Source organism: Mobula hypostoma, chromosome 8 (assembly GCF_963921235.1).
Source record: "Mobula hypostoma chromosome 8, sMobHyp1.1, whole genome shotgun sequence".
In the NCBI taxonomy this organism is placed as follows: domain Eukaryota; kingdom Metazoa; phylum Chordata; class Chondrichthyes; order Myliobatiformes; family Myliobatidae; genus Mobula; species Mobula hypostoma.
In genome coordinates, this window is record NC_086104.1 from 100557982 (window position 1) to 101051292 (window position 493311).

General features: G+C 42.1%; 4 protein-coding genes across 6 annotated transcripts; 3 read left to right on the plus strand and 1 right to left on the minus strand.

Moving 5' to 3' along the window:
• The first annotated feature begins 2826 nt into the window (after positions 1-2826).
• Positions 2827-48299, plus strand: LOC134350788 (keratinocyte-associated protein 3). The gene is made up of 7 exons (XM_063056477.1): positions 2827-2938; positions 26053-26237; positions 30334-30393; positions 34197-34397; positions 35268-35402; positions 40483-40581; positions 44189-48299. Exons 1-6 carry the CDS (start codon positions 2926-2928, stop codon positions 40570-40572), a joined length of 684 nt encoding a protein of 227 aa, XP_062912547.1. The 5' UTR covers positions 2827-2925; the 3' UTR covers positions 40573-40581; positions 44189-48299.
• A 4934-nt stretch (positions 48300-53233) lies between these two features.
• Positions 53234-338305, plus strand: LOC134350789 (kinesin-like protein KIF13B). The gene is made up of 40 exons (XM_063056478.1): positions 53234-53652; positions 108166-108259; positions 175887-175899; positions 178548-178608; positions 182503-182595; positions 183931-184111; positions 186167-186254; positions 195589-195723; positions 198683-198795; positions 204675-204786; positions 219615-219827; positions 226216-226326; positions 227357-227491; positions 230951-231081; positions 233993-234079; positions 236154-236338; positions 236484-236691; positions 237363-237525; positions 238782-238928; positions 243118-243267; positions 252415-252555; positions 253013-253186; positions 257298-257455; positions 258424-258556; positions 269452-269598; positions 270073-270102; positions 271034-271133; positions 275622-275748; positions 277522-277577; positions 279020-279144; positions 289894-290070; positions 293195-293287; positions 301460-301612; positions 307013-307090; positions 311089-311142; positions 313223-313340; positions 320213-320346; positions 323668-323724; positions 326416-327586; positions 333973-338305. The coding sequence occupies exons 1-40, from the start codon at positions 53598-53600 to the stop codon at positions 334278-334280; spliced, it is 6009 nt and encodes a 2002-aa protein (XP_062912548.1). The 5' UTR covers positions 53234-53597; the 3' UTR covers positions 334281-338305.
• A 3915-nt stretch (positions 338306-342220) lies between these two features.
• LOC134350790 (homeobox-containing protein 1-like) lies at positions 342221-420172 on the minus strand. Of its 3 annotated transcripts, none has more exons than XM_063056482.1 (10): positions 419976-420172; positions 394875-394994; positions 391229-391708; positions 388958-389043; positions 382492-382602; positions 379687-379840; positions 366193-366275; positions 365455-365550; positions 355123-355211; positions 342221-351345 (listed from the first exon to the last, which is right to left on the minus strand). In XM_063056482.1, the coding sequence occupies exons 3-10, from the start codon at positions 391696-391698 to the stop codon at positions 351205-351207; spliced, it is 1230 nt and encodes a 409-aa protein (XP_062912552.1). In that variant the 5' UTR covers positions 391699-391708; positions 394875-394994; positions 419976-420172; the 3' UTR covers positions 342221-351204. The 3 variants fall into 3 exon arrangements, with proteins under 3 accessions (XP_062912552.1, XP_062912551.1, XP_062912549.1); XM_063056481.1 differs by having other exon boundaries at positions 355123-355214; XM_063056479.1 differs by having other exon boundaries at positions 355123-355217.
• Positions 420173-420338: 166 nt separating this feature from the next.
• On the plus strand, positions 420339-486494 carry ints9 (integrator complex subunit 9). Its single transcript, XM_063056486.1, has 17 exons — positions 420339-420430; positions 427450-427577; positions 429913-429973; positions 434295-434357; positions 437707-437846; positions 439794-439880; positions 443412-443532; positions 444988-445122; positions 449502-449613; positions 453027-453207; positions 455852-455912; positions 458862-459033; positions 465675-465799; positions 467762-467929; positions 475590-475688; positions 482370-482507; positions 484776-486494. The coding sequence occupies exons 1-17, from the start codon at positions 420422-420424 to the stop codon at positions 484950-484952; spliced, it is 1977 nt and encodes a 658-aa protein (XP_062912556.1). The 5' UTR covers positions 420339-420421; the 3' UTR covers positions 484953-486494.
• Positions 486495-493311: the final 6817 nt, after the last annotated feature.

A 493311-nucleotide genomic window follows, 5' to 3' on the forward strand; every position in this document is an offset into this window, starting at 1 on the left:
TTTGATAACCCTCTGACAAAGCTCACTGGAATGGTTTTGTTTTGCATTATAAATAGTGAATCGTGTATAAATGAAAGGAACACGTGTGACTGCTTCATTATATCTGTTTTAACATCAGGTTGGGCTGATATCTTTAGTGATGCCTCTGTACACAGCCAAAGTTCACATGTACAGTGATAAACCTTGGGCAATTCTCCTGGTAAAATGATTGCACAAGAAATAAACTGAACTGGCAAAACCATTAATAAGTTCAAAGGAATGCTGTGATTTTATTTTTGTGTTGCAAAATTCCCACCTGGGCGGAGCGATCTAACCTGTTACTAAAGGGATTACTGAGATACACCCACATGAGCTGATGGTGAGCTGTACCATCGGATTGTGTTTAGCTTGGAGTCCAGAACTAAACATTCTGTGTCTTACTGACCGATCCTTCTACAGGGTTATTATTGCCACATTGTACTGAGGTACAGTCAAAAACTGTACACTCAAAAAGCAGTTATTTCAATACGCATTGAGTGAGAACAAAGGAAAACAGCAGAATGCAAAATAAATTATTACAAATTCAGAGGGCGTGCAGTACATTGCCTGGGTTTAATGCTGGACAAAGGTGAGTTATGATGAATGTAATTTTTTTTTGCTCACGCCCTCTCATTCTCCCCAGTACAACCACTCCTCCTCCTGGTTGTTTTTGCAGGCACAAAGGTAGGTTAGAAACTATTGAGTTAGCATTAACTGGGTATTTGTAGTCCTTTCATCTCTGGCACAGAACTTATGTCGGCACCAAGCCAGTGTGGTTCAGAGAGGGTACCACACTTTATACGTCTGGCTTTGTGCTCAGTTATAGCAATAAAGTGTTCTTCTGTCAAGGATCCCATTACATCATGAAAAGAGCTGAGCTGTTCTCTCTGTCTTGTGTGTTGACTCACTTAACAAAGATGTTACCTGTCCACTGTCACAATGCTATCTGTGATGCCCACTGTGTGCTACCTGACTGCCAGTAAAGAGACACCCTGAAGTCATAAGAACTGTGTGAGATTGGAATTTGTAATCCATGCAAGGAAAGGTCATTATCCAACATTCCAACCAAATAATAAGGGATGGGCTTGATTTATGCCACATATCATGCATTGGATCACAGTGAACATGCCTAAATACAAATTTGCAGTGCATTTCAGTTGGAGGGACCCAAGATTATTTGTTTAGGATAGGTGAATATGACTAAATCTACTGAAGACCTGAACTTAATGCTGTGTACTGCATCTACTTACTAAACTAAATCATTGCTTATGAGGAGGAATCTCATTAAAATGTACTGAAGGTTGCAAGGCCTAGGTAATGGGAGAGTTCAGCTTCAGAAGGATGTCCCTTTAGAACAGAGATGAGGAGGGATTTCTTTACCCAGATGGTAGTGATTTTGTGAAATGGATTGCTGAAGATGGTTGTGGAAGCCAAGCCACTGGGTATAGTTAAAGCAGAGGTTGATAGATTATTGTTTAGTAAGGGCGTGAAAGGTTACGGGGAGAAGGCAAGAGAATGGGATTGAGAGGGATTAAAACAAATCAACTATGATCAAATGGAGCAGACTTGATGGGCCAAATGGCCAAATTCTGTTTCTATGTCTTATTCCATTTAATAATTGTGTAAAATAAAAGAAACAATATCTTTTAATGTAGATTAGTTCAACTGAATCAGTCCAGTCTGCTCCACCTTTCAATATGAGATTCAAAGTTCGAAGTTAATTTATTATTAAAACATGTATATATTTACCACATGCTACCTTGCAATTAGTTTTGTTGTGGGCAGTTACAGTAAAAAAAATACAATAAAACATTACAGTGAGCACTGTATGAAGAGATAGTGACTGATGAACAACCAATATGCAAAAGAATGAACACAAGAGATTGTGCAGATGCTGTTAATCTGGAGAGCAGCACCTACAAAATGCTGGAGGAGCTCAGCAGGTCAGGCAGCATCAATGGAGGGAGTGCAAGGCAAGCTTTACACTTGGATTTTGTGCTTCCATAAGATTACCCTCATTCTTCTGAACATTTATATAAAAACCATTTATGATGGGGGAGCCCAGCCACCCTAGGAATTGGCCCATTGAATCTCTTCTTGGCGGACTGAGGACACCAGGTGGAGGAGAGAGAGGAGTGGAGTTGGGAAACATGATAGATGACAGCAGACAGCCAGTGAGTAAAGTAATGGGAATCAGATGGAGAGGGTGGGTGGAGGTTGCTGACAACTCGGGGATTTTGAGGGAGATGAGCGGGAACTCAAAGGGCTGCTGGTACTGGACGGCAGAGATGTGAATGGGGTGGGGTGGAAGAAGGGTGACAAAGATTGGTAGTGATGTTTTGGGAGGCACGGGAGGGGAAGGTGGGAGTAAAGGACACATTAATGGAAGAACATGAGGAGGATCAGAAGAGGAGGGTTATCTGAAACTGGCCCATGCAGAGCTGGTGCCATTCGATTGCATTTTGGACTCTCCTCCTCTTTGCACTGGACATCTCCCCTCTCAGTTCTCAGTCCAGGTGCAGGGTCGCAATCCCGGATGCCGACAATTCCTTTCCCTCCACCGATGCTGCTCGACCAGCTGAGCTCCTCCAGCAGATTGTTGCTGTGGGTTTTTGTTTGGATTTCCAGTATCTGCATCTTGTCTCTTGACTTCCATCGGCGTCAGCCTAAATTCTGTTTTGATGTTTTGCCAGTGCTTTTCTGTCGGCGTCTTCCATTCCACTGCCTCGCTCTGCCAGTATCCGATTGCCAGTACTCCGCTCTGCCAGTATCGTCTGCGGAAGTGGCTTCAGGCTCTCTGGGGTCACTTCCGGCGGTGACGTCAACGCAGGTACCTGGTCAAGGTGCGGCGGTGCGGGCGGTGGCGACCGACTGTTTCCTGGCTTCGCGGCTCGGAGCAGTGGCGACATGTGCGGTTTCGGTGAGTACCCTGGAGGGACCGAGGGAAGGTTGAACTACTTCCCTCTAACTTCAAACCCGGCCCTCAACTTTTGTATGCGGAGCAATTCCTTCCCGAATGTAATTTGAGTTACTTTTATAAATATGACAGGGGGTTAAAGAAGAGAGTTTCTGTCCTCAGTCGATCGAAATGCTCGAAATATAACTAAGTGGGTAAAAGGGCTGACAGTCTGAAAGCAACCGTCAGTGGGTTCGCAGTTCTGTTTACAACACAGATCAGCTGTTCTTCGTTACCCACTGGGAAATTTTGCTTTGTGTATCAAGTTGTTTGATCAGGAACGGGAGAATATTCCATGTCGCCCAGCTTCCTTTGTCACTGGGTAAGACTATTGAGTTTCCTCAGATAACAGTTGGGTTGATCAGGGTGCTTTGAGAGAGAGAGAGAGAGCGCGGAAACAAACCTCACCTCGGTATGATCTGACTTGCATCTTCATGTGACCTGTGTTGCACGCTCTCTGTAGCGGTTACTCATAATTCTGCAACCATTGCTGTTTTATCTTATTCTAGCTCTATGCCCTGTGTCGTGATCTGATCTGTATGAACAGTATACAAGATAAGCTTTTCACTGTACCTCAGTACATGTGACAATAATTAACCAATTCCATTCCCATTCTGTAGGATCCAATTTCGTAATAGCACCTGTCCAGCAGTTGGTGGTTACTCAGCCCCTGCCCGTTTTAGTCTTTACTGCCATGTAAATTCGCATGCCTCTCAAAATGGTTAACAAGTGTTTTTCTTAATGTATAAAAAGAACAAGATCTGCAAAGCTGCGGCATTGCAAAAATAAGCTGCAGAAAAGTCTTCTTCAGAGGAAGGATATGCTAAGGCCAGAACATTTGGGAGAACGAGGTGCTGAGGGCCAATGTCACAGTGGACCCTGTGAAATACATGATGTGGATAGGAATGTAACATAAGATTCTGATTTGGATTTATCTGTCACATGTACATCAAAACATAGAGTGAAATGTGTTCAGCCAACACACACAAGGATTTGCTGGGGGCAGGCCCCAGGTGGAGGAGAACACGAGGGGAAAGCTCTTCGCTCAGAGGGTGGTGATAGTATGGAACAAGCTGCAGGCAGAAGTGGTGGATGTGGGTTTGATTTCAACATTTAAGAGAAGATTTCATAAGAAAATGGATGGTTGTGGGTTTGGAGGACATTGGTCAGGGTGCAGGCAGATTAATGGTCCGGCATGGGCTAGATGGGCCAAAAGTCTGGTTTCTGTGCTGTAGTGTTCTGTGACTGTATGGCTGTTAAATATCACCCCACGTTCCAGTGCCAACATGGCGTGTCCACAATGTCCGTCACAACACCAGCCACAAAGCAAGCTACTTTCCTCCTCTCCCACCCCTTCAGCACACATCCCTCGGACCCCAGGCTGGGACGCTTCCACTCCTTGGAAATGGAAGCAGGTGTGCTCACTTATCCTCGGTTGACATGCCTCTTGCTTCAGGATTACTTCCCACATCTGAGGCAAGTGCTTGTGCACAAGAATGCTCACGTCCCACAGCATGTCCAGCTACAGGAAGGCTATCATTCAGCTGTAAAAGGTGCAGGGCTGTTGCTGGGACTGGAGGACCTAAGTTATAAAGAGAGATTAGAGGAGATGATCTTTACTTGTCACACGTGCATCAGAACGTACATTGAAATGTGTTCCTTGTGTCGGGGGTGTGCTGGGGACAGCCTGCAAATGCCATTGTGCTCCTGGCACCAACAAGCACGCCCACAGCTTTCTAACCCTAACCCTAACTTGTTCGGAATGTGTGAGGAAACCCACACAGCCTTGGAGAGAATTACAAACTCTTTTACAGGCAGCCGCAGGAAGTGAATCCCGATCTTACAGCTGGCTCTGTGAAGCACTGTGCTAACTGCTACACCTCCGACTGGGTCAAGTCAGTCATTTCTAACCCCCCCCCCTGGAATGTAGGAGGTTGAAGGGTGATCTCAAAAGCTTCCATAGCTGTACCGTGGAGAGCATTCTGACAGGCTGCTTCACTGTCTGGTATGGAGGGGCTACTGCACAGCACCAAAAGAAGCTACAGAGGGTTGTAAATTTAGTTAGCTCCATCTTGGGTACTAGCCTACAAAGTACCCAGGATATCTTCAACAAGCGGTGTCTCAGAAAGGCAGCGTCCATTATGAAGGACCTCCAGCACCCAGGGCATGCCCTTTTCTCACTGTTACCATCAGGGAGGAGATACAGAAGCCTGAAGGCACACACTCAGCGATTCAGGAACAGCTTCTTCCTCTCTGCCGTCCGATTCCTAAATGGACATTGAACCCTTGGACACTACCTCACTTTTAAAATATATATTATTTCTGTTTTCACACCATTTTTAATCTATTCATTATATGTATACTGTAATTGATTTACTTATATTATTTTTTTCTTCTTTTATATTGTGTCTAGCATTGAACTGCTGCTGCTAAGTTATCAAATGTCATGACACTTGCTGTTGATAATAAACTTGATTCTGATTTCAGTGTATCGAATCTTGAGGGTGTACTATAGATAAGATGGATGCTTAATTTACTTATTGCCAGTTATGCCTGGTGGCGTTTAGGGCAGCAATGATGGTCCTCCGTCTCTGTCTCTCTGTACAGGGCTTCCTTCATTGTGCTAGTCGCTTCCTTGGTTTTCACTACTGTCAGCCAGGTGGAGACTCAGGAATACCGTCACACACAGATGAAGAAAGATTCTTTATTGCTGTTTCCGTAACGGTTTTGTTTGAGCAGTCAGGTTTGTTGGCCCTGAGCTGAACCTGAAGGACCGATGAACCACTCTTCATCTGGCCTCCATGCTTTGACCTGTTTGGCACGGGTGACCCTACTAGGAGTCAAAGCATAAAGCCCTGACCCCAGCCAGTGTAGCTCTTCGGGTCACTGCGGCGTGCAAGCCTCCAAACCACGACAAGGTTGCGGTCCTGGTCTTGGCAAAACTGATCCAGAATCAAAACAAAACAATTGCTGCTTTTCTTTCGACTGCTACAGGGTTGTTATGCATGACACACCTTCAGCTCCAATCAAATGATCGCTCCGAAGAGTTGAATTTCTTATTTTGATTCTTTAGCAAACATCCAATCTGGAAGCGATACGAAGTGGTCAGCAAAGATGTGTCCTCTGCTGGTCCCAAGCCATGAAATAAGCATGAATATGTAACTTAATCTCTTTGCTTTTACTGCTCCCCCACTAATATGACTGGTTACCTTAATAAATGTGCAACACAATATGCAGAACAGATAGAAAAGATGCATGGCTCCTACATTCCAGCCTCCTAATTATTATATATTAATTACAATTAGGTGTTACGAAGACATGAGACGTGAAATCTCAACATTTACACAAATACCCTCTATGGTAAGCAGGTGGATCCTGAATTGTGACCCTCCCTGCCAAACCAGATTGTCCCTCTTGAATGCATTCAGGAAGATCTGTCTTGAATCAAAGCGTGACACTGACAGATCCGGCTGGGCATAGTTTCTGTCTCCTTTCAATGGTCCATTAGCAGCCATTGTTCTGGTTGCGTAGAGTCCAAAATTAACACTGTGAGTCACTTGCAATGGCTCGACCTTTGACACATTCGCCTTTATCAGTGGCTCAATTTCGGCAAATAAACATGCTTCAGGTGAGACCACTCCTGAAGATCTCTGATGAGGAATGTTCTCCTTGTTCTTGTGTGTAGACATCAGGCAGTTCACAGTGGTTTTCATTGTCCAAGCCATCAAGTTCTTTGATGGATGCCGCTTTCCAATGTCATCCCTACTTGTAAATGTACTCAATGGTGGAGAGGTCTTTGCCTTTGATGGACTTGCTGTAGACATTCCCATTCCTGGGATTGGTGCTCCCATTCCAGTTGAGATATGTATTAACTGAGGGCTGTATCCACCACTTTCTGTAGACATTCCCATTCCTGGGATTGGTGCTCCCATTCCAGTTGAGATATGTATTAACTGGGGGCTGTGTTCACCACTTTTTGTAGGCATTCCCATTCCTGGGATTGGTGCTCCCATTCCAGGTGAGTTATGGATTAACTGAGGGCTGTGTTCACTAATGATGTTAAGCCAAAGGAGGGTCCAATGCAATCGGGTGAAGTTGGCACTGGGGGCTTGAGCCTCATTGTAGTGATTAAGTGACGCTGTGGAGAAAATGAAAATAACCTGAAGGGTTTGAGCTTTTGCTGGGACGTGGTCTCATTGGAGAAGATCTGATTAAAGGTTATGAGTAACGGTTTGGTGAATTGTGGCTCTTTGGATCGTGGTTGAGCCCCAACCTGATGACAGTGTGCCAACAGTAGAACTGAGGGAGATTTACCAGGATGCTGTCCGGATTAGAGAGCGTGTCACATGAGGGGAGGTTGAGCGAGCTAGGGCTTTTCTTATTTGAACGAAGAAGTTGAGAGATGACTTGATGGAGGTGTATAGATGATAAGAAACACAGACAGGTCGGCTAGCCAGTGTGGAAATGGCTAATATGAGGGGGCATAACTTTAAGGTGATTGGAGGAAAGTATAGCGGGCAGTCAGGGATAGGTTTTGTTCTGTTTTATTACGCAGAGAGTGGTAGGTGCATGGAACACCCCACCAGGGCTGGTGGTGGTGGCAGATACATTCGGGAGATTTAAGAGACTCATGGATAAGTACGTAGATGATAGAAAAATGAAGGGCTTTGTGGGAGGGTAAGGTTTGATTGATTTTGGAGTAGTGTGACACTTACTTTGCCTAGCGCCTCAATATAGGGAGTGATAACACCCTGCCTGGCCAAACTTAAGAAATCTCGTTTGGGTGTATGCTGCATGATGTGTCCCCTGTTACAAATCCGTACCCCAAAATAACAAACAGTACACAATATGTTATTAAATGATTAAGCTTTATAACTCTGACTTTGACTATATGGTTAGTAGAGAAACAAAATATAAAAGAAAAAGGGCCTAAATAGTAAGATTTATAATAAACAGTCTGTGCACAAAGTTGGAGCTCACGCAGTTCAGTAGTCTGTCTTCCACCATCGGTCTCCTCTGAGTGTTGCCAGCCATCAGACCCCCGCTTCGAGTCTACCCTGTCTGGCGGTCTACCAAATCTCTCCATTCGTGTCTTTTCTCTTCATCTCTCTCTCTCCCTCTGGCAAAGCCCGTGAAATCAACTGATTCCACAGTCACAAGACACAGCAACAATCTCTTATTGGCTAACATGCATCCTGTTATCTCCAGCCATAACCCAAACATTGCTGCTACAGAGAAACCATTACCTCAGCAGTGAACATTACAAAGAAGCCATTACATTAGCAGTGAACCCTTAACAGCATGTTACAGTAGGTTAAAGGGTCAGCACAACATTGTGGGCTGAAGAGTCTGTACTGTGCTGTAGTGTATTCTGTAGGGTGAACTTGTTTGATAAAGCTGGAACTGAACAGTCAACATTGGACATGGTGTAGATAAGCTCTTTGGGGCTTGGACCTCCCAATGAGTGTGTCAGAACTTGTTCTCCCATTGCTCTGGAGACTATGATCCTTCTGAGGCAGTGTTGAGGTATCTGCCGTTTAGGAAAGGCAGGAAATACTGGGATCTTGGCCAACTAACAAAGTGTAAGAGATGCCGTTGAATTGGGCAGTCAACGTTTCAAAGTCGAGTGCAAAGTCAATTTATTACCAAGGTACATGCATGTCACCATATTCTACCTCGAGATTCACTTTCTTGTGGGCATTCACAGTAAATGCAAAAAAATGTAACCGAATCAATGAAAAACCACACACAGCAAAGAGGGACAAACAACCAGTGTGCAAAAGACAAACTGTGCAAAAACAAAAAAAAACAATAAATATTGAGAACATGAGTCGAAAAGTCCACGAAAGTGGGAACTTTCAAAGGTTGTGGGAACAGTTCAGTGTTGGGGTGAGTGAAGTTACCCCACTGGTTTAAGGTCAAGATCCTGTACAAGTCCAGATGAAGCTTTGACTGTTTCTCTCCATGGATGCTGCCTGGCCTGCTGAGTTCCTCCAGCAGCTTCTTCCTTGCCTGAGATATTTCCCATTACTTTGTTGCTTCAGTGTTCAGAACTCGTACTTGTACTACTGTCCACCATTGCTGGTGAATTTTTGTTTTTTGGGTAAGTCTGATGTGTCTTCACGGTTGACAGAATGTGCCCCTTCGGTCCGAGGGAAGCACAGTTCTCCATCGCTTGCATTGTAAAGAGGCCAGGGTCAATTTCTGTTTAGGCTCACAACTGATCAAAATAGGATCATCTTTGTAAGTGCAGTCATTCTACATCCTGCCAGGTATTTTTACAGTTACTTAAGGAACGAGAATGCATTTTGGGGTCCTTGAGGGGAACAGGACAGAAACAGGTCCTTCAGCCCACTGATTCTGTGCTGACCATCAAGTAGACTCAGGTTCAGATTTAATTATCACACGTACACGTGTCCACTGCTTTTCGAACGTTCGCTTTACGAAACCTCACTGTTACGAAAGACCTACATTAGTACCCTGTTTTCACTTTCAAAAGGTGTTCTCACTGTTACGAAAAATATCAGCGCGATTAAAGGCAGCACGCCGCGCGCCTCGAGCAGCCGCTCTCCCCCAGATTCAGAACGGCATTCTCGCCGGCATTGCTGAAACACCTGCCTGTGAGCAGCCGTTTGCAAGATGAGTTCTAAGGTATCAGAAAAGCCTAAAAGAGCTCGTAAGGGTGTTACACTTCGCGTAAATCTAGACATAATTAAGCGTTTTGATCGTGGTGAATGAAGTAAGGACAACGTGAGTTTGGCTTGTGGAAGCTGAGGAAGATGATGTTGAAGCAACATACATCAAAGTTGCTGGTGAACACAGCAGGCCAAGCAGCATCTATAGGAAGAGGCGCAGTCGACGTTTCAGGCCGAGACCCTTCGTCAGGACTAACTGAAGGAAGAGTGAGTAAGGGATTTGAAAGCTGGAGGGGGAGGGGGAGATGCAAAATGATAGGAGAAGACAGGAGGGGGAGGGATGGAGCCAAGAGCTGGACAGGTGATAGGCAAAAGGGGATACGAGAGGATCATGGGACAGGAGGTCCGGGAAGAAAGACAAGGGGGGGGTGACCCAGAGGATGGGCAAGAGGTATATTCAGAGGGACAGAGGGAGAAAAAGGAGAGTGAGAGAAAGAATGTGTGCATAAAAATGAGTAACAGATGGGGTACGAGGGGGAGGTGGGGCCTTAGCGGAAGTTAGAGAAGTCGATGTTCATGCCATCAGGTTGGAGGCTACCCAGACGGAATATAAGGTGTTGTTCCTCCAACCTGAGTGTGGCTTCATCTTTACAGTAGAGGAGGCCGTGGATAGACATGTCAGAATGGGAATGGGATGTGGAATTAAAATGTGTGGCCACAGGGAGATCCTGCTTTCTCTGGCGGACAGAGCGTAGATGTTCAGCAAAGCGGTCTCCCAGTCTGCGTCGGGTCTCACCAATATATAAAAGGCCACATCGGGAGCACCGGACGCAGTATATCACCCCAGTCGACTCACAGGTGAAGTGATGCCTCACCTGGAAGGACTGTTTGGGGCCCTGAATGGTGGTAAGGGAGGAAATGTACGGGCATGTGTAGCACTTGTTCCGCTTACACGGATAAGTGCCAGGAGGGAGATCAGTGGGGAGGGATGGGGGGGACGAATGGACAAGGGAGTTGTGTAGGGAGCGATCCCTGCGGAATGCAGAGAGAGGCGGGGAGGGAAAGATGTGCTTAGTGGTGGGATCCCGTTGGAGGTGGCGGAAGTTACGGAGAATAATATGTTGGACCCGGAGGCTGGTGGGGTGGTAGGTGAGGACCAGGGGAACCCTATTCCTTGTGGGGTGGTGGGAGGATGGAGTGAGAGCAGATGTACGTGAAATGGGGGAGATGCGTTTAAGAGCAGAGTTGATAGTGGAGGAAGGGAAGCCCCTTTCTTTAAAAAATGAAGACATCTCCCTCGTCCTAGAATGAAAAGCCTCATCCTGAGAGCAGATGCGGCGGAGACGGAGGAATTGCGAGAAGGGGATGGCGTTTTTGCAAGAGACAGGGTGAGAAGAGTAATAGTCCAGATAGCTGTGAGAGTCAGTAGGCTTATAGTAGACATCAGTGGATAAGCTGTCTCCAGAGACAGAGACAGAAAGATCTAGAAAGGGGAGGGAGGTGTCGGAAATGGACCAGGTAAACTTGAGGGCAGGGTGAAAGTTGGAGGCAAAGTTAATAAAGTCAACGAGTTCTGCATGCGTGCAGGAAGCAGCGCCAATGCAGTCGTCGATGTAGCGAAGGAAAAGTGGGGGACAGATACCAGAATAGGCACGGAACATAGATTGTTCCACAAACCCAACAAAAAGGCAGGCATAGCTAGGACCCATACGGGTGCCCATAGCTACACCTTCAGTTTGGAGGAAATGGGAGGAGCAAAAGGAGAAATTATTAAGAGTAAGGACTAATTCCGCTAGACGGAGCAGAGTGGTGGTAGAGGGGAACTGATTAGGTCTGGAATCCAAAAAGAAGCGTAGAACTTTGAGACCTTACTGATGGGGGATGGAAGTATATAAGGACTGGACATCCATGGTGAAAATAAAGCGGTGGGGGCCAGGGAACTTAAAATCATCGAAAAGTTTAAGAGCGTGAGAAGTGTCACGAACATAGGTCGGAAGGGATTGAACAAGGGGTGATAAAACAGTGTCGAGGTATGCAGAAACGAGTTCGGTGGGGCAGGAGCAAGCTGAGACAATAGGTCGGCCAGGACAGGCAGGTTTGTGGATCTTGGGTAGGAGGTAGAAACGGGAAGTGCGGGGTGTGGGAACTATAAGGTTGGTAGCAGTGGATGGGAGATTTCCTGAGCGGATAAAGTCGGTGATAGTGTGGGAGACAATGGCCTGGTGCTCCTTAGTGGGGTCACGATTGAGGGGTAAATAAGAGGAGGTATCCGCGAGTTGTCGCTGTGCCTCGATGATGTTGAAGAGGTTTTGGCATCCCATGACCAAGAACTGATAGATGAAGAGCTGATGCAATTGTAAGAGGAAAAGATAACAATCGAAACCGAATGCAGTAGCGAAAGTGAAGCAACTGTGTGAGATTTTTGCTGCAATGATAAAGTATGACTTTAATTTTGAAAGGGTACGTCAGTTTAGGGGATATTTGCAGGATGGTTTGAGTGCTTACAAAGAACTGTATGATAAAAAAATGCGCGAGGCTCAGCAGTCAAGCAAGCCTTCCACATCAGCCACAGCAGACAATGAACCTCGACCTTCGACATCGAGGCGCGCAGTCATAGGAGAAGATGAGCTGCCTGCTCTAATGAAACAGATGACACCCCAGTGTCCCACCACCCCAACCCCCGGCCACGGACAGATACCGATTCGCGGAGAATGTAGCAGTAGCCGGGAGGCACACAGCACATCTTTAAGAAAAAAGCCAAAATAAGCATGCTAATTATTTAGGTATCACCCGTCACGTAATTGTCGGCCCAGATCAGAGGTGATACAATTGGCAATCGGCACTGATCTGGGCCGCCAATTACGTGTCGGGCGACACCTAATTAGTTAGCATGTTTGTTTCAGCCTCTTTCTTAAAGATGTGCTGTGTGCCTCCCAGCTACTGCTGCATTCCTGCATGCTTTGCGGATCAGTATCGGTCAGTGGCCCGAAGGGTGGAGGCCACTGCACCAGCCAAACTCCAACAACTCAGTCTAACACACCATCATCAGTATGCTCCGCGCTTTCCCAATTCCGGTAAGTGATACTACACTATACATACATTATTTCTACTTTATATCGGCTGCGTATTTTTACGTGTTATTTGGTATGATTTGGCAGCTTCATAGCTTAAAGGTTACTGGAGAGAGTGTTTCTGCCAACAGCGCTTGTGTGCGATTTTCGCTTCGGATAACAGTGCCGGCAATGATTGTGGAAAAGCATTTCTACTTTGTATAGGCTGTGTATTTATCATGTCATTCCTGCTTTTACTATGTGTTACTGTTATTTTAGGTTTTATGTGTTATTTGGCATGATTTGGTAGGTTATTTTTGGGTCTGCGAATGCTCACAAATTTTTCCCATATAAATGGTAATTGCTTCTTCGCTTACGACATTTCGGCTTACGAACTGTTTCATAGGAACGCTCTACCTTCGGATGGCAGGGGAAACCTGTACATTGAAACATACAGTGAAATGTGTTATTTACGTTATCAAGCAACACAACCTAAGGATGTGCTGGGGGCAGCCCACAAGTGTGGCCGTGAATTCTGGCAGCAACGTGGCGTGCCCACAGTGTTCAGCAGGTCGACACCACCCCAACAACAACAATAACTGAATTGAATTGACTATTTCTTACATCCTTCACATACATGAGGAGTAAAAATCTTTACGTTAACACAGCAAAACAAGCCCACTCACACACACAGACTGGCCACCCACCCCAGACAGGCTGTCTCCAGGCCTCCATTCCTCGGCCCCAAATCTCCAGACATCAGGCATCGGACCTCCAGGCTAACCAACCCAAGGGCTTTGACTACCCCTGGACTTCGACCTTTTGCTTTGCTCTGCAGATTTCATTGACCTCTGGCTATTGACCCCAGGACTCAGCAACATTAGTTTGACCTCGGGCCTTGATCATCAGACTCGCACAGCCCTCCGACTCCCATTAACATGAATCATACATTGATCCCTTTTGATGTGCAGTGTTTGGTTTACGACAAACATAGTGTTTAGTCTGGTGGCCAAAAGGTTCAGATTTGGTTTTATCAGACCATAGAAACTTCTTACAGCTGACTTCAGAATCTCCCACGTGCCTTCTGGCAAACTCTAGCCAAAATTTCATGTGATTTTTTTTCAACAGTGACTTTCCCTTTGCCACTCTCCCATAAAGCTGCAACTGGTGCAGCACGCAGGCAACAGTCGTTGTATGCGCAGTCTCTCCCATCTCAACCACTGAAGCTTGTAACTCCTCCAGAGTTGTCATAGGTCTCTTGGTGGCCTCCCTCACTCGTCCCCTTCTTGCACGGTCTCTCAGTTTTTGAGGACGGCCTGCTCTAGGCAGATTTACAGCTGTGTCATATTCTTTCCATTTCTTGATGATTGACTTAACTGTACTCCAAGGGATATTCAGAGATGGAAATTTTGTTGTATCTATCTCCTGACTTGTGCTTTTGAATAACCTTTTCACGGAGTTGTTTGGAATGTTTTGTCTTCATGGTGTAGTTTTTGCCAGGATACTGACTCACCAGCAGTTGGACCTTCCAAATACAGGTGTATTTTTACTACAGTCAATTGAAACACCTTGACTGTATACAGGTCTCCAAAATCAGATCTCCATTTAACTAATTATGTGACTTTTAAAACCAATTGGATGCATCAGTGATGATTTGGTGTGTCATATTAAAGGGGGTGAATTATAAAATGAATTACAAAAAGGGGTGAATAATTGCACAAAAAATTATCTTGTACTTTTTATTTGTAGTTAATTTAGATCACTTTGTGGAGATCTGTTTTCACTTTGACAGGAAAGAATCTTTTTCTGTTGATCAGTGTCAAAAAAAACCAAGTTAAATCCACTGTGATTCAATGTTGTAAAACAATAAAACTTGAAACTTCCAAGGGGGCGGTGTGTGTGTATACTTTCTATAGGTACTGCAATTTCCGATCAAGTCAGAAGCAGTGACATAACGATGTTGCTGTTTTTGGTGAGAATAGTTTAGTGTGTGTTTCAAGTGAGAAATAGGAACCTCAGGCATTTGAACAGCTTTATTGCCTTAGATGTTTTGATCATTCGGTCCTTTTCGGCATTGAAGATCTGGAAGAGCTACCAAGGTATCTAGGGTTTTCTGTTACTGTCGAGCTTTGTTCTTCCTGTCCCAGGGATGAGCTTCTGTTGGTGTTTCAGTAGCTCTGGGTTTTAATAGGCTGGAGTGGCAAACCCCATGGCCAATCCTCCTCCTTTCACAACCAGGCTTGGGACTTCCCGTGGCCGAGTTGAGTCCCGTACAGTGTTTTCAAGTCAAGTCAAGTCGCTTTTTATTGTCATTTTGACCATAAACTGCTGGAACAGTACACAGTAAAAACGAAACAACCTTCCTCCAGGACCATGGTGCTACATGAAACAACACAAAATTACACTAGACTACAGACCTACACAGGACTACATAAAGTGCACAAATCAGTGCGAGGCAGTACAATAGATAATGAACAAGACAATAGGCACAGTAGAGGACAAATTACAATACAGTATAATAATAAATAAATGATGTAGATGTCAGTCCAGGCTCTGGGTATTGAGGAGTCTGGTGGCTTGGGGGAAGAAACTGTCACATAGTCTGGTTGTGAGAGCCCGAATGCTTCGGTGCCTTTTGCCAGATGGCAGGAGGGAGAAGAGTTGATATGACGGGTGCGTGGGGTCCTTCATAATGCTGTTTGCTTTGCGGATGCAGCGTGTGGTGCAAATGTCTGTAATGGTGGGGGGAGAGACCCCGATGATCTTCTCAGCTGACCTCACTATCCGCTGCAGGGTCTTGCGATCCTCCCCATTCCTCTAAACTCCAGTGAGTACTGTTCCAGAGCCCTCAGACACTCCTTATATGTAAACCTTTCAATTCCCAAAATCATTCTCATGAACTCCCTCTGGACCCTCTTCAATGCCAGCACATCCTTTTATAGATCTGGGGCCCAAAACTGTTCATAATACTCCCAAGTGTGGTCTGACCAGTGCCTTATAAAGCCTCAGGCATTACATTTGTGGTCTTATATTCTAATCCTCTCGAAATGAATGCTAGCATTGTATTTACCTTTCTTACCACTGACTCAACCTCCAAATTAGCCTCCAGGGAATCCTTTATTCCTTCTACCAAAGTGTATGACCCTACACTTCCCGACACTGTATTCCATCTGCCACTTCTTTGCTTATTCTCCCAATCTGAGCAATTCTGCAGAGTCCCTGCTTTGTCAACACCACCTGTGCCTCCACCTATATTTGTGTCATCTACAAATTTGGCACCAAGGTCATTAATTTCGTCATTCAGATTATTGACATTGAATGTGAAAAGAAACTGTCCCAACACCAACCTCTGCAGCACCCCACTTGTCACCAGCAGCCAACAAGACTAGGTCCCCTTTATTGTGACACCTTGCATCTTGTCTTATCTTGTTAAGCAGCCTCATTCGTGGCACCTCATCAAAGGCCATCTGAAAGTCCAAGCAAACAACAACCACTGGCTCTCATTTGTCTATCCTGCCTGTTATTTCCTCAAAAAATTCCAACAGATTTGTCAGGAACGATTTCCCCTTAAGGAAGCCATGCTGACTTTGGCCAACCATATCATGTGCCTCCAAATACCCTGAAACCTCATCCTTAATTATTGACTCCAACATCTTCCCAATTACTGAGTCAGCCTAACTGGCCTATAGTTTTCTTTCTTCTTCCTCCCTCCCTTCTTAAAGAGTGGAGTGACATTTGCAATTTTTCAGTCCTCTGGAATTATTCCAGAATCTAGTGATTCTTGAAAGATCATTACTACTGCCTCCACACTTTCTTCCACTACCTCTTTCTGAACCCAGGGCTGTAGTCCATCTGGTCCAGGGGACTTATCTACCTGCAGACCCATCAGCTTCCCAAGTAATTGCAACTACACTCACTTCTGTCCCCTGACACTCTGGAACTTCCACCATACTGCTAATATCTTCCAGAGTGAAGACTGATGCAAAATACTTATTCAGTTCATCTGCCATTTCTTTTCCCCCCAGTTCTTCCTCTCCAGCATAATTTTCTAGTGGTCCGATATCTAATATCACCTCCCTTTTACACTTTATATATCTGGAAAGACTTTTGGCATCCCCTGATGATATTTGCTAGCTTAAGTTCATATTTCATCTTTTCTTCCTTAAGTTTTTTTAGCTGTCTTCTGTTGGTGCTCTCCAGATTAAAAGCTTCCCTATCCTCTACCTTCTCACTATTTTTTGCTCTATTATATGCTCTCTCTTTTCCTTTTATGCTGTCTTTGACTTCCCTTGTCAGACACGGTCGCCTCATCCTCTCCTCAGACTACTTCATCTTTGGGATGTATCTATCCTGTGCCATCTGAATTCCTCCCAGAAACTCCAGCCGTTGCTGTTCTGTTGTCATCCCTGCCAGTGTCCCCGTCCAATCACCTCGGGCCATCACCCCTCTCAGGCCTCTGTAATTCCCTTTATTCCACTGTAATACTGGTACATCAGTCTTTATCAAATTGCAAGGTGAATTGTATCATATTACGATCACTGCCTCCCAGGGGTTCCTTTATCTTAGGCTCCGTAATCAAATCTGGTTCATTATACAACACCTAATCCAGTGTTGCCTTTCCCTTCATGGGCTCAACCACAAGCTGCTCTAAAAAGCCATCTCATAGACATTCTACAAAGTCCCCCTCTTGGGATCCAGCACCAACCTGATTTTCCCAATCTACCTGCACATTGAGATACTCCATGACTATGGTAACATTGTCCTTTTTACATGCCTTTTCTATTTCCCATTGAAATTTCTATGCCACATCCTGGCTACTGTTTGGGGGCCTTGTACATTTTACCCTTGCAGTTCCTTAACTCTATGTACAACGATTCTACGTCTTCTGATCCTATGTCGCCTCCTTCTAAGGATTTGATTTCATTTTTTACCAACGGCGCCACCCCGCCGCCTCTGCTAACTTGCCCGTCCTTTCAATATGTGCATCCTTGGATGTTAAGCTCCCAACTCTGATCTTCTTTTAGCCACGAATCAGTGATGCCCACAACATCTTGCCTGCCAATCTCAAACAAGATCATCTACCCTATTCGGTATGCTGTGCGTATTCAAATATAACACCTTCAGTCCCGTATTCTTCACACTTGTCGATTTTGCCCCATGTCATGCTTAACCTCTTCCGATTGACTGTGATTTTGCCCCATTGTGTGTTGGTCCTTCCTCACACTGTAAACCAATCTGCCCCATCCTCAGCCTTTCCCTTTGGCTCCCAACCTCCTGTCAAATCAGGTTCATTCAGTTGTTTCATTTTCCTTTACACTTGTGTGTTGACACGATATTAAACAGCCTTGAATCTTGAAGGAACTGAAAGTGAACTCTTAATGGCTCAGTAAAAGTGCTGAGCCATTTGGAGTTCACTTGGAGGCCAAATGTGAGAAAATCTTGAGCACAACATTCAGCCAGGACGATTTATGATTCTGCTGGTGAGGGGGGTGGCATTGTTGGTGGAGGGGGTTGTGTAAGATGGTAAATGGGATGGACCACAAAATCTAAGAAATGAAGCATCTGTCCCCTTGAAGCTGTTCTGCATTCACCAGAACAATGTCTGACCCAAACCTGCCTGCACTCACTCAGCTTACCCTCTCGATGGAGAAACGAGATTCTGCAGATGCTGGAAATCTGAAGCAACACACACACACCCCAATGTTGACTGTTTCAAGATCAAGTTCAAGTCTAATTGTCAAGCCATACATAAATACCACTCAAGTGAAACAGTGTTTCTCCGGGTCCAAGGTGCAAAACACAGTGCCCACAACGCACAGCACAAAGCACATATGAGGTAACATGGACATATAAGGTAGCAGTAAAATACAGTCATAGAACAAAAGTATACTCCATGAATGTTGCGGCAGTCTGTGGTCGGCCTTCTGCCGAGTGAACAGTGGGGCTGGGGTGGCCGCTGTACTCCACCACCTCTGGCGCTCCGGTGTAGCGCCCGACTCTGATGCCTCCCCCTACGTGGCTGCAAACAGGCGACACCGCCTGGTCCTGGCTCTGACCGAGGCCACGCAGCTCCCCCGTCATTGGCCAATAAACCACTGAGTTGGACCTGCAGGATTCTACACCACTAGTGTCCGACAGGGTCTTGCGATCACAAGAAAGCAACTAAGGCAGTCACTCGCTGTTAGACTGCACACTGCCTTCACGCCACAGACAGCATACGGTCCGCACCAAGTCCAGCTCCTTCAGCTTCTCTGCCAATGAGCTACTCGCTGATGTGGTAGACCCTGCAGTACTCCAAGTTCTTAATGTCCAGCAGGGTTTTGCAATCATAAGAAATACATTTAAAAAAGACAATAGTACCTGTGGTTGACCCTGCAGAAGCTGCTGCATTCGAGTGCACTGCCATCTTACTAAAGTTTATCGCTCTCCATAGATGCTACCTGAGCGGCTGAGTTCCTCCAGCATTTGGCGTGTGTTGCCCCTCAATGCCCTGGTATTTAAATTACTTGGGGCAAATTCAACAATCGTCTCTTCAGTAAATCATTCCAAAGGCCCACAGCCCTCTGAGAGAATCATTCCTCCTCCTCATCATCTTATCCTGAAGCTAGGTGCCCATTTCAAGACATCTGCATTGAGATTCTGCAGATGTTGAAAGTCCAAAGTAACACACACAAAATGCTGGAGGAACTCAGCAGGTGGAAGGGAATAACAATTGTCTTTTCAGGTTGAGACCCTTCCTCAGGACCATGGTGTCTCCCCATGAGGGATACACCTTCTCAACAACCACCTGGTCAAACCTGCCCAGAATCTTGCAACTCATTTAAATTACCTCTCATTGTTCTGTCCTGCAATAAGAAATACACTCAGTGGCCACTTTAATAGGTACACCATTAATGCAAATATCTAATCAGCCAGTCATGTGGCAGCAACTCAGTGTATAAAAGCATGCAGACATGGTCAAGAGGTTCAGTTGTCTAAACCAAACATCAGAATGGGGAAGAAATGTGATCTAAGTGACTTTGACCGTGGAATGATTGTTGGTGCCAGATGGGGTGGATTGAGTATCTCAGAAACCATTGATCTCCTGGGATTTCCACACACAATGGTCTCTAGAGTTTACAGATAATGGTGCAAAAACCAAAAATAAATGTGGAGTTAGTGGCGGTTCTGTGGGTGAAAATGCCTTGTCAATTGGCTCAAGCTGACAGGAAGGCAACAGTAGCTCAAATAATGACATGTTACAACAGTGGTGTGCAGAAGAGCATCTCTGAACATGCAACACATCAAACCTCAAAACGGACGGTCTACAGCAGCAGAAGACCACGAACATGCACCCAGTGGCCGCTCTATTAGGTACAAGGGATATCTAATAAAGTGGCTGCTGAGTATAGGCCCAACCTGCTCCACTTTCCTTCATACTTCAACACAGGAGATTCTGCAGATGCTGGAAATCCAGACCAATGCATACAAAATACTGGAGGAGCTCAGCAGGTCAGGCAGCATCAATGGAGGGAAATAAACAATTGACGCAGCACAGAATCAGGTTCTTAGCCCATCTGGTCCACACCAAACTGTTACTCTGCTGGGTCCCTTTGAACCATACTTGGACCATAGTCCTCTGCACCCTTCCTATCCAAGTACCACCCTCTCCATGAAGAAGTTCCCCCTCGGGTTCCCCTTAAATAATTTATCTTTCACTCTTAACTTCTGACCTCTCATTCCAGTCCCCACCAACATCAATGAAAAAGGTCTGCTTTTATTTACCCTATCTATCCCCCTCATAGAACCATAGAACATTACAGCAGCACAGAAACAGGCCTCTTGGCCCTTCCTGGCTGAGCCCAACCATTTTTCTGCCTAGTCCCACTGACCTGCACCTGGACCATATCCCTCCATACACCTCTCATCCATGTACCTGTCCAAGTTTTTCTTAGATGTTAAAAGTGACCCTGCATTTACCACTTCATCTGGCAGCTCATTCCACACTCCCACCACTCTCTGTGTGAAGAAGCCCCCCCCCCAATGTTCCCTTTAAACTTTTCCCCCTTCACCCTTAACCCATCTCCAGCCACTGTTTTTTTTTCTCCCCTTGCATCAGTGGAAAAGGCCTGCTTGAATTCACTCTATCTATACCCATCATAATTGTATATACCTCTATCAAATCTCCCCTCATTCTTCTACGCTCCAGGGAATAAAGTCCTAACCTATTCAACCTTTATCTGTAACTCAGTTTCTCAAGTCCCGGCAACATCCTTGTAAACCTTCTCTGCACTCTTTCAACCTTATTAATAGCCTTCCTGTAATAATTTTATGTACTTCAATCAAATCTCCTCTCATACTCCTGTGCTCCAGGAATAGGGTGGAAGTGGACAGGATGTTTCCATTAGAGGAAATGCCTCGGAGCAGAGGGCACAGCCTCAAAATAGAGGGACGTCCCTTCGGAACAGAGATGAAGTGGAGTTTCTTTAGCTAGAGGGTGGTAAATCTGTGGAATTCACTGCCACAGGTGGCTGTGGAGACCAAGTCATTGGGAATATCTAAAGCGGAGGTTGATAGGTTTGTGGTAAGTAAGGGCAGCGAAGGTTATTAGAATCGGGTTTAATATCACCGGTAAATGTCATGAAATTAGTTAACTTTGCGGCAGCAGTACAAGGCAGTACATGATACTATAGGGGCAAAGAACTGAATTGTATCTATGCATCTTAAATAGTTAAGTTAAAATAAACCATGCAAAAATGGAGATTAAAGTAGTAGTGAGGTAGTGTTCACGGGTTCAATGCTCATTCAGAAATCAGACGGCAGAGGGGAAGAAGCTCTTCCTGAGTCGCTGAGTGTGTGCCTTCAAGCTTCTGTATCTCCTACCTGATGGTAACAGTGAGAAGAGAGTGTGTCCTGGTGATGGGGGTCTTTAATGATGGACGCTGCCTTCCTGAGGCACCGCTCCTTGAAGATGTCTTGGATTCGACGGAGGCTCGTACCCGTAATGGAGCTGACTAATTTTGCAACTTTTTGCAAATGGCTTTGATCCTGTGCAGTAGCCCCACCAAGCCAGATGGTGATGCAGCAATTCAAAATGCTCTCCACAGTACATCTGTGGAAGTTTTCAAGCATTTTTAGTGACAAACCAAATCTTCTCAAACACCTAATATAGGCGCTCTTTTGCCTGCATCAGTATGTCGGGACAGGTTAGATCCTCACGGATTTTGACACCCAGACTTAAATTTGCTCACTCTCTCCACTTCTGATCCGTCTATGATGACTGGTGTGTGTTCCCCCGTTTTACCTTTTCTGAAGAAAGGAAGGAAAATGGGTTTGAGGGAGAAATTAAATCAGCCATGATGGAATGTTGGAGCAGTGTTGATGGGCCAAATGTCCTAATTCTGCTCCTCGAACTCATGGTTGAATAAAGTCCTAAGCTATTCAACCTTCCTCAACAACTTGGGTCCTGCAACAACAACTGTTGCCTTTGTCAAGTATTGACATAGTTTATCACTAATACTTAATTAACCCTGCCGTTACGTCATGGCTGATTTATCTCCCCAATCTCCTGCCTTCTCCCCATAACCTTTGACACCCAGACTAATCAAGAACCTATCAACCACTGCTTTCAATATACTCAGTGAGCCATCAAAGAGCGGAGATGATTTTGTGCATGCTTAAGTTCTGAGTGCATCCAAAACTGATCCCAATATGTTTTAATCTCAAAGAAAATTTATGAAGAAGGCACGTCAGCGCTTGTATTTCATTTGGATTTTGAGATTTGATGTGTCACCAAAGACATTAGCAAATTTCTACAGAGTATTGTGGAGAGCATTCTAACTGGCTGTGTAGGTGTTTGCAAATAAAATGACGTGAGGTGTAACAACTGTTATGAAAAACCATAACAACTCATTTGTGGTGTTCCAAAAACTGAACACAAAGTGCAGTAGCAGAACTTTATATAATTACATCGTAATGTCAGACCAGCCTCTTAAAGTGAACCCCAACTCAATGTCGGTGGTTGTGAATTATATTCATTTCCACCAATTTTATAACCCTATCCAGGCCCCCTACAGCTGCATCTCTGTCTAGTGTGGAGGGGCCACTACACAGGATCAGAAAAAAATTGCAGGAAGTTGTAAACTCAGCCTGCTCCATCATGGGCTCCAGCCTCCCCACTATCGAGGATATCTTCAACGGGCAATGCCTCAAAAAGGTGTCATCCATCAATTAAGGACCCCCATCACCCAGGAGATGTTCTATTCTTATTACTACCATCAGATAGGAGGCACAGGAGTCTGAAGACACAAATTCAATGTTTTCAGAACAGCTTCTCCATCCACCTCTGCCATCAGATTTCAGAACAGATCAGAATGTGTGCATACACCCACACACAAACTGAGTCCTAATATGAGATCTAATGAACAGTGAAACAAGCTCATTAAACCCTTCTCCTAATACTTGCGTATCTTGTATTATAGACATGGCATATAAAATAAAGTGACAAAGGTTCTTCTCAGGAGTATTATCATACAAAATGTAACCAGCAGCAGAAGACCATGAACATATACTCAGTGGCTACAATACAGCCTTGGGTCTGTGTGGATAGGTCTCTATCAGCTTTGCATTTCTGGACACCGCAATTTTTCCCCATTCTTTTTTATAAAACTGCTCAGGCTCTGTCAGATTACATGGGGATCCTGAGTGAACAGCCCTTTTCAAGCCCAGCCACAAATTCTCAATTGGATTGAGGACTGGACTCTGACTTGGCTACTTCAGGACATTAACTTTGTTGTTTTTAAGCCATTCCTGTGTAGTTTTGGCTTTATGGTGGGGGTCATTGTCTTGCTGGAAAACAAATCTTCTCCCATGTCACAGTTCTCTTGCAGACTGCATCAGGTTTTCCTCCAGGATTTCCATGTATTTTGCTGCATCCATTTTACCCTCTACCTTCACAAGCCTTCCAGGGCCTGCTGCAGTGAAGCATCCCCACAGCATGATGCAGCCACCACCATGCTTCACTTTGGGGATGGTGTGTTTCTGATGATGTGCGGTGTTTGGCTTTCACCAAGCATAGCGTTCAGTCTGTTGGCCAAAAGCTCAGATTTGGTTTCATCAGACCATAGAACCTTCTTCCAGCTGACTTCAGAGTCTCCCATATGCCTTCTGGCAAACTGTAGCCGAGATTTCATGTGTGTTTTTTTCAACAGTAGCTTTCTCTTTGCCACTCTCCCATAAAGCTGCAACTGGTGAAGCACCCAGGCAACAGTTGTTGTGGGCACAGTTTCTCCCATCTCAGCCACTGAAGCTTGTAACTCCTCCAGAGTTGTCAGAGGTCTCTTGGTGGCCTCCCTCACTCGTCCCCTTCTTGCACGGTCACTCAGTTTTTGAGGATGGCCTGCTCTAGGCAGATTTACAGCTGTGTCATATTCTTTCCATTTCTTGTTGATTGACTTAACTGTACTCCATGGGATATTCAGTGACTTGGAAATGTTCTTGTATCCATCTCCTGACTTGTGCTTTTCAATAGCCTTTTTGTGGAGTTGCTTGGAGTGTTCTTTTGTCTTCATGGCGTGGTTTTTGCCAGAATACTGACTCACCAGCAGTTGGATCTTCCAGATACAGGTGTATTTTTACTACAATCAACTGAAGCACCTTGACTGCACACAGGTCTCCAAAAACAGATCTTCATTTGACTAATTAAGTGACTTTTAAAACCAACTGGCTGCACCAGTGATGATTTAGTGTGTCATATTAAAGGGGGTGAATACTTAAACAATCAATTATTTTGTATTTTATATTTGTAATTAATTTAGATTACTCTGTAGTGATCTTTTTTTACTTTGACACAAAAGAGTCTTTTTCTGTTGATCAGTGTCAAAAAAGCCAAATTAAATCCACTGTGTTTCAATGTTGTAAAACAATAAAATGGGAAACTTCCAAGGGAGAGGGGTGAATACTTTTTACAGGCACTGTATATAAATATGTAATGCAAAAAGAGGAACTATTCATGAGTTCATTGTCTGATGGCAGAGGAATAGAATCTGTTCCTGCAATGTTGAGTGTGTATCTTCCTGCTCCTGTACCTCCTCCCTATTCTATTTATTCATTCTGTTATTAAATTTATTCTAGTTATAGCTCTGCATTGGGGGAGAAATATTATTGGTGTGGGCATGCACTCTTCCCTCCAACATCCAGCTGCCATTTGGTATTTGCACTTCATTTTCTTGACGTCTGACCCATCCCCACGTTGTGTCGATGGTTGTAGTGGTCAATGTGGATGGAATGAGCTGAGGGCCGGCTTCCACCTTGTAGTAACAGTGCGATCATTCAAGTTGAGTGAGATGCTCTCCTAAGGGGCCGTCTATTAGTGGGTATAGTGCAGTGGTCCCCAACCGCCGGGCCGCGAGGAAACGATGTGAGTCAGCTGCACTTTCCTCATTCCCTGTCACACACTGTTGAACTTGAACATAGGGTTGCCAACTGTCCCGTGTTAGCCAGGACATCTCGTATATTGGGCTAAATTGGTTTGTCCCATACGGGACTGCCCTTGTCCTGTATTTCCCCCACTAAGGTAGAGCGTTCTTATGAAACCTTTCATGCTGAAATGGTGTAAAGTGAAGAAGCAATTACCATTAATTTATATGGGAAAAATTTTTGAGCATTCCCAGACCCAAAAAAAACCTACCAAATCATACCAAGTAACGCATAAAACCAAAATAAATAACACTAACATATAGTAAAAGCAGGAATGATATGATAAATACACAGCCTATATAAAGTAGAAATAATGTATGTACAGTATAGTCGGGAAGATTAAGCCAAAACCGATTTGTTGAAAAAAATCGGCACATACGCGCATGTGCACGTCACCCAGGTGCCGGCATGAGGCTTCGTGGTCATGGTAGTCTTTCTCGGGGTAAACACAAGTGTCCCGTATTTGACTGCTACTTTTCTCCTTTATTTGGGAGTGAGAAAGTTGGCAATCCTAACTGTAAAAGACATGTTGAGGTGAGTTTAACCCTACTTGAACATCCCCCGCCCCCCCCGGTCGGCTGGTCTGCAAGAATATTGTCAATATTAAACCGGTCCACGGTGCAAAAAAGGTTGGGGACCCCTGGTGTAGTGGCCGATTCAGGACCCACGTATACTGTGGGTAAGATGAAGTGGCTGTGATTAGTGGTTGGGTCTTCTGTCTCTTCTTCCACAGCTGCCGTTTGTGCTCTGTAGCGTAGGGGAGGTCGCTCTCGTGTAGCGCAGCTCCCTCTTGAACAGATTTTCTCCCAGTGCATCTATCGGGTACAGTGTCTTCCCCAGGTTTTAGATATGATGTTGAATTTCTTCAGGCTGATTTTGATGGTTTCCATGTTGAGTGGCTCTCTAACTGAAGTGGAGGTTTCTTCTGACCCGACAGATAAAGAGAGCGGGCCCCGCCAGCTGATGCGGAAGGGCATCGCCCTGATCTTCATCGGGCACATCAACTTCATCATTGGCGCCATTGTCCATGGTACAGTCCTCAGGCACATCTCCAAGCCCGAGGACCAGGTGACCGTTGAGTACTCAGTGGCCAACATCATCTCTGTCGTCTCTGGTTTGTTGGTGAGTCACTTCTGTTTGCTTTCCCAATGGCAGTAACGTCTTCCTGCCTGGGGCTTGGCTGTTGAATTTCTAAGGAGAATTGGTGTATTAGAACCTCCAGACGTTCCCATGAGGTGAGAGAATAAAAATGCATCGGTATTATTTCTTGCATTCAGTGCCCTCCCCGCATCACCATGCAGTCTCCTTTACGTTAGCCTGGTCTAGACTAATCTGCATCTCACCTTGTCCGGCAGTGGATGAGGCCGCGGACAGTCGTGTCAGTGGGAGAAAGGGAAGCGAAATTAAATTGGCTGGCAACCGGGTTATCCCGGCTGGTACAACGGACACAGCAAATGTGCTCGAGAAAGCGGTACCCATCTGGGGATATAACCTCTTCTCATTGCTACGATCAGGGAGCCTGAAGGTCACACTCAGTGTTTTAGCAACAGCTTCTTCCCCTTGGCCATCAGATTTCTGAACCACGAGGCCACGAACACTACCTCACTAGCCCTCTTGCGCACAATTTATTGATTTTATTGCTTATTGTAACTTAGAATTTTTTTTGCTCTTGCCACAAAACAAGAAGTCTTCATGACATGCCATTGAAAGTAAACCTGATTGTGATTCTGTGTTCGCTGCTTCCGGAGCAGCGAGACCCGATGCAGCTTAGAGGACCGGTTTGTGAAGCACTTTTGCTCCAGCTGCTGTGCCAGCCATGATAATTCCATTTCCTGTTCCCACAATGCCATGGCTGTCCAGGGCCTTGTCCACTGCACATATCAGATCAGCAGCACCTCATATTTTGCACTTTGTGTGTTACTTTGGATTTCCTTAAATAAGAATAAGTAAATATTAGCTTTACTTTAAACATGAGAGAGTCTGCAGATGCTGGAGATCCAAAGCAACACACACAAAATGCTGGAGGAACTCAGCAGGTCAGGCCGCATCTATGGAAATGAATAAACAGTTGATGTATCAGGCCGAGACGCTCCTTTAGGACTGGAAAGGAAGGGGAAAGATGTGGGGGGGGGGGGGAGTGGGGAGGAGGACTAGGTGATAGATGAAGCCAGGTGGGTGGGAAAGGTGGCTGGAGAAGAAGGAATCTGATAGGAGAGGAGAGTAGACCAGAGGAGAAAGGGAAGGAGGAGGGACTCAGTGGGTGGTGATAGGGAGGTGAGGAGAAGTAAGAGGGCCAGAGTGGGGACTAGGTGAAGTGGGGGGGGGGGGAGGGCGTTTTTTTTTACCAGGTGGAGAAATTGATATTCATGCCATCAGGTTGGAGGCTACTCAGACTGAATATGAGGCGTTGCTCTTCCACCCCGAGGGTGCCCTCATCGTAGTCCAAGAGGAGGTCGTGGATCGACATGTCAGAACAGGAATGGGAAAGGGGATTAAAATGTTTGGCCACCGGGAAGTTTTACTTATGGAGGATGGAGCGGAGGTGCTCAACGAAGTGGTCCCCCAATTTGTGATGGGTCCCACCAATATAGAGCAGCACTGGACACAGTAGACGACCACAGAAGATTTGCAGACAAAGTGTTGCCTCACTTAGATGGACTGTTTGGGGTCTTCATGGGGACAAGGGAGGAGGTAAATGGGCAGGAGTAGTACTTCGACTGCTTGCAGGGATAAGTGCCGGGAGGGAGATTGGTGGGGAGGGACGAATGGACAAGGGAAACGAGGAAGGAACAATTCTTGTGGAGAGTGGAGGTGGGCGGGGAGGTAAAGGTAGTTTTGGTAGCAAGATCCCTTTGGAGATGGCAGAAGTTGCAGAGGACAGTATGTTGGATGCAGAGGATGATGGGGTGGTAGGCAAGGACAAGAGGAACTCAATCACAGTTAAGGCAGCAGGAAGATGGGGGAGTGTCGATGTTCGGGAAATGGGGGCAGCATCTATGGTGGAGGAAGGGAAACCCCATTCTTTGAAGGGGGAAAGGAAAGCCACATCTTGGGAACATATGCAGCAGAGATGAAGGAACTGGGAAAAGTGAATAGCATTTTTACAGGAGACTGGGTGGGAAGAGGTATAGTCAAGATAACTGGGAATTGTTAGGTTTATAAATGATGTTGGTTAACAGTTCATCTCCCGAGAAGGGGACAAAGAGACTGAGAAAAGAGAGGGAGGTGTCAGAAATGGACTGAGTGAATTTAAGGGCAGGGTGGAAGTTTGAGGCAAAGTTGATGAAATTGATGAGTTCAGCACAGGTCATGAAGCAGCACCAATGCAGTCGACAGTGGAGTGGAGGAAAAGTTTGGGGAGCGTTACCAGGGAAGGCTTGGAACATGGACTGTTCTATGTAGCCGTTAAAGAGTCAGGCACAGCTGGGACACATATGGGTGCCCATGGCTACCCCTTGAGTCTGGAGAAAGTCGGGGGAGCCAAAGGAAAAATTGTTGAGGGTGAGGACCCGTTCTGCCAGATGGAGAGGGCTGGTGATGGAGGGGAGTGGGTTGGTTGTTCTATTGGGAAAGAAGTGGAGAGCTTTAAGGCCTTCTTGATGGGAGATAGAAGTGTATAGGGACTGGACATCCATGGTGAAGATGAGGCGGTCAGGGCCAGGGCATTGAAAGTTGTTGGAGATTGAGAGCAGCTTTATTTGTCAGATGTACATCGAAACACATTGAAGTGTGTTGTTTCACATCAGCAGTCCGAGGGAGTGCTAGAGGCAGTCTACAAGTGTTGACGTGTTTCCAGTGCCAACATATCAAGCCCACAGCTTACTGACACGAATCTGGATGTTTTTTGTAATGTGGGAGGAAACTGTTAATGGGGAGAATGGGCAGGGTGCTTACAAACAGCGGGAAATCAAACCCTGTTACTGGCATTGTAAAGTGTTGTACCAACCGCTACGTTACTGTGGCACCACTTTGTGATCCCACCGTGTTTATGCACAATGAATTACTGTGTTTTCAATGTTATAGGAACCAAATCAGCACGTGGCAAATTCCCAGAAACATCAATTTAATAATAACCACCTTTTCAATTATAGTGATACTCACTCTGCTAACTGACAAGTGCTGACCAGAGCACTGGGGAAGCTGGGGAAGTTGACCGGGGCGCTGGGGAAGGTTATAGGGAGAAGGTGAGAGAGTGGGGTTGAGAGGGAAATGCATCGGCCATGATGGAATGATGGAGCAGACTTGGTGCTAAATGGCTGAATGGCCTAATTCTGCTCCCCTGTCTTAACGTCTTTTGGAGTTTGTATGTTCTCTCTCTGACTGTGTGGGTTTCCACTGGGTGCTCTGGTTTCCTCCCACAGGCCAAAGATGTACAGGTTAGTAAGTTAATTAGTCACATGGGAGTACTTGAGTGGTGCAGGCTGATGGGCGGCGGGGGGGGCTTCTTACTATGCTACTGTAGCCCCCCGGTAAGCCTCAGGCTCACTCAGCTCGCTTCCGTCTAGGGGGAGCAGCCTTTGGCCCCGCCAAACTGGGTAATCAAGTTTGTGTGGATGCTGTGTGATGTACCCCACCCTGCCAAATAACAGACAGTACACCATATGCGATTAAATGATTACACTTTATAGATCTTACTGGAACTAGGTAATTAATAGAGATACAATATAAAAGGGAAGTAAAAGGTGCCAAACTCATCAAAGTTCAACCACTTCTAAGTAAATATTCTTGCTGTCTTTTCAGTCCTCTCCAACAGCAGCTAGAGGTTGCAAAGTTAACTCCTTGAGAGGATAAAGGGAGTTGTCCTGAAACGTTAACTCTTTATTCCCCTCCATAGAAGCGGTCCGACCTGCTGAGTTGCTCCAGCATTTTGTGTGTGTTGCTCGGAATCCATGCATGTCTGGGGATGTACATTTCAACATGTTGTTGGGGTTCTGCATGGTCTCACATTATTTAATCCATCATTGCCGCAAAGCAACTCACACAAGATGCAGCAGGAACTCTGCAGGTCAGGTAGCATCAATGGGTGTGAATAAACAGGACTCGGCCTGAAATGTCGACTATTTCCTTAGTTGCTGCCTGACCTGCTGAGTTCCTCCAGCATTCTGTGTGTGTTGCTTTGGATTTCCAGCATCTGCAGAATCTCTTGTGTTTTTCGATTTGGGTTGGGGTTAGGGTTAACTCGAGGCATGGCTAACTTTTATTGTTTTTAATTGAACAGAGTATTGCAAGTGGAATCATTGCTATCTTAGTCTCACGAAACCTGCTCAGAGTGAAGCTGGTAAGTGGCTGCAAACTTGTTTCCCTTGCACTCTGAACTGAAACTGTAAACAGGACTGCTATAAGTAGTGTGATATTGATTGTGTTATTATCCCAGCCAAATTACACAACATTTCTGGTGTTTGCATAAGGTGTGGGCTCCTGCATCTGTAACTAGTCCGATGAGTTAACGCCTTATCTCCGCAGACCTCTGCTAAATTATACCCCTTAATACTTCAATAACTAGTAGAGCTTATTCTCTTCCTTTAACAATGAATTATTTCTCAATGCCCGTTGTCATTGTCCTGATGTCCATTTTTGTATTTAGAGTTCAGAAGGAATGACTCATTGGGTATGATCGGCTGTTCCAAACTTGGCAACTACTTTTAAAGGACTAATTGCTCCATTGTGACCTGATTGTTCATCCCAGCAGCTCTGTGTCTTATCGGTGCTGACGTGTTCACTCTTTGGCTGTCCTTTGGTTTCTCTTCCTCTGGTCATTCTTGGTATTTCCTCTCGAACACTCAGTTCGTAAAGTCCTTTATTCTACTCCAGCCTACCTTGCTTGACGTAGATTGGGAGACCGCTATGTCCGCTACAAAAAGCAGGATCTCCCAGTGGCCACCCATTTCAAGTTTACTTCCCATTCCCATTCCAACATCTCAATCCAAGGCCTCTTCTACTGCTGTTCTTTTTTTGTCAAATCTTTTTATTACTATTCAAAAAAATAACAGGAGTACATTGAAGTAACAACACTTACAATGTCTCAAGGAAAAAAACACGATCTTAAAGATTAAAAAATTTTGTGATAATAAAAAAAACCTACTTAGCAGAAAAAGTGGGGGAAAAACCCATTAGGTGTACAACCCTGGAGCCATGCGTCATACAAAAAACTTCTAAAAATAAATATCAAACCGCCAACAAGAAAGAAAAATATACCAAAAAATTTACAATTAGATCATGGAGAAAATCTATTAACTAGCTCAAATGATAATAACGAGCAAATATGCCCCATCTTTTCTCAAAATCAAATAAAGGTTCAAAGGTTGGACTTCTAATTTTCTCCAAACTAAGACATAGCATCACTTGAGAGAACCATTGTGACAAAGTGGGAGCCGACTTATCCTTCCACTTCAACAAAATGGCCCTCCTAGCTATCGACGTAACATGTTGGTCAGACACAGAAATACCATGGTTACTTTGAGGAATTATTCCGAAAAGCACAGTTAATTTCTTAGGTTGTAGATTAATTTTAAGTGCTTTAGAAATTGTCGAAAAAACTGACTTCCAGAACTGTTTCGGTATAGAACAAGACCAAAACATATGTGTCAGTGTAGCTATCTCAGTTTTACATCTATCACAATAACTATCAACATTAGGAAATATTTTAGAGAGTCTCTCCTTTGTCAAATAGTAACGATGTACAATTTTAAATTGAATCAGTGAATGACTAGCACAGATCAAAGAAGAGTTAACCAGCTTCAGAATCCTTGTCCAATCCTCTGTCATAAAAGTCAAATTGAGTTCCTTTTCTCAATCCTGTTTAATCTTAAATAAGGGAAGCTTATCCCATTGTATCTTCTACTGCTGTGATGAGACCACACTCAGGTTGGAGGAACAACACCTTACATTCCATCTGAGTAGCCTCCAACCTGATGGCATGAACATCGATTTCTTGAACTTCTGTTAATTGCCCCCTCCTTCACCATTTCCCCCATTCCTGCTACCCTCTCTCACCTTATCTCCTTACCTGCCCATCACCTCCCTCTGGTGCTCCTCCCCCTTCTCTTTCTTCCATGGCCTTCTGTCCTCTTCTATCAGATTCCCCCTTCTCCAGCCCTTTATCTCTTTCACCAATTGACTTCCCAGCTCTTTACTTCTCCCCTCCCCCAGTTTCACCTATCACCTACCTTTTACTATTTCCTCCCCTCCCCCACCTTCTTTATCTGACTTCTCCCCTTCCTTTCCTGTCCCGATGAAGGATCTTGGCCCAAAACGTGGACTGGGTACACCTTTGCATTGATGTTGGTTAGCCTGCCAAGTTTCTCCAGCATTTTGAGTGTGTTGCTTGGATTTCCAGCATCTGTAGGTTTTCTCGTGTTTGCCCAATCCCTGTTACTTCCCCCCTACAAACCAGAAAAATCTGCAAAAAGGAGTGGCTACCGCCCAGTCCATCACAGGTAAAGCCCTCCCCACCATTGAGCACATTCATAAGCAGCCCTATCACAGGAAAGGAGAATCCTTCATCTGAGACCCCCACCATCCCTTCTCACTGCTACCATCAGGAAGGAGGTACAGGAGCCTCAGGACCCACACCACCAGGTTCAGGAACAGTTATCACCCCTCAACCATCAGGCTCCTGAACCAGAGGGGATAATTTCACTCAGCTTCAACAGTGAACTGTTCCCACAACCTATGGACTCACTTTTAAGGAGTCTACAACTCATCTTCTCAATACTTATTGCTTATTTATTTATTTTGTTTATTTTTTTTTGTATTTGCACTCTGTTGTCTTTTTCACACTGGTTGTCTGTCCTTGCTGTGTGCAGTTTTTCATTGATTCCATTGTCTTTCTTTGTATTTACTGTCAATGCCCACAAGAAAATGAATCTCAGGGTAGAATATGGTGACATATATGTACTGTGATAATAACTTTACTTTGAATTTGAACATTTTTTCACAGACTGAAATCAGTATCTCACCACACCCACTCTTTCAGATCATAGCTATATCCATCTCTGTCACACTGCAATCTTCGTGTCCTCACACAATGACTCCATTGTCCACTTCCACTGAGCCTACCACTCTAGCTGATTGTTCTTCACTTCACTGTGTCAGTTCACCTGGAGTCCACGTCCATAGATCCCTCAAGTTGACAGGCTGGTTGAGAAGGTGTTGTGGTGTGCTGGGCTTCATCCGTGGGGAGATTGAGTTCCAGAGCCACATGATCATGTTGCAGCTTCGTAAAAGCCTGGTCAGACCACACTTGGAATATCGTGTTCAGTTCTGGTCACCTCATTACAGGATGCTTTAGAGAGGGTTTAGAGGTTTACTGCCTGCACTAGAGAACATCTCTTTTGAGGACAGGACGAGGGCTTTTCTCTTTGGACCAAAGGAGGGTGAGAGGTGACGATAGACCATACAAGATGATAACAGGCACAGATAGAATGGACACCCAGCACCTTTTTCCCAGGGGAGAAGTGGCTAATACAAGGGAGAATAACACTAAGGTGTTTTGAGGAAAGTATAGGGGGAATATTAGAGGCAGGCTTTTTTACACAGAGAGTGGTTATTACACAGAACACACTGCCAGGGGTACTGGTAGAGGCAGATACATTTGGGACATTTATAAGGCACATGGATGAAAGGAAAATGGAGGGCTATGTGGGAGGGGAAGGTTAGATTGATCGTAGAGTAGGTAAGGGTTGGCACAACAATGTGGGCCGAAGGGCCTGTACTGTTTGATATCGTCTGTTTAGCCGGATGGTAGTGAATCTGGAAGTCATTGCCATGCGTGGCTGTGGAGGTCAAGTCATTGGGTATATGTAAAGCAGAGCTTGATAGGTTCTTGATTAGTAAGGGCGTCAAAGGTTATGGGGAGAAGGTGGGAGAATGGGGTTTGAGAGGGATAGTAAATCAGCCGTGATGGAATGGTGGAGCAGGTTCAATGGGCTGAGTGGCCTAGTTCTGCACTGATGATCTTGTGGCTTTCTGACGAACGTTGATGCAGGTGAGCTGTTGAATTACTCCCTGAGGTGTGGCAGGGGTGCGTATTGCAGTCCTGTGTGTACTGATCTTGCTAACGTTCTGATTTTCTCTCTGCAGCACTGGGGACTGCTGATCAGCTCTCTACTAAACACTTTCATGTCACTGGCCTGTGCTGCTGGGCTGATTCTGGCCATCGTACTGACAGTGTCCCAAGGAGGCAGGAACCTGATCTCCGGCTGCAACTCCACCATGGTGCCAGCTGTTTCCGCCAAGTCAATGACAATCGACAACTGCCCCTTTGATACAACCCGCATCTACGTAAGTAATTGATCGTTGCACGGTGCTATGGAATATGAAGATAGGAAAATGGTGTTTGACCCTCCAAGTCTGCTCCTACAACAGCCATTGACTAACTACAGCACAAAGGCAGGTTCTTTGGCCCATCTCATCTGTGCTGAACTGTTATTCTGCCTAGTCCCACTGACCTGCTCCTGCATCACAGCCCTCTATATCTATCCTATCCATGTGCGTATCCAGAATTCTCTTAAACGTTGCAAGCAAACCCACGTCTACCACTTCTGCTGTCAGCTCGTCCCACACAAGTACCCCACCCTCTGACTGAAGAAGTTCCCCTTAAGCATTTCACCTTTCACCCTTAACTTTCAATCGTATGGATATCTTTCCCTTAGTAGGTGACCAGAACTGCACACGATACTCCAAACTATTCCTCACCAATACCATACACAAACTCAACATAAAATGCCAAATCCTGTACTCAGTACTCTGATTTATGAAGGCCAATGTTCCAAAAGTTCTCTTTATGACCTTAACTACCAGTGACACTGCTTTAAAGGAATTATAAATCTGTGTTGCTGGACCCCTCTGTTCTACCACACTCCTCAGTGCCCTACCATTCGCTGTGTGAGTCCTACCCTAGATGTCCTCACAAAGAATAGTGCCTCACGCTTGTCTGCATTAAATTCCACCTGCCATTTTCCAGACTGGTCCAGATCCTATCGCAAACCTTGATAGCTTTCATCACTGTCCACTGCACCTCAGATCTTGGTGTCAGCCACGTATTTGCTGATCCAGTTTACTACAGGACTGTAGTTTTCAATGACTCTATGACAGCTGCTATGTCTTGTGTTTTGTTTGATCTAACAGTTCTCCCTCTCTGTCCATTTCCAGGATACCACTCTGGCATTATGGATCCCATCAATGGTGCTGGCCACAGTGGAGGGTATCCTCTCTGCCCGTTGCGTCGTTGTGGCAATGATTCTTCGTGGGATTAGCCCCTGTGGGCAGAACGACATGGTGGACCGGGTGAGTTGCGTATTGGGCGCTAAGGAAGCGTGTGATGTCTTTACATTCTCCCCCTTCTACACCATGCCTATGCTGTAGGCATTCCTCATAAGGCGGGAGGAGAGAGATCTGATATTTAACTCATTGGCAACAAAACAAAAGAACTGGTCATTGACTTCAGGAAGTGGGGGGCAGTGCAAATGCTCTTGACCACATCAATGGTGTTGAGGTTGAGAGCTTCAGGTTGATGGGAGTTACTCTTTTTTTTAATTTCTCTCTCTCTCTCTCTCTCTCTCTATCTATCTATCTATCTCTCTCTCTCTATCTCTCTCTCTTTCTCTCTCTTTCTCTCTATCTCTGTCTCTCTATCTCTGTCTCTCTATCTCTGTCTCTCTATCTCTATCTCTCTCTCTCTGTATCTCTCTATCTCTATCTCTCTCTCTCTCTCTATCTCTCTATATCTCTCTCTCTCTCTTTCTGTATCTCGTGCTCTCTCTCTCTCTCTGTATCTCTCAATCTCTCTCTCTCTCTCTCTCTCTGTACCTCTCAATCTCTCTCTCTCTCTCTCTCTGTCTCTCTATCTCTGTCTCTCTCTGTCTCTCTATCTCTCTCTCTCTCTCTCTCTCTCTCTCTCTCTCTCTCTCTCTCTCTCTCTCTCTCTCTCTCTCTCCCCCCCCCCCCCATCACATCACATCACGTTTAGGGCAGCAGTAAAGATCCTGCATCTCTGGCGGTGTTCAGTGCTTCTTTCACTACTGTCAGTCACACAAGTCCCGGATGGAGACTTGGGAATACCGTCACACTCGGATGTAGAAGGATTCTTCACTGCAGTTTCCGTGACAATTTGGTTTCACCAGTCAGGGTTGTTAACTGTGAGCTGAACCCCCGAACCTGGAGGACCAGTGGACCACTCTTAGTCTGGCCTGTATGCTTTGACCTGTTTGGCATGGGTGACCCTACCAACACCAAAGCATCAAGCCATGACTCCAGACAACATAGCTCTCTGAGTCATTGAGGCACACAGGCCTACAAACCATGACAATGTTGTGGTCCTCTTGGAGGGTTGATAGGAGGGAACATTAATAGCCTATCCTTCTCCAACCATATGGACCCTGTGGCCAAGAAAGCTCACCAGCTTCCTCAGGGTCAAAGAAATTTGTCATGTTCCCTTTGACCTTCAGCAGTTTTTTATTGATGCGCAGTGGCTTGATGTGGCAACTGCACTGCTCGAAGTGACAAGAAACTGCAAGAGAATTGTGGACACAGCTCAGCACATCACAAAAACCAGATTCCCTTCTACACTTTTTGCTGTCTTGGTAAAGCAGTCAGCATAATCGAAGACCCTCCCACCCTGTACAATCTGTCCTCTTCCTCCACCCCTCCTATTGCGCATAAGATAGTGTAGGTTTCTGCAAAGAAGATAAAGTGATGTTTAACAAAAGCCATAACAGATTTTATTGAACTCCAAAACCTACACAACGAAAGCGTGCTAAAAACCCCTATCGTAATAACATCATCATGTCAGACCAGATCCTTAAAACAAAATTCCAACTCAATATTGGTGGCTGTGAATTATGCACATTTCTCCCAGTTATGTTACCCTACTCAGACCCACCCAGAATTCACTAAGACCGGCATTGTGGGCCTGTCTGGAGCTCAGATGAGCCGCCTGGCCTGGGTCCTGTTCTGTGGGTGGAGGAACCGCAGGTGCCTCTGGCTCGGCTGGAAGGGCTTTGACACGTTCATGGTCATGTTGTAATGCCAGGGGCATGGCAGCGGAATATTCCAAATCTTGGTGGGCCAGTTTAGGGTGATCTACAAACATACATTCAGGTTTAACCCTCTTATCGATGATGAAAGTCTTTTCTCCATGATCCAAAATGTAGAATGGGCCATCGTAAGGGGCCTGAGGGGATGTTGTTGTGTGTCATGGTGGATGAAAACAAATGAAGCAGAATATGGTCAACGGGTACGCCAAGATGGGAGATGAGTAGGCAAAAAGGAATTGAACTGAATTTACTGAGGAGGGTGGAACACTGTTGACCTGGCAGTCGTGGTATCAGGAATGAAATCATCTAACACTTGTAATGGCTGTCCATATACCAACTCAGCTGCGGACGTCTGCAGGTCCTCTTTTGGAGCTGTTCTGAGCCCTCCAGCAGCCTTTAAGGAATGGTGAAACCACTCACGTAGGCTTTTGGACTGTGGGTGATACACTGTGGTGTAATGTAGCCTAACGCTGAGATTCTGGGCCATCGCAGCCCAGAGGTCTGAAATGAATTGGGGACCACGGTCAGAGAAAACAACAGAGAGGGTGCCAAACCAAGCAACCCAGGTGCTGATGAAAGCCCGAGCCACGTCTGGTGCCATCGTCGATACGAGAGGGAAGACCTCTGGCCATCTGGTGGTATGGTCCACCATGGTAAGGAGGTGCGTGAAACCACGAGAGAGGGGAAGAGGGCCAACAAGTTCCACATTGACGTGGTCAGACTGTAACTCAGGCACCTTCAAAGGTGCCACTGGTGCCTGAACATGATGGTTAATTGTTGCCTCCTGGCACTCCACACAGCCTGCAGTCCGATCTCGCACGTCCTTTCTAAGGCCATGCCACACAAATTTTAGTGCAACCAGTTTCTGTGAGGCCTTCTGGGCCAGATGCGAGAGGCCACCTATGCGGTTGAAAACAGTCTGTCTCCATTTTACGGGCACAATGGGACGAGGGCATCCGCTTGAGACATCGCACGGGAGAGAAACCCCAGCTTCCCCGAACTTCATGTCAGCCAACTGCAGGCCTGTGACTGCTGTTTGGTAAACCTGGATATCTGGGTCAGTAACTTGGTGGCTACCATGCCGTCATAGTCAACCCCTATGTGTATGGGCTCAGTGGCTGGCCGTGAGAGGCAATCAGCCAAGGCTTTATATTTTTCCCCATTGATACGTTATACTTCAGTTGTGAACTCAGATATGTAGGCTAGATGGTGTTGCTGCTTTGCAGACCAAGGGCCTGATACCTTGGCCATCGCGTGCATGATGGGTTAGTGGTGAACAAAGGCTGTGAAATGGCGACCATCTGGAAGAAACGGAAGGTGGCAGACAGCCAGATAAAGACTGAGAAGCTCATCGTCAAATGTGCAGTACTTCCTTTTGGGGGATAGAGTTGCCGGCTGAAGAAGGCTAGTGGCTGCCACATGCCTCCGACCGACTGTTCATGCGCAGCCACGACACCACGTGAGGCGTCAGTAGTATTGGCTATGGGTACGTTGGGGAGTGGGAGCGCCAAGAGGAAAGAGCTCGTTTGGTTTCATCAAAGACCCTAGTCACGTCCACTGACCAGTCAAGCACTTGATCGGGGTGTTGCTTTTAAGCGCACTGCACAGGGGAGCATAAGTTCAGCAGCTCGCGGAATGAAGCAGTGATAAAAATTCACCTTATGTAAAAACTCCTGTAGTTTTTTAGTAGTGGGAAATCCATAATAGCCACTACTTTTTATGGGAGGGGTTTCACACCTTCTGTCAATGGTTGACAACCCAAGCTGGCATTTGGCAGGGTTAATAATCAACCAGTGTTGGCTTAAGCACTGGAAAGGTGTGCGGAGATGAGATACGTGTTCAGATTTGGATGCACTGGCAACAAGTATGTCATCAGGTAAACAAAAAGAAAATCTAAATCTTTTAATACAGAGCCAATCAACTTTGGGAAAAATTTGACTTTCTGTCTAAATGTGTTGGAAAGTCTTGGATGTGTGGGACTGGGTAACAATGAGGGGTGGTGGCCTCGTTATGGTGTCTGTAATCACCACATGGGTGGCAACCACCGTCAGATTTAGGGACCATATGGAGGGGCGAAGTCTGTGGGTGTACTGGAAATCTGCATCGAGCAGAGGTCTAGCCACTTTAGCCAGGATGAAGTTCCATGTGTAGCGTCGCCCACTGAAGCAGAGAATTTCCCGTCATGTCCTGTGTCTGGATCCTGCTGCCATTGGTGGACTCCGGTGAGATTTTGTCACTCTTTGCCTTCTCATCAAGAGGCGATGCTGGCAGCACACTCACTTGGGCACCCGTGTCACACTGGAAATGTCGCCCTGAAAGGGTGTCAGTGATGAACAGTCGGTGACCTGCCACAGACCTCTGATGCCCTGATGTGCCGGCACTGTCAAAGCTTCAAGGTGGTTGGCACTGCCTAGACTTTGTACCAAAGCAAGTGTGGTAAAACCACAGGCCTGGCATCGTCCGCTTTGTAGCCGCATGTGTCATTATGTTGGGGGCCTTGCTGACTGGGCTATTGAGGTAGAGAAAGGAGGAGGAATGATGCATCACTGCCTAGTTGACTGTAGACTATCAGCCATTTTACAAGCTCCCTATAGTCCTTCTCAGGGACATTAGCAAGGGATATGTGAACTTGACCAGGCATTTGTTGCATGAAGAGTTCTTTAAAAATAAAGCAAGGACCGTGATTTCCCAGGAGAGACAGCATGTGGTTCATTAGCTCTGAGGGCTTTCCATCACTGAGGCTGAGCAAGGAGAGCAACTGTTTGGCGTGCTCAGATGCCGAAAGTCCAAAAGTCTGTAAAAGGTGAGTTTCAGCGATCGGTATTTATCGTGTTCAGGCGGGTGTTCGAGTATACTCACTACTCTTACAGCCGTGGGGTTACTGAGCGACGTTACCGTATTTGGTGTTGTCGGCGGTGATTTCTCACAGCGTGAATTGGGCTTCCCCTTGTACAAATCAAGTGACGGCATTTTGCTCCCAAAACTCCAGCAGTTTCAAAGTGACTGGGTTGGCAGACATGTTCAATAACTCCAGAATCATCCTTCAAAATGGCGGCATCCATCATGAGGGACCGTTATCATCCAGGACAAGCCCTCTTCTTATTTCTACCATCAAGAAGGAAGCTCAGAAGCCTGAAGACACGCTCTCAATGTTTTAGGAACAGTTCCTTCCCCTCCACCAAAAGATTTCTGAATGGAGCTCACTTTTCCTCTTTCACTATTTCATTTTGCAATCTGGAGTATTTTTTTCAATGTCTTGCACTGTACTGACATAAAACAACAAATTTCAAGTCATATGTCAATAAACGTGGTTCTGATTCTGGTTCTGACAGATTGAGGAAGAAGATCCAGCAAAAGGGAAGAAATACAGAGAATTGGAAACTTACAAACTCATCAGTGAAAGCAGGGAAATTCATCTGTAGAAGCATTGGGTAAGTGGTGGCCCCTCCGCAGCACGATTCATTGAAGTTTTTTCACTATCTGACCAATATTGCAAAATTGACCTTTACGTTTCTTTTCCTCATCCCGAATTAATCCAAAATTGGGGGATTGGGTATATAAAGGAGTTAAATTTGTAGATCAACTAGATTCTAGTGTCTACAATCTCCTATGTCAGCAGTGGCTATTTAATTTCTGTTTTTAGCTCAGAGTGTTCTGCAGGATTCTAGTGCCAAACAATAAAATTTACAAGGCTGTTGCTGGGATTTTCAAGCGACCTCTGCAAAGCAAGTGGCTATACCTGCCAGTAGAAAAGATACCAATAAAATTATAGGAGTACAAGGATGTTGCAGGGACTTGAGAACCTGAGTTAGAAGAAAAGGGTTTAATAAGTTAGGATTTTGTTTCCTGGAGCGCAGGAGAATAAGGGAAGATCTTAAAGGATTGTACAAAATTATGAGGCATACAGATAAGGTGAATGCTTGCAGGATTTTTCTGCTGAGATTGGGTGAGACTAGAACCAGAGGTCATGTGTTTAGGGTGAAAGGTAACATGTTTAAGGGGAACATGAGGGGGAACTTAGAGGGTGGTTGAGAGTATGGAACGAGCTGCCAGTGGAAGTGGTGAATATCAGTTCAATTGTTACATTTAAGCTAAGTTTTATAGGATGTGGATGGGAGGGGTTTGGTGAGATGTGGTCCCAATGCAAGCAGATGGCACTGGCAGAAGATCAGGTTGCCCTGGACTAGATGGGCTGAAGGGACTTTCAGTGTTGTAGTGCTTCATGACTCTATCAACTAATTTGTACTTTATTTTAAATGAAAGTGACTCTGGGTTTGATTTCACTGTTTAAATGTGCACAGGTAAAAAAAAATGTTGCTGTTCTGAACAAGGATTGTGCTGTGTGTTTAATATTTGAGCACTATTGTAAATATATTGTTTTATTAAGTATTCCTGTTTAAGTAATTCACTACAGGCTATATATGAAAGTACATGAATTGCATTCGTCATGACGCTGCCTAGTAATACGTGTATGCCTCACTTAAATTAAAACAGCACATTAAACTCACATTTTGGACTTCTGCGACTTTCTTTTAATTAGTTTAATGTTACAAAACATAACAGTGGCAATGAGATATTTTTAAAATTAACCTGAGACGATTACCTACTTCTTGAAGTGCAGCAAGAGATTCAAGAAAAAACACAGTGCAGTGAGGAACAGTTAAGTAAAAAAACAGAGTAGCACTCATAGAGACAGTCGAGTTTTTTTTAAAAAAGCAGAAAGCAGAAGAATTCACAGGTTCATAAACAGTGAGTACCGGCTGAAAATAATCATGAATAAAAGAGCAGAAATCGCTGGCTACATCAGAAAGATTAACGAGTTTGATTACAAAACGGATAACTGGCTCATGTATACTGAGCAAATTGAGCAGTAATTTAAAGCAAATTAAATAGCCAGTGACAAGCGGATGCCAATTTTGCTGAGTGCATTGGATTTAAAGGCATACAGTTTGCTTCAAAGTTTAACTACTTAAACCAAACCAGCTGAAATGAGCTTAGCTAGTATCATGAAAGTAATGCAGAAATATTTAAAACCAAAACTTCTGTTGATTGCAGAACACTTTGGTTTTAAGAGGGGAATCAAAAGTTAGGGGGAGTCCATTTCAGTGCACATGGCTGAATTGAAGAGATTGAGCATTGTCAGTTCATTAATGGGCTTAATAGTGCATTGAGAGATCATTTAGTTTGTGGAACTGAAGCACAGCTTACATTTAAAAGAGCAGTTGAAATCGCTGTTTCAATGGAAACTGCAGTTGAGATGCAGTCAGGAATGAAAGTGACCATGAAAAAAATTACAGCAACTAAACCGAAACCAGCCTGGCCAAATAAATTGTGTTACCACTGTGGCAGGGGGTCACATACGCCAGACCAATGCAGGCTTAAAGGCGAAACTTGATTTAAAAAAAAAGCAACAAAGTAGTGCATATGTAAAGAGCATGTCATACAGACAAAAATAAATGGACTGCACAGGGAAGAGAAAAAATTAAAAAGTCAAGTTGCAGTTTCAAAAACAGCACTACTCTGCATACTGTTGATGAACAATCTGATAATGATGAGACCAACACAGGACTGCAAGGTCTTGAGATTTAAAATGTGAAAATAGTAATAGACAAGCAATATGGCTGACACTGGGAAGTGAATGACAAATTAATTAAAAAAAGCTTTTTTCAGCTATTCCACAAAATGAGTTTGAACAACATTCCAAAGATACTAAACTGAAACCTGCAGATATCCAACTGAGAACTTATACCAGATAAAAGATGATTCCCATGGGAATGACATTCGTAACAGTGAAATACAACAACCAACAAGCCACACTGGGCTTGTATATAGTCAAAAACAGAAGGGCAAGTAATAAGGCGCCATGATTGGCTGAGACAACTACAGCTTGATTGGCGATCCATCCACCACTTGCATGCCAAATCCCCTGCAAGAGAGTCAAAATACTCAACAGGTCAGGCATCATCTGCAGGGACTGAAGCAAAGTTAATGTCTTTACATCAGAACCTATCTTTAATGAAAGAACATAAAATATTGGAGCATTACTATGGTGATTGGCCCCTCAAACCTCCTGCATGATTCATCTAGATTGTGGGTGGTAAATGTCATGAACATTTGGGACCCAAATATGGATTCTGGTCACTAATCACCAGCTGCCAAAGACCCTCTTTGTTCTACATGTTGCTTGCTGTCCAACAACCAATCTTTGGCAGATGTCAGTCTGTTCCCCCAATTCTGTTTGCTCCAACCTTTTTGCCCAGCTTCCCATGAGGAATCTTACCCAAAGCCTTCAGAAAATCCAAATATGCCACATCTATTGGTTCACTCTTTATTGGTTCTATTAATCACATCCACAAAGTACTTGGGGGAAAAAGTAGGGTAGTCAATGCTTCGGCTGTGTGGGAGGGAAGGGTTAGATTGATCTTAAAGTAGGTTAAAAGGTCAGTACAATATTGTGAGCTGAAATGCTCCATGTTCTAAGTTCAAAAATGATTTTCCTTGCTAAATCTGCTAAATATTATTATTGTTTTCATAATCTACTGTCGGTACAAGCTGGTAACTCCCTGGTTTTCATCCCTCCCTTTTTATAAAAGATAGCTGGATCGCATTTTCTACCCTTCTGATTCTGGTCAATTCCAGAATCTTTGGAATTCTGGAAGACGACAACAAGAGCATTTGCTTTCTCTGTGACCATCTCTTCCAAAGCACTACGATGTACGTTATTGCTGCAACTCGCCAAGTGCCGGTCAGTCCCAATGAAGGGTCTTGACCAGACATCAACTGTTCATTTCCCTCCAAAGATGTTGCCTGACCCACTGAGTTCCTTTGGTGCTTTGTTTCCAGCTCCAGATTCCAGCAACTCTGCCTCAATGTAGACTGGTATTAGCACTGGTTCATTATTGCCACATGTATTAGTTCCCTGGCATTTATTGGCATTTATTCCTACCAATTTCTCTTTTTCCCACATTGCTCATCCCAGCTTAGGGGGTTAACACTCACTAACCTGAAAACATGTTAACTGTCTTTCTCTCTCCACAGATACTGCCTGACTCACTGGGAATTTCCACCTTTCAATTTTCTCTTCAGACTTCGAGCAACATTTCATGTTTGTACAGTTTGTGTGAGATAGTTGATGTTGACAGTTCTTGGGTATTTTTAAGGGGAAGGGGATTGTCAGAGTTTTTAATAATGTATTCTTTAAAAAGCCTTTGGTTCCCTATTTCTCTTTTTAAATGTGTTTTTGAAGAAAATCTACGGGTGAGACATTCTGAGTGGTTGTTGTCCAAGCAATCGGATATCGGTTTTGCAGTATTAAGTCATCACCTGCTGTCATGATGAAGCCTATGGATACCTGTTTATGCTGATGTTAGTTCCATGGAGATGCTCCTCGATGAATTGCCCTTGTAATTTGGTTGCCATTCTTATAGGATCTATTCTCCTTTCCCCATCCATGTTTGTTCCACCTCCCTCTCCCCAGCTTTCTCGGGCTCCCCTGCCCCGTCTCAGTTTGCATGTAGAAACAGGTTTGGTGGTGATCCTGTTGTGGCCTTTCTGTTTCAGATTCAAATTTATTTATGTATCACGTGTGCGTGCAGCGAAGTGCGTTATTTGCGTTAACAACCAACACAACCTGAGGGCGTCTAGTTGGTCACCACACATTCTGGTGCGCACATAGCATGTCCACAGTGTTCGACAGAACAACACAGAGCACAACAGCAGCAAAGCAAGCCCCTTTCTTCCCACTCACATAAACCGACAGGCCCCCTACTCCCAGGACCTTCTCACTGTAACGTTATAAACACGTGAGATTCTGCAGAGGCTGGAAATCCTGAGCAACACACACAAAGTGCTGGAGGAACTCAGTGGGCCAGGCAGCGTCTGAGCAGTCGACGTTTCCGGCCGAAATCTCGGCCTGAAGCGTTGACTGTTCCCCTCCGTGCTTACTGTTGAGTTGGGCAAGTGATGACAAAGCTCTAGCACTTTTGACACAAACAACGCATTTCGCTGTGCGTTTCGATATGCACGTGATAAATAAAACGGAACCTGTATTTTTCAGCTTCGGGGTTTCAGGCGGACCGAGCTCCAAAACTCTCGGTGCTGAGTTAAGGTAGCAAAAGCTTCATCCATTTGTTCTGCGGTTCTACCAACGGGATTGGGATTTAGTCTTCACTGGGAGAATTAGCAGGATGGGGGGACCTTTTGTAACTGTACAAGGGTTTTGGGGAGACTAAACCTGGAGTACTTGGGTAGCTGGAGGAACTCAATGGGTCAGGCAGCATCTATGGAGGCAGAATAGACATTAGACATTTTGGGTTGAGATCCTTCATCTGGACTGAAAAAGTAGAGGGGGGAGATAGCCGGTATAAAAGGGTGGAGTGAAGGGGCTGGCAGGTGCTGCATGGGTCCAGGTGGTGGGTGGTGGTGATAGGCTGATGGAGAGGGCTCTCTATTTTGGTCTCTTTACCTTGAAGTCATTGTGGTTGTAAGTTTACTGGGTTGCTTCCTGGGCTGATGGGGGTTGTGTTCTAAAGGAAGGATAAGCCTGTGATTGTTCCTTTAAGAGCAGCTGGCGAGTCAGCACAGTGGAGCTCCGGGCTTACTTGGCAAGGGAGTAGTTGAGAAGTGGTCGAGCAGGTTCCTGGGTTTGGTGCATGCTGACTTGGCTGATCTCAGAGCAGTGCCTTGGGATAGGGAGGGGAAGGCGTAGCAGTCCCAGTGGGTGTCATGGTGACAGACTATGTTAGCAATAAAGTACTCCTTCAGCTCAGCCTTGGGACCAAGAGATGAAGTGATTCCAGAGGTGATGCCAAATTCATGAGCTTCATTTGACTTTATATGAAACCATGTAGGAATTTTATGAAGCAGGTGCAGATATTAAATGTTAGCACTGTTCATTTTTGTTGTGGATGTACAGTTAATTCATCGTGTTAAATGTCATTGTTTCAAATAAAGATTGCTAATGGATATTCTGTGCAATTTCAAGTTTTGCTTGGTTTGATTTTAGATTTTAAGCCAAGATTGAATTAGCTCTTTTTCTAAATTAGACTGGCAGTTGCTTTTGATGTGATGTGGGTGACAATGGTGAAGCAAGGACTCAGCTCCAAACCTGAGGTACTTTTGAGCTAACTGCTTCTCTTGGTTGGGAGTTATTACTGTGGGTCTGAAGCTGCTTCAACCAGACAAAGAATCAGAATTAGGTTTATTATCACCGAGGCCTGTTGTCTGGGAGTTCAGTGGCCCATTGTCGGCAAGTTCGAGTCCGAGTCTGCTGGAGGCTGGAGACAGCCTGTGCTGGGGTTGGGGGACTCTTTATTTGCATGGGTGGGAGGGAGGAACGAGGCTCGATTCGCTGGTGTTGCTCTGTTGCTTGTGATCTCTGTTCTCCTGCCGAGCATTGTGGGCATGCTCTACTGGTGCTGGAATGAGTGGCAACACTTGCGGGCCGCCCCGATTATAGCCTTGGTTGCTGACGCAAAGGACATACTTCAGTGTGCATGCGATAAATAAATCTGAATCTTGCATCCGACATACGTCGTGAAATTCGTTGTTTTGTGGCAGAGGAGGAGAAGATATTCCTAGAACGTTTGAGTGAGCATCTTCAGGCTCTTGTATCTCCTCCTTGATGGTAGTAATGAGAAGACGGCGTGTCCTGGGTGATGGGAGACGTTAATGATGGATGCCACCTTCTTGAGACAATACCTTTCAAAGATATCCTCAATGCTGGGACAACTTGTGCCCAGTGGAGCTGACTGAATCTACAACCCTCTGCAGCTTTTTTCAATCCTATACATTGGAGCCTTCGCACCAGACGGTATTGCAACCAATCAGAATGCTCTCTGCAGTACAACTGTAGAAATTTACCAGAGTCTTTCGTGACTTACTAAATCTCAAACTTCTAATGAAATAAAGCCCTTGGCGTGCCTTCTTCGTAACTGCATGAATAGAGCTTAGGTCCATATAGATCTTCAAAGGTGTTGACCCCCAGGAACTTGGAATTTGCTCATCATTTCTACTGCTAACCCTTCGATGAGGACTGGTGTGTGTTCTCTTGACGTCCCCTTCGCAAAATCCACAATAAATTCCTTGATCTTTCTTACACTGAGTGCGATTTACCTCCCTAACAAGTCATTGGGTGTATTTAAGGTAGAGATTGATGGTTCTTGATTGGTGAGAGTGTTCTGGATTAATGGGAGAAGGTGGAAGAATGGGGATAAACAAAAATCAGCCATGATTGAATGCAGTCAATGGGCTGAATGGCCTGACTCTGCTCCTGTAACTTGTGGTTTTATAGTCTTTTTTCCTTTTCTGAAAAGAAGCATTTATGATTTCAAGAGGATGTTGTAGTTCCTGGCATAACCACCAGATGGTAGAGAGGTCACTAAAACAATTCTGGTGCACATTGTAATTGTATCCGGTTACAGAAATCTATCTTACTGAAATCTGACTATGGAAATTATTCTGTAAATTTTAAAATATTTTTTCAGGATAGCAATAATGATTAGTGGTATTGATTAATGAGTTTCAAGAGTGTACGTTCCAGTGTACAGGAGCGAGATATATCAGCTGGTAGAGTGGAGTCGCAGCAACAAACTTGCACTCAAGGTCAGTAAGACCATAGAACTGATTGTGGACTTCAGGAAGGGCAAGATGAGGGAACACACACCAATCCTCATATAAAGGGATCAGAAGTGGAAGGGAGTGAGCAATTTCAAGTTCCTGGGTGCCAACATCTCTGAGGATCTATCCTGGGCCCAACATATCGATGCAGCTACAAAGAAGGCACATATTTCATCTGGAGTTTGAGGAGATTTGGTATGTCACCGAAAACACTTGCAAACTTCTACAGGATGTACCGTGGAGAGCATTCTAACAGTGGGAAGAGACTACTGCACAGGATTGCAGTAAACTCCAGAGATTTGTAAACTTAAGTCAGCTCCATCATGGGCACTAGCCTCCGCAGTGTCCAGGACACCTTTAAGGAGTCCTGTATACACAAAACAAGTCATCCAAAAGGGGAGCAAAAGAGAAACTGTATATATTTCTTATCATAATTTATAAATTTTTAATGTATTGCACTGTACTGCTGTCGCAAACAAAAAAAAAGTCATGACGTGTGCCGATGATATTAAACCTGATTTTTGATTCCCTGCATGTTTGTGTATCTGTTTACATAACAGGAAATAAAATATGATATGGATAGTTTTACAAAATGGATAGGTCTGGCTTGTGGACAGTTCTCAGGAAATAACCCTTTTCTAACCTTCTCGTTGCCTCAAGAAAGCAGCCTCCATAATCAAAGACCCACCTACCCCAGACATTCCCTCTTCTCACCCTCTCCCACTGGGCAGAAGGTACAAAAGCCCGAAAGTACATGCCCCCAGGCTCAAGGACAGCATCTAATCCACGGTTTTAATATAAGGTGGAGGCGTGACCCCACAATCTACCTCGTTATGACCTTAAACCTTATTGTTTACTTGCACTGCACTTTTCCGTAACTGTAGCACTTACTTCTGCATTCTGTTATTGTTTGTCCTTACTCTGCACTGTGTCGTGATGTGGTCTGTATAAGCAGTGTGCGAGACAAGCTTTTCACTGCATCGTGGTACAGGTGACAATAACAAACCAACACCAGTACCCTAAACTAATCCTGGGGCATCTGTGCATTGTCTTTGCTGCCCTCCAAAGATAAGTTCCACCATATGGAAGTACAACTTATCTTTTCAGTCAAAAAGTTTTGGATTTGAAAATTAAAAGATTTTTGGTGAGTGTGGAATTCCTTCTCAAATTTGTCGATCTCTGCCTTTTGCCTGATGATGTTTCTGAAAAGTTCTCTGGATTAGTTAGTTTAGTTTATTGTCATATTACCCAGGGCCAAATGAAATTTCTTGCTCACATGAAGCTGACAGAATGAAGAGTTTACATGGTAAGAATATAAGGATGAGCGGAAAACAGAATGGTGCAAAGTAGAGGAGGGAAAGCTGAGGTCATTCATAATGGAGTCATAGAAAAGCACAGCACAGAAACAGGCTTTTTGGCCCATCTAGTCCATGCCAAACCCATCGACTTGAACTTGGACCGTAGCTCTCCATATCCCTACCATCCATGTACCCATCTCAACTTCTAAATGTTGAACTTGAGCTCACATGGACCACTTGTGATGGCAACTCATTCCACACTCTCACGACCCTCTGAATGAAGTTTTCCCTCAAGTTCCTCTTAAACGTTTCACCTTTCACCTTTAACCCATGATCGCTGGTTGTGGAAAAAGCCTGCTTGCATTTACCCTATCATAATTTTGTATACCTCTATCAAATCTCCTCTCAATCTTCTATGTTCTAAAGAATACAGTCCTAGCCTATTCAATCTTATAACTCAGGTCCTCCAGACCCAGCAACATCCTTGTAAATTTTCTCTGTATCTTTTCAACCTTGTGCCTTTTTTTCCTGTAGTTAGGTAACCGAAACTGCCCACGATTCTCCAAATTAGGCCTCACCAACATCTTGTACAACTTCAACATAACTTCCCAACGCCTGTACTGACTACTTTAACTTATGAAGGCCAAAGTGCCAAAAGCTTTCTTTATGACCCTATCTACCTGGGACACCACTTTCAATGAATTATACACCTGTATTTCCAGATGGCTTTGCTCTACCAGACTCCTCAGTGCCCGACCATTCACTCTGTAAGACCTACCCTGGTTGGATCTACTGAAGTGCAAAACCTTACATTTGGCTGCATTGAATTCAATCTGCCATTTTCCAACTGATGCAGATCCCTCTGCAAGCCACGATGGCCTTCCTCGCTGCCCACTACACCCCCAGTCTGGGTGTCATCCGCAAATGGGCAGCAACAGGAAGAATCTGTAGAGAGTAGTGGACTCTGCAGTTTATATAGAACATAGAATAGTACAGCACAGTACAGGCCCTTCGGCCCACAATGTTGTACCGACCCTCAAACCCTGCCTCCCGTATAAGCCCCCACCTTAGATTCCTCCATATACCTGTCTAGTAGTCTCTTAAACTTAACTAGTGTATCTGCCTCCACCACTGACTCAGGCAGTGCATTCCACACACCAACCAGTCTCTGAGTAAAAAACCTTCCTCTTATATCCCCCTTGAACTTCCCACCCCTTACCTTAAAGCCATGTCCTCTTGTATTGAGCAGTGGTGCCCTGGGGAAGAGATGCTGGCTATCCACTCTATCTATTCCTCTTATTATCTTGTACACCTCTATCATGTCTCCTCTCATCCTCCTTCTCTCCAAAGAGTAAAGCCCTAGCTCCCTTAATCTCTGATCATAATGCATACTTTCTAAACCAGACAGCATCCTGGTAAATCTCCTCTGTACCCTTTCCAATGCTTCCACATCTTTCCTATAGTGAGGTGACCAGAACTGAACACAATACTCCAAGTGTGGCCTAACCAGAGTTTTATAGAACTGCATCATTACATCGCGACTCTTAAACTCTATCCCTCGACTTATGAAAGCTAACACTCCATAAGCTTTCTTAATTACCTTATCCACCTGTGAGGCAACTTTCAGGGATCTGTGGACATGTACCCCGAGATCCCTCTGCTCCTCCACACTACCAAGTATCCTGCCATTTACTTTGTACTCTGCCTTGGAGTTTGTCCTTCCAAAGTGTACCACCTCACACTTCTCCGGGTTGAACTCCATCTGCCACTTCTCAGCCCACTTCTGCATCCTATCAATGTCTCTCTGCAATCTTTGACAATCCTCTACACTATCTACAACACCACCAACCTTTGTGTCGTCTGCAAACTTGCTAACCCAACCTTTCACCCCCACATCCAGGTCGTTAATAAAAATCACGAGAAGTAGAGGTCCCAGAACAGATTGAGTAGTCATTCAACAGAAGGTCGAGGCTTATCCAGATGTGAAACTGGGATGTGTTGCTGCTCAAATGACAGACAACTAATGGAATGCTTGTGTGGGTGAAAGCATTGGGAAGTAAATGGTCGACTGTGAGGTCTTTGTTTTGGCAGTCAGGGAGTTCAACAGATAAGAAGCAGTCCTTTTGTCCCTCGCATCACTGCTGATCACCAATGAACAGGCAGAATACATAAAGATGGATGTTCTTTACACTACTTGGATTTTCAGAAGTCCATTGACAAGATGCCACACATGAGGCTGCTTAACAAGATAAGAGCCCACGGTATTGCAGGGAAGATACCAGACAACTGACTGACTAGCAGGAGGCAAAGAGTGGGGCTAAAGGGAGCGTTATGAGCAGTTTGGGACCCTTGTTTAAGAAAAGATGTGCTGGTATTGGAGAAGGTTCAGAGCACGATCACAAGAATGATCCCAGGAATGAAAGGATTAACATATGAGGAGTGTTTGATGGCTCTGGACCTGTATGCAGTGGAGTTTAGAAGATTGAGTGGGGGAACTTTATTGAAACCTATTGAATATTGGAAGGTCCAGATGGAGTGGATGTGGAGAGGATGCTTCCTATAGTGGGAGAGTCCAGAACCAGAATGCACAGCCTCAGAATAGAGGGACGTCCATTTAGAAAAGAAATGAGGAAGAATTTCTTTAGCCAGAGAGTGGTAAATCTGTGGAATTCGTCGCCCCAGGCAACATGGAGGCCAAGTCATTGGGTATATCTAAGGCAGTGGTTGACAGATTCTTGATTAGTCAGAGGCATGAAGGGATATGGGGTGAAGGCAGGAGACTGGGGCTGAGAGGGAAATGGATCTATCGTGATGAAATGGTGGAGCAGAGTCGGTGGGCCAAATGGTCTAATTCTGCTCCTATACCTTACAACTCAGATTCCTAGGACACATCATGCGGAAAGATGAACTAGAAAAACTTATACTCTCTGGAAAGATTGAGGGGAGCAAACCTACAGGAAGACCTCGGCTTATGTACATCAAAAGCATAGCCAGGTGGCTACACTTCGAGGAAATGAAAGTCATCCAAGAAACGAAGGATAGATCTATATGGAAAACCATGGTCACCAAAGTCCACATTGGATATGGTACCGAGACAGACAGACATACCTTGTGGTCTTAAAAATTATCTGATTTTCTGACATTCTGCTTGTAGCCCCCTATCCTGGTGATTCAAGAATTTGCATGTTAGAATGCCTACATGTCCTCTTGTACAGTGTTCCAGTTTTAAATAGCATCTGAGCAAAGTCTTCCTCTATATCTCAAAATGCGGGAGGAACTCAGCAGGCCAGGCAGCATGTATGGAAAAGAGTGGAGTGTCCATGTTTCAGGCTGAGACCCTTCATTGACCCTGAGCTCCTCCAGCATTTTGTGTGTGTTGCTTGGATTTCCAGCATCTGCAGATTATCGCTTTTCCCTGTATCTTGAGCCTTCTGTCTTCTGGTTATCTGCACTTTTGTTGAGGAATGTTTTGTTGCTATTTACCCTGTCGGTGCCTGCTTCCCGGCCCAAGCCCAGGCCACGCTGGTGAATAGCAGGGAAGCAGATCTTATATACAGATAAAGGAAAATAAAAATTGTTAATTTACAGGGTAAGTGGACAAAGTGAGGGATGAGATTTATTCTGCTAGATGCTTGTACTAAGTGAATGGGCCGAATAACCACTTTCGTGTTTGCAAGTCTATGATTCACATCCTGAAAACCTTGCTTAAAGAAAATCTCCCACAATTTTTTTTCCCATTTTAAACGTCGTCAACCTCCAATACACGTCGCCCAATAAATGCCAAGGCAATTCTAATCTCCGGAAATTACCGAACGGTGTCGCCCCAGAGCTTCATATCCTCCGGAAATAGCCGATCCCGGACTCCCCTCCGGAAACTGCCGATCCTGGACTCCCCTCCGGAAATAGCCGATCCCGGACCCCCCCCTCCGGAAACTGCCGATCCCGGGACTCTCCCCGGAAACAAGCTGATCCCGCGTTTTCCGCTCGGAAACGTCGATTCCCCGCGTCCCCTCCGGAAACAGCCGATCGCACTTCTCCGCTCCGGAAACGGCCGATAGGTACCGCGCAACCCCTCCGGAGACAGCCGATTCCACACCTCCGCTCCGGAAACAGCCGAAGCCTTCGGTCCTCCGGAGATAGCCGAAGTCTTTAGCCCGTCCCCTCCAGCCGCCCCTCCTCCTCTCTCCTCTGCCTCCAAAAGTGTCTCCGGCCGCTACCGCCGGCCTACGGTTCGCCGCTGTCATGGCGAAGGGTCACAGCTTAAAACTCACGCAACGGAACAGGTGAAACGGAGGAGAGGAGGGAAAAGTGAATTCGTAGAAGAAAATAAAATCACCTCAGGAGATAAAAGTTGGGAGTTTCTGGTGAAGAGCCGGAGTGTGCTGCCGCGACGACGTTTAAATCATTGCTGGCCCACTTTCTGTACAGTTTTCTATTTTATTTTAAATTCAGTGTGGTTGCTTTGAAAAGAAGGGCTGAAGGCAAAGTTCTGTCTGGAGTGGGAGCTGTGAGCTTCATATCGTGCCAGCGACATGTCCGAGTCCAACGTGAAGGTGGCGGTGAGGATTCGCCCCATGAACAGGAGAGGTAGATGTTCCACGTTATCATCATCGAAAATCGTTTGCCCCACTTTATAGCCTCCTCTTGGGTTTGATTTATTCACGTTAGTAGGAGGAAGAGCGAGGCTTAAGCTTATAAGAGTGTCCTTCACCACACAAAGTTTGCCCTCTCCTGATGAGTCCGCGTATAATTAAAATATTAAATGACTTTAAGTAATCTTCATAAATATTGCATTTGTTCTTGAATGTAGCTTAAAAAGACAATTGCGTTGCTGATTTTCTTAAATATGAGAAACGAAGCACTAAAATTCCTGCCTCGAATCACAAAGTCACACTTGAATGTAGATAAGTCTGAAATTGCAGTAAGTTGACTAGTTTCTGACGTATCAATTTATTGTGGGGGGGCAGGGCTTTGTTTTAAAAGTTTGGGTGGAGGAAGAAAAAATCGAGGAAAGGCTGAGTCAGTTCATGAATAGAAGGTGTTTCTGTTGATCACCTGTTGACTGGATTCTGGCTATTAAACTTGAGGGGTTTGTGTCGTTTGATTTCTGCTCTTTCGTAGTGTTGAAATTATGGAATTGAAACAGTTGTTTTTCAATGGTTAGTAGTAATATGAGCCAGAAGTCCATGTTGGTTTCAGGATCTGCTTTCTTGTATCTGGAAGATTTTCATACTTGGCTTCGATCATCCCTGGTTTTGTGTTTGTTTTCTGTTTAATTTTTAACAATGCGTAAAAGAAACAGGATTTCTTCCTGATAGCAACAGATTTTTCCTTCTGAATGGGAAAACTATACAGTTCCTCAGCTGACTAGGTTGCTTTTGTGCTTTGACCAGAGATTTCCTGCTTAAGCTTTTGTCTCTTTTAATTAAAAATTGTAAGAAGGCACTGTGTGTCACAGGCCAAAAATCCAACAGAAATTCTCCTTTATGTGAGGGGTGCCAGTAGTCAAAAGCCAAATTCCAAAGGAGTGAATTTTGAATCAAAATATATTTCCACCTGTACTCCTTGTACAGAAACAAAAATTAGTATTTATATAGTGCTTTAATGAAATCCTTCAAGATATTTGCAGGAGTGACACTTGACAGCAAGAGCTGTGGTCCTTGCCTGTTTTAAAGGCCTTTAGACTTCTGCCTTATTGCTCATTCTAAAGCCTACACAGCATCACTTTCACTTTGAGTATACAACAGAAGCCTTGATTTTTTTTAAAAAAACAAGCTATCCCAATGTACTAAAGCAGGTTATGGAACCATACCAGAATATGTTGTTTTGTAGCAGCAATACATAAAATATACTAAAGATTACTATAAGAATATATATACAAAAACAAATAGTGTAAAAACATTAAAATAGTGGAGCTGCGTTTATGGGTTCATGGACCATTAAGAAACCTGATTGAGGAGTGACAGAAGCTGTTCCTAAATCACTGAGTATGCACCCTCAGGCTCCTGTACATTCTCCCTGATGGTAGTAATGAGAAGAGAATGTGTCTTGGGTGATGGGGGTCCTTAAGGTTGGATGGCACCGCCTTGAGGCTTCACTTTTCGATGATGGGGAGGCTCAGTTTACAAACTTTGCAGCTTTCCTGATCCTGTGCATAGAGTTATAGAATACTACAGTATGGAAACAGGCCCTTCAGCCCATCTAGTCCATGACAAACTATTGATCTACCTAGTCCCACCGACCTGCCCTCAGACCAACCAAAGACCGAATTTGTCTTAAATGTTGAAGTCAACCCCACGTCCATCACTTCCATTGGCAGCTCGTTCTACACTCTCACCACTCTTGAGTGAAGAAGGTCCCCTGCATACATTTCACCTTTCACCTTTAACCCATGATCCCTAGTTTTAGTCTCACCCAACCTCAGTGGAAAAAGCCTGCTTTCATTTACCCTATCTATACCCCTCATAATTTTGTATAGCTCTATCAAATCTTCCCTCAATCTTCTTTGTTCTTGGGAATAAAGTCCTAACCTCTTAAACCTTCCCCTATAACTCAGGTTCTCAAGTCCTGGCAACTTCCTTGTAAATTTTCTCTGCCTTCTTTCAATCTTAATTACATCTTCCCTGTAGGTAGGTGAGCAGAACTGTATATAATACTTCAAAGTGGGCCTCATCAACATCTTCCATAGTTTCAACATAATGTCCCAATTCCTGTATTCAGTACATTGATTTATGAAGGCTAATGTGCCAAAAGCTTTCTTTATGACCCTATCTACCTGTGATGCCACTTTCAAGGAATTGTGGATCTGTATTCCAAGATTCCTCCGTTCGACTGCACTCCTCAGTGCCCTAACATTCCCTGTGTAAGATCTACCCTGGTTGGTCCTACTGAAGTGCAATACCTCACGTATGTTTGTATTAAATACCATCTGCTATTTTTCAGCCCATTTTTTCTAGCTGGTCCAGATTCCACTGCAAGCTTTGATAGTTTTCCTTACTGTCCACTACACCCCCAATCTTGGTGTCATCTGCAGATTTGCTGATTCAGTTTACCACATTATCATCGAGATTATTGATATAGGTGACAAACAGCACCGATCCTTGTGGCACACCACTAGTCACAGGCCTCCAGTCAGAGAGGCAACCCTCCACTACCACTCTCTGACTTCTTCTGTGAAGCCAATGTCTAATCCAATTTACTACCTCCTCTTGAATGCCAAGCAACTGAACTTTCTTGACCAATCTCCTATGTGGGACCTTGTCAAATGCCTTGCTGAAGGCCGTGTAGACAAATCCACTGCCTTGCCTTCATCTACTTTCCTCACAAGGAAGTTATCAGACTCTTAAGATTTGTTAGACGTGACTTGCCGCACACAAAGCCATGTCGACTATCCCTGATCAGTCCTCACCTATCCAAATACATATATAGAACAGTACAGCACAGGAACAGGCTCTTTGGCCACAATGTTGTGCCAAACCAGCTAAAATTTAAATCAAAAAACCCCCCCAAAAAACTAGTCACTCTTACCTTCTTTTATTCCCCACTAAGGCCTCTTCTCACCATCTGCCGTTCACCTCCCCTTGGATCCCCTCCTTCCCTTCCTCCTATGATCCACTCTGCTCGCCTATCAGATTCCTCCTTCTCCAGCACTTTATCATTCCTGCCCACTTGTCTTCACCTATCACCCAGCTATCCTCCTTCCCCTTCCCTCTCCTCACCTTTTTATTCTGGTATCCAGCCTCTTCCTTTCCAGTCTTGAAGAAAGGTCTTGACCCAAAATGTTGACTGTTTATTCATTTCCATAGATGCTGTCTGACCTCTTGAGTTCCTCCAGCATTTTGTGTGTGTTGCACATGTATACAATGTGTTGTAAGAATATTCAGCCCCCAACCCTTTGTTCACGTAAATGAATATTATAACTAGGGATTTAGATCAATTTAACTGAGAATTTTTCTTTTTTCTCCTTTTTTTTTCCACAGTAGAGCCCCAAAAAACAGGGAAAATTGTAAAGCATTAAAAACTAATACTTATAAAAACATTAAAAACTTAAAAACTGAAAAGTCAGCAATTCAAGAGTATTCATCCTCCTTTGCTCTTACTTAGTTGAGCCACCTCCCGTAGCTGTTACATCCAGTAGTCTTTTTGGATATATCTCTTCTTAGCTTTGTACAATGTGATGGTGCAAGATTTGCAGATTCCTTCTTGCAAAATTGCTCAAGCTGAGCCAGGTTAGTTTGGGAGCGGCAATGGACAGCAATGCTGAGGTCTTGCCAGAGATGTTTGATTGGATTAAGGTCAGGACTCTGGCTGGTCCACTCAAGGACATCAATTTTCTTCATTTGAAGTCATTCTATGGTTGCTCTGCAAGTGTGCTTTGGGTCGTTGTCCTGTTGAAAGATGAACTTTCTCCCCATTTCATGCTTTTTGTCAGACGCTAGCATGTTTTTATCCAGGATCTTTCTGTATTTAGCAGCGTTGTTCTTCCCATCAATCCTGACCAGATTTCCAGTCTGTGCTACTGAAAAGCATCTCCATACCTGGCTGATGCACAATACATGTACTGTTTAGTGTTGAGGCCAAAATGTTCCATTTTAGTCTCTTCCGACCACAAGACCTTCTTCCACAACTTTACAGTATTTCTAAGTGACGCTTTGCAAAGTATTTACAGGCAAGGATATGCTTCCGTACCATAGTGTTTCGTGGTAATCTAAATGCTGGTTAAGTGCTGTGAGAATACCTGCTTCCAGGAATTGTATTCCAGGTTTCAGACAACCTCTGGGTAAAAGGAAATGTTTCTCAAGTCCCCTCTATATCTCCTAACCTTTAAACCTCTGATCTCTGGTTGACAACTCTACTAAAGGGAAACACTTCTTACTGTCTACTTTATCTTTGCCCCTCACACTTTTCTACACCTCAGTTTTATTAGACTGTAAGACCATAAGATATAGGAGCAGAATTTGGCCCATCGAGTCTGCTCCACCATTTCATCATAGCTGATCCATTTTCCCTCTCAGCCCCAATCTCCTGCCTTCTCCTCATATCCCTTCATGTCCTGACTAATCAAGAATCTTATCAACCTCTGCCTTAATTATATATAAAGACGTCATCCACAGCTGCCTGTGGCAAAGAATTCCAAGATTCACCACTGGCTAAAGAAATTCCTCCTTGTCTCTTTTCTAAATGGACGTCCGTCTATTCTGAGACTGTGTCCTTTGGTCTTAGACTTCATCCACTATAGGAAATATCCTCTCCACATCCACTCTTTCGAGACCTTTCAACATTCGATAGGTTTCAATGAGATTTCCCACCCGCTCCACCCAGTGAGAATTCCAGTGAGGAAAGGCTCAGAGCCATTAAATGCTCCTCATATGATGAGCCTTTCAATCCTGGAATTATTTTCGTGAACCTCCTTTGGACTCTGTCCAATGTCAGCACATCCTTTCTTTGATAAGGGACCCAAAACTGCTCACAATACTCCAAGTGAGGCCTCACCAGTGCCTTGCGAAGCCTCAAGATTACACCTTTTCTTTTAGCTAGTCCTCTTGAAATGAATGCTACCATCACATTTGCCTTCCTCACCACAGACTCAACCTGCAAACTAACCTTCAGGGAATATTGAATTTTCTCTCTGTTTAGAAAATAGTCTATGCTTTTGTTTCTTCTATTATAGAGCATGACCTTAAACTTCCCGACACTGTATTCCATCTGCCACTTCTTTGCCCGTTCACCTAGTCTGCACAAGTCCTTTTGTAGCCTCTCTGCTTCCTCAATACTACCTGCCCCTCCACCTACTTTCATATTGTCCACAAACTTGGCCACATAACCATTAACGCAAAATAATCTGCAGATGCTGGGATCAAAGCAACACTCACAACACGCTGGAGGAACTCAGCAGGTCGGGCAGCATCCGTGGAAAAGATCGGTCAACATTTCAGGCTGGAACCCTTTGTCAGGTGCAATGTTAGAAAAAAGAAGCAATCCCACCACGAGCCCCTGTGGAACACCTCTAGTTACCAGCAGCCAACCAGAAAAGGCTCCCTTTATTTCCACTCTTTGCCTTCTGCCAATCAGCCAATGCTCTATCCATGCCAGTATCTTTCCTGTAATACCATGGGCTCTTAACTTATTGTTCCTCTCTCATTCCCACCCTCTGTACTCTAAGAAAACAATCCCAGCCGATGAAGTTTCTCCATCACAGCGAATTTGCTCTGCACCTTTTCCAGTGCAGTCCTGGCAGTGTGAAGACCAGAACTATACACAGTTATCCATTTGTGGTTATGGATAAACTGTTATGCACAGTTGAACTATAACCTTGTTGCTGTTACATTCTCTGACCTGGCTGATGAGAACAAGGATCCTGTATGCCTGGCATCAAGGAATTTTTACTACACTGCCGTTTGCATCTGTGATAGACCAGTATTATTCAACATATTTTGTACTTTCACAGCCACACATTCTAAACTTTGTTCCTTGCAGTCCTTCCTAACCTGAGTCACAGGGACACGGAGAGGTACGGCCTGCAAACTGGCCCATCCGCCCAGTCAGGCACTTGTTGACACCAATCTTCCATTCAACCCTTTTTCAATTCTTCCACATTTTCAACAGCTTCCTACACGGTAGGGGCAATTACCAGATTCAGATCCATTTATTTATCATGTGTACATGGTGAAATGTGTCGTGTGCACTAACAACCAGAGCAACCTGGGGATGGCCTGCTCGTGTCGCTGCATATTCCAGTGCTGGCATAGCCTACCCACAGTGTTCAGCAGGACAGCACAAGGAACCACACACCTGCGCATAGAGCCCATTTTACAATGACCGAATTAACTTCTGAACCCTCGTGTCTCAGGGATGTGAGGGGAAACTGGAATGACAGAGAGAACGTGCACACTCCACTCAGATGGTACTGGAGGCCGGGATTGAGCCCAGGTTTCTGGCACATTGAGACAGCGTCTCTACGAGTTGTACTGCCCCCTGCTCCATTCAGTATGATACTCCTACCTCTTCTGTATCAATTCCACTCAGCAGAGATTAAATCAAACTCATCTAGTTGCTGAGTGCTTTGGCTTGTCACAAAGAACTGAAAAAATATATTAATTCCACTTCTTTCTCTCCCTCCAAATGTAAAGATTAAAGATGAGCTTTATTAGTCACATTTAGATTGAAATACCCAGTGAAATGCATTGCTTGCATCAACGACCAACACAGTCTGAGGATCGTGTTAGGGGCAGTGCCCAAGTGTTGCTATCCCTCTGGCACCACCATAGCATGCCCACAACCCACTAACCTTAACCCTAATTGTACATCTTTAGAATGTGGGAGGAAATCGAAGCAGCCCAAGGGATCACACGTACAATGAAAAGCATTGTTTGTATCAACGACCAACATGGTCTGAATGTGTGCTGGAGGGCAGCCCAAAAGTGACGCCATGCCTCCAACATAGTGTGCCCACAAATTCCTAACCCTAAACCATACATCTTTAGAATGTGGGAGCACCCGGGGGAAATGCACGGGGTCACGGAGAATGTACAAACTCCTTATAGTCAGTGACAGGAATCGAACCCTGATCTGTGATTGCTGGCACTGCAAAGCATTGCAGTAACAACTGTGCTACCAAGGATTACAACATCTCTGATTGAAGAGTGCTTCCACTACTATTCCTGTGTGCTCTCTATTCTCAGGCCGACTTGGCTTAAACCTTCTTAAATCACACACATGAGCTTCCCAGAGGTACAGTGTGTGCATTTGAAGAAGGTGCCCCCTACCTTAGAACTGTTCACTAAGAATCTGAAAGCCTCCAACTATACCGTGCTTCACAACAGCCATTAATTCTCCTCAGAGATGTACAAGGAAACGGGCCTGTTGTCCCAACTTATCATGGAGTAATACAGCACAGAAATAGGCCCTTTGGCCCAGCCCATTCATGCCAACCAGGTTGTCTGCTTGGACTAGTCCTATTTCCCCACTTTCAGTCCTTATCCTTGTAAATCTTTCCAATCCATGCACTGTTAGACATTATAATTGCACCCATCTCTACCACTTCCTCTGGCAGCCCGTTTCATGTACCCACCACTCCCTGTGTGGAAAAAGTTGTGCTCAGACCTTTCTGCTTTTACATCTTTCTGTTTTTATCCTCACTGGCACTGATGTTGTCCTTGCTGAAATCTTTAAGTAACTGTTTCAAAACAGACCACTGATTAAATCTTCAACCTACAAGTTCACCTGAAGGGAATCATTTCTCACGTTGCTTCTTATAACTTTGTACACCTCAGTTATGTTCCCTTTCCCTCCCGAACCTCACCCTTTTCCATGTCTGGATGAGTTCTGTGTTGGGTATTAGAAGTCAGTGAGCCATTTTACAGTATTTGTTATAATAAACTTTAAAAGGTTTAACTGACTTTTTACTACCTTGAAGCATTTATTTATGGCATGTTCTGTCTAGATACTTTTCACTGTAATTCAGTACATGTACATGTTGACAATGATAAATTAGTGCCAAAGTTAATTTTATTCATTTTTATATATTTATTCCTGCTGCTGTCTGCAAGGAGTATGTATGTTCTCTCTGTTACCATGGAGGTTTCCTCCGGATGCTCCAGTTTCCTCCCATTGTCCAAAGATGTACTGATTCAAAGGTGAATTGCTCACTGTAAATTGTCCTGTGATTAGGCTAGGGTGAAATAAGGCACAGCTCGAAGGGTCTGAAGGTCACATTCTGCACTGTATCTCAAATTTCAAAGTATATATGTAACCTTGAGAATCATTTTCTTCTGGAAATGCTCAATAAATCTATAGAATAATAACCATAATAGAATCAATGAAAGACCACCACTCTTTGGCTAGATCAACATCTTCAATACAGTATATATCAGAAAGAAAAGAATTACGGATCCATGATTCATCTTTAATACCATCAAAATGAAATTCCATTTCATCAAAGAAGAAATGGAAATAACTTCTGAAAGAGTTCTGAAGTGTTTCCAGGTGTTTGCAGATGACTTCCTTCGTAGAAATTGACAGAGAATTTTGTATCTAAACTCCATCTAAAGCACTTCCTCCAGCATTTGAAAGTTTGCAAAGATGTCTTGGCCTCTACACTCTTCTTCCTATCGGCAGCTCAGCCAAGGAAGCTTGTACTTTTCCAGTAACATCCATATGGTGATTTCAGGGCCTTGAAAGATTTATTTCATTGATATAGTTAAAAATATCTGCCAGGTAAGCCAACCCATGGATATAGTCCTTTTTTCAAACTGTTCCAAGAATGGGTTTCTTTTTCTTCTGCCCTTAGTTTAAACAAGCCCTTCAAGACTTGTCCTCTTGAAAGCCAGCAAACTTCTGTGTGGTAGAGAAGCTCTTAATATTCTGCACCCATTTGTTGACAAAGTCTTTTAAATCTGTGATTATTCAGAGACCTGCGTCTTAAAAAAAAAATTGATGTCTTTTATGGCTGTTGACGAAACTTCTTTCAAGGTTGTTGGAAGAGTCTTTGTTACCAGTGCATGTCTGTGTAAAAAAAACAATGAGTGACAGCGACATGAGGAGCATCCTTTTTCAGTAAAGTAGCAAAACCATATATGATACCAAGCATCGCAGGAGTTCCATCTGTACAGGGTATGAAGTTTTTCTTTACAGTCAAAGTTTTGTTCGCCAAATAAAACTTTACCATTTCCGAAACATCTTTGTAGTTCCCAAAATAAGAATTCTTTGATTGCGTCAGCATGTGGATAATGAACAAAAACAAGGAGCTGACTACATTGAGAAGTATCTGTAGTTTCAACCAGTTGCATACTGAAGGGAATTGAGGCTGCCAATACCTCAATGATCTGATCCAAAATGTTAAAAGATACATTAACTATTCTCGAGTGCATCACATTATTTGATATGGGAACTGCTTCCAGTTTTTTTCCTCTGTTCCAGTCTGCAAACCAGCTCAACCATTTTCAGTGCCCATGGCTTTACTGAAGTTTCTCCAATAGTGTGTAACTTCTTTTGCTTGGCAATCTGATAAGCAACTTTATAGGATGCTTCAAGAAAAGGTTTTTGTGAAATGGCAGATTCACAAGTTTTGGAAGTATCCCAACTTTGTTGAATTGAGATTTCTTCATAGTCATAGTCATACTTTATTGATCCTGGGGGAAATTGGTTTTCGTTACAGTTGCACCATAAATAATAAATAGTAATAGAACCATAAATAGTTAAATAGTAATATGTAAATTATGCCAGTAAATTATGAAATAAGTCCAGGACCAACCTTTTGGCTCAGGGTATCTGACCCTCCAAGGGAGGAGTTGTAAAGTTTGATGGCCACAGGCAGGAATAACTTCCTATGACGCTCTGTGCTGCATCTCGGTGGAATGAGTCTCTGGCTGAATGTACTCCTGTGCCCACCCAGTACATTATGTAGTGGATGGGAGACATTGACCAAGATGGCATGCAACTTAGACAGCATCCTCTTTTCAGACACCACCGTGAGAGAGAAAGTAAGTAAAACAGAATCTTTAGATGCTTTTTTAAGGATGGTCTTGTGTGAGGTGCTCTTTCAGTTTTTCTGGCTTCATACCTCCATTCGCAAGAATTTTTCTGCACAAAAAACACTGGTGTTTGTCCTGTTTGGTCCATTAATGCATGTAAAACCATAATTGTCATCATACTTCCTTTTCTTCAACATTTCAGCTTCAATTGGGTTGGCAACAAGTATAACATAAATAAAGCTAAAATAAAATATTTGATTCAATTGACATTTTTTGAAACTCAGTATTTTTGTATGATTTTTAAGCAATTTGATAAATCTGCAAAGAAATAAGTAATCTGTATGTTAACTAAGTGAAGTGTAAGATATTCAAGAAATTTGCTAAGTAAGTAAGATAAGGCAGGTTTTACAAATTATCCAAAGTTTTAACACATTTAATGGCTTTTAGATACTCGGATAGACTCAAGGATGACAGCAATAGCTTGGGCATCATGCCCTGCCTGGAATTCAGCTGTTGTTGCACGTGGAGACACGTGGTATTACAAAAGGCCAAGTGGCCTTACGGAGTGTTAAGAATTCTCAATTGAACTGTCCTGTTTGCAAAACATTAATAAACAATAAAAATGACTCACCACCTTCTACACATTGATCAACAAGCAATTGTAGATGGGGAATGATGGAGAGAAACTTGGATATCTGGGTCATAAATGAGGGAACATGTGACTTCACTGCTTGGTGACTGAACGACTACCAGGTGCAGGGCTGCTCGATCGTTGTCCAGCTACGTTGCACAAGACAGTCAGGGAGATTGTGATTACATTCGAACTAGCGGTGGGTCTAATAACTGCCATAATTTTGAAGTAATGATGAGTGTGCTATAAACAATATTTTGTGTTTTTTTTGTGTTTACAGTATTGATATGAAAATATCTATGATTTCTATTGGTGACAAAGTCACATGAAATGTGGTTTGTTGTCTACATTCATAATTGATGGAAAATCTAAATTTCAGTTTGAGGTTGGTGAAATTAAAGATGTAATTTTTTTCCCATCCAAGTGCACAGACTCTGCCCCCTTGGAAGCTATCCATGGACCCCTGGTTAAGAGCGCCTACTCTAGGGCCAATATGCAAAACACAGTATATCCAGCCACACACAGTACATGCTGTCACAAAATAAGGTTAGCACAAGTCTCTGAATGTCATGGCCTGAAGTCTGATAGTTCGTGGGATGTTGTCCTGGAGCTAAGTTTCTGCAAGAACAAGCACGCAGCAATTCCTCATCTTAAGCTGGGTCAGCCGCAGATGCAGACATATTCTCAAACTGGTAGTGGTATATGTTGGTATCAAGATTTTATTTAAATAAAAATAATACAAAATATTCCAGATGATCTTATTTATGTGGAAAGGCTGTGCTGCAGGGGCATCATTTCAAAGAATTGTTGGAGACGTGCAGGAAGAATACAACAGCTTGCAAACAAACAGCGCGGTGTTTTCAGCATCAGAAACACCCAAGTCAGCAACTTCTTGACAAAAAGTTGACTGTGATGTTGCCCAATTGCTCACATTGTAAACACTCTTCAGTTCAAAATGAGAGAGAAAGAGATGGCATTAACATGGTTTTTTTTTACTTCTTTGTGACACGCCAAAGCATCTAGTAGCTGAATGAGTTTGGTTTTATTTCTGCTGTAGTGAAATTTGGTATTGATTTGCGCACGTCAAACTCCCACACGTACAAAGGCGAGACTAAACTGCATTTTTCTTGCACCATCCCTGAGCCAAGAGTTTCTAAATACTTCACATTAGTTGAACTACTTTTTGGATAAACAGTCACAATTATGATGCCGTTAATTTGGACAATCCGTTGTGATCAAGGATGACTTTTATCTCCTGTGTTTTTGGTTCTTAGGTGACTGATGAAGTCATTGTGGGACAGATGGGGCAGGAAGTGCCTGATCGGATGGGTGGGTGCAGGAATAATTGTGAGTTGGTGGCTTCCCAGTATTGTGAATGAATAAAATCAAGATCCTTGGTAATGCTCCTTCTCCTCTTGACTTTCATGGGCCAGACAATGCCAGCAGGTACAGTGGGGGTCTTATTTTTTTTCCCCAAGGTGGCTTTGAGGACATCCTTGAATCTTTTCCTCTGACCACCTGGTAATCTCTTGCCTGGTGTTGAGTTTCTGAGCAATGTGGCTTGCCTGTTGCACCCAACTGAGTGTAACTGGGGCTTTGGTGTTGTGTATGTCCGTGTGACATGTGACACTGATAGTGAACTTGGAGAGTTTTGTGGCGATGATGTTGGTGCAGATATTTTTCTAGTGCCTTGAGGTGCTGTTCATTGTTAATACAGGTCTCGGAAGCCTATTGAATGGGCGGGATCAATGCTACTTCAAGGCCATGGTTTTCGTGCTGGGTTTGGGATTTTAATCCTCAGTCAACCAAAAAGGTGCTGATGGCGTGAAGGCAGTGGTAAGGTTTATCATTGACATTGGCCATCACTGAGAAATTGCTCTGCAGATACAATTTGAGTTCCAAGTTTTTAGCATCTTGTTGTGAACCTTTATTGCTAAACGTGCAGTGGGGGCAGATAGGTTTTTGTAGATGTTGAATTTAAGGCCCATCCCATCGTATACTTCAGAGAATGATAACTTGGCACTCGGTGTGAAAACAGAAGCATGTTCAGAATGCTGTTGCACGCGTATGAAAGTGACTCCCTCCAGTCTAGTGTAGTGTGATGATGACTGGGCAATTTTCTGATGTGATGTTGATTAAAGCCAGTCATTAGGAGTAACTCCTGGTTTTTCCTCAGAGTTCCTTCACATCTTTTTCTTTATCTCATTGAGCAAGGTTGAGAATACATTGCTTCAGTCCAGATGTTAACCCTGTGGTGACAGGTGAATCTTGTGCAGCATCCCGAAACTATGCTGCAGACTGATGGACAACTGGATGGTTGGCTTGCACTGTTGTATGCTGTTGCTGCATGAATTTCATCTTTGAGTGTCCTTCCTGATATTCAGCATCATCTTTGCTTGCCCCTCTGCATATTAGACCATAAGAGCATAAGCCATAGGAGCAGAATTAGGCCATTTTGCCCATTCGGTTTGCTCTGCCATTCCATCATGGCAGATTTATTATCCTTATTATTATCCCCATTCTTTTATTAGATTAAATTATGAGGACACTCAGTCCTCGGTTATTGTCATTTAGAAATGCATGCATGCATTAAGAAATGATACATTGTTCCTCTGGAGTGATATCACAAAAAAAAACAGGACAAACCAAAGACTAACACTGACAAGACCACATAATTATAACATATAGTTACAGCAGTGCAAAACAGTACCATAATTTGATAGAGCAGACCATGGGAACGGCTAAAAAAAATCTCAAAGTTCCGATCGACATTCGGTAGTCCCGATAGCAGGCAGCAGAAGGGAGAAACTCTCTCTGCCATAAACCTCCAGGCACCGACAACTCTAAATGCATTGGAAGCACCCGACCCCAGTCGACTCTGAGTCCGTCCGAAAACTTCGAGCCTCCGACCGGCCCTTCGACACCGAGCGCCATCTCTGCCGAGTGCTTTGACCCCATCCCGGCCGCCGAGCAACAAGCAAAGCCAAGGATTCCGGGCCTTCCCCTCCGGAGATTCAGGATCACACAGTAACAGCGGCAGCGAAAAAGGCATTTCAGAAGTTTCTCCAGATGTTCCTCCGTTCTCTCACGTCTGTCTCCATCAAATCAGGATTGTACATGGCACCCTACTTGACAGATAACAGACATTCACTGGAGTGGCTGTACAAGCTGCGTTGTGCCACCACCTTCTCCTCCTCCTTTCTCCCTGTAACTTTTGATGTCCTGACTAATGAAGAACCTATTAACCCCTGCTTTAAATATACCCAATGACTTGGCCTCCACATATGTCTGTGGCAATGAATTCCTCAGATTCACCACCACATATTCTGAGACTGTGCCCTCTGTTCCTAGACTCGCCTACTACAGGAAACATCCTATCCTCATTCACTATCTTGGCTGTTCAATATTCAATAGGTTTCAGTGAAATCACTCCCATGCTTCAAAATTTTAACGAGTACAGGCCCAAAGCCATCAAGTGCTCCTCGTATCCTCATTCTCATGAACATCGTCTCGACCCTTTCCAATGCCAGCACATCTTTTCTTGGATAAGGAGACCAAAACTGCTCACTATGCTCCAAGTGCAGTCTGATCAATGCTATATAAAGCCTCAGCTACTTGTGTATTGATAATCTACCTTATTCCAAGATGATGTCAGTTTTTCCCCTGAGATTTTGAGAATGTCCTTGGGATGTTTTCTCTGGAGGGTTCACTGACAGAGTTCAGAATGAAGTCCTCATTTTACAGGTCTGATATCAGAATCAGGTTTATTTTCACTGGTGTATGTTGTGAAATCTGTTTTGTGGCAACAGTACAGTGCAATACATAAAAAGTTGCAGAAATAAATAAATAACGCAAAGGACAAGAAATGAGATGGTGTTGATGGACCATTCATTGATTTGCTGTAAATGCTATTGTAGTTTAACTGAGCACTCATTCTGTATCAGTTCAGTGGAACTTTTCTCATCTGACTTAAAACTCTTCATCTGTTGAGGCAGGACTGTGAGCAAAGGTGAATTACTTTGCTTTGGTGATAAATCTGTATTAATTCTTCACAATGCTCTGCATGCACAGAATTTATTTCCATTAATAGTTGCCTGGAAACTCTTTGTCATCCATTACATTGGGATTGTAAGCCCTTTGCTATACATGTGCACCATGAAATCTTGAGCTTTCCACACAGATACTCAGGGAATTTATTGAAATATGAGTTAATTCATTTGCATACATCTCCCATTGCTCTTTATAACTGACCTTGACATTCTGAATCAAGATTCACCTGATTCCTCTGTGACAATAATGTTAAAAGCTGGCCCTTTTCTATCTGCTAATCCAACAAATTTCAAACTGGTCAAATTAAAAAGATAAGTAAAACAACTTACTGCGTGAAGCTCTGAGAGTTTGAGAGTCTGATTGGCAGAGTAGAATTGATATTAGATGTCCCTTTCTGAATATCCAAAATGTGGTCTTGTTAAGTGGGAATTTGTGTGCTTGAGAGCCTTGTCATTTGTGCTTGCCGAGTTTGAGCAAGAGCTGAACAAAAATTAACAAGTAAAAATTAATAAGTCACATATAAGGTCCCAGATAAGGCATTAGGGTTTATTGATGTCGAGGCAACAACAGAGGTATTCATGGAGAAAAGAAGGATGGTTCCTTCATGATTTTACTATTTCATTGATTTTAATCTGAACCCAGATTAGAGTTTCAGTGGTGAGGATGATAGCTTTGAATGCAAATTAGTTTCAGTGAGGGATTAATTTAAAGCTTCGGCCCTTTGTCAGTTCCACCTGTCACCTTCCAGATTCTGACATCGGATTCAGATTCAGATTTACTTGTTACATGCATACTGAAACATAGTGAAATGTGTTGTTTGCATTGACAACCAATACAACCGAAGATTGTACTGGAGCAGCCCTCTTCTTCTCCTCCCCCACCCATTGGCTTATTACCTCTCCCTTACATGGATCCACCTATTACCGACCAGCTCTTACTCCACCCCTTCCTTCTAACTTTCATACCAGCAATCTCCCCTCTTTCCAGTCCAGGTGAAGGGTCTCACCAAAAAATATCGATTGTCCATTTTCCCCTATGAATGTTGCCTGATCTACTGAGTTGCTATGTAGCTCCAGATTCCAGCATCAGAAGTCTCTTGTCTCAAAAATGCAGTCTTGTTGAATTAAGTATAGACAGCATTCCTGTACTGTTACCAAAAGCACAAATCAGTACTGGTGAAATATTCCCTTGTTCCCCTGATGTTTACCAGTCGTATCAGGTTTCTGATACCGACTATGAACTTTTGGCTGAATCGACAATAGTTTTATTCTGTATTTTCCTCCTTCCACCCCCCCCCCAAGCCCTCAGCTGACTGCACCCGTTATTTTCATTTGCCATCATCTGCAATGTGTACGGTAATATTTAGAGGGGCGAATGGGAAATGAACTCCAAATCCTCCAATCACGCTTCTTTTAAAAACTCTTCCTTGCAATAGTTTGTTGGGAATTCTGTTGAATGGGCTTGTTTCAGTGCTTGATAATTTCCGCCAAATATCTGACATTTTATTGCTGTCCATATCGAGTTTAATATAATTAATGCAATCGTTTTACAGTACCAACAGCCACTAGTTGGGGTTTGATTCTTGCCATTGTCTATAAGGAGTTTGTATGTTCTCCCAGTGGCCATGTGGGTTTCCTCCCACATTCCAAATACACTGCGATTAGTGTCAGTGAGCTGCGGTCAAGTGTGCTAACATGTGATGGCCGCCCAATACAGTCCTCACCGATTTGATGCAAATAACACATTTCACTCTGTTTCGATGTACATCTGACAATTAAAGCTGATTTTTAATGGACACACAGATGCAAAGAAAACCCGCCCTGCAGCAGCATTGCAGACATGTAGCATCAGATAAGCAGTCGCCATCATCATCAGGTGCCATGCTCAGATTGAGCTTTGACTGCCATGGCCCACACACTCCTGTTTCGGGTCAAGTGGATCAATTCATTGGTATTCATTTCCAGTTCTCTGGCTGCTACCTCCATCATCAAGCATCACACGTCAAAGTTGCTGGTGAACGCAGCAGACCAGGCAGCATCTCTAGGAAGAGCTACAGTCGACGTTTCGGGCCGAGACCCTTTGTCAGGACTAACTGAAGGAAGAGCTAGTAAGAGAACTCTCTTACTAGCTCTTCCTTCAGTTAAATCTCTTACTAACTCTTCCTTCAGTTAGTCCTGACGAAGGGTCTCGACCCGAAACGTCGACTGTACCTCTTCCTAGAGATGCTGCCTGGCCTGCTGCGTTCACCAGCAACTTTGTTGTGTGTTGCTTGAATTTCCAGCATCTGCAGAATTCCTAGTGTTTACGCCTCCATCATCATTTGTCTTTGCCTTCCTTTTGCTTTCTTTCCTTCAATCTTTCCCATAATTACCGTGCTTTCTAACTCCTCTTTCCTAATCACATGCCGATGAAGTTACTTTGCCTTTTCATGATCTCATACATTATTTCTCTTTTTGTGCTTGCTCTGTTCATGACATCCTAGTTAGATATTCGTTTTGTCCATGATATTCTTTGCATCCTCCTCAAAAACCACATCTCTGCTGCTACAATTCGTTTCCTCATGTTAAACAGTATTCACAGGAAAAGTATGAATATGAACTTGAAGCTCTGTCTTCTAGTTCTAAACACCATCATGGCTGGAAATTGCGCAGTAAGCTTTTTCTTTTGACTCCACGGTTCAAGGACTTGGACAGAAGAGATAAATAATAATCTAATTGATTTTCCTTGTTAGTTTTTCTCCCCCCTTCTTTCTTTATGATGATCACTGATTAATTTTGCTTCAAACAAGATATTTTGAATATCAGTTACTGAATATTTTTTATTTAGAGATTCAGAATGGTAACAGCATTCTGGCCCAACAAGTCCGCGCTGCCCAGTTAACCTGCTAACCCGTATGTCTTTGGGATGTGGGAGGAAACCAGAGCATCTGAAGGAAACCCATGCGGTCACAGGCAGAACGTATAAACTATTACAGCCAGTAGCAGCAATTGACTGCAGGTTGCTGGCACTGTAAGGCATTGTCCTAACCTCTGTGCTACCTTGCTGCCCAATATTGGTAGTACCTTCAACTACTGAGGGCCATCAGTGTAATTTTTAATGGGCTGAAATCCAATGAATTCGCACCGTTTTGGGAAACATCATATACAAGCTTTTATTCAGATTTTTTTCAGCAGGTAAGCTGAAATGTCAGTGAATGTGCTAATTGAAGGATGTTAGGAAATCACTCCTGCATTGTAATTATCCTGGGTTTGACTGATAATTACATGATGGGAAACGATGAGAATTGTGTAATTTGTTTGATCAATTTATCTCAAGCAGGATTCTTTCATTATGGCAATAACGTGGAACATTTCTGAAGCTACTTAAAATGAACAGTGGGATTTAAAGGTGCAAATTATGACATGTGAGTTCTTATTACTGCTGTGTTCTTCAGGAAAGTGGTCAGGCTCAATTCCAAGTTGAGGATTAGCTTTAGTTATCACATGTACTGTGCATCAAATCATTGAAACGTATAGGGGAATGTATTGTTTTGCATCAACAGCAAACACAGTCCAAGGATATGTTGGTGGCAGCCCACAAGTATTGCCATGCTCTGACACCAGTGTAGCATGACCAAAACTTCAGAACCCTAATCCTGGAGAAAACCACAGTCACAGGGAGAACGTGCAAACTCCTTACAGACAGTAGTGGGAATTGAACCTTAGTCACTAACGCTGCGAAGCATTACTTTGATACTGTGCCAGTTCACTGCTTTGTATCATTTTCCAGAGAATTCCCATGGCCTAATGGGTAAATGGGCTGGCATTGTTTGTGAAGCTCCCCCAACTTAAACTTATCCCTCACTCACCCTTGCTAAAAATAGATTATCTGGTCATTGTGGGAACCATTTATTTAAATTGACTACAAGGTAACAAACCTTCAAAACATATTTCATTGTTTATGAGGTGTTTTTGGATGTCCTGGTATGGATCTGGAAGGCAGCTTATAAATTGAAAACGCTTTTCAAAAATATGTGGTCAGGAAGTAGACGGTGATTGTTGGCCTATGACTCATGCTGAATTTTTGAGGACTTTGCAATAGGTCTGCTCATGCCAATGCACCACCAGCAATCAGCTATGACCCTCGTGATAAATCAGGAAACCTGGGGTTCCCCAGAGAGCAAGAGCTCATTCATTAAGAGGGGAGGGGAGAGAGAGAGTTAAGGCACAGTAGCAATGATAACATACTGCTTGATGTGCTTGAGTACTGCTTCATAAATATTTTACTTCTCTGGTTTTGAGTTGCTAACAAACACAAAAGACTGGATGCTGGACTGTGGAGTATAACAAAGGCAAAGTTGAGTTTATTGTGCAACTCAGCTCGAACTTTGACTCTTTACTCATCTTTATAGATGCTACTTGATTTGGTGAGTTCCTCCAGCATTTTCTATTTTGCTGAAGACTTCCAGCATCTGCAGAATCTCCTGTATTTATGTGTCAAGTTTATTGTCATCTACACAAGTACACGTATGCGCAGGTGCAAAAACTTACTTGCAGCAGCACCATAGGCACAGAACATCAAATAAGCAGCATTCACAAGAAAAACAACAACTAATGATAAATTATAAACAATTTTTATAAGAAAGAACAAATAAAACAATAGCCATTTTAGTGCAAAGCTGTGAAATTGGTCAAAGTGTTGCAGTGCTGTATTTCTGCTGAACTGGTTGTTTCAAGCACTAATCGAAGGGAATTAACTGTTCTTGAACCAGGTTTGGGACTTCAGGTGTCTGTACCTCCTGCCCAATAGAAAAGAGGGCATTCATTGCCTGATGGTAGGGATCTTCGATGATAGATGATGTCTTCCTGTAGATATTACCAATAATGGGGAGAGATGTGCCCATGATGCATTGGGCAGAGTTCACTACTCTGCAGTTTTCAGTGTTCCTGCACGTTTGAATTATCAAACCAGACCATGTTGCAACTGGTCAGGACACACCTAACAGTACATCTGGAAAGCTTCATAGTGGGTGCAGAATAGATTTACCAGGAAGCCGCATGGATTTCATTGAGAACATGTCTTAGGAGGATAGCTTTGGAGCAAAGGAGGATGAGAGGTAACTTGTTAGACATGTACAAGATGATAAAAGGCATAGATTGAGTGGAAATCCAAGCAACACGCACTAAATGCTGGAGAAACTCAGCAGGCCAGGCAGCATCTATGGAAAAGAGTTAACAGTTGACGTTTTGGGCTGAAACCCTTCTTCAGGATGAGAAAGGAAGGGGAGGTCAGAGTAAGAAGGTGGGGAGAAGGGAAGAAGTAGTACAGGGTGATAGGTGAAACCAGTTGAGGGGAAGGGGGTGAAGTAAAGAGCCAGGAAGTTGTTTGAAAGAAGTAAAGGGCTGGAGGAGGCTGACTCTTGATAGAGGAGAGAAAACCATGGAAGAAAGGGAAGAGGGAGGAACACCAGAGGGAGGCGATGGGCAATAAAGGAGATGAGGTGAGAGAGGAAATAGGAAAGGGGAGTGCTAAAGGAGAGGGGAAGACAATTACCAGAAGCTCGAGAAATTGATGTTCGTGCCATCAGGTTGGAGATTACCTAGACAGAATAAAAGGTGTTACTCCTCCAACCTGAGTGTAGCCTAAATGCAGCGGTAGAGGAGGTCTGACTAACGTGTCAGAATGGGAATAGAAAGTGGAATTAAAATGGGTGGCTACAGGGAGATCTTGCTTTTCCTGGAAGATGGAGTGTAGCTGCTTGGCGAAGCGGTCTCCCAATCTACGTCAGGTCTCACAGATGTACAGGAGGCCACACTGGGAACACTGGATACAGTAGATGACCCCAAGAAGTGTCGCCCCACCTGGAAGGACTGTTTGAGGCCCAGAATGATAGTGAGGGCACTGGCATGGGTCCCAGCTATGTTTGCCTTTTTGCCGGCTATGTGGAACAGTCTGTGTTCCAACCCTACACCAGTATTGCTTCCCAACTCTTCCCATATGACATCGACTACATTGCTGCTGCTTCCTGCACCCATTCTGAGCTTGTTGACTTTATCAAATTTGCCTCCAATTTCCGCCCTGCCCTCAAATTTACCTGGTCCATTTCTGACAATTCCCCCCCCCCCCCACCTTCTCATTCTCTCTGTCTCCATCTCTGGAGACAGTCTTGTCTGATATATTTTATAAACCCCTGGTTCTCACGGTTATCTGGGCTATACCTCCCATTCCGACACATCAGTCCATGGCCTCCTCTGCTGCTTTGAGACCACACTCGGGCTGGAGGGGCAACACCTGTCTGGATAGCTTCCAACCTGATGACATGAACATTGATCTCTCGAACTTCTGGTAATTGTCCCCCACCCCTCACCATTCCCCATTCCTGTTTCCATCTTTCACCTTATCTCCTTACCTGGGCATCAGCTCACTCTGGTGCTCCTCCCCTTCCCTTTCTTCCATTGTCTATCTTCTCCTATCAGATTTCCCCTTCTCCAGCCCTTTATCTCTTTCACCAATCAACTTTCCAGCTCTTTACTTCTGCCCCTTTCCCAGTTTCACCTATCACCTGCCAGCTTGTACAACTTCTTCCCCTCCTTCTGCCTTCTCACTCTGACTTTTCCCCTTCCTTTCCAGTCCAGAAGAAGGGTCTTGGCCCGAAATATTGAGAGTTTGCTCTTTTCCAGAGATGCTGAGTCCCTTCTCCATTTTGTGGGTGATGAATCGCTTCACTAAATGACTCCTTAACAAAATCTAACAGCTTTCAATCACTTAGTTATATTCAATGAGTCTGATACTTTGTGGGCAGACACTACATTAGTGACACCACCTAATTTTGCAACAATTGAAATCTTGGGTTGCTAATTTAGAATTTAACTGTGTGATAACTCGGGGAAATCTAGAAAATTAGATGACCAAATGAAAGGAAAACTGAAGCTTAGGTGATTTTTGTAGTGTACATTTTTTCCCCCATTCAGTTTCTTTCTTCACTCATAGGCGTTAACAATAAGCTGGCATAGAAGGACGCACCTTTAGAACAGAGCTGAAGAGGCCATTCTTCAGCCAGAGGGTGGTGAATCTGTGCCATAGATGACTGAAAAGGCTAAGTCATTGAGCATATGTAAAGCAGAAGCTGATGGGTTCTTGGTTAGTAAGGGCTTCAAAGGTTATGGGGAGAAGGGGGTTGAGAGGGATAATAAATCAGCCATGACAGAATGGTAGAGTAGACTTCATGGCCGGAATGTTCCTGTGTCTTATGGTCTTATATTGAGGCTTTGAGATAGTGAAGCTATATGCCTTCTATATCTACATTACGTGCTTTCTACACCACATTACAGTACTGTGATGTTATGTATGCTGTATATTCCATACCCTTTAATGAACATGGCAGTACTTATGAATCATCAGAACAAGGCTCATTGTTTGCATAATGTTTTGCATGTGAATCAAGATGGCACCTCAAGCCTAAAGTATTTTGCAATATTTGGCACCTTGCCATGTCTGCTGTAATTGGAAGCGAGTGAGATCTCGAAGCTTGTATATTGAGTATTGTGTGCAATTCTGGTCCCCCAGCTAGAGGAAGGATGGCATTAAGCAAGTAAAGATGTTGTAAAAATTTACAAGGACATTTCTGGGACTGGAGGGCTTGGTTTGTAAGGAGCGGCTGAATAGGCCAGATCTTTTTCCGTGGAGTGTACGATGTTAAGGGGTGATTTTCTAGTATAAAATTATGAGGGGTGTAGACAAGGTGGACAGTAACTGTCTTTTTCCCATGTTAGGGGAGTTTAAAATCAGAGGGCGCAGATTTAAAAAGAGAGAGGAAAGAATTAAGAGAGACCTGAGAGGTAACTTTTTCACACAGATGGTATGAGTTGCAATCTGCTGGAGGAAACTGTAGAGGCAGGTACAATTACTACGTCAAAAAGTTTTAGAGAGATATGGGCAAAACACAGGCAAATAGAACCGGCTCAGATAAACATCTTGGTTAACCTGGATGAGTTGGATTGAAGGGCCTGTTTCTGCGCTGCATGGTTCTCGATATTTCTTTCTATTTTTTATTTGGAGACACTGCATGGTAACAGCCCCTTCCGGCCCAGTGTGCCCACACTACCCAGTTACACCCATGTGACCAATTAGTTCACTAACCTGTATGTCTTTGGAATGTGGGAGGAAACCGGAGCACACCGGGGAATGCCACACATTGACGGGGGAACATACAAACTCCCTACAGTCAGTGAACCCTGGTCACTGGTGCTGCAATCGTTTTACGCGATTGCGCCGGCCCAATTAATCACACATAGTGAAGCTGAATTATGTACCTTAGTAGTAGCTTAGTTGTGGAAGTTGTTGCTTTGGTCAATGTTTGCTGATGGATTTGGGTGATTTTCCATGTTTACATTTCTGTTAACTACTTTATCTCATGACTCTGTGGCTGAACACAGCTCAAGTGCTATCTATAAATTTGTCAATGATTCCACTATAGCTAGAATCTCAGATGCTGATGAATGATGTAGAGGAGTGAGATAGTTTGGCTAGTTGAGTCGTGTTGTAACAGCAACTTCGCACTCATCATCAGCAAACCAAGGAAATGGTTGTGGATTTCAGGAAGGGGAAGCTGAGGGAACACATACCGGACCTTAGTGAGAGGTTAGCACTGGAAAGGCTGAGCAGCTTCAACTTCATGGATATTAGCAACTTGAAGGATCTATCTTGGGGCCCAAACACATCAGTGCTATCACGAAGAAGGCACGCCAGTGGCTCTACTTTGAGAAAATTTGGTATGTCACCAAAGACTTGCAAATTTCTACAGATGTACCGAGGAGAGCATTTGGTATGGAGGCTTCAAATGCACAGGATTGCAGGAGGCTGCGAAGGGTTGGAGACTCACCCAGCTTCATCATGGGCACGATCGTCCCCACCACTGAAGATATTTAAAAGAGGCAGTGTTTCAAGAAGATACCATCCATCACAATGTCATGGTCTCTTCTGATCTTGGGGAGGAGGTACAGGAACTGGAAAATCTGTGCAAAATGACACAAGTAGCTTCTTGCCCTCCCCCTTCAGGTTTCTGAATGATTCATTACTTCTTGCACTACATTTTAAAAATATTTTTAATAAGTATCTCACTGAAATGCTGCTGCAAAACAACAAATTTCCCATTGTGCGTCAGTGATAATAATTCTGATTTCTCCAGAACAGGTTTAAAATATTTTATCCTCAAGTATGACATTATGGACACTAATAGCTTTTGGTGCATTCACCAATTTGCTATTTTAGCTTTTGAGTTTGGGCTACATACCACAGCCCAAGGATTGGACTTGGAACTACTGTACTCTATTTTTTATTATTGCTTGTTTAAAGCTGTGCGAAGTCTGCTGTTGCAGATTGAGTGTCCCCTGCTGCAAACAGTTCAAATGAGGTCAGGTGCCAAAAGTATCTTACAGATGAAAAATAAGTAGCAGGGAGAAATGGAGAGAAATAAAGATATCATGTACAAACTAAATTACAGGCTTAAAAAGTGAATGATCATGATGTTGCAAAATGCTCTGTCCCTGAATTCTTCCACTTGCACTGATGTTTGTGGCATGCTCCATGAGGATATCTATTCCACTAAACACAATAGTTCAGCCCAATATGTCTCAATGCACAGCTTACAAAAAGTCGTGTATACAGCCCAGCCCATCACAGGAAAAACCCTCCCCACCACTGAGCACATCTACAAGGAGCAGCTTCCATCATCAAGAACTCCCACCATCCAGGCCATGCTCTCTTCTCACTGGTAACATCAAGGAGGAGGTACAGGAGCCTTTGGTCCCATGGCGCCAGGTTTAGGAACAGTTATTACCCCTCAACTATCAGGCTCCTGAACCAGTGTGGATAAGTTCACTCACCTCAACACTGAACTGATTTACTTTGTACTCAGAACAGCAGTCTTCACTGCACACTACTATTGGAGTTAATTTTGCTGTGGAGCCAGTGTAGCAAGGCATCTTTTGATGAAGCTGCTGAGTGTGATGTGAGATTCCAGGGAATTTTTCCAGGCAGAATTAGACCATTTGCAAAGAAATAGACTCTTGTTTTCTGTGCTGAAAAGACCAAGTCAGCTTCAGCGGACAGAAATTGATTGATCTGTGCCCAAATGCTGACAGAGGCATTAAGCTCCCATGCATTACGAATTTCTAATTTCTTGGCTATAAAATTACACTTGAAGAGGAATGAAATTGTGTTTGTTCACTCGGAGCATCGTAAATCATTCTCTAAATGAATACTTGGGTGGTGTGGTCATTGTTGTCATATAGTAGCACGCAAACTTGCACAGACTGCTTGAGATTGAGCCTGTATTTCAGTGATGCTAATTAAGAGATCAATGTGAAACTATTGACGAGGAGAGCACTACTTTGACTAGTGCCATGGGACATTCTCATATTGGGTAGTCTAGATATCAGAATCTTTATAATATTTACTCTGACAGTGTCACTCAGCTCAACACTGAACTGACTCCACAACCTATGGCCTCATTTTTAAGGACTCAACATCTGATGTTCTCAGTATGATTGATCTGTTTGTCAGACTATCTGTCAGTTTTTTTTTTGTGCAGTTTCTTTTGCACATTGGTTGCTTGTCAGTTGTAATTTAAGCAGTTTTTCATTGATTCTATTGTATTTCCTTGTACTGCAAATGCCCACAAGTAAATAAATTTCAGGATAGTATATGGTGACGTATACTGTTTGTACTTAGATAATAAAAACACACACAAAATGCTGGAGGAACTCAGCAGGCCAGGCAGCATCTATGGAAAAAAAATACAATTGAAGTTTCAGCCGAAACCCTTCGGCAGGACTGGAGAGAAAAAAGCTGAGGAGTAGATTTGAAAGGTATGGGAGAGAGAAACACAAGGCAATAGGTGAAACTGGGAGGGGGAGGTGTGAAGTAAAGAGCTGGGAAGTTGATTGGTGAAAGAGATACAGGGCTGGAGAAGGGGGAGTCCATAGGAGAGAACAGAAGGCCATGGGGGGAAGAGCACCAGAAGGAGGCAATGGACATGCAGTGAGATAAGGTGAGAGGGAAAAGGGGATGGAGAATGGTGAAGGGAGTAGGGGCACAGCCATTAGCAGGAGTTTGAGAAATTAATGTTCATGCCATCAGGTTGGGGGCTACCCAGACAGAATATAAGGTGGTGTTCCTCCAACCTGAGTGTGGCCTCATCGCGACAGTAGGAGGCGGCCATGGATTGACATATTGGAATAGGAATGGGAAGTGGGTAGCCACTGGGAAATCACCCCTTTTCTGGTAGACAGAGCATAGGTGCTCGGTGAAACAGTTTCCCAACCTACCTCGGGTCTCACTGATGTACAGGAGGCCACACTGGGAGCACCGGACACAGTATTTGACCCAACAGACTCACAGGTGAAGTGTCGCCTCACCTGGAAGGACTGTTTAGGTCCTGAATGGTAGTGAGGGAAGAGGAGTCGGGGCAAGATTTGCACTTATTCCACTTGCAAGGATAAATGCCAGGAGGGAGATCAGTGGGAAGGGATCCCTGTGGAAAACAGAAAGTGGGGGGTGGGAAATGTGTTCTTGGTGGTGGGATCCCGTTGGAGGTGGCAGAAGATTCGGAAAATTATGTGCTGCGAGCGGAGGCTGGTGAGGTAGGTGAGAACAAGAGGAACCCTATCCCTGGTAGGGTGGCGAGCAGATGGGATGAGGGCAGATGTCCGTGAAATGGAAGAGATGCGGTTGAGGGCAGCGTTGATGGTGGAGGAAGGGAAGCCCTTTCTTTGAAAAAGGAGGTCATCTCCTTTGCTCTAGAATGAAAAGCCTCATCCTGAGAGCAGTTGCGGCAAGACGGAGGAATCGAGAGATGGGGATGGTGTTTTTACAAGTAACAGGCTAGGACGAGCTATAGTCCAGGTAGCTGAGAGAGTTTGTGGGTTTATAATAGACATCAGTAGATAAGCTGTCTCCAGAGATAGAGACAGTGAGATCAAGAAAAAAGGAGGGACACCTCCCTCCCCTAAATATACTCATCTTTTTATTTTCTCTAGTCCTGCTGAAAGTTCTCTGCCCAAGACGGTGATTTCCAGCATCTGCAGATTTTTCTCTTGTTTGTAATAACTTTTGCGTTACAGTTGCTGAGCTCCAAAGCAAGCTGGACAACAACTTTATCGCTTAATTGGTATTGTAATGGTCATGTTATAAACAATTATGTTCTGTGCTATTACATCCTCTACTTTTCATGACCTTTAACCTCCATTACTGAAGCATTTGAGAGCCATCTCTATGGTAGAGATCTATAGCCATCACTCAAGCTGCTTGTCTTGCCCTGCGCTTTGGGAGAAGGTTCAAATCAATGGAAATGGGTGGATCTATCTTGGAGTTTAGAATTTCACATACTATAGAACTAGCAATTAACTCTGACTTCGATTAATGTGGAGCCTGTAGTGGGTTTGAGCTAATATGGTCATGCTGAATGATGATATGCGACCTGTGTCTGCAAATTTCACCATACGTTGTCTTTTAATTACAGATCCCTTTAGTGCTTGATGAAACTTCAGTGTTTTGGTAAGATACTGGACACACACAAACCAAATGCCACCATCCAGGACACCTTCAAAAGGTGATGCCTCAAAAAGGCAGCATCCATCATTAAGGACCCCATTACCCAGGACGTGCCCTGTTCTCATTGCCACCATCAAAGAGGAGATACAGGAGCCACAACGTTTCAGGAACAACTTCTTCCCCTCCGCCATCAGATTTCTGAATGGACGATGCTACTTAATTCATTGATTTTTTACAGTAGATTCCGGTTAATTGGGACACCTGGGTCATACATTTTGCACCATTTAGCGATTGCCCTAATTAGTTGAGGTATCGTGGAAATAGAAAGGTATAAAAAAAGACAAATTACTGTTTAACTGACTAATAAATTATGTATTTAAGTGAAATACAGAACAGATTGGGGCACTGCCAATGCTACTACAGTACTATAAAACTATTAGTTTCTAAGAGTTATCAACAGGGGAATTCATCCGATGTACTTTGTGGGGTGTCCAGGGAGGGGTAGCACCTCTGGTGAAGGGACTTGTGTTTATTCCGGGGCAGCTCACTCACCTTTGGTCCCCACCAGACACTCCAGTCTCACCTGTGGTTCCAAGTAGCTGTTTGCATGCGACAGCAGCCACACCTCGGTACACTGCTTTGACAGGTGCGCCAAACCTGGTGATGGTAGCTGGTGGGCCTCAGACCCTGGTGAAATAGGGATATTCCTGTCCTAGCATGTGAAGTCATCTCTGCCAGACTGAGCAGATGAGATCAACGGTGAGATCCAACGCCATTAAGGCAGCTCTGCAGCACTTGGAGAGTGAAGGGCATGATAAGGCACAGAAGTAGAAGTTGTGGTTATCCACCGCAACTAAGGAAGACCCCACATTGTGACGACTACTTATACCACTGGAGCTGGACTTCCGAAGTTGAAAGAGTCGAACTGTCCCAGTGCATCAGCTTTTCCACTTTAAAAAAAAACTCTCTCATACAGTTTTCACTATCGTTGTCTGATACAACAGACAACCAACACACTGCCATGTTTTCTTTGATTGACTGTAAATGAATAAAATTAGCATAGACACCCAGTGTAGGTAGTGGACTGCTTTCATACAATGCTGCGACGATTCTGGTTTATTGTCATCTGACTGCTTACGACCAAACAAAACAAAGTCCCTTCGGACCACAGTGTAACCACAAAACCTGTAATATATCGAGCGCATAAACAAAAGTGTTACCATAGATAAGTTAATAAAATCTATTTCAAACTGCGTACAGCACAGGTAACTGTACAGTATACAGTAGACAGGTCGTTGACCTATTGATGAGACCTCAGTGGTGGCAGGGTATTCATTAGTATCGCAGCCTGAGGGGAGAAGCTGATACCCAGTCTGACAGTCCTTGTCCTGATTCTTCTGTACCTCCTTCCTGATGGTAGTGGGTCAAAGAGATCTTGGGGTGGGTGGTGGGGATCCTCAGCAATGCTTTGCGGCCCTTGGTCTGCAATGCTATTGTCACAAATAATGGGGATGGGAAAACCTCTCGGTGGTTTTTTACTGTCCTCTGTTGGATCTTGCAGTCCGAAGCCTTGCAGCTTCCGTACCACACAATGATGCAGCCGGACAGGACACTCTTGATGGTGCACCTGTAGAAAGTTGTTAGAATGGGGGCAGGGAGCCTGGCAAGCATCAGTCTCCTCAGAAAGGGAAGACGCTGCTGTGCCGTGTTGACTAGTGAGGAGGTGATGTGGATTCTGGTTTGAAAGTCCGTTACGTGCACACCAAGGAACTTTGTGCCCTTCACTCTTGGCACAGCAAAACTGTTGATGTGCAAACAATGGAGAGTGGTCAACTTTGTGCCTTCCTGAAGTCCAGAATCATTTCCTTTATCTTGTCAACTTTGAGACTCTGGTTGTTGTTCTTGCTTCTCTCTATGCCGACTCATCTTTGTCGTTGATGAGGCCAACCACTGTTCTAACACCAGTGAACTAGATGATGCGGTTTGAGCTGAATCTGGCAGTGCAGTCGTGAGTCAGTGGAGTGAACATCAACAGACTGAGCACACAGCCTTGGGGGAAACCGGCGCTCAGCGTGATGTTGCTGCAAACTCAGACTGACTGGGGCCGTTCTGTTAGGAAATCCAAGATCCAATTACAGAGAGGTGAGTTGAGTTTCAAAGAGGACAGTTTACCCACCAGCCTCTGAGGGATGGTTGTATTAAACACTGAGCTGAAGTTGAACAACATCTAGGGGTATGAGGCATCATTTTCTAGGTGGCACATGACAGAGTGGAGGACCAAAGCTATGGTATCATCAGTGCACTGGTTTGCGTGGTAGGTGATCTGGAAAGGGTCCAGTGTAGCAGAAAGATGGCATTTTGTATGATCCTTTACTAACTGCTTAAAGCACTTCATGATTTCATTTCATTGCCGCTGGGTGGTATTGTTTAGGCCAGTTACCGTTGTTCTCTTGGGCTCCGGAATGGTGGCTGCCTTGAAGCCTGCAGGGACAGTGGACTGTTTCAAAGAGATGTTAAAGATGTCAGTTAATACTTCTGTTAGCTGATCTGCACAGTCCCTCAGCATCTGACCAGGTAAGTTGTCTGGCCCCGCAGCTTTGCTTGGGTTTACCCTCCCCAGCTGCAGCCAGAGAGTGTATCCATTCCTCAGGGAGAAAGGGCTTTCCTCAATGTCGCATTGTTCAAGGCATCAAATCGTGCATAGAAGACATTCATTCTAACAGAAAGGGGTGTGTCACTGTCATTGACGTGCATGGTGGGCTGGTAATCTGTTATGGATATAATACCCTGCACATGTGCCCTGTGTCCCTGTTGACACAAAGGTGTTTGTGAATTTTCTGTGCATACTTGGGTTTTGCCTTCCTGATGGTATGGGAGAGTGCAGCTCTTGCTGACCTTCGTGATATTCTGTCTCCTGATCTGAAGGCAGTGTCCCGATCCCTAAGCAGTGCATGAGCCTCTACAGTCAGCCATGGTTTCTGACAGTGCATGTGTTTAATGACAGTAACATCTTTGATGCATTTTCCTATGTAGTCAGTCACTGATCCTGCATATTCATTAATGTTGATGTGGTGATTGCATCTTCCAAATCTTCACTTTCATTGTAACATTCAGGATTATTGTCGATACCTTCAAATTCTTCATAATTCCTACTTGTTAAAGTAGTGAAATCATTTTATTTTCACCCCTGGCCTATCCGGTCATCTCCAAGCTTGAAACTGCAGTGAGCAAAACAATTCTAAATTGTCTTGCTGCTTATTTCTCACCAACTAAGTGACAAGAATTACAGTTTTTTAAAAACACAAACATGCAAATGATGCTATTTAAGACTATGCTTTTTATATTTGCGTGTGTATATATTGTAATTTATAGTTATTATGTAATGCTGCCACAAAACAACAAATTTCATGACATACAGTATGCCAGTGATATTAATTTTGATTCCGAACCCCCCCCCCAATTTTTCTGAACACCAGTGAATGAGTACAGCCCTGGTGCAATCAAATGCCCCTTTACATTAACCCTTTTGTTCCTGGGATTTTTCTCATGAACCTTCTCTGGACCCTCTCCAGAAAGCACAAAAACTGGTGGAGCAGTTTCTGTTTTTTACTTTTGCTCTTCATAGTTAAGGAAGTTTTTATTGTTCTGTTTAGTTATCCTCTTTTTCCTGTCATTCTGCCCCATCTGTTCAAAGTAAATTTATTATTGAAGTACATGTATGTCACCATATGCAACCCTGAGATTCATTGTCTTGCGGGCATACTCAATAAATCCATAGAATAATAACCACAACAGAATCAATGAAAGACCACACCAACTTGGTTATTCAGCCATTGTGCCAAAGACAACAAAATAAATAAGCAATAAATATTGAGAACATGAGATGAAGAGTCCTTGAAAAGTGAGTCCTTGAAAGTAAGTCCATAGATTGTGGGAACATTTCAGTAATGGGGCAGGTGAAATTGAGTGAAGTTATCCCTGTTGGTTCAGGATACTGATGGTTGAGGGAAAATAACTGTTCCTAGACCTAGTAGTGTGAGTCCTGAGGTTCCTGTACCACCTTCATGTTGGCAGCAGCGAGAAGAGAGCATGTCCTGAGTGGTGGGAATCCCTGATGATGGCTGCTGCTTACTTGTGATCGGTGTAGATGGGCTCAGTCATGGGGTGGGCTTTACCCGTGATGGACTGGACTGTATCCACTACTTTTGTAGGTTTTCCATTCAAGGGCATTGATGCGTCCATACCAGGCTGTGATGCAGCCAGTCAATATACTCTCTGGTACACGTCTATCGAAGTTTGTCAAAGTTTCAGTTGTTATGCCGAATCTTTGCAAGCTCCTTAGGAAGTAGAGGAACTGCATGTTTTCTTCATAATTGCACTTGCATGTTGGGCCCAGGACAGACCTTCTGAAATGATAACACCAAGGAATTTAAAGTTGCTGATCCTCCACTGAAGACTGGCTCATGGACCTCTGGTTTCCTTGACTTGAGTCAATAATCTGCTCCTTGGTCTTGCTGACATTTGAGTAAGAGGTTGTTGTTGTGGCACCAGTCAGCCAGATTTTCAATCTCCCTCCTGTATGCAGATTCATCACCAGCACTGGTGTCGTCATCAAACTTGAAAATGGCATTGGAGTTGTGCTTATCCTCGCAGTCATATGAGTACTCATACTCATACTCATACTCATGTGAGTAGGCAGGATGCTGAGCCCAAGTCTTATGGTGCACCTTAGCTAATGGAGATTGTGGAGAAGATATTGTTACCAATCTGAACTGACTGGGGTTTGTAAGTGAGGAAGTCAAGGATTCAATTGCACAAGGAGGTATTGAGGCCACGGTCTTGAAGTTTATGGATTAGTTTTGAGGGGATGGTAATACTGAGCAGTATTCAGTGAAGAGCAACCTGATGTGGACATCTTTGATGTCCAGATGTTGCAGGGTTGAGTGAAGAGCCAATGAGATGGCATCTGCTGTAGACCTGTTGTGCCGGTAGGCAAATTGGAGCCGATCCAATTTGCTTCTCCGATAGGAGTTGCTATGTTTCATCACCAACCTCTCAAAACACTTAATCACAGTGAATGTAAGTGCTACTGGATGATCTTCTTCTTGGGCACTGGTATAATTGAAGCCTGCTTGAAGCTTCAATTAGTCAGCTGAAACAAGAGGTTAAACATTTCAATGAACACTCCAGCCAATTGATCAGCACATGTTTTTAGTACTTGGCTAGGTACCCTGTCTGGGCCAGATGATTTCATAAGTTCACCCTCCTGAAGGCTGCTTGCATGTCAGCCTCAGACTGGAATCACAAGGCCATCAGGGGCTGTGCAGTTTGTGATGGTTCTTCCATGTTCTGACTGTCAAAACAAGCACAGAAGACATTGATCCCATCTGGAAGCGGAGCCTTGTTCTTGCCTCTGTCGCTTGATTTTACTTTATAAGAGGTGATAACAATCAAGCCCTGCCACAGTTGTTGCGCATCCTTTCTAATGTAGGAACCAACATCTACTCTGGCCTTTGATATCTATGTTCAGCCTTCTTTCCTCTGCTGGGAATACTTTATGTTGTTGCTACTGGTTAAGTTGTGAAATTTAATGAAGCTGTTTTAGAATACTTGGTACATATGGAATACAGTATAGATCATTTAATTCAGTTGGATTTTATACTTTATTACAAAATAGCTAAATCAGTGCCAGGCAATAGAAGTATATTTCACACTGGATCTTTAAAGTCAAACCTTCTTGAAATGTCATCACTGATTTTGTGTGCTACTTGTGTACTGCTGTACCACTAACAGCCTTAATTTCCCTTAGCCGGTGTACCACAAACACTAGCTGAGGAAACTTAACATATCAGTGCCTATCCTGATGAACTTTTACTCAGCCATCATTGAGAGTGTTGTGACTGTTTGGTTTCCTGTCGCCTAATCCATCGACAAGTCCAGGTTATAGCAAGTGGTCCACTCAGCGGAGAAGATCAGTTGCTGTCAGCTATTGACATTAAAAGACCTATTCGTTACCAGGGCGAAGAAAGCAGTTGAAAAAAATTGCTGCTGCTTCCACCCACCCTAGCAGTCACCAGATTGCCATCAGGGAGACGCCACAAGTCCATCACCACCAGGACTACGTCATCTCTGATGCTTCTGTCCTGTGGCTATCCAGCTTCTCAACAAAACTCACTCAGATGTAATACCCCAACTGTTCCTTGACAACATCCATTAAATGGTCTTTCCTGCTTTCCTTGTTCTCTTGATAAATAAATGTGAATACATAAGCAGATTCAATAATTAAGTTTGATTTTTGCATGTGATCGTCCTGTTAATTGTTGATTGCTCAAGGCTGTTTGCACTATTGTCTTGTAAACTGTTGGTCGCTGTTATGTTGTCTGTTATGGTATTGTCCTGTGTTTTATGTTTAGCACCAAACCACAGTAAATTCTGGTATGTATTACATACTGGCAATAACGTGATAAGTGGCCATTTAGTTTGCTTTGGTGAATGTTTGAGGAATAAATATCATTAAGGACATGAAAAGAATTTCCTTGTTAAGGGAAAAACTGTGGTATCAGTTACATTTCTTTCTGTGAGGCCTTTGAGTTGCAGTTTAGTCTTGTCTGAGGCATGACACAGCCAACAATAGCTACACACTACCTCCATGCTAGAGGCAACCCCGCCCCCACTTAACCCTAGCCTAATCACAGGACAAGTTACAATGATTGAATAACCTACTAACTCCATACGTCTTTTGGACTGAGAGGAAACCGGAGCACTGGGAGGAACATACAGATGGTGTTGGAATTGAACTCTGAACTCAGATGCTCTGAGCTGTAACAGCACAGTATTAACTGCTGCACTGCCATGGCAGCCTAGTTTACCGGGATGCTTCCTGCATTGGAGCGTATGAGCTAGAAAGGGTGGTTGGACAAGCTTGGGTTATTTTTTCTTGAGCGTTGAAGGCCTGATTGGATTTTATTATTATGAGAGGCGTAGATGGGATAGACAGAGTCATTTGCCAGGGTGGACATAGAGGACATAGAGCATTAGACATAGAGGATACGTATTTAAGGGATGAAGGGGAATGTTTAAAGGAGATGTATGGGACAAGTATTTTTACATAACCAGTGGTAGGTGACTGGAACAGGCTGCTGGGGTGAGTGGTGCAAGCAGATATGACGGTCTTGTGTTAGATACATGAATATGCAAGAATGGAAGGATATAGGTCACGTAGAGTGGGAAGAGAATTAATTTAATTTCATGGCTGACATTGTGGGCTGAGGGGCTGGTATCCATGTTGGTATTGTTCAATGTAGAGTTAATGTTTAGGTCAGTGACTTTCCCTACTATACACAAAGGCCAATGATAAAGTGATTTAGGTTGCTGAGAAAGGCGCCTGCAGACAGAGTTAAAAAATAAAAAGTGGAGGGTAGGAGAGAGTGAATAAGCAGGAGAATTTTTTGAACTTAGCTTTTAATACTTTTTCATTTATAATGGGAGAGGTTATCAAGTTCTCTTTTAACTCCAAAATTTGGCTTACAAGTACAATAATTAGTTTCCATCCTCAATTCCTTTTTTCTGTTTTTCTTAGTCGTCTGAAATCTAAACATGGTATTAATATTAGCTGCTGGAGTACCAACACCAGAATTGTCAGGCTGAAACAAATAAAAAGTAACACACACTGAATGCTGTAGGAAATCAGCAGGCCAGGCAGCATCTATGGAAAGAGTAAATAGTTGACTTTGTGGACCGAGACCCTTCTTACAGACTGGGGGAGAAAAGATGAGTGGCCAAAGCAATAAGATGGGGGAAGGGGAGGAGAAGTACAATATAGTAGGTGATAGATGCAGCCGGGAGAGGGCGAGGGGGAGGGGTGAAGTAAAGAGCTGGGAAGTTGATTGGTGAAAGAGATAAAAGGGCTGAAGGAGGATGAGTCTGACAGGAGATGGTAGAAGACCATGAAAGAAAGGGAAGAGGGAGGAGCACCAGAGGGAAGTGATGGGCAGGTAAGGATAGAAGATGAAAGGGGGAAACAGAAATGGGGAAATCTTTGGGGGTGCGCAATTACTGGAAGTTCGAGAAATTGATTTCAGGTTGGAGGCTATCAGACAGAATATCTAAGTATTGCCCCTCCAACCTGAGTGTGGCCTCATTGGGGCAGTGAAGGTGGCTGTGGACTGATGTCAGAATGAGAAGTAGAATTTAAATGGGTGGCAACAGGGAGATCCCACTTTTTCTGGCAGACGGAGCATAGGTACTTGGTGAAGCCGTCTCCCTATCTGAATTGAATTGACTTTATTTCTTACATTCTTCACATACACGAGGAGCAAAAATCTTTACATTACGTCTCTGTCTAAATATGCAATGTGCAATCAGTGTAACATAATAAATAGAAGTCAATGTAAGATAGAATACACTGAAATCAGTGTGAGTTAATCAGTCTGATGGCCTGGTGGAAGAAACTATCCTGGAGCCTGTTGGTCCTGGCTTTTATGCTGTGGTGTTGTTTCCCGGATGGTAGCAGTTGAAGTAGGTTGTGGTTGGGGTGACTCGGGTCCCCAATGATCCTACAGGCCCTTTTTACACACCTGTCTTTGTAAATGTCCTGAATCATGGGAAGTTCACAACTACAGATGCGCTGGGCTGTCCACATCACTCTCTGCAGAGTCCTGTGATTAAGGGAGGTACAGTTCCCATACCAGGCAGTGATGCAGCCAGTCAGGATGCTCTCAGTCATGGCCTGTAGAAAGTTCTCAGGATTTGGGAGCCCAAACCAAAATTCCTTAACCGTCTGGGTGAAAGAGGTGCTGTTGTGAGGTCCTCGGTGATATGGGTGCCGAGGAAGTTAAAGCTGTGTCGGGTCTCACCGCTGCCTGTAAGGAGTTTGTACATTCTCCCCGTGATTACGTGGGTTTCCTCCGGGTGCTCCCATTTTCGCCCACAGTCCAAAGATGTAATGGTTGGTAGGTTAATTGGTCATTGTAAATTGTCCTGTGATTAGGCTAGGGCTGAATCGGGGCGGGGGGGCGCAGCGGTGGTGGAGGCGGGTTGCTGGGTGGCATGGCTGAAGGAGCTGGAAGGGCCTATTCTGCACTGCAAGTAAATAAATAAAGAGATCTACTGGACACCACTCCAGGAGCACTGCATATAGTTTATGACCCCAACAGACTTGCAGGTGAAGTGTTGCTTCAGCTGGAAGGACTGTTTGTGGCCCTGAATGGCAGTGAGGGACGTGGTGTAGAGGTAGGTGTGGCACTTGTTCTGCTTGCAGGATAAATACTAGCAGGGAGATCAGTGTAGAGGGACAGGTGGACAAGGGAGTGATGTTGCAGGAAAAAGTTTGTGAACCCTTTGCAAATACCTTTTTTTTTGCAATAATTACTCATAAAATGTGGTCTTATCTTCATCAAATTTATGATAGTAGACAAACACAATCTGCCTAAACTAATAACACACAAACAAGTATACTTTTCATGTCTTTATTGAATACATTGTTTAATCATTCACAATCCAGGCTGGAAAAAGTATGTGAACCTTTGTATTTAATAACTGGTAGAACCTCATTTAGCAGCGATAGCCTCCTCCAAATGTTTCCTGTAGCTGCTGATCAGACTTGCACAATGGTGAGGAGGAATTTTAGGTCATTCCTCCCTACAAAATTGTTTTAGTTCAGCAGGATTTCTGGGATACCTTATAGGAACAACCCTCTTCAGGTCATGGCACAGTATCTCAATTGGGTTGAGGTCAGGACTCTGACTTAGCCATTCCAAAGCATGATTTTTAAAAAAAACTATTCTGTTGTTGATTTACTTTTGTGTTTGGGATCATTGTCTTGTTGCATCATCCAACGTCTATTAAGTTTCAGGTGATGGACTACTAACTTGACATTTTCTTGTAAAGTGTCTTGATACAATTTTGTATTCATTGTTGTCTCAATGATTGCAAGCTGTCCAGGCGTTGAGGCAGTCCCAAACCATGATGCTTCTTCCACCATGCTTCACAGTGGGATAAGGTGTTGCAGAGCCTTTTTCTCCCCCCTGCAAACATAGCATTTCTGCCAAAAAAAAATTCAACTTTTGTCTCATCTGTCCACAGAATACTGGTCCAGAAGCACTGTGGAAGATCAGGTGGTCTTTTGCAAACTTGATACGTGCAGCAATTTTTTCTTTTGGAGTGCAGTGGTTTCTTTTGTGGTGTCCTTCCAAGAACACCATTCTTATTCAGTATTTTTCTTAGTGGACATACGAACAGAGACTTTAACAAGTTCTAGAGATTTCGACAGGTGTTTCTTCCTGTACCCTTGGGTTCTTTTTCACCTCCTTCAGCATTTGACGTTGTTCTCTTGGTATGATATTTGCAGGACGCCTACTGCTACAGAGAGTAGCAACAGTACCGAATTTCCTCCATTTGTAAACAGTTTGTCTTACTGTGCACTGATGAACACTCAGGTCTTTAAAAATGCTTTTTTTTTAAAAGCATTTTCCAGGTTCATGCTTCTTTATTCTTCTTCTAAGGTCCTGTGAAAGTGTTCTTGATCAAGGCATGGTGCGCATAAGCAGATCTTTCTTCAGAAGAGCGGGTTCTGTTAGTAATCTGACTTTGGGTGTCTGTTTTATAGTGCAGAGCACCTCCACAACCCACATCTCCAGTCTCATCTCCTTGATTAGACACCTGACTCCAAATAGAAGGCATTACCCCAGAGGTTCACATACTGTTTTTGAACCTAGACTGTGATTGTTTAAGTGGTGTACTCAGTATTGATGAGGAGAACAATTGTTTGTATGTTATTAGTTTATGCAGATTGTGTTTGTCTATTAATGTGACTTAGATGAAGATCAGACCATATTTTATAAGTAATGTAGAAAACAAGGTGATTGCAAAGGATTCATAAACTTTTTCTTGCAACTGTAAGTGTTGTGATGTTTGCTCTATCAGTACAAGGTTTATGGATCTCTGAGAATCTCCAGTGATTGTGTTTTTATTTACAGCAGATCAAGAGATTGGGGTGTGTTCGTATTGAAGAGATGTTGAAAGTGGTAGTTTATTCGTTTCCATAGATCTACCTGACATGCTGAGTTTCTTCAGCATTTTGTGTGTATTGCTCTGTACCAAGTTCAGTTTATGGTCATTCAACTGTACGCTTCTACCATCAAATGAAAGAACATACTTGCTGACTAAAGTGTACAATATAGTCAATCTAACTCACATATAACACACAGTAATATTACCACAAATAAATTGACAAATAATAAAGTGCACTTATAGACAAGTTTAAAAAGTAAACAGCATAACACTACTGGGACTTCATACTTGATGAGTTCTGGGTCATGGCAGGGAGTTCAGTAGTCTTATGGACTAGAGGAAAAAGCTGTTTTCCTATCCTCACTGTTCTTGTTCCAATGCCACGGTACCTCCTGATAATAAAGGGTCAAAGAGACTGTTGGATGGATGGAATGGTTTGTTGTCAATGCTAAGGGCCTTGTGTATGCAATACTCCTAATAAATATCTCCGATGCGTGGAAGACAGATCCCAATGATCCTCTCAGCAGTCATCGCAATCCTTTGTAGGGACTTGCAGTTAGATGTCTTGCTATTCCTGTACCAGACAGTGATGCTACGGGTCAGGACATCAGTGGTGCTCCTGTAAAAATTAGTTAAAATATGGTGGTGGGAAGGGGCCTCAATTGCTTCAGTCCTCTGAGGAAGTAGAGATGCTGCTGAGCTTTCTAGACCAAAGAGGTGGTGTTGAGGGACTGTGTGGTCCCAGAAACTTGGTGCTCCTAACTCTTTCCACGGAGTGAGGAGCCTGCACCTTCCTAAAGTCTACAGTCATCTCCTTGGTCTTGTCCATCTTGGGTTGTTCCCGCACCATTGCACCAGCTGCTTTACCTGCTCTCTTTCACAACAGTGGCTGGTCTCACCAATAGTGAACTTGATGATTGGGTTTGACCTGAATCTAGCAGTGCAGTCACATGAACACAGCGGGTTGAGCACCTATGCCTTGAAGGGACACTATAGAGAGACGGCAAACCATTTTGGATAAATGAAGTTGGAAGTAGACTGAGTTATTTGATTCTTGCATTGTACAGTGCTTTGTATATGTCCTTTTCTCCCTTTCAGTTGTCTTGTGAGGACTTTGTCCTCGTTTCAACAACAAGGCAAGTGAAGCTCATTATTTGCTTAGTTAATAACTGGAACAATTTGCATATTGTCACAAGGAATGCAATACAAAATAGCTAAGGCCAGATTAGTGTAACTTGAGCGGGTAATCATGTGAGGCACAGAATGTTAGTTTAAATGCCATCAATATTTGACTTTCAAAATAGATACCTGTTACTTATTGTTTCTTCATTTACATGTATTTCCTCATACTAATAATAATTGCATCCTCTTATTTCTGATATCATTCTAGAGAATCTTTGCTCTATCCCTTCTGTTAAACTTAGTTCAAGTTTATTGTCATTTGATGATACATACATACAACTAAATGAAGAAGTGCAGCCAAAAAACATATATTGCTTACAGAGCACAAAACAAAATATTACCATAAATAAATTAATAAAATACAATTCAAAATGCGTGTAGTGCACAGCACAGGTAAATAGCAGAGAAAATAGCTTGCTGTCCTAGTGACAAGACCTCAGTGGTGGTGGGCTATTCATTAATCTCACGGCCTGAGCGAAGAAGCTGTTACCCAGTCTTACAGTCCTGGACCTGATGCTCCTGTGCCATATTCCTGACATAGGGGGTCAAAGATATTGTTGGATGGGTGGTAGGGATCCTCAAAAATGCTTTGGACTCCTCTTCTACAAAGCTCCTGGTAAATGTCAAAATAGAGGTGAGGGAGATCCAGGTGATCCTCCAGGAGATTTTTTACTCCTTTGTAGGGTCTTGTGGTCTGATACCCCGCAGCTTCCGTACCATACAGTGATGCATCCAGACAGGACACTCTCGATGATGCTCCTGTAGAAAGCTGTTAGAATGGGGGTGGGAATCCTCAAAATGCAGGTGCTGCTGTGCCATCTTGACTAATTAGGACATGTTGTGGGTCCAGGTTAGATCATCCACTATGTGTATATAAAAGAACTTCGTGCTCTTCATTTTATCCATGGCAGAGCCATTGATACGCAATGGAGGCAGGTCAAACTGTGTCCACAATCATCTCTTTTGTCTCGTCCACATTGAGTATCAGGTTGTTCTTGTATCACTTCACCATTCTTTCTGCCTCCTCTGTATGCTGACTCATTACTGTTGTATCATCAGCGAACTTGTGGTGCGGTTTGAGCTGGATCTGGAAGTGGAGTTGTGAGTCAGTGGCGTGGACAGCAGCAGGCTGAGCTCACAATGTTCAGTGTGATGGAGCTTGAGATGTTGCTGCCAACTTAGACTGACGGGGTCTTTCCATTAAGAAGTCCAAGATCCAGTTACAGAGAGGGTTGTTGAGTTCCATCGAGGACAGTTTACCCACCAGCCTCTGAGGGATGATTGTACTAAATACTGATCTGAAGTTGATAGACAGCATCCAGGTGTCTGTTAGCTGCTATAGTCCTGGACTGTAGACAGAAAGTTATGATCTCTTCAAAACATTGTTTTGATTGTTAAGACAAGTATTTCTTTAGCAAAAACATTGTCTCCTTGATTTGCTTGTACATATTAAATACATTGATCGTGACTCAAAATTTAGCTCGATTGCCTTACAACGTCAAGGTTGGATTTCTCTATTGAATAGGATGCACAATTTTTCAGCTTTTCATTCTTCAGCAGCTCCTTCTTTAAAGATTTTGGAGTGTGTTTAATGTCTCATTTCAATCATCCTGACTATCATATTCTTAGATGCATGTCATCTGGATCTGTGCTGCTTCCCTTCCAGTTGCAAAACTTCAACTGCGGGTATCATCCTGTTTTGAAATGGTTTCAGTTTGATTCCAGACTAAGTTGATTTTTAGCCAGGGACTCTGCAATCTAAAACACAGATTCTGCAGATGCTGGAAATCCAGGGTAACACACGCAGTGCTGGAGGAACTCAGCATGTCAGGCAACATCTATGGGAAAAGCCAAATTAGTCGACATTTTGGGCTGAGACCCTGCATCATGAAGTTCCCCTGGCATTTTTTTTGTGCTTCTCTGCTCAATCCAATGTGGTTTGGCAGACTTGGCTTTGATTGCAACATTGGTTTGTAACAACATAATACATACAGTAAATGCTTCACTGAATCAATATTAACCTACAACATCCTGGCATGGTTCAGACCAGTGGGCACCATCAACCTCAATCCACTCAACAGAATTGTCAGAGTAAGTAGTAAAATCACTGGCCAGGAACAAGAGTTACTCAGCAGCATCCACAAGAGACGGGCAATTAAGAATGCTCAACATATATTAGAGGTCATTACACACACACTTCACACATACTACACTCTCGTGCCATTTGGACGCCGCTACAGGTCCCTGCCCATCGGCACCAGAAGAGCCTTATCCAGTTTTGAGTCTTCCTCCATTCGCCTCCTCAACACCCAATTTTGAATATATAATATGCATAGCACCATAGACAGTAAAAACACTCAGTTTTATTCTATGTATTTTAAATTACATTCATTTTCAGTATTATTTACTGTGAGTATATTGTGTTTAACTTTATGTAGTGTGGTGTTATGCATCTTAAGATCTGTGATATTGTCCTTACCACTGCACAAACGAAGTTCCTCTTGGAAAATAAAGTGAATTGAATTGAATAGCACCGAGACAAACTGAGGAATGTGGATCTGTAGAACGTGGGTCCATTTTCTAATTTTCACCAAATTAGTTGACTGCGGGTAGGTGCTTGGCCTCTGCAGTTGGGTTGAAGAAGGGAACTGATGCAGGTCCTTCCCAGGTTACAGCAGTGTTCTGCTGTTTGTAACCAGGACAGTTTGCAAGTCAGAAATGTAGCCATGAGCATTGTTCCCACAAGGCTTTAGGTATCCCACATGCTCAATTGTATGTATAACCTGTACCTTAATTGGCCATTTGTAAACAGGGAGGGACCTGTTTTGGTTTCTAGATTGCTACCCAGTGTTTGGAACAAGGTGGCCAGCATGAACCTGTATATTGCTTTTATATTTTTCAAATCCTGACTTGTGTTCTGCATGGGATTAGTGTCTTCTGAAATGTCCAAATAGGAATGTGAATTAGAGACACCAGATTCCAGCATCTGCACTCTCGAACAATAAACAAGTTGCTAGATGAACTCATGGTTTGGCAGTATCTCTGGAGGGAAATGGATATCTCAATCTGAAATGTTGACTGTCCATTTCTCTTCACATGTGCTACCTGACCATCTGAGTTTCTACAGGATCTTGTGTGTTGCTAGGAATGTAAACTGTTCTTTAATTTCTAAGTCCTGCTTCTAAGCAATCATAGTGTTGATTAAGTTGAGCTAGTTGGTTCCAGAACCGAATGGTTGAAGGGAAGAACCTGTCAGCATTGGTGCAGGAGCCAGTTCATGAAAAGCTGGTATGAAATTTGAGTTGAAAGGGTCTTTTAACAATGTACATTGTAACCTTTAGTTAACTTGATTTATTTTTAACCTCTCCCTTGTCTGTGCTATTGTGTTAAGCTCTGAGTGAGCATGTATGAGAGGGAAAACTGTTACTACAAAGTAAAATACCACAGATGCTGCAAATCTGAAATTTAAAAAGAACAACTGGAACTACTAGGGTCAGAGATAAACAGAAATGATTAACACTGGCAGATCAGACAGACAGAAGAACCTGCTTTCTCTCCATGGTTTCTACATTAGCTGTTAAACATTTCCAGTAAAACGTCTGTTTTATTTGGACGAAGAGCCTACAGGTGAAGAAATCCATTCTACCCATCAAGGGTAGAGGTGAGAACCGATGTTGCTCACTCTCCGCAATGGTCACTCCCCTCTCCGTGGCTCTGAGGCTCTGAAGACTGCCCGGACTGCTGTGTTCCATGCCTGTTAGTATAACGAACTGATGAGCAAGGCTACTCCGGGCTGCTCTGGGGATTGGATCTGATGACTCAATTTGGTTTGGAAGCTGTGTTCTCTTTAATTGTTTACAAGATTTGTTTTTTTTCCCCCTTTCTCTTGCGCATTGGGTGTTGGTCTTATTTTTTTTCTTTAATTGGGTTCTTTTAAGTTTCTTGCTTTGTGGCTACCTGTATGCAAACAAAACATGTATACATTCTTTGATAACGTATTTTGAATCTTTAAATAAAACATAGTTCAATGTAATTTTTACTCCCTCAGCAGATCTATCCTCCTGTGTTTGTTTCCCCCCTTACCTCTTCATGTGTATTTCTGTTTCCGTTCCACCCCCTCCACCCCGAAATTTGTCTCTCGTGCTCCTTTTTTCTTTCACTGCTTGGGGTGGTGGTAGATGCAGATACGTTAGGAGTTTTTAAGAGACATTTAGATAGGCACATTAATGTGAGGAAAGTGGAAGGATATGGATATTGTGTCGGCAGAAGTTGGTTTGGTTGGCCATTTGATTACTAATGTATTGGTTTGGCCCAAGATTGTGGACTGAAGGACCTGTTCCTGTGCTGGACTGTTCAATGTAAATATCTGAGATGTTTTAAGCTATTGGCCACTGCCTACAGAAGTAGCAAGAATTAGCACAAAAATATTCCAGTTGCATCATTGCAGTGTGTTGATATATCAAAATACTTATGCCCTCAGGCTGAGTTTGTTTATTCACCTACAGCATATCCTGTGCATACCAAAAAAACTCTATACCTGGCCTCATTCTCTCTCTGTTCTCTGTGCTCCCCCTGTGTCAATTGTCAATTGGATTAAGTTCTGTTGGCCGTGAAATAAAGACAGTTTTGCATGCTGTATCTGCGAAACTCTGACCAAGGATATTTTTTAGCAAATTACTTGGTGATCAATTGTCTTGCTACTAATAGCTTATCACACACAGTGTGCTGTCTAACAAATGGGCAAATCTGATAATTGAACATTACTACCCATCTATAGCATGATGCTCATCTCCAGATATTGAACAAAACCCGTCATTATACATTCTATTACTGGAGAGTGATATAATCTGTGGAAGAATTCTCAGGCTGCCGGAGTTTCAGATACTGGGTTTTGTAAGTGTATTCAGAAATTGTTAACACAATTCAGCTTGTTTAAAAAGTTTATTTTTGTGCTATTTGCTGCTCTGGTGACATTTACAAATAGCACATGACACCATAAGACATTGGAACTGAATTGGGCCATTCAGCTCATAGATGGAATGGCAGAGAGGCTCAAGTTAAGTTCAAAGTAAATTTATTATCAAAGTAAATATACTGATATACTGCGTCCGGTGCTCCCGATGTGGCCTTTTATATATTGAGATATACTGCGTTCGGTGCTCTCGATGTGGCCTTTTATATATTGGCGAGACCCGACACAGACTGGGAGACCGCTTTGCTGAACATCTACGCTCTGTCCGCCAGAGAAAGCAGGATCTCCCAGTGGCCACACATTTTAATTCCACATCCCAATCCCATTCCCATTCTGACATGTCTATCCACGGCCTCCTCTACTGTAAAGATGAAGCCACACTCAGGTTGGAGGAACAACACCTTATATTCCGTCTGGGTAGCCTCCAACCTGATGGCATGAACATTGACTTCTCTAACTTCCGCTAATGCCCCACCTCCCCCTCATACCCCATCTGTTACTTATTTTTATACACACATTCTTTCTCTCACTCTCCTTTTTCTCCCTCTGTCCCTCTGAATATATCCCTTGCCCATCCTCTGGGTCCCCCCCCCCGCCTTGTCTTTCTTCCTGGACCTCCTGTCCCATGATCCTCTCGTATCCCTTTTGCCTATCACCTGTCCAGCTCTTGGCTCCATCCCTCCCCCTCCTGTCTTCTCCTAGCATTTTGGATCTCCCCCCCCCCCTCCAACTATCAAATCCCTTACTCACTCTTCCTTCAGTTAGTCCTGACGAAGGGTCTCGGCCTGAAACGTCGACTGCACCTCTTCCTAGAGATGCTGCCTGGCCTGCTGTGTTCACCAGCAACTTTTATGTGTGTTGCTTGAATTTCCAGCATCTGCAGAATTCCTGTTGTTATTATCAAAGTACATGCATGTCACCATATATAACCCTGATTCATTTTCTTGTGGGCATACTCAGTAAGTCCAACAACCATAATAGAGTCAATGAAAGACTGCAGCAACTGGGTGTACAACCAGTGTGCAAATACAAAAAGAAGAAATAATAATAATAAATATATAAATTAGCAATAAATATTGGGAACACAAGTTGAAATCCTTGAAAGTGAGCCCTTTCAAGGTTGTGGGAACATTTTGGTGATGGGGCAAGTGAAGAAGAGCGAAGTTATCCCCTTTCGTTCAAGAATATGATGGTTGAGGGGTAGTACTGTTCCTGAACCTGGTGGCATGAGTCCTGAGGCTCCTGTACCACCTCCCTGATGGCAGCAGCAAGAAGAGAGTATGATCTGAGTGGTGGGGGTCCCTGATGAGGGGTGCTGCTTTCTTATGACATCGCACTGTTTAGATGTGCTCAGTGTTATGGAGGACTTTACCCATAATGGGCTGTACCATATCCATGATGTTTTGTAGGCTTTTCTCTTCAAGGGGATTGGTATTTTCATACCAGGCTGTGATGCAACCGGTTGATATACTCTCTACCACACATCTGTAGAAGTTTCTCAAAGTTTTAGATATGCTGAATCTTCGCAAGCTCCTAAGAAGTAAAGGTACTGTCGTGCTTTCTTCAAAATTGCACTTGCCTGCTGGGCCCAGGACAGGTCTCCCAAAATGATAAGACTGAGGAATTTAAAGTTGCTGACCCTCTCCATCTTTGATCCTCCAATAAGGATTGGCTCCTGGACCTCCATCTTCCTCCTCATGAAGTCAATAATTAACTCCTTGGTCTTGCTGACATTGAGTGAGAGGTTGTTGTTGTGGTACCACTCAATCTCCCTCCTATAGGCTGATTTATCACCATCTTTGATTTGGTCTATGACAGTGATGTCGTCAGCAAACTTGTATATGGCATTGGAGCTGTGCTTAGCCTCAATCATAAATGTAAAATGGGTTGGCAGAGGAGGAGGAGTGGCACTGCTGGTAAAAAGTGAAATCAAATCTTTAGAAAGAGACGGCAGAAGATCGGACAATGCATAATCCTCCAGTCATACATAAATAATGGAAGAACCTGCAGGGGTAAGAAGACCCTGATAGGAGTTATTTACAGGCCTCCGAACAGTAACCAGGATGTGGCTACAAATTACAGTGGGAGATAGAAAAAGCATGTCAAAAAAACAATGCTACATTAGTCATGGGGGTTTTCAATATGCAGATAGATTGGGGAAATCAAGTTGATGCTGGATTGCAAGAGAGAATTTGTGGAATGCTTCTGAGATGGCTTTTTGGAGCAGCTTATGGTTGTGCACACAAGGGGATCAGCAATTCTAGTTTGGATGTTATGTAATGAACCAAATATGATTAGGGACCCTAAGGTAAAGAAATCCTGAGGAAATGGTAATCATAATGTGATCACGTGCTGAGCAGTTATGTGGATTTCTCCAGCGCATTTTCAATCTGAGTCTCGGTCTGGAAAGGTCCCAACTGTGTGGTCCCAGTACCTAAGAAAGGCCAACTGGAAGTCTTGAATGACTATCAACCAGTGGCCCCATCCTCACACATCATGAAGATCTGAAAGAGGCTGGTCCTGGCTCGCCTCCAATCCCTGGTTACATCAGCCCTGGATCCCCTACAGTTTGCCTACCAGGAGCACAGTGGAGTCGATGATGCAGTCATCTACCTGCTGAACTGAACCTACTCCCATATGGATAAGCAGGGCAGTGCTGTGAGGATCATGTTTTTCAATCTCTCAAGTGCTTTCAATTCTATACAGCCCTCATTGCTGGGAGTAAAGCTCCATTCAAAGCAGATTGGCACTTCCATTGTATCCTGCATAATGGACTACCTGACTGACAGACCACAGGATGTGTGGTTTCAGAGCTGTGTGTTGGACATGGCTATAAGTAGCACTGGGGCCCCCACATGGGGCTGTATTGACTCACTTCCTGTTTACCCTGTATACCTCAGACTTTAGATACAACGCTGAGTCATGTCATCTTCAGAAATTCTCTGATGACTCAGCAATAGTTGGGTGTATAAAAGGATGATGGGAGGATGGATAAAGGCCCCTGGTGGAGGACTTTGTCTAATGATACTCGTTGAATCATCCACAGCTCAACATCAGTAAGACAATTTAACCAATTTCCCCCGGGATCAATAAAGTGTGACTATGACTATGACAAAGGAGATGGTGATGGACTTTAGGAAGACTAAGCCTCTACTGCTTCCTATTACTATTGATGGTGAGAACGTGGATGTGGTGAGACAAGTACCAGGGGGTGCACCTGGATGACAGATTTGAGTGGAGCACCAACACAGAGGCTGTGTACAAGGGCCAGAATCGTCTCTACTTCCTGAGGAGACTGAGGTTCTTTAGAGTATGCAGACCTGTCCTTCACATGTTCTACCAGTTTGTTGTCACAAGTGCAATCTGCTATGCGATGGTGTGCTGGGGCAATGGCATCAACACGTTTGATGTCAACAGGCTAAATAAACTGATTAGAAATGGTGGCTCTGTTGTAGGAGTCAAACTGGACACACTGGAGGCTGTGGTAGAACAAAAGACCCTGGGGAAAATCCTGGCAATTCCAGACAATTCCAGGTTTCTCACCCTCTGCATGCCACCTTGGCTGAACAGAGGAGCACTTTTAGTAATAGACTAAGATAACTACGCTGCTCCAAGGAGCGCTATATGAGGTCATTCTTATCCTTGGTCATTAGGCTCTATAATGAGTCAACTATAGCCGGGGAAGTGATGACCCCCTCCTGTTGGTCTGTGGTAACTTATTTTTATTCTTTCTCACTTCTCTTCTAATATTTATATCTGTGCACCTGTAATGCTACTGTGATATGGTAATTTCCTTTGGGATCAATAAAGAATCTGTCTATCTAGAATTCACCCTGCAATATCAGAAGGAGAAGCTAAAGTCAGATGTATGGGTGGTACAGTGGGGAGTAAAGGGAATTACAGAGGCATGAGAGAGGAACTGACAACAAACTGATGAAAGGGCACACCAGCAGGGATGATGGCAGAGCAGCGATGGCTGGATATTCTAGGAACGATTCGGAAGGCACAGTATAGGTATATCCCAAAGAAGAGGAAGTATTCTCAAGGAAGGATGATGCAACCATGATAAGGGAAGTCAAAGCCAACATAAAAGCAAAAGAGAGGGCATACAATATAGCAAAAATTAGTGGGAAGTTGGAGGATTGGGAAATTTTTAAAAACCATAATGTGTTATAAAAGCCATGAAGATGGCCAATAATATCAAAAATGATACCAAAGTATTTTCAGATATATAAAGAGTAAAAGAAAGGTGAGAGTAGACATTTGGACTGCTGGAAAATGATGCCGGAGAGATAGTAACAGGGGACAAGGAAATGATGGATGAACTGAATAAGTATTTTACATTAGTCTTCATAGAGGAAAGCATTAGTAGTATACCGGAAGTTCAAGTGTGTCAGGTGGCAGAAGTGAGTGCAGTTGTTATTTCTACAGAGATGGTGTTTGGGAAACTGAAAGGTCTGGAGGTGATAAGTCATCTGGACATGATGGACTAAATCCCAGGGTTCTAAAAGAGGTAGCTGAAGAAATTGGAGCAGTATTAGCAATGATCTTTCAAGAATCATTAGATACTGGCATGGTTCTGGAGGACTGGAAATTTGGAAATGTCACTCCACTCTTCAAGAAGGGAGAGAAACAGAAGAAAGGAAATTACAGGCCAGTTAGCCTGACCTCAGTGGTTGGGAAAATTTTGGAGTTGATTATTAAGGATGAGGTTTCAGGGTATTTGGAGGCACATGACAAAATAGGCCAGAGTCAGCGTTGTTTCCTTGAGGGGAAATCTTGCCTGACAAATCTATTGGAAATTTTTGAAGAAATAACAAGCAGGGCTTTTGTACTTGGTCTACAACTGTTCTAATAAATTCGTGGCAACCATGGTGTATTCATTCAGATTCATAGAACACATTAAATGATATTGGCCATTGACCCATTGATTTACATAGAACAGTACAGTGCGATGTTGTGCCGACCCTTTAATCTATTCCAAGATTAATCGCACCCTTCCGTCCTGCATAGCCTTCTGTTTCCCTTTCACCCATGTGCCTACCTCAGAGACTCTTGAATATCCTTAATGTATCTGCCTCTCCCAATACCCCGGCACCTACCACTTTGAGTAAATCACCCGTCTCTGGCATTTCTCCTTATACTTTCCTCTCAACACTTTAAAATTATGCCCCCTGTGTTAGTACTTTGTTACAGCAGATTTGATGATTACCAATACATGTTTACATATGTCTATGAGTATGTTTCCAGATTTCCAAGAAAAACTTGCTCTGAGCTTAGGTAATTTTGGTTGAACCAGTCAAAAACAGTGGATTGTGGGTTTCCATAATATTGTATAGTGGCACTGTTACACCCTGGACTGATAACTTGTACTTTTGTGTTTAGAAATTTTAAGAATGTTTTCAATGTTTCCAAATACCCAATATGGGCAAATAAGTAATGCCAGTCACTTCCCCAGAAACACGAGAAAATGTGTATAAAAGCATCATGCACACAATGCTTTAGGAACTGAGCAATCCAGGCAGCATTTCTGGGAAAGAGTAAACCGTTGATGTTTTGGGCCGAGACCCTTCATCAGTCTTGTGGTCTCGGCCCAAAATGTTGACTGTTTACTCTTTCCCATAGATGCTTCCTGGTCTGCTGGATTCCTCCAGCATTTTGTGTGTGTTGCTCAGCATTACATCCTTGCTTTTGTATTCTAGTCCTCTCTAAATGAATGCTAACATTGCATTTGCTTTCCTTACCACCCACTCAGCTTGCAAATTAACCTTTAGGGAATCCTTCACAAGGACTCCCAAGTCCCTCTGCATCCCTGATTTTGAACTTGCTCCCCATTTACAAAATAGTCCACCCCTTTACTCCTTCTGCCAAAGTGCATGACCATGCACTCCCCTACATTATATTTGAGCTGCCACTTCTTTGCCCATTCCCCCAATCTGTCTATGCCCTTCTGCAGCTTCCCTGCCCTTCCACCTATCTTGATATTGTCTGCAAACTTGGCAACAAAACCCATCAATTTCTTCATCCAAATTATTGACATTCAACGTGAAAAGAAGCAGTGCTGACATTAACTCCTGTGACACACTACTTGTCACCAGCAGCCAATCAGAAAAGGGCCCTTTTATTCCCACTTTTCGCCTTCTGCCAGTCAGCCAATCTCTTATCCATTCTAGTACCTTTCCTGTAATACCATGGGCTCTTATGTTGTTAAGTACCCTCCTGTGCAGAGCTGTCTCAAAGGCCTTCTGAAAATCCAAATAAACAACATCCACTGACTCTCTTTTGTGTATCCTGCCTGTATTTTCCTCAATGAATTCCAACAGATTTGTCAGGCAAGATTTTCTCTTGAGAAAACCATGCTGACTTTGGCCTATTTTATCATGTGCCTTCAGGTATTCCCAAACCTCATCTTTAATGATAGACTGCAGTGCCTTCCTGGCCAATGATGTCAGGCTAACTGGCCTGTGATTTCCTTTCTTCTGCCTCCCTCCCTCCCTCCCTCCCTTCTTAAAGACTGGAGTGACATTTGCAGTTTTCCAGTCCTCAGTAACTATACCAGTATGATTCTTGAAAGTTCATTACTAATGCCTCTACAATCTCTTCAGTCATCTCCTTTGGAACCCTGGAGTGTAGTCCATCTGGTCCAAGTTACTTATCTACCTTCAGACCCTTCAACTTCCCAAGCACCTTCTCCCTAGTAACAGCAACGAGACTCACTTCTGTCTCCTGATATACTCAAATTTCTGGAATATGGCTGGTGTTTTCCATAGTGAAGACTGGTGCAAAATACTTAAGCTTGTCTGCTATTTCTTTGTCGCCATGTTTTACCTCTTCAGCATCATTTTCTAGTGGTCTGATATCCACTCTTGCCTCTCTTTTACACTTTGTAGATCTGAAAATGCGTTTGGTACCCTCTGATATTACTGGTTAGGTCGCATTCATATTTCATCTTTTCTCTCCTAGTGCTTTTTTAGTTGCCTTCTGTGAGTTTTTAAAAGCTTCCCAGTCCCCTTAACTTCTGACTAATTTTTGCTATGTTGTTCTGTTGCTTTTACGCTGTCTTTAACTTCCCTCGTCACCCACGGTTGCATGGCCTGGATGATGAGGATTCTTTATTTTTACATACAGGTTTCCCCTGCCATCCGAAGGTAGAGCGTTCCTATGAAACGGTTCATAAGCTGGAATGTCATAAAGCGAAGAAGCAATTACCATTTATTTATATGGGAAAATTTTGTGAGTGTTCACAGACCCAAAAATAACCTACCAAATCATGCCAAGTAACACATAAAGCCTAAAATAACAGTAACATATAGTAAAACCAGGAATGATATGATAAATACACTGCCTATATAAAGTAGAAATACTTTTCTACAATTATTGCCGCTCTATTCTCCATAGCGAAAATTTCGCGTAAGTGCCGTCGGCAAAAACATGGCGCAAGCGCTCTCCAGTAACCTTTAAGCTATGAAGCTGCCAAATCATACCAAATAACACGTAAAAATACACAGCCGATATAAAGTAGAAATAATGTATGTATAGTGTAGTATCACTTACCGGAATTGGGAAAGCACGGAGCATACTGATGATGGTGTGTTAGGCTGAGTTGTTGGAGTTTGGCTGGTGCAGTGGCCCCCACCCTCCGGGCCACTGACCGATACTGATCTGCGAAGCATGCAGGAATGCAGCAGTAGCTGGGAGGCACACAGCACGTCTTTAAGAAAAAAGCCGAAACAAACATGCTAATTAATTAGGTGCCGCCCGACACGTAATTGGCAGCCCAGATCAGTGCCAATTGCCAATTGTATCACCTCTGATCTGGGCTGACAATTACATGTCGGGCGGCACCTAATTAATTAGCATGTTTATTTCGGCTTTTCTCTTAAAGATGTGCTGTGTGTCTCCGGGCTACTGCTGTATTCTCCACGAATCGGTATCTGTCCGCGGCCTGGGTGTTGGGGTGGTGGGACACTGGGGTGTCATCTCGTCGTCTGTTCCCATTAGAGCAGGTAGCTTATCTTCTCCTATGACTGCCCGCCTCGATGTCGAAGGTCGAGGTTCATCATCTGCTGTGGCTGATGTGGAAGGCTTGCTTGACTGCTGAGCCTTGCGCATTTTTCTCTCATACAGTTCTTTGTAAGCACTCAAACCATCCTGCAAATATCCCCTAAACCGACGTACCCTTTCAAAATTAAAGTCGTACTTTATCATTACTCATTTGGTTTCGATTGTTATCCTTTCCTCTTCCAATTGCATCAGCTCTTCATCTATCAGTTCTTGGTCATGGGATGCCAAAACCTCTTCAACATCATCTTCGTCAGCTTCCACAAGCCAAACTCAAGTTGTCCTTACTTCGTTCACCATGATCGAAACACTTAAGTATGTCTAGTTTTACGCTAAGTGTAACACCCTTACGAGCTCTTTCAGGCTTTTCCGATACCATAGAACTCATCTTGCAAACGGCTGCTCACAGGCACATGTTTAAGCAATGCTGGCGAGAATGCCGTTCCGAATCCGGGAGAGAGCGGCTGCTCGGGGCGCGCACTGCTTTCTTCATAACAGTGAAAACACCTTCTGTTAGCGAAAACAGGATACTAATGTAGGTCTTTCGTAACAGTGCGGTTTTGTAAAGCGAACATTCGAAAAGCGGGGGACACCTGTATTTGGACAGCCACAGTAATCTGTCCAAATGTCTTTGAAATGTAATTGTACCTGCCTCAGACACTTCCTCTTGCAGCTTATTCCATATGTGGAAAAACTTTTCCCTTGGATCTCTTAAATCTATCTTGTCCCAGCTTAAATCTATGCCCTTCAGTGTTTGAAAGAGTTTCCCGTAGAAAACGACTGTGTGCATTCACCTTATTTATGATTCTCATGATTTTGTACTTGAAGGTGATGCCATTGATCCTATCCTCAGTGAAACCTAAATGTGCATCTTCATCTTAATTGCAAGAGGCCTTGGAGTTCAGGAGTGCAAACCCATTTTCAATATTTTCATTCCATGGCCAATATTGCCTCTTGCATCATTGATGGATGATCCCAGCAGAGACTGAATGCTTTGCTTTGCTGCTAACAGGATCAGTTTGGTGCTGCATTGGCAAGAGTACTGAATTTTCTTTCAAAGTCAAATGAAATTCAATGCAAAGTACGTATATGTCACTATGCAGTACCTTGAGATTCATTTTCTTGCTGGCATTTAGAGATGAACAAAAGACAAGTTGTGCAAATAATTTAAAAATGCTGAGAACATGATTTGTAGAGCCTTGAAAGTGATTTCTGAGGTTGTTGAATAAGTTCAGTGTTGGGGTGAATGAAGTTATCCCTCCCATTTCAAGAGCCCGATGGTTGTAGGGCTGTTCCTGAACCTCGTGGTGTGAATCTGAGAGTCCTGTACCTTCGGCTTGATAGCAGTAGTGAGAAGAGTGCATGGCCTGGATGGCAGAGATTCTTTATTTTTAAATATAAGGATTGTTATAGACATCTTGTGTGTCTCTAATCTCGTAAGGTCCCAGAAATTCATCAAGACTGGAAATTGAACAAAAAACATGCAAATTAGGAATAGGAAAATAAAAAAAAGCATGAAGACCAAAGATGTTAAAGTGAAGAGATGAGGTAGGGAGTTTCAGTGAGCTGAACGGAATATGAGTCAGTAATAGGGACATGGAGCATTCTGCAGTGAGAAAGATGGAGATAAAGATTAGTTGTGTTTGTCACATGTACATTGAAACATCAAAACATGCAATGAAGTGCTTTGTTTGTGTCAACAAGCAACATAGTCCAAGGATGTACTGGAGCAACCCACAAGTGTCACTGTGCTTCCAGTGCCCAAATAGCATATCCACAACTTACTAGCCCTAACCGTGTGGTTAGGAATGTGAGAGGAAACCGGAGCACCCAGAGGAAGTCCATGTGGTCACCAGGCGAATGTGCAAACTCCTTCTAGACAGCAGCAGGAATTGAACCTTGATCGCTAGTACTGTAAAGTGTTACACTAACTGCAACACTATCGTGCCACCCCAAAGAGGATAGAAAGTGCATGTGAAAACATAATGAGATGCAGATCATAGAATGAAGTGTGGTCACATAATAGGAAAGTGATCATCTGCATTTATAGAATACATTTTAGATCCTTTATGATGGGGATTCCTTTAAATACACTTTACCAAGATTGAGAGTCTATCCTTTGGACCTCAAAAAGAGTTTTATTTCTGTCTCATCTGTTTTAGTAAATAATGCGTAATTTTTTTTCATTTTAGAGATTGATTTGAAGACAAAATGTATTGTGGATGTGGAAGGCAATCAGACCATCCTAACTCCAGCTAATGCAAACCTCAGCAAAGGAGACGCCAGGTAAGGTCTAATCCATGTTTTGGATGACAGTGCTAGTTTGCTTGCTGATGATGTGTTTTGCAGTGTATTGCGGGTTTAAAGAGACTTCTGAGTCACCCAGTTGTTAGATGAGAGCAAAATTTTGGAATATTACTTTAAACTGCTGCATGGAGCATGTTAATTCTCAAAATGAACTCTAACAGATCAGAGCACTTTTCCTTCCAACTGCATGTTAGTGTACATTGATTGTTATCTGTCTGTAAACTAATTCTGTTTCTAAACTGAATTAATCGAGCTGTATAAGTGTTCTTGTAATTTCTTCCTATTTTCAGAAATTGAGAATTTTTAGAAAGCCAGAGGTTTTTGAAGGTCAATGCATTAGAATATGCATCTTTTGCTGTTCCAAGAAAAACAACCTAGTTTGTTTAATAATATAATTGAAAATAATATATAGCTTAAAGTGATATTTTAAAGCTGTATTCTTTATAACATAATTGTGAATTATGCACCATAAACCTATGAACTCTGATATTACCATTGCTGTATTTGTTCAGTTCTATTCAAAACTCCTTAGCCAGTGAAGCAACCACGCCTGCACATGGTACAACTCAGACAACATTAAGGCAGAGGCTCATAGTAGCTGTGATATTCACGGCACAGAAATGCCAGGTGGTCACTTAATCTTAACTTGAGGCCCCCCTTGTGAATGTCTTGGGAGTCAGCAAATCAATTGGACCAGCTGAGCTCTGAGCAGGTTGGTGACTGACTGTCCTGTGGCCAGTGACTTGCTTCCCAACACCCAAGACACAAATCAGGAACACTTTCCTCCAATTTACTGGATCAGTGTAGTACTATCAGTTCTCAACTGTATTCAGGGCAAAGCTGTCCATTGATTGGCGTCCATCAAGCACCCCAAGCACTGATTTGCTCCAGCACTAGTGTATACGGCTGCGGTCTGCAAATGATCTGCAGTACTTGCCCATTGCTCTCTCCTCCCTAATCTGTGAGCGCGATCATCAAGGAGAACAAAGACAACATCGAAGACGAGTAGGTTCTCCTCCAAGTTGCACGTAATTACAATTTAAAAATATATTGCCAGCCCTTCACCAGTGGGTCTAAATCCCAGCGTCTCCGTGCAAAGACACCGAGAATACTTTAGTCGGAGGAACTGCAGCAGTTCATGGAAATAGCTGACTACCACCTTCACAAAGCCATTTAGGGATGGCTGGTGATGCCCAGATCCTAAAATGAATAAAATAGCAGAAGGGATTATGCAGTTGTTGGATATCCAGAGCAACACATAAAAAATCCTGGAGGAACTAAACATACATATATACACACACTGTAATTCAGTTTTTCTGTTACTATGTATTGCATTGCACTGCAATTGCAGAGACGACAAATTTCACAACATATGCCAGGGATATTAAATCTGATTCTGATGTGAACATCAGTCTGGATTGTGAACAGAAAAGCAGTGATATTTAAAGATTTTTTTCAAAGATTAGCTTTATTTGTCTCATACATTGAAGCATAGTCTCATATTTGGTATTAAAGAGTGCTTCAGTTATAAACCAAAGAGAATGCAAAATAAATGATTGTGTCAAATTATAACTAATGTGTGAGAAATTTGAAAATGGTAGAATTGTACACTATTCTAAAACTATTGGTTTGCCCTTTTATTTATTGTTTTTTGGATCTTTTTTTAGATCCCTGATTTAGAAAACAATTCAAGGTATCTCTCACAATTCTTGCCTATAATGTTACATCAACATGTTTATGCCGTACGGTTACATATGTTTGATTGCTTAGTTGCTCCCTGCTTCTAGTTTATTACCCAGTTACCTTGTTGGCTTGTATGTTTTGTCGTCCATTCTTTTCTTTCCTATTTCTAAGCTCAATATGTATTTTGTGGCTCAGGGAGGAGTTGTCCAGCTGGAGACTGATCATTGCTGCTTGCAAATCCACATGAGAGTGCAATTGTTTTAGTTCTGTCTCCCTAAGGAAAGATACTTCCATGTAACCGAGTGCAGAAAGTAGCTGTGTGAAACCTATTAAGGCCAGTCCATTTGTTTGTACTTTATCACAGAGGTCAGAGAAGTTTCTGATTGGTTGTCCCACTGGGCTAGTTTCACAGGATCACAATAGCAGTGAAAAATTGGAGCAGAAAAAAAATATAAATGCTGGTAAATCAGTACAAGACTTAATTAAAGCACAACACAGTATTATTGCATTTTTTCAATTTGGATTTCATGCCTCCAATTTATAATGATTGCTCATTGTCTTGAGTACAGCCGTGTTTCTCTGTAAAACTAATCACCACACGTGGTTTTCTCACTGAATGTGCAATAATAGTTGAGGTCCAGCACAATAATTGTTTTGTACAGGATATCCAGCGTTGGCTTTCAGAGGAGTCTCCTGATCTGAAGGAGTTGGGAGGAATGCATGTTAGGCTCATTATTGAGATATTTTATTTGAATTTTTAAATGTCCTAGCTTGGCAAGAGTACTGAGAAATTCAAGCAATATATTGTAAAATAGAATTCAAATAATTAAAAATGCTGTTATTAGGACCATAAGACAGAGGAACAGAATTGGAACATTCAGGCCATTGAATCTGTTCGGCCATTCCATCATGGCTGGTTTATTATCCCCCTCAATCCCATTCTCCTGCCTTCTCCCTGTAATCTTATTATCAAAGTGCGTGTATGTTACCATTTACTATCTTGAGATTCATCTTGCAGGCATTTACAATAGAATAAAGAAATACAATAAAATCAATGAAAAAACTATGCACAAAGAAAGACTGACAAACAACCAATATGCAAGAAGCCAAACAGTGCAAATACACAATAAATTAAATAAACAAACAAACAAACAAAACTGACAAGATGAGTTGTGGAACCTTGAAAGTGAGTCCATAGGTTGTGGAATCAGTTCAGAGTTGAGGTGAGTGAAGTCATCAGCTCTCTTCCACCCATTTATCAGGAACGCTATGTATGACCTTAGTATTGTTAAGGATCCCTCCCACCCATCCAACAATCTCTTTGACTCCCTACCATTAGGCAGGAGGTACTGTAGCATTAGGACAAGAGCCGTTAGTTTGGGAAACAGCTTCCTCCCCCAGGCTGTGAAACTACTGAACTCCCTGCCACCACTCAGGTCTCATCAAGTGGGAGCACCAGTTGCATTATACTGTTTACTTTGTGACTTGTGTTTAAATGCAAATCTTCTGGAATCTATTTTATTATTTGTTATTTTTTGTGGTAATATTAGTTTGTGTTGTGTGTGAGTTATATGTACTGTGTTGTGCACGTTGGTCCAGAGGAACGATGTTTTATTTGGTGGATGTGTACAGTTGAATGACAGTAAACTTGAACTTGAGTTATGTGTGCCCTCATTGAGAGGTGGCTCCTGAGTTCTGTGAAGCAATTGTATTTTCCAGGGTCTTATTGTGGGAGAGCTATGTTGTATAGCAGTGGCAGATTGATGGTTTTGCAGATGGTAGGTGTACAGTAAGTGCAATGTTCTGTATGGTTCAGTAAAGGAGTTGACCTTTATTTGGAATTTGGTTTCTCTGCACATACAAAAGCTCTATTTGCATAGCAATGATGATTTCAGTCTGTGTGAATTTGGTTGTGAAGGGGCGATGATCAGATTCCCATCAGTTTTTTTTTGATTAGCTGCACTCTAGTGGTAAGTTTGTTCATGAGATGTGAGAAAAGTGCTTGTAGAGAATGAGTCTGTCATCCTGGCAAGACGCTCGTAGCCCAGTGGTTCCTGCCACCTTTTATGCTTCTGATGGACATAGTTCTTTCCTGCTTCTGTCCTTCATGGACAACTACAGCAGACACCTCAGGACTCTGAAGAAATATCAACATCAGTTTAAATAAAAGAACCAGTATTGGTCTCCCCTCCCAGGCAGCTTCCCTTATACTCATTTCATTCAATTGAGTAGGCTACTTTGTTTACATGCCTGACACAAGACTGCTGAAATGAACACCCATCACTGCAATGTAACATGCAAGCACATCAAGTGATTTGAGAGGCAAATATTCACAAATACATGCAAATATATGCTGCTAAACTACCCATGCACCTGCCCCAGCCCCAGCTCCTGCTTTGTAGCTGCCTCCACCCAAACCCCACCCCTTGCCCTCACCCACTTCTCTTCTCAGCTGGAAGACTATGAATCCCATTCTGACCTCGTCAACCCTGCAGATAAGAGGAAGAAGATGTAAGCTGATTTGCCCATCTGTTTGTAGAATTGTGAAATACACTGAGAAAATGAAGCCAGTTTTTAAATATTTAATGCAGCTTGGTATTTATCACAAAATTAATGACTGCAGCTGTTTTAGTCCATTTTACCGTCCGCAGTTCCTTTGCTCATTTAGAAGTCTTCAACCCTTTCAATCAAGCTTTAGCTCATCTCTCACAAGTGTGTGTCTCATTGGTTGTTTGAAACTTGTGTAGGATGCCCTTGGAAGTTTTACTTTGAATTGTATTCCTGTTTTAGATATGGTTGCAGTCTGTGGTGAGTGGAGTGCTCATAACTGGGCTGTGCAGTTCAATAGGTCCATATCTGTGTTTATGTTGTACTCAAGATTCCTACCACCTTATCAAAAGATTGTTCTATTCCTAGTTCTCTGATGTATCTGTCTACTTCTAGTAACTGTGCTATCTGCCTCTTCCACTGTGTGGTACACAGTTTCATATTCTTGCCTCTTGTTAGTTGGGAATTCTTAGAATTATTGGTTGTCTGCAGTTTTTGTCTACCTTGCAGTTGGAAGTATCTCCACATCTGCCCTCTCACGAATGAGTGGACTTCTCATGAGGTCATTCCTCTAGTTTTCCTGGAGTGAAGTGCTCCCAAGTTCAGTGACAGTGTAACCTCCTAATTCTGGTTTCATTTAAATTAGATTTTTTTTTTGTCACATGTACATTTGCATCATTGTTTTCTGATGTGCTGGGGGCAGCCCCGCAAGTGTAGCATCACTTCCAGTGCCAACGTAGGATGCCCAGGAGTCACTATCCTGAACCTGAGCGTCTTTAGAACGTGAGAGGAAACTCCTGGGAAGAACTCAGACTCCTTAGAGACAGCAATGGGAATCAAACCCTGATCAGTGGTGGCTGGTGCTGTAAAGCAGTAGGGATAACTGTGATGCTACCATGCTGTCTCCAGATCCTTCAGTGTTTATACTCTTCTATAATATGGAGAGTAAAATTAATCATACTGTTCCAATCATGGTTTATTATAATTTAATTTTAAAATCCAATAACCAGAAATGCTACAGATACTGGGTAGATTGGGCAGCATCTGAGGAGTGAGAAACTGAATTAAAGATTCATTTTTCATCAGAACTACAAGTTGGAAATACCTTCTAAATTGCAGCTGATCAGATGGGGCGGAGGGGGCAAAGACCTAGTTGGGCACAATGGTACACCTGGTAAAGCTGCTGCCCCATGGCATCAAAGACCTGTGATCAATCCAGTCTGTGTTAGGATTGTCTAGATTAAGATTATGATTATTTGTCACATGTCGATTGCAACACACAGTGCAATGCTTTGTTCGTACCATATTAGTGATGGTTGTGCTGGGGGCAGCCCGCAAGTGTCACCAAGCCACTGGTGCCAACGTAGCATGCCAGCAACTCACTAACCCTAACCAGCAGGTCTTTGGAATGTGGGAGGAAACTGGAGCGGCAGGGAAAAAATCCACACAGTTGTAAGGAAAAGTCTTTACAAATAGCGGCAGGAATCGAACCCCAAACAGTAATTGTTGGCACCGTAAAGCGATTGCACTAACCGCTACACTACTATACTGCCCATGTTCTCCCTGTGACTGCTTGTCTTTCTCCCAGATGTCCAGATTTCTTAAAGCTGTCTGGGTTGGCGGGTTAATTGACCAGCATAAATTGCCCTGAGTATGTTGGTGAATGGCAGAATCAGGGTGAATTGATGAGAATTAAAACAAAGTATTAACATAGGATTAGTGTACTTGATCAGTATGTGGGATGAAGGGACGACTTCCATTCAAGATTGTTTGTTGTCATTCATCAATGTAAAGGAGAATGAAATGGTTGTTACTCTGGATCCAATGCAGTATAAAAATATAATCACCATTAAAAACACTAAGTATAAATATACAATCAATTCTATAAAATAATTTACAAGTAATTGTTTTGTACATGGACCTATTGTATGTACAGAAAGTATCGCTAGGTGATGGGGTTAATAGGTGGAGGTGTTGATCAGCCTAATGGCTTGAGGGATGTAACTGCTTTGACTCTAGTGGTCCTGCCTGTGACATGAACTGTTCCTTGATGGGAGTGGGATGAACAGTTCATGAGCATGCTGTATCTCTCTCTGCTTCTGACTACTCACAACAGGAGTGGGGAAGAAGAGTTGTTTCACAAAACAGGGGATGACAAAAATGCAGAAATACATTTAAAATTTTGCAACATAACATGGATTTAGCAATGCACGTATTTGTATATTTACATATGCAAACAAGCCCCCATGTAAGACCATAAGACATAACAGAATTAGGTCATTTGGTTCATCAACTCTTCTCTGCCATTCCGTCATGGCTGATTAAATATCCATCATCATTTTCCTGCTTTCTCCCTGTAACCTGTGACGCCCTTACTAACCAAGAACCTATCAGCCTCTGCTTTAAATGTACTCAATGCATTGGCCTCCACAAATTTGCTACCCTTTGGCTAAAGAAATTCCTCCTTGTCTCTATATTCTACCTGGACAGTCTGAAGCTGTGCCTTCTGGTCCTAGACTAGCCCAGTATTGGAAACATCCTCTCTGCATCCATCGACCCAGACCTTTCAACATTTGTTGGGTTTCAATGAGACCCCCATCTCATTCTTCTAAACTGCTGCGAGTACAGACCCAGAACCATCAAACACTCCTCGTATGTTAACATCTTTTCTTAGATAAGGGCTCAAAGCTGCTCACAATACTTCGTGAGGCCTGACCGATGCCTTATAAAAGTCTCAGTATTACATCCTTGCTCTTATATTCTAGTCCTCTTGAAATGCATGCTAACATTGTATTTGCATTCCTTACCACCAACTCAACTTGTAAATTTACCTTTAGCAGGTGATCCCAACTTGGAACCAGTCGGTTAATGCTAGGGGTCCATGGCATTTGAAAAAGGTTAGGAACCCTGCTTAAAGGAATCCTGCACAAGGTCTCCCAGGTCTCTTCGCACCTCTGATTGCCTTCTTTACGACTGACTCAATCTGCAAGTTGACCTTCAGGGAATCCCGCACAAGGACTCCCAAGTTCAGTACTGTACAAAAGTCTAAACCACATGTATACTTAGGGTGCCCAAGACCTTTGCACAGTACTGTATATTGGTTAAAACATGAAGGTGTTTGGGAAACAGAAGTAAGAGTACTTAGCTTTATATTGGCTCAGGCGTATTAAGTGCTACTTAGGAAGTGGAAAGACATAATATACAATACTGTGCAAAAGTCTTCAGCACCCTGGCTGTATAGATGTGCCTTAGACTTTTGCACAGTAGTGCATATGGAAATAGCATACAAAACTAAAGTGTACAGATGAGTTAGTCCTGACGAAGGGTCTCGGCCTGAAACGTCGACTGCACCTCTTCCTATAGATGCTGCTTGGCCTGCTGCGTTCACCAGCAACTTTGATGTATGTTGCTTGAATTTCCAGCATCTGCAGAATTCCTGTTGTAAAGTGTACAGATACATGGATTATTAAAATTAGTCATGCATTTTAACAGGGCCATAATAAAACCAATCTAACATCTGCCTTGAAGTTAAAAGATTGTCCATGCCAGGAGAAAAACATCTGACACCAGAATGAGGCAGAATGTTGGATGCTCAGAGACCCAAACAGAAGCTAAGTTTGACCTAGATTAAAGAGGGTCACATCAGAAGCTCATCCTTAAAAAAAATAGAAAATTTGCTCGTAATATGAAACTGAAGTGTGAAAGTGTGAAATTAATTTCCTGTTTCTTCCCCTCCACCACCCGTGATGCTGTGACAAAGAACATAATCATCAAAAGAAATGCATTACTGCCAAGCTCTTAACTAGAAGTCATTTAGCTAATGAGTGTAAATCAAAGGGCACGGTTACTAATTGTGAGCAGGTCTTTTGTGGCTTGTGTGTATTTGGTATCAAAGCATGTCGTATCCGTGATCTTTGTCAGCGTTCAACATTTAAGTTGGGAAATTTTTTTTCTTTAAAATGTAAACGCCCGTTACTCACAGGGCAAAATTCTTCTTGCAAGAATTCTTTAGCACTCCTAACACTTTAAAATTAAGATATAGAATGAAAATTCAGAATTTAGATGACATCTCTCATTCTAAAGCAGGTCCGTCAAATTTAGACAAATGTACCTCATTAGATTTTCGTGTTTAACACAGTTTTATTTGATTAGAGATTTATAGGACACAATGTTATGGAATCTTGATCACTGATCCATTTTAACCAAAGATACAACTGTACAAATTGTTACTCAGTGTTTTTAGGGCAAATGTCAGGAAGTACTCTGCATACAATGATAAATATTTAAGTGGTCAGGTGGGCTAATGGATGCGATAATTTAGGATCAATTCACAGGAAAATGTTTTAATGAGTCTATTTTAAGTTTAATGGCGCTAGGGAATTAAATAATCTTATTCCTCTGTGCAAGTTGATAGGTGTTTTTTTTTATCATATGATATATCTACAAACCTCATTTCCAGAAAAGTTGGGATATTTTCCAAAATGCAATAAAAACAAAAATCTGTGATATGTTAATTGACGTGAACCTTTATTTAACTGACAAAAGTACAAAGAAAAGATTTTCAATAGTTTTACTGACCAACTTAATTGTATTTTGTAAACATACATAAATTTAGAATTTGATGGCTGCAACACACTCAACAAAAGTTGGGACAGAGTTAAAATAAGATTGAAAAGTGCACAGAATATTCAAGTAACACTGGTTTGGAAGACTCCACATTAAGCAGGCTAATTGGTAGCAAGTGAGGTATCATGACTGGGTATAAAAGTAGCGTCCATCAAAGGCTCAGTCTTTGCAAGCAAGGATGGGTCGTGGCTCACCCCTTTGTGCCAAAATTCATGAGAGAATTGTTAGTCAGTTCAAAAGGAACATTTCTCAATGCAAGATTGCAGAGAATTTAGGTCTCTTAACATCTGCAGTACATAATATTGTGAAAAGATTCAGAGAATTCAGAGACATCTCAGTGCATAAAGGGTAAGGTCGGAAACCACTGTTGAATGCGCATGATCTTCGAGCCCTCAGGTGGCACTGCCTAAGAAACGGTCATGCTACTGTGAGAATTATAGCCAGCTGGGCTCGGGAGTACTTCGGAAAACCATTGTCACTCAACACAGTCCGTCGCTGCATCCAGAAATGCAACTTGAAACTGTGTTATGCAAGGAGGAAGCCATACATCAACTCTATGCAGAAACGCTGGCGAGTTCTCTGGGCCCAAGCTCATCTCAGATGGACCGAAAGGCTGTGGAACCGTGTGCTGTGGTCAGGTGAGTCCACATTTCAGCTAGTTTTCAGAAAAAGTGGGCGTCGAGTTCTCCGTGCCAAAGATGAAAACGACCATCCTGATTGTTATCAGTAAAAAGTGCAAAAGCCAGCATCTGTGATGGTATGGGGGTGAATCAGTGCCCACAGCATGGGTGAGTTGCATGTATGTGAAGGTACCATTGACTCTGAGGAGTATATTAGGATTTTAGAGAGACATATGTTGCCATCAAGGCGACGTCTCTTCCCGAGACGTCCATGCTTATTTCAGTAGGACAATGCCAGACCACATTCTGCACGGGCTACAACAGTGTGGCTTTGTGGACACAGAGTGTGTGTGCTTGACTGGCCTGCTGCCAGTCCAGATCCATCTCCTATTGAAAATGTATGGCGCATCATGAAGAGGAGAATCAGACAACGGAGACCACGGACTGTTGAGCAGCTGAAATTTTATATCAAACAAGAATGGACAAAATTTCCAGTTGCAAATCTACTACAATTAGTATCCTCGGTTCCAAAATGCTTAAAAAAGTGTTATTAAAAGGAAAGGTGATGTAACACAATGGTAAACATGCCTCTGTCCCAACTTTTGTTGAGTGTGTTGCATCCATCAAATTCTAAATTTGTGTATGTTTGCAAAATACAATTAAGTTGGTCAGTAAAACTATTGAAATTCTTTTCTTTGTACTTTTGTCAGTTAAATAAAGGTTCACGTGAGTTAACATATCACAGATTTTTGTTTTTATTGCATTTTGGAAAATATCCCAACTTTTCTGGAAATGGGGTTTGTATATTCTAAATAGTTTGGGTCAGGAACAAATGAGAAAATCTGCAGATGCTGGAAATCCGAGCAACACACACAGAATACTGGAGGAACTCAGCAGGCTGGGCAGCATCTGTGGGGGGAAAAAAAAAGCACAGTTGACATTTCGGCCCAAAACATCAACTGTGCTTTTTTCCATAGGTACTGCCTGGCCTGCCGAGTTCCTCCAGCATTTTGAGTGTGTTGCTTGGGTCATGAACAAACAACTTTTATGATGCAACAGTGCTTAATTTGTATTAGATAGATAGATATACTTTATTGATCCCGAGGGAAATTGGGTTTCGTTACAGCCGCACCAACCAAGAATAGAGCATAAATATAGCAATACAAAAACTACATACAATCAAACAATAAAATGCAAATTATGCCAGATGGAAATAAGTCCAGGACCAGCCTATTGGCTCAGGGTGTCTGACCCTCCACAGGAGGAGCTGCAAAGTTCAATGGCCACAGGCAGGAACAACCTCCCGTGATGCCCAGTGTTGTATCTCGGTGGAATATGGCCAGGGTCCAACAACAAAAAGTTCAATATCCGCTCTACAAACATGTTCCTTGATTGTAATATGACCTGGATTGCACCATCCGTTGTTAACCAGAACAGTAAGCACCCAACTCCTTTATGCTTACTGCTCTCAGTGCACTTCACTGGAAGCCGTCCATGGAAAAGATTTGATTGGGTATGTCCTCATGCAGCCCCGTTCCCCATTATTTGTAGAATTGGTTTGCATCAGTTTTTTCAATTGTTGTAGTCAAGGCCCTAAGACGTAGGAGCAGAACTAAGCCATTCACCCCAACAAGTCTGCTCCACAATTTCATCATGGCTGATCTATTTCCCTTTCACCTCCATTCTTCTGCTTTCTCCGCATAACCTTTCACATCCTGACTAGTCAAGAACCAGTCAGCCTCTGCCTTAAATGCGTCCAGTGACCTGGCTTCCACAGCTGCCTGTGGCAAAGTATTCCACAGAATCACCACTCTCTGGCTAAAGAAATTCCTCCTCATCCCTGTACTAAATGGATGTCCTTCTGTTTTGAGGCTGGGTCCTCTGGTCCTTGACACCCTCACCAAAGTATGATTCTTTGCGGGAATGGGATCCCTTTTCAGGGTTTCACAACTGCCTGTTGTTTGGCATACCAAGGGCTCGGCCTAAGGGCTCAGCCTAAGAGCTCAGCTCACCTTCGTGGGCCGAGATCTCATGGCAGGAGATTGCTGTGTCAATGGGGGAGTTGGAAGATCTACGGCTGTGTGCCTAGAGACCCAAGATCTTTGGGCACAGAGCTCGGAAAAAGCGACACAATGGACTTTTAGCATCATAAACCAGCGAGTTGTTTGTTATGTCTCCCTTCTTGCTGTGAAATGGAAACATCTCTTTCTTCCTTATTAGGGAGAGAGCAAGCCTGATGGTATGTCGAGTGCTGGGTGAACAATATAGTCTTTGGAGTACTGCGAGTCTGTGCCTTTGCTGTTGCTTTGCTCACGCTTGAGTGCTCGATGGTGGGTGCCGATGCTTTTTTTGCTGGTGGGGGAGGGGGGATTGTTGCTTGCTGCCACTTATGCGTGGGAGGGAGTGGAGCTGGGGGGGGTACTTTAGGGTTCTAACATTCAACTGTTGTTCATTCTTTGGGGGCACTCTTCTGTTTTTATGGATGGTTGCAAAGAAAAATCATTTCAAGATATATATTGTATACATTTCTCTGACATTAAATGTACCTTTTGAAACCTTTGAAAGGAAACATCCTCTTCACAAGTACTCTATCTAGGCCTTTCAACATTCAATAGGTTTCAATGAGGTCCCCCCTCATTTTTCTAAATTCCAGTGAGTATAGGCCCAGAGCCTTCAATCGTTGTGCGTATGATAACCCTTTCATACTCTGAATCTTTCTTGTGAACCTCCCCTGAGCTGTCGCCAAAGTCAGCACATCCTTTCTGAAATAATGGGCCCAAAACTGCTCACAATACTCCAAATGGGGCCTCACCAGTGCCTTATACAGTCTCAGCGTTACATCCTTGCTTTTATATGATAGTCCTCTTGAAATAAATGCTAACATCACATTCATCCTCCTCACCACAGATTCAATCTGCAAATTAACCTTTAGTGATTCCTGCTCGAGGACTCTCAAATCCCTTTGTATCTTGGGATTTTTGAATTTTCTCCCCACTTAGAAAATAGTCAATGCTTTTATTCCTTCTACCAAAGTGCATGACCATATACTTCCCAACACTGTATTCCATCTGCCACCTCTCTGCCCATTCTCCTAATCTGTCTAAATCCTTTTTCAGCCTCTCTGCTTTCTCAATACCACCTGCCTATCCACCTATCTTTGTATCGTTTGCAAACTTTGCAACAAAATCATCAATTTCAGCATCCAAATTGTTGGCATACAACATAAAAAGAAGTGGTCCCAACAGTGACCCCTTTGGAAGACCACTAGTCATCGGCAGCCAAGCAGAAAAGGCTCCCTTTATTCCTGCTCTTTGCCTCCTGCCAACCAGCCAATGCTCTATTCATGTTAGAATCTTTCCCGTGATTCCATGGATTCTTAGCCTGTTAGGCAGCCTTGTGTGTGGCACCTTGTCAAAGGCCTTTTGAAAATCCAAGTACACAACATCCACCGATTCTCCTTTGTCTATCCTGCTTGTTATTTTTTTCAAAGAATTCCAACAGGTTTGTCAGACAAGATTTTCCCTGAAGGAAGTCGTCCTGACTTTGGCTTATCTTGTCATGTGCCTCCAAGTATCCCAAAACCACATCCTTAACAATTGACTCCAGCATCTTCCCAACCACTGAGGTCAGACTAACTGGCCTATAATTTCCTTTCTTCTGCCTCCTTCCCTTTTTGAAGAGTGGAGTATCATTAGCAATTTCCAGTCCTCCGGAATCATGCCTGAATCTATTGACTCTTGAAGGATCAATACTTGTGGCTCTTCAGTATCTTCAGCCACCTCTTTCAGAACCCTTCAGGTCCAGGTGACTTATCTGCCTTCAGATCTTTAAGATTCCCAAGCACTCACTTCTGCCCCCTGACACTCTCAAACTTCTGGCATACTGGTAGTGTCTTCCACAGAGAAGACCGATGTAAAATACTTACTCAGTTCGTCCACCATTTCCTTGTCCCCCGTTATATGTAAAAACTTTTGAAATCATTTTTGATATTATTGGCGAGCTTATCTTCATACTTCATTTTTTTCCCCTCTTTATAGTTTTTTAGTTGCCTTCTGTTAGTTTAAAAAAAATTTCAATCCTCTAACTTCCTATTAATTTTTACTTTATTATATGCCCTCTCATTTGCTTTTATGTTGGCTTTGATTTCCTCTGTCACTCGCAGTTGTATTATCCAGCCTTTAGAATACTTCCTCTTCTTTGTGATGTATCTATCCTGCACCTTCCAAATTGCTTCCAGAATCTCCAGACAATGCTGCTCTGCTGTCATCCCTGCTAGTGTCCCTTCCTATCAGTTTTTTGCCGCTTCCCCTCTCATGTTTCTGTTATTCCCTTCACTGTACTACCAATACATCTGACTTTAGTTTCTTCCTCTCAAATGGCAGCTATCACATTATGACCACTGTTTCCTTTACCTTGATGTCCACCCGTTGAGGGTTGGGTGGGAGGAGGGGAGGTGGTTGATGCCTTGCTGCCGCTTGTGCGTGCCAGGGGGAGTTGGGGAGACTTTGGGGTTCTAACGTTTAACTGTCATTCATTCTTTGGAGCACTCCTCTGTTTTCGCAGATGTTTGCGAAGAAAAAGAATTTCAGGATGTATATTGTATATATTTCTCTGACATTAAATGTACCTATTGAAACCTAACCATATTGAGTTCATTACACAACACCCAATCCAGAATTGCTGATCCCCTAGCGGGCTCAACCACCAGCTGCTCCAGAAAGCCATCTCAACGTCATTCCGCAAATTCTCTCTCTTGGGATCCAGCATCAACCTGATTTTCCCAATCTATCTGCATATTGACTAATATAACACTGGCTTTTTGATATGCTTTTTCTACCTCCCACTGTAATTTGTAGCCACATCCTAGCCACTGTTTGAAGATCTGTAAGTAACTCCCATCAGGGTTTTCTTACTCTTGCAGTTTCTTAACTGTACCCACAAGGGTTCCTCCAGCAATTTGCTTTCTGGTATACTGTACCATTTAGTGCATAACTTTAGGTAATAATTTGAATGTGGCCAGAGTGGTTGGGAAAGTAGTATGGAAGCTGTATTGATTTACAAAGAAACCAGGAGGCCGAGTTGAATTTTTATGAAATGTGGTTAGACCACAGCTGAAGAATTGTTTTGATTCTGGCTGGCACTTTAGGAAGGATGTAACGATTCCAGATAACATGTAAAAAAGATTTAAAGAAAGAGTTCCAGGGATGGGGTATTTCAATGAAGAGAAATTGAGAATGTTCCATTTGAAGCAAAGAAGATTAGGAGCAGAAAATCAAAAAGAAACTGCATATGCCAGAAATCTGAAATAAAAACAGAAAATGTTCAAAGCACAGGTCACCAAACATCTGTGGAAGGTAAACCATATTGATATGTCAGTTTGAGAGGGGAATTGAAGGTGGTTTCTTGTCTCGATAGTGTAAATGGGAAGAAGTCATTGTTGTTAGTAGATGGTTCAAAATTTGAAGGACAGTCATTTAAAGTGAAGAGCAGAGTGGTTGGAAAAACTAAAAGAGATTCAAAGAATGGTGATTACTAGAAACTTACTGCCTGAAACGATGGTGAAACACTGTCAGTTAGAGCTTTTAAGAGGATTGGGAAGGCATTTTGAGGAGAAAAAACAGGAATTTGGGGACTGAACAGAACTAAATACGTTGCTCCACAGGGAGCTGGCATAGTTTCAGTGGACTTGAAACTCTCAATTCCTTTTTTTTCTTTTGAAAGTCTTTTACTAATCTGGGGTCATAATGGTGCAATTTATGGATGGGTTAGAACTCTTGAAGGTCATGTTTTATTATTCTTGAATGTCGGTCCATGGCCTTCTCCACTGCCATGATGAGTCCACTCAGGTTGGAGGAGCAACACCTCATATTTCATCTAAGTACCCTCCATCTTCAAATGGTTTCATTGCCTTTCCAGGTATGTAAACGTAACTTTGCAAATAATGACAGCACAAAAAGATCGTTACTTATCTTTTCACCCGTTTATTTCTTCGAGCTCAGCCAGCAAGTGAACTTGGACCCGACATCAGGGAGAGAACCTTTCTCATCTCCCTGGCGGTTCTACAAGTTCACTGCCCGATGTCAGAATTGTCAGAAGTTATAAGGCCACCGATACAAAAGAACAATCAGTTTTAAGACTATTCTGGCCAAGTCAATGGACTATTGGTACAAAAGAACAATCAGTTTGATAACTATTCCGGTCAAGTCAATGGACTATTGATACAAAACTACAATCAGTTTGATAACCGTTCCGGACAAGTCAATAGACTATTGATACAGAGAACAATCAGTTTGATAACCATTCCGGTCAAGTCAATGGACTATTGATACAGAGAACAATCAGTTTGATAACCATTCCGGTCAAGTCAATGGACTATTGATACAGAGAACAATCAGTTTGATAACCATTCCGGTCAAGTCAATGGACTATTGATACAGAGAACAATCAGTTTGATAACTATTCCGGTCAAGTCAATGATACAAAAGTGCAATCAGTTCGTTAGACACTCCAGCCACCTTAATTAAAGAAAAGGATGTCCTACCTGGTTTGCTGGAGCCACAACTTAATGACAAAGATAAGAACATCTGTCAAATTTATGCTTTAATTAAGAAAGGAATGTTCTGTCTAATTTCCATCAGGTTCTGCTTTTTGTCAAAATCAAAAGGTGTGAAAAGCCCAGAGACATCTTATGTGGATCTGGGCGAACCTTAATCCTTATTTTGCTCCAAAGAAAGGAGCTGTGAGACATTATTCAAACACACTGCAGTCACAGACATAGTCAGTATTGAATTCATTGTTTACAGGGATCTGAGAATCCCCATTCCCTTAAACTTTATCAGGTACACCATTGGATTCTGACACTATATGATAGGGAAAGTACTCTGGAGACATGAGACTGCAGATGCTGAAATTTGGAGTAACAAACACAGTGGTCGAGGAACTCAGCAGAGCAGACAGCATCTGTAGAGGGAAATGGACACTCAACATTTCAGATTGAGATCCTTTATCTGGGAAATTACAGTGGCATAAGTTAACTTTGAGAACTCACCAAGAATATCATTCAGTTGATTGAAGCAGTTGATTTATTAAATTCACTTTCTATTCCATATATTATCATATTATTATATTCTCCTCAAATCCAGTCCTACTATTGGCCAGGCTCTTATCTAGTCTACTTCACCACCCTGCTAATGTGTAGCTATAGAGCAGCCTGTGAAGTGGTTGTGTGTGAATTTGTGCTGATCAGCCTGAAGTGCTTTAAAAATTTGTAATTTTACATGTGTATTTGGGAAGCTGGATTATCCACTTGTCCTCAAATCTTGAAGTAATTTTAAGAAAGAGGTAATGTGGTATTGCTCTCTATTTATTTGAATAGTGCTTGTGTGGAAAGGCAAAGAGGTGGAATTTTAATCCTGCCACAACTGTATCACTAGTTACTGAAACTCCATAATGCAAAGTGTAGTTTTGAAATCATTAACTCATTTGTCTCATCTTATGCAAATTACCTCGTGATGTATTTGATCAGGACTCTGAATTCACCTACTACTCTCTGGTGCAGGGTACTTAATTATCATGGATTTGACCTTACAGTGACTGTGACAAATCAGAATTTATGTACATCAGAGGGGCACGGCCTCAGGAAATAAAATGTAACTTCAAAATGTTGGAGGAACTCGGCAAATCAGGCAGCATCTGTGGAGAGGAATAAACAGTTGACGTTTTGGCTGAGACCCTTCATCAGGACTCTGTCGGAAACTTTGACTGTTTATACAGGTGTTCCCTGCTTTTCAAACCTTCGCTTTACGAAACCTCACTGTTATGAAAGACCTACATTAGTACCCTGTTTTCGCTTTCAGAAGGTGTTTTCACCGTTACGAAGAAAGGCAGCGCGCGATAAAAAATCAGCGCGTGAAAAAAATCAGCGCGGAATAAAAGAGCGCGCCCCGAGCAGCCGCTCTCCCCCGGATTTAGAACGGCATTGCTTTAACACGTTGCATTGAGCAGCCGTCAGCAAGATGAGTTCTAAGGTGTCGGAAAAGCCTGAAAGAGTAAGGGTATTACACTTAGCATAAAACTAGACATAATTAAGTGTTTCGATCGTGGTGAACGAAGTAAGGACAAAGTGAGTTTGGCTTGTGGAAGTTGACGAAGATGATATTGAAGAGGTTTTGGCATCCCATGACCAAGAACATGACAAGATGACGAGCTGATGCAATTGGAAGCGGAAAGGATAACAATCGAAACCGAATGCAGAAAGTGAAGCAACTGCATGAGATTTTCGCTGCAATGATAAAGTACGACTTTAATTTTGAAAGGGTACGTAGGTTTAGGGGATATTTGCAGGATGATTTGAGTGCTTACAAAGAACTGTATGATAGAAAAATGCGCAAAGCTCAGCAGTCAAGCCAAGCCTTCCACATCAGCCACAGCAGACAACGAACCTCGACCTTCGACATCGAGGCGGGCAGTCATAGGAGAAGGTGAGCTGCCTGCCCTGATCAACGATGAGATGACACCCCCGTGTCCCACCACCCCAACACCCGGGCCCCGGACAGATACTGTACCGATTCGCGGAGAATGCAGCAGTAGCCGGGAGGCACACAGCATGTCTTTAAGAAAAAAGCTGAAATAAACATGCTAATTAATTAGGTGCCGCCCAGCACGTAATTGTCGGCCCAGATCAGAGGCGATGCATTCGGTGATCACCTCTGATCTGCGCCGACATTTACGTGCCGGGCAGCACCTAATTAATTAGCATGTTTATTTGGCTATTTTCTTAAAGATGTGCTGGGTGCCTCCCGGCTACCGCTGCGTTCTTCGCGGCAATGTATCGGTTCGGCGGCCTGGAGGGTGGGGGCCACTGCACCACCCAGCCTGCGACGACTCAGCCTAACACACCATCATAAGTGTGCTCGGCGCTGTTTTCCCAATTCCGGTAAGTGATACTACACTGTACATACATTATTTCTACTTTATATGGGCTGTGTATTTTTACGTGTTATTTGGTAGATTTGGCAGCTTCATAGTTTAAAGGTTACTGGAGAGTGCGTTTATGCCAACAGCGCTTACGTGAGATTTTCTGCCGAGAGCGCTTGTGTGAGATTTTCGCTACGGAGATCTGTGCAGGCAATCATTGTAGAAAAGTATTTCTACCTTATATAGGCTGTGTATTTATCATATCATTCCTGCTTTTACTATATGTTACTGTTATTTTAGGTTTTATGTGTTATTTGGCATGATTTGGTAGGTTATTTTTGGGTCTGTGAACGCTACAAAATTTTCCCATATAAATAAATGGTAATTGCTTCTTCGCTTTACGACATTTCGGCTTACGAACCATTTCATGAGAATGCTGTACCTTTGGATGGCGGGGGAAACCTGTACTTCTCCATAGATGCTGCTTGACCTGTTGCGTTCCTCCAGCATTTTGTGTGCGCTGTACTGTTTTTCCAGCACCTATAGAATTGCTTGTGCTGGTAACCTCCATTTCTTTTGGCAATCACTTGAGAGCAGGGAACAAAATCTGTCTGAAATACTTGGCTCTTATTTGTGATTTGATGTCTGCTTTGGGGAAAAGTTCATTCCATTGGATTTGGTGATGTGGGTACAGGATTGGTGTACAAGGGGTTGGGAGAGCAGTGATTGGGAACTGATTGCATTGGTTATTAAACAGATGAAGGCGATGCTGAGGGCTAACAAAGAAAGCTGGAGCATTAAAGAAATGATGTTTGTACATTCAAAGATTCAAAATATATTTATTATCAAAGTCTGTATGCAGTATACAACCCTGAGATTTGTCTTCCCAAAAATAGTCATGAAGCAAAGAAAGAAAATCATGGAATCCATTCAAAGAAAAACAACAAACCACCCCCAACGGGCTGAAAAAGAATAAGTCGTGCAAAATGGCAAAAAAGGAGCATAAAACACAGAACATAAAAAACCAAACCACAAACCATTGAAACGTATACAGTTCAGCTCAGTTCAGTTCAATCTAGCTCTGTGTCATTCATTAACTTTAGGCCACAGAACCCAAAGTCTGCCCTGATCAATGTCACCCAAAGTAGCGCAAAAAAAAGAGTAACCAGAAACACATCATAATGTGAGCGACAGAGTCCAATCCACAACCACGTCAATTAAACCTTGCCCAAGACCCAGGACTCGGCAGCACCAAACAAAAGATCAGCGAGAAGTGGTCGATCATGGGCTCGCACCCCATTTACAGGCTTTGTGGCTCAGTTGGCCGGAAAGCACACTATCAAACTGCATGCCTCTGTTGTTGCTTCTGGCAGCTTATGTCATAAACCTTTCACTTACTGTGTGGAAAAAGTTGCTCTTCGAGTCCCTCTTTAAATTTTTTTCCCTCTTAATTTAAATCTATGCCCTCTGGTTTCAGACTCCCCTACTCTGGAAGAAAAAGACTGTGACCATCCATGATTTTATAAACCTCTATAAGCTCACGTCTTGGCTTCCTACGCTCCCAGGGAAAAACTACCCCTGCATATCCAGCCCTTCCTTGTAATCTGAGTCCTCCAGTCCCAGTAACATCATTGTGAATATTTTCTGCACCCTTTCCAGCTTAGTGATATCTTTCCTTTACCTAAGCTACCAGAAATGTGCACAATGCACAGCTTGAACAGTTGCCACATGATGTCCTGTCTCTTATTCTTTGGGTGATGAAGGTAAGTGTGCTAAACGCCTCCTTTATTGCCCTGTCTAATTGTCTGAACACTTTCAGCAAACTATGCACCTGTATCCCTAGGTCATGGAGTACTACAGCACAGGGACAGGCTCTTTGGCCTGTTGAGTCTGTGCCAAACTGCTGTTCTGCCTAGTCCCATCAACTAGCACCCTCTCTACCCCTCCCCTCCCCTCTCCTCCACGTACTTCTTCAGATTCCTCTTAAATGTTGTAATCAAACCTGCATCCACCACTTCTGCTGGCAGCTCATACCACACCCGCACCATCCTCTGAGAGAAATTGTTCCCCCTCATATTGCCTTAAACATTTTACTTTTCACCCTTAACCAATGAACTTTAGTTCTAGTATTATTGGTCTTTGTGTTACTTTATTATAAAGTCTGACAATAGAAGAAAAAAAGAAATAAGCAAGATCTCTGTTCAAAAACTGGAAGTAATGTCAACATTGAGTGTGCCGTGTCAACAATATAAAATTGAATTTCTTTACATATTACAGCAAAGGTTAGGGAAATAGGATTTATGTCAAGGAAGGGTGGGGAAAAATCTGGAAGTAGTTGGCTGATCATCAGACAAAAATGTGAGACATCCAAGCTGGCCTGTGTTGGAGAAATGACATGAAAGAACATGATTATAGGGTGGTGAATTGTACTATTTTACTGCATTAGTGTCTGTTGGAATGTGATTACTAACCTATTTTATTGAGACAAGAATTAATACTTATCTTAAGCAATATGTTTGTAAGAATACTGTCCCAAAACTCTCATCCTTGAGGCAAGATTTGACTTGTAAATTGCATTTGCGATCTTCTCCAAAATTTATGTTCCCTGAGTTTTAAAATGTTGGGTCCCCTGGAGGGAGGGAGGGATGGATCCCAATATCGCATTTCAATATAATTTATTAAATTTACAGATGCAGCACAGTGGCAGGCCTTTCTATCTCCAGGAGCCCATGCTGCCCAGTTCTACCCGTGTGACCAATTAACCTACTATCCTGTATGTCTTTGGAATGTGGGAGGAAACCCACACGGTCATAGGAGAGCATACAAACTCCTTACAGGCAGCAGTGGAATTGAACCTGGGTCATTGGCGTTGTGATAGCATTATGCTAACTGCTACACTACAGTGCAACCCTGCAAGCACACCAGTTTATTGCCCAGTGGCACAGTTCAGTTTTGGGGATTGGATGTACTTTAAAGATCTCAGGTTCTCAGTCACGCTTTAATTAAAAGTTCTTAAAATCTAAATTGTGTAATATTCAAGGGATCCTATCAGCCCAATTAATCTTTTGGAAAGGAAATTCTGATCTTCTGCTCTGGTGGACATGACGTATCTTGCACAAATCCATTCTGACACGCTTTGATCAGTTGATATTTGCCCCATAATTTTGTCCCAGATGAACCTTTACCACATAATTAATTGGTAGGCCTGTAGTTACCTTGTTTCCTTGCAGCTCATTTCTGAAATAATAATGTACTTTTTTTCCCCTCTATTTTCAGTCTTGATCCTGAACCAAGAGAGCTTTGGAAAATTCAGACTTGTGGCTCAGTTAAACACAAGCTTTTTAATTTTCTGTTCAGGTTTTTGCAAACAGGCATAAATAGCCATCAAGTTTTAAAGATTAGTTGTTCCATTGTTTTCTCCATTTCTATTTTGTGTTGAATCAACAAATTTCCTTCTTTTGGTCACAGATTGTTGTGTCTGAACAAGCTTGACATGTTTTATTTCCTCCACTCTGTTCCCATATCCCTGTAAATACTTTCCTTCAGCTATCTCTCGAATGCTGTAGTTGATTGAATTTACCTTCATCCTTCGCAGCATTTTATCAAATCTCCAAGAGCTTCAATCAGCATTTTCTGACTTAGATAACTGATGAATTTCAGCAGTATAGGTTGAGGACAGAGATGAAGCTGTCGTGGAAATCTCTGCTGAATCTTCTCCTAAAGTGCAGTACTCTGGACTAGATTTCCTTTCGACTAATATTCTTTTTCTTTTCAGTTTGTAACATTGATCATAAATCAGTCAGTTATGTTTACAGGTATTAATTTGTCTCTTGACATTTGTCTCTTGAACTGTTCTATATTATTTTTTTTCCTCAGTCAGTATCTTACCAGGTTCCTTCATTCCAGGTAATGGAGGAGACTGTATATCCATTTAGATTTGTTGCTATCTTAGGAAGAGAATTTAAGTACTGTACTAATTGGGCATAAATGATGGTTTTACCAAAATTACTATTCTTGGATGCTTGAACCTTTTAAAAGCACGGAGATTAGTAGGTACGAAGAATTGTGTTTCCTTGAGTAACTTTGCAGACATTTAAACAATGAGTAGGCTGTATATAATATGAGGGTTGAACCTTATGGTAACTGAGCTAGATATATATTTTTAAAATTATCATTTGGAAAGATGGCAAAATCCCTTTGAAATCCTTAGTTGTGATATTCACAATTTTACAAATAAAAAAAAGTTTGATATTGATCAGGCAGTGTATCTTATGTGCTGAAGCATCTTTGACATTATAGCACCCCTGCAGGGCAACCCTGCAGAGTCCTCCTTTTATCAGTTTTCACTCAGGCTTGTGAGCAATGCTTTCTGCTCCTTACAGCACGTCACCAGTCAGGCTAAAACCATGGTGTTCTGATTTGCAATGAACTGCAAAGTTTGAGGTTATTCTCCCACAACAGATTTTCGATCATGGATATTGAGTCCTAGTTGTCTAAATTTCAGTCGATGCACAAGCCGGGGCAGTACGATCTGGAGAGCAAGCTGTTGTCCATGCGGCAGGCTCCTCCTCTCCATGCAGCTGATGAATCCAAAAGAACAACAGCCAGATGCAGTTTGGCACCAGTGGTGTCACAGGAGTTACCAGTCAGTGTTGAATTCAACATAGGACTGCCTTAGTGATTTCAACTCTGGCTTTTTCCTTGGAGTTTAGTCGTAAAGTGTTCCTTATGAGTGGGTATAGCTGCGATGTAGCAGAGGTTTGAGATCAGAGTTTTCCGTCTCCGAGATGGGCTGACATCCATTGCTGCCGAGCCCCCATCTGACCGAAGCGACTACTTTTAAGGTGCTAGTAACCCGTCTTTGCCCTTTCTCCTGTCAGTAGAAATAGTTCTGCCGGGCTTAGTAGCTAAGCCATACATGAAGGCCAGGAGGTGGACTTGGTTGTCAGGGGCTATTTGAGATGCACACCATTGGGAGCATTTAGTAATAGGTAATGGGAGCTGATCCCCACTACCTTCCCTGGTTATGACAACCTTAACAAAACTAAGAATTTGATCTAGCGAAGTCCATAGTCCTCTCACTTCAGTGAGAGATGACTGGCTAAACTAGGCTTACTGGTGAGAGAGAAGGGCTTCAAGCCTAACTTTTGTGGTGGAGAAGAAAAGGTTTTGTTTCAGGCATTGATAACAGCAGTTATAGGCCTTGTCTGTAGATTACAGAGCACGTATCCAAGTTGGATTGAAAAATAGAATTTTTACTAGTTTTGAAACCAATGACAATGCAGCAAGTTCTATTTTCAGTTGTTTTGTGGTCGATGTTAATTATGTTGCACCAATTCTACATCGTAACATTGTGATAAGTTGGTGCAGTTATCACATTTGACCTGCTCAAACGATCACTTGCAAACTTAATACTTAATGGGTAGGTGTTTGCATTGAAAACTACAATAAGTCAGTAGAATACCTTAAGACATTGGAGCAGAATTAGACTATTTGGCCCGTCAAACCTGCTCTGCATTTGATCATGGCTGATTTATTATCCCTTTCAAGCCCATTCTCCTGCCTTCACCCTGGAAACTTTTTGATGCCCTTACTAATCAGAGTTCAAAGTATATTTAAATTCAAAGTACATGTATATCACCACATGCAACCCTGAAGTCTACTTTCTTGCAGGCATTCACAGTAAATACTGTGAACCTATCAACCTCTGCTTCAAGCATACCCAATGATTTCGCCTCCACGGCCATCTCCACTGATTCACCACCCTTGAACTAAAGAAATTTCTCCTCTTCTCTGCTGTAAAAAGGCATCCTATTCTGAGGCTGTGCCCTCTGGTTGTAGGCTTCCCCACTATAGGAAACCATCCTCTGCAAGTCCATTCTTGCTAGCCCTTTCAATATTTGATAGGTTTCAATGAGATCTCCTCCCCCCACCCCCAATGTTCTTCTAAACTTTAGTGAGTACTTGCCCAGAGCCATCCAACACGCTCCGACATTAATCCTTTCATTCCTGGGATCATTCTCATGAATCTCCTCCGGACCCTTGCCTAAAAGATAATACGTTTATTTATCACAAGTACATCGAAGCATACAGTGAAATGCATTGTTTACATCACCAGCTAGCACAGCCTACGATGTGCTGAGGGCAGCCTGCAAGTGTTGCACACATTCTGACGCCGACATAGCATGCTCACAATGTTCAGCAGAGCAACACAAGCAACAACAAAACAGAATAATAGCAAAACAACAGCAAAACAAGATGCTTTCCTCTTCTGTCACACCCCGCCCCCCCCCCCACCCAGTATTCCACCCATTCACACACGCAGACAGTCCTCCAACTCTAGAATAAGCTTCTTCCAGCCTCCAGGCACCAGGCCTCCAACTTTCTAGTGGACGCACAGACTCAGAGCTTCAGCCTTTGGGCCTTAACTTCTGGAATTGCTGACTTTGCTCTTCCATCTTTGATATTAACGCCAAGACTTGCTGATGATGTGACCCTGAACACTAGGCCTTGAACTCTAGACTCACTGATGGGACTCCGAAGTCCAGGCAAACTTAAGAAAGCTTTTAGGTTTTTCTTACTAACATTGCCACTTCACTTGTTTGGTCATGGATTTTTGAGAGCTTTTAATTCCACATAATGAAAACCATGGTCTTTCGTGTGATGTGCTGTTCATTTTGGTAACATGTTTCCCTGTGAATTAATGTACCAATTGATTAGTTCAGCTCATCAGAATCAGGTTTATTATTACTGATATATGCTGTGAAATTTGTTGCTTCGTGGCACCAGTACAGTGCAAACATAAAAGTTACTCTTAAGTTACGGAAAAAAGATGCAAAAGGAGAAATAATAGGGTAGTGTTCATGGTCTGCCCAGATAGCTGATGTTGGAGAGGAAGAAGCTTTTCCTAAAATGTCGAGTGTTGGTCTTAAGACTTTTGTACCTTTCCCCTGATGGTGGTAATGAGAAGAGGGCATGTCCGGAATGGGTGAGGGTTCTTCATGACGGATGCTGCCGCCTTGAGGCACTGTCTCTAGCGACTACTTAATGGCAGCAAAAGAAAGGAAATTACTAATTACTTTATTAATACTTCCTTTATAAATAGCAGTCACAACTAGCAATGAAGAGGCGAGCAGAGGCGGAGGAGAGAAACGGTTGAGGAAAGCAGAGGCGAGCGGTGGTGCAGGAAAGGCATGGTCGAGGAAAGCAAAGGTGGATCCACTGCGTTTCTAGTTAGGCAGTGATAAGATGACTTTATAAAATTGCAATTCAACTCTGCTCTTTGGATGAGTTAAATTGCAATTTTGATTCACTGTAACTTATTTATAAATCTTTCTCTTGCAGGTGACCTGATAGAGGTGTATAAGGTGATGAGAGGCATTGATCGTGTGGATAGTCAGAGGCTTTTTTCCAGGGTTGAAATAGCTAGCATGAGAGGGCACAGGTTTAAGGTGCTTGGAAGCAGGTACAGAGGAGATGTCAGGGGTAAGTTTTTTTTTACGCAGACAGTGGTGAGTGCGTGGATTGGGCTGCCGGCGACGGTGGTGGAGGTGGATACGATAGAATCTTTTAAGAGATGCCTGGATGGCTACATGGAGCTCAGAAAAATAGAGGGCTCTGGGTAACCCTAGGTAATTTTTAAGGTAAAGACATGTTTGGCACAGCTTTGTGGGCCGAAGGGCCTGAATTGTACTGTAGGTTTTCTATGTACCTGTATATTTCATGCTCTCAGGTGGTCGGAGGTGTCGTGATCTTGTCCTGATCAGTGTACCTGATCATTTTCTTTTTTGAAGTTGCCTGAGTTGGTGCTCTCTCTCTACAGCAATCTCTGCTCTTGCTTCAGGCATGAGTTAGTACCAGTTTGTGAAGCCTTTGTGCTCATATCTGTGAAGCTGAGCAAGGAGAGAGAGGCAGCAAGGAAACGAGTCTTTTAGCCCACTGCCCATGCTGAACATCTACACTAATCCCATTTTTTATTCGCATCAATGCCATACTTTCTCATCAACACCATTGTTCTGGATTTCTACCAATCACCTATATACTCGGGAGTTTGCAGCGGCCATTAACATACTAACCTACACGTCTTTGGGATGTGGGAGGAAACTGGAGCACCCATGAGTTCACAAAATGTGTGAACTACGTGTGACAGTGCCCACAGCCAGGATTGAACTTGGGACTTTTGTACTGTGAGGTAGTAGCACTACTACCTGGAGCTCATCTACATACATGGGTATAATTTGAATGTAATTTCTGTCATTTGTAGATTTCAGTTTGCAGAATCAAATTTTTAAAACACTCGATTTGTTTACTTTATGTAGACCATCCAGCCCATCCTCTTCCCGATACAACCATTTGGAAGGAGGTACTGGGGTCTTGGATGCCATACTGCAGATTCAGCAACAGTTATTACCCTTCAACCATCAGGTTTCCTGAACCAGTGTGGATAACTTCACTCACCTCAACACTGAAATTGTTCCACAATCTATGGGCTCACTTTCAATAACCCTACAACTCGGGTGCTCAGTTTTATTTATTTATTTTTATTTGCACTATTTGTCATCTTCTACATATTGGCTGTTTGTCAGTACTCTTCATATACTACTTTATTTTCCTGTAAATGTTCGCAAGAAAATGAATCTGAAAGTAGTATATCGTAACAAATACCTACTTTGATAATAAATTTGCTTTGACTGTTGCCAGCAAGTTTCTGAAGAAGTGAATAGTTTGAGAGGGCATTCTCTGTGCTTTTATACTTCTGGGGGAGGGGTGAAAGACAGTGAAATGAAGATTTGTGGGTATTGAAATTGTATAAACAGAGGGTGAGTGAAAAATTCAGCTCTAATATTTGTCATTGCCAATTGTCATAAACTGATCCAGTCTTCAGCTGCTGTATTTGAAGTTTCCTCCTTCCATTTTCTGACTGCCAAGTGCCACTTCCCCGCCGAAACTCTGTTGCCCTGGTTACGATGCCAGCTGTCAGCACGTTGGGAGTACAAAGAGAGGCTGGATACTGAGGCTGTAGATTTAGAAACATTAGTCTGAAATCATTTAGTCACTGTAAACTTTATGTAAATATGATTAGTCCACTGTTGAATATACCTGGCTCACTTATTGCTTTTTTGAAAAATAAGGGCTCAAATTAAAATATATAACATAGCAGCTCACATTCACTAGGGCCACCTGCTGTGCTTATGAAAATGTAGAGCTGTGTGCTTTTTGTTTTGTAGGTGGAGATTAGGAGACCACTCTCTCAGTCCATTAAAATCAGCACCTCCAGGGAATGTGAGCATTCCAGTTTCTAGGTATTGTGGTAAAAGGATTAGAATAAGTAACTGAAATTTAGTATTAGTCTTTGGCTCATGATTTTATGCCCACTTTTTAACCTACTCCAAGATCAATCTAACCCACGTAGCTCTCCATTTTTCTTCATCTATTTGTCTGAGTCTAAAATGCCCCTAATATATCTGCCTCTACCACCACCCTTGATAGGGCATTCCACACACCCAACACACTTCGTGTTTAAAAGAAAAATACCTCTGACATGCCCCCTATAGTTTTTTACAATCTCCTTAAAATTGTATTTTCTCATATTAGACATTGCTGCCCTACATGTTCTGCAATCTTTGAGCACAATAAGTGTACTGTGTTCAATTTTGAACTGATGGATGAAGGATGTTAGGTAATAGTAGATAGTGAAGATATATAGTTAGGATGATGCCTAGTATTAAAATTTTGAATTACAGTGCAGAATTATGAATATGAAAATACAACCTGAACATTTGAGGCCTTTAGTTAGTTGATAACAGGGTGAATTCATAGAAATGTTTAAAATTATACAACAGTGGATAGAAATAAGTGGCTTCCAATAACTCCTTATTTGGATTCAATTATTCATGGATGGTGGCTGTTGAGAGAAATGCTGGCATTTGTACTGTCTATCTCTATTTGTCGGCAAGCCCTTTCCTCTAGATGACAGGTTTCCCTGAAAGAAATTAGCTTTTCTTTTTTGAGATAGTAATCCAATCGTTTCATGGTAGCATTACTGAGACTTGATTTTTGCTTAAGATTTAAAGATTAGTTTTATTTATCGCATGCATATTGAAACATACAGTGATATGCATCGTTTACATCAATGACCAACACCGTCAGAGGATTGTGCTGGTGGCAGCCCGCAAGTGTCACAGTGCTTCTGGCGTCAACACAGCAAGCCCACACCTTCCGAACCCGAACTCCTGCATCTTTGGAATGTGGGAGAAACTGGTGCGCCAGGAAGAAATTCACATGGTCATGAACGCCCGATTATGTTTGCTTCAAGGTCACTGACGAGCGCAGAATGCAACTACACAGAGATCAACTGAGAGGCCCCTAATCTCGTATGGGGGATACAGAAGCTCAGCCCCTACCTCTACAGACAAAAGTTTACTCTAGTGACAGACCACCAGCCCCTTATGTCCGCCTTTAATCCCAGGAAGGGAATCCGATGATGTAGGCTACGTGGTTGCAACGTTGGGCACTTTTCCTAGGAGCTCACTCTTATGATATAGTGTTCAAGGGTACCAAGCAACACAGTTATGCTGACGGCTTGTCACATCTTCCACTGTTGACAACTGAAGAAAAAATGTCTTCATTCTGTGACCCAGTGGAACCGTTACACACAGCATTGGTGGACCAGCTGCCAGTAACAAATTCTGAAACACAAGGAATGACTTGACATTGTCAAAAGTCTATGACATCAACCTGCAAGGATGGCCAGCTCATGGTAATCCTACGTTTCCAAAGTTCTCAATGAGATAAGACCAACTGTTGGTATATCGAAGAACGCTGATGTGTGGATCTCGTGTGATGGTTCCCTCTAAACTGTGCACCAGAGTTTTAGAGAAGGACACCTGGGTATAGTCAAAATGAAGAGTCTCGCCCTGTGCTACATGTGGGGGCCGAGAAAGGTTCGACAGATTGAAGACTTGACCAAAATCTGCTTGGGATGCCACAAAGTTCAAAATACACTCCCAAAGGCACCTTTACACCCATGGGAGTGGCTGTCTTCACCATGGCAAAGAATGCATGTTGACTTTGCTGGGCCATTCATAAACTCCATGTTTCTGAATGTTGTGGATGCTCATTCGAAATGGCCTGAGGTCATACCAATGAAGTCAACTACATCAGAAAAGGTTGTTTCCGCTCTAGGGACTATCTTCTCCAGAAATGGCTACCAGAACAAATTGAGTGACAGTGGACCACAATTCATGTGCGAAGAGTTCAGACTATTCATGATGAAAAATGGCATCAAACATTTCAAGTCAGCTCCTCACCACCCAGTAACAATTGGGTTAGCTATAAAGGTTGTCCATATGTTCAGGAAGTCCCTTAAAGCTAGGGACAAGGAGGATATTCCTCTACAGCACAAGGTGGACAACTTCCTTTTTTGTGTATTGGAACTCTGTTCATGCGATGACAAATCAGACTGATGTGGTTCATGAGCAGGAATCTGAGATTTCGCATAGACCTTCTGAAACCAGATCTACAGAGGGAAGTGCAGAATAAACAGTTCAGCTAGTTGCCAAGTGAATCAGCAAGGAGCGTTGAGGTTGGACAGGAAGTCCTAGCGTGTGATTATTGAGAAGACAAGTGGACATCCAGTAGGGTAGCTCCAAGAACTGGACCACTGCTGTACACAGTGGATGTTGGAGATCATACATGGAAACAACATGTGGACCATATACTGGATGCTCAGCCAAAGAACACACCTGAGTCGACTGCATCCAACAAGACAAACACATTACAGCCACCGAACTTGCCTCTCAGTGATGATCATGTCACCAACAGCAACATGACATCTGCAACAGAGAAAATTGTCTTTAACAAGACACCTGTGAAACCTGATGCCACTCCGCAGGTCCAGAGGCACTAACCTGAAAGGGAGTGCCATCCAGAAGACTGGATCTTTAGTATAGTGAAGTTAGTGTTATTGTGAAAGCATGTTTATATGACTATGGTTTGTTAAAGGGAAATTTTGTTACCTATGCTGTTTTATGTTACATTAATCTAAAGGGGGTGGAAGTGTAATGTATGGATCTATTTCTTTTGGTGCAATGACTCCCCTTAGCACTAATTATTGACTGATAACTTACTCATGCCCATTGATCTGTTGTTCTCTCTGCAAAGTGAATATACATGTTAACTTCTTCAAGTGTGTGCCTTTATTTAATTGATATGTCGTTGTACAGACACAACACTTCAGTCACCTTTTTCTTGGTTAGCTGGTTGATGAATTCCAGCAGGGAAGAGTCAAGGATGAGGAAGGATGAGGATGGATGATGGTGCTGTCGCAGAAGTGGATGTAAATCATGCAAATGATGGAGGGAAGATAAACATCTGAACAGAGGTCCCAATCGAAGAGAAGGCCTATGTCAGCTGGATTTGGGATGGCCTGTAGAAAGATAAATGGGATTTATCTTTCCCAGATTTATTTTGGTTGGACAAACTTGAGTTGTTTTTTCTGAAGTGGAAGAAGCTAAGGAGAGATCTGATAGAGTTTATAAGATTGAGAGGCATAGGTACAGCATCTTTTTCCCCCCAAGGTTGAAATATCTAATACTAGAGGGCATGCATTTAAGGTGAGAGTGGGTTAATTTCAAAGGAGATGTGACAGGCAAGTTTTTTTTTACACAGAGTGGTGGGTGGCTGGAATGCACTTCCTGGTGTGGTGGTAGAGGCAGAAACACAAGGGATTTTTAAAGAGACGTTTTGATAGGTGGCTGAATGTGAGGAAAATGAAAGGATATGGACATTGTGTCAGCAGAAGAGTTCAGTTTAATTGTTTTGGCACATCATTGTGGGCCAGAGTGCCTGTTCCTGTGCTGTACTGTTCGATGTTTTGTATGCTCTGTTTTGTAAAAGCTGTATTGACTTGGAGGATGTTGTGAGAAATCTGGACTGAATGCAAGACATGGAATCCAGAGCACCGACCGTTAAGGTACTGAAGAATGTGGTACAGCTCGGATTCAGATTCGGTGAAATGCATTGTTTGTGTTCACAACCAACACAACTTAAATATGTGCTAGGGGCAGGCTGCAAGTATCGCCATCCATTCTGGCGACATAGCATGACCACAATGTTCAGCAAACCAACACCAGCAGTAGCAACAACAACAAAAACGGAACAGCAGCAAAACAAGCTCCTTTCTTCCCACTTGCATACATAGACAGTTCTCCAATCCCAGAAAAGGCAGTGTCTGGGACTCCTGCCTCCAGTGGACTCTTGGACATTGCGCCTTCAACTTCTCCAGTAGACTCGCAGACCCAGTGATTTAGCCACAGGGCCTCAACTTCCATTCTCGTTGACTTTGGTCTTTGACCTTTTTGGCCTTTGATCTTTGGTATTGAATCCCAAACTCCAGGCCTCAAACTCTGTCTATGTTAATTATTTCAGACATCCCACCTCTCCCAGAAGTTCCAGGAGTCTCCTGCATATCGATAGTGGCTCCCTGACGCCTGCAAATTATATGCAATATCCCGGAAATAGATTTTTTTGAGAAGGAGAGGGAGAGCGAGCATTCTGATTGGTCTCTCTTTGGGCTAAGAGTGGTCCCCAACCACCGGGCCACGAGGAAACAATATGATTTGGCGATATGAAACAATATGAGTCAGCTGCACCTTTTCTCATTCCCTGTCACGCATCGTTGAATTTTAACGCTCGCAAAGTCATCAGTGACCTAAGACGTGCAAAGGAATGGGTCTGTGACCCATTTGTGAATGTCCCCGGTGAATCTTCCATGTCAGCGCGGGAAAGAGATCAACTCTTGAGCTTGCAAATGACGACGGGCTGAAAAGTATGTTTGACATAACATCTCTGCCAGCATTCTGGATCAAAGTCAAGGCTGAATATCCTGAGATAGCCACGAAAGTGCTGAAAACGTTGCTTCCATGTCCAACATATCTCTGTGAAGCGGAGTTTTCTGCAATGAATGCAATGAAAACTGAATTGTGGAATAGACTGGACATAAGGAACCCCCTTCGAGTATCGCTGTCTCCCATCACCCCTCGATAGGACCGTCTTGTTGCAGGAAAACAAGCCCAGGGCTCCCACTGATTCAGCGATATTGGTGTGTTGCAATGATTTTATATGTTCATACAGGGAAAATATGCGCTGTGTTTAATATCCAAATGTTACTTAAAATGTTATGATGCGATTGACTTATCACCTATATTCCGGTTGTGATTAACACCCCCGCCCCCGGTCGGCCAGTCCACAAGAGTATTGTCAATATTAAACCGGTCTGCGGTGCAAAAACGATTGCGGACTCCTGCTAAGTAGACCTATCAGTTTTCTCTGTGCGCGGGCTTTACAGTCGACCTCAAAAATAATGACAGGGTTGCTCGCTGCACTATTTGTAACAGTGACTTTTCTATTGCCCATGGTGGGTTAAAATGTAAAAGACATGTTGAGGTGAGATTAACAGGTGTCATTTGTTCATCGGCATAGTTAACGTTATTTAAACTAGCTGGCTGGCTGCTAGGGAGCTACGCTATTGATGCCCTACTTGATGAGGCCAAACTCCCTGTAGACTTAAAGTTGTAATATAATAAACATGATAATATAATATAATGTAAGTACATATTCTCGGCCTGAAACGTCGACTGCGCCTCTTCCTATAGATGCTGCCTGGCCTGTTGCGTTCACCAGCAACTTTGATGTGTGTTGCACATATTTTAATGTAACATTTTCTGCATGTACCAAACTTGGTTTACAGATTAGACAAAATCACTAAACAAAGTATTACATATACCCTTGGAGGTCGACCGTGGGGGGGGATATGGGGTTGCGGGGGGGCAGGGGTGCTACCTCCCTGAAATGGTGGTGCTACCTCCCTGAGATGAGTTTTTGCAGGGTGGGATGTCTGTTATTTTACCTAGAGAAGTATATCTAGCCTCCATGTACAGTATAATGCTGTAGATGAGGTTCACCACGGATATCTTTTTGATCTACTTGATGATGGTGCAGAGAGGGGATCAGAATCCATATAGCTGAGATATGTATCTTCAGACTGGTGGGAATGGAACCAATTTAAAGTAATTCAACAGTAATGAATAAAAAAGGATTGGAGTAAAATGCCATTATCAATCGCAAGGTAACACTTTGGATTGGCTGACAATCACAGACTATAATCTCAACATATGTGGCAAATATTTTGAATGCAACATGTCAAGCCTGCATTTGGAAGCCAAGTTTGCCAGAAAACACAAGCAGTGGATATAATGGGAATTTATTCATTGATTACAATACCTGTGAGTATCTGGAAGCACGATCCCAGCAGATGAGGGAAGAGCTCAGGCACGTTAGACGATAACTGGGCTATTCTTCTAGTTGATTTGCTGTTTGGATTGCATCAGAAATTAGCAAAAGAAAACCCGTGTTTATTTAGTGCCTTTCACAATTCTGGGATGCTCAAAGTACCTTGCACCCTGTGAAAGTGCATTACAAATATGACTAAACTTCAAAAATAATGTCAAAATACAGGGCAACAGTCACAGTTAATAACTGAGTAGCCAAAGTCTTCACAATATTCAAAGTTAAAGTCGAATTTATTGTCATACACACAAGTACATTGTAGTTAGTGCACGCTTTTCAGCACCATCTGCGAAATAGGGGTTTAATTCCTGCCACTGTCTGTAAGAAGTACGTATGTTCTTCCTATGCCTGACTTTGGTTAACGTGGGGAGGCTGATGTCAGGGCTGCCACCACATGGTCCTTGACAGATTGGGGTCAGGGTCCTGTAGCATGGAATGCAAGCTGGCTGGGGACCCTTCACTGCTGTTCCTCTGTGATGTGTCACTATCTTCTACCAACTCCATCGTTAAGGGTTTGGTTGAGTTACTGTTTATCTGGGAACTCCAGACCTTACCACCATGGGTGACCCTACCAGTAGCGAAGCTCCAGATGGCATCACTCTAGGGATCTCAGGAACTCTCAAGCCTCTCCACGATGACAAGGTAATGATCCTTGGAGAAGAGAGTTTCCATATTTAGGATTTAGGATCCTATATATTTAGGATTGCAATTTCCTCACTGAAGGAATTGACAAAATTAATGGACAAGATATCATCAGTATTTTTCTCCCAGTGTACACATTTTAAGCAATAGAATATACGGAAGCCTGGAGTAGAAATTCCTAGGATCACTCCAAGCTGTGTATGCTCCATGCTACTCAACAGGAATCATCTTTCCATTCAGCCCATATCCGCAGGCCAGTTGGGCTATGCATTTGTCTGCAATATAGGCTGCCCCAAATGTGGAGGCATTCATATATGACAGTGATTTACCATTTTGCTTTGGAGACTTTCCTAGCAATTTCCCACTTGGAGCATCAAGCTAAAGCTCTGGAGGATCTCTTTGACTTCCATTTATTATGAGCATGCATAATGCAAGCATCATTTGTCACCAGTTTGACCAGTCTGTCAAACCTCTTGGACATATCTCTCTCTCTCCCTCTCTCTCTCTCTCTCTCTCTCTCTCTCTCTCTAATTGGGGTGCATTTGTTCATTATATAGTAACACATTCCTGGAACTGGGAAAAGTGTTCTGATATGTGTGGTACCGTCCTTTGAGTCGGCTGTAGAGATTGTACCTCTGAGCCTAGTAAAATTATAAAATTTAAGACACACTTGAGGCCACTTGTCATGTCATGTCTGTTCTGGTGAAAAAATATCTCCTCAGCTAATTCAAGTCTTTTGTCAGACTTGGCTCACAGCCCTTCAGGCCATGGCTGTTCAAGACATCATTCACCCCATCCGTCCTTTTATGCAGTGAGTTTCAGACTCCTACCACTATATAAGTCAAGAGATGTGGGAGATCATTTTGTGTCCTGCCTATTAGTTTAATCAGTGCCCCTGATTTTTAACCCTTCTGCTGAGGGTCACATGCCCATGCTTTTTTTTCAATTTGGGTCCCTTGTCATTTAAAAAAAGATTATTTAGAGATACAGCACAGAACAAGCCCTTCCTGCCCACCAAGCCACACCACCCAGCAAGTCACACTGATTTAACCCTAGCCTAATCACAGGATAACTTAGTGACCAATTAACCTATTAACCGCTATATCTTTGGAGTGTGGCAGGAAATCAGAGCACCCAGTGGAAACCCATGTACAGAAGGGAAGAACATACAAGCTTTTGTGTACACTAAATCTGACAGGGCACAACATTACAGAGCAAAACTTGCGATGAGTTTTACAATTGGAATTTTTGACCTTCATGGGACTTTCACAAATTGCTTTGGGGTAATCCACGAAGTTATTTTAATACCAATTATAACACAGTAAAGCATTTTACAGGCTTCTATCTTTTGTAAGTTGAAAGGCATTTTGTTCTGGAACTTTAAAAAAAGATTTTGAGTTCCCAGTAGACACATATATTGGATCATTGGAGGCAGTCTTTCGATGTTGCAGTATTGCAAGTTTATATTGTTTTATGGGTTCCTATGTCTGATCAAAGAACTGCACACACTTTGGCAGATGTCACAGGAATGTGGGAAGGCAGGGAGGCCACAAAGCCACAGCTGTCTGTTCTTTATATGTCGGCCAACTGGGTGTGCCAGTTTTTGAGTCTGAGAGAAACGCCATGGAAATGAGCCCTTTGGCCCACTGAGTCTGCATCGCCCATCAACCACCCTGTTATACTTGCATCCCATTTTTACTCCCCTTCGCCCCCCTCACATTCTAATAAACTCCCTCCAGATTCTATCACTTGCCCTATATTAGGAACAATTTACTGCTGTCAGTTCACCTACCAATCTGCACACCTCAAAGTTGGTTGCTGTTTTTCTGCTGTGTACTAGCTTTAGTAGCAGAAGTGGATCACTTGAGTTGAGTATGATGTTCTCATAAGGCTTTATTCCCTTGATGGAAAATGGCTGTGCTTGTCTTTAACGTGGGGAGGCTGATGCACGGGCAGCCATGACTGAGTCTTTCACAGATCGGGGTCAGGGTCCAGTGACATGGAATGCAAGACAGCTGGGGTCCCTTCACTGGTGCAGCCTTTCTCCACCTTCCATGCCATTGTAATGTGTCGTCATCTTCTGCCAGCTCCACTGTTATAGTCCTGGTTGGATTGCTCCTTGTCTAGAACCTCCCCCTGACCTTACTGCCATGGGTGAGCCTACCAGGAGCTAAGCTCCAGATGGCATTGCTCTTGGGATCTCAAGACGATTACAAGCCTCTCCACCATGACAAGGTAACAATCCTCTGAGAAGTACCAGCTTTATTGAGGCAGTGGGAAGTATAGGCGGAGCCCATGAGCGTACATTGCTTTCCAAGATGTACTGACAGCTCTGTAGTTTCTTGCAGTCATGGATATTGCAGATGCCATATCAAGCCATGATGCATTCAGATAGCAACACACATAAAAGTTGCTGGTGAACGCAGCAGGCCAGGCAGCACCTCTTCCTAGAAATGCTGCCTGGCCTGCTGTGTTCACCAGCAACTTTTATGTGTGTTGCTTGAATTTCCAGCATCTGCAGAATTCCTGTTGTATGCATTCAGATAGTATGCTTTCTATGGTGCATCAATAAAAATTGATAAGGATCGATGGGGACAAGCCAAATTTCTCTATTCTGAGCAAGTAGAGCCATTGGTGAGGTTTGTTGGCTGTGGCATCTGTGTGTTTGGACCTATCCTATGAACTTGAAGCTCTCCAGCCCCTCAGCCTCAGCAGTGTTGATGTAGACAGGAGCATGTCCACTGCTGCTCTTCCTGTAGTCAATGTTTTGCTGATATTGAAGAAAAGGTTTCTGTCATGATACATCAAAGTTTCTGGTGAACGCAGCAGGCCAAGCAGCATCTATAGGAACAGGCGCAGTCGCCGTTTCAGGCCGAGACCCTCCTGACGAAGGGTCTCGGCCTGAAACGTCGACTGCGCCTCTTCCTATAGATGCTGCTTGGCCTGCTGCGTTCACCAGCAACTTTGATGTATGTTGCTTTAATTTCCAGCATCTGCAGAATTCCTGTTGTTTTCTGTCACGATACCATGTTTTTAAGGTCTCTATCTCCTTCCTGTACTTTGACACATGATTATTTGACACACAAGAGATTCTGCAGATGCTGGAAGTCCAGAGTAACACACACAAAATGCTGGAGGACCTCAACAGGTCAGGCAGCATCTATGGAAATGAATAAACAATTGACATTTGCACCGAGGCTATTCATCAGTACCTGCTGAGTTCCTCCAGCATTTTGTGTGATTATTTGAGATGTGGCCTACTGTAGTGGTATCATCTGTGAACTTTATTGTTGCTAAACAATTGATACTAGAGTGTACAACCATCATAGCAATATTTGATTCTGCGCTTCATGCTCCCTGGAGTACAAATTGATAGTAAATATTAAAAATTTAAATTACCTGAATAAATCATAAATAGAAAATAGAAAAGGGAAAGTAAGGTAGTGCAAAAAAAAACCGAGAGTCAGGTCTGGATATTTGGAGAGTACGGCCCAGATCCGGGTCAGGATCCGTTCAGCAGTCTTACCACAGTTGGAAAGAAGCTGTTCCTAAATCTGGCCATACGAGTCTTCAAGCTCCTGAGCCTTCTCCCGGAGGGAAGAGGGGCGAAAAGTGTGTTGGCTGGGTGGGTCGTGCCCTTGATTATCCTGGCAGCACTACTCTGATAGCGTGCGGTGTAAAGTGAGTCCAAGAACGGAAGATTGGTTTGTGTGATCTGCTGGGCTGTGTTCACGATCTTCTGCAGCTTCTTCCGGTCTTGAACAGGACAACTTCCATACCAGGTTGTGATGCACCCTAGAAGAATGCTTTCTACGATGCATCTATAAAAATTAGTGAGAGTTTTAGGGGACAGGCCAAGTTTCTTTAGCCTTCTCAGGAAGTAAAGGCGCTGGTGGGCCTTCTTGGCAGTGGACTCTGCTTGGTTGGACGAAGTCAGGTCATTTGTGATATTGACACCAAGGAACTTAAAGCTTTTGACCTGATCCACTTGCGTACCACCGATGTAAATGGGGTCGTGCTTTCTGAAGTCAACAATCAATTCCTTCGTCTTGCTAATGGTGAGGGATAGGTTACTGTCTTCACACCATGCCCCCAGGGTTGCTTTCTCTGTACTCAAACTCATCATTACCCGAGATACGGCCTACAATTGTGGTGTCATCAGCAAACTTATATATTGAGTTTGATGGAAACTTGGCTACACAATCATGGGTGTACAGTGAGTACAGCAGGGGGCTGAGTACACGGCCTTGTGGGGCACCGGTGCTCAGAGTTTTTGTAGAGGAGAGCTTGTTTACAGCCTGGGTCCTGTCTGTGAGGAAGTTGAAGATCCGGCTGCAGATCTGAGTGCTAAGGCCCAGGTTCTGGAACTTATAGATGGAGTTAAAGCAGATTCAGGCATGACTGTTCAGGGAGTAGAGTAGGGGGCTGAGGACACAACCTTGTGGAGCACCAGTATTTGGGATAATTATGGCAGAGGTGTTGCTGAGTATCCTTACTGATTGTGGCCTATACGTTAGGAAGCTGAGGGTCCAGTTGCAGATTCACTCCTAGGTCTTGCAATTTGGTGAGTTTGCTTAGAATGATAGTATTGAAGGCAGAGTTGTATTCAGCGAACAAGCATCTAACATGGGTGTCTTTGCTGACTAGATGTTCCAGAGATGAGATGAAGGTAGAGCCAAAGAGATAGTGTCTGGCATAGAACTGTTTCTGCGGTAGGCAAATTGCAGTGGGTTGAGGTTGTCTGGACTTTTAATGCGTGCACTTTCATGACGTTGGAACCACTTGGTGGTAGTTATTAACCAAGTTGCCTTCTTTTTCTTAGGTACTGGGATAATAGTGGTCATGGAATAAAATAAAATACAGATGCTGGAAATCTGGAATAAAAACAAAAAGTGCTGGAAGCATTCAGCAGGTTGGGCAGCTTCTGTGGAAAGAGAAACATTTCAGATGTGTTAAATCTGTTTCTGGTTCGATATTTACTGTTTCCTACATTATCAGTTTACATTGGATATTTCTTTCACTATTTACTTTGCTGGGTCTGAAGACAGACCTTTGGTTTTGTGACATTCAGGATTAGCCTCGGGTTGCAAGTTTAGGGAGATAATTAGGACTATTTATGGTTTTATCCTTTGTGCAAGCACAGTCATCTGTATTCTTGTTACTGTTGCGAGTGTTATTTTGGTGTGGAGGCTTAAAAACATTCAATTTACATATTTTTGCTATAATCCCTTTGACTCTTTAGGGTGGGTATCCTCAATTTACAAATCTACTTTTGCTATATTGAATCGTGTATCAATTCCTATTCATTGGAATACACTGTACCAAGATACCCATAATGCACTTTGCATAGCCTTTTTAATTCCAGAATTTTGCTTCACAGATGTTTTCAGAAATGCACCCTTTTCATTAATCAGGGAATGGGTGTAGTCTGATATTGGATGGCACTGTCCAGAGGCAGAAAGACTACTTTTAATGTCTTCATAGCTAGCTAAAAAAAAACTGACATTGTGTGCAACAGTTTGGATTACAAAGGGCTGTATGTTCAGTCCATTTTATGGAATGGTAGCAGTTATGGTGCTTTACAATGGGAAGCCAAACTCCAGGCTTTGGTAAGACTGATGCAGGTCTCTACAACTCATGGTTTCAGTATTTTTTTTCTTATTTCCACAATTTGCCGCCTTTTGCACATTGATTGTTTGTCAGTCTTTGTTTAGGTATAGCTCTTCATACTCCTGTGCATGGTAACATACACGTACTTTGGTAACTTTTGAATTTGAGATGTCTTATGTGGCTCTAGTTCCTTTTCTAAGAATAGCAACGTTGTCACTTTTAGGACGTTGGCAAAGATTTTTGCAGTTCCCTGGATTCAGAGTGGCAAAGAGTGCATGCATGTCAGTGACTCTCCAGTATTTCAGCTAGTATGCCAACTGGAACTGATTACTGTTCCTAGTTTGCCTAATTGATCTTCAGGCCACCTCCAGTGTTGTTGGGTTGGTAATATGCTCCTCGACCAATTAGACCAAATGAATAGTGTTAAGTAAAAAAAATTATTCACCCCAGTCGTCAAAATGAATATGGTTATCAACATTTATGTTAACAACTGGGAGAATAATAACTCTTGGTATATTAACTCTTTAGTAGTCAATATACTGTACTATATAATATAGTTTAGCAATTAACACTTTAGTAGTTATACTAAACTATACACACAGTGTCCACTTTATTAGGTACAGGTGGTACATAATAGAATGGCCACTGAGTATATGTCTGTGGTCTTCTGCTGCTGTACACCATCCACTTCAAGGTTTGACGCGTTGTGCATTCAGAGAAGCTCTTCTGCACACCTCTGTTGTAAAGTGTAGTTATTTGAGTTACTGGGGCTTCCTGTCAGCTTGAACCAGTCTGACCATTCTCCTCTGACCTCTCTCATTAACAAGGCATCCCCCCCACAGAACTGCCACTCACTGGGTTTTTTTTTGCACAATTCTCTGTCAACACTAGAGACAGTTGTGTGTGAAAATCCCAGGAAATCAGAAATTTTTGAGATATTCAGAACCCCGTCTGGGACCAACAATCATTCCATGGTCAAGGTCACTGGATCACATTTCTTCCCCATTCTGATGTTTGGTCTGAACAGCAACTGACCCCTTTGACCATGTCTGCATGCATTGAGTTGTTGCCACATGATATTTGCATCAATGAGCCTAATAAAGTGGCCGCAGAGTGTATACAGTATTAACCACTAAAGAATGTAGTGGTGGATCTTTTGAAAAATACCATTTTAATTCTAACAGCTTTCAATGACGAGACAACCTAAGTAGCTATAGATGGGTAAATCCTAACAGTGCAGCTAAATTATTTCACTGCTTGGAGTTTAGTTTATTTCATTAACTAGGTCTATTATTATGGTAAATGTGTGTGAATGCTGCTTCTTTACAGTGTAGACGTGGTTGTCTTTCTTTGGCACATCTCCCAGAAGCCAGATAAAATGTATGGAGAGCAGAAAAAAGTTTAACTTGACTAAATATTCATGGTTTAAAAACAAAATAAGGAGAGAATGAAAAGTGATGGTGTAAAGTGGCCATTTGCTACAATTCTTAAAGATGGACAATATCCAATATTGTATAATCTACATAGGTTAGAGTTAGAGAACCCGGACACAGTTTAAAAGGCTACAGAATGATTATAAAATGATCACTTTTGTAGTTGAATGATAGAGGTCTTTTCTGCTGCCATCTTCAGAAATTAAGACCGGAACTGACTCCATGTTTCAGCAGATATTCCAAACTAAATCTTTCTAAACAGTGAATTTGATAGAAGACTGCTTTGTTGTGTGACGGTAATGACAACTATGAAGAGTAAGTAATGAAGCAGTAAGCAGACTCAGCGATCTGGTATAAAAGGAGACTGTGTGTATTGTGAAGACCTTCTGTATTTTGGTTACGAATCAACACAATGAGTTGGAAACTGACCTTGAAACACAAAAAGGGAGCCTGGGTTTCAACTAACAGAAAGATTCAGTGGGTTCTTTAATCTGTGAATGCATATGGTTCAGAAATTTTACTGTGATATTGATTTAAATGTTCTTTCTAGTGGACATTTACTGGACACATAAGTTTTTGCCCCTCAGTAATGGGCATTATTTCAACTGGGTACATACAAACTAGGCTCAGGAAAGCTCTGTTACATTTACTAGAAATTGGACACAAGCTGGAGTTAAGAATTTGATTGTTTTGTTTAATTTGGAGCAGTATACAGGTATGTGTTGTATTGGCATTTCATTAGTTATGATTTTCAACTATTGGTTCTATTTTAGCTTTATAAGAGCTTTAATCTAACCATAAAGTAGCCGTTAAGTTGTGTTGTGGATCTGGTGCAAGTAACTATTATTTGGTAATTATTAGTTTATTTGTATAATCACATGTAAAGTTGTTCTAGACTTTAGGTAACTCAGAACTTGTTGCTGTGAACAATGGTGTGGACAGGGTTTTCTGTACAGGTTTCCCCCGCTATCGGAAAGTAGAGCGTTCCTATGAAACCTTTCGTAAACCACCAAGCAAAGAAGCAATTACCATTAATTTATATGGGAAAAAATTTTGAGCATTCCCAGACTCAAAAAAAATAACCTACCAAATCATACCAACTAACACAAAACCTAAAATAATACTAACATATAGTACGAATGGTGGACACAGGCAAGTTCAACGCACGAACAATGTCTTTATTTCGTTCACCATGATCGAAGCACTTAATTACATCCAGTTTTACGCTAAGCATAACACCCTTACGATCTCTGTTAGGCTTTTCTGATACCTTAAGACACATCTTGCTAACGGATGCACAGAATAAATCGAGATAGAGCACGGATGCTCACAGGCACAGTTCAAAGCTATGGTGGCTTGATGCTGAGTTGCTGAGTGTGGTTCCTGGGGAAGGAGCTTGGCGGTGCACTGCCTCTATAACGGCTTGCTGCAAAACAAATGCTGAACACTATTTTCGCTTTTCGCCTTTTCGCGTAAAAGCGAAAATCCTCTTCGGATTTCTTTCAGTTAGTGAAAACAGGTACTAAAGTACGTCTTTCGTAAAAGCGAAGTGGCGTAAAGCGAACTTTTGAAAAGTGGGGGATACCTGTACTGCGAAAATACAGCACAGAGCATTTCCAAAAGAGAAGCGCCACATGAAGCAAGAATGATCCAACTTCCACACCATGTATTTGTTTTTGTAATTCATAGACTTTTGTCTTTGCATTGTACTGCTGCTGCGACACAACATATTTTGTGTCATGTGCCAGTGCTAATAAATCTGATTCTGAGAAAATTTGACCTAATAACAATATTGGAAAGCAGTTTTTTCTACTGTAAGTACTCTGGGTTAATTTACTGCAGTAAAATTTCATAATCTGAAGCATTTGGGACTTTGGTAGTTCCAGTCTTAGCTGATTTTCTAGACTATTGGATGTTACTCCTATTTGCCCAAGCAGACCACCTACTTTTTTACATGTTATACAGTAGCATAAACTTTCCTACTGAACCTGGTGAGATTTAAGAGAGTAGGAAATATGGAAGTGTTTTGGATCTGACCCCTGCTGCAGACCTACCCACATCCTGGTGTTCTAGACCCTGCATACCCAGTGGTCAGCTCAGAAGCAGCAATATAGATCAACCCCTTCGTTCCGACAGCATACACTTCTCTCAGATTGGCTCAGTCCAAAAAATGAGTGAGCCAGATCCGTTAGGATTCTGATTAATCAGATCCCAGATTAACAAGGCTGTATCTCTTGGATGTCTGTGTCCTTCCTTCATTTGCACATCTTCTTTCTATAGCTGTGAAACATCAGCTTTACACCTTGCATATTTTAAAAATATCTCAATTTTTTTGTGTGATGAAGCGCTTGCAAGTGCAGTGATTGTTTAGCAAACATAGCACTTGGAGGGGAGCATAAATAGTCCAGTCACTCTTTCATAGACTGGGTGCATGATAGCATTCTTCGGCTGATGTTCTGAACATCTTTGATGAGCAATTACTAAGTGTCAGGTTGAAAGTTTAACAATTGACCAGCATCAGTGATTGTTCACAAAGGAGTTCCAAAGTTCTACCTTTCTCTGCATACACAAGTGCTTCGTAATTTCACTACTGATAGCCCTTGCTCCTTTTTTCATACTCTGACTGCTAGTCCTAAACTCCCTCATTGATAATCTTCATTGTATTCCCTAACTTCCCTTTGATAGCCTGACATTTAGGTAGTTAAAGCTGCTTTGATCAACATTCCAAGCAACTCAGTGCTAGTTTGTATCGTGATAACTTAACTCTTGGATTCCATGAATCATGCACAGCACTTGCTCAAGGACTGATACAAACTTGGTAAGCTATAATGTAACCACCCCAACCTCCCTATCTATTACCTCAGTCACTGCACTGTACTTTTCCTTCCAAATGTTGAGTTTGCTAAGTTGAGTGATCTAGAGCTCTTGTTACATTGAGCAAGCAATAGACAATAGGTGCAGGAGTAGGCCATTCAGCCCTTCGAGCCAGCACCACCATTCACTGTGATCATGGCTGATCATCCCCAATCAGTACCCTTTTCCTGCCTGCTCCCCATATCCCTTCCCTCCGCTATCTTTAAGAGCTTTATCTAACTCTTTTTTGAAAGAATCCAGAGAATTGGCCTCCACTGCCTTCTGAGGCAGAGCATTCCACAGAAGATGGCTTTTCTCTTTAGAGTGAACAAGGATGAGAGGTGGCTTGATGGAGGTGTTCAAGATGACAAGAGAGACAAAGAGAGACAACCTAAGGCAGAAATGGCCAATATGAGTGGGCATAATTTTAAGATGACTAGAGGAAAATACCATGGTAGGTTTTTAACACAAAGTTGTAAATGGTGGAATGCGCTGCCAGGAGTGGTAGTAGAGGCAAGTACATTAATGAATATTTAAGTGACTCATGGATGATAGAAAAATGGCGAGCTATGTAGAAGGGAAGTGGTAGATTGACCTTAGGGTAGGTTAAAAGGTTGGCCTAGCATGGGCCAACTGGCTTGTACTTTGCTGTTTTGTTCTCTGTTCTCTATATGCAAGCCTCATCCTCTCAAGTTTAGGTAGGTAAATTAATAGGAGGGGTATAGAGGGCTGTGATCCTGGTGTGGGCTGATGAGACATGGCAGAATGGGCTAGATGGACCAAAGGGCCTGTTTCTGTGCTGTAGTACACCATGACCCTGTTTCAGCGAAAATGTCAAAATGGTTTAGGCTAGAGCTGGCCTCTGAGTGTGCCTAAATGCAAGCATCTTCTTGTGGTCCAGTTATCAAGGTCTGAAGGTTCCTGGTTAGTTGCTGTGGGTTGTACAGTTTCTCATTAGCTTTAAGATCATCTGTAATCCCATAGGAAGGTCATGTAAAGGTCTAACTGCTGCTGAATCCATTACACTGATGATACGGTTGCATTGTGTGCCAGTGTATTGTTTTAAAAGAAACAATGGAAGTTGTACAGAACAACGCACACAAAATGCTAGAGGAACTCAGCAGGCCAGGCAGCATCTATGGAAAAGAGCAAACCGTCGACGTCCTGATGCAAGGTTTCGGCCTGAAAACGTTGACTCCTGTTGAAGAATGTCTGCCCGAAATTTTGACTGTTTACTTTCCATAGATACTCCCTGGCCTGCTGCTTCCAGCACTTTTTATGTGTGTTGCTTTGGATTTCCAGAATCTGCAGATTTTCTTACAGGAGTTGTACAAGTTTTTTTCCAGATTTAGTAAACAAATGTTTACTCAATTTATTGCCCTGGTCCTGGTTTGATGAGAAATAGTATGAAAGTCGATTACAATTTCATCCATTTCTTGCCTGTTTTGTCAGTTTGTCATATTTTTGTAATCATAACTTGTTTCCAAATGGTAGGTATTTGTGAAGTTCTTAATTGTGAACTTAGTTTTTGAGTTATTCTTTACATAGGATTTTCTTGTATCCTGAACAGTTTCATCTTGGCACACAAGGGATATTAGACAGTTGAGCATTTTGGCTCTGAGGAAAAAAGACACTGGTCTATGAAATAAATTTTATATATGTTTCCCTTAACCTATGTACTTTTATTATTATGTAGAAATACAGCACAGTAACAGGGCCTTCTGGCCCAGTGAACCTTCACCGTGCAATTACACCCAATTCACCTACTAACCCAACTGTTCTCATCCTATTAATGATGCTGGTTGCCAAGCTGAGATGTGCAGGATTTTGCTGCTTAACTGAGGGAGCCTGAAATAAAATCAAAAATGCTGGAAACACTCACCAGGTCAGGCAGCATCTGAGGAGAGAGAACTGATGGAACCTGCTTTTGGATATCCTCAGATTACTTTGGCTCTTTAGATGTTTCTTCCTGTTGGGGAAATTTCCTGCCTTCGCTCTATTTAAATGGAGATTGGGTATTTGGATAATGTTACTAAAAGCTTGACGTTGACATACGTAATCCCATTAAAACAGGGAAGGATAATTTTTTAAAAATCTCACATTGTGAGCATTTTCCACAAGTATTCATTACAGTGGATTCTGGCTAATTGGGGCAGCTGAATATTAGGGACAACTCTTAGAGAAGAAATTCTAATCGAGAATACAGTAAGGATGTGGAAATCATAGAAAAGGTGCAGAGGAGATTTACAAGGAGGTTGCCTGGATTGGGGAGCATGTCTTATGAGAATTGGTTGAGTGAACTCGGCCTTTTTTCCTTGGAGTGACCGAGGATGAGAGGTGACCTGATAGAGTTGTATAAGATGATGAGAGGTATTGATTGCGTGGATAATCAGAGGCTTTTTCCTAGGGCTGAAATGACTAGCATGAGAGGGCACAGTTTTAAGGTGCTTTGAAGTAGGTACAGAGGAGATGTCAGTGTTAAGTTTTTTACGCAGAGAGTGGTAAGTGCATGGAATGGCCTGCCGGTGATGGTGGTGGAGGCGGATACGATAGGGTCTTTTAAGAGACTCCTGGATAGGTACATGGAGCTTAGAAAAATAGAGGGCTCTGGGTAACCCGAGGTAATTTTTAAGGTAAGGACATGTTCGGCACAGCTTTGTGGGCCAAAGGGCCTGTATTGTGCTGTAGGTTTTCTATGTTTCTAAAGTAGCCAGGATTCTCTTCATTTGTTTGTATTTGGGACACTATGCTGCTTAATTAGGACAGGAGACTGTTGCAAAACAGTTTCTAACTGGTGTCAGTCATGGGCACTCCAGTGGCCATTAGACTCCATACTTAGAGCAATAAGGAACAGTTTTGTTCACCATTTTCAAACGTTCAGGCTTGGTGATGCCCGAAACAGGTGGGAATGAAAATGAAGCAATTTGACTACTTCAACAAATTAGGAACTACAAAAAATGTGAACGTATTGACAATCATCTTGAATGTTACAATGAAGATGAAGATTTGGAGGATGAAATCATTGAAAGCTTTGTATAAAGGCAGTACATTATCTGAACTAGCTGTCTGCACTGATTTAATTCATTTGGTAGTGGTTGTCCGTCATATCTGATGATGACAGGAAAATGTGTACGGGAGAGTTTTTAAAGTGGAAACACCTTTGCACTGGGGCAGTTCCTCTTTCTTGACCTTGGAATTCTGAATCCAGTGCTAATGGTAGTCAACACAAAAAGGTCTTCATTAGCTGTAATGGATAACCATGACGACTTCTATGTCTGTCATGCCCTTTGCTCTCCCTGGAGCATTGCAGAGCCACTTTCCTAGCCCTTGGATCCCAATGTAGGTCCCATTCACCCAGTCCACTAGAGTTGACTTTATTTGCAATCAATCAAAAGAACATGATAGCTTGCACCAGCTGAATTCCTCTGTCAATAACTATAGAAACTACTAGACAGTTTTATGGTACTGTAGAATTATTGGTAGTGTTCCAGTTTGTTCTGTATTTCATTGAAATACATAAATTGTTACTTGGTTAAATGGTAGTTTGTCTTTCTTATTCCTTTTTAACTATTTCCCTAAAACTTTGGTTAATTGGGGCAGCTACTTAATTGAGCAAAAATGTACGGGTTCCCCTGTGCCCCAGTTAACAAAACTCCACTGTATTTGTTACACGGCATCCATGCCAGGACCATCAGAGTCAAAAACAGTTACTTGATCCAAACTCCTCAGGCTGATCAACAACTTCACCCATTAACCCATCACATCATCCCCCACTATTTGCTGTCAGTCACCTACTGTACAGATACTCCTGTACCTAGCGTCACTTAATGTATGTGCAATCAGTCTAGGTATATAAGCTATTCCCATGCTTTTACTGTATTTTTAATGTGTTCTTTATTTCTAGATTTTTGTGGTATATTGTCAGATCTGGAGTAAGAATTATTTTGTTCCTCTTTACACTTGTGTACTGAGGAATAACAATAAGCAATCTTGAATATTTGTTCAGCAGTGGAGAAACTGAAGTCATGCTAATGAACCTGGATGCTGACATTCACGTTCCTTGTGCCTTTTTGGGTTTTCGGTATCACATTCACTTATCTTGGGGGCAGTGGTTGTTGAAATATTGCAGAATCTGGCACTCAGAAGCTTTTTACTGGTGGAGTTTACAATTCAGATAGGTGCTACAATGGAGGAGTTTCCAATTCAGGTGGGTGCTACAATGGAGGAGTTTCCAATTCAGGTGGCTGGTATGATGGAGGAGTTTTCAGCTCAGATGGGTGGTATAATGGAACGGTTTCCAATTCAGATGGGTGCTATAATGGACGGGTTTCCAATTCAGGTGGGTGGTATGATGGAGGAGTTTCCAATTCAGGTGGGTGGTATGATGGACGGGTTTCCAATTCAGGTGGGTGGTATGATGGAGGAGTTTCCAATTCAGGTGGGTGCTATAATGGACGGGTTTCCAATTCAGGTGGGTGGTATGATGGACAGGCTTCCAATTCAGATGGGTGCTATAATGGACGGGTTTCCAATTCAGGTGGGTGGTATGATGGACGGGTTTCCAATTCAGATGGGTGCTATAATGGACGGGTTTCCAATTCTGGTGGGTGATATGATGGAGGAGTTTCCAATTCAGGTGGGTGGTATGATGGAGGAGTTTCCAATTCAGGTGGGTGGTATGATGAACGGGTTTCCAATTCAGGTGGGTGGTATGATGGAGGAGTTTCCAATTCAGGTGGGTGCTATAATGGACGGGTTTCCAATTCAGGTGGGTGGTATGATGGAGGAGTTTCCAATTCAGGTGGGTGGTATGATGGATGGGTTTCCAATTCAGATGGGTGCTATAATGGACGGATTTCCAATTCAGGTGGGTGGTATGATGGAGGAGTTTCCAATTCAAGTGGGTGCTATAATGGACGGGTTTCCAATTCAGGTGGGTGGTATGATGAACGGGCTTCCAATTCAGATGGGTGCTATAATGGACGGGTTTCCAATTCTGGTGGGTGATATGATGGAGGAGTTTCCAATTCAGGTGGGTGGTATGATGGAGGAGTTTCCAATTCAGGTGGGTGGTATGATGAAGGAGTTTCCAATTCAGGTGGGTGGTATGATGGAGGAGTTTCCAATTCAGGTGGGTGGTATGATGGAGGAGTTTCCAATTCAGGTGGGTGGTATGATGGAGGAGTTTCCAATTCAGGTGGGTGGTATGATGGAGGAGTTTCCAATTCAGGTGGGTGGTATGATGGAGGAGTTTCCAATTCAGGTGGGTGGTATGATGGAGGAGTTTCCTGTTGAGATGGGCACTATAATAGAAGGTTGGCTGAATTTGGCTCTTCATCCATATGACCGTAGCTTGTCAAAGTTATCAACTGTGTCTTGTATGTAGAAAAGCAGGTCCAGTGTGTAGATTATTCTTTCTGTGTAATTTGGAAACAAAAGTGAATGTTTTGTAAAATTAGTCACTTGAGACTTGTATAAATCTACATTTGAGGCCCAGTGTTGGTCAGTGTCTGCCATAGATGTTGTGTTCCATCTGTCTTTGCGATATGCAAGCCAGGGCAGTACGATATTCAGAGCAAACTGTTGTCCATGTAGCAGGCTCCCCATCTTCAGGAAGCTGATGAATCCAAAGGAACGGCAGACACTGGTACAGTTTGGCACCAGCGGTATCGCAGGAGTTGCCATTCAACGTTGAGCTCAATGTAGGACTACAGCCTTGGCGACTCTAGATCTGGGTTTTTCTTTGGGGTTTTACTCCCAAAGTCTTCCCCAAGAGTGGGTATAGCTGCAAGGCAGTAGAGATTTGAGATCAGAGTTTTCCTTATAAGTAAGCTAACAACCCCAGCTGATGAGCCCCATCTGCCCAAAGCAACTGGTTTTAAGGTACCAGTAACCTGCCTTTTCCCTTTCGAAGGCCTGTTAGTAGAAACAGTTCTGCCGGGCTTAGTAGCTAAGCCACATATGAGGGCCAGGAACCTGCCATGATTGTCAGAGGCTATTTGAAACACACACTATTAGGAACATTTAATAGGTAGTGGGAACTTATCCCCACTACTTCCCTGGCTACCACAACCTTAAGGAACCAAATCTATATTTAGAAACATTCTTAATATTGTTTGATTCCTGACATATTGGTACTGTCATATGCATGTTTACAATAATCAAAAGTCCTGCCCTTAGACTATGCAGAACTACTTTAGTTTGCAAACTGCGTGCAGTTTAGGGCTTAACTTGGAGCACTTGTGTCTTGAGTTTGGAGATTGTGGTTTCAAATCTCACAATAATTTTAAATCATGATTTCGTGTTGCATTATTGACTATTTAAATAGTGGTTTCTTCGTGGGTTTGACTCCTTCACAGGATAAATGATAGGGTTCGCAGTGCACTAGCTGTGTGAAATTCCAACCCACAAAGTTTACTCACCTCATCTTCCTGCCATCTTAACAGTGATAGAGTTCCTTACCTACCAGTTCATGAGCTTCTGCATCGAACGCATAATCTTTTGCAGCTTCTGCCATCTCCAAAGGGATCATACCACCAAACATCTTTACTTTCCCACCATGTTGGTCCATGTCCGCCTCTTTTGCCATGATGAGGTCACTCTCAGGATGGAGGAGCAACAACTCGTATTCTGTCTGGGTAGCCTCCAGCGGAATAGCATGAACATTGATTTCTCCTTCAGATTTAAAAAGAATCACTCTCCCTTCTCTCTTCTATATCCCACTCTTCTCGCCTGCCTATCACCTCCCCCTAGTGCCCCTCCTTCTTCCTCCTTCTCCCGTGGCCCCCTCTCCTCTCTGATCAGATTCCTTCCTCTCCCTTTACCTTTCCCACCCATCTGGCTTTACCTTTCACGTTCAAGCTATTCCAGTCCTGAAGGAGTGTCTTGGCCTGAATTGTCAACTATTTGTTAATTTCCATAGATGCTGCCTGACCTGAGTTCCTGCAACATTTTGTCCAATTGGTATGACCGTATGTTTCCATCGTCCTACTCCCCTGCTGCAGCACAACTGTTGAAACCTTTTTTGTGCCTTTGTTACCTGGTACAGAAAATTTACAAGGCTGTTATCAGGACTTGAGGACCTGAGGTTATAGGGACAGGTTGAATAGGTTTGGACTTTATTCCCTGGAGCACAGAAAAATGAGTGAAGATTTGATAGAGGTATACAAAATTATGAGGGGTATAGAATGGGTAAATGCAAACAGGCTTTTTCCACCAAGGTTGGGTGAGACTAGGTTAAGGATGAAAGGTGAAATGTTTAAGGGGAACCTGAGAGGTAACTACTTCACTCAGGGTGGTAGAATGTGGAACGAGGTGCCAGCCAGAAGTAGTGGATGCGGACTCGATTTCAAAATTTAAGAAACATTTGGATAGGTAGATGATGGAGGGGTATGGAGTGCTATGGTCCAGATGCGGGTAAATGGGCCTAAGTAGATTAAGATATCAGCATGGATTAGGTAGGCTGGAGGGCCTTTTTCTGTGTTGTAGTGTTCTGAGTCAATGATGATTTCCAAACAGTCCTTGTTTTTCAGAGACAACTGTATTCTGTTAACTGCTTCTAGCCACACTTAAATTGTCAAACCTCACCCCCATTCTGCCTCATCACCCCCATTCCTTTGCATTGTGTTGATACCAAACCAAATGAACAAACTTCCAGACTGCTTTCACTGGTTGTGTTGGCTAAAGAACATATCAGTAGTAAAACTGATATAATTATCTTTGCTCTGGTAATGTGGCAGCTAGTGTAACTCTGTTACAGTGCCAGCAGAAAGATTGGGGTTCAATTCCTGGCACTCTGTCAGGAATTTGTATGTACTCCCTGTGACATTCCAAAGGCATACAGGTAAGGTTAGTGGTTTGTGGGCGTTCTATGTTGGCACTGGAAACTTGCTTACTTGCAGCTTCAGCACACTTTCCACTGGTTTGATTTGATGCAAATGATGCATTTCGATAATATTGTACATGTGACAAATAAAGCTAATCTTGAATCTTCTTCAGAAGTTGCCAAGCTATTCTCTCAGACCAGGTTATCTCATGCTCGAAGTGGCTGACATTAGGGATTCAATGCTTGGACTCTAACATGACTCCTTATTTGCATTGCACTGAGCTTGGAGATTTTTACTTCCTCCCTCGTAAATATCTGACCCACCAAAGCATAGTAACTTCCCTTTCATCCTGCCCACAGAACTGAATTGTTAAAAGTAGAAATGCTGGTTTGGAAGTTGGCGTAATACTGGACTGATTTTCAGTCACAATAAAGAGATTGGATTGCTTGAGTTTGGCACTCCTGTATAGGATTGTCAGCTATGAGACCAGTCAAGTACTAAATAAATCACCAATTACATAACGTGAAGTAACTTAGCTTTCTTGTTCCAACTTCCTACTTGGTGGTAATTGACATTCAAGAAATAGTGATTTTCAGGAGATCTTGCTGGAGAGCGATTCGAATCATGCCAAACTTCCATGATTCTATTGATTGGCCAAGATTCATCGTCATCGGTATTTGTATGAAAATGAAAGAACTGCAGCAATTGGAAATCTAAAATGATAAAAGAAAATGCTTGGATGACTGGCAGGCTGAAGGCTAACTTCTTTTTCACTGTTATAGGACTACCGAATGATCTCCTACTATATGAGGATTCTTGACCTCACAATCTTATCTCATCATGACCTTGCATCTTATTGTCTGTATGCACTGCACTTTATTCTGTTTCCCTTGTAATGAATTAGTCTGTATGAACAGTATGGAAGGCAGGTTTTTCATGGTACCATGGTGCACATGCCAACAATAAGCCAATTTACCGGCACTAGAAACAATTCAGTTACTCTTTGCACAGGTAGTGTATTAGCATTTTCTCTCTTTGTTTCGGACTAGTCAGTTAGTCAGAAGTTGCTGTACCTGGCTTAGTGACTGAAAGTGTTCAGGTCTTGATCCAGAAATACTGTTGAAAGAAGAGTAGGCTGTGCTTTTCATTCAGATTGTGGCTTAATTCAGTTTCCCACACAATCCTCTCATCCTCCTTTTTCCTTGGTGCCCAAATTCTTTCAATCTCTGCCTCAAATATACTCAACAACTGAGTATCCCCAGGTCTCTAAAGTAGATAATTTCAAAGACTTGCAGTTCCAAGTGAAGAGGCTTTCCCATTCTTTTTTGGTAAATGGCTGACCCATATTCCTGAGAATGCACCTTTGACTACTGAGGGATTTTTATACTCTGGGCACATAGTAGTAGTGTGATCACTCAAGTTGAGTATGATGTTCTCCTCAGGATTTATTCCTGCAATGGAGATTGTCTGTGTATGACTTGGTTTAACATGAGGACACTGTTGCACAGGCAGCTGTCACATGGGCCTCGAGGGTTTGGGGTCAGGACCCAGTGACATGGAATGTAGGACAACTGGGACTCTTCACTGCCTTCACTGCTATTGTGATGTGTCATCATCTTCCGCCAGCTCCACCACTGAGGTCTTCAATTGATCACTTTTTGCCTGGAACCTTCCCCTTGACCTTACTGCCATGGGTGGCTCTGCCAGGAGCCAAGTGTCAGACGGTATTGCTTTCAGGATCTCAGGAACTCTCAAGTCTCTCCACCGCAACAAGGTGACAATCTCGGAGAACACCAGTTGCACCTGCAGCTATCCTGTTTTGTGTTATTTAGTTAAAATTTTCTTGCAGCATTTTAATGGCACCTGTTCGTATGTAGGTGAATGTGCCACTGTGGTTCCACCAATGTGCCACAAACAACAGACACAAATGAGCATGATTGTTGATTGTCATTCCTCATCATTGAGGAAAGAATTGGTTTGGGCAAGGTAAGAACAGCCTGGTCCTCTTTTGGAATGTTTTAAGACCATAAGACGTAGGAGCAGAATTAGGCCATTTGGCCCATCGAGTCTGCTCCACCCTTTAATCATGGCTGGTCCTTTTCCCCCTCTCATTCCCTGGCCTTTTCCCCATAATCTTTGATATCTTGTCCAATCAAGAACCTATCAATCTCTGCCTTATATATACCTAATGATCTGGCCTCCACAGCTGCCTGTGGTAACAAATTCCACAAATTCACCCTTTGGGTGGAGAAATTTCTCGGCATCTCTGTTTTAAGTGGACATCATTCTATCCTGAGGCTGTGCCCTCCTGTCCTAGACACCCTCACCATGGGAAGCATCCTTTCCACATCCATTGTATAGATCTTTTAACATTCGAAAGGTTTCAATGAGATCCCCCCCATCCTTCTAAATTCCAGCAAGAACAGACCCAAAGCCATCAAATGTTCCTCGTATGATAACGCTTTCATTACCAGGATCATCCTTGTGAACCTCCTCTGAATCCTCTCCAATGCAAGCAGATCTTTTCTTGGATGAGGAGCCCAAAACTGTTCACAATACTCAAGGTGAGGCCTCACCAGTGCCCTATAAAGCCTCAGCATCACATCCCTGCTCTTGTATTCTAGACCTCTTGAAATTAATGCTAACATTGCATTTGGCTTCCTCACCACCGACTCAACCTGCAAGTTAACCTTCAGGGTGTTCTGCAAAATGCTCTCAAGTCCCTTTGCATCTCAGATGTTTGGATTTTCTCCTTGTTTATAAAGTGGTCTGCACATTTATTTCTACTACCAGACCATGCATTTTCAAACATTTTATTTCATTTGCCACTTTCTTGCCCATTCTCCTAATCTGCAGCCTTCCTGTTTCCTCAACATTACCTGCTCCTCCACCAATCTTCGTATCATCTGCAAACTTAGCAACAAAGCCATCTATTCCATCATCTAAAATTATTGATGTACAGCATAAAAAGAAACGGTTCCTACACCAATCCCTGCAGAACACCACTTGTCACTGGCAGCCAAACAGAAAAGGATCCTTTTATTCCCATTGGCTTCCTCTTACTGATCTAACCATGCCAGTAACTTTTCTGTGATACTACCTGCTCTTAACTTGGTAAGCAGCCTCATGTGGCACCTTGTCAAAGGCCTTCTGAAAGTCCAATTATACAACATCCACTGCATCCCCTTTATCTATCCTACTTATAATCTCCTCAAAGAATTCTAACAGGTTCGTGAGGCAAGATTTTCCTTTAAGGAAATCATGCTGACTTTGTCCTATCTTGTCCTGTGTCACCAAATACTCTATAACCTCACCTTAACAGTTGACTCCAACCTCTTCCCAACCACTGAGGTCAGGCTAACTGGTCTATAATTTCCTTTCTGCTGCCTTACTCATTTTTAAAGAGTGGAGTGACATTTGCAATTTTCCAGTCCTCTGGCAGCATGCCAGAGTCCAATGATTTTTGAAAGATGCCTCCACAATCTCTAACGCTATCTCTTTCAGAACCCTAGGGTGCAGTTCATCTGGTCCAGGTGACTTGTGTACCCATAGGTCTTTCAGCTTTTTGAGCACCTTCTCCCTTGTAATAGTAACTGCACTCATTTCTCTTCCCTCACACCCTTCAACATCTGGCACACTGCTAGTGTCTTCCACAGTGAAGACTGATGCAAAATATTCATTTAGTTCATCTGCTATCTCCTTGACCCCTGTTATTATTTCTCCGGCCTCATTTTCTAGCGGTCCTATATCTACTGTCATCTCTTTTTTTTCAGACTTGAAGAAGCTTTTGCTATCTACTTTGATATTGTTTGCTAGCTTACTTTCTTATTTCATCTTTTCCCTCTAATGATTCTTTTATTTACTCTCTGTAGGTTTTTAAAAGCTTCCAAATCCTCTATCTTTCCTGCTAGTTTTGCATGAATTTGAGTTGGCAGCTTTATCACTTTTATGCCTAATCTAAATTTATTGAGATCATCTTCCTTAGCTTAGTCATTTTTTTCTAAATTTAAAAATAAAATCAGCCCCAATAATTTTGTAAGTCTCTGCTGGTGGAAATTGAATGAGTTTCTCACTGATAAACTTCAATACAAGTAAAGATCATTTGGAAGTAGTTTGGATTTTAAGTACAATTGTCATAAATTGTTGCATCACAGATTCATTTGAACTTTTTCAGACCTTTTTGCTCCTCTTTCTTTCAGACTTTTCAAGTTTCTGACGTAAAAGAAGCAGTATTGTGTTTACTGTTTTACTCGTTATTTTAAGGCCTTTTGAGCCTTATCCAAAATTTTGCCTGAATGATCATCTACACCTAGCTCTTTTGGTTAAAGGAAGCCTTACCTCCATGATTTCTTTCCCCTGCCAAACAAAATTAGAATAATAGGGTTGAGAAATGATTAACAGACAGGAAACAATAGGAGTAACCGTTGTTGTGTTGGATGGTTGTGTCCAGTGGGATGCTAAAAAGTAAATGCTTAGGCTTCATCTATTCATGCTGTCTATCAACAATTTAGCTGAGGGAATCAAATTAACAATTCTGTATTTGCTACTAACACAAAACTAAGTGCAAATGTGAACAGTAATTAGGATGTAATCACCATAGTGGAAAACAGTATGTCAAGTGAAGTACAGTGGTGGGTGAGAGCGTTGAGTGAGGTTAATCACTTTGGTAGAGAAAATAGATTAACTAACCTCACTCCTCTGTCCCCCCAATCAGACAAATTGCTGATTTATATCATGAATAGATGAAGATCAAGCATTTCCTTTCAGTACTGCACTAGTCACAGCCTACAAATCTGAAAAGGGCTCATCTTACCCTATTACCCTAACCTATTACCCCACCCTTATCAATCATCTTCAACAATACTTCAAAAAACTCAAGCAAGTTTGTAAAACATAGATGACATGTCAGACCTGCGCAAATTTCTAAGAAAGTAGAGGCACCGTCATACCTTCTTTGTAATGATACTTGAGTGCTGTTTCCAGGACACATCCTATGATATAATAGCTCACAAGAATTTAAAGATACTGACCTTCTCCACCTCTGATCCCTTAATGAGGACTGGTTCATGGACCAACGACGTCTTCTTCCTGTAGTTGATAATCAGTTCCTTGTTTCTGCTGATATTGGTTGTTGTGGCACCACTCAGCCAGATTTTCAGTCTCCCTCTGAAATGCTGATTTTTTTTTGCCACTCTTGGTTCAGCCAGCAACTGGTATCGTCAGAAAACCATGGAGCTGCGCGTAGCCTCATAGTCATAAGTGTGAAGCGGGTAGATCACGGGGCTAAGCATGCAGCCTTGCGATAGAGATTGTGGAGGAGACGTTGTTGCCAATCCAGACTGACTGGGGTCTGCAAGTGAGGGAATCGAGGATCCGTTTGCAGTTCTGAAGCTTTGATTCTCTTCAGTTCTAGTTTTAGCCTGTCACTTTCCTTGTTTGAAAATATCTGTGTACTTCAGAATGTTCCTGTATGAATTTTGCTGTGCCACTGTTTATTTTGACTAACAACAGGGTGCCACTTTATACAGGTTGGATCAATGCCATAAGGTTGTGATTTAAGCTGTGTAGAAGGCAGAACTGCTGATTGTTACTGCTCCCTCTCCCCCCAGATGCAGCCTGGTATGTTGTAAGTTTCCAACATTTTATTTCACTCACAGTCGTGGAACACTGCAGCACAGAAACAGGCCCTTCAGCCCACCTAGTCCCTGCTGGGCTGTTACTCTGCCTCGTTCTATCGACCTGCACCTGCCCTCCATACCCCCTCATCCATGTACTTCTCTTCAATGTTGAAATTAAACCCGTATCCACCATTTCCACTGGCAGCTCGTTGCATACTCTCACCACTTGCTGAGTGAAGACTATTTTGTAGTGTTTTGCTTTTCAGCCCAAATCCATGAGATTATCAATTTATGGATTCAGGTTGACTAAGATTTCACTTACTGATGCTAAGCAACAAAATGTTTAGAAACAACAATAAAAATATGTAGAAGTCAGCAGATTGAACAAGGCTGTCCTATGATTTGCTAATGCTGATTTTACAAGGAAGCAGGTAAGTGAAAGGCATTGGTCATGAACATTGATCTAAAAGCTTAATACTTCCTTATTACAACATTATTATTTACTCTCAACTCTACAACTGTTTTCAGTCAGAGCCCAATATGTCTTCCAATGAAGCGTTTTAAGAGGAAGGGCAATGCCATGAAGGAGCATTCGCAATTCAGGCTCACTTAGCCTAATTTTGAATTGCCAAGGGTGGGAGTTCAATACCCAACTAAAACCTGCACACACTTTTAATTCATCCTTGGTAAATGGATTATTAGGCTTAAAAATTGTAAAGTCTGGAGTTCTCCCCTTAAAGATCTGCTATTTAAATAATTTGTAATATAAATTAATTCTGAACCTTTGCAAATTTGAAATAAAATTAGTTATTGTTTGTTGGGTTTTCTGTCCCCATTCTGACTTCAAGATATAATGGTTGGTTAAATTCCTATTGACATTGAAACACAGATGCATGAAGCTTCCAATTTTTAAAAATCTTATCTTCCTCTGTTCATTGTATCCCCCTTTGTTGGTGCTCTATAGATATATTTCCATGTGCTGGGTGCCCTTCTGGTGTTTCAGTCATTCGGTGGCTGTCGATAGTTCTGGCAAACTATTTGATCTGGAGATTGAAGGTTGCCCAGAAAACCCTTTTTGGGCTCCAACAGGCACGGAATAGCTTCTATTTATAAAATGCTACTAATTTTACTGTCTGTAGTCCAAAAGAACTGATGTTAATTGCAGTAATCCATAAATTGACGTTAAAATGATCATAGACTGGAAATCTGAGCTGGGTATCCTTGACCTTTAATATAGTTGTATTAATTTTTTAAGAGTGTGATGCACCAAGATGGTTGAAAACTATACTGTGTCCATGTCTGTTAATTGATTAAACTGTTCTTTGCTCCTTTAGTCTTTCATACACATCTATAACTTTCCCAGCAAGCAGTTGTGTGAACGTGTTTGCTTCTTAGGTTCACTGACACCTCCCTGAGCTCAGAACAGAATGATGCCTCAACAAGACAGTCACTATTACACTAAAATTTCAAGTAATCCGCATCACCTGTTGGAATGGGTTTGTACATTCTGACAGGCGAGGTGAGAGCAACAGTTATAGATGTATTGAGTTTAGGGAAAGCGTTGAAATTGATGATTTAATTTAAAATTGTGCGCACTTGCCAGTGTGGAAGAAAGGAGGTTCCCTCACTCCTGTGGATATACTAGACTCTTCATTGTATACTCAGAATGCATTTTATTAGGTATACCCATACACTTGCTAGTTAATGCTAATATCTCATTAGCCAATCATGTGGCAGCAACTCAATGCATAATAGTATGCAGACATGGCCAAGAAGTTCAGTTCTTACTGCACCACCAGGTTTAGGAACAGTTTTTATCCTTCAGCCGTCAGGCTCCTGAACCAGCATGGATAACTTCACTCACCTCAGCACTGAACTGATACTACAACTCACTTTCAAGGCCTCAGCAGCTTATGTTCCCTGTATTATTGGTTGGTTTGTTTGTTTGTTTGTTTATTTATTTATTATTGTTACATACAGTGGCATGTGAAAGTTTGGGCACCCCGGTCAAAATTTCTGTTACTGTGAATAGCTAAGCAAGTAAAAGATGTCCTAATTTCCAAACGGCATAAAGTTAAAGATGACACATTTCTGTAATATTTTAAGCAAGATTACTTTTTTTATTTCCATCTTTTATAGTTTCAAAATAACAAAAAAGGAAAAGGGCCCGAAGCAAAAGGTTGGGCACCTTGCATGGTCAGTACTTCGTAACACCCCCTTTGGCAAGCATCACAGCTTGTAATCGCTTTCTGTAGCCAGCTAAGAGTCTTTCAATTCTTGTTTGGGGGATTTTCGCCCATTCTTCCTTGCAAAAGGCTTCTAGTTCTGTGAGATTCTTGGGCCATCTTGCATGCATTGCTCTTTTAAGGTCTATCCACAGATTTTCGACGATGTTTAGGTCGGGGGACTGTGAAGGCCATGGCAAAACCTTCAGCTTGTGCCTCTTGAAGTAGTCCATTGTGGATTTTGATGTGTGTTTACGATCATTATCCTGTTGTAGAAGCCATCATCTTTTTGTTTTCAGCTTTTTTACAGACGGTGTGACGTTTGCTTCCAGAATTTGTTGGTATTTAATTCATTCTTCCCTCTGCCAGTGAAATGTTCCCCGTGCCACTGGCTGCAACACAAGCCCAAAGCATGATCGATCCATCCCCGTGCTTAACAGTTGGAGAGAAGTTCTTTTCGTGAAATTCTGCACCCTTTTTTCTCCAAACATACCTTTGCTCATTGCGGCCAAAAAGTTCTATTTTAACTTTATCAGTCCACAGGACTTGTTTCCAAAATGCATCAGGCTTGATTAGATGTTCCTTTGCAAACTTCTGGTACTGAATTTTGTGAGGATACAGGAAAGGTTTTCTTCTGATGACTCTTCCATGAAGGTCATATTTGTGCAGGTGTCACTGCACAGTAGAACAGTGCACTACCACTCCAGAGTCTGCTAAATCGTCCTGAAGGTCTTTTGCAGTCAAACGGGGGTTTTGATTTGCCTTTTTGCAATCCTACGAGCAGTTCACTTGGAAAGTTTTCTTGGTCTTCCAGAGCTCAACTTGACCTCCACCGTTACTGTTAACTGCCATTTCTTAATTACATTATGAACTGAGGAAAGGGCTACCTGAAAATGCTTTGCCATCTTCTTATAGCCTTCCCCTGCTTTGTCAGCATCATTTATTTTAATTTTCACAGTGCTAGGCATCTGCTTAGAGGAGCCCATGGCTGCTGATTGTTGGACAAGATTTGAGGAGTCAGGGTGTTTATAAAGCTTTGAAATTTGCATCACCTGGCCTTTCCTAACGATGACTGTGAACAAGCCATAGCCCTAACAAGCTAATTAAGGTCTGAGACCTCGGTAAAAGTTATCTGAGAGCTCAAATCTCTTGGGGTGCCCAAACTTTTGCATGGTGCTCCTTTCCTTTTTTTCATTCTAAAATTGTACAAAACAAAAATAATACACTAATCTTGCTTAAAATGTTGAAAAGAATGTTTCATCTTTAACTTTATGACTTTGGGAGATCAATTCATCTTCTACTCACTTAACTATTCACAGCAACAGAAATTTTGACCAGGTGTGCCCAAACTTTTGCATGCCAGTGTATATTTATTTTTTTTTATCAGCTCAAGCTGGTAAAACCTGATGTACATGCATGCTCGTTTATCAGACAATTCTAGTGGTGTTTAGTATTGTGGCTTTCTGAAGATTTACATATATATTGTGTAGCCCTAATTGTTTAATACTATTGTGTAGTGCCTTTGGCATGATACCAGTTGTAGATATTACTATCGGGACAATGTATAGTCTTTCAATTTCCTCTTTTAGTTCAGCATATTTCTGGTGTTTTATACTTACTTATTTAAGTTATGTGTTTGGAATGGCTATATCCAGAAATAACTTATTCTTGCTTGTTTATCCTGTATTATTATATCTGGACACTTATTATCGATTGTCCTATCTATAATAACTGATCAGTCATAATATAATTAGTGGTATTTTGAGTAAGGTTCAGATTGTGTTAAACTGCTGACTTTGAACTTTGAAGTTTCTTGGGACTTTTATTGTAATTAAATTAATTGAAGTTATATTACTATAATTTGGTACCTGTGGTTTGGAAAAGAGAAACAAGAACAAAATCTAATACCAGTAGTAAACAATTTTGTGGTCATGTTAACATGTATGTATTGTAATATTAACAACTTCTCTAACAACATTAGCATTGTCCTATGCAAGAAAAATGTGATGTAGAAAAAGTAAATTCCCAAGTTTTGATTTGGATTTTCTTACTGCGGTCAGTGTCAAAACTAAGAAAATGTACAGCTGCCAGTTAATGACCCATCGCCATTGTGAGATGGAGCGCCTGCAGGATGCGCTGGGACACATCATCAGTGATGTAACCTGAGATCCTTGGGTGTTTTGGGTTAGACACCTTTGCCCGGTTGATCAGGCCCTGGCGTGTGTCCCAGCAGCATTGGTCCATGGGTGACATCTCTTGATCCATGGCCATCTGGAGGCTTGCTCATGAAATCATGACGTGAGTGGACATATTATACACGGAGAGTACCCAAGGTCAGGCTCAATTGGAAACCAGAGGCAACTTCTATGCCTCCACAGTCAAGGTCTTCCTGATAATATTTGAATCTGCTGTTCTTTTAAAAAAAAAAGTTCTTATTAGGAAGCCACTACCATTCGTGTCCTTCAGCGTAGTGTGGAGGTTATTTCCTCTACAGTACTGTGGTGCCATATTATATACTTAAGCCCTCTTAGCTCTGACAAAGTGATACTGCAACTCAGCAAAAGAAATTAAGTTCTCCTTTGAAGCAGTCTGTGAGCTATTTTAGGAATGCTTTTGTGTAGAAGGCTCTCTGTTACGTGAGTGCTTTAACAGTTGCTGCTTGTTTTCATTTGCTGCTTGAGTAGGAAAGAGGTAGGAGAGAAATTACATCTTCTGGAGGAGAACTGAAGAACATAGCCTTATTTAAATGAAGTAATGAAAATAAAGTATGTGGACTGAGTCTCGGACCGGAGGTTACCGCCTCAGAATAGAAGAACATGCAGTTAGAACAGAGATAAGGAGGAATTTCTTTAGCCAAGGGGGAGTGAATCTGTGGCCACAGACAACTATTGGATGTATTTAAAGTGGGGGTTGATAGGTTCTTGATTAGTCAGGGCAACTACGGTTACTGGGAGAAAGTAGGGTGGAGTTGAGAAGGATAGTTAATCAGCCATGATGGAATGGCAGGGTGGACTCAAAGCAGGTGCCAAATGGCCTCATTTTGTTCTTGGGTCTTACGGCCAATTTCTTGTCAAACTTGGTAACATACTGTTCTTTAAAAAACCTTTTTTTTAAGTCAAGTAACACATTGTTTTGGACGGAAACTGACTTGAAAGAAAAGGTGAACTCTGATCATGATGAAATAAAAATAGGAAAGCAAATAAAACTGCATGTTATAATGGTAAAATAATGGAAAATGCTGGGAGATATTTGATATCCTTCAGGTAACGTTTCCGGAGACAGAAATAGATTGTTGACCATGGACTAGAATACAGTTGAGATAGAATGGGTTTAATTTGATATATAAACACCCAGAGACTCTGCAGATGCGGTCAAGTCATATCTATGGAGGGAGGAATATGTTTATTCTCCTTCATCCTCCCTTCCCCGCGCACCCATTTTCCCCCTCACCTAGCTTCACCTATCACCTGCCAACTCCTTCCCCTCTCCTTCTTATTCTGGCTGCTTCTTCCTTCCTTTCCAGTCCTGAAGATGGGTCTCCGCCCAAAACACTCTGTTATTCCCCTTTGTGGATGTTGCCTGACCTACTGAGTTCCTTTAGCCTTTTGTGTGTGTTAAATTGATATGTGCGGCTTAAAGCTCTGAACTAAGTCTTGATGAGCAAGTAACTTTCTCCTGTAACTCGCCAATGGTGCAAGTGCCTTCTCCCCAGGTAGGCTATTCCTTGCAGGAACCAACCTTGACCTTGTTACTTTCCACAAATCATTTCCGTCTTCCATGCTCTACAAACAGATTAATCTCAATACCAACACTGATAATGAATGACTTTTGAGTGCTGTGGTTTATTTCATTTTTAAATAGTGAGACTGGCCATTTAAGGTGAGGGTGCATGAGGGAGAAACTTGGCTTTGATTCAGGAATTAGCACCTGAGCTGGTTGATGTGACATTGGTGGTACACTGCCTCATTTAAAGCACAACGGTCCCTCTGGGTTTGTGTCACCATGTCTTGCATGGAATGGATGAATCCATAGTTTCTAAGGAATCCTACCAACTGAAACGATAAAACTTTGCTGCGATACTGAAATTTGTTAGAAACATTACCTCTTTAGCTGATTTACTGCAAATGAATTTGATATATTCTCTCAGCGTTGGTATTTGTGTATCTAAGAAACAGGCACTCAGATTGTTTCTGGAAAATCATGCACATACACTCAGTGGCCACTTTATTATCTACCTCCTGTACCTAATAAAGTGACACAGTGACATTTGTGGTCTTCTGCTGCTGTAGCCCATCCACTTAAAGGTCCGATGTGTTGTGTGTTTGGAGATAGCTTTCTACACACCACTGTTGTAAGATGTTATTTGAGTTACTGTTGCCTTCCTGTCTGCTTGAATCAGTCTGACCTCTCTCATTAACAAAGCATTTTTGCCCACAGAGCTGCTGCTCACTGGATTTTTGTTTTGTTTTTCACACCATTCTCTGTAAACTCTAGAAACTGTTCTGTGTGAAAATCCCAGGAGATCAGCAGTTTCTGAGATATTCAAACCATCCCGTCTGACAGCATCAATCATTGATGGCAGGACTTTCATATGAAGAAAGACTGGATGAACTGGGCTTGTACTCGTTGGAATTTAGAAGATTGAGGGGGGATCTGATTGAAACATATAAGATCCTAAAGGGATTGGACAGGCTAGATGCAGGAAGATTGTTCCCGATTTTGGGGAAGTCCAGAACGAGGGGTCACAGTTTGAGGATAGAGGGGAAGCCTTTTAGGACCGAGATTAGGAAAAACTTCTTCACACAGAGAGTGGTGAATCTGTGGAATTCTCTGCCACAGCAAACTGTTGAGGCCAGTTCATTGGCTATGTTTAAGAGGGAGTTAGATATGGCCCTTGTGGCTACAGGGGTCAGGGGGTATGGAGGGAAGGCTGGGGCGGGGTTCTGAGTTGGATGATCAGCCAGGATCATAATAAATGGCGGTGCAGGCTTGAAGGGCCGAATGGCCTACTCCTGCACCTATTTTCTATGTTTCTATTCCATAGTCAAAGTTACCTAATCACATTTCTGCTCCATTCTGATGTTTGCTTCTGGACAACAACTGAACCTCTTGACCATGTCTGCAGGCTTTCATGCTCTTAGTTGGTGCCACGTGATTGGCTGATGAGATATTTGCTGTAACGAACAGATGTACGGGTGTTACCTCATAAGGTGGCCACTGTGTGTAGATTCTTATTGCATCTTTCAGCCACAAGGTAAGACACAATCTCCTTGTCAGTGAAGCTTGACTATCCAATTTATTCTACATTGAGTCTCGCGTGGTAAATAACATCTGACCCGTCTTTATTTATATAAAGCACTGATATGTTTGTATCTGCATGGTGTTGTCATAATTGTGCAGGCTAAATTTCCATTCCTATATTTCTTTTTTGATCAGTTATAATTTTGAGAATGAGTCAATAGATACATCTACTTGCATAGAAATCTTGGCTGGTAGCCCCCAGTTGCACAATCATGAAACTGATTTCTATTTATATAGGAGGTGCCGATACCAGTCTGTAAAATGAGTGCAGCATATACAAGGGACTTTGATCATAAACAAGGTTTACTTGTTTGCACGCATGATGTTCTTACACTTGGAGTCAGTTGTGGACAGCAGTGGTGGTTTTCCAGGTTTTTGTTTGTCATGAAGAAGCAGTTCATGTAGTTGCTGGGTTTGTTTGGTCAGTCGGGCTTGTGAAAACACTTTGAAAGAGCTGTCGAGTTGCCTCAACCATGTCTATCCGCAACCTTGAGTTGTATTTGTAAGATGTTAGACCGTAAGATATTAAACATAGGAGCAGAATTAGGCCATTCAGCCCATTGAGTCTGCTACACCATTCCATCCTGGCTGACTCATTATCCCTCTCAACCATATTCTCCTGTCTTCTCCCCGTAACCTTTGATGCCCTCACTAATGAAGAACCTATCAGCCTCCACTTTAAATATACCCAGTGACATGGCCTTTAGAGCCATCTGTGGCAATGAATTCTACAGATTCACCACCCTCTGGCTAAAGAAATTCCTCCTCAGCTCAGTTCAAAATGGATATCCCTCTATTCAGAGGCTGTGTCCCCTGGTTCTAGACTCTCCCAGTATAGGAAATATCCTCTCCACATCCATTTTGTCTAGGCCTTTCAATATTTGATAGGTTTCATTTCAATCCCCACCCCCTCATTCTTCTAAGCTCCAGAGAGTACAGGCCTAGAGCCATCAAATACTTCTCATATACTAACCCTTTCAATCCCAGGATCATTCTTGTGAACCTCCTCTGGACCCTCTCCAATGTCAGCAGATCCTTTTCTTAGATAAGGGGCCCAAAACTGCTCACAATACTCCATGTGAGGTCTGGCCAATGCCTTCTAAAGCCTCAGGTTTTGTTTTGTTTGTAAAAGTTGAGGGTGTTCTGGTACATTACTTTAGTCTATCCACACCCTTATTGCACATAGTGAAGTTAATATGTGCAATGCAGTGCACAGCTTATAAACTAGTACTGTTCTAGACTGTTCTTTCTGTTGTGTTCAGTTCTGCAATTTCTGTAATTATGTGTCCAAGTCTAGAAAATCATTCAGCCAGACCGTTTAGCTGTTTATTTCAAACCACACAACACAATCTGAAAAGTGCTTTCAGTAAGTCACCTTTGGACTTTAGTTTGGTTGTGTATGGTGATCAGTTTTTTAGTAGTTTATTTTGACTTCTCTGAACAAAACAGATTATTGTCCCTTCTCCAATCTCACTTTTCTCTCAAGTTTTTGTGACCAATATTTATTAAAATTGCTTGTGTTAATTCCCCTCAGTCAACTTCAGCCTCTCCAATAATACCAAAAATAGCCTTTATTAAAGTCAGCAGTGACATCCCATGTGACTGAAGATATGACATTCTCTCTTAGCGTTTCTGTTGGCATTGACATGGTTATGCATACCATCCTCCAAAATCTGACTCTGTCATCGAGCAGAGTAGGATAGCAAATACCTGGCTCTGTTGTTATCTGTCCAGTCTACAATAATAAGTTTATTTCAAAACCAATGAATTGCAGAACTTGACCGTAATTTGGATCTGATTGTTGAGCCTTGTAGTTACATAGAACAGTACAGCAATGGTACAGGCCGTTCAGCCACAAAGTTGTGCCAGTTCTTTAACCTACTACAAGATCAATCCAGCCCTTCCCTCCATTATATCCCTCTAATAACCTATCATCTAAAAGTCTCCAAAATGTCCCAGATGTTCCTGCCTCTACCACTGTTCTTGGCCGCGTGTTCCACACAGTAGTTAATTGAAATCTGGTGGTTGCTGTGTACTTGTGTTTTTCCCATGAATAGTTTTGTGTTATTAAATACACTGGATTATTGTTGCAATTGGCAATTTTGAATTTAAGCTTGCTGGTATAACATGCATTTTAACTCATTGTATATTCATGACTAGTGTGTAATTATTTTTACTGATTTGTGTATTGCTAGAGTTAAGAATTATTTTTCACAAATGCAGACCTTCAGTGATCCGTGCAAGAGCAGGACTGCAGTATTGCATGTTTAATATGGACTTTATGTGCAGAATGTAATTATATTTTTTTTCATTTTTATTTCCACCGCTTGAAAATATATGGATGTCATGATTAAACAGGAGTCAACCAAAGGTAGGCGGCCATTTGTTTCTCTGGTGTTGGTTGGGGGAAGAGGAAGTGGGATGTCTGTTTAAATTGTCGGGAGGGGGAGGAGGAAGTGGAATGTCTGTTCCCAGTGTTGGGGGTGGAAGTGGGATGTCTGTTTCCAGTGTTGGGAAGGGGGGAGAAGGAAGTGGGATGTCTGTTTCCATTGTTGATTGGGGGAGGAGGAAGTGGGATGTCTGTTTCCAGTGCTGGGGTGGGGGGAGGAGGTGGGATGTCTGTTTCCATTGTTGATTAGAGGAGGAGGAAGTGGGATATCTGTTTCCAGTGTTGCGGGGGGGGGGGAGGAAGGTGGAGGAGGAAGTGGGATGTCTGTTTCCAGTGTTGGGGGTGGGGTGAGAGGAAGTGTGGGATGTCTGTTTCCAGTGTTGGTTACTATATATTTAACAATGTCATTATCATCCTGCCCTTGAGAAGTTGACTGCAAGAGCAGTTCAAAGGTTGAGAATTCCACGGGGATCCCCAAATGACCTCTGTGTCAGCTGCAAGGTGCAAGTTATGATTGAGAGGAAATACTCTGCTCTTGCCAGGATGGAGGAAGCTGAAATAATATTTAAGTTCAGCCTGTTCTGGACAAAGCAAACAAAATTCATTCAGTATTTTTGAAACATAGACTTCTTAATCACCAGTGTAGTGTTGTTGCAGGATAGGTTTTCTAGGTGTGCAGTCTATTAGGGCAGCAAGGAGCAGCACAAGCCTCTGAAAACCCCATCCAAGGGAATGAGGAAGGGCAGCCAAGCATAGTTTCCAAGTTCTCTTCTTAGTCCCATACTATTCCTGCCCTTTATGTAACAGCGCTGTTGAAGTACAGTTCTGGTTCCAGAGCAGGGGTTCCAAACCTTTTTCTTATGCTGTGGACCATTACCATTGACAGAGGGGTCTGTGGACCCCAGCTGGGAACTGTTCTCGAGGGTGACTACCTTGAGGCAGTATTGAACACTTGCCCCCAAACACAAATGGGAAGTATTTGGCATTAAAATGTTGGGCCTGCCGTTCTAAATTGTAAACCATTATTTCAAACCTATACTTCACTAATAATGCAAAAGGAAATTGGCTCAGAAATAATGTAGAATACTGAACTATTGATGGTAGGCTGTTATCAATAATATAATGCAACATGTACATTGGCTACAGGCCAGGTTTGAGTATTTTATGCTGAATGGCTGGAAACTCAATTACCTTCTAGACTTAATTGAAAGTTATCCTATCTTTCTATTATATTTTGATTTTCTATATGAATATCATAAATATTAGATGGAAAATTTTATGTTAAATGTTTGCCTCAAACATTTGATAGAGGCATACAAAAAAAATTAGGTGGCTGGGTAGAGCAACCCCTCTACCAAAGGAGGTGTAAGGTGTTCCTTCCTCTGCTAGCCTGCAGGTCACCCTTAGGCAAGGTGTGTAGCACCTGCTTACCCCCCCACCCCCAACCCCCTGATCAGGGTCATGTGAAGCCATGGGTGCAGGTGGTGGATGGTCGTATGAGTAGCTGGTGCATACCACAAGTCCTGATTATGCAACCACTGACGACAGGCAGACAATCTCTGAAGAGTATTGATAATGGCTGGTGTCATCTGTCTTGTAAAGAAACTGCCCAGAAGAAGACAATGGCAAGCCACTTCTGTAGAAAAATTTACGATCATGGTCATGAATAGACCATGGTTGTCCATGTCATACGACTCGGCACGTAATGATGATGATACAGGATTATGAGGGGTATACATAGGATAAATGCAAGCGAGTTTTTCCCACTAAGGTTGGGTGAGACTACATCCAGAGGTCCTAGGTTAAGGGGAAGCCAAGGGGAAATTTCAATCGGAGGGTTGTGAGTGTGTGGAATGAGCTGACAGCAGATATGATGGATGCAGTCCAGTCTCAATTTCAACACTTGAGATAAATTTGGATATGTACACCAATGGGAGGGGTATGGAAGGCTATGGTCTGGGTGCAAAATAACAGTTTGGCACAGACTAGATGGGCTGAAGGCCTGTATGCTCTGACTCTGTGACTATGACTATAAGTGTTGATTTATGTGGTAGACTAGTTAGATAGCTTCGAATTGAATATCATGTATATAGCATTAGCTTCATTAGTATACAATTTACTGGATTTTATTTTGTTTCCTCATTAGCAATGATTTTCTCTTTATGACCTGACTTCAAATGTCTTGTCCAGTTAAGTGCTGTTGGAGTACAAAGGGCTTTACCATTTTGAGTACATGTTAATGGCAGCAAATAAAATGTTGGGTGGTAATCTCTCATCAGTTTTGGAATGAATTGTTATCGAGTCATAGTGTTACAGCACAGAAGCAAGCCGTTTGTTCCATCTAGTCCATGCCAAACTATTAATCTGCCTCGCCCAATCAACCTGTACGCAGACCATACCCCTCCCATCCATGTACTTACCCAAATTTCTCTTTAAATGTTGCAAATCCACCACTTCCACAATGAGCTACTGGACTCTATTGATTGGTATACTGGTTTCAAAACGACATATTTTTAATTTGGCTTGGTTGGATGATTGTTTTAAGTTATGTGTATGTTTTTTAACTTTTTACATTTTATAACTCCAACGTGAAGAAAAAATGATGCATTTATGGTGTCCTTTGTGTGTAGGTTTTTGCATACGATCACTGTTTCTGGTCGATGGATGAGTCTGTTAAAGACAAGTATGCAGGTAGGTTGCTCTTATAAAATTGTGTGTTATAGTTGTATAGTCAATTTGCAGTTGTGTGATCAAGTGTGTCATTCACAGTGGAAACAAGGCAGCAGCTTTTGCCTTTTTGATGCTGAACTTCTGCCCTTACTGTCACTTACTCCCTTTGATTAGATTTCTTGGCCTTCCACACAATAAACAGAAGTGGGTCATTGCTCTCAAAGAATTTTAAGTACCTGCTAGGAGCCATAGTGTGAGGTTATTCGTTTTCCACTTTTATTCAGTTTGAGTTCCTATATTTTCCTCATAAAGAACTTCTTAAGTTAGAGTTTCAGACACTATTCAGTCCCATTTCTCCCTTATTTTTCTATGGCCTTGCTACTTATTTATTTAGCGATACAACTCAGTAGCAGACCCTCTGGCCCAGTGAGTCCACACCGTGCAATTATACCTACAGTGCAAAAACCTTAGGAACATGTATATAGCTAGGGTGCCTAAGACAATTGCACAGTGCTGTAGTAATGTTATGTATTGCACTGTACTGTAACAGGGGAAAAAAACCCAGATTTCATGACATGTGAGTGATGATAAACTTGATTCTGATATGGGACCCTATTATGGACTGTGAGAGGGAAGGAGGCAGGGAGAGGAGAATCATGGTTAGGAAAAGGGGAAAGGAGAGAGGAAGGAGCGGGAGGCACCAGAGAGACATTCTGTAATGATTTTTTTAAAAATTGTTTTGCATCTAATAACCTTGCCTGATGTGTCAGGGCTGGGTGTGTCTGCACCTGCACCAACCCCACCCCTGGCAGTCCTCTGTCACCTGTCTTACACCACTTCCTCAGGGCTTCACCCTCTCCATTCCCAACATCCTTTGCTCCCGGCAGATTTCCAAACTTGCTCGCCGTTCCACATTAACAAATACGGTAGCGTACAAAAGTCTTGGGTACCCTAGCTATGTAGAGTGTGCACGCCTGTATTGTATGTGACTAATTAACCTCCGAACTCTCAAGTCTTTGCAATGTGGGAGGAAGCCGGAGCACCCGGAGGAGACCCTCACAGTCAATGGGCGAATGTACAGACTCCTTACAGAAGGACGTGAATTGAACCTAGGTTGCTGCCACCTTTATTTGCCCCTCATTATGTTTGTCAACTTCCCTGTGATTCTTTTGCTGTTTACCCACACTAAAGGGTAATTCACAGTAGCCATTTAACAGACCTGGATGTCTGTGGAATTGGGTAAACTGAAGCAAATAGCAGAAGTCCAAGTAGCTGTGGGGGAAGAATGTACGAACTCTGTTCAGACACACCCGAGATCAGCATTGAATCGATTCTCTGTGGCAATGATATAGCAGTGTGAACTGCGATGCCGCTGCACCACCCAATGAAAGCAAAAGACTACAGATGCTCAAATTCTGAAATAAAAAGCAAAACATGGCATACGTACTTAGCAGATGAGGTAGCCTTTCTGGAGTGCTGTCAGGAATGGAGCATCCTTTATCAAGGACCCCTTCCATCCAGGCCATGCTCTGTTCTCACTGCTGCCATCAAGAAGGTGCTATAGGAGCCTCAGGACTCACAACACCAGGTTCAGGAACAGTTTTACCCCTCAACCATCAGGCTCTTGAACCAAAGGAGATAACTTCACTTGCTCCATCACTGAACTGTCCCCACACCTATGGACTCACTTTCAAGGGCTCTTCATTTCATCTTCTCAAAACTTGTATATTGCTTGCTTGTTTATTTATTTATTTACTATTTGCGCAGTTTGTTGTCTTTTTCACATTGGTTCGTTGCCTATCCTGTTATGTGCAGTCTCTCATTGATTCTATTATGTTTCTTGGATTTACTGTGTATGCCCACAAGAAAATGAATCTCAAGGTAGTATATGGTGACATAGGTGTACTTAGATAATAAATTTACTTTGAACTTAAAGACCTAAGATTTGATGTTTCTGTTGTAAGTCATTAATTCTACCCTGTTGTTTAACTGCCAGTGTATTTCCAGTGTTTTCAGTTTTAATCACTTGCTCAATATTGATGTAACTTTCTGGTTTGTGGCAGAGGCTCATCCTTTAATTCCAGTTAAAATTTCCCCTGTAAAATCAGTTTGTTTCAAAAATGCAATTTATTTTCATCTTTGTTGACAATGATATGTTGACTTAAAACCCCATAGGCATGTGGAAAGCAAATATTGATGGTAGCATTATAGCAAAATCTATTTCTGGTAGGAGCCATCATCTTTATATTTACCAGTGAAAGTCAGTACTATTAGCCACTGAAACGTAAATTCACCCAAACAGTATCAATAAGTGGTGAAGGTACAGATGCTGGACATCTGAAAAGATGAGAAATTCAGAAAACATTCAGGTCCTTGGAGAATTATTCTGTAATCATGTGGATTCCCTCTGGGTGCTCGAGTTTCCTCCTACATTCCAAAGATGTGCGATTAAGGTTAGTGAGTTGCGGATATCTGTCGGCACTGGAAGCGTGGCGGTGCTTGAGGGCTCCCCAGCAGTATTTGTACATCTGACAAATAAAGCTAATTCCTTAAAGAATTAAAGGTGCACATTAGTTGGAGGAAAGATTAGGGGTCTCCAAAATATACAAGTTTTGTACAGGTTTACCATCTGATTTCAGTCAGTTTGGAAGGATTGGGTTCCTACTGATGAAGGGCACTCTGGAGAGCTGACAGGGACAGATCTGTTTGATCCAGAGTTCTGAACCTTGAGGTCATCAACCTGAAACATTGAGCAACAGGTAGCATAGATGTTTCCTATAGTGGACGAGTCTAGGACTCGAAGGTACAGATCAGGGACGTCCCTTTAGTACAGAGATGAGGAGGAATTTTAGCCAGAAAGTGGAGAGTCTCTGGAATTCATTGCCATAGATGCATGCAGAGGCTAAGTCATTGCACATTTTGAAAGGGATAAGTTCTTGATTAGTAAGGATGTCAATGGTTAGGGGAAGAAGGCAGGAAAATGGGATTGAGAGGGATAATAAATCAGCCATGATGGGATGGCAGCAGACTCGATGGGCTGAAGAGCCTAATTTTGCTCCTATGTCTTATGGAAACACACCAGCCGCTGAGGAACTTAGCAGGTCAGGCAACATCTACAGAAGGATATGAGCAGTTGATGTTTTGGGTTGAGACCCCTCTTTGAGATTGGAAAGATAAAGGGGAGAAAGCCAGCCTAAAAAACAGCCAAGAAGAAGAGGTAGGGCTAGAGTGGGCGGACTAAAGATGGAATTAGATGAAAGTCGGAGAGGGGTTGGGAAGATGATAGATGAGGGAGGGAGAAAGTAGCAATAATGCAAAAAGCTGAGTTGCGATAGAAGTGATAGACCTGAATTTTTTTTCTCACACTGTAAGTATTTGCTGATTTACTAAATATTCCCAGCACTTTCTGTTTTTATTCTCTTATTTTTGGAAATTTTAGGCTTGGTGAAGTTATATCCTTGCCCTTCATCTGCCACCTTGAGCGAGGGTGAGATTGAGGTATGAACAGGGAAAACATCCCTCCATCTGGCCCACAAGCCGTGCTGTTCCAGCATTTTCTCACGTCATGTTTCCTGAGGCTTGAATGCCCATTCAGCTGCTCTTAAACCTGCAGAGTTGGTGAAATCAAATACTTTAGGCCTCATTAAAATTCCTGAGCTTGGGTGTTGACTCATAGCCCATTCTCCCAGGTTAGATCAGACTCCACAATTGTTCACACCTGCTCTGAACCCCACACCCACTAACTGAATCTTAAACCTCTAGGAACCTGCATCATTTGAGTTATTGAACAATCCTCTTGTCAAATGTGTGAACCTCCCACAATATGGTTGCCTCTCTCTCTTTGTTTTTGTCATGAATCATACCCCCTTCTGAAAGTTTGTGTAACTCTATTTTTTTTCCATTCTTACCCACTAGGTCAAGATATAGTGTTCAAGTGCCTAGGTGAAAGTTTGCTGCACAATGCCTTCCAAGGATACAATGCTTGTATATTTGCTTATGGCCAGACTGGTAAGCTGCTGCTAAAAATGTATTTATTTCAGTGAAACCAACTTAAAATACATTCTTTTGTGATAATGAGCAATTCTTGGCTCTCTTATGAAGCTAACTAATTGAACTTTTTTCAGTGTTGATTTAGAATTCTAATGGATGTACTGGCCAACAAATTTTTTCAAAAGTGTTGCTTCAGAATTTTTTTTTGTTTATGATGGACCACTTGAAGCTGAACACAAATATAATTTTAGACTACTTGCATCACTTCGGAATTTGGAGAAACAAGAAATTAACTTTTATTGGATATAATGTGTTTAATAGCAATAATTCCACTAAGTCAAAAATCTTTTTGTTGATGATTCTCATTTGTACTCGGTGTCTGAGACTTCTCAATTAAGTGTCCAACAATAATCAGCCTGCATCGATGGATTCTAGTTGCCCTGATGCAGTTTCTCCTGGTGAAACCTTTCACCGTGCTTGTCACTGGCAGTGCCGAGATTTGCAGGGAAGAAGTCTAAATGGGAGTGCAGAAAGTAAATCTGTAGTGACATTTTGCACTTCATGGTTTTGCATGCTTGAGGGCATGTTGTCAGCCAGCTGCATGCACATGGTTTGGTGCCCCGTAGTTGCCAAGAAAATTTTGAACAACATCCTTAAGTGCCTTCCATGCGATTTTCTTCCATCCCACTAGAAGTTCTTCAAATTGCCGGTCGTTGATGACCTGTTGGACTAACAAAAGCATCGCCGCCTGGTAAGGGGTTTGCAAATTCTCCCTATACCAGCGTAGATTTCCCCCAGGTGTTCCAGTATTCTCCCACGGTCCAGAAAGTTGGTAGGTTAATTGGTCATTGTAAATTATCCTGTGATTAGGTCAGGATTAGATCGGGGATTGCTGGGCGGCGTGACTTGGAGTGCTAGAAGGGCCCATTCCATGTTGTATCTGAATGAATAAGTAAAAATAAATAAATAAAGCCTTCCTTAATCTTGGCATCAGTTATTCTGACTTGAATTATGATTTGAAATGACAAATATAGGAGATTTTAAAAAAATGGCTTGTTCTAGGGAAATTTCACGGTGATTTTCATCAGCAGCCCAAAATCCATAAAGTACACACAAAAGTATTCAGGAAGCTAAATCTTTGTCTAGTGATATTTGCAGCTTTTGTTATCTGTCTATTATATTCTTCTATTAAATAGTTTTAACATGAACTGATTTAAAAAAACTGCAACTGTATTCCAAGAAAATATTATTTTACACTGATCTTATTCACTGTGGTGTCTGGCAAAGTAAGACTGAGCCCATAATGTGGAATTAAACTGGTTAACTATCTGTGTGTACCTGCTTAATGGTTAGGTTCGGGAAAATCGTACACAATGATGGGATCAAAGGACAAGCCGGGTTTGATCCCCCGGTTGTGCAGCAAGCTGTTTGAACGTGCATTGCAAGAGGCAAATGAAGAGCAGAGCTTCACAGTTGAAGTGTCGTACATGGAAATCTACAATGAGAAAGTTCGGGACTTGCTTGATCCTAAGGGGTAAATATGTCATAAAAACAAAGTAGATTTGGAAAGTAGCTGGGGATATCATTGAAACTTACTGAATATTGAAAGGCCTAGATAGAATGAATGTGGAGAGGATGTTTCCAAAAGTAGGAAAGTCTAGAACCTAAGAACATAGTCTCAGAATAGAAAGACACCCCTTTACAACAGCGATAGAGAGGAATTTATTTAGCCAAAGGGTGGTAAACCTGTAGCATTCATTGTCACAGACGACTGTGGAGGCCAAGTCATTGGGTATATTTAAAGTGGAGGTAGGTAGGTTCTTCATTAGTCAGGGTGTCCAAGGTTACAGGGAGAAGGCAGGAGAATGGGGTAGAGAGAGATAATAAATCAGCCATGATGCAATGGCAGAGTGAACTCAATGGGCTGAATGGCCTAATTCTGCTCCTATGTCTTGTGGTCTAAATCAGGAATGTGCGTATTTATAGAGAACATGAATGAATTTTTTTAAACCAGGTAAATAGATATCCCAGTGAGTGATGACATTTATTATAGTTAGATTCTGTGCCCATCAGTAATAGCAACAATTTAATTCACAACATTTGTGCCTCTTCCATGTGGCTTGTTTCTATCAACAGCCACAGTTCTGTCCCATCCTAGAAAGAAATCAAATTATAATATATTTACCATGAAAAGTCCAAGTAAATTTATTATCAAGCCTTGAAATAATTTTCTTGTAGGCATTGACAGGAAAAATTTTAAAAAATCCAATAGAATCAATGAAAAACCATACTTAAGCAAAGACTAACAAACAACCAATGTGTGAAAGAAGACAAAACTGCAAAAAAAATTGTAAAGAGACTTTGAAAGTGGGCCTGTGGCAGAGTCTAGAACCAGAGGGCACAGCCTCAAAATTGAAGGAGGTCGCTATAGATCAGATGTGGAGGAATTTCTTTAGTCAGAGGATGGTGAGTCTATGGAATTTACCATTGATGGCTGTGGAGGCCAAGTCATTGGGTATATTTGAGGCAGAGATTGATAGGTTCTTGATTGGTCAGAATGTCAAAGGTTATGGGGAGGAGGCAGGAGACTGGGGTTGAGAGGGTTAATAAATCTGCCACAATGGAATGCCGGAGCAGGTTCGATGGGCTGAATGGCCTAATTCTGCTATGTCTTGTTGTACAGTGTTTAGTGGCATGGTACCATAATCGCAAGCACAACACTTTACAGATGTGGGTTCCATTCCCATCATTTCTTGTAAGGAGTTTGTATGTTCTCCCCATGACCACGTGGGTTTCCTCCCACATTCCAAATACGTACCGGTTAGTAGTTTAATTGTTCATTGTAAATTGTCCCATGATTAGGCTAGGATTACATCAAGAGATTACTGGGTTTGAAGGGCTAGAAGGCTGTATCTAAATAAAGAAATTTAAAAAATAGAATAAAGGGAGGGAAAGAAAGAGAACATTAAATGTTTGGTTTAAATACAAAAAGAACAAAAATAAATCTACATACAGTTAATTTTGAACCTTCACATTTTTATTGGTTCTGTGATGAAGCAGTTGAAGCCGATTGGTGCCTTTGTTAATGATCTTCATCCCCTAAATCACACCTCTAATCTCATAGGATTATGAGACAGGAGCGGAGTTAGGCCATTCAGCCTCTCAAGTCTAAATCGTGGCTGATTTATTATCCCTCTCTATCCCATTCTCCCATCTCGTCACTTCCTGTTGTATATATATTCTGGATATTGTGCTTGTGAAAATATGTATTGGAAATGTTATCTGGAATGGTGAAGTAATTAAATAAGAGGAAAATTCAGAAAAAAGAGCTGAAGTACAATCACTTAGCTGTTTCTTTAAAATTTTAGTTTACTGCTGTGTATGCTAATAATGCTCATTATGTTCCAATTTAAAGTGTGGTACCTTGTCATCTGGTGGGAATATAGGGATTTGGTCTGAATATAACAACTATTTCTTTCAGGTTATGTTAGCTTGACTTAAAAAGAACATTTGAAACATTTCCATTATTTGTACCAACTGAATGTCTTGGTTATCTCCCAGTATGCCTTTGTTTTGCTTCTTTATACAGCAGTCGACACAGCTTGAAGGTGAGAGAACACAAGGTTCTAGGTCCGTATGTGGATGGTTTATCTAAGCTGGCTGTGGCAAGTTACAAGGTAAGGAAGATAATTAAGTTCCATGGAACTCTTCGTATGTAGCAGCGGTGGTTTTAAAATGGTTGGTCTAAGCAACTTCTAGGTTACAACTGAATTTCCTTTTCTGGTTAGTGAACTGTTAACGTACTTCACTTAAAATTCAATACTCAAAATTTCAAACCTATGCTGTTGAATCTATATTTTTCTGCTATTGTGTATTAGAGAAAGGTTGAATAGGTTATAACTGTATTCCCTTGAGTGTAGGAGAATGAGGGAAGATCTGATAGCGGTATAGACAATTATGAGAGGTATAGTATGGGTAAATGCAAGCAGACTTTTTCCACAGTTTGGGTGAGACTAGAACTGGTAGTCACAGGTTAAGGGTGAAAGGTGAAGTATTTAAAGGGATCCTGAGGGGAAACTTCTTCTCTGCGAGTGTCCAATGAGCTGCTAGTGAAAGTAATGAATGTGCAGCCAAATTCAGCGTTTAAGAGAAATTTGGATGAGTATATGTACAAGAAGGGTAGGGAGTGCTATGGTCCAGTGTAGGTTGATGGTACTAGGCAGAATAACAGTTCAGCATGGTATAGGTGGGCTAAAGGGCCTGTTTCTGTGCTGGAGTGCTCTATTACTCTATCAAAGGCAAGGCTTAATTTCACCTCTTTGAAATATAATGATTGAATATTGTATTAATCAGAAGTGAAACATAACTTTTGCTTTAATTGTGCATCCCTGAAGGATTTTGAGGCCACTTCCCCGTAACATACATCCTTGAGGTTGTGTCTGTTCCATACAATGCTATCCCATGTTTGTCATCTTTGATTTTTTTGTGTACTATTCCCTGTACTGCCCTTACTGAGCTGTAATAGCAACTAGACGATCAGCTGAACTCCATTCAAAAATGATATGAGAGTCAGGGTATAGTGTTCTGCCTCCTCGGATTTATGGCAGACTCAATGGCATGGCAGAGTGAATAAGGAGCGAACTAAAAAACAAAATACAGTGCAATTACCACATTGTTTCACTCACACAGGAAAATATGCATGGGTAAGCAAGAACTTAGTTATGTTTTCTGCAGTAAATATTATAATATTCTGGCAAGTAAATACTACAGGTAAATAGTGTGCCTAAACCATTAACACCTAGGTGAGTGTCTAATAAACTCAAAAACAGCATTCCATTTCAGCAAGATCTTATTGAAACCTTTAGTCTAACTTTTAAACAATATAACATCAACTTACAAGCAGTGTTTCTGCTGGTGACCTAATATGTACAGATTTGAAACTCCTCATTAAAATAAAAGCTGAATGTGCTTAATTATATATGGTAAGACAAACCAATAGCCCGAATGGCAGAACAATCCTATGTTTGTCGTCTTTGAGAGGACAGCTGTTCCTCCTTCCACAAGATTGCATGAATACACTGCAAACACTTGAAAGTGGATTTATTTTGTTTTGTTATCTATATTTAATTTTCCTATAGTAAAAAGTTAAAAATGTAACTCTTATGGATCATCACCTTAAGGGTGAATTTGTTTTGTTTTAATGCCTGGTTTTGTGTAATTTGCCTAATTTGGTAGCTGCATTCCATTGCACACATTGACTTCTTTGTTGAGAGAAGAGTTGTCTGTCACTATGGGCCCTATATAGCAGAGTTCAGTTTGTTATTCTGTTTGCCAGTAGCTGGCAAAGTTTACTGAAGGTTTATTTCACATTTGTAAGATATGAAGCCTGGTGCAGGATAATTGTTAACTGCTATCAATGGATGGACAGAAGCCATAATTTCTTTTATCCACTTTCATGAAGGTCAGCAGTCTGATTGGCTTCTTCAGCAGTCACATACCTGAGTCTGATGCACATTCAAGTGTGATACATTAAAATAGCTTGATAATTTACCAAACATGAAGGGAAATAAAGTGGCCTTCTACTTGGTGCCAGTAGAGCGTTCTCCAGTCTCCTTAGCTGGAAAGAAGAAGAATGGAATGTGAAGTGAGAGAAATCCTTTAACATTTCATTCACAGTACTGTACAAAAGTCTTAGGCACATGTGAAATAAAGTCTGTAAAGTGACGATGTTTTCAAAAATAATGAAATGAAAAGTTTCTAAATATTAAGAAGATTTGTATAAACAGCAGCAAACAGTAAAACAATAAAACTATATCAAATCTATATTTGGTGTGACCACCCTTCGTCTTTAAAACTGCGTCAATTCTCTTGGGTACACTGTTTTGCAGTTTTTTCAGAAAGTTGGCTGGTAGGTTGTTCCAAGCATCTTGGAGAACTTGCTACAACTCTTCTAAGGACTTTGGCTGACTTGCTTGCTTCTTTCTCTCCAGGTAATCCCAGACAGCCCTGAAGATGTTGAAATCAGGGCTCTGTGGAGGCCATATCATCTGTTGCAGAACTCTGACAGGGCAGGAAGTACTCTGCAGTGGCGAGTCAAAATTTGAATTTTTTGTCTCAAACAGCAGGCAGTTTGTCCATAGAAGAGCTGGAGATAGTTGTTGATCACCTGAGCCATGTGTTTGGGGTCATTGTCCTGCTGCAGAATGATATTGGGACTGATCAGACTCCTCCCTGATGGTATTGTGTGATGGATGAGAACCTGCTTGCGTTCTCAGCATTGAATATTCCATTAATTCTGACCAGATCACCAACTCCATTTGCAGAAATGCAGCCCCAAACCTGTAGGGACCTCCACCTTGCTTCACTATTGGCTACAGGTACTCATCTATGTAGCATTCTCCAGCTCTTCTATGGGCAGAACTGCCTGTTGTTTGAGACAAAAGGATGTAGATGGGTTCCAGTGGTTTCTGTGAGTTCAGAGCTGATAGCAGTGCTGGATGACTTGTGATTTAGAAGGGACGCCAGTTTGATGTATCTCTCATCTGCTGCACTCAGATTCCATGACCAACCACTGAATTTCTGGTCCTAAGCCTTGTCTGTTTCTCTGTGTTTCTTAAGAAGATCTTGGACAACACATCTTGAGACTCCTTGGCATAGTCCTTGCTGACGTATCATGACTACCTTGTGTCTTGTTGCTATGCTCACCCTTGCATTGGTGTAAGAATTGATGATTTGAAGGTTAAACTATCACATCTACCACACCTTCAGCTTTTAGTTTGGTTCTCCTTCACCCAGTTTGATTCCTTCTACACCCCTTTCTGTTTCAGTTAATCAATTTAGTTCACTCAACTTATTATGTCATTCATCATTAGCATCTTGTCATTATCTTTGTGTAGGCCTCTCACCAGGGCTGGTATACATACTCAGCTTGTTAGCTATCTCTGCTAACAGCGATGTGACTCAGTGGTGAGAAGTCCATCTTTACATCTAGGGTCGATATCATTTGGGGTCAACCAAACAGGAACGTTGTGATGTGCCGATTAAAGGACCTCAATTTGAGCGAATGCTGTGTAAATGATACCCATACACAGTTATCAATCAGCAAGAAATAACAGATCCTATACATCATAAAGTGTATTTACCAATTTCAGCATTATCAAACAGCTAATAGAAGAAAAGAAAAAGGTATATTACAGTTAAACCAGTCCAATGTGCACATAAACGTTGGAGCTCGTACTGCAGTATTCAGGGGTATAAATCTTACTCGAGCGCTGGACCCATGGTCTGCTCACGGTCTTTCACAAACACCCACCACATTCCGAACTTTCCTCGGAGTACATCTGGACCAAACTAGCCGTTCTGCCTTGGAGCCATTCATCTGCACAAAGCACTTCTGGCAATGGGGACTGTCCTTCCCACTGCATTCTGTGGCATCTTCCCTTACGCCTCGCTCTGCAGCTCCTTCCAAAAAGACCCCAAACCAGACTACTGTCCTTCAGAAAACTCTTCCCCCATAACCCTCTAGAACCTTCTGTCACATCCCACAATCCTGTATGGATGACTCACATTCCTAAGCTGGACAACATGGGTCCTTATCTTAGCAAAGTCAAAGTACACTTTCCAATATGGCACACTGCTTTTACAGAAAACTACTAATATAAACTACCTCACAGCAGAGCAGTGGAAGTCTTAACCAGAGCATTACACTCTTCATGACTATGAAACTTATTAAACCGTTATTCAAAATATTCAAATGAAGTACATGATTTCAGGGCATTCAATCCATTTGTAAATGGCAGTAACATATCTCACTATTGGGATGGACACAACACTGTTTACCTGGTACGTCATATGCCAGCCTATCTGGGGTTTCCTGACTCTTCAAGACCTTCTTATCTTAGCATCAGCTTCTTCAGCCTCAGACATTCATTGTGATCTTCCCTGTCTACTAGAGGATGCCTCCCCCTGTCTATCACTTGTACCCTCTGACAGCTCAGGAGCCCCTGCCCCATAACTAAACTTAGCTTCCTTCAGTTTAAGCAGGTGCTGCCAAATATCTTCAACCGGTGAGACCTCTCTCAGAAAGGTTTTTCCTCTGTCACTCTCATAGTGTGAGGTCTCTCGAAGCAACCAGCATCAAACTTGTTGGTAGAAAAGACACCTTCGCATTCCAACATCTTCTCAGTTTATCACCTTTTCCATTCCATGGGTATTGGTGAATCAACAAAAATGAATGACTTCAATGTCAAATTCCTCGATCCAGGAGACTGTTTCTCTTCCATTTTCCCCAGAAAACTGGACACTACCATCACAAGAGAAAGATGGGCAATCAGCATTCCACATCTGAGGGTAACATCTCTTCCTGAGGTGTTCCTGATAATCCCTGTTATCCTGTTTGCCAAAGATTTCTGCAGTTCAGGTCTCACCAGCACTTCTGCAGCTAAGCGTGACTCTTCTTCCAGATCATCAGGACCATCCACCTGGATGGCTGAGGCGTTGGGCATTCCGGCAAATCTGGGGGTTCCTGTCACTCTAGCTACTCCTGCAGGATGTAACATGACAGGTTTAGAGTGGGTGTACCACACAGTTTCTTGTTTCTGCTCATCATCCTGCTTAGGAGGAACTTGCACCTTTTCAAAAGCAGCTTTGAACACAGTGAATGGACAGGGTTTTCAAGCAGTTCTCTCCACTTCTCTCATTGCATGCTCCCATGAGCCTTCTCACAATGGAAATAATTGTTCCCACAAGAATGGAGGCTTCACCCTTTTCAACTGGATCTGGGCAGAGCAACACTGTTGTGTCAATCGTCTAAGTTACTCCGGTATCTGCTTCTGAAAGCTCCAGTTTTAAGAACAAATGACCATCGTATGGGTACTCATCGGTACTAAGTCCGGGAATCTCAAGAGCACTGAATGGCATCAGTGGTAAATGCGTCAAAAACTGGTTGTAAAAGGATCCATAAAGCACAGTAACTTGAGAACCTGTGTCATGAATGGCTCTAGCATAAACACCTTCAATCCATATGTATGATTTGGAGCTTAGCACCACTAAACCTTCAGGAATTGTTTTGCACTTTAGTATTTCCCTTGATACACTGATTGGTGTGTTCTCTGAGACACCAGCCTGTTCCTTTACTGGGTCGCTCTGTAGTTTTGCTTCTTTTCTTCTGTTTGATTAACTGCTGACTTTTCGAAGATCTTCCTGTCTCTCTCAGTCTCACTTGAAATGTCCATCTTCTCCACAGTTGTAACAGAAAGTACTGGTCACCTCTTTAGTGAAGAGACCCTTTTCAGCAGCATTCCTCTGTGTCGTAAGTCCTTCAGGTGGTTTTGGTTTCCCAGTGGATGTATCACATTAAGCTGAAACATTAGCAGACATCATCAAATCAGCTCAGCTTGAAGGTTTTCCACCTCATTCCTTAAAAGCTCTATCTCTGTGGTATCAGGGGTCACTTGAGCAGCAGAGGCTATCAGTGAAGACACTACACGTCTTTTGAAAATGTTCCGCTTCTCAATCATGTTTTCCTCCTTTCTAACTTCTCTGAGTAACTTGATAAAAGCTGGAGGAGGGTGCATCTTGCAGGTTATTCAGATATTCAAAAAGTTCAAAGGTTCATATATTATCAAGTATACAACTCTGAAATTCTTCAATTCTCTGGGTAGCCATGATTCTCTGGAGTCAAACATCGGCTTGCCCTGTCCTGCATCCTGCAGGACATGGTGCAATCACGTCCTGTGACAGCACACCCTTCACAACTTGCTCCATCCTCAAGCAATTTCTCTCAAAGATATTTGAATGCCCCTTTTGTGGCAAAAACATTGCAGCAGTATCTCCAACCTGAAAAGGTGGGCTGACAGCTTCTCTCCTCCTTCCTAGAATGCGTACCTAAGCTTTGTCCTAAGATTGGCTGCACTCTCAGCAGTGCTAAAAGCATCTTCTAGAGCTTGCAGGTAATTAGCCAACGTGGCTAATGGGTTTTCTGCCTTTAGGAACCTCACCATATCAACCGCCGGATCCTTTAAACTATCTACCTGTCTGTTTTTTCATATTATCTAAGCACTGCCATTTATCCATGAACTGAGATGTCTGTTCATATTCTGAGGTGGCCTTGTATTCTTCTCTCCCATCAGGTGTGAGCTTGACTCCAGAGAACACTCCCAGACTATGATAACTTCGGCATTTATCAACTGGTGATGTAGCAGCTGAAACCAGCTCAGAATTTCTGTCAACCTCTGAAGGACCCATTAGACCTTTTGCATCAGACAACTTTTTCCCCTCACTTTGCAGAAACAAAAACAATTTGTCTTCAAAGTCTTCATCCTCAGCTACATACCTGCCTTCTCTAAAAATATGGATTGCCCATGACCCCGCCCCTGTGGGGTCTCCCAACCTATCAGATAGTGCAACTTCAGTTATGTCACTGCTGGTATGCGGTAACATGACAGCCTTACCAGCTGATTGAACGGTGCTTTGACCAATCAGTGCAACTTTTCCTCACACTTTTACAGAACTCAGCACTCTCAATAGCAGTTTGTTGGGAATTCGCGCGTGCACGCACACATGCTCACACACAAGAATTATTTGTGAATAACCGCTTCGAATCACACTGGCCCTTTATCCCTGTGGCATCCATATAAAAAGAATATACCTTAATCACTTTCCTGGACACTAGCCTAACCAGTGCCTTTAAACACACAAACCACTGAATAAATCCCAAAACAACAATCACACAGCATCCCCTGGTGATGGGCCCCACAAATGTAAACCTCTCACCAGGGTTCATACACAAACTCAGCTCGATAGCTAACACTGCTAGCAGCCACGTGGCTCAACGGTGAGAAGGCCAACCTTTCACAAACAATACACGTCTAGGGTCGGAATGATTTGGGGTACAACAGAACAGCAACATTGTGATGTTCTGATTAAAGAAACCTCGATTTCAGTGAATGCTATGTAAATACTGCCCGAACACAATTGTCAGTCGACAAGAAATAACAGATCGTACACTGCATAAAATTATAAAGGAAGTACGTTTACCAATTTCGGCTTAGTCAAACAGTGAAAAGAAAAGGGTCCATTACAGTTAAGCCAGTCCAATGTGCACATGACCGTTGGAGCTCGTATTGAAGTAGTCGGGGGGTGTCTCTCTTACTCAGGCGCTGGACCCACGCTCTGTGTGAAGGCACCCACCACATTCTGAACTTCCCCCGGAGTTCATTTCAAGCAAACTGGCTGGCTTTTTGGAGTATTGGCCCTTCCTCCTTGGAGCCGTTCATCTGCACAAAGCACTTCTTGCAGCTCCACAGCTCCCGCCAAAAAGACCCCAAACCAGACTACTGTCCTTCAGAAAACACTTCCCCACAGTTCTCTAGAACCTGTTCTCGCATCCCACAATCCTGATTGGATGACTCACATTCCTAAGCTGCAAAACATGGGTCCTTATCTCAGCCAAAGCCAAAGCACACTTTACCAGCATGGCACACTGCTTTTACAGAAAACTACTTCACAGCATAGCAGTGGAAACCTTAACCAGGGCATTACAGTTGTTTAATCAGGCTATATATCTACAAAGTAATAAAGTTTTTATTTGAGAAGTGGTCTATTAATATATTCTTTAAAGAAATACAGAAATTTCTCTAACATTTAATGTTTTGGAAAATGAATGTTCGGAAATCTAAAATTTGCTCTTCTCTTCTGACAAACTAATGTAGAAGACAAAAAATAAACAGAAACAAAATCTAGGGTGCCTAAGACTTCTGCACAGTACGGTATATCAATGATCTGGATGATAATGTGGTAAACTGGGTGAGCATATTTGCGGAGGACACCAAGATTGGGGGTGTAGTGGACAGTGAGGAAAACTTTCAAAGATTCCAGTAGGATCTGGACCAGTTGGAAAAATGGGATGAGAAATGGCAGATGGAATTTAATGCTGATAAGTGTGATGTGTTGTACTTTGGTAGTACCAATGAGGGTAGGTCTAACATGGTGAGCGGTAGGGCACTGAGAAGTGAACTAAAACAGAGGGATCTGAGAATACAGATCCATAATTCATTGAAAGTGGCATCACAGATAGATGGGGTCGTAAAAAGAGTTTTTGGCGCATTGGTCTTCATAAATCAGAAGTATTAGGTACAGGAGTTGGAATATAATGTTAAAATTGTATAAGACATCAGTGAGGCCATATTTGTAGTGTTGTGTGCAGTTCTGTCACCTAGCTACGGGATAGATATCAATAAAATTGAAAGAATGCAGAGAAAATTTACAAGGATGCTGCCAGGACTTAAGGACCTAAGTTATAGTATAGAGAAAGGTTGAATAGATTAGGATTTTATTCCCTGGACTGTAGGAAAATGAGGGGAGATTTGATAGAGGTATGCAAAATTATGAAAGGTATCGATAGGGTAAATGCAAACAAGCTTCTTGCACTGAGGTTGGTGTGACTGGGATAGAGATCATAAGTTAAGGTGAAAGATTAAATATTTAAGGGGAACTTGAGAGGTAACTTCTTCATTCAGAGGGTGGTAAAAGTGTGGAACGAGCTGCCAGTGGAAGTGGTGGATGAGGGTTCGATTTCAACAATTAAGGGAAAGTTGGATAGGTACATGGATGGAAGGGATATGGAGGGCTAGGTGCTAGGCTGAACAATGGTTTAGCATGGATTAGATGGGTCAAAGGGCCTGTTTCTGTGCTGTAGTGCTCTATGATTCTATGACTATGACTATATGCTCTGTCATACTCAATGTGATTATTTGTCTTACTGCTTAAGAAAATGGTTGTGTTCTGGGAGCACATGAAAGAATGCCATCAAAGACTGCTGACATACACTGCCAAATTCTGAGTTGTACAGTCAAAAGGTGATCAGATAAGTTGTGCGAATGTCTTATAGTTTGGATGAATGGAAAACAGATGAGTGGGGTGGTGTGCAGGAGGGGTGAAGAAGCAATTTTGTGGGAGGCAAAATAGATTTTAAGAAAAGAATAATAAGCTTTAATTTCTCTTGTTATTCAGGATATTGAATCTCTGATGTCAGAAGGGAACAAGTCCCGAACGGTTGCTGCAACCAACATGAATGAGGAAAGCAGTCGTTCCCATGCCGTATTCAACATTATTCTGACACACACGCTGTGTGATCTCCAATCTGGGGTAATGACTTGGAGGTTGATACTGATTTCAGTTACTTTAGTTCTTCTTGTGTACCTGCTTCACATCAGACAGATGAAAACCAGTGACTAGGAAGCAAAATGGGAGAAAAAAGATTGTGTGGAGAAATTTCCTGTTGAAACCCAGAGGATGGTGAGGCACTGGGAGCAAAGTTTTTTGAGTGGGTGAATGGGCAACAATTGGTGGTGGTGGGGGTGGGGGGAAGGAGTGATGAGGTAAGGATTGGACATTTATTGGCTATTATTAGAATAGAGGGTCCAAGTGAAAGTAAGGATGAGAAAGTGAAAGGGACGTATGAGGAGCGTGTGATTGCTCTGGGCCTGCACTTGAGAAGAATGAACGGGGGATCTCACTGAATATTGAAAAGCCTAGATAGAATGGATATGGCGAGGATGTTTCGTATAGTGGGTGAGCCTGGGACCAGAGGGCACAGCCTTGGAGTAGAGGAATGTCACTTTAGAATGGAGACGGGAAGGAATTTTTTTAGCCAGCGGGTAGTGAATCTGTGAAATTCATTGCCACAGGTGATTGTGGAGGCCAGCTCATTGGGTATATTTAAAATGGTGTTTGATCAGTTTTTGATTATTAAGGTTGTCAAAGGGTACAGGAGAATGTGGTTGAGAGGGATAATAAATCAGCCATGATGGAATGGTACTAATTCTGCTCCTATGTCCTATGGTCTTAGTTTTATGTCTTAAAATAATAGTTGCCTGTTTATCAGGATAGTGATACAATAATTACTACTCGTGCATCATGTATCCAGAAACTTAGATTTGATCCTGATTTTGGATGTTCCCTATGCAGAGTTAGTATGTTCTCAGAATTTTGTATTTTTCTTCTACATCCCAACTGGTAGGTTGATTAGTTGCTGTAAAGTAGTGTAGGTACTGGCAAGATGGTGAAAAAAAGTTAATGGGTATGTGAGAGAGAATAAATTATAGGGCTGCAAAGAAATTAATGGAAAATGGGTCTGATGGGGTTACTCTAATAGCAATGGGCTGAATGGCCTCTTTGTATCATAGTATATTAAGTAAATGTGATGAAATTATCTGTAAAAATAGATGATCAGGACCTGTCATATTCCTAAGGGACAGATTGTACTTGATCAAGTGGCTACCAAAATGTTTGAGGAAAGATCATTTCCAGGGCTACAGGGAAAGAGTAGAACAAATAAAGTGAATAGTAGCTGATTTGATAGGCTGAGTGGCATTGTGTTGAAATGATTATATGATTCCCAGTAGGAGGGATGATAGAAAAAGCAATGCAGTGGTTGCGATTTAGGAAGGTTTGACAATCATAGATGGATTAATAAAAAAACACACACAAAATGCTGGAGGAACTCAGCAGCTCAGGCAGCATCTATGGAAAGGAATAAATGGTTGACCTTTTGGGCTGAAACACTGGATTTCCAGCATCTGCAGAATCTCCTGTGTTTATGGATTAATGAGAATCAGATTACGTGGTTAAGGCGGTGGTTAGAAAGTCTTGATCTTAGTTTCTTGGATGTCAAACAGTGTTAAGTAGTTGGCACAATTATTTGGTACTCTATGTGCTACATAAATGATTAGAATTAAGATAGGGAAATTTGTTAATAACCAGATTAAAGATCACAGGAAAAATGGAAAATTAAGGACTTCGAACCTCCAGTTAGAGGGTTTATATTCATGCTGAATGGGTGTATGATCAGAATCAGGTTTAATATCACTGACATACGTCGTGATTTTGTTTTGAAGCAGCAGGACAATGCAGTACATAAAATAAGCAGGAAAAGTAGGAATCACAGTAAAACTGATAATACCCCATCTGATTCAGAAGTCCCAGCAGTTAGGTAGATCACCAGATGATGTCTCCCTCTATCTTGCTGGGTCCTCATTTCCTGTGCTCAGCTCCATCTCACTGGGATCCCAGTATCTGTTGTTGCTTCCATTATATTGGAGCCACAATTCCCCAGCTCCCAGTTAACTGACCGGAATCCCATTTTCCTGTGTCCTTCTAAGCATGTCTGGTTCACGAGGGAATTTATTGTAATTCTGTGCAAAGTCTAGAGAAGTCAATTAAAAATGCTGCAGCAAACAACCTGCTTGAGGAACTTAGTGGATTGAACAGCATCTGTGGGCTGAGGGTGGGTTGGGGTGGGAGGGGAAGAATTTTCAATGTTTCAGCTGAAAACCTTGCATTTAAGAAACTCTTAGATAGGCACATGGATGATAGAGAAATGGAGGGTTATGTAGGAGGGAAGGGTGATTGATCTTGGAGTAGGTTAAAAGGTTGGTGAGACATTGTGGACCAAAGTGCCTGTACTGTGCTGTAATGTTCTGTGTTCTATGTTGTAATATGCAGGGTATGGGGGGTGGGCGAAGGTATGGAACACGTACAGATAGAAGAGATTTAGTCCAATTCAGTATTGTGTTTGACACAGCCACTGTGGCCCAAGGGCCTGTACTGTTCAGTGTTTTGTCCTGACCTACGGATGAGGCTCAACTCACTAAGTTCTTCCTGTAGATTGTTTGTTGCTCTAAATTCCAGCATCAGCTGTCTCATTTATGTCTGATTTAAAATATATTGGATTTTTAATATGAATAACATTCAATAATCTGGAAAGTTTGCCAACTTTACACCACTGAAGTACTTGACATGCCTGCATGTACATTTTAATTGAAAAGGAAAAAAACTTCAAGCAAGCTAGTGGAAGTAAAAAGTAGTGATAAGGTTTGCAAGACTTTGAAAGTGGTAAGTGGGACAGTGCTTTAAAAAGGAGAATAAGGCCATAAAACATAGGAGGAGTATTAGGCCATTTGGCCCATTGAGTCTGCTGCAGCATTCTCTCATGGCTGACTTATCAATCTCATTCTCCTACCTTGAGGAACATAATAGAAGAAGCATTCCTTCCAGAGACCTGGAGCTATTTCTGAAGTCATTCTAATCTCCTCTCTCTTGGCAGACGCTGGGTGAGAAGGTGAGTAAATTGAGCTTGGTGGACCTGGCCGGCAGTGAGAGAGCAGCAAAAACTGGCGCTGCTGGGGATCGTCTAAAAGAAGGAAGCAACATCAACAAGTGAGTTACTTCTGTGCTTTTACTGTTGAAATACTGATTTCCTCTGTTAATCTAATCACTGGCATGCTGCTGAAGTGGCAGTGTGGTAAATCTTCAAATGATCTTTTGCAGCATACTTTGTTATTAAGCAAATTTATTATTAGGAGATCCAGCATCCTGGCCCAAGAAGCCTCTGTGGCCCAGTTACACCCATGTGACCAAGTGACCTACTAAACCGTACGTCCTTGGAAGGTGGGAGGAAACCCATGCAGTCACAGGGAGAACGTACAGTCTCTACAGAGAGCAGTGGAATTGAACCTAGGTTGATGGCGCTGTAATTGCACTAAGCTACCCGTTGTACTACTGTGCTGCCCCAACACAGATGGGTTGTCTGCCCCCTTCGGGGTAAATTGGGATGGACAATTGAATGCTTGGCCTGTAAAGACCACATGTCACATAGGGGACTGGCTTATTTGCCGGTTGAAAGCCGCTTCCGCCGTGTCTGTCATTGGTTGGCTCATTTAAAACTCTTTCCCGTTGGTTGCCTTGTGTGCCGTGGCACTGGTGTGCGGTTTCAAGCACCTCAGGTGTATAGGAATAGCATATGCGGGAGGCTCGGTCTCCTTCCTTTTGTCTTTGGAGGCCAGTGTTGAAGGACCACGGGGAAGGTATGCTTGAAAACCTAGAAAGCCTGCTCGAACTCTTAGCTAAGTATCTGTTTGTTGAATGTTTAGTTTTTAGTTTGTGTAACTTTAGGTGGGGGGGACTGGGATATTTGGTCGAATCTTTTACTATTTGTAAATAAATGATTGATATGCTTATTCATAATCAGTGTCTTCTGTCTCACTCACCAAACGCTGTGAGTCTGCTTCCACATTACACCACATCCCTTGAATGAATGAATTATACAGTGGCATGCAAAAGTTTGGGCACCCCGGTCAAAATTTCTGTTACTGTGAATAGCTAAGCGAGTAAAAGATGAACTGATTTCCAAAAGGCATAAAGTTAAAGATGACACATTTCTTTAATATTTTAAGCAAGAAAACGTTTTTATTTCCATCTTTTACAGTTTCAAAATAACAAAAATGGAAAAGGGCCTGAAGCAAAAGTTTGGGCACCCTGCATGGCAGTACTTAGTAACACCCCCTTTGGCAAGTATCACAGCTTGTAAATTCTTTTTGGAGCCAGCTAAGAGTCTTTCAATTCTTGTTTGGGGGATTTTCGCCCATTCTTCCTTGCAAGAGGCTTCTACTTCTGTGAGATTCTTGGACTGTCTTGCATACACTGCTCTTTTGAGGTCTATCCACAGATTCTTGATGATGTTTAGGTCAGGGGACTGTGAGGGCCATGGCAAAACCTTCATCTTACGCCTCTTGAGGTAGTCCATTGTGGATTTTGATGTGTGTTTAGGATCATTATCCTGTTGTAGAACCCATCTAAAGAAATTTGGCCTGTCCCCTAAAACCCTCACTAATTTTTACAGATGCACCATAGAAAGCATTCTTCTAGGGTGCATCACAACCTGGTATGGAAGTTGTCCTGTCCAAGACCAAAAGTAGCTGCAGGAGATCGTGAACACGGCGCAGCATATCACACAAACCAATCTTCCGTCCTTGGACTCACTTTACACCGCACGCTGTCGGAGCAGTGCTGCCAGGATAATCAAGGACACAACCCACCCAGCCAACACACTTTTCGTCCCTCTTCCCTCCGGAAGAAGGCTCAGGAGCTTGAAGACTTGTACAGACAGATTTGGGAACAGCTTCTTTCCAACTGTGATAAGACTGCTGAACAGATCCTGACCCGGATCTGGTCCGTACCCTCCAAGTATCCGGATCTGCCTCTCGGTTTTTTTGCACTACCTTACTTGCCATTTTTCTATTTTCTATTTATGATTTATAATTTAAATGTTTAATATTTACTAATTTGTACTATTTTTAGTATTTTTAATATTTGTAATCCAGGGAGCGGGAAGCGCAGAATCAAATATCGCTGTGATGATTGTACATTCTAGTATCAATTGTTTGGCGGCTATAAAGTATATCCGCTTTTCATCTTCGGCTTTTTTACAGATGGTGTGATGTTTGCTTCCAGAATTTGCTGGTATTTAATTGAATTCACTCTTCCCTCTAGCAGTAAATATTCCCTGTGCCACTGGCTGCAAAACAAGCCCAAAGCATGATCAATCCACCCCCATGTTTAACAGTTGGAGAGGGTTTTTTTTCATGAAATACTGCACTTTTTTTCTCCAAACATACTTTGCTCATTGTGGCCAAAAAGTTTTATTTTAACTTCATCAGTCCACGGGACTTGTTTCCAAAATGCAACAGGCTTGTTTAGATGTTCCTTTGAACCTTTTGAATAGAACTGCCATGCAGGGTGCCCAAACTTCTGCTTCAGGCCCTTTTCCTTTTTTGTTACTTTGAAACTGTAAAAGATGGAAATAAAAAAGTTTTCTTGCTTAAAATATTAAAGAAATGTGTCATCTTTAACTTTATGCCTTTTGGAAATCAGTTCATCTTTTACTTGCTTAGCTGTTCACAGTAACAGAAATTTTCACCGGGGTACCCAAACTTTTGCATGCCACTCATAGCTCGAACTGATTATGCTTGAGGCAGAATATGGCTAAGTAATGGATCAGAGACATTTCACATCATTTCCCAATGACAGGCCCGCCTCTCACAATTGGTCGTGAGCTGCATCATTAACAGAGAAAGATAAAATCATTGGGGAAATTCAGAAAAGTTAGATATGGATTAGGTTTAAGGGCAATAATTGGCAATTATAAACTGTAAGCTGGAGATTAGCAAATAGGCAGTGATTAAGCAAGCAAAACCATATATTGTTTAGTATTCTATTTTTGAAGTCATTTAAATTTAAATCCTTGGCAAATACACAGCTGGAATTTTAATTATCAGGTTTTAATTTCAAAGCTCTTACTTGCTTAATCACTGCCTATTTGCTTATCTGCAGCCTACAGTTTATAACTGCCAATTAATTTTGTTGCCCTTAAACCTCATCCATATCTAACTTTCCTGAATTTCCCCATTGATTTTTTTCTTTCTCTTTTAATATGGATCATCATATGTTAATGATGCAGCTAGCGACCACTTGTGAGAGGCGGGCCTGTCATTGTGAAATGTCTCTGATCCATTGCTTGCCCATCTTTGACTCATTATTTGCTTTGAGTGTAACCAACTGGAGCTGTATTGTACCTGCATTTTGGCGGGAGCCCATCAGGTGCTTCTTGGGCACTTACTGGACAAGGGGGGCTGAAAGTGAAGCGGGTTTGTTTGATGTGAGTGAAAATGCAGTTGAGGTGAAGAACATTAGTCTTTGAAAATGGGGAGGAAGGTGCCAGGATAAGATTCTGGAGGAGGTCCAGATGTGAGGGAATGGGTGAATAGGAGAAGACTGTCAAATATCATGTGACCTTTACCAAGTCTTGGAGAGGGATAGGAGCAGGTGGTATGGGGAAGTATTTAAATGAGGGAGGAACTTGAGAGCATCAGTTGGGAACAAATGTACTCAGGAAAATGCACAACAGAAACATGGAGGTTGTTTAGGGAGCACTTGCATGTGGTTCGAGTTTGTCCAGTTGAGACAGGGAAAGGATGGTAGGGCAAAGGAACCATGGTTGTGAAAAGATGTGGAATTGAGAGGAACAAAGAATCTTATTTAAGGTTTAAGAAGCAAGGATCAGACAGGGCTCTAGAGTGTTACAGGGTAGCCAGGAAGGAGAAGAATGAACTTGGGAGAGCCAGAGGGAGACATCAGAGGACTTTGGCATGTAGAATTAAAGAAAATCCCAAGGTGTTCTACAAGAGACTCTTAAATGGGCATATGGATGATGGGAAAGTGGAGGGGTATGTGTTAGGGAAGAGTTGGATTGATTTTTCAAAGTTCAAAGTAAATTTAGGGTAAATTAGGTTTAGGGTTCAAAGTATATTTATGCCACCATATACAACCCTGAGGTTCGTTTTCTTACAGGCATATGCAGTAAATCCAAGAACTGTAATAGAATCAATGAAAGACCGCGCCCAACGGGACAGACAAACAAACCAGTATGCAAAAGACTACAAACTGCAAATACAAAAGAAAGAAATAATAATAAACAAATAAGCAATAAATATTGAGAGCATGAGTTGAAAGGTCCTTGATAGTGAGTCCATAGGTTGTGGGAACAGTTCAGTGATGGGGTGAGTGAAGTTATCCCCTTTGTTTCAAGAGCCTGATGAATGAGGGGTATTAACTGTTCCTGTACCTGGTGGTGTGAGGAAAGAGCAATGTAGAGTTTTGTAGTTTATACAATTCAGAAATACCTCAGAGCAGGTAAGAGTTGAGAATTTTTAAAATGGGGCCATTAATCAGCCCCTCAGCACCTTCATCCCCATTTGCACTTTATGTTTACTCTCCAACCTCATACCTACACTGACACTGTTGCTGACCTCCTGTGTTTTTATATATCCTGCTGCAATATAGAAGAGTTCCTCTTGCCAAGAGTTGCTTATTACTTTATCATTTCCTGTCAATCCCCTTGTGTACAGATACTCCTGCACCCAGCGTCACTTTATGTTCACACATACAATCAATCTATGAATATAAGCTAATCTTACCTATGTACAGCCACCCTCAACAATTATTCTACATTGTGTTTTATAGGATTGATTTTTTTATTTATTGTGTTTTTGTGCATATTTTGTTTTTAATGCTGCATCAGATCCAGAGAAACTATCATTTTATTCTCCTTAACTCTCGTGTACTAAAGAAAGACAAAAAAACAATCTTGAGACTTGAGTCTGGCAGCAACTGTGAGTGCAGAGTTTGAAAGAAGTTTTATTAGGTGGCTTGTAAGCTTGCCATTCAAAACATCAAGTCAGACACTTGAAGAAGAATATTAGACAATACTGCGTGGCATAGCTGATAGTGCCTGAGACCTAGGCTGAGTGCTTGGATGCTGTCTGCGTGGAGTTTGCATTTTCCTCTGTCTATGTATCTTTCCTTTGAGTGCTCTGGTTTCTCCCTGCCCCCTCCCATCCCAAAGGTACACAGGTTGGCTGGTTAATTGGCTGTTGTAAATTGCTCCTGAGATGTTGGACAGTCATGGAATCTGGGGGGAATTGATGGGAATGTTTGATTCATTAGTCAGGGGATTGAATTCAAGAGCTGCAAGCTAACGTTGCAGCTCTGTAAAACCCTGATTAGCCCATACAGGGAATATTGTGTTCATTTCTAGTCCCTCATGTAGAAAGGATGCAGAAGCTCGAAAGAAGGTGCCGAGAACATTTACCAGGATGTTGCCTGGACTAGAGAGCTATGAAGATAGGATGAGCGAGCTAGGGCTTTTCTCTTTGGAGCAAAGGAGCATGAGAGGTGACTTAATAGAGGTGTAGATGGGGTGGATAGCCAGAGATTTATTCCTAGGTGGACATGACTAATACCAGGATGAATAATTTTAAGGTGTTTGGAAGAAAGTTTAGGAGGGATGTTGGGGTAAGTTCTTTACACACAGTGGTGAGTGCGTAAAACTCCCTGCCAGTGGTGGTAGTAGAGGCAGATACATCAAGAGTATTTAAGAAACAATTAGGCACGTGGATGATAGAAGAATGGAGGGCTATGTGGGAGGGAAGAGTTAGATTGATCATGGAGTAGGTTATAAGATCAGTACATCATGGCCAAAGGGCCTGTATTCTGGTGTAGTTTTCTATGTTCTATAATGTAGAATTAGTGTGATGCGGTGGCTGATTGTTACTGTAGACTAAATGGGCTGACAGACCTACTTCAGTGATGCATCTCCCTGAAAGTGTTTAATGGCCTTGCTAGTCTATGGTTAGTCATCTTTAACATCTGTTTTAATCGCTGGAACTGACTGATAATGTTTCTTTGTGCTGCCGTTTCAGATCCTTAACAACTCTAGGCCTGGTGATCTCTGCTCTGGCAGATCAGGCTGCTGGTAAAAACAAGAACAAGTTCGTCCCCTACAGAGATTCTGTGCTGACCTGGCTACTCAAGGTAAACTGAGACTGTTTTCCAGGGTAATTAATAGGCATGTATCTTGTGGTCTGTAAGAGTCATGGATGTCATAGTTGGAAGAGTGGAGCCTGAACAGTTGTGGGTTGGGGAGAGTACGATGACAGTAAGCTGAATGATCTACTAGTCTTTCCTGTTTATTCTGAGCCAACTTTGGGGGGTGGGTTTGAGGAAGAAAGCGGAGGGAAAGAGGGTACAAAGATACAGCAATGCATTTGTTCACATCTTGTGCTGGGAAGCTTTGGAATGAGCCGACTACCATGCTGCCCTTGCTGTTATAGTGAATGGCTTGAGGACAGAAATAAACTGATGATGGTGGGGGAAACGGTAAGAGGAGATTGTGTGAAAGCCTGTGTATAGTTAACCTTGCCACAGAATGCGGACTGTCCTATGTCAGCTGTTACTCAAAACATGTGATGTAGCCTGATTTCACATATTGAAACAGGAAGCACAATGAGACTGCACTAAGCACACGCCCTGCAGAAGAATGCTGTGATTATTTGTTTCTCAGTCCAACTTGTTCTCAAATACAGTTCAGGATGTTTGATTCCTAGTTTAGGCCGTTCTTTAACATCTGTGCCAGAAATGGCTATTTGCTGTTCATGCACCTGGAGGGGGGTGGGGGGGGGGGAGATGGCAGGGAAGGAATAGTAAGGGAGGTGGGGGAAAAGAACAATCATTGTCTTTTCCAACACAAACTCTGTTCCCTTCAAATGAGCAATTCTCACATCATGTCAGGATGCCGTTCATTGACTATCGTTCAGCGTTTAACACCATCACTCCCACAGTCCTGATCGATAAGCTACAGAACCTGGGGCTTTGTACCTCCCTCTGCAATTAGATTCTTGACTTCACCAGAAGACCACAATTTGTGTGATTAGTGATAATATCTCCTCCTCACTGACGAAGAGTACTGATGCACCTCAGGGGTGTGTGCGTAGCTTGCTGCTCTACTCTCTCTATCACCATGACTGTGTGGCTAGGTATAGCTCATCTGCCATCTATAAATTTGCTGATGATACCATCGTTAGTCAGTCAGTCAGTCAGTGGGTGCTGACCCGAATCTGGGGTTGGATTCGTTAGTAGAGTCTTGGAGATGGGAGGGCGTACAGCAGTGAGATATACCAGCTCATGAGTGGTGTTGTAGGAACAACCTTGTACTCAACGTCAGTAAGATGAAAAAGCTGATTGTGGACTTCGGGAATGGTAAAACGAGGGAACGTGAACCAATCCTCATAGAGGGATCAGAAGGAGAGGGAGCGAGCAATTTCAAGTTCCTGGGTGTCAAGATCTCTGAGGATCTAAGTTGATCCCAACATATCAATGCAGCTGTAAAGAAGGCAAGACAGCGGCTATATTTCATTTGGATTTTGAAGAGATTTGGTTTATCACTGAAAACACTCAAGCTTCTATAGATGTACATTGGAGAGCATTCTGACAGGCTGTATCACTGTTAAGGCTGATTGATACTTGTGCGTACGGGCTACGCCATATGCCTGATTTTTTACTTTTGCGTAGCCCTACGTCATAGCGAGCATGCGTAGTTGTGTCTGTGTCACTCTGCAATTCACCACCAAAACGCTAGTTGGCGGTGGGGTTTCTATGCCACTGAGTTTCTTCGTGAGAGACCTGGACGAGGAAATGCATTTCAAATATTTTTGGACGTTGGCAGGTAGATTTGACGATTTGGTTCATCGTCTCCAACCATTTATTTCGCATCAGTGTACAGACATGGTAGAGAAAAGCAACCGGAAATGTGATGCTACCAAACGGACCAATCACAGTTGTTGCGGTCTGCGTCGCCATGATGCGTGAGTTATATTTTTGGGGAGGTGCACATCACCCTATGGCATAGGATATGCGGTACCTTCGGCATACATTTGACGCAGAAGTATAAATTGGGCTTTATGGGGTGGCTACTGCACAGGACTGAAAGAAGCTACAGAAAGTATAAATTAGTCAGCTCCATCTTGGGTACTAGCCTCTGTAGTATCCAAGTAATCTTCAAGGAGTGGTAACTCGGTGAGGCAGCGTCCATTACTAAGGAACCCCCTCACCCAGGGCGTGTCTTCTTCTCATTGTTACCGTCAGGAAGGAGGTACAGAAGCTTGAAGGCACACACTCAGCGATTCAGGAAAAGCTTCTTCATCTCTGCCATCCGATTCCTAGATGGACATTGAACCCATGAACACTACCTTACTTTTTAAAAAATGTATATTATTTCTGTTTTACACTATCTTTGCTTTACTTATTTTTTTCTTTCTATATTATAATGTATTGCATTGTGCTGTTGCTAAGTTAACACATACTGGATAATAAACCTGATTCTGATTCATAGTTTGGCCCTCTTAACATAGAACCTTATGCCACAGTACGATATGCTGACATTTTAACCTACCCTAAGGTAAACCTAACCCTTCCCTCCCACGTGGCCCTCCCATTTTTCTATCATCTATGTGCCTTTATTAAATGCCCCTTATGTATTTGCCTCTATCACCACCTCTGGCAGGGCCATTCCATGCGCCCACAGCTCTTTGTGTAAACACTCTGCGACCCACCACTTCAGTCGTAGTATTAAGATCCACATAGTTCTATGCAAGAACTCTATCCTGGTCATCACCTCATTTGTGCCTTTGTTACTGTAATTAATAATGAAAGTTTAGCATTATGCTTCCATTGTAATTTTTGACGTTGAGTTGAGCAGACTTTGTCAGTAACACACCAATCCCATGCAAGAACAAAATATTAAGTAGATCTTAATCTAATCCCATTGAATTATTTGTTTCAAATGTAAAGTAGTTTATTACCACAAGAAATTAATTTAGATGAGAGAGCAAGAAGATGCTGTGTATTCCGGTTAATTGGGACACATGTAGGACCAGTATGTGTTGGCCCAATTAAGTGGTTGGCCTAATCATGCAAAATGTTATGGAAATAGTTAAAAAGATATAAAAAAGACAAACTCAGTTTAACTGAGTAACAAATTATGTATTGAAATGAAATACTGAACAAATTAAAACATTATCAATGCTACTACAGTTTGATAAAACTGCGCATTAGTTGTTGATGGAGGAATTCACCTTATACTGTCTCATTTTTTTGATTGACTAAATGAACAAAATCAGCATTGACACCTAGTGTAGATGGTGGACTGCCTTCATACAATGCTGTTGATGATTGCATCCTCCAAATGTTCATTTTCATTGTAACATTCAAAATGATTGTGGATAGCTTCATATTCTTAATAGTTCCAAAGTTGTTTAAGTAGTGAAATCATTCCTGGTCGTTTCTGGCATCTTCAAGCCTTAATGCTTGAAACTGCAATGAGCAAAACAGTTCTGAATTGTCTTACTTCCTACAAGGCGAAACCTAACATCATGAACGACTGTGATGCTTTACTCCCAGAGGAACTCAACACCTTTTATGCATGCTTTGAAAGGGAGAATAAAACTACACCTGTGTGAATCCCTGCAGCATTTGGTGACCCTGTGATCTCTTGGATGCCAACATCAGAACGCCTTTCCAGAGGGTGGACCCTCGCAAGGCGCCAGGCTGGTGATGCCGTACCTGATAGGTGAGTGAAAACCTGTGCCAACTGGATGGAGTGTTCAAGGACATCTTCAGTCTCTCATTGCTGCAGCTGGGGGTTCCCACCTACCTCAAAAGGTGACAATTATACCAGTGCCCAAGAAGAGCAGGCTGAGCTGTCTCAGCATCACCCTGTGGCACTTGCATCTGCTGTAATGAAGTGCTTTGAGAGGTTGGTCATGGCTAGAATCAACTCTCTCAGCAAGGACCTGGACTTGCTGTAATTTGCCTATGGCCACAGTAAGTCTACAGCAAATACAATCTTACTGGCTCTCCACTCAGTCTTTGAGCACCTGGACAATAGCAATACCTACATCAGGCTGCTGTTTATGTGCTCAGTGTTCAACACGATCACACCCTCAACAAGCTCCAAAACCTGGCCCTCAGTACTTCGCTCTGCAACTGGATCCTTGACTTCTTCACCAGAAGACCACAGCCTGTGCAGATCGGAAATAACATCACTTTGCTGACAATTTACACTGCTGCAGCTCAAGGATGCATGCTTAGCCTACACTCCTTACCTCTATGACTGTGTGGCTAGGCACAGCTCAAACACTATCTATAAATCTACCCATGACACAAATGCTGTTTGCAGAGTTTCAGATGGTGATGAGGTGGTGGACAGGAACAAGATAACTCAACTGGTTGTGTGGTGTGCTAGTGACAAACTTCACTCAATGTCAGTAAGACCAAGGAATTGATTGAGGACTTAATGAAGGGGAAGTTGAGGGAAAACACTAGTCATCATTGAGAGATCAGTGGAAAAGGTGTGCAGTTTCAAGTTCCAGAGTGTCAGCATCTCTAAAGATCTATCCTGGGCCCAACATATTGATGCAGATACAAAGAAGGCACAACAGCGGCTATTTCATTAAGAGTTTGAGGAGAGTTGATATGTCACAAAAGACACTCGCAAATTTCTACTGATTAACTGTGGAGAGCATCCTAATTGGCTGCATCACCAGCTGTTATGGACTGAGGGGGTGGGCACCGCACAGGATCTGAAAAAGCTGTGGAAAGTTGTTATCTATGCCAGCTTATTTGTGGGCATTAGCCTCTCAGCATCTCGGACACCTTCAAAGGCAGTGCTTCGAAAAGGTGACAAGCATCATTAAAGGCCCCCCTTACCCAGGACATGCCCTTTTCTCATTGCAGAGTAGGCACACACTCAACAATTCAGGAACAGCTTCTTGCCCTCTGCCATCAGACTTCTGAACGAACAATGAATCCATGAGCACTACCTCACTTTTTTTCTTTCTGCTTATTGAATTAATAATTTAATTTAATATTTTTAATACATTTTGTAATTTATAGCTCTTACTATTATCTTTCTTTTTAAATCTTTTTATTGAATAAGTATACAAAAAGGTAAGCCATATAGGCACTAATACACTTAGAATATAATAAAATTACAGGAGATATTAATACAAAAATGATAGAAACAATGTAATTTAAACATAACATACTAAGATAACATAATAGTATACTAATTTTTATATATATATATATATATATATATATATCGATAGAGAAAAAGAAAAAAAAACCCAAAAAAAACCCACCGTGCAACTAACTAAAAGCAAAGCAAAGCAATGGGCTAACTTGGAACCAAGCAGAGTTAAAAAACTTAAAATCACGTCCTCAATCCCGACCTCCATTAAAAACAGTAAAAAAAACCAAGAAGGGTATATAAATATGGAGCAAAAAAAAGAGGAGAAAAAAAAATTACATTAAATGAAAATATTGAATAAAAGATCTCCAGGTCTGTTCAAATTTAAGTGAGGAATCATAAAGATTGCTTCTAATTTTCTCCAAATTCAAGCATAATATCGTCTGAGAAAACCAAAAAAAGGTAGTTGGAGCATTAAGCTCTTTCCAATGTTGTAAGATACATCTTTTCGCCATTAAAGTAAGAAATGCAATCATTCTACGGGCTGAAGGAGAAAGATTACTGGAAATTTTAGGTAGTCCAAAGATAGCAGTAATAGGGTGAGGAGAGATATCTATATTCAATACCTTGGAGATAAATATCAAAAATGTCTCTCCAAAAAGTTTCCAGAGTAGGACAAGACCAAAACATATGAGTTAAAGAGGCTATCTGCCCCGGACATCTATCACAAAAAGGATTAATATGAGAATAAAAGCGAGCTAATTTATCTTTGGACATATGTGCTCTATGAACAACTTTAAATTGAATTAGGGAATGTTTAGCACAGATAGAGGAAGTATTGACTAATTGTAAAATCTGCCCCCAATCATCCATGGAAATGATAGACCCCAATTCTTGTTCCCAATCTACCCTAATCTTATCAACTGGAGCTTTCCTAAGTTTCATAATAATATTATAAATCATAGCCGATGCACCTTTCTGACATGGATTAAGGTTAATTATAGTATCTAAAATGTATGTAGGAGGAAGCATAGGAAAAGAAGAAAGTATAGTACTTGGGAAATTTCTAACTTGTAGATATCTAAAAAAATGTATTCTTGATAAATTATATTTATTAGATAATTGTTCAAAAGACATAAGGGAATCATCTAAAAATAAATCCAAAAACCGTGAAATACACTTAGTCTTCCAAATTTGAAAAGCACGATCCGTAAAAGAGGGAGGAAAAAATATATTACCTAAAATAGGAATCGCTAGCCCAAATTGGTTAAGATCAAAAAATTTTCTGAATTGAAACCAAATACGTAAGGTATATTTAACTATCGGTTTAGATACCTGTTTGAGGCGTTTCAAATCAAAAGGAAGAGAGGAACCTAAAATAGAGCTAAGTGTATAGCCCTGAACAGATTGTAATTCCAATGCTACCCATTTAGGAATAGATAGTATATCCTGGTCAAGTAACCAAAATTTCATATGTCGAATATTAATTGCCCAATAATAGAATCTAAAGTTAGGTAATGCTAAACCTCCATCTCTCTTAGCTTTCTGTAAATGTATTTTACCCAGCCTTGGGTTTTTATTTTGCCAAATAAATGAAGAAATTTTTGAGTCAACTTTATCAAAAAAAGATTTTGGGACAAAGATTGGTAATGCCTGAAATATATATAAAAATTTTGGCAAAAAAACCATCTTAACTGCATTAATACGACCAATCAAAGTTAAATATAAAGGAAACCATTTAGATGAAAGTTGAGTAATATGGTCAATTAAGGGTAAAAAGTTAATCTTAAATAAATCTTTGTATTTACAAGTAATTTTAATCCCAAGATATGAAAAATAATTATTAATCAATTTAAATGGAAAGTTATGATATAAGGGAAGTTGTTTATTAATCGGGAAAAGTTCACTCTTACTAAGATTTAATTTATATCCTGAAAAGAGACTAAATTGTGCTAATAACTCTAAAACAGCAGGGATGGATTTTTGAGGATTAGAAATATATAAAAGTAAGTCATCAGCATAGAGTGATATTTTATGGGACTTTAAGCCCCGAGTTATCCCAGTAATATTTGGAGATTCTTGAATGGCAATTGCAAGAGATTCTAATGCAATATCAAATAATAAAGGACTAAGAGGACAACCTTGTCGAGTACCTCGAAAAAGAGGGAAAAAAGGTGAGCTTAGAGAGTTAATACGGACCAAGGCCACAGGAGAATGATATAACAGTTTGATCCAGGATATATATTTCGAGCTAAAATTAAACATTTCAAGCACCTTAAATAAGTAAGGCCATTCTACTCTATCAAAAGTTTTCTCAGCATCTAAAGAGATAACACACTCAGGAACATTTTGTGAGGGGGTATAAACAATATTTAACAGTGTGCGAATGTTATAAAAAGAGTAACGACCTTTAATGAAACCCGTTTGGTCTTCCGAAATAATAAAAGGAAGTACTTTTTCTAATCTGTTTGCTAATAACTTAGAAAACACTTTAGAATCAACATTTAATAAAGATATTGGTCTATAAGATGCACATTGAGCAGGATCTTTATCCTTCTTTAATATTAGAGAAATTGACGCTCTATTGAAAGATTCGGGAAGTTTACCAAGTTTTAATGAAGCCTCAAAAACCCTACAGAACCAAGGGATTAATGAAGGTGCAAAACATTTATAAAATTCTACGGTAAACCCATCAGGGCCAGGTGCTTTCCCCAAATTCATAGAGGAAATAACATTCTTAATCTCATCAGTGGTAATGGGAGTATCTAGCATAGAAGACATATCCTGTGAAATCTCAGGGAAATCTAGGTTATCTAAAAAATCATTCATATATTTAGAGTCTCGAGGAGACTCTGATTGATATAAGGAAGAATAAAAATCACAGAAGGTTTGATTAATCCCCGCATGATCAAGTATCAGTCGGTCATTTTGGTTATAAATCTGATTAATTTGAGATTTAGCATAATTAGACTTCAATTGATTAGCCAGCAGTTTGCCAGTTTTGTCACTGTGTACATAAAATTCACTTCTTGTCTTCTTTAATTGGTTTACAATCAAGGACGAAAGTAATAAACTGTGTTCTATTTGAAGTTCAGTTCTTTGTTTAAATAACTCCTCAGAGGGAGCTGTAACATATTTCTTATCAATTTTCTTAATCTTGTCCACAATTACCAACTCCTCCTGCTTCAGCTTCTTCCTTTAAGCAGCAGAATACGAGATAATCTGACCACGAATATAAGCTTTAAAGGTATCCCAAAGAATGTTCACAGAAATATCCTCTGTATAGTTGATTGTAAAAAAAAGATCAATTTGTTCATTCATAAAGTTAACAAAGTCCGAGTCCTGAAGCAACAGCGAATTAAAACACCATTGTCTATTATTTTGTGTATTGGCCTGAATTTTAATAGAAATCTTAAGTGGAGCATGATCCGATATGGTTATAGAGTCATAATCACATTTAATCACTGAAGAAATAAGATGAGAGTCAATAAAGAAATAATCAATTCTTGAATAGGAATGGTGAACATGTGGAAAAAAAAGAAAAATCTTTTTCCTGAGGATGCAAAAAACGCCAAATGTCCGTCGACCCAGAATCAGAGAGGAATGAATTAATCAAAGTTGCAGATTTATTAGGTAAGGTCCGTACAGGAGCCGAACAGTCCAAAGCTGGAGATAAACAGGTATTAAGATCTCCACCCCAGATCAATGAAAACTCATTCAAATTCGGGAACTGATTAAATAATGATTTATAAAATTCTGGACAGTCCATATTAGGAGCATAAACATTAACCAAAACTACCTTTTTATTAAATAGTAGACCACTAATCAGTAGAAATCTACCATTCGGATCAGAAATAATATCATGTTGTATAAAAGTAACTGAGGAGTCTATAAAAATAGAGACGCCTCGAATCTTAGCGTTAGAGTTCGAATGAAACTGTTGTTCCTTCCAGAATTTAAAAAAAACGTAGTCTGTCCCCCCTCCGCACATGGGTCTCTTGTAAAAAATAATATTTGTGCTTTAAGTCTCCGGAACACTTTAAAAACTTTTTTCCTTTCAATAGGATGATTAAGACCATTAGTATTCCAGGAGACAAAATTAATAATAGACTCCATAAACCCTAAAGTCAACCCGCAACAAGGAGGATTGACGATAGGCTCGACCCATGAACCCGGAAAGGGAACAGAACAAATAAGAGATACCGGGAAGGAGAACGCAACCAATACTTCAATAGTGTACATAGCCCAACTCTTACTATTATCAATTGCAATGTACTGCTGCTGCAGAACAACAAATTTCACAACATGGGTCAGTGATATTAAACCTGATGCTGATTCTTATTCTACTGCTTTATTTCTCACCAACTATCAGTCACCAAAATCACACTTTTTTTGAATGTTATTTAAAAACTGTCCACTCTCAGCACAGTGTAGTGTCTAACGGCCACACAAGTGCACTCATGCCCCAATGAAACAGCACAGTGTTCCAAATAAACAAAGGGAATCCCGGCTATTTTCTCCATTAACTTTTGTTCTTTAACAGTTATCTCATAGAAGCGGCTGCCCCGATTAACTGGTGGCCCTGTTAACTGGAATCCACTATATTTTGTGTTTCTGCTGCATTAACCCCAAGCTAAGATAAATTAAGGTGCATTAATCAATCTAAATATGTGTGAATAGATAAGCCATCTTCTATGTGGTAAAGTGCAGCAATCCTATATTGGTGACTATAAACCATTGATAATCAATCCATTAATCCATAGGTTTGTTTTTATTCCTATTATTAAACCATGCAAATCAAGGTTGTACTTACTGTATTTTTAAGAATTGGTTCTTGTAAGAATTGGAATCTTTATTTGGGGTCTTGCACAGCAAACTTAATCACAGACTTTTCACAAACTGTATTTGAATCTGGATTGAGGTCAGGAAATCACAGCGCTTGCCTCACTGCCAGAAGTAAGGTGAATTAAGTTTGTTCAGTCACATTTTCCTGTTCTAAAGTGTTTTTGTTGTAGAACTGTTCATAATTTTTAAGGTGTGGAGAAATTTTCCTGCTGATCTTGAAAAAAACTACCTACAAAAATCTCAGTAGTTTTGATGTAGGTAAACAAGCCTGATTACCTAACCTGAGCTGTACTGAGCTCAACAATGAGTTTGGTTTGGGTCGAATGTATGCACAGGAACAGATCCTTGGGCCCACGGTGTCTGTGCCAACCATCATCCCAAGATGTTCTGAGAGAATGCTGGGGTTTAGTTGTTTTTGGATCATGCTGGTCTGACTCAGTACCGTATCCTGGTCAAGAATGTTTGCTTGGTTGTAACCTTAGGTCTGAATAGCATTTGTTGGAGACTACATTTATGATATACAGGTCAGATATGGGGAAATAAAAAGTAAAAATGTTTGGATTAGCCCATTTTTAATTTTGTATCTGAGCAGACCAGTAGTAGAATTTTTGTTCTGTCAGCTTGCGGGGATTTTTGGTGTCTTGCAGAAGTGATGTAATCATATAGGTGAAACAGCCAATTGCATTGAATAATTCTCAGGACAGTAATTCGGAAGAACAGAGCTCTCACTTTTAATTAGCTTTATGTTTTACAGAGAGCAATGAAAAACATTAGTTCATACTGACGGATATGGAAGATGAAAATCATAAACTATGAAAAAATTAATTGTATTTTGAAACAATTGAGGGGATCAGATTCCCAGAGTATAATGATATACTGAGAGCAAAGAGGTGGCTTACCAACAAGCCTGGCTTAATCTGTCGTTTTTCATCTTGAAATCTCAGTTACTTCTCATTCAACATAGTGGAGCAATTTCAGGCTTTAGTTACAGTTACTGAAAATTGAATTTCTCATCAGTTCACTGAGTTTGGCTGTTAGCTTGGAAAAATCTGCACAACATCCTTTTAAAGAACAAAAACAAAAATAGAGCAAAAATTAGTGGGAAGTTGGAGGACTGGGAAGCTTTTTAAAAACCAACAGAAGACAACTTTTTAAAAAAAGTAATTAAGAAGGAAATGACTTATTTTTATAGCCAATAAAAATTAAAGAAAATACCAAAAGTTTCTTCAGATCCATTAGAAGTAAAAGAGAGGTGAGAGTGGATATCGGAATGCTGGAGAGGTAGTAATGGGGGATAATGAAATAGCGGATGAACTAAACAAGTATTTTGCATTAGTCTTCACTTTGGAAGATACTAGCAGTATGGTGGAAGTTCTAGGTGTCAGGGGCATGAAGTGTATGAAGTTTCCATTACTAGAGAGAAGGGTCTTGGGAAACTGAAAGGTCTAAAGGTAGATAAGTTAATCTGGACCAGATGGTGTACACCCCAGAATTCTGAAAGAAGTGGCCGAAGAGCTCATGGAGGCATTAGTGATGATCTTTCAAGAATCACTAGATTCTGGAATGGTTCTGGAAGATATGAAAATTGCAAATCTTACTCCACTCTTCAAAATGGGAGAAAGGCTGAAAAACAAACTAACTATCGGCCAGTAAGTCTGACCGCGGTGGTTGGGAAGATGTTGGAGTCGATTATCAAGAATGAAAACTCAGGGTACTTGGAGGCACATAATAAAATAGGCCATAGTCAGCATGGTTTGCTGAAGGGAAAATCTTGCCTGACAAATCTGTTGGAATTCTTTGAAGAATTAACGAGCTGGATAGACAAAGGAGAATCAGATGATGTGTATTTGAATTTTCAGAAGGCCTTGGACAAGGTGCCACACATGAGGCTGCTTTAACAACCTACAAGCCCATGGTATTACAGCAAAGATTCTAACATGGATAGAGCAGTGGCTGGTTGGTAGGAGGCAAAGAGTGGGAGTAAAGGGAGCCGTTCTTGGTTGGCTGCTGGTGACTAGTGGTGTTCCACAGGTGTCTGTGTTGGGACCGATTCTTTTTACATGACATGTCAATGATTTGGATGATGGAATTGATGGGTTTATTGCAAAGTTTGAAGACTTTCAAATATGAAGATAGATGGAAGGGCATGTAATTCTGAGGAAGTAGAGAGGCTACAGGAAGACAGATAGATTATGAGAATGGGCTAAGAAATGGCAGATGGAATACAGTGTCCTGAAGTGTATGGTCATGCACTTTAGTGGAAGAAATGGAAGTGTTGACTATTTTCTAAATGGAAAGAAAATACAAAAAACTGAGGTGCAAAGGGACTTAGGAGTCCTTCTGCAGGATTCTGTGAAGGTTAATTTGCAGGTTGAGTCTGTGGTGAAGAAGACAAATGCAATGTTAGCATTTATTTCAAGAGTACTAGAATATAAAAGCAAGGATGTAATGTTGAGACTTCATAAAGAACTGGTGAGGCCTCACTTGGAGTATTGTGAACAGTTTTGGGCCCCTCATCTTAGAAAGGATGAGCTGAACCTAGAGAGGGTTCCAAGGAGGTTCACTAAAATGATTCCAGGATTGAATGGCTTGTCATATGAAGAGCATGTGATGCCTCTGGGCCTGTATTCACTAGAATTCAGAAGAATAAAGAGTGACCTCATGGAAGCCTATTGAATAGTGAAAGACCTTGATAGAGTGGATGTGGAGAGGATGTTTCCTATGGTGGGGGAGTCTAAGACCAGAGGACACAGCCTCAGAATAGAGAGGCGTCCTTTTAGAATCGAGATGAGGAGGAATTTCTTTAGCCAGAGAGTGGTAAATCTGTGGAATTCATTACCACAGGCAGCTGTGCAGGTTGATAGATTCTTGATTGGTAAGGGCATGATGGAATATGGGGAGAAGGCAGGAGACTGGGGCTGAGAGGGAAGTGGAACAACCATGATGAAATGGTGGAGCAGATTCAATGGGCCAAATGGCCTAATTCTGTTCCTCTATATTATGGTCTTTTGCCCTTTTAAAGAACAAGGAATCACTAACAGTAAGCTCTGGGTTTCTGCATTAAGTTACACATACTCATCCTCCGAAAGTTACTGTCAGACTTCCTCCGCTGTAGCACTGAGTGCTGATCTCTCATTGTCCTCATTGCAAAGACAGGACCTTTAGAGAAAGCACCTTTCCAATACCCCAGCAAGCCACTACTTGACGTGTGAACATCTTATTGGTTTGCCCAAGGGGTAAATGGAACTTTGTTCAAACTCGTGCAAATTGTGGTGCTTTTCATTGCTGGGATGATCAAAATAGAGGCTAAAGGTCAACACACACAAAATGCTGGAGGATCTCAGCAGCTCAGGCAACATCGATGGAGAGGTACAAACAGCTGATATTTCATTGAGGCCAAGACCCTTCAATATTTCCAGCATCTGTAGAATCTGTCATCTTTAGAGATTATATTATTCAGTTTATTGAGAGAATCAGCACAGAACAGACCCTTCCGGCCCAACAAGCCGCACTGCCCAGCAACCCAACTATTTAACTCTAGTCAAATCACTTTTAATGTTACATGGCATTTAAGTGCAGAAATATATCTTTATAAGCTGTTAAAACACAATTTGTACTCATAAGATGTCAATTATGCTATTTGGCATGTGGAGAGGTAAACTGTAATTGTACCTTTATACCTTCACTGTGGATGGTAGGTCCTACATCAGGTTCAGGGACAGTTGTTACTGTACCACCATCTGGCTCCTGACCCAGTGTGGATAACTTCACCCATCTCAACACTGAACTCATTCCACAACCTTTCAGGTCACTTTCAAAGACCCGACAGCTCATGTCCTCAGTATTATTTATTTATTTATTGTTGTTACTTATTTTTGTATTTGCATAGTTTGTCTTTTGCGCATTGGTTATTTGTCAGTATTTAATTATGTGTAATTTTTCATTGCTTCTATTGGATTACTTTGTTCTACTGTGAATGCCTGCAGGAAAATGAATCTCAGGGTAGTATATGGTGAGGCTAAGCACAGCTCCATTGCCCTTAAGTTTGCAGGTGACCCCACTGTCGAGTTTGAATCAAAGGTGTTGACAGATCAGCAAATAGGTGGGAGATTGAAATTCTGGTTGGGTGGTGCCACAACAGCAACCTGTCACTCAATGTCAGCAAAACAAAGGAGGAGGAAGCTAGAGGTCCATGTGCCAGTCCTCGTCAGAGGGTCAGAGGTGGAGAGGGTCAGCAACTTTAAATTCCTCAGTGTTATCATTTCAGAGGATCTGTCATGGGTCCAGCACACAAGTGCTGTCATGGTAGCACCTCTACTTTCTAAGAAGTTTGTAAAGATTCAGCTTGTCATCTCAAATTTTGACAAATTTCTATCGATGTGTGGTAGAGAGTATATTGACTGGTTGCATCATGGCCTGGTATGTAAACCCTTGTACAGAAAAGCCTACAAAAGGTAGTGGATACAAGCCCAGTCCATCATGGGTGAAGCCCTCCCTGGCATTTTACGCGGAGCACTGTTGCAGGATGGCAAAATCCATCATCAGTGACTTCCACCATGCAGGCCATGCTCTCTGCTCACTGCTGCCATCAGGAAGGTACAGGAGCCTCAGGACCTACGCCACCAACTTCAGAAACAGTTATTACCCCTGAACCAGAGGGGGTAACTTCACTCAACTTCATTTGCCCCATCACTGAACTGTTCCCACAAGCTATGGGCTCACTTTCAAAGACTCTTCATCTCATGCTGTTGATAGTCATTGCTTATTTATTTATCTATTCATTTCCCTCTTTTTGCATTTGTGCAGTTTGTTATTTTGTTTTTGCATATTGGTTATTTGTCCATTTTATTGGGTGTGGCCTTTCATTCTATTGTGTTTCTTGTATTTACTGTGAATGCCTGCAAGCAAATGAATCTCAAGATATTGTATGGTGATGTATATGTACTTTGATAACAAATTTACTTTGAACGTTTTCTTTTGCAAAATCTAGGACAGTCTTGGTGGAAATAGCAAAACGGCAATGATAGCGACAGTCAGCCCTGCAGCCGACAATTATGACGAAACGCTGTCAACGCTGAGGTACGCAGACAGAGCCAAAAACATTATTAATCATGCTGTGGTGAATGAAGATCCTAATGCCCGGATCATCCGGGAGCTCCGCGAGGAAGTAGATAAACTGCGGGAACAACTCTCCAGAGCAGAGGTATGATGTAGTAGGAATCCTGGATTCTGGTTTGTTAGAAATAGCTTGGTAAGATGTGTATTGACTGTTCAAAAGAGGACATAGAAATGGAAGTAACTGTAAATACTAAGCACCGTTAATGATTCTTCACAATGTATTAGCTACACAGAATCTTGTGTTACAGCATGTTTTTACTCAAGAGTAGTGAATGGTGATGTGTGTACTTTGTTAATAAATTTACTCTGAACTTTGAACATTTTGATGAAATGCAGTTGACTGATCCAGATATTGCATATAATTCATGTACCTGGAGGTAACATAGTCAATTATTCAAAACTGCAGAGGCCTCAAGTATAGATTGTTGATTTGCAAAACTGCTTTAATCTGAGTGGCAGAAATGGTGTGGATAGAGTAGGAAAGGGGGAATTAAAGGGCTCTGGCGGCCCCTGCTGGCAAATTCTGCATTCACCTTCCAGTTACAAAATTCGCTTGGCTGTGTGATCCTATAATCAAATATTTATTAAATGATAGCTCAGTTGGCCTCTGCTGTTCCTTTGGATTTATTGGCTGCGTGAAGAGAAGGAGCCTGCTATATGGCCAACAGCTTTCTCCCCATGTTGTACTGCCCTGGCCTACGTATCACACAGACAGCTTGGACATAACATCCGTGGTTGACCCTGACCAACAGAAGGCCTCATGATGATTCAATGTAAAGTACTTTTTCTTTAAACTTTGATGTTAATGACCCTGTTCCACTATATATCACACAGACAGCTTGGACATAACATCCATGGTTGACCCTGACCAACAGAGGGCCTCATGATGATTCAATGTAAAGTACTTTTTCTTTAAATTTTGATGTTAGTGACCCTGTTCCACTGTGCAAAGAATAAATAGAGTGCATCTAATCTAACTGAGATGATTGCCAATCTTTGCATCAATGATTTTTCAGAATGGAGCCCTTCAGCCCAACTTGTCCATGCTGAACCATTTAAACCATTGGTTCCCATTGACCTGCACTGGAACCACAGCCCTCCCATCCATGTACTTGTATGCACCACTTATGCTGGCAGCTCATTCCACACTCTCACGACCCTCTGAGTGTAGAAGTTTCCTCTAATGTTCCCGTTAAACTTTTAATCTTTCACCCTTAACCCATGATGTCTAGTTGTTATCTCATCTATTTTCTGAATTCTATCAGAATTTAAGGCTTATGTTATATGGTAGATATTTGCACTTAGATGGTGCATAAAATGGAGAAATACCTTTTACTTCTTCTGGAGGTAGTGGTAATTTATATAGTTGTGGTCTATACTTGTGGATTTTCAATGCTTATAAAAGTGTTGGTTTATGTGAACATCGGAATAAAAGAACAAGCTGTAGTTAGTCAACAGATGTGGTATTTTTGATAGGAGACACAATTAACGTGTCAGTGAACTTTCACCAGACCGGATAACAAGTGTTTTTAAAGACACTGTGAAAGTGATATTAGTGTGAAAGGTAGATGAGGTTAACTATCACCAAATACTACAGTACTAATAGTTGAGAAGAGAATAAAAATGGAACAAACAAAATTGTTGTGTGAAGTTCAGGAACAGTTATTTACTTTTCAACCATCAGGGTTCTGAACCAGCATGGATAACTTCACTCACCTCAAGAAACTGATTCCACAACCTGGGGACATACGATTCTAGGACTCAGTATTATTTATTTTCTATTTATTTATTATTATTATTATTTGTGCTTTTTTTGCGTTTACGATTTGTCTTTTGCACATTGGTTGTTTGTCAGTGTTTGTAGTTTTTCATTTGTTTTACTGTGAATGGCCACAAGAAAATGAATCTCAGGATGGTGTATGGTGACGTGTATATATACTTTGTACTTTGAACTATTGAACTCAGTGTATTCCACCTCCTTGAAAGATGAAGTGTTGTTCCTCACATTTCTGTTGGGTTTCATTGAAACAATTTCAGAGCCTGAAGACATTTCAATTGGGCGTCAGGTGACAATTTAAAATTTCAGATAATCGGAAGTCATCTGAGTCCATTATAATTTTGCAATAACCCATCATGTTGCCCCTTTGGAGTCTCCTCCAAACGAAGAAAAGCAAATTGACCTACCAGTGTCTCATAAACACAAGATTCTGCAGATGCTGGAAATCCAGGGAAACACACACAAAATGTTGAGGGAACTCAGCAGGTTAGGAAGCATCTATGGAAAGGAAGAGTTTAATTCATGTTTTAGAAAGTTCTACAACATCCTGATATGTTCTCTGTCCTGGGCAATGAAGGCAAGTATGTTGTGTGGATTGCAGATGCTGGAATTTGGAGCAAAAAAAAAGCTGGAAGAATTCAGCAGATCAGGCAGTGTCTGTAGTGGGAAACAGAAAATTAACACGTAGAAAGGAGAGGGGAAGTAGGCAGTATAAAGAGGTGATAGAAAGGTGTGGAGCAAGTGATAGGGGAATCCAGGTGAGGAAGGGTAATAGGCAAATGAAGCAGGGAGGGATGGAAATAGTGACAGATGCTGGGAGGTAATAGGTGAAGGCAGCAAAAGGCTTCAGATGGTGGAATCTGATAGCAGAGGTTGGTAAGAGCATGGAACCAAATAGGGAAGACTGGGATTAGTGGTGTCCCACATAAATCAGTCCAGGGACTCTCACTGTTTCTTACATACGGCAATGTCTTGGATAAGGATGAGCTTTATTTGTAATATGTATATTGAAGCATGCACTTGTTGGCCACTTTATTAGGTACCTTCCTGTACCTAATAAAGTGGGTGTTGAGTGTATGTTTGTGATCTTCTGTTGTTGTAACCCATCCACTTCAAGGCTCAACATGTTGTATGTTCAGAGATGCTCTTCTGCACATCACTGTTTTAACGTGGTTATTTGAGTTGTTGTCAACTTCCTGTCAGCTTGAACCAGTCTGGCCATTCTCCTCTGACATCTCTCATTAACAAGGTATTTTCACCCACAGAACTGCAGCTCACTAGATGTTTTTCACTTTTCACACCAATCTCTGTAAACTCTAGAGACTGTTGTGCTTAAAAATCCCATGAGGTCAGCAGTTTCTGAGATGCACAAACCACCCCTTCTCATTCCATGATCAAAGTCACTGATGTTTGATTTGAACAGCAAATGAACCTCTTGACCATGCCTGTATGCTTTTCTGTGTTGAGTCACTGCCACATATTGGCTGATTGGACATTTGCATTAACGAGCAGATGTGGTGTACCTAATAAAGTGGCCATTCAGTATTCATAGAATCTTGTGTCCTAACCCAAGATATGATATGCTTATATTGGCAGAAGTCTACCGCACTTTGCCAGATTGGTTTTGAGGATGTGCAATTTCTCCCCCATGGAAGGATTTAACATTTCTACCCTCTTGCATTTAGAAAAACAGGACATAATTTCATTAGAGTCAGGTTTATTATCACTGACATGTGAAATTTAGTTGCTTTGTAGTAGCAGTACCATGCAATACATACAAAATTACTAAAAAATTGCAATAAATAGAACAAAATATTGAGATAGTGTCCATGGGTTCATTGTTTATTCAAAAATCTGATGGTGGATGGCAGAAACTGTTCCTAAAATGATAAGCATGTTTCTTCAGGCTGCTGTGATGGTAGCGGTGAGAAGAGGGCATGTCTCGGATGGAGAGAGTCCTTAGTAATGGACGCTGCCTTTTTGAAGCATCACTTCCTGAAGAGTCCTTGGTGGTGTGGCGGAGGGACCAGTGCCCATCTGTAACTAAAGCTATAACCACTGCAACATACATCAAAGTTGCTGGTGAACGCAGCAGGCCAAGCAGCATCTATAGGAAGAGGCGCAGTCGACGTTTCAGGCCGAGACCCTTCATCAGGACTAACTGAAGGAAGAGTGAGTAAGGGATTTGAAAGGGGGAGGGGGAGATGCAAAATGATAGGAGAAGACAGGAGGGGGAGGGATAGAGCCGAGAGCTGGACAGGTGATAGGCAAAAGGGGATACGAGAGGATCATGGGACAGGAGGTCCGGGAAGAAAGACGGGGGGGGGGTGACCCAGAGGATGGGCAAGAGGTATATTCAGAGGGACAGAGGGAGAAAAAGGAGAGCGAGAGAAAGAATGTGTGCATAAAAATGAGTAACAGCTGGGGTACGAGGGGGAGGTGGGGCCTAGCGGAAGCTAGAGAAGTCAATGTTCACGCCATCAGGTTGGAGGCTACCCAGACGGAATATAAGGTGTTGTTCCTCCAACCTGAGTGTGGCTTCATCTCCACAGTAGAGGAGGCCGTGGACAGACATGTCAGAATGGGAATGGGATGTGGAATTAAAATGTGTGGCCACTGGGAGATCCTGCTTTCTCTGGCGGACAGAGCGTAGATGTTCAGCAAAGCGGTCTCCCAGTCTGCGTCGGGTTTCACCAATATATAAAAGGCCACATCGGGAGCACCGGACGCAGTATATCACCCCAGTCAACTCACAGGTGAAGTGTCGCCTCACCTGGAAGGACTGTTTGGGGCCCTGAATGGTGGTAAGGGCCCTTACACTTCCTCCCTTACCACCATTCAGGGCCCCAAACAGTCCTTCCAGGTGAGGCATCACTTCACCTGTGAGTGGACTGGGGTGATATACTGCGTCCGGTGCTCCCGATGTGGCCTTTTATATATTGGTGAGACCCGACGCAGACTGGGAGACCGCTTTGCTGAACATCTACGCTCTGTCCGCCAGAGAAAGCAGGATCTCCCAGTGGCCACACATTTTAATTCCACATCCCATTCCCATTCTGACATGTCTGTCCACGGCCTCCTCTACTGTGGAGATGAAGCCACACTCAGGTTGGAGGAACAACACCTTATATTCCGTCTGGGTAGCCTCCAACCTGATGGCGTGAACATTGACTTCTCTAGCTTCCGCTAGGCCCACCTCCCCCTCGTACCCCAGCTGTTACTCATTTTTATGCACACATTCTTTCTCTCGCTCTCCTTTTTCTCCCTCTGTCCCTCTGAATATACCTCTTGCCCATCCTCTGGGTCACCCCCCCCCCTTGTCTTTCTTCCCGGACCTCCTGTCCCATGATCCTCTTGTATCCCTTTTGCCTATCACCTGTCCAGCTCTCGGCTCTATCCCTCCCCCTCCTGTCTTCTCCTATCATTTTGCATCTCCCCCTCCAGCTTTCAAATCCCTTACTCACTCTTCCTTCAGTTAGTCCTGACGAAGGGTCTCGGCCTGAAACGTCGACTGCGCCTCTTCCTATAGATGCTGCTTGGCCTGCTGCGTTCACCAGCAACTTTGATGTATGTTGCTTGAATTTCCAGCATCTGCAGAATTCCTGTTGTTTGCCTATAACCACTGCAGATTTTTTTTAAAACATAGAAAATTCTATGGAAGTGCTTCATAGATGACAGTCAAAGTCCAGTTTATTGTTGTACCTACAGGTACATAGATGCACAGGTGCAAGGAAATCTTACTTACAACAGCACTTATAGGTATATGTTATCATATAAGCAGCATTCACAAGAAAAAACCCAATTAAACAGTAATTATGCACGTTTTTATAAGAACAAATAAGAATTAGAAAAAAAGTTCCATTGTTGTGAAAGTGATTGTAGTATTGCTAAACTTTAGTGATATGTGTTTTGCTGATTGAAGGGAAGTGGCTGTTCTTGAACTTGGGGTGGACTGGAGGCTTCTGTACCTCCTGCCCGATGGTGAATGCAAGAAGGTGGCTCGGATAATGGGCTTCACCACTGGGGAAAAAAACGGTCAGAATTTCATGTCGAAGATCTTTCCTCCAAACTGGAGAAGTGAGAAAACAAGTGTGTTTTAAGTTGCAGAGAGTGTGAACAGTGCTGAGAAGGGGTACAGATCAAAGTAACAACTACCACCACCTTCTCAAGGGCAATGATCGATGGGCAATTTAACACTGGCCAACCCCGCAAAGCCCACGTCCCTTGGATGAATATTTAAAAAATAAAGGACCCATTAAATAATTAGTATTTAGAATCTTCTATTCAAGAGGGCTCGGAAGACAATAAATAATTATTTATTAATAATAAACAATGTGATGGAGGAAGCCAGTAGGTTGAGAGACATCTGCAGGAGAGGAGGAGTTGTTGGCATTTCGGGTTGTAATCCTGCATTGGGACTTTGTCCAGAAACATTGACACCTTCTTCCTTCCCATATTTGCGGCTCGACCCACTGAGTTCCTCCAGCACATTGTTTCTCCAGAATCCAGCATCTGCAGTTGCTTGGTCAGTAAGAACATTCAGGGCTGTGGGATATGAGTTTAGCAAAAGAAAGTGGTGTTGATTGGCCTTGATCATAATGAATGGCAGAGAAGGCATGATGAGCTGAGTGGAATTACTCTGTGTTTATTTTGTATATTCTTCACAACAAACATTCAACTGGCTCTTCCATACCAGGCAATGAAATCTCCAGAGTTGAAGGATCGTTTGGAAGAATCTGAAAAACTAATTCAAGAAATGACTGTTACCTGGGAAGACAAGCTAAGGAAAACAGAGGCCATTGCACAAGTATGTAATGCAGTATTACTTTCTGTTGAGTGTGAGACTGAAGTCTATGTTGAAACAAACTCAGAAGTGGGTTCATCAATGCACTTCCTGTGCTTACATCTTGCCTACACTGGTGAGATCAGGATGTGTTAACCTGTTTTATGACACTTCTGATAGTTATTTGATTACTCAGGTGACCAGTGTTACCTGCACGGTGCATTTCTGGGATTCTACTATCACGTTTTGGCCGGTTTGTCTTCTTTCCGTTTGATTTCTGAATCTAAATTTTCATTGATCTCTTCTGATTCTTTTACATTTTCAGTCAATGACAAGCACGCTATTGTGCTTTGTGAATTACCTATGTTACCACAAGTCTTGAACCAATCTTTCTCATATCCATTATTGTTTTCAAGACTGTTGGTGATCTAATCAAGGGGCTTAGATAAGATACAATAACATTTGTTCTTGTGTGAATCTTTCAAGTTTGTAATTACTGCCTAATTACTGGTTTGTAATTCAACCCAATTATGTAATACTCTGAGAGTTACCAAATTGTAGCTTGTACGTGAATAATGATGATTAGTTACCTTTCAAGTACCAATGACTGAAACAGAGATCATTTAACTCACAGTAAAATTGACTTGAGCCTTGTCATATTTCCCATCTCTTGTCCCTTTACTGAATGTTGCATACTTCACTCATTTCAACTGGAATCTGATTTCACAATCTATAGACTCAATTTCCAGCTCTTTACCACTCATGTTCTCGTTATTATCTATAGCTATCTGTCCATCTGTCCATCTGTCCGTTCTTTTTTTGTATTGGTACAATTTGTCTTCATTTGCACATTGGTTGCTTGACAGCTTTGGTGTGTCGTTTTTCAGTGATTCTATTGTATTGCTTTGTTCGACTGTAAATGCCTGCAAAAAATTAATCTTAAGGTAGTATTTGCAGCCATATACGTTATTTGATAATAAATTTTCTTTGGGCAATGGTATTCTCAGTTAGAGGCCATGTTTGTAAATGGATTGTGCCACCTCTCTTATTACAGGAACGTCAAAGGCAGCTTGAGAGTCTTGGCATTTCTCTTCAGTCCTCAGGAATCAAAGTTGGGGATGACAAGTGTTTCTTGGTGAATCTGAATGCCGATCCAGCCTTAAATGAGCTGCTTGTTTATTACTTAAAGGTAATACTCCTTGCTGACATCGTCATTTCTGTCATTATGTTCTCTTTGTTTTTCTTAAACAGTTCCTTCTATTCCAAAATCACAAGAGATTCTGCAGATGCTGGAAATTCAGAGTAATGCAAAAAATGCTGGAACAACTCAGCAAGTCAGGCAGCATGTATGGGGAGAAATAAACAGTTGACATTTTGGGTTCTGATGAAGTGTCTTGGCCCAAGAAGTTCACTCTTTATTCCTCTTCATAGATGCTGCCTAACCTGTTGAGTTCCTCCAGCATTTTGTGTGTGTTACTCCTCTTCTGCTTCAGTTACGAGAAGTGAAAGATACAGGAATGCAGGAGCCACTGCACATCAGCTACCACATGGGCTTGACACTGCAAGATCTTGGTTCAGTGGCAAGGAAGTGCAAGAACATTGGATATGCTGGAAATCCAGAGTAACACACGCAAAATGCAGGAAGAATTCAACGTGTCAGGCAGCATTTAAGGAGAGGAATTAACAGTCAATTGAGACCCTTCATTAGGATTGGAAAGAAAGGAAAGGGGAAGTAGTCAGAATGAGCTAGGTGGGAAGAGGGGAAGGAGTACAAGCTGGCAGGTGATAGGTGAAGCCAGATGAGGTGGGGGGGGGAAATGAAATGAGAAGCTGGGAGGTGATAGGTGGAAAAGGTAAAGGGCTGAAGAAGGAATCTGGTTAGAGAGGAATGTAGACAGACCGTGGAGATAGGGAAGGAAGAGGGGCACCTAAAGGGGGTGATAGGCAGGTGAAGAGAAAGGAAAGGGCAAGAGGGGAGCCTGAATGAGGAATTGAAAAAAAGAAGAGGATGAGGAAGGAGAAATTACCAGAAATTAGAGAACTGATATACACACACTGATGGAAACCGATGCATGAATTTGCTCATATTCTTCTTCAACCAACATCCTCCTAGCCTCCTATCCTTATTCCCTTCCTCTTTCTGTCACCCCTTCCTCAGCCGCCTTCTCCCTGCCTTCCAGCCTAACATAGTACAACATGCATGGTAAAGAGCAAGATATACACAGTGATCTCACAGCCAACAGATCAGATGGACACTCTACATTCTTATGGTCACCACCTTTTGTCTTCATCTCTTCTGTCATTCTACCTCATTACTGTTCTTCATCCTTTTCTGCTTTTCCTGCATCTTAAAACTAATCAAAGGGTGGCACGGTTACCATAACTCTTACAGCGCCAGTGACCTGAGTTCAATTCCTGCCACTGCCAGTAAAGAGCTCGTACCACCCTGTGACCACATTGAGTTTCCTCTGGTTAATTGGTCACAAGGGAGTGATGAGCATGCCACGTCATTGGGCAGGAAGGGCCTGTAACCGTACTGCATCTTCAAAACAAAACCTGTTTCTTTATCCATAGATGTTGTCTGATTTGAATATTCCTGCATTTTCAGCTTTTATGTTGGAACTCATAGAGAGCTGATGATAGGACGCTGTCATTTGTGGCTCTTGGATGTTGATAGCTCTCTGCTGTCCTGTATTTTCGACACAGTGAACTTCAGATTGAGTGCAGCTTTGATTGCATACTTTCTAGTAATCTGACCATGTAATTTGAGATTTGGCTCCTTTCTCTCGGCTGATGTTCTGAAAACAAGAACGCTTGTCTAATGCGGACTAATAACAACTTTCCACACCATGGTACGTTTTACCATGGACAGCTATTTAGGAATATTTATCTTTTGGATTAGGATCATCTACTTGTTTACAATTAGTGCTTTGAAGTTGTAATTCCCCTACATTACTGTAATTGACATTTCTTAAGCCTCTTAAGAACAATTCCGTTTTCCTATATGCTCGATAACTAGGGGAAAATGTAGCAGCGAAACAGGGATAAAACTTTGTATATTTATTTTTTTTCCACTTCATTTTGATTTTATAGTCACCTTTAGTTTTTTTTATTCAGACCCTCCAATTTAAATCTTTGAAATTTGTGCAAAGAGTCTCTTGTCACTGCACCTCCAGAAATACTGCATTGTTCGAGTGCATTGTAGTTGTGGGTATACGTACCCGGGGTTTAAATGCCTTGAAAATTTACCTTTTTGTAGTACATGTGCAATGCATTACAGTACAAGTCAAGAATAAGTTAACATGAACTTACACATAACTTAGAGTACAAGAGTGCAAAATAAATTACACTCATGCAAGATTGAAAGAGAGAAAAGCGCAGAGGCCAAGGTGATGTTTGGGTTTTTCAGGTTGGTTGAAGAACCTAATGGCAGTAGAGAAGAGCTTGGGGGTGTGGTCCTTCAGTCTCTTGTACCTTCTGCCTTGAGAAGAAGGCATGAATGGATGGTGGGAGTCCCTGATGTTGGGTGCTGATTTCCTGAGACATAGCCTGTTGTAGATATCCTGGTTGGTAGTGAGTGCTGTATCCATGATGGAGCTGGCTGAGCCTGTGTCCATCTCTCTCTGAAACATTGTGTGTTCCTGTGCACTGGAGTTTTATTGCTGTAACGCAACCAGTGAGAATGCTTTCCATTGTAGATTTGTAGAAGTTTATCAGAGTCTTCAAAGACATGCCAAATCTCCTTAAAACTCATAGGAAAGTAGAGACACAGGTGCACCCTCTCCATGGTTACTTCTGTGCGCTGGTCCCAGGATAGGTTATCTGAGATGGTGTCGTCCAGGAACTTGAAGCTGGTCATCCTTTCCACTGCAGGTCCTTCAGCAAGGACTGCTGCGAGTTTGCTTGACTTCCCCTTCTTGACATCCACAATCAGTTCAGTGGTATTGCTGACATTCAGTGCAAGGTTGTTGTTACAACACCACTCAACTAGCTCATCGATCTTACCTCATTGCCTTCCATAATTCTGCCAACAACATAGAATCCAACAGCACAAAAATGAGTCCTTCAGCCCATTCAGTCCTTGTCACCCTGATATGCCTTGTCTCATCTTCCTACACCCAGACCATATCCCTTCAAACCTCTTGTATCTATGTACCTGTCCTACAGGTCCTTCAGCCTATTTAGTCTGTGTCACCCTTTTCTGCCTCGCCTCATCTACCTGCATCCAGAACAAATATCCCTCCCAATCTCTCATATCATCTTCTCATAAATGTTACAATTACACCTTCAATCCAAAGCTTATTCTACACTCACACTGTAATGTTGATTCAAGTGGGAGCTATTGGAACATTATAACGACTAATATGAAATATTAATTCAGGAGGATTAGTATGATTAAAATTTCACAGTGCAGAAGGAAATTTTCAGCTGTGCAGCTCTTTGAAGGAGTTAATTAGATAGTCCCATGGCCTTGCCTGTACTCCTGAAATATTGTCTTGAAGTATTGATCCAAGTGGAAGTTTTAGCATCTTTTCAACTTCTTGAGGTAATCAAACCTCACTGCATTGGCAACTTGTTGGTCTTCTATTTGTTGAAAGCCATGCTTGGACAAGAGGACTTAATCTGTACTTTGTTGTTTGTTGGACAGAATCACACTCTGATTGGATCTGATGATTCGCAGGACATACAGCTGTGTGGAATGGGAATACTTCCAGAACATTGTGTCATTGATATCTCTCCAGAGAGACGCGTCATTCTCACACCAAAACAAAACACCAGGTGAAATCTCGATGATCCTCTATAATTGATTTTAAAAATGAACTCATCCAAACCTTACTTCTAGCCTGAGGTGTTTATGCAATTGTTGCATCTTGAAATGAAAATATTGTTTTGGAACCAAGAAAGTTAGTCATTTTTGGTTTTACCAGATCTTTGGGAGAACATTGGTATCCTCTATGATATTACTAAGCTGCTCAAGTGGTAGCTGTGGAGAGAGAAATGGCTAAGATTTCAAATCAATGACCTTTCACCAGAACTCAGTAAAGTTAGAAATTAAACTAGTTCAGGGTTGCAGAGAAAGAGGTGTGAGGAAGAAGGAACATTCTGTGGTTTGGGTGGAGACCAGAAGAAACTAAATAACGCATTGCTTATTGAAAACGTAGCAGAGTTATGTCAAGAGGTGTTATAAATGGGAGGAGAAAGATAAACTGGGGAAAGGAGGCAAAGTACTAAATATTGAAGGGTCCTCAACCTTTTTTGCACCGTGGACCGGTTTAATACTGACAATATCCTTGTGGACTGGCCGACCGGGGGGTGGGGGGGTGGTGTTCAAATAGGGTTAAACTCACCTCAACTTGTCTTTTACAGTTAGGGTTCCCAACTTTCTCACTCTCAAATAAGGGACAAAAGTAGTAGTCAAATCCCAGGACACTACCCATAAAGACTACCATGACCATGAAGCCTTGTGTGGGCACCTGTGTGCGTATGTGTGACGTGTGCATGCACGTACGTGCTGATTATTTTCCACAAATCGGTTTTGCCTTCATCTTCCCGACTATACACTACATACATTATTTCTACTTTATATAGGCTGTGTATTTATCATATCATTCCTGCTTTTACTATATGTTAGTATTATTTTCGGTTTTATGCGTTACTTGGTATGATTTGGTAGGTTATTTTCTGGATCTGGTAATGCTCAAAAATTTTTCCCATATAAATTAATGGTAATTGCTTCTTCGCTTTATGCCATTTTGGCATGAAAGGTTTCATAGGAACGCTCTACCTTAGCGGGGGAAATACAGGACAAGGGCGGTCCCGTATGGAACAAACCAATTTAACCCAATATACGGGATGTCCCGGCAAATATGGGACAGTTGGCAACCCTATGTTCAAGTTCAACAGTGCATGACAGGGAATGAAGAAAGGTGCAGCTGACTCATATTGTTTCCTCGCAGCCTGGTAGCACATGCTTTGCGGCCTGGTACCAGTCCGCGGCCTGGTGGTTGGGGACCACTGAAATATTGGAAATGTGTGAAACGTCATTAGAACAGCTGATCAGAATTTTTTAAATTCAGTGTTCGTCTCTGCCTTAAGTAGGTGATTCTTTTAAACAGTGATGCCTAACTCTTGACTCCCACATGAGTAATTCTCCTCTCCATATTCACCCTACCAAGACCCAATAGGATCTATGGGAATTCAGGTCCTGTGACTCATCAAAATGGAAAAGGAAGACCTGGGAAACCTACTGAGAACCTTGTGTCTCTTTGGAAGCCGGCAAAAACTCAGCATACCACTTCTATAGTACCTTCCTGTTCCATCAAGCCATCCTGGCCAGCCTCTAAAAGAGGCTGTGAATCCTGTGTAGCTGTCATCAGCTAACTCAGAATCCACAGACTTGGTTTGGAAGGTTAAGTCATCCTAAAGCCTTGGGGATCTGGGACAATGTCTTGTGAAGTGAGCTTGATGTATTTCTCCTTGGGATGAGAGGTGACTTGGTAATGGTGTATAAGATGATGAAGTGGATAGCCAGCTCCTTCTTCCAGGGTGGCAATAGCTGATATGAGAGGACATAATTTAAGGGTAATTGGAAGAAAGCATAGGGGAGATATTAAAGGTAGGTTTTTTACACAAAGTGTGGGAAGTGCATGGAACACACTCCCAGGGGTTGTGTTAAAGGCAGGTACATTAGGGACATTTAAGAGCCACCTAGGATAATAGTAAAATGGAAGGTTATGTGGGAAGGAAGGGTTAGATTGAAAGTTGAGTAAGTTAAAAGGTCAGCATATCACTTTGCTGCACTCTTCTATGTTCAGTGTTTAGTGCTGAAGACTGCAGGATGTCATGTTAGAAGATGATGCACTTTCTATTGAGCTGAACCCTGAAACTAGTCACCTCATCCTTTTCTCCTGAACCCGCAGTCACCGTTACAGATAAAGGTGCTTTACAGTACCAGTGACCTGAGTTCAATTCCCACCACTGCCTGTCCGGAGTTTGTACATTCTCCCTGTGACAGTGTGGGTTTCCTCCAGATGCTCCAGTTTCCTCCCACACTCCAAAGACATACCAGTTGTCGGTAGGTTAGTTGGTTATTGTAAACTTAGTCAGCTCCATCATGGGTACTGTTCTCCATAGTATCCAGGACATCATCAAGGAATGATGCCTTTAAAAGGTGCACCCATTATTAAGGGCCTGCGCCACCCAGAACATGCCCTGTTCTCATTGCTGCCACCCAGTAGGAGGTACAGAAGCCTGAAGGCACACACTCAATGATTCAGGAGCAGCTTCTTCCCCTCTGCCATCCCATTTCTGAATGGACAGTGAACACTACCTCGTGACTTATTTTTTGCACTGGTTATTTAACTATTTAATATATATACACACTATAATTCCTAGTTTCTCCACTAATGTATTGTGTTGTACTGCTGCTGCAAAAACAACAAATTTCGGGACATATGTCGGTGATATTAAACCTGATTCAGATTCTATGCTGTAGTGTTCTGTGATTTTATAAACTGTAAGGGTCTTCTATGGGTGTGACTACCTTGTGGAGCATTCTCTGTATTCTCTCTCTCTTGTTCATTCTGATTGCCCAAGATTATGGTCTCTTTTTGTTTGTACCTTCCAGTGCATTTGTTCACTTAATGTTTTCACAGTACCGCTGATTGTAACATTTAACTTCTCTCCCCAGAACATTTGTAAATGGCTCCCTTTTAACCTGCCCTACGCAGCTTCATCACGGTGATCGAATCCTCTGGGGTAACAACCATTTCTTCAGGTAAGGTAGAGTGAAGTACAGTCATTAGTTTTATTCAGTTTTATCGGTGTGTACAAATTTATCAGTCAACACAGTTGGAGTTTTCCGTGCATCAACTCAAGTGATTCCAGGACTGTGGTTACCTCCTTACAAGAAAAATATAGAACCTTGGAAAGGATGCCAAAGAGATGCTAAGTAACACGCATAAAATGCTGGAGGAACTCAGCAGGACAGGCAGCATCTATGGAAATGAGTTAACAGTTGGTGCTTTGGGCTGAGACCTTCTTCGAAATTAAGATGCTGCCTGGATTAGAGGCCATGAACTGTAAGATGTTCGTCAAGTTCGGTTTGTTTTCTCTGGTGCATCAGAGGCTGAGGGGAGACCTGATAAAAGTTTATCAAATTACCAGAGCCATAGTTAGGGTAGGTGGTCTGATTTGTTTCCCCCAAGGTCATGGATTTTAAGATGAGAGAGGGTATCATGTAATTAAGAACATGTACTAAAAGAGAGAGGGAGTAAATTTAAGACTCTGATTTTTCATACAGAGTACTAGTGCCTGGGGCAAGTTTTTAGGTAGACCTATGAATATACAGGAATATAGATCGTGTGTAGGCAAAGAGATTTAAATATAGAACATAGTATACTGCCCACAATTCTGTGCCGACCTTTTAATCTACTCTAAGCTCCATCTAATCCTGCCCTGCTACGTAGCCCTCCGTTTTGTTAGTTCTGAGATTTAGTTTAATTTGGCTTTGTGTAAAGTAATTATACCATGAGATCAAAGGGCCTGTCTTTGTGTTGTACTGTTCTATGTTCTATAAGTGAGCGGGGTTCTGAAAAATATTTGCAAACTTCTGAGATGGTCCTCTCAGGATTGAGTCTAGCTTGATTCCACTGCATTTTAAGGGTTCTCACTTGACTACCAAGTCCTTTGCAGGATCTACTGACATGGTCCATATGAGGTAGGGTTCATTGGAGTACTGTGTGCTCCTTGTACTGTTTGTGGTTGGTGCCTTTTCACATATTTTTCCACCGGTTTGAGTCATCTTGGGTCACGTTGAAGACATTTTGACGTATTTGTGTTTTCTATGACACAGGTCCAAATAGGGATGCTTATTCCAGGAATCTGGTATTGGATATGACTCAACTTGTCAAAGTTGGTTTAATATGATCAGAGCCTTGATGTTAGGATTTTGTGTTGTGAAGTTTATTGATATTTGGTGTTTATACTCTTTCATTGGACCTGGGAGATTTTGCAGAGGCAACACAGAAGATACTGTAGTGTTTGGAGGTGCCTGCTGTTCCTGCTCCTCTGAGTTATATGTATATAGGACCATAAATAAGAGCTCGGAATAGAATTCGGCCCATTGAGTCTATTCTACCATTCTAGGGTGGCTGATTCATAGGCACTGTATTTGTGAATTTTGTCATTAAGCTTCTACATTAATTAATAGCAATGACCTCTAACCTGGGCGGACTCTCTTTTCATGTCTGTTGCAATAGATACTGGTTAACCATCTTCACCAGAGATTCAAAAGTCATTATGGTACCTGTTCAACTGCATTCTCTGAGATTCAGACTCATGGGGGAGGGCGGTGGTAGTAGAGATGGTGTATCTTGAATAGTAAATGAGACGTATTACAGCCGTTTTCCGTTTAAGGGTTAGCTTTATTTATTACTGGAAACCGGCCTGATGAGCCACAAGGCTCGTGACAGACTTTAACTGTAATGCCAATGTAGCATGCACACAACTTACTGACCTGTCCATCTTTGGAATGTGGAAGAAAACTGGAGCTCATGGAGGAATCTCACAAGGAGAACATACAAAACTCCCTAGAGGCAGCGGTAGGAATTGAACCTGAGTTGCTGGCTCTGTAAAACATTACACTGCCGTGATACCCTGGCTTTTGTAGAACTGAAACCTCAAGAATCAGCCATGATGAAATGGCAGTGCAGACTCGGTGGCTCAAATGGCCTAATTCTGCTCCTATGTCTTATGATCTTGTAATGAGTATCAGCTGCCAATCCAACAATCGAGTAAAAGTGTCTAAAATTCACCATAGAAATCTTCTTGACCTTTATTTTCTTATTTAGAATTAACCTGCCAAAACCGAAGCCATTGCAGGATGAAGAGGGGCAGGAAAGCTCCATGAAGCAAAGTTCTAGTAGTGAGCAACTGGACGGAGATGGAGACAGCGCTAGTGATGGCTCCAGCGAGAGTAATTACAGCTTTGAGTTTGCACAGATGGAGGTCACGATGAAGGCTCTTGGGAACAATGGTAGGGAGGAAGCACTTAATTGTTTAAATTTAGTTTTATAAGTGGAGCACTAAGTTGATGAAAGTTTGCATTGGTGGTTGAGTGCATGTCTTGGTGTATGACCAATGCGAGACAGGGATAATGGCACAGTTCACTGTATTGACAGATGCGATGCAGTCAGTGCTGCAGAGGCTGGAGTGGCAACACCAGGAGGAGAAACGCTCGGCGCTGGAACAGCAGCGCCTCATGTATGAGCGGGAACTGGAACAGTTACGCAGGCGTTTGTCCCCCGAGAAACATTACCGTAGCATGGAGCGCCTTTCTTTCAGTTCCCCCAGCACTCAGCAGCGCCTCCGTCAATGGACTGAGGAAAGGTGGGTAAAGGCCTTTGAGGTGAGCTGAAGGGTGTTTTCATAGCTAGGCTGACTTGTCCTCTGGAATGGATTACAGTTACTCTGGAATCTATCCTCAAGCTATGCAAAGGTACCATGATGCATAAATTACCTGGATGTTTCACATTTTTGCATAATTTCACATCTTTCATTCAGTGAAAAAGCGCCATGGCTTTGTAGATAAACAAGAAGCTGCACGTCATCAGCACATGAGACTCTGCAGATGCTGGAAATCCAGAACAACACACACACAGTGCTGAAGGAGCTCAACAGGTCGTGCAACGTCCATAGAAGTGACTAAAGAGTCAAAGTGAGCTGAGACTGTGAAGGAAAGGGGGAAGAAGCCAGAGTGAGGTGGGGGAGAGGAAGGAGTACAAGAGACCAGGTGAGGGGAAAGGTGGGTTGGTAGGGGAGGGGCGATAAAGTAAGAAGCTAGGAGGAGTTAGGTGGAAAAGGTAAAGGGCTGAAAAATAAGTAATCTGATAAGAGAGGAAAGTGAACCATTTAAGAAAGAGGGGCACCAGAGGGAGATGATGGGCAGGTGAGGAGAAGAGAATGCATGTTTCTTCATACTTTTACAGAACTGCAGGATAGATTCAAGAGAAAAGAAAGGTGGCTTATTTTGTTTTACTGTTTTTTTTGTGTTCATGCAGGGAGGCAATGCTGAATCACAGTCTCATGAAACTGCAGGAGCAGATTGCCAAAGCGAATCTTTATGTCCGTGAGGCAAATTACATCGCTGAAGAGATGGAGAAGAAGACCGAGTATCAGGTGACTCTACAGATTCCAGCATCCAACCTTGATGCTAACCGAAAGGTAACAAAGTTCAAAATAAATTTATTATCAAAGTATGCGTATGTCACCATTTACAACCCTGAGATTCACTTTCTTGTGGGCATACTTAGTAAATCCATAATTGAATAATAACCATTATAGAATCAATGAAAGACCGCACCAACTTGGGTATTCAACCAATGTGGGAAAGAAAACAAACAATGTGCAAATACAAAAAGAAAGAAATAATAAATAAGTAATTATCTATTGCTTTTAAGCAATAAATATGGGGAACGTTAGATGAAGAGTCCTTGAAAGTGAGTCCATAGGTTGTGGGAACATTTCAATGATGGAGCAAGTGAAGTTGAGTGAAGTTAGCTTCTTCAGTTCAAGAGCCTGATGGTTGAGGGGTAGTTACTGTTCCTGAACCTGGTAGTGTTGGTCCTGAGAATCCTGTACTTTTTTCCTGATGGTTGAGGGGTGGTTACTGTTCCTGAACCTGGTAGTGTTGGTCCTGAGAATCCTGTACTTTTTTCCTGATGGTTGAAGGGTGGTTACTGTTCCTGAACCTGGTAGTGTTAGTCCTGAGAATCCTGTACTTTTTCCTGATGGTTGAAGGGTGGTTACTGTTCCTGAACCTGGTAGTGTTGGTCCTGAGAATCCTGTACTTTTTTCCTGATGGTTGAAGGGTGGTTACTGTTCCTGAACCGGGTTGTGTTGGTCCTGAGAATCCTGTACTTTTTCCTGATGGCAGCAATGAGAAGAGGGCATGTCTTGGGTAGTGGGAGTCCTTGATGTTGGACGCTGCTTTCCTGCAACGATGCTCTGTGTAGATGTGTGTAGAGGGCATCACCTGTAAATATACCAAATGATGAGTGATTTGATGTGAGCAACTTCGCAGTGGTTATTAGGGCAGGTTTGGTGCCACAGTCGAGCAGGTTTGAAAGGGAGCTGTTTGACAGCTTTTTGCCTGCAGGATCAAATGCAGGTATAGGTTGATTGGGGAAGCAGGAGGACAAAGGCACATTCATGTTCCCTGAACAAAGGATTTATTTTGATCAGTCTTGAACTGTGGCAGAGGTAATTTCCATATTGAGGTTAATGGGATACCTTTGTATAGAATTTCAGTCAGAATTTAGTAAGTCGAAAGATTTTAAAGCCTTTTTCAATTTTTCATCTCTCTTCTGTTGTGACACTTTGCAAGGTGTAGGATGGCATGGTAGTATAGCGGTTAGCAAAAATGCTTAAAATGCATCATTATATTGTGCTTTTGCAGTCATGTTTTCTTTCACCAACAGCGAGACTCTGTTCTCAGTGAACCAGCGATTCAAGTACGGCGGAAGGGCAAAGGGAAGCAGATCTGGTCACTGGAGAAGCTGGAAAACCGACTTATTGATATGCGTGAGCTTTACCAGGAATGGAAAGATTGTGATGAGGACAATCCTGTAAGTGGCAGATTTGTACTTGCTATACGTGGGAATGCAGAGAACCAAACAAGGGTATTGTAGGTTCCTACACTTGAAACTACACTGTCTCCCTCACCACCATTCAGGGTCTGAAACAGTCCTTCCCCGTGAGGTGTCACTTTGTGGGTCTGCTGGGGTCATCTATCGTTTCTGGTGCGCTCAGTGTGGCCTCCAATGCACTGACATAGATTGGGGTAGGGGGGCACTTTGTTGGGCACCTTGGATCCACCCGCCACAAAAGGCTGGATCTTGCAGTGGCCACTCACTTCAATTCAACTTCCCATTCTCCCTCTGACATGTCTGTCCATGGCTTCCTCTAATGCCTTGATGAGGCCACATTAGGTTGGAAGAGCATCATCTTGTGTTCTGTCTGGGTAGACTCCAATTTGTTGGCATTAACATCAATTTCCTTACTACTACTACATCGACTCAGGCCTAGGGGGCCAGCATCAGGCACGATGACGGACTCTCCGCTTCTCCCTCTCCTTCATCAGTGTGTTCAGTTCATCTACATTAGCCACGCCGCTGTCTTCTAGGAGCGTGTTGACCATAGTCTTGGGCGGGCGCCCAGGGTTCATCCTCCCGTGCTTGGGCTCCTATATGATGACTAAGCTGGCAGGTAGCTCGGGGTGGCGTAGACAGTGCCCCGCTAGTTGCAGTCTTCTCACCTCAATTTTAGTGGTGAGCATCGGTAGGTTGTTATAGAGCTCGACGTTCGTCATGTGCTGTTGCCAACTCACGTCAAGAGCCATCTGGAGCATTCGTGTATAGCAACCATCTAGAGACTTTTGCATGGTCTTGGTGAGTGTCCACGTCTCGCATCCGTATGTGAGAATGGACTCTATAGCTGCTATGAAAATCCTCTTTTTAAGCTCTCTGGTCAGTTTCAACTTCCAGATTTCCTTCATGTCGTTCATAGCCCTCCACGCCAGTGCCTTCTGTATCTTTATGTCATTCTCTGAACTCATCATTCTTGACCCGAGGTACTTGTAGTCAAAGACTTTCTTAATGGTATCATTCTTTATGGTCGTGAGAGATCCTTAACTTAAGGTAATTTCTCCCTTCACTCTTTTTCCATTTCCCATGCTGGTTCCCCTTTCACCCCCTCTCTTCTCCTCGCTCTGATATTCCACCTCCTTCCCTTTCTTCCATAGACCACTGTCCTTTCCTATCAGATACCTTTATCTTCAGCCGTTTACCTCTTCCACCTATTAGCACTCAGAATTTCACTTCACCAAACGCCCACCTTCCCCCTCACCTATCCCTTGTCAGCTCCCCTACCACCGCTTTCCTTTCCAGTCCTGATGAAAGCTCCCAGTCCAAAATGTTGACAGTTTATTCCCCTCCACCGATGCTGCCTGACTTGCTGAGTTCTTCCAGCATCGTGTGCATGTTGCTGTGGAACTCCAGCATCTGTAGAATCCCTGGAGTTTATGACTTCAGTTTTTGTAGGGCTTCCCAGTCTTCAAAAGATACTGCATATTCATCAGTTCTTCCGTCCGTCTGACTCTTTCGGTTGTATTAAAATGACTGTGCATTTTTTTCTGCAGGGGCATAATGGCTGTGTTTATGGAATAGTAACCCAGAAACCTGGACTAATTATCAGAGATGTATTCAGACCCTACTAGACATAAATTTAATTACAGTTAATTAAATATAGAACAAAAAGTTACTCTCGATAATATATTGACCTTGAAACCACTGGATCATCATAAGAATCCATCTGGTGCATGTATGATTGGAAATCTGCAAATTGGACCCAGAACAATGTTTCCTTTAGTGGGTGAGTCTAGGACCAGAGGGCACAGGCCCAGAATGGAAGCTTGTCCTTTTAAAACAGAGATGATGAGAAATTTCTTTAGCCAGTGGTTGGTGCATCTGTGGAATTAATTGCCACAGATGGCTGTGGAGGCGAAGTCATTGGGTATATTTAAAGTGGAGGTTGATGGGTTCTTGATTAATCAGGCTGCCAAAGGTTATGAGAGAAGGTAGGAGAATGGGGTTCAGAGGGTTAATAAATCAGCCATGATGGAATGGCGGAACAGACTCAATGTGCCGAATGGCCTAATTATGCTCCTGTGTCTTACGGTCAATACAGCTGACTCATAAAAGGCTACCACTTTCTTGATGGTAAAAAAGGATGGATTATAAATACTGGCTTGGTGAGTGCCTCTCCTTGTCATCAAAACAGAAGAGTTGTGCTATGCTATTCTTTGTTCTATGTTATGACTATTGAATGGACCTCTTGTATGATAAAATTTCTTCTTATCTTGCACCTTACTGTCTGCCTGCACTGCACTTTCTGTGACAGTAACACTTCTTTTTATTCTGAATTCTATTACTGCTTTTCCCTTGGACTACATTGATGCATCATGTAATGAACTGATCTGTACAGATGGCATGTAAAACAGCTTTTTGCTGTGCCTTATTTGGTGCATGTGACAATAATAAACCAATTACATGGACAAAATGAATCAGAATAGGTTTCTTTAAAATATCCTCTCTATATTTTACATCATTAGTGGTTGGCAGTGGTTTATTATTGACACACGTACCAAGTTAGAGTGAAAAGCTTGTCTTGCATACTATTCATGCAGATCTGATCATTACACAGTCCGTTGCCAAGATAGAACAATAACAATGCAGAATAATGTGTAACAGCTACCCAAAAAAGTGCAGTGCAGGTAAACAATATTAGAATCAGATTGATTTTATTTATCACATGTACAACGAAATGTACAGTGAAATGTGTTGTTCATGTTAACAACCAGCATAAGGATGTGATGGGGGCAGCTCACAAGTGTTGGCACATATTCCGGCACCAATAGAGCGTGCGCCCAGTGTTCAGGCAGAAATCGTTGGTATTGGTTTATCATTGTCACGTGCCAAATAAGGCACAGTGAAAGGTGGTTTTACGTACCATCCCAGACACTGTGAAAAACCTATCGTGCATACTTGAGTCCTGATGAAGAGTCTCTACCCAAAACATTGGCTTCATAGATGCTGCCTGACCTTCTGAGTTCCTCCAGCATTTTGTGTGTGTGTTACTCTAGATTTCCAGCATCTCTTGCGTTCTGGTATCTACGTAGTTGAGTGTTTGAATCTGGGGGTGTTGGGGCGCAATGCGCATTTGATAGGGATGGATAAGGATAAAATTGGGTTGCTGCGGTATTGGTGTCAGTAGGTGCGAGCTCTGAACCAGTGGGCCTGTTTCTGTGCTGTATGACTCTGGTTCTCTTGCTCTGAGGCTGCACTTCTTTCAAAGATCCCGTATGAAACCTTGGCTGACATTTGTCCCCAACTCACTGACACACTCTCATCCTGCACTGGTCATTTTTCATCCTTTATTGCTGCCGTGTCACAAATTTATATGATTGCTTGTTTTATTTTAACAATGGCAGTAACATAATACTATCTCACATAATCATGCACCTCGCACTTTATGTCAACCTGTCAATCCTCAGGCCAGGTCACTCAGGGACTTGTGTTAATATGATTTTGTGACTGTACATCTGGGATCATAACTATATGTACTGTGTGTGACTATATGTACTGTGTTTTGCACCTTGGCCCCAGAGGAACAATGTTTCATTTATCCATATACATGTGCATGGTTGAATAGGAAGGAGCTCGAACTTCAACATATTTGTGAAAGGAATGATTTACATTGTCAGTTTTATATGGCTGACCATAATTTCCCAAATTTTGATCAGCGTCATGCTGAGTTGAAAGTTTAGTACTCTGTATGTTAAACATTCTCTTAAACAAAGAGTCTCCTAACCCTCTATCTCAAAGGAAAATGATTTTAATGTCTGTTCTTAATTTTGATAATCTACCATTCTCTTTTGTAAAAAAAAATTGATATAAGAAACACACACAAAGTGCTGGTGGAACGCAGCAGGCCAGGCAGCATCCGTAGGAAGAAGCACAGTCAACGTTTCGGGCTGAGACTGTGTCCTGACGAAGGGTCTTGACCCGAAACGTCGACTGTGCTTCTTCCTATAGATGCTGCCTGGCCTGCTATGTTCCACCGGCACTTTGTGTGTGTTGCTTGAATTTTCAGCATCTGCAGATTTCCTCGTGTTTGTGCTAATGATACAAGAACAGTTTTTGACTGTTTAGCTGTTTCATGGGCTGCTGGTTGACTGAAATGATTGTGTATTTACAGATGATGAGATCCTACTTTAAGCGGGCCGACCCATTCTTTGACGAACAGGAGAACCACAGTTTGATTGGAGTTGCAAATGTTTTCTTGGAGTTGCTGTTCTACGACGTTAAACTACAGTATGCAGTACCCATCATCAATCAGAAGGGGGAGGTAGGTGATGTCAGTGTGTCCTTATTGCATATCTATATTCTGTAGGGCAGCAGTCCCCAACCACCGGGCCGCGGATCAGCTATACTGGATTGGTATTATGTAATAAACCGGAAGCGATTAGGGAGCTTAAGGTAAAAGAACCCTTAGGAAGCAGTTATTAATACAATATGATTGTGTTCAATTTGAAATGTAATAGGGAGAAAGTAAAGTTTGAATTAGAGTAACACACATAAAAGTTGCTGGTGAACGCAGCAGGCCAGGCAGCATCTCTAGGAAGAGGTGCAGTCGACGTTTCAGGCCGAGACCCTTCGTCCTGAAACGTCGACTGCACCTCTTCCTAGAGATGTTGCCTGGCCTGCTGCGTTCACCAGCAACTTTTATGTGTGTTGCTTGAATTTCCAGCATCTGCAGAATTCCTGTTGTTCGAATTAGAGTATTTCAGTGGAGTAAGGAAAATTACAGTGGTATGAGAGAGGAGTTGGCCAAAGTAAATTGGAAGGAGCTGCCGGCAGGAATGTCAGTGGAGCAGCAATTGCATGCGTTTCTGGGAAAAAATGAGGAAGGTGCAGGACACATGTATTCCAAAAATGAAGAAATACTCAAATGGTAAAATAGTACAACCATGGCTGACAAGGGAAGTCAAAGCCATTGAAAAAGTAAAAGAAAGGGCATACAACAAAGCAAAAATTAGTGGGAAGATAGAGGATCGGGAAGTTTTTAAAAACCTACAGAGAACAACTAAAAAAATCATTAGAAGGGAAAAGATGAAATATGAAAGCGAGCTAGCAAATAATATCAAAGTTTTTCAAATATGTTTAAAATAGAAGAGAAATGAGAGTGGATATAGGACCACTAGAAAATGAGGCAGGAGAAATAGTAATTGGGGACAAGGAGATGGCTGATGAACTAAATGAGTATTTTGCATCAGTCTTCACTGTGGAAGACTCCAGCAGTGTGCCTGATTTTGTAGTGTGTGAAGGAAGAGAAGTGGGTGCAATTACTGTTACAGAAGAGAAGGTGCTCAAAAAGCTGGAAGACATAGAGGTACATAAGTCATCAGGACCAAAAGAACTGCACCCCAGGTTTCTGAAAGAGGTAGTATTAGAGATTATGGTGGCATTAGAAATGATTTTTCAAAAATCATTGGACTCAAGTATCATGCCAGAGGACTGGAAAATTGCAAATATTATTCCACTGTTTAAGAAAGGAGGAAGGCAGCAGAAAGGAACTTATAGACCAGTTAGCCTGACCTCAGTGGTTGGGAAAATGTTGGAGTCAATTGTTAAGGATGAGGTGATGGTGTACTTGGTGACACAGGACAAGATAGTACAAAGTCAGCATAGTTTCCTTCAGGGAAAATCCTGCCTGACGAACCTGTTGGAATTCCAAGTTACAAGTAGGATAGATAAAGGGGATGTAGTAGATGTTGTATATTTGAACTTTCTGAAGGCCTTTGACAAGGTGCCACACATGAGGCTGCTTACCAAGTTAAGAGTCCATGGTATTATAGGAAAGTTACTAACATGGTTAGAGCATTGGCTGATTGGTAGGAGGCAGCAAGTGAGAATAAAAGGAGCCTTTTCTGGTTGGCTGCCAGTGACTGGTGGTGTTCCACAGGGGTCAGTGTTGGGACCACTTCTTTTTATGCTGTACTTAGATGATGGAATAGATTACTTTGCCAAGTTTGCAGATGATGTGAAGATTGATGGAGGGGCAGGTAGTGTTGAGAAAACAGGTAGGATGCAGAGGACTTGGACAGATTAGGAAAATGGGCAAAAAAGTGGCAAATAAGATAGTGTTGGAAAATGCATGGTCATGCACTTTGGTAGTAGAAATAAATGTGCAGACTATTTTCTAAACGGGGAGAAAATCCAGGAATCTGAGATGCAGATGGACTTGGGAGTCCTTGTGGAGAACACCCTGAATGTTAACTTACAGGTTTGAGTTGGTGGTGTGGAAGGCAAATGCCATGTTATCATTTATTTCAAGAGGTCTGGAATACAAAAGCAAGGATGTGATGCTGAGGCTTTGTAAGGAACTGGTGAGGCCTCATCTTAGAAAAGATGTGCTGGCATTGGAGAGGGTCCAGAGGAGATTCACAAGGATGATTCCAGGAATGAAAGGATTAACACTGGACAACAAAGATTTTGCGTCCTGAATACCTTTAGGTGTACCTTATGAATTTTGGGCTACTGATCATGAAATTCACCACAAAATTTCCCTATCATACACCATTTTTTAATAAACTTATGTTTATTATTTCAATTTGTAACTCAAGTCAATTAAAATGTTGCCTACAATGTAAGCTGGAAAGTTTCCTATCTTGCCCAGGCTTGCTTAGGCGGCGCGGCTGCTGCATGGCAGGACAAGATTTAGTAATAATTATTGGGTTCAGGACTGTAAGGATGGAATTTGCCAAAACCAGGCACAAAAATGTCCATGAAGGATTTTGATATTTGAGAGAGATGCTTCCCAGAATAACTGATGCCATGATTAAGGAAAGCATTTTTGTTGGTCCACAAATCAAGCAGGTCATCAATGACAGGCAATTTGAAGAATTTCTAGTGGGACCGGAGAAAATCACATGGAAGGCATTCAAGGAAGTTATTACAATTTTTCTTGGCATCTACAGAGCACCAAACTACATACAGCTGGTTGAAAGCATGCTTCAAGCATGTAAAACCATGAAATGCAACATGTCACTAAAGATTCATTTTCTGCATTCCTATTTAGACTTCTTCCCTGCAAATCTTGGTGCTCTTAGTGACGAGCATGGTGAAAGGTTTCACCAGGACATTGCAGTCATGGAGAAAAGATACCAGAGCAACTGAAATCCATCAGTGCTGGTGAATTATTGTTGGATACTTAAGTGAGAAGCTTCAGACACTGAGTACAAATGAAAATTATTAACAAAATATTTTTAACTTAGTTGAGCTATTGCAAAGCATCAGCACCATTATGCAAATAAACATATTATATTCAATAAAAGTTAATTTGTTGTTTCTCCAAATTCCTACGTGATTCAAGTAGTCTGAAATTATATTTGTGTTCATCTTCAAGCAGTCTATCACAAACAAAAAAAAATTCTGAGGAAGCAACACTTTTGAAAAAAATTTGTTGTCCAATGTATCATATGAGTAACGTTTGATGGTTACTCACTGTACTCACTGGCATTCAGAAGGATGAGGGGGGATCTCCTTGAAATCTTTTTGAATGTTGAAAGGCCTAGAGAGAGTAGATGTGGAAAGGATGTTTCTCATGGTGGGAGAGTCTAGGACAAGAGGGCACAGTCTCAGGATAGAGGGGTGCCCTTTCAAAACAGAGATGCGGAGAAATTTCTTTAGCCAAAGGGTGGTGAATTTGTGGAATTTGTTGCCACGTACAGCTGTGGAGGCCAGGTTGTTGGGTGTATTTAAGGCAGAGATTGTTAGGTTCTTGATTGGACATGTAATCAGTTCATGAATACTACCTCATTTTTCCTTAATGGCATCAAAGGTTACAGGGAGAAGGCAGGGAACTGGGGTTGAGGAGGAGATAGGAAAAAAGGATCAGCCATGATCGAATGGCAGAGCAGACTCGATGGGCCAGATGGCCTAATTCTTCTTCTATGTCTTATGGAAGCAGAACACAAATATAACTTTAGACTACTTGTATCACTTCAGAATTTGGAGAAACAAGAAATTAACTTCTATTGAATGTAATTTGTTTAATTGCATAACAGTGCTGTTGCTTTGCAATGTTCAACTAAGCTAAAAATGTTGATGATTTTCATTTGTGCTCAGTGTCTGAGGCTTCTTGCTTAAGTGTCCAACAATAATCAGCCAGCATTGATGAATTCCAGTTGCCCTGATACATTTTTCCATGTCCTAATGAAACCTCTCATCATGCTCGTCACTGACAGTGGCAAGATTTGTAGCAAAGAAATCTAAATGGCAGTGCAGAAAATGAATCTTTAGTGACAGGTTGCATATCATGGTTTCTGAAGATGTGCGGGTTAGGATCAGTAACTTGTGGGCATGCTGTGTTGGTGCTAGAAACATGACAACACTTCTGAGCTGCCCCCAGCACACATTAGGACTGTGTTGGTTGTTGATGCAAACAGTGCATTTTCACTGTATTTTTTGATGTATGAGTGAGAAGTAAAGCTAATCTTTAGAATTCTTTTATCATTAATCACAAAAATAAAAAAGAAATTGAGAAGGAATAATGAGGTAGTATTCATGAACTGTTTAGAAACTTTATGGTGGATGGGAAGTAGATGTTCCTAAATCTTTGAGTGAAGGTCTTTAGGCTCCTGTACCCTCCTCCCCAATGAAAAGAGGACAGGTGGTGAGAATGGATGTCACCTTGAGGCACTGGTGGAGAGGCTTGTGCCTATCATGGAGGTGGCTGAGTCTATTACAACCGTGAGCATTGAAACATCTGTACCAGGTGGGGATGCAGCCAATCGGAACACTCTCCACCATGCATATCTCGAAATTTGTAAGAGTTTTTGATACTGATTCTCTTTAACATAGAGCTGTCAATATACTGCCTTTCTGACTGTATCAGTGTGTTGCTTCCAGCGTAGATGCTGTAAGATGCTGATGCCCAGATGCTTGAATCTGGTCACTCTTTCCACTGCTGATCCCTCAATAAGGACTGGTGTGTGTTCTTCTGACCTCCCCTTCCTGAAGTCCACAATCAATTCAAGGAGTTCAAGTTCAAAGTGAAATTTATTATCAAGAGTACATACATGTCACTGCATACAACCTTGAGATTCTTTTTCTGCAAGCATACTTAGCAAATCTATAGAACAATAGCTGTAACAGGATCATGAACAACAAACTGTGCAAGTACAGATATAAAAAAAAGCAATAAATAATGAGTATGAAATAACAAGATAAGAGTCCTTAAATGAGTGTAATTATCACTTTTTGTTCAAGATCCTGATGGCTTAAGGGTAGTAACTGTTCTTGAACCTGGAGCTGTGAATCCTGAGGCTCCTGTACTTGTACTTTCTACCTGATGGCAGCAGTGAGAAAAGAGCATGTCCTGGGTGGTGAGGATCTCTGACGATGGATGCTGTTTTCAACGGCAATGTCTCATGTAAATGTGCTCGGTGGTTGTGCCCATGATGTACTGGGCCGAATCCACTACCTTTTGTAGGATTTTCCACTCAAAGACATCGGTGTTACCATACTGGGCTATAATTCCTTGATCTTGCAGATGTTGAATGCGGCTCCATTCAACCAGTTAATCTTTCTCAGTCCTGTACACCACCTTGTCACCATCTGAGATTCTACCAACAGTAGTGGTAGAATATATATTATACCTTGACCATTAAAATTTACAACGAGAGATGCCCAAAAAATAGATTTCAAGTTTTGAGATCCCTCTTCTCCAATTTGTATGTTAAGTAATTAGTTTTTTCACCCCAGGTTGTTTCCCATATACCTGGCTGAGACAATGGGTCAGCAGTGGTAATAATATATAACCAGGTTATTAACATCTATGTATTTACACACCTTTGAATGATTTAAAATGCACTGTTTTCTGCATCATTTTAGAAACTGAGTGGAGCATAGTGTACAACTATGTTTTGCTGTGCTTGTTGTTGCTTGTGTTATGTTGGCTACGTGTTGTTCTGCTGAACAGTGTGGGTATGCTATGTTGGCACCAGAATGTGTGGTGACACTTGTAGGGCTGCCCCCACCACATCCTTGGGTTGTGTTGGTTAACACAAACAATATATTTCACTGCATGTTTCGATGTGCACATGATAAGTAACTGGCTTGAGGTCCAGTTTCTCACCCTCTGCATGCCAACTTGGCTGAACAGAGGAGCACGTTTAATAACAAGTCGTTCTTACCTTCGGCCTTTAGGCTCTATAATGAGTAAACCTATAGCCAGGGAAGCGATAATCCCCTCCTGTTAGACTGTTTGTGGTAACTTATTTTTTATTCTTTCTACTTCTGTTCTAATATTTACAGTATATCTCTGCATTTGTAATGCTACTGTGACACTAATTTCTTTTGGGATTAATGAAGTATCTAACTATCAAGTCCATTAGAACAGCAGTGATTTGAATTGCAGTGATTGTTATATACCAACTCCTGCTTCTCCACCTGCCTATCATCCTTATCACGCTTCTCTCCTCCTTGGTCCACTTATCATCCACTGACCCTTGTCTCACCCCCCATCCCCCCCCCCCATTCTCTGTCCTGGCTATCTTCCCTCTCCAGTCCTCAACATCAATAATTCCTTCCCCACCCCCCACCCCCGACCCCAGATGCTGGTCACACACTGTATTTACTGTAATTCAATTTACTTCCTTTTGCTGCTGCTGCAAAGACGACAAATTTCACAACCTATGCTGGTGATATTAAAGCAACACACATCAAAGTTGCTGGTGAACGCAGCAGGCCAGGCAGCATCTCTAGGAAGAGGTGCAGTCGACGTTTCGGGCCGAGACCCTTCGTCAGGACTAACTGAAGGAAGAGTGAGTAAGGGATTTGAAAGTTGGAGGGGGAGGGGGAGATCCAAAATGATAGGAGAAGACAGGAGGGGGAGGGATAGAGCCAAGAGCTGGACAGGTGATAGGCAAAAGGGGATACGAGAGGATCATGGGACAGGAGGTCCGGGAAGAAAGACAAGGGGGGGGAACCCAGAGGATGGGCAAGGGGTATAGTGAGAGGGACGGAGGGAGAAAAAGGAGAGTGAGAGAAAGAATGTGTGTATAAAAATAAGTAACAGATGGGGTACGAGGGGGAGGTGGGGCATTAGTGGAAATTAGAGAAGTCGATGTTCATGCCATCAGGTTGGAGGCTACCCAGACGGAATATAAAGTGTTGTTCCTCCAACCTGAGTGTGGCTTCATCTTTACAGTAGAGGAGGCCGTGAATAGACATGTCAGAATGGGAATGGGATGTGGTTGTGGATAGATATGTGGGTAGCCTCCAACCTGATGGCATGAACGTCGACTTCTCTAACTTCCGCTAATGCCCCACCTCCCCCTCGTACCCCATCTGTTACATATTTTTATACACACATTCTTTCTCTCACTCTCCTTTTTCTCCCTCTGCCCCTCTGAATATACCCCTTGCCCATCCTCTGGGTCGTCTCCCCCCCCCCCGTCTTTCTTCCCGGACCTCCTGTCCCATGATCCTCTCGTATCCCTTTTGCCTATCACCTGTCCAGCTCTTGGCTCCTTCCCTCCCCCTCCTGTCTTCTCCTATCATTTTGGATCTCCCCCTCCCCCTCCCACTTTCAAATCTCTTACTAAATCTTCCTTCAGTTAGTCCTGACGAAGGGTCTCGGCCTGAAATGTCGACTGCACCTCTTCCTAGAGATGCTGTCTGGCCTGCTGCATTCGCCAGCAACTTTTATGTGTGTTGCTTGAATTTCCAGCATCTGCAGAATTCCTGTTGTCTGGTGATATTAAACCTGATTCTGATCTGCTGGGTTCTTCCAGTAGTCTGTTTTTGCTGCGGATTCTGGCATCTGCACTCTCTTGGGTCTCTGTCTGTCATCGATACATAGGCATTGCCCGAATCTACCTTATCTCCACCAGGATTTCTATTCAAGTGTGGGGCCCACCTCTTTTCGGTAAATGTATTGACATTGAGGGAGGGGGGCCATTTGGCCAGCTTTGAGGCTGTAAATCTCTACTTCAGAACAAAGTATAGGCAGGAAGTTTGTTGGTATCTTAAAAAGGTAAGCTGGCATTTCAGACAAAGGTCATTCAGCAGACTAGTGCCCAAATGGCAGCTGGTTTATTGTGTATGTATTTAATTTTTCCATCAGGGTTTCACCATGAATCTCACTGCCCCTTTATGTCAGTGGATCTGTTGCTTTATTTAAAATTAGAGCACTGTTCCATTTTAAACGTTGTGTGCATTTAACGGAGGAATGGCTTTGATCTCTATTTAATATAACTGATTGCATGGAGCATTCCCTACATAATAATCTCTGAGTCTGTAATTGGAAATGTTAAAGGCTATCTTCAATCCTGTTTTTATCCAGTAATTGGAATATGCGTAACTTAAATTTACAAAAATCCTGCTTGTGAGGTACTAGATGTCTTTAAGGAAAGGTTGTTAGCAATGCGATTGGAGCTAAAATCAGTATCACATTGGTGCATGCGTGTTCTGATTTCACATTATACAAATAACCATAGCTGTGTGTACTGACAGATGCACTTTGATTGTGACTATAGAAAGTGATGCTGTCAATCATTCCCAAGGAGGATTACTGGGTTAAAATACTTCGGCTGTACTTCAAGTCAATGTTTGCTCTAATTTGTAATGACCAGTGAGCACAGAAATCTTGAGCTGTGCAATTTTTTCAACGACATGTGCACACTGAATAATTTCTTCAATAAAGACAGTATTAATAAGCCAGTTCTACAATCTGCAGACAAATCATTGGAAACTCCACATTAGAAACCGGAAAAGGAAATCTGATTGTGTACGATCGTGGAATATACTTAACGTGCCAATGGGGTAGAGGGTGACGAGCTTTCGTGCGTAGTTTAAATTCTTTTGTGCGACAGTAGCAGAAGATGTGTGTGTACACAGGCCTCAGAGGGAACTTTGCTTCAAGTCACATGTGGCAGCTTCATTTGTTCTACAGAATCTGTCAGAAATTAAGATCATCTTTATTTGTCACATGTACATCGAAACACAGTGAAATGCGTGGTTTGTATCAACGACCAACGCAGTACAAAGACGTGCTCGGAAAGGCTGGCAGTGTTGCCATGCTTCAGGTGCCAACATAGCATGGCCTCAAAGATTTGCCACATGTCCATCGAACCATGCAGTGAATTGCTTTATTTGCATCAATGACCAATATCCGAGGATGTGCTGGGGGCAACCCACAAGTGTTACCATGCTTCTGACGACATCATAGCATGCCCACAACTCAGTAACCCTAACCTAATTTAACCAATGCAGATGCTATGAGTGAGATTGTGTTGTTAAACACAGGTATCTAGGTGAGTACCACCTCAGTATTGGTAAACTATTAAGTAAATAGAGAATGTTCATTCTAAGTTGTGCTTTTGGTTTGTGAGTGAACCCTGAATGTTAGTTGCATGTACATTTCATTAAATGTGCAGAGTTTACTTAGTAATTGGATGAGATGTATTATCTGCCCTTCTTTTCTAAGGTTGCAGGACGCTTGCACGTAGAGGTGTTACGAACAAGTGGTGACTTCAATGATCGCATCGCTGGTGGAGATGATGCACTGGACGATGGGAATGAGAGTGAATCGCATGAAAGGGAAACAGCACGAAAATTCACCTGCAGAGTACGTGTCACTGTGTGGGTGCTTTCCATAAACACAAGGGATACTGCAGATGCTGGAAATCCAGCGCAACGCACACAAAATGTTGGAGGAACTCAGCAAGTCCGGAGAATAAACTGTCAACGTTTCAGGTGGAGACTATCTCCAGTCTTGTCCCTTGACAGCTTGTACGCTTTCCCCTCCCTCCACCCACCTTCCTATTCTGGCATCTTCCCCTTCCTTTCCAGTCCGATGAAGGCTCTCAGCCTGAAACGTCGACTATTTATTCCGCTCCGTGGATGCTGAGTTCCTCAGCATTTTGTGTGTGTTGCTTTGGATCTGCAGAATATCTTGTGTTCCTCTGGCAGCTCGTTTCACACTCGCACCATCCTCTGAGTAGTTGCTGTATCTTTAAATATTATGCAAGTCTGGAAGTGAAGATCCAAGTACATATGATTGTATGAGTATTTTTCTCCACCAGATAAAAATCCTCCAAGCTACGGGCTTGCCTCGACACCTGTCGAACTTTGTTTTCTGCCAGTACACCTTTTGGGATCAGACAGAACCAACCATGGTTGCTCCAGAAGTAGATCCTTCCTCTTTAAGTCCGGCTGGAAAAGACCCAGAGTGCATGGTCGTTTTTGACCACTGTAAGGTAAGAACTTAAATCTTAAAACTTCATTTAAGATTCAAGGTTGTTTATTGACGTTCTTCAAGAGCAGAGTGTAAAAGAGAACAACGTGATTGGATACCCCGAATCCAATGCAGCTTAATAAAACACAATATTAAGCATAAAGAACTCAATTGAAAAAATAATATCAAGCAATTCTATAAAACACAACGTGCAAGTAACTGTTATAGACATAACCTCCACTTTAAGTATACCCAATGACTTGGCCTCTGTGAAAATGAATTCCACAGATTCACCATCCTCTGGCTAAAGAGCTTCTTCCGCACCTCTGTACTAAATGGACATTCCTCTATTCTGAGGCTGTGCCCTCTGTTCTTCAGCTCATCCATTATAGGAAACATTCCCTGCACATCCACTCTATATAGGTCTTTCAGTATTCAATAGGTTTCAATGAAATCGCCCCTCAATCATCTAAACTCCAGTGACTGCATGCCCGGAGCAATCAAATGCTCCTCACATCAAAGTTGCTGGTGAACACAGCAGGCCAGGCAGCATCTGTAGGAAGAGGTGCAGTCGACGTTGCAGGCCGAGACCCTTCGTCAGGACTAACTGAAGGAAGAGTGAGTAAGGATTTGAAAGTGGGAGGGGGAGGGGGAGATCCAAAATGATAAGAGAAGACAGGAGGGGGAGGGATAGAGCCAAGAGCTGGACAGGTGATAGGCAAAAGGGGATACGAGAGGATCATGGGACAGGAGGTCCGGGAAGAAAGACAAGGAGCGGGGGGAGACCCAGAGGATGGGCAAGAGGTATATTCAGAGGGACAGAGGGAGAAAAAGGAGAGTGAGAGAAAGAATGTGTGCATAAAAATAAGTAACAGATGGGGTACGAGGGGGAGTTGGGGCCTTAGCGGAAGTTAGAGAAGTCGATGTTCATGCCATCAGGTTGGAGGCTACCCAAACGGAATATAAGGTGTTGTTCCTCCAACCTGAGTGTGGCTTCATCTTTACAGTAGAGGAGGCCGTGGACAGACATGTCAGAATAGGAATGGGATGTGGAATTAAAATGTGTGGCCACTGGGAGATCCTGCTTTCTCTGGCGGACAGAGCGTAGGTGTTCAGCAAAGCGGTCTCCAGTCTGCGTCGGGTCTCGCCAATATATAAAAGGCCACATCGGGAGCGCCGGACGCAGTATATCACCCCAGTCGACTCACAGGTGAAGTGTTGCCTCACCTGGAAGGGCTGTTTGGAGCCCTGAATGGTGGTAAGGGAGGAAGTGTAAGGGCATGTGTAGCACTTGTTCCGCTTACGCGGATAATTGCCAGGAGGGAGATCAGTGGGGAGGGATGGGAGGGACGAATGGGCAAGGGAGTTGAGTAGGGAGCGATCCCTGTGGAATGCAGAGAGAGGGGGTGAGGGAAAGATGTGCTTAGCGGTGGGATCCTGTTGGAGGTGGCGGAAGTTATGGAGAATAATATGTTGGACCTGGAGGCTGGTGGGATGCTAGGTGAGGACCAGGGAAACCCTATTCCTAGTGGGGTGGCGGGAGGATGGAGTGAGAGCAGATGTACGTGAAATGGGGGAGATGCGTTTAAGAGCAGAGTTGATAGCGGAGGAAGGGAAGCCCCTTTCTTTAAAAAAGGAAGACATCTCCCTCGTCCTAGAATGAAAAGCCTCATCCTGAGAGCAGATGCGGCGGAGACGGAGGAATTGCGAGAAGGGGATGGTGTTTTTGCAAGAGACAGGGTGAGAAGAGGAATAGTCCAGATAGCTGTGAGAGTCAGTAGGCTTATAGTAGACATCAGTGGATAAGCTGTCTCCAGAGACAGAGACAGAAAGATCTAGAAAGGGGAAGGAGGTGTCGAAAATGGACCAGGTAAACTTGAGGGCAGGGTGAAAGTTGGAGGCAAAGTTAATAAAGTCAATGAGTTCTGCATGCGTGCAGGAAGCAGTGCCAATGCAGTGGTCGATGTAGCGAAGGAAAAGTGGGGGACAGATACCAGAATAGGCACGGAGCATAGATTGTTCCACAAACCGAACAAAAAGGCAGGCATAGCTAGGACTCATTGACTTTATTAACTTTGCCTCCAACTTTCACCCTGCCCTCAAGTTTACCTGGTCCATTTCCGACACCTTCCTCCCCTTTCTAGATCTTTCTGTCTCTGTCTCTGGAGACAGCTTATCCACTGATGTCTACTATAAGCCTACTGACTCTCACAGCTATCTGGACTATTCCTCTTCTCATCCTGTCTCTTGCAAAAACGCCATCCCCTTCTCGCAATTCCTCCCGTTTCCGCCGCATCTGCTCTCAGGATGAGGCTTTTCATTCTAGGACGAGGGAGATGTCTTCCTTTTTTTAAAGAAAGGGGCTTCCCTTCCTCCACTATCAACTCTGCTCTTAAACGCATCTCCCCCATTTCACGTACATCTGCTCTCACTCCATCCTCCCGCCACCCCACTAGGAATAGGGTTCCCCTGGTCCTCACCTACCACCCCACCAGTCTCCGGGTCCAACATATTATTCTCCGTAACTTCCGCCACCTCCAACAGGATCCCACCACTAAGCACATCTTTCCCTCCCCTCCGCTCTCTGCATTCCGCAGGGATCGCTCTCTACGCAACTCCCTTGTCCATTCGTCCCTCCCATCCCTCCCCACTGATCTCCCTCCTGGCATTTATCCGTGTAAGCGGAACAAGTGCTACACATGCCCTTGCACTTCCTCCCTTACCACCATTCAGGGCCCCAAACAGTCCTTCCAGGTGAGGCAACACTTCACCTGTGAGTCGACTGGGGTGATATACTGCGTCCGGTGCTCCCGATGTGGCCTTTTATATATTGGCGAGACCCGACGCAGACTGAGAGACCACTTTGCTGAACATCTACGCTCTGTCCGCCAGAGAAAGCAGGATCTCCACACATTTTAATTCCACATCCCATTCCCATTCTGACATGTCTATCCACGGCCTCCTCTACTGTAAAGATGAAGCCACACTCAGGTTGGAGGAACAACACCTTATATTCCGTCTGGGTAGCCTCCAACCTGATGGCATGAACATCGACTTCTCTAACTTCCGCTAAGGCCCCACCTCCCCCTCGTACCCCATCTGTTACTTATTTTTATGCACACATTCTTTCTCTCACTCTCCTTTTTCTCCCTCGGTCCCTCTGAATATACCTCTTGCCCATCCTCTGGGTTCCCCCCCCCCCCCGTCTTTCTTCCCGGACCTCCTGTCCCATGATCCTCTCGTATCCCCTTTTGCCAATCACCTGTCCAGCTCTTGGCTCCATCCCTCCCCCTCCTGTCTTCTCCTATCATTTTGGATCTCCCCCTCCCCCTCCAACTTTCAAATCCCTTACTAACTCTTCCTTCAGTTAGTCCTGACGAAGGGTCTCGGCCTGAAACGTCGACTGCACCTCTTCCTACAGATGCTGCTTGGCCTGCTGCGTTCACCAGCAACTTTGATGTGTGTTGCTTGAATTTCCAGCATCTGCAGAATTCCTGTTGTTATCAAATGCTCCTCGTGCGTTAACCCTTTCATTCCCAGAATAATTATTGTGAACTTCCTCTGGACCCTCTCCAATGCCCAGTGTGTCCTTTCTTAGATAAGGGGCACAAAACTGCTCACAATACTCTGGGTGCAGTCAGACCAGTGCCTTATAAAGGCTCCGCATTACATTCTTGCTCTTACAAGTTCTATGATGCATTTGATGCCTTGAGTGAGATCTTAGTTCCTTGAGGGGAACGTATCAGCAGAAATGATTGGTATCAAAACATTGACACACAACCTAGAATGCAGGCAGTGAACATCTGGAGGAAATGAGCTGGTCCTCTCTGTGTAACTGTATATTAAACATCAAGCAGCCCAGAAATAGAAACTCTTCTCTTTCAGTTACACTTAAAATAGTGCTGTATGATATTTGTGTTTCTAATCACAGTTTCCAGCAGTTACAGTTTTGTTATCACTATTGAAGACAGACTCTAATCAGTTTAAATTCCTCCACTGCTAAGCTCGTGAACAAACTTTTGTACCAGACTGTTGAAAGTTTATCCCTGTGGGAAGGTGTCTGTCCACTCTATTGGATGTTGTTACATTGCATTAAAATCCATCCATAATTACATCTGGTTGCATTTTATCAGGAATTCTCGGTCAGTCTTTCTGAGGACCTGCTGGAATATCTCTCTGAAGGAGCTTTGGCATTCCAAGTCTACGGACATAAACCATGTGACCCTCGTAAAACTCCTTCCATATGGGACTTGGGAATAATACAAGCCAAAACACGATCACTACGGGATAGGTGATTATTTAGGATTTAACTTTCAATTTTCATTAGATTATCATTTATTTGAAATTTTCAATAAAATTAGAAAACTGTATAGTATTACAAACAGGTGATCCTGCAAACTAACAAGAACTACCATCTAACCTACCGTTGACAACTCTGTTTATTGCTTTGATTTTCCCTCACCCTGTCTTCAGAGAATTCTCTTATTGTTCAGCAATTGGTTACCAAAGGCCTTTCCTAAAATTTCCATATTCTTTCATCAAAGAAATCTATACTCTTATAGCAGAGATATCCATTGCTGTGATACAGCATCATAGTAAGCCTCAAGTCCTTTATCCAGACAAGAGTGTGTATATTTCTTGAAATAAATTTGAAAAACAATGCACTATTGGTTTGTTCAGTTGGGATTGCTCAGTCTTTTTTGTTTACCCTATTTAATTACCCTTTACTACAATGTTCTATTTCACATTTTTAGCCTGATACATCCTCCTCAGGCTGACCAGAAATTTGTGTTTAAACATGTACATTATTCTCATGAGAAAATATTTGTTAACGTGTGTTAGATATTTTCCAAAGATCAGCAATGCAGTTTCAAGGAACATGCCATAAGACTCTGGGCCATGAGTAGACAGGGTTAAGTGCATGTTGATAGGGTTATAAAACATAGAGTAATGGTAAACCACATATTTATTTAAAATGCATTAATGTTAATGTACTATCTCCATTGTGCAGCAGTGTAAGCTTGTTCACATTGAACTTCACCGGCTAATATTTGATTTTTTTTTTTGTTCAATCACACAGTGTGTTAATACTAATGTAATAATTGGAAGAAAATGTTTAAATGACTCAACCTTCATAAGTTGTGTAAATAACAGTATTCATTACCTACTTGAGAAAGTATTTTGGTTCATCAATGTTTTGTGTATAATACAATGGTACTAAGTGCAGCTTTTTGTAAATAAAATAATATTCATTACCAGATGGAGTGAGGTGATGCGGAAGGTCGAGCTGTGGATCCAGATCTTGGAACTGAATGAGAATGGGGACTATGTTCCTGTGGAGGTAATCCCCTCCAAGGATGTTTCCACAGGTGGCATTTTCCAGCTACGCCAGGTAATGAGAAGAGTCATTCTGACGACGCCTATTGAGCATCTCTTTTGGAAGTTTCGAAAGTGTTTGGATCTTAAATGTTAAGGTGAAATAGTAACAAACAAAATGCTGGAGGAACTCAGCAAGTTGGGCAGCATCTTTGGAGAAGAATAAACTATTGATGTTTTGGGCTGAGACCCTTCATCATGCAGAGTCTCCTGTGGTTATGGTGATGATGCAGGGGTTTTTAGTCTGACAGAAGCATACATTGGCTGAGTTGGATACTTCCCCATCTCAATGGGTTCTGCTTAGAAAACACTGGTACGGTGGTGTTTTCACCTTCACTAATGACCACCACCACCGCCCCCCCCACCCCGGACATGTCCTCTTCTCATTACTGCCATCAGAGAAGTACAGGAGCCTGTAGATACATAGTCTATGTTTTAGGCACAGCTTCTTCCACTCTGCCATCAGATTTCTGACACAGAGATTGAACCCCTCACTCTTTTTGCTCACTTTTTGCAGTACTGAATATACTGTATATAATGCATATGCAGTGGATTCCAGTTAATTGGGCCATTGGTTAATAGGGACAGCTGCTTATTTGGGACAACTCTTAAAGAACAAAAACTAATTGAGAAGATAGCCAGGATGCCCTTCATTTATTTGAGACACTATACCACTGAATTGGGACAGGAAACTGTTGCTGAACAGCTTCTGACGAACATTAGTTGCATGCACTTGTGTGGCTGGTAGACACTACACGGTGCTTAGAGCAGTCAGGTTTTTTTTATTTACATCAGCTGCATGTGTTTGTGTTCAAAAAGCAGTGATTTTTTTTGTCACAGGTAATTGTTGAGAAGTGTACAGTAAGACAATTCAGAACTGTTTTGCTGACTGCGTTTTCAAGCGTTCAGGCTTGGAGATGCCAGAAACAGCTGAGAGTGAAAATGAAATGATTTCACCACTTCAACAAGTTAATAGCTATGAAGAATTTGAAGGTATTGACTATCATGTTGAATGTTACTACTATGAAAATGAATGTTTGGAGGATGCAATCATCAATAGCATTGTTTGAGGACAATCCATTATCTACACTAGGTGTCTGAGCTGATTTTCTTCATTTACAGATGCCTATACTGAATTATTTCCTCCATCAATAACTACTAGGAACTAATACACCGTTTTATAGTTCTGCAGTAGCATTGATAGTGTTCTAATTTGTTCTATATTTCATTTAAATACATAATTTGCTACTCAGTTAAATACTACTTAGTCTTTTTTTATACCTTTTTAACTATTTCCATGAAAACTGACCTGCTGAGTTCCTCCAGCATTTTGCATACAATGATATTTTCATTTGATTGACTGCAAATGAACAAAATCAGCATAGACACCTAGTACAGATAATGGACTGCCTTCATACAATGCTTTCGATGATTGCATCCCCCAAATCTTCATTTTCATTGTAATATTCAAGATGATTGTTGATTCCTTCAAATTCTTTGTAGTCCCGAACTTGTTGAAGTGGTGAAACTGTTTTATTTTCAGTCCCAGCTGTTCTGGCATCTCTAAGCCTGAATGTTTGAGACTTCAGAGAGCAAAACAGTTCTGAATTGTCTTGCTGTTTATTACTTGCCAACTATCAGTGACAAAAATCACTGCTTTCTGAAAACAAACACACACAGGTGATGCTATTTAAAAACTGTTCACTCTTAAGCACTGTGTAGTGTTGAACCGCTACACGACATGCACATGACTGACTCTAGTTGGAAACTGTTTGGCTACAGTCTCCTGTCCCAATTAATCCGCATAGTGTCCCGAAGCAGTGAAGGGAATCCAGCTATTTTCAATCTGGTTTTGTTCTTCAAATGTTGTCCCAAATAAATGGCTATCCCAATTAACCAGAGTCCGCTCTGTGTATATATATTTATATATTTCTTATTATAATTGATGGTATATTTTATGTATTGCACTGTACTGCTGCTGCAAATCAACAAATTTCACAACATATATCAGTGATAATAAACCTGATTTTGACCCAAGTTCAACTGAACTCTTGGGACTGGAGTTACGGGCTGATGAGGTAAGACTGTAAGCCTCAACACACAAAACGCTGAAGGAATTGAACAGGTCAGGCAGCATCGAGTCTGCTTCACCATTCAATCTTGGCAGATCCTTTTCTTCCCCTCCTCAGCCCCCCTTCCTGGCCTTCTCTCCGTAACCTTTGATGCTGTGGCGAATCAAGGACCTATCAATCTTTTCCTTAAGTAGACCCAATGACCCAGCCCCCACAGCTGCCTGTGATAACAAATTCCACAATTTCACTGCCCTCTGACTAAAGAAATTTCTTTGCATCTCTGTTTTGTAAGGGTGCCCCTCTATCCTGAGGCAGTGCCCTCTTGTCCTAGACTCTCCCACCATGGGAAACATCCTTACAATATCTGCTCTGTCTAGGCTTTTCAAATTTCAAAAGGTTTCAATGAGGTCCCCCCCATCCTTCTGAATTCTAGTGAGTACAGACCCAGAGCCGTCAAATGCTCCTGGTATAATCACCCTTTCATTCCCAGAATCATCCTTATGTATTGCCTCTGGACCCTCTCCAATGTCAGCACATCTTTTCTAAGATGAGGGGCCCAAAACTGTACACACTACTCAGGGTGAGGCCTCACCAGTGCCTTATAAAGCCTCAGCATCGCAGCCCGGCTCTTATATTCAAGACTTCTTGAAATGAATATTAACTTTGCATTTGCTTTCCTCACCACTAACTCTACCTGCAAGGCAACCTTTAGGTTGTTCTGCACAAGGATTCCCATGTCCCTTTGCATAGCAGATTTTTGGATTTTCTCCATTTAGAAAATAGCCTGCACATTTATTTCTACTACCAAAGTGCATGACCATACAACTTCCAATATTGCATTTCATTTGCCGCTTTCTTACCCATTCTCCTAATCTGTCTATAAGTCCTTTTGCAGCCTTTCTGTTTCCTCAACACTACCTGCCTGTCCACCAGTCTTTGCATCATCTGCAAACTTGGTAACAAAGCCCTCTGTTTCATCACCGAAATCAGCGGTCCCCAACCACCAAGCCGTGGACTGGTACCAGGCCACAAAGCATATGCTACCGGGCCGCGAGGAAATGATATGATTTGGCGATATGACTCAGCTGCACCTTTCCTCATTCCCTGTCATGCACTATTGAGCTTGAACGCACGTGAGGTCATTACGCACGGGTCATCCATGTCAGCACGGGAAGAAGATCAACTCCTTGAGCCTGCAAATGACAGCGGGCTAAGAAGTATGTTTGACATAACATCTCTGCCGGCATTCTGGATCAAAGTCAAGGCTAAATATCCTGAGATAGCCATGAAAGCACTGAAAATGTTGCTTTCATTTCCAATATTTTTCTGCGAAGCAGAGTTTTCTGCAATGAATGCAACAAAAACTAAATTGCGGAATAGACTGGACATAAGGAAGCCCCCTGTAAGTATCGCTGTCTCCCATCACCCCTCGATAGGACTGTCTTGTTGCAGGGAAACAATCCCAGGGCTCCCCCTGATTCAGCGATATTGGTGTGTTGCAATGATTTTATATGTTCATATGGAGAAAATATGTGCTGTGTGTTTAATATCCAAACGTTACTTAAAATGTTATAATGCTATTGACTTACTTATATAACCATATAATAATTACAGCACGGAAACAGGCCATCTCTGCCCTTTTAGTCCGTGCCGAAAGCTACTCTCACCTAGTCCCACCGACCTGCACTCAGCCCATAACCCTCCATTCCTTTCCTGTCCATATACCTATCCAATTTTTCTTTAAATGATAATATCGAACCTGCTTCTGCCACTTCTACTGGAAGTTCGTTCAATACTTACTTGAAGCTCCCCTGTCCTCCCCTGATAATCGACTTATCACTATATTCATGCGTGGAAAATATGCGCCGTGTTTATAATTAAATTCGTTAGATAAACCCTTTTAGAAACGAAATTGAGTGTATTAGCCACTTATCACCTATATTCTGGTCGTGATTAACCACCCCCCCCCAAACAGGACTGCCGAAAACGATTTGTAGAAGGAGGGGGGAGAAAATATTGGTAGGTCACACATGCGCACTGGTGCCCGCGCAAGGCTTCATGGTCACTGTAGTCTTTCTCGTGGTAAACTCAATGTATTTGACTGCTACTCTTGTCCGTTCCCCCCCCCCCCCCCCCCCCCCCCCCCCCGGTCAGCCAGTCCACAAGAATATTGTCAATATTAAACCGGTCCGCAGTGTGAGAAAGGTTGGGGACCCCTGACCTAAATCATTGATATACAACATAAAAGGAAATGGTCCCCACACTGACCCCTGCAAAACACCACTTGGCACTGGTAGCCACCCAGACAAGGATCCTTTTATTCCTACTCTCTGCCTCCTACCAATCAGCCAATGCTCTAACCATGTTAGTAACTTTTCTGTAATACCATAGGCTCTTGACTTGGGAAGTAGTCTCATGTGTGTCACCTTGTCAAAGTCTTTATGAAAATCCAAATATACAACATCCACTGCATCCCCTTTATCTATTCTACCTGTAATCTCCTCAAAGATTTCCAACGGGTTGTCAGACAAGATTTTCTCTTAAGGAAACCATATCAACTTTATCCTATCTTGTCCTTGACATTTGCAATGTTTCAGTCTTCCAGAACCATTCCAGAATCTAGTGATTCTTGAAAAATCATTACTGATGCCTTCACAATCTCTTCAGCCACCTCTTACAGAATACTGGGGTGTACATCATCCCTGGGGATTTCCAAGTGTCTTATCTACCTCCAGACCTTTCAGTTTCCTAAGAACCTTCTCTCTAGTAATGGTGACTTCATGACCCCTGACACCTGGAACTCCCACCATTCTGCTAGTGTCTTCCACAGTAAAGACTAATGCAAAATACTTTCTCAGTTCTTCTGCCATTTCCTTGTCTTCCATTATTAGTTCTCCAGCATCGTTTTCCAGTGATCCGATATCCACTCTTCCTTCTCTTTTACACTTTATGTATCTGAAGAAACTTTTTGTATCCTGTTTAATATTATTGGCTAGCTTACTTTCGTATTCCATCTTTACATTAATGACATTTTTAGTTGCCTTCTGTTGGTATTTAAAAGCTGCCCAATCTCCTATCCTTTGCAATAAATTTTGCTCTATTATATTCCCTCTCTTCAGCTTTTATGTTGGTTTTGACGACCTTTGTTAGCGATAGTTGTGTCATCTTGCCTTTAGAATACTCCTTCCTCTTTGGGATGTAAGTATCCTGTGCCTTCTGAATTGCTTCCAGAAATTCCAGCCATTGCTTCTCTGCCATTATCCCTGCCAGTGTTCTTTTTGAATCAATTCTGGCCAACTCCTATCTGACTCCTCTGTGTTTTCCTTTACTCCACTGTAATACTGATACATCTGACTTTAGCTTCCTCTCAAATTTCAGGGTGAATCGATCATATTATGATCACTTGCCCCTAAAGATTCTTTTACTTTAAGCTCTAATCAATTCTGGTTCATTGAACAATAGCTGATCCCCTAGTGGGCTCAATCATGAGCTGCTCTTAAAAGCCATCATGTAGGCATTCTAGAAATTCGCCCTCTTGGAATCCCACACCAACCTGATTTTCCCAACCTACCTGCATATTGAAATCCCCCATGATTATTGTAACATTGCCCTTTCGGCATGCATTTTCCATCTCCTGTTGTAATTTGTAGTCTACATCCTTACTGTTGTTTGAGGTCTGTATATAACTCCTATCAGGGTCTTTTTATCCTTGCAGTTCCTTAGCTCTGTCCACAACAAATCACACTTTCTGACCCTGTGTCACCTCTTTCTAACGATTTAATTTCTTTTTTTAACCAACAAAGCCACACCACCCTCTCTGCCTTCCTGCCTGTCCTTTCAATGCAATGTGTATCCTTGGACATTAAGCTCCCAGCTAAATTCTTCTTTCAGCCATGATTCGGTGATGCCTACAACATCATACTTGCCAATCTGTAACTGTGCTAAAAGTTCATCTACCTTGTTTCGTATACTCTACGCGTTCAAATATAACACCTTTAATCCTCTATTCACCTTTTTTGATTTTGTCCACCTTTTACGTTGCAACTCGTCCTCTTGACTGCAATTTTGCCCTATAACCCGCCTCTCCTTGCCAGCAGTCTCACCACACATTGTTTCTGTTTGTAAAAACCAGCCATCTCGTTTTCTACACTGTCACTCTGGTTCTCATCCCCCTGCCAAATTAGTTTAAACCCACCCAAACAACAGTAGCCAACCTGCCTGCAAGGATATTGAACCCCCTTGGGTTCAGGTGCAGTCTGTCCTCCTTGTACAGCTCCTACTTTCCTTAGAAGAGATCCCAATATTCCATAAATCTGAACAACTTCACCTTAGCTGGTACACCTGCTAAATCATCCTGTTCTTGCCCTCGCTAGCAGGTGGCACAGTTTGCAATCCAGAGATTACTACACTGTAGGTCCTGTTTCTCAACTTTCTACCTAGCTCCCTGAAATCTCTCTTCAGGACCTCCTCACCTTGTGTACCTATGTCATTGGTGCCAATATGTACCAAGACTTCTGGATGCGGACCCTCGCCCTCGAGGATGCCATGGGCATGATTCGAGACATTCCTGTTCCCGGTACCAGGGTGGCATCATTCCATCCGGGTGTGTCTGTTGCGCTCACAGAACCTTGTCTCTATCCTTTTGATTAAGAAATCTCCTCTCAACACTGCAGTCCTCTTCACTTTTCTGCTTTTCTGAGCCACAACACTAGACTCTGTGCCAGAGACATGGTCACTGTGGCTTCCCGCCCTCCCCCGATAGGTCATCCCCGTCAATGGTATCTAAAGTTATATACTTATTATTGAGGGGAATGGCCACAGGTGTACTCTGCACTGGCTGTGCATTTCCCCTCCTTCTCCTGACAGTCTCCCAGTTACCTGTCTCCTGCAGTCTAGGGGTGACTACCTCCCTGTTGCTCCTGCCTATCACCTCCTCATTCTCCTGTATGAGTTGAAGGTCATCCAGCTGCAGCTCCATCCTGAGCATGTTCTCTCAGGAGCTGCAGCTCAGTGCACGTGGTGCAGATGAGTTTACCTGGGAGACTGGAGGTCTCCCAGACTTACATCCCACACACAGTACAAGACACTGCCCCGGAGCCATTCCCACTGTACTATGCACTAGTCAAATGAGGAATGAACAAATAACTGCACAGACAGTAACTTACAAGATAACCTACCTCACCCAAGCCTGATCTTGCCTCAGCTCGATAATAACTATGCAGACCAACATTCCATTGGCTTTGTTCTACAGAGGGTGGGATGGTAGAATCGTTGTTGGTGTAACATTATGACAGCGCCAGTGGTCTGGGTTCAATTCTATCACTGTGTAAGGAGTTCATATGTTCTCCTTGTGACCACATGCGTTTCCTCCTGGTGCTTCGGTTTTATCCCATATTGCAAACACATCCAGATCAGTAAGTTAATTGGTCATGAGTATAAATGGCAGGTGTGGGCTCATTAGGCCGGAAGGGCCTGTTCTCATGCTAAATAATCACCTCTAAATAATAAAATTTAATTGGGCCAATTAAGCATCAGCTCTGTGAAGTTTCAGTTCCACTCATACCTATTTCAGCACAAGTCCCTGTATAATTATGGTTAGTTTACCCACCTGATTTTCTGTTTATCTGGGTTGATAATTTCTTTGCGTCTCCAGAATCAGATTCAAGCTTTTTATCACCGACATGTGTCATGAAATTTGTTAAATTTGTTCATGGGTTCAATGTTCATTTAGGAATCGGATGGCAGAGGGGAAGAAGCTGTTTCTGAATTGCTGAGTGTGTGCCTTCAGGCTTCTGTACCTCCTCCTTAGATGGTACAGGTCCACAATCTCTTATCCAAAATCCTTGGGGCCAGTTGCATTTCGGATTTCAGAATTTTTCAGATTTCGGAAAATTGATAATTATATTGATAATTAACCTGTCTCAGTGCGGGTGGACTTTAGGACCCGAGGGAGCTCCGGACCTACGCACATCCTCCCGTGTACTTTAAGTCATCTCTAGATTACTTATAATACCTAATACAATGTAAATGCTATGTTATTAGTTGTTATACTGTATTGTTCAGGGAATAATGACAAGAAAAAAAGTCTGTACGTGTTCAAACAATGAGGGCTGGAGAGAGAACTTCTGTGTTTTCCCGATCTGCGCTCTTTTACAAATACTATTACGGTTTATTTATAGAGTAATATACTGATAAATGAAATAGTGGGATAATTATAGACCATAAATACACTAGTACATTTTATTTCCAACAAAAACATTCAATAAAACATAAAAATATACAGCTTCGAACTGAGTAAACTGCCATAATCTCTTGCTCACTGATAAATGCACGTTGTTCAAGGTCAGCAATTAACTGATCACACATTTTCACCATATCGTCATCAGCCTCGTTAATGTTTTTCTAGCAACGTAGCACCAGTACAAAGCTGTTTCATCAGCATTGAAAATTTGTTCAGGGCTAAGGTTTTCATCAGATATTACCTTGGCAAATTTGTCAATGTAATTTTCAGCTGCTTCATGATCAGCAGAAGCTTTTTCACCACAGATTTCCAGATATTTTACACCATGACACTTCTTAAATTACTGCAGCCAACCCTCTGAATATTTTCTGCGTTATTGATAATGATAGATGCTTCCTTCTCTTTTTCTCATTGTTACCCATAGGGTTATCTGCAGCTGTTTTTGACATTTTCACAGTGAAATTAAATACAAAGTCAACAGTGAACACAAAATACCAGTAAACAGCAAATCCACGTGTAACCCATACGAGCACTGAGCCTCAACTGATGTCTGGCGGCCTCTGCTAGTGCTGCCACGTCACACCTGAGTGACGTCAGCTGTTGGCGCGCCAAGCAAGCCTTGTTACGACACGCTCCACGCTGCACAAAAAAAACTTTGGTTTTTGGACCTTTTCGGATTTCAGCATTTTGAATAAGGGATTGTGGACCTGTAACAATGAGAAGAGGGCATGTCCTGGGTGGTGGGGTCTTTAATGATGGACACTGCCTTTCTGAGACATCACTCCGTGAAGATGTCTTGGATACTACAGAGGTTGGTACCCAAGGTAGAGCTGACTAATCTTACAACTTTCTGTAACTTTTTTCACTAATATGTAGTAGCTCCCCCATACCAGACAGTGATGCAACCTGTCAGAATGCTCTCCGCAGTAAATCTGTAGAAGCTTTTGAGTGTTTTATTTGATAAGCCAAAGCTCTTCAAGCTCCTAATGGAATATAGCTGCTGCCTTGCCTTTTTTTTTTATAGCTGCATCGATATGTTGGGACCAGGTTAGATCCTCAGAGACCTTGACACCCAGAAACTTGAAACTGCTCACTCTCTCCACTTCTGATCCCTCTATGAGGATCCCTTCTTAAAGTCTACAATCAGCTCTTTTGTCTTGCAAACGATGAATGCCATGTTGTGGATGCAACACCATTCAACTAGCTGGTATATCTCGCTCCTGTATGCCCGCTCATCTCCATTTGAGATTCTCCCAACGATGATTGTATCATCAGCAAATTTATAGATGGCATTTGAGCTATACCATTGATTCTGTCTTATAACACTGTGTGCAAATTTTGCTGTTTTGCATTGGGCCTGCGTTTATGTTGTTGTAATTGAGCAACATTGCCCATTACAGCTCTGAGCGTAGGGACACTTAGATCCTTTCTTTCACACACAACATAAAATCACTGGTGGAGTTAAGCCATAGATGAGAGAGAATCTGCAGATGCTGGAAATCTAAGCAACACACAGAATGCTAGAGGAAATCAGCATCTATGGAAAAGAGTAAACAGTCGATGCTTTGGGCCAAGACCCTTCAGCGGTCCTGCTAAAGGGTCTCGGCCTGAATGTCGACTGTACTTTTTCCCATGGATGTTGCCTGGCCTGCTGAATTCCTCCAATAGTTTGTGTGAGTTAAGCCATAGCTAAGGTTTACAGTGAAGTATCTGTGGGTTTATAGTTAGCTCATGACCATTTATTTTCAAATGTGTTTTGAAGTATCATTGCAACATGTCACTGTATCCATAGATATCAAAGTAACAATTATTGTGTTAAAAATTAAAACAAAATGCTGGTGCTTGAAATCTGGAACAAAAGCAGAAAATCCCAGAATAAATGCAGCAGGTCAGGCAGTATCTCTGGAGAAGAATAAACAGTCGACAAACAGGAGATGAATGGTCTTGGCCATTGTCTTTGACTGGAAGGAGAGATGTGAGTTGATTTTCAGTGTGAGACAAGGAGAGTGGGAGACAGTGTCTGAGATGAAGTATGTCAATTGCCACTGGTTATGAGCACATGTATTTCTTGGTCTGTATGATGACTTGTTAACAATAATATAGTGAAGTGTGCCTGTCAGCTAGATTTGCATGAGTGGGACATGAAAAACTGAGCCAGTGTTATCAAAAAATGGAAAATGTTGTTAAATCTAAGCAGATCAGGAACATTCTGTTGACAGAAAAAGATCTATCATTCAGTCCTGATGCAGATTTTCAAACTGAAACATTGACAGTTCACTTCCCTTGCTCGACCTGCAGTTCCTCCAGCAGCTCTTTGTGGCTCCAGATTCCAGCATCTGCAATCTCTTCTGGTTCAGTTTAACACTTCTGATGAGCAAACCTTAGTCAGACCTGAGAAAAAGAAAAATAAGTTGGTCTGGGTCGCAGTGAAATCAAGGGAATATTCTAAATTATCTTGACTATTATTTAAGTATTTTCCAATTTATTTCTAATTACCCCTACATGAGGTTGAAATATGACTGTTAGGATGTTCACTTTTCTGAGAATGAGTAGCTCCATCAGCCTTAAAGATGAGAATGTGATCCTTTCCCCTTCTAGGGTCAGTCTCGACGGGTGCTAGTGGAGATACGGTCAGTTCAAGATTCTGGGACATTGCCATTAATTGCTGAGGAAGTGTTGTCTATTGCTGTGGGATGTGTCAAAACGAGACCTGCGAGAACTCAGAAATATCAAGATGCCCACTTGGTAAGAGGCTACTGCAAGTAACAATAATATTAAGTTTATGAAATATAGATGGTCACAGAAATACACAACATTGGATTCAAATATCATTGTCAAAAAACAACTGTTTATCGACCTTAACAGTACTTGATAAATTTAGACTTTGAGATGGAAGATCTCAGTTGACTTCGTGACAAGAGTAATGTTATAACTAAAACAATCATTGTAAATGTTGTTTCATTTGGTACCTCTGCTGCTGAATTTGTTCTTGCCTTGATCTTGATTCTGATTGCAATCTGTGAATGTCAAGACCATCTGCCATGATTAACTGTAACAAATGTTAGTTTTGCATTTAAGTTTGAAAACTAACTCATTCTTTGAGCTATAATTTGAATATATTGATCTTATAACTTTATCCTAGATTGCTTATTCAAGCAATAAGAATGCATACCTCAGATATACTAACAATCCTTTGAAATTTCATTTTGTTTTAAGCAGGAAGAAGATGATGATATGGACAGTTACCAGGTATAGATTGTTTGTTTATAAATTCTATTTTTTGTTGCCTTCATTGGAAGTGTTTTTTTATTGTCACATGTACCGAGATACAGTGTAAAGCTTGCCATATTCCTAGAATACCACAGCACAGAAAATGGCCATTCTGCCCATTAATCTGCTTAGTCCCATTGACCTGCACCCAGACCATAGACTACATGGAGTACATTACATAGCTGGACCATAGACATTATGTAGGAATATTACATAGACATAGTAACATTCTTTATGTAAAAATACCCTAATGATGTCTTGCGTGCTGTTCATCCAGATCATCCAAAGTAAAAACAATAACAGAATGTAGAATAAAATTTAACATTACAGGAAGTGCAGTTAAGCAATAAGATGCAAGGTCATAACCAAGTAGATTGTGAGGACAAGAGTCATCTGCAGCTACATCGGTCCCCTACAATCTCTCAGTTTCAATTACAAAATTCAATTTTATTTATCTTGAGAGACAGGAGGGTAATCCCAGTGAGCCTGCACCGTCCAATTACACCCATGTCCAATTAACCTACTAACCTATACATCTTTGAATGGGGGAGGAAACCCATGTGGTCACGGAGAAGAACGTACAAACTCCTTACAGACAGTGACGGGAAACTATCCTTACAAGGAGAGACTGTAAAATTCATGTACTTAAGGAGATCTTAAAGACTTTTTTTTGCAAAGGGTGATTAATCTGTGGAATATGCTGTCAGAGGTGGTTGAATTAGATTCAATGACTGCACTTAACAGACATTTAGACAAACTCTTAAATGGACAGCGTTTGTAAAGATACGGTCCTAATCCAGGGAGATGGCATTAATGCAGATGGGCAAAAAGGACAGCATAGATGTGGTGTTTTTGTGCCTCACAACTCTATGTATGACACCATTAAGATGGGCTTTCCTTCTTTTTGCAGGAGAGAGATTTGGAGAAGCTCCGTCGGAAGTGGTTGAGTACTTTGACAAAGAGACAGGAATACCTTGACAAGCAGCTCCAGAAACTCAATAGTAAACCTAGTAAGCGAAGTAATTTTTAATAACTGGTCTATTTCAATTAAAACCTAAACACAAGAGATACTGCAGATGCTGGAAATGTAGAGCAACACACACAAGATGCTGGAAGAACTCGGCCGGTCAGGCAGCATCTATGAAAATGAATAAACAGTCAATGTTTCGAGCCAAGACCCTTCTTCAGGACTGGAAAGGAAGCTGGAGCATGCCAGAATGAAAAGGTGGGGGGAAGAAGGACTAACTGGAAAGTGATAGGTGAAGCCACATGGGTGGGAAAGGTAAAGGACTAGAGAAGATGGAATTTGATGGGAGAAAGGGGAGGTTCTAGGAGAAGGTGATAGGCAGGTGAGGGGAAGAGGTAAGAGGCCAGAGAAGGGAGAGGGAAAATTTTTGGACCCTACCGAGATAGAATATGAGGTGAAGCTCCTCCACCTGAGAGTGGCCTCATCATAGCAAAAGAGACAGCCGTGGACCGATATGGGGAAATGGGAGTGGGGATAGGAATTAAAATGGTTGGCCACTGGGAAATTCTGCTTTTGGTGGACAGAGCAGAGGTGCTCAATAAAGTGGTCCCCCAATTTTTGTTAGGTCTCACCAATGTAGAGGAGGCCGCATTGGGAGCACCAGGTACAATAGACGACCCCCAACAGATTTACAGGTGCAGTGTTGCTTCACCTGGAAGGACTCGATCACAATTTTTTCTTACTTTACAATTTATAGATTAAATGCTTAATTTAGTCAGTCCAGTTCTTGCTGATGAGTTCATCTCCCTGAGGTCACATGAAAGGTTATCATCTGTGATCAGTGAACATGAACAGCAGCAGAAAGTTCCTCAGTGTATTACGGCTGGTGATTTTGTTCCCTCCTTACCCAATATCCAGACCACTGGCTCTACCATTCTTTTGCAGAATATGCTTGCAAGGGAAGACTATAAAGTTTGATGTCGACTATACTCCTCTCCATAGACACTGCCCGACCTGTTGAGTTCATCCAACATTCTGTGTGTGTTGCTGTGGATTTCCAGCATCTGCAGAATCTCTTGTGTATAAGACTGTAAAGTTCTTGCATTTCGAAAGTACATGAAGTAATCAAACAGTGAAATACGGAAGATGCTGCCTAATCCTGTGGAGCAGGCTGCCCATCTGCGTTTGGTTTCTTCGATGAAGTTGTCAGACTGAATTGGAAGAAGTGCAAGTGAACCTGTGCCTCACCGAGTGTTTTGCACCCTGGCTAGCAGGAAGGGGCAAGGAGAAGGCAGTCGGTGCTGTGAGAAGAGAAATGTGCTTTGGTGGAGATTTGAAGAGTGAACCAGGAGTTGCAGAGGAAAAGTCCATTCTGTCTGCTGAAGTGGGAGAGGAACGGAATGCCTCAGCACGTTGGCACCACTGGCATTGATTTAGTATTGTAAAGGTTTGAGAGCAACAGGGAAAGAAATGAGCAGGTGTGTTTAGAAGCAGCATCAGCAGTAGTGGAAGGAAGCCATGGTTATGAAGGTAGGAAGACTTCATGGAAGTAGGAAGACGTCACAGAAGAAATGAATAGATGTGTTTAAAAGCGTCATCAGCAATAATCGAGAGAAGCCATAGTTATAAAGGTAGGAAGGCGTCACAGAAGAAATGAACAGGTGTGTTTAAAAGTGTCATCAGCAGTAGTGGAGGGAAGCCATGATTATGAAGGTAGGAAGACGTTACGGAAGTACAGTAGAGAAATTGTCACCATTTGAAGAGATTTGACAAATGTGGAGAAACTGGTTGAATTGAATCCTTGTAGGAAGCAGGCAGGGTGAGAGGTGTGGTCAGGAGAGCAATGGGAATGTGTGTGCTTGTTTCCATGTGAATTTCAGAGGATAGTGAACTTAGATTATCGTTTGTGTCTGCGTGTTGAGTGGGTGGGAGGAAGGAGAGGGGCTCCTATTGCCATTGTTGTATTGTAGTTGTGGCTTGTGTTGTTCTGAACATTGTGGGCATGCTACGTGGGCACTGGAATGTGTGGCAACACTTACAAATTGCCCCTCAGCACATCCTAAAGAACCATAAGACATAGGAGCAGAATTAGGCCACTCAGTCCATCGAGTCTGCTCTGACATTCCATCATGGCTGGTTTATTATCCCTCTCAACCCCATTCACCTGCCTTCTCATGACTTTTAATGCCCTGACCAACCAAGAAGCTATAAATATACTCAAATATACTCTGCTTTAAATATACTCAAAGACTTAGCCTCCACAGCTGTCCATGACAATAAATTTGCACAGATTCACCACCTTCTGGAAGAAATTCCTTCTCATCACTGTTTTAAGTAGATGTCCCTTTATTCTGAGGTCGTGCCCTCTGATCTTAGACTCACCCACTACAGGAAACATCCTCCCCACATCCACTCTGTCTAGACCTTTCAATATTCCATAGGTTGCAATGAGGTTCCCTTTCTCCCCCTCCCCCACTCATTCCTTTGAACTCCAGTGGGTACAGGCCCAAAGCCATCAAACGCTCCTCATATGCTAACCCATTCATTCACGGAATCATTCTCATGAACCTCCTCTGGACCCTTTCCAATGTCAGCACATTTTTTTTTAAATAAGGGGCCCAAAACTGCTCATAATACTCTGGTCTGACCAATGCCTTCCAAATAAGTCTCAGCATCACATCCTTGCTCTTATATTATTGTCCCCTAGAAATGAATATTAACATTGCATTTGCCTTCCTTACCACTGACTCAAGCTGCAAGTTAATGTTTAGAGAATCCTGTACAGAACAAAAGTACTTCCAAATCCCTTTGCGCCCCTGATTTTAGAATTTTCCCCCATTTAGTGAAGTTTATATATCTTCTACCAAAGTGCATGGCTGCACTATATTCCATCTGCCACTTCTCTGCCCATTCTCACAATCTGTCTGTTCTTCTGCAAACACCCTGCTTCCTCAACACTGCCTGCCCCTCCACCTCTCTTTTTTTCACCTGCAAACTTGACCACAAAACCATCAATTATTTCATATAACATGAAAGAGGCTGTCCCAATACCAACCACTGTGGAACACCACTAGTCTCTGGCACCCAACCAGAGAAGTCTCCCTTTATTCCCACACTTTGCCTCCTGCCAGTCAGCCAATCTTTTATCCATGACAGTATCTTTCCTGTAATACCATTGACTCTTATCTTGTTAAACAATCTCACGTGTGGCACGTTATCAAAGTACTTCTGGAAATCCTAGTAAACAACATCACTGACTCCCCTTTGTCTATCCAGCCTGCTATTTTTCCTTAAGGAATTCCACCAGGTTTGTCAGGCAAGATTTTTCTTTAAGGAAAGCATGCTGATTTTGGGCTGCTTTATCGTGCACCTCCAAGTATCCCAAAATCTTATCCTTAATAATCAACTCCAACATCTTCCCAACCGCTGAAGTCAGACTAACTGGCCTATGATTTCCTTTCTGCTGCCTCCCTCCCTTCTTGAAGAATGGAATGACATTTGCAATTTTCCATTCTTCTAGAAACATTCCAGAATCTAGTACTTCTTGAAAGTTCATCACTAATGCCTCCACAATTTCTTCAGCTACCTCTTTCAGAACCCTGGGGTGTAGTCCATCTGGTCCAGGTGACTTAACTACCTTCAGACCTTTTAGCTGCTCAAGCACATTCTCCTCAATAATGGCAACTACTCTCTTCTGTCCCTGACACTCTAGCATTCTGCTAGTGTCTACCACGCAAAGTACGAATTGTGTTCTTCTGCCTTTTCTTAGTCCTCCATTACTACCTCTCCAGAGTCATTTTGCAGTGGTCCAATGTTCACTCTTGTTTCTTTTACTCTTTGTGTCCAAAAAAGCTTTAGGTATCCTCTTTTATATTATTAGCTAGCTTATCTTCGTGTTTCATCTTTTTGCTCCTTATTTTTTTTTAGTTGCCTTCTGATGGTTTTTAAAAGCTTCCCAATCCTCTACTTTCCAACTAATTTTTGCTATATTATATGCCCTGTCTTTTGTTTTTATGTTGTCTTTGTCTTCCCTTGTCACCCATAGTTGCCTCATCCTCTTGTTTAGGAAACTTTTTTCATCTTTGGGATGAATCTGCTACGCCTTCTGAATTGCCCCTAGAAACTCCCAGCTGTGGCTGCTCTGCCATTATCCCTGCTAGTGTTCCCTTCCAATGCTGGAGTTGTGTTGGTTGTTACTGCAAACAATGTATTTCACTTTTTTTTGTTCAAATTATTCCTCCCCATTTTTATTTCCTGTATATTTTCCCAGATGTAAGGCTTTATTGGACAAGTTGTGATGTTTTCCTTTCTGGGTTTGTAGCTCATGCAGTCCTCTAATATATTCTGCATTTCCCTCTAAAGTATTCTGATCACCTGTCCACTTCCCACTTGGTTTGTAGTTCATGTAGTAGTCCCCTAATACATTCTGCATTTCCCTCCAGAGTATTCTGATCATCTGTCCTGTTCCATACTCAGTTTGTAGAATATGAATTGGAAGGTGTAACTGATCTCAGTGGCCTGTGTCTTACAGATAAGTCTGAGGATGATGCGGATCGTGAGGCGCAGTTGCTGGAACGAAGGTTGACTCTGACAGAAGAGAGGAATGCAGTCATGGTCCCAACAGCTGGGAGTGGAATCCCAGGCTCCCCGGCAAAATGGTTTGTCCCAGAAACATTTTCAAAGAATTTTGTTTGTTTGAAAGTTAACTTCCAAGTATTGGCTTGACGTTGTTCTCTTGACTTCCATTGAATATAAGGTCATGAGGTAACTGGAACAATTAGCTGAATATGTAATAATAACAGCAGAGGATGCTGGCTAGCTTCCATATGACAGGTGGCAACTACAGAGAAAGAAAAATAGTCAGTATTTCAGATTTGTTCTGATGAAGAGTTATTATCTGAAAACCTTTTCCCTTTTTCTCTTCTTCAATCAGTTGTATTTGCTTGGCTATTGTAAGTGGAGGATTAACTTTTCAATGTTGCAAATTTTACGTTTAAAGTATCCTGACTTGTTTCTTTGAAAAATAACTTGGAAAATTAACATTTTTCTTAAAACTTATAAATAATTAGTTATGGGTCAAATTTATTTTCTTCACGTTGAACCTTGAAGCTAGATGCTTAAGAACATTAGGACATTAGATCACAGTTCAGTCTCTTCGCCCCACAATGCTGTGCCAACCTTTTAACCTACTCCCAAGATCAAGCTAACCCTTCCCTCCTACATAACCCTCCATTTTTCTATTATCCATGTGTCTATCTAAGAGTCTATTAAGTCTCTAATGTATCTTCCTCTGCCACTACCCCTCCATACACCCAGCACTTCGTGTGAAGGAAAAAACCTACCTTTGACAGCCCACCCCCCCATGCTTCCCTTCATTCACTATAAAATTATTCCCCTCATATTCGCCTTTTCCATCCTGGAAAACATCTCTGACTATCCACTCAATCTGTGCCTCTTATCATCTTGTACATCTCCATCAAGTCATCTTTCATCCTCCTTCCCTCCAAAGAGAGAAGCTGTAGCTCACTCAACCTTTCCTCATAAGACATGCTTTCTAATCCAGGCAGCATCCTGCTAAATCTCCTCTTCACCCACTCTAAAGCTTCTGCATCCTTCCTATGAGGAAGTGATCAGAACTAAACAGAATACTCCAAATGTGGTTTTACCAGGGTTCATTAAGGTTGTCATAGCTGGGGTTGGGGGTAGTGGGGATAAGCTTCCACTATCCATTAAATGATCCTGCTGGCATACATCTCAAATAGTTCTGACAATTAAGTCTGGCTCCTAGCCTTCACATGAGACTTAGCTACTGACAGGAGAAGGGGTAAAGGCAGGTTATTGGCGCTTTAAAACCAGTCACTCTGGGCAGATGGGGCTTAGCAGCTATGGTTGGCAGCTCATTCAGTAGAAGGAAAGTTCTGATATCCAACCTCTGTTACCCACTCATGGGGAAGGCTTCAGGAGTAAAAACTCCAAGGAAAAACCTGGAGCTGGAGTCACTAAGGCAGTTCTACACTGAATTCAGTGCTGACTGGCGATTCCTACGATGCTGCTGGTGCCAAACTGTATCGGTTTCTGCTGTTCCTTTGGATTCGTTAGCTGCAAGCAAAGGGGCAGCCTGCTGCATGGGAAACGGCCTGCTCTCCATGTGGTGTTGCCTTGGCTTGCGTATCGACTGAGGGCGCTGCACCAGCAATATGGGATGCAACATGTTGACCCTGACCAATGAAGGGCCTTGAATAGGTCTAATCAGGATTTTATAGAGCTGCAACGTTATCTTGCGGCTTTTGAACTCAATCCCCTGACTAATGAAGGTCAACACCCGGTTCACTTTCTTAACAGCCCTTTAAAGAAATCGTTAATTACTTATGTATTTCTGTGAAAATTTGTAGATTTTACTGCATTTAACGTTGATGTGCCTTTTGTTGCAGGAGCCCGGCTGCTGGAATGGAAACACATGTTCCTGTTGTTTTTCTTGATTTAAACAGTAAGTCCTTGCCACTGACACATAAAACAAGACAAATTAATTCAAAACTGGTAGCTTGCATCAAGTCAGTGAACACTCTTTTAAATTTTTTTGGCAAGTACTCTGCTTTTATGGGCAAATGTGTAGAACTTGCTGGAATTAATGAGTTGAGGACATTAATTTTCATTTTTCTAGATTCCAGTCACTGTTTATATTCTATTTTAGGCATGGTAATTTAAGAATGGGCTCTGGAAATTAGATTGGTTCCAAAGCATGAGGAAATCTTGAAAATTCCAAGTTCTTACTCCAATCCTTAAGTGTTTTTTTTTCCATGAACTACTGGAAAAGTGCTTAAAATTTTCCTCAGGCTTGTGCCAGGGGGAATTTGAATCCACACTTCAGACTTTTTTTCCTACTTGAGGCATTTCCAGAATTAATATTTCCTGAGCTAATTTCTCCCGTCACCCACGGGGCAGGGGTGCACTCAGTTTCTTCTTGGTCTGAAATGCCATTTGCACGAAGTCAACTTCTTCATTCCTTTAAATGAATGGGAAGAAGGCATAGAGTGATAGCACAGAACGGGCCATTCCACCCAACTCATCCTTGCCAAGTAATTATCTGGTCCCGCTGGCCAATATCCCTCTATTTTTCCTATCCATGTACATGTCTTTTAAGTGTTGTAATTGCATGAGCTTCAAGCAACTTGTTCCATATTTTCACCACGTTCTGTGTGAACAAATTACCCTTTAAGTCCCTTTTGAATCTTTCCACTCTCCTTAAATCTGTGTCCTCTAGTTCTTGATTCCCTTACTCTAGGGGAAATAGTCTGTGATCATCTCCCTTTCTCTGCTGTATATAATTTTACATGCTTTTCTAAGGCATTGAAAAGCTCCCATCTGGAAAATGCTACAGGGCTATGAAAATGACAACTGCACACCATTTTGAAAGTTTCTTCCCCCGGGCAGTTAATCTGATCAGCCATTCTATTCAGTCCCCACCCACCCCCCATCAATTACATCAGTCACTATAAACACTATAACCCATGTTCTATAATGCTGTTTACATTGCAAGTACAGTACATGCTGGTATTCACATTTTTATTTCATATTTATGCTTTAACCTCTAATTCTATTTTAATATAATTCTTTATTCTTCATTGTTGAACGTGTTTTGTTGTATGTCACGCCAACACACTGCAGCAAATCCCTAATACACATAAATGTATATGGTGAATAAAATAGATCCGTGATCAAGCCAGTGCCCAAGTCCTTTAGTGTGTAAGCAGGTAGACTAGTTCTGAATTCTGGACAGGAAAGAGGAGTGGCATTAATTGAGGAATGATATAGCTATCAATATAAAAGGCAAACTTATTGTTCCTAATAGACCTCGTGCTTCTAACTTAGCTGTTGATTATTTGTGCTGTATCTCTGTTTCTCTCTGCTCTTTCTTGTACCCACCTTTAGCAAATGACTTCAGCTCCCAGGAAGATCTGGATGGACCGGAGCCTGGTGGTCTGGATGCCAGCCTTATAGATGAAGATGTCGATGAAATTTTAGAACTGCAAATTGCAAAGCATCATGATACAGAGGTGATGTAACTTTATGGCACCTTCAAAATGCTGAACCTTTTGTGTTCATCATGTAACCTCGTGATTTGAAATTGAAGTACTCCTCAAGACGTGGAAGAAAGTTAGACTGCAGGCAGTAAAAGGCAGGAAACTTGAGGGATTAGGGAACGCTGGAGGAGAATCATGACATTGACATTAACAGTTGGAATCAAAAGGGAAAAGGAATCATTTGGTTTTGTGATGTGTAGAACCAAGTTTTGGTTTTATTTCAGAAAGAGAATTTTATGGCAGTTGGAGGTTGTTTTTCATTGTTATGGACCATAGATAAATACAAACCCCATTTCCAGAAAAGTTGGGATATTTTCCAAAATGCAATAAAAACAAAAATCTGTGATATGTTAATTCACGTGATCCTTTATTTAACTGACAAAAGTACAAAGAAAAGATTTTCAATAGTTTTACTGACCAACTTAATTGTATTTTGTAAACATACACAAATTTAGAATTTGATGGCTGCAACACACTCAACAAAAGTTGGGACAGAGGCATGTTTACCATTGTGTTACATCACCTTTCCTTTTAATAACTCTTTTTAATCGTTTTGGAACTGAGGATACTAATTGTAGTAGATTTGCAATTGGAAATTTTGTCCATTCTTGCTTGATATAAGACTTCAGCTGCTCAACAGTCCGTGGTCTCCGTTGTCTGATTCTCCTCTTCATGATGTGCCATACATTTTCAATAGGAGATAGATCTGGACTGGCAGCAGGCCAGTCAAGCACACGCACTCTGTGTCTACAAGGCCACGCTGTTGTAGCCTGTGCAGAATGTGGTCTGGCATTGTCCTGCTGAAATAAGCATGGATGTCCCGGGAAGAGACATCGCCTTGATGGCAACATATGTCTCTCTAAGATCCTAATATACGCCTCAGAGTCATTGGTACCTTCACATACATGCAACTCACCCATGCTGTGGGCACTGATGCACCCCCATACCATCACAGATGCTGGCTTTTGCACCTTTCGCTGATAACAATCTGGATGGTCGTTTTCATCTTTGGAACGGAGAACTCGACGCCCGTTTTTTCCGAAAACTAGCTAAAATGTGGACTCATCTGACCACAGCACACGGTTCCACAGTCTTTCGGTCCATCTGAGATGAGCTTGGGCCCAGAGAACTCGCCGGCGTTTCTGCATAGAGTTGATGTATGGCTTCCTCCTTGCGTAATACAGTTTCAAGTTGCATTTCTGGATGCAGCGACGGACTGTGTTGAGTCACAGTGGTTTTCTGAAGTACTCTCGAGCCCAGGTGACTATAATTGTCACAGTAACATGATGGTTTCTTAGGCAGTGCCGCCTGAGGGCTCGAAGATCACGCGCATTCAACAGTGGTTTTCGACCTTGCCCTTTATGCACTGAGATGTCTCTGAATCCTCTTAATCTTTTCACAATATTATGTACTGCAGATGTTGAAAGACCTAAATTCTCTGCAATCTTGCGTTGAGAAATGTTCCTTTTGAACTGACTAACAATTCTCTCACGAATTTTAGCACAAAGGGGTGAGCCATGACCCATCCTTGCTTGCAAAGACTGAGCCTTTGATGGATGCTACTTTTATACCCAGTCATGATACCTCACCTGCTACCAATTAGCCTGCTTAATGTGGAGTCTTCCAAACTGGTGTTACTTGAATATTCTGTGCACTTTTCAATCTTATTTTAAATCTGTCCCAACTTTTGTTGCGTGTGTTGCAGCCATCAAATTCTAAATTTGTGTATGTTTACAAAATACAATTAAGTTGATCAGTAAAACTATTGAAAATCTTTTCTTCGTACTTTTGTCAGTTAAATAAAGGTTCATGTGAATTAACATATCACAGATTTTTGTTTTTATTGCATTTTGGAAAATATCCCAACTTTTCTGGAAATGGGGTTTGTAGATACTTTATTGATCCCAAAGGAAATTACAGTGTAGCATTACAAGTGCACAGATATACAAATATACAAATATTAGAAGAGAAGTAAGAAAGAATAAAAAATAAGTTACCTCAAACAGTCTAACAGAGGGGGTCATCACTTCCCGGGCTGTAGGTTGACTCATTATAGAGCCTAATGACCAAGGGTAAGAATGACCTCATTTAGCGCTCTTTGGAGCAGTGCAGTTGTCGTAGTCTTTTACTATAAGAATTGACAGGGTTTTCCGTAGGGTCCTGCAGTGTGCCCAGTTTGACTCCTATGTTTACATACATTTTTAATCCTTTTGTCTCCCTGTAAAGCCTCCTGCTTCAAATTATCCACCATTGTCCCTGTACCAAAAAAGACCAAAGTAACGTGCCTGAACGACTGGCGTCCTGTCACACTCACCTCAGTAATAAGCAAATGCTTTGAGAGGCTGGTCAGGGATTACATCTGCAGCATGCTACCACCCAAACTGGACCCCTACAATTCACCTACCGACATAACCGATTGACAGATGACTCAATAGCCACTGCTCTGCATACTGTCCTTAGACGTCTGGAGAAGAAGGATGCTTATGTGAGAATGCTGTTCTTGGACTACAGTTCAGCGTTCAACACCATAGTTCCATCCAGGCTCGACAAGAAGCTCAGAGACCTCGGCTTTGACCCTACCTTTGTGCAGCTGGATCCTGGACTTCCTGTCAGATCGCCAGCAGGTTGTAAGAGTGGGCTCCCTCACCTCCAACCCTCTGACTCTCAATACAGGAGCCCCTCAGGGCTGTGTACTGAATTCCCTCCTTTAATCCCTGTATACCCATGACTGTATCGCCACCCACAGCTCCAATTTTCTTTCTTTCTTTTTAAATCTTTTTATTGAATAAGTATACAAAAAGGTAAGCCATATAGATACTAATACACTGTTAGAATATAATAAAATTACAGAAGATATTAATACAAAAAAAATACTACAAACAATGTAATTTAAACATAACATACCAAGGTAACATAATAGTATACTAATTTTTATATATATATATATCCATAGAGAAAAGGAAAAAAACCCCCCCAAAAAAAACCCACCGTGCAACTAACTAAAAGCAAAGCAAAGCAATGGGCTAACTTGAAACCAAACAGAGTTAAAAAAAACTTAAAATCACGTCTTCAACCCCGACCTCCATTAAAAACAGTAAAAAAAAAACAGGAAGGGTATATATTACATTAAGTGAAAATATTGAATAAAAGATCTCCAAGTCTGTTCAAATTTAAATGAGTCATAAAGATTGCTTCTAATTTTCTCCAAATTCAAGCATAATATCGTCTGAGAAAACCAAAAAAAGGTAGTTGGAGCATTAAGCTCTTTCCAATGTTGTAAGATACATCTTTTCGCCATTAAAGTAAGAAATGCAATCATTCTACGGGCTGAAGGGGAAAGATTACTGGAAATTTTAGGTAGTCCAAAGATAGCAGTAATAGGGTGAGGAGAGATATCTATATTCAATACCTTGGAGATAATATTAAAAATGTCTCTCCAAAAAGTTTCCAGAGTAGGGCAAGACCAAAACATATGAGTTAAAGAGGCTATCTGCCCCGGACATCTATCACAAAAAGGATTAATATGAGAATAAAAGCGCGCTAACTTATCTTTGGACATATGTGCTCTATGAACAACTTTAAATTGAATTAGGGAATGTTTAGCACAGATAGCGGAAGTATTGACTAATTGTAAAATCTGCCCCCAGTCATCCACGGAAATGATAAACCCCAATTCCTGTTCCCAATCTACCCTAATCTTATCAAATGGAGCTTTCCTAAGTTTCATAATAATATTATAAATCATAGCCGATGCACCTTTCTGACATGGATTAAGGTTAATTATAGTATCTAAAATGTATGTAGGAGGAAGCATTGGAAAGGAAGAAAGTATAGTACTTAGGAAATTTCTAACTTGTAGATATCTAAAAAAATGTATTCTTGATAAGTTATATTTATTAGATAATTGTTCAAAAGACATAAGGGAACCATCTAAAAATAAATCCAAAAACCGTGAAATACCCTTAGTCTTCCAAATTTGAAAAGCACGATCCGTAAAAGAGGGAGGAAAAAATGTTACCTAAAATAGGAATCGCTAACCCAAATTGATTAAGATCAAAAAATTTTCTGAATTGAAACCAAATATGTAAGGTATATTTAACTATCGGGTTAGACACCTGTTTAAGGCGTTTCAAATCAAAAGGAAGAGAGGAACCTAAAATAGAGCCAAGTGTAAAACCTTGAACAGATTGTAATTCCAATGCTACCCATTTAGGAATGAATAGTATATCCTGGTCAAGTAACCAGAATTTCATATGTCGAATATTAATTGCCCAATAATAAAATCTAAAGTTAGGTAATGCTAAGCCTCCATCTCTCTTAGCTTTCTGCAAATGTATTTTACCCAGTCTCGGGTTTTTATTCTGCCAAATAAATGAAGAAATTTTAGAGTCGACTTTGTCAAAAAAAGATTTTGGAACAAAGATTGGTAATGCCTGAAATATATATAAAAATTTTGGCAAAAGAAACATCTTAACTGCATTAATACGACCAATCAAAGTTAAATATAAAGGAAACCATTTAAATGAAAGTTAAATAATATGGTCTATTAATGGTGAAAAGTTAGTCTTAAATAAATCTTTGTATTTACAAGTAATTTTAATCCCAAGATATGAAAAATAATTATTAATCAATTTAAATGGAAATTTATAATATAAGGGAAGTTGTTTATTAATTGGAAAGAGTTCACTCTTACTAAGATTTAATTTATAACCTGAAAAAAGACCAAATTGTGCTAATAGCTCTAAAACAGCCGGGATGGATTTTTGGGGATTAGAAATATATAAAAGCAAATCATCAGCATAGAGTGATATTTTATGGGACTTTAAACCCCGAGTTATCCCAGTAATATTTGGAGATTCTCGAATGGCAATTGCAAGAGGTTCTAATGCAATATCAAATAATAAGGGACTAAGAGGACAACCTTGTCGAGTACCTCGAAAAAGAGGGAAAAAAGGTGAACTTAAAAGAGTTAGTACGGACCGAGGCCACAGGAGAATGATATAACAGTTTAATCCAGGATATAAATTTCGAGCTAAAATTAAACATTTCAAGCACCTTAAATAAATAAGGCCATTCTACTCTATCAAAAGCTTTCTCAGTATCTAAAGAGATAACACACTCAGGAACATTTTGTGAGCGAGTATAAACAATATTTAACAGTGTGCGAATATTATAAAAAGAGTAACGACCTTTAATAAAACACATTTGGTCTTCCGAAATAATAGAAGGAAGTACTTTTTCTAATTTATTTGCTAATAACTTAGAAAAAACTTTAGAATCAATATTTAATAAAGATATTGGTCTATAAGATGCACATTGAGCAGGATCTTTATCCTTCTTTAATATTAGAGAAATTGACGCTCTATTGAAAGATTCAGGAAGTTTACCAAGTTTTAATGAAGCCTCAAAAACCCTACAAAACCAAGGGATTAATGAAGGAGCAAAACATTTATAAAATTCTACGGTAAACCCATCAGGGCCAGGAGCTTTTCCCAAATTCATAGAGAAAATAACATTCTTAATCTCATCCGTGGTAATGGGAGTATCTAACATAGAAGACATATCCTGTGAAATCTCAAGGAAGTCTAGATTATCTAAAAAATCATTTATATATTTAGAATCTCGAGGAGACTCTGATTGATATAAGGAAGAGTAAAAATCACAGAAGGTTTGATTAATCCCCACATGATCATGTATCAGTCGATCATTTTGGCTATAAATCTGATTAATTTGAGATTTAGCATAATTAGACTTCAGTTGATTAGCCAACAGTTTGCCAATTTTGTCATTGTGTACATAAAATTCACTTCTTGTTTTCTTTAATTGGTTTACAATCGAGGACGAGAGTAATAAACTGTGTTCCATTTGAAGTTCAGTTCTTTGTTTATATAACTCCTCAGAAGGAGCTATAACAAATTTCTTATCAATTTCCTTAATCTTGTCCACAATTACCAACTCCTCCTGCTTCAGCTTCTTCCTCAAAGCAGCAGAATACGAGATAATCTGACCACGAATATAAGCTTTAAAAGTGTCCCAAAGAATGTTGACAGAAATATCCTCTGTATAGTTAATTGTAAAAAAAAAAAGGTCAATCTGTTCATTCATGAAGTTAACAAAGTCCGAGTCCTGAAGCAACAGCGAATTAAAACGCCATTGTCTATTATTTTGTATATTGGCTAGAATTTGTATAGAAAGCTTAAGTGGAGCATGATCCGAAATGGTTATAGAGTCATAATCACATTTAATCACTGAGGAAATAAGAGGAGAATCAATAAAGAAGTAATCAATTCTTGAATAGGAATGGTGAACATGTGAAAAAAAAGAAAAATCTTTTTCCTGAGGATGCAAAAAAAGCCAAATGTCCGTCGACCCAGAATCAGAAAGGAATGAATTAATCAAAGTTGCAGATTTATTAGGTAAGGTCCGTAGAGGAGCCGAACAGTCCAAAGCTGGAGACAAACAGGTATTAAGATCTCCGCCCCAGATCAATGAAAACTCATTCAAATTCAGAAACTGATTAAATAATGATTTATAAAATTCCGGACAGTCCATATTAGGAGCATAAACATTAACCAAAATTACTTTTTTATTAAATAGTAAACCACTAACCAATAGAAATCTACCATTCGGATCAGAAATAATATCATGTTGTATAAAAGTAACTGAGGAGTCTATAAAAATAGAGACTCCTCGAATCTTAGCATTGGAGTTCGAATGAAACTTGTTCTTTCCAGAATTTAAAAAAACGTAGTCTGTCCCCCCTCCGCACATGGGTCTCTTGTAAAAATAAAATTTGTGCTTTAAGTCTCCGGAACACTTTAAAAACTTTTTTCCTTTTAATAGGATGATTAAGACCATTAGTATTCCAGCAGACAAAATTAATAATAGACTCCATAAACCCTAAAGTCAACCTGCAACAAGGAGGATTGACGATAGGCTCGACCCACGAACCCGGAAAGGGAACAGAACATACAAGAGATACCGGGAAGAACGCAACCAATACTTCAATAATGTATATAGCCCAAGAAGAAAGAAACTAAAATGTGAAGCCCCTCCCACCACCCCCCACCCCCATGATCCCAAGGCTAAATCTAACGCAGACCAGCCCGAAAGAAGCAAGCACTAAAAATACCCCCATGACTTCCGGTATACGCTCCCTAAAAAAAGTGTAAATATAAAAAAGATCAGCTGATTATAAAACAGTAAAAGAATAAAAAAAAGATAACTCAATTAAAATAAACACATAACAGAATCAAAGCCAGAAAATATTTAAAAAACCGCAATAAACCCCAGACCCATGAGTAAACAAAACAACAAAAAAAATGAGATTATTAACATAAACTAGTTATAAAAACCTACAAAACAAAATAGATTTTTAAAAAACTACAAAATTTAAGGCCACAAAGGAAATACTTAAAATGACGATGAGGAAGTAACCACCCAGAATCCCCTGGGAAAAAGAAAGAAATGAAGCAGTTAAAAAGAAAGTTTAGCAACCATATTAAATAATCAAAAATAAACTTTTCTGCCCAAATAGGGCAAAAAAAAAATTTAAGACCGACAAATTCACAGCCTCCGATCAACGGAGATATTTAAAATATTACGATTAAGATGTTGAAGGTGAAAATTGATCCAGATAACTCTGGGCATCCGATGGAGATTCAAAAAAACGGAGGGCTCCATCCAGCGTACGAATCCTTAAACATGCAGGGTAAAGCAGCGCTGGTTTTAAATCCATCTTGTAGAGTTCCGACATCACAGATCTGTAACGAACCCGTTGATCCCGGATTGGTTTACTGAAATCCTCCACGAATCGGAACTTAAGATCCAGAAAATCAATGTAACCTTTAGATCGAACGAAACAAAACAGTTTCTCCTTGTCTTGAAAGTAATGAAAACGTAAAATGACATGTCTAGGTTTATCTGACCTAGGCGAGTATGATGGAACTCTGTGAACACGATCCAATAACGGTGTTTGGTCAGGAAATACAGTAGGAAATGCATCTTTTAAAAGTTGAGAAAAATACTTCATAGGGTTATCGGATTCAACAGCTTCACGCACCCCAATCATTCGAAGATTCTGCCGTCGCATTCTAGATTCTAAGTCAGAGTTTTTAAAGGTCAGAAAGTCGAGTTTCTTCTTCATTACATTAATTGTTTCTTCGATTTTCTCCATCTTGAGCTCACTTTGTTGCGTGGATTTTTGAAGATCAGATATAGCCGACCGATGTTCCGTAATAGATATCTGTATCTTCTTGATTGAATCGGCAACTTTCTGGAAACTAGTTGAAATTTCCGCATGAATCAGCTCCGTAACAGAGGTTGAAATTTCCCTTTGAATTAGCTCCGATATAGCTTTCAAAGTCACCGGTGGTTCAGTCGGAGGGAAATCAGTACCTTTCGGTCTAACCGGAGGTTTGACATCCTTCCCGTTTTTTCCATTCTTAGACATAGCAGACCTTAAACGCATCCAATTATCGGAGAGCCCAATTTATTTCAAAGTATTGTAAAAGTTGATGCCTTAATGGTTAATTAAAATATAGCTGATCATAAGAAGAAAAACTCAGAGGTAATGGAGCGAGTCAAGAACGCGACTTCACTCCATGAGCGCTACCGGAAGTCCCCCAATTTTCTAATTAAATTTGCCGATGACACTACATTGATTGGCCTTTATCTCAAACAGTAACGAGGTGGCCTACAGGGAAGAAGTCACCTCTCTGACACAGTGGTGTCAAAAAAACAACCTCTCCCTCAAAGGAGCTGGTTGTGGATTACAGGAGGAATGGAGACGGGCTAACCCCTATTGACATCAATGGATCTGGGGTTGGGAGTAAACAGCTTCAAGTTCCTTGGCATCCACATCACTGAGGACCTCATGTGGTCTACTCACCAGCCATGTGGTGAAAAAGGCACTTCTTTCATGTCAGACCATTGAGGAAGTTTGGTATGGGCCCCCAAATCCTAAGAACTTTCTACAGGGGCACAATTGAGAGCATCCTGCCTGGCTTCATCACTGCCTGGTATGGGAACTGTACCTCCCTTAATCGCAGGACTCTGCAAAGAGTGGTGTGAACAGCCCAGTGCATCTGTAGTTGTGAACTTCCCATGATTCAGGACATTTACAAAGACAGGTGTGTAAAAAGGATCATTGGGGATCGAAGTCATCCCAACCATGAACTATTCCAGCTGCTATCATCTGGGAAGCAGTACCACAGCATAAAAGCCAGGATAGCTTCTTCCACCAGGCTATCAGACTGATGAACTCACGCTGAATTGAGTGTACTCTATATTACATTGACTGTTCTATTTATTATAAATTACTATGATTGCACATATAGATAGAGTTGTAATGTAAAGATTTTTACTCCTCATGGATGTGAAGGATGTAAGAAATAAAGTCAATTCAATTCAATTCAATAATAGAGCCAGCCTTTCTAATCGGTTTATTGAGCCTGTTGGCGTCACTCATGATGATGCCATTGCCCCAGCACACCACTGCATAAAAGATTGTACATGTCCATATGAAAATAATTACAAAACCAATCACAGAGACTAAATTTTTCTTTTAAATTGTAAGCATGCAGAAGAATAGAATTAATGGAATTGGGATTGGGTTTCATTTATCTATTCCTTATACCCGAACGAAAATATGCTATGCTCAGCACCCCTGTCCAGCTGAATCAGAATCAGGCTTATCACTGGTGTATGTCGTGAAATTTGTTTTGCAGCAGGGGTATAGTGCAATACACAAAAAAACTACAAATTAATATATGTATTACATATGTTGCTATATAAATTACATATATATGTAATTTATAGTATTTTTGTGTATCACACACACACACACACACACACACACACACACACACATCCCCGAAAGCAGCAAATGTGTGTCTTCAGGCTCCTGTACCTCCTCTATAATGTTAGTAAAGAAGAGAGCATGTCCTCTATTGAGGGGTGTCCTTAGTGATGGAGACATCGCCTTTTGAAGATGTCCTTGATGCTGGGGAGGCTAGTGCTCATGATGAGCTGGCTGAGTTTGCAACCCACAACAGCTTTTTCCAGTTCTGTTCAGTGGGCACCCCCCCCCCGCCCCATACCAGATGGTGATGCAGTCAGTTAGAATGCTCTCCACAGTACCTCTGTAGAAATTTGCAAGAGTCCTTGAGATACCAAGTCACCTCAAACTCACAATGAAATATAGCCACTGTTGTGCCTCCTTTGTAGTTCTGTAAGTATGTTGAGCTTTGGAGATGTTACCACCCAGAAACTTAGAGCTGCTTGCCCTCTCCACTGCTGACCCTTTGATGAGGACTAGTGGGTGTGCCCTCGACTTCTCCTTCCTGAAGTCCACAATCAACTCCTTGCTCTTACTGACAGTGAGTGCAAGGTCGTTGTTGTGAAACCACTCAACCAATTGATCTACCTCACTCCTGTACACTGTGGAATTATTCCTTGTTTAATGCACAGGAAGGCTTATTGTTATGTATTTGGTTTGCTTATTAATATTGAGTTATTTGTGGTAAGTATAAACAGAAAATGAGAGAAGTTCTTTGTTGGAACTCTAACCTGAAACATTAATTCTTTCGCTTTCCACTGATGCTGTCTGATCTGAATATTTTGAGGATTCTCCATTTTTATCTCAGATTCCCAGCATCTGCAGTGTTCCCTCGTGTGTGTGGTAAATACTGTTTATTTTTGTTTTGAAATTGCTCCCAATAGGTGAAAGCAGAGGCTTCGTGGGATTCCAATGTCCATAACTGTGTGTCACTGAGCAAAGGGACACCAGTTGATGAGCGTGTTTTCCTCATCGTGAAGGCGGTGGTGAAGCTGAGTCATCCTGCTGACATGCAGCTGGTGCTGCGTAAACGCATCTGCGTAAACGTCTATAGCCGACAGGTACAGTCAAGTCAACTGGTCATGATAAATTTGTAGCAACACACGCACAATGCTGAGGAGCTCAGCCGGCCAGGCAGCGTGTACAGACAAGAAAAACCATAAGACACAGGAGCAGAATTAGGCCATTCTGCCCATCGAGTCTGGTCCACAATTCCATCATGGCTGATCCCGGATCCCATTCAATCCCATACACCTGCCTTCTGGCCATATCCTTCGATGCCCTGACCAAACAGGAAACTGTCAACTTCTACCTTAAGTATACCCATGGACTTGGCCTCCATCACAGCCTGTGGCAGAGCATTTCACAGATCTACTATTCCCTGTCTAAAAAAAATTCCTCCTTGCCTCTGTTCTCAAAAGTTGCCCCTCAATTTTGAGGCTGTGCCCTTTAGTTCTGGATAGCCCCAACACAGGAAACATCCTCTTCACATCCACCCTATCTAGTCCTTTCAACATTCAGTAGGTTTCAATGAGATCCCCGTGCATTCTTCTAAGTCCCAGTGAGTACAGGCTAATACTGTCAAACGCTCCTCATTTGTTAACCTCTTCATTCCTGGAATCATCCTCATGAACCTTCTCTGGACTCTTCAATGACAACATATCCTTTCTGAGATATGGCACCCAAGACTGTTGAACATATTCCAAGTGCAGCCTGACTAGTGTCTTATTATGCTTCAGCATGATCTCCTTGCCCTGAAATAAATACCAACATTGTGTTTGCCTTATTTACCACAGACTCAACCTGTAATTAACCTTATGAGAGTCTTGCACAAGGACTCCTAAGTCCCTCTGGATCTCTGATATTTGAATCTTCTCCCCATTTAAATAATAGTCTGCACTTTTGTTCCTTTTACCAAATGCATGATCATTTCCCAACACTATATTCCATCTGCCTCTTTTTTTGCCCATTCTTCATATTTGTCTAAGTCCTGCTGCAAATGCATTGCTTCCTCAGCACTACCTATCCCTCTACGTATCTTTGTATCATCAGCAAACTTCGTCACAAAGCTATCAATTCCATTATCTAAATCATTGACAAGCAATGTGAAAAGTAGTGATCCCAATACTGAACCCTGAGGAACACCACTAGTCACTGGCAGGCAAACAGAAAAAGCCCCTTTTGTTCCCACTTGCTGCCTCCTGCCTGTCAGCCATTCCTCTATCCATGCCGGTATCTTTCCTGTAAGGCCATAGGATTTTATCTTGTTAAGCAGCCTCGGGTGGCATCTTATCAAGTGCCTTCTGAAAACCTAAGTAAATGACATCCACTGCCTCTCCTTGGTTCACCTGCTTGTTACCTCCTCAAAGAACTCTAACAGATTTGTCAGGTACGATTTCCCTTCACAGAAACCATGCTGACTTTGACTTATTTTATCATTAGTCTCCAAGTACCCAAAAACCTCATTCTTAATAATAGACCCCAACATTTTCCCAACCACTGAGGTGAGGCTAACTAGCCTATAATTTTCTTTCTTTTGCCTTCCTCCCTTCTTAAAGAGAGGAGTGACATTTGCAGTCTTTCAATCCTCTGGAACTATGCCAGAATCGAGTGATTCTTTAAAAATCAGGAAGTCCGGATGAAGAGTCTTGGCCCGAAAAGTGGACTGTGCTCTTTTCCATAGATGCTGCCTGGCCTGCTGAGTTTTGTTTTCCAGCATCTGCAAATTTTCTGTTTTCATGATAAAATAGTACTTCATTATACTTGTTGAATTCAGTGGTGTGTTGGCTAATTTCCTACTGTGGGAGAGTCTAGAACTGGAGGACATCGCCTCTGAATACAAGGACATCCCTTTAAACCAGGGGTTCCCAACCTGGGATCCACAGATCCCTCAGTTAGTGGTAGGGGCCAATGGCATAAAAAAGATTGGGAACCCCTGCTTTAGACAGAGGTGAGGAGGAATTTCTTTTGTCTGATGGTAATGAATCAGTGGAATTCATTGCCACAGATGGCTGTGAAGGCCAAGTCATTGGTTATATTTAAAGCAGAGTTGGTGAAATTTTTGATTAGGGTGTCAGAGATTACGGGGAGAAGACAGAAGAATAGGGTGAGGGTGAGAAGGATAATAAATCAGCCATTATAGAATGGCAGAGCAGGTTTGATGGCCTGAGTGTCTTAAATTCAGATCCTATCTCTTAAGGTTGAATTTAAATTAAAAATTTAAGACTGATCTCTGTATTTACTAGTGTGAATTACTCTTGGTTAAGAGATTGGAAAAGTCTGCCGTAAGTACTCCTGATTGATGGCTAGTGGCCATGTAGGGAAGTCTGCCAGCAGATATTACTTAGTAACTTTGTTAGCTTTTTTTATTTAAATGTTTTAATTTAATTTTTGATTTAATTTATTCCTTGTAATTGTTGAATGTTGTTGATTTTTGTTGCATGTTGTGCCATGGCCAACGCACCACAGCAAAGTCCTAATACACGTAAACAGAGTTGTTAAAATAATACATGGCAAATAAAGTTGATCCTTGATGACCAACACACAGAGGTGCTGGAGGAACTCAGTGGATCAGGTAGCACCAATGGAGGGAGGTGGACAGTTGACGCTTTGGCTCAAAGCCCTTCATCAGCTCTCGATTAATCAGGTGTCCTGAAGAAGGATCTTGACCTGAAACGTCAGATGTCCACTTCCCTCTGTAGATGCTGCCTGACGTGCTGAATTTCTCCGGCTATCTGAATGTTGCTCCAGATTTCCAACATTTGCAGTCTCCTGTATCTGCACTAATTCATGACCTAGTTCTGTTGGTCCTAATGAGAAAAGTATCAGGAAACTTGTTGAATCTTTGTGCTGGGAAGTTGTACAGTTCTGGATGTTTACACATTACAGACTCCATCTGAGGACTTTGGGTTTCCCATGCCTGACCTCTGAGAGCCAATCCAACATTGTAAAATCCTGGGTAGTTTCATACACTCCATAATCGGACAAACGATAACCGTAGTTCAATAGATTTTAACTACTTTCATTTGGTGTTCCAGTTATGGTGATGAGTTCCGCCTGAATGGTACATGGCTAATCCAGAGCACTAAGAGCATAGGATAGGGGTAATTTGCCCCTTTACCTTGATCTGGTGGGCTGGTATGCAATGTACTGACATGTCACTTATACCAAGAAATGTCATTACAGGGTTTTGCACAAAATTTCTTGAGAAGAATGTCCCACAGAAGTACGCTGAATGCATGTGGAGTGACCTTTGAGATTGTCTCCAATATCCCAGAGGTATTTAAACATTGTCTTTCTGATGATATTTCCTGAACTAGTTTTAATGCTCTTTGTATTAATTGACTCTTAATAATTTGCCACTACTAATATTATTATACTGCTTTTCTATCTGGAATGACATGATAACCTACTAGTTAGCCCAACACTCCACAGCGTAAGCTGTAAGATCGGGTTTCAGTTCACCCCACTCTCTTTTTTTTTTAATATAATTTTTATTGAGTTTTCAAAAAGAATACATGAAAAGATAAAATCTACCCTCCCCCCTCCCCCCCCCATATATATAGTCCTACCTAAAAAGAAAGAAAGAGAGAAAAAAGAAAAGAGCCGCCTGGGTATTGGAAGGTTTCCACATGCTCCATGGGATTCAAAATAAATTTGGTATAATTATTCGTTACTTTCCCCAAGGGACCAAGGTCTTTATTGGAGCACTTAAATATGCCATCCTATCTTTTGTAAATAAGGGTGCCAAATATTCAAAAATGTTACATATTTATCTCTTAAATTATAAGTAATTTTTTTCGAGTGGAATAGAACTAGCCATTTCATTATTCCAACGATCCATACTTAAATACGAATCAGATTTCCAAGTAACTGATATAGTCTTCTTAGCTACTGCCAATGCAATTTTTACAAATTCTTTCTGATATTTATTCAATTTAAGTTTCAGTTTAATCCCTTCAATATCACCTAATAGAAATAATACAGGGTTATGTGGAAGTTGAGTTCCAGTAATTTGTTCCAATAAGACTCTTAAATTTATCCAAAAGGGTTGAATTTTAAAACAAGACCAAGTAGAATGTAAAAAAGTACCAATTTCTTGATTACACCGAAAGCATTTATCAGATAGATTTGAATTTAATCTATTTATTTTTTGTGGTGTAATATATAATTGGTGTAAAAAATTATATTGTACTAATCTAAGTCGAACATTTATTGTATTTGTCATACTGTCAAGACAGAGTCTTGACCAATTTGTTTCATCAATATTACTATTCAAATCTGTTTCCCATTTTTGCTTTGACTTATGGGTTCCTTGTTTAGTTGTCTGTTCTTGAATCAAATTATACATACAAGAAATAAATTTTTTAATTTTCCCTTTTTGAATTAAAATTTCAATTTCATTAGGTTTTGGCAAAAACATTGTTTGACCCAGCTTACCTTTTAAGTAAGCCCTTAATTGAAAGTAACAAAAGAAAGTATTATTAGATATTTTATATTTATCCTTTAATTGTTCAAATGACATCAATATACCTCGTTCAAAACAATCTCCTATAAATTTAATCCCTTTTTGGTACCAATTATATAAAAGTTGATTGTCCATTGTAAAAGGAATAAGTCTGTTTTGAAACAAAGGTCTCCTTGCTAATAGAGATTTCTGTGTTTCATTATCATCATTTATCTTATTCCATAAATCAATCAAATGTGTTAATATAGGAGATTCTTTCTTTTCCCGTATCCATTTAGATTCCCATTTATATATAAAATCTTCAGGTCTATTTTCTCCTATCTTGTCTAGTTCTATTTTAATCCATGCTGGCTTTTGATCATCGAAGAAAGATGCAATAAATCTAAGTTGATTTGCTTTATAATAGTTTTTAAAGTTTGGAAGTTGTAACCCTCCTAACCTAAATTTACATGTCAATTTTTCCAATGATATTCTTGACATTTTACCTTTCCAAAGAAATTTTCTCATACATTTATTTAACTCTTGAAAAAATTTCTGTGGCAATTGTATTGGTAATGTTTGAAACAAATACTGTAATCTAGGAAATATATTCATTTCTACAACATTGACTCTACCTACTAATGTTATTGGTAGTATCATCCATTTGTCAAAATCTTCTTGAATTTTTTTCAACAGTGGTAAATAATTAAATTTATATAAATTCTTTACATCATTATCAAGTCTTATACCTAAATACTTTATACCATTTACCGGCCATCTAAACTGGGTTACTAATCGACATTGACTATAGTCTCCTTTAGTAAGAGGTAAAATTTCACTTTCATCCCAATTTATTTTGTAACCTGATACCTTCCCATATTCATCCAATCTGGAAGATAGTTTATGTAATGAATGTTGTGGGTTTGTTAAATAGATCAAAACATCATCGGCAAAAAGATTAATTTTATATTCCTCCTGATTAACTCTAAAACCCATAATATCTCTATCAATTCTGATTAGTTCTGCTAATGGCTCTATCGCTAGTACAAATAAAGCAGGTGATAATGGACAACCTTGTCTAGTTGACCTTTTTAACTGGAATGGTGTTGAAATTTGAGAATTTGTCACTACTTTAGCTTTAGGGTTAGAATTTAAAGTTTTAATCCAATTTATAAAAGATGTTCCTAACCCATATTTTTCTAATACTTTAAATAAAAAATCCCATTCTAATCTATCAAATGCTTTTTCTGCATCCAAAGTTACTACTGTACTCTTCTCATCCCTTTTTTGTGCCAAATGAATTATACTGAGTAGCCGGGTTACATTATCTGCCAATTGTCTATTTTTAATAAATCCTGTTTGATCCATATGTATTAATTTTGGTAAATATTTAGATAATCTATTCGATAAAATTTTTGCTATTATTTTATAATCCGTATTCAATAAAGAAATAGGCCTGTATGATGTTGGTTTCATAGGGTCTCTGTCTTTTTTTGGCAATACTATTACAATCGCTGTTGAAAAAGATTCTGGAAGTTTATGTATTTTTTCTGCTTGACATATTAGTTCCATAAAAAGAGGAAATAATAAATCTTTAAATTTTTTATAAAATTCAGGTGGAAAACCATCTTCTCCTGGAGGTTTATTACTTTGGAGTGATCCTAAAGCTTCTTCAACTTCTTTTAATGTAAAAGGCACATCTAATCCCTTCTGTTCTTCCAAATTCAATTTTGGAAGAGAAATTTGTGATTAAAAACCTTTCTATCTCATTAACATCATTTTGGGATTCTGATTGATACAATTCAGAATAGAAATTTTTAAAAGTTTCATTTATTTCAAGAGGTTTATAAGATATTTTATTTGCCCTTGTTCTAATTGCATTTATTGTCTTGGAAGCTTGTTCTGTTTTCAACTGCCAGGCAAGAATTTTATGTGCTCTCTCACCTAACTCATAATACCTTTGTTTAATTCTTATAATTGCTTTTTCCGTTCTATATGTCTGAAGTGTATTATATTGTAACTTCTTATTAACAAGTTGTCTTCGTTTTTCTTCTGACATATATCTTTGAGATTCTTTTTCTATTTTTGTAATCTCTTTTTCCAATTGATCTAGTTCTGCCATATATTCTTTCTTAATTTTAGACGTATAACTTATTATCTGGCCCCTAAGATATGCTTTCATCGCATCCCATAATATAAATTTATCATCCACTGAATAAAAATTTGTATCCAAAAAAAATTGAATCTGCTTTTTCATAATATCACAGAAATCTTGACGTTTTAATAATGTTGAATTAAATCTCCATCTATAAGCCACTTCTTCCTTATCAGCCATTATTATTGTCATTAATAAAGGGGAATGATCTGATAATATTCTTGCTTTATATTCCATATTTTTCACTCTGTGTTGAATATGCATTGATAATAGAAACAAATCTATCCTTGAGTAAGTTTTATGTCTGTGGGAGTAGAACGAATAGTCTCTTTCTTTAGGATTGATTCTTCTCCATATAGCAATCAAATTTAAATCCTTCATCAATGATAAAGTTAAATTTACTACCTTCGATTTTATAACAGCCTTGGTTGATCTATCTAAGACTGGGTCTAAGCAAAAATTAAAGTCTCCTCCAATTAATATTTTTTCATGTGCATCCGCCAAATTCAGAAAAGCTTCTTGTATGAATTTTGCATCATTTTCATTTGGTGCATAAATATTCATAAAAGTCCATAATTCAGAAAAAAGTTGACAATGTATAATCACATATCTCCCCGCAGAATCAGTTATTACATTTTGTATTCTAATTGGTAACGTTTGATTGATCAAAATTGCTACTCCCCTCGCTTTTGAATTAAATGAAGCCGCAACAACACTACCCACCCAATCTCTCTTTAGTTTCTGATGTTCTGTTTCTGTTAGGTGCGTTTCCTGTAAAAAAGCTAAATCTATCTTCATTTTTTTAATATGTGTTAAGATTCTTTTTCTTTTCACTGGTCCATTAAGCCCATTAACATTAAAACTCAAAAAATTCAATAAATTAGTCATTATTCTTAACAAAGTTACTCCAATCTAAAACATTACTTATCTTCTCAACTCTCATAGTTCCTTGGGAAATCTCGTTAAACTTCACCATGTTGCTATGTGTTTCCCTCCCAACCTTCCAGGCAAAAAGAAAAGAAAAGATAGAAAGAATACAAAAAAAGAAAAAACAAAATACCCCCCCACTAATGTTGTGAATGAAGAGATACACAACACTACCCCCTTCCATTTTACGGGTCGTGGCAAAAGCCACGCTTGCACACATGATTAGCGTAGCAATGATCTGTGCTTCTTCCAGCTCCCCCGCAACAAAAAAAAATTATATATATATAGGCAAAATTAATGTTACTATTCCCAACTAATATTCCTCCAGTTTTAACCTTTCTTACCCCCTCGTATAATTAATGATATATTTATACATTCATCCAGCTTCAAAAATCCAACAAGTCCATTCTTTAACCCAATCTTCATCTTCAATCTATCTCACTCCCCTGGATTTGTTCTTGTATCTGGTGAATATTCAGAGAATCTCACACAAACTGCTCTGCTTTCTGGTAGTCATCAAAAAATCTTTTTTCTCCACCAGGCAAAAAAATCTTCAAGGTTGCAGGATAACGCAGTATAAATTGATAACCATGATCCCATAGGGTTTTTTTCACTGGATTAAATTTCTTCCTTCTCTTCAAAAGTTCATAACTTATATCAGGGTAGAAAAAAACTTTGTTCCCTTTAATTATCAATGGCCCTTTTCTATCCTTGGCAGCTCAAGCAGCTGCCTGTAGAATCCTTTCCTTGTCTTGAAATCTTAAGAATTTTATTAAAATCGATCGTGGATATTGGTCATCTTTTGGTTTTGGTCTTAGAGCTCTATGTGCCCGCTCAATTTCAATTGGTCGAACCTCCTCTTCCATTTGCAAAACATCCGGGATCCATTTTTGAAAAAATTCTATTGGCTTTTCTCCCTCCGTACCTTCTTTAAGACCAACAATTTTAATATTATTACGTCTACTGAAATTTTCCAACATGTCCACTTTCTCCAAGAGTCGATTTCTTTCCGAGTTCCAGACAAGCAAATCATTTTCTGTTTTTTCACTCTATCATTCATATGCCCCATTGCTCTTTCCATCTTTTGAAGCTTCTTATCCATTTTGTCCTGTCTTTCCATAACTTTATTATAGCACATCTTCGTATCTCTAAGCTCTTCTCTTACTTTTCTTAGTTCAGCCGTTAGTTGCAATATAGCCTTTCTTATGTCCCTATCATCTCCTTTACTTCCAATCGCTTCCAATTCTTCCTCCTCTTCTTCATCTGTGTTCTCTGCAGAATCCAATTCTGACTCTGAGTCATTTTCAATTGCAGTGGCTGTTGGTTCTTGTAGTTTGCGTTGTGTCGATTTGCGCATGCGCTCTTCTTTGCACATGCGCATTTCTGGTGCCTTCTTTGAACAACCCGTTACCACCGCCATTGCTCCCTGTTCTACCGAAGGAGATCCAACCTGAGTCCGAGGCTCCATCGTTGCAGTAGGCCCTTTTTTCTTCCCCTCTCGCGGCTGCTTCGCAACAGCAGACTTCTTTTGTTGCGGTTTAGGAGGCATATCGTAAAGTAGTCTTACAAAGTTTATAAATAGTTTTCAGAAAATATTTATTAACTTTGTTTCGTTTAAATGGTACTTTACTGATTTGTTGCGGGAGAGCTGGATTTACACGTCTCAATCCCACGTCATCGCGTGACGCCCCCCAGTTCGCCCCACTCTCTGCAGGAGTTTGTCGTGTCTTCCGGGAGCTTCAGTTTCCTCCCACGTTCCAAAGACGAGTTAGGATTAGGAAGTTGTGGGGAAGCCCATGTTGATGCTGTCCAGCACAACCCTCACTGTACAAAATGAAGCACTTTGCTGTATGTTTTGATGTACGTGTGACAAATAGAACTAATCTTAAAATATAGTCCATGGTAATCATTGAAAAAGGGTGTTCGGGAAGTCTGATTTAACGCAAGTGAATTTAACCTGTATATTTACTAAGTAAACCATTGGCTGCCTGTGAGGTATTTACTCTGGAGCAGTGTGGAAGTCAAGCTGGGAAATTCGAAGCCCTTCCCCACTGATCTCCATCTTGGCACTTATCCCTGCAGGTGGAAGAAGAGCCTCACCTGCCCATTCATCTCCTCCCTCACCTCCGTTCAGAGCCCTGAACAGCCCTTCCTGGTGAGGCAACACTTCACCCGCAAGTCTGTTGCAGTCACCTACTGCTCTGGTGCAGCCTCATCTACATCAGTGAAACCCAACGTAGATTGGGCGTCTGCTTTGTTGAGCACCTTCACTCTGTCTGTAACAAGCAGGATTTTTTGGTGGCCGGCCATTTTAATTCTAATCCCCATTCCCATGCTGCCATGTCATTGCATGGCATTCTGTACTGCCACAATGAGGCCACTTGCAGGTTGGAGGAGCAACACTTCATATTCTGTCTGGCTCGCCTTCAACCTGATTGCGTGAACATCGATTCCTCTAACTTCCGGTAATTTTCCCCCTTCCCTCTTCTGTTCCCTCCTCTGGCTCTGGCTCTTCTCATCTGCTGATTACCTCTCCCTGATGCCTCTCCACCTTCCCTTTCTCACATGGTCCAATCTCCTATCAAATGCTTCCTTCTTCAGCCCTTGACCTCTTTCACCTATCATCTCCCAGCTTCTTGCTTCATTCCCCCCCCAAACCACCTTCCTTCCTCCTCACCTGGTTTCACCTATCACTTGCCACTTGTACTCTGCTCTCCACGCCCCTCCCCCCAGCGTCCTATGCTGGCTGCTTGCCCTTTCCTTCCCAGAGAGGATTTTTGGTAGCAGATCAAGATCTGGAATACATGTTGTAAAAGATTGGTGGAAGCAGCTTTAATACTAACTTTCAAAAAGACAGGGATACTTATATTAAAAAAATGTAAAAACCCTGGGAGTAAGTAAGGAAAAACAGGGCAAGTTAGATTGAACTATTAAGATTGGCACAGGCACAATAGGTGAACAAATTTCTTCCTACATTCCCAATTTGATATAAAAATGAAGATTGTTATAGCCATTAAGTATAGGGAATGAAAACTTATTAAAACCATCATGAATTTGCAAGACTTGCAAATGTATGTTTAATTGTTACCTCACTTGCAATGAGCCATGTTGATGACCACCTTTTTTGAACTATTTGTGCTTACTGACTCCTTTGAACGACTTTCTGTTAAATTTCTTCATTTTTGTGAGTCTATGAAAGATATTTATTCCTTTTGGCCTCTCCAGGAAATTAAAGTCTGATGTCACTGGTGGTGGTGTCTACTGTGTCCAACGATAATGGGAAACCTGTATGGGAGAGTTTTTAAAGTGGAAAAGCTGTGATGCTGGGACAGTTCCACCTGCTCAACCGATCCAGTGGTGCAAACAAGTGTGACAAACTGGGGTATTCTTTGGTTGCAGTGGATGACCATGAGGTCGTCTGTGCTCGTCACGCCCTTCTCTCTCTGTTACATTACCGTCCTCCTGGCCATTGGATCTCACTGTAGTCTCATTCGCCCAGTCTGCTGGAGCTGACTCTCATGCTAGGACAGGGCATGTCCCTATCTCACCTTTGTATGAGGCCATCGGCTGCCTTCGCATGGTTGAGCCCACCTGTCAAAGCAGTGTACTGGGGTGTGGCTGCTGTCACATGCTAACAGCTACTTGGAGCCATGGATGAGAGCTGAGTGTCCAGTGGGGACCAGAGGTGAGTGATCTGCCCCTCAGTGGACATGACAAGCCCCTTCATTAGAGGTACTACCCCATCATAGACACACCATACTCCTCTAATGATACTGGTATCAATTCATTAAATGTCCTCCAAACCTTCGTACCTTCTGACTTCCCCATTGTATTCCAACTGTGGGAGAACTAGGAGGTATTCAGTAAATCTTTAGTATACCTGTTAATGCTTTCCGAGATGAACTAATCCTTGCTGTTTCAGGATGCTCAGGCATCTGAAGACCGTGAAACCCTGGCACGGATGGCAGCTGAACTGGAAAATGCAGAGTCTGCTGAGAAGGAAGCCTACATTGAGAAATACCTACGTAGTGTACTGGCGGTGGAGAACATCCTTACACTGGACCGCCTACGCCAGGTGAATATCAATGATAATGTTTGAAACACTGTAAACTGTTGATTATGGTGGCTTCTGTTGCTGTTTCTACTTCAACATTTTCATGATGTGTGCAGGTAAGGAAGGTTAGAAGCCAAACCAGATTTAGCATTAAAACAAATAAGGTATTATATATTTTATTTGTAATTTTGTGTCATTAGAAAGCAGTTCTGTAAAAGTAGGTGAACTACATTTTCATTCGGTTTAATTGTTTGTCGGTAAAATTTTTTTAGTATTGATTTTTTTAATCAATATGCATTTTTGCAATCTTGGAATTTAAGGGTTTGCAGCAATAATAACAATATTTTCGAGTTTAACTGGCAAGTAATCACCCATCTCATCAGATTCTACCTTTGCTAGAGTCTGTAACTCCCAAATCAGCCTCGTCAGCCACCTTAAAAGTCCATAACAGAGTGGAAGCAACAGTTCTTCAATCCTATGGAGCTATCTGAGAAAGGAGCACAAAAGTAGTACAGACAATCCTGATGAAGGGTCTCAGCCCAAAATGTCAACTGTTTATTCCCCTCCATAGATGCTGCCTGATCTGTTGAGTTCTTCCAGCGTTTTGTCTGTGTTTCTCAAGTTTTCCAGCGTCTCTTGTGTATCTGTGAATCCATCCTTTATGGCTTTTTGGGTTACAGAGATTCATCCTTCCAGTATTCACAAATCACCATCAAAAATTTGAGATGTAGAATATGATCTTCTCCCACAAAATTGGTGTGAAAAGGAAATAAATCAACAGGAAATTTGGCAGGTGGTGATGACCTGACAGGAAATTGCAACACAGATCAATTTCTAAGAACACAATTATGAGGGTCTTCTTTAAGGTTTGTGTTTTGGCTCAGGGACAGGTGGAAGGGTTTTGTGAAGGATTTCACTGGAGGTATAAAGAAACTGCTTGATGAGCAGTTGAAAGAATAATTAAAAGTGTTGTTTAATATTAAATCTGTTTCATGAGTTTGAGCTGAGCACAGATCAAATTAGAAGTGAACCTAATTGTACATCAGTGTAGTTGTTGATTTAAAAGAAAATACCTGGAATGTATAAACTTTATTTTCTGTAAATTGTTTTTGTTTATTTTTAAATGCTCTAAACTTTTAGCCTCCACAGCAGAACACTATTATTTAAAGGGACACAAACCGGACTGAATGGATAGGCGTATTGTCTCTGCCCCACTGAATTCACATCCTCAAACAGCTATTCCATTTTTTCCCTTTGGTTCAGTCCCATCCCTTCCCTTTCCACTTACATCAGTAACACTTCTCATGCTGTCGATCTCCTCAGTAACTTGGTTCCCTGGTCCTGACTGCCTCATTTTCATCATGGATGTTCAGTCCTTATGCACTTCTATCCCTCACCAACATCTGCTCCATATCCCAAACATCCCCATCTTCCCACCGCCTTTACAGTGATAGAGTTCCTCTTGTCCTTATCTACCACTGCATGAGCCTCCACGTGCAACACATCATCCTCCACAACTTCCGCCATCACCAAAGGGATCCTACTACTAAACATATCTTTACCTCCAGCTCCATCTTTACCTCCAGCTCCACCCCCTCCACTTCCTGCAGGGATCGCTTCCACTGCAATTCACTTGTCCATTCATTCCTCCCCGTTAATCTCCCTTCCGGCACTTATCCCTGGAAGTGGCCTAAATGCTACACCTGCCCATTTACCTCCTGTCTCACTTCCATTCAGGGCTCCAAACAGTCCTTTCAAGTGAGGCAACACTTCACCTGCGAATCTGCTAGGATTGTCCATTGTGTCTGGTACACCTGATGCGGCCTCATTTACTTTGGTCATAAATTGGGGGGATTGTTTCGTTGCACAGCTCCACTCTATCTGACAAACTTTTAAAATCTGATTCCTGTTCCCTTTCCGACGTGTTGGTCCATGGCCACCTCATGTGCCAAGATAAGACACTCTTAGGGTTGAGGAACAGCACCTATATTCTGCCCGGGTTGCTTCCAACCTGATGGTATGAATTCAATTTCTCCTTCAGGTGAAAACGTTTTCCCTCTTTCCCCCCCTCCCCCACATTCCTCCTCTTCTGTTCCCCACTCTGACCTTTTACGCCTTCTCACCTGCTTATCACCTTCCCCCTGGTCCCCTCTTCCTTTCCTTTTTCCTCTAGTCCACTCCTCCCTCCTATCAGATTCCTTCTTCTCCGGCCCTTTAACTTTCCCATCCACTTGACCTCACCTATCACCTTCTGGCTATTCTCCTTCCCCTCTCTCCAACTTTTTATTCTGGCGTCTTCCTTTCTAGTCCTGAAGAAGGATCTCAGCCTGAAAAGTCAACTGCTTTTTCACTTCCATAGCTGCTGCCCGACCTGCTGAGTTCCTCCAGCATTTTGTGTGTATTGCTCTGGATTTCCACATCTGCAAAAATTTCTCATGGTGGTTATTTAAAGGGAGTTGCTTACCTATGAGTCTAATGGTGTCTCAGATTGATATGTTTAGAGTTTGGGGATGTTCAAGTGTTCACCAAATGACTTTCATCTCCAATCTCATTAAAGGCACTAACTTCTGTTTTTATTGGAGTCATTGTTTTGATTGTCCACCCTCTTATTAATTTGTCAGCATTCTACATCTGTATATCAGTTTGTCCTTTTGCAAGTTACTCTTCTGGTAATTTCTTCCATTTCCCATTCTGGCTCCCCTCTTACCCTTTCTCTTCTCATCTGCCCATCACCTTCCCCCTGGTGCCTCTCCTCCTTCCCTTTCTCCCATGGTACACTTGCCTCTCCTTTCAGATTTCTCCTTCAGCCTTTTAACTTTTCCACCTATCACCTCCCTGCATCTCACTTTATCTCCACACCTCTGCCCACCCTCCTTCCCCCACACTGGGCTTCACCAGCTTGTACTCTTCCCTTTTCCTATCATTTCTTTCTTTCTCCTTTCATTCCAGTGCTGACGAATAGTCTCAGCCCAACTGTTTATTCCTCTCCGTAGATGTTGCCTCTCTTGCTGAGTTCCTCCAGAATTTTGTATGTGTAAATCTGGATTCCCAGCATCTGCAAAATCTCTTGGGTTATTCTTATCCTGATTAAGCTAGAAAAAGGAAAAAGAAGGATCTATTTTTTGCAAGGGCATCAAAGCTACCAGAATTAGAGTCATAAAGCACTACAGCACAGAAACAGGCCCTTCGGTCCCTCTAATATGTGCTGAAACATTAATCTGCCTAGTCCCATTGACCTGCACCCGGACCACAGCCCTGCATATCCCTCCTTTCCATGTATCCAAATTTTTCTTAAATGTTGAAATTGACCCTGCATCCACCACTTCTGCTAGCAGTTTGTTCCACACTCTGAGTGAAGAAGTTCCCCCTCAGGTTAAAGATTTCCTCTTTTGCCATTGACCCATAATCTTAGTGGAAAAAGCCTACATTGATGGATGTTGTGTACGTAGATTTTCAGAAGATCTTTGACAAGCTGCCACACATGAGGCTTCTTCGTTTGTCCATCGATTTCGATGTTGACTGTGCCGAGAGATTAGTTTCTGCAGGCAAGTTTATGGGCCACAAGACCAGCATTGGATCGGCACCGTCTCCCACATCAGTTGCATTTGTGATTTGATTGGTCTAGCACCGAATGTCTGCGTTCATGACCTGCTTCATATTTCTTCTGCCTTTTCTCCTTGATAGCTGGGATTGACTTCTTGACAATGCAGTGCCAACTACTTCTGTCCAAAGCATCTTTCTCCCAAGTGTTGACATTCATGTCAGTGTTCTTCATATGACACTTGAGTATGAGGCTGCTTAATAAGCTAAAAGCCCATGGTATTACGGGAAAGATACTATCATGGATAAAGCATTGGCTGATTGACAGGAGGCAAAGAGTGTGAATAAAGGGATTCTTTTCTGGTTGGCTGCTGGTGACTAGTGGTTCCATGGGGCTCTGTGGTGGGACACTTTTACGATATATGTCAATGACTTGCCTAGCAGAATTGATGGCTTTGTGGCCAAGTTTGTGGCTGAAACAAAGATAGATGGCGGGGCAAGTAGTTTTAAGGAAGTAGAGAGGCTACAGAAAGACTTGGACAGATTGGGAGAATGGGCTAAGAAATGGCAGATGGAATATAGTGTCGGGAAGTGTATGATTGTGCACTTTGGTAGAAGAAATGAAAGGGTTGACTGTTTTCTAAATGGAGAGAAAATGTAAAAGTCTGAGGTGCAAAGGTACTTGGGAGTCCTTGTGCCCTACAGGTTAATTTGCAGGTTGAGTTGGTGGTGAGGAAGGCAAATGCAATGTTAGCATTCATTTCAAGAGGACGAGAAAATAAAAGCAAGACTGTTACGCTGAGGATTTATAAATACTGTTGAGGCATCAATTGGAATGTTGTGTGTAGTTTTGGGCCCCTTAGCTTAGAAAGGATGGGCTAACATTGGAGAGAATTCAAAGGATATTCACGAAAATGATTCCAGGATTGAATGGCTTGTTATATGAAGACGTTTGATTGCTCTGGGCCTGTATTCACTAGAATTCATAAGAATGATGGGTGACCTCATTGAAACCTATCGAATGTTGGTAGAGTCGATGTGGAGAGAATGTTTCTTATGGTGAGGGAGTGTAAGAATAGATGAGGAATTTCTTATATCTTATGGTCTTATATCCCTCATAATTTTGTATACCTCTATCAAATCGCCCCTCAATTTTCTACATTCTATGGAAAAAGAAGTTCTAATTTATTCAACCTTTTCCTGTAACCCAGGACCTTAAAACATCCTTGTAAATTTTCTCTGTACTCTTTCAAATCTTATTTACATCTTTCGTCTAAGTAGGTGACCAAAACTGGACTCAAAACTTCAAATTAGGCCTCACCAATGTCTTATACACCATCAACATAACATCCCATCTCCTGAAGTCAGTACTTTGAAGGTCAATGTGCCAAAAGCTTTCTTAACCATCCTACCCACCTGTGACACCACTTTCAAGGAACAATGAATCTAAACATCGATTGGTTGAGAGACTAGAATGCATTGTTTTGGGTAACAGTGGCTGCAGATTCTGTTCTGATACTCAGGATATGTTTTTAAAAATAGAGTTTGCAAGGTTTTGTGGAAAATGTGTTCCTTTAAAGAGCTAGTATGGATTTAATATGCTGAATGACAGTCAGCAGCACAGTGACAATTCTCAGGCTTTATAATGAAGGCTATAGAAGTAATGAGACGAGCTGAGGGTGAAGTTATTGGTAGAGAGTATCCTGGAGTTTTGGGAAATACTGTATATCTTTTTTATTCTGTCCAGCTGAAAAGCCAGTGCTTGCTTACGTGCTGAAATGTTAATTTTGCATTGTGGAACTGCTGGTTTCTCCGAGCTGTCCAGTCCTGTCTTGTCCTGATCGTGTGTTGTGTTGTTTTTCTGCCGTGTTTCGTGAACAGGAGGTTGCAGTAAAAGAACAATTGAATGCAAAACGTAAATTGACCAGAAGATGCAACAGTTCTCCAAACGTCAACCGGGTATGAGCTTAAGTCAATTTTTCCTGTTGTGCCCATGTGAAGCTGCTTTTCACTGTATTGCTGAGAGCATTCTTCAGTGTGTGAGTTCAAATTGCAGGATTATCAACTTTAGAGTACTGAACAAAATTCTTTCTGAAGGATATTTATCCTCGTGGGAGGAGGGGAGTGGTGGTAGTATGATAGCGTAGTTATTAGTGTAATACTATCACATGCCAACAGCCTGGGGTCAATTCCCGCTCCTGTCTGTAAGGAGTTTGAATGTTCTCCCCGTGATCGCGTGGGTTTCTTCCAAATGCTCTGGTTTTCTCCCATGTTCCAAAGAAATACGGGTTAGAGGGTTAATTGGGCAGCACAAGCTCAATGGGCCAGAAGGGCTTGTTGCCGTGCTGTATCTCTAAATAAAATAAAACTATAAAATAAAATTTCACAAGACTTAGTTGTGGAGCGTATCTGTCGATTTGGGTTTAAAGAAGCCTTCAAAGAGTTTTATCTGGCTTTATAAAGTGATTTGTTAATATAAATGTAAGCTTTTGTTGTTAATGAGAATGACTTCAATTTCTGTTCAGTTTGTTGGCAACTAAAGAACACTTATTACCAAGAGATGAGTCTCTAGAAGTGGTTTATTTACTATATTCTTGGTACTCACACGTAACCATGTACTCACACGTAACCATGTACTCACACGTAACCATGTACTCGCACGTAACCATGTACTCGCACGTAACCATGTACTCACACGAAACCATGTACTCGCACGTAACCATGTACTCGCACGTAACCATGTACTCGCACGTAACCATGTACTCGCACGTAACCATGTACTCGCACGTAACCATGTACTCACACGAAACCATGTACTCCAGTGACAGTAAAGCATCTCGCCACAGTATTGTCAAGCTAGGTATGGATTGTGACTGCACATCAATGAACTGGCAGAGTTTCAAGTTCAGTCTTAAAGTACAGTGGTGTCACAATTTCTCATTAGTACTGACCACTGATTTATGGTGTTAAGAGAGTTGTATAGTTTGTGTAATGTATTTCATACTATCCACAGAGCATGGCTGTCAACTAATTCCAGTTATGAAACATAATTCATGTGGAAGCAAATCACATTAATTAAGTTAATTAATAAAATGTATCCCTTAATTTTGGTCATTCATAAGAAACTTGTAATTTACACTGTCATACATATTGTCTGCACTTTGGGAAAATATTTTCCATATTTTCCTAAAGCCTCAGCAGTTTGGCTTTGACATCGGTGCTTGTGTGTTCACAAACCTGCTTAAAACAAAGCTTTGGCAATTCAGCCATGTCCCAGCTGATGGTCAAACCAGTACAAAGTGCTGAATGTTTCTGAAAGCCTCTGACATTAAAACCTATCAAACATTAATAAAACCATATCAATTTAGTAAAACCATATCATATTAATAAAAAATATCAAATATTTTATTAAACACAATGGAATCATAGAGACATTGCAGCACAGAAACAGGCCCTTCGGCCTATCTAATCAATGCTGAATTATTATCCAATCAACCTCCATACACCACCCATCAATGTACCTATCCAAACTCCTCAAGTGTTGAAATCGAACTTGCATCCACCACATCCGCTGACAGTCTGTACCATACGCTCACCACCCTCACCACCCTCTGAGTGAAGAAGTTCCCCTTCATGTTCTCCTCAAATATTTCACCTTTCATCCTTAACCTGGTATGACTCCCTAGTTGTAGTCTCACCCAACCTCAGTGGAAAAAGCCTGCTTGCATTATCCTATCTATTAATAGGCATCCGTTAGTCTCGTGAGACTAACGCAAGCCTGGGCAAGGTTGTATGGAAGACCAGCGGTTGCCCATGCTGCAAGTCTTCCCTCTCCACGCCACCGATGTTGTCCAAGGGAAGGGCAATAGGGCCGATACAGCTTGGCACCAGTGTCGTTGCAGAGCAATGTGTGGTTAAGTGCCTTGCTCAAGGACACAACACACTGCCCCAGCTGAGGCTCGAACTAGCAACCTTCAGATCACTAGACCGACACCTTAACCACTTGGCCGCGCGCCAACAGGTATCCTACCTATACCCTTATAATTTCATATACCTCTAAGAAATCTCCCCTCATTCTCCTACACTCTCTAGGGAGTAAAGCCCTAACCTATTTGGCCTTTTCCTATAACTCAAGTCCCTGTAAATTTCCTCTATACTCTTTCAGTTTTGTGATATCGTTCCTGTAGGTAGGTGACCAGAACTGTACACAGTACTCCAAATTAGGCGTCGCCAGTATTAAACTAAATTCAAAAAATCAAATTTATTGGTATTTTATGATTTAACAATATAATTAAAATTGCAAATTAATTTCCCATTAATTCTTCAGCAGTCCTGCCAAAGACTTAAATTCCTATGTAAGGAAAGGCCATGAGGGCTAATGTTTTAATAATGCAGTGTGCATGCATCATGTACAAGATGTGCTGTTCAAATTTGCAAAAGATTTTTTGATGAGTATACCCTTCCCATAACTTCCCTAGCTTAAGTAGGGGCAAAACATGATGTTAGCAATTCCAACAGCTCAGTGTGTGATTGCCTGTGGAGGTACAGTCCCTTCACTATATGGATGAATTGGTTCAAGAAGGCCACCTCCCGGACCGCTGAGTGTAGGAAAAAATGTTGGCTTTGCCAGCGATGCCCATATCCACCTGAATGAATTGAGGGGAAAAGATACTTGCCTTGTTAGCTTTTGAAGTCTCAACTTGTGTAACATGTACTGCTTGTATTAGATGAGGAATCATTTTGTAAAGCATCATGTTAACTGCTCCACTATAGTACCACCCTGCTAAATAGGCTGGCACTGCTTTCTGTTTCTCTGGAGTGAAGAATGCTGAGGGGGTGACCTTGTATGGGTATACAAATTCATGAGGGGCATGGATCAGGTAAATCCTTTTCTAACTGTCCTATAATTATAGCCTGCTGGTGTAACAGTTGAGTAAATATTTAAAATGGATGTAAAACACAATTTCAAACTTCTTTTCACTGTCACCATTCAAATTTAGATTCTTAGAATTGTACAGCATGGAAACAAATCCTTGTTCATGCTGATCAACATGATTATCTTCACTAATCTAGTTTGTTTACATTGGCCTAGAATCCTCTAAAGTTCCTCTTCTTTCCACTAAACTATTCAAAATGTCTTTTAATCTTGTAATTATACCTGCCTCTCCTACTTCCTCTATCAGTTTGTTCCATATATCCACCATCTTATGGAAAATCTAGCCTCTTGGATCCCCTTTTACCTGAAAACTATGCCCTCCCTCTGGTTTTAGCCTCCTTATTCCTGTAATGAAGACTGTGACCACTTACCCAATCTATGCCCCTTGTGATTTTGTATACCCCTTAAGGTGACCCCTCAGCCTCCTTCACTCCAGGGAAACCAGTGCTAGCCTGTTTAAAAGGGTTTTACTGAGGCATTGCAATTAGCATAACACTTTAGTGGTCGCGACTAGGGTTCCATTCCTGCTACTGTCTGTTAGGAGTTTGCACGTTCTCCACAAGGGTTTCGCCTCGCACTCCAAAGATGTACTAGTTAGGGTTCGCGTGTTGTGGCACACTATGTTGGTGCCTGGCATGGTAACTCTTGCAGGCTGCCCCAGCACAATCCTCAGACTGTATTGGCTATTAATACAAGCAACTCATTCCACCGTGTATTTTGATGTGCATGTGACAAATAATGCTAATCTTTAAAAGATTTAAAAGATGTAGAATTACCTTCTCTCATTTGAACATTTGGACGTACTATGATGCCTGAATAGCATCAGAATCAGGTTTATTATCACCGGCATGTGTCAGATATAAACTAGATTAAAAGTAGTGCAAAAACAGAAATAATATATTTTTTTTTAACAAGTGAGGTAGTGTCCATTTAGGAATCGCCTGGCAGAGGGGTAGAAGGTGTACCTGAATCATTTAAAGTTCCTGTAACATGTGTCTTTCTTGATCTTTTTTCTTTAAAGTTATCTGGGAGCCGACATGACCTCAACACAAGATCGAGCCTTGAACGTAACAAGGTAACCACATTTTAACTCAAGTATAACACAGAATATTTGTTAATCTGCTCCAATCAATAATTCCCTTCATGATCAAAATCAGATTTTGATCATTAGTCCTGATTAACTGAATCCAGAGTAAGATTATAAAAAGTAAGAACAGCAGCAGGCCATTCGGCTCATTAAGCTTGCTCCATCTTTCAGCAAGATTGGCAAATCTAACTTTGACCATTTTTTTTTTGCCCCATCCCATAATCCTCAATTCCCTTGTTGTCTAAACATCTATCCACCTCAGCTACAAGAATTCAGCATTCCCAGGTCTAGGATAAGGAATTATAAACACTCGCAGCCTTTTCATAGAAGAAATTCTTTGTCATGTTTGCCTTAAGTGAGATTTGCCTATTCACACTATGCCTTCTGGTCTGTGAAGGCCTGTCAAGTCTCTGAAGAAAATTACTTTTGCGTAAGCATCTCAAATAGTTTTGTTCAACTTTCAAGAGATGCAGATGCTGCTGATTTATAAATTCTGCAAGCTGATGAGATTAAACTCATCATGGTAGCATAGTGGCTAGTGCAATGCTTTACAGTGCCAGAGATCGTGGTTCAGGTCCTGCCACTGTCTGTAAGGAGTTTGTGCATTCTCCCCACGTGGGTTTCCTCACACAGTCCAAAGCCGTACGGATTACGAATAGTAAACTGTGTGTTGGTGCCAGAAGCATGGTGACACTTGCAGGCTGCACCCCCACCCCCACCCCCACCCCCAGCACATACTTGGACTGTGTTGGTCATTGATGCATACGACACATTTCACTGTATGTTTTGCTGTTTAGGAGTACATGTGACAAATAAAGCCAATCTTTAATCTGTCATGTTAGGAAGGAATTTCTCCTTTTATATAACCAAGTAAGAATTACAGCATGGAAACAGGCCATCTCGGCCCTTCTAGTCCGTGCCAAACCCTTACTCTCACCTAGTCCCACCGACCTGCACTCAGCCCATAACCCTCCATTCCTTTCCTGTCCTCAAACCTTTCATCCATTTGTGTTCATTGTTATTACAGTGCCAGGTTCCATAACAATCATCTTTCATTACTTGGCAAGCAATCAGTAAATACTGAAAAGTGATTGCCTATCAAATTTTATTCTGTGTCAATTACTAATACTAATTACAAAACCACTGCAATATCTTGAGTGTCAGTTAGTGTTTTCTCCAGATTTCAGTGTTGTAGAACATAGAATACTACAGCACAGTCCGGGTCCTTCAGCCCACAGTGTGCCAACCTTTCAACCTGCTCTAAGATCAACCTAATCCTTCCCTCCCACACAGCCCTCCTCATCCATGTGCCCACCTAAGAGTCTCTTCAATACCCCTAATATATCTGGCTCCACCGCCATCCCTGGCAGCATCTTGCATGCATCCACCACTCTCTGTGTAGTTTTTAAAATAACTTACCAATGACATCCTCTCCTCACCACCCCCATACTTTACTCCAGTCACCTTAAAATTATCTCCCCCCCCCCCTCCCGGTTATAGCTATTGCCACCAAGGGCGCAAGTCTCTGGGAATTCACTTGATCTATGCCCCTTATCACTTTGTACACTTCTATGAAGTTGCCACTCATTCTCCTTCACCCCAAAGAGGAAGGGCCTTGGCTTGCTCAATCTTTCTTCATTAGATTTGCTCTCTTATCCAGGCAGCATCCTGGTAAATCATAAAGAGGTGGATTTAAAACATTGCTACTTGAGTGCTTGGCCCATAGTTGTATGTATTTTTGTTAGTTATAGTATAAACAATATGGTAATGAGAGGCCTTCATGTTGGTTACTACCTTTTTGAGGCATTGAATTTTGAAGGTGTCCTCGATGTTGGGGAAGCTAGTGCCCATGATGGAGCTGGCTGAGTTTATAATCTTCAACTTTTCCGATTCTGTACATTGGCACCTCCATACCAGATGTGTTGTAAGAAATGAGTGAGAGAAAAATTCTGTGGGGTGAATTTCATTTTACAACTTAGTTTATCATCTTCCTCATTTTGTCCTTTAAAGCAGGGAGCCAAAAGATCAAGGTAAAATGGTAAATGAATCCTGTGTTTTTCCTGGGCAGAGCCGATGGGAGAGTCACCAGGACATATCCATGGCTGCACTGCAGACAAACAAGAAGACGCCTCCACATTGTTCCCCAGTGTCCCGCTATTCATTGCCACCCCAGTCACAAGATGCAGGTGAGAACTGGGCAAAGAGGACACTCGGAACAAATTTAGGTTTATTTCAAGGGATTCCAGGCAAGCTGAAACATCTGAGTCATAAAGTTTTGAAGCAAGTGGAATTTCAGCTCTATGAAGGGGAATAAACAGTCAATGTTTCCGGTCAAGAGGTTTCATCTGTCCTGATAAGGGTCTAAGCACGAAACGTTGACTGTTTATTCTCCCTGTATAGATGTTGCCTGACTTGCTGAGTCCCTCCAGCATTTTGTGTGTTGCTGTGGATTTCCAGCACTGGCAGAATGTGCTATGTTTATGAATCATAGCTCTGTTACATAGAACAGCACAGTACAGGAACAGGCCCTTCAGCCCATGGTGTCTGTACAGACCAGGATGCTAATTCAAGTGACCAATTCACCTTCCTGCACCCCAATTTTCCCGACTTCTTCATAGTTGTAGAGCGCTACAGCAAGAGACAGCCCCTTCGGCCCATCTTGCCCATGCCAGTCTTACTCTGCTTAGCCATCAGCCTGTCTGAATGCCTTAAGCATTGCTGCTGGACCTGCTTCCCTGGCAGTGTGTTTCAGGCACCCACCACACTTGAGTGTGAAAACAAAACCTGTCTCAAGAGCCTCCTCTAAATCTGTGGAGTTCTTTGCCTGGTTACATCAGAAACTGCATGAAGACTTGTTTGCTCTAATGCTCTAGACATTCATGATATGGCCAGATTCTTCAAAAGGTTTGAGACAACCACTCAAACCAGAGCTTTTGTACATTCAAAGGAGATCTTTAGATGTGATGGCTGAAGGATAGAGTGGAGCACAATCACATTTCCTAGATCCATGTGCCAGGAGATGTAGACAGGTTGAATACAAAAATCTTTTGTTACTTATTGGTAGGAAGAGTACAAGAACTATTTTTAAATGGTGAGAATCTAATAATTAGCAAATTGGTGTGTTAGCTCATGAAATATAAGCAGGTTTTTTCCACTGAAGTTGGGTGGGACGACAACCAGAGATCATGGGTTACGGGTGAAAAGTGTAAGGGGAACATAAAGGGAAACTTCTTCACTCTGAAGGCTGTGAGAATGTGGAATGAGCTGCCATCACAAGTAGTGCATGCGAGCTCAATTTCAACGTTTTAAGAGAAGTCTGGATAGGGACGTGGACAGTAGGGATGTGGAGGGCAATGGTCCTGGTGCGGGTCGATGTGAGTAGGCAGTTTAAATGGTTCGGCATGGAATAAATGGGCCAAAGGGCCTGTTTATGCTGTACTTTTCTATGACTCTGTGATGCTATGAGTCAAACAGCCAAGTCATTGGGTATATTTAAAGCAGAGGTTTTTTAGGTTCTTGATTAGTGAGGGCGTAAAGGTTACAGGGGGCTGGAGAATGGGGTTGAGAGGGATGATAGAATGGTAGAGCAGACTCCATGGGCCGAATGGCCAAATTCTGCTCCTATGTATTGTGCTCTAAACTTCCCCCTCATTTTATCCCCACAATATCTCCTCTAGCATTTGACTTTTCCACCCTGGGAAAAAGACTCTATCTCTGCTCCTCGTAATTCTGTGTTTCTATCAGGTTACCCCTCAGCTTATGATGCTCCAGGGGAAATTACTGAACTTTGTTCAACTTCTCCTCATAGTTAGTAACCTTAGTTTACTGTTCTAATTGTTTCATATGATGCATTACCCTATTTTTTAAAAATAAAACTTGCATCCCTAAAGAAAAGGACAGTGCAGATGCATTGTACTTGAGCTGAGGAACATGCACACAGTGGCCACTTTATTAGGTACAGGAGTGGGACACAGTGTGCTCTCCTGCTGCTGTAGCCCATCCACTTCAAGGTTCAACGTGATGTGCGTTCAGAGATGACGCTCTCACACCACTGTTGTAACGCGTGGTCACCTTCCTGTCAACTTGAACCAGTCTGGCCATTCTTCTCTCTCATTAACAAGGCATTTTGCCCACAAAACAGTTACTCTCTGTATGTTTTTATTTGTTGTTTGCACCATTTTTTGTAAACTCTGGAGACAGTTGTGTGTGAAAATCACACATCTGCAATTTCTGAGGTACTCAAACCACCAACAATCATTCCATGGTCAAAGTCACTGAGATCACATTTCTTCCCCACTCTGATGTTTGGTCTGAACAACAACTGAACCTCTTGATCATGTCTGCGTGCTTTTATGCATCGAGTTGATGCCATATTTGGCTGATTAGATATTTGCATTAATGGACAGGTATACAGGTGTAACTAATAAAGTGGCCACTGAATTTATCTCCCCTTCAATGAAGTGGTTTCCATCTGGGGTACTTTACTTTTTCAAATTGCGAAAGAAGAGCAGATGTTGGAAATGATGAGCATCTGTGAAAGGTGGAGTTCGAATGAAAGGTCAACAACAGGAAGCAATATCTTTGTTCCCATATTTGTGCTTCCTCAGTATTTCTATTGTTTTGTTTTTGTTGTATTAGGTTTCTCCTCCATCGTAAAAAAAAACCCAATAAGTGGCTGTCTTTTATGGAGTTTGTTCCTTTGACCCAAATTGTCTTTTATTTCATGAGCTCTCTTTATTTGTTGATGATGCATACATCAGACCTGAATTTTGCAGGTTTACTATCATTGACGTGACATTGAAATTTGTTGTTTTGCTGCAACAGTACAGTGAATACATTTTAAAAAAACTAAATTACAGTAAATGTATATGAAAAATTTCAGTAGTGCAAAAAGAGAGTTAAAATAAACATTTCCAGTACCTCTTCTGCTTGTACTTTATTGAGATTTAAAGTATTTTGTAATTCCTTTAACTGATGTGAGTAAAATTAGTTAAAAGTTACAACTTTCTATTTCTTGCAAACCTTGTAATTTTGTAAACCCTGTCATGTAACCCATGCTGTAGAAACACCCTGTTCATTCAAGCTACCACTGTGTATTATGCCTAATCCCTATAGATCTCGGCAGCTCCCTTAGGGTCACTTTGAATAGATGGTTAACTAAAATCTATTTATCATAAGTGTTTAAGATTTAGCCGTCGACCTTTTTTTCAATCCAGACAAAGAGAAAAGGGCAGCTAACTAAATATTATTCTAATTCATGATTAAAAATGTGCAGATTGGTAATCCAGTGCTCTGGCAGATGCATTCCACTCAATATATAACCAGGTTTTGTTAGAGCAAATCACCACACCAAGATCAAAGTTTAAAATAAAGTTCAAATTAAATTTATTATCAAAATGCATATATGTTACCATATACAACCCTGTGATTAATTTTTCACATGCATTCACAGGAAAGAAAACAAATACAATGGAAGTAATAAAAAGTTATGCATAAACAAAGACTGATAAACACTGAAAATAAGTCTTCAGTGCAGAAGAATATCCTTATAATCCACAAAACTACCAACATAGTGAGTATATTCACATAGTAAAAGTCACAGCGATTCCAGAATTAGGTTTAACATCACTAACGTTTGTCATGAAATTTTGTTCTGCGGCAGCAGTACGTAATAAAAAGGTATAATTACAATAAATTAAATAAGTCAGGCAAAAAGAGAGCAAAAAATAAAAACCTAAAATAGTGAGGAAGCCTACATGGGTTGAATGTCCATTCAGAATCTGATGGCAGAGGGGAAGAAGCTGTTCCAGTTGCCTAACTTGGATTAGAGGGCTAGAAGGCATCCATTTGTTACAGAGTTTTAGCGACCCAGGATGTGGTGGAAGCAGATACAACAACATTTTAAGAGGCATTTAGGCAGGCACACTGACAGTCAAAGAATTGAGGGATGTAGACCATGTGCAGACAGATGGGATCATTAGCATTGTATTCAGACAGCATAGGCTGAAGGTTCTACATAAAACAGCACAGCACAGGCCCTTTTACCTTGCTCCAAGATCAATGTAACCTTTCCCTCCAACATAGCCCTTTTTTTAAAAATCATCCAGGAGCCTATCAAATGTCCCTAATTTATCTGCCTCTACCGCCACCCCCACCCCCAGTAGCCTGCTCGGGCATCCACCAGTCTTTGTTTATATATTTTAAAAAATGCCTACCTCTGACATCTCCCCCAAACTTTCCTTCACTTGCCTTACACTGGTGTCCTGATTCTTCTAGTCCTTCTAATGGTGGTTCTGTGCTAGTTTATTGATCTGGAGTTCAGTCTTAATGTAGAACATTACAGGTCTTTCGGCCCACAATGCTGATCTTTTAGCCTACTCTAAGGTCAGCCGAACCCTTTTCTCCTACATAGTCCTCCATTTTACTTTTGTTCCTGTGCCTATCTAAGAGTTTCTTACATGCCCTAATGTATCTGCTTCTATTGCTACCCCTACCAGTGTTTCCAAGCACTTGCCCATCTGTGTTAAGAACGTACCTCTGATATCCCACCCAACCCATAATTTCATGGAGTCACCTTAAAATTATGCCCCTCAGTATTAACCATTTTCATCCTGGGGCAAGTCACAGGCTGTCCTCTTAAGTTATGCCTCATATCATCCTGTACATCTCTATCAAGTCACCGTCATCCTCCTTCGCTCCAAAGAGAAAAGCCCTCGCTCACTTAGCCTGTCTTCATAAGGCACATTCTCTAATCCAGTCAGCATCCTGGTAGTTCTTCCCTACACCCTCTCTAAAGCTTCCAGTTTTCCTATAATGAGGTGACCAGAACTGAACACAGTACTCCAAGTGTGGTCTAACCAGAGATTTATGGAGCTGCAATATGACCTTGTAGCTCTTGAATTCTTTTTAAGCATTATAAGTTTCATTAGAGATTTAAAAACCAGCAATAGTGCTTCTGTGTGTCTGCTGTTTGTGTCCCGAGAGCACGGGTCTGGGACTTCAAGAATAGCCTTAGTGAGTAATTGCAGTCCATTCTGTGGAGACTATTGGCTTGGTGCTCCACATTTAAAATGGTGGGTGGATTGTCTCATTGTGAACATGTATAAAGCAACATTCATTGAGGCAAGTGGAGAGTATTTCATCACAACCCTGGCTTCTGCCTTGTATATGTGAGAAGGTTTCGGAACTCAGTTATTTGCTGAAGATAACCAGCCTGTTTATGAGTCACAGCAGTTAAGTCCCTTGCTGGGTCCAGTAGAATGACGTAAATCTGACAATATTTCATCAATAATATTGAACTTGGCCTATCTGAAAAACATTGCTGTGCTGGGACTAACAATCTCATATTTTCCCCATGCCACTGTGCTGGAATAATGGAATCTGTGTTTCGGTAAGGAATTTCAATCATATGTCAACGTCGATCCAAATTTACATCCAGTACAGGTTGGTTGTAAATATATGCTTTACATTCTCTGTTCATCCCTCTTCCAGTGTGTCTTTTTGTTTTGTTCACAACTTGTATGTGCTATCTTTTTAATTGATGCAGCAAACCTGTACAGTTGAAAGGAGATCATAATTTTGCAGTCAGTTTTTAAATGAACTGACCACACTTGCTGAAGGAATTGAGCAGCTGACTGACTCAATGTCTCAGGATTTAGTGTGAGAATGCCAATCAAAGAATTGGAGTATCTGCTCATCACCAAAATGGATCTTCTGTAGTCCTGAGAACACAGAACAGGCCCTTTGGCCCACGATGTTCTGTTGAATCTCTAACTAACTACAAAATCAGCCTAACCCTTCCCCCTTCCCTCCCATGTGGCCCTCCATCAATTTTCCAGGAAACCTGAGTCTCTCTGGTGCTGTTGTGCTTTACTGCCATTGGGAAAAGATAAATAAACACAATTTAAATAAAATGACGATCTTACTGCAATTTATTTCGAAAAAGATCTTGAAAAATAACTTTTTAAATTGGTATCACTGCATTGATCTCTCATACCTAAAAGATGAATTCTTCATCTCTCCGTCGTCCTTGTTGCACCTTTTTTTTTGTCTGCCTGCATTGCATTTTTTCTGTGATGGTAACACTTCAATCTGCTTTCCTGTTCATTTCCTTTTATGTGTGCATGGAATGATCTGACTGGATGGCATGCAAGCAAAAGCTTTCCACTATGTCAGTGCATGTGGCAATAAACCAATCTCGCCAACACCTCTTTAGCATAGCTTAAGATGTCTTTCTGTCGAGAAGTCTCTACATCTGGTCAGTACTCAAGTCTTTCACTTTGTTCTGCTGTCATGGGGTGCTTCTGAAGAGCGTTGGATACTACAGTACAAACGTGTTTTTTAAAGATAGATCTGAATTATAGTGAAAGATTGAATAGGTTAGGACTTTATTCCTTGGAATGTAGAAGATTGAGGGGAGATTTGATAGAGGTAAACAAAATTATGAGAGTATAGATAAGATAAATGCAAACAGGCTTTTTTCATTTAGGTTAGGTGAGACGACAACTAGAAGTCATGAATTAAAGGTGAAAGGTGGACTATTTAAGGGGAACAAGAGGGGGATCTTTTTAACTCAGAGGGTGGTGCGAGTGTGGAACAAGCTGAAGAGCAGCAAGTGGTGGATGCTGGCTTGATTTCAACATTTAAGAGAAGTTTGACCAAGTAGATGGATGGGACAGGGAAGGAGGGTACTGGTTGATAGGACTAGGCAGAATAACAGTTTGGCATGGACAAGGTGAGCCAAAGAGCCTTTTTCTGTGCTGTCGTGTTCTCACTGTATTTCTGTTCTATTTGAGAATGATTCTTTAAGAATGCTTTATCTGATTTGAGATAAGGGCCATATCTGATGTTGAGGCATTGCCCACAGCGTGGGTGGTAGGGTATGATGGAAGGACACCTTAGGGATGAGTTTGTGGAAAAGTGATTGTATTCGGGATGGATCCCCTTTTGATGAATATGGTGCCATGCTGGTTGCAGAGAAAACTTCTTTTGTCCATCCTCGCCATCTTGCTTATAGGGAAATTGGTGAAACAATGTCGGTGTTGTCATCTTTTCTCAGACTCGTTGTCAGTGCTGGCAGCCTCATACTTGACTCCAGTGAAGGCCTTTGTACCTCAGATGCCCAAACTTCTCAAATCACTTTTCCCTGTACGAGATGAGGAGAAGAGAAAGTCGCCTTCTCTGCCAAGTCAGGTGAGGAATTGTAACTGCATGCATGCTGCAATATTCTTTATACTCAGATTTACTTCATTTTCTTTTCATGGTGGGTGCAGTAAGGATGCAAGTGACTCTGCTCTCTGTGAAGGGAGCTAATTGAAATCAGAAATGCAAGTCTGGCAGCTACCGTGGAAAGAGAAATAGAGATAATGTTTCAGTGGACAGCATGGTGGCGTAGCAGCTAACATAATAGTTTACGGTGTCAGCAAATCATTCCACTATGTTTGTACATTCACCCCGTGACCACATGTACTCCCTCTGGGTGCTCCACTTTCCTCCCACAGTCCAAAAAGATGGACTGGTTACGGTTAGTATGTTGTGGACATGCTATGTTGACACCGGAAGCATGGCGACACTTGCAGGCTGCCACCAGCACAATCCTGAGACTGTGTAGGTTGTCAGTGCATTTCACTGTACGTTTTGATGTACATGTGACAGATAAAGCTAATCCTTACAGTAAGAAACTCTGTGCAATTTTGAATTGCAGAGAAGGGGAAATTAGGTGGTCAGAAATCCAAATGTCTTTTTTTTGTCCCAGTCTTTAAAGTTTCCATGTCAGTGATCTAGAACCACAGGGTTTCCAAGTGACCAGTCTGTTTAAAATCAAATAGCTTGCTTGAATGACACCCTGCCGTCATCTTGAATATACATGCCTGGCTCTTAATGTACACCATTTCCAGCCAAATGCTCACATGCTCATTCTGAAGGACAGGTACAGAAGGCAGATCAACCCTGCATATTATCCTTTCCTGGAGCTGTGTTTAACCTCCGCACTGTTGGATCAGAATCCTCTCAGCACTTCTCAACACAAGACAGCAGTGGTTGATGGTGCCATCTCTCCAGTTATTAGATGGGGCTAACAAGTCCTGTCCTCCCCATTGATGATTTTGGCCTTGACTGAATTGTAAACTAAAATTAAGTGCAGAGGTATTGGCAAGTTATCATGAACATGGCAGGTTCAAACAGTAGGTATTCTCCTGATATGTCCATCAAACCAGGCTATGTAGGACTGAGGTATCAATCAGTTTAACCAATGATAATATTTGCAGAGTGGGATATGGAAAGCTCTGGGAAACATTTTCTGAATTTGATTGGAAATATATATTGATTGTGCTGACTGGGTTTTCAATTTGGACCAAAATGTCCCTGAAGTAAATGAAGACTACCTCAAAGCTCAGAGTATATTTATTATGAAAGTATGTAGACCATATACAACCTTGCAATTCATCTTCTTGCAGGTAGCTACAGAACAAAGAAACACAACAGAATCCACAGAAAAACCCACACTGCAAAGACGGTCACACAACTAACATGTGGCGGGGGGGGGGGGTGAGAAAAGAAAAAAAATCATGCAGACAATAAAGAGTAAACAAATAATACACAGAAGAAGGACCGGAGTCCCCGAAAGTGAGTTCACAGCTGTGAAGCCAGTTTGGTGCTGGGGCAAGTGCCGATGGCTGCAGGCTACAGCTGCAGAATCAGTTCAGTGCTGAGGCACATAAAGCTTCACTGTTAGGGAATTTCCTTTTCCACACAAGACTCAAACCCAGGTATTTGTTAGGAGACTCTGTTTACGTGAGACGAGGAGCTGTCCCTCCAGAGAGCAATGACTCCTCTTACAATCAGTACACGTACCCTCTTCATAGTTGATTCTAACGGGTATGGTTTGTTCAACATTTCCATATTTGATATTCTTCTAAACAAGCTAGAGGGAAGACATCTAAGTTACGTAGCTTAGTGGTGTACAGCTGTAGGCTAGAGGTCTGCATCACATAGTCTTGTGTCTACAGCAGTAGGCTAGAAGGCTACACCAAGATCTTCTGCTGATCCAGGCATTAAGCAATACGGACACAAAATTCTATAGTCTCGTCAAGGTATTTACCTGACCTAGCTGGCCAAAAATTCTCCATGCTCACAGAGCAGTGAGCTGAACGCCAGTTTGTCCTTTGCTCTCTGCCTTAACGCATTAACCTTTATAATTTGGCACGGCACTTCAGTTGGCTAAACATTGGTTTATTTTTCATTCTTGGGGCCCAGGCCCCACCGCTTCAATATGGCTCAAAGTTTCAATTTGGCCTTAATTGTCCAGTCCAGCACGGCTGCCGTGGCCTTGCCTGCATTCTCGACAGTCCAGTTCACTGAATCATTCAGGATACCACAAAAACGTCGGCTTGTACAGACGGTTCAAAGGCACAGTGCCCAAAGGGGAATTACAAGCTGCAGATTGCAGTGATCACAGCCCCGAAAAAGTATAGTATATTTAATAGAATAGTTAGTAGTTTTGATAGCTTTGCAAGATGCTGCTGTGTTTTGCCAGCGCTATCTTGGAATCTTTCACTAAAGGTCAAGGGGTTATTAATATCCCTAATATTTAGCTAATTTTACAGTTTTCTCATTTTTACGCTGCTGTTAGTTTTTTTTTTCCATTCCATTCTACTCCACCCCACCGATCCCCACCCTGCCCCACCAACCTCCTCTCTGGAGTGGAATATTGGATCTTTTGGTGTCCAGATGCAGTCAATGCAACAAAGCTGTGGTTAGATTGGGAAGTGACTGACTGGTGCCTTGTGACTTTATTCATCAAGTGCAGCGCCTTCACTTGGCTGGTTGTAATAAATCAGTGCTGATTTTCGAGTCAGAGCACACAGAAATAGGCAACGTGCCCCTGCCAGCCTCGTACTCTTCATCTTCACCGTTATGGTAGGTGAGATGGATTTCCACCCTGTCACCCATCTGTACTAACCTCATTTAATAGCAGTTGGTCAGCAGCCTGCCTACCTTTATTTTAGGACAAAACAAATGTAAAGGAGAGCATTTTTATATAGGATCTTCACAAATTCTTCATGTCTCAAAGTCATGAGAATTCTACAGTTTAGAAACAAGCCCTTTGAACCCTCGTGTTAATTCCATATCCCTCTGGGCCCTACTCATCCATGAATCTGTCCAGATGCCTCTTCAATGTTATTATTGTCCCCGCCTCCTTTGTCAGCTCATTCCAGATAAGCAATTACTTTTTGTGTGTAACATTTATCTCTTTTAAATCTCATGCCCTTAAACCTATGCCCTCTAATGTTAAGCACCCCTATCCACTGGCTGTGTGCCCTGCTTTATACTCACTGAATATTATATTAAAATGCAGTTTTTGTTTTGATGTTGGGTGGGAACATGAAATAGTTTGTGAGACCTTTTGTTCTTTGGTAAACAAGAATTGTAAGTGGCAATGTGAGGAATTTAATGTTCTGACTTTTTGAGTGGTATTGAGTTTATGATAATTAATGATGATATTTCTTTCTGTAGTCTGTTCCCCAGATTTTAGTGCATTCCGCTAGCCTCGATGTTGAACAGAACAAAGATGTAAGTATATAAAACCTGGGTTTGCAAAGATTCAGTGCTACATCACATGCTTTTGTAATATCTTTGACTCTTCACTGTGTTTTCACTAAATTATGAAAGATGGCCAACATTTGTAACTATGAAAATGGACAAGGGAGAGCCAGTGGATGTAGTGTAGCTGGACTTTCAGAAAGCCTTTGATAAAGTCCCACATAGGAGATTAGTGGGCAAAATTAGGGCACATGGTATTGGGGGCAGAGTACTGACATGGATTGAAAATTGGCTGGCTGACAGAAAACAAAGAGTAGCAATTAACGAGTCCCTTGCGGAATGGCAGGCGGTGACCAGTGGGGTACTGCAGGGTTCAGTGCTGGGACCGCAGCTGTTTACAATATATATTAATGATTTAGATGAGGGAATTAAAAGTAACATTAGCAAATTTGCCAATGACACAAAGCTGGGTGGCAGTGTGAAATGTGAGGAGGATGTTATGAGAATGCAGGGTGACTTGGACAGGCTGGGTGACTGGGCAGATGCATGGCAGATGCAGTTTAATGTGGATAAATGTGAGGTTATCTACTTTGGTGGTAAGAACAAGAAGGCAGATTATTATCTAAATGGAGTCAAGTTAGGAAAAAGGGAAGTACAACGAGATCTAGGTGTTCTTGTACATCAGTCACTGAAAGCAAGCATGCAAGTACAGCAGGCAGTGAAGAAAGCTAATGGCATGCTGGGCTTCATAACAAGGGGAATTGAGTATAAGAGCAAAGAGGTCCTTCTGCAGCTGTACAGGGCCCTGGTGAGACCACACCTGGAGTACTGTGTGCAGTTTGGTCTCCAAATTTGAGGAAGGACATTCTTGCTATTAGGGGAGTGCAGCATAGGTTCACAAGGTTAATTCCCGGGATGGCGGGACTGTCATATGTTGAAAGATTGGAGCGTCTGGGTTTGTATACTCTGGAATTTAGAAGGCTGAGAGGGGATCTTATTGAAACATATAAGATTATTACAGGAAAAACAGGAATTCTGCAGATGCTGGAAATTCAAGCAACACACATCAAAGTTGCTGGTGAACGCAGCAGGCCAGGCAGCATCTCTAGGAAGAGGTACAGTCGACGTTTCAGGCCGAGACCCTTCGTCAAGGTCTGACGAAGGGTTTCGGCCTGAAACGTCGACTGTACCTCTTCTTAGAGATGCTGCCTGGCCTGCTGCATTCACCAGCAACTTTGATGAAGATTATTACGGGATTGGACACGCTGGAGGCAGGAAGCATGTTCCCGCTGATGGGTGAGTCCAGAACCAGAGGCCAGTTTAAGAATAAGGGTTAGGCCATTTAGAACGGAGTTGAAGAGAAACTTTTTCACCCAGAGAGTGGTGGATATATGGAATGCTCTGGAACTGGATACTGATTGTGGATGATCAGCCATGATCACAGTGAATGGCGGTGCTGGCTCGAAGGGCCGAATGGCCTACTTCTGCATCTATTGTCTATTTATAATCATCCCATGTCTCTGTGCACTTAATAATATGTATTTGTAGGCCTGAGGAAATGACTTGGGTCTGCCTTGCAAGTTTGAAAAGCCTATGTGGGTTTGTGTGCCGTGGGTTAAAGGGAGGGCCCAGGAGAGATGTTTAAGTAGACTTTCAAGGAGGGGAGAAACAAAGTGATGGCACTGAGTGACTAACAATGCTTCAGAACTACTGTGATGCCTGCAAGAAAATGAATCTCAAGATAGTATATGGTGCAATATAATACTTTGATAATTAATTTACTTTAAAGCTTGAACTTTTTCCAAATCAGATCACTCTGAGCTTGTTAGCTGGAATATAGAGTCTGAGAAGCCTACCTTAGACTTTGGGAATTGGGCCACACAGTCGCATAGCAGTTAGCACAAACGCTTTACAGTGCCAGCTGTCAGATTGGGGGTCATTTCCTGCCACGTCTGTAAGTACAAACTGAGTTTGTACATTTTTCCCATGACCGTGTGGGTTTTCTCTGGGTGCTCTGGTTTCCTCCCACATTCCAAAGACACATGAGTTAGGATTAGTGAGATACTGTGTTGGTGCTGGAAGCATAGTGACCTCAGCACATCCTCACTGACTTGATTTGACGCAAACAATGCATTTCACTGCATGTTTCGATATACAAATGACAAATACAGCTCACCTTTAATCTTTACCTGTGGTGTGCGGTACAAGACCAGTCAAGGATTGAAGATTATCAACTATTTCTTGTATTTGTATTCGTTACTAAATCTCCTTCAAGAATATTCTTTACTTAACCTGTATAATGAAGATCTCACTCTTGTGTTTGGCTGCTGGTTTGCCGACATAATGGTGACTGCAGTTGAATTGAACTTTTCAAACCTCTGAGTTGCAGTACATGTGTAAGTAGATTTTTAAAAATTACTTTTGAACGATTGTCTCATTTAAGGAATTAGCTCATTACAAACAAGCAAACCTTTTTTTTCAAATATTGGTCAGGTATACCTCTTTTACACTCCCACACACTCTCCTTTGTGTTACCTCATGAACTGGCCCTCACCGTATCTTCTTCCACCTTGGAGGACGATGAGCAATGTGTCAGGTTTACTAATGGTGTTAGCATCATGGGTACCCCATGTACTTCATGCTGGTGGGGTTAGTGACGAGGTGGGTGTGAAATGCACTGTCACCTTGCGAAAACGTCGTGTTTCTCTACATTTCCATCAGGCTCATGAAGAGAAAGCACCTTGTGTCCCAGTGGCAACGACAAAAACTGTCCACCCTACAAACTGTGGAAACGTTCCACTGAAGAGCGAGCTTGCTGACACACCCACCCAGAAACCCCATCAAGAACCTCAAAGTCCTTCCAGTGAAGCTTCAAGTGGCTACTTCTCACACAGCGTTTCCACAGCGACCCTCTTCGAGACGAGCATGTCGACGAACAGTGATGTCAACTCTCTCCATTCCAGACAAGTAACCTCAGATGTGGACATCTCCGCCCAGTCAGAAAACCAAGAAGTATTGCGCTGCGAGGGCTTGGCACAGTCAGGCACTGAGTCAGAGATGAGCCCCAGTTTTGCTGGAGGTGCTGTCAATGGAGTTGAGAATCTGCTGTATCACAGTAATGAAACGAGAGATGATGCTCCTCAGACCTCCAATGAAGTTGGAAGTCAAACCCAACTGCAAAACGCAGACACGGACGTTGGAAAGGGTTGTGGAAGCTTTCACAGTCAATCACTACAGCCCGAGGAAACAGTGGCAAGAGGAGACAGGGAATGGTTCTCATCTGAAAGCACCCTCACTCCCTCTGGGATAACTGAACAACTCTCGACTGAAATGGTTAGCACTCAAATGCCCGCCAAAATCTCCACACCACTTACCATCCAGACTGACACATTGACAAATTTATCACCCGTGCAGAAGCCAGCATCACCATTAACCAAGTCGAAACCCGAGGTGAAAAATGTTGGGGCAGAGCCCAAATCTGTGACTTCCAATCCCTTCAAAATTCAAAGGGTGAGGACGTCTGAATTGAAATCATTCACTGGCATTTTGAGTGATGAAAATACTTGCCAAGATTCTGAAGGTCACCTTGAAGTCAGCACAGTGCCAACAGAACTGTGCCCACCTCAGTCCTTGGACTCAGCTGTGGTGGGGGCGTCGGAGACTGAGAGTGTTTCTGGGACTGTAAGCACAAGGAATGACGATTGTGAGTTACCAAGTGACAAACTTGAAGTGGTTTCAGATTCCGAGGAAGCTGCTGAGACGATCCCTGAGTGGCTAAAAGACGGGGAATATGTCTTAGTCGGTACAAACAAGACTGGTACAGTCAGGTATATCGGACCCACGGAATTTGCTGATGGAATTTGGATTGGAATTGAGCTGGATGTTCCGGCAGGTAAGTGACTGAGAATAGTTTTGTAACTAAAGGAGAACTTCAGTGTTTGAAAAGTACTTTAATTTCATCTCAGTTTCACTTGGTTCTAATATTTCATTTTCCTTTCTTCTGTTCTCTGGTTCTGGAAGGTGCTTCTCATTTCGGTTTCTTTGTTTTATAATTTAATTTTCTTTTTCAGCAATACAACCCACAGAATACTGTTGTCCATAATTGATAAATTTTATTTTAATAGATAATAAATGCAGGAAGGTATTATTAATCAGTTGTGTTGATGGATTGGTCACCTACACACTCTCACCCACCTTACTGATTGGTTGCCTACGCTGTGTCACCTTACTGATTGGTTGCCTATGCTCTGTCACCTTACTGATTGGTCGCCTATGCTGTGTCACCTTACTGATTGGTCAGTCACGCTCTGTCACCTTACTGATTGGTCACCTACGCTCTGTCACCTTATTGATTTGACTTTGTCCATTAGTCAGGGGCATTCAGCAAGCAACAATTGTATGTCACTGTTAAAGCTATGAACTGTTGCACTCCAGCATTGTTTATTAGTTTCTGAGATACTGCTGACGGGGCCAGTGTACAACTTAACTTGTTCAAATGATACATCACAAGCTGCTCAAGCAAGTATTTAAACTGTAAAGTCGACTAAGGTCAAACAGATTTGTTTCTCCAAAACTCCCCCGCCTTACTTTTTCCTCCCAATTTCCTTTTGTGTCAAAATTATCTGCCAAACTATATTAGCAACATCCTTTGCCTTTACCACACCACCCCCCCCCCAACCTATAGATAGAAGTTAAAGTCACTTTTTATAAGTGCCGGTCACAAAAGGCAGAACAGTTTGTTTTTTCACTTGGAACTCATCTTGCAATCAAGGGTTTTTAGAACAGTGAATTGTTTTATAATTGGAGTCAAAATCGGGTTTATTACCACCAGCATACATTTGTGAGAAAAAGTTTGTGAATCCTTTGCAATTACCTGGTTTTCTGCATTAATTACTCATGAAATGCGGTCTGATCTTCTTCAAAGACACAATAATAGACAAATACAATCTGCCTAAACTAATAACACACAAATAATTGTACTTTACATGTCTTTATTGAACACATAGTTTAATCATTCACAATCTAGGCTGGAAAAAGTATGTGAACCTTTGTATTTAATAACTGGTAGAACCTCCTTCAGCAGCAATAACCTTCACCACATGATTCCTTTAGCTGTTGATCAGACTTGCACAACGGCGACGAGGAAGTTTAGATCATTCCTCCATACAAAACTGTTTCGGTTCATCAGTATTTCTGGGATACCTTGTAGGAATAACCCTCTTCAGGTCATGCCACAGCATCTCAATTGGGTTAAGGTCTGGACTCTGACTTGACCATTCCAAAACACACATTTTCTTCCTTTTAAACCATTCTGTTGATTAACTCTTGTGTTTCAGATCATTGTCTTGTCGCATCATCCGACTTCTATTAAGCTTCAGGTGACGGACTGCTTACCCTGTCATTCTCCAGTAAAATGTCTTGATACAAATTTGAATTAATTGTTCCCTTAATGATTGTAAGCTGTCCAGGCCCTGAGGCAGCAAAGCAGGCCCAAACCATGATGCTCCTTCCACCATGCTTCACAGTTGGGATGAGGTTTTGGTGTTGGTGTGCAGTGCCCTTTTCCCTCCAAACGTATCAATATACATTTCTGTCAGAAAGTTCAACTTTTGTGTCATCTGTCCACAGAACGTTGTCCCAGAAGCATTGTGGAACATTCAGGTGCTCTTTTGCAAACTTGAGACATGCAGCAGGTTTTTTTTTGGGAGAGCAGTAGTTTCCTCTGTGGTGTCCTTCCAGGACGCCATTCTTGTTCAGTGTTTTTCTTATAGTGGACACGTGAACAGAGACTTTTAGCAGGTTCTAGATTTCTGCTGGTCTTTTGCTGTTACCCTTGGGTTCTTTTTCACCTCCTTCAGCATTGCATGTTGTGCTCTTGGTGTGATCTTTGCAGGATGCCCACTCCCAGGGTACTGAATTTCCTCCATTTGTAGGCTATGTTGCTTACTATGGACTGATGAACCCTCAGGTCTTTAGAAACAAACGAGAGAAAATCTGCAACACACAGAGAATGCTGGGGGAGCTCAGCGGGCCAGGCAGCGTCTATGGAAAAGAGTACAGTTGACATTTTGTGCTAAAACCCTTTAGCTGTACTGAGAGCAGTGGGGATCACAGAGGAGGAGTGGTAAGAGAGAGTTTCACTGAACTCCTGTCGAAGGGAAGATTTAAACTACTTCAGGGCAGTTATCCCTGGAAGAGACTTCGCGGTGTCGTAATCCAGTCACAAACAAGAGAAAATCTGCAGATGCTGGAAATCTGAGCAACACACACAAAATGCTGGAGGAACTCAGCAGGCCAGGCAGCATCTATGGAAAAGAGTACAGTTGACGTTTTGGGCCAAAACCCTTTGGTGGGAAGGGTTTGCAGGTCTTTAGAATTGCTTTTTTTTTAAGCCCTTTTCTAGCTTCATGCATCGCTGTAATTCTTCTTCCAAGGTCCTCTGAAAGTTGTTTTGATTGAGACACGGTGCATGCACATAAACAGGTTTTTCTTGAGAAGAGCAGGCTCTGTTAGTAATCTGACTTTGTCTGTTTTATAGGGCAGGGCACCTCTACAACCCACATCTCCAGTCTCATCTCCTTGATTGGAGCACCTGGCTCCAAATTGCTTTTATAGAAGGCGTTACCCCAGAGGTTTACGTAAACACGAGGAAATCTGCAGATGCTGGAATTTCAAGCAACACACATCAAAGTTGCCGGTGAACGCAGCAGGCCAGGCAGCATCTCTAGGAAGAGGTACAGTCGACATTTCGGGCCGAGACCAGTCCTGACGAAGGGTCTCGGCCCGAAACGTCGACTGTACCTCTTCTTAGAGATGCTGCCTGGCCTGCTGCGTTCACCAGCAACTTTAATGTGTGCTACCCCAGAGGTTTACGTACTTTATTTTTGAACCTAACTGTGATTGTTTAAATGGTGCACTCAGTATTGACGAGAAGTACAATTGTTTGTGTGTTAATTAGTTTAGGCAGATTGTGTTTGTCTATTATTGTGACTCTGATGAAGATCAGACCACATTTTATGAGTAATTAATTAAGAAAATCAGGTGATTGCACAGGGTCCACAAACGTTTTCTTGCAACTGTATGTCATGAAATCTGTTGTTTTGTGCCAGCAGTACAGTGAGTGTCAGTGTGGGAAATCAATAATGTGTGTGTTAGATGACTGTCTTTGGTGTCGTTTTAATGAAATATTTACTGGTGCTGGTTAAATCAGTTGGAGCAGAAATCTGAGGGTAACATTGAGCAGAAGGTTACTTTGGAAATCAAGGGAACCAGTTGGGAACATGCTTTTCAAGTTGAAAATGTGACAACATTGTCTACTACTTTAACACTATTCGATCCCTCTTAGTTCAGTCTCTTTCTACCTACATCCTCCACACTTCACGTACTCGTGATCTGCTCAACAACTTTCAGTTCCCTGGACCTGATCACCTGATTTTCACCATAGATGTCCAATCCCTATACAATTCTGTTCCCCATCAAGAAGACCTTAAAGCTCTCTGCTTCTTTCTCAACAGACCCAACCAGCTCCTCTCCTCCACCACCACTCTCTGCAGGCGGAAATTATCTTCACACTCAACAATTTCTCTTCCAGTTCCGCACATTTTCTCCAGACTCAAGGGGCACCCAGTGGGCACCAGCTATGCCTGCCTTTTTGTTGGCTACATGGAACAGTTCATGTTGCAAGCTGGCCCTGGTAATGCTCCCCAATTCTTCCTCCACTACATTGACAACTGCATTGGTGCTGCTTCATGCACACATGCTGAGCTCATCAATTTCAACTTTGCCTCCAACTTCAACTCCGCCCTTAAATTCACTTGGTCCATCTCTGACACCTCTCTCCCCTTTCTTGATCTCTCTGTCTCCGTCTCTGGGGACAAACTGCCTACTGACGTTTTGTTTTTATAAGTCAGCATGGTTTTCTTAAAGGAAAATCTTGCCTGACAAATCTGTTGAAATTCTTTGAAGAAATAACAAGCAGGATAGACAAAGCAGAATTTGGTACATGTTGTGTACCTGGATTTTCAGAGGGCCTTTGACAAGGTGCTGCACATGAGGCTACTAAACAAGAGCCAGGGGTATTACAGGAAAGATACTAGCATGGATAGAACATTAGCTGATTGGCAGGAGGGAAAGGTTGAGAATAAAAAGATCCTTTTCAGGTTGGCTGCTGGTGACTAGTGGTGTTCCATGTATGTGCTGCATACTGTGTGAATTCAAATATAACACCTCCTGTCCTGTATCTGTCACCCTTTTTGATTTTGGCCCCCAGTTATAGTTTAACTGACCCCCCTGGCTGCAATTTTGCCCTTTCATCTGCCTGTCCTTCCTCAGTCTTACTACACACTGCATCTAGTTGTATACCAACTGCCCCATCCTCAACTGTATCACTCTGGTTCCCACCCTTTTCCCAAATTACTTTAAACCCTCCCCAACAGCTCCAGGAAACCTGTCCACAAAGATATTGGTCCACCTCGGGTTCAGGTGCAACCCATCCCTTTTGTACAAGTTATACCTTCCCCAGAGAGATCCCAATGACCCAGAAATCTGAAACCCTGCCTCCTGCATCAACTCTTCAGCCACACATTCATCGACCAAATCATCCTATTCTTACCATCATTGGCACGTGGCACAGGCAGCAATCCAGAGATTACTACCCTGGAGGTCCTGCTTTTCAACTTTCTAACTCCCTATATTCTATCTTCAAGGCCTCCTCCCTTTTCCTACCTGTGTCATTGGTACCAATGTGTACCATGGCTTCTGGCTGTTCACCCTTGCGTCCCTCCACACCCACGCTCTGCTTTCCGCAGGGATTGCTCCCTCCATGACTCCCTTGTCCATTCATCCCTTCCCATTAACCTCCCTTTTGGCGCTTATCCCTGCAAGTGACAGAAATGCCATTCACCTCATCCCTCACCTTTGTTTAAGGCCCCAACCAATCCTTGCAGGAGAGACAGCACTTGACCTGTGAATCTGTTGGAATTGCCTACTGTATCCAGTACTCCTGATGCGGCCTCCTCCACACTGGTGAGACTGGGGAAATGTTTTGTTGAGCACCTTCGCTCTATCTGTAAAAAGCAGAATTTCCCAACCATTTCAATTCCAATCCCTACCACCATTCCAACATGTTGGCCCACGGCCTCATCTTGTGCCACTATCAAGATGGAGGAGCGATACCTTATATTTCATCTAGAGAGCCTCAACCTGATGGCATGAACATTGATTTATGCAACTTCTGGTAATTCTTCCCCTTCCCTCTTCCTCACTCTGGCCCCCTCTTACCCCTTCTCGCCTCTCTGTGGAGCCCCTCCTTCTTCCTAGAAATCTGAAACCTTGGTCCCTCTCCTCTATCAGCTTCTCACTTTATCGCCCTCCCCCATCCACCTGGTCTCACCTATCACCTGCCAGCTTGTCCTCCTTCCCCTCTCCCCACCACCTTATTCTGGCTTCTTCTCCTTTTCTCTCCAATTCTGAAGTGTCTCGGCCCAAAACATTGACAGTTTATTCATTTCCATAAATGCTACCTGACCCCCTGAGTTCCTGCAGCATTTTGTGTGTGTTGCTCTAAAAGCTTCTCACTCCTTTGTTATTGCTGAATCATATTGAGGAAATGATTGGATTACTTTGTTGAAAATATCATTGGGGTCTCTCTCTTTCTCCCCCCCCCCCCAACCCTTCATTCAGGGCATATATCAGAAGTGCCTCCAGCATTGTCAAGGACCCCCTCCCATCCTTCCCATAATCTCTTTGGTACACCCTGTCTGAATGCTCTGTCACTGCTTCCCCCCCCCACTCCCCAACACACACACACACACACACACACACACACACACACACACACACACACACACACACGCTCTCGCTCGCTCTCTCTCGCTCTCTCTCTCTCTCTCACTCTCTCACATATATCCTGCCCTGGTCACTTTTTCATCTTTTATTGCTGCTGTGTCACATATTTATATGATTGCTTGCTTTATTTTAACAATGTCAGTACATACTGTCTCACATAAGCATGCACCTCGCACTTTATGTCAACCTGTCAACCGTGAGGCCAGGTCACTCAGGGACTTGTGTTAATGTAATTTTGTGACTGTATGTAGTGGATTGTAACTATGGTGTATGTGGTGTGTGTGACTCTACTGTGGTTTGCACCCTGGCCCCAGAGGAACAATGTTTCATTTATCTATATACATGTGTATGGTTGAATGATAATGAACTTGAGTTTGCGCTGGGTATTTAGCTGTAAACTAGTGTTACAGTGGCATACGTTTTCCGTTTCAGGGAAGAATGACGGCTCAGTCGGTGGGAAGCAGTATTTCCGATGTAATCCGGGCTACGGAGTGTTAGTGAGGCCCAGCCGGGTCACCAGAGCCAGTGGCTCAGCCAAGCGCCGCAGCACGGGCCACCGGATGCAACTGGCCGCCGCCTCGGAGAATCGGAGAAGTGGAAGCTTCTCGAAATCTAATCCAAACCTGTCTGCTCTCACCGCACTTGCCAAGTCAGAGGGTGGAGCGGGACTCCGATCGGGTGACAAGCCTCTGAGGAAAAGTGAGCATAGAAAATCCTGGTCGTCTGACCAAAAACCGTAGTGAGAGATGGAAATGAACTGGTGAATCCAATGTCTAGAGCTCATTGGTGAGGCTTAGGAACTGGACATCCAGACGTGCTGACTTCGATCTAGACCCAGTGCCTTTTCTGAGTAACCTTTCCGACGACCTAAATGTTACTCCATTCTGGATTTTAAATTTATTTTTCCTTTCTGTGTCTAAGGTTTCTCTTCCATTGGTAAAACAAACTGATAAAATTTGAACTTTTCAACCTGAAGAATAGATCTGTTTTGAGTTCAGAGGTGAACTTGCTAACTTATCTTTCTGTCTTTTTGGAAAATGTAGTGAGAGAGAAGAACAAATCTGCACCAAGTATTTAATTGTATTGAACTTCGGTTGAACCCATGGCCAGTCCAATGCCTTGTTAAAGTACAATCATTTCTTTGAGTAATTCTGGATTGAAAATTAGGCGCCAGATTGCGTCGAGTTTTATATTTTATGTGTGGCCTGATCAGTCCCCTTTTTATTTCCCATTAAACTTTTAAAAAAACTTCAACGGAATGGGACTGTATATTTACATGTTAATGTCTTTTAAAATGTAAATTAGGATTAGAAAAGAATGTACAAGATACACCACTAGAAGTAGTTCATCCCAATCCCGAAGAGTGCAGAGATTGTATGTAGAGGATCAACTCATGATGGTTTATGCATTGATCCATTTCCCAAAATGCTGTTTATAAAATCCCCTCCCTACCTTGTAATATGCTCATTACCTCAGAGAAATGGAAAATAAGCCATTGCAATGTGACCTAATACAGACCAATGCATCTTGAGGTATGATTTCCAACAGCTCCTGCTTCTGTGAAACTGCTAAATTGGAGCGTTTGCTTTGAACACATGGGTTGAATCTATTATGAATGAAAAACCTGAAAAAATACAATGTTGAGCATTTGTATAAAAAGTGTTAGCGGGAACATTAGAATTCTTATTTCTGAACCTGGTCAGTAGAGATTTACTCAAATAGGGCTTAAAGGTTATGCAATAATATGAAAAACTACATCTTGAGGCCACTTTTAATCTGTTGTATGGAACTCCAAGTAATTTTTAAAAATCATCAAAATTTTAATAAAGGTAATGATTTTCATGATTTTAAAAGTTTGAGCAATATTCACATCCAATGTGAGGCTTTTAGATTAATATTTTAAACGTTATGTTGCTTTCACCTTGAACATTTGGTCCATTGCTCTTGGATCAATTCCAGAGTGAAGAATCTGTTTTGTGTCAATTGAGGTTGGTGATTGTGCTTTGTATAAAGACAGGAGTTTCTGCAGATGCTAAAAATACAGAGTAACACACACAAACTTTATGGAGGAACTCAGTGGGTCAGGCAGCATCTATAGAGGAGAATAAACAGCTGATGTTTCAGGTCACAGCCTCAAAAGTCAACTGTTTATTCTCCTCCATTGATACTACCTGCCCTGCTGAGTTCCTCCAGCATTTTGTGTGATGTTTGGCGACGTCAGCAGTCTCCATGGGTATTTTACAAACGTCGTGTGATATGATGTATATAGGCTCCCAATTCACAACCTAGTTCTGTGTTTTTAATTAAAATATAGTTTAAATATTTTTCTGTATTGATAGGGAAAGGTGGGGCAAAATGATTTGCTTTTAAAATTATCCTGCCTATAGTTCCGGTCTTGTTGGACTACACTGGTTTAATTATTACTGTATAATGTATGGGCTGCCATTTGTTGAAGTCCATCTCCAGAGACACCATTAGCCGGAATTAATGCATGTGATACCCTAAACATTACTTGTTGGAATAAATTTCTCCTGAAAATAAAATTAAATGACGCGTTATTCAGTGCTGTAAGATGCTGAAAGACACATCATTAGCAAGTTTAGACCTTCATTGGTGCATTGGTTGGCACGGCTGATGTAAGTTTGCTCATCACATAAGTGGCTAATACTAATTACATTAGATGGCTTCAGTCAGGGAGAAAAGTTTCAGTGAATATGTCCTGCTGGTTATCTTTAAGATGTAGTTCGTGCATCCTAGATTATCCAAGCTCATGTTCTGATGATATGATGTCTGTGAGAAAAGTGTGTGTCTGTAAGAGAGAATAATAAAGAGAGTTAACATTCACAGCAGAAAGCATCAGATAGAACAGTCTGATTAACCGTAACCACATGCACTTTCTGTAGTCACTGAATGTTAGTTGAAGGATGTGCTACATCTCCAAAGTGGTGTTTGGCAGTAAAATGGTCATGCGTTGTTCTACAGTGCCAGCTGAGAAGTGCACACACTTGGTTGCTGTTTCTCAAAAATAAAATTAAAATGACTGATGAGGTCAGAGTGCCACATGTGCTTGCTTAGATGCAGATGATTGCAACTGCTGAAATGCTTTGTTCTGGCTGTATGAATCCAAGCAGTAGAACATCTGATTCCAATGATCTAGTTTTCACCTGAATAGAACAGTTCAGCACACAGTAGAGGACCTTCGGCCCATGATGTTGTGCTAATCTACTTTAAGATCTATCTAACCCTTGCTTCCCATATTCTACTTGTTGGAAATGCTGCTAGTTCCCCATTGTTGCTTCTTCTGGCCAGGCTAAGTTGTTATGTGTGTGCTGTTGTTCAGTGATGTCTGCTACTTGTTTCAAGTGAAGTTCCACACACAACTGCTCAACACCATATACATATAGGACTTTCTCTGGTTGACCTGTAGGTCACCTTTGTGGTGCACGATTGATATGATAAATCAAGTCTGCTGCCAATACATCTGTCCACAAATATCAGATATTGATGGTAAAACCGTAGTGTTAGTGACTGTCCAGACTTTTGTATGAATTATTCTCATCAGGTGTACTTTCATGCCATTAGATAGTTTGCTGACAGCAGGCCAATTCAGTTTTTATTGCTAAAACAAGCATTGAATATGTACAGAAGGCAAATCACCAGCATTCTGGATTGAGCTGCCTTTTTGCAAGTACTGGTAACTCTTTAATCTCTGCCATCAAGTTTTGTTCAGTGCATATATTAAAGTTTTCATCCAAATGGTTGCCAATAAAGTAATGAACTCAATTGGCTCTTGGAATAATCCTGTTAAGTTTCTTTTCTGTGAGGGATTTTGGAATAGTGACCAAGATCATGTCCTTGTAGCTGACCCACAATATGGTTGGTGTCTTTCTGGTTCAATATGCCCATACATTAAAGCCTTTTGATACATTTACTTGAACATATCTTCATCTACTCCACCTTGGAAAGCACTATTATTTTAAGACCATTAGAAGTGTGTGCAATTCTGAACCAACTGCAACGCAGCAGATGATCAACACTTGGAATTACCCAGAGGGAAAGAAGTTGAGAAGCAGGATTTCAGTATGCAGCTGATTTAAGGCTGTGGGCTGCTTGGTGTACAACAGGAAGAGAATTCTGGCAGTCTACACACAAGAAGAGTAGTGTATAAATAAGCAGAATCAGTAGACAAGTTGATATTTTTATTCTGAACTGGCTATATGAATGTATTGGGTCCAAACATTGCGTCTTATTCTATTTCCTGAAACCTGAGGCCTGTGGTGTAGTAAACATACTGTGCTACTCTGCAACGTTGCAACTCCATTGTAACCTGTCAGTCAGGCTTGATTAAAATAGCTGTTTATTCATGTTTTGGAGCTCAGTAGAGCAATAGCATAGAGACCTTAATGTGTCCATTTTAAAAAGAAAAATGACTTTTACTACTGATACTGAAGGGGTTTTGTGTATGACTAAAGTAAATCTTTCATATTCTAAGGCTCAACATTAGTGTCGAGTTTGTCAAAGGATTTAATTTAACACTAATTGCTGTTTGAAGTAATTCTGGAGTTCTGTACTACTTGTTAATCTGTATATCTGCTGGGATTGTATATAGAAAGCACAATCTGAAAATTTGAATGTATGTAATAATTTGGGTATTTAAGGGCTCAATTAAATTGGTGCTTTGCCATCTTATTGCCTGTCAAAATTTCTATTGTACACTTAATATTCTGTAAAATAACAATTCTGGCTGAAAAATAATAAAAGTATAAATAAATGTACAATATGTATTTTTCTTCTGCCTGTTGCTGAGGTTTTAGCAATTTAAGGATTGGATGCTTGTGACAAGAGGATCTCAAAAGTGCACAGTATTGTGTAGAAAAGTCCTTCCAGATAGAAACATAGAAAAACCTACAGCACAATACAGTCCCTTCGGCCCACAATGCTATGCCGAACATGTCCTTACCTTTAGAAATTACCTTGGGTTACCCATCGCCCTCTTTTTTCTGAGCTCCATGTACCTGTCCAGGAGCCTCTTAAAAGACCCTATCGTATCCACCTCCACCACCATCACCAGCAGCCCATTCCATGCACTCACCATGCTGTGTGATTTAAAAAAACCTTACCCCGACATCTCCTCTGTACCTACTTCCAAGCATCTTAAAACTGTGCCCCCTCGTGCTAGTCATTTCAGCCCTGGGAAAACTGGGAAAAAGCCTCTGACTAGCCACATGATCAATGCCTCTCATCATCCTATACACCTCTATCAGGTCACCTGTCATCACAAGATCACAAGACAAAGGAGCAGAAGTAGGCCATTCGGCCCATCGAGTCTGCTTTGCAGCTCCCCCATGAGCTAAACTATTCACCCATCTAGTTCCAATTTCCAGCTTTTTCCCCATATCCCTTGATACCCTGACTAATTAGATACCTGTCAATTTCCTCCTTAAACACCCTCAATGATCGGGCCTCCACAGCTGTATGTGGCAATGAATTCCACAAATCCATGACCCTCTGGCTAAAAAAATTTCTCCTCATCTCTGTTTTAACTGGGTACCCTCTAATTCTAAGACTATGGCCTCTTGTCCTGTACTCACCCATCAAGGGAAACAACCTTTCCACATCTACTCTGTCCAACCCTTTCAACATTCGAAATGTTTCTATGAGATCCCCTCTCATTCTTCTATACTCTAATGAATACAATCCAAGTGCCGACAAACGCTCCTCATGTTAGCCCCTGAATTCCAGGAATCATCCTCGTAAATCTTCTCTGAACTCTCTCCAACATCAGTACATCCTTTCTAAGATAGGGGGCCCAAAACTGCACACAGTATTCCAAATGAGGTCTCACTAATGCCCCAAAGAGCCTCATCAACACCTCCTTACTCTTATACACTATTCCTCTTGAAATGAATGCCAATATAGCATTCGCTTTCCTTACCGCCAATCCAACTTGGTGGTTAACCTTTAGGGTATCCTGCACGAGGACCCCCAAGTCCCTTTGCACTTCCGATGTTTGAATTTTCTCCCCACCTAAATAATAATCTGCCTGATTATTTCTTCTTCCAAAATGTACAACCATACATTTGTCAACCTTGTATCTCATCTGCCATTTCTTTGCCCACTCTCCTAAACTTACTAAGTCTCTCTGCAACCTTTCTGTTTCTTCAACATTTTTTGCTCCTCCACCTATCTTGGTGTCATCCGCAAACTTAGCCACAAAACCATTTAATCCACAATCTAAATCATCGATATACATTGTGAAAAGAAGCGGCCCCAACACCAACCCCTGAAGAACACCACTAGTAACCAGCAACCAATCAGAAAAGGATTCCTTTATTCCCACCCTTTGCTTTCTGCCTATCAGCCAATGCTCCACCCATTCCAATATCTTTCCTATAATTCCATGGGCTCTCATCTTATTAAGCAGCCTCATATGCGGCACCTTATCGAAGGCCTTTTGAAAATCCAAATACACAACATCACAGCCTCTCCCTTGTCAATCTTATTCGAGATTACCTCAAAAAATTCCAAAAGGTTGGTGAGACAGGACCTTCTCTTCATGAAACCATGCTGGCTTGGGCCTATCTTGTCATGCACCTCGAGGTATTTCATAACCTCGTCCTTGAGGATTGACTCCAATGTCTTTCCAACTACCGATGTCAGACTAATAGGTCTGTAATCTTCTTTTTGCTGCCTCCTTCCTTTCTTAAATAGCGGAACTACATTTGCGACCTTCCAGTCCTCCGGAACCATGCCGGAGTCTATTGATTCCTGGAAGATCATTTCCAATGCTTCCACAATCTCCAAAGCCGCCTCCTTCAGAACCCTTGGGTGCATCTCATCCGGACCGGGAGACTTATCTATTCTTAGTCCACTTAGCTCCCCAAGCACTTTCTCTCTAGTAATCTTGACCGTACCTAATTCTATTCCCTGATACCTCTGGCTATCGGGTATATTGCTCATGTCTTCCACTGTGAAGACTGATGCAAAATACTCATTCAGTTCCTCCGCCATCTCTTTGTTATCCATTATAATTTCTCCAGCATCATTTTCAATCGGTCCCGTATCTACCCGTGTCACTCTTTTACTCTGCATATATTTTAAAAAACCCTTAGTATCCTTTTTTATGTTAATTGCCAACTTCCTTTCATAATTCATCTTTTCTTTCCTAATGTTTCCTTCTGTAAGTTTTTAAAAGTCTTCCAGTCCTCATTTTTCCCACTAATTTTTGCTTCCTTGTACACCTTTTGCTTTTTTTTTTGCCTTAACCTCTCTCGTTAGCCACATTTGTGCCATTTTTCCATTCATGATTTTCTTTTTTCTTGGAATATATTTTTCCTGCATTTTCCTTATTTCTTGTAGGAATTTCATTCAATTCTGCTCTGCCGTCCCTCCATTTAGCTTACTTTTCCAATCGACTTGGGCCAGTTCCTCTCTCATACCACTGTAATTTCCCCTGTTCCACTGAAATATCGATACACCTGATACCAGCTTCTCCTTTACAAATTTGAAACTGAACTCAATCATATTATGATCACTACTTCCAAGAGGTTCCTTTACCTCCAGCTCCCTAATCGCCTCAGGTTCGTTACACAGCACCCAATCCAAAACAGCCGGTCCCCTGGTGGGCTTCTGGACAAGCTGCTCCAAAAAGCCATCCTGTAGGCATTCTACAAACTCCCTCTCCTGAGATCCATTACCTTCCTGACTTTCCCAATCCACTTTCATATTAAAATCCCCCATAATTATCTTGACATTTTCCTTCTAACATGCTTTTTCTATTTTCAGCTGCAACTTGTAGTCCACATCCCGGCTGCTGTTTGGAGGCCTGTATATAACTGCTATTAGTATCTTTTAGTGTCATAATCTGTCACTCCAAGGAAAAAAGGCCAAGTTCAGTCAACCTATTTTTATAAGGCATGCTCCCCAATCCAGGCAACATCCTTGTAAATCTCCTCTGCACCCTTTCTATGGTTTCCACATCCTTCCTGTAGTGAGGAGACCAGAACTGAGCACAGTACTCCAGGTGGGGTCTGACCAGGGTCCTATATAGCTGCAACATTACCTCTTGGCTCTTAAACTCAATCCCACTGTATGCTTTAACCACAGATGCTGGACATCTTGTATGGAATCACAGAATGGGTTGGACAGCAGAGAAATGGGTATTGTTTCAGATAATTCTGATGAAATGAAAGATTTCTCTCTGCAGAGGAGGCTCATGATGTACTGTTTCCAATCTTGACTTGTCAGTGAAAACTTTACCTATATCCATCAAAGAAGTTGTAGGATAGCACAACCTCTTCGACCCACTACCATCAGGAAGGAGGTACAGGAGCATCAGCACTGGGTAATGGCTTCTTCCCTCAGCCAGCGAGACTACTACCAACTTTGAAGTCTTGTCACTAGTACAGTGAGCTGTTTACTTGTTCACATGTATTTGAATTATATTTGATTAACATATCACACATAATATTACCACTGATAAATGTGTTATGGATACACTGTGGTCCAGAGGAATAGAGTTACTGTAGCTTCAATTGTCAGTACTTATGTTCATGATGCTAATTTAAACAGTTGTGCATTTACGATCATTTCTGGAAAATTGGTAATGTCTCACCATGAAGAGATATCAAAACAAAAACTGAAAACCCATTTTTAAAAATAACATGACAATTTAAATTAGTTTATTTTTCCTACTTAGTACAATACAGAGATTTAACCAAAATTTTACAAAATAATAATTTGTTAAAACAAACTGTACAAACAGCATCATGACATTTTTACTTTTTTTTTGCAGAACAGTCTACTGTCCAAAAAAGGCACTAATCCAGAATAGGAACAGAAAACATATACAGGACTCAAATGAAAATACACCTGCTCAGCATATTACATTTGTTAAAAAAAAAACTAAGGCTTTTAAAGATTATCCTGTTCAGCTTCCAGTTTGGAAATCAAGTGACCATTTTAATGCAGACCTGTCACATTTCCTACATGTCCTCCATCACCTCCCTTAGCCCTTTTCACCCCTCCATACCCTTGCCAAAACAAATCTGTCAAAGCCTGCTTTTTAGATGTGGGTCACAACATTCATTGCTTCACCTAGCCTGGCTATGGAAACACAGTGGCTAAACTAAACCGATTTTGTTCAGCCACTTGATTGGGATAATTTTAAATTACCACCTGCTTGATGTGGTCTTTGTGAAAATTTACCAGCTGACAGTGTTTTATCTGACTGCATGGTCCCTATTTCAGGTGACAATATGAGGATGGAATCTGGGAGTTGTGGGAAACAAAAGACAGAAATGTTTTCAGAGATCACACTTCAAGGGTCAAACCATATTAGCTTGAAGCTGCTACTTATGTTGGAAAAATACTCAACATGATACTTGTCATCCACACTTTGTCAATTAAAATGCTGAGAATGGGCCAGAACTGTGGTGAAACAGAGCTGTGGCAATAACTTGGCTGCAGGGAAAAGGATCCAGAAATGTGACTTTGCCCAATTTCTTGGCACAGAGAGCGGATCTCACTCTGCTAAGCTGTGGGAGGAATAAAACTGGTGTGGATATGCATGGGATGATCATGCTCTCCTTATGCTTTAACCAGGACTATCAAGGTTCCTTTTTGAACTGTGGCAAGGGAGGTGGTGAAGCTTCCAGACACCAGCAATTAATATGTACTCAAGAATGCTTTTAGAACAGGAAGGACAAACTAAATTTCATCTGCTTCACCACAATGCTGAGGTAGGGCCAGAAATATTCATCACTTTCCCTTTCGTGGGGGGGAAAAACATTGTCAGCAAAGTGAGGGGAAAGGGTAGAAACATGGAATGTTCTGGGGACCGATTGAGGCAGAATCCCTTGGAGCTTTTAAAAGAGAAATTTAAATAAATTGTATAAATAAGTGGGTTTATTTCCTGTACTGGGACTGATGGAGCTGACTTGATGGGCTGAATGGCTGTCCGCTCCACCCAACAACTACCAGCTGTGCTGTGTGAGTTCTTTGTTCTAAGATGATTTGCTTCTCTGGGTACCTGTGATTCCCACTCACAAACAGGTTTGCAGTAAGCAATGTTGAGGAGTAATTGGCATCTGTCATTAAAGAGGATGGTTATAGCAGTAGCAGATTTCAGGGTTGAAGAGGCCTTCCATATCAGCTAGTGATTGTAATGACTGGTTCTGAAAACCCAGAACTAAACTCCACCCCCTTTGTCTCTCAACTCCTGAGTGCGGTGGGGAGTGGAAGTGCTTGTATGTCCCAGTACCAACCCTGAGACGCTAATTAGAAAGGATCACTCAGTCCCTTATTGACTCCCCTTTAAGAGTAATTTTCCTCAAATGAATGCAAATCTGTCTGTTACCACCAGTGAAAATAGTATGTCCCTGCTCTATGCCAGTACAAAGGATCAAATTACCAAACACACACCTGCTAAAATAGCTAATACCTATATGTAAGATGAGAAATCTGGCATTTCATGTTCTTCATTAATATGCAGCATATTTCCTTTCTGCTTAGCAGAAAAATACATCAACTTATTACAGGACAAACCAAAGAACAGTGTCTCTACTGCAGGTAAGATTGAACTAAATCTTCTGAAGGTGCAAGGAAGTAGTTAGCCAGAAGGCTATGATCAGTTGGTATTCTGACAGGACCACAGTGATAGCCTTCACTATTTCTACTGTCTCTAGAAGCAAGAGTCCAAACCATGACAAAAAGCTCTTTACTGGCAAATGGCTTGATGTGACAAGGATTGCACTGTCACTCATGGAGCATAGCTTGCATTGTGTTCCTGCTTTTTCATGAGAATTACACTTCCTGAACAGGATTCCGGGATTAGTTACACCAGCTCATGTTTGTGATGTTTCAAGTTACCACATCAAATTATTGAAACTAAACACCACCAGGATGAATATTAACAATCAATAATATAAAATGTTTAACTGTCTAATGTTCAGGATAGGTAATTTATCTGAAGTATCCTACCTCTAGCTATCTGCTGTATTGTGGCTCTATTCTAACATTACATTCAGTATGTAACAAGGACACAGGCCAAGCCACATTTGTTCAGCACCTTGTAATAATACCTTAACATCAATGAGCATTAAATGTTACGTAGGAGGAATTATAAACACAAGAGATTTTACTGATGCTGAAAATGCAGAGTGACACATAAAATGCTGGGGGAACTCAGCCGGTCAGGTATTAGGGAGAGGAATAAATAGTTGACGCATGAAGGGTTTCGACCCACACTGTCAACTGTTTCTTCCTCTCCACAGATGCTGTCTGGCCTGCTGAGTTCCTCACGTGTTTTGTGTGTGTTGCTAAAGGCTGGAAGGAGTCTGTGGTAGCCTAGATCTCAGTGGGTCTGTTACCCTGAAGGATGTTAGTGAATCAAGTCAGTCACATAGTTTCAGAGGGAACTACCTCCATCTTCAATTGGTTATCAGGAATATTACTGTAAGGAGGTTGAGTGCCGTTTGGGAATGGGGTGGGAGTAAGGACAACTCCTGCAGAAAATCAGGATGTCTGACGACATTGATGTTTCGGCACAATCTAGGGACTGGAATTAAAAACCCTGGTGATGGATGAAACCAGCTTCACAGTCCAGTGGGCAGCCCAGTCCATCGGCACGCTCTGCTCTCAGGTGGAGTGCAGCCACCAGAAAGCACAGTGCTGGGTTAATGGTCAAAGGTACAGATCTCTGCCTGGGAAAGCAGAAGGCAGCAGCTCTACATGGCTGTGCACAGTGATAACGGAGCCACATTCCAATGGTTTGATCTGCTCAAGCATTTTAATGTGACATTCACAAAACAACACCTACACTCGAGTATTAAATTGAATTTAATTTCACTGTGCCCCTAGTTTTGTAATCTTGGATTACACTTCGGAAGTACTGAGAATGTTTTTAAAAACTCCAAGCTGGGAGTATTATTGGCAAGAGCAGAATTAATCAGAACGTGCCGTAGCATATTGGGCTGCATCAGTGTGCAGGAAGTGGACAGACTGAGTAAGGATAAATCTCCTGAACATGAGATTCTGCTGAGCATCACACACGAGAGTCAGACTGCCCATGATGATACTGATGGGTGGGAGAGGTTGGCTACTCCTGACACCAGATTCTTTGTGTGATTGAGACTGCATGGAGCACGCTCCCTTTTCCTCACGGGTCCACCAGCGGGCTGTTCATCAGGAAACTAGTTCAATCTGTCCTGCATGTAGGCAAACACAGGAAAGTGATATGAACAATAAATAACTAACAGTTCCGACATCATTGGGTCAGCATTGCAATGAATGGTGCCTTCACATGGGCAATGGGTCCGAGACATCTGATGGTAGAACTCTTCCTCCTATCTACAACAACACTGAGAGGATCGCTAATGAACTGAGGACCCAGGAGCTCAGAAATTCAAAGGAAGAGGAGGCACTCAGCAAGTCAGGCAGCATCTATGGAGGGGAATAAACAGCTGATGGTTCAGACTGAGACTGGAAAGGAAGGGGCAGAAGAATAAGGAGGTGGGGGGGGAGGGGAAGGAGTACAGGTACACAAATGTTAGCTGAAGCCAAGTGAGGGAGAAGGAAGTGAAAAGCTGGGAGGTGATAGGTGGAAATGAAGGGCGGAAGAAGGAATATAATACGAGAGCAGACTATGGGAGAAATGGAAGGAGGAGGGGGAGCAGAGGGAGGTGACGGACAGGTGAGGAAAATAGAAGGGGTGAGGGGAAACCAGAAAGGGGAATGAAAAAGAGAGAAAGGAGAGGTGGGAAGAAACTACCTTCCTTTCCAGTCTTGATGAAAAGTCTCAGTCCACAACTTTGACTGTTTATTCCCTTCCATAGGTGCTACCTGACCAGCTGACTTCCTCCAGCATCTTGTGTATATTGCTCGAAATTTCCAGCATCAGCAGAATCTCTTGTGTTTATGAGAAACAGGAGAAGGCTCTTCAGTTCCCCACCTGGTCCTCCACAAGACTTTTCATGTTGGAGCCACTGTCCTGCACTGATCCCATTACCTTACTGATTACAACTCAACCTGGAATAAGCTCAGAATGGAGGCTCCACAGAGAAATCTGAACATTCACTAGTCTCGAGGACCCAAAGTGTCTGGCTGATCTTGTCAGACTCTCAGACCTGAATCTATCATGCTACCTGAGTAGTGCTAGTGGGGCCTATGCAAGATTAAGGAAGAGTCTTTGAGGATCATGACCTATGGGTCCAAACAAAGCTTGTGGTCTATAGAGCAGTCCTCCTTTCTACATTACTGTATGGACCCTAGAGTAGGCATCTGAAAGCCCTGGATCCACCACAGAGCCTGACGAAGGATCCTGAGGATCATCTGGAAGGACAGACACACTAACGCCAGTGCAGTGGAGGAGGCCAACATGAACAGCATCTCCACCATGATAAACCACACCAACTCTGATGGAGGTAGGTCATGCCATCCGGATCCCTAACTCACATCTCCCCAAACACATCCTTTACTCCCAGTTGAAGGAAGGTGGGCAAAGGAAACACTTCAAAGATCACATCAAAATCAGCCTGAAGAAATTCAACATCACATCTAAAAACTGGGGAGACTTTGCACTCAATAGATGCACTGGGAGGAAATCTGTTCAAGAGGGAGCTGTGCTACATGAGAGCGACCTCCCCTGTGCCACAGAGAACAAACGGCAGCTGTGACAGGAGAGTCTGAACAGACAAAAGGCCCAACCACTGACCACAGTCACCACTTACACACTGCACCAGAGTATGTAGATCCCAGATCAGCCTCTACAGCCAGCTGAGGACTCACCAATGGACAACACCTAAGGGGAATTTCATACTCTACTTGAGTGATTGCACTACTGCTTCTACTACTACTACTACTACTAAACATCCCACCTCCCAGTCTGCACTGCCGGGCCTGTAAGGGCTTGAATGTTTCAGTGAGATCAACTTGCATTCATCCAGATCATGGATCACCCAGACTGCTGAAACTCTCCAGCCTACTGCCCCAGGAATTCTCCCACTTGTTCTATCATGTAACTATATCATTTTACACAGCCTGTAAGTTCATACGGCCAATCAAGTCTATGCTAGCTATCAGAAATCCCATCAATCTCAACTCAACAACTCTTCCCTGTCTCTCCTACAATGCAGGTGGGAGAGAAGCCAGTTCCAGTGAGCTAAGGTAAATGTGGTCCTAACCAAGTTAACGGTGCTCCAAAGATGATGGTAGGATAAATTATTGAATACTACAGGCAAGCTGAGAATAAAATTATCCTCGTTCTTTCACCAAATCTGGTTACACAGTTGAACCCACAGCAGCCCCAAGTTTCTGATCATATTAAGTTAGTATCACCCGCAAAAGTGTGTCTTGTTTGTGGACACGAACATCTAATTGAGAAGTTATGATTTTTTAGTTTATTTGGAATTTTATAGTAATCAGTAGCATTTAATTGATATCTTCAAGCAAGTTAATCCTTGACGTTATAAGGTACACATGACTTTAATGTTCTTTGCTAACATGGCGGCTTCAGTGTTTGTACTCAGTGCTTATAAAAGAGGTAGGTGGATGTGAAAATGCAAGGAGACTGACAGCCCGGCTATTAAAGCTCTAGAGCAGGGGTTCCCAACTTGCAGCCCATGGACACTTTGGTTAATGGTGAGGGTCCACAGCATAAAAACACTGAGAATCCCCGCTCTTGAGATTTTTCACTCTTTCCAATATTCTATCAATGAATGGCACTGTAGAAAACCTTCAACCATCAAAAGCAGATCAATTTGTCTTTCATCTCATCACTGACTAAGCACAAAATGGATACTGTATGTAACTTCACAAGTATGGTTCATGATTATTAATGTGAAATAATCTGTGACCCTGAAAAGAAAGAATAACGTATCTCCATCTTTTCCCAGCTGCTTAGATGAGAACTAAATCTCTCTCTTCGATAGCAATCAGTTTGCCCCAGTGCCCACACTTGCAAAACCAATGCAAGACATTGAGACACAAGAGGCTGTAGGTGCTGGAACCTAAGGCTGCAAATTCTGCTTGAGGAACTCAGTAGGTTAAGCAGCACCTGAGGGAGGAAAGGAATCGTTGGTGTGGAGCCAAACTCTTGTTATGTGAAAATTCAAAATAATCAGATGTCAGGATTGATGCAGGGTTTCAACCCAAAACATCTACAATTCCTAACATAAGAGATTCTGCAGATGCTGGAAATCCACAGTAACACACATAAAATGCTGGAGGAAGTCCGCAGGCCAGGCAGAGTTCCATCTAAGGAGAGGAATAAACAGCCAACGTTTCGGGCCGAGACACTTTATCAGGACTTGATGTTTCCCGATAAGGTCTTGGCCAGAAACATCGACAGTTTATTCATTTCCATAGATGCTGCCTGACCTGCCGAGTTCCTCCAGCATTTTGTGTGTGGTGTTCTTATATCTCCACTACGTTTTGTGTTTAGAACATCTAATGTTCCTCACATCCCCTTTTCCCATCAGATGCTGCTTTATCTGCCAAATTCTTCCTGCAGATTCTTGCTTAATGCAAGAAGTTGTTCTGAAATGATGCTTCAATCTTGTGGTTCTGATGGCAGCCTCTCTCAAAACATATAGCAAGCAACAGGCCCTTTAGAGCATCAAGATTGCATTGACTATCAAATACCACTTACTCCCATACCAATCCCATTTACTCACCCCAGATTCTAACACTCAATGGTGGCGATGTCTTCAATATGAAATCAATGCCTATCGGCTAAGGAACAAAAATGGTTTCAGTAGACTGTTTCCCTTTATAGTCTGAATCACCACTGACAGTTGTACGAGATTGCCAAGTCTTGCTGTATCTACCAGGACCATTCAGGGAACAAAAAAAAAGATGCCTGCATTTAGTGTGTGATTGGGAAGAGGGAGACAAAGCAGATGCATTTTAACCTATATCCCAAGAAATTGTGGAATGAAAGGGTGTGGCGCAGCATAACTGCCCACAGATGCCCAAAAGTGATTGAAAATGCTCATTATGAAAGATGGTGTTTATAGAGAAGATGCTTTTTTTTTCTTTTGTTGTACCTGCAACTTTTCTTTATTCTGATACCATGTTCAGCCTGAAATCTCTCCTATCTTCTCTCTACCTGGCCTGCTGAGTATTTCTAGCATCGGCGGTATTTTACTTTGAAAGTAATGGTTCTATTAGACAGGGAATTCATCTCGGTGTCAGTATGACTGCATCTTCTCTACAAATCTGCCCAAGTTTGATTACACACCCACCACATTCCCAAACCTGTATTCCGTACTAGAACTGCGTTTTCCGAGTTGGGCTAAAGAAATTTAGTAAACATCCCTTTTTCAGAGAGGCAGGTAACATTTATCTATGTTACCACACAGTAATGGGATCTCTTAACTTCCATCTCTTCCCTCCAACTCTCCTGGGAAGTAGTGAGTCCCTCTATGCTTCAGTCCCAACACCACATACAACTTGTGCCGGAGTTGATGTGGTGGAGAAACTGCCATGATCCCCAGCCTCACCCACTGAGAACCATATGGTAACTCACGATCACAATTCATTCTGTGCAATCTGAGACTTCCAGGATAGAACTTGTTTCTGAGAATTCCTCTGTGAGTGATGGCTTGCATGAAGCCATGCAATGAAACAGAACTGATGAGCTAACCGTGTCTCTCGAAGTTTCCTTGGACCATGCAACAACTGGGCTGAAAATGGATCTCCCTTTAACTCAAAGTGGCTCATCAGTGGTGTGTTAGTTGATGTCTGCTGTGGCAGTGTTGATCTACGTGATAATGACTTCCTCTTGCCACTTTAACAGAATGATCAGGTCATCAACTGCAGCAGATTCAGTCTCTGCCAGGTCACTGCTGCGGCACAGAGTCCTGGGCTGACTGTGGAATTCATCCCAGATGGCATTCTGTCGCGTTTGGCCTCTATGATTTTCACTGTTGGTCTGGTAACAGTGGTATAGTAGGTCTAGTTATTCTTCATTCAGACATTAGCAGCGACCTTCCCCATCTCAGTGACTGCATGTTCAGATCTACTGTCAATTTTTGCGTTGGTATGGAAGACAAACACTGCACCTTGCTAGAACTCTTCCTTCCTCCCTACAAGCTTGGAGATGAGCCTGCACTCCTCAGTCAGATGTGTATCTGCACCTGCCGGAGTTCAGTTCCCACATTGGTCACAGAAGTTACAGCTGGATACAGTAATTCCAGGCAGACTTGGGTGAGGGAGGTGCATTTGGAAATGGAGGCTGCAATCCATTCATCCACCTCATGACCACAGCGCTGGAAAGCTGAAGCTCCCTCAGCCGGAACAAGGGGGGGCACTTACAGAGCAGAGGGCCGGCAGAGGCTGAGAAGACTTGTTGAGCTAAGACAGCAGAGGCCTGAAAAGCATTGTGTGGAGATTCCAGGCACTGCGCTCGGGAAGGTGTCATGCTGGGGTGAGAGGACCGCAGGAATGTTCCCTACTGCAGCAGCTTCTCAATGCAGCACTGCGGAGAGCTGCTAGGTGAGAGGCACAATTCTGCCCAAGGCTCCGAGCAGGATAACTTACTGCAATCGAATGAAGAGCACCCTATTAACTAGTTCAAAATAAGATCACGCACAGATATATTGAGATTACATTAAGGATAGGGTAGTCCAATGATGTACCAAATCTCAATTGTTTCATGACACGATTTCAGTCATCTTCAACCACTTCCCTCTTGATCTCACCACCTCCTTGTCTGGCTAGGGCCAGGATGGAGTGATTGACTGCGGCCATTTCAACAGCGAGCGAGATGGGATCTTGCTGGGGATCGCTGTGACTTGTGTTGTCATCCTGTGTTTAGAGAATAAATAGTTCATCAGGCGAATTGGGAATATGTCAAGAACAAACTTCTCCCTTAGCTCCTGCTCCCGTATAAAGTCCTCTATGCATGTGGGAGTTACAATGTGATAGGGAAGCATGTACTGTAATTCTCTCCAAAATCTCTGCCCCCCTCCACCCTCCAATCATACTACCCATACTTAAAAAGATGGCATTGATTTACTGCTGTTGCTGAGTAGGACCAACAAGAATTTAAACTTTGGTCCTTGCTAATTTATACATTGAGTAGCCACTTTATATTAGGTGTACCTTTCAACCTGTCTGGCCATTCTCCCCTGACCTCTCTCTTTAACAAGGTGTTTTCACCCACAGAACCGCCACTCCCTGGATGTTTTTTGTTTCTTGCACCAATCTAGAGACTATTGTGTGTGAAAATACCCGGAGATCAGCAGTTTCAGAGATACTCAAACCACCCCATCTGGCACCAACAGTTGTTCCACGGTTAAGTCACTTCCCATTCTGATGTTTGTTCTGAACAACTGAACCTCTTGACCATGATTTTATGCAGAGTTGTTGCCACATGATCGGCTGATTAGATATGTCCATTAACGAGGTGTACCTAATAAAGTGGCTGCTATGTACATCTCAGCACATGAATGCATCACAACAATACTGAAACTTTTTGCAAATTCTCCACCAAATTATTGACAATAAAACAAAATCGGTATATAACTCTGTGCAGTTACAGCTTAGCAGAGGTGACTGGGCAGAGGCAAGGCAATAAAAATGGACTTAGATCTGTAGACAAGGTATGGATTAAAGTCAGCTAAGAGGCCCTCATCCCAAACACTGGCAAAGCTACAATAATAATCCTGAGGGGAGAGCAATGGGCTTCCTTTTGTAAGGTTGTGGTTTTCTTAGCTACCTCATTGGCTTAACTGAATTAAATTTGCAGGCTTACTACATAGTACTTGATCCATGAGTTCTCTTGAGCTGGTTTCAAACAGCTGAGGAAGTTGTGAAGAGATTTTATACTGGGCTAGCTTTCACTTTTGGTTTTGAACCCCTCCTGGAACATTAAATGGGGGTAGAGAGTAGTGATGGTCCAACCGTTCAGTTCTGGCCACCTCATTATAGAAAAGATTAGAAGCTTTAGGGAGGGTGCAGAGAAGATTTACCCGGATTACAGCACGTTTTATGAGGATAGGTTGAGCAAGGGCTTTTCCCTGAGGGAAGGGGAATGAAAGGCGACTTGATAAAGGTGCACAAGATGACAAAAGGCACAGATAGAGTGAACAGCCAGAGACATTTTCCCAGGTTAATATCAGGCGGCCTAACTTTAAGGTGATTGAAGGGAAGTATAATTGGGCTATCAGAAGTGTTTTTTTAGAACATAGAGTGGTGGGAACGTGGCGAACATATAAGGAATTCTTAAATATGGATTCAAAAAATGGTGGGCTATGTGGGAGGGAAGGGTTAGATTGATCTTGGAGTAGGTTAATTCCTGGGCCGAAGCACCTGTACAGTGCTGTTCTATCAAGTGTGTGGCACAGACTTAATGATCCAGCTAGTCTTTGGGTTTTATTTCTTCCCTTACCACAGGGATATTAGTGAGTAGCTGGGAATGATAGAAATGCCTTGCAGTAGTCATGGTTAAGTTATCACACAAGTTAGCAGATTCAACTAAAAAGTTATCACGGTGAAAATAGGCATTTACAAAACACCAGCTAGGCATTTCCGTTCTAGACACTGCAATATAGAAGAGAGGTAGCCACTTACTGGAATGGCTTGGGGAATTATGAGCTCCGGCTTTATGGAGATACTGGGACATAAGGAACTTTGAACAGAACAAATTAAATAAAAATATTTAAAATAATTTGTGGTTTTACAGAATAAATAAGAAGTCATTGTAATAGCAGAGGAGTGGAGGATGGCAAACATTCAAGAAGGGAAACAGGGATAACTCTGGGAAGGTGAGCCTTATATTGGTGCTAAGCAAACTAATGGAGAACATTTTTAGGGACAGGAATTACTGGCATAGTCTTATTAGGGACAGTCAGCATGGCTTTGTAAGGACAAACACGCCTCAGAAAATGATAACGTTTTTGAGGAAGTGACTAAACACATTGATGAGGATTGTACAGTGGATGTGATGTACATGGACTTTCCTAAGGCATTTGATAAGGTTCCCCATGAAAGGTTCTTGCAGAAAGTCATGAGGCAAAGGATTCAGAGAAATTAGGAAGCATGGATTCAGAATTGCTTTGTCGATAGAAGGCAGAGGATAGTAGTAGACGGAGCATATTCTGCCTGGAGGTCCATGATGAGGGGTGTTCCACAACAATCTGTTCTGGGACACCAGCTATTTGTAACTTTTAGAAATTAATTGTTTGAGAGGTTAGTAAATTTGCAGACGACATGAAGGTCAGAGGTGTTGTGGATAGTGTAGAAGGTTGTCATTGGTTACAACGGGACATTGACAGGATGCAGAGCTGGGCTGAGATGTGGCAGATGAATTTCAATCCAGAAAGTGTGAAGTGATTAATTTTGGAAGGTTGAGAATTTGAAGGCAGAATACAGACTAATGGCAGGGTTCTTCACAGTGTGGAGGAACAGAGATATCTTGGGGTCCACTTCCATACATCTGTCAAAGTTGCCATGCAAGTTGATAGAGTGGTGTATGGTTTGTTGGCTCTCAATAATTAGGGACCGAGTTCAAGTGCAAAGATTCAAGGTAATGTTTCAGCTTAATAAAACTCTGGTTAGCCCACACTTGAAGTATTGTGTTACATTCTGGTCACCTCATTATAGAAAGGGTATGGTTGCTTAAGAGAGGGTGCAGAGGAGATTTACCAGGATTTTGCCTCGGTTAGAGAACATGTCACGTGGAAAGACTGAGTGAGCTAGCGCCTTTTCTCGTTGGACAGGAGGAGGATGAGATCATCAGAAGCATTAGGTAGAGTAGACAGCCATAGCACCATTTTCCTAGAGCACCAGAGACATTCTTTATAGGTGAGTGTATAAAAATTTTATGGAGACATCAGGGGAAGGTGTTTTTTTTTGTTTTTCAGAGAAAAGCAGAGTGGTTACTGCCTGAAATGCATTGTTTGAGATGGTAGTAGAGGTAGATACATTAGGAACATTCAAGAGTCTTAGACAGAAGCACGGATGAAAGAAAAATGTCGGAAGGTGGGATCAGCACATTGTGGGCCGAAGGGCCCATACTGTGTTGTAGTGCCCTATGTTTTGAACCATTTCCAGGGCAGAAGGGTCAGCAACCAAAGGGCACCAATGTTAGTGGAAATGGAAAACAAGAAAAACAAATGTTTAGTCTGCAGCGTGCTGAGGGTAGATTAGATACTAACTTGCAAAAACAGAATTCAATCAACTACTCAAAGAAAATATTTACAGGACTTGGGTCAAGAGCAGGTAAATAGACAGTACCATCAAGGGCATCCACTATGGGGAAATGTCCTCTTTTGGTGTGTCACTTTATGATCTATACCTCCTTGGATACAGATCTTGTCCACAGGACTTGAGGTAGACTTACACTGTTGGAGCAATGTTGCTTCATTAAGTTGTACATATGCAGTCAGATGTCAATAAACTCAAATTTTCATTAAGAAGCCCACTGCAGTTTCCTGTCTGATTATCACACGTGAACCACCTCAGGGTTCCCCACACCTCTACCCAAGCTCTAAATGTAATGAGAAGATTACTGAGGTGGAGGTGTGCAGATAGCTGAGATAAAAACTAAAAGTCTAATGGAATATAAGTAACAACCTCTACCTGCTCCAGGAAATCACTCCCATCGACATCATCACTATTGGAATATCCACCTGGGCTCTGTACATCGATACCATGCGTTTCTAGGATTGCTGCTTCTTTGAAAAAGCAAAATTTCTATAAGAAAACATTGCTATACAAAAAAAAACATAGCATTTAGAAGATTCGGGAGCTTCCAGGAAGCCCAGAAAACCCAGCTGTCTGTAATAAGAGTCATAGGGTCATATAGCACAGAAGCAGGCCCTTTGGTACATCTAGTCCATGCCGAACTATTACTCCACCTAGTCCCATTGACCTGCACCAGGTCATAGTCCTCCATACTCCTCCCATCCATGTACCTATCCAAATTTCTCCAGTGTTGAAATGGAATCTGCAAGCAGCTTGTTCCACACTTTCATCACCCTCTCAGTGGAGAAGTTCTCATTCATGTTCCCCTTAAACATTTCACCTTTCACCCTTAACCCATGACCTTTAGTTCTCATCTTACCCAAACCTCACTAGAAAAGGCCTCCTAGCATTCACCCTACTCATAACCTCATCAGTTGTATACCTCTATCAACTCTCCTCTCATTCTCCTACACTCCAGGGAATAAAGCTCTAACCTATTCGACCTTTCCCGATAACTCAGGTCCTCAAGTCCCAGCAACATTCTTGTAAATTTTCTCTGCACTCTTTAAAACATATTTATATCTTTCCTGTAGGTAGATGACCAAAACAGTTCACAATACTCCAAATTAGGCCTCACTAAAACCTTATACAATTTCAAGGTAATGTACCAACTCCTCTGCTCAATACTTTGACAGGGATTATTTACTTAGTAATACAGTGGAAAGTAGAACCTTCCAGCCCTTCGAGCCACCCGTTGAATCATGGGACTTCGATTATACAGACCCTCAGCCCTCCAATCCCCTCCTATCCACATACCTCTACAAATTTCTCTTTAAGTGTTCAAATCAAACCCGCATCCACCACTAGTCATGGGACAATTTATAATGACCAATTAACCTAGCCGGTGCATCACTGGACTGACACAGGGAAAACCCACACATTCCACGTGGAGGACTCCTGACAGAACAGCGCTGGAATTGAACTCCAAACTTCAAAATACCCCCAGCTGCAAAGGACTGCGCTGACTGCTAAGCTACTGTGGCGCACAAACAACTCACTGAACTCCAGACAACAACTGAAAGGGTGTCAAGTTGAGACGTTTCCCCAGGAGAGAAATGGCTAATACAAGGGAACACAAGTTTTAAGGTGTTGGGAGGAAGGTAAAGGGGGCGGGGGTGTGGAATGTCTGGTAAAGTGTTTTTTTTAAAAACACGGAGAATGGTGGGATGGTGGAAAGCACTGCAGGGGTGCTAGTAGAGACAGATCCATTAGGAACATTTAAGAGAGATAAGTACACGAGAGGGCAATGTAGGAGGGAAGCATTAGATGGACTTGGAATAGATTAGGAAGCTGGCACATTGTGGGCAGAAGGAACTATGCAAGCTCAATATTCTGTGCAGAGAAAGGGAAAGTGAGGCAAAGAGAAACTTCACTCGTCCCTCCGTTGATCAGTGTTGACCCTCTGCTGCCCCTGTGATACACAAGCCGGGTCAGTATGACAGGGACAGCACGCTGTGGCCCGAGCAGCAGGCTCCCTCCTTCACGCAGCTGACAGATCCACAGGGACGGCAGAAACCAATAGTTTGGCACCAGTGACATTGCAGGAGTTGTCAGTCAGCACTGAACTCAGTGTAGGACTGCCTTAGGGACTCCAGTTCCAGAGTTTTCCTTGGGATTTACCCCCGAAGTCTTCTATAAATGTGTATAGCTCCAAGGCAGCAGAGAATTGATATCAGAGTCTTTTGTCTCCTATATGAGCTGCCAACCGCAGCTGATGAGCTCCGTCTACCCAGTCGGACTTGGTTGTCAGAGGCCATTTGAGATACTTGCCATTGGGAGCATTTACTAGTTGGAGCCACCCCCAGCTATAACAACCTTAAGGAACCAAAGAAAAAGTAGGAACATCTATGACAGGGTGGGAAGGTATGAGAGATTTATTGTGTGCATTGATTAAAGAAAATGGAATGCGATGTCGGAGGGAAAGGTTAGATTGATCTTGGAGTAGATTAAAAGGTTCGTGGGCCGGAAGAGCCTGTACCTGTGCTGTACAGTCCTAGCGTAAAAAATTCAGCTTAAAAAAAACAAGTAACTGCAACTGGAAAATAATCAGGAATCTCATGCTTGGAAAGAGAGATTTATAAATATTGTGCAGATTATATTGCAAGTTAGTAGTAAATCTTGGAATTAATTTTAAGGAGGGAACCTCCAGACAAACTCCAGAGACCTTCACTCTCCTGGATAACCACATCTGCACCAAGTCCACCGAGATGCAGATCCCCAGAGGTGGTGTTAAGGAACTGCAGCTGCAGCTCGATAACCTTCGGCTCACACAGAAGACCGAGGAAGTGATAGATAGGAGCTACAGGGAGGTAGTCACCCCTGCAGGAGGCAGGTGACTGTCAGGAGGAGAAAGGGAAATGGATAGGCAGTGCAGAGTACCCCTGTGGCCTTTCCCCTTAATAATAAGTATATCATTTTGGACACTGTTGAGGGGGACAATCTACTGGGGGGAGCGGCAGCAACTGGGTCTCTGGTGATAGAGGCTGATGATAGGGCAAAGTTAGAGGAGTTGCAATGTAAAAAGTGGACAATTTCGAAAAAGGTGAAAACAGGGCAGAAGGTGTTATATTTGAATGCACACAGTATATGGAATGAGGTAGCTGAACTTGTAGCATAGCTGCAGATTGGCATGTATCATGTTGTGGGCATTACTTTATTATGGCTGAGAGAAGACTACAGTTGGGACATTAACATCCAAGGATACATGTTGTATTGAAAGGACAGGCAGGTAGACAGAGGGGGCAGCGTGGCTCTGATGGTAAAAATTGAAATCAAATGCTTAGAAAGGGATGTCATAGGATTGGAGGGTGTAGAATTGTTGTGGGTAGAGCTGAAGAGCTACAAAGGTAAAAGACCCTGATGGAAGTTATATACAAACCTCCAAATAGTAGCAAAGATGTGGTCTACAAATTACAACAGGAGATAGAAAAGGCATGTCAAAAGGGAAATGTTACAATAAGGCATGTTCAAAAGGGAAAAAGACTTTCAGGATGCATATTGCATATATTTCTCTGACATTAAATGCACCTATCTACCTAGTCATGGAGGATTTCAATATCGGGTTGCTGCTGGATCCCACGAGAGGGAAATCATAGAAAGGCTTTTTAGAGCAGCTTATAGTTGAGTTCACTAGGGGATCAGTTGTATTGAATTAGGTGTTGTATAATGAACAGGAATTGATTAGACAGTTTACAGTAAAGGAACCCTTAGGAAGCAGTGATCATAACATGCTAGAATTCACCCTGCAATTGGAGAAAGAGAAACTAAAATCAGATGCATCAGTATTACAGTGGAGTAAAGGGAATTACAGGTGCACAAGGGAGAAGCTGGCCAAAGTTGATTGGAAGGGGATACCAGCAGGGATGATGACAGAGCAGCAATGGTTGGAGTTTCTGGGAGCAATTCAGAAGGTGAAGGAGAGATACATCAGAAAGAAATAATCTAAAAGCAGGATGACACAACTGTGGCTGACAAGGGAAGTCAAAGCCAAAATAAAAGCCAAAGAGAGGGCATATAGTAGAGCAAAAATTAGAGGGAAGTTAAGAGGATTGGGAAGCTTTTAAAAAACAACAGAAGGCAACAAAAAAGTCATAAAGAGGGAAGAGACGGAATACGATGATAAGCTCCTGTGTCTAATGTCCTTATAGCCATGGTGAGGACTGCTTAGCTTTCCTGTTTAAATTTTCCAAAATCCTTAAGATATAAGAGCAGAATGAGGTCACTGAGTCCTCTGTGCCATTCCATCATGGCTGATTTATTATCCCCATCAACCCCATTCTCCTAACTTCTCCCAGTAACCTTTGATGCCCTGATTAATCAAGAACCTATCAACCTGCACTTTAATGACCTGGCCTCCAAAGCTGTCTATGGCAATTGATCTCAGAGCTTCAGCTGAAGGTGAAGGATTCTGAGGATTTATAACCCTTTCAGGGAATTTCCCATCTCACTGCTGATTAACCAACAACTTGGCCGACATCCCCAGTTTCGGAGTCTCCCGCCGAAAGAAGCAGTCTCTCCCGTGTCCCAGTGATACCCATCTCTCTACTAAACAAATTGTTTTAAGCTCTTTTTAATGTGCTGCTACACCAGAAATATTTCTAACCCAGGTGACAACAGTGTGAAAATTAAGTCACAGATCAGAAAATATAAGCAGAAAGTGTCAGAATCATTCAGCAGGTTAGGCAGCACCTGTGGAGAGAGAAAGTGTTAATCCTTCTGGCCAATGACTTTTGTAATTCTGTGGCTCCCTCCACAGATGCTGCCTGTTTTATTGGTTATTTCCAACATTTTATATTTTTATTCCACATTTTAAGTGTGGTCTTTGCTTCCAACTTAGAGAAATACTAAATGGTCATGTTTTTAAAGGTGGTAGGTCAGGATTGAGATGATAAGACAATAGGACATAGGAGTAGATGCCCATTGACTCTGCTCTGCCATTCCATCACGGCTGATTTATGATGATGTTCTTTAGGTGAGGGTAAAATTGAAGCAATGCAGATAATCATAAGATGTTCAGTCCCCTAGAATATATGCACCTTTGTTTTGCTCTATGCAGAGAGAACAGAACAACATGCGAGCAAATTCTGCAGCAATATTTCCTTCTAGTGATGCCCTGTGACAGGACTCATGTTAGTGAGTTGTGCTAAGTGGAGAAGGAGGCATGACATGAATCAGGAAGATAAATATCACGTAGAGCTCACTGGAAAATGCAGACTCGAAAACAAAATGAGCTCAGCACAGGCTTCCTTTCTGGTTAGAAAACCTCGAAGCTTGGACATGCCAAGCAATGACTTGGACAAGAATGGATCACAACCACTCACTGCAGCCAGATGATAAAAGGTAGAATCCTACAAGTTTTCACAAAAATAAATGGAAATAAATCCACTAATATTATTGTTAATAATGTAAAGAGGACAACGGAATTGCTGGTAGAAGGGCAGGAAGGGTTTAGAGCCACAGTGGCAAAAAGCAAGAAAACAGACTCTTTAGCCAAATCTGTCTATGCAACCAAGATGCCCAAAGCTAATCTCCTTCTACCATGTTTGCTCCAGTAGAGCCATGCAGTATGAAAAAGCCATACACTATCTCTCTAGAGCAAAGGAGGATGACTTGATACAGGTGTATCAGTTGATCGAGCTTTCGAGAAGACACGGGGAGATTTATCAGGATTAGAGAATATGCTTCCTGGATTAGACAGCATATTTTATGAAGATAGGTTGAGCAAGCTTGGGCTTTTCTCTTTGGAGTGAAGGAGGATGAGAGGTAATTTGATAGAGGTGTACAAGATAAGAGGCATTGAAAGAGTGAACAGCCAGAGACGTTTTCCCCAGAGCGACAATGTGCAATACAAGAGGGTATAACTTTGAGGTGATTGCTGGGAAGCATGGAGGGATGTCAGAGGTAGGTTTTTCTTTATATAGAGTGATGAGTGGGCAGAAAGCACTGCCGGGGTGGTGGTGGTGAAAGTGAAGGAACATACATTAGGGATATACAAGAGATTCTTAGAGAGACACTTGGATGAACGAAAAATGGAAGGAAGGGTTAGATTGATCTTGAGGTAGGTTATAAAAATAGGGAACACACATCAAAGTTGCTGGTGAACGCAGCAGGCCAGGCAGCATCTCTAGGAAGAGGTACAGTCGACGTTTCAGGCTGACACCCTTTGTCAGGACTTGTTTGTTATAAAGATAAGGATTAGCTTTATTTGTCACATGTTCATTGAAACATTGAACCATGCAGTGAAATTGATCTTATCGCTGGGGTATTCTGCAAGTGTTGCCAAGCTTCCGTGAAAACATAGCATGCCCACAGCTCACTAAAAATAACCATACATCGTTTGGAATGTGGGAGGAAACTGGAGGCTCCAGAGGAAACCCATGCAACCATGGGAAGAACGTATAAACTCCTTGCAGACAGCAATCGGTCATTGCACTAACTACTGTACTACGCTTCAATGCCACCCTAAAAGATTGATACAACATAGTGGTCTGAAGGGTCTGTACTATTCTATATTCTATGACTATATGAGAACTTTGTGCTTACAACTGTCAGGAACGGCCGAAAGGATTGGGCATTTCTCTTCAGAAAGGAAGGCTTTTGGGGGGTATTTTAGACTGGGGTGGATCTGATCTCATTAAAAAGTTTTTATATTAATAGAGCTATTGCTTTAATCCAAGAGCAATAAGTGCAACTGTACCAGAGGAAACACCTTGAGGAAAAGTAGCTTAGATACATTTGAAATGGAAAGCGATGAGAAACAGTGGAAAAATGGGTTGAAAGGCTGATTATGGAAAATGAGAGTGCTCATGGTGTATGAACAACACCAAGTAAATTAAATTGGTAAGTTGGTTTATTATTGTAACACCTACTGAGATACAATAAAAACATTGTTTTGCATGCCATCCATACAGATCAGATCATTACAGCGGTGCATTGAGGTAGTACAGGGGAAAACAATAATAGAATACAGAATAAAGTGTTACAGTTACAGAGAAAGTGCAACACAGGCAGAGAATAAGGTGCAAGGTCATAACGAGGTAGATTGTGAGATTGAGAACAGTATCAATGAGACACGAGAACGCAGATGCCAGAAACAGGAGTGATAAATAATCTGCTGGAGGAACTCAGTATATTGAGCAGCATCACCAGTGATGCTGGACCTGCTGAGTTCTGTCAGCAGATAACACAGATGGGTAAATAACAGTCAATACTGACAGTGTGGCCCAAGAGTACGTTTCTGTGCTATATAACTATGAGACATTACTCCTTGAATTTACTTTGGGCCTCTGTGGAACAATGAGGCCAGGAACACTGATCAGAATAAGACCATAAAACTTAAGAGCAGAATTAGGCCATTCGCCCCATCAAGTCTGTTCCACCATTCAATCATGGCTGATTTTTCCTCCTCTCAACTCCATTCTCCTGCCTTCTATCCATAACCATTGTCACCCTGATTAATTAAGAACTATTAACCTCCACTTTAAATATACCCAATAACTTGGGCTCCAAAGCTATCTGTGACAATTAATTGCACAGGTTCACCTCCCCCGGCTAAAGAAATTCTTCATCACCCCTTTTCTAAAGGGACATCCTTTTATTCCGAGGCTGTGCACTCCAGTCCTAGATTCTCCCACTACTAGAAACATCTGCTCCAGATCCAATGGCGATAAGATGGAGAATTAAAATGGAAGTTTGGGGTCACACTGGTTAACTGAACCAAAGTATTTAGCGAAGTGATTATTCAGTCTGTATTTGGATTCTGTAATGTACCATGAGGTCAGTACTGAAGGCTATTGGCCACAGTTGAGAGCCCTGTTGATTATTGCAGACGGGAAGCTACAGTGAAGAATGTATCTCAGGGGTACTGGTGTGGAAGGCATGGAAACTGGGAGAATGGACTGGAAGCAGGGTGTGAGGAGTTAAAAGTCAGGGTAGCCATGGGATTGTAATAGATATTGGTCTCTAACTCATCTGCTGAGAAGTTGAGAAGGGGAAGGATCAGAGATGGACCATCTGGATATAATAGATATGGATTTTAAAATTGTTTCTGATAAACTGTCACAGAAGGTTGCATGCAAGATGACATCTCATGGTGCAGGAGGTAATACATTATAGCTACTAAAGGTGGCATGATTTTAAGGTGATTATAGGGGAGATGTTTTACAGAAAGTGGTGGGTGTATGGAACACACTGTCCAGGTGTGGTGCTAGAGGCAGATACGTTACAGATATTTAACAGACTCATTATAGGAAGGATGTGGAAGCTTTAGGGAGGGTGCAGAGGAGATTTATCAGGATGCTGCTAGGATTAGAGAGCATCTCTTATGAGGAAAGCTATAACTTTTCTCTTTGGAGTGATGAGGGATAAGAGCTAACTTGATAGAGGGGTATATGATGATATGAAGCATAGATCAAGTGGACAGCCAGAGACTTTTCCCCAGGGCAAAATTGGCTAATAAAAAGGCGGCATCATTTTAAGGTGATTAGAGGAAAGTATAGGAGTACCAGAGAGTGGTAGGTAGATGGAACACGCTGCCAAGGATGGTGGTGTTGGCGGGTAGAATAGGGATATTCAAGAGACTCTTCAATAAACACACGTATGAAAGAAAAATGGGGGGTTATATGGGAGGGAAGGGCTATATTAATCGTAGTAGGTAAAGCGTCATCACAACATTATGGACTAAAGGACCTACACTGTGCTGTAATGTTCTATGAAAAACATAGTAAGATTCAAGGCAGTTCAGAGAACATTTACTAGAACAGTACCAGACATGGATGAATTATTTTTGGAGAGAAATAAGTCAAAAGTTGGGTTACTACTCATAGAGGATTGAAGGACATTTAGTGCACCAATCAGAGTAGATAACTGTGGAATGTCCCCCTATGTAAGAGAGCCTAGGACCACAGGGCATAGCCTCAGAATAACAGGATGACAATTTAAGACTGAAAGGAAGAGGAATTTCTTCTCTCAAAGGATTGAGAGTTTTCGAAATTTGCTGTCCCAAATAAAACTCTGGAGGTTCTGAGGATTTTCAAAGGTGAGCTAGACTTTAAAATCAGTAAATTAATCTAAGATGATGGTGACTGAGGGGGAAATTGATCTATAGAAAAATTAGATTTTTCATGGTCTTAGTGAATGTCAGTGTAATCTCAAGGGGCCTTATGTTTGTTCTGTTTTATTGGTCTCATGTAAGTGAAGGGGGCAATTGGAAGGAAAGCTGATGAAACATTTGAGTTCAGAAAGCAGCACCAATCTTGTGAAGGGAGGGAGGCAGTAGGGCAGGAACAAGGATTGACAAGAACAGAGAATGATGGGACACTCAGCAGGTCAGACAGCATCTGTGGAGAGAGAAGCAGAGTTAATATTTTGTGTTTCATTGGAAACTGTAGCCCACAAAGAGGCAGGAAAAGTTGAACCCACGTGGTTCCCCTAATTTGGAGAAAGGAAGTGGAGACGAAGAAGGCAATCAATGCATTTACAAGTTCAGCCAAACAAAGGAGGTTGATGATGGAGGATGTCAGGCCAGTCCACTATTCAAAGAAGACATGAAGGGTCCTAAAGCCATCCTGGTATGATGGAGTTATAGAGGAACCGAATGTTTATGGAAGAGATGAGACCAGGAAACAGGCAGTAGTAGATTTAATGGGAACAGATCGGACAAGGAAAAAGTCAAGGTGGCCAGATGTAGGAAACGACTGAAATGATGGGTCTACCGGAACTTGTTCTATCCACCTTATCCCACCCCATTCTCTGCATCTTGAAGCTCGTTGATATTCAATTTCACCTTTTCCTAATGATAGAAGACTCTGCTTTTCAGTCCACAAATGCTGATGAACTTGCTCAGTATTAACAGCATTTTTAGCTTTTAATTCAGATTTCCATTATCTGCAATTTTTGACTACTTGATCAGCATGTTAGCCTGACTGGAAAAAAGCTGGCAGGATAGTCCAATAAGTAGTTAAAAAAGACAAATAGCACGTTGGCCTTTATTGTGAAAGGATTGGAATTTAAGAATGGGTGGACTTTGTTACAGTTGTACAGGGTGTTGGTGAGATCACACTTGGAATACTGTGCACAGTTCCAGGGTCCTTACCAAAACACAATGACATATTAGTATGTCATTGATATATATGAGGTTTACCAGACTCATTCTTGGAGTGAAAAGCTAGATAGTCTGGGTCTGTATTCTTCAGAGTTCAGAAAAATGAGGGGCAACCTTATAGATAAAGTATTAAGGGGGAGCTTTACAGGGTAGATGTGATATTTTAACTGGTGAGGAGTCACAAACATGGGGACATAGATACAAAATAAGAAGTAACATTTAAAAAAAAAATGTGTGGTAGAAATGTCCTCTCTCAGAGGTGCTGAATCTCCAGAATTCTCTGTCCCCAAGGGTGGTGAAGGCCAGATCGTTAGACACATTTAAGGTAGAGACAGATAAATGTTTGAACGATAGAGGAATTGACAGTTCTGGGGAAGAGGTCATGAGGTGAAGCAGATCAGCCATGATTATACTGAATGGCAGAGTGGCCTGCTTCTGCTCCCATTACCCTGTGTGGCTTATGTTTGTGCTGCACATTCTGCATCATACAAAACACCCTTTGCGTGGAACGAGCTTTCTTTACCAGAAGCTCTTTCATTAAACTGCATCATCTTCAACAACATTACCAATGTTTGCTCTCCTTTTGATCTCCTTCCTCCGATTGGCAAACCAATTGTAGACTTTCAGGGCAGTTACACGTTCAGAATCTGTCAGCTTTCTGCCTGCAACAACAGGAAACTCCATTACTCCCAGTTCTCCACAAAATAGGAGGCCACGTTCTCATAGTGAGTGCAGTCAGGGCCAGAATAGAACTGTAAGGGTCAATGATACTATTTACATTCAGTGACCACTTTATTAGGTACCCAACAAAAGTGGCCACTGGGTGTGCATTCATGGTCTTCTGTTGCTGGAGCCCATCCATTTCAAGGTTCAACACGTTGTATATTCAGAGATGCTCTTCTACACACCACTATTAGGAGCATGTGGCTGACCCCTCTCAGCAACAAGATGTTTTCACCCACAGAAATGCCACTCACTGGATGCTTTTTTGTTTATCGCATCACTCTTTGTTGTGTGTGAATATACCAAGAGATCTGCAGTTTATAAATTCTCAAATCACCCCTTCTGGCATCAACAATCACTCCCACAGTCAGAGTCACTCAAATCACTTTTCTTCCCCATCCTGACATTTAGTCTGAACAACTGAACCTCTCGATCATGTCTGAATACTTTCACACACTGAGTTGCTGCCACATGACTGGCTAGTTAGATATTTGCACTAATGAACAAGCGTATCTAATAAAGTGGCTGTTTGTATTGCCAGTGTACAAAATGGTTCACCTTTTGAACACACAACTCTTTACCTGGCTTCTGGATGACTGCATTACAAGCGTTTGAAATCTCCTCTCTCTTAGCTTCATCTGGGTATTGGTTTTCATTGAAGTAACTGCAATGAAGAAACAATTTACAAACTCTACAATATCCAAGAGGTGGAACTGAAAACAGATTTACTGCGCTGTGCTGTTCTATTGGACAGCCAGAGACTATGTCCCAAGACTGGAACTGTTAATACAAGGGCTCATAACTCTAAGGTGTTTGTATTAATGTAGGGGGAGGGAGAAACAGTGTCAGAGGTAGGGTTTTTTTTTAAATAAAGAAGATTGGTGGGTGTGTGGCATGTGCTGCCAGGATGGAGGTAGAGGCAGATATATTAGGGACATTTTTTTCTTTCTTTTTCAATCTTTTTATTAATTTCAGAATATATAAACAAAACATAGTAATAATACAAATAATAGGAGATAAATTGTTACACTTACGAACAGTAATCGTAAAGTCCAATATTGAAATTTGACAAAGCTCCCAATCATGTAAAACTAACAACGGATAATACAAATCAAAAAAAAACTAAAAAAAAACATGAAAAAGTAAAAAAAAACAAAACCAAAAAAAAACCCATCCCAAAAGAAAAAACAAAATTAATCAACTAAACTAAAAGACTTGGGCAAATCTAAAAAACTTAAAAATGAAAAAGAAGAAAACCTTAGTGCCGACGACTCCATTCCCCTCCAACAGCAATACAGAGAAATAAAACAAGTTTGGAAATAAACATATTACATTAAATGAAAATGCTGAATGAATGGCCTCCAAGTTTTTTCAAACTTAATGGAAGGGTCATAAACTGCACTTCTAATTTTCTCCAAATTCAAACACAGCATAGTTTGTGAAAACCAATGAAATACCTTAGGAGGGTTAATCTCTTTCCAATTCAACAAAATACACCTTCTAGCCATTAAAGTAAGAAATGCAATCATCCTTCGTGATGAAGAGGTTAAGTTATTTAAATCTATCATTGGTAGTCCAAAAATAGCAGTAATTGGATGGGGTTGTAAGTCTATATTTAAAACCGTTGAAATAATATCAAAAATATCTTTCCAATATTTTTCCAACAGGGGACATGACCAAAACATGTGGGTTAAAGAAGCTATCTCGGAATGGCATCTGTCACATATTGGATTAATATAAGAGTAATAACGAGACAGTTTATCTTTGGACATATGAGCCCTCTGCACTACTTTAAACTGTATCAACCTATGCTTAGCACACACAGAGGATGAATTCAACAACTGAAGAATTTTTTCCCATTTTTCAGTCGGTATATTAATCTCAAGTTCTGTTTCCCAGTCAGCTTTAATTTTATTAGAAGCATCAGGACATAAATTCAAAATTATATTATATATGATTGCTACAACACTTTTCTGAGAGAGATTTAAATCTAAAATTTTTTCCAAAATATCCGTTGGATATGGATGTGGGAAATTAGGGGAAACAGTAATTAAAAAGTTCCTAATCTGTAAATATCTAAAAAAGTGAGATCTGGGTAAGTTATATTTATTAGACAGTTGATCAAAAGACATAAAACAATTATCCATAAATAAAATCGCGAAAAGATATTATGCCTTTGGTTTTCCAATCAGAGTAAGCTTGATCCATCGTGGAAGGTTGAAAAAGAAAGTTTGACAAGATGGGGCTGCTAGGATAAACTGATTGAACCCAAAAAATCTTCGGAATTGAAACCATATACGTAAAGTATGCTTAACTACCGGGTTATTCATTTGTTTATATAATTTAAAAGAAGTAAAAGGAAGTGAAGTTCCTAAAACCGAACCCAAGGAAAGCCCTTGTAATGAATTAAATTCAAGATTTACCCAATGAGGATTTAAAAATACATCCAGATCTCGTAACCAAAATTTTAAATATCGAATATTAATTGCCCAATAATAAAATCTAAAATTCCGGAGGGCAAGCCTCCCCTCCTTTTTAGACTTCTGTAAATACCTTTTACCTAACCTAGGATTTTTATTCTGCCAAATATATGAGGAAATTTTTGAATCTACATTATCAAAAAAAGATTTTGGGATGAAAATTGGAACTGATTGGAATATATACAAAAATTTGGGCAGAATGATCATCTTAATAGCATTAATCCGACCAATCAAAGACAAAGAAATTGGCGACCATTTGGTAAATAACAGTTTAATCTGATCAATTAAAGGTAAAAAATTAGCTTTAAATAAATCTTTATATTTTTTCGTAATTGTTATCCCTAAATATATAAATGAACCAGTAACCAATTTAAATGATAAATGTCCATAAATAGGTACATGCTTATTTAAAGGGAATAATTCACTCTTATTAAGATTCAATTTGTAACCAGAGAAGTTACTAAATTGAGCTAACAAATCTAAGGTAGCAGGAATTGACTTCTCCGGGTTAGAGATGTATAACAGCAAATCATCTGCATATAACGATAACTTATGTATTTCGTTTCCACGGGTAATACCAACAATATTTGGCGAGTTACGAATAGCAACTGCTAAAGGTTCAAGAGCAATATTGAATAGCAAAGGACTAAGAGGGCAACCTATTAGGGACATTTAACAGACTCTCAGATAGGCATATGGATGAAAGAAAAATGGACAGCTATGTGGGAGGGAAGTGAGATTGATCTTGGAGGGGGTTAAAACATTGGCACAATATTATGAGCCAAAAGGTCTGTACTGTGCTGTAATGTTCAATGTTCTACCGACACAAGGCCAGTGATTGTAAGTAATTGATTCTAATAATGTGGTTATAAATCTGCAGATTAGGTACAAGTTGAAAGAGCTGGAAAATGAAGCAATAATCCTGGCCTTTTTAAGCACTGCACTGTGGTTCTTGTATTCAGAGTGTGCAGGCTCGCACCTCATAGCTGTGCTAAGTGTTGCGATAAGCTGGATGTGGATCTGTGAGGGTGCCACAGTGAGCCAAGGCTAAGTCAGCCAATAGAGTCGTAGAACACTATAGCACAGAAACAGGCCCTTCAGCCCATCTAGTCCATGCCGAACTGTCATTCTGCCTAGTACCATCGACCACAGCATAGCCCTCCATACCCTACCTCTATCCATGTACCTATCCAAACTTCTCTTAAAGTTAAGTAAGGGACGCCCAGAGCACACAAAAGAGCTAACTGGTAAATTTCAGTCAACCAACTGCCCGCGTACTGTTCACCGCAGAAACACTGGGTTCACTTAGAAGTGCAGCAATATTTATGTTGATATTAGAACATAGAACATAGAATAGTACAGCACAGTACAGGCCCTTCAGCCCACAATGTTGTGCCGACCCTCAAACCCTCCCATATAAGCCCCCACCTTAAATTCCTCCATATACCTGTCTAGTAGTCTCCTAAATTTCACTAGTGTATCTGCCTCCACCACTGACTCAGGCAGGCAACCACTCTCTGAGTAGAAAACCTTCCTCTAATACCCCCCTTGAACTTCCCATCCCTTACCTTAAAGCCTTGTCCTCTTGTATTGAGCAGTGGTGCCCTGGGGAAGAGGTGAGGGCTATCCACTCCATCTATTCCTCTTATTATCTTGTACATCTCCATCATGTCTCCTCGTCATCCTCCTTCCCTCCAAAGAGTAAAGCCCTAACTCTCTTAATCTCTGATCATGATGTATACTCTCTAAACCAGGCAGCATCCTGGTAAACCTCCACTGTACCCTTTCCAATGCTTCCACATCCTTCCAATAGTGAGGCGACCAGAACTGGACACAGTACTCCAAGTGTGGCCTAACCAGAGTTTTATAGAGCTGCATCATTACATCGCAACTCTTAAATTCTATCCCTCGACTTATGAAAGCTAACACCCCATAAGCTTTCTTAACTACCCTATCCACCTGTGAGGCAACTTTCAGGGATCTGTGGACACGTACCCCTAGATCCCTCTGCTCCTCCACACTACCAAGTATCCTGCCATTTACTTTGTACTCTGCCTTGGAGTTTGTCCTTCCAAAGTGTACCACCTCACACTTCTCCGGGTTGAACTCCATCTGCCACTTCTCAGCCCACTTCTGCATCCTATCAATGACTCTCTGCAATCCTTGACAATCCTCTACACTGAGGACTTCCGGTAGCGCTCATGGAGTGAAGTCGCGTTCTTGACTCGCTCCATTACCTCTGAGTTTTTTTTCTCTATGGTCAGCTATACTTTAATTAACCATTAAGGCATCAATTTTTACAATACTTTGAATTAAACTGAATTCTCTGACAATTGGATGATACTTAGATCTGCTATGTCTAAGAACGGGAAAGACGGCAAGGATGGTAAACCTCCGGTTAAACCGAAAGCTACGGATCTCCCCCCGACTGAATCACCGGTGACTTTGAAAGCGATATCGGAGTTAATTCAGAGGGAAATTTCAACCTCTGTTAGGGAGATGATTCGTACGGAAATTGCAGGCTCTGTTAAAGACCTGATTCATACGGAAATCTCAACTAATTTCCAGAAAATTGCCGATTTAATTGATAAGATGCAAACATGTATTGCGGAACATCAGTCGGCTATATCTGATCTTCAAAAATTCGCGCAACAAAGTGAGCTTAAGATGGGGAAAATCGAAGAAACAATTAATGTAATGAAGAAGAAACTTGACTTTTTGACTTTTAAAAACTCTGACTTGGAATCTAGAATGCGACGGCAGAATTTACGAATGATTGGCGTGAGGGAAGCTGTTGAAGCCAATAACCCCATGAAATATTTCTCTCAACTTTTAAAAGATGCATTCCCTACTGTATTTCCTGACCAACCACCGCTACTGGATCGTGTTCACAGAATCCCATCATACTCGTCTAGGTCAGATAGACCTAGGCATGTTATTTTACGTTTTCATTATTTTCAAGACAAGGAGAGACTGTTTCGATTCGCTCGATCTAAAGGTTTCATTGATTTTTCATTGATCGATTCGTGGAAGATTTCAGTAAACCAATCTGGGACCAACGGGTCCGTTACAGATCCGTGATGTCGGAATTCTATAAGATGGATTTAAGACCAGCGCTGCTGTACCCTGCACGTCTAAGGATTCGCATGTTAGATGGAGCCCTTCGTTTTTTTGATTCTCCATCGGATGCCCAGAGTTATCTGGATCAACTTTCATCTTCAACATCTTAATTGCCTTTTTTTAATTATCTCCGTTGATCGGAGGCTGTGAATTGGTTGGTTTTAACTTTTCTGTGCCCTATTTGGGCAGAAAAGTTTACTTTTGATTTCTTAATATGGCTGCTAAACTTTCTTTTTAACTGCGTCATTTCTTTCTTTTCCCAGGGGATTCTGGGTGGTTACTTCCCTTTTGTCATCTTACGTATTTCCTGTGCGGCCTTAAATTTTGTAGTTTTTTTAAAATTTTATTCTGTTTTGCTTTTTATAATCACTATATGTTAATAATCCTATTTTTTTTTGTTGCTGTGTCTATTCATGAGTTTGAGGTTTATGGTGGTTTTTTTTAATATATATTTTCCGGCTTCTGTTCTGTGTGTATTTTAATTGAGCTAACTTTTTTTTACTTATTTTTTTACTGTTTTACAATCAGCTGATCCTTTTCATATTTATACCTTTTTTTTAGGGAGCGTATACCGGAAGTCATGGGGGTAGTTTTAGCGCTTGCTTCTTTCTGGCGGGTCTGCTTTAGATTTTGCCTTGGGGTCTTGGGGTGGAGGGTGGTGGGAGGGGCTTCACGTTTTAGTTTGTTTCTCTTTGGGCTATATACATTATTGAAGTACTGGTTGCGTCCTTTTTCCCGGTATCTTTTGTATGTTCTGTTTCCTCTCCGGGTTTGTGGGTCGCGCCTATTGTCAATCCTCCTTGTTGTGGGTTGACTTTAGGATTTATGGAGTCTATTATTAATTTTGTCTCCTGGAATACTAATGGTCTTAATCATCCTATTAAAAGGAAAAAAGTTTTTAAAGTGTTCCGGAGACTTAAAGCACAAATTTTATTTTTACAAGAGACCCATGTACGGAGGGGGGACAGACTACGTTTTTTCAAATTCTGGAAGGGACAACAATTTCATTCGAACTCCAATGCTAAGATTCGAGGCGTCTCTATTTTTATAGATTCCTCAGTTACTTTTATACAACAGGATATTATCTCTGATCCGAATGGTAGATTTTTATTGGTTAGTGGTTTACTATTTAATAAAAAAGTAGTTTTGGTTAATGTTTATGCTCCTAATATGGATTGTCCGGAATTTTATAAATCATTGTTTGATCAGTTTCCGAATTTGAACGAGTTTTCATTGATTTGGGGCGGAGATCTTAATACCTGTTTATCTCCAGCTTTGGACCGTTCGGCTCCTTTACGGACTTTACCTAATAAATCTGCAAATTTGATTAATTTTTTCCTTTCTGATTCTGGGTCGACGGACATTTGGCGTTTTCTGCATCCTCAGGAAAAAGATTTTTCCTTCTTTTCACATGTTCATCATTCCTATTCAAGAATTGATTATTTTTTCATTGATTCTCGTCTCATTCCTTCAGTGATTAAATGTGATTATGATTCTATAACCATTTCGGATCATGCTCCACTTAAGCTTTCTATTAAAATTATGGCCAATATACCAAACAATAGACAATGGCGTTTTAATTCGCTGTTGCTTCAGGACTCGGACTTTGTTAATTTTATGAATGAACAGATTGAGCTTTTTTTTACAATTAACCATACAGAAGATATTTCGGTTAACACTCTTTGGGACACTTTTAAAGCCTATATTCGGGGTCAGATTATTTCGTATTCCGTTGCTTTGAGGAAGAAACAGAAGCAGGAGGAGATGGCAATTGTGGACAAGATTAAAGAAATTGATAAGAAATATGTTATGGCTCCTTCTGAGGAACTATACAAACAAAGAACTGAACTTCAAATGGAACACTGTTTACTACTCTCGTCCTCGATTGTAAACCAATTAAAGAAAACAAGAAGTGATTTTTATGTTCACAGTGATAAAATTGGCAAGCTGCTGGCTAATCAATTGAAATCTAATTATGTTAAATCTCAAATCAATCAGATTTATAACCAAAATGATCGATTGATATTGGATCATGTGGGGATTAATCAAACCTTTTGTGATTTTTATTCTTCTTTATATCAATCAGAGTCTCCTCGAGATTCTAAATATATGAATGATTTTTTAGATAAGTTAGACTTCCCTCAGATTTCACAGGATATGTCTTCTTTATTAGATACTTCCATTACAATGGATGAGATTAAGAATGTTATTTTTTCTATGAATCTGGGGAAAGCTCCTGGCCCTGATGGGTTTACCGTTGAATTTTATAAATGTTTTGCTTCTTTATTGATTCCTTGGCTCTATAAGGTTTTTGAGGCTTCTTTGAAACTTGGTAAACTTCCGGAATCTTTTAATAGAGCATCAATTTCTTTAATACTAAAGAAGGATAAAGACCCTGCTCAATGTGCATCTTATAGACCAATATCTTTATTAAATGTTGATTCTAAAGTTTTTTCTAAGTTATTAGCGAATAGACTAGAAAAAGTACTTCCTTCTATTATTTCGGAAGACCAAACGGGTTTTATTAAAGGTCGTTACTCTTTTTATAATATTCGTCCATTGTTAAATATCGTTTATACTCCCTCACAAAATGTTCCTGAGTGTGTTATTTCTTTAGATGCCGAGAAAGCTTTTGATAGAGTAGAATGGCCTTATTTATTTAAGGTGCTTGAAATGTTTAATTTTAGCTTGAAATTTATATCCTGGATTAAACTGTTATATCACTCCCCTGTAGCCTCGGTTCGTACTAACTCTTTAAACTCACCTTTTTTTCCTCTCTTTCGTGGTACTCGACAAGGCTGTCCTCTTAGTCCCCTATTATTTGATATTGCATTAGAACCTCTTGCAATTGCTATTCGAGAATCTTCAAATATTACTGGGATAACTCGGGGATTAAAGTCCCATAAATTATCACTCTATGCTGATGATTTACTTTTATATATTTCTAATCCTGAGAGATCCATTCCTGCTGTTTTAGAGTTATTAGCACAATTTGGTCTTTTCTCAGGTTATAAATTAAATCTTAGTAAGAGTGAACTTTTTCCGATTAATAAACATCTTCCCTTATATTATAAATTTCCATTTAAATTGATTAATAATTACTTTTCATATCTTGGGATTAAAATTACTTGTAAACATAAAGATTTATTTAAGACTAACTTTTTACCATTAATAGACCATATTACTCAACTTTCATTTAAATGGTTTCCCTTATATTTAACTTTGATTGGTCGTATTAATGCAGTTAAGATGTTTTTTTTGCCAAAATTTTTATATGTGTTTCAGGCATTACCAATTTTCGTTCCTAAATCTTTTTTTGATAAAGTTGACTCTAAAATTTCTTCATTTATTTGGCAGAATAAGAATCCAAGACTGGGTAAAATACATTTACAGAAAGCTAAGAGAGATGGAGGTTTAGCATTACCTAACTTTAGATTTTATTATTGGGCTATTAATATTCGACATGTAAAATTTTGGTTACTTGACCGGGACATACTATCTATTCCTAAATGGGTAGCATTGGAATTACAATCTGTTCAGGGTTATACACTTGGTTCTATTTTAGGTTCCTCTCTTCCTTTCGATTCGAAACGCCTTAAGCAGGTCTCTAACCCGATAGTTAAATATGCTTTGCACATTTGGTTTCAATTCAGAAAATTTTTTGATCTTAATCAATTCGGGTTAGCGATTCCTATTTTAGGTAACATATTTTTTCCTCCCTCTTTTACGGATCGCGCTTTTCAAACTTGGAAGACTAAGGGTATTTTACGGTTTTTGGATTTATTTTTAGATGGTTCCCTTATGTCTTTTGAACAATTATCTAATAAATATAATTTATCAAGAATACATTTTTTTAGATATTTACAAGTTAGAAATTTCCTAAGTACTATACTTTCTTCTTTTCCAATGCTTCCTCCTATATATATTTTAGATTCGATAATTAACCTTAATCCATGTCAGAAAGGTGCATCGGCTATGATTTATAATATTATTATGAAACTTAGGAAAGCTCCATTTGATAAGATTAGGGTAGATTGGGAACAGGAATTGGGGCTTACCATTTCTGTGGATGATTGGGGGCAGATTTTACAATTAGTTAATACTTCCTCTATTTGTGCTAAACATTCCCTAATTCAATTTAAAGTGGTTCATAGAGCACATATGTCCAAAGATAAGTTAGCGCGTTTTTACTCGCATATTAATCCTTTCTGTGATAGATGTTCGGGGCAGATAGCCTCTTTAACTCATATGTTTTGGTCTTGCCCTACTTTGGAAACTTTTTGGAGAGATATTTTCAATATTATTTCTAAGGTATTAAATATAGATATCTCTCCTCACCCTATTACTGCTATCTTTGGACTACCTAAAATTTCTAGTAATCTTTCCCCTTCAGCCCGTAGAATGATTGCATTTCTTACTTTAATGGCGAAAAGATGTATTTTACAACATTGGAAAGAGCTTAATGCTCCAACTACCTTTTTTTGGTTTTCTCAGACGATTTTATGTTTGAATTTGGAGAAAATTAGAAGTAACCTTTATGATTCTTCATTTAAATTTGAACAGATTTGGGGACGCTTTATTCGATATTTTCATTTAATGTAATATTTACCCTTCTTGTTTTTTTTTCACTGTTTTAATGGAGATCGGGATGGAGGACGTGATTTTAAGTTTAACTCTGTTTGGTTTCAAGTTAGCCCATTGCTTTGCCTTGCTTTTAGTTAGCTGCACGGTGGGTTTTTTTTTGGGGTGTTTTTTTTTTCTTTTTTTTCCATTGATATATATAAAATTTAGTACACTATTATGTTATCTTGGTTTCTTATGCTTAAATTACATTGTTTGTAGTATTTTCTTTTTGGTATTGTTATCTTTTGGAATTTTATTATACTTTAACATTGTATTAATGTTTATATGGCTTATCTTTTTTGTATACTTACTCAATAAAAAGATTTAAAAAAGACAATCCTCTACACTATCTACAACACCACTAACCTTTGTGTCGTCTGCAAACTTGCCAACCCACCCTTCTACCCCCACATCCAGGTCGTTAATAAAAATCACGAAAAGTAGAGGTCCCAGAACAGATCCTTGTGGGACATCACTAGTCACAATCCTCCAATCTGAATGTACTCCCTCCACCACCACCCTCTGCCTTCTGCAGGCAAGCCAATTCTGAATCCAACTGGCCAAACTACCCTGGATCCCATGCCTTCTGACTTTCTGAATAAGCCTACTGTGTGGAACCTTGTCAAATGCCTTACTAAAATCCATATAGATCACATCCACTGCACTACCTTCACCTATATGCCTGGTCACCTCCTCAAAGAACTCTATCAGGCTTGTTAGACACGATCTGCCCTTCACAAATCCATGCTGACTGTCCCTGATCAGACCATGATTCTCTAAATGCCCAGAGATCCTATCTCTAAGAATCTTTTCCAACAGCTTTCCCACCACAGACGTACGGCTCACTGGTCTATAATTACCCGGACTATCCCTACGACATTTTTTGAACAAGGGTACAACATTCACCTCCCTCCAGTCCTCCAGGTACCATTCCCGTGGACAACGAGGACATAAAGATCCTAGCCAGAGGCTCAGCAATCTCTTCCCTCGCCTCGTGGAGCAGCCTAGGGAATATTCCGTCAGGCCCCGGGGACTTATCCGTCCTAATGTATTTTAACAACTCCAACACCTCCTCTCCCTTAATATCAACATGCTCCAGAACATCAACCTCACTCATATTGTCCTCACCATCATCAAGTTCCCTCTCATTGGTGAATACTGAAGAGAAGTACTCATTGAGGACCTCGTTCACTTCCACAGCCTCCAGGCACATCTTCCCACCTTTATCTCTAATCGGTCCTACCTTCACTCCTGTCATCCTTTTTTTTCTTCACATAATTGAAAAATGCCTTGGGGTTTTCCTTTACCCTACTCGCCAAGGCCTTCTCATGCCCCCTTCTTGCTCTTCTCAGCCCCTTCTTAAGCTCCTTTCTTGCTTCCCTATATTCCTCAATAGACCCATCTGATCCTTGCTTCCTAAACCTCATGTATGCTGCCTTCTTCCACCTGACTAGATTTTCCACCTCACTTGTCACCCATGGTTCCTTCACCCTACCATTCTTTATCTTCCTCACCAGGACAAATTTATTCCTAACATCCTGCAAGAAATCTCTAAACATTGACCACATGTCCATAGTACATTTCCCTGCAAAAACATCATCCCAATTTATACCCGCAAGTTCTAGCCTTATAGCTTCATAACTTGCCCTTCCCTAATTAAAAATGTTCCTGTCCTCTCTGATTCTATCCTTTTCCATGATAATGCTAAAGGCCAGGGAGCGGTGGTCACTGTCCCCCAGATGCTCACCCACTGAGAGATCTGTAACCTGACCTGGTTCATTACCTAGTACTAGATCTAGTATGGCATTCCCCCTAGTCGGCCTGTCCACATACTGTGACAGGAATCCATCCTGGACACACTTAACAAACTCTGCCCCATCTAAACCCTTGGAACTAATCAGGTGCCAATCAATATTAGGGAAGTTAAAGTCACCCATGATAACAACCCTGTTATTCTTGCACCTTTCCAAAATCTGCCTCCCAATCTGCTCCTCTGCATCCCTGCTGCTACCAGGGGGCCTATAGAACACTCCCAATAGAGTAACTGCCCCCTTCCTGTTCCTGACTTCCACCCATACTGACTCAAAAGAGGATCCTGCTACATTACCCACCCTTTCTGTAGATGTACTAGTATCCCTGACCAGTAATGCCACCCCTCCTCCCCTTTTTCCACCCTCTCTACCCCTTTTAAAGCACTGAAATCCAGGAATATTGAGAATCCATTCCTGCCCTGGTGCCAACCAAGTCTCTGTAATGGCCACTACATCATAATTCCATGTATGTATCCAAGCTCTCAGTTCATCACCTTTGTTCCTGATGCTTCTTGCATTGAGGTACACACATTTCAGCCCTTCTACCTTACTGTCTTTACACCGTTTATTCTGCTTCTCTTTCCTCAAAGCCTCTCTATATGTTAGATCTGGCTTTACTCCATGCACTTCTTTCACTGCTCTATCGCTCTGGGTCCCATCCCCCTATATTGTGGATGAAAGATCAGGGAAAGGCCTTCATTCAGCACCTAACCATAAGTGTGGGTAAATATTTAGAATACAAACGAAAAGGGAATATGCTCGAGCAAGGACACACTGCTGGAGGAACTCAGCAGAATAGGTAGCATCTTTGGAGGGAAATGGACAGTCAATGTTTGGGTCAAGGCCCTTCAGCTGGACTGAAAGAGCAGAGGGGAGTGAACCAGTATAAAGAAGCAAGGGGAAGGGATACTGATAAGTTGGCAGGTGATATGTGCATCAGGGTGAGAGAGGGTGAAACACAAGAGATGCTGGAGATCCAGAGCAACACACACAAAATGCTGGAGAACCTCAGCACATCAGGCAGAAACACTTCATCAGGAAGGGGTGGAGACAGCAACAGAGACGACAGTGAAGGCAACGAAGGATGATAGATGATGGAACCTGATAGGACAGCAAGGTGGTGCAGGACTTTGTCAAAGACCTTTAGGTCCATGTAGACAGCATCTACTGCCTTGTCTTCAGCAACTTTCCTTGAAAAACTCTTAACCTTCTATTTCCCATTCTGGCATGTCTGTCTATGGCCTCCTCCACTGCAATAACGAGGCAAAATTCAGGTTGGAAGAGCAAATACTCATGTTCCGTCTGGGTAGCCTCCAACCTAATGGCATGAGTAACGATTTATTCAACTTCCAGTAATTTCTCCCCCCCCCCCCTACTCTTTTTCCATTCTGGCTCTCCTCTTACTCCTTTTCTCCTGCCCATCAACTCTCTCTGGTTCCCTTCCTCATTCCATGATGCACTCTCCCCTCCTATCAGATTCCCTCTTCTTCAACCCTTTACCTTTTCCACCTATCACCTCCCAGCTTCTCACTTTACCCCCCCTTCCCCCACCCACCCACCTTCCTTCTCACCTGGTTTCACCTGTCACCTGCTAGCTTGTACTCCTTCCCCGCTCCCCTCCCCCCTCCCCATCTTCTTATTCTGGCCTCTAACGCCTTCCTTTCCAGGACCGATGAACAATCTTGTCCCAAAACGCTGACTATTTATTCTCTCCACAGATGTTGCCTGACCTGCTGAGTTCCTCCAGTGTTTTGAGTGTGTTGCTCACTGTTTCAGCTTGATGTTATGCCCCATGGATCTGGGAATCTGTCAAGGAAAAGTCTGCCTCTCTATTCCCTTTGTTATCCTTTTCAAGACTTGCACATTATGGGCGGTGGTAGGTGGAGTCTGTGCTTTGGCTGACAAATCTTTGGCTTGTCCAACCTACGGGAAGTGCCAACAAAACAACTGTAGCTTCTGACAAGACATGTAGATATTAAAAGAGAGGCTACAAGAACCACAAAGAGTTGATGAGGGAGGTGGAAGGGCTTTAAGTAGGTACCTTTCCATCACTGTGAGGCATTCCTTGCGCCAGGTGAAGCGACTGCCCCTGCGGAGCCGAAAGTTGCCCGGGGTTGCAACATTGGCCGGCGTTGACTGCTTCCACTCAGGGTCTTCTGTGGTGGAGGAGGCAGGCCTCATGTTTAAGGTGGCTCCTCCAAAACACAACAAATAAGACAGCCACTTAATCACAATCAAGGACGAAAGAGACTGCTCATGCAGCAATCTGGAAGAAAACACAGAACGCTGGAAGTAGGTCCAACAGCATCATCCATGAAGACAAAAGGTGTATATTGACATTTTGAGTTGAGTGTGTGTGTGTGGGAAGTCAGTACTAGGAGTGTGGTGTTGGATTGGAGTGTAGAATTATTATTTTTCTTGTAGTTTTTAACTATCCAATGCTTGAATTTTTAATTAATCACCTAAATACATGATTTTTTCAGTAATTTGCTGTTATCTCTATTCCTGTCTGAGAAGACTACTACTAGTTTAGTCTTGACTTTTTCTTTGTTCTCTTGACGTGTCTTCTTAGAACCGTAAGACGTAAGCGCAGAATTATGCTATTTGGCTCATCGAGTCTGCTCCACCATTCCATCATTCCTCTCAACCCCATTCTCCTGCTGTTTCTCCGTCACTTTTGACACTCTATTTAATCAAGAACCTATCAATCTCCGCTTTAAATATACCCAGTGACTTGGTCTCCACAGCTGTCCGTAGCAATGAATCCCACAGATTCACCACCCTCAGTTAAGAAATTCCTTCTATCTCTGTTCTAAAGGGACATCTTGTATTCTGAGGCTGTACCCTCTGGTCCAAGACACCCCCACAATTGGAAACATCCACTCCATCTAAGCCTTTTAATATTTGATAGGTTTCAATAAGATCCTTCTAACTCCCTTTTTGCTCTTGTACCATGTAATAGAATGGCCATAAATAACAAGTGTTATGAATCATTCCTGACTTCTGAAGAACCTTTGGATTGTAAAAGCATCAGGGTCCAAGGGGATTACCCGGGGAAATTGCACACACACTCCCCTGTCCACCTAATTATCTTTTCCCATTTACATCTCTCCCGTCCCTTCCCTGTTCCTATCTGCCCATGATCCACTCCCCACCTGGTTCCATCGATCACTTTACCAGCCTCTGTTCCAGTTCTCCTTCCCCCTACCTGGTTCCATCTGTCCATTATCCCATCAGCCATTTGGAATTTTGTGTTCAGTTCTGGTCTCCGCATTATAGGAAGAATGTCAAAGCTTTAGAGGATGCAGATGAGATTTACCAAGGTACAAAGCAAAGTTATTATCAAAGCACACCATATACAACCTTGACTCGAGAATGCTTCAGGGAGCATGTCTAATTGAGTAATTTAGGGCTTTTCTCTTTCGAGTGAAGAAACAAGAAAGAAGAGCTGACAAAGGTGTGTATAAGATTATGAGAAGCATAGGTAAAGTGGACAGCCAGCAACTTCTTCCCCAGGGCAGCAATGGCCAATACCAGAGGACATCAGTTTAAGGAGAGTAGACAAAAGTTTATGGGAGATATCAGAAGTAGCTAGTCTTTTTTTTAAAAAACACAGAGTGGGGGTGCCAGGAAAACATTGCTGGGAGCCATGGTAGAGGTGGATATGATGAGGACATTAAAGAGACTCTTACATGAGCATATGGATGAAAGGAAAATGGAGGGTTCAGGGCTGTGTAGGAAGGAAGGGTTAGATTGATCATGGAGTAGGCTTATATAGGTCAGCACGCCACCACGTGCTGAAGGACCTGTACTGATCTATGTTTTATCCTCTCCCTATCTGGTTCCACACCCTCTTTTTGATCTGCTGCATATTGGAAGTCTATTCTACAGCAGGGTCTTGACTCAAAACGTCACCCTACACATTTTGCCTACTGCTTGACCCATTAAGTTCTTCCAGCATTCTGCCTTTGGTTGGCAGGGAGTGTGTTTATGTTTCACTCCTGACTACCCACTACCCTACCTTACCATTAGTTCCAAGTTTCAAAGACAGTTTCTAAATAGGCACAGAAATACATGTTTTTATTTCCATCGATCCTCAAGGTCAACTAACTGAGACAATATTTGAAACTTCCTAGTTTTAGGCTTAAGAACAGCTTTATTCCACTAACCATTCCCAGCCACAATTCAGCAATCACTATTGGAACTTTGCCCTCCCTTCAATCTCCTTTCTTGCAAAAGCTATCGTGCCTGAATGCAAGCTGCTTGCTACCTGGTTCAAATTAAAATTGAATGCAATCATTGCCTTTTCTTCTTCCAATCTTGGTGGTGTTCTGTAAACCTATTTTGTCCGATCATGTCAATGCCTCCACAATGAAGAATGGGCATGAAATATAAACAGCTAAACTGGGTTTATACAGCTCCACGTGTCTGCCTTTCAAGCTGAGGGGTGGCTGTGTCCGAACTTTGCACTGTCTTTGGTATTAAGAAAATTCTATGAGCTTTGCATTCAATCTCTTTTGTATCCAAATCTCATCTCAACTCAGGAACCTCGGTGTACAAGGGTAGGACACACACAGTGAATACTGAGGGACAGGAGGGCCTTGGTACATGAGGGTAGGGAACATACGGTGAATGGTGGGGACCATCAAGTGGACAAGACCCATGAAGACAGCAGAACAGATAGACGAGGCAGTGAATAAGGCATATCGGGCATCTGCCTTCATTTGCTGGGGCGTGGAATGGAAGATCAGGATGACACCCCCAATGGTCATAGCCAGACATCAGAACACACAATCTGTGATTGACAGTTACTTTGAGTGTGAAGTAAAAGGGAATTATGCAATACCTGGGCTCAGTTTCTCCAGAAGGTACCATCGGTACAGCGTCCGTTTCTTGGGCTCACACATGTCCAGTCCTTGCTGCAAAAGCCACTGGGAAATGAAACTTCGGCTCATCCCTGAAACCACACAAAATACATTCCCAATTAATGTCCATATACACAGATGGATGTTTTTGGGTTATCTAGCATCTTCTCTCACATCACCTCATGCCCAAGTCTGTCCCCATTAGACCCAGTGACAAATCTCTGGTGTCTTCCCATCACTGATCATTGCTGATGATACCCCGACTGTAATATATCAACATCATTTGCCATAATGTTGGTGCATGGCCAAGTGGTTAAGGCATTGGTCTAGTTATTTGAAGGTCGCTAGTTCAAGCCTCAGCTGAGGCAGCGTTTGTGTCCTTGAGCAAGGCACTTAACCACACATTGCTCTGCGATGACACCGGTGCCAAGCTGTATCGGCCCTAGTGCCCTTCCCTTGGACAACATCGGTGGCATGGAGAGGGGAGATTTGCGGCATGGGCAACTGCTGGTCTTTCATACAACCTTGCCCAGGCCTGCACCCTGGAAACCTTCCAAGGCGCAAATCCATGGTCTCATGAGACTAACGGATGCCTATTATTATTTGCCATATACATTTACATGCATTAGGAATTCGCTGTGGTGTGTTGGTCACAGCACAATGTGCAACAAAAGAAAAAAGCAGTAACATTCAATGATTATGAGAACAAAGAGTTATATAAAAATAAACTTAAGAGGTTATAGTACAGATATGGAATAAAACGTGCATAAATAGATAAATGCCAGTGAGTATTTAGACCATAAAACACATGAGTACAGCCCACTTCGCCATTCCATCATGACTAACTTATTATCCCTCTTAACCCCATTCTCTTGCCTTCTCTCCATAACTTTTGACACCCTTACTAATTAAGAATTTATCATCCTCCACTCGAAGTATATCCAATGACTTGGCCCCCATAGCCACTTGTAACGAATTCCACAGATTCAGCATCCTCTGGCGAAAGAAATTCCTCATTTTTGTTCTAAAGGGACATCCTCCTACACTGAGGCACTGCCCTTTGGTCCTAGCATTGGAAATAACCTCCTCTTACAATGTAATCAGCACCATAAAGAGGGGCTTTAAGTGTTTATAGTGCAGTGACTGAGGTAATAAATAGAGGGGGTGGGGTTGGTTAATTAGATCAGGATGGTTGATCAGACTAACTGCCAAGGAGAAGAAACTTTTAAGACCATGTGAAGTTTCTGTCTTAATAGCCCTTTAGTGCTTTCCAGACGGGATATTTTTTGGAAAATGCAGTTTACAGGATGGGTAGTATCTGCAATGATATTTCCTGCACGCTTCTTTGTCCTAGACACGTACAGATCTGTGTGCTACAACCAAGGATGATCAGATATCTAACATACACACATTTCCGAGGTGGAATCAGTGGAATTGGACAGGGATCAAATTCTTCTCCTTATAGGCATCCGTTGGTCTCGTGAGACCATGGATTTGCACCTTGGAAGGTTTCCAGGGCGTAGGCCTGGGCAAGGTTGTATGGAAGACCAGCAGTTGCCAATGCTGCAAGTCTCCCCTCTCCACGCCAATGATGTTGTCCAAGGGAAGGGCACTAGAGCCGATACAGCTTGGCACCGGTGTCGTTGCAGAGCAATGTGTGGTTAAGTGCCTTGCTCAAGGACACAACACGTTGCCTTAGCTGAGGCTCGAACTAGCGACCTTCATATCTCTAGACTGACACCTTAACCACTTGGCCACATGCCAGCAATTCTTCTCCTAGCATGTTTGCAAAGACCAACTTGTAATCACTGAGGAAAAGCATGCTAACTGTACAATTAGAACTGTAACAGGAGATTTAATGGATTTTGGGGTGGTAAAGAATGAACTCAATAAATAAACTTCACTCACAAAAGTAACTATTTATGTGGTACTTCCATATTTCAGAAATGGTAGTAATGTTAATGCCAGAACTACTGTTACATACCTCGTGGGTATCTTGTGTCTGTCTTATGACCATGATGTAATTGAGTATCTTGTGAGCATGATGTAATGGTCCTGTGATGGTGGGGCGATGTAATTTTCCCGCCAGTGTGAGGTCACATGATGACATGTTCTCAACAGGTATATAACGGGAAACCCCTGTTGTTACGCAGTTGATTCGTTGTTTAATTCGTCAGTTACTCCGTTATGCTGCATATTCGTCTTATGACGCAGTTTTGTTTTAAAGTGGAGTTTTACTTTCTATTGTAAGTCTAGTCTTGGAGAGTGAAGACCTTACTAAAGTACGGGGACCTGAAGGATTGAGTAAAGTTGGTGTCGTTCGGCGGTTTCATAAAGGATTGACCGTATTGAATCTCGTTCAGAAATAGTGGCCTGCATCTGAGAACAGGAAGATTTGTGCAGTGTTCATTCGCCAGGAAAAGGTCAGTTCCTTTAAGCCGTTTTATTTCCTTCACCGTGAACCCTTTGGACAGAATCAGCAGTAACGTCACGTCTTCGAAGAAATCCGTTTCCAGAGAAGTCTCTCCTTATCGACTGTGTAAATCACTTGGACTTTTGAATTTACCATTTTAAGACTGTGTTCGAATTTACCACTTTAAGAACTGTTCCAGAGTTGCCGTTTAGCAGTTAACTTCCGGTTATGTTAGAGTTTAATAAATGTTTATGTTTGTTTATAAAACTTGACTCAATTCTACATTCATTGTTGCTGATGACCTAACACTATCACGAAACCAACAGCAATATGAGGATGTCCATGCACATGTAGCCAAAATGTAAATACTAGTGTTACATTTTGTGACCCTCAGCTTTGCTGCAGGGTGTCACTTGAAGCCCTCACAGTCAGGCTAAAATCAATTTAAATTAACACCAATTATTAAGTTGTCTAGTCATAAAGTAACTTGAAAGAGACGTAGGGTCTAAATGTCCAACAAATGATACCAGAACGGCATGCAAAGCCGGTCTATAAGTTAACAGATGACACTGCTGCTGTTGGTGTAGACAGTGATGAGAAAGCTTACGGGGGGATGGGCTGGCTGCTCTAGTGGTGTCACAACAACAACTTTGCTCTCATCGTCAGCAAGACTAAGGAATTGATTGTGGATTTCAAGAAGGGGAAGTTGAGAGAACATGCACATGCCCTCATTGAGGGATTAGCAGTGGAAAAGGTGGGCAGCTTTTCACATTTTTTGATGTACAGTGGAGAACATTCTGGCTGGTTGCATCACAACCAGGTAAGGAGATTCCAATGCACAGGATCCCAAGAGGCTGTAGAGCATCGTAAACTCAGCCAGCTCTATCACGAGCACAAACCTCCCCACCATCGAGGACATTTACAACAGATGGTGCCTCAAGAAGGCGGCATTCACCACTAAGAACCCTCATCATCTGGGACATGTCCTCCTCTTCTTAGTACCATTGAGGAGGAAGCACAGGAGCCTGAAGACCCACACTCAATGATTTGGGAACAGCTTCTTCCCTTCCACCATCAGATTTCAGAATGGTCCATGAACCAATGAACACTCCCTCACTATTCCTTAGTTTCACACTATTTTGTAATATATCACAATTTTTATGTCTTGGCATTCTACTGTTGCAACAAAGCAAAAAAATTTCATGTCATACAAGACGGTGATAATAAATGTGATTCTGATTCTAATTACAGCTTGATTTGTTATATGTAGTATAATAGCCTGACACTTTGCTAAATATAATACTGTATATATTGAAATAGGTGATAATCAAAAAGTACATCCCAGTCTTCAGTCAGCACTCTGTGCAATGTTTAAATAATTAATTCTAAAAATACTTTTCGGTTTGCTGCATGTAATTAACTTAATGTGGTAGTTTGTTCAGCCAGCATTTCTATTACAGCACGGATCTTTCTTACCTTCCCACCCAGTAACAGACCCTCCTATTTATCTATTTACTCTTTGCCCACAACAACCCTCACTTCCCTTTCTCTGCATAGAACAGGTACAGCAAAGTCCAGGCCCTTCAGCCCACAATGTGCCAACCTTCTAACCTCACGTGTTGCCCTCCATGTTTCTTTCAGCAAACACAAGGAAATCTGCAGATACTGGAATTTCAAGCAACACACATAAAAATTGCTGGTGAACGCAGAAGGCCAGGCAGCATCTATAGGAAGCGGTACAGTCGACGTTTCAGCCATGTGCCTATCCAAGAGTGTTTTTTTTAGAAGTTCCTAATGTATCTGCATCTACCACCACTCCTGGCAGCGCATTCCACACACCCACCACCCTGTGTAAACAAACCTACCTCTGACATCCCCCCCATGCTTTCCTCCCAATTCCCTGGAAAAGTCTTACCATCTTATACACCTCAGTCAAGCCACCTCTCATTCTCCTTTGCTCCAATGAGAAAAGCCCTAGGTCACTCAACTTATCCTGATAGGGCTATGCAGGAACCAAGAGTTAGATCTTAGAGTAGGTTAAAAGCTAGGCACAATATTGTGGGCCAAATGGCGTGTACTGTGCTGTAATGTTTTATGTCCTATGTTCACTTAACTTACCATTAACCTAATAAGCCCACATTAATTTACATTGGCTTCCAAACATGTTGCATTTTCATGTCAATACATGTAGGTGAACACAGCAGGAATTTTACATAAACACGTGTGATTCTGCAGATGCTGGAAATCCAGAGCAACACACACAAAATGCTGGAGGAACTCAGCAGGTCAGGCAGCAATATGGACAGGAATTAAGTTGTTCATTTTGGACAGAGACCCTTTTTCAAGACTGAAAGGGAAAGGGGGAAGAAGGTGGGTGGGGGGGGGAGAGGATAGCTAAAGACAGGTGGATGGGGACGGTAAAGGGCTGAAGAAGGAATCTGACAGGAGAGGAGAGTGGACCATAGAAAAAGGGAAGAAGGAGGGGCCCCAGAGGAGGCGAAAGGCGGGTGAGAAGAGATAAGAGGCCAGTGTGGAGAATAGAAGAAGAGGGATGGGGGAAGGAAAACAATTTTTATCGGGAGGAGAAATTGATGCTCATGGCATCAGGTTGGAGGCTACCCAGACAGAATATGAAATGTTGCTTCTCTTCCCCGACAGTGGCTTCATCATAGCACAAGAGGAAGCCATGAACCGACAACGGAATTAAAAACGCAAACACGAGAAAATCTGCAGGTGCTGGAAATTCAACCAACACACATCAAAGTTGCTGGTGGAACGCAGCAGGCCAGGCAGCATCTATAGGAACAGGCACAGTCGACGTTCTGGGCTGAGACCCTTCGTCAGGACTAACTAAAAGAACAGACAGTCAGAGATTTGAAAGTGGGAGGGGGAAGATCCGAAATGATAGGAGAAGACAGGATGGGGAGGGATGGAGCTAAAAGCTAGAAAGTTGATTGGCAAAAGGGATACAAGGCTGGAGAAGGGAGAAGATGAAGCCACACTCAGGTTGGAGGAACAACATCTTGTATTCAGTCTGGGTAAACCTCCAACCTGATGGCATGAACACTGACTTCTCCAACTTCCGTTAATGCGCCTCCTCCCCTTCTTAACCCATCAATCATTTATTTATTTATTATTCCCACCCCCTTTTTCCTCTCTCTTTTTTCTCCCTCTAACCTCTCACAATAACTCTTTGCCTGCTCTCCATCTTCCTTTAGGCTCCCCTCCCCCTTTCTTTCTCCCTAGGCCTCCCGTCCCATGATCTTCTCCCTTCTCCAGCCTTGTATCCCTTTTGTCAACCAACTTTCCAGCTCTTAGCTCCATCCCTCCCCCTCCTGTCTTCTCCTATCATTTCGGATCTCCCCCTCCCACTTTCAAATCTCTTACTATCTCGTCTTTCAGTTAGTCCTGACGAAGGGTCTCGGCCCGAAATGTCGACTGCACCTCTTCCTAGAGATGCTGCCTGGCCTGCTGTGCTCCACCAGCCTTTTGTGTGTTGGAATTAAAAATGTTTGGCCACTGAGAAATTCCCCTTTTTTAAACGTTATGGGGACCCTTTCTGAACTATTTTGAAAATCTTTGAATTGTTATTGTTATTAAAATATAGATTTGGGCTATTATTATAAAATATTATATGGTGAAGTACTCTTTTTTTTGTTTTTTTTACCAACCAGCTTTGTCTTGGTAGCGGGTGTAGATTTTTTAAAATAATATAATTAACCATATTATTGTATTTCATAATTCAATTTATTTTATTTGATTGATCATGAATATGGGATACCGTGATTGTATCAGTGTGATTTATATATAGTGCATTATGTGCTACCTTATTTTGATTTATAATAAGTATCCTTACGAATTCTGTATTTATATATATGAAATTTAATAAATTTAATAAAAAAATATTGGAAAGAAATTCCCCTTAAAGTGGATGGAGCGGAGGTGCTCGACAAAGTGGTCCTAAGGAATTTTACATACTCTCTGTTAAAAATGTATATGGAATTCAAGCACGGGCTGGTCAGTCGCCTTCTCACCTGTGACCTGGCCCACGATCGTCTGGGAAATCATCCGATTGGAAAGAAAATTCTTAATCTCCTCTTTAACAGTGGTGCTGTCTCTCCTACAGAATGAAAACACAAGTAGGGATTGGGAGGGAGGAGGTTTGGAAGGTGAATAAAGAAATAACATTAAAACATGTTTCCTAGATGCCTTTTGATTAGAATTTAGCTTCAAGCAAATCTTGATCAGTCACCCCAAAAGATTGGATATAAAATTATCTTTTACGTCACATACAGTAAAAAATCTTAGTTTTATAAGCTATTCATACAGTTCATTTCATTATGGCATTGCATTAAGGTAGTACAAGGGAAAACAATAACAGTGCAGTTACAGAGAAAGTACAATGCAGGGAAGCCATGAAGAGCAAGGACCAAGACAAGATAGACTGCAATGATGAGGTCAGTAATGAGTCTCAAACAACCAGGGCAGTACGGCATGTTCCCAATGACCCTTGCTAATTTATACAGATGCACCACAGAAACCATCCTACGCAGATACACCACAGCTTGATATGGCAACTGCTCCACCCAAGATCACAAGAAACTGCAGAGAGTTTTGAATACAGCTCAGTCTATTACGCTATTACAGTCTATAATGGGGCTTTGCAAGGCATTGGTCAGACCGCACTTGAAGTATTCTGAGCAGTTTTGGGCCCCTTATGTAAAAGATGTGCCAGATTGGAGGGGATCCAGAGGAGGTTCATGAGAATGATTCCAGGAGTGAAAGGGTTAATGCATGAGGAATATTTGATGGCTCTAGGCCTGTAATGTCTGGAGTTTATAAGAATGAGGGGAGATCTCATTGAAACCTATCGAATACTGAAAGGCCTAGACAGAGTGGATGTGGAAAGGATGTTTACTATAGCTAGCGACTCTAGGACGAGAGGCCACAGCCTCCGAATAGAGCAGGATTCCCAACCTTTCTTATGCCATGGACCCCTACCATTAACTAGGGTTCCATGCTCTCCAGGTTAACAAACCCTGGAATTGAGGGAACGTCCATTTAGAACAGAGATGAAGAAGAATTTCTTTAGATAGAGGGTGGTGAATCTGTGAAATTCATTGCCACAGACAGCCATGGAGGCCAAGTCATTGGGTATACTTAAAGTGGAAGTTGATAGGTTCCTCAGATTACGGTTATGGGGAGAAGGCAGAAGAATGGGTTGAGAGGGATGGTGGAATGGTAGAGTAGACTTGATGGCCTAATTCTGCTCCTATATCTTCTATCCTATAGGAAACCAGCCTTCATCCATGGACTCTGTCTACACTTCTTGCTGCCTTGGGAAAGTAGACAATATAATCAAAGATGCCTTCCCACTTTGGACAATCTCTATTCTCCCCACTCCCAGTGGGCAAAAGGTAAAAAAAGCCTGAGAACATAGACAACCAGGCTCAAAGACAGCTTCTATTCCACTGTGAAAACTCTTAAATGGACCTCTTGTACGATAAAGATGAACCCGTGTTATGTCAACCGACATTGCTGCCACTTGCACCTTACTTGCCCACCTCTTCTGTTGCACTTCCTCCATGTATTACATACGAAGGATCTGCTTGGATGCCACACAAAACAAAGCTTTTCTCTGCATCTCCTTACATGGGACAATAATAAATAATTCCTTAGTAAACATTTCCCCATTCCTCAAATGCTTCCATCACATGCGTCGATTTCACAGTCCCAATGTAGCTTGTAATCATCTCCCAAAACCTTTTGAGCCGGTTAGGTGGATGCAGAAATGAAAAATGCACACTACACTAGTGGGGGGACTATAGAGAAACACCAGCAGGTCAATTAGCACTCAAACTACCACTCTGTAACATACTTAATTCTTTGTTTCATATCACTTACCCCATGCCTGGTAAAAGTCTATCAACATCAGATTTGAGATTCAAATTTATCACATGTACATCAAAACATAGAGTGAAATGTGTTAACAACCAACACACCCGAGGGTGTGCTGGGGTAGCCCGCATGTGTCGCTGACATAGCACGCCCACAATGCATGGCAGGACAACATAGAACACAACAAAACTGAATACCAGTGCCAAAACAACAGCAGCAAAATAAGCCCCATTCCTCCCTAAGCACATGCGCGCGCGCGCGCGCGCGCACACACACACACACACACACACACACACACACACACTCCTCCAACCCCAGGACAGGCCAGTTTAAAGTCTGCTTACCTCTTTAGCTTCTTCTGTATATTGTACCTCAACAAAATGATCTAACAGTCACTTTGAACTGACCTCATGAGCTCCTCAACTCTTTCCTCCAGGTCCATCTCTTCCTCCACTGGATGGAAGTTGCACGTCCTCTGGTTGACGTTACTGTGGAAACGGCTGGGTGACAGCCTACCATTGACCATGGGCAGTTTCTCGTTGTTATTGCTCTCCCGCCCATTCAAGTGAGTGCTGCACGGGGGTGGGGAGGTATCATAGCTGTTGCTTGGTGATGGTGACGTGCCGCTGTACGGGGTCTGCGTGGCAGCTGTGACAGAGGAGGACGAGGCAGTGAAGTGGTTGCTACTGCCGGAGGAAGAGTGGCTGTTGCCGTAGCAGTGTCGCTTGCCAAATTTTTCCGCATGCTCCTGGTCGAGACGGTCCAAGGTCTCCAGAGCATGGATGATGTCCCGTTTGGTCATCCCGCTCCGACGGAGCCGCTGAAGCAAGTCGATCTGCTCAATGGTAAACCGAGGCTCATCCGTATAGTGCGACATTATGGTGCAGCTGCAGGAAACACAGAAAGGACATTTAGTTGAACTGTGCGAGAAAGAGACCTCAGAATGTCCACATTGCTCATGCCGTAATAAATAATAACTTTTATGATCCTGAGGCCCTCTCTGAATAGAGGTCAAATAACACAGTGGAATTATATCCAACAATTACCAATACATCACTGTTTAATACTCCACCAATACCAGCAGGTCAGTACACAGTAGAGGCACTGGGTTGTGCTGGAGGGTGCAAGAGAAAAATGAAGGATGAACACATTTAGGTGATGATGTGTTTTTATGCTGTGCCAATTCTCTTGTGCAGACCATCTTGATTAATTCCCTCAGCCTGCTTGCACTGTGCAACCTGTAATTACTGAAATAAAATAAGCTCTGAAATAAGGATTCACCCAAGCATCATTAAATGCTCTCCTGATACTGCAACTTCAGAAGGATATAATGTGTAACTGGTATTTTCACTTTGAACCTTGCACGAATGTACCGAGTGCACACACAGTCAACTGATCAGGTGGTGAATTTACTGGGGCTCCTTCGCGTGGGAAGCTCTCTCTTCGTCAAGTGGGTTTTCTGTCTTGGTGGGCTTCTTTCACTTCTCCCACACCATAACTTATCCATTACGTACAAACCCCATTTCCAGAAAAGTTGGGATATTTTCCAAAATGCAGTAAAAACAAAAATCTATGAAATGTTAATTCACGTGAACACTCAACAAAAGTTGGGACAGAGTTAAAATAAGATTGAAAAGTGCACAGAATATTCAAGTAACACCGGTTTGGAAGACTCCACATTAAGCAGGCTAATTGGTAGCAGGTGAGGTATCATGACTGGGTATAAAAGTAGCGTCCATCAAAGGCTCAGTCTTTGCAAGCAAGGATGGGTCATGGCTCACCCCTTTGTGCCAAAATTCGTGAGAGAATTGTTAGTCAGTTCAAAAGGAACATTTCTCAACGCAAGATTGCAGAGAATTTAGGTCTTTCAACATCTACAGCACATAATATTGTGAAAAGATTCAGAGAATTCAGAGACATCTCAGTGCATAAAGGGCAAGGTCTGAAACCACTGTTGAATGCGCGTGATCTTCGAGCCCTCAGGTGGCACTGCTTAAGAAACCGTCATGCTACTGTGACAATTATAGCCACCTGGGCTCGAGAGTACTTCGGAAAACCATTGTCACTCAACACAGTCCGTCGCTGCATCCAGAAATGCAACTTGAAACTGTATTACGCAAGGAGGAAGCCATACATCAACTCTGTGCAGAAACGCTGGCAAGTTCTCTAGGCCCGAGCTCATCTCAGATGGACCGAAAGACTGTGGAACTGTGTGCTGTGGTCAGATGAGTCCACATTTCAGCTAGTTTTCGGAAAAAACGGGCGTCAAGTTCTCCGTTCCAAAGATGAAAACGACCATCCAGATTATTATCAGCGAAAGGTGCAAAAGCCAGCATCTGTGATGGTATGGGGGTGAATCAGTGCCCATGGCATGGGTGAGTTGCATGTATGTGAAGGTATCATTGACTCTGAGGTGTATATTAGGATTTTAGAGAGACATATGTTGCCATCAAGGCGACGTCTCTTCCCGGGATGTCCACGCTTATTTCAGCAGGACAATGTCAGACCACATTCTGCACGGGGTACAACAGCGTGGCTTTGTAGACACAGAGTGCGTGTGCTTGACTGGCCTGCTGCCAGTCCAGATCTATCTCCTATTGAAAACGTATGGCGCATTATGAACAGGAGAGTCAGACAATGGAGACCACGGACTGTTGAGCAGCTGAAGTCTTATATCAAGCAAGAATGGACAAAATTTCCAATTGCAAATCTACTACAATTAGTATCCTCAGTTCCAAAATGATTAAAAAGTGTTATTAAAAGGAAAGGTGATGTAACACAATGGTAAACATGCCTCTGTCCCAACTTTTGTTGAGTGTGTTGCAGCCGTCAAATTCTAAATTTGTGTATGTTTACAAAATACAATTAAGTTGGTCAGTAAAACTATTGAGAATCTTTTCTTTGTACTTTTGTCAGTTAAATAAAGGTTCACGTGAATTAACATATCACAGATTTTTGTTTTTATTGCATTTTGGAAAATATCGCAACTTTTCTGGAAATGGGGTTTGTACCATTGCTAAAATGACTCAGTCAAAACTTTTAAAGCATACCACCCCATTGGCATTCTTACTCCATTCATACGCAACACACTTCAGAGGCAAATCTGGCAGGAGCATTCCCCACTAATCCCATCTCTCATAAAATCCTCAATGCACTATAACATTATTAGAAAATCCATTTCATGTTTCAAAATAATTAACTTTTCAGACCCCACAGTGGCATAGCTCTATTACAGCTCGGGGCTTTCCGGAGTTCAATTCCACCAACACCTGCATGGAGTTTGTACATTCTCCCCATGAGCCACATGGGTTTCGTCCCACAGTCCAAAGACGTACTGGTTAGTGGGTTAATTGGTTATTGTCAGTTATCATGGGATTCAGCTAGGGTTAAATAGCTGGGTTGTTGGGCTGGAACAGCCCGTCCGCACTGTATCTCCAGATAAATAAACAAACCAACAACTTGTTGGCTTCAACTATAGTACTAGAAGACCGAATATCTGTATAATATTGCTGCAACAAAGACTGATTTATCATTTATGAAATGACCTTCACATGAATAACTTGATTGGTTCCGATGTTTGACTGACGTTCTGATGTTTTGATTGGATGAAGATTTAAGCACTGGGCCAAATTGGAAAGGTCGAGTTCAGGCCAAATCGAGCCGTCGGGGCCCAGGCTCCACAGTGTATCGAGATGGTTGAACGTGATGTTTGGAGGTCAATTTAGGCTCTGAGTCAGATTGAAAAGGTCAGCGTGTCGGGGCCCAAGGACAGGGAGGAGATGGTTCAGCTTACTGCTCCATGATGCTTACTCAGCTCTTCGCTGGGTCTCGGACTCTCTTCATGGACTTCGTTCAGAACATTATTTGTCTGCATGATTTGTTTTAATTTTTCTCTAAACATTGGGTGTTCGACAGTCTTTTTTTTCTAAATGGGGTCTCTTGGATTTCTTTGTTTCGTGGCTGCCTGTAGGAGACGAATCTCAAGGTTGTACGATGTATACATACTTTGATAATAAATGTACTTTGAACGTTTAAACTTTGAAGATTTCTTACCTTTTCTGTCCACATTTGTACTATGTCAAGAGGCCCATGGAACTTTCATCTGCTGACACCAAGTCCGTGGAATGATGAGATTGCTCATGGAATGCAGGGCAGAGGGTAATGGTCCACCAGCTGAGAAGTAAATGCAGTGCAGTTAAGAAGCATCTGTAACCAAGTCCAACAGCTATAATGTGACGTATCCTGTTAACTTCAGAATCACTTTATTGTCGCTATTTGAAACATACTAGAATTGATTGTGGTTCGGTGCCAAGCATAAAGCACAGGATAATACCATAACAGACAACACAACAGTAACGAACAATTTACAAGACAACAGTGCAAACAGCCATGAGTAATCAACAATTAGCAAAATGGTCACATGCACAAATGTCAATAATCAAACTTAAATAAATGTGAACAGAACAAGGAGAAAAGGAAAGAGCATTTAGCAGATGTTAATGCAGGGGCTGTTCGGTATTAGATCTGAGTGAGTTTTGTTGAGAAGATGGATAGCTACAGGAAAGGAGGTTCGGAGATGACGTTGTCCTGGTGGTGATGGACTTACAGCATCTCTCTGATGGCAATTTAGTGATTAGGTGACAGCTAGGGTGGATGGAGTCAGCAGTAATTTTCCCAGCTCTTTTCTTTGCTCTGGCGAAGAGCAGGTCTTTTAAGGCCAGTAGCTGACAGCAATTGATCTTCTCTGCTGACTGGACCACCCTCTGCCATCTGGACTTGGAGAGGGAGGTGGTGGTGGTGGGAAACGAAACAGTATCAAGGTAGTTACAACACTTAAAGATGGATGAGTGAAAATTTCCAAAGCTGGCAGAGGACGAACAATCTCTGCTGGGCTTTCTTAATGATGAGTGTAACTTGCTTGTCCCACTTCAGTGTATTGGTAATGGGTAGTGCCCGGGGATTTGAATGACCCTACCACAGACTCAACCTGACCATTAGTTTCCATGGGGGGAGGGGCAGATAGGGTTCCAAGGGTTGTCGGTGGAAGTCATTTCCACTGTCTCAATAGCATTAAGCTCCAAGTTGTTATCAGCACACCATGCTGCAAGATGGTCTACCTCTCTTTGACAGCAGGTCACGTCGTTATTAGAGATGAGACCATCTACAGTGATGTCATCCACAAACTTTAGGATGTCAATGGATTTGTTTGTGGAGATACTTTGGCACTTTGAGTAACAATTTCTCTTATAAAGCCATATATGAAAGACTATCTAGGAATTCTTTCTCATGGCAGACCTGGTAACTCCAAACTGGTCCCTATTTATCAATAATGTACTAATCTACACTCAGTGACAACTTCTGTACACCTGCTTGTTAATACAAATATCTAATCAGCCAATAGTGTGGCAGAAGCCCAAAGCATAAAAGCAAGCATGCAGACATGGTCAAGAGGTTCAGCTCTTGTTCAGACCAAACATCAGAATGAGGAAGAAATCCGATCAAAATGACTTTGACTGTGGAATGACTGTTGGTGCCAAACAAGGTGGTTTGAGTAGCTCAGAAACTGCTGAGCTCCTGGGATTTTCACACACATCAGTCTCTAGAGTTTACAGAGAATGGTGCAAAAATATCTTGTTAATGAGAGAGGTCAGAGGAGAATGGCCAGACTGGTTCAAACCGACAGGAAGGCGATAGTAACTCAAATAATCACATTTTACAACAATGGCGTGCAGAAGAACATCTCTGAATGCACAAGTCCAGCCTTGAAGCGGATGGGCTACAGCAACAGAAGACCTCAAACATACACTCAGGGGCCCTATTATTAGGTACAGAAGATACCTAATAAAGTGGCCACTGGGTGTATGTACTCCATTATCAATGCTGTTTGGGGGCTCCCACTAATGCTTCTTGTCTCGTTGGTTCTTTACTTAACCAACCTTGATTATATATGAATTTCTGAGCTATGATCATTTCTCAAAATTAACATCTGTATTCTTTAATATACCCTCTTCCTTGAAATTTTTGACCACTGTTCTTAAAATTAATTAACCTGGGATATTTTATTCCTGACTTTGATTACATTTCAACAATTTGAAAGGTATATCTGATGTTACCCATTTATTTCTGTGCGTCTTGAATGCACTGATCACCTCATAAATGCTGGATGCATTCAGATTAGAAAATCTAAAAAGTGCAGATGCTGAAAATCTGAAATACAAATAAGTACCATTTGAAACGTTAGCAGGTCAGACAGTATCTGTGGCCAGAGAAACAGTTAACATCTATGGTCCGGGAATCTTCATTATAATCGGGAAAATCAAGATTTTTAAAAAATCTATCTCTCTATTCCTTATAATCTGAGGACCAGAGTTACAAGGAAAGATTGAATAGGTTAGAACTTTATTCCTTGGAAGATAAAAGACTGATGAAATTTGATAGAGATATACAAATGAGGGGTATAGATAAGGTAAATGCAAGCAGGCTTTTTCACTGAGGTTGAGTGGGACTAGAAATAGGTCATGGGTGAAGGGTGAAAGGTCATGATTAAGTGAACCATGAGAGGAAACAACTTCACTCAGAGGGTCAAGAGTGTGTGGAAAAAGCTGCCAGCTTGATTTCAATGTTTAAGAGAAATTTAGATAGGTACAAGGATGGCAGATTGATTGGAGTAGGCAGTTTAAATGGTTTGGCCCAGACTAGATGGGCCAAAGGGCCTGTTTCTGTGCTGTACTTTGCTACAACTCTACAAATATGGCATTGTTGCCTTTCATAGTACTAACAAGCTCGCTTGTTCATGCATTTTATTCCTCTCTTCTGTTCTTGTATGCTAGTATCCATCCTTGTGGCAATTCATTTGAGGTTTTCCCCAAGCACCAGTGAACCTCACTGCAAAGACACGGTCCCAGTCATATTGAGGTACACTGTTTTCTAGAGGTGCAGTTTGTTTCATATGAACATCACTTCTTGTACGTAAGCTGTTGTATTTGTTTATATAATTTCCTGCACAAATTAATTCCGATTTTGACTTCAAGATCAAGGGTTCATCTTTTAGCAAATGAGAGGTCCATTCAAGAGTTTGGTAACAGTGGGATACAGCTGTCCTTCAGTCTCCATGTCAATGTTGCTCCTCGGACTGAGGTAAAATAATGTGAGGGCTACAGAATTAACTGTTTATTTCCCAAATGCGCAATCTCCTATAGTACTGCTTTGCTGTACTTTACACTGTCCACCGTCATCAAATCTTTTGTCCATGGAAGGACTGCACACCTGAAAAATCACCACTCCCTAGCAGTTTCCACTATGAAGTTCCAGTTTGAGAATGGAACTCACCAAAGACTCCTATACTTACTGCTTCTTCGGGATGGGTACCCACTTAGGAATTTAAACTCTCTTTGCCAGCTGGGTGGAATGTATAATCCACAAAACTCTTGGCTTGCTTAAAATGATTTCATCTCATACATACACACACATATACATATATACACATACATATACATACATACATACACACCCACACACGCTAACAAGGTCCATACCAATGTTTGGGGAACCAGGACCATCTAGGGAGAAATTGGCTACTGGAACAAATCATAAATGGATGAGACTGGATAACATGGAATGAGGAGAAGGAGAAGATGGCGGCGCGACGCAGCTTGTGCGGTCGTTCCGAATGAATATCAATATGTGTAACTAGGGTGCCGTGCACAATCCTGATTTGATGGAAACAGCCGTGAGAAGCACGGAGGAACATCTGGAGCAACTTCTGAAATGCCTGCTTCGCTGCCGCTGCTACTGTGCGATCGAGAACCTCCGGAGACGAAGGCCCCAAATCCTCGGCTTTGCATATCGCCTGTTGCCAGGGCCGGGGTCGAAACGCTCGGTAGAGATGGTGCTCGGTGTCAAATAGGTGGTCGTAGGCTTGGGGTTTTTTGGACGGACTCGGAGTCGGACTGTGGTCAAGTTGGCAGCGCTGGGGTTTACCGTCTGCGTGAGATGATGTGACTTTCGAGAGACTCTGAGATTTTTACTGTGCCATGGTCTGTTCTTATCAAATTACGGTATTGCTTTGTATTGTTGTAACTATATGTTATAATTATGTGGTTTTTGTAGTTTTAAAAGTCGGTTTGTCACGTGTTTTCGTGATATCATTCTGGAAAAACATTTTTATCATTTCTTAATGCATGCAGTACTAAATGACAATAAAAGGGGACTGCATGTCCTCATAATCATAATGGAATGCTACCTTAACAGCAACCTATACGAAACCGGATACATCAAGCACTCGTGGGGACTCTGGTAACAACTAAGTGAGTTATCCACATTCACGGAAAAATAACTGGTTACCCAGCAATCAAGCATTGTCAACAGAGGATTGCTATCACATCTTGAATTGGAAGACATACAATCACAATGCACCAAGCAGTTATCACCACAAATTCGAGCCAATCAGGAAATGTGAATAAAACCCCATCTCTACAACTCACAGATTACGCAAAGGTAATAGCATCAGCTTATACACAGGGAATGCAAGTTCAACTGTCACCTCAGGGTAATCAAAGAGAGGTTAATAGCTAAATTGGCGACTGTCAATCAAAAAACTAGACTCCCCAGACTTAGTGAAAAAATTCCATCAGACAGAAGCAGCCAATGGTCCAACATAACTGAGACCAATACCCTGATATATGCACTGGCAGCAGTAGTCCTAGAAATGCTGGGCTCCAAAATGAAATACAGTGGAGAGTACATTCTCCCCTCCAAGCCCTCAGAGATGGTGATTGGAAACCAAGATGAAAACCACAAGGGCGGAGGTCAGCAGACTAACTGAGTTGCAGAAGGCTGGGAAGACCAAAGACTCATCTCAGCTACTAAGGAAGTACAGAGGTATGTCCATTGCCGAAGCCCTGGAAACCATCAAGCAACAGTTAACAGCTCTGGCTACTAGACCACAGAGGGACACTAAGGACTGAGAGACCAAGCAAATAAATGCACTCTTCTCCAAATAAGCAGGGAAAGTATTCCCACAGTTTCAGAGCAACAACATACCAGTATGTGAACCAACCAAAACAGCAACTGGAAGAGTCTATGGGAGAAAGAAACATCACATAACACCAGTGTCCAATGGCTGGCCTCTGCAAACTCCCAGAGCAATCAAGGCTCTGAAATCTCCCAGAGGAAGAGCCAGTCACCAACACAGCGGTAGATGTCCAGCAATGGGTGGCAAGTACGAAGAAATGGACATCACCAGGGCCTGACATGATCCACACTTATTGGCTGAAGAAGCTAACAGCATTACATACACGGCTGGCAGCTCAAATGAACCTGCTGCTTGAAGCAGGCTCCCAGCCTGACTAGCTAACTCAAGGAAGGACAATATTCATAATGAAGGATCCTCACAAAGGACCATCAAACTACCGCTTATAACCTGCCTGACAACAACATGGAAGCTCCTAGCAGGCATCATAGGCAGCAGGCTGAAAGAACGTGTGTAAATTCCTGAGCCCTGCTCAAAGGGGGATTGCTAATTGATCCAGAGGTTCCAAGCACCAACTACTGGTAGACAAAGCAGTCATGCGAGACTCCAACACCAGGCAAACCAACCCAAGCACAGCCTGGATCAACTACCAGAAAGCATAGGACACAATGCCCCACAGATCGATCCCAGAATGCCTGTCTTTTGGATTGGAAAAGTATAAGGTAAACAAGACACTAAAGACACATCAAGAACTCAATGGGCCGTTGGAGGACAACGCTAGAAGTTAACTCAATATTTCTCGTAGCTACAAATTTCTGCTGTTTCATTAAGTCATTCTGCTTTAAATGAACTAGCAGTTCTGTTGCACTTCACACCCTTTGCTTTGGAATTAGACAATGATTCAATAATTTCTTGAATAAAAACAGTATAAATAAGCCAGTTCTAAAATCTGCAGACAAATCATCGCAATCTGCATGTTGTCAATATTGCCCACATAATAATAATAATGATAATAATGTACTTTATTGATCCTGAGTGGGAAATTCTTTTGTTACAGCAGTAACATTTAAAAACTCACTTGCAGACTTAACTAATAATAATGTACAGAATAATATACACAATAATGTACCAAAGCGCAATCATAATGTACAACATAATAAAGCAGAGACTATTGTACTATGGTGTGTGTTCTCTTGTCACACAGAGATGAACTGCTGCTTATTGCATTCGGTAGGGGAGATTTTCTGTTACGATCGTTATGACGGCAGAGCTTAATGAGTCCGCTTGAAAAGCTGCGCAATCAGTAGGTCAAGAGAATGATGTGCCAGATTGTCCATAATGGATAACACTTTGCTTTGTGACCTCCTCTCCACCACCAACTCAATAGAGTCCGGATTGTAGCCAAGGATAGATCCAGCCTTTTTGATGAGTTTCTTTAGGCTTTTTGCATCACCAACACAGATGCTGCTCCCCCAGCATAAAGCAGCAAAGAAGATTGCACTCATTACAACAGACTGGTAAAAAATCTCCAACATCCTGCTGCACACATTGAAGGATCTCAGCTTTCATAAAAAATAGAGTCTGTTCATTCCCTTCTTGTAAACAGCCTTGGTGTTGGTTTTTCAGTCAAGTCTGTTGTTGAGGTGAACACCCAAGTATTTGTACTTCTCTATCACCACAACCTCTTCTCCTAGAATATATACAGGACTCATCACTGTCCTCTTGCTCCTAAAATCAATCACCATCTCCCTGGTTTTGGCCACATTCAGGAGCAGGTGATTCCACCCGCACCACTCCACAAACTTGTCCACCAATCCTCTGTACTCTGACTCCTGCCCACCTCAGATACACCCAACCACCGCAGAGTCATCAGAGAATTTCTGCAAGTGGCAAGACATCAGAAACTGGAAAAGAAAATGTGATTGTGTATGATTGTGCCAAAGTAGAGGCTGACAACTTTTTGTCAGCAGTTTAAGTTCCTTTGTGTGCTAGAAGCAAAAGATGTATGCATGCGCACACCTTAGAGAGAACATTGCTCCAGCCCCAAATTTTCCTCAGGATTTACTCTTGAAGCAAAAATTAGTTGTAAAGGATTGGGAAGCTTTTAAAAACCAACAGAAGGCAGCTAAAAAATCCATAAGGAAAGAAAAGCTGAAATATGAAGGCAAGTTAGCCAGTAATATAAAAGAGGATACCAAAAGCTTATTCAGATGAACAGTAAAGGAGATACACAAGTGGATATTAGACCACTGGAAAACGATGGACAAAGAAATGGAGGACAAACTTTCAGACTTAGGGTAATTTAAAAAAAACAGAATATAAAAACCCTTCCTTTTCCATTTTGTTGTATGAGGGGAGGGTGTTTGGGGGGGGGAGATGTTCTGTTAGATTTTTGTGCAGGGAAGGGGTTGTTCCTGTACCATTTTGCGTGGGGGGAGGGGTTGATGATCAGGATGTCGTTCTTTTTTTGTACTGGGGGGGCGATGGGTTTGATGTTTCTCTCTGAATTACCGTCATATTCTGTCTTTGTTTCATGGCTATCTGGAGAAACACAAATTTCAGAGTATATGGATACAAGCTTTGATAATAAATTAACCTTAAGTATTTTGCATCAGTCTTCACCGTGGGTGACGAGCAGAATGCCAGAAATACGAGAGTATCAGGAGGCAGAAGAAAGGAAACTGTAGGCCAGTTAGCCTGACTACAGTGGTTGGAAAGATGTTGGAGTTCATTAATAAGAATGAGGTTTCGGAGTACCTGGAGCCACATGACAAACCAGAGAAGAGCCCATGGTATTACAGGAGACATACTAGCATGGATAGAAGATTGGCTGACTGGCAGGAGACAAAGAATCAGAGTAAAAGGGGCCTTTTCTGGTTGGCTGCCAGTGACTACTGGTGTGCTACAGGGGTCAGTGTTGGGACCACCTCTTTTCATCTCATATGCCAATGATTTGGACGAAGGAATTGATGGCTTTACGGCCAGGTTTGTGAACGATACGAATATAAGTGGGGGACAGATAGTGTTGAGGAAGCAAGGTGTCTGCAGACAAGTTGGGAGAATGGGCGAAGAATTGGGAGATGGAATATAATGTAGGGAGGAACATGGTCATGTACTTTGGCAGAAGGAATAAAAGGAGTGGAGTTTTCTAAATGGGGAGAAAATTCAAAAATCAGAGGTGCAAAGGGACTTGGATGCCCTCGTGCAGGATTCTCTAAAGGTTAACTTGCAGGTTGAGTCAGTAGTAAGGAAGGCAAATGAAATGTTAGTATTATTTCAAGAGGACTAGAATATAAGAGCGAAGATGTGATGCTGAAGCTTTATAACCACTGGTCAGACTGCACTTGGAGTACTGTGAACAGTATTGGGTCCCTTATCTAAGAAAGGATCTGCCGGCATTGGAGAAATTCCGGGGGGGGGGGGGTTCACAAGAACGATTCCGGGAATGAAACGGTTAATGTATGAGGTGCGTGTGATGGCCCTGGGCCTATACTCACTGGTGTTTAGAAAAATGAGGGACGATCTTATTAAAATGTATTGAATATTGGAAGGCCTAGGTAGAGTGGATGTCTTCTATAGTGCCTAGGACCAGAGAACACAGCTTCAGAATAGAACGATGTCCCTTTAGGAACAGAGATGAGGAGGAATTTCTTTAGCCAGAAGGTGGTGAATCTATGGAATTCACTGCCACAGATAGCTGTGGAGGCCATGTCTTTGGGTATATTTAAAACAGAGTCAAAGTGGCAAAAGTCAGGGCATCAAAGGTGACAGGGAAAAAGTAAATGAATGGAATTGAGAGGGATAATAAATCAGCCATGACAGATTGGCAGTGCAGACTCGATGGGCTGAATCATCTAATTCTGCTCCTATGTCTTAAGGTCTTATTGATGCCATGGCCTCCTGCCCCCACCCACTTCCCAACTGCAGACGACTATCCAACAAAGGAGACCAAGTACTTTTCCCTGATGCATTGCACTGTCTATAGCTCAGGCACCAGTTCAACATCAAGGAGTCAACATTCCGAGAGACACAGTCACTTAATGCAAGTTCACCTCACCCGGCTGCAGCAATGCTCATCTGCTGCTGCAGCAATAAACAGATCATTCTCCCCACCAACCTCAATAAAATATTCTTTTTATACAGGTATCATGATCTGCAGATTCAACATCAAAATTCAATGTATGAATCCAAACCAAAAAAAAATGATAAAGATAATTGACATAAATCAGCTCTTCTGCTCTCTCCACAGATGTTTCCTGACCTGAGTATTTCCATAGTTCCTGTGTTTTTCTTTTTGTAATACATTAATTTGTCAATTTTGCATTCATTTTATAATAGGCCATTTTTTAACTAACTAATCCATTAAAAATTCAATTATAATCCAGTGTTGGCCATATAGTGTTGGCAGACAGAGAAAGCAGGATCTCCCAGTGGCCACACATTTTAATTCCACATCCCACTCCCATTCTGACATGTCTATCCACGGCCTCCTCTACTGAAAAGATGAAGCCACACTCAGGTTGGAGGAACAACACCTTATATTCTGTCTGGGTAGCCTCCAACCTGATGGCATGAACATCGACTTCTCTAACTTCCGCTAAGGCCCCACCTCCCCCTCGTATCCCATCTGTTATTTATTTATTTATTTATTTATTTATATACACACATTCTTTTTCTCCCTCTGTCCCTCTCACTATACCCCTTGCCCATCCTCTGGGTTTCCTCCCCCTTTCCTTCTCCCTAGGCCTCCTGTCCCATGATCCTCTCATATCCCTTTTGCCAATCACCTGTCCAGCTCTTGGCTCCATCCCTCCCCCTCCTGTCTTCTCCTATCATTTTGGATCTCCCCCTTCCCCCTCCCACTTTCAAATCTCTTACTAACTCTTCCTTCAGTTAGTCCTGACGAAGGGTCTCGGCCCGAAACATCTCTTCCTATAGATGCTGCTTGGCCAGCTGCGTTCACCAGCAACTTTGATGTGTGTTGCTTGAAATTCCAGCATCTGCAGATTTCCTCGTGTTTGCATTTTTAAAAGAGTCCTTAAATGAGTGCTGTTATCTCCTTTTGTTCAAGAGCCTGATGGTTGAGGGGTAGTAACTATCCAAGTCCTGAGGCTCCTGTACCTTCTACCTGATGGCAGCAACGAGAAAAGAGCATTGCCTAGGTGGTGAGGTTCTCTGACGACGGATGCTGTTTTTCTACGGCAATGTTTCATGTAGATGTGCTCAATGGTTGTACCCATGATATACTGGGCTGAATCCATTACCTTTTGTAGGATTTTACACTCAAAAGCATTGGTGTTCCCATACCAGGCCGTAATGCAGTCAGTCAGCACACTTTCCACTACACATCTATAGAAGTTTACCAAGCTTTTTGATGACATGCCAAATTTCTGCAGACTCCTGAGAAAGTAGAGGTGCTGCTGTGCTTCCTTTGCAATTATAGTTATATAAATGGGTCCAGGACAGGGGATGTTTTACCCCTCTACCGTCCAATTTCTAAATGGCCATTGAACCCGTGAACACTATCTCATTACTTTATTTTTTAATTTCTGCTTTTACACTACTTATTTTACTTTTAACTATTTACTATACATATATAGTTGCAAGAAAAAGATTGAGAACCCTTTGCAATTACCTGGTTTTCTACATTAATTACTCATAAAATGAAGCATTGTGGAACTTCCAGAAAATCTTTTGCAAACTTGCGCTTTCACTAGGGATCAGGAAAGCGAAAAGGGCCTACGCGGGCAAAATACATGGACACAGGTGACACCAGACGGATGTGGCAGGGAATTAAAGCTCTGACAGACTACAAGATCAGGCAGAAAACTGATGACAGCGACACCTCTCTTCCAGACAGGCTTAACAATTTCTTTGCCTGCTTCGAAGCATCAAACACTACAGCAAGGGGGACCGCCAGTCCCTTTTTACCATCTGACCAGCCGGCTCCAATCACTGATCCAGAGCAAACACGGAGGACCCTTGCCAGGGTCAACCCACGAAAAGCGGGAGGTCCCGACAACATCCCTGGACGTGTGCTCAAGGAATGTGCTGATGTATTTGCAGATGCCCTGACAGACATTTTCAACATCTCCCTTAGTCAAGCTATTGTCCCCAGATGCTTCAAAACCTCCACAATCATCCCTGTAGCAAAGAAATCAGTTGTAGCCTGTCTGAATGATTACCGTCCCATTGCCCTGACCCCCATAGTGATGAAACGTTTTGACGGCTTGTCAAGCCTCATATCACAGCCAGCCTCCCCTCATCACTGGATCCTCTACAGTTTGCTTATCGTCCAAATCGCTCTACGGAGGATGCAATATCCACCACACTGCACACAGTTGTCTCTCACTTGGACAACAAAGACACTTATGCCAGAATCCTGTACATTGATTTCAGTTCAGCGTTCAACACCATCATCCCGCAGAGGCTAGTGGAGAAACTGTCGCTGCTTAGCACTACCATGTGTTGCTGGATTCTGGATTTCTTGACAGAGAGACCACAGTCAGTCCATGTTGGCAGGAACATCTCTGACTCTATCACACTGAGCACTGGATCCCCACAAGGCTGTGTGCTTAGCCCATTGCTGTTTACACTGCTAACACATGACTGTGCAGCCAGATTCAAGGAGAACCTGATCATTAAATTTGCTAATGATACCACAGTGGTGGGGCTCATCAGCAAAAATGATGAAACTATGTACAGGGAGGAGGTCAAACACCTAGAGAGCTGGTGCAGGGATAACAACTTGATGCTTAATGTCACCAAAACTAAGGAGATGATTGTCGATTTCAGACGGTCTCAGCCTGAGCACACACCCTTCAGCATCAGCGGCTCCACAGTGGAGAGAGTGGAAAACATCAAGTTCCTTGGGGTGCACATCTTGGACAATCTCACCTGGTCCAGGAACACCACTGGGATTGTGAAATGGACCCAACAGAGATTGCACTTTCTGAGGAAGCTTAAACAAGCATCACTCCCCACTAACTTCTTAACTACATTCTACAGAGGCGTGGTTGAGAGTGTGCTGACCTTTTACATCACAACCTGGTACTCCAGCTGCAGTGCTGTCGACAAAAAAGCCTTGCAGAGAGTGGTTAGGGCAGCAGAGAAGGTTATTGGGGTCTCCCTACCTTCTGTCCAAGACCTCTTTCAGAGTCGATGCCTCCAGAAGACACGGTACAACATTAAAGACCCCTCACACCCTCTCCATGAACTGTTTGTTCTTCTGCCATCAGGCAAACGTTACAGCAGCATCAAAACTAAAACCACAAGGCTACTAAACAGCTTCCTCCCACAGGCAGTCAGACTGCTAAATAGCTGCTCCACCTGACTCTGCTTTGGACACTTCTAACTTGCACTGGACACTTATAACTGACTTGACTGACATGTGGCTGTTGTGTTTTACTATTTATTGTTATGTTTATTATTTAGTGTTGCGTTTGTTATGTTATGATTGCACTGCCCCTGAGAAACGCTGTCTCATTCTGCCCTGCAGAGCTGATGTATGGTTAGAATGACAGTGAAGTTTTTTGAATGTTGAATCATTGAATGTGCAGCAATGTTTTTTTTGGAGAGCAATGGTTTCCTCCATAGTGTCCCTCCATGAACCACATTCAGTGTTTTCTTGTAATGGACACATGAACAAAGACCTTAGCAAGTTCTAGAGATTTCTGCAGGTGTTTTGCTGTTACCCTCGGGTTCTTCTTCACCTCATTCAGCAATGCACGTTGTGCTCTTGGTGTGATCTTTGCAGGACACCCACTCCTAGGGAGAGTAGCAACAGTACTGAATTTCCTCCATTTGTAGATAATTTCCCTTACTGTGGACTGATGAACACCCAGGTCTTTAGAAATGTTTATTTAGCCTGTTCCAGTTTCATGCATCTCCACAATTCTTCTTCTTCTTCTTCTTCGGTCTCAAAGTTGTTTTGATCATGGCATGCTGCACATAAACATACCTTTCTTGAGAAGAGCAGGCTCCATCAGTAACCTCACTGTGGTCTTTTTTTTATATGGGGCAGGGCACCTCTACAACCCACACCTTTCAATCTCATCTCATTGATTGGAACACCTGACTCCAAATAGCTTTTGTAGAAGGCATTACCCACAGAGGTTCACATTCTTTTTTCAATATAGACAGTGATTATTTAAATGGTGTCCTAAATATTGATGAGAAGTACAATTGTTTGCGTGTTATTAGTTTAGGCAGATTGTGTTTGTCTATTATTGTGACTTAGATGAAGATCAGATCACATTTTTGAGGAATTAATGCAGAAAAATAAGTAATAGTAAAAGGTTCACAAACTTTTTTCTTGTAATTATATACTTAGAATAATTCAGTTTTTTTTCCCTATATTTATCATGTGTTGCATTGTACTGCTGCCACAAAGTTAACAAATTTCACAACATATGCCGGTGAAATTCGACTTGATTTGGATTCTGATCCGATAAAATGCACACCATTCATGTCCAAAGTGCAAGTACTCAGATAGACACAGTGAAGCCCTAAATGGACTCTTCAACTTGTCATGTCTGTGTCAACCTTGATGCTAAATTAAACTAAATCCCTCAGGTCATGTTTGACTTGTTAGAATAAGAAATAAGACGACACAGAAGCAAAATTAGGCCATTCAGCCCAACAAGTCCAATTCACTATTTCATCATGGCTGATCCCAGATCCCATTCAACCCCATACATTTGCCCTCTCACCAAATCCCTTGATGCCCTGAAAAATCAGGAATTTATCAACTTCCACTTTAAATATACCCACAGACTTGGCCCACTGCAATCTGTGGCAGAGCATTCCACAGATTCACCGCTCTCTGGATAACAAAAATTCCTCCTTATTCTGTTCTAAAATGTTGCCCTTGAATTTCGAGGCTGTACCCTCTAGTTCTGGAAACCCCCACCAGAGGAAACATCCTATCTACATCCACCTTATCTAGTTCTTTCAATATTTGGTAGGTTTCAATGAGATCCCTACACAATCTTCTAAATTCCAGTGAGTACAGGCCCAAAGCTGCCAGGCACTCCCCATACGTTAAACCCTTTAAATCCTTCATTTCTGGAATCATCCTCTTGAACCTTCTCTGGACTTTCTCCAATGACAATACAACCTTTGAGTAAGGGGCCCAAAACTGTTGACAATACTCCAAGTGCGACCTGACTAGGCTCAAAAAGCTTCAGCTTTATCTCCTTGTTCTTATATTCTATTCCCCTTGAAACAAATGCCAACATTGCATTTGCCTTCTTTACCACAGACTCAACCTGTGAATTAACCTTCTGGGAGTCTTGCACCAGGACTCTCTCTGATGTTTGAATTTTCTCCCCATTCAGATAATAGGCTGCACTATTATTCCTTTTACCAAAATGCATTATCATACATTTCCCAACACTGTAATCCATCTGCCACTTTTTTGCCCATTCTTCCAATTTGCCTAAGTCATATTGCTACTTCAGCACTACCTACCTCTCCACCTATCTTCGTTTCATCTGCAAACTTTGCCACAAAGCCATCAATTCCATTATCTAGCAACACACATAAAAGTTGCTGGTGAACGCAGCAGGCCAGGCAGCATCTCTAGGAAGAGGTACAGAGGAAGAGGACCAGCAACTTTTATGTGTGCTGCTTGAAATTCCAGCATCTGCAGATTTCCTCATGTTTACAAATTCCACTATCTAAATCACTGATAAACTATGGGAAAAGTAGTGGCCTGATACTGACCACTGAGAACACCTCTAGTCACTAACAACCAACCAGAAAAGGTCCCCTTTATTCCCACTCGCTGCCTCCTGCCTATAGCCATTCCTCTGTACATGCCAGTATCTTTCCTGTAACACCATAGGATTCTATCTTCTTAAGCAGCCTCATGTGTGACCTCTATCAAATGCCTTCTGAAAATCTAAGTAAATGACATCCACTGCCTCTCCTCTGTCCACCCTGCTGTTACTTCCTTGAAGAACTCTAACAGATTTGACAGGCAAGATTTCTCTTTACAGAAACCATGTAGACTTTAACTTATTATATCATTATTCTTCAAGTACACCCCAAACCTTGTCCTTAATAATCGACTCCAACACTTTCCCAACCACTGAGGTTAGGCTAACTGGCCTATAATTTCCTCTGTTTTGTCTTTCTCTCTTCTTAAAGAGTGGAGTGACATTTGCAATCTTCCAGTCCTCTGGGACCATGCCAGAATCAAGTGATTCTTGAAAGATCATGACTAATGCATCCGTTAGCTCCTCAGCAACCTCTTTCAGGACTCTGGGAAGTAGTCCATTTGGACCAAGTGACTTATCCACCTTAAGACTTTTCCGTTTGCCTAGCATGTTTTCCTTTGTAATAGAAAGGACACTCACTCCTGCTCCCTGACGCTCACAGACCTCTAGAATACAGCTAGTGTCTTCCACGGTAAAGGCTGAAGCAAAGTAGTTATCACATTCATCTGCCATTTCTTTGTCCCTGTTACTACCTCACCAGCATCATTTTTTAGTAGTCCAATATTAACTCTCACCTCCCTTTTACTCTGTATATAACTGAAAAAACTTTTGGTATCCTGCTTTATATTATTAGCTAGTTTGCCCTCATATTTCATCTTTTCCCTTCTTATAGCTTTTAGTTGCCTTTTGTTGGACTTTAAGAACTTACCAGTCATCAGCTATATGGAGTACTTCGCCATGTCTTCAACATGAGCCTGAGGCTCCGGAGGGTTCCTGTGCTGTGGAAGACATCCTGCCTCGTCCCTGTGCCGAAGACGCCGCAACCCAGCGGCCTCAATGACTACAGACCGGTGGCATTGACCTCCCACATCATGAAGACCCTGGAGAGACTTGTTCCGGAGCTGCTCCGGCCTATGGTCAGGCCACACTTAGATCCCCTCCAGTTCGCCTACCAGCCCCGACTAGGAGTTGAGGATGCCATCGTCTACCTGCTGAACCGTGTCTACACCCACCTGGACAAGCCAGCGAGCACTGTGAGGGTCATGTTTTTTGACTTCTCCAGTGCGTTCAACACCATCCGCCCTGCTCTGCTGGGGGAGAAGCTGACAGCGATGCAGGTGGATGCTTTCCTGGTGCCATGGATTCTTGATTACCTGACTGGCAGACCACAGTACATGTGCTTGCAACACTGTGCGTCCGACAGTGATCAGCAGCACTGGGGCTCCACAGGGGACTGTCTTGTCTCCCTTTCTCTTCAGCATTTACACCTTGGACTTCAACTACTGCACAGAGTCTTGTCATCTTCAGAAGTTTTCTGATGATTGCCATAGTTGGATGCATCAGCAAGGGAGATGAGGCTGAGTACAGGGCTACGGTAGGATACTTTGACACACGGTGTGAGCAGAATTATCTGCAGCTTAATGTGAAAAAGACTATGGAGCTGGTGGTAGACCTGAGGAGAGCTAAGGCACCGGTGACCCCTGTTTCCATCCAGGGGGTCAGTGTAGACATGGTGGAGGATTACAAATACCTGGGGATACGAATTGACAATAAACTGGACTGGTCAAAGAACACTGAGGCTGTCTACAAGAAGGGTCAGAGCCGTCTCTATTTCCTGAGGAGACTGAGGTCCTTTAACATCTGTCGGACGATGCTGAGGACGTTCTAAGAGTCTGTGGTGGCCAGTGCGATCATGTTTGTTGTTGTGTGCTGGGGCAGCAGGCTGAGGGTAGCAGACACCAACAGAATCAACAAAATCATTCGTAAGGCCAGTGATGTTGTGGGGATGGAACTGGACTCTCTGACGGTGGTGTCTGAAAAGAGGATGCTGTCCAAGTTGCATGCCATCTTGGACAATGTCTCCCATCCACTACATAATGGACTGGTTGGGCACAGGAGTACATTCAGTCAGAGACTCATTCCACCGAGATGCAACACAGAGCGCCATAGGAAGTCATTCCTGCCTCTGGCCATCAAACTTTACAACTCCTCCCTTGGAGGGTCAGACACCCTGAGCCGATAGGCTGGTCCTGGACTTATTTCCTGGCATAATTTACAGATTACTATTTAATTATTTATGGTTTTATCACTATTTAATTATTTAAGATGCAAGTGTAACGAAAACCAATTTTCCTCGGGATCAATAAAGTATGACTATGACTATCCAACTTCCCACTCATTTTTGCTACCTTATATGCCTTTTTCCTTGGCTTTATGCAGTCCTTAACTTCACTTGTCAGTCATGGTTGCCTAGCCTGCCATTTGAAAACTACTTTTTCTGTGGGACACGTCTATCCTGCACCTTGTGATCTATTCTCAGAAACTTCAGCCACCTCTGTTCCACCATCCCTGCCAGTAACCCCCTCCAATCCACCCAGCAAGCTCCTTTCTCATGCCTCTGTAATTCCCTTTATTCCAATGCAATACTGATGCATGTAACGTGTGCTTCTCCCTGTTAAATTGCAGTATGAATTTAATCATATTATGATCAATGCCTCCTCGGGGTTCCTTTACATTAAGCTGACTAATAAAATCTGGGTTATTACACAACACCCAATCTAAGGTAGGCTTTCCCCAAGATTCTCCAGCATTTTGTGAGTGTTGCTCTGGATTTCCAGCTTCCGCAGAATCTCATGTTTAAAACTAAATCCATATTTCATGGATTATTTAGCTGCTGAGTTCAAGAAGGTGGAGACCTTAAAGATTCTAGAGGTGAACATCACTGACACCCAATCCTGGTCCAACCAAGAAAACTCACCTGTTGTCTCTACTTCCTCAGGAGGCTAAAGAAATTCAGCACGTCTCCTTTTAAAAATTGATGTATCACAGAAAACAGAGGATCTGAAAAAGCCGCAGGGGGTTGTAGACTCAACCAGCTCCATCATGGACACTAGCCTCCACAACATCAAGGGCACCTTCAAAAGACATTGCCACAAAAAGGCAGCATCCATTATTAAGAATCCTCACCATCCAAGAAATGCCCTCTTCTCATTGCTACCATCAGAAAACCTGAAGGCATATACTCCACCATCTTCTTCCCATGTTTCTGAATGGTCCATGAACACTACCTCATGATCTTAACTCTTTTCGTGTATGTATACACACTGTTGAGCAGTGTCAAAAAAAGCCCAATTAAATCCACTGTGATTCAACGTTGTTAAAACAATAAAACATGAAAATTTCCAAGGCGGATGAATATTTTTTATAGGCAGTATAAATCAAGGTATTGAGACAGGAGATGGGATGTTATGCTGAAGTTGAACAAGATGTCAGTGAGACCCAATTTGGAGTATTGTGTGCAGTCTACCTGAAGGAAAGATGTAAATAAGCTTAAAAGAGTACAGAGAAAATTTACAAGGCTATTGCCAGGACCAGAGGACCTGAGTTAGAAGGAAAGATTGATTGGTTTAGGACTTTATTCCTTGGAACACAGAAGAATGAGTGGAAATTTGACGCAGGTATGCAAAATTATGAGAGGTATAAATTGGGTAAGTGTAAGCCGCTTTTTCCACTGAGGTTGGGTGGGCTACAATTAGAGCTCACGGGTGAAGGGTGAAAGGTGAAAGGTGAAAACTTTAAGGGGAACCTTCTTCACTCAGAGGGTCATGAGAGTGTGGAACGAGCTGCCAGCACAAGTGGTGCATGCAAGCTCAATTTCAATGTTTAAGTGAAGTTTGGATAGGTACATGGATGGTAGGGGTATAGAGGGGGGCTATAGTCTGGGTGCAGGTCAACAGCACTCGGCAGAAACTAAATGGGCCGATGGGCCTGTGTCTGGAGTATTTCTCTATGACTCTATAGTAAACCCAATTCTGATAATTGCTGAGAGATCCCTTCAATTTAACCAGATAGGAAATGCGCTGCAGGTGTTTTATAAGAAAGGAGAACACCCATGTGAGAATGATCTATGATGCATACACAAATATCCAATTTGGTGTAAATTGCAGGTAAAAGTACAACATGAAATAGCATTTCACTGTATAGTTATTAAATTATTGAATGATGATCAGAAATCAGGATGACCAATCTAGAGTAACAAATTTCAATTTTATCACAGCAGCTGACATATTTAAATCAAAGTGATCACAAACATTTGAAATCAAACAGATTGGATACCGCTGCTGTGACCTTTCCAAGCTAATTTATATAATTATTTAAAAAGCTACCCACTTGACTCCAGGCAGGTTCTTAATCGCCTTCTGCAATGACCATAGAATAAACGTAGGAGGTGAAAGTAAGCCAGCACAGCAAGCTGGTGAGAAACAGCTAACCTCACAGTAAAACAGTACCAATAAGGCGATGGGGCCAAGGCCCGAGAGCGTATCGAAGTGGCAGAGCCCAGGTCCAAGAACAAGGGACAACCTGAGGTTTTGACAATACAAGTGCTGGGCCAGGGTGTCAAGGCTGGAGGAAGGAAGGGGCCAGTTTATTCACTGCTCCGCAAGGTTTACTCATCTCTGCGCTGAACTAAATCTGCAGTGATGACTGCTTTGTGGCTGTGGACCCACTAGCACATTGCGTATTCGATGGTCTTTTTTTAAAAAAATAGGTTCTATTCGCTTTCTTTGTTTTGTGGCTGCCTGTAAGGAGACAAATCTCAAGATTGTAGGTAGCATATATAGTTAGATAATCAATGTAGTTTGATTTTGAAGATATTTAGGTTATTTTCATCCCTGGATAAACAGTCTGTGATGGTCCACATCCAGTGAAAAGATTAAACAAAGGCTGAATCATGGCCACTTTATTAGGTGCAGGAGTGGAACCCAGTTGGTCTTCCACTGCTGTAGCCCATCCACTTCAAGGTCTGACCTGTTGTGTGTTCAGAGATGTTCTTCCACATACTACTGTTGTAATGCATGGTTATTTGAGTTACTGTCACCTTCCTGTCAGTTTGAACCAGACTGGCCATTCTCCTCTGATCTTGCTCATTAACAAGGCTTTTTCACTCACAGAGCTGCCGTTCAATGGATGTTGATTTGTTTTTCACATCAGTCTCTGTAAAGTCTAGAAGCCACTGTGCATGAAAATCCCAGATCAACAGTTTCTGAGATACTCAAACCACCCCATCTAGCACCAACAATCATTCCAAGGTCAAAGTCACTTCCACATTCTGACCACAAACAAGTGAAAAACTGCAGCTGCTGGAAATCCAATGTGTGTTGCTTCTCATTCTGATGTTTGGTCTGAACAACAACTGAACCTATTGGGCATGTCCGCATGTCTTTATCCATGGAGTTGCGGTCACATAATTGGCTGATTAGATATTTCCCTTGACAATCAGGTGTACCTAAAAAAATGCTACTGAGTATATATTTCACTTCTTTCATTGTAGTAAACAACCTGCTAAAGACCACAAAAGCCAGAGGGAGGATATCTTAACCCTGGCTGACAAGATCTTATAAATCACAATCTACATTAGACTGGTCATTTAAAAGGTTAAACGCAGAATTCAACGTGTAAAATTAATAGAAAAATATCAGAGGCTAGAAGTTTGAAATTTGCTTTTCTTCTTTAAAAATCCATTCTATTGTGTTTCTTTGTTTTGTGACTGCCTGTATGTAGACGAATCTCAGTATACATAGTTTGATAACAAATGTATTTTGAACTTTGAAATAGCACCATATGAAGACAGATTCCCTCCCCCCACCCCCCGAGCATGCTTTTGTAAGTGCTGCACTTCAGTTCTACTGATATTTTGAGGTGGAATTTACAGACTTATGACGTTTATTTAAAAGCAGTGGGAAGTTCTCCAAGCCAATCCTCTTCTCTTCAACACCTTTTAAAAGATAGATAGATTATTTGTTATATGTGGTATCTTCGGAGGTTTAAATAGGCTCCCACATTTACAAGAGGACTGTTAAAATTGTCAGGCTGTGAAGTGCTTTGAACAATTCAAGGACAAGAGAAGGTGCCCAAAAGAGCAGGCAGAACATCATGACAAATTCATTAAAACGGCAATACAAGGAAAGCCTGGCAAGATTATAGGACTACTTACCAGGGTTAGGAAGCAGTGCATGCAGAAGCATTGTATATATTATGAAGGGGAAACGTGTCCACTATATGGCAAGGATGTAGGAACAGCTGTCAGCTGTACACTTGATTGAAATAAAGAGAATGCAGAATTTGCAGAAGGATTACATTTACTTTGCAAATAGCAGATGTAATTTAATACTATCAAATGAGAAATATTGATCAGTGCAAGAAAATATGTGCAGCAGGTATTTAACAAAAATAGAGAGTCTATGGAGCATTGAGGAAAAAGTGGAGGAGCAATTAAAAGACAAATAGACTACCTCATATAAATAGATAGATGTTTGGGTCATAGATCTATTAGCTATGCTCGGTTTCTCCCCAACACCCAAATCACTATTTTTGGGATATCTGGGCGTTGCTGGCAACTCAGCATTTATGGTTCACATTAAGTTAATGGAGTTGAGCTTGTATTTCCTTAAAGCACTGTAAACTTCTGACAAAGCTCTAGAGAGAGAACAGATCCAGCAATGATGAAGGAATAGCAGTATATTCTGATCTCAGGATGATGTACATATTACTGTACATGCAGTTTGTAGAGTTCCTATGCATCTGAAGCCTTTGTGTTTCCTATTGGTAGAAGCTGTGGTTTTGGAGATGCAATTGGGGTTGCCTAGGCAAGTAATTACAACACACTTTGTAGATGGCATCGATTGAGCTAGTGTAAGCCTGTGTCTCATGTAGTGGATGGGGTACCAATCAAGCTGGTTGATCTTAGACCAAGGATTCTCAACCTGTTCCCCAGGTTGGAAACTCATGTTGACATATGAGCAGAATTAGGCCATTTGGCCCATCAAGGCTGCTGTGGCATTTGATCATAGTTAATTTAATTTTTCTCTCAATCCCATTCTCCTGCCTTCTCCCTGTAACCTTTGACACCTTTACTAATGAAGAACCTATCAACCTCTGCATTAAACATATCCAATGACTTGGCATCCACATCCTTCTGTGGCAATGAATTCCAGATTCACCAGTCTCTGGCAAAAAAAAATCCTCCTCTCAGTTCTATGCCGAGGCTGTGCCCTATGACCCTGGACTCCCCCACTACAGGAAACATCCTCTGTACTCTCACTCAGCCTCGGCTTTTCAATATTCAACAGGTTTCCATGACACTCCCCCATCAATCCTTCTAAACTCCATTGAGTATAGGCCCAGAGCCACCTAACAATTTCCATGCATTAATCCTTTCATTCCTGGGATCATCTTTGCGAACCTACTCTGGACGCTCTCCAAAGCCAGCACATTTTCCCCCAGACAGTATCCATCTCATGCACTACTGGGGCAGCATTCAAGCCAAGCAGGTAGACAGTATCCCAAAGGACACCTGCTTTGTGGCTCAGAGATAATGGAAAGCCTTTGGTGTGCCAAGAGGCAACACACTGTGTAGATTACCCAGCCTCTGACACGCTTGTGAAGCTGGTCTAGTTGAGATTCTGGTCAATGGTAAAAATATTGAAAATCAGGTGTGAGATTGCAGCTCATCTAGAAAGAAAACTCTGATCTCAAATCTCCACTGTCTTGTGGCTATATCCATTCATGGGGAAGACTTTGGGAGTAAACTCCGAAGGAAAAGTCTGGAGCTGGAGTCCCTAAGACAGTTCTATGTTGAGTTCAATGCTGACTGGCAATTCCTGTGCCACTACTGGTACCAAACTGAATCGGTCTATGCTGTTCCTTTGAGTTCATCAGATGCATGGAGGGGAGAGCCTGCTGCATGGGCAACAGCTTGCTCTCCATATCGTAGTGCACAGGCTTGCATATCTACACAGCCAGGACTCAACATCCATGGTCGATCCTGACTGACAGAGGCCTCACTCACTCATAGTTTAATGTCAAATTCAAAGTTTAGTATCAATATATGTCACCCACCATAGATCACCAAAATTCGTTGTCTTGCAGGCATGACAGGAAAATAAGGAAATGTAATAGAATGTACTAAAAACTATACATTAGCAAAGACTGACAAACCACCAATGTGTAAAAGATAAACTGTGCCAATAAAAAAATACTGAGAATGTGAGTTGTAAAGAGTCCTTGAAAGTGGGTCTGGAGGTTGTAGAATCAGTTCAGAGTGTGGTGAGTAAAGTTATCCACACCAGTTCAAAAGTGTAATGGCTATAGGGTAATAAACTGGTGGTGTGGGACCCGAGGCATGGACAGAGAGACTCATTTCAGTGCTATATAGCTGTATAATTTTATGATTGTACAAAAAGTTTCTACTTTCCTACTCTACACAGAGTCCTTTGTCTTAGCCACAGGCTCAATTATAGCCATCAGAAGCTGCTGAAAAATAACATCTCTAAAGGAGCTTACTAAAGACTATCTCCCCACTCCCCGTCCCCCAAGAAACAGAAGTCAGCAGTTATTTTTTCTTATTCATGCAAATGCATTCAGTTATTTCAAAATACCACATGACTACCATTGCCAATCCATTCATAGGAAGATTTGTTCAGCTGCTTCCTAACTCAGAGCAACTGCTTTCAGCTATTGTCGAAAGTCAAATCTAAAAATCACCAAATTTCAAAGTATTTATTGTCAAAGTACATATATGGCACCATATTCTCCTGATATTTACTTTCCTGTCAGCATTCACAGTAGATACAATCAAACAAAACAGAATCAACAAAAGACTGTACACAGCAAAGACAATCAACCAATGTGCAAAAAAACAACAAATTGTGCAAATACACAGAAAGAAAAAAAAGGTAATAATTATCGAGAACTTGAGTTATAGAGTCAATGAAAGTGAGTCTATTGGTTGTGGAATCAGACCGGTATTGGGCTGGTTCAGGAGTCTAATGATTGTAGGGTAATAATTGTTCCTGAACCTGGTGGTGTAGCTCCTGAGTCTCCTTCCGGATGACAGAACTTTCACTCTTAATCCCATTCTCCTGCAAGTGTTACAACACGTTCACACAATAAGACTAAAAATCTAAACATAAATTAGACAATAAGCCATAGAATTGGACCATTCGGTCCATCGAATCTGCTCTTCTACTTCATCATGGCTTATCCATTTCCCTCTAAAGCCCATTCTCCTGCCTTCTCCCCATAACCTTTCATGCCCTGACTAATCAAGAACCTTTCGATATGTGCTAAACTCCCAACTGTAATCTCCTTTCAGCCACAACTCAGTGATGCTGAATTACACAGTAATCATAGTTACAAAGTCACTTAGTGAGAGATACTTGATTAAGGTGTTCAAATGAAATACAGATCAAATAGATAGTCAAAGACTTCAGCCCCACAAAATGGCAAACACCAGGGGGCATAATTTGAAGGCGATTGCAAGAGAGTATAGAGGGGATTTTTTTTTTAAACACACAGAATGGTGGATGTGTGGAACACCCTGCCGGGGTGGTGATAGAGGAAGATACACTGGGGACATTTAAGAACCTATTAGATAGGCACATGGATGAAATGAATTTGGAGGGCTATGTAGGGGAGAAGGGTTAGATTGATTTTAGAGAAGGTTAAAAGGTTGGCAGAATGTTGTGGGTCAAAGTGCCTGTACTGTGCTGTAATGTTAATCCCTATATATAAAGACAATAAACTATAACACATAGAAGCAGAATTAGGCCATTCAGACCACCGTCTGCTCTGCCATTCCCACCATAGCTGATTTATCATCACTCTTAACCCCATTCTCCTGCCTTCTCCCCATAACCTTTGAAGCTGCCAATCTCCACTTTAAATATACCCACTGGCTTGCCCTCCATAGCATTGAAAAAGAGTGATAATACATTATGACATTATGACTCATAGTTAATTATTGCCTTTAGATGCTTTGCCTCAATAAAGAAACTAAGCATTTCACTTCTGGGAAATACGGTACAAAGGTCCTGCATAACTTACTCACCCAAATAACATTTGAGGTACTCGAGAAAATAATCTTTATCAACTTTCTAACAACAATGAGAATCTTGTACCATAAACTGTCAAATCTTATTCAATGGTGGCACCAGTTGTTTAAAGTGTCCCTTATTTATTTTGACGTATTGAACTTTGGACAAATTATCCCTCGTGCTTTAAGCTGCTCTGTTTAAAAGAAATAACCTTGTCCTTAAGGTTCATCAGCCCTGTAGCTCAGGGAACACAAAGTTCCGAAACATTTACGTGAAAAATGGAAGTACAAATAAGACATACGAAACCTACTTCCTATCCATAAATATAAACATGCAACCTCTAGGTCCATGCAGAAATGAAACGTACCTTCTCAGCTTCCTCTGTGATTAGTGTAAAACCCTCATCCATTTAAATATGAGAGAATTCTTTTCAGCAAGGAGTAATTCCTTCATCTAGACGCATACATTTGAACAAAAAACATCAAAAAGTTGTTTAATTCTCCAGTTGAAGACGGAACAACAACGCCTTTGTCTGCCCCACACCCGCCATGATCAACAACACCAAACTCCCACAGAAGGGGCCCCACAAACACAAGGCGACACCGGCACGCTCGCGAGGGCCGCTGGGACATGTAGTTGCTGACCCCAGGCGCCCTGTGGGGTGACTCGCGCAAGTTTGGTCAGAATAGAACTTCAACACCCGCCGTACCTTGCGCCGGCTGGCGCCTGCGTAACTCGGCTGATGGCAGTTCACTTCCTTTTGAACTTTAGCTCGCTGGCGCTTCTCATGGAAACTTGGTGTGTGAGAGCAGGATGAAACTGGTGAGGAATCGTAACTGTTTCTGTTTATAGCTGTTCAAAGTGGCTGTAGAGTGCTAAAAGAGATATATAAAACCTTTAGGGCCACATATTGGCCCTGTAGCCCATTGCTGTAATCTAATTTGCTGCTTCAGATTCCAGTGTCTGCAGTGGTTTCTGTCTACGGAGCACTCATTTCTTCCCGCTCCAGCTTTTGAGAATCAATAACTGGAGGGCGTAGGTTTAAGGTGAGAGGGGAGAGAGATTTAATAGGAACCCGCGGGGTAATTTTATCATCCAGAGGATGGTGCGTAGATGGAATGAACTGCCAGAAGAAGTGAGTGAGGCAGGTATGTTAACATTACTTAGAAGGCTGTGGAAGGTGTAGAGAGATTGGGCAAATGGGGTTATTTTAGATGAGAAACTTAGTTAGCGTGGACCAGTTGGACAGAAGGGCCCTTTTCAGTGCTCTGTGACTCTGTTTAGGGCGTGGGAGCAAATTGGTCGCATGAATTGAGGATCGGTGTGAGGTTTGGTTTTGCATGCCATTCAGTACACCGAGGGAGTGCAAAGGGAAAAAGCAATATCACAGTGTAGGAGTTAATACTACAGTTACAGAAGGAACAGGGCAGGCAGACCATGAGGTGCATGGGCCGTGGTGAGCAAGGCTGGGCTCCGTAGTGAATTGGCTTTTTGGATTCAGAACTGGCTTGCCCATAGAAGGCAGGGGGTAGTGGCACTCATTCTAGCTCGACGTTTGTGATGTGCTGCAGGGATCTGTACTTGGACCTCTGCTGTTTGTGATGTATATAAATGACCTGGGTGAAAATGTAGATGGGTGGGTTAGTAAGTTTGCAGGTGAATCAAAGATTGTGGATAGTGTAGATGATTGGCAAAGACAAAATACAGTGGGATATGGACCAGTGGTAGATGCTGAGCACCTTTTCACTACGTCTTATAACAAACAACTGAGAGTGGATCAATCATAAGTGCACTTATTTTACTTGCTGCAAGGGAAGACTATTACCATACAAGAGCTGGTCATAGCTTCGCAAAAACAGACAGCTAAGTCACTCCTTTTTACACAACTGTTATCTACCTGTGCTGGTTCAGGGACAGGGTGCATTCTACTAGTCTGCTTAATAAGTGTGCTTGGCATTCTTCCAGTAACCAAATCCCCTTGTCTTTCTGCAGTTTATCATATAGTCAAGGTCCATCAGCATAATGTCGCATAAACACTGTTAGTAAAGTACAATACGGGTTCCTTTTTGTTACAGACAAAAATGCCATTTTGTTACTACAAGTAGAGTATATCTTCAGACAGAAATGGGTAGAGAAATGTCAGGTGGAGCTTAACCTGGCCAAATTTGGAGTGTTGCACCTTGGAAGGTCAAATATATAGAGGCAGTACACTGTTGAGGCCAAGACCTGACAGTGACTACATAGGTTGATAGAGTGGTTAATAAAGTATACGGCATGCTTGCCTTTAATAGTCAAGGCATTGAGTTCAAAAGTCAGGAAGTTATGTTGCAGCTTTATAAAACTCTAGTTCAGCCATGTGTACTTCTGGCCCCCCATTATAGAAAGTGTTATGCTTTGTAACTCCAAAAACTAATTGAAAGAAAAGCAAGGAGCCAGGAATAAACGTGTCTACTTAGTTTTTACTTATAGTGAGGCATGCACTTATGATGTGGTGGTGTTCTGATGTATGCCATTCACTTACTTTTGCATGTAATCCGTAATGAATTATTTAAACAAAGAATGCCTAATCGAACATTTATTTACGTTATTACTCAAATACTACTGAAATATTAAATACACAACACTTCTCCATTCTTAGCTATAAACTCCAACTCAATATAAAATGCATCTCAACTTGTATATGTAAATGCGTATGGTATACTGTATAATACAACTACTGTATAGACATCCACATCATCATAGATTTGAAATTGGCCCATTCAGACCTAAACATTTAATCACTGTGGAGGATTTCCAGCCCTGGTGAGATAATGTCTCTCCTGTCGAGGTGGGGGTAGTGCATCCGTGCCAGGTGAGACTTGTGACTGTGAACGATCCCAGGTTCTGGGGCCTCCTCTGTGTAATTGACTCTGGGACTGCTGGAAGTGGTTCTGACAGCTCTGGACATCTTTCTTCTGGATGTGTTGGCATCACAGACTGTGCATGGCAAGCTGCTCGACCTGCTGATCTATCCCAGCCACCAGACAAAGCTTTGAGCCAACATTTTGATCACGTCTAAGTTACCGGCATGTGGCTCCTCCAACGCTTCCACTCTTGGCTTGGATGATACAACAACTCTCAACCTCTGCATAAGGCAACTTCTGTCAAGGCCAAGTTCATCCTGGCGCTGGTAAAAATGGGAGAACTGGAATTACTGCTGCACATCACAGCTATTTTGGGTTGCCATGTAGACCTGAGACAGTGTGGGATCTTTTCTGGTTTCCCTTTGGATTGTCTCTGCCATAATAAGGAGTCTTTCAATTTGGAACCATTGTATAACATGGGCCAAAGTGCCTGTTCTGTGCTGTAGTGTTCTATGTTCTTCGTTTTGTCCCTCAGCAACATCATCTAAAATAGTCATTGTCGTGTTGCTGCTTGTGAGATCCCCAGACTTTGTCGGAGCTTTATGAGGTAGTGGTGATTGTTTACTAATGCCCCATGTATTGTCATAGTGAAACACATTTGCTTACATCCCATCTAGAAAGATGAAACGTTGATTGTTTATTCTTTTCCATAGAAGCCGCCTGATCTGCTGAGTTCCTCCCGCATTTCCCCGGTAAGGCAGTTCAAATGAGGAGGAATTTCTTTAGGCAGAGGGCGGTGAATCTCTGGAATTTATTGCTACAGTTGGCTGTGGGGGCCAATTCAGTGGGTGTATTTAAAGCAGAGGTCGATATGTTCTTGATTAGTCAGGGCATCAAAGGTTACGGGGTTGAGAGGGAAAATGAGTCAGCCATGATCAAATGGTGGGGCAGCCTCAAAGGACTGAGTTGTCCAATTCTGCTCCTATGATCTCATGGAGATGTATAGAATTTTGGATATAAATGTGTTGTGGAGTTAGTGAAGGAAGGGGCATTAACGTAAAGCAGAAACCATTCACTGAGAAGGGACAATAGTCTAAATAAGCTACTTCTCCTTCTATGTGTATCAATAGGTTGATAGTTTTATTGGTTGGAGTTGGGAGGCCAGTTTACACCTCTGGGAGATAACCGATGGAACCATTAGCTGGGGATATATGAGATGATTTTGAATTGAAAGAACTTCTGGTTTCAGATGGAGCTGGTGAAGCTCAGGAACTACTTGCTGGTGGTAAATAAAACGAAGAAAACAGCTGCTTTACTAATCACACTTTTTCTACTAAACGATCACTACAAATGATCAACGGTAACTTCCCCGTCAGAGTTGAGCTTTTGAACTGCCTGTACAACCTGGCATTTTTGCAGTGAGGACTGAAGTCTCAAGGGTGCAGGACGGCTGCGGCGTGATGCGTACGGGCTGCATCAAGGCGGTGAGGTCCAGGTCAGAGAGAGTGGAAGGAGCCGATGTTGGGCCAATTTGGAGGCAATTTGATTCGGCAGAACTGAGGCAAGGCAAGTGGAGGTGATGCAGAGTTGAGGCTTCAGGACCTGGACCCTGGCCTGAGAGCGAGGAAGGAGCTGAGGTTTGATTGATTTAGGCAACAAACCGAATTGGAAATGTTGGCTATAGGCCAAATTGAGGTGGGGCACCGGCCTGAGAGTGTATCGAAGCGGCAGGGTCCAGGTCTAAGAGCGAGGTCTGGACAATTTAAGCGCCGGGCCAGATTGAAAGGACAAGGTGCCGGGGTGGGAGGCGAGGTGAGGCTTGGACCGGTTCAAATCGCTGCTCCGTGAGGTTTACTCATCTCCACACTGAACTGTGGCTGTGGCCTGCAACCATCACAGTGTGAACTCACCTTTGTGAAGTTCAGTTCAGTTCAGTTCTAAATGCTATTTGCTTACCTTTATTGTTGGCATGTTTTTTTTTTCCTTGCTCTTTTTCTCTGCACGTTGGGTGTTTGACGGTATTCTTTTAATGGGTTCTGTTTGGTTTCTTTGTTTTGTAGCTGTCTGTAAGAAGACAAATCTCAAGGTTGTATAAAGTATGCATTCTTTGATAATAAATGTACTTTGACTTTGACTATTAGTCTGGTATGGGAGAAAAGAAAACCACAGCAGTGGAAACCAGGGTAATATTGGCAAAGCAAAGCTGTGTTTGACCAGATGATTATGTAATGAGCAGAGGCAGCACAGTTAAGATGAATAAATACTGCAGTGACAATGATTCAAATTCCACCATGGCAGAAATGGAATTGCATTCAGTTCATAATCTGCATCTTTTAACAAAATACTAGCCATTACTTCTGATAACTTACTTACTGTCCATTACTCCACTAGTGTTTAGTGAAGATCGTCCATCTCTGGTGGTGTTCAGAGCTTCCTCTCGATTTTCGCTACTGTCAGTCATGCAATCCTGGATGTTGACTCAGGAATACTGTCGCACTCAGATGTAGAAGGATTCTTCATTGCTGTTTCTGTAACAATTTTGTTTTACCCTTTGGGGTTGTGAGCCCTGAGCTGAACCCCCAAACCTGGAAGATCAGTGGGCCACTCTTGGTCTGGCCTCTACCCTTTGACGTGTTTGGCATGGGTGACCCTACCAAGACCAAAGCGTGAAGCTTCAGCCAACATAGCTCTTTGTGTCATTGAGGCACACAAGCTTCAAAGCACGACAAGGCAGTGGTCCTCTTGGAGGTACTTCTGATAACCACAAAGCTATTGGCTTGTCATGAAGAGCTGTTTGCCTTTCCAGAGAGTATATCTGTCATATTTTGCCTGTCCAACCAGATCCATCAATGTGATGTTGAGAAGTTTGGATTGGGACATGGCCCTGGTTTGGATAGATGGGACTAGGCAAAACAGCAGTCGGGATGGACGAAATGGGCTGAAGGTCATGCTTCTGTGCTGTAGTACTCTTTAACATCTTAATTCCCTCTGAAATAGCCTGGCAAGTTGTCTGATTCAATTGGCGATGTACTATCAATGCTGGCCTGGTCAGCAAAACCTAGATCCCTCCAGAAATGAATGAATGCATAAAGAAATAACGTCACATGAGGTGGCATTCAGATAAAAGTTTTTAAGGAGTGAAAGTTTGGGCATCTTTGAATCAATATGTTGGCACAGGATCAACTGGAAGGGGTGACCTTGACTTCCTGATTGCCTGTTCTCCATGCCGGTGTTCAAATTGAGTCTCCATCAGGAAATCAACGTGAAATCAAAAGGAAATGCTTTTTTTTCATACAATCTGACCCAATGTACATATTTCAGCTGCCCATGATCCTATAGTTTGTCATGATTCACAACATTCTTCAATTGCAGCCTACTTTTATTTCCAGAGAGTATTTCCAATTCGTATTTATTTATTTATTTGTCACTTGTACATTGAAACAAATAGTGCAATAAGTCATAGGTATTGACGACCAATACAACTGAAACACAGCCCAGCCTCCCCTCCATACACTTCCCACTGCACAGGAAAGTACCCAGCATCATCCGGGACCCCTCGCACCCCGGTCATTTGTTATTCTCCCCTCTCCTATCAGGCAGAAGATACAAAAGCCTAAAAGCAAATAAGAAAGGCAGCTTTGATCAAACTCTGGAAAAGTGCTCCCGAAAACTTGTATTCTCCTGATCTACCTTGTTGTGGCTCTTGTGTTTATTTGTCCACCTGCAATGCACTTTCAGTGCAGCTAAAGATTTGCGTTTTTTTTGTCACGTGTGCATTGAAACATCGAAAGATACAGCAAAATGCGTTGTTTTGCATCAACAACCATCACAGTCTGATAGTAATGGGGGCGGCCCGCAAATGTCATGCATATTCCAGCGCCAACGTAACATACTGTCGGATCTCTGTTATTTTTCTGATCCTTGGGGTTCTTGCGGTGGTCAAGAGTGGTGAGCAGTCTTAATTCTTAACAATCGTATATCTTATAGTTTAAACAAGCATACAAACACTAAGTCAGCTAAGTAAAGAGCTGAGAAACAAAACAGAGATGACTGAAAAGCAAAGGAGACGAAGATAAAAAGATGGCATCTCTGAAAAGTCCATCACCTTTATAATTGAGAAAAGAGAAATTCCTTAGATAAAAGTAAACCTATCATTGGTTGCACAATTACGTCATGTGGGTAATGTGCTAATACTCAGCCAAGGAAAAATGAGAAAAGTAATAAACCATTAGTTTAATTGCTGTACCACTTTCTGCCAGTGAGTGGGGATGAACCACCACATACCATGAAAAATACATGACTTTGGTAAAAAGTACAAATGATTAAACTACAACTTTAGTCTCACATTAAGTAATCTATTATCTTATAAAAAGCATTAAAAAAAAACTGGTTTCCAACAATACCACGATGTTCAACAGATCAGCACAAGCATAACACCAGTACAAGCCCTTTTCCTACCTCCTGCCTACTCACAGACACAGACAAGTCTCCAATCCCAGGAGAGGCCACATACTAGGCCACCTCGCCCGGACTTGGCAGACATTCTGTTGCTATGATATGTTGCTGACTTCATCATGTTAACTTGGCTCGCAGTTTGCTTGTTATACTTTCCAGTGGAATATCTGATAGAAGAAATCACTATCTCCTTCGGAATTTATTTTTTAAAAATTGGAAGTAGACAGTGCCCGGATTGTAGCTCTTAGTCTCTGGACTTGATGAATGTGTGTATTTTTATGATTGAATAATTCTCATGTTTATCTACAAAAGAACAAACTTTGTTGTGATTTTTATGTGAATAATGGGAAAAATAATGCCTTTCTAGTATGAAATCAAGTAAATTAATTCCATTTTCCTGCTGTACGAATCTCACTGGAATCCTAACAAGGGGTGATTCTGCATCTATTGTTACTTGTTTTTCTTATTACTACAACATGTTTTCTATATTTATATGTTGTTGTTTAAGGAATGATAAAGCTATTCTTTTGCTTTCTCCATCAGTACTGCTTATCTGGTCACCCAACTTTGCCCTGCAATGTCCTGAAGTTCAAGTCTACCACCATCATGCTGGACTGTGGGTTGGACATGACATCAGCCCTCCACTTCCTGCCTTTGCCCCTTGTCCACAGGTACATTGTGCTAAGAATTTTTTTTGACTATGTTTCAAATAATTACAAAGTGACACTAGAACTGGAATATTATGAGGCTCCATGGAGAAAAATTGCAATGTACATGTTAAGAACGAATAAATTCTTCGCGGGCTTCCAGAAGGGTACAGGTATTGACCTTAATTGATGCTTCGATGACAAACTCTGTTATCTTCATCAGGGATGATGCCTGGGTAGGTCTAGCCCATGTTGTATACCGTTGACTGTCCTTCCTGATCAGTTAGCCCTCATCTAGTCACTGTCCCACCTTGATTACAATCGAATTCCAGTTCTTATTTAGAGTGAGACCTTCCTCTCTGTTAAAATTCTTTTTCTCTAGCTTTATTTCAATGGCTTCCTTCACCAGCTGGTCCCAAAAGCTGTTTTTTGTGCCGTCAAAGTCAATCCTATGGCCATTGCAAATGTAATGTTCTGCTACCACCGATTTTTTTTTCCGGGTAATCCAACAGATGCACCTCCTATGCTTCTTGATATGGGTTTCCACCATGTGCCCTGTCTGGCCGATATACGCTGCTCCGCATTCACGGGGAATCCTGTAAACGCCAGCCAACCTGAGTCGTAGGTCACCTCTGACCCGTATAAGTTGCAATGGGTCTGTGGATGGTATTAATCTGGTATTTCTTCAGGAACCTGGCAATCCTTCCAGAAACCATGCAAATATAGGGGAGACAGGTGGTAGCGAGGGTTTCCTCCTCGATTGTCCCTTTTAAGGGCCCGATTGATTTCGTTCACTTTTTAGCCATTCTGTTGGAACATCTTGTGTCTTATTCCCCTTGGAGGCCCTCCGGGTCCAACATAGTTTTTGCATGGTTATTCAAAGTAGAAAGAACTGTTCTACGTTGAGAGGCATGATGGTGGCTGTTATTGTTGAGGTACAAGTCCAGGTGAGTGATAGACGCCATGTCAGAGGCTACCGACTGGTTTCTGTCATATTAGGGTCCAGGAATGGGAGGCAACCATACTTCTCCATATCCATCGTAAATTGAACGTTGAATGTATGCTGTTCAGATGGTCATGGAACAGCTGGAGTGCCTGGAGTCCATGAGACCACACTACAGAGAAATCGGTGGAAGCAGAACATTGCATTTGTGATGGCCATAGCATTGACTATGACGGCACAAAACTACTGTGCCTGGCCAATGGATTTTAGAACCTCCTGGGAAGGAAGCCATTGCAATAAAACTGGAGAAAATAATTTTAACAAAGATGAAGGTCTCGTTCTGTGTAAGAACTGGAATTCGATTGTAAGTAAGGTGAGACAGCAGAAGCCTGATTGGATGAGGACTAACCAATTAGGAGAGACAGACGACGGGGGTATATATATCACCAGACTACACATGCTTAGGCTCATCCCGGATGAAGGTGACAGAGTTTGTCATCGAAACGCCAGTTATAATCGATACCTAAACCTGGCTGGAAGCCCAAGAAGAGTTAATGTGTCATATACACCGGGAAAGCACTAGATCCTTTTTTTTCTACATATGAAGAAAATTGGATTGAATCCCCAGCTCATAAAATAAACCAGGAGATTATAGGTTGGTGAGCCTGACATCAGCAATGGGAAAGTAATTGGAAGATAGTCTAAGGGACTGGATGTATGAGTATTTCAAAAGACAGGGACTGATTAGGGATACTCAGCATGGCGTTATGCGTGGTAGGTGGTGTCTAACGAATTTTGTAGAATTTTTAGAGGAAGTTACTAGGAAAGTTGATGAAGGCGAGGCAGTGGACTTTAGCAAGGCGGTTGACAAGGTCCCACAAAAGGGTTCAGTAGCTGCCTCTGTGACTGAAGGCCTATGATTAGTGGAGTGCTGCAGGGATTGGTGCTGGGTCCATTATTGTTTGTCATCTATTTCAACGATCTGCCTCTTCACTCTGAGCGTCGTGAGAGGGTGGAATGAGCTGCCAGCACTAGTGGTGCATGCAAGCTCAACTTCAATGTTTAAGAGAAGTTTGGATAAGTACATGGATGATAGTGGTTTCGGTGGGCGGGGGGGGTGGTTTATGGTCCAGGTGCAGGCATAGTTTAAATGGATCAGCACAGGCTAGATGAGCCAAAGGGCCTGCTTCTGTGTTGTACTTTTCTCTGATTCTATAACCCGTGCCGAATTGTTTCAGTTAACCGGGATGGCTAATCAATATTTCAAAACCAGAAATGTCGGTGGGTCATCACCCTGAACTATTAACTCCTTTTCATTGTCCACAGATGGCTGAGTGTTTCCAGAATTTTTCTGTTTGTCTTCAGGTTGCAGGTTTTTGGATTTATTTTGAAATGCTATTTGTATTTCTTCCTCAGCCCCAGACTATCTAAGCTACCAGGATGGATTTCAAAAGATGGAAACACCATTTTAGAAAAGGTATGGAGAAAGGAAGTTCATTCTGAACAGTGTTAGTTATTGAGGCCTCTGTTGGTTGGGGTCAAGCATGGATGTTGTGTCCTAGCTGTCCACGTATATGCAAGCCAGTACTCAAGTCAAGACAGCAAGCTGTTGCCTATGCAGCAGGCTCCCCTTCTCATGCAGCTGATGAATCCAAAGGAATGGCAGCCAGCCCTGGGGAAAAGACCTTATCCATACCCATCATGAGTTTATAAACTTCCATGAGGTCATCCCTCATTCTCCTGGGAATAAAGATCCAGTATGGACAGCCTCTCAGGCCTTCTCATCCAGGCAGCATCCTCATAAATCTCTTCTGCACCATCTCTGGCTTGACAATGCCTTTTCTATAACAGGGTGACTAATACTGTACAAAGCACTCCAAGTGCGGCTTCGCCAATGAATTATATACCTGTAACATAAGGTCTCTACTCCTGAACTCGATACCCTGCATGCTAAACTTCTCCACCACCCTGTCTGTTTACACGGTGACTTTCGGTAAATGGCACACCTCTGTTCCACCAAGCTTGTCAGTGCTTTGCCATTTTATGTATGGATCTTACCCTGGTTTGAACATCCAAAGTGCATCACTTCACACTTTTCTAGGTTGAAATCCATTTGCTATTCCTCAGCCCATCTCCCTAACTGATCGGGATCTCTGCATTTCGTTGGGACCTGATTCACTATCAGCAAGATCCCCTAATTTATCAACTTGCAACTCGTACATTCACATCAGAGATCAGAGGAGAATGGCCAGACTGGTTCAAGCTGATTGGAAGGCAACAGTAACTCAAATAACCTCGCATTACAACAGTGGTGTGCAGAGCAGCATTTCTCAATGGTGACATGACAGAGAAATAAAGATATAAACAACTTATTCAAGTTAAAAATGGAGAAGGCTGTGGCTTAGATAGTAGCACTTTAACCCAGTTGAAATGTTTTAGGTTTCAGTCAGATTGATAGTGTTTTATAGTAGATTTTATGTATTGCTGTGTACTGCTGGCGCAAAACAACAAATTTCACTATGTATGTCAGTGGTTGTAAACGTGATTCTGAATCCAGAATCTGGGGCACCTCACTTGTCACAGGCCTCCAGTTGGAGAATCAACCTTCATCCATCACCCTCTGCTTCCTGTCACTGAGCCTGTTCTGAATGCACCTTGCTATACTCGGCACAAACTGCTTCCTGACTGTCACTCCAGTTACTTAGTCTGCCTGATCAGGTCTAATAGTGCTCCGTCACCAATAGGTTCTTCTATATATCATGGGAGGAAACTATCTATCGTACAAATTTCACCCCATCCAGGCCCTTTACACTCTGGGTAGCTGAATCAATACCGGGAAAATTGAAATCTTCCACTAGCACTACCCTACTATTCTCACATCTACGTGCAACTTCTGCTCCTCAAGTTCTCACTGACTATTAAATGTCTATAATATAGCATGACCGAGGTCCGTCACACGCAAAGCAATACCCATCAATGAGTGCGTTCACGTGGGATGTTGCCACAGGGAACAGCATCCATTATCACTGACTCCCACTCCAATGCAGATTGGAGAGGGCACTGCTTCGTCAAACACCTTTGCTCTGTCCACTGCAAAAGGCATGATCTCCTGGAGAGAAGCCACTCATTTCCATTTGCTTCCCATTCCGATACGTCAGTCCATGGCCGCCTCTACTACCGTGATGAGACCAAACTCAGGTTGGAGGAGCAACACCTCATATACCTTCTTGATAGCTCCCCACCCAATGGGATGAACATCAATTTCTCTAACTTCTAAATTACTTCCACCCTCAGTCTTCGCTTGTTTTCTATTCCCATTTATGGTTTCCCTCTCACTCTTGTACTGCTCAACTGGCCATCACCTCCTTCTGGTGCCTCTCCTCTTTCCTTTTCTTCTAAACTCCACTGACCTCTCCTTTTAGATTCCTTCTTCTTCCAGTTCCCAATTTATTTCATCCCTCCCACTCCCCCCCCCCCCCAAGCTGGTCTCATCTGCCAGCTTGTACTCTTCCCCCACCCCCCCATCTCCTTATTCTGGCTTCTTCGCCCTTCCTTTCCAGTCCTGATTAAGGGTCTGGACTTGCTGAGTTCCTCCAGCATTTTGTGTGTGTAGCTCATCTCCAGCTCCATCACGCTGAGCTCATGCCCTTCTCAGGGCTACTTGCTGCTGGCACATGACTGTACGACTAGATCCAGTTCAAACCAAATCATCAGTTTCACTGATGATGCCACAGTGGTGGGCCTCATCAGCAACTACGACGAGACAGCGTACAGACAGGAGGTGGAGCAACTGGTAGAATGGAGCAAACACAACTCCTTGGGTCTCAATGTGAACAAGACCAAAGAAATGATTGTAGGCTTTAGGAAGGTGTAGGCTGACCACTCCTCTCCGCAGATACATTACTCCTCCATGGAGAGAGTTTCTGGGAGTGCACAAAATGGACAATCTCACCCGGTCCCTCAACACCACTCCTTTGGTCAAGAAAACACAGCTGTGTCTCCACTTCCTGAGGAGATTGAGGTGAGTGAGGCTCAACCCTCCCGCCATTTTAACCAATTTTTACAGGAGCACCATCGAGAGTGTCCTGACCAGCTGCATCACCGTCTGGTACGGGATTTACAAGACATCTGACTGCAAGTCTCAACGAAGGATTGCGAGGACTACTGAGAGGATCATCGGCGTCTCTCTTTCACCCATTGGAGATATTTATCAGGAGCGCTGCACACGCAGGGGCAGTGGCATTGTCAGTGATCCCTCCCATCCACCCAACCATCTCTGACCCCCTACCATCAAGCAGGAGGTACCGTAGCAGTATGACAAGAACTGGTAGGATGGGAAACAGCTTCTTCTCCCAGGCTGTGAGGTGACTCAACTCCCTGCCACCACTCGCCTCTCATCACTCATGAAGTGCCAGTAGTGTTAAACTGTTTACTTTTTAAGTTGTATGTGCACCTTATTATTTGTTCATTTATTTGTGGTAATATTACATTTTGTGTTATGTGATTTATATGTACTGTGTTGTGCACCTTGGTCCAGAGGGATGTTTTCTTGTTTGGTGATAAACATGGTTTCAAAGTACATTTGTTATTAGAAGTATGTATACTATATACAACCTTGCGATTTGTCTCCTTACAGGTAAGCACAAAACAAAGAAACCCAACAGAACCCATTAAAAAAGAAGACCACCAAACACCCAATGTGCAGAGAGAAAAAAAAACAAATTGTGCAAACGATAGAAATAAGAAATGAACATTCAGAACTGAAGTTCACGAAAGTGAATCCATGGCCACAGGCAATCAGGAGCCCATTACTTGAGCTGGTTTCTGATTTAATGCTGTGTAGTTATCAGGGTGTAAAGGGAACTGGCAATGGACCGCACTGTAAAGTATTGGCAGCATAAGTATGGGGATGATCTTTGCGTGGTGACATTTAACAAAGCAAACAGAGATTGCAGGCACACATTAAGACAGTCATGTGAGGTGGGGATAGAGTATTAATAAACAAGGAATTATTCACAAATCACGTTGACGATTGTTGGCTCTTGTGTACAGTAAGTAGAGTCATAGAGCACAACAGCACAGAAAACAAGCTCTATGGCCCATTTAGTCTGTGCTCTCGTGACTGAGCAAAGCCCCCAGAGAGACACCGAAGCCAGTGGATATAGAAGTGAGACACTCTTGGAAGAAGAGACCTTCTCGACACAGTATTACATAACATTTTTTATCTGCTAAAGATCAAAAGTTACAGCAGGACAATTCTATAGTTACAATCTATCTACAATACTTCCCTTGAATTATGTATAGTTTTCAAACACTTCCTTCCTTGCACCCACACTCCAGGCACCCGAAATCCCAACTGACTCTAGGCCACATTCATGCATATGCAGGCATTTGAGGTCCAAGTGGAGTGTTTCCCTGTTTGTGATTGACCCCAGCCTGCAGCTCCAGGAAGCCGTCTTAAATTCAATTTACAAACCACATTCAATTCTGAAGAATGGCTGCTGTTGAAATTAATATTTGCTATGTACCCTATCTCCAGAATACACTCTAACAATACCAGACTGGTTTTCTGCCTGGTCCCATCGACCTGAACCTGGACCATAGCCTTCCATATCTCTCATTCATGTATCTATCCAAACTTGTATTATATGTTACAATTAAGATGCACTACACTGGTTTCTTTATGTATTAAAATTTTCAGTTATATAAACGGCGTGTTTTACTGCATTCAATTGGAATTTGCCTGCAAAATCTTGCATATAAATTTATGTACCACTAATCTACTCTTTGTATTGCAGGAGCTGAAAGATTGTGCTGGGCGGGTGTTTGTTGATTCTGTACCAGAGTTCTGCCTACCTGAGGTAAAGAGATGTCTGATTGATAACCTGACCATAGAGCGAAAATAGCAGCTGATGTCAGTTGTAATACATTAAATTTCCATTCAGTAAATGGGAGCTGCAGTAGTGAAACTGTCGAGACGTTTACAGTAGCACATCCAGCAGTAAAGCAGAATTACATCGAGAGCTGTTAACCTACAGTAACGATTTCTTTGCTGTTTGGTTTCTGCATTATCAAAAGGCTGAGCGAGTTCGTGCTTTTCTGTTTGGAGCACAGGAGATTAGATGTGACTTGATAGAGGTGTACAAGATGATAAGAGGCATAGATAGAGTGGACAGCCAGTGCCTTTTCCCAGAGTAGCAACAGCTAATACCAGAGGACATGATTTTTCAGGAAAGTATCAAGTGGAGAACACCAGAGATTTTAATATACAGAGTGATAGTGCATGGAGCACCCTGCCAGGGGTAGTGGTAGAGGCAGATACATTAGGGACATCTAAGAGACTCTTAGACTGGTGCATGGATGAAAGTAAAAAGGAGGGCTGTGTGGGAGGGGAGGGTTAGTTTGATCTTAGAGTAGGTTAAAAGATGAGTACAACGTGGTGGTGCCAAGGGCCTGTACTGTGCCATATTGCATTCTTTGTGCTGCCATTCACAAGTAGTTTGCTTTACCCTGTGGCATGACTTTCCTTAAGTCAAGAGCTGCGGTCTGATGTTCAGGTCATCTGGATTGAGTCTGGTGGAATTGACTGGACTAGTGCTGTACAGCACAAGTCTAAAGGCAAGTTAGTTAACAGAAGGGCAGGTTTGGCAGTTCGGTTTTCCAGGATTCCAGTGTCTTAGATTCAATAGAGAAGAATTTGAGGAGTTGCACCTCTCAGCGTGGAGAATATCACAGCCGTACTTGGACAGGACCTCCCAGAGGGTTCAACAGGTGAGACAGTATGTGTAGGGCTCAGGAATAAGAAAGGGGCATCACGGTGATGCCAATGAACTTTAATTCCCTAATATTGTCCATGACATCCTTAGTACCAGGGGTTTGTATGAGTCAGAATTTAAGTGTATCCAGGAGGGATTCTTCAAAATCGGAATCAAATTTAATATCACTAACATATATCGTAAAATTTGTTGACTTGCAAAGCAGTACAGGTTAATACATTTAAAAAATGCTTAAGTTCAAAGTAAATTTATTATCAAAGTACATGTATATCACCATATACAACGCTGAGATTCATTTTCTTGCGGGCATACTCAATAAATCTGTAATAACCATAACAGAATCAATGGAAGACCGTGCTGGCTTGGGTGTTCAACCAGTGTGCAAAAGACAGCAAATGCAGAAAGAATGAAATAATAATAATAAATAAATAAACAATAAATATCGAGAACATGAGATAAAGAGTCCTTGAAAGTGACTCCGTAGGTTGTGGGATCATTACAATGATGGGGCAAGTGAAGTTATCCCTTTTGGTTCAAGAGTCTGACAGTTGAGGAGTAATAACTGTGAATCTAGTGGGGAGAGTCCTCAGACTCCTGTGTCTTATTTCTAATGGCAGCAGTCAGAAGAGAGCATGTCTTGGGGAGTGGGGAGGTCCCTGATGATGCTGATTTTGTGTGACAACGCTTTGTGTAGTTGTGCTCTGTGGTGTGGATGGCTTTAAACTCTCCACCGCTCACCTGTAGAAGTTTGTCAAAGTTTTCGCAAACTCCTAAGGAGGTAGAGGCACTATCATAACTGCTACGTGCTGGGCCCAGTCCATCAAAGTGATAACACAAAGGAATTTAAAGTTGCTGATCCTCTGATGAGGACTGGCTCATGGACCTCTGGTTTCCTCCTCCTGAAGTCAATCATCAGCTCCTTGGTCTTGCTGACATTGAGTAAGGTTGGTGTTGTGGCACCATTCAGCCAGAGTTTTATTCTCCCTCCTATATGCTGATTTGTCACCACCTTTGGTTCAGCCCATGGCAGTGGTGTTGTCAGCAAACTTGAATATGGCACTGAAGCTGTACTTAGCCAGACAGACAGAAGTGTAAAGTGAGTAGAGCAGGGGTCTAAGCACACAGCCTGTGCCCCTGTGCTGACAGAGATTGTGGAGGAGATGTTGTTGCCAATCCGAACTGACTGCCATCTACAAGTGAAAAAATACAGGATCCAATCGCATAATGAGGTATTCAGCCCAAGGTCTAGAGCATACCTATTAGCTCTGAGGGGAGATGGTATTCAATGCAGAGTTGTATTCGATAAAGAGCATCCTGATGTGTGTGTCTTTGCTGTCCAGATGTTCCAGGGTTGAGTGGAGAGCCAGTGAGATTGCATCTTCTGTGAATTTGTTGTGCCAGTGGGCAAATTGGAATGGATCCAGTTGCTTCTCAGGCAGGAGCTAATGTGCTTCTTCACCAACCTCTCAGAACATTTCATCACTGTGGATGTAAGCACTACTGGATGATAGTCATTGGGGCAGGTTAGCACGTTCTTAGGCACCAGTATAATTGAAGCCTGCTTGAAGCAAGTGGGTATCTCAGCACATGTCTTTAGTACTTGGCCAGGTACCCCATCTAGGCCGGATGCTTTCCGGGGTTCACCCTCCTGAAGGAATCTCACGTGGCAGCCTCAGAGACTGAAATCACAGGATTATCGGGGTCTGTGGGAGTTCCTGATGGTTCGTGTTTTGATGGTCAAAGCAAGTATAGAAGGCTTTGAGCTTACCTGGAAGTGAAGCCCTGTTGTCGCCTATGGTTCTTGATTTAACTTTATAAGAAGTGATAGGATTCAAGCCCTGCCATAACTGTGGAGCATCCTTTTTTTACTTCGTTTAGTCTGGAGTCCGGAGTTGCCACTTCGCCCCTGACATGGCTTTCCAGAGATCATACTTGGACCTCTTGCATCTTTCTTGGTCACTGGACTTGAATGTCTCTGATCTGGCCCTCAGCAGATTGTGGATCTCGTGGTTTGGTTTGGGGAAGACTCTGTGCGATTTTGTGGGGCCACAAAAAAATGTGGTCAGCGGCTCATCTAGGAGAAGGAACATCTCCTAGGTCAGCTGACAAGCCCCGTCTGCCCGAAGTGAGTGATTTAAAGGGGCTTTGGGCAGCTTAAATTGGTATCATATTCAGCACAGACATCATAGGCTGAAGGGCCTGTTACTCTGCTATACTGCTCCATGTTAATCTTCCCTGTACGTCACTTCCAAACGAATCAAATGGTGTGGATCTATTACTATATAATTTTTAAAACATAAGCTGTATTTTTATGTGGCTAATAACCAAAATATCACTGTTCTTTTGTGATGTAAATCTACTGTGTTCTTACCAAAACCATATTTTTTACTTAGTGGCTTTGTAAATCTATTTCCATTCACAAATGCCTTTGCAGACGGAGTTGTTGGACTTGTCCACTGTAGATGTGATCCTGATATCAAATTATCACTGCATGATGGCTTTACCCTACATCACGGAGCACACTGGCTTCACTGGGACGGTGTATTCAACAGAACCCACAATGCAGATCGGAAGGTATGTGTTTCAGCTCTTTTTTTAAAAAAACTTATTTATTTTTGCCAGAACTATCTCCTTCCCATCTTTTTAAAGATTTTGACCTTCACTGGGATCTTACTGCACAAATACTTTATAGTTTATTGTCGCCAAACAATTGATTCTAGTACGTACAATCAGCGCAGCGATATTTGATTCTGCACTTCCCTCTCCCTAGAGTACAAATCAATAGTAAATATTAAAAATTTAAATTATAAATCATAAATAGAAAATAGAAAATGAAGAGTAAGGTAGTGCAAAAAAACCGAGAGGCAGGTCCGGATATTTGGAGGGTACGGCCCAGATCCGGGTCAGGATCCGTTCAGCAGTCTTATCACAGTTGGAAAGAAGCTGTTCCCAAATCTGGCCGTATGTGTCTTCAAGCTCCTGAGCCTTCTCCCGGAGGGAAGAGGGACGAAAAGTGTGTTGGCTGAGTGGGTCGTGTCCTGGCTGCGCTGACAGCATTTACTGTTCTCCTGTGTGGTGAGAGGGGTTGACGTCAGATACTGGAACTATGAGCGCTTAAAGTTCAAAATAAAAATTGTTATCAGAGTACGTACATGTCATCACATACAACCCTGAGATTCTTTTCTCTATGGGTATACTTAGCAAACCTATAGGACAGGATCTGTAAGCCTCAGGAACTGTAGACAGTAAACAAACTGTGCAAATGCAGCTATAAGTAAATAGCAATAAATCACAAGCATGAAATAACAAGATAAAAGAGTCCTTAAATGAATGTTGTTATCCCCTTTTGTTCATGAACCTGATGGTTGAGGTGTAGTAACTGTTCTTGAGCCTGGTGGTGCGAGTCCTGAGGCTCCTGTACTTTCTACCTGATGGCAGAGGTGAGAAGAGAGCATGGCTTGGGTGGTGAGGATCTTTGATGGATGCTGTTTTTATATGGCAACATTTCATGTAGATGTGCTCAATGGTTGGGAGGTTTTACCCCTGATGTACTGGGCCGAATCCACTTCACAGATCAGGCAGCCTTTGTAGAAAGAGAAATTGGAAATCAAAGTTACCATCACGGCTTGGAATGGCAAGTGTCCGCCCAAGAGAGTAAGAAATTGCAGGAAGTTATGAACACAGCCCAGTCTTTCATGCAGACCAGCCTCCCCTCCATTGACTCTGCCTACACTTCTCACTGCATCGGGAAAGTACCCAACAGCATCAAGGGCCCCTCGCATCCCGGTTATTCTTATTCTCCTCTGTCCTAACGGGCAGAAGATACAAAAGCCTAATGCAGATATAAAGGACAGCTCCTATTCCACTGTCATCAAACTTGGGAATAGTCCTCCATAAATTCGTATTTTCCTGATCTACCTTATTGGGCTCTTCCTTTTCATTTCTTTACCTGCAATGCACTATCAGTGCAGCTAGAGATTTGCTTTGTTTGTCACGTGCACGTTGGAACATCGTAAGACACAGTGAAATGTGTCATTTGCAGAAACAACCAGCACTGTCGGACAGAGCTGCAGACAGTATGCCGGTGTGGTCGTGCCTCCAGCATGCCCACAGTTCACCAACCCTAACTGTGTATCTTTGGACTGTGGGAGGAAACCCACCTGGTCATGCGGAGTATGTGTAAACTCTCTACAGGCAGTGGCAGGAAATCAAACACTGGCACTGTATAGTGATTGCACTGAGCACTACGCTTCTGTGCTGCTGTGACACTATCTTCTATTCTGTTTTTTTCAAAGAAGAGGTTTTCACTCTATCTCAGCACACATGACAATAACAAACTAGTAATAAAAATGAAGTGTCTGCACTTCACCATATTCACACACGAGCTCTTCCAATGGGATTGTCCTATCAACGGATCAGTGCTCTGAAATCTAAAGGCAGCGGCTATATAAATACTCGCGCCAACATGTGGGAACGCAGTTGGTAATTCTTACATTTCACAAATATGTTTATATACAACAGGTTACTCATGGAGGAGCTAGTGAACTTTATGGAGCGTGTGCCTAAGCCACAGTCTGCCACCTTGTGGAAGAACCAGGAAATGTTCAGGTGCAGTGAGTAAAACCTTCTTCGGCTGATACTATATAATTTGCCTTCATTTTGATAGTTTAGTCCCCTAATTTTGACACCTTTACAATTATTGTTAAATCCCTTTTTCACTTGTTGTTTACAAGTGCATCATATATTTAAGGTGGAGGTTGATAGATTCTTGATTAGTCAGGGAATGAAGGGATACAGGAAGAAGACGAGATTGGGGTTGAGAGGGAAATGGATAACAATGATGAGATGGCAGAGCAGACGCGATGGGTCAAATGGCCTAATTCTGCTCCTATATTTTATGGTCTTATGACCACAGGTATATCTGCAGATGCTGCAAATCCAGAGTACAGTACACGAAATGCTCGAGGAGTGCAGCAGGTCAGAACCACATCTATGGAAAGGAATAAGTAGTTGACATTTTGGACTGAGACCCTTCGTCAGGGCCCTGAAATGTCTCCATAGATGCTGCCTGACCTGCTGAATGTGTTTTACAAATGCATTCCGTGTTTCTGCCCACTAGGAGGGGTGATTTGATTTTGTAAAAGTGCCTGTGGTTGAGTAACTTCCCATATTATAACTGAAGAAACACAGTGGTATATGTGATCACGTTGCTGGGGGGTCAGAGAAGTAAAGGAATTCTCCAGTTACCGTTTACGGTGTGGGAAAACCAGTCAGTGTCTGTAAGATGACTATAATCACACGTTTGGATATTTAATTTCTCTATTGCACATAGAGTACTACAACCCAGAAACAGGCCCTTCGGCCCATCAAATCCATTCCAACCTGATCTTCTGTCTAGTTCCGTCAACCTGCACCCAGACCATATCCTTCCAAACCCCTCCTGTCCATATATCTATCCTAACTTCCTTCGAATGTCGCAATTGAAACTGCACCTGCCTCTTCTGCGGGCTGCTCGTTCCACACTCTCACCACTCTCTGAGTGAAGATGTTTCCCTTCAGATTCCCCTCAAAATATTCTTTCCGTACTTGGCAACTATACAGACATTTTTCATTCCTTTGGCATCCCACAAATAGGTTGAATATTTTGCGGATATTCAAGATACATCTATCTATGAACTTACTGCGTAGAAAAATATCATTAACATTACAGACTTTTCCTGGGTTGGAGACTGTAATCAGATCCTTTTTGAGGATTGCTGTTTCTGGACTTCCTAACAGCCGTCTTGTTCCCTAATCCTAAGAACATTCAGCACGTCCAGTGTGCACCCACAGAGCTGGTACAGGATCCTTCAGTTCAACATCCTCTCCCGCTACAGTCAGCATTCAGTGTGTACTGAAACGTTGCAGTGGTTATGTTTATCCTTAACAGATCGTGTCTTGTGTTTTTGCTTGACACAGATCTCCCACAGTGCATCCATGCGATCCACATCAACAAATCCTCAATTTCTTTTGTGCTTTCTGTGTTAATCTTCTGTGCATCAGTGTAATAAATCTCAACTGTTACTTCTGGAAAGGCCAGAAGACGTAGGAGCAGAATTAGGCCATTTGGCCCATCGAATCTGCTCTGCCATCCCATCATGGCTGATTTATTATCTCATTCTCCTGCCTTCTCCCCGTAACCTTTGACACCCTGACTAAACCTTTACATGCAGCACTTATAAAAAGTATTCACTACCCTTGGAAGTTTTCATGTTTTATTGTTTTACACATTGAATCACAGTGGATTTAATTTGGCTTTTTTTGACACTGATCAACAGAAAAAAAAGACTGTTGTGTCTAAGTGAAGACAGATCTCTACAAAGTGATCTAAATTAATTACAAATTTAAAACACAAAATAATTGATTGCATAAGTATTCCCCCCCCCACCCTTTTAATATGACATGCCAATTCATCACTGGTGCAGCCAGTTGGTTTTAGAAATCACATAACTATTTAAATGGAGAACTGTTTTTGGAGATCAGTATGCAGTCAAGGTGTTTCAGTTGTCTGTAGTTAAAATATACCTGTATCTGGAACGTCTAACGACTGATGAGTCAGTATCTTGGCAAAATCTACACCATGAAGACAAAAGAACACACCAAGCAACTCCACAAAAAGGTTATTGAAAAGCACAAGTCAGGAGATGGATTCAAGAAAATTTCCAAGTCACTGAATATCGTATGGAGTATAATTAAGACAATTATCAAGAAATGGAAAGAGTATCTGCAATAAAGTGCACATTGATTTCTCCAACTCTCCAGTAATTTCCCCCTCTCCATCCTTCTCCCTTTTCTCATTCCCCATTCTGGTTATCTTCTTCCCCTCCTCTTCTCCACAACTGCCTATCTCCTCCATCCTCCTCCTCTTCTTCTCCAAACCTGCTCATCTCCTCCTTCCTCCTCTTCTCCACAACTGCCCATCTCCTCCCTCCTCCTCCTCTCCTCCACAACTGCTCATCTCCTCCCTCCTCTCCTCCTCCTGTTCTCCACAATTGCTCATCTCCATCCTCCTCCTCTTCTCCACAACTGCTCATCTCCTCCCTCCTCCTCCTCCTCCTCTTCTCCTCCTATTCTCCACAACTGCTCATCTCCTCCCTCCTCCTTCTCTTCTCCACAACTGACAATCTCCTCCCTCCACCTCCTCTTCTCTACAACTGTGCTGCCCCATGTTAAGCAGCCTCGTGTGCGGCACCTTCTGAAGGCCCTCAAAGGTCTCCTGAAAATCCAATTTCAATCTACCTGCATATTGAAATCTTCCATGATTTTTTCTATCTCCTGTCACCTCATTATCCCATATGAGCCAAACGTCATCAAGCTGCAGCTCCAGATCCTTAACACAGTCTCTAAGAAGCTGCAGTTTGCTGCAATTCATGCAGATGTAGATATCAGGGATTCTGGAGGTCTCTCAAAAGTTCCCACATCTCACACAAAGAACTTACCACTAACTCTGGACCCATTCTCAGCGCACTAACAACGTACTAACAGAAAAAAGAACTTACGAAAAACTTGCATAGAACCTCCACTTGTGCTTGCCCAAACTTGTTCTTACCTCAGCTTGTTGAGCCTAAGCCTGCCCACTCTTACACTGTCCGCTCCAACAATGCCTGCTCCTATGAGAGCCACTTCACTTGCATATCATTTCTTCTTATTGGCACCCGTGAGTGTCTAATAGCTTATGCTCTGCACCAGGGGATCCCAATGTTTTTATGCCATGGACCCCTCCTGTTAACTAATGGGTCCGTGGACCCCAAGTTGGAAACTCTTACTCTACACAGTGCTTCCATTTGGTCCACATCAACGAATCCTTAAATTCTTTCATTTTTGTAAGTTTGTCTTCAATCCATTAGTGATAAATGTCTGCTATTACTTTTTGAAAGACCATAAGACGTAGGAGTAGAATTAGGCCATTTTGCCCATTGAATCTGCTGCTCAGCCATTCCATCATGGCTGATTTATTTTCCCTCTCAACTCCATTCTCCTGTCTTCTCCCCATAACCTTTGGTACCCTTAACAAAGGTCCACATTTTCTGTTCTCAGGATAAACAGCTGCTCCTGAATGTTCTTTTGCTGTTTCTCAAAGGGTTATATTCTTGTTTCCAGACACTTGCCTGCTCCTCTAAAAGATGCTGTGGAGGTTTTGACTTGGAGGCGCTGTTACACAATGGCAGAGGTCAACTTGGCCCTGAGTAAAGTTCAGCTCGTGGGGTATTCTCAGAAAATAGTAAGTACCGCTCTGTCATTAAATTAATCACTTGAGAGAAGGAAAAAAAACTGCAAAAATGTTTCGCAAAGCTGGCAACAACTAGAAGAGAAAGACTGAATTAGCACTTCTCTGATTTCTTTGCTCTGTGGTTTAAAGATTAACTTTGTCATGTGTACATCAAATCGTACAGTGAAATGCATCATTGATGTGAAGGGCCAACACAATTTGAGGATTGTGCGGAGAGCAGCCGCAAGTGTCGCTGTGTTTCCAGCGGCAACATAACATGGCCACAACTCACCAACCCTAACCAGTACGTCTTTGGAGTGTGGGAGGAAACTAAAGCACTCGGGAGAAACACCCATGTAGTCACAGGGAGACGTACAAACTCCTTGCATTGGGAATTGACTCCAAATCACTGGACTTGGTCACTGATTTGACAATGGCTTTATTTCTGGAGCAGATTGAGCTAATTTTCGCCTGGATTCAGATCACTTTTAGAAATATTTATATTATGTTCTGAATTGGAATAAACAGGTCAAGGTATAACTCTCGATTTGTACCCAGTTACCAGATCTTAGTCACAGAACGAGAAGGGATGGTACAATTCACCTCAATGTCACCATGCAGGAGACGGGGAAAATTACCTGATTTCAATTTGTTGATCACTATCAAATGATGACTGTAGGAACGTACAGTATATAGAGGTGGATTTGGAGTGAGGACATCAATAAAAGATTTTTGGCTGAACAGCCTGCTCAATATTTTGCCCCATTTTAATCATCCATGGCTGTGTGTGCCTGTGTGTTGGAGGTAAGGGTGATTATCTCTGCAGTCGTGGGCAGGGGAGAAAGCGTTTAGGGGTTGAAACCAATAATAGACTCAGCGACCACTTTATTAGGTACACCTTTACACTTGCTTGTTAATACAAATCGGCCAATAATTGGCAGCAACTCAATGCATAAAACCATTCAGACATGGTCAAGAGGTTCAGTTGCTGTGCAGACCAAACATCAGAATGAGGAAGAAATGTGATGGACGTGACTGACCATGGAATGATTGTTGGTGCTAGACAGATTGGTTTGAGTATCTCAGAAACTGCTGCCCTGAGATTTTCATGCACAACAGTCTCTAGAGTTTACAGAGAACAGTACGAAAAACCAAAAAAAAAATCCAGTGAGCAGCAGTTCTGTGAGTGAAAATGTCCTGTTAATGAACAAAGTCAGATAAGAATAGCCTGACTGGTTCAAGCTCACAGGAGGGTGACAACAACCCAGATAACTACACATTACAACAGTGGAGTGCAGAAGAGCATCTCTGAACGCACAACATGTTGAACCTTGAAGTGGATGGGCTGCAGCGGCAGAAGACCACAAAGGGTTCCACTCCTGTACCTAATAAAATGGTCACTGAGTGTATGTTTAAATCTACCTTGTGCATTGCAAGTTAAAATTCTGTGTTTCTGTGAAATGTCAGGAGCTCTTCGGTGCAGTACAGATCACTCCCCTCAGCTCGGGCTACTGTCTGGGAAGTTCTAATTGGATCATCCAGTCGCACTACGAGAAAGTGGCCTATGTTTCGGGGTCCTCGCTTCTCACCACCCACCCACAGGTAACTATTAACGACTGGAGACTAAGCTGCATTCTGCACACTTTTATCCCCCATTCTACTACACAGTACATTGAGGTAGAACAAGGTAAGACAGTAACAATACAGAATAAAGTGTAATAGCTCCTGAAAAGCGCAGTACAGGTAAACGATAAAGTGCAATGGCATAACAAGATAGATTGTGAGGCCAAGAGTCTATCTTGTCATGCGAGAGGTCCGTTCAAGAACTTCATGAGAGTGGGATAACAATGACGCGTATGTCCAGAATGTTTTCATAGGACCTACGCTAACGGGGTTATCCCAAGGTAAGTGAATAGTACCTTTTACTGAAGTTCAGGGGTCTATTAATAATCCTAAATCATTATAGTTCATAGAACACTACAGCACAGTATAAACCCTTCAGCCCACGTTGTTGTGACGGCCCTTTAACCTGCTAAGATTAATCTAATCCTTCCTTTCTACTTAGCCCTCAATCTTCTATCATCTATATGTCTGTCTAAGAGTTATTTAAATGCCCTTAATGTATCTGCCTCTACCACTACCCCTGGCAGGGTGTTCCACACACCCACCACTCTCTGACATCCGCCCCCCAGCCCCCCCCAACTTTCCTTCAATCATCTTAAAGTCAAGAGGGACACGCAGAATTTCTTTAGTTTCCTCAGGAAGGATTTGTCGCTTGGGCAGCATAGTTCACGTTTTGGGGTTAATCACTAGTAGAGGTGGCATAAAGAGGTTGGTGTTTATTAGATGTTAGTAACTGGATAAAGCCATTTCTCTGACATTAAATGTACCTATTGAAGTCATGGTCCTGGGAATCCTTCACAGCAAATTAGTCAAATTTATTGTCATTTAGCTATACAGTCGGCCCTCCGTATCCGCGGGGGATTGGTTCCGGGACCCCCCACGGATACCAAATTCTGCAGATGCTCAAGTCCTGTATATGAAATGGCATAGTATTTGCATATAGCCTATGCACATCCTCCTGTATACTTTAAATCAGATCTAGATTACTTATAATACCTAATACAATGTAAATGCTATGTAAATAGTTGTTAGACTGTATTGTTTAGGGAATAATGACAAGAAGAACAAGTCTGTACATGTTCAGTACAGATGCATCTCCGCAAACCCCGAGCGGTGAGAGTGGCTAAAAGCAAAAATAGCGTTCAGCGTCAAGCCGCCATAGCTTTGAACTGTGTGAGATTTTCACTACGATTGACAGTGCTGCAATGATTGCAGAAAAGTATGACTTTAATTTTGAAAGGGCGCATAGGTTTAGGGCAGGTTTGCAGGATGTTTTGAGTGCTTACAAAGAACTGTATGATAGAAAAATGTGTGAACCTTCCAGTGTGCTCGCTGTCTTCCCGATTCTGGTAAGTGAAACTACGCTGTGCATACATTATTTCTACTTTATATAGGCTTCATATCATTCCTGCTTTTACAATATGTTAGTGTTATTTTAGGTTTTATGTGTTATTTGGTAGGTTATTTTTTGGGTCTGGGAACGCTCACAGACGCTCTACTTTCGGATAGCGGGGGAAACCTGTACAACGTAAATGCTATGTAAATAGTTGTTACACTGTATTGTTTAGGGAATAAGAAGAAAGAGAGAGAACTTGCGGGATTTTTTTCGATCCCGAGCCGCGGTTGGTTGAATCCACGGATGCGGAACCCGTGGATACAGAGGGCCGACTGCATACACGTGTACCACCAAACGAGAATGTTTTTACAGTCCTTGTTGTAAAGCACAGTAGTACATATAACACACAATGACTTAGGAAGGTAAGAATTAAACCTACAAATGAATTACACAAAGTGAAGTGCATAAATTATTGTAGGGTACAGTACAAATTATCCAGTGACAATTCGAATACGATGCGGCAAAGAGTTGAGAAGCGGAATGGCCTGAGGGAAGAAGCTGTTTCCCATCCTGACCAACCTTGCCCTCGTGCATCGGAGTCTCCTACTTGATGGTAGCAAGTCAAAGAAGATGCTGGATGGATGGGTGGGATCCTCAATAATACTGAGAGCCCTGCGAGCACAGCACTCCTGATAAATGGCCATGGAGGTGCTGTCATCACCCATCAACTGGACTCTGAAAACTCACACTCGCTCCTCAATCATATTTTATTTCACTTGTGCACAAGGAGAACAGTGTGGCCCCCGTCACCAAACTGTTCAGAACAGAGAAATGCTGTTCTTATACACAATTGACTAGCAGTCACAGACATTGATCATTTGGTATATTGTGTATTTTTAAATTTGTGAGCTTTCTTATCTGGGCTATCTACAACCTATCCTTGCCCAGACATTATGTTATCTCTTGCTTTGCCACAACTTCCACAATGCATTCAGACCAACTGGTAAATTATCAATGAGACTGGAATTGTGCTTGGAGAAATAAAAGGCAGATAAAATGGAAAATATAAACTATACTAACACATACAAAATGCTGAAGGAACTCTGCAGGTCAGGCAGCAACTATAGAGAGGAATAAAGAGTCGATGTTTTGGGCTGAGACCCTTCATCAGAAGGAACCATCAAATATACCGTATTCTTTTGTTAGATTAGGAATGCACATTCGTAAAACAGTGGTGTATTTTAAATGAAGAAAAGAACAAAGGCAATTGAGAATAAACAAGGCTGAATGTTTCATAAGGGATATCCGTGGTCTCTGTCTTTGGAATTCTTTCCCTGATTTGATGTTAGTATTGTAAACTACGACTAAAAAATTAGACAAAGTACTGTTCTCAATAAAGTGACAGACTGAATCGTTAAGAGAATCCAACAGTTTCTTTAAATTAAATCTTAGCATATTTCATGAATCAAACATGCTATCATGTTTTTCTCAAATAATTTTTGAATTTAATGTCTACTTGGGTCTGCCACTTGCACATTTAATTCCGACAACTCCGGATTCCTTGTGTGGGAATCAAGAAAACAACCTCTCCCTCAATGTCGCAAAAACAAAGGAGCTGGTTGTGGATTACAGGAGGAATGGAGACTGGCTAACCCATATTGACATCAATAGATCTGGGGTTGAGAGTAAACAGCTTCAAGTTCCTCGGCATCCACATCACTGAGGACCTCAAGTGGTCTGTACACACCAATGGTGTGGTGAAAAAGGCACAACTGCCTCTTTCACCTCAGATGGTTGAGGAAGTTTGGTATGGGCCCCCAAATCTTAAGAACTTTCTACAGGGGCACAATTGAGAGCATCCTGACTGGCTGCATCACTGCCTGGTATGGGAACTGTACCTCCCTTAATCGCAGGACTCTGCAGAGAGTGGTGCGGACAGCCCAGTGCATCTGTAGTTGTGAACTTCCCATGATTCAGGACATTTACAAAGACAGGTGTATAAGAAGGACCTGTAGGATCATTGGGGATCTGAGTCACTCCAACCACATCTATTCCAGCTGCTACTATCTGGGAAACGGTACTGCAGCATAAAAGCCAGGACCAACAGGCTTCAGGACAGCTCCTTCCACCAGCCCATCAGACTGATTAACTCACTCTGATTTGAGTGTATTAAATGTTACTTTGACTGTTCTATTTATTATAAATTACTATGATTGAACTTTCCACATTTAGATGGAGACGTAATGTAAAGATTTTTACTCGTGTGTGAAGGATGTAAGAAATAAAGTCAATTCAGTTTATTACTTACTGGGCCACACAGCAGCCTTCTGCAACAGTGGAATATTGGCCCTTGACCCTTGTGCTGTGCTGGTGGATTCCTCCAACAGGGTAGAGTAAATGACCTAAGACTCCCCTGTTCTGAGGCTTCTGGGGAACGATGAGCACACCTTTCTGTCTGATTTGCCACGCCAGCTGATAGGGTGGTTAAGAAGGTGGATGATTGGGTGGTTAAGTAAATGTACGGTGTATTGGCCTTCATTAGTTAGAGTGGTAGTGAAGGCAGATACATTAGGGACATTTAAAAAAAAAACTCTCAGATAGGCAGGTGGATGATAGCAAAATGGAGGTCTGTGTGGGAGGGAAGGGTTAGAGTAAAGTGAAAATTTGGCACAATGTCATGTTATGTTCTATAATTTAATCTGGTTACCTTTAGTACACGTTTTATGTGTATTTTTGATGGAGTCACGGAGCACAGAAACAAGCCCTTCGGTCCATCTAGTCTGTGCAGAATCTGGAAGCTTTCCTGGTCATTTTGGGAGTTGAGCCTTGCACTTGGAGAAGCCCAGATATCACTGGAAGAAGCAGTGTAGTCCAAGAACAGGTGACTGCTGAGCTCAGGCACCTTCCGAGACCCTGGAAGATCCAGCCCAATGTTATATTTGGATGATAAACATTAGACAAGTCAAGGTGCTCTAAATTCAAGTAAGGAGAAACATTTCACGGTATTGTTATTCATTTACAGCCCATGGAACAAACTTCCTTGAAAAACAGCGATGTCCTCATCCTGACCGGACTCACTCAGATCCCTACTGCTAACCCTGATGGCATGCTGGGAGAGTTCTGCAGTAACTTAGGTAATGCATTGGAAGGTTACTGTTGTGATTCACTTTCCAGGACGTTGGGCTCAGAATGTTTCATTCTGTGTCTTTGCTGAAATTTATCTTACAGCATTTTCAGTATTGAAACTAAATACTTTGGTCTGTGTTGCCTTCTCAACTACCCAAACAAGAGCAATATAGCACATATTTAGCACAGATGTTGACCTTTTGTCCACCCGTCCTGGTTAAAAGAATTTCATTCCATCTTGCTCATCTTGTTGGCCTCAGCCAGCACTGTGTTTAGAACTGGAATATATAACAGTACAGAGGCCTTTTGGCCCACGATGTCGTGCATCTTTTACCCTAGTCCAAGATCAATCTAACACTTTCCATCCACATTGCCCTCCATTTTACTGTCATCCATTTGCCTGTCTAAGGCTCTTAAATACCCCTGCTGTATCTGTCTCAACCACCACCCCTGGCAGGGTGTTCCACACATCTACCACTCTCTTTGTAAATAACTTACCTAGTCAAAGTAAATACATTCTCAAACTATATGTCACCATATACAACCTCAAGATTCATTTCCTTGCAGGCACTTGCAGCCTACAAGAAGCTTGTATGTTTTTCATACAGATCAAATAATTACACATTGAGGTAGAACAAGGTAAGACAATAACAGAATGCAGCATGAAGTGTTACAGTTACAGAAAAAGAGCAGTGCAGCCAGACAGTAAGGTGCAAGGCCATAACGAGGTAGATTGTGAGGCCAAGAGTCTATCTTATGGTACTAAGCAACCATTCAATTGACTTATAACAGTAGGATAGAAGCTGTTCAAGGACATTTATACTGCTCACGTTAACCGTTTCATTGATGACAAGTTCCACATTGTAACCATCTGAATAAAAATATTTCTTCTGAATCCATTGTTGAACTTGTTAACAATTGAAAGTCTCTCTCAATCATCCATCATCCACCTACCTTTGCATCCTCCAAAGATCCATCCTGACCTCTAAGCATCCCTGGTTTGGACCATTAGACATAAGAGCTGCGTTCGGCCATTCGGCCCCTCAAGTCTGCTCTGCCATTCCATCATGGCTGATTTATTGTCCCTCTCAACCCCATTCTCCAGCTTTCTCCACATAACCTTTGACACCCAGAATCCATCAAACTTTGCTTTAGATATATTCAATGACTTGGCCTCCACAGCCATCTATGACAATGAATTCCACAGATTCACCACCCTTTGGCTAAAGAAATTCCTCCTCATCTCTGTTCTAAAGGGAAGTCCTTGTATTCTGAGGATGTCTGGTATGTCTGGTCCTATACAGCCCCTCTAAAGGAAATATCCTCTCCACGTCCACTCTGATTCACTGGTTTATTGACGAAACTGATGGTGGGGGAGCTGCATTGCCTTAGTTGTTTTGCGCACAAGGCCTTTGCGCCTCGGCACTGCTTCCTGCGGCTGTTGGCGAAGGAGATGTCAGAGCCAGTGGTGCGCTGCTGGGTTGGGGGCTGGCCCTCACGTTAGTGCGGCTCTGTAGTGTTCACTCCCAGGAAGACAGGCTGGATTACCTTTGACTGTGGCTGCACTTGCGCAAGATGAGGAACTGCTGCAGCTTGTTCTTATAGAAACATGGCTGCAGGACAATATCCCATGCACCATCAATGTACAGGCCATGACACTCGGGGACTTGGGCTAGATTATTAACTTTTTTTTGTAATTGTGTGTTTTTCTTCTATCATATGTGCATTGTGCTATGTGCTGTTGGTACTGTATTTTGCACCTCAGCCCCAGAGAAATGTTTTGTTTGGCTGTCTTCATGTGTTATGTTTGAATGACAATTAAACTTGAACTCTATCTGGACCTTTCGATTCTGTGGTTCCACTGTTGCTGAGTCCAAAGCTTCGGAACTCTTCCTGTATCTTTTTCTCTTCCTATGAAGTGTTCCTTAAAATTTCAAATTTTTGTTCATTTTGATCAGGGGTTCCCAACCTGAGGTCCACAGAACCCTTGCTTGACAGTAAGGGTCCATGGCATCAAAAAGGTTGGGAACCCCTGATTTAGATTGATACTGTTTTCAACAGTTGAGGGTCAAGTTTCTGGTTGATAATTGCTCATGGGTTCCGTTGGTTGTTTGATTATATTGGGTGCCTTATAAGAATGCCTACCCCCCTCTTCTACCCCCTCTCTCCCATTGGGCAGAAGATACAACAGCATGAAAGCACATACCACCAGGATCAAAGACAGCTTCTATCCTACTGTTATCAGATTATTGAACAGTCCTCAAAATATACCTGGTTAGGATCTTACACCTCTTGTTTACGTATACTGCATGTTCTCTGTAACTATTGCACTTTATATTATTTAATTTATTTGGAGGTACAGCACGTCTCAAGCCCTTCCTGCCCAACGAGCTGCACCACCCAGCAACCCCGGATTTAACCTTAACTTAATTACAGAACAATTAACCTAGAAACTGGTTTGTCTTTGGACTGTGGGAGGAACCAGGAAGACCCGGAGAAAACCCACACAGTCCATGGAGAGGATGTACAAACTCCTTGCAGATGACATCAAAATTGAACTCCGAATTCCGCACCCGAGCTGTAGCAGCGTTGCGCTAACCACTGCTCCGTAATTTCACTCTCACTGTCGAGTTTAACCTGAATTATGCGAACCACATTAAAGGTGCTTTAAAATCAGATTATAGGGATAATGAGATTCTTAAAAAATCTGCCTCATTATGACCTTGCACCTTATTGTCTGCCTGCATTACACTTTCCCTGTAACTGTTACACCTCATTCTGCATTCTGTTATTGTTCTACTTTATTCTACCTCATCATACTGTGCAATGAATTGATGGGTATGAACAGTATGCAGTGCAAGTTTTTCACTGCACTCTGGTACAAAATCCAACAATATACTTGAGTAGGTTTTCCGCACTTTATATAGAGTCAAAGAGTAAAATAGCATGGAAACAGGCCCTTTGGTCCATCTTACCCATGCCAGCCGTGCTAGCACCCAGCTGGTTCCATTTGCCTGCTTTTGGTCCAACTCCTTCCAAACCAAGGGTTCCCAACCCCTACCATTAACTGAGGGGTCCGTGGACCCCAGGCTGGAAAATAAGTACAATAGATTTTATGGGAAGTTATACATAGCAAAGACTAACTAACAACCAAAGTGTAAAAGAAGACAAATTGTGCAAATCGAAGTGAATAAATAACTTGAGATCCTGAGTTGTAGAGTCATTGAAAGTGAGTCCATAGGTTGTGGAATCAGTTCAGGGATGCGTTGAGTGAAGTTATCCACCCTGGATCAGGAGCTCGATGGTAGTAGGGTAATAACTGTTCCTGAACCTGGTGGTGTGGGACCTGGAGCTCCTGTACCTCCCACCCGAATCCAAATGTCTCCTAAGTGCTGTTATCTTTTTTTTAACCTTGTTTCAGCTGTGACCATTCGAAGTGGGGGAAATGTCCTGGTTCCATGCTATCCTTCTGGTGTGATATACGACTTGATGGAGTGTCTGTACCAGTACATTGATTCAGCTGGGCTTTCCAGTGTCCCGTTCTACTTCATCTCTCCTGTAGCTAACAGCTCACTAGAGTTCTCCCAGATCTTTGCGGAGTGGTAAGTGTGCAGCAGTTACACACAATTACAGGGAGCAAATTTGGAAATCACAGGTACAAAGGACTTGGGAGTCCTCATGCAAGATTTTGTGGAGCTTGACCTGCAGGTTGAGTCAGTGATAAGGAAGCCAAATGCAATGTTAGCATTCATTTCGAGTGGACTAGAATATAAAAGCAAGGATGTTATGCTGAGGCTTTATAAGGTCAGACCGCACCTGGAGTATTGTGAGCAGTTTTGAGCCTCTTGTCTAGGAAAGGATGTGCGGGCATTGGAAAAGGTCCAAAAGAGGTTCACAAGAATGAAAGGGTTAGCATTTGATGGCTCTGGGCCTGTACTCGCTGGTGTTCAGAAGAATGAGGGGGATCTTAATGAAACCTATTAACTATTGAAAAGCCTGGATAAAGTGGACTTTGGGAGAATGTTTTCTATAGTGGAGGAGTCTAGGATCAGAGGGCACAGCCTCAGAATGCATGGATGTCCCTTTGGAATAGAGATGAGGAGGAATTTATGTGGTGGTTACCAGGCAGCCAAGTTATTAAGTATATTTAAAGCGGAGGTTGATTGGTTTATTACATGCAGTTCAGTTAAGGACTAGCATTAAATCCTGCGGAAATCAGCCTGGAGAAATGAATGTGAAATCTTACATGGTGCTATAGAAATTTAAATACGATGCAAACTAAAGAAAGAGCTGAGAAACAAAGCTAAGGGGTGAATGAGCAGAAAAGAATGTGAAGACTAAAAGATGGCGCCTCTGAAAAACCCATCAATTTTATAGTTAAGATAAGGAAAATTCCTTAGATAAACTAAACCAATCAATGGGTACACAATTACATCACGTGGGTAATGTGCTAATGTCTAGCCAATGAAAAATGAGGGAGGCAATAAGCCGTTAGTTTAGCTGCTATACTGCTTCCTGCCAGTGAGTGGGGATGAACCACCACATACTGAAAAATACATGAGCTTGTTAAAAAGAAAAAATTATTAAACTATAACTTTAGTCATGCATTAATTCATCTTATAAAAAGTATTTTAAAAAAGCAGTGGTTTCCTACGGTATGGATTAGGGCAGGTGTATGGCACCAGGAGCATGGTGACACTTGCAGCTACACTGCCCAGTAACCCGCCGATTTTAACCTTGGCCTAGTCACCGTACGATTTACAATGACCAATTAACCACTAACCGGTACATCTTTGGACCAGTGTGGACCGAAGGCCCAATAATGTGCTGTAGATTTCTGGGTTCTGTGGGAGGAAACCCACATGCACACAAGTAGAAATGTATAAACTTTTGCGTGGAGGGTGCCGGAATTAAACTCCAAACTCCGATGCCCCGAGCTGTAATAGTGTCGCACCAACCGCTACACTACCATGACGCCCCAAATTCAGTTAATGGAAATGGAAGAAGGAAAACTGATTCGTGTGCAGGAATGCTTGGTCAGCGTAGATGTGATATGCTGAAATGTCTACCCTCAGACTGTGATTTTGAGAATATGAATCATTCCTTGAACTGTGGTTTCCTCAGCCGTTTCAGAAGGCATAGGAGCAGAATTAGGCCATTTGAGCCCATTGAGTCTGCTCTGCCATTTCATCGTGGTTGAATTATTATCCCTCTCAAGCCCATTCTCTTGTCTTCTCCCTGTAACTTTTGGTGCCCTAAATAATCAAGAACCTATCAACCTCAACTTTAAATATACCCAATGACATGGCCTCCACAGCTGTCTGTGGCAATGAATTCCACAGATTCGCCACCATTTTCCTCATCTCTGTTCTAAAAGAATGTCCTTCTAATCTGATGCTGTGCCTTTGATCCTCAATTCCCCTGCTATAGGAATCACCCTTGTCACCTTCACCACAGAGAGGTCTGGGGTTATCTATCAGCTCAACTGGGTAAGACGAGTAGACTTGCTTCCCTGTGATTCAAACATTAGTATCAAATTACTCTGATACTAACTTTTCAATCCAAACTTATTTAAATTTCCATAGCACTGTGTGGAATTTCTTTTTTTTTTAAATTTTATTTTTATTTGGATAAGGAGTTCACAATTATCATGTACTTTTTTCACACATATAACCTTTTCCATTTTTTTATATGTATAAAACTACAATTATTTATACATTCTTAAGTACACATTGAGATGATATAAAAGCAAAATAAACATTTAAATAGATAATTATGTACTGTGGTAAATAAACATTCATTTCTACAGTCCAGGGATTTAATGCTCCTCCTTAACTGAACCACTATGTAATGAATGGTGCACTCAAAAGTTTCCACCTTAATAATTTCACACATTTTTTTTGTATAGCTTTTGTTAAGGTATTTATTTTCATCAGTGTAATATCATTGCTAACAATTAACAAAATTAACATGCGGGTGATATTAAATCTGATTCTGATTAACAACCTGTGCTTCCCAGGCCATCGAGGCACTTCTATTAACAATAATGTTGTTCATTGAATGTAAGTTCTCCACATGCTGGGATCGAATCTGATCTCTGAACCCGGAGTCATTGATTTACCAGTAACGTAACTACTTTATCGCATAGCTCCTTTGTACGTACAAAGTCACACCTCAGATTGGTATGTTATCTCGGTAGAATTTGCACTTGCACTTGTTTCACTTTGTTGCCCTTTCTCGCTTTAGGCTTTGTCACAATAAACAGTCAAAAGTCTACCTGCCAGAGCCACCATTTCCACACGCAGAGGTAAGGAGCAACTGGAAAATTCTGGAGATGCGGGAAATCCAGAGCAACACATAAAATGTTGGAGGAACTCTCAGCCTGAAACATCAATTGTTCTTTCCTCTCCATTGATGCTGCCAGACCTGCTGAGTCCCTCCAACATTTTACATGTGTTCCTCTGGATTTCCAACATCTGCAGAATTCCTTGTGTTTATGATTAACTAATTGGTTATTGTCAACTATAGGAAAAATAAGCTTTGCATTTCTAGAGCTTGAGCATCTTTCTCGTCTCAGAGGTGTCAAAACAGGCAAATGAATACTTTTGAAGTACAGACACCTTGTAATATATGAAATGGGGCCAAAAGTTCCAAAATCAACGTGATCAATAGCCCTTCCGTGGAATAGACACTTCCAGCCCTTTGAGCCACGCTCCCTAGCAACCTCCAATCTAACCTCAGCCTAATCACTAGACAATTTATAACGACCAATTAACCTACTAACCCACTAACCATCTATATAAATGAATAAACAGTCAAAGATTCAGGCTGAGGCAGTCTCCTGTATGCAAGTTCCTCCAGCATTTTGTGTGTGTTGTTTTGGATTTCCAGCATCTGCAGAATCTCTCGTGTTTACAACTGTGTATCCAGCCTCTCCCCATAGTTCAATCCAGGCATCATCCTGGTGAACACTCCCCCCACCCCCCGCATACCCGATAAAGCCTTCATGTAATGCAGCTACCAGAACTGCACGCGATACACACACAGCACAACTTTCTCATCCTGCACAAGAAAAGTTACCCAACGGTTTTGAGCTATAGAATGGGACTTTATGACCGAATGATTCAGAGGCAGATCGAAGAGAGCTACAGTTGTCACATGGCACAAAGCCTCGTTTCCCGTGTGGAGAAAGTAAAGAGGAATTTCATAAATCATTGTATTGCATACAGGAGTTGGGATGTTATGTTGAAGTCGGTGAGGCCGAATTTGGAATATTGTGTGCAGTTCACCCACCTACAGGAACAATATCAATAGGATTGGAAAAATACGGAGAATACTGCCAGGACTTGACGACCTGAGTTACAGGGAAAGGTTCAAAAGGTTAGAAATTTATTCTCTGGAGCGTAGGAGAACGAGAGGAGATTTGATTAGAGGTATACAAAATTTTGAGGGGTATAGAGGCTTTTTCCACTGAGGGTGGGTGAGGCCATGGGTGAAGAGTAAAGATGAAATGTTTAAGGGGAACGTGAGGGGGTACCGCTTCACACAGGGTGGTGTGAGAGTGTAGAACGAGCTGCCACTGGAAGTGGTGGAGTCAAGTCCAATGTCAGCATTTAAGAGAAGTCTGAGTAAGTATCTGGATGGGAGGAATGTGGAGGACAATACAGGTTGCTGAGACAAGGCAGAGTCATAGTTCATGTTGAATTGTTAGATGGGCCAATATTTCTGTGCTTTAGTGCTTTAGGCCTCTGATTCTGCTTGATCTGACTGACTAAAACTGAACCACGTGGAAGCAGTAACTGGGAAATATGAAAATCCTTATCCCCACAGGAGAGAGAATTCAAGAGAATCTCACTCTCCTGACGCGATGTTTTGTATATCAACACAGAGATAACAATAAATAATTAACTACAGTTTCATTTGCTACAATCACCTGTTTAACATTAATATTTGCAATGCAGTCAGGTAAGTTTACAGGATTACATATTTACAATGTAAGCACATCCCAACTAGGACAGCTTTGAATATCCGATTCTGGTGCTCCAGACAGCAAAATATACCCTTTTGTTACCAACGCAAGAGATTCTGCAGGTGTTGGAAATCCAGAGGAATACACACAATATGCTGGAGGAAGTTAGCAGTTCAGGAAGTATCTATGGAGAGGAATAAACAGTTGATAGTTTGGGCTGAGAGCCATCCTGGCCTGAAACGTTGACTGGCTACTCCTCCTCGTAGATGCTGCCTGACCGGCTGAGTTCCTCCAGCATTTTGTGTGTGATACTCTTTTGTTACATTGAAGGATGGCTCCTTGAATATACAACGAAGCAGAGGGTTAAATGACTAAACAGATCTGTCCTTAACTGGCAGAGATATACCTTTAACAATGAATGACCTAATAGCAACATTCATCTCCTGTGGTTTCAATGGGACAAATCAGAGTATTCCACGCCTAACAATTGGCTTTACTAGCCATGAAACCATAAAATGTAGCAGCAGAATTGGGCCATTCGGCCCATTGAGTCTGCTCCTCCATTTCATCATGGCTAATTTATTCTTTCTCTTAAGCTCAGTCTCCTGCCTTCTCCCCATAACCCTTGACTAAGCAAGAACCTATCAACCTTTACTTTAAATGTACCCAATGACTTGGCCTCCACAGTCTGTGGCAATGAATTCCACAGAGTCACTACCCTCTCTATTGCCACTAACTATCAGATGGAAGTTGAGCTGTGTACAGGTTTGATTTCCTGAACATTGGTTTTAATCTTATTTAATGCATAACTAATGTCATAGTGGTGCCACAGCATAATGGTTAGTGTGACGCTATTGCAGCTGGGGTTGTTCTGGGGTTTGGAGATCAATTCCGGCACTGTTCTGTATCCCGTCTCCATACGTCCTCTCCGGTACATGCAGCTTTTCTCCGAGTGCTCCGGTTTCCTCCCACAGTCCCAAAGATGTAGCAGGTAGGTTAATTGGTCATTGTAAATTGTCCCGTGATTAAGTAAGGGTTAATCGGGGTTGCTGAGGTGGCATGGCTCAAAGAGCCGGAAGGGCAGAACTCACATTAACTAAATAAAAAATAAGTACTGTAACTCCAGAATGATGCGTAACTCGGCCCAGCATTATCTGCACTAGGGAGCACTTGCTATTCCAGGAAGGGAAGTGGCGCACTGAACCAGTCAAAGCCAGCAGTACAATTCCAGGTTTGCTATTGGTTGTTAACTGCTGTCTTTCCCACTCCTTCCTTGTCCTATTTCAGCTGATTCAGACCAACAAATTGAAGCACTACCCCAGCATCCATGGGGAGTTCAGCAATGACTTCAAGCAGCCCTGCGTGGTGTTCACGGGCCACCCGTCACTCCGATTCGGAGACGTCGTCCACTTTCTGGAGCTGTGGGGCAAGTCTAGCCTCAACACCATCATTTTCACAGGTAACTCAGCGGAGTCGGGTGTGCTTAGTAGGTGTGCACACAAGTGTGTGAATTCACGTACTTGTTCGCTTGGACAATGAAGGTACTTGTCAGTAAATGCAGACCTCTCCATGCCTCAATGATCATTGTTATAAGAGGTGATTCTTACAACAGGACACATCTGGATTATTGCATGCAGTTCTATAGGAAGGGTATTGAGGCTCTGGAGAGGGTGCAGCAAGGGTTTACCAGGATGCTGTCTGCTTTAGAGGGCATGTGCTATCACGAGAGGCTGGAATAAACTTTGGTTATTTTCTCTGGAGCACTGGAGGCTGAGGGGAGATCTGATAGAGGTTTACAAGATTATGAAAGGCACAGACAGAGTGGACAGAGAATATCTGTTTTCCAGAGCTGAAATCTCGAATACCGGGGGACAGCATTGAAGGTGAAAGTGGGTAAGTTCAAAGGGGATGTGAGGGGTAATTTTTTTACTTAGAGTGTCATGGATACCTGGAGTAGACTGCCTGGTATGGTGGTAGAGGCAAATACATTAGAGGCTTTTAAGAGGCGTTTAGATAGGCACGTGGATATAAGGAGGATGGAGGGATATGGACATGGAGTAGGTAGGAGGGATTAGTATTTGGGTGTTTTTGATTTGTTTTTTTTAGCAGGTTTGGCACAACATTGTGGGTCGAATGGCCTGTCCCTGTACTATACTGTTCTATGTTCCAGTGGGGGAAGGAAAGGCAGCCGGTCATTTTCTTTTTTTTTTAATTTTATTTTTATTTGGATAAGGAGTTCACAATTATCATGTACTTTTTTCACACATATAACCTTTTCCATTTTTTATATGTATAAAACTACAATTATTTATACATTCTTAAGTACACATTGAGATGATATAAAAGCAAAATAAACATTTAAATAGATAATTATGTACTGTGGTAAATCTAACCTATTAGGCTAAGTAATGAAATTAGTTGTTAAGAAAAATGGTAATAATAGTTTCCATACAACCCTTCTGGACCATTTCCACTGGTCCAAAATGTTGCATACAAGCCTATATACCAACCATTGTAGGTGTTTATATCCCAATTTGTTCGTGCTTGTTCCTGCCCGCAGACATAATTATCCAATCCCTATGTACTTACTTATTTAATTTTTTCATTTTTTTTTTATCCCTTTCCCAAATCTTTCCCTTTACTTGTGTTAATTCTCTATTTTCCAAAAAAAAACAACAACAAACATTTAGACTAGGGGTGCTTACATTAGCAATATTACTGTGTTGATGAGAAGAGCAATATAAATCATTAGGAGAGTCATCTAAAGTCTGCTCGCATTGGGGTTATATATTCAATCCATTTATTCCAGATTCGATAAAATGTTTCTTTTTGAGTTCTCAGGGAGTAGGTCAACTTTTCCATTTTAAATATTTCCAAGATAATTTCGTACCAATCTTCTAATGTAGGTGGTATTGGATTTAGCCATTTTCTAGTGATTGATTTCTTACTTGCCGCTAAGAGGGCCTGCAGCAACTTTATATCTTCCTTCTGTTCAAGGAACAATACATGCCCCAAATAGAGCGTCTCAAAGTTCAGAGGTATCTGGGACCTAAGTACCTTACCTAATGTTCTATGAATACCTTCCCAAAATAGACTTAATTTAGGGCAATCCCAGAAAATATGAAAATGATTTGCCTCCTTAGAGCCGCACCTTCTCCAACACATCACATTTGTATCTTTATATTTTTCCTGATATGGGGTCTTGAAGTATCTTATAATGTTTTTCCAACAATGTTCTCTCCAAGTCAAAGAATTAGTCGAGGACCATTGAAAGCTGCAGATTTTCCCCCAAGCCTCCTCTGAAAGTACCAACCCCGCTTCTTTCTCCCACTTCTCTTTAATATACAGTGTATTTACATTTTTAGCACGGGAGAGTGCATTATATAGGCGAGAAACTGATTTACTAGGTATTGAACTGCAAGCCGAATTCAGAATCTTGAAAAATTCTAATTCTACTGTTGATAGGTCTGTATATCTACAACTCTGGTTAACATAGTTTCGTATTTGAAGGTACCTAAAAAAGTCATTATGTTCTAGGCCATGTTTGTCCTGCAGGATTTGGAAACTTTGTAATACTCTTTTATCTATAAATGAGAGGTAGGTTGTAAGACCTTTCTTTATCCATAGCTCAAATCTTTTATCTCCTCTGTTGGGAAGGAATTCGGTATCATATGCACACCATCTAAAGAGTTTTAGCATGTTATTAATTCCACATGAATTAACCACCTTCTGCCATACTTTTAATGTAAGATTTATCCAAGCATTATTAAATTTTTCCAACTGGGCCATCAATCCTTTGTCAGCTATCGAGTCCTGAAGAGGAAAACTGTCAACTAATCCAAATTCTATTTCCTTCCATCTCGCCTTATATTCCCTATTACACCAATATAACAGAGGGGTTATCTGTGAGGCATAAAAATAATTTCTCAGGCAAGGAAGAACCATACCTCCTCTTTCCTTCCCTAACTGTAAAGTGTTATATCGAATTCTAGGTTTCCTTCCTTGCCAAATGAAGCAGGAAATCCATTTGTCCCATTCCCTGAATTGATTATCATCCACCTCCACTGGTAAAGTACGGAAAAGATATAATAACCGAGGAAGAATATTCATTTTTATAGTATTTATCCTTGAATTTAAACTTAAAAAGGGGATAAGATTCCATCTATGCATATCTGCTTTTATCTCTGAGATTAATGGCCCATAATTTACCTGTGACAGTGTTGAAAGATCCTTCGGCAGGGTTATTCCTAAATATTTTAATGATTTAGCTTCCCACTTAAGATCGTATGTATCCTGCAATTTTTTGGATGGTGTATAATTTAGGGACATAACCTGCGTTTTCTTTACATTTATTTTATAACCTGATATTTTCCCAAAGTCATCCAACAGTGTAAACAATCCTATAAATGATTTTTCTGGTTCACTCAGATAGACCAAAACATCATCTGCGAATAACGCCACTTTCTGTTCAATCCCTGCCACCTTGATACCTTTTACGATTTCGCTCTGTCTGGCAGCCGGTCATTTTCAAGGATTCTTTACAGCTCATGTTCTCAACTTAATTTTATTTGCACAGATTTCCTTCTTGGCAAACAACCAGTTTGTCAATCTTTGTTCATGGTTTTTTTTTGTAAAGTTCTAGAACATAGAACAGTTCGGCCCTTCAGCCCACAATGTTGTGCCAACCCTTTAACCTATTCCAAGATCAATCTAACCTTTCCCTCCGATATGGTCTCCATTATTCTTTCATCCACGTGCCTATCTATGAGTCTCTTAAACGTCCCTGATGTACCTGCTTCTACTACCGCCCCGGGTAGCAACCGCTGCACTGTGTGTATTGTATTTTTATATTCCTGTAAGAAAATTAATCTCATTTGGGAATCTCATATGGGAACATATACGTGCTTTGATAATATACTAACTTTGAACTTTGGTGTGTATTTCAAAGGTGTGTTGCAAATCTATTTCATACATTTCACATGTTCTTATCAAGTGGTATAAGATTAGCACAATAAAGTGATGTTAAAATGTAATATTAACCTTGCACTTTATACTTAAACCGCAGCAAACTGTCTGTCAGCAGGGAAAGTCATTGGCTGCAATCTACCATCACTGCAGGATTTCTGTGTGTCCACGCCAAAGAAGCAGGCAGGAAAAATCACTGCAGTCATTGCGGCTATTAAAACAAAAACTTCACACCGTTTAAAAAAGTTTCTTCCCCCGGGCAGATAATCTGATCAACCGTTCTAGTTGGATTAACTCCACCCCATCTATCTATCTATCACCCCTCCCCACCTCACCAATCACTGCTCTGTAAACACTTTAATCTCTTTATAATGCTGTTTACACTGTAAATACATGCTGGCATTTATGCATATTTTATTTCATATCCATACCTTAACATTTAACTTTATTTATTTTGTATCATTCTTTGTTCTTTATAATTGTAGGTTTTTTTGTTGCATGTCACTCCCTGACCAACACAAATAAAGTTGATCCTTGATGATCTTTATAAAGAACAGAACTACTACAAGGGGCAGAATGGTCTACAAATCTACTTCTCAAGCACAGGATAGATTTTTAATCTTTTCCTGATAATACCAGCAATCTTTTCCCAGTGCTAATTGCCCTTGAGCTGTGGGAATCTCAGAAAACAGGTTAAAGGTCAATAGCAGGGCTCCCTTCTTTGTGGCAGCTGCTCATTCACCTCTCGCACATCTACCCGGGAGCTGCAGCACACAGTACTGGTGATGTCCTCGAGGTTAGATCTGGTACGTATCCCGTCCCACTCTGTCATAAAGTCATAGAGCAGAGAAACAGGCCCTTCAGCCCATCCGGCCTGTGCCGACTGAAATGCAGAATGCAAGCCTCAACATTTGTCCCATAACCCTCTAAGTTCTTCCTGTCCATGTTCAAAGTAAGTTTATTATCAAAGTACATATTTGTCACCACTATAACCCTGAGATTTGTTTTCTTGCTGCCGTACTCAGTAAATCTAAAACACGAGAATCAATGAAAGACTGCTCAACAGGATGGACAAACAACCAACGTGCCAATACAAAAGAAGAATAACTTTAAATGAATAAATGAGAAATAAATATCAAGAACATGAGATGAAGAGTCCATGAGAGTGGGTCCATAGTTTGTGGTGAGCTCAGTAAGAGCAGAGGAACAGTTCAGTGATGGAACAAGTGAAGTTATCCCCTCTGGTTCAAGAGCTTGATGGTTGAGGGGTGGTAATGGTTCCTGAACCTGGTGGTTTGGGACCTAAGAATCCTGTACCTCCTTCCTGATGGCGGCAGTGAGAAGAGAGCATGACCTGGTGATGGGGGCCCCTGTTGATGGATGCTGCTTTCCTGTGGCAATGCTCTTTGTAGATGTGCTCAATGATGGGTTGCCCAACTGCTCTAAAAGATGCACAGAATTCTGGAGAAACTCAGCAAGTCAAGCAGCATCTACGGAGGGGAATAAACAGTCAACGTTTTGGGCCAAGACCCTTCATTAGGACACAGATTTCCATCATCTGCCGAATCTCGTTTATGACAACTGTCTTAAACATTGTTATTGTACCTGCCTTGATCACTTCCACTGGCAGCTCATTCTACATACAATATTGCCTTTTGTGTAAAAAAAAAACTTAGCCCTCCAATTCCTTTAAAGTGTTTCCCCCTCACTTTAAACCTACTCCCTTCGGCCCGTCCAGGCTGTACTGAGCCATTAACCTGCCCAGTCCTGTTGACCTGCACCCGGACCATAGCCCTCCATACCCCTCCCTTCCATGTACCTCTCCACAGTTCTCTTCAATTTTGAAATCGACCCCACATCCACCACTTGCTCTGGCAGCTCGTTCCACTCCAGATGTGGCCTCATCAGTACCCTGTACAGCTGCAGCACAATCTCAGTGCTCTTAAATTCAATCCCTCTAGCAATGAAGGCCAACATTCCATTTGCCGCCTTGATACCTACTGCACCTGCAAACCAACCTTCTGTGATTCATGCACAAGCACTTCCAAGTTCCTCTGCACAGCAGCATGCTGCAATTTTTACCATTTCAATAATCATCTGCTCTTTCATTTTGCTTCCGTACCAGAACAGTACTGTTCAAACGAGTTCCAAAAACAAGCTGTAGAGTAGCTTCATTTTCCGGCAGTGATGACCATCATTTTGTAGGACTATGAAAACACTGGACACGCTAGAATCTGGTGCAACAAACAATCTGCTGGAGGAAGGAACTCGAAGGGTCAAGCAGCATCTGTGGAGGGAAAGTCTCAATACAGGATTCTGACATTAAACCTTAGTAATCCCTTCCCCACCCCATCCCTTTCCCTCTACGGATGCTGTGTTGTGTATTAAATTTTGTAAAATATTGAATGAAAGTCAGAACAGCTCCAAGTGACATATTAACTCTTTGTGAGCTCACAGCAAGTAAAGCGTCAAGGTGTCTGTACAAGTTAAACACTGTCGGTTTGTTAATGTCTAATGTTTGCTGATGGTGGCTGGATCACTTCCTAGGCCTCAAAGCACCAGAGGCATCATGATGTCTGTCGATGAACACAGGAGTGGTTTGAATGAACGAATCCATGCCATGGGAACAAAAGACCAAATAGCTTGTCTTGGTGCTTGTGGATTGAACCCCTATTTACTGAGGCACTGTTCCCGCAGTTCTTGGGACTTCACCTAGACCGAAGAATCACGATTGATCGGTGCCTCGGACAGACCCAGGGTGACTTGACGAGTGAGAATTCAGAGTCTCCTCAATAACAGTGGCAATCAAGTCCCCTGACAATGGCAACACTCAGGTGGTGGCTGAGTATCATGAGCCCAGAAATATTTGTATTTAGTGTGGTTTATTTTTGCTTTCTATTCTTAGGCCTTTTTCTATTCTTTTGCTTTCTATTCTTAGGCCTAATTCTTATAATTAGGCTTAAGTTACTTCCTTGTGCTTATACATTTTCTAGACGCTCGAACTGGTTTGTGTCTTTTGGGTCTGATCAACCCAGCCCATTACAGCTGCTGTGTGACCCACAGTCTATTTGTGATTATGAAAAGACTCTGCCTTGATGTTCCTTCTCAATCTGATGTACCTGATCTGTGTTCTAGAGCCAGACTTCTCTTACTTGGATGCTTTGGCACCGTACCAGCCACTCTCGATGAAATGCGTCTACTGTCCGATCGACACACGGTTGAACTTCATCCAAGTTTCAAAATTATTGAAAGAGGTGCAGGTGAGGCGGGAAAATGAGTGGGTGTTTTGCTTTTGTTTGTTCATCATTCAAAATTGTTTAATGTCATTTCCAGTACACAAGTGTAAATAGTCATAGTCATACTTTACTGATCCCGGGGGAAAATGGTTTTCGTTACAGTTGCACCATAAATAATTAAATAGTAATAAAACCATAAATAGTTAAACAGTAATATGTAAATTATGCCAGGAAATAAGTCCAGGACCAGCCTATTGGCTCAGGGTGTCTGACCCTCCAAGGGAGGAGTTGTAAAGTTTGATGGCCACAGGCAGGAATGACTTCCTATGACGCTCTGTGCTGCATCTCGGTGGAATGAGTCTCTGACTGAATGTACTCCTGTACCCACCCAGTACATTATGTAGTGGATGGGAGACATTGATCAAGATGGCATGCAACTTAGACAGCATCCTCTTTTCAGACACCACCGTCAGAGAGTCCAGTTCCATCCCCACAACATCACTGGCCTTACGAATGAGTTTGTTGAGTCTGTTGGTGTCTGCTACCCTCAGCCTGCTGCCCCAGCACACAACAGCAAACATGATAGCACTGGCCACCACAGACAAAGGAGAACAAAATAATTGTTACTCCAAATCTGACGCAGCATAAGAAAAACACAATAAGATAAAGAACACAATAATTAAAAAACACAATAAATACAAATATGTAAGATGTCTTGTGTATGTATGTGTATGTATATGTGTATATATATATACATACACACACACTATAGGTGGGTTAGTGGGTGGAGGTGTTGCTCAGCCTTACTGCTTGGGGAAAGTAGGTATTTTTGAGCCTGGTAGTCCTGACTTGGGTGCAGTGTAGTCTCCTCCCTGACGGGGGTGAGACAAATGGCCCATGAACAGGTTGGGTGGGATCCTTCAATATGTTACTGGCCCTTTTCCGGCACCTTTCTGTATATGCTGTCATTGAGGACACGTAGGCTGGTGCCAGTGATGCACGTTGTAGAGCCTTGCTGTCCGCCGCAGTGCAGTTTCCATGCACGTTACTGTGAATCTGTAGAATGATGTGAGCATAGATGTTCATAGTCCATTTGAGAGTAGGCTGAAAGCCTCGGCTAGTGGAGGTGATGGGATGTGCCAGTTCAGTGAGTAAACGAAGATCTTTAGTAAAGTTGTACCTCTGTCTTGGCAATCTAAGACTGAAATAGTTTGAGGTAGGTTGTCAGGTCAAGAGTCCATCTTTAAATCACAAAGATGATTAAATAGTTCCCTAATACAATAAGTTGACTGTTAATCTCACAATCTTTCTCGTTATGATTTTGCACTTTGTTTACCTGCACTGCACCTTGTCTGTAACTACTTCACTTTATTCTGCATTCTGTTATTGTTTTACCTTATTCTACCTCAATGCACTGTGTAATGTTCCGATCTGTATAAGGGAACGTACGTCGCATCCGGAGTTTCTCTGGTTAGCGGACGATTTCCCTCCATGCCTCTCTGATGTAGTGGGAAACCACGTATGAGGCAAGCTACAGCAGTGGTTTGCCATTGCCTTCTGTCGGGTGAGTTTCCAAAGAGATCACCAGCTTGTAACCCAGCAAGGATGGAAAGGGTGCAGGGGAGCCAGCTGGGTTCAAACTCAGGGCCTTTCGTCCCGAAGTCCGGCACTGATGCCACTATGCCACCAGCTGGGTCTGATCTGTATAAACAATGTACAAAACAAGCTTGCCACTCTACCTCATTTCATGTGACAATAATAAATTAACTCCATTTCCATTAAAGGTTATGAATTGCAATTTGATGAATTGTTTCACCTAGATCTGGATATGGGGAGAAATTATATACTCTGCTGTGTTGTGAGATCGTGGGGGTGCCCCAGCAGGGCTTCCTTTCCTACTGTCTCATCAATAAATGACTGGATATGAGTGTGATAAGGGGTGCTTGTTCTTTTCCTCTTATATGACTGCCTGTTTTATTTTTCCAGCCGTTGCATGTCGTATGTCCAGAGCAGTATACACAGCCTCCTCCAGCCCAGTCCCATCGTACCGATCTGATGATTGACTGCCAGCCCTCACCAATGGCCTACCGGAGGAGTGAGGTACTCACCCTCCCCTTCAAACGACGCTATGAGAAGATTGAGCTCATGCCTGATGTAAGTGCTTATTGAACATCATTTTTTTTAACCTCTTCAATATTTTTATCTTTTATTTTACCTTTTTTTTTCACTTATCTTTCCAACTCCCATAAGGAATTGGTTGGAGAAGCGGATCAGTCGTCAGTAATGAGCGAGACTGGGTGGGTGGGAGGGAGGAATGGGGCTTGTTTCACTACTGTTGTTGCTTGTTCTGTGTTGTTCTGATGAGCATTTTGGGCATGCTTTCCCCAGCACACCCTTGGGTGTGTTGGTTCTTAATGCAATTAATGCATTTCACTGTATGTTTCAATGTCAATGTGATAAATAACTGAATCTGAATTGTTTTGAACAGCGTAAGAGAGAGAAGAAATTTTCTACATGTATTTGATATTTTCAAACTGTTCATCATTCCAGTTGAAAACGCGTTTCTGTCGTATATCATGTCCGTATGTGTGCTGAAGGATAGTTGGAGAATGAACTGGCAACGAAATGGCAGAGAGCAAAACTCCAGTAATCTCTTGAGAAATGCTAATGGTTTGGCTTCCAGCTCTGGTAAAAGAAAGGAATAAGGCAATTGGACTGGTGCAGCTGCTCGATCAGATGCATTTTAGAATGCACCATTGATTACCCATGGCTCCCCAACTGATGCAGGATTTCAACGCGTAAGACATAGGGACAGAATTAGACCATTCAGTTCATCAACCACCTCTGCTATTCCAACATCAGGCTGATTTATTATCACTCTCAACCCCATTTTCATGCCTTCGCCCCTTAACATTTGACACCCTTATTAATTAAGTACTTCTCAGCCCCCACTTTAAATGTACCCAATGACTTGGTCTCCACAGCCTTCTGAGGCAATGAATTCCACAGATTCATCAGCCTCTGGATAAAGAAGCTTCCCCCTCATCCCTATTCTGAAGGAACAACCCTCTGGTCTGAACCTGTGCGCTCTGGTCCTAGCCTCGTACTATGACAAACATCAACAATTTCATTCTCTCCAATAAATGCTGCTTGATCAGCTCGAATCCTCATCCAGATTGCTTGTTGCTCTGGATTCCAGCATTTGCAATTTCTGGCATCGTCATCCCCTAAGTGAAGTTCGCCCCAGTCCCAGGGTCCTAGCCCTCCACCCGATCACTGGGTTCCTGCACTCCCTTTGTACTGGTCTGGTTCAAAGTTACTTGAAACTCTCAGGGCCGTGTTACCTGTCAAATGCCCCATTTAAACCTAGGATTCACAGAAAAATTATTATTCTACTGTGTAAACCATGAAGAAAATAAAGTGTAACACATAAAGAAAGTGCAAATGAATCATGTGATGAAGTATTAATATCCACAGATTGACTGCACAGCCAGAGACTTTTTCCCAGCATGGAAATGGCTAATAACAGGGGCATAATTTTAAGGAGACTTTAGGAAAGTATGGGGGGGGGGGGGGATTTCAAAGGTAGGTTCTTTACAGAGAATGCTGGGCGCGTGGAACACTCTGCCAGGGTTGGTGGTAGAGCAGATACATTGGGGCATTTAAGCGACTCACAGATAGACACGTGGATAATAGAAAAAATGGAGGGTTATGTAGAAGGGAAGGGTTAGATTGAAGTGTCATCACAACATAGTGGACCATAGGACCTGTATGGTGCTGTAATGTTTGATGATCTAGCCCAAAAATCTGCACCAGCAATGTCCCACGAAAGATGTTTTACTGTACTTCAATGAAAGATGCATATTGTTTCAGTGCAGTGGCACAGTACTTATCACTACAGTCTCACAGTGCTGCCACTGGTTAACTGGACTCATTCCTCAATCACACTGTCTACTTATACACAAGGCGAACAGCCTGGCCCCATCTCCGCACTGTTCGAAACTCTGAACAAACAAAACACTATTTTGTACAGAAATTGACCAGTTGCATGATCAAATTCCTTATTTGCATATTCAATCACCAATCACAACAGGTATTAACAACCAAAAGAATCTACATATGAAAGGTCAGAATTAGTAAAATAACTAACCAATAGTAAGTGTCACCCTAGAATATTTCGTTTACATCCTTGTCTTGTCTTGGTATGTCAAATGGCTCCTGTGCCCTGCTCTGTAAAGGGGAGATATGCTGTTAGGGACCTCTCTCTTCTCTGTTGACTGCAAACTATGCCTGGACATTATCTTAACCTTGCCTTGCCACAACTTCTACACCAGGTCTGATCCTGACTTTGAGTGAACTTTTTACATCAGCAACTCCCACCCACAGATTTCTGCTGGGTGTTCTGGCTTCTTCTCACCTTTGAAAGGTGAGTTAGGTTACACTCACCCAGCACTGATCAGTGGCAGGAAAAAACAGCAGAGAGTAAGTTGCATATGTACAGGGAAATGCCATGGTAGCTTAGCAGTTAGCACCATGCTATTACAGCTCGGGCCATTTGGAAGTCAATTCTGGCACCGTCTGAAAGGAGTTTATACATTCTCCGTATGACCGCATGGGTTTCCTCCGGGTGCCCTGGTTTCCTCCCACAGTCCACAGATGTACCAGTTGGTAGGTTAACTGGTCATTGTAAATTGTCCTGGGAGTGGGTTAATGTTAATAGGTGCATTGCTGGGTGGTGCGGCTCACCGGTCTGGAAGGGCCTCTTCCATGCTGTATTGCTAAATAAATGGATGAATGAATAAATGAGGAGGGAAAATGAGAATGATGCAGTGTCTCAGCATGTTGCCAGTATGGATTTGACGGACCTTTTGTGTCAAGACAGAACCAAAATCGGTTTGTTATCACTGACACGCTGTGAATTTATTTAATAGCAGCAGTACAGTGCCGGACGTAAAAGTTACAATGGGTTATGAAATAAGTCAACAGTGCAAAAGGCAAATAACAAGTTAATGGACCATTCAGATGCCTAATAGTAGAGGGGAAGAAGCTATTACTGAAAATTTGAGCGTGGGTCATCAGGTTCCTGTACCTCCTCCCCAATTGTAGTAAGTTACTCAGAGTGGGAGGATGGTTTGGGCAAATGTGGGAGAAGCCAGTCGATGACCTTCGACTCATACAGGAGAATGAGGAGGTGATAGACAGGAGCTATAGGGAGGTAGTCACCCCTATGTTGCAGGAGACAGGTAACTGGGTGACTGTCAGGAGAAAGAAGGGAAATGCACAGCCAGTACAGAGTACACCTGTGGCCATTCCCCTCAGTAATGAGTATACTACTTTAGATAATGTTGAGGGGGATGACCTACCGGGAGGGAGCTGCAGTGACCAAGTCTCTGGTGCTGTGGCTCAGAAGAGTAAAGAAGTGAAGAGGACAGCAGTGGTGATAGGTGACTTCATAGAGGAACAGAGACAAGGTTCTGTTGGCGCAATAGAGATACCCAGATGGTATGTTGCCCCCCCCCCCCCCCGGTGCCAGAGTCAGGGATGTCTCAGATCAGGTCCATGGCATTTTCAGGGGGAGGGTGAGCATCGAGAAGTCTTGGTACATATTGGCACCAATGACATAGACTAAGGTGAGGAGGCCCTGAAGAAAGATTTTAGGGAGCTAGATAGAAAGCTGATAAGCAGGACCTCCAGGGTAGTAATCTCTGGATTGCTGCCAGTGACATGTGCCAGTGAGGGTAAGAATAAGATGACTTGGTAGGTGAATGTTTGGCTGAGGAACTTGTACAGTGGTCAGGGATTCATATTTGTGAATCATTGAGATCTGTTCTGAGGTAGGTGTGACCTATACGAAAGGAACAGGTTGCATCTGAAACTGAGGGGGACTAATATCCTTACAGGCAGGTTTGCTAGAGTTGTTCAGGAAGGTTGAAACTAATTTGGCAGGGGGATAGTGCTGAACATGAGGTAGTTGGTTTACAAACAGAGGCACTGTGTAGTGCAACTCTGAGCAAGGAGAGGCTGGTGATAGGGCAAAATTGCTGTCAACAGGATGAGTTGCAAAGTAAAAGGTGGACAAAATCAAACAGGGCGAATACAGGAGAAAAGGTGTTATATTTGAATGCACACAGTTTACAGAATAAGGTAGATGAACCTGTAGCACAGTTACAGATTGTCATGTATAATGTTGTGAGCATCACTGAACCATGGGTGATTATAGCTGGGAGCTTGATATCCAAGGATACACATTTTATCAAAAGCAGGCGGGTAGGCCAAGAGGGAGGCCAAAAATGAAATTGACTCCCTAGAAAGAGGAAGATGTAAAATCATTGTGGGTAGGGCTAAGGATCTGCAAGGGTAAAAGGACCCTGATGGGACTTGTATACAGACCCCAAACATTAGTAAGGATGTGCCCTACAAATTACAACAGGAGATAGAAAATGCATCCCAAAGGGGTAATGTTATGATAGTCACAGGGGTATTTCAACATGCAGCTAGATTGGGAAAATTAGATTGGTGCTAGATCCCAGAAGGGGGAATTTCTAGAATGCCTACAAGATGGCTTTTTAGTGCAGCTTGTGGTTGAGCCCACCAGGGGATCAGCTATTCTGGATCGGGTGTTGTGCAATGAACCAGAATTGATTAGAGAACTTAAGGTAAAAGAACCTTTCGGGCCTAGTGATGGTAATATAATCGAATTCACCCTGAAATTTGAGATTGAGCAACTGGTATCAAATCTATCAGTATAACAGTGTAGTAAAGGGGATTACAGAGGTACAAGAGAGGAGTTGGTCAGAAATAATTGGAAAAGAACACTTGACAGAGATGATGGAAGAGCAACAGTGGCTAGAATTTTGGAAGCAATTCAGAAGACACAGGATATATGCATCCTAAAGAGGAGGAAATATTCAAAGGTACATTTAATGTCAGAGAAATGTATACAATGTACATCTTGAAATACTTTTTCTTCACAACTATCCACGAAAACAGAGGAGTGCCGCAAAGAATAGTCATAGTCATACTTTATTGATCCCGAGGGAAATTGGTTTTCGTGACAGTTGCACCATAAATAATAAATAGTAATAAAACCATAAATAGTTAAATAGTAATATGTAAATTATGCCAGTAAATTATGAAATAAGTCCAGGACCAGCCTATTGGCTCAGAGTGTCTGACCCTCCAAGGGAGGAGTTGTAAAGTTTGATGGCCACATGCAGGAATGACTTCCTATGACGTTCTGTGCTGCATCTTGGTGGAATGAGTCTCTGGCTGAATGTACTCCTGTGCCCACCCAGTACATTATGTAGTGGACGGGAGACATAGACCCGGATGGCATGCAACTTAGACAGCATCCTCTTTTCAGACACCACCGTGAGAGAGTCCAGTTCCATCCCCACAACATCACTGGCCTTACGAATGAGTTTGTTGATTTTGTTGGTGGCTGCTACCCTCAGCCTGCTGCCCCAGCACACAACAGCAAACATGATAGCACTGGCCACCACAGACTTGTAGAACATCCTCAGCATCGTCCGGTAGATGTTAAAGGACCTCAGTCTCCTCAGGAAATAGAGACGGCTCTGACCCTTCTTGTAGACAGCCTCAGTGTTCTACAAGAATGAATGACAGTTAAATGGTAGAACCCCGAAATCTCTCCCTCCTGTGCATAAGTAGCAGCAAGGCAATGACCCTCCCCCCTCCCCCACCAGCAAAAATGCATCAGCACCCCCCCACCAAGCACTCAAGCGTGCAGCAAAGACACTTGCAGTACTCCAAAGACTAGTTGTTCACCCGGTATTGGACATACCACAGGCTCTCTGTCTCCCTGATAAGGGAGAAAGAGGTGACTCCGTTTCACAGCGAGAGCGGAAACATAACAAGCAATTCGCTGATTTACGATGTTAAAAGTCTGTTGCGTCGCTTTTTCCGAGCTCTGTGCCCAAAGAACTTGGGTCACTGGACACACAACCAGCAGCCAGCTCACTGCTTTCGATCTTTTTGTCTCCCATGACACACCACATTCCTTCAGAGGCACCGATCTTCGATCCACCCGTCTCCAGAGCCACCAGATCCCAGAACTCTGAAGGCGAGCTAATCTCTTAGGCCGCATCCTTGTCGTGTCAAATAACGGCCAGTCGTGAAACCCCGAGAGCAGGTCCCATTCCTGCAAAGAACCGAAGTCAGTGTGTAACTCCAGATTAGGGTCTTCAAAAGAACCCTGAAAGGAAAAAATTGAGATATTAAAGATGGAAATAGAGCTGTTTCTGAAGATGTAAGCAAAAGAGTCGCCATTAGGTGCTGTCGTCTCCTTCTAAACGGCTCCTCCATGGAGGAGGAGGCAAGATAACACCATGTGGCTTACAAGAGAAGTCGAAGCCAACAGTGGTGAATCTGTGGAATTCTCTGCCACAGGCAGCTGTGGAGGCCAAGTCTTTATGTATATTTAAGGCAGAGGTTGATAAATTCTTGATTGGTCAGGACATGAAGGGATACAGGGAGAAAGCAGGAAATTGGATCAGCCATGATGAAATGGCAGAGCAGACTCAATGGGCCAAATGGCCTAATTCTGCTCCTATGTCTTATGGTCTTATAGTGTTAACATAAAACCAAAGGAAGGGCATATAATAGAACAAAAATTAGTGGGAATTTAGAGGTTTGAGAAGCTTTTAAAAACCAACAGAAGGGAACTAAAGAAGTCATTAAGAAAGGAAAGATGGAATATGAAAGTAAGCTAGCCAATAATATTAAAGAGGATAACAAAAGTATTTTTCAGATACATGAAGTGTAAAAGAGGTGATAGTGGATATCAGACTGCTGGAAAACGATGCTGCAGAGGTAATGGGGGGACCAAGGAAATGGTGGACAAATTGAATATGCATTTTGCATCATTCTTCACTGTGGAAGATGCTGGCAGTATGGTGGAAGTTCGAGAGTGTCAGGGGTCACCCTGTGGTTGCCATTACCAGGGAGAAGGATCTTGGAAAACTGAAAGATCTAAATGTAGATAAAACACCTGGACCAGTTGGTGTAAACCCCAGGGTTCTGAAAGAGGTAGCTGAAGAGGTATGGAGGTATTAGTAATGACTTTTCAAGAATCACTAGATTCAGTCTCACTCCATCAGTGTGTGGTACCCACCCGCTTCAAGCAGATCAATCATACCGGTGCCCAAGTACAGCGTGCTAACCTGTCTAAATGACTATCGCCCAGTGGCATTTATGGCCACAGTGATGAAGTGTTTTGGGAGGCTGGTGTTGAAGCACATCAGCTCCTGACTGAGTATGACTTGGATCCGCTCCAATTTGCCTCGCAGAGCAACAGGTGTACAGCCAATGCTATCTCATTGGCTCTTCACACAACAGGGAACATCTGGACAGCAAAGATGCATACATCAGGATGCTCTTTATCGATAATAGCCCGGCATTTAACACCATCATCCCCACTAAACTAACCAGTAAAGGCCTCAATAGCCCCTTGTGCAATTGGATCCTGGATTTCCTCTTTTGTATGCCCAGTCAGTTCAGATTGGCAAAAATATCTCCTCCACAATCTCCATCAGCACAGGAGCACCACGGGGATGTGTACTTAGCCCCCGCTCTCCTTGTTGTACACCTATGACTATGTGGCTAAATACAGCTCCAACACTATATACATGTTTACTGATGACACCACTGTGGTGGGCTGTATCAAAGGGGGTGATGAATCAGTTTACAGGAGAGGGAGATTGAAAATATAACTGAGTGGTGTAATAACAACAATCTCTCACTGCAAGTGAAAGGTCTTGCTTTTAACTCTCCTTATCCTGTCACTGCATTACAGCTTGCAGAATCTCTCGTCCCGTCTGAGATCAAACCTGGCATCTCCATGGCAACTGTGTCTGCAGTACTACAGACCAAGGACAACAAGCACATACTTCGGGTAAGTCATGTAAAGGGAATGAAGTTGCTATAGCCCAGTGAATTTAAAAGAATGACTTATTTTCCGCAATTCCACTTGATCTAGTGATTGGTGTATTATTGTAACAGGTTTTGAGACGCAGTGTGAAATGGTTTATTTGTATTCACCTGGGACAGATCATCCCAAACGTAGGTGCATTGTTGAGAAAAATAAGAACAATGACAGAATATAGTGCAGACACCCAAACTGTTGAAGAAACTCTATAAACCCTGGTTAGAGCACACCTGGAATATTGTGCTCAGTTTATATATTTCGCTGTGTAAGCCCTTCAGGCCCTTTGAGCCATGCTGCCCCATTAACCCCACAACCCCAATTAACCCTAATCTACTGATGGACAATTTACAATGACCAGTTCACTTACCCGGTACATCTTTGGACTGTGGGAGGAAACCGCAGGACCCGGGGAAAACCCACACATTCCACAAGGAGGAACTACAGAGTCTCCTTAGAGAACGGTGCCGGAATTGGACTCTGAGCTCTGGAATGCCCGAGTTGTAATAGATTCGTGCTAACCGCTACGCTACTGTGGCGCTCAGTTCTGGTTGCCTCATTATAGGAAGGATGTGGAAGCTTTAGACCGGGTGCAGAGGAGATTTACTGGATGCTGCCTGGACTGGAGGGTATGTCTTAAGGAGAGGTTGAGCAAGCTGGGACTTTTCTTTATTGTAGCAAAGGAGGGTGAGAGGTGACGAATTGAGGTGTACAAGATGATAAGAGACATAGATCAAGTGGACAGCCAGAGACCTTGTCTCGGAGCAGAAATGGCTAATACAGTTTTAAGATGATTGGAGGGAAGTATGGGGGATGTGAGAGGTAAGTTCTTTACACAGAGAGTGGTGGGTGTGTGAAATGACCTGCTGGGGTAGAGGCAGATACATTAGGGACATATAAGAGACTCTTAGAAACATAGAAGATAGGTGCAGGAGTAGGCCATTCGGCCCTTCGAGCCTGCACCGCCATTTATTATGATCATGGCTGATCATCCAACTCAGAACCCCGCCCCAGCCTTCCCTCCATACCCCCTGACCCCCGTAGCCACAAGGGCCATATCTAACTCCTTCTTAAATATAGCCAATGAACTGGCCTCAACAGTTTCCTGTGGCAGAGAATTCCACAGATTCACCACTCTCTGTGTGAAGAAGTTTTTCCTAATCTCAGTCCTAAAAGGCTTCCCCTCTATCCTCAAACTGTGACCCCTCGTTCTGGACTTCCCCAACATCGGGAACAATCTTCCTGCATCTAGCCTGTCCAAACCCTTTAGGATCTTATACGTTTCAATCAGATCCCCCCTCAATCTTCTAAATTCCAACGAGTACAAGCCCAATTCATCCAGTCTTTCTTCATATGAAAGTCCTGCCATCCCTGGAATCAATCTGGTGAACCTTCTTTGTACTCCCTCTATGACAAAGATGTCTTTCCTCAGATTAGGGGACCAAAACTGCACACAATACTCCAGGTGTGGTCTCACCAAGGCCTTGTACAACTGCAGTAGTACCTCCCTGCTCCTGTACTCGAATCCTCTCGCTATAAATGCCAGCATACCATTCGCCTTTTTCACCGCCTGCTGTACCTGGATGCCCACTTTCAATGACTGGTGTATAATGACACCCAGATCTCGTTGCACCTCCCCTTTTCCTAATCGGCCACCATTCAGATAATAATCTGTTTTCCTATTTTTGCCACCAAAGTGGATAACTTCACATTTATCCACATTAAATTGCATCTGCCATGAATTTGCCCACTCACCCAACCTATCCAAGTCACCCTGCATCCTCTTAGCATCCTCCTCACTGCTAACACTGCCACCCAGCTTCGTGTCATCCGCAAACTTGGAGATGCTGCATTTAATTCCCTCATCCAAGTCATTAATATATATTGTAAACAACTGGGGTCCCAGCACTGAGCCTTGCGGTACCCCACTAGTCACCGCCTGCCATTCTGAAAAGGTCCCGTTTATTCCCACTCTTTGCTTCCTGTCTGCTAACCAATTCTCCACCCACACCAATACCTTACCCCCAATACCGTGTGCTTTAAGTTTGCACACTAATCTCCTGTGTGGGACCTTGTCAAAAGCCTTTTGAAAATCCAAATATACCACATCCACTGGTTCTCCCCTATCCACTCTACTAGTTACATCCTCAAAAAATTCTATGAGATTCGTCAGACATGATTTTCCTTTCACAAATCCATGCTGACTTTGTCCGATCATTTCACCGCTTTCCAAATGTGCTGTTATCACATCCTTGATAACTGACTCCAGCAGTTTCCCCACCACCGACGTTAGGCTAACCGGTCTATAGTTCCCCGGTTTCTCTCTCCCTCCTTTTTTAAAAAGTGGGGTTACATTAGCCACCGTCCAATCCTCTTGTCCAAGATATCCTGAAGTGGGAGGGTGAGGAGCCAGAGGTCGTGGTACATATAGGTACCAATGACATAGGTAGGAAAAGGGATAGACATATGAGTAATAGCAAAATGGGGGGGCTGTGTAGGTGGGAAGGGTTAGATTAGTTTTGGAGTAGGTTAGAAGGTTGGCACAACATTGTGGGCCAAAGGGCCTGTATTGTGCCCTTGTGTTCTATGTTCTGTGTGAAGGTGTCTGCCTGTGCAGGCCTGACACAGTGGAGGGAGGGGGGTGTGGAATAAAACCTGTCACCATCCACCTTATCTCTGCCTCTCATTAACACTTTTATAAAGTCACCATTCATTCTCCTAAATTCCAAGGAATAATGGTTTCTGCCCATGGTCCAAAGATGTACTGGTTGGTAGGTTAACTGGTCATTGTAAATTGTCCTGTGATTAGGCTAGGGTTAAATTGGGGTTGCTGGGCGGTGCGGCTTAAAGGGCTGTAAGGTCTGTTCCACTCTGTCTCAATAAATAAATAAATGAACGATAAACGAGCACACAGTGCACATGCCACATGCTTTATCTTTTTCCCTCTGTCTATTGACTCTCAAAACCCTCGCCTGCCCAGCCACCAACAACACTGGAAATGGGCAAAGTCACTTGGTGAGTAATTGTGCTGTTCATAAACACGAGATTCTGCAGATCCAGAGCAACGCACAGAAAATTCTGGAGGAACTCAGCAGGTCAGGCAGCATCTATGGGGAGGAAGTCGACGTTTCTCGCCAAGACCTTTCAGTCCTGATGAAGCGTCTTGGCAAGAAATGTCAACTGTTTATTCCTCTCCATAGATACTGCTTGACCTGTTAAGTTCTTCCAGCATTTGTCTGTTACTTCTCATATGCACTTTTTAAAGAGCTGGTTCAGGACACTTTTTAAACTGTATGAAGAGATTGAGTTATTGATGTGGGTAACCAAAGGTCCCGTCTGCATTTTCTCAAGGGCTTTAAAAACTCCCATAGCACAGACTGAAGGAGAGCAAAATATTCATGAACAACCTAGTCAGTAAGTATTAGATACATAGATAGATAGATATACTCTATTGATCCCGAGGGAAATTGGGTTTCGTTACAGCCGCACCAACCAAGGATAGAGCATAAGTCTAGCGATACAAAAACCACAAACAATCAAACAACAAAATGCAAACTATGCCAGATGGAAAATAAGTCCAGGACCAGCCTATTGGCTCAGGGTATCTGACCCTCCACGGGAGGAGCTGCAAGTTCGATGGCCACAGGCAGGAACGACCTCCTATGCCACCCAGTGTTGTATCTGGTTGGAATATGGCCGAAGTCCAATAGTAAGAAGTTCAATATCCAGTCTACAAACACATTCCTCGATCGTAATATGACCTGGATTGCACCATCTGTTGTTAACCAGAACAGTAAGCACCCAACTCCTTTACGCTTACCGTTATCAGTGCACTTCTGGTCAGCCTGAACGGTCTGGAAGCCACCCATGGGGAAGTTTTGATCGGATATGTCCTCGTGCAGCCCCATTCCAGTGAAACACATAACACTGCACTCCCGAAATGTTCTCTGACGTCTGGCTAGCGCCGTGAACTCGTCCATTTTATTACCCACCGAACTCCTCTTCTCCATAAGTCTCTGTTGTCTCGACCCGGTCCTCTTTCCTCGACTTTGTGATCCCCCTCTGCATCCTCTGTATGTTTTCCTCCAGATTTCAGCAGGGGTGTCTGCCGCTCTGCTCGCTAAACCGGCCGGCATAAGCGCAAGCAGCTGGTCCCTGGAATAAACAATGCGATCATGCTTCTGTCCCGCTAATGAGACGTGTCCGAATGTAACTATTTCCAGTGCTAAAAACCCAAATAAAACTCTCTCTACCAGCATGTTAGAGAGGGTGCAGCTTCGACGTGTTACTGTGTATTCTCGGTTTACATCACTAAAGATAATTATCTGAGTACTCAGTGGTCACTTTATTAGGTACAGGAATAGAACCCAGTGTGGTTTTCTGCTGCTGTAGCCCATCAACTTCAGGGTACGAAATGTCGTGCATTCAGAGCTACTCTTCTGTACGTCACTGTTGTAACGCGTGGTTATTTGAGTTGCTGTTGCCTTCCTGTCAGCTTGCACCAGTCTGGCCATTCTCCCGACATCTCATTAACAAGGTGTTTCCACCCACAGAACTGCTGCTCACTGGATGTTTTTTTTGTTTTCACACCATTCTCTGTAAACTCTAGAGACTGTTGTGAAAATCCCAGGAAATTGGCAGTTTCTGAGATACTCAAACCACCTTGTCTGGCACCAACGTTCAGTCCATAGTTAAAATCACGGAGATCACATTTCTTCCCCATTCTGATATCTGGTCTGAACAACAACTGAACCTCTTGACCATGTCTGAATGCTCTTATGCACTGAGCTGCTGCACATGATTAGCTGATGAGATATTTGCATTTGAGCAGGTGTAAAGGTGTACCTAATAAAGTGGCCATTGAGTGGATACTGCTGCTGACTATGAGAGCTTCCTGTGCACAAATTTCTTATCATGTTTTCCTACCCTGCCAGGGGGACTTCTTCCAAATCCATTTGAGTTTCACAAGTTGAGCTAGCATTTAATTGCCCATCTTCAACTGGCCTGGAGAGGACAGTAATGAGCTGTCCTCTTGAACAATGCTCTTCGGACTGCTCTTAAAGGGAAGGTTGCTGACTGGAAAGCATTCAGAACCTCCTACATGTTGTGAAATGCAAGTTGTTTCTGTAGGTCTCTCTTTTAGTACCATGGCCTTTTTCTCCACCTTCTGATACATTCGGCACGGTACCATGGCAGTTGGCATAATGATTGACAGCACTAGCAACAGTGACAATTCCTGCCACCGTCTGTGAGGGGTTTGTATGTTCTCCCCGTAACCACATGGGTTTCCTCCAGGTGCTCTGGTTTCTGCCACCATTCCTAAGATGTGCACTTTTGTAAGTTGCGGGCATGTTTTGTTGGCGCAGGAAGTATGGTGACATTTGTGGGCTTCCCCCAGCGTATTCTGGGATTGTGTTGGTTGTTGGCACAAAGAACGCACTTCACTATGTGTTTGGATGTTTCAACGTACATGTGACAAATAAAGCCAATCTTTATCTTGAATGCCGTCGCTCCATTAGCCTGAATGATTAAATCAACATCAATACTTCAGAATAATCTAAACTCACCTGCTGTAATTGTTGAAATGCAAATGCTCTCAGACATCTCATCATATGAATTTCAATTTTACGGCTTATGAAAATCAAAGAAACTGCAGATGCTGGCACTCTGAAATGAAAACCATTATGACCGGAAGACAGAGGAGCAGAATTAGGCTATTTGGCCCGTTCTGTCTACTTTGCCATTCATTCATAGCTTTTGTCCTGTAAACCTGTTTTCCCGCTTTCTCCTGTAGCCCTTTGCCAGTCAAAAGCCTGTCAATTTCTACCTTAAATACATCCATTGACTTGGCTTCCACAACCCTCTGTGGCAGTGAGTTCCACAGACTCACCAACCTCTGGCTGAAGAAATTCCTCCTCAATTAATTTGTTAAAGGTGCTTCCCTTTATTCTGAGGCTGTGCCCATGGGTCCTAGACTCTCCCACTTTGGAAGCATCCTCTGCATATCCACTCTATCTAGGCCTTTTGGTATTTGGCTGTTACTGCCTCCTCAGAGTGTGTTGTAGATATTAGTAATTATATTTAAATTTGAAATAGTAAATAATTTATGAAGTCCTGACTAATGTAGTGTATTGCCGTGTTGTTGTACGACCATAAGGCGTAGCAAAATTAGGACCATTGAGTCTTCTCTGCCATTCCATCATAGCTGATTTATTATCCCTCTTAATCCCATTCTCCTGCCTTCTCCCTGTAACTTTTGACACCCAGACTAATCAAAAACCTATCAAACCTACTCTAAATACACCCAATGACTTGGCCTCCACAACCTTCTGTGGCAGTGAATGCCACAGATTCACCGTCTGGCTGACTTACTTCAGAACAACCCCTTTATTCTGAGGCTGTGCTCTCAGATCCCAGACTCTCCTATTGTTGAAACATCTCTCCATATCCAATCTATCCAGGCTTTTCAACATTCAGTAAAACCTTACCTTTGTCGTTGATTTCGTCCTTTGCTTGACTGAAGAATTGGCATGGAACGGCTCAGGTTACACTGTATTAATTAAGGAATCTGGGTGATGTGTCAAGTCGATCTCTGTTGGTCTATTGCTGCTTAACTGAGGGAATTGTAATTGAATGCCCCTTTTTGTGCAGTCACTTCCAAGGCCAGTGCAGCAGCCAACTGGCAAGAAGAGGAAACGGATAAATGATGAAATCCCTGAATTCAAACCTCCCAAACCACTGCTATGTGGTTCAATCACCATTGAGCAGTTTGTACAGAGTCTAGAGAAGGTAAGTGTCTATAGTATTGTCTGAACCAGTTCTTGTAAGTCCCGACTATCTATTGTTTCACTGTCCCTTCATCCGACAAAACCTGAACTTCAGAATTTATTCTCAAAAGCTCTCTATCTCTTTCAAATGTTATGTTGCCCTGTAAATGCTAATAGTCTGGTCAAGTTTTTGGTCACATGCCCTAGTTATGCAGCTCTTTTGAGGTGTTTCACTGTATAAAGATGCTGGAGTAGGACATTCACAGGATGCTGAGTGGGGCTGGGCAGTGGAGATCCAGAAAAGGTGTGACGTGATTCACTTTGGAAGGTTGGAACTTCAGTGCTAATGGCAGGAATCTTCGCAGTGTGGAGGAATGGAAGCACCTTGGGGTTCACATCCATAGACCCCTCAAAGTTGTAGTGCCAGATGATAAGGCTGTTAAGAAGGCGTGTGGTATGTTAGCCAGGATGTTGCCTGGATTAGAGGGCATGTCTTATGAGTGTAGGTTAAGCAAGCTAAGGCTTTTCTCTTTGGAGAGGAGGATGAAAAATGATTTGGTAGAATTGTACAAGATGATAAGAGGCATAGATCAAGTGGACAGATGGAGCTTTTTTCCAGGGTGCAAATGGCTAATACAAGGGGGCATAATTTTAAGGTGTTTGTGAAAAATATAGGTAGGGTGTCTGAGTTAAGGTTTTACACAGGGAGATGGGTGTGTGGTAGAGGCAGATACATTAGGGACATTTAAGATACACGGGGTGCACGGATGATAGAACAATGTGGGAGGGAAGGGTTAGATTGATCGTGGAGGAATTTAAAAGGTTGGCACAACATTGTGGGACAAAGGGCCTGTACTGTGCTATAAGGTTCTATGTCTATCAAATTTTATGTTGCCCTCTATAACCTGATAGTTTTATCAAGCTTTTGGTCATATGTCCTGATTAGATGTTTTACTATGTAAAGATGCTGGAGTGGGATATCGACAGGACGCAGAGCTGGGCTGAAAAGAACCAGATGGAGTTCAACCCAAAAAAGTGTGAAGTGATTCACTTTGGAAGGACAGACTTGAAGGCAGAGTACAGAGCTAATGGCAAGATTGTTAACAGTGTGGAGGAAAAGGAGTCCACATCCAAGTTAATAGGGTTGCTGAGAGGGTGTATGGTGTGTTAGCCTTCATTAGTCAGGGGATTAAATAGGAAGGATGTAGAAGCCTCAGAGAGGGTGCAGAGGAGACTTACCAGGATGCTGACTGGATTACAGAGTGTGTCTTGTGAAGATAGGTTGAATGAGCTAGGACTCTTCTGCAGGAGAAGGAGAATGAAGGTGTCTTGATGTATAGCCAGCACCTTTTCCCCAGAGTGGCAAAGCTAATACCAGGTGGTATCCTTCTAAGGTGAATGAAGGAAAGTATAGGCCGGGGGGCGGGGGACAGGGGTTAAATGTCAACGGCAAGTAGTTTACAGAGAGCAGTAGGTACCTGGAATGCCCTGCCAGCCAGGGGTGGTAGCTGAGGCAGATACATTGGGGGGGGGGTGGTTAAGAGACTCACAGACAGGCAGGTGGATGAAAGGGAAATGGAAGGTTATGGGCTGTGCAGGAGGGAAGGGTGAGACAACACAACCTCAGGATGTGCTGGGGGGCAGCCCACCAGTGCCTTCACACATTCCAGCTCCATAGGCTGATGGAGTAGATGGAAAGGACAGCATAGCATCGTGGGCTGAGGGGCCTGTAACATGCTGTGCTGTTCTATGTTTTGTGAATATCGAGGGGATGCCAGAGGCAGGTTTTGTACACAGAGACTGGTAAGTGCCTGGAATGCACTTCAGGGGTGGTGGTAGTGGCTGGTACAATAGGGACATTCAGGGGGCTTTTAGACAGGTACATGGATGAAAGAAGATGGAGAGCTGGGTGGGTGGAAAGGGTTAGATTGATCTTGGAGTGGGTGTCTACAGTTTGGCACAGCATTGTACTGTGCTGTAATGTTCAATGTTGTATGTACCAAAGACTTCAGCATTTAAGAGACTCTGGTAGACACATGGATGATAGAAAAATGGAGGGCTATGTAGGATGGAAGGATTAGATTGGTCTTGAGTAGGTTAAAAGGTCGGCACAACACGGTGGGCCAAAGTTGCCTAATTTGTGTTGTAGTGTTTTATAAAACTTCCATGTTCCTATCCTGCAACTCGGGGCACAGTCCAGTACTGCACGACCTCGGTATCTCTTCTTTTAAAGTGGTTGAAGGGACAACGTGCCCCACTTGCAGTAACCTCTCCTGTCCTTCCTCCGTAGCATGGCATCACTGACGTCAAGGTTGAGGACACGCCAGAAGGACACATTGTTCATCTTCAGTCCGAAGACACGCTGATTCAAATCGAGGAAGACTCGACGCACATAATCTGCGACAACAACGAGCCGCTTCGGACCAAACTCCGTGATTTAGTCCTCAAATTTCTACAGAAGTTATGAGTGGCGTGCTGACCTTTCTGTAACTTATTTTAGTGGCTTCTGGATTTGGGGCTCATCAGCAGGAACTGCAGAACTTGTCAATAGCAGCTGGTATGCGCGGATGGGGATGCAAGCTACTAGCTCCTCAAGCCTGATCCACCATTCAGTTAGATAATGTATTTTCCATAGACAATTCCTTTTATCTGTCTTGGTAGTATGAGTGAGATCATTCGAGCAGAGAATGATGCTCTCCAAAGGGGTTGTCTATTGGTGGGTCCCCAGGTGACTAGAGGCTGTACCTGGATCCATGTAACTGGGATGTTCGGATGGATTTCCTTAATGGAGAACCCCTATGCATGACTGTGATTAACGAAGAGACGCTAATGCACAGGGTCCACCGTGCGGTCCTTAACAGATCGGGGCCAGGGGCCAGTGGCATGGAATTCAAGACAACTGGGGACCCTTCACTGCTGCAGGCTTCCTCTGCTGTCATTGCATTTTAAATGGTTTGGCACAGACTAGATGGGCCGAATTGCCTGTTTCTGTGCTGTATTTTTCTATGGCTCTATATGTGATTAAGTCACATGATCCATCTGTAGAGCCAAAAACAGAAACTACTGGGAGCTCTAAGCAATCAGGCAGCATCTGTAGAAAGAGATACTGCAGATGTTTTGAGCCCAATGATGGATCGTAGACACAAAATGTTATCTATTTCTCTTTCCACAGATGCTGACTGACCTGCATCCACGGTCCTTTTTTAATATTATCAACCCGTAAGAGCTGAATTAGGACATTCAGCTCTTTAAGTCTGTTCCGTCATGTGATTCAACCCACAGCCGTTAACTGCCAGTTAATTGGTAACTAACTGGTAAAGGAATGTATGAAGCGATACAGCTATCTTGTTTTTCCTTACCGTATCAATTCTGCCTCACAGTAAAATGTAAAAGACTGTTTCTGGAGTAAAATGTTTTCATTAGGAATGAGAAATAACAAATCCCATGCTCTCTATAATTTAAAACTAATTAGGGTTCTCTTTATCCCCAGTTCTGAAAAAGGGTTTATGGCCCAAAACCTTACATTCTCTTCCCACAGATGTTGTCTGATATGCTGTGTTTTTTTTCTATATTTCTTAGGGTGTTTGTATTAAAGTACAGTTTCCATACAAAGTTTTCATGTTAAGAACCCAGAATCAAGTTTTTAATGTTTAGATATAAAAGGACTTTCTGTAAAGCGATGCAAAGGCTGTGTATTCATTCATGGAAGTGGCAATACATCTAGCACAACAAATAGGTTCACTCCCCATCCCATCCCATCCCACCCCACCCCAACCCCTAATCGTTTTGCTCTGTAACAGGGTTAGTGGCAGAATTTCTGAGTGGTGTGTTCTCTGTTAGGAAGGATGTGGAAGCTTTAGAGAAGGTGCAGAGGGGATTCACCAGGATGATGCCTGGAGCATGTCTTGCAGGTTGAGTGAGCTAGGGCTAGGAGACAAATACTACAGTATTTCTTTTCCCAAAATGACCATTGGCTAAACTTAATCCAACAAGAAATTTACTTAAGTGAAATCGGAAATGATCATTTGCCTGCAAGGGAAAAGTCGTATAGACTGCTGTTGTAATTCAGTAGTTGTGATTTTAATATGGAAGGAATGATAATTTAATTCACTAATAATATTAAATTCCCAATTAACATTGTGAAAATTGGCATCCTAAGTATTCTTCCCAGTGGAAGTTTGCAGTTTCAATGCTGTCTTAGATTAATTATCATCAAGCTGTTTGTTCCTCGAGTGAAAATCCTATCACCATTATCATCTCAAGATTGATCATTACCAATAGCTCTTTTGTTTTGATGTAACTGGGGACATTATTTCAGATTCAGATTCAGATTTATTTATCACATGTACATCGAAATATTCAGTGAAGTGCATCCTTTGCGTTAACAACCAGCACAACCCAAGGAGATACTTGGGGCAGCCAGACCCAACATAGCATGTCCACAACGTTCAGTACAATTGCTTCTGCAATGCTGCAGTGAAGCTGTATAACAGGTTGATAAATAGTTTTCTCAGCAATTCAAAAGAGTGGCTTGGGCAAAACTGACAGCCTGTGTCTAGTCAGATCCAGTTAATGCAAAGTGGAATCTAATGGTAGGATTACTAATCTGAATGAGTGATTCCCACTAACCACTAGATGGCAGCATCTCCTCTGCTCCCATACACTCAGTGGCCACTTTATTAGGTACACCTGTACACCTGCTCGTTAATGCAAATATCTAATCAGCTAATCATGTGGCTGCAACTCAATGCATAAAATCACACAGACATGGTCAAGAGGTTCAGTTGTTGTACAGACCAAACATCAGAATGGGGAAGAAATGTGATCCAAGTGACTTTGACCGTGGAATGATTGTTGGGGCTAGACAGGGTGGTTTGAGTATCTCAGGAACTGCTGATCCCCTGGGATTTGCATGTAAATCAGTCTCTAGAATTTACAGAGAATGGTTTGAAGAAACAAAAAAGAATTAGTGAGCAGCAGTCCTGCAGGGCAAAAGAAAAGCCTTGTTAATGAGCGGTCAAAGGAGAATGGCCAGACTGGTTCATGCTGACAGGAAGGCAACTTAAATAACCACACGTTATCAACAGTGGTGCGCAAAAGAACATCTCTAGAGTCATAGAAAAGTACAGCACATAAACAAGCCCTTCAGCCTATCTAGTCTGTGGTGAACCATTTAAACTGCCTACTTCCATCAAACTGCACCAGGACCATACCCCTCCCATCCATGTACCTATGCAAACTTCTCTTAAATGTTGAAATTGAAATTACATCCACCACTTGTGCTGGCAGCTTGTTCCACACTGTCATGATCCTCTGAGTGAAGAAGTTTCCCCTCATGTTCCCCTGAATCTTTTCACCTTTCACCCTTAAACTATGACCTCCATTATAGTCCCACCCAACCTGTGGGAAAAAGCCTGCTTGCATTTACCCTATCTATACCCCTCATAATTTTGTATAACTCTATCAAATCTCCTCTCAATCTTCTGCATTCCAAGGAATAAAGTCCTAACATTCAATTTTCCCTTATAATTCAGGTTCTCCAGACCCGGCAATATCCTTGTATATTTTCTCTGTACTCTTTCAACATTATTTACATGTTACCTGTAGGGAGGTGACCAAAGCTGCACACAGTACTCCAAATTAGGCCTCACCAATGTCTTGTATAACATCAACACAACAACCCATCTCCTGTACTCAATACTTTGATTTATGATGCCCAATATGCCAAAAGCTTTATTCACGAGGCTATCAACTTGTGCTGCTTCTTTCAATGAATTATGGACGTGTACTCCCTGCACTTTGTTCTACCTCACTCCTTAGTGCCTTATCATTCACTGTGTAAGACCTACTGGTTGTTCCTACTGAAGTGCAACACCTCGCACCTACCTGCATTAAATTCCATCTGCCATTTTGTCAGCAGGACCATATCCCACTGCAAGCCATGATGGCCTTCATCACTGTCCACTACTCCCCCGGTCTTGGGGTCTTCCACATATTTGCTGAACCAGTTAACCAGATTATCATCCATATAGTTGATATACTGTAGGTGACAAACAACAACAAACCCAGCACCAATCCCTGCAGCACATCACTAGTCAGAGAGGCAACCATCTACTACCACTCTCTGGCTTCTCCCACAAAGCCAATGTCAAATCCAATTGACTACCTCATCTTGAAAGCCAAACGACTGAACCTTCTTGACCAACCTCCTAAGTGGGACCTTGTCAAATTCTTTGCTAAAGTCCATGTGGACAACATCTACCGCCTTGCCTTCATCAACTTTCCTCGTAACTTCCTCAAAAAGCTCTATAACATTGGTTGGACATGGCCTACCATGTATGAAGCCATGCTGACTATCCTTAAATCAGACCATGTCTATCCAAATACTCATATATCTGATCCCTTAGAGTACCTTGAATAATTTCCCCACTTCTGATATCAGGCTCACTGGTCTATAATTTCCTAGTTTCTTTTTAACACTTTCTTTAACAGTGGAAACCAATCCTCTGGTACCTCACCTGTTGCTAAGGATGATTCATATATCTGCTAGGGCCTGGCAATTCCTGCACTTGTCTTCCCAGGGTCCAAGGGAGCACCTTGTCAGGCCCTGGGGATTTATCTGCCTCAGGACCGCAAACGCCTCATCTTCTGTAGTCTGTATAGGGTCCATGAAGTTGATGCTGCTTTGCCTCACTTACTGTATGTAGACTGTGTGTCTGTTTACTGAGTAAATATAGATGCAAATAAGTTTGTATAATATCTCCCCCATATTTTTTGGTTCCACACATAGATTACCATTCTGATCTTCCAGAGGAAAAATGTTGTCCCTTGTAATCCCTTTTGCTCTTAACATATCTGTAGACTCCCTTAGGATTCTCCTTCACCATGTCTGCTGAGGTAACCTCATGCCTTCTTTTTGCCCTCGTGATTTCTTTCTCAAGTGTTCTCTTGCATTTCTTTTACTTCATAAGCACCTCTTTTTTTGCCTACACCCGCTAAGCATGTATTTTTTTTCTTAACCAAGGCCTCAATATCTCTTGAAAACCAAGGTTTCCCACACCTTTTATCTTTACCTTTTATTTTGACAGGCACATACACACTTTGTATTCTCAGAATTACACTTTTGAAGACCTCCCACTCACCAAGTACACCTTTGCCAGAAAACAGCCTGTCCCAATCCACACTTGTCAGATCATTTCTGATACAGGTACCATCAAAATTGGTCTTTCTCCAATTTAGCTTCCAAGTTGCAAACCAAACCTATCTTTTTCCATGTTTCCTTTGAAATTAATGGCATTGTGATCACTGGATGCAAAAAGTTCTCCTATACAGACTTCTATCACCTGCCCTGTCTTATTCCCAAATAGTAGATCAAGTATTTCACACTCTCATTAGGACTTCAACATACTGATTAAGGAAACCTCCCTGAACACATTTGACATATTCTATCCCATCTAGTCCTTTTACAGTATGGGAGTCCCAGTCAATATGTGGAAAGTTAAAATCACCTACTATCACAACCTTATGTTTCTTGCAACAGCCTGCGATCTCTACAAATTTGTTCCTCTAAATCCCTCAGACTGTTGGGTGGTCTGTAAAATAGCCCCATTAACGTGGTCATACCTTTCTCATCACTCAGTTCCACCTATAACACCTCACTAGAAGAGATCTCCATTCTGTCCTGACTGAGCACTGCTGTGACATTTGCCCAGACTAGTAGGAGAAAGGTGGGACCTATACAGGAGGGGCAGTTCGCACCTGAACTGGAAGGGGACTAATATCCTAATGCATCGTTAATGCTGCACAGGGGTGTTTAAACTAGAGTTGCAAGGGGATGGAAACCAGAGTGACAGAACAGTTAGTTGAGAGTTTGTGAAGGCAGATGTTGGTAAGACCTCAGACAAAGTCAGGAATCAAAAGGTTGAGCGTGGTGTCCTGGGCTGGCTATATTTCAATGCAAGGAGTGTCGTAGGAAAGGCGGATAATAGGGCTGAAGATGAGGTTGCTGGTTTACAATCAGGCAATGTGCAGAGAGGAGAGGCTGTTGATAGGGCAAAGTTGCAGTCAACTGGATAGATTGACAAGGGTGAATACAGGACTGAAGGTGTATCTGAATGCAGACAGTATACAGAATAAGGTAGATGAACTTGCAGGAAATTTGCAGATTGGCAGGTATACTGTTTTAGGCATCACTGAATCATGGCTGAAAGATTATAGCTGGGAGCTTAATGTCCAAGGATACACATTGTATCAAAAGGATAGGCTGGAAGGCAGAGGGGGCGGCATTGCTCTGTTGGTTAAAAAAAAATAATGAAATCAAATCATTTGAGGTTACATAGGATTGGAAAGTGTTGAATCATTGTGGATAGAGCTAAGGAACTGTTAGGGTAAAAAGACTCTGATGGGAGTTGGAGACAGATCCCCGAACAGTAGTAAGAAATTACAGCGGGTAATAGAAAATGCATGTCAAAAGGACAATGTTACAATATTCATGAGGAATTTCAATATACCAGTAGATTGTTAAAATCAGGTTGGTGCTGGATTACAGGAGAGGGAATTTCCAGAGCGCCTACAAGATGGTTTTTTAGAGCAGCTTGTGCTTGAGCCCACTAGAGGATCAGCTATTCTGGATTGGGTGTTGTGCAATGAACTGGAATTGATTAATGAGCTTAAGGTAAAAGAACCCTTAGGGAAAAGTGATCATAATGTGATTGAATTCACCCTGAAACTTCAGAAGGAGAAGCTAAAGTCAGATGTACCAATATTACAGTGATATAAAGGAAATTACAGAGGTACGAGAGAGGAGTTGGCTAGAATTGATTGGAAAAAGAACACTGGCAGGGATGACAGCAGAGCAGCAAATGCTGGAATTTCTGGAAACAATTCGGAAGGCACAGGATATATACACCTCAAAGAGGATGAAGTATTCTAAAGGCAAGGTGACACAGTCGTGGCTAACAAGAGAAGTCAAGGCCAACGTAAAAGCCAAAGACAGGGCAGATAACGGAGGAAACATTACTGGGAAGTTAGAGGATTGGGAAGATTTTAAAAACCAACCAAAGACAACTAAGAAAAGTCATTAAGAAGATAAAGATGGAATACAAAAGTAAGCTAGCCAAAAATATTAAAGAGGATACCAAAAGTTTCTTCAGATACATAAAATGTAAAAGAGAGGCAAGACTGGATGTCAGACTACTGGAAAATGATGCTGGAGCGGTAGTAATGGGGGATAATGAATTGGGGAAGAATTGAACAAGTATTTTGCACCAGTCTTCACTGTGGAAGACATTAGTGGTATGGTGGGAGTTCTATGTGTTGGGGGTGTTACGTACCCCGTAACAGGTTAAGAGAACCAGCAGAAATGGAACACACCTGGAGTCTGGTTTTGCTGTTAATTAATTCTATTTTATTAGTAACTATGTAATAAAGTAACATAAAACTAGATAAATCAAACAGGTTTGCAGAGATTATGCAATATAGGTGTGGAAATATAAAACCCAAACTTCTTCAAGCTTAGGGGGTAAGTGATACAGTCTTATGATGGGAGGTAAATGAAGTCAGTTCAGTTCGTGTTATTGAGTTGAGGAGAGAGAGGTTTGTTGTCCACATAAACAGATGCCGTTGATTCTTCCTGTTGTCCTCCGAAACTTCCAAGTTAGCCAAACTTGACCAACTTAAGAGTGCTATCTTCAAGTGATAATCTACCAACCCAGGCAAGGGTTAGACACACTGGTAGACTCCACAGGGTCACTTCTTCACGCACTAATAATCACAGATCGATTCCTCTTGATCAATCCTCAGTCCCACACTCGTGGGCACCTGAGAGTGTAGTGGGAATTTCACCACACCCTAGTGCATCTGTGTGTCCTTCTATATTCAAAACAAGCTGCAGAGAAACCATAACATTGATTGTCCATCAAATAATCTATCTATCCCCCTCTCCTCCTCCCTCACTCCCTCCTCAAACAGTGTCCTGGCAGTCCACAGAAAATATGAACCCTAATGATTGAAACGTATAAGATCCTAAAGGGATTGGACAGGCTAGATGCAGGAAGATTGTTCCCGATGTTGGGGAAGTCCAGAACGAGGGGTCACAGTTTGAGGATAGAGGGGAAGCCTTTTAGGACCGAGATTAGGAAAAACTTCTTCACACAGAGAGTGGTGAATCTGTGGAATTCTCTGCCACAGGAAACTGTTGAGGCCAGTTCATTGGCTATATTTAAGAGGGAGTTAGATATGGCCCTTGTGGCTACGGGGGTCAGGGGGTATGGAGGGAAGGCTGGGGCGGGGTTCTGAGTTGGATGATCAGGCATGATCATAATAAATGGCGGTGCAGGTTCGAAGGGCCGAATGGCCTACTCCTGCACCTATTTTCTATGTTTCTATAACAGGGGCATGAGGTGTGTGAAGTTACCATAACTAGAGAGAAGGTTCTTGGGAAACTGGCGGTCTGAAGGTAGATAAATCACCTGAACCAGATGGTGTACACCCCAGCATTCTGAAAGAGCGGCTGAAGAGATTGTGGAGGCATTACTAATGATCTTTCAAGAATCACTAGATTCTGCAATGGTTCCGGAAGACTGGAAAATTGCAAATATGACTCCACTCTTCAAGGGAAGAGAGAGGGAGAATAAAGGAAACCATACGCCAGTTAGTCTGAACTCAATGATTGGGAAGATGTTGGAGTTGATTATTAGGGATTAGGTCTGAGGATACTTGGAGGCACATGATAAAATAGACCATATTTTATTCCCTTGGTTTCTTCAAGGGAAACTCTTGCCTGACAAATCTGCTGGAATTCTTTGAAGAAATAACAAGCAGGATAG

Bases quoted from the DNA above. Each gene is read 5' to 3' on its own strand.
- LOC134350788 (XM_063056477.1), top strand. The intron at 30,394-34,196 runs GTAAGTGGCTGC...TTCTCTCTGCAG, and splicing joins ACCTGCTCAGAGTGAAGCTG to CACTGGGGACTGCTGATCAG. The intron at 35,403-40,482 runs GTGAGTTGCGTA...TGGTTCTGACAG, and splicing joins AGAACGACATGGTGGACCGG to ATTGAGGAAGAAGATCCAGC.
- LOC134350789 (XM_063056478.1), top strand. From the start codon at position 53,598: ATGTCCGAGTCCAACGTGAAGGTGGCGGTGAGGATTCGCCCCATGAAC. The intron at 226,327-227,356 runs GTATGTAATGCA...CTCTTATTACAG, and splicing joins AAACAGAGGCCATTGCACAA to GAACGTCAAAGGCAGCTTGA. The intron at 243,268-252,414 runs GTAGGTGATGTC...TTCTTTTCTAAG, and splicing joins TCATCAATCAGAAGGGGGAG to GTTGCAGGACGCTTGCACGT.
- LOC134350790 (XM_063056479.1), bottom strand. From the start codon at position 391,698: ATGTCGCACTATACGGATGAGCCTCGGTTTACCATTGAGCAGATCGAC. The intron at 382,603-388,957 runs GTGAGAAGGCGA...GTGTGGTTTCAG, and splicing joins GATCGTGGGCCAGGTCACAG to GGATGAGCCGAAGTTTCATT. The intron at 351,346-355,122 runs GTAGAGGTTGTT...CTCTAAACACAG, and splicing joins GGAGTGATTTCCTGGAGCAG to GATGACAACACAAGTCACAG.
- ints9 (XM_063056486.1), top strand. The intron at 445,123-449,501 runs GTAACTATTAAC...ATTCATTTACAG, and splicing joins TTCTCACCACCCACCCACAG to CCCATGGAACAAACTTCCTT. The intron at 449,614-453,026 runs GTAATGCATTGG...ACCTTGTTTCAG, and splicing joins AGAGTTCTGCAGTAACTTAG to CTGTGACCATTCGAAGTGGG.